The sequence below is a fragment of the Schistocerca gregaria genome, chromosome 1 (assembly GCF_023897955.1).
Source record: "Schistocerca gregaria isolate iqSchGreg1 chromosome 1, iqSchGreg1.2, whole genome shotgun sequence".
In the NCBI taxonomy this organism is placed as follows: domain Eukaryota; kingdom Metazoa; phylum Arthropoda; class Insecta; order Orthoptera; family Acrididae; genus Schistocerca; species Schistocerca gregaria.
In genome coordinates this window covers 653,451,974-654,028,689 of record NC_064920.1, presented here as the reverse complement: position 1 = coordinate 654,028,689, position 576,716 = coordinate 653,451,974, and the positions used below count along the sequence as shown (strand labels likewise).

Sequence of the window (576,716 nt, the reverse complement as noted above, 5' to 3'; positions counted from 1 at the left end):
GGCCCTGTGTGCCTCGGTCGTATGCAGTCCTGATTGTGGCGCTCACCTGCACGGCGCCAAACACGCATACGACCATCATTGGCACCAAGGCAGAAGCGACTCTCATCACTGAAGATGACACGTCTCCATTCGTCCCTCCATTCACGCCTGTCGCGACAACACTGGAGGCGGGCTGCACGATGTTGGGGCGTGAGCTGAAGACGGCCTAACGGTGTGCGGGACCGTAGCCCAGCTTCATGGAGACGGTTGCGAATGGTCCTCGCCGATACCCCAGGAGCAACAGTGTCCCTAATTTGCTGGGAAGTGGCGGTGCAGTCCCCTATGGCACTGCGTAGGATCCTACGGTCTTGGCGTGCATCCGTGCGTCGCTGCGGTCTGGTCCCAGGTCGACGGGCACGTGCACCTTCCGCCGACCACTGGCGACATCATCGATGTACTGTGGAGACCTCACGCCCCACGTGTTGAGCAATTCGGCGGTACGTCCACCCGGCCTCCCGCATACCCACTATACGCCCTCGCTCAAAGTCCGTCAACTGCACATACGGTTCACGTCCACGCTGTCGCGGCATGCTACCGGTGTTAAAGACTGCGATGGAGCTCCGTATGCCACGGCAAACTGGCTGACACTGACGGTGGCGGTGCACAAGTGCTGCGCAGCTAGCGCCATTCGACGGCCAACACTGCGGTTCCTGGTGTGTCCACTGTGCCGTGCGTGTGATCATTGCTTGTACAGACCTCTTGCAGTGTCCGGAGCAAGTATGGTGGGTCTGACACACTGGTGTCAATGTGTTCTTTTTTCCATTTCCAGGAGTGTATATTGTACATGCCGACAAATTGAAAGTTTTTTGAAATGTCAATTTTTAATGAAGCAACTACATCTCCACACAATCAAATCACCAGATGTTATTTTGGATGTCAGAGTGACACCTCAGTAAACCACGCCAGTATAAAAGCAGTTAAACTTTCATTTTTGGGCTACATAAGATGGCGCACGTCAACTTAAAGTAAGTGACGAAATGACAACTGCCTTCTTTTTTTACTTCCATGCTGACGCTCCATGTTGTTTTGAAGCCAGAGTGTGCAGGGCCAGCTAGCTGAGGTGGCCGAGCGGTTCTAGGCGCTACAGTCTGGAGCCACGCAACCGCTACTGTCGCAGATTCGAATCCTGCTTTCAGCATAGATGTGTGTGATGTCCTTAGGTTGGTTAGGGTTAAGTAGTTCTAAGTTCTAGCGGACTGATGACCTCAGAAGTTAAGTCCCATAGTGCTCAGAGCCATTTGAACCATTTTTTGTGCAGCGCCCAGAGAGCTCAATATTTAACTGCAGCAACTACTCACAGGCGTCTTTGCCTGGAAAACAGTGTAGCTCTGTAGTGGAGTCGCCATATTGTAACAGGGCAATAATACTTCTTGTCGTTCTTCTGCATGTGACTTTTAAGTGATTGTTACTTTTTTAACAAATATGATGTGTTGTATTGCATACGGATGCAGTAATTGATGTACAACAGGAAATGGTATTCAATTCCACTTGTAAGTAACATACGCTTTAATGTATGGTGAAGGAAATAGTGCCCGAGAAATTCACATACTGTATAAAGATAATCCAAAAGCTTTTCAGTTTTCGTCACTCGCGTCCAGAACTTTGATTAAGGAAATGGGTGCAGGCAGTAGGAATGGAATACTGGACTTCATCGAAACCATTCCACAAAAGACAGCTACATGTTTTGATCAGGAGCTGATAGACAGCTACTGCTGGATGACACTGTACCAAGTTTATTCAGTTTTCTGACAATTTGTAAGTGAAAATCAATCAGAGAAGTAAACCATCGCCAGATGTAGTGAATGAAATTGTGAGAGTTTGTATACTGTAACTATTTTATATGGGGGATATTGTAAGGTCAGTGACATGTAATGGCGCTGCTGTCAACATCCAGACACTTGCTCATTGAATCTGGAAAATTTGTCACCTTACTTCAAGCATCCTTCCAATGACACTAATGTATATGCAATTCCTGATCCACACCATATGCTGAAATCAGTTCATAATACATTAGCTGAAAAGATAATTATTAACTGGGACTTTATTTTGATGTTACATTACCTGCAACAATACGAATCTTTAAAATCTGCCAATTCACTCATTGATTCACATGTGAATTTCCATAATAAGAAAATGAATATCTCTTTAGCAGCCCAGACAGTTAGCTCCAGTGTGGCTGATGTCACTGAATTTCTAGCTTGTTCCCAGCATCCAGATTTTCAGGATGCCTCTGCCACTGTAGAATTGATCAGAATTATTAATAAATTGTCTGATGTGTGCAAATCTGGGAATGCCCATGCCAAGGTCTTTAAACAACCATTGAGCACTTGATATCTAAATTACTGGACTGATTTCTTTGTCGCATAGAAAACTTCTTTTGAACAATAAGGACTGATGGGGTGTGTGTGTGTGTGTGTGTTAGTACATTCATGAAATTACTAGACTGATTTCTTTGTCGCACAGAAAACTTCTTTCGAACGCTAAGGACTGAAGGTGTGTGTGTGTGTGTGTGTGTGTGTGTGTGTGTGTGTGTGTGTGTGTGTGTTTGTGTGTATTACTACAGCCATGAAGAACATTAGTGCTGGGATTTTTGACGTGCATAAACGGTGTTAGAAGCCTCTCTCTAGACTTTCTGTTTCGGGATACTGAGCCTGTAATGCATTTTTTAACATACTCTGACAGTATCATCTAGAACCCTTTTTTCTTTTTTCGTACATCGGATCTAGGTTTGATTGGATCAATAATTCCATTATATTATAGTTCTAGTCTGCTCTAATAACAATGTTGCTTATAGTGACAAGAGTAATGTTTTAAATAACTTCCAGGAATTCAGCCAGGTAACACTTTCAGCGACCGCCGATATTTCGGCGGGAGAACACCCCGCCATTTTCGAGGCAAACTGCAATGGACAGGCAGCGTACATGCAAATTTAAAACCTTGGTTCTCGGACTGAAACAGGAAAGATAACACACACACTGAACACTACTTGGTTGCTGTACTCATGTGTGCCGTTTATGCTCAGGACATTGGTCCTTGGTCCTCCACGGTCATGATAATTTGACCAATATATGCCATGCTGCAGCTACAAGGAATACGATATACATCCGCCTTACGCAGTCCAAGATCGTCGTTAACGGAACTCAAAAATGCTCTAATTTTAGATGGAGGTCGGAAAACACATTTCACATAGTATTTACGTAAAATACGACCGATCTTGTAGGACGTGTTTCCTACGTAATGCAAAAAAGAAGTTGACTTAGGTGTTGACTCAGAATTATCATCAATCATCCGATGTACAGTTGGTCGATACCACAATGCACGTTCAATCTGTCTATCACTATAACCATTTTGACGAAATGTAACTTCAAGATGGGGCAGCTCGGCTGGCAAAGTCTCAGAGTCAGATACGACATGTGCCCTGTGTACCAAGGTACGAAGTACCCCTTCAAGCTGAGTCGGATGGTGACAACTATTAGCCTGTAAGTACAAGTCGGTGTGAGTACGTTTCCTGTAGCCTGCATGTCCCAATGATCCATCATCCTTCCTACTAACAAACATGTCAAGAAAGGGAAGGCAACCATCCTCTTCCACCTCCATCATAAAACGAATGTTTGGGTGGATCGAGTTCGGATGTTCAAGAAAGACATTCAAATTCTCTCTACCATGAGGTCAAACAACGAAGGCATCGTCAATGTATCAAAAGAAACAGGCGGGTTTCAAAGGCGCCGACTCCAGTGCACGTCCCTCGAAGTCTTCCATAAACAAATTCGCGATCACAGGAGACAACGGACTACCCATTGCAACTCCATCTGTCTGCTCGTAATACTGGTCATTAAATAAAAAGTAAGTGGATGTCAACACACGCCGAAAGAGATTAGTTAATTCAGCACCAAACCTGGCCTCAATTAACCACAATGAATTAGACAGAGGAACACGTGTGAAGAGAGAGACCATAACGAAACTCACTAAAATATCAGAGTCATTCAACCATAGTCTCTCCAAACGACGTAAAAAAAAACAGCTGAGTTCCTGATATTATGTTCACACTGACGTACTTGTGGACTCAACAGAGAAGCAAGATGCTTGGCTACACGATATGTCGGAGCGCCGATGTTACTCACTATAGGATGGAAAGGAACCCCTTCCTTGTGAACTTTTGGAATGCCATATAACCTAGGGGGAAAGCACTATAGGTGTTAAGACTCTTGATAGTGTCCTGTGACAGACCACTTTTCTTCAGGCAACACTTTTTGTGGGGTCAGCATCGATTCTGCGATATGCTGAATTGGACAGTAAACGTTGCATCTTTTGTACATAATCATGTTTATTTAAAACAATGGTGGCATTCCTCGTCCACCCAAGAGTAATGTAACAACAGCAGAGAGTGCTGCTTTAAGCTCCTATCCGCATACTCAGCTGAGGACACAGCGGTTGGATGGTCCTGATGGGCCACTTGTGGCCTGAAGACGGAGTGCATCAGGATATATTGCAAGAAATATTTTGCAGATGTGCTGACTGAAAAGATCTTAATAGTGTTCCCCACAGGTGACCAAATGATCACGCCTACTGCAAGACTCCAGTGGTAAATCCCAGCTGCCTTGACTATGAACGTTGACAGATGTGGTATGCTTCAACCTTATGTAAGTGTGTTTAAAATAGTGCATCATACAGAAATATGATTTCGTTCTGCTCTAGTGAGCTTTTCTTTAAACTCCAGCCTTTTTTATGACAGGCTTATTAATTATGTGTATTGTTTCCTTGGTGAACAAGCCAATGTATTTGGCAAAGTGTATATGCTAATCTCTGCCACTGACTGTGAAGGCATGTATGAGTCACAATTAGTAAGACATATTGCTACTGTGTACCGTCAGATTAGCTTAAAGACACACACAAAAAAAAGAACAGCTGTTTGACAGGGTAATTATTATGGCATGAGGCAGAGGTTGGGAAAGCTAATTACATTCGCCAATGTATGGCATGTGAATATGTATTGAATGATGCAAAATAATAAAAATAATAAAATTTGATGTTTACATGTTACTAATTTACTTCATTTCCCAAAGTCCTTACCTGTAAATTGTTATCATAAAAAACCTGTAAAACGATTCATATTAACATTAAAGATTTTTCCGCTCTAACAGCTGAAATTAGCAACAAAGCAATGATTTCACAGTTTTGTTGCGTAATGATGTGTGCAGAATTTTTCTCGTTAGGATTAAAGAGAAATGCACCTTGCATTTAATGTCATTGTGAGAATGTACGCCACATATCTGCCGAGCTAACTACATTAAGAACTTTTTCACGTTAATGTTTAAGTCATTTTGTACCACTATATAGTTTCGTCATTCACGAAATAAAATGCGAAAGCTAAAAATCTGTTGCGCAGATGTACGATTTTTTTAAGAAGCATAATTTGTCTGCAGCCTTACCGGCAGTATGGAAATTATGGATACAAATTTAGCAGAATTATTGTGAAATTGTTCTTGCAACATACAAGGCAATAGGTAATAGGAAGAATAAACTACAACACACGATGACATATAGTTTACATAAATGGTAATTGTTTATTCTCTATGTAGCAGAATAATTTAACACCCTGCCTCGGTTTAACGTGGCGATCGTGACGTCTAGCTTCATGGCTTTGTTTCGTGTTCGTGTAGTAGTCTCTCCAGTTACTTGCCTCTCGCGTCGCGCTGGTTGTGAAGCTGATTGGCTGAGAATCTAACCTTCAATTTCATGCAATGAGCATCGCGAGCAGCGGATCTCGAGACGTAAGTCTCCAGTTTAGTATTGATTTCACTGGTAGGGCCTGTCCCAAAAACATTAGCAGACAACTGTTTACAATTGTTTCTTGTTTATTATTTCTGTCGCGTGCACACAACAACTGTCCCAGTGCATACGTGTACAACAGTGTTAGGATAGCAATTTCGAACGTTTTTCTGTTCTGGAATGCGTATTTGCTCTATACTAGACATTTGGCTCCGTCAATTTAACTTATTTTTTGTTGATATATTTGGAAAGTCAAAGAAGAAAATGAAGTGATGTGGAATCATGGAGGTAAAAATAAGAGGAGTTGTCATGAAGCCACAAACTTGAAGCTGACTCAAGAGAATATCCGCCATGTTAGCTACCTCAAAACATTCGCTTCTGGTGGTTTGATTCCGTGTCGTCGTGAAGTATTTTGATAAAAAATACCGAATGACGTCGCTTATGGGTGCACTAATCGTACACAAAGTTTAAGCAAATCACATTTCATTCGTAAGTGGACTTATTTAAGCGCTATATTCTTTTGTATACTTGAAATTCTGATGCACTGCAAAGTTTTAGAGTATGGTTTTATTTCTGCGATTTGACTTTAGATTTCCTATCAATCCAACGCAGAGATCTCTCTGGAGGTGAGCAATACATTTGGTTTTCATTGTTTGGGTATTTCCAAGCAAACCGAAAAGTCCTGGCAAGAAATATCCTGGAAATGGGGACTCATGTTTTGAAATGCAATAAGTAGATCACATAACTAATGAGGAGGTATTGAATAGAATAGGGGAGAAGAGGAGTTTGTGGCACAACTTGACAAGAAGAAGGGATCGGTTGGTAGGGCATGTTCTGAGGCATCAAAGGATCACAAATTTAGCATTGGAGGTCAGTGTGGAGGGTAAAAATCGTAGAGGGAGACCAAGAGATGAATACACTAAGCAGATTCAGAAAGATGTAGGTTGCAGTAAGAACTGGGAGATGAAGGAGCTTGCACAGGATAGAATAGCTTGGAGAGCTGCATCAAACCAGTCTCAGGACTGAAGACCACAACAACAACAACAATTTAATATAAAAGTAATGTAAATACATGTAGTTAATTAAATCTCCAGTAAAATGTGTGGAACACCTGTTACAGTGGTTAAATTATAAGTACTTAAAGGGTTACATACTTGTTAAAGCAAAGTTCCCTATCTAAGTCCAGGCTATTTAGATAATTACATTGATCACTGTGCTGTCGTGTTACCCTGTAAATTGCTGTTATTTGCCACACTGAATGTCACTTGGTAGGTACAATTTAAAAACAATGCAGATGTGTAAACGACAGAGGAGCCTGACAATTTTAAATTCAATCTTTTCCTTCGTAATTTAACAAATCTTTCACTTTGTTGAGATGACAGCTGGCTTGTTTATATCATCCCTGCATACATCTATGACACACCAAAGGAAAATGGTAAGTTTTTTGCAAACTTGAACATTTAAAATTTGCATTTGACTTGAAAATGCAACAAATACAAGGTTATTCGAAGTGTATAAACAAAAAGGAATTACAGTACTGAGGCCAGAAGCGTCATTTTTTCGTGTCGTATTACTGCATCGAATACGTTTTTAAGACCAGAAAAACGTTTGAAGTTGCGTTCCTTATGCTGCGTTGTTCACTAAAACAGTGTGACATTTACTATATAAATCGAATATCGCGTGCACATGACAGAACAAGAATAAATTTTAAACACTCGCCTGCTATTGTTTTGGGGGATCCAAGATGGCGGCATGCCCCGCCCACTGGGTTTAAAACAACGTACAGCGTTAGTATGTAGCGCCATCTCGCCTTTTTCTACCTCCATGTGTGAAATGCATGGGTCCTTAATCCAGTCTTATTTTATTGATAGCAAATGAAGCTGGAAGCCCGAAATCAGCGCTTGTTTCTTACTTGTACTGCGGCTTGTTCATTACATTTCCAGCATTCAACTCATATGCACATTTTTAATGTTCACATTTGTAAAAAACTTACCCATATGTTCTTTGCTAACTCATAAACATGAGCAATGAGAAAAGAAGCAAGGTGCATAGAGGCGTACCTCCAAGCAGAATAAGAATTCTTGTTTTGTTAGATGTCACTGTAGTTTACATATCTTCTCTCTTTGAAATATTACCTATGTTGGCGTTATTCAGTGTGTGACGAAAAATAACAATTTACAGGGTAAAAAATGATATAATTTTTTAGCATGTACCAGCATTATGCGATACTTTTAATGTGATTAGACCCTTACCTATGATGGCGTTATTCAGTGTGTGACGAAAAATAACAATTTACAGGGTAAAAAAAATGATATAATTTTTTAGCATGTAACAGCATTATGTGATACTTTTAATGTGATTAGACCCTGTAAAAATGATATTTTTTTCACATGTTTTCAGTCATTTTATAGTAATGATACCCTGACATGTGTAACATATGTGCCTAACTTTCCATCGGTAGCCCATTTGCCCAGAATATTTCTCGGCAGTAACTATCAGTTTCTCAGGAATAAGCAAACATATCACAATTGGAAAGTATGTTGACCGTCTGCGACATTTTACTTACGAATTTCGACGTTCTGGAAATCTATGAGATTATAACATGCCTTGTGATATACCAAAAGTTAGTTTCATGTTACATGTATCATTTGCATGATAAACCGTTATCTCTCTCTCTCTCACACACACACACACACACACAAGTGCGCGCCTGGCTGCTGTCTCCGGATGTCACATCATGAATCCTTTTTGTGGGCGGAAGAAATGTGGACAATGCTTGGTTATCGGCACCAAAAACAGCGCGCGCGCGCGCGCGCACACACACACACACACACACACACACAGACTGCTGTTTCCGGCTGTTTTGAAGGCGGAAGAAATGTTAACAATGATTTATTATCGGCAGGAGTAATTTAGGGCATGAAATGCTGCACCAATGAACAGTGCAGTCACGTACACCTAGCCATATGTTGTGCGGAGACAAGACCGTTGATACAGTGCGGCTCAGATGCCAGAGCATTTGCGGTATGGAAGGCAATCAAAAACACAAGAAAGACTAAAAGTAAACAGTGCAGCGGTAATTCGTGTACATATGACAGTAAATTAGTGTTTGAAAGGCTCCACTTGTGAATGAAATGTGATTCTTTTAAACTTTAGATTGCTGTCGGACTTGTTGGTACACCCACAAACAATGCAAGCTAGAATTTTTGATGAAACAACTATGTCTCCTCATTATCAAAGCACCATATGCTATTTAAAGTAAGGGGGTTATGTAAGATGGCAAACGTCGGGTTCAAGTTTGTGATGTAGTAACAATTCCCTTCTTATTTTTGTATACAGGGTCATTCCATATCAAATCACCCAATAAAAAATAAATTTTACACCCACCTCCTTAGATTTTCATGGAATTTGGCTCAAATGGTTCTAATACCATCCTGACAACACCTGCAAATTTTTTTGCTGTATCTCTTATAGTTTTATTTGTAAATTTTTAAAGTTTTCATGTTTTGCGTTTTACGAACCTTAGGAAATGGTAAATTTAATTTGTATTCAAAACACAACTGATTGCATGAAACATTGAATTTTTTGAGTAATTTTGTCTTTTTAATAAACATTAATGCTGATTCAAACTGTTTTTCCACCTCATCCAAGAGCTTTCAGTTCTTTTGATACAGTATTTTTTGAAGTAATACATTCTTCCAGTGCCGCTTGATTGAGGTGCGTCCACTACACAGACTATGTGCTCCAAAGGCACTATGCAAGAATCTTCTCTTTTAGGCCAATAAAATGATGCAGCTGGTCCTGCAGGATGTAGAAATAGAATTTCTGCATATTCTTCATCATTGAATATTGTTTTCACCAGTCCAAAATACCAGTTACCATCATAATTTGCAGCCACATAGCTATTTATGGATGGTTCAACACAAACCCAATCAGAAGAAGAATGGAAAGAAAAGACTAAAGAGGGTTTTACGCTATCTGTAGTCCTTCTAATTTCAAGGTTGTTTGTTTGAAGTGGTTTGAAGTTATGAAAACCTCTTGTTCCATGAATGGTTCGGGTTGCTGAAAAACGTTTTTCTAGTTTTAACCGTAGCAAATCAGCTTCTTTTTTGTCAATAAAGTGAAAATGAATGTTTTCAATATTTTTTCACAAAACTTGCACACATTGATTGCTGCCATTATTTGTTCTTCGTCTGAAAGTTGTAGACTGGATTTCCTTAAAATAGTTCCTTAATAGTTCCTCCTAGGCCACCACAAATTGACTTCCCATGACTTGTTGCAAAAAAAGAATGTTGGGCCTTCAAATTAAAGTCTCTCAAGTGTTCAGTCAAATTTTTAAAACTGTTTCTATTTTTGTACTGCCCAGCACAACTATCTGTAAAGCAGTGAACTGAGTCAACGTCAGTATGATGTAATGACAGCCACTTGGTAATTTCTTTTTGTGCAAAGTTAACAAAACCAGTGTCATGTTCTTGGTCGTCACTAGTAAAACAGTGGTTGGAAACAAAAACATTGTTTTCCTCATTTCTTAGAAAAACTCCAACTGGGTGTAGAGTACAACCACCTCTATTCCAGTGGTAACTTTGGATCTCATTTTGTATAACAAAGGAATAATTTTCACTGAAATCCATCCCAATAATTGCTGTTTTGGGTGGTGGGTCTTCTTTCAATCTTTTAAAGGCTGCTGATTGGGATTTTGCTATAAACGAGTACGGGGTGAGCTTTTCCAATGACCTAACCAATAAAATAATGTAGTCTTCAACACTGATAGACTGATCATTTCCACCCTGTCTGTGTTAACCCACTGACTGATTACAATTTCTTGTTCTAAACCATAATCTTCACTTAGTTTTTCAGTTAAGTACTCAGTTAGTGCAGTATTTGCAGGACAGCTGTCACAATGATGTAGCATGCAATTTTGGTTTTCCATGTTGCACACAAGCATCTTAATTAGGTCTTTATAAGATTCTTCAATTTTTACAGCATCCAGTAATAGTTTAACATTATGGTGGATACCGCATACACATACTGTGTGTGTGCCTGCAGCACCAGCAAGGATACACCATTTAGGTCTCAAGAAACAAAATTTTGAAACTCCTACTTCTACCTCGGGATTCACCCATTTGAAAGAATACTAGAGTTATCTCAAGTTACACAAAATGAGTCTTTTTTGCATGTACACATTTTTTGATCATTTACTTTGTCTTTTGTTCCAGGTAGCACTCTGGAACTTTCATCCTTTTCGTAAAAATCTGTTACAAGTCTTAATGTATTTTCAGAAAGAGTTTTACCTTTTTTTGGACTAGGAATTTCCAAAATACCCTTTTCAGATTTTAGCTTTCTAGCTTATCACACCATGTACTGACTTACATTAAATTCTTTCATCGCTTTATTTCGACTCCAAGAATCTGGACCCAAGGTCAGAATCTGGATTTCTCTAGACCTCCCAACAGATGAAATCTTCTCTTTCATCATTACATCAAAATCCTTTGGTTTCTCAACCACACTTCATCAGAACTTGGTGCATCATATTTTAATGCTTTTGAAACCGTCTTTTTTTGCAGTCTTTTCAATACTGCTAACCTTCCTTTTAAAATAAGACCCTTTACTTTGTTCCGACAAGCCATGAAGCTTTATCGGGATTAAACCTAAATTATCAAGAGCAATGTTTGTTTGTAGAAGGGATTCATTTCTGGATTCCAATGATTCTATTTCAACCATGATTTCATCATCTGTTTCACTTTCATTGACTTCAACTTTTAATTTTTCCTCACAAAAGTTACGGCATGTTGAGCAAAGCTTCTGTCCAGGTTTTATACTAATTTTTTTGTCAGTAATTGTTTAGAAAGATCCAAGCCTACACTTCTCAACAATTTTTGATGGGGTTTACACACGTTGTTTGATACTTTTCAAAAACATTTAAAAAGTAGTAGCTGTGGTGTGAACATATATTCTTAAATTCACACAGATTAATTCCAGATTGTAAGTGGATCAAATCTTTTTCTTCCTCACTCAATTCAGATACCGGTCGTAACTGTTTTGAAGGTGTGTAGGTTGTTTGGAAACAGTCAGATTTTTTAAATAATCCTAAGCTACAGGTTTGAATATATGACATACTGATTTCACTTTTAGTCTGATTACTGTTCTGGTTACTTTTATAGGATACTGGAAAAGAATCTCTGTAAACTAAGTAACAGTACTTACTGAAAGTTCGAATAAACGTAATAAAATACTATCCAAGCACTATTTAACACTGTAATAATTTTTTACTTCAAAACACAGGAGTAACAAAACAAAATCCAAGCGTACATTGTTACTCCAAGAAGACAAAGACTTATTTTCGGTGTCTAAGTCACTTGGTACTTTTTATTTTTAAAATATAATTAATATTATTTTAAAAATTAGACAACTATTAAACAGGTTAAAAAGCCAACATATTTTTTCTTTTATCTAATATCCTATACAATTAAGAGTATTTTGAAACAAATTTGAGCTTTCTGTCAGGTCTGAGACTCTAGATATTGCAGTTTTTGTAAAACTAAACATCCGTTAGGGGGCGGGAGGGGGGGGGGGAATCATTTGGAAAATTTTAATATATCTGTATGGTAATTTTTTTAACATTTAGATATAATACACAAACTTATTCCAAAATTTCATACTGATATCTTGAGTATTCTTTAATATACAAATTTTTTATTTGTGTGGACACGTTTAAGTTACGATTTCCGACTGCTGAAACAACGTCAAATCTAAAAACTTTAAAAATTTATTAAAAAAACTATAAGAGATAGAGCAAAAAATTTTTGACAAGTGCTTTCAGGATGATAAAAGAAGTAATTGTACCAAGTTTCATCAAAATCTGACATGGTTGGTGTCAAGGCCTGGGTGACTTGACATGGAATGACCCTATATGGTTCTTCATCAGTTTTGTGTGGTAAAGTGTTGAGAAATTAAACAATATTACAAAAATCTACATTTATTTGCTTACAAAAATATAAACACACAAACACAGTGAACAATATTTATAAGGGAATAAATATCCTGATAACCTTATTCCTTAGTTTTTTTTCCCTTACATAATCAATAACATCATCAAAAATTGCATTATTCTCCTTCATCAGAACTACCTTTCTTATTTAAAATGTTATTTAATGAAAATTGTTTCATCTACTTTATTATTTATACACATATCAAAAAAAGTTCTGCATCAGCCCAGTTCTCGGAACTCCTGAAGATAGAAGTTGACTGTGGATATTGAATCACAGACACAGTCCCTGTGACTGTTCAGAGATGACACCAAACCAGCCCAAAGATGTAAACAACCACGCATGAGCATTGCCTATTAGACGGAGGGATCCGACAGCTGACCAGTTCCAGTCATTCCACCATGAAGGAGGTACACGGCTCGTGTTGTCTTTAGTTCAAACATGTCTAGATGGTTAATACTTGCAGTTCGATCGCGTTCACATTGTTACTTTGTGCCAGAAAGGTCTCTCAACAAGGGAAGCGTCCAGGCGTCTCGGAGTGGACCAAAGCGAGTTGTTTGGACACGGGGGAGATACAGAGAGACAGGAACTGTCGATGACATGCCTCACCCAGGGCGCTCAAGCACTGCTACTGCACTGCAGTGAATGATCACTACCTATGGATTATGGTTCGGAGGAACCCTAACAGCAATGCCACCATGTTGAATAATGCTTTCTGTGCAGCCACAGGACATCATGTTATGACTCAAACTGTGCACAATAGTCCTTGGCGAGGTCTATATTTGCAACCACAGAACCATGCAGCACAGTACAGATGGCGCAACAACATGCTGAATGGACCGCTCAGGATTGGCATCAAGTTATCTTCACCGATGAGTGTTGCATATGCCTTCAACCTGACAATCGTCGGACACATATTTGTAGGCAACTCAGTCAGGCTAAATGTCTTAGACACACTGTGCAGCAAGGTGGAGATTCCCTGATGTTTTGGGATGGCATCATGTGGCGCCGACATACGCCATCATGTGGGACCGACATAAGCCGCTGGTGGTCATGGAAGGCGTCATGATGGCTGTATGATACGTGAATTCCATCCTCCGACCGATAGTGTAAGCGTATCGGCACCATATTGGCGAAGCATTCGCCTTCATGGACAACAATTCGCACCCCCATGGTGCACATCTTGTGAATAACTTCCTTCAAGATAATGACATTGCTCAACTAGAGTGGCCATCATGTACTCCAGACATGAACCCTATCGAACATGCCTGGGATAGACTGAAAAGGGCTCTTTATGGACGACGTGACCCACCAACCACTCTGAGGGATCTACACTGCATCACCGTTGAGGAGTGGGACAATCTGGACCAACAGTCTCTTGATGAGGAAATGATGTTTATGTTGATCTCTATTCCAATTTTCTGTACAGGTTCCAGAATTCTCGGAGCTGAGGCGATGCAAAACTTTTTTTGATGGTGTGTATAAAGTGTTGGTGTCATCTCTATTCTTTTATTGTAAAATCCTTATAATTTTTCATTTTTAGATATCTGACCACACTTGTGAAAGAACACTTAACGGGAAAACATCTAAGTTGTCATGGAACATTTGCAATTTACCACTAAAACAAAACTCAATAACGAAATAAAGACTGAGAAGACGCAAAAAGCATCAAATCCACTACTGGAATACAAGTGAGTGCAGCTAGCTTAACTTCCCATGAAATCTCGACATGATATCACAGTCCCATGAAATCTCGACATGACATCACAGTCCGTAGGCGGCCTTTGTGAATGCCACCATTCGAAATGCACTGTGGAAAGTTTTCATGTGACATGATGGCCAGTGTGACTTTGCCTGTATGCTTAATTGTACCTGCAGCCAACTGTTTCAGCATTGACCTTACATTGCACCAAACTAACAAACTTTATCAGACAGTTGCATTGCCAATTATCTCACCCACACACCACGAAACTACAATTAGACCAAAAAATCAATTTGAGTCAAACACCCCTCACTGAAGGTTCATGGTGATCTTGCAACATAGCACCATCGACAAGATGCTAATGCGATGCAGTGGGTAAACTGCAATATTGCTGTTACTGCCAGGTTGTTGCTCAGTGAATGGCCAACCAGACCCTAACTAGCTGACATATGTCAACCATGGCATTGCTGACACGGAAGTGCCCATCTTCCCAATTGTAGACTTAATATTCTATTCTGGTTCTCGGATATTGCCACTGGATTCAATCTATACTCTTCAACCATTTGACTTCTCACCAATTTTCCTTTTAATTGCAATTCTAGTAATATAACTCAAATACCTAAACCTCCTTATCAAATATCAAGTAATGGAAGTTGTTGGCCAGTTGCTATGCAAAACAACAATTTCCTTTTAATTTATACTACTTCTCAATCATACTTGCTGACACAGAAATGTCCGATCATCCCTGTGCAGGTGCTAGATATGCTATGTATCTTGGGTCTGTAAGAGACTGTTTGTGTGTATATTTTACGGTTGCTGTAGATTACAAACTTTACCTTCATGCACTTTGAATTAGTTGCAGAAGTATTGTCGCCCAGATATCTTAGTGTCAGATTCCTTTTCTTCCACTGTGATGCCTGTGTCAGTCTGGAATGTTACTTTAGAGACCAGGTACTGGATGCTTTCAGACTCTTCTTCTTTGCAATACACATATTCAATTTCCATTACAATAAGTATATTACATTTATACAGTTGGTTACACTCCAAGTTATACAATATTAGCCTTGTACAACATCTAGTGTATCCTAGCTATCAACCAGCAGCGGCTGACTTATCTTCCTGTCTCTGTGCACTATATTATAGTTTTATAATCTTGCTGTGGAAGAATTTCATTCAGGTGGCTACTACATTCAATGCACATTATTTTCGTAATTAGAGTGCTTCCAAGTTTTAGGACTCACAAGGAACATGACAACAGAATTAGCACACAGGAGGAAAACAATTTGTTGAATGAAGCTAAGAGCAAGAGTTTAGCAAGTAGTCAACAGTGGAGTAATCTAAAATTATAACACTCAAAAACTGCGGAACATCTATGTACCCTGGCAGGGTGTAACCACACGTCAGCCAGTACTCCTAATGGCCAATGTGCGAGCTCAGTAGACACTCTTAAGCAATCAGCTGATCGTGCGATGATAGCTACATGACTGCCTGTTGCCACACAGCCGCCCCCTCCCCCATGGGTTGCCTCAGGCGCCATCCTTTAATCTTGCTGGGGAACTGTAACTGACATCAGGACTGCATCTGTGATCGGTGTAGGGAAAAGTGATCATCTAAAGATTTCTCCAAGACAAATGCTAGTTTAACTCAGTCAATTGACACATTGCCATTAACCAAAATGTCCCTCATCTTATCTTGTCTTGCTACCATACAGTGTGATCCATCATATGGTGGTGCAAATGTATGCTTGATGCTGTCTTTTTGCAGCATGACTTGAGTGCAACACTTCAAATATTTATGGACAAACATTTTCTGCGTTCCAGTTAGTGACATTGATTGCAGTTGTATGTGCAAGATCTGTTCTCTCAAATGCGCTAAGAACTGCAATGATTGTGGTATGTCCTCTGTCAAGGCACCCAGATCAACAAGCCCACCTGGAAGCCGTTGCATTTCCGCATAGCCCAATTCAGCAGGGGACGCATCAAAGTCAGGCTCGCTTATGATGCGGAGGCCATGCAGAACTAACAGTAGGGCTGTCATAGACATCAATTCAGGACACACGAGAGTGGCTTTTAGGGACCGGCGTCACCACTTGACCATGCCATTGCTGGCTGGATAACAACTCATTATATAATGTGATGTGCTGCAAAACTTGCTCAGTTGTATAAACTCATCAGAGTTGTTACATGCAGTAGACGTATAAAGTGAGCAACACAGTTGGACACAAATGCAGGAGGTAGCTTCTCAACGGAGATGATATATACAGGACAGCTTCCGGCCAGCGCATGAATCTATCAAGTATGGTAAACAAGTACTGTTGACCTTCTGACAATGGTAACAGTCCACTGACATACATATGTCTGTGGGTGAACCTCTCGATTAAGTCCAGGTATTTGCCTATAGCCTGTGAACATGATGTGAAACTTTGCTATGTTGAAAATTCATGTACACACAAGACCATGGATGGCAATACTTTTGCATCCCAAGCCAGATCTGATGATTAGATACAAGCTTCACTGTCGCCATTACTCTGGGATGACATAAGTCGTGGAGGCTATGAAATATTTGTTTGCGCAGTTCTGTCTGAACGAATGGGCGAGTGTCTACGTTGGTGTCACAATGCGACTTAGTGTTCACCTCCGGTATGTCAGTGAGCATGAGCTGCAGATTTCTGTAGTATTGTTTAGGCACTCTTGCAGTTCTTGGTCTGATTGAGGCGTGCAAAATCAATTGCCTTCCAGGTGGTGTTGACACATGATAAACAGTCTGCCATTATACTGTTCAATCGTGAGGTATCTTTTAATATCAGTGTAAAATTGGACAATAAATTCCAACTGATGAAATTATCAGAGAGTATTTGTTGTTGTTCTGGTGGAAAGTGAGGACCAACATGTCTGAATTCTTTTGTCTCCAGCTGTGGACAGAAGTATTTTCATGGAAAAGCGAGGGGATGCCAGGCCTCTTTGACTAAGTTGTAATGCTTTGATGATGGCTACCTGCCTAGCATAGTGGCCACTTCTATAGTCTTTTTGGGGGCTTCAAATGCACCTATCATTGAATGTGACCACAGCACAGGTGCCCTGCCTTTTGTTTCCATATGGGCAAGAGCTGGTGCAAGTGGGTTTTGAAATTTTGCTGAACAAGGTAGATGGCAGTAGGAGAAATTGATCACATCTAGAAATCTGGGTAATTACTTGGCTGATGGGCATCTTCATGTTTTCACGGTGCAAAGACTGTCACTTCAGACCACTCTGAAGATGGATGGATGGTGTTCAGCCAAAATATTATTTTATGAAACAATTCTTTGGCTGTCTCTGGATGGGGAATAATCAAAATAGTTTCATTTTCTCTGGCAGAGGGTGTGATCCTGCTGACGAAATAAGGTACCCAAAAGCATTATCTCCAGTTGCCCAAACACAAACGTAAGAGAGAAGCTCAAAACAATGCCGTACACACCCAAGGTGCTCAGAAACTTCTGTGACATGCCGCTCTTGTTCTTGGTGTTGCTGAGAATATGAGCACGTCAACCAGGTAGTCAAAACAACATGGTATTCTTTGTAACACAGAATCAATGAATCATTGCCATTTTTGCGCAGCATTTGTCAGGCCCAAAGTCATGAGCAGGTTTCTGAACAAACCAATAGGCATTATCAAGGTTGTCTTTGAAATGTCTTCCTCAGCTACTGGGATTCGTGTCTATGCTTTGGCACAATCTAACACGTTATACATTTACCACTCAGTGCATGGGTATAGTCTCCTAGCAGAGGCCCCGGAAAACAATCTGGGATAAAGTGCAGTAGTTGCCACCTGGCTACCAGACACCATTCTTTTTTGGGAACAAATGCAAAGGTGATGGCCATGGCCCTTTAGAGGGGCAGATGATGGCCTTGGTTAGCGTAGTGTACAACTCTGACTTACTGGTTGCGTAGCAGTCAGTAGTTAATTATATGGGCCTGCGTGAAATTGGATGGCCTACTGCTGTACTAATGTAGTGCATGGTATCATGAAGTACCTGTTGTAGAGCTCCCAGAGGCCTCACAAAAACAGACAGCTTGATGTACCCATTTCCTGTAGCCTGGGTCACCTCAGTATCTAATGAGGTAGCATGACGCCAAAACCCAGTGGTGGTCAACCTGGTAACAGTGTCCAGAAGCTGAGTGTTGGTGACATTGGGGATCAGATGGTAATGCTCCAAGGGGTAAGTGCTGATGATAGGCTCTGCCACATCTGCAATTACGAAGTTCCATGCCAAAGCCTGCCTCAGTCGCAGGTAAAATTCCAAATGCTGCAAGCTGTAGATCCAGACAGCAGAGCTGTTAGTGGCCGACAGTTGAAATGTTGTGGCCAGATGATACTTGTGTAGCTTATCCCAAGCTAGAATACTGAGACCAGATCATGTACCTATCCTGGATACAACATTTCGACGATCGGCCACTAACAGCTCTGCTGTCTGGATGTACAGCTTGGAGCATTTGGAATTGGACCTGGGACTGAGGCGTGCTTTTGCCCCGACTTGTGGTCCATTACAAATAGGCATAAAGAATGACGACTTGGTGCATGTACTTCTGAAGTTTATGGCTGCACATGCACAGCACATCACCTTTGTGTGCCTGGTCTCCAAACTGCTGGTGATACCAACGTATGCTCGCTGACTAAGTTACTGGTGGAGGGTGCATTTGATGAAGAGCGACTCAGCAATCTCCAGTGGAACTGTCCTCTAACGTTCTGTCCAGTGAGCAGCTCACTCAGAGGGTGTTGACATAGCTCCAGATGCTGTCATTCATCTGTTTGTTCAGTGCCAAAACTTTATTCAATAGACAGTTGTAGTCAGGTCTGGTTCTCATCTAAGCGCTGTTACACACCATTGTAGGGTTAGAACAGGAAATTAGCACAATTGGATCTTGAATACCGACAGCCAGATCAGCTACAATGCAAGTGAGATATACATTTGTGAGGCCATGATAGCTTTCACATGAGCCGCCAATCTATTACCCCACAAAATATGAAGTAGTGCGCCTGGAATTGTGCATGCATCAACTTTACTCCTCAACTAATGGAGGTATTGTGTCAGTTTCTTGTCCCCAATATACTCCTGTGTTAGCACTTGTCACACTCTCTTCTTCTTGTGATGCTGATAGTTACCGTATTAATTCCATCTTGAGATTCAGGTGAACTTCTGTGTCAAGTGGTGAAGTGCACTTTGGCAGCATATTGATGATCCAACTGACTAAAACTGTAATGTGGAGATGAGGGACCAGAATGGTGGTAGCAGTACTGCCATCTCGAGATTGCGGATACATCTGCCTCCGACATGCGACTGTTATTGAATGCTATGTTCTTGAGCCTTGTAAATCGTATCCTTGACCATAAATCATGGCGGGGTCACCACGGTCACAAGTATCACTGTGTGCGAGGTTTGTGGCTTAATTTCATGTTATTATTCTGCAAAAATTGTGTTCAGGCAGCTCCTACATTCAATGCACTTTTTTTTAATAACTGGAGTGCTTTCAAATTATTACAGGAATCACAAGAAACATGAGGGAATAGAATTAATACACAGAAGGAAAACAATTCGCTGACTAAAGCTATGAGCAGAAGTTCAGACGGTAGCCAACAATGGAATAATAATATTATATAACACTAAAAATTCATGGAATGTGTACGCACTGCAGCAAAGAATAACAAGATGTCTGTCAGTGACATTAGCTGCTACCACGCGAACTCAATTGACACTTGTAAGCAATCAGCTGATTCCATGATGACAGCTGCATGACTGTCTGTCACCATATAGAGATGTCAACAGCCGAGTTTTCCACTCCTGGAGGTTCTGTGGATCAGAGTGTACCTCCTTGGCAGGACGCAAGTCGAAGGGCTAATCACTCACTGCAACAAGTGCTGCAATGCTTCATAATACTGTCGCTCACTGCCTCATTTCACAGATACGCTGCATTCACCCCAGCACATGCTACATGTACAAAACAAAACAAAAATTCCACACACAGAAGGCTGGTCACAAATATCTAATAAACTAAAAAAGAAAATTGCCTTTTAAAAGTTGTGGACATCAATCAACGGATGGGAAGGGTAAAGTATGACATCATTTTATGCCAAAGCGATGTGTTGCACCTCATCTTGACTGCACACTGCCCACACTAATACATTGCAAGGTGTGAAACAATTTATTTCTGATTTGATGGAGATGCAATTAAAAAGAAAACTGCATTTTAGAAGGGACAAATCCTGACACACACACACACACACACACACACACACACACACACACACACAGTACAGTTCTCTAAGCTCACTGCCAAGAAAAGATGAGGTCTAAGGAATTCATTGTGGCCTTGAAAGAATTAAAACGACAATTTTCTAATATTTGAGCACTGCCAATCTTACATCTGTTTTCAAGACTGTTTGCTGTTTCAGCTGAAAGAGCCCTTGAGCATGTGTAGATGTAACTAACTGATCTGTAATGTAATTTCCATTTTAAAGACAAATTCTTTATGGTAAAACTGTCCAGGACATCTACACTGTTTTCCTCAGGTCTCCATAATGAAGTAGCAAAAGTGCTATAATATTTCAATCATCATGTGTGTGTTAAATTTTATTATTATTATTATTATTATTATTATTATTATTATTGAACTGTGAAATTGTCACCGCCTGTCTGTATACTGACAGTTTGTACCAGATAAAAATTATATTATACCTTCAGTGCAACAAAAATAATTTAACAATAATGAAAATTTGTTTTGCTTCTGCTCTATGTTGTTGAGAAATGTGAAACTTAATACCCAGTTGTACGCAGTCCAACTGCATTGCTATTTAAACGTGGAATGTTTGCAGTTTCCCCTCTGCCCCCTCCTCACACAGAGAGCATACCATGGCTGTGGGCGAAATGTGCAGTCAGGCTGAGAGCTAAGGCAGTTATACCAGGGCATAGGTCATAAGCCAGATTCTTGCCTGTCTGTGGTTTAGAGGCTCAGATTGGAGTCTGTGTGGGCATTATACAATACTGAATTCTCATAACTGTTTCACATACATTTCTGTAATCCAAATCACATATGCATTGACAAGAGTCTAAACTATGCTGTAATGTTCACTTCAGTGACACAGATCTTCTCAGTATTACAATTTTGACAAATTATTTTGTGGTACTTGCAGACAGACAGATGTTTTACATTATTTAGAGATAACCAAGTTGCAGATGTGTCACTGCTGTAACTGGAAGGTAATTATCAAAACCATGTATATTGAATATTTAGCTTTAATATTTTCTTTACAATTACATAGTAAAATAATTTATTAGTTGTCTCCTTCTACATTTTTATCTGATTTGCTGAATCTTATTGGTTTACATTCAGGATACTTCTCTGTCAAAAAGCTGCGTACTTCCCCATACTCACTCAGCATTTCCAATCTCACCTGCAACATTCCCATCAATTACACTCAGCACTGATATAAATGCTAATGACAATAGTTGTAGCAACGGTGAAAAAAATCAATTACAGATGTGAACATTCTAAAAATTTAAGAGAGACAGCACACACAATCTGGAAAAAAAACTAAGTTGATAACTACTGACTTCAAAAAAGATATGTCCATTATGCAAGCCAGTAGCATCATCATCAGTGCTTAAAAAGTGTCACAGCAAATTACATTGTTTTCAGTTATCTAAGAACTGTTGCCCACAAATCATCCTGTCAATCACAACTGCCCATCTTGCAGGTACACAGGTATTCCCTCCCAAAAGTGGAACTAGTGACCTCATACCGACTACTGAATACTGAAAATGCTAGGATTTTGGAGCACATTGCTGTGTTGGTTTAGGTAGGTGGTGACTTTCTCCCTAGAGCTCTGAACCTCAGTGGTTTTCATCTCTTTGGTACTCTGAAGAAGCATTTGTGTTATCCAAAATCAAATTAGATACAACGTATTTCATAAGCTCTTCAGGTTTCCATCTATCTTGAATTATCTACAATAATTAGGTGGTCACTGACTTATACTTTCAAGCTCCCAAAATGTAAACATATACGTAGTATTTGAAAACCCGTTTTTTTATTTATTAGCAGCACTGCATATAACTCTGCAGCCACTATAAATATTTCCAGTGGGCGAATCCTGAGAACATAGCTACAGAAAACAACCCAGTAGTTAATGGTGCCCCACAGTGTGAACTTGTTACTGTGATCCATAGCATGGCACTTATATCAAACAGTGTAAAATAATAGTTGATAAAATAGATTCAGAATGTTTACCTCTTAAAGTATATCAGATTCATAATAACCCTGAGCTTTCCGTGGAGATTATGTAGTCTTTTGGAAAAGGCAGCTGTGTATGAATCTAAACTGGTATAGTTGTTAGCAAAGATTATTAAAAAATTATTCCTTTTTGAGGGGTGCGGGTGGGGGCAGGACATGTAATGATGAATTATCAGAGAATAAGAGCTTTTTTTATATTCTGTACCAACTCCAATGTATGGTGTTACCTACGGTCCAACAGTTATTTATAGAAGATACCCAGGTATGTATTTATTGCAATCTTCTACTAGTCCACCTCCCCCTCCCCCTCTGTCAATCTCCTCCACCCCATTTTATCCACATTATCATGCTCATGCCAATAGGTGGTTGGTGGTTCTTAACCCTACGGTATTTTTTTTTTTTTTTTTTAGGTAGTTACTAACATGTGTACCAGGTTTGGGTAAAATCATTCTAGGGGGGTTAGGATGAGCTTTTGACCCATGGTTTTGCCTGTGTATACGCATATTTAATGTATGAATATAATAGAGGGAAACATTCCATGTGGGAAAAATATATCTAAAAACAAAGATGATGTGACTTACCAAACAAAAGCGCTGGCAGGTCGACAGACACACAAACATACACACAAAATTCTAGCTTTCGCAACCAACGGTTGCTTCTTCAGGAAAGAGGGAAGGAGAGGGAAAGACGAAAGGATGTGGGTTTTAAGGGAGAGGGTAAGGAGTCATTCCAATCACGGGAGCGGAAAGACTTACCTTAGGGGGAAAAAAGAACAGGTGTACACTCGCGCACACACACACATATCCATCCGCACATACACCGACACAAGCAGACATTATCTACTGTAATATGTAATGTATTTCACACATATATGTACATATATTTCCCTTGCATCTATAGTTAATTTTACCCTGCAGTTTCATTTCCATCCAGCTCAATATTTATGTCATATCTCCTGAGAGCTGTGTGTGCCACGTAATAAAATAAAACCTTATGCATGATGTGGCAGTTTTCCACGTACCCAGTGTTTATGACGTATCTCCTAAATTGTGTGTCATACAATGATATAATTTTGCTGGTACATTCACTGGTGTATGTGAATACTGTCTGCAACATGTGTGACGAATACAGTAAATATTAAAGAAGTAATAAATTAAAACATTATGCTTTATGTGACAGTTATACTGCGTGAACAGTGATTAAACTTCTTTTCCTTTCATCATTCTATGGAGGTTGTCAGCAAGAAAAAGTTTCATAAAGGTTGGATATTATGTGTACAGTTTGTTGCAAGTCAATATGTGCTCCTTTTCTCAAATACAAGATGAATAAAATATGGTTATTTGTGCGTTGTGTGCTACAGTTTGTTTTCGCCTCACTCCTTTAATAGGTAGATCTATATAAGGTAGGCTCTGTGTTAATAAAGGGTATAAGCAATCTCCTTGCCAAATCTCATCCACATCTCTGTCTAGCTGTTTCAGCGTGAAAGAGTAACAAAGTAACACATACACACACACTTTTGCTTTTATAATCTGTGGTTAAACAGTTATTTATAACAAAATGTTACTGCTGAAACTTGCCATCCACGCATATGCACCATCACAAAAGTTCTCTCTTGGAGGTATTGAGGCACGAGGCACTTGTGGCCCGGAAAACCAAGTGGCACAACTCACTCGTTTACTTAAGGAAAAAGCTTTTTCATGATAGAGTAAAGAATTAAAAAATGTGCCAGAAAAAGGAGTATATAATTTCACAACTGTCTGCAACATACCTAGTGGAAAAGATCATAATTGTCTGTGTGTTTGGAGAGCCAGAAATCTACTGTAATAAGTCACTGTAAACAACATTTCGAGACTACTTCTCTGCATATGTATAGCGATTTCTGGCACTTGATACATCCAAGTGGCCAACTTAGAGCTATTCATGTGAAAACCATGGTGGCCCAGATGAATACCTGGTACAGTATCGTTTGCCCTTGAAGCTTATTTATGGCGATCAAGAAGGCCACATTCAAAGGGAACTGCAAGTTCTTCAAGTAGAAAGACAAATTTGTAGGGATGATAATTAACTTTCATGGATGACTTTTTAGTCACATCACCCTTCCAACAGGAACAGTAGTTACATTGACCATCTCACGGAAACAGTGATATTCCCCCCCCCCCCCCCCCCCTTGATGTGTGTAACTATGAGAAACATTCTCATGCTGCTATTTCATCTGATGCATTAGTAGCCTATTAAGGCTTTTACAGCCAATATGCCTTTAAATGACATTTAACTACAGCTAATTGTACCAAGAATGTGGGGTTTGTGATAAATCTTCAATGCTTTGTTGCCTTGAAATGCAAAACTGTCATAGCACAGTTTCCAATCTGGAAATTAGTGTTTATGCAGTGCATTTTTTGATTTGCCTTCCTCCTGTGACTTTTTCATTGATGTTGCTTAGAGTTCAAGTATTATTCCATATTTCACATTATATCGATCAAATAAATAAATATCTTGTACTACACGCTTTTCAAAGTAGCCTATGTGTTAATTCAGGGTATGAGCTATCTCCATGTCAAATTTCATCCAAATTATTCTAGCCAATGAAATGAAGGAGCTCATCAGCCTTTTCAAAGAGGCTGGAAACACATCTGCCTAATCCTCTTCTAATGTTCTGTACTGAGCCTTCAGGTAAAATGGAATACATTGTACAACATTATCCTCAGAGCAAATGTTAACATCAGTGAAGTCACTCACACGTATTACGAACATCGCTGTTCCTCTAGAAGAGTATCAAGGGGGCCTTGAACCCATTACACTGCGGTGAAAAGATCTTATATTTTTTCCTGGTTCTTTCATGCAAATTGAAATGCTGAGTGACACTGTAAATAAAAGTTTTTAATCTTGTTTCCAACACGAGAAGAAAATGTACTCAATTTTAAGCAGGTTATCTATGTAAACAAGATGAGAAAATTGAAGATTCTAGCTTGAATCATCATGGAGCTATATGTTCCTAAAACCTAAAAAATAAAATTTGTGAAAAAAAGGTTTAACATTTATTTTTGTTAAATTTTACAACTTTTCTTTGAAAAACATCAACTTTATGAATGTTAAAAACCTTCCTGCACTATAATCAGTTCTTCCTCACCTTATCTTCCTCATTCCATGATTATGTCAACTGCCTGCAAATTTTTGATGTTTTTATCAATGTGCATCAGTCCAATCAATCTGTTTCTTGTCCAGGACTCTCAAGCTTTTGTAATGATTCATCTCTAAAAGTTCTAATACCTTCACTTTTCCTTTATTCTCATCATTAAAATACAGAACAGCATCATATGGTACCATCTAAATCATTTTAGCACCACAAAGCACCATCCAGCACAAGGTCGATGATATAAAGTCAGCTCGCAGTAATAATATTTCTGTTAATGATAAATCAGATATATGCACAGTATTTAACAATCATTTTCTGAGCATTGCTGAGGAATTAAATAAAAATTTAGCTTCCTTAGGAAATCATATAAATTTCTTAGCAATTGCCTTTCCGAGATTGATGTCTGAAATACTCCTCTGTGATACAGACAAGAGGGAGACTGAGTCGATAATTAAATCACTGAACACTAAGGACTCATGGTTATGATGGAGTGCCTAGCATAATATTAAAGTACTGTGCTGCACATGTTAGACCTGTATTTAGCCATATTTGTAATTTTTCCTTTAGGAATGGTCAGTTTCCTGAGCGATTAAAGAACTCAGTAGTAAAGCCGCTTTATAAAAAGGGAGAAAGGGATAATGTAGAGAATTTTAGACCTGTTTCTATGCCATCAGTGTATGCAAAAGTTATCGAAAAGGCTGTGTATGTAAGGTTAATTGATCATTTTATATCACATGATTTGCTATCAAATGAACAGTTCGGCTTTAGAAGTCGTTTAACAACTGAAAATGCTATATTCTCTTTTCTCTGTGAGGTACTGGATGGGCTAAACAAAAAGTTTCGAACGCTTGGCATATTCTTTGATTTAACTAAGGCATCTGACTGTGTTGATCTCACAATATTGCTCCATAAGTTGGAGCATTATGGAATAAGGGGAGTAGCTCACAATTGGTTCACCTCTTACTTTGACAACAGGCAGCAAAAGGTCATTATTCACAATGTTGATAACGGCTGCAATATGAGACCTGAGTAGGGTACTGTCAAGTGGAGGGTGCCCCAGGGATCAGTGTTGGGGCCGCTCCTGTTCCTTATTTATATAAATGATATGCCCTCTAGTATTATGGGTAACTCTAAAATATTTCTGTTTGCTGATGACACTAGCTTGTTAGTAAAGGATGTTGTGTGCAACATTGACTCTGTTTCAAATAGTGCAGTACATGACCTCAGTTCATGGCTTATAGAAAATAAACTAACGTTAAATCACAGTAAGACTCAGTTTTTACAGTTTCTAACACACAATTTAACAAAACCTGACATTTTAATCTCTCAGAATAGGCATATGATTAGTGAAACTGAACAGTTCAAATTTCTAGGTGTTCAGATAGATAGTAAGCTGTTGTGGAAAGCTCACGTTCAGGATCTTGTTCAAAGACCATCTGTTCATGAGTCTGGGTATTTTGTCACTGACCTCTCAATATGCATATTCCTTATTGTCGTTTCTTGTTACCAATATTAGTTTATTTCCAAGAATAAGCAGCTTTCACTCGGTTCATACTTGGCAGGAAGCAAACCTCCATTTGGATCGGACTTTCTTAACTCTAGTGCAAAAAGGTGTGTAGTATACTGCTGCATCCATTTTCAATAGGCTGCCACTCGAATTCAAAAATCTTAACAGTAATCCGCGCGCTTTCAAATTGAAACTGAAGAGTTTCCTCATGGGTCACTACTCCTATTCTGTCGAGGAGTTCCTTGAAAAATTAAGCTGATTCTTTTGTAATGCTGATAGCGTTTACTTAAACTTATGGACATACCTTTTTTCAGGTTCATGAACATGTGTTATTACTCTTATGTTGTAAGTTCATGTACTGACACGTTCCATGACCTTGGAGATTTGCTCCTCAATTTGGTGCTATGGAACTTGACATGTAAATAAATAAATAAATAATGTACTTTTGGGACATTATAGCTACATTTGACTGTTCAGTCTTTCATCACACTTCTGTGTGCCTCCATGTAAATATTTTTTTAAAAATCATACATATCTGTACACAGGCTTTATTTTATTTAAAATTACAGAAGGTAACCTATTTTTATGGTCATATGTTTCACCAGCCTCTCTACATTTCAGTAACTGCACCAGGTGTGACTACCTTGGGACAAAATATATGTTGTGGATGCTCCCTGATAGCTATCTTATGGGAGAAATGTGGCCCAAACTGGTCTTTTCATAGAATGTACACTTGTGTTTTCTAGGGCTGCTTTTCCAAAATAAACTTGCAGAGTGTGTGTTTCGCTCCCAACACCTTTAAGTGTTTTAGTTTTTGCCCTTTTTTCCCTTGTTATCAGTTTTCTTAATCTACTGCTTAAACTTTTGTGTTTTCCACATTATACTCCAGTTTCCTTATTTTACAGTCTGCCATATGTGATTGTGTCACACACTGCTCTGAAAGCTTTACTATTGCCAGCCCTAAAATAATAGGTATACTTTACACTGTGTTTCATGAGAGATCTCTCACACATTTTTACTGTAGCTTGAACTTCCATGCCTCCACTTGCTCCACTGTAATTCTTGTTGCACCATTCTTTGTGACTTTCCTGCCATGCTGCCTCTAATGTTTTACCTTCTAAGGTGGCAATATTTTAACATACATAACACATCCAGCACTGTCTTATTCCCAACACTGATTACAGATGCAATATCATTAAGAGTAGTGTGTCCTCTCGTCATGTAAGAATCATCTACTGACAGCATAAGATTTGTGTTTCATTCATTACACTGAACAGCTTCCAGGGCAGGCTTTCATATGCTTTAAGTACTTTGAGTACACACAACTTCAAGGCCTGTACACAGTTTTGTAATTATGTCATCAAATTGCAGTACAGGGGGAGGCATGTTCAGCGTACCTGCCAGCACAGAACCAGCTGCTCACCACTTAACTATCTCAAAACATAACCAAATCTTAGATTTATCTGACAGATCCCAGTGCATGCTTTTTATGTATAAAATGAATCTCCTGCATCACAATTATTGCAATGTAAATGCAAATTACTTACATTTTCACATGTCTTACTTACATTTTCTATAATTTACACTTTGCCACCCACACCACGCTCACTACATTGTAGAACTGAATTACTTTTGCACCAGAAAAAAAACAATATCAATCAGTATAAACCAGTCAGTACCTTGCTCACATGAATTAGAATACATTATTCCTAGACACACACTCATCAAGAGCAACTCTAGATCTATCTTGGGTTGTATTTCCTTTAGTAAACAATTCCTAGCAAACTTTCATTTCTTCCATTGTTAGTAGGGCATAATTATAGATAATATATGCACAATTCACTCAAAACTGTCATAGTCACTCTAAACTGGGAAGAAAAAAAAAAAAAAAAAAAAAAAAAAAAAAAAAAAAAAAAAAAAAAAAAAAAAAAAACCAACCCTGACATCTACGACTTTTTTACATTGTTTACTCATAGATAAAAGTTCTACGTGGGGTCACACTCATTTTAAAACACTTTCTGCAGAAGTGGCAACATTCTGATGTCATGCGCAGTATCAACAATAGCAGTACTGCTACTGACTTTGTGACAAGGAAGAATATGAATGTCACTGCTCCCTGTCTCACTTGCAGCAATTTAAGCTGTCCTCTTACGTTCCTGTATAACTACACCACATATTCAGTAATAAGTAGCCAAATGTTTCTGAGAAGAAAGAATATGAAGTTAATTTCTGCTCGTTTCAGTCGCAGGAATTAAAACTGTACTCTCAGTTTTGTGCCTACCCAAAGACTCTAAAACTGCTAAATATTTATTTCATCCTTTGTTCTCTAATCAGACAGAAACGTAAATAACATCAAACGTTGCAGAATACCCTTGTACCACATTCAAACGAAAACCCCCAAAAGTGTTAACAACACTAAGATGAAAATAAATACATGTATGCAGCAGGACGTGAACTTACATCCTTCAACCCCAAAAACCATGACACTATCCATTATGCCTGCACTACGTCCTGTGGTTTTAATTTCTTGTCTTGGTTATCACAGTATCTCTTGAAGGCTTTTATCATTGATGCATTATTAATTGACATTTTATAATGGTGACATTTTTGTGATAAATTTTCAATGAGTAGTCATCTTGAAATGGCATATTGCAATTTAAAATACAAGCATGTTTCATGATAATTTTTAAATTATTGACAAAAACAACTCACTTCAGAGAGAGCACTCTTATACAAAAAATCATTGTGTGACATTTAATTACAACAATAATTATAATAAATCGTACTAAGAATGGTGTGTTTTTATAAATCTACAAAACGCGTGCATAAAATCTTGTGAGAGGCCATAACAAACACTAACAAAAGCCAATAGTAGTTCCTGCAGTTGTCGATATTACACATGACAGCACATTTAAAGAACTATTGTGAAATTAGTGTTACTCTGCCGCCTGTGTGTATCCTAAAACTGCAACAAATATACTGCAATACTGGAGCATACACACATCAAAGATAAAACAATATTGAAGTACACAAGCCTTGATCTGAAAGCAAGTTGAATGATAAGCAAATCGAGGGATCATTTAGTTGTGTGGGTGCCAATGTGTTATTTTACTATAGAAAAAATAATGGTCAGAGTCATAAAAACTTGGTAAACAACTCACTTTACAAAAAATCATGAAGACAAACTATGTTTTGACAGTTAATGCAGTGACACTGTATTGGAAAACTAGGGACAAATTACTACATTAAACAAAACACTATAAATTTTAATAGCTGACCTAGTCACTTTAATATTGCAGACAAAACTATTTCTTTCAAGAATTACATTTTTTCTCTTTGCAGCACAGTGCGCACTGATATGTAACTTCCTGGCATATTCAAACTGTGTACCAGATCAGGACCTTTGCCTTTCGTAGGCAAGTGCTCTACCAACTGAGCTACCCAAGCATGACTCACCACCCGTCTTCCCAGCTTCAATTCTGCCAGTAGCTTGTCTCATATCTTCCAAATTTCACAGAAACTCTCCTGTAGACCTTGCAGAACTAGCACTCCTGAAAGAAAGGATATTGCAGGGACATAGCTAAGCCACAGTCTGGGGGATTTTCCAGAATGACATTTTCACTTCACTCCATAGTGAAAACGTCAAACCATACACAAGACTGTGGCTAAGACATGTCTCCGCAATATCTTTTCTTCCAGGAGTTCTAGTTCTGCAAGGTCCGCATATTTGTAGCTTGGAAGATAGGAGACAAGCTACTGGCAGAATTGAAGCTGTAAGGATGGGTCATGAGTTGTGCTTGGCAAGCTCAGTCGGTAGAGCACTTGCACATGGAAGGCAACAGTCCTGAGTTCAAGCCTCAGTCTGGCACTCAGTTTTAATATGCCAGGAAGTTTTATTTCTTTCAAGTCAGAGTATTAATAGCAACAATTTGCTACCTATATTCATGTAATGGGTACTAGTCTTTTTCATGCAAATGCATACAATATTCATAATGAAATTTTCTTTCATATTAATTACAAACAAAGTTTAACAATGGACCAGATGCAAATTATATAACTCTGTGTACATGCCCTACCTTGTCATGGTTTCTAACTTTCTCCATTTTCTTCATAACTGTATCCCAGAAGGGTAGATTGGTGTAAAATGGAGGCCATTTTTTCTTGTGTAAAACAACTCTGCCACCAAGAGCGTACTGTAATAATTCATTACAAAAATTTATAAAAGTAAACTGTTGAAAATTTATAGTGAAAAGAATTTAGGTGTCTTCAACAAAAACAGATTACATTATTATAATGAAATAAACAATAAAAATATAAAAATCTTTTATTAGTCAATGCTTTGCCAAATGTAATGATATGAATGAAAAATTATGGTTAGGTTACAATTCAAGCAAATTACTCTCTATTTTTTTAAGTAGATGCAATACCATAATTATTATGAATTACTATAATTCCAACATGTTTCCTGTTGGCATCTGCCATAAGTGCAAAGTATACAGAAGACCCATCCAGTCTGCCACCTTTGCCTGTTTTATTAATCTCTGCTTTCTTCTATCTTAGAAAATTATATTTAGTTTTTTCAAAACCCCTCTGATTTGTGTTAACTCTTATTTTCGTAAGCCTGAGACAACATTAGTGACAATGGACTAATTATACTCCTTTTTTCATTGTTGATTAATAACTTTTATTGTATTTTAAACTCTCTGTTATCTGCACAATATATTTTCAGTAGAGCCCCCGTAATTCAATCTTGAATTACAAAAAACTCTGATAATACAGAAATATCAATAATTCAGTGGGTAAATCATAAATAAATGTTTAATGAGCACAATAACGATAAAAAACAAATAAAAACACCATGGTATATACCTGTGTTCTATGTAGAGGGTGATTATAATTAAAGTTAAACTTTGAAACCACAGTAGAAATAACACCACTGGTCAGAATGATGTGAAATTGCAAGGAATATTATCAGAGAAGGGTTTGGTTTTGTTTTGCCTTAGGGCTCAAAAACAAGTGGGGTGCCCAAGTCAAATCTAAAGAATACGAAGACAGAGAGGAGTTAAAAAATGACTGTAGGTCAATCCCAATTGACATAATAGAAGACGGCTCAAAACAGACACATGGGAAAAGGGCTAAAAAGGACACCATACAGAAACAAAGGTATAAAACTAAAAATTAAATGGCTTTCGCCATACTGCTTTGGCGGATAAAAAGTAAAACACAATCGACAGCCCACGCTTTATTTGCTAAAACCTAAGCGGGAATGTAAATGGTTAAAAAAATAGGCATTCCACCAGGAAGTGGCGGACAGTTAAAACCTGGGCGCAATATGACAAAGTGGTGGGGTAGCGCCAATTATCATACGATGACGGCTAAAAAAGGCAGTGCCCATGGGAGGGCAGAGAGGAGGTCGTCCAAGCCGCTGGGAGAGGCTTCATAAGCCAGAGCTTATTCCTGTGAAGAGAGGACCACTGGCAATGCCAGAGGGACACCACCTCCTGACAGACAGCAACACAGAGATCTTCAGAGGGAATATATGAACTAGGGGGCTGAGCTACGAGAACTGCAGCCTTGGCAGCAGCATCAACAGCCTCGTTTCCTGGCAGACTGACATGACAGGTACCCACAGAAACATCACACTGGCTCCATCACGAGTGAGCAAGTAACAGTTTTCCTGGACCCGCTGAATTAAGGGATGGGTGGCATACAGCACACACAGATTTTGGAGGCCACTGAGTGAGACTGAGCAGAGTACACAATTGAAAAGGCTGTGTCGCCAATTGCAATCTGTGGCCTGATACAGGGCGAAGAGCTTGGCTGTAAATACTGAGCAGCGTGCTGTAGGCCAAAATTGAAAGACACGGGTGTCAATGATGAAGGCACACCTGACCCCACAGTGAGTCCGAGAGCCATCATTGTATAGAAAGGTACTATGGAGAAGTTCCATGCGAAGGTCATGAAACTGAAGGCAATAGATCAAGGCTGGAGTGGTGTTTTTAGGAAGTGAATGAAAGCCAAGGTTAACATGGGCCGCTTCATGAAGCCAAGGTGGTGAAGGGCTCACACCCACTGGGAAAGCTGCAGGTAGTGTGAAGTTTAGCCACCACAGTAAGTGCTGAAAGCGGACTCCAGGAGCTAACAAGGAAGAGGGACACGCCCCATACTAGCGGTTGAAGTGCTCATCAAAGGAGCAGGCATAGAATGGGTGGCTGCGCATGGCAGACAAATGGCATGCATATGTGCTGAGGAGAAAGTCACAGCGGCAGGTCAGTGGCAGTTCAGCAGCTTCAGCATACAGTCTCTCAATCGGGCTAGTGTAAAAGGTGCCCATGGCCAAACGGATGCCACGACGGTGGATCGTGTTGAGAAGGCTCAAGAGGGATGGACATGCACACACATAAAAAAAGAACCCATAGTCAAGTTTCAAACAGACAAGGCACTGATACAAAGGGAGGAGGGTGGTTTGGTCGACACCCCCAGAAAGTACCATTGAGCACACATAGGACATTGAGGAACCACATACTGCGGGCTGTTAGGTAAGACACATGGGTGGACCAAGAGTGTTTCCTATCGAGCATGAGCTCCAGGAATTTTGAAGTTTCAACAAATGGAAGGGCAACAGGCGCAAGATGTAAAGATGGTGGGAGAAATCAATTGGGTTGACAAAAATTTGTAGTTGGTTTTGCCGGTGGAAAAGCGAAAGCCATTGTCAATACTCCAGGAGACAATCAGGATATACCTGAAGACACGACTCAGTAAGACAGGTCCATCAAGAACTGCAATAGATGGCAAAATCGTTAACAAAAAGGGAGCTGGAGATGCCCAGCGGGAAACAGGCCATTATAGGGTTAATGATGATAGGAAAGCGGACGACGCTCAGGATGGAACCCTGAGGGGCACCGTTTTCCTGGATAAATGTGTCCAACTAGGCATAACCCACACACACATTGAAAACTCAGTCTTTTAAAAATGCCTTAAGGAAACAGGGCAGGCAGGCAGCCACTTAAGCACTCCTCCATTCGTTTCCGATGGAGGAAGGCAGGGTAATAGAGGGAAGAGCTCGAAACCTCCACAAAATGGTGGCACAAGGTGTTGGAGATAACAATAGGGTCCACGATGACATCGTCTGCTAGTGTCAGACCGGAAATTGGGGAATGGATCTTAGTCCCAGAGAGCCGTCAGAGGTTAGCTGACACAAGAGAGAAAAGTGTGGAACTGTTAGAAGAACTAGTGAACGAAATCCACCTAGCTCTCTTGCTACCCCGAAGAACGCGATGACACTTTGCACACATCTGTTTATAATGAATGCAGTTTGCCATCGGGGGATGACAGTTAAAAATGGAGAGCACATCCACATTCGCGAATTGCGTCACGGCATGCCTCAGTCCACCAAGGGACTAGGACATGACGTGGTAAAGATGAAGTGCGAGGAATGGAACGTTCTGCAGCAGTAAGGATAATATTTGCGAGATATTCCACCTGGTCATCACAGCTGGGGAGATAATGTTTTTTGAAGGTTGCCAGGGAGGAGCAAAGCTGCCAATCAGCCTTAGTAAGCTGCCATTTGGGCAGTCACGTGGATGGGGTAGGAGTCAGGAAACGGATTGCACATGGGAAATTGTCGCTCGAGTAGGTATCAGAAAGAATGGACCACTCAAGACAATGGGCAAGCTGGGCAGTGCAGAAGGATAGGTCCAAATGGGAATAGGTTTGCGAGGAGTCGGAAAGGAAAGTAGATGCCCCTGTGTGAAGGCAGAAGAGGTTAAGTTGGTTAAGAAGGTCAGCCAAGAGGGTACCTCTCTGACAGGTCCTGGGAGAACCCCAAAGGGGATGATGCACATTAAGGTCACCAAGTAGCAAAAATGAAAGCTGAAGAAACTCTGCCCTGGTGGCATTGAATGACGGAGGGGACACAAGCGGTACAGAGGGAAGAAATCAGGTGGGGAAGGAAAAGGCAGACTGCAACAGCTTGCAGGTGGTTAGTCAAGGAGATGGGTTAATGTCACCCAGTATGAGCAGCATGACTCCCCATGTGATGAAATGCCGACCTCAGGGGAAGGTCAAAACAAATTGGGAAGAAATGTGAAAGCTCAAAATGGTCATGAGGTGCATTTTTGTTTCCTGAATGCAGGGGACACTGCGATGTGCTAAAAGCAGTCATAAATCCTCTTTGTGGGACAAAAAGCCGTGAATGTTCCATTGGAGGAAAGTCATGATGAGGAAGAGATGTAGGGGTGTTAACTCAGCGGCTGCCAAGTGACAGCCTGTGAAGAGTCGCTACAACAGGGCACAGAAGCAGGAGTCTCCTGCTCAATGGGCTCCACAGAAGCTTCGGCATGCTTGTGCGGTCGGTCTGTGGAGTCCAACGCTGAAAAACTGTTGGTGGTGCACACCGGCGAAATAAAGGCCGGTTGGGCTAAAGTATCACGTGGTGGCACTGTCAAAGAGGATCTTTGATTTGGCAAAGGAGAAGACTGTTTGCCTTTAGTGGACTTCTTGGAGCCTTTCCGGTTAGGGGAAGACTCTTGGGTTGTTTGGCTGGAGGGAGGGAGGAAATCTTTATGGGAGTACTACTCCAGTCCTTTCAAGCTTACCGGTTATGTAGCTGGTGGCTTCGCCCCTTGAGGCAAAAGTTTGACAACTTGTTACACAGCTGGATTCGGGGAGTGCGGGGGTGTATGGCCATGCTACCTTGACACTGGGTGTTTCAAAACCTCAGAGCAGAATGGGAGGTTGCATGTCTGTGTGGCCATGTCCTCCGTGGAACGAGGGGTAACAAGAACAGAACTATAGGTGCCAGATGCGGAAACACAGGGTTTGCGACTAGCCAGTAACTTTCGAGTGACTGGTAATGCACTTTTTCCTTTACCCAGATCTCTTGAACAGCCCGCTCATCACGAACAAGGTGGCCGTGGAGAAGCGAGGCAGCAAGCAGTTGTGCTTGAGAATCAGAAGTAGTGTCCAAAGCAAAGTGCCATTCAATAAACAAGAGCAGGATTTCACTAGGCTAGCAATTGCATCAACACCTTTCTGGATAATAAATGGATTTACCGTGGCAAAGGACTGACTATCTTCAGTACATGAGACCACGAGGAACTGTGGTGCAGTGGGAAGGGTCTTTGAATCATTAGCCTCATTATATTTATGTTTTGTAGACGCAGATGGTGAACATTACTGATTCATTGTGGAAAAATCACCCATGATTGTCAGCATCTCCGATGGTGTGCTCCTTCCAACTGGGGGCTCCTTCACAAGGGGGCGCACTCGCCTTAGGTGATTGTTCACACCTCCCAAACACCTGACAGAGGGACCAATCGGTGATTTGGAAAGGTTGCAGCTCAGGCAATCACCCCTCACTGGGCCTGGCCTGTACCAGGAGGTGTGGTACTGTTAGTTACGCAAGCCCAACCACCATGACAAGGTCATATCATATTGGATGAGAAAAATCAGTTTCTAATTGTCCTGAGGCCAAAAACCACATAACAAGCACCACTCGCATCAGTTTTTAATTATCCTGAGGTCAAAATCCGCATAAAAAACATCAATCAAAATGAAATCGGATTGTTAATTTCTCTGTGACTGGCACAAAACATGTTCAATATGCTATCCACTGTTTTCTGCAACAAGCTGAAATCGAGAAACAGCATCTAAGTGTTCCCTGGGTCACATTCAGAACGTGTTGCATAATGCGTGCCTTTAATGCAGCAAAGTTTGCAATAGGAGCACTGAACACAACATATTTCAGATAGCCCCACAGCCAGAAGTCATACGGATTAAGATCAGGAGATCAGGACAGGCAGGCTGTAGGGAAATGCTGGCTGATAATTGTAGCATTTCTGAAATGGCGCTTCAGCAACTGCTTAACTGGATTTGCCATGTGCGGAGGTGTGTCATCTTCCTTAAAAATGATCTCAGCCACACATCCACACTGGAATGACATTGTTACACAAAAGACACTCATAGCGCTTACCAGTGACGGTGCAGGTAACAGGACTGGAAGCACCTGTCTCTTTGAAAAAATATGGCCCTATGATAAACGATGCCATAAACCCACACCACACAGTGACCTTTTCAGGATGAAGTGGTACTGGTTGATTTGCGTGTCGATTTTCTGTTCCCCATATTCAACAATTCTGTGTATTGACATATCCTGTCAGATGGAAGTGGGCTTCGTCTGCCCACAAAATCTTCCACTGCCAATCATTGGCCACTTCCATGCAACCACGCAAGCAAGAAATTTTAAAGCAAAGGTCTCTCTTGCTGGCAGGTCAACAGGAAGTGACTAGTGCACATGGGTAATTTTGAATGGATCCAAAGGAGGATGTTTCATAGGGTTTTAAGCACCGTGCTCATGGGTGTGTCCAATGTTCAGGCAATTCTCTGTGCACTACACATTTACAAACTACCCCTCAGCTCCTCCTGAATTGCTCTGGCCACCGCTTCCACTGACTTCGAATCAATTCGTTTCCTCCCTCTACTAGGTTGCACATGAAAAGAACTCATCTTTTCGAATTTCTGAATCTTTTCTCCAGACCCATGGCAGCCATTGGACCAATACCTGTTTTCAAACCCCTCATTGTCCGGAACTTATGCAGAGTGATGTGTCCACAGTGATCATTCCTGTAATACAGCTTTACAAGCACAGTGTGACCCTGCACTGAGACAGTCATGGAGAACATCGCAGGTGCGAAAGGAGAAAAAGCCGTGTACCCGGCGTGTTTATATACAAACTTCAATGGGTTGAGCACATGACAGGTGTTTTCATTTACATATTCTGACATATGCAATCATCTATTGTTCAATTTTCACACTATTTTTTTTTTTCCTTCTGCCATATGTTTTCCCCCTTCTTCGATAATATTCTGTTGCAATTTGAGGTCATTTTGACCCGTAGTGTTATTTCTACAGCATTTTGACCGTTTAACTTTAATTATAATCACCCTGTACATATAGGGGCACACATTTCCAAGTGGCAAAAATATAAGCTATATTTTACGGAAATTGACGTGCATAGTCCTTTGTTTTAAAGTAGGACCTCATTATTTTTGGCAGGAAGCTCACACCATCATCTAAGAAGCATGGTGTCAGCTGGAGTAATTTCTGCCTGCTGCTCAATACAATGCAATACCACATCTAGTGCTACCAAACCCTTCGAGTGAGTGACCACAGGTACAATTTCTTCAGGCAATTCCTTATCATCACTGTCTTCAACAGGTTCAGTAACCGTTTCAACATCTGCATGATCAGTCACTTCAAACTGTTCAGCCATTCTGAAACATCACTCGCATTCACAATTTCATATCCAGTTTTTTCCATCAGTTCTGCCAATGGTGTGGTTCATCTTCAGCTGTACTGGAGGTATCCATTTCATTCCATAAAATCTGGTTACAAGACTTTTTTAGTCTCTCCACTTTTATTTCAGGCCATGATTCGGCTATCCAGTAATCTGTGTCTTTTATTTTAGTTTTTTTCTCTTTTTTCAGAAATTCTTCAATGGTTCCCTCATCTTCTGTTTGCAGAAGTGTCTGAAGCAAACGACGACGATACTTTTTTCTTTTTTTCAAGCACTGTAAAATACTGCCACATTGTAATTCTTTCTCATGAGGGTGTGAAACAGTGTTGTCAAGCATTAAGATTGCTTTGGAAGGCAAGCACTTTTTCTTTAGTAATCTTTGGTCTCTGGAACAAAATCTTTAAAAACCACCTTAAAAATATTTTTGTTCATCCAAGCAGATTTTTGGTGGACATATGTAACAGGCAGTGCAAAGCAGTGATATTTCTTCAAGCTCTAGGCTTACGAGAGTTCCCTATTACCAGCAGCTTCAGTTTATTGTGTGTGTGTGTGTGTGTGTGTGTGTGTGTGTGTGTGTGTGTGTGTGGGCTTTTGACAAAGGCCTTGTTGGCCGAAAGATTATTTTGCGACAGTCTTTTTTTTGTGCCTGTCTGCGATTCAGTATCTCCACTGTATGGTGAGTAGTGACTATCCTGTCAAACTACTATCACATTTCATCCTGGATTTTCCATTGTTTGATTTACTTTTTGTCCTTGTCAAGGAAGCCAAACAAACAAACCTTTTCATACTCAGATTTCTTCACTGACTTCCATTCAAAAAACACTTGTTTGATGAAAACTTCTCAATTTTGTCTGTGTTTATACACCAATATCCAACTGTCACTTCACCGACTCTATACTCAGCAGAAATATTTTTTAAATGTTTCTCCTTTGTCTAGTCTTTTCAAGCCCTCAAGTTTCACATTCAAAGAGCAAATTTTTTTCTTATTCTCATTGTAACACTGGAATTACAACATTAAGAAACATACAGTTACATATGTACAGTACACTGTACAGACATAAACACTTTAAAATTAACGTGGCACAGGTGGGCTCACTACAGTATAGATGTTACTACACTACCAACCAAAGTACACACAACAATGGTCAGCCAATATTGTGAAATGTGTGCTGACCGTACAGCTACTGCAGCACAGATAAGAGGGCTTGTAAACCAAGAATGTCAATAAGAACCGTTGTGAACCGGTTATCAGCACTGGGACTATGGGCATGCACATCTCTAGCCCGTCTTCCTCTCATGCCACAGCGCCGACTTGCTTGGCTTGACTGGTGCTGTCAGGGGATCACCCGGAAGATGGAACGGTGTGCCATGGACTTCAGTGACGAAAGTCGTTTCTGCCTGCATGCAACTGTTGTGCGTACGACATTGACCTGGTGAACACTGTCTCATAGAGTGCATTCATCCAAGACGCACTGCCCCAATCCAGGTCTTATGGTTTGGGGTGTGATAAGCTACAGCTCCCTTACACCTTTGGTGTTTCTAGAGGGGATGCTAACCAGTGCTCAGTATGTGCACGATGTTGTTAAATCCACTCTTTCGCCATTTTTGCAACTCTAAGGTGATATCTTGTTCCAACATGGCAATACTCGCCCACACACAGCCTGTGAAACTAAGTTCTCTGCAAGAAATGAAACTGTGGAACATAACATAAGAGGAGATCCCTCATTCATCAAGACTGTGCAGACGGTGTGTATTGGATGTATCAGTCATCACTGAGCAATATTTAAATGTCTTGTGGGATAAAGTGCATGTAAGAAATATGCTAAGTGTCGACCGTGGTTTGGTCAATACTATGAAAAATGTTGAAGTGCTGTAGGATGTGTGCTTAGCAAGAGCAAAAAGGGAAAAAATATTTGCCAACAATGAATCGCCTTCCCTATCCCATTTGTCAATATTTAAAGTTTAGTTTATGAAAGAAAGTAGGCAACATGTTAAGTAATTTTATTATACTGACATGAAAATAAATACACACACTGTATGAAGAACTTTAGCGAAAACGTTTACTGAAGTGACATTTATTGTTAAACACTGAGAACTGTATAATTACAAACACACAGGGCTGCGATGACATAAGATGATTTAAGAGTTGTAGAACACTGCTTTGCTACATGTGGATTTTCACACATGTTATGGCTTCCATAAATTCTTTACTCATTAGGGTCTGCTTGACAACAACAACAACTACTTAGTGAAATTAACAGGAATTATATTCCATATCCTAAATTACAGTGCTCAGTATGACTTGGTGTCTATGAAAGTCATTAGAAACTAAAATCACTTGGCACTGGTGGTTGGTTGACGTGACTAGGTTCAGCTGCCCAGTTGGAAAAGTTCTTCATCTTTCATACGCAATGGTACTTATCTTTAACAAAGTATGAGAGTTTTAACTGTCTTGTGTAGGTTACTGTAACAAGTCTGTATATAGAGTAGAGCATGCATAGTTCGTGATTATGAGAGAAGGATCAGGATGAAATCTGGTGCTGGCACCTAGCCTTCACCTCACATAAAGCACCAACTGGGTAGTTTGAGGGACAGACTGCTATCAACAGCATCACTGGCCTCACTGTACTACACAATGCAGGGATTTTCAAATTTAATCCACAACAATGGTGCAAAATCCAAGAACTTTTGCCAGCACCTCCAATCCCTTACTGACAAAATATTGGTGGCAAAAGTATCTTTCACCATTACGTTTCAAACCATCTACCTCCAAGTGAGTGGCATGACACAGGCGTGTGTTAGAGACCCAGGCTATGGGGGTGGGTATAAGGCAATAGAAGACTTATGGATTTTTTTCTTAATCAAGAACTAATTATGTGGCAGAGTTTATGCAGTAACAATTCTGCATCAGAAATACAAACCTGTGTCAAATCACGGATTTCATCTGATGGAATATCACTAGAAGAACGGCACACAGTTGGTGAAGCAACAACACGTGGAAAGGAAGCATTTTCCTCCCTCATTTCCACTAGATGTAATCCTTTTTCTTCTGCAAGTTCATGGTGACTCTTCTGTAATGCAAATTACACATTATGTACCAGTGTGCAGAATTACAATGTCCTACACATACCAATATGACACATTATAGAACATTTTGTTACATAAACTTCCCATCTCCATTTGAGAGTGACCATGTGCTAAGTCAGTTCGACTGAAGTAACCACCCCCTACCAATCCTTTTCCTACATCATCCTACCTGCATTATCCTTCAATAACTATTTTAGTATTCCTTCTCTTGCTTTTCTTCAGACAAAGTATCACACTTTTTTCCTGATTGGGAAAAGAATACAACATGCAAAGTGCTTCTCCAAAGTGAAAGAGGTATTCTGTGGAACAGAGACATCCGAAAGGTATGTAAAAATGTTCCATAATCAACTTATTATGAAATACGCAGTTGGTATATGGACTACGAAAAAAAGGGAAGAGAGAAAAATGCAAGCAGCAAAGATGAAATATTTATGAGGTGTTGAATGCAAGAGGCAGAAAGACTAGAATGATGAAAGAACAAAAAGGAGGAGAAAGTTGAAACTTTAGGACCAAATTGAAACAAAAAAGCAACCCATATGGGTATATGATAAGAATGAGAGATGAGAAAGTGCCAAAGAACGTATTTTCTGAAAAGTTAACATGAAACAGATCACAAAGCAGATGGGAGGAAAACCCAACAGATGAACTTGAAAAAGGAGACAAGCAGCGGAGAGACAAATACAGACAGAGATCCTCAATTCACAACCCAAAAAGCTAGAAAGGAGCAATGAAGAAGAATTGTTAAAGTGAAAGTGTGAGTCTCCAACAAACAATAGCACAAGTAATGATTGAATTACAGGAAGCTATTTATAAATGCCCCCCATGAACCATGGACCTTGCCATTGGTGGGGAGGCTTGTATGCCTCAGCGATACAGATAGCCGTACCGTAGGTGCAACCACAACAGAGGGGTATCTGTTGAGAGGCCAGACAAACGTGTGGTTCCTGAAGAGGGGCAAGCAGCCTTTTCAGTAGTTGCAGGGGCAACAGTCTGGATGATTGACTGATCTGGCCTTGTAACAATAACCAAAACAGCCTTGCTGTGCTGGTACTGCGAACGGCTGAAAGCAAGGGGAAACTACGGCCGTAATTTTTCCCGAGGGCATGCAGCTTTACTGTATGATTAAATAATGATGGCGTCCTCGTGGGTAAAATATTCCGGAGCTAAAATAGTCCCCCATTAGGATCTCCGGGTGGGGACTACTCAAGAGGATGTCGTTATCAGGAGAAAGAAAACTGGCGTTCTACGGATCGGAGCGTGGTATGTCAGATCCCTTAATCGGGCAGGTAGGTTAGAAAATTTAAAAAGGGAAATGGATAGGTTAAAGTTAGATATAGTGGGAATTAGTGAAGTTCGGTGGCAGAAGGAACAAGACTTTTGGTTAAGTGAATACAGGGTTATAAATACAACATGAAATAGGGGTAATGCGGGAGTAGGTTTAATAATGAATTAAAAAAATAGGAGTGTGGGTAAGCTACTACAAATAGCATAGTGAAGGCATTATTGTGGCCAAGACAGACATGAAGCCCATGCTTACTACAGTAGTACAAGTTTATAAGCCAACTAGCTCTGCAGATGATGATGAAATTGAAGAAATGTATGATTAAATAAAAGAAATAATTCAGGTAGTGAAGGGAGATGAAAATTTAATAGTCATGGATGACTGGAATTCGGCAGTAGGAAAAGGGAGAGAAGGAAACATAGTAGGTGATTATGGACTGGGGCAAAGAAATGAAAGAGGGAGCCCCCTGGTAGAATTTTGCACAGAGCACAACTTAATCATAGGTAACACTTGGTTCAAGAATCATAAAAGAAGGCTGTATACACGGAAGAAGCCTGGAGATACTAAAAGGTATCAGATAGATTATATAATGGTAAGACACAGATTTAGGAACAAGGTTTTAAATTGTAAGACATTTCCAGGGGCAGATGTGGACTCTGACCATAATCTATTGGTTATGACCTGTAGATTAAAACTGAAGAAACTGCAAAAAGGTGGGAATTTAAGGAGATGGGACATGGATAAACTAAAAGAACCAGTGGTTGTACAGAGTTTCAGGGAGAGCATAAGGGAGCAATTGACAGGAATGGGGGAAAGAAATACAGTAGAAGAAGAATGAGTAGTTTTGAGGGATGAAGTAGTGACGGCAGCAGATGATCAAATAGGTACAAAAATGGAGGGCTAGTAGAAAACCCTATGGTAACAGAAGAAATATTGAATTTAATTGATGAAAGGAGAAAATATAAAAATGCAGTAAATGAAGCAGACAAAAAGGAATACAAACGTCTCAAAAATGAGATCGACAGGAAGTGCAAAATGGCTAAGCAGGGATGGCTAGAGGACAAATGTAAGGATGTAGAGGCTTATCTCACTAGGGGTAAGATAGATACTGCCTACAGGAAAATTAAAGAGACGTTTGGAGATAAGAGAACCACTTGTATAAACATCAAGAGCTCAGATGGAAACCCAGTTCTAAGCAAAGAAGGGAAAGCAGAAAGGCAGAAGGAGTATATAGAGGGTCTATACAAGGGCGATGTACTTGAGGACAATATTATGGAAATGGAAGAGGATGTAGATGAAGATGAAATGGGAGATACGATACTGCGTGACGAGTTTGACAGAGCACTGAAAGACCCGAGTCGAAACAAGGCCCTGGGAGTAGACAACATTCCATTAGAACTACTGACGGCCTTGGGAGAGCCAGTCCTGACAAAACTGTACCATCTGGTGAGCAAGATGTATGAGACAGCCGAAATACCCTCAGACTTCAAGAAGAAAATGTCGAACTATCAGTTTAATAAGTCACAGCTGCAAAATACTAACGTGAATTCTTTACAGACGAATGGAAAAACTAGTAGAAGCCGACCTCGGGCAAGATCAGTTTGGATTCTATAGAAATGTTGGAACACATCAGGCAATACTGGCCCTATGACTTATCTTAGAAGTTAGATTAAGGAAGAGCAAACCTACGTTTCTAGCATTTGTAGACTTAGAGAAAGCTTTTGATAATGTTGACTGGAATACTCTCTTTCAAATTCTGAAGGTGGCAGGGGTAAAATACAGGGATCGAAAGGCTATTTACAATTTGTACAGAAACCAGATGGCAGTTATAAGAGTCGAGGGACATGAAAGGGAAGCAGTGGTTGGGAAGGGAGTGAGACAGGGTTGTAGTCTCTCCCCGATGTTATTCAATCTTTATACTGAGCAAGCAGTGAAGGAAACAAAAGAAAAATTTGGAGTAGGTATTAAAATCCATGGAGAAGAAATAAAAACTTTGAGGTTCGCCGATGACATTGTAATTCTGTCAGAGACAACAAAGGACTTGGAAGAGCAGTTGAATGGAATGGATAGTGTCTTGAAAGGAGGATATAAGATGAACATCAACAAAAGCAAAATGAGGATAATGGAATGTAGTTGAATTAAATGGGGTGATGCTGCGGGAATTAGATTAGGAAATGAGACGCTCAAAGTAGTTAATGAGTTTTGCTATTTGGGGAGCAAAATAACTGATGATGATCGAAGTAGAAAATGTAGATGGTCGAAGTAGAAAATGTAGACGGGCAATGGCAAGGAAAGTGTTTCTGAAGAAGAAAAATTTGATAACATCAAGTATAGATTTAAGTGTCAAGAAGTCATTTCTGAAAGTGTTTGTATGGAATGTAGCCTTGTATGAAAGTGAAACAAGGATGATAACTAGTTTGGACAAGAAGAGAATAGAAGCTTTCGAAATGTGGTGCTACAGAAGAATGCTGAAGATTAGATGGGTAGATCACATAACTAATGAGGAAGTATTGAATAGGATTGAGGAGAAGAGAAGTTTGTGGCACAATTTGACCAGAAGAAGGGATCGGTTGGTAGGACATGTTCTGAGGCATCAAGGGATCACCAATTTAGTATTGGAGGGCAGCGTGGAGGGTAAAAATCGTAGAGGGAGACCAAGAGATGACTACACTAAGCAGATTCAGAAGGATGTAGGTTGCAGTAGGTACTGGGAGATGAAGAAGCTTGCACAGGGTAGAGTAGCATGGAGAGCTGCATCAAACCAGTCTCAGGACTGAAGGCCACAACAACAACAACAACAACAACAACAACAACATTTATAAATGCCATTGAAAGGATATTAGAAGATACAAAAAAGTTAACTAGAGAAACTACTGAAAACAATGTGTGTGAAAAAAATACCCCCAAAATACATGCATCTGAGGAACCCTTTTGATCTTTGCATAGTACTGTAAAGATTAAAACATGAAGGTAGTTAATAGTGGAAACAATGACTTATGGAAATGATGCCAAATAAGGTGTGTAAATCCCTCAGAGGCGTAAAAAAGGATAGATGCCAGGAAATGGCAGTGATAAGGCCTGTCTGTGACAGTATCGAATTTCAAGAAACTGGAACGATGCTGCAAGTCTTCTACTTCACAGAAAAACAGAGAGACGAGACACAAAAGAAACTGTGGACTCCTCAGCTTGCTCTCTCTAATGTACCAGATATTCAACAAGATTACCACCAACCACTTCGAAAAAACATTGGTTTTTAATTAAGCAATGGAACGAGTTGGCTTAAGAGGCACATACAGCACAAGTGAGCTACTTGCAAGTCACAACAAAGTTATAGAAAGAGTAATAAATCTGAATTATCCCTCTGTTGGGATTCACGGATCTTGAGAAAGATAGTGGCTCACAATATCTTAACTAAGTGCTCTTCAGAAACAAAGTATTGATTCTATATATGTTACTACAGTGATAAACATGCACATCAATGCTACAGCTTCTATCAGACTGCATTAGGATAGCAGCAAATTCACGAAAGACGAGTCACACGACAAGATTCAGTATCACCCAATCTATTCTCAGTAGGTCTACAGGAACTTTTCAGAGCCCTAAACCAAGAAACATAAAAGGAAATACCTGTTAATGGGACATATATAAATCATACTTGGTTCGCTGATGATACTGTGCTGTTTGCTTCTGTTGTGGTAAAACCTAAATAGCTAAAAGATGAACACATGCACAAAATATTTAATGGATGAGCTTAATAGATAAAGTTTGAAGAAAGGAAGGAAGATTTGGGTTTGATTTTCTAATGACAACGAGGTCACTACAGATGGAGCACAACAAGCTCACACTGGGAAAGAGCCGTCACAGCATTCGCCTTAAGCAATTTAGTAAAATCATAGACAACCTATATCTTGATAGCTGGACAGGGATTTGAACTGTTGTCCTCCTAAATGTAGTGTCATACCACTGTGTCACATTGTCCAAGAGCATGATTGAAAGTGCAATGAATATTTTGTGCCTGTGTTAGAAGGGACCCAGAAAATTTATCATCAAAATCAGCAATTATACTAACAGCAAATGATGCTGAAATGAAACTTTTTAGAAGATCTATAAAATGTGATTTATATTCAAGTTCTGATACAGATGAATACCCAAGAATCATCAGTTTTACATGCTTCATTTCCACCCATACTTTATTGTAATTTATGATGATATACCGTGCCTTGACGTAACTGAATAAATATTATGAATACCTCTCATTAAGAACTCTGTGAGGATTTCTACTCTAAGCTTCAGGCTTCTGTTTTTGTAATCCCATGTAACATGTCCTTTCAATCCACACGTGAAACACTTTTGTGCATGCTCTGACAGCTAACTCTCATGTAGGCTTCAAAAGTGCAGTGCTCTAGCATGTGAATAATCTGAATTATCCTTAGTTCTACCAAGCAAGCAGCTATCTGTATGGCTTCAAAATGTCTTGTTACAGGCCAAGCTAACTATATGGCCACACTCCCCATGCAGTTCATTCAAACTTATGTCTAGTGCCCCTTGTCTAGCTTCAAACAACTTAGTTTTATTGTGTCCTTTTCACTGAGTTTAAGTGAGCGTGGCTCGCTTTGCTCAATATGGTTTACAAAAGTTTGTTAAATTCTTGGTACAAGATTTGAAAGCTGTTGTTCCTTATTTTTTTAAGCGTTTTCTCACTGTGTAAGGTACTGCTAAATTTCATCATATGTTTCGGCTTGTCCTTTTTTTTTTGTGGTTTTAGAGCACACAACTACAATGGTCATTAGCGCCCTGACTAATTTAGGAATGTACCGCGAGGCACAAGGTTAAAATAGCAACTAAAAGGGACAACACTATAAAAGACGTATTAACAGACATAGGATTAAAAAACTACAGCATAATCAAACATTCTTAGACAGGTGCGTCAAGTTGATAAAACGAAGAACGCATTTCGGCTTGTCAATATGTAGCATAACAAGTAACAAATTTGAGTTTCTCATCAGGAATTTGGAGTTTTTGCCACAGTTATTTTTCCACACTTGTTCCAGGTTCCTAAAATTGTTGCTTCCCCAATTCGTTAAAAACAACAACACAAACAGCACAAAATGGTCTGCTGAAGAAAATATGAACTTTAGGGATCAAAGAAGAGGTCAAGCTCATTTTACATTTAGTTGCTTTACTGCCTATCCGCTTCTGCATGTTTTCAGTTGCTGAAAATTCTACAAGTAATTGCGTTTTAAATCATCATCATCATCATCATCATCATCATCATCATCATCATCTTGTGTTTCCTTCATAGTTGGAACCATTTACTCCAATATTAAGAATCAGCCATATTGGCTTCACATACATGTAAACTAGGGACAATATCTGAATAATTCCTACTATCTGCATCAGTTCTGTATCCAGACATCAAATGCTAACTTTTGGTGATAGTAATCATCACTGATACACTTCTTGGAAGACTGTTATGATTTCTTCACTGCTCATTTATAACAATGGGCAACGAAATACTGATAACCACACTCATGACACAATTGTCTAAAAGACTTTCTTTGGGAAGGGATCAGGATGGATGGATTGTGGAGTCATGTAGTATGAACTGGTGATCACTACAAACAAGGCCATGGGTGTCTGCAGATATTTTAACGGAAGTTGGGGGTGGGGGGACACGGTTCTAAAACTAGCAGTTTTTATATAGGTGAGTTTGCCAGTTTTGAGACATGTCATACCATAAAAACCAAATTTTGTAGGTGGTACCCGACAGAAATGATGGTTACTCTGTCAATATATGTGAACAAAACACTGTACTGCAGATTCCATAGGAATCCATGTCCATGGCTACAGCCATAGCCCCAGCTTTTCTAATCGACCTCTGTACTGATGCAGACGAAAAACACAGGTATCTCATTCTTACTCTCTGCTTGCTTATCTTTTAAGAATGTGGAGTGACCTGAGCTAGGCATGTGTGACCGAGAATGTGTAAGGAAGGTGAAGACATCATCTCACATATCTTGGACGTATATTAATGATGCGGTAAAAGCTCAAGTTTCAACTCAAATCTGACACTGCCCAAGCACTGACAAAATTTTATACATATATTAGATAAGAACTGATAAGTAAATATTGTCTTACCTGCTGCATCAGTCCTATGAAAAATGCCTTTACAATATGGCTAAGATTTGTAGAGCCTTCAACTTTAGCATAAAGGTCTCTAATGCCCAGAACTTGACATATTGTACGTATGCCTCGATGACATACAAGACCATACCCTTCAGGTCTCTTGCTAACAAAGAGTTTTGTTTTCCCAAACTGACTAAAGAAATCATGGAACACTGTAGATAAGATAAAACAAACCATAAATAAAATAATTCCATTTAATTCTAAGGCATACAAAGGTGTAGTCTTATTTACCTTTTTTTTGGGAACTCAGACTAAACACAAAATACTTTGGCACAAAATATACACATCTAGCTATTTTTAATAATAATATGGAAATGCTGGGCCATAGACAGTTACAATAAAAAGACTGTCACAGATTAGCTTTCGCCCAGCATGACATTCCTCAAAAATAGAAGAAAAACACACACGACTACAGTCTTGATGAAAGCAATGCTGGCCGAAAGCTAATTTGTGACAATCTTTCTGTTGTGCCTATCTGCCACTCAGCATCTCCGCTGTTTGGTGAGTAGCAATTTTCCTTCTCATAATATTGTTACATTCTATCCTGGATTTTCCATTGTTTAATAATATGGAAAGTTACACACATCATGCCTGAAATGAAAAACTCTACTGTAACAGATGACAATTATGCACAATGGTTTTTTTTTAAAAAATTACTATGTACTTGAAGCACTGGGATATGGAATAACAGTAAGCTGTAAGAGCAGCAGGTAACTACTTTGTGTTTCATGGTGGCATGTCAAAATGACAGGGCCCTAAAAATCGCACAACTTGATATTTTATTTGATTAAGTTAATCACATTTGTGATATACACCCATTACATATCTAATCAATGAGCTGTTTCCAACTTCCTTTCTCTCCTTTTGAATTACACTACTTTTTACAGCTACAAGTTAATTAAAACAATTCAAACCATCTTGCTGATGTTATCCTTTCCTTCTCATATAATCTGCAAAATGCATGTGACCGTACTGTACTTATCATGCATTCACACATGTGTAGTAAGTACTTTATAAGTCATAAATCCCATTCATGAGTAAATTGTTTGAGTAACGTTGCCTGCTTAAAAAAAAAAACAGATTCCTTAATAAGTTTCTGTATTAGAGGTAAGTCCACACCCATTGTACTTGCATCGTTTAGTAGTCTATTTCTGTTTTATAGGTGTATCCAAGACTGGAGGCAATCATTGAAGAACAAATCTTTGAGCATTTCAGCTGAGGGCAGGAGAGTATAATGGAAAATGAACGGTGTAGGATGATATGACAACTGTGCTGAACCACACGTTTTGCTGGGCATCCAGATGTCATGCATCCTCTGACAGTATGAGCCGCTCATCAATTTAATCACTAAGGCAGTATACTGGATACACTGAACTATCCTGGGAGGAAAAATGATTGCTAGGACTGTGAAATAAAATTGAGTCACCTTTTCTGTTTGCTGTTCCATTAGGGTGCAGATAAAAGTAGAGTATTGCTACCATGCTAAAAAAGTAGCATAGTCAAAATATTACAGAAACTACTCAAATCAGTAATGAACACAAGACACATGGAATGGTATCTATTATTGGTGAAGACAGTGACCCCACATTTAAGATTTGATACTTTCAGCCTTGGACACATCCTTTCTGAGAAGGCAATAAAAACCTTCACACAGGGAAATCAGTGTGTAAAATTTGTTCCTCGCAAACAAAGGTGCCACCTTCTGCAACATAGTTATTTATAAATGCACTTGCAGCTGGGACAAAATAAGGGTAACACACTAAATTTAAAAAACTGGAGAAATTCACCAAAATTTTAGAACATGTTCAAAGTAAATACTTCCCAAGTTAGAAAATATAAAGGGGGGGGGGGGGGGGGGGGGGAGGGGAGCACTGCTGCAGTGTATATTCAACCCAGTGCGACTCCAATGCGGATATATAGTGCAGTCTTTGAACAGAAAATTTTTATTGCCTCTTGTAACTGAAATATGTCCAACACTCAGAAAATTCAGCATTAAACACCCAGACACTAAGCTAACAATGATAACTGAATATGAAAATACAAGTTTTTGCAAATTGTACTCCCAATGCACCAGTGAAAGGAAATATATTGTTGTACTGTTGTCATGAAATAATCACTTTTTTAATAGTGTAGGGTGTACTAGCATATTACAGCATGTGCTAAACACATTCTTGTCCAAAATTATGAAAAACAAATAGAAATTTCCTTTATTTCTCAAAGACATGCCATCATTCTGGTAAACAGCTCCCTTTAACCAGACACTGCCACCTACTGCGAACATGCAGAAATGAAGACAAGCTCATGGTGTGCAGTATGTGCTGCAATTATGCACTTATGCACAGTAAGTTGAGATATTCCCTGAGCTAGAAAAGAAATTTTGGATGTAGCATGTGTGCTACAAAAGGATCGAGGAGGACAGGGTGTATACACAGACAAGGAAAAAAAAATCCTGGATTTCTCCCGGATTTCCCGGTTAAAAATACACTTTCTTCTGGGTAAAACATACTTTTTTCCCTGTTAACTGACAGTATATTTTCTCTCAGATCTCGGAACTGTGTAACTTATCAGTCCTTTGAATGATTATGGTTTTATACGCGGGCGTAGAATTTCCCAGTGCTTTACAAAATGAAACACAGAGAAAAACCACGTTTTGGAAAAATCTTCGATGTTCAGCAACATGTACGCTGCATATTTTCGTATTACAAAAGTATAAATTCGAATTCCACCAAACACTGCATGTTACTTTCCGAAGCATTGAAATCAAGATTGTGATATGTTTTTGCAAGCCAATTATAGCTCGTGTCATGTGATCTCGCCAGCCAATGAGGGTGGGTATTAAGAGCTTAGGACACGTGATGGAGCCAGCCAATAGCAACATCACTGTTAAGTAGCGCAAACACACAAACAGAAAAAGGTTATGGTTTAAATTAATATAAATACTGTCATTACATACACAAAGCTTTCACAAATAATTTTGGTCTATAAGATTAATACGCTGCAAGAGAAGCTAAGTTTTCACATACAATGTTGGCTTTTTATGCGCGTATTAAAATTTAAGATATATCACATAAATGTGCCAGTAAAATTTTTAATAACGACATAAATGTCTAAACTTCTGGGATCGAAATTCACTAATCGGCTCGTCATCAAAGAGTTGATTTTTAAATGAGAGTCAAGCGCTCTGTGATTTAAGAAATTCATCGTACATTCTCGCACATAGTTCAACTTGCGTAAAAGGAAATTTACTTTGATGGTAACGCTTCTAATATTACAGATCGTTTAAGTGAAATAGAGACTAACTCAGCTAAGAAGATAAATAATTTCCTATTAGCTTAAGATCGTAAAGACTGATGGTAAGGTGCGGTCCACACTTGAGACCGCACATAAAGTAGTGGAAGAACACTTTTCAAATGAACATTCGGAATATTTTCCCATGACCTGTTAGAAATAGGTTCATGTCTGAAGTTGCTAGAGAACACCAGATGACAGTCATCACGCACTTGCGTAGCTACGATGTCGTAGGGAGCCACTATGTTACTATGTGTAAAACATTAAAGGATCTTACATATGTCATAAAAGAAACAAGACATCAGAAGATACTCCAAGAGCATCAGAATTTCGTAACCCATATTAAGATGTGCACATTTGTATGCCCAGATTCCGAGTGAAGTAGGCCACGACCTGATATTAAGCTTTTCAATGTTGTTTTTGGGACGTAAATTTTCTTGGAGTACCAGTACTGTGTTATCTCATGCTTGGTTCTTTATTTTGGCATAATACCATAAGTGCTAGAAGTTGAAAACATGCACTTGAAATGCGGCGAACAGTGTGTGGAATTAAAGCACTTTTTTCAAATATATTGTCTGCCTCAGCGGAAAAGATTAATAAAAGAAAATTTCTTTAGCAAACCGACAAAAATAACTTCTTTGTTCTGCAACTAATAACACATTTTAGCCTTCTGCAATTATGTGAATGTATTTTAATTCACTTGACAGCACCCGGCCACAGAAATCTGTTTTGTTTTCATTTGATGTGAGAGTAGTAAACGAAGAGGAAACAGCAATATCACAAAGTGTAAACACGGGTCACTTGGTGACTAGCCACTTCCTTACTATAACACAGACTGCTCTGAACATCAGCCGCGGATCTACGATTTTTCCGAATCGGGGAAATAGCCCGCAACTCCCTCGAGCATTTGAGATAGGACTTCAAAAATTTTAAAAATCAAATTTTCAAAAATATGTTCATTTTGTAGTGCACATCTTTCTGAAGAGTCTGATGCATGAAACAGATGTGTTCACGGAAATGTAAGACGTTATTTGGTCATAAATATGCCGAAGTGCAGTGCCTCGCTTCCTCACACAACATTCTTCTAATGCACGTACTGTATTTCACTCTGTGGAATAGAAACGTGTATATTTTTTAATGGATGCCATCAAACCATATTCTGGACAGTGGAAATTAAAATGTCCTGTGGTGCCTCTCCTGCTTACAGTCAGCCGGTTTGACATCCTGGTCATCCACCCCCCCCCCCCTTTCGAGAGAGAGAGAGAGAGAGAACTCTTCAGAAAATTTGCATTCTTTATTCCCTGTCAGCTAACAACTTGCTGCTTTGTGTGACATAAAATTAATTAAAGCATACATAAACCCAGTAAAGACATGAGACAAGCAAGACAATACACATTTCTTCAATCCTTAGCTCCTAGAATTTCTTTCTCTATAATCTTGCTACAGATTTATATAGCATGCTTTCCTTTCTGCAAAATAATCTATTAAATCAAAGTTCATCAAACGTTTTGCTACATGAAAAATTGAAATGTCGTTGTCTAATATTGAGAAAGCTGCTAATACAAATAGGATCCAAGACTGGTGTGGTTTCCAGATATGATTACATCTATTTTGTCACTGTCTGCTAGATAAAGCAAAACAGGCCTTTCTAATACAACAATTGTAACACACATCAAATAAACGAGACTGTTTTGGCACAAACGGTCTTTTTCTAACGACAGAATATAATTCACTAAGTACCAATATCAAATGCCTATTAGGCCTACTACAAGCAAAAAGCTTTGCATTAGGAAATAGTTTCACACTTCATTCATATGCTCCACTTTCTCAAGCATGAGATCAAAAAGTAGTAGTAGTATGAAATTTTTATACAAACTTGGAATCGTCATATTGTTCCATAATTTGTGTTATGTTCCCATTTCTTCTCCTTCCTCATCCTAACAAACAGTCTTGTTATCACTAATTCTGTAACTCAAAAATGGTTCAAATGGCTCTGAGCACTATGGGACTTAACTGCTGAGGTCATCAGTCCCCTAAAACTTACAACTACTTAAACCTAACTAACCTAAGGGCACCACACACACCTATGCCCGAGACAGGATTTGAACCTGCGACCATAGCTGTCGCGCGGTTCCAGACTGTAGCGCCTACAACTGCTCGGCCACTCCGGCCGGCCAATTCTGTAACTATTTCACAGATTAACTTCACTAACTCTGCCAGAATCACCGGTATAGTTATCCTGCGATTATTCTCCGGTTAGGCGTTGTTACAAGTTCGTACAACGCGTTTTCTGCGCTTCTTCCAGAATAGAACTTAAAGTGGCTGCTAGCTGGGGACTGTACAACTGGCCCTTACTGGTCAAAAATTTTCTGTTAAAATTTCATTTTCTTGGATACACCGAGAAAGTAATACATAATCTTTCTTTGGATATACCGAGAAAGTAATACATAATCTTTCTTACCTGTTATTCGTTTATTTCCACTCCAGTAGTCCGAATCTATGGATTTCGCTAGTAATTATAACAACACTCATCATTCACAAACCTAATCAACCATACAATCAGACAGAGGTTGGCATTCATCCATTCGACCTTAACTCTGCTCAGCTCGTATAGCTCCTTTTGTTTGTAGGAAAGTTTGTTTCTACATGCTACGAGGATTCCCCTGACAGAGACATCATGTAAACTATGCATGCATTCACAAATCAGCTTACGATTCATTCAGAAATCAACTTAGAATGTGTTCAAAAATGTTCACAAACTGACAGGGATGCGTTTCAAAGTCACATGAATAATCGATAGACTACTGTGCACTGGATGCTAGGTGCTTTCTGAAACCAGGTTTCCCCCCCCCCCCCCCCCCCCCCCTCAAGAATATGGGCACTCCAGTAAAATTTTTCCTGGTAGCATTTCGCTGCTTGCTGCGACTGCTTACACAGCCAACAGCCACATATCTGTAGCAAGAAGCTGGAGAAGGTACTACTCAACTACACATACGCATGATCCTGCACGTAACTGCTAAAATAAATCTAACGTAAACAGTTGTGTCGTCACACTCATCAGACACAATTTGTTGTTATGAAGCATTGCATAATCTTCCTAAAGACTGACACATTTTGCTGTTGGCAGACACTTGTATGAGCACTGTGCTTTGTTGCTGTATATGGCACAGTTCCTTTTCAATGTAAGTTTTATTTTTGTTTTTTCTCTCATTCATGTTTTATTGCTGCAGTACTATTCTGCAGTAGTGGGATCCAGTAATATCCGTTGTTAGAGCATTGGTTCTTACCAGTCAAAATTACAAAAATTTAACTGAAAACAAAAACAATGAAAAATTCCCGTAATTCTAAAAAATTCCCAGTTTTCTCCCACATGAAAAAATTCTCGGGTTTTTCCCAGATGTCCCGGGCCGTATACACCCTTGCCAAATGATTAGCATTTTAGTGCAACTGTGCAAACCAGATGGCAGTCATGCAATTCACATTCTGTATACAAAGAATGACTAGGCAGCAGGTTTCCGATTCAGAAAATGCATTTATAAGTTGTTTGTTTGTGGGGAGATAAAGTTAGCCTAACGTAGTAAGGAGAAATGTCTACCAGTATCTCTCAGAATTTGACAGTGGCAGGATCACGAACTAACAAAACTGCAGTTTACTGTTCTGCAATATTGCAGCCTGTGTGTGTCAGGATTCCATGAGTGTCCTGTGAACATGCAATAGATCGCTTCAGGAGAACAATATTCAATGCCATGAAGTACCTCGAAGGCCCCACATGACTAGGGCGTTAGAGGACAGGCATACTGTTCACTCAGCTGTGCAGACTCGTGCAACCACATTATTGGCTTTTTTAAAGCAAGACAAGTCTCAACAGAGACGGTGCAATAAAGTCTGGAGCACCACAGATTATTTGCACAGTCACCATTGTTGCAACTTCCCTTGACATGACAGCAGAGAGACATATGGTAACAATGGTGTGCCTGACAACAACACTAGGCACTGGAGTGGTACTTTACACTTTCTTATTAGTCCCAGTTCTGTGTACAACATCACAGTGGATGTATCCATATATGGAGGCTCTGTGGAAAATAACTGTTGCTGAATTGCATTCGTCAATGTCATAAGGGTCCAGCAGTTGGTGTAAAGACATTGAGTGCCATTGAGTACAATCATCTATGGTTTTCTTTATCAACAATCTGCACAGCAACTGTTGCAATTCTGATGTGTCAGGACTAGTGGCTGTACCCTATCTTTGAGACCTCCATGAGGTTATCTTTCAAGAAGATAAAGAAGACCACATGATGCCCTGTCCTAAACAGGGTGTTTGACAAGCGAGAGGGGGGGGGGGGGGGGGGGGGGGGGGGGGGGGGGAGGAGGTAGTCATAGCTGTAGGTGTTCGAGGTTTACTGTATCAGACTTTATGAAAAAAGCTAGGTGACACTTTTGAAAAAGTCCTTTCTTATTTTTTGACAATTATATGCAGGTTCCAACCATTAACACGTGTCCTGTTATAATATTCTAGTCTGACTTAATCTGGGGTGCATTCAAGAGAACTGATTTCATGTTATATTGTTAAGTCAGGTGATAGCACTTTTCAATAACTCACCAAACTTGCAGTATTTTTGTTTGAAGTATCCACAAAGGTTCCAAATGTAGGTAGCTAGGGAACAACAGTTAAAATAAGCAGAAACAGATTGCCCTTATCTAGCTTAATACAACTACAGTGTAGAGTGTATTTCCAGGATTGCTATGCTGCCAGCACCGGACAATTCTCTCACACAAAACCCGGGCACAATGACCTCATCCACAAGCTGAGCAATGTTAGTTTCTCTGACATGCTTCTATGTCTCATACAATCATTTCTCACAATTATAACTTTTAAAACTGACTGTTAGAGCAGTCAACACATTTGAAGAATGGAGGATCCAAAGATAGCATCATGGCGTCTCTACTGCAGGGATGGGAAAATATCGTTTCGCAATCGCGGGTGCTCACAGATGCCTGCAACGCCCGCCCGCAGCTCTCCCCCACTCTGCCAGCCCGCAATACCCCCACCATCTACTCGCCTATCCATTCACGTCACTGCACCGTGCGGAGGCACTCGGTCTGTTTACTTCTCGTCGTTTATATTGTCTGTGTAGACATCGCGTTCAGTGTTTGTGATGAAACAGCACAATTGGGTGGAAAATGGCTGAGGAGGAGTTAAAATCATTGAAACTACAGTCCTTTGAACCCATACTAGTTAATCCACAGTGGGAAGAAGAGTATTTTTTTGTTGGAATGCAAAGCAGACCTCAGTGTCTGATTTTAAATGTAACATTGTCTTCACAGAAGAAGTACACTGTGAAGTGACACTACCAACTGCTTCATGAGAAGGATATACCGTATTTACTTGAATTTAAGACGCACTCGAATCTAAGCCGCACCTGAAAAATGAGAGTCTAAATCAAGGGGGAAAAAAAATTTCCTGAATCTAAGCCGTACCTGAAATTTGAGACTCGAAATTCAAGGGGAGAGAAAAGTTTTAGGCCGCATCTCCAAATTGAAACAAAGTTGGTCCATTGTAATATGAGACACAATTTAGGTCGAATGAATGACGATACAGCTACAGCAGCTTGGTTCGAGTCGTAAGCTTAGCAGTTAAGCTTTACCAGGTAGCCATTGCTATGCGTCAGGCGCTCCGTCCGTATTTATACGGGTACCCGTCCTTTTTCACGTTCTTCGTCTGGTTTGAATTGATTGCTTATTTTTCTTTGATCTGATAAGCACCGTTTTCTTTGTTATAGGTGTTTACATCACATTAAGCTGAAAATGCATTACTGTACTGTGTCATGCATTATTTGTCGCATTCATTCTGATAGTGCGTGTTAATGGCCTGTCGACGCTCGCAGCATGGCTTGCTTTTGTGCGTGTTACCGCCGCTCACAATTAAAAAAAAGAAGAGAGGAAGCGTCTCATTAGCGAAACAATGGCAAGAGACTGCTATTTTTTGATAGTTACACTGCTGCTTTCTTTGATAATGATCAACAAGAACCAAATAATAGACTGTGTATGATAGAAGATGTTCTGAAAGCGAGTTTATCGGAAAAAATTTCTCCGTTTGAAAATCTTTACAGGCGCCTCTTTAGTACCTTACATTCTGCAGAGAAATTAGAGTCATCTTAGATTTAAAAATCTAGTCAATTGCCGTGCTTCATTTCTGACTGTATCCGTATTAGGCATAAGAATAATACAAATATAAGCATGACATGATATGTGTATTCTTCCGCGTTTGCTGTTGTCTCACTCTAGTTTTGTAGTTTATTAGGCAGACAGGATTTAAATGAAATAGCAGCAAACACGAAACAATACATAGCAAAATGTTTATATTCATATTATTCTTATGGTGAATAGAACACTGCATGTGATTCACAATTCATAAAAGTTCCTATTAGCAACCATCTCTTCTCACAGGTAGGAAAAAATTCAGAATGTAGAGTTGGCCATATTGACAAACATCCCAAACATGAAACAGTCTGGCCAGTCGGATTTTCGTAGTATATTGAAATGCTGCTACATTCGAAGATGAACAATACGGAATTTGTATTTACTTCATTGGATAATATTTGAAAATGAAGTGGTCGAAACTCGGGGCGGGGAACAAAGCTCGTCTTTTACATTTTTTTAAATTTATTTACTGACGCAGAGGTTTTGGTGCCAGTATTTATCTTTGTGCCTACAAAGCATGCCTGCATAGCGCTAGATACATATGATGGCAGAAGTTAGTTGTGGCAGCACCCACCAACATTTTTCAGAACTTCCGCTTTCTTTGCACTCGATTCTAAGCCGCAGGCGATTTTTTGGATTACAAAAACCGGAAAAAAGTGCGGCTTCGATTCGAGTAAATACGGTAGACGTTTTGAATGATAAAGAAAGAAAAGCCAAACTTAATGAACAGAAGCAGAAAAAGGAGAAAGATGTATGTATATGTGTAGATAATTATGACATTGATTCACATTATTACTGTTATTAATAATATGTTACGCGCACTTTCCGTCACTTTTACCTTCTCCTGTATGTATTTACAGGATGAAAACCTCATCATCCACAACAATGCAGAAATGACAGTAAGCTATCATGCAGCTCTTAAAATAGCTAAAACAGCACGCCCTTCAGCAATGGAGAATTTGTGAAAGACTGTTTTGTTGTTGCTGCTGCAACAATTTTGTGCCCAGCAAGTCTTTCTGCATTTGAAACCAATCCTGTTGCACGGGGAACGGTTTTCAGGCGCATTGAAGAAATGGCACACAATGTGGAAGCTCAATTGAGAATCAGGATCCAAGATTTGGTTTGCCTTTGATTAGCACTGGATGAAAGCACTGATATATGTGATGATATTCAACTTGCAGTCTTTTTGCAAAGAGTTGATGCTCAGTTTAATGTGATTGAGGAACTCCTTGATTTAGTGCCAGTGCATTATACAACAACGGCCAATGATATATTTTCGTGTGTAGAAGATATAATAGAGAAAGACGAGCTATGTTGGGCAAAACTTTCATCAATTGCAACAGATGGGGATTCTGCAATGATTGTTCTAGTGTCATTGCTTTGATACGAAAAGAGTTGAAAGCCGTTGGTGTCCAGCAGGCACTGCCAGCAATACATTGCATGCTTCACCGTATTAATTTGCTAGCAAAATGTGCCACAGTAGTTTGTGTCATGTACATGGTTACAAAAACAGTTAAAATTCTCAGATCGCACGGTTTCGGACACAGAAAAATCGTTCCTGGCAAATCTCGGGTGTGAATATGGCGATGTTCCATATTTTTGTGAAGTACGCTGGTTGAGTAGTTTTTTTTAAATTTACATAAAGATATATCATTATTCACGGATCCAAAAGGAAAACCGATGAAAGAATTGGACGAACCATAGTGGATTTTAGACCTTTCGTTTTTAACTGATGTAACCAAGCATCTGAATAGCTTTTATGTAGCTTTGCAAGGTAGAAATAAGGTAATTAGTGAAGTGTTTGACACTGTATTGGCATTCAAGAGAAAACTGCTTTTGTGGGCAAAGCAACTGTCAAAAATGCCAAGTGTACACTTCCTGACCATTGCACTAGTTGTTAGTGAAAACAATTTGGAACAGGAGAGTCTCAAAGAACATTTTGATCGGTTTGTAATGGTGCTACAATCCCTTGAAGACATATTTGATAGTAGATTTGAGGATTTAAATCAACTGGAATGCGATGTCAACCTTTTTGTGACTCCTTTTGCATTTAACGTTGAAAATGTGCCTTCTGAAATTCAGTTGAACTCATTGACTTTCGATGCAATCGTGTGTTGAAGGAGAAGTTTCACACTTCAGAAACCTTGGAAAGCTTCTAAAAATATTTCCCACATGGACAGTTTCCATTGTTATTAAAAATACAAGGGTTGAATGTAAAGTAATGCCTTCACCTTCGTTAACAGGGTTTCTATGGGAATATTTTAATAAATCAAATGCAGAAATAATCCTTAGAATGTGATCTTTAACTACCAATGTTCACTTTTTCACATAATCACCAGCCAATTGGATTCATTTCCACCAACGATGAACATGTTTTCTGCAGCCATCATGGAATAAGTCGACACACTGTTTCCGCAACCACAGTTTCACAGTTCTCTCAACATCTTCATCAGAATCATAATGATGTCCCCTCAGATAATCTTTCATTATCAGAAACAGACAGAATGCAGACGGTGCTAAATATAGACTGCATGGAGGATGCTTTACGGTGGTGAAATTAAGCCCCTGATGTTCTGCTGTAGCGGCATGGAAAGTATGTGGTTTGGCACTGTTGTGCAGCAGGAAAACATTTCCCTTTTCCTTTCGGACCCTCGTTAGCTGCCGGTTCAGAGTTCGCAATGTTGTGATATAGTGCTCTGAATTTATTAATGTTCCACGATCAAGGAAATCAACATGGATAACACCATCTGCATCCCAGAACACTGTGGCCATGATTTGCACCTTGAATTTCTTTTTCTGGAGCGAGTCCTTGTGTCGATATTCCATAGACTGACGTTTTGTCTCTGGGTCGTAATGGTGTACCCACGTTTGTCTCCTGTCACAATTGAATGGAGAAAGGCGTCACCTTCATTCTCGTAATGCGGGAGGAGTTGCTGGCAAATTTCAAGTCTGTGCACTTTCATTTAAGGAGTCAGCATCGGGAGTACACATTGTGCACAGATCTTCCGATAGCCAAGCATGTGACCCACACATTTTTATGAAATGCCGATAATGCTTGCAGTTACTCTCTGAGTGATATGACAATCATCCTGAATCAATCTGTCAACATTCTGCTTGTGAAACTTTGTGGTTGCTGTCACAGGACGTCCAACACACTGTTTGTCATGCGGGTCAGATGTTCCCACCTCAATATCTTTAAACTTACTCACCCAATGATGCACAGTACTCACTTCAACACAATAAGCATAAACTGCTTTCTTTCTCTGATGAATCTCCTTTGAGGTGACATCTTCTGCTGTCAAGAATTCAAGGACTGCACGTTGCTTAAATTGCATTGACTGACTGACTGATTGTGGAGGGTTTCATACTTCACATTATAACAACAAAACCATTCAATGCTAAGACTTGACACCAAAAGGAGCTGTAGAGGAGATACTACAGATCAAGCCAGTACCTGATGCATACCAATGCTGCCAACTGTTGAAGAGTTACGAAAGTGGAGGCATTACTTTTCAGTCAATCCTCATAGCTGCTTGTGTGTATAGCTTTTTTGGAGCAACATACTCGTGAAAATGCATTTTCTTCATAATGAAACAGACACAATCGAAGCTTAGGAGTAGTTTTACTGATGTTTATCTGACTGGTGCAGTGCACCTAATGACCAGCAATTTCACACCAAATATTGAGATGCTAGCTCAAAATCGTTGTAAAAACATCCAGGATGATGTCTATGTCCTATTCGTGCGTAGTATCTCTCCTCTGAAGTACACACTTCTGTGTGCATATAACTTAACATGTATGTTTATTTCATAATCCTTTAGGTCTGTGTACTATTTGTGGCCATGAAAGTAGAATGTGTTACAATGGTTCAAAGCTGTGTTTTATCCTTACATGGCCAACCATTGCACAGCACAGGATACACAAACTTCAGGCAAGCATGTTTTACACTTACATCCCACACACGCATGTTGTGCCACTTATGACTGGCCTCCTGATAACAGTGTACCACTGCTGTGTTCACGAACGCCGCATACGTGTGAAACAACTTTGGACGTGTGTGTTCCACCTGCACTACATACATTAGCTTGTTCACGCTCAGCTATGCGCGCAAAGCGCTCTCACAGTGGCACGGTTGCCCCCCCCCCCCCATGTGGTTGGTTGGTTTAAAGGATGGAGGGAAGGGACCATACTGTGAGGTCATCGACCCCTTGTTCCTGGTAAAATAATTACACAAGAGAAAGAAGAAAAGAAAGGAGACGTATAGTAAAATAACAGGGGAATGGAATAACTAGAAGAACAACAGGAGGACAACCAACACTACTGTGGACAAAACAGGAAAAGAAAACCACAGAGAGATGCAAGAAGCAGGTAGAAGGGATAAAAACAAGAGAGCAGATGACTGTCGCTGGCTGACCAGAAGAATAAAAAGGAAAAGCCAGCCACTCCGCGACACATTAAAACATCCAGCCTAAAAGCATTACAGTTCAGAACACAAAGAGACAAGGGAGATGCGCGAAAACTTATATACAATGACAAAATCCACCATCATGTATAAAACATAAAACTAAATTAGCCAATGAGGCATTGTTAGCTAAAATTATTGGCAACAAGTCCAGTAACTGAAGAGTCCGTTACAGGGAAGCCAAAGAATGTGGTGGTGGTGGTTAGTGTTTAATGTCCCGTCGACAACGAGGTCATTAGAGACGGAGCGCAAGCTCGGGTTAGGGAAGGATTCGGAAGGAAATCGGCCATGCCCTTTCAAAGGAACCATCCCGGCATTTGCCTGAAACGACTTAGGGAAATCACGGAAAACCTAAATCAGGATGGCCGGAGATAGGATTGAACCGTCATCCTCCCAAATGCGAGTCCAGTGTGCTAAACACTGCGCCACCTCGCTCGGTGGAAGCCAAAGAATGACAGCTCACCTAGATATGGGCCACTGTCAGCTCAGTGCCGCACCAACACTGAGGAGGGTGATCACGGCGCAGGAGGTAGCCGTGTGCTTACAGAGAACCACAGAGTCCCTGCAAGATGCTCATGTAGAGGTCTTCCACATATTCGTAGTCTCCTTAATGGCACACAGTTTGTCGTCCGTACTGAGGTAATGCAATTCCGTCTCCCAAAGCCGCAACACCTTGTGGCAAAGTAGTGAATGCAGGTCAGTTGCAGAGAAGCCGATCTCATAAGTGGTTTCCACGTGGCCTGTTTGGCAAGCCTGTTGGGAAGTTCGTTGCCTGGGATTCTGACGTGACATGGGGTCCAGACAAACACCACTGAACAACTGGACCGTTCCAGGGCAGAGACGGACTCCTGGATGGTCGCTACCAAAGGATGACGAGGGTAGGACTAATTGATAGCCAGTAGGCTCCTCAAGCAGCCAGTACACAGAAGAAACGACTCCCCAGTCCATGAACGGATGTGCTCAAGAGCACGAGATATAGCCACATCTCGGCAGTGAAAACACTGCAGCTTCAGGCAAGGAATGCTGTTCAATATGTCCTCCATGGACATACGCGAAGCCGACATAAGCAACATTCCAGCAACAAATAACAATTGTAGCCAACCATGGTTATGACAGGTATCCTGACACTGGGTTGGAAGCCATGAAGCATAACCTAACAACTACAGACTGAACTAACAACTGTTGAGCCTTGAATGGAGAAATGGCATCTTACAGTAAATGTTGACAAGTGGGTGGCTCTTCTGTTCGCAGATGGAATGAATCAACTGCATAAATAAGAATCGAAAGATGTCAGAGAAGTTCAAGGTGGGGAATGTAGTGTGACAGGGAGACGGCCTCTTCCTTCTGTTTAATCTGGTTCTAGATACAACTCTGATAAACGAAAAGCCTAGTGACAGGAATTCAGCTTGTAGAAGGATCAACACCCTGGACTGCACAGATGAAGCAGTTTTAATAGCACAGCATCAGCAAGATGTAGTTCAGAGGACAAGATTGTTACTGGAAGATGTGATGAAAGCTGGCTTGATGAAGAATATGGATACGACCAAATGCCTCATAGTGAGCAGAGAGAATATTGACAAACCTTTTTAATTGGGGTGGTAAACTCCTTGACAGGGTAAAAGAATTCAAATATCTTGGGGCAGTACTCAGTGAAAGGAATGAGATTGACCAGCAAACAATGGCAAGAATTCCAGCAAGAAACAGGTCAAAGTTACAACTCCGATAGCTGCTTAAGTCATGGCTTCTGAAGATTTCTTCAATCTAGAGGACTGTAATACAACCTGTGATTCTATACAGAGCAGTGGCCTGGACTCTGGAGGGGGAGGGGAAGAGAGAGAAAGAGAGAGGGGGGGGAGGAGGAGGTAGAAAAATGCTGACATTTGAGAATGCTGTTCTGAAAGAGATTTTTGAACTAGTGCAGCATGGAGACAAGAGAAAAAGGTAAAACCACAGACTGCAGGAGCTGTACAAATCACTGGACATTGCAGCTGTGATTAAAGATAGGAGACTGAAGTGGTCACATCATGTGTCAAGAATGCAATATCACCAGGTAAGTGGTGGAGGAAGACGTCAGATGCAACAGACTGCAGGGAAGAAAACCAGCTGAGATGGACTTACAAGATCTAAGAGAGTATGAGTACACAGGTACTAGCTGGAGAAGAAAAGATGGGTTGAAGAACTTGGTAGACCACTTGCTCGCAAAATGCAATGTTCCCGAGTTCGAGTCTCTGTGCGGCACACAGTTTTAGTCTGCCAGGAAGTTTCACATCAGCGCACACTCCACTGCAGAGTGAAAATCTCATTCTGGAAAAAACGAATTATGTTTACAATTCAATCTAAACTTAACCCTTACAACCACAATAGTTTTGCAGTAAGAAGACAAGACAAATAAAACTATTTAACTGTTTGATGTTAAAATTCACTATATTTTGTTGTAAAATTTGCAAGAACTTAAATCTTACATTTTAAAAATGCAGGAACAAGGGGTTTTTAATACCCGAGTAAGATTTAACCAAAATCACTGTAGCTTATGTGCCTTTTGTAGGCCAATTTAAGGCTGTTTCATTGCTTGATAGACAACAAGTGACCTATAAAAATTTGTTGGTGCTGACTTCACTTACCACATGAAGTCGTGTACTGGTTAGCACACTGTATTCACATTTGGGAGAATGACAGTTCAAGCATGCATCAGCTTGTCTTTATATACGTTTTCTGTGAGTTCCCTACATCACTTCAGCCAAATGCCAGTGGTGTTTCCTTTGAAATGGCACAACCGAATTCCTTCCCCATCCTTCCCTAATCCAAACTTCTGCTCCATCTCTAATGACCTCACTGTTGATGGTACATTAAACACTAATCTCCTCCTCCTCCACCTCCTTGTCTTCAGCTACATCCCTGTTATATGTTGCCAACAGCTAGTATTTACACTCTGTACATATCACTAGCTAACGAAACAGGAAATTTACAGAGAAACAAAAACATACTGAAAACAGAATACATCTGCAAAAATACTCAAAATAATTTTAAGGAATTACTCAAAGGGTAACCAACCTGTTCTTCCTTCAAACAGATCAACATGCATAACCTGCTGACCAGCTCTATTCTTGGCCTTGCGTAAAGCAGCCCTTGGCTCCACAGCTTTAGCAAGAGCAAAACCCGCCAGTCCATTGCCATTACCAGTCACAACCATCACACTCATTCTTCGATAACGTCCAAAATTGCCTTTCATGTTTATTACAGTTTTCATCTGAAATAAAAAGAGCTTATAGAGCATTTCCTTGATGATGGCGATTCAAAATTTGCATTAGCTATTATTGAAACATGGTTCTGAATTGTCATTTTATAAAATGCAAAAAATGGCTCCTGATAAATGTAAGCTTACTACGAGGAGCCAATATGGAGGATTGCTCGCCAACACACTCTTAGGCAATATGGCGTGAGTGTGTCAGTAACCAGCAGATTTGATTTGAATTTGTTATAAATCATATAGAGACAGAGTGACTGCTGATGCCTGGAGACTTAAAGGCTCTGCTGGTAGGTGGGGGCTCATGTAAACACATTGCCTTTCCAGAGGGAAGTTATGCTGCAGTCTGGCACTGTTCCCAGGTCTTGTCAAACTCTTTGGATCCTACCATGGTTAGGGGCAGCCTTACAGCCAAGTGCAAGTTTCTGAGACATTAGAATTCCAGTCTGAATGAAGAGTGTCAGCAGTAATGGACTGGGGGGAGGGGGGGGGGGGGCTGTGGCAGTAGGTGCAGGCCATGGGTGGTACCCTGTTACTATTATGCCCATAGCTTGTAACATCAAGTTCCACTAAATCAATAACATGCACCTTGGAAAGCCAACTACTTCTACCATTTCTATTTGGGGACAATAAAGTGCAGAATATTATGATCTTAAGATTGTTAGAAGAGCTGGAGGACAAATTAAATAACCTCAATGGAACATAAGGTTAACCAGAAATTATAATCAGGTCATGGGTTTAAAGAGCAGGGAGGAAATTCAGTTGCAGTCTCTGTAGCAAACAAGAAAATTAAAAATATTACTACACATACTGAATGAATCTCAAACAGCATAGTAAAACCTGTCTTTAAAAAAATAAAAAATACATTCCATGAGAAACGAGAAATAATATTGCAGTAAAACTATGCGGCACTTAATGGGGATCCTACAATTGACATGTTTTGGTGTTCTGCCACGTTAGTCCTGTCAGCAATGTTAGCCGCTCCCAGTGGAAGATGTGCTTTGTTGTGTTCCACAGTTTTTGATGTTTTTAGTGGGATAAATTGATGCTACAGTGTTCATCTTTGGCATGGACCCATAGACATTGTCACAAAGTCACACAATTTGTGCAACTGACGCATTTTATTAAACAAGACAACCAATTTTTTATTCCCCTTTCTGTACAAATAGGACCATTTCTGTCAGATAAATTCACTTTGATATTCTGATATTTTCTTATTGTTCTCCCACTGCCATTCACTGACTGTATCAAAATTGGTGTAACTCATGACAAAATGGGTGTTCCCAAAAAATTTTGAGTGCCATGTAAAATTCACACTACATCAACACTTGTGGAATTCAATTGTATTTTTCAGTAGTGTCCTTACTTAGACAATTGTTGTTCTTAATTACACTCTGTACAAACATGATTACAGCTATACTTTTGTTCACTGTAAATTAACGGCTGTAAACTATAACTGTGTATGGTATTTTATTAACTTTGGCAACAATATCTTATTTGGAATATCATTTTTTCCATAATTGCAGTAAGTACTTGAGTAGTTAGTGTAATACATTCACCTCTTTCAACTCATTCAATAGTTTGTTCATAGGAAGGATTCAAAATCTCACAATAGTGACGTAAACATAAATCATAAGAAATTCCATACTGTGACATAATACTGAGATTGTTGTCTGTGTTTGTCATAAATTCCATTATTTTTATGTGTTTGTATGTGAGTGTTATTGAATGTAACCTTTACAAAAGAAAAGTTTCAGACACAAATTTCAGATTAGCTTCAGGAAATCAGGAAATTTTATCCCATATTCCACTCTCATCATAAAACAAAGCACCTTCTTGGACATTCTAGATTCAGTTCTAAATGTAACTTGCAATCCTTATTGCATAACAGATTCTGCAACTTTAAAAAAAAAAAAAAAATCAGCAAGAATGATTTCAAGAATGTTCTAGTTGTTTACTGTTTAAAAATACATTGCACCAGTCACAATGCAGCTCCATTCTGAATGCCGTAAATAGGAGTCAGGGACCAGGGACAATTGAAGGTACCACACTGACCCAGCTTACACACCAGTTTAGGTGGTGTATCCAACTGACATTGAAACTGAGGCAATGTGACACACTTAACTGTTAGTTAAGTCTGTTGTGCCTAGTATCAGACGGCCACAAGTGGAAAAGGGTCCGTTGATCATCATCATTTCGAACATATGATGAGAAATGGTATCACTTAGAGGACAGGCAACCATAGATAAGAAGGATCATCATCTGCACTCTGCATGTGGCTCATTAAAATGTTGAAGAGACTGTTCTAGCAGCCACTGCCAGAACAGGAGACAGTCGGCTGCAGATTGTGACACACACTGGAACAAACATTGGCTGTTGTCTGGGCTTCAAGGTCATGGTTAGATCATTCAAGCATCTGGCAAAGAAAGTTGAGAAAACTTGCTTTCTCAAGGAATTTAAATGAAGCTCACATCTGCAGCATTGTCTCCAGAACCAACTGAGGGCCACTCGTCATCAGTTGAGTCAAATGCTTCAACTAGAGACTTCAAAGGTTCTGCAAGAGGCTAGGCAGTGACTTTCTTGTTTTGCATCACAGTACTGATAACCGCAAACTTCCCCAAAAAGTGTCACAAGTGCACATAAGAAGCTGTTATTCGGGTAGCTGACATTCATATGGGCAGCACAAAAATGATTTTTGATTAAGCAACTCTCCATCCAATCAGATAATTTAAGCTGGGTGAGACACCAAAGTATTAATGTAAGATCCAAAAAAAAGAAATGCACCTGACAGATGTTCAGCTTCGAACTATCTAGTTTCCACAGAAAGCATTTAGTATTGTTTCACAGACTGTCTTGTGATGCCTACCAATTGCAAAAATTTAATTATTTGAACTGACTGTTGAATAATTAACCTTCACTGAAGCTGACAGTATGAGTGGGGAATTTCCATACTATTAAACTGAGGTTTTCCAAACGTTTTTGGGAGCATGTGGACGAGAGTTCGAGTTCTCGACTGTCGATAGAAGGGTCCAAGTATAATCTTAACAATCAATCTTGCCCAAACAATATCATCACTGGCTACGAACTCCAAGCCATAATCCACATCCAACACTATGAAGATCCACTGCATATTGAGGGAACAGCTACAGAAAATGGATGTACTCAATTCATTACTGTGGGCCAGAGTGTCATATCCACCAAGACAGAAAATAAATCAGTGTGCAAGATGGTTTGAATAAGACTTACCATCAACAGTGGGCATAAATTTATAGCTGGGTTCTTCTATCAATGACTGTTCTCCAGGTGTCACTGAAAGAATACCTCAGCTTACAACTGCTAATATGTATAAATATCAATACATATAAAGGAATATGCTATACTCAAGAATGCTTCCTCTAAGCTCAGTAGGAAATCCGGAAATTGTTGATTTCAACCCCATAAATGAGTAGCCGCAGATATGGACCCAAGAACCCCAACTAGAAGATCACAGTACATTACAGCTACCTCAGCTGGCTCTGAACTACCACGTAAGGTGTGTTCAACCTTAAATCTGATCAGGGCCAGCCACAAAAATTTCGTGATTCACATGACAACTAGAAAACAATATCTTCGCCACAGGATGACACAGCTGCTGAAAGACAAATAATGACTCACATCACACAACACTAAAACTTGAGTGCATAAGGGGGACATCTATATGATTTTCTGATGATGATACCAGCTGCAGATGATTACATCAAAAACTTTGATGTCCATCAGTCAATTTTGTGATATTTTCACCACCACCACCAATTGTGACTTATGATATTTTTTATGTTTCACCTTGTGTTTTGATGTCCCTCTCCATTTTTGGAGTGTAGTATTATTAATTTACAAGACATATTGTGGTGTGTGCTATGTTGTAAACAAACATTAACATGTTGATATTCTCCCCTCAACATATTCTTATTAAATAAGTAAAAGAATAGGTGCTTGAAGGTACTGCATTTTCCACAAAGAAAACTTTATGTTCTGAAAAGGAGTAATCTTACAGTCAAATTTACAAATCCATAGCAGAAGCACATAGACTTGCATCTTATGACACAACCCTAATACAACAAGTGATGTTTCAAATTTTTACAATTAAAAGATGAAGAGAACAAAACCAAAACTTACAAGTAGGAAATCCTACTAAAACTCACCTCTAAGACCCTTGTGTCAAAGCCCTCAAAAGTATCTGCAAAGAAACACAAACACAAATTAGACCCTAATAAATAAAACTATGAAAGAGCACTACGGACTCAATACTGTGTTTGTTTATATATCTGTAAATGAGTCATTTAGCATACTGCTCTATTTCTATCATTATATGGCCTGGGAAATGGAAAAATGTGAAGTTCATTCTTTCTACGCATTCCACAGCCTGTTTATCATGAATATGATCCATGGAGCATCAACTAACTTCTTTAACAAATCACTGAAGTATTTTCTACTCTTATTCCTAATACAGAATCATAAAACAGAATAAAAAAAAAAAGAATATGACTCAAACCACATAGAAACAGATATCATTAATTTTCCAGTGTTCTTGATTTAACACACACACACACACACACACACACACACACACACACACACACACACACACACAGAGAGAGAGAGAGAGAGAGAGAGAGAGAGAGAGAGAGAGAGAGAGAGAGAGAGAGAGAGAGAGAGCACAATGAAGGTTTAATAAATTCATGTAATAACAGAAACAAAAAGCATCGGACAAGTGTCTGTTCCTCAAGGCCCTCTGTAAAGAAAATGGATCTATTTGCTATGAGATTCTTAGCCCCTACTAGATACGTACTGCTACAAGTAACTTCTCAAAAGACATTTAAATATAGTTGACATACTGGATCTAATCAACTGAGCTGAGTCTAATTAGTAAATATTGTGGATATTCCTGCATTAATTCAGCCAGGAACAATTGGTGCATTGTTTTCAATTTTTGTTTCTCAACAGGAAAAAATCAAATTTGGTGGAGAGGTCTGATCAAACTTGTTGGACTTGGACTAAAAAGCATTTTAAAATTTGCCAGCAAATTGCCTTATTTACTTCCAACCAAGAGGTGCAAATTGTTTGTGAAGAATGCCATGCTACTGGAAAAATGTGAGAAAATTATTACTATTGCCATCATCTTCATCTTCACATTTCATTTTTTTTTTGAGAGCACAGTTTTATTTGGAATCTAACATTTTGTTTCATGATACAAGCAAAGCATCAGCTCTCATCGTCAGTAACAGCTTTGCCTAAAATGATTGTATCATGGTCTGTCATGGACCAGTTAAAACTTTTCAGCACCTCTATTATACTCTCCTACCAGTCTGTGATGGATTGTGCCATCCACCTCTGTAGAAAACCGATGTCTCTTAAGCCTGAACTGGACTGGTATGACTACCAACCAGCTGCCCACAAGGATGAACGTCCACTGCCAAACTGTGTCAAAGAACAAAGTATACCATGTGGTGGCAAGACATACAGCTGAACGCAACATACTGTCCCTACATCCTCCCCACTCACCAGTTCCCCCCCCCCCCCCCCCCGACCTATGACCTCCTACCCATTCTTATCTCCCACCCTCTGTTTGCTGCCTGCCAATGTATCTGCCCATCGTTCCCCACTTATCTCCTCTTTCATTCCGTTTTGCCTACCTCCCTGCTTTACAATCTCCTGCCTCCTGACACTGTACCTGTTGGCATTCTAGTCCTTCCCCACCTTGCCAGACAGTCTCCTCCCCTAGACAAACACGACTCCCCCCACCCCTGCCATACACTGCTATCCCTTTCCTGATGATGATGCAATGGGTTGAGGGGGCACTCGACACTATGCTCATCAGCGCCCTGATGTAAAGTCAACACGAAATCTCATGGGTGGGGCCGAAGGCTGTCCCCACACGCAGAGCAGTTTCGGACGTGGTAAAGTCTGCCGCCCCTCCCCACCAGTGTAGGGATGAGGCCTGATAGTTCACAGAATTTCAACACTGTTAACATCGGTATCGGTATCGGTATCTGCGAGGACGGTGGGCAGATCTCCAGCAAGACCAAGGGCTGCCCTATTATCAGTAACAGGACACACGTAGCCACAATGTGCTGAACTGAAAGCGGCCACAAACTTTGCACAAAGGTGGATCCTCCCCACGGAGGAGGAAGCCATGAGTGAAAGGGATATACCTGACGCGCAGTCAGCTAAGCAAAACCTCCTTCCAGCGGCAAGGCTGACACGGAGCCTGCAGAGCTTTTGTGGTTGGTTTGAGCAACCGCAGTTTGTTGTCCGACACCTGCAACCATTCCGTCTCCCACTGACATATGATGCATCTGTCAGAAAATGATATAATGGCGTGCAATGGGATTGGACATTGATGGATGAGACCATTCCAATATGCTTCCTTGGCAGCTTTATCAGCCATGTTGTTACCCTGTATCCCAATGTGGCCAGTTACGCAGCAAAAGATCACATCCTGGCCACAAAGTTGGAGCCGCTGTAAGCAGTCATGGATGAGCTGAATCAGCGGGTCTACGAAATACATTTGGTGAAGCGCTTGCAGAGCACTAAGGGATTCGGAACAGACAAGAAAACTCGCATGATGTGTGTAAACCCTCTCCAGTGCCATTAAAATGCCATATAACTCCACATCATAATTTGTAAATTGTTCTGGAAGACATACTTTAAAAACCCTATCAGTGAAAACCACAGAACTACCAAGAGCATTCCCCTGCTGGGATCCATCTGTATAAATAACGATAAAACAATGGTACATACTTAAAATAGACTAAAACAAAGCTGTAAAAACCATATCTGGAGTACAATTTTTCGAGTGCTGCGTCGAGCTTAAAATCACTTAGGGTCTCCGAAGACACCAAGACAGCAGTGCGTTCCATCCCTGGGTGTGTATTTTCATGCCCGAGAGATCCAGATCCTTAAGACAGGCCGTAGCACACATACCAAATGGCTGGGTGGCTGGGTGGCTGGGTCGATTGGTGCCAATTCCTGAACAGTCGTTTGAAGGCGCGTTGAGTCACTGAACTAAATGCCAAGGACTGGGGTGACACTGAGATTTTCAGTGCCTGTTGAGCCAAAAGGATACGTAGCTGAATCCAGAGTGGTGGTTCACCAGCCTCTGCACTGAACTGGGCTGGTCTGAAACGCTCCTGTCGATATCCGAATGCCCGCATGGTGGAGAGAATCTAAAATCCGGAGGTAGGAAGGACGGGCCGATCCATAGACCATGCTCCCATAGTCTAAGTGTGATCGAACAAATGCCCTATAAAACTGTAGGAGGCAGGACCTGTCAGCTTCCCAAGTTTTTCGGCCAAGGCATTTCAAATGTTCAACAACCGGAGATCTTTCAGGTGTGGGAGCCATGTTAATTTTGAGGCAAATAACAAACCCAAAAAGTGCACTGTGTCTTTAAAAAGTGAAATACGGTGCCCCATTCTATGCCCTGGTTGGTTAAAACTCCGACGAGCACGATTAAAATTGACACAGTCTTCTCAGATGAGAACTGAAAACCAGTTGTCTGGGCCCAGGTTTCCAGCCTCCTAATGGTCATTTGTAGCTGCCTTCTTGTCATCTTAAGATCAGAGGAAGAGAAGAAATGCCATTGATAGTGATGGCAAACAACGTGACACTGAGGACACTGCCCTGGGGCACACCATTTTCCTGAACATAGCAATCATACATGGCATCGCCAATGCGATAAAGAAAATGCCTCTGCTCAAGGAACGATTGATCGGAAGTGGCAGGCGTCCACGTAGTTCCCATTCATGAAGTTGGCGAAGGATGTTGTACCTCCAAGTAGTGTCGTATGCTATTTCGAGGTCAAAAAATACAAAAACTAAATGGTTTTGGTGTAAGAAGGACTTCTGTATCGCCATCTCCAGTAGAATTAAGTTGTCAAGAATGGAATGGTAGCGCCTGAAACTACACTGGGAGCGGCTCAGGTAACCTTGGGATTCGAGCAGCCAGACGAAGCGGCAGTTGACCATGTTTTCAAGAGACTTACCCATACAACTAGTAAGGGCGACACTCGAATAACTGTTAGGGGCGCCACAGTCCTTACCTGGTTTCCAGAATGGAATTAAGATTGCCACTTTCCAAGTCATGGGGTACTGTCCATCAAACCAAATCTGATCGAAACAAGAGAGGAGCTGACCTTTCACTTCAGGGCACAGATGACGAAGCATGGTATAATGGATCTCATCAGGTTCTGGAGCATTGTGTCTGGCTGCAGATAAAGCTGATTCCAGTTCCCACAGTATCCCTTCCGTGTCCCCTCCGGATTACTGCTTCCATCTCATGTGATAGTTGTATTCTGGCCTGAGCTGTGGGAGGTGGCAGTCATATGTGCATAAGGTGTGCTTTAATGGTGTGCGTTTCTCTTTTACTGATGAAGACTGTTGCTGAAAACTTTATGAGTATTTTAATTGTGCCTGCCTGCAATATAACATTAATCTTTACAGGAAGTAGCACTATCTTTTCTTACATTGTTGTTATTTCAAAGGAAGTAACAGAAATAGCTGACGCAGAAAAAAGGGAAGAGAGAGAACTTAAAATCTAGGAATATAGAATTTTCATCATTTACTCACATTAGCAATGAAAATAATTGAATAAATAAAAAGATGCAATAACACTAGTCAGCTACTTCCAAATGCAATTATGCAAACTTATGCCTTTTCATTGCTAAAACATTTCTGTTGCAGCCTTACAAAAACTTGTGTTGCCTATGATACACGGAACAGAACAGCATATGAAATATCTTACACGGTACACATTGTGAAACATTCAGATGCAGTCTGATTGTATATTGTTCATTTTTTCTGTTTGGTTGCATGTACAAAATGCAGACATATTTTTCATCATAAAATGTGTCAAATTGTATCTAAAAACCAAAATTTGCAGCTTTACTGTCACAAACTCATCTACAACACCCATTTCCATAGCAGACAACCAGGGTATATACTACTCGTTTATTATCCAGAATGAGATTTTCACTCAGCAGTGAAGTGTGCGCTGATATGAAACTCCCTGGCAGATTAAAACTGTGTGCCGAACCAAGACTCGAACTCGGAAACTTTGCCTTTCACAGGCAAGTGCTCTACCATCTGAGCTCCCAAGCACGACTCACGACCTGCCCTCACAGCTTCATTTCTGCCACTACCTCGTCTCCTACCTTCCAAATTTCACAGAAGCTCCTCTATGAACCTTGCAGAATAAGCATCCCCTGGAAGAAAGGATATCGCGACGACATGGCTTCGCCACAGCCTTGGGGATGTTTCCAGAGTGAGATTTACACTCTGCAGCAGAGTGTGCACCGATATGAAACTTCCTGGCAGATTAAAACTGTGAAAGGCAAAGGTCCTGAGTTTGAGTCTCGGTCTGGCACACTGTTTTAATATGCCAGGAAGTTTCAAGATTTATTATGTTTTCCAGGAAGTTTCAAGATTTATTATGTTTTAAAGTATACATATGTTTCTTTTGTAACTACAAGAAATATGTTCTGTTTGTTTTTCATGGAATAAATTGGTAAGATATGATGTCTGTGAGGACTGAGCTCTGTCATGTGCCTTGTCACCACCTGCAAATGTACCGAATACCATTGCTCCCCAAGGAAGCAGACTTATATTGTCCACAGATATTGCAATCATTACTAAAATTTGAACGACCATTTTTTTAATGGTGGTGTAGAAGGGTGATTACTGTGATCTTGTTGAGTGTTGATCAGATTTACGATGATATGAGAAAAATATGTATGTTCATTGCAAACTGGAGTCGGGAGGCTAGACAGATAGCAGGGAGAGGGGGGGGGGGGTGGCGGGGGGGGGGGGCAGTGTTAAAGGAGAGAAGAGGAAAAAGACTAGGTATGTTGGAATGGGAACAGGAAAGGGGCTAGATGGCTAAGGACAATGACAAACAAAGGTTGAGGCCACGAGGGTTACAGGAATGTAGGATATTCTGCAGGGAGAGTTCCCAGTTTTGCAATTCAGAAAGCTGGTAGTGGTGGTAAGGACCCAGATGGCACAGGCTGTGAAACAGTCATTGAAATGAAGAATGTCATGTTCAGCAGTGTGCTCAGCGACAGAGTTTTCCCTTTTGTTTCTTGGTCACAGTTTGTCAGTGGCCCTTCATGCAAACAGACATCTTGTTAGTTGTCATGCCCATGTAGAATGAAGCACAGTGGTTGCAACTTAGCTTGTAGATCACATGACCGCTTTTACAGGTAGCCCTACCTTTGATGCAATAGATGATGCTTGTGATCGGACTGGAGTACGAGGTGATGGGAGGATATATAGGACGGGTCTTGCATCTAGGTCTATTACAGGGATATGAGCTATGAGGCAAGGGGTTGGGAGCAGGGATTGTGTAGGGACAGAAAGGGATATTGTGTAGGTTCGGTGGAAAGCGGAATACCACTGTGGGATGCGTGGGGAGGATAGTGAGTAGGACATTTCCCATTTCAGGGTATGATAAGAGGTAGTCGAAACCCTGACCGAGAATGTAATTCAGCTGTTCAAGTCCTGGATGATACAGAGTCATGAGGGGAATGCTCCTCTGTGGACAGACAGTGGGACTTTGGGAGGTGGTGGGTGACTGGAAAGATAAGACACGGGAGATCTGTTTCTGTACAAGATTGGGAGAGTAATTACGGTCTGTAAAGACCTCAGTGGGACACTCAGTATATTTTGAGAGGCACCACTTGTCACTACAGAAGTGACGGACACCAGGTCAAGCAAATGAGGCGAAGGTGTTGACATTCTGGAGGAATGTGGATAGGATGTCCTCACCCTCAATCTAGATCACAAAGATATCACCAACGGATCTGAACCGGGAAAAGGGTTTGGGATTTTGGATGTTTAGGTAGTATTCCTCAAGATGGACCATGAACAGGTTGGCATAGGATGATGCCATGCAGGTGCCCATAGCCATACTCCAGATTTGTTTGTAGGTAATGCCTTTAAAGGAAAAGTAACTCTGAGCGAGCACATAGTTGGTAATGGGGACCATGTTGGCGGTTGTTGGTTTGGAATCTGTCAGGGGTTGGGAAACAGTGTTCAATAGTAGTAAGACCATGGGCATCAGCGTTGTTAGTGTAAAAGGAAGTGGCATCAACAGTGATGAGCAGAGCACTGTTTGGTAAAGAAAAAGGAACCGTGGAGAGTCTGTGGAGGAAATAGTTGGTATTTTTTATGTACAAAGATAGGTTATGGCTAACAGTGGGGCAAAAGGTAAGGCCTTTGGAAAGGACTGATATTTCTGTGTGGCTATGGCATTTAGAGGGAGGGTTCATGACTGTGTTTCAGGTATAAGGGAGCATCGATTTTCGCAGTGAAACCACAATGGGGCATCCTGGGTGGCTCGGTTTATGGACTTTGGGAAGCATATAGAAGGTAGGAGTGGGGGGGGGGGGGGGGGGGGGGTGAGGAGAGAGATGAACTCTGGTGAGAGGTTCTGCGATGGACCTAAGGATTTGAAGAGAGACTGGAGATCCTGCTAGATTTCTGGAATGAGGTCACTGTGGTATAGTTTGTAGGTGGATGAATCTAACAGCTGGTGGAGTCCTTCTGCCATGTAATCCTTGCGTTCAAAACAACAGCGGTGAAGCCTTTATCTGCAGGTAGGGTTATAAGGTCGGGATCAGTTTTTAGGTGGTGGATGGCGGTTCTTTCTGCGGGTGTAATGTGAGGTTGCATGTTGAGGTACTTGGGGAATGATGGTGAGACAAGGTTCGAGGTTAAGAAATTCTGGAAAATTAACATCGGGTGATTTGGGGGCAGTGGGGGTGGATCAGAGTTGGATAGAGCAGCTAACTGAGTCAGGCAGGGTTCGACATTGGTCTCTGGTTGAATCTGATTGGTATGGTTGGTGGCAAGAAAGTGTTTCCACTGTAGGGACCTGGAGCAGGAGAGAAGGTCTTTAACATTCCTGCATGACATAATTTGGGAGTGGGGCAAAAGGCAAGATCTTTGGAAAGGACTGATATTTCTGTGGGGCTATGGCTTTTGGAGGTTAAAGTTCATGACTGGTTTCAGGTCTGTTTGGTTTCTGCATTCTGCGTAATGGTGGGAGTAAGTTTAGGAGGGTGGGGTAAATGTACTAGGGGTGCAAGACAGAGTTTGTGAGCTATGAAGGCATGTGGGGGATGTTAGGAGGTTGTCGTAGAAGTGGTGGACAGTGGTAGCCCAAGGTGGGAGTACGAAGTGCGCAGGTTGGAGAGTTTTTTGAGGTGGTATTATGCCTGTTCCTCTAGTCCTTGAAGGGCAAGAGTTTCAAAGGGTATTATGGAATCCAGGAATTTGGAATTGCATAGTAGGAGGATTTTGCGGATATAAAGATGGTATTGGAAGGAGGTTTGGGCCAAATTGATATGGTTTTGAAGGACAATGTTGGTAAGGGCTACGGATTGGCAGCATCTAAACAAATGGAGGTCATTGTGGAAGGAAGGGTGGCAGCCAGAGAAAGTTAATTTTATGGTATGGCCATTTGAGGGGAGGGGGTGGGGGAGGGGGAGATGCCATGAGCCAAGCAACAATGGAGATACAGTATGTGGGACTGGGTTCTGGCTAGAGATAAGAAAACTTTTCTGTGTTGATGCAGATGGAAAGAGCAAGATACCATGGTGGTAGAAAAAAATGTAAATAACTTACAATTACAACGAAAACATTTGCAAAAATACACCCAAAAATAAGGGGGAAAAGCCATGAAAAGGATGAAATAAGGGGGGAAAAGATTAAATTTCAGGCAGTACATCAAAAGTGAAAGGCAGAAACTAACAGATTGTCATGAAGGCACGATGAGATCAAAGAAAAAATATTGACAAAAACATTTTTTATGTGGGTTTCAGGTCTGTGGGTGGAGAATTGTGAAGAAGAAGAACGGCAGATGTGAACGGATCAGGTGAAATTAGTAAGTGCAAACTGGAATAGAGAGAAGGAGTAAGGGGTGGGACGGGTTGGTAGGATGAGATACAAGATTATGTGACACAGGAAAAGTGTGGAAAATGACACGTAACAATATGGGAAAGTGATGCAGGAAGAGTGACCAATTTTAAAGTCAAGGATTAATGTGTATAGGAGTAATGCGGGGCATAAGATGCTGGTGTCGTAGCAGTGTGTTGTGGAGCAGTCAAGACAGTTGACACAGTGTAGCTTGTAAGTAGAGTGTGAAGTACTGTTTGTAAGGTAGCATGAGAAACACAGGAAAGAAGAGGAAAAAGGACGGACACTGAGTATAGTAATCCTTAGAAAATAGTAACAAATGAAAACAGCACTGGGTTAACTATGGAAAAAAAGCCGCCAGACAAAATCAAACAATGAAAAATCCAGGAAGGAATGTAACAATATTATGAAAAAGGATAGTTGTTACTCAACATATAGCGGAGGTGATGAGTCGCAGATAGGCAAAACGAAAAGATTGTCACAAAATGAGCTCTCGGTCAACGCGGCCTTTGTCGAAAAAAGACAAAGAGCACATGCGCGCGCACGCACACGCGCGCGCGCGCACACACACACACACACACACACACACACACACACACACACACACACACACACACACACACACACACACACACACACACAGGGTTATGGTAATGTAGGATGTATTTAGCAGGGAGAGTTCTCATATGCACAATTCAGAAAAGCTGGTGTTGGTGGGAAGAATAGACATGGCACAGGCTGTGAAGCAGTCACTGAAATGATGAATATCGTGTTGGGCGGTGTGCTCCGCAACAGGGCTGTCCAGCTGTTTCTTGGTCACACCTTGTTGGCAGCCATTCATGCAGATAGACAGCTTGTTGGTTGTCAAGCCCACGTACAATGCAGCACAGGGTTGCAGCTTAGCTTGTAGATTACTGTTCTACTAGGAACAATTACCCAAGGGAAAGTACAAAACAAAGACATATGGCACAATAACAGGAGAAAGGAAGAACCAGAAGGACCACAAACACTACAATGGACAAAACAGGACAAGAAAACCTCAGAGAAACACAAGAAACAGGGAGAAGATATTAAAAACAATAAAGCAAGATTACCATGGCTGGCTGACCATGAGAATAAAAAAGGAGAAGCCAGCCACTCTGCAACACATTAAAACCTCCACCTCTACAGTGGAGGTCACAGAGGGAGAAAGGATATGCGCTAAAACTCAGATCAAACGATAAAATCCACCCTCACAAATAAAACATAAAACGAAAGCTGCTGTTTAGGCATTGTCACCCAACACCGGAAGTAGGATGGTGGTAAAGTTAAAAGCGGGCAGTCCAGCAAGCCGTGGGATAGAGCCTGACTGCACCTTGTGAATGACTCCCTGTAGGTGTCACTCAGCAACTCCAGTACTTAGAAGAGCAATACAAAAGGCAGAAGTCATCCACATACAGGGATGGGAAGACCGATGGCCCTACAGTTGCTGCTAGGCCGTTAATGGCCACTAAAAATAGACACACATTCAATACGGAACCCTGCAGAACGCCATTCTCCTGAATACAGGAGCGAACTATGGGAGATACCAAATTGGGCACGGAAAGTACGGGGCGACAGGATGTTTTGGATAAAAATCGGGAGTGGGCCCCGGAGACCCCACTCTTACAATGAAGCAAGGATATGGTGTTGCCAGGTCATGTTATATGTTTTGCGCAAGTCGAAAGAGATGGCAACCAGGTGTTGGCGTCTGGAAAAGGCTGCTCGGATGGCAGACTCGATGGAAACAAGATTATCAGTGGTAGAGGGGCCCTGGCGGAAGCTGCCCTGACATGGACCCAGTAAGCCATGTGACTCCAGGACCCAACCCCACCGCTGACACACCATATGTTCCAGCAGCTTACAGAGAACATTGGTGAAGCTGATGGGCCGATAGCTATTGACATCAAGTGGATTTTTACAGTGTTTTAGTATCTTAATGGTAGTGCTCTCCCGCCATTGCGATGGAAAGATGCCATCAAGCCAGATCCAGTTAAAGATGACGAGAAAATATCGCTTGTAGTCAGACGTGAGATGTTTAATCATCTGACTGTGGATCCGATTTGGCCCAAGAGCTGTGTCAGGGCAATGTGTAAAGGTGCTGAGGAGCTCCCACGGTGTAAATGTGGCATTTACAGGGTTTACTGTGGTGTGCAGTGAATGAGAGGACTTTCCTTTCCATCCACCGTTTGAGGGTGCCAAAGGCTGGGGGGAAGTTCTCCAACACAGAGGCTTGAGAATAGTGCTCCTCATAGAGGTGGTCATGGCCACAGGATGCAGACATTCAAATTTCTTCTTGGCCTCAGTGTAGGTCAATTGGTCCAGGGTCTTGTATTCCATGATTTTCCTTTCTCGCTGTAAAATTCTGCAGTCTGATGAGCAAGGGGAATGATGCTCTCCCCAGTTGACACAGATGGGAGGCAGAGCACCAATCTCGACATGCTATGCTGGAGCTACAGTGGGAAGACATATGCCCAAATTTCCAGCACTTAAAGCACCACATCGGGGGAGGGATATATGGCTTGACATCACAGCGCTAGACCATCAACTTGACCTTCTCAGGTAATGTGTCACCCTTGAAAGCCAAGATGAAGGCAGCAGTGGAAATCTGATTATCCCTCGAACTCCGATGGACACACCTTGTTGCTCTAAATTGGCGCACAGCTCATTGTCAGACTGCAAAGAAGGAGCCTGTGGAATATAATACCCTGGATCATATTGAAGCTCTTATGAGACTTGATGGTAAAAGAACCATCTCCCAGCTTGTCACAAGCGAGTAATGCCCGTAACTGGGTAGAGGATGCCATTTTTATCAAGAGTGACCTTGCCAAGCTGTTCAACTCTCTTGTCCTCTAAATGCTCTACAAAAAACTGAGGCTTTATTGAAACAAAGGAGTCCCCATCAGCTCTCGTACATACGAGGTACTGGGGCGAATAAGGTTCGCTGCCATCCTTAGCCTGGCATTCCTCCCGCAGTGTGGCGATCCCTGTGTAGTCAGGGGGCTACAACCAACAGGCTACATGGTGGCCCCAGTACAACTGACTGGCTACCATGCTGGATATAAGGTGCAACGAATTCCATGGTCATTGTCAGCACAGAAAACAATACTGCTTAGTGGGGGGAGGAAATCGAAACCAGGAAGGTGTCCTCACTCAAGAGATGGAGGATGGGTGGTACTGCAATGCCATGACGAGAAATTAGGCTAAAGATCTCAATGCACGATGGATATGATGCACCATGTAAGGCGTCCTTCCCCAATTGGCTTGCTCTTTGGGAAAACTTTGAAAAATGGAGGTCAAGCCCTACAGGGGCCATCACAAAGGCCAAACGGTGTGAGACTCCTTTTAGTCACCTATTATAACAGGCAGGAATATCTCGGGCCTATTCGCACCCACGGGCCCGTAGGGGGACCACTGTAGGAGGAGTGGGAAGAATAGTCACTACAGATGTGATGGCCATGGATGGCTAGGCTCTATGGAAGGAACTACTTAGTATAGTATGGGTGGCAGCTGTTGAAGTGGAGGTATTGCTGCTGGTTGGTAGGTTTGATATGGACACAGGTGCTGATGTATTCATCTTTGATGTGGAGGTTAACATCAAGGAAGGTGGCTTATTGGATGAAGTACGACCAGGTGAAGTGAATGGGAGTGAAGGTGTTGAGATTCTGGAGGAATGTGGACTGGATGTCCTGACCATCAATCTAGATAAAAAAAAAAAGATGTTATCAATGAATCTGAACTAGGTGAGAAGTTTGGGATTCTGGAATCTTAGGAAGGATTCCTCAAGATGATCCATGAATAGGTTGGAATAGGATGGTGTTTGAAGGTAATGCCCTGAAAGGAAAAGTAATTATGGGTGAGCATATAGTTGGTCATGGTGACTAGGAAGGAGGTTGTTGGCAGCTTATCTACAGAGTAGACCACACTCTAGGTTAGTTGAAAGGTGATACCAAGGTTGTTAAATGGTGCAACTTTTAAAGTTCCTGGCCAATTAAAGCTGTGTGTAGGGCTGAGCCTTGAACATGGAATCAAAGCCTTTCACAGGCAAATGATCTGTCAGCTGAGCTGCCCAAACATGACTCACATCCAGTCCTTACATCTACTTCCACCAGTATCTCATTTTCTACCTTCCAAACATCACAAAAGTTCTCCTTCATCCCTTGTAGGGCATATCAGCACTTTACTGCAGAGTGAAAGATTCATTCTGGAAAATCCCCCAGGCTATGGCTAAGCCGTGTCCCCTCAATATCTTTTCTCTAAAGGACACTGGTCCCTCAAGTTACAGAGCAGAACTTCTATGAAGTTCAGAAGGTAGGGGATGAACAGGTCATGAGTCATGCTTGGCTAGCTCAGTTGGAACCTTGACCTGGGCACAACACATTCGAAGAAGACAGTTAGGGATGCAGTTTACAAATGGGCAAAAAGGACATTATTTCATATGCAAACTTGAGAATCTGGAAGGCTCAATGCGAATACCTGAAGAACACAACTAAAAGATGTCACAACATATTTATACTAAGGACAAAGATCAGTTCAAAGTGACATCTTATTAGAAAGATGATTTATGAAGCAAGGTCAATCCATATGAAGTGATCCAGTAAGGGTTGCTTGGCCCTTTTTAAATATTTTGATTTTTTGTGTGTGATTGCCCTATAATTCAGAAGTTCAAAACAGTTTTTAAGAAGTTTAATCTTGCTCCGTTGGTTTTGAATGGCAGCCATTTTTAATTGTGAGCATATGATGGATTTTCAGTTTGGACACATGAGCGTTAATTTGAATATCTCTGCACTGGATTAAGTCACAACATTGCAATTGACATGATTGTTTATTACTCAAAATACCCTAAATTCAAATACAATCAGTCAAAATTATTTCCAAAGTTTGGTATTGAAAACTTAGAAAATCCACTTTTTAGACCCAAAAAAACAACCCTGGAGCAATATATCAGAGAATATATTTTTTCTCTCTAGTTAGATATTGTAAACTACTATCCTTATATATAGCAAGATCATGACAAATGTTTCCTTAATTTTTTATAAATTTTTGAAATTTGAAAAACTTCACAAAAAGTTAAGTTTGGGGCTAGTTATCTCTGGTGGGACTGACTATAAAAAAATTGATTTTTGCACATTTTGCACACTTATATGATAGCAAAGTACTGTTAAAATTTCAACACTGATATCTGATATGAACAAAGATACAAATTTTTGGAAATGATGAAATAATTGACATTGCAACTTATATTTGGTTAACACTATCATCCTAGAATTATTTGTTTTAATAGTAAAATATTAAACAATAGCAGCCTTTGCTTTAGTTCTATGTTAAAAATTGTCCATTTAAATCTAGGTTTATTCTAAATTATTACAGGTCGAAAATGATAAAAGTGTAATAATAAACAGTAGTCAGTGACAAGCCGGTAAATGAACTGTGTACACTCACTACATTTGCTGGATGTGGGATTGTTGCCTGTTCAGGAACCTCTGTTACAGTGGAAGCTCATACTTCATTGAGAGTGTAGAATAATTTGTGCTTTTGTAATTTTTGATTAATTAAAATAATTTTAAAATTTAATAATAAATAAATAAATTTGAAAGACTAACTGGAATGCAATAAAATGGACAAACAGTGCTCTACTGGATATATATAGTATGTGAAGGGTGTCATGAACAGTTTATGATTCAGTTTCAAAAAACTTAAAAAATGTTAATGACTTTGACGAAGATAGACAAGCTTTGTTTAAGTTATGAACATGTTCTTCTTTATCATCAGTTTGCGAGTATCGTGAGGAAAAATATATTCAGAAGTACAATCACATTGTGTGTGTGTGGGTGGGGGGAATTGCTCTGAACCACTCAAAAGTTCATAAAAAGCCAGTTATTAAAGGTTTGAGGGAAATAAAACTTGAACATTTGTTCTCCTTAAGTGCAAGTAAAACAGTTTCTTGAGGGAAAAGTAATGAGATTCCTGGAAATTCCTTGTGCCCAAATTGTTACTAAAAGATATTTATCATTAGCCCCGGACCAGAATTAAGTAATATTGTTGATTATATTGATATTCCTAATGAGGAAGCTATTAGCAAATTAGATTTTGCTTGTTCTAATTTGGAGGCATCTCCTGTTTTGAAAATAAGAAAATTGAGTAGCACAAAAAGAAAAGCAATTACTGAAAGCAAGGTACAACAAATTTCAGAGAAAATTAGAAAAGACTTATAATCATTCTTTAATAATGCAAATACCAACAGTATTTCTAAAAAAGAAGAAAACCTACTCCCAGAGTCATCCAACACAGAATACCTGAGCTTAATTAAGGAATTAAAAAGTAAGCATTATATAACATTTAAACAGGAGAAGTTAAAATTTAAGTTTGCTCCATGACTCATCGTCAAGGGAAAAAAATAGTTAAGGAGTTCAACATTTCTGATCGTTTGGTTAGACTAACCTAAAAACTAGTGAAAGAACAAGGCATTCTAGCAGTTTTAGAAATGAAGAAAGGAATAGATGTAAGTGAAGAAACAACTGGAAATATCAATAAAGACAGTATGTAGAATGTGCCCCAGTAGCAAAGATAGCAAAAGAATTGTTGAAAAAGCAGAAACGACTAGCACTGTAAAATTTAAATGAACTTTATGTAGCTTTCAAAAAATGCTCATCCTGAAAGCAAAATTGGAAGGTCAAAATTTAGTGAGCTTCGCCCTAAGTGGTGTATTTTGCTCGGCTGCTCAATAACACACCCTGTATGTGTTTGTTTACTTCATCAAAATGTCAGACTGATGATTGCGGGTGCAAAATTCAATGGTGTTAACTACAAAGAGTTACTAGATTCAATTGTCTGTGACACTAACAAATATGACTGCATGTTGAGTTTAATTGGACAGATAAAAAATCTATTCATCAAGTGGCGGCAGATCACACGCATAAAAGGGGGTTGTTATTAGGCAAGCTTTTGGAGCCAGTGGCTCCTTCTTCAGGCAGAAGGGCTGAAGGGAGAGGAAGATGAGTGAAGGAAAAGGACTACAGAGGTCTAGGAAAAGGTGTACATTTCAGGAGAGTCACCCAGAACTGTGGGTCTTGCAAATTACCCTTGCATCTTTACACTCTCAGGTTTCCAAATCTCATCTGATACAGTCTCCAACAACCAGTCTTTCATTCTCATCCCGTGCGGTAAGTCTCTCCCAATCCACAGTTCTGGGTGACTTTCCAAAATCTACCCCTTTCCCTAGACCTCTCTAGTCCTTTTCCTTCACCCCTCTTTCTTTCCCTCCGACTCTTCTGCCTGAAGAAGAAACCACTGGCTCCGAAAGCTTTCCTAGTAACAACCCTCTTGTGTGTGTGTGTTGTTCTGCTGCTTGGAAAGTAAGTTTTTTATCAATCCAATTAAATCATTTTGTCAAAAATTGATTGTTTCCATTGTTACATGATGAGTTTTATGATAAATGCCACGAAAATCGCTCTTGAATTGTTTAGCAAATCTGAAGAGGAAATGCCCAACAACGTTATGTTCAAACATTGGGTCACAACCGTCGTATGTGAATTTTGATAAATTGCTTTGTTTATGTCTTTGGTGGGTATGGATATGACAGACAACGCCAAGAGTTTTCGGTTGTCGGCGATGATGGGGGTGTTGTCTCTAGTAAAATTTCTTCAACTACTCAGATTTTTGGGTGAAGCTCTGAAGTCTTCAGTGTTGGAAAGAAATGAGGCTTACTAAAGTTCCGTCGTCTCAGGCCAGGAATGGCTATATGTGGAGATGTCATCAGGATAACAGGTCAAGGGAAGTGTTCAATTCCAATTTTGATTTTCTGGTGTTTTTTTATGGTAGTATTAAAGTGTGGTGGAGGTGGTGAAAGTTCTGAGATTTATAGTGTGGTATTGATAGTTGCTACCTACATAGGTCAAGGGAAGTGTTAGATCCCAATTTTGTAGTTTTTTGTGTGTGTGTGTGTGTGTGTGTGTGTGTGTGTGTGTGTGTGTGTGTGTTTCTTGAGGTCGTGATGATTGTGGATGTGGTTGTAGTTTTGGGTTTTATGATTTGGTATCTGTACTTTCTGTTAACCTATAGAGGTCAAGGGAAGTGTTTGATTCCAGTGGATATTGTTTTTAGTTGATTTTTGGAAGGTTGTGGTCATTTTATTTTAACATTTTTGTCATTTGGTTTATTGGCATGTGTTTATTTTTAGTTTGTCCCCACCCAAAACCCCCAATCTCCCCTGCTTATCCTGTTAGTTTCATTACATTTTTGGAGGAATATGTTTTTAATGGTTTTTCGATCTATTTCTGTTTTTGTTATGTTTACGCAATGATGTCATAGTCGCCATATGGGAGTCGTTGTGAGTGGTCGTTTCCGCCATATTGATGACGTCATTGGTCAAAGAAGACGGGTGAAATCTGACATTTCCGTTAAATAAAAAAAAAAAAAAGAGCCTACAAAGGAAGGCCACAGAGCAAATTCTTACAATAGAGAACATGTATGCCTTCTGCAAGAATAATAATAAAGGCAACCCCTATTTTCTTTTCAAGAAAGAAGAGGAAGTTCCTCATATCAAAACAACACTTCAAACCGGATTTGAAAACTGTGTAGCAATAAAAGAAACAAAGCAATTCTGCACTGGAGAAAACTTAGTTCGATGTTTTCTAACACCAGAAATTGAAATTTATGAGGGTCATTGTGTCAGTAAATCTCTGTCTTTAACATTGAATGACATAGTGGCATGTATGTATGTATGTATGTATGATAAGACAATGGTGGCTTGCACAGGTTGTTTGGAAAACAATGATGTTTTCATGCATATTTACCATCCTGCTCACCCAAGAACATCATTCAAGAAATCTACTAGTGACATAGTTTTGATACCAATGAAAAATGTTTTAAGGAAGCTTTCCGTGCTTGAATTTACCACAGCAACAGGGGGTCTTATTTTACATAATTAAATCTGTCTGAAGAAATAAGTTTTCTTAACAATCACTACTAGGACAGGATAGGATATGATGCACCGCACCTTGAAATTATGTTAATTGAAAATATTTATTTGAAATTTGTCAAGATAATATAAATTTCCCCCCATGAACCATAGATCTTGTGGGTGGGGAGGCTTGCGTGCCTCAACGATACAGATAGCTGTACCGTAGGTGAAACCACAACGTAGGGGTATCTGTTGAGAGGCCAGACAAACGTGTGGTTCCTGAAGAGGGAAGCAGTCTTTTCAGTAGTTGCAGGGGCAACAGTCTGGATGATTGACTGATTTGGCCTTGTAACACTAACCACAATGGCCTTGCTGTGCTGGTGCTGCAAATGGTTGAAAGCCAAGGAGAAACTACGGCCGTAATTTTTCCCAAGGGCATGCAGCTTTACTGTATGGGAGACGAAAATTTAATAATCATGGGTGACTGGAACTCAACAGTAGGAAAAGGAAGAGAAGGAAATAGGTGAATATGGATTGGGGGTAAGAAATGAAAGAGGAAGCCGCCTGGCAGAATTTTGCACAGAGTGTAACTTAATCCTAGCTAACACTTGGTACAGGAGTCAGGAATGAAGGTTGTATACATGGAAGAAGCCTGGAGATACTAGAAGGTATCAGATAGTTTATACAGGGTGTTACATAAAGGTACGGCCATACTTTCAGGAAACGTTCCTCACACACAAAGAAAGAAAATATGTTATGTGGACATGTGTCCAGAAACGCTTACTTTCCATGTTAGAGCTCATTTTATTACTTCTCTTCAAATCACCTTAATCATGGAATGGAAACACACAGCAACAGAATGTACCAGCGTGACTTCAAACACTTTGTTACAGGAAATGTTCAAAATGTCCTCCGTTAGCGAGGATACATGCATCCACCCTCCGTCGCATGGAATCCCTGATGCGCTGATGCAGCCCTGGAGAATGGCGTATTGTATCACAGCCGTCCACAATACGAGCCTCTACATTGGGTACCGGGGTTGCGTAGACAAGAGATTTCAAATGCCCCCATAAATGAAAGTCAAGAGGGTTGAGGTCAGGAGAGCATGGAGGCCATGGAATTGGTCCACCTCTACCAATCCATCGGTCACCGAATCTGTAGTTGAGAAGCGTACGAACACTTCAACAGAAATGTGCAGGAGCTCTATCTTGCATTAACCACATGTTGTAGCAGCACATGTAGAGTATCCCATATGAAATCATGATAATGTGCTCCATTGAGCATAGGTGGAAGAACATGAGGCCCAATCAAGACATCACCAACAATGCCTGCCCAAACATTCACAGAAAATCTGTGTTGTTGGCGTGACTGCACAATTGAGTGCAGATTCTCGTCAGCCCACACAAGTTGACTGTGAAAATTTGCAATTTGATCATTTTGGAATGAAGCCTCATCCGTAAAGAGAACATTTGCACTGAAATGAGGACTGACACATTGTTGGATGAACCATTCGCAGAAGTGTACCCGTGGAAGCCAATCAGCTGCTGATGGTGCCTGCACACACTGTACATGGTACGGAAACAACTGGGTTCTCCTGTAGCACTCTCCATACAGTGATGTGGTCAACGTTACCTTGTACAGCAGCAACTTCTCTGATGCTGACATTAGGGTTATCATCAACTGCACGAAGAATTGCCTCGTCCACTGCAGGTGTCCTCGTCGTTCTAGGTCTTCCCCAGTGGCGAGTCATAGGCTGGAATGTTCCGTGCTCCCTAAGACGTCGATCAATTGCTTCGAATGTCTTCCTGTCAGGACACCTTCGTTCTGGAAATATGTCTCGATTCAAACGCACCGCACAATAGCTATTGCCCTATGCTAATCCATACATCAAATGGACATCTGCCAACTCTGCATTTGTAAACATTGCATTGACTGCACAACCAGATTCGTGATGAACACTAACCTGTTGATGGTACGTACTGATGTGCTTGATGCTAGTACTGTAGCAATGAGTAGCATTTCAACACAAGCACCTAAGTCAACATTACCTACCTTCAATTGGGCCAACTGGCGGTGAATCGAGGAAGTACAGTACATACCAACGAAACTAAAATGGCCTCCAACATGGAAATTTAGCGTTTCCGGACACATGTCCATATAACATCTTTTCTTTACTTGTGTGTGAGAAATGTTTCCTGAAAGTTTGGCCGTACCTTTTTGTAACACTCTGTATAATGGTAAGAGAGAGATTTAGGAACCAGGTTTTAAATTGTAAGACATTTCCAGGGGCAGATGTGGACTCTGACCATGATCTACTGGTTATGAACTGTAGATTGAAACTGAAGAAACCACAAAAAGGTGGGAATTTAAGGAGATGGGACTTGGATAAACTGACAGAACCAGAGGTTGTACAGAGAACATACCTTCACAGAAGAGTCAAGCAGTATATTGCTCCCTCCTACGTATATCTCTGAAGAGACCATGAGGATAAAATCAGAGAGATTAGAGCCCACACAGAAGCATACCGACAATCCTTCTTTCCACGTACAATACGAGACTGGAATAGAAGGGAGAACCGATAGAGGTACTCAGGGTACCCTCCGCCACACACCGTCAGGTGGCTTGCGGAGTATGGATGTGGTTGTAGATGAGTTTCAGGGAGAGCATAAGGGAACAATTGGCAGGAATGGGTGAAAGAAATAGTCTAGAAGAAGAATGGGTAGCTTTGAGAGATGAAATAGTGAAGGTGGCAGATGATCAAGTAGGTAAAAAGACGAGGGCTGGTAGAAATCCTTGGGTAACAGAAGAGATACTGAATTTAATTGATGAAAGGAGAAAATATAAAAACGCAATAAATGAAGCAGGCAAAAAGGAATACAAACGGTTCAAAAATGAGATCGACAGGAAGTGCACAATAGCTACGGAGGGATGGCTAGAGGACAAATGTAAGGATGTAGAGGCACATATCACTAGCTGTAAGATAGATACTGCCTACAGAAAAATTTAAGAGACCTTTGGAGAAAAGACAACCACTTGTATGAACAACAAGAGCTCAGATGGAACCTAGTTCTAAGCAAAGAAGGGAAAGCAGAAAGGTGCAAGGAGTATGTAGAGGGTCTATACAAGAGCAATGTTCTGGAGGACAATACTATGGAAATGGAAGAGGATGTAGATGAAGATGAAATGTGAGATATGATACTGCATGAAGAGTTTGACAGGATACTGAAAGTCCTATGTCGAAACAAGGCCCCGGGAGTAAATAACATTCCATTACAACTAGTGACAGCCTTGGGAGAGACAGTCCTGACAAAACTCTACCATCTGGTGAGCAAGATGTATGAGACAGGCGAAATTCCCTCAGACTTCAAGAAAAATATAGTAATTCCAATCCCAAAGAAAGCAGGTGTTGACAGATGTGAAAATTACCGAAATATCAGTTTAATAAGTCACTGCTGCAAAATACTAATGCGAATTCTTTACAGATGAATGGAAAAACTGCTAGAAGCCAACCTTGGGGAAGATCAGTTTGGAATCCGTAGAAATGTTGGAACACGTGAGTCAATACTGACCCTTCGACTTATCTTAGAAGAAAGATTAAGGAAAGGCAAACCTACACTTCTAGCATTTGTAGACTTAGAGAAATGCTTTTGACAATGTTGATTGGAATACTCTCTTTCAAATTCTAAAGCTGGCAGGGGTAAAATACAGGGAGCGAAAGGCTATTTACAATTTGTACTGCAACCAAATGGCAGTCATAAGAGTCGCGGGACATGAAAGGGAAGCAGTAGTTGGGAATGGAGTGAGACAGGGTTGTAGCCTATCCCTGATGTTATTCTATCTATATATTGAGCAAGCAGTGAAGGAAACAAAAGGAAAATTTGGAGTAGGAATTAAAATCCAAGGAGAAGAAATAAAAACTCTAAGGTTTGCCGACAACATATAAATCTTGAGTTCAGCAATTTTTTTGGGTTCTTGTATATAATTCAGTACCTCAACTTCAACAATAACTGATTACATCAAGCCAATATCACACATGAATTATGCAACAGTCATAACATCAATTGCAGTGTAATGTGAATTGTTTCATCTTTTCCAAAATTTCCTATCTTTGTTCAGAGTCAAATACCAATGTTGAAATTTTTACAGTTTTTGGCATCATATAAGTCTACAAAATGTGCAAAAATCAAATTTTTTATAGACAGTTCCACTAGAGATAACTGGCGCCAAAATTTAGTTTTTGTAAAAATTTGCAAATTTCGAAAATTTATGAAATATTAAAGAAACATTTGACAACGTTCTTGCTCTATATACGGTTAGTACACTACGATATCTAACTAGAGAAAAAAATACACTGATAACTTACTCCTTGGTTGTTATTATTGGGTATAAAAAGAGGATTTCCTAAGTTTTCAATATGAAACTTTGGAGATCACCTTGACTGGTTATTATTGAATTAAGGGTATTTTGGGAAATAAACAATGTTCTACAGGAGACTTTCCTAAAACCAATCACCCAAATTAACACTAATGTCTTCAAACAGAGAACCGCCATGCACTTACCAAATAAAAATGAATGTTATTCATTGAATGTGCAAGGTAATCTTTTAAGAACTGTTTTAACTTCTCATCTATAAGGTAATCACATATAAAAGAACCAAAATACTTAAAAATGGGCAAGCAAACAACATAATTTTTATTGGACCACTTCACTTTGAGTGCCCCGGCATGCTTTTTCGTGAGCACATACCTTCACCTATGTCATCTGGAGGACCAATGCTGCGTCCAGGCATCTTTGCACCAGACCAGCCCCGCTCAGTAGGAGCTAGGCGCAGTCTTCGAAAGACACCCATCTCATTGCGCATTTTAATGAGGCGCGCTTCACGTTCTGTGTCTTCAGGAAGTTGCTGCTGTTGCACTAACTCTCGCCCTCGAACAACTGGACCAGTCAAGCCTGGCCATACTATGTTTGCCTTTCCTGTATAAATCAATATTTAATGTCACTAACAGGTGGAAGATTACCACCATTTTCAGCAACATGAAAAACTAAAATAAATACAAAAGTAAATACATGTATGTTTTTGCTAACATAAAGAGGTTTATAGGCCAACAGAATCTGCATTAGCTTATGTGAGTAGTTTTGTCGGTATGTCAGCTCTGTGAAAACAGCTGATGCAAATTTCAATTTACACATTATTACCAAATAATACTGAAAAATTCATATGCCTTCATTTACTCTCAGAAGTGAAGTTACGAACAAATTCCAGAACCTGTCAGAAGCAATAATGACTACTATTTTTACATTGCTACGTTCATCCAATGGCACTGTTACAGTACAAAGTATGCACTCTCATACTCCTACAGGTATATCATAATGGTCACAATGAACGTGTGATGAAAAGGAAAACACTTGTGTTAAATGTAATGTTATAAAACTGCTGTCCTTTGTTGACGACGTATGCACTATTAACAGCCGTACAACCGATACATTAGACACATTAATGCAAGATATTGATAATCTAACGAAGATAGAAATTGACCTCTGACTCACCAACACCTATAACTTGACCCTTATTTAAGTTCTTCGCTATCTTCTTTCCCACTCCCTTACCCCGACCTCTTTTCTTGCCCGCATTGCTAACGCTGGTTACACCTTTCCACAGTTCTTCAGCAGGCACTACAGGACATAGACAAGATTTCAAAATGTCATATAAGCATTCAGGGTCATTAAATGTCTACGTTCTAATACCAAAGTGGCTGAAGAGATAATAGTGGATGCCAATAATTACATTTATTGAAGAATGTCGCCGGCCTTATTTGCTGCTGTAAAACGTTGCTGGGCCTTATATTTGGCAAATCACATGCCGACTGTGTTACAGACGATATCAATTTCTGCTGGAGTAGTGCCCCTGAAACGAAATGTGGTGTTTCACAGAAAAGTTACAAAGTTCACAAATCACTCACAAAACATTTCAAATTTTCAAACGAAATACCAGTCTGTTGCGCTAGTTTAAAAATACTGCGGCAGTTTAACATTTTACTAAACAACAGATACAGAATGACAGTTAACTAGTCGTAACTCTAGCTGTCATCATAACACTACTTCAGTACTTTTCATATTTGTCTCCGAACTTACAAACAATAACACACTACTGAGTACTGATACTCAAACTTAATCTTTGCCCAAAGTTGCTAGTCAAGCTGTATTTCGAGTCAAAGTTGAGATGCATGTACACCAATCTCTGGCCAGGACCAACTGTGCTACGGTGGTGTGTAGTGACCAGCGTTTTTCTTGTTCTGTGGTGACCGGAAATTGAAATCTTGTGATCATTCATTCTGTCTGTAAACGCCACGCTGTATGTTACTATCTTTTTCCCATTCTTTCTGCTTTCTTTCACAAAGTTGTGTCCTTCGTATACATCCATTCTTCGTTGCTGTTTAATTTCGTTGTTATGTATAAACAGGGGTGCCGCATGCACGAGTGACTTGACTTGACTTTATTCCTTTGGACTCTACGGGGGCATAGGGCATCCATAAGAACCCGCCATCCGTCTCTGTCTTTGGCCATTTGCCTCAATTCTGCCCAAGTCTTGCCAACTCTTTTTGCTTTCCCCTGTCATCTTCCATGTGCCCCTTGGTCTTCCTCCCTTCGTTTTTCGATGGCTCCATCTGGTTTTCCCAAGGTGTGCCCCAACTAGCCCCACTTTCTCCCTCGTATCTGGTCTTCTATAGGTATCTGGTTTGTTATTCGCCAGATCGCCTCATTACATATTTTTTCTGGCCACCAGATATTCATGATGCGTCGAAGACATCTATTTATGAAGCTTTGTAACTGGGTTTTTATCTTTTTATCAATTTTCCAGCTTTCACTGGCGAACAGAAGGACAACCTTTACATTTGTATTAAAAATACGGATTTTTGTTTTGTATGTGATATTTCTATTTTTCCATATTGGATACAATTGTATGACGGCGGCATTTGCCTTTTTAATATGGTTTTTCACGTCATCTCCAGCTCCACCATCTTCTGCCACTATATTACCCAGATACAGGAATGAGTTGACAGTCTCCACTCGCTGCTCACCTATTAACAGGGGCACCTCCATGTTCCCTGAATTTACTCTCATTTCCTTTGTTTTGCCTGTATTTATTTTGAGGCCAGCAGTCTCTGCTTCTTCTTTCAGCAAGTTTAATTTAGCTTGCATATCAGTCAGCCTTGGAGCTAATAAAACTATGTCGTCTGCAAAATCCAAATCCTCCAGACGTTCGTGGATCCCCCACTGGATTTCTCGTCTCCTGCCTGCTGTGACTCTTCTCATAACAGAGTCTAGAATGAGCAGAAAAAGTGTTGGTGTCCAAATGCAACCCTGCCGGACTCCAGTTGTTACTTTTATGGGCTCTGTCATTTTTCCCTTGTGGAGTATGCAGCATTCGTAGCCATCATATAGATCTTTTATGATGTTTAAGATCTTCTGTGGTATGCCATACTTCCCAACACCTGCCAGAGCACTTTATGTTTCACGGAATCGAATGCCTTTTGAAAATCAATAAATGCCAGGTACATGGTTGCTTGGAATTCTTTGCTTTGCTCTAAGATGATCCTAAGAGTGTTAATAAGATCAACACAGCTGCCTTGTGCCCTAAAACTGGCCTGTTCTTTAATTCTGTTTAAAATAATTCTGGTGAGGACCTTACTGGGCACTGACAACAATGTAATACCATGCCAGTTGTTACAGTCTGACAAATTTCCCTTTTATTGGGAGCTTTACCACCAAGCCATTTTTCCACTCCTTTGGAGATGTCTCTTCAAGCCAAATACGCTTCAGGAAAGGATGGAGCATTTCAACAGTACTTTCAATATAGGCTTTTATGAGCTACGGTGCTATGTTGTCTAGTCCTGGAGCCTTTGTATTTTTTAGTGTTTCCAAGGGAATCCTAATTTCGTCCATTGTGGGACACTGCAAATTTATATCTTGATGTTCTTCGATTTCCTCTGGAGCATCTCTTACCTGTTCCTCTTGGTTGTCTTCACAATTTAACAGTTCCCTGAAGTGCTCCTCCCATCTCTGTAGCTGTGCCTGTTGAGTTGTAAGCATCACAGCATTCTTGTTCTTAACTGGTCCTTCATGTCTGAAGTTCATCATTGACAACCGTTTGGTAATGTTGTAGAGCTCTTTCATATTTCCTTGTCTTGCTGCCTCTTCTGCTATTTTTGCTTGCTCATCTATCCATTTCCTTTTATCTCAATGTAGCAATGTTTTCACTTTTTTTGTTCGCCTCCATGTATTCTTTATGCCCTTCACTCTTCTGCGCTCTTGTCTTACAAAAATTTAACTTGACTTTTAGTTCTTTCCTGTGGCTGATTTCATTCCACGTAACAGTGGAGATCCATTCCTTCATTTGACGTGCCTTAAATCCTAAGATTTTTCTCCCACATCTAAATAACTGTTCTTGTTTTTTTGCCAGCATGTTTCAATTCCCTCTTCCATAAAGTTTTCTGCAGAGAGGACCTGCAATCTGTTTTGTAGTTCAAGGGCAAATGTTTCTTTGATCTGTTGGTCTTTTAATCTTGCCACCTCTATTTTCTTGCACCTATGATTGAGCTTGGTTCTGTTTGCCACTATCTTCAGTCTGAATTCCGCCAAAACTAGGTGGTGGTCACTTCCAACGTCTGCCCCTGTTCTATTCATGCACGAGTAATTCAAACAAATTTCCTTAATCTGAGAAAAGCATTTCCGATTATAAAATTTGGAAAAATAACTTTACGCTGTCAAGAAGTTTAATTATTTACTGCATTTTACCAATTTTTCAAATAAATTGCGTAAGATTAAAAGTTATCCCAATACCTTGTTCTATTTGAATAATTCAATTAAGGTTTGTCTAAAAGATGCCTCTTTCGTTGCACAATCACAGACGCACGGAAATGAAAGGGCATGAATTATACACAAAAGTTTGTGGAAAGAATGCATGTACACATGGGCGTTCTCGTGTTCATTGTCGCATTGCGCAAACAGTCTGCTATGAATGCCCTTCTTTGCTTGGAAGCTTGTATTACGTTAATTATGATGAAAAGGTGACAGTATTTGATCTTGAAATATAATATGTAGATTACCATCCTCAGACACGACAAATTTGGGAATTTCATAGAAACCAGAATCCACTAGAAAGGAGGTTCTGTTTTTCAGTTTCGTATTTTTTGCATCATCAGTGTGCTTCATGTCTATTTTTAGTAGTTTGTTGAGGAGCTACACATACCTCATCTTTTCTTTTGTTCAGATGTCAGGCTCCTCAGTTCTTGTGCTTTTAAATCGCCATAGTATAAATATTCCTACGACGTTTTCATTTTTCATGCACACTTATCATACGTTTTTGGAATATTCTTTTCAGTTTTCCTACTTCGAAATTTATGGTATCTTATTATTACAGATACACATATCGAATAATCCTCAAAAGCCACGTTTCACACAACGTTTTGCTTTGGCTATGATCATCCATAAATTCAAGTTTGCTTCCTTTGAAGTCAACAGGCATCATTGCACACATACAACTATACATCATAACCTCAACACACTACGCAATCACACACATATAGGCCCAGCTACTTGCTTGAGCAAGCAGTAAAAGAAAAAAAGAAAGATTCGGAGTAGGTATTAAAATCCATGGAGAAGAAATAAAAACTTTGAGGCTCGCCGATGACATTGTAATTCTGTCAGAGACAGCAAAGGACTTGGAAGAGCAGTTGAATGGAATGGGCAGTGACTTGAAAGAAGGATATAAGATGAACATCAACAAAAGCAAAACGAGGATAATGGAATGTAGTCGAATTAAGTCAGGTGATGCCGAGGGAATTAGATTAGGAAATGAGACATTTAAATTAGTAGAGGAGTTTTACTATTTGTGGAGCAAAATAAATTATGATGGTCGAAGTAGAGAGGATATAAAATGTAGACTGGCAATGGCAAAGAAAGCGTTTCTGAAGAAGAGAAATTTGTTAACATTGAGTATAGATTCAAGTGTAAGGAAGTAGTTTCTGAAAGAATGCTGAAGATTAGATTGGTAGATCACATAACTAATGAGGAGGTATTGAATAGAATTAGGGAGAAGAGAATTTGTGGCGCAACTTGACTAGAAGAAGGGATTGGTTGGTAGGGCATATTCTGGGCACCAAGGGATCACAAATTTAGCATTAGAGGGCAGTGTGGAGTGTAAAAGTTGTAGAGGGAGACCAAGAGATGAATACACTAAGCAGATCCAGAAGGATGTAGGTTTCAGTAAGTACTGGAAGATGAGCCCAGCTTGCACAGGATACAGTAGCATGGAGAGGTGCATGAAACCAGTCTCAAGACTGAAGACCACAAAAACAACAACAACAACCTATCGTCTGCCAAAATGGGCAAGGATTCCCACTGAAGATGGGTAGCAATCAGTGAACTCAATATTAATAAACTGCAGAGAATCTTCAAAGGCGTCCTTGCTTAGAAATCCATGGCACAACTGAAGAATGGGATGCAACCCATCGGCTTTGATGAATGATGTTCTGCAGTAGTCCCATCCATGGCTCAACTGAAGAACGTGATACAACCTTTCGGCTTTGATCTACATCTACATCTACATCCATACTCCGCAAGCCACCTGACGGTGTGTGATCAGTGATGTCATGGGTCATTCATAGATATTAATGGCTTTATTTTCGAGCCATAGATAATAAATCAGTTGTATGCTGTGGATAAGTGCCATCATTGAAAACTGAAGAAAAAAAAGACTGTGGTTTTAAAAGAAAGTGTTACACGTTGCGTAAGATTTATTTCATTTGCATTGATTTAAATAACTGCTTCTTTTTAATTCATTTGGTACTTAATTTCCTTCTTAGTGAGTTTGAGATAATTTGGAAGAATACTTTTAACATTTAGAAGAATTTTTAGTTTTTCATTTTCTTTTGTAGGCATGGATTTAAATACTCCCATGAATATGGAAGACTTAAAGCAGGCTTTGGGAGTAGAGATGATAGCAACCATTTGATTTTTGCAGATATATGGTCTTCTTGCTAATTTCGTTCGATGTTGTGAGTGCGGCGAACATATGCGCCTGATAAGTGTGTCTGCTCGTCGTACTCACGATTTATTCTTATGGAGGTGTAGCAACCAATAGTTGGTCGCCCTGTTGTGCACAGACTTCCATCAGTCTCCTCACCTTCTGAGGAGGAGCACTGTCCTTGTAAGGAAAGTATGAGGAGGCCATTACAAACTCCCTCATGAATTCAGTTGCTGCATACTGATGGTCACTAAGTCTCTAGATGAAAAGTCCACCATTGGCATGAAGGGGATTCCATTTTTTACGTAGATGCACGTTCTGTGGTTTCTTATATTTCTAGAATAAACCAGTTTATCTCCGGTGCCAACGACGCCCAATACATCCCCTTTATATAAATGGGGTTCCTGAATCAAGGCCACGTTCACTTCTTGTCGTCCTTGAAGACGACTCGGGACAGCAGTGGCCCCTTTACTGTGTTGTTGATTTATCTGCAGCACATTCAGTCTACATCTTGCTGCCATTATTGCTTCTCATGTCTTTGATTACTCTGATGGCAACCTTCGAAAACCCCAAGAATAGTCTCAGGTCCTGTTCTTGCATTGCCTTCAGAGGCTTCTCTCTGACCTCCATGACAAGGGTTTGGCCATTTGGTGCAACCTTCTCGTTGATTACCATCCAATCCTGTGTTGAGACTTTGGGGTTTTGAGACCCTGTTTTCTCAATCAGAGTCTCTGGAGAGGTAACCTTAAGGAGTTTTGGCACCCAGATTAATATCTCTGTGGGCCTGAGAAGCTCAGAAACTGTCTTCACCAGAGCTTTGCATCCTCCCCCTGTGATATTAGGGAGAGTATGGGGACACATAACTACATTGCCAGTAAAGCATCAGATAACAAGTTTGTTTGTGTGGCCATCCACCACAGTAAGCATATAAATACTTGTTTTGTAAATAAAACTGCCCTTTCCTGCTGCTATTTACTTTATTTATTCTATATGCGTTTCGCCTTCTCCTGTTCTAAGGTGTCTTTAGTGGGATCTATAACGATACAGTTTTGTTAGTTATAGATTATCAAACAAAAAATCGCTAAGTGAATGGTTTGATGTCTACAACTAACAAACCTGTGTCGTCATAGTTCCCACTGATGATGCCTTAGAACACGAGTAGGCGAAACACATATGGAATAAATGAATTAACTAGCAGCAGGAAAAGGCAGTTTTATTTACTAAACAAATGCATCAGATGTTTGACCATCAACTCTCAAAGTAATTTTTTAAAAAGTTTTCATGAGAGATCTTCAACGCTCTTTGACTCAAATTTTCACCCGCCTTTTTTTCTGATTGCAACAAAGTAGAGCAATTATCACAGAAGCAGCACCTTGATCGTCAACAGTCTGAAGCACAATATTATTGAGCAGTGTAGGGAGACTGTCAATAATATTGCAAAATATTATTGTGCAGTATTCCAGAATGAGATATTTTCACTCTGCAGCGGAGTGTGCGCTGATATGAAACTTCCTGGCAGATTAAAACTGTGTGCCGGACCATGACTCGAACTCGGGACCTTTGCCTTTTCGCGGCCAAGTGCTCTACCAAATGAGCTACCCAAGCACGACTCACACCCCGTCCTCACGTCCTCACAGCTTTACACTCCACTGCAGAGTGGAAATATCATTCTGGAAACATCCCCTAGGCTGTGGCTAAGCCATGTCTCGGCAATATCCTTTCTTTCAGGAGTGCTAATCCTACAAGGTTCGCAGGAGAGCTTATGTAAAGTGTGGAAGGTAGGAGACGAGGTACTGGCGGAAGTTAAACTGTGAGGATGGAGTGTAAGTCGTGCTTGGGTAGCTCAGTTGGTAGAGCACTTGCCGTGAAAAGGCAAAGGTCTCGAGTTCGAGTCTCGATGCGGCACACATTTTTAATCTGCCAGGAAGTTGCATTGCGCAGTATTCTTGACCATCTAGGGGTCACATAAGATCATAGTGACTGGAACTGCATTGCAGCAGAACAGAACAGCACAATGTGGCACTATTTAGTATACCGCATTTGACCAGCAGCATCTTTTATATGTGAATCGTTTGGAACGTCCGAACAATCTGGACAAAAGTGACATGGATGTGATTCTAATATCTTTGTTATGTGAGGAAGATGGCTATAAATTCCAGTACATATGCGACTTTTGGTGACTTTGGAAAGAACAGTGCTTATGGGGATTTTTTCATGGTGAGATTTAGAAAAAGAAATGGAATCAAATACTTTGAATATAACAGACTCAAAAGAGTTACCAGCTATGAGAGTTCGACTGTCTCTTGTGATTGCTGGAGGAGCTTTTCCATTAAAAACCTGCTTGATGAGACCTTACACTGGTCCGCAGTTAGATGACTAATCGAAAAAGACATGCGTTTACCGCCTGAAAGCTTTTGGAATATTGTGTCAAGAATTTAAGATTGAATATCGCAAGATCTGTCTTGGTCTGGGACATGCAGGGCACATGCTTCTTGCTGCTTGTGTCCTGCACAATTTTCTCAAGCACGATACGGTGTTGTTTGATGATGAAGATACTGAAGAGACGCAATTATGAGACTTTCCCCATACAAAAGATAATTTGGTAAATTATGTTGTCCAGAGATGGGATGGATTCAAAGATTATTTCAATTCTCCACAACATGGTTTGGTCTGGCAAAATGAAATGGTAAACAAGAGATGTAGTCGAAGACAAAATAAGTAGTAAGAAAATGTAATATTAAGCACATAGGAATGGATAATAAAGACCTAATCATCCATCTCACAAAATAAAAAAGTAGTTTGCAAGTATTCGCATGTCATTAAAACAATAAACTGGTAGTCAAGATCAGAGGAATTCCTTTTATTCCATGATTACCGGTTTCGGCGAAACTAAAGCCACCATCATGGGATCTTAGGAGACATACAGATCTAGATCGCTGCCACACGAGCACAATGTGCTCCCTACAAAATTCTTATCTCATGTTTACTCCTATTTCCTTGGAAATTTCTTTCCAGATGTTGCTATCTCTGGTACTACTCATATAATGTTTATTTTGAAAGTCATATAACTCTGGATCGTCAGTCAAATGTACATTTAACATTTCCTCATCTGAGGCCATTTTGGTCGACACACTTTCATTTCATGCGTCTAAAAAAACTATGATTTGAATGGCATGCATTATTGCAACACATGCAATATTGCACTGTGTAACGCCGGAAATGCATATCCTCCTATTTCCATCTATTGTACTATAATTGTTTTACGTATTTTGTTACCTGAATAAATGACATTTCTGTGCCTTTATATATTGTAATTGTTTTACTATTTGTATATATTTGTATATATTATATCTATGTCGATGTGTAATTGGTTTTTTTGTGAATATTATTCGTATTTTACGCTGGGTCTTGCCTTGGGAAAACTATGCCGTCGAACGAATACATCGATAGGTCGTGTGGAGAACCTAAGTGTTTAGGATCTTTGGTAGTGTTAACTCTGCTGCGTGGAATGCGGGCAGAGCAGAGTGAGTCTGGCTGGAGGAGGGCAGTGGAGCAGGATTTATGTGTGATGCTCCCACGAGTTGCCGCGCTTTCGGGGTTTGGCAGCATGTAATTGCGCTCGACTTGCTATGATACTTTCTGACACGGTGTCGCGGACGGGAAGCGTTAGCTGGCACATATCAACAGCCCGTTTCGGCTGGAGACCGTGTCGAGAAGAAGGCGAGCCAACATCCAGCTTCTGCAACAGCGACGACCGACAATGAGTGACTGTCGCCACCTCCTCGATCGACGGCTTCAAACCTTCAATCAACCGACAAGGAAGACTGGTAGAACGTAAAGTTTAAGAACTGTATGGCAGACCTCAGCTTTTCAAACTGGTAAATTTTTCTCACTAAATTACAGCAACGTAGCATGAACCTTTGTTGCTCATTGTCCCAATTGCATTACCAAGCAGGGTCCCTTCGTTTTCCGGAATGAACCCGAGTGTCATTGAAATTCAAACGCCAGCATTAAAGTAATATCATTCGATTTCACTGCTTTAATTTCAAAGTTCAGTTAAGGTATTCATAGCCGGCTACAATATTTAGATTGCACAAGCACAAATTAAGAGTGCGAGTTTTGTTACCATATTTTAGCTTACCTGTGACTGCAGCTCAGTTTGGTATGTGCTAAATTTTACTATTGTTAATTGTTCAGAATCATTTAATTCAAGTTCAAAGTTAAATCTCTTATTTCTAAATTGCGTAGATTCAAGTAGCTTTTGAAATTATTGTTGAAGTACCCAAGACTAACCGTATTTTACTGAATTTCGATGTGCTTCAAAAACAAAGCTCACTATTAATTTCAGTCACTAAATTACCTTTCAATTATCCGGTTTTATTAATTCTCTTGCTAAATTAAGTCGGAGTGTAGCGAAATTTTACTATTTCTGACAAACTTTCAGTTTTCACACAACACGTGTCAACCTTCAGTTGCCACGCTTTTAGTGCTAATTATATGTGCAATAACCTTTCTTTTTCAGTTACTATAGTAATTGTCCATAGGACTGGCGACCGTAATTTTCTCCAAATCTCAAATATCTAATTATCGCTAGTTAATTGTTAATGTAACGGCCACACATTTACTTTCTTTATTAACTGTACCCCTTTTCAAAATTAATTTCCACCAGTTTCATTTGCATTTTTCCTTTCATCTAGATGTAACCTTCTCCTCCCTCTTTACAGACAGATTAACTTCGGTGACGATTGCTTTTCCCAAATTTCCATTAGGTACACGCAGTTTAATTTTGCACTGTCATTAAAGTCGATAAGTGAGGGCAGGTTACACGTGGCGACCTGGTGACAGGACAATCTTCAAATTTGAGGTTGTTCTGGACACGAATTTTGCATTGTGCTAATCTCGTAACAAAGTACTGGTTACGAACAGGCCGTTACGTCAGCGAGAATAAGTAGTGGGAGTAATCCTAATTATATTTTAGATTTGGCATTTATATTGAAAATTATTAAAATGAGTGAAGGCAACAATTACCAAAATTTGGTAGACTTGGATACGGAACAATCGGTCGAACCGGGGGAAACACACACCGAGGAACCCATTGTTCAGGGGCAGGTGGCTAGCATGAAACACGCAACCGCCCAAACGCAACAAAAAGCAGAAATGGAATTCCAAACTTTAGAAAATGTTTCAGAATCGGAAGCGAAAATCAAATCTCTACCCCTTGATGACGAATACGGGGGAACATATATAGAGGAACCAGCTACGGAAGTAAAACCTGGAATTTAACTGATTTATTGAATGTTTTGATTTATGAAATCAAGAGTCAATCGGCAGAAATTAGAGCTCAGTCTGAAAAAAATGACAGGAAGCTACACAACCAGAACAAAGCTATTAATGTTGTTAACAACAATGTTGGAGTTGTTAACACAAAAGTTGATAAAATCGAAGAAGATATTGTTATGATTAATACCGAAATCGGTAATCTTATACAGGAAATGATAGGAGTTCAGGTGGAAATTGCGAGCATAAACGCTCGTTTTGATTCCGAAATTAGCAGAATCGAGAAAAGTGTAGGAGAAGCAGTTGCTCCGATCATCGAGAATAAGGTGATGGAACAAATTCAGGATCAACAGAAGGTGGAAACTTTAAATGCTTTAGTATCCGAAGTAGATATTAAAGTGAGGAAGCAGACTAATACCTGCGAAGAGAAAGAAAGGGACTTAGAAACGCTTGCGACAACCACTTGCCAAGTAATTACGAGAGTGTCGGAATTAGAAAAGAAACTTGACGAAAAACAGGGCTATGTACCAATCTGTGCACATAGGTGCTGTTCGACCCCTTGGACAAAGGCGGTATACACGCTATGGATTTCATTTAAAATTGTGAAAGAGTTTTACCCAGATCATGGACTAATGAGAGAAAAATTAATGCGGTTATTGATGTGTTGGCTGGCGATGCCAAGCGTTGGGGCTCAAACCTCAACATTACGAACCTGACTTTTGACTAGTTTAAAAATTTGTTTCTGGCTGAATACTAGTCAGAGCAAAAACAACAAAGTGTCTGGCGCGAATTTGTCGTATCGAAGCCTTTCGATACGAATTCGCGCGGTTCGATGAAGGGGTTTTGTGAGGGCTGGATCCGTAAGTTGGAATATTTGCGTGATCGCCGCACGGATTCCGAAATAGTCTAGGAACTCTACAAGAAGCTTCCAGATAATACAAAACGCTACGTAGGAAGCAATTACAGGACAATCAATGATTTTCTGGAAAGAGTTGAGGACAAGGACAATTGGCGCAATAATCGCGACAGTGGTAGAGGCCGTGATAACAACAACGGGTACCACAGCAACCACAACAATGATAACTATTGGAATAATGCTTACCGCAATCTTGGCAGCAATAACAATAGTGGTTCGGGCAGGAATGACAATCGGTACAATGCAGGTAATAACAGGAATGACGGAAACCAGTGTCACACTAGCGTGACACGGGCTTCGCAGAATAGTAATAACGCCAGAGGGTGTGACCAGCCGCCTCCGCAGTATCCGGGGAGCGTATCTGCTGGGACGAGTCAGGGAAACCATTAGACGCGCCGGTGAGGGGCCGTCCGGGCGTGGAGAAATTTTGGGGGCCCAATAACAGGAGAAAACCGAGGTGTCGTCGTTAGGAAAATTCAGTATGGAATAATCAGCAGCGGGAGAGTGTGCCAGTGTTAGGAGAAAGGTGTGCGCCCACAAGTAGTAGATCACCTGCTGACACGGCAGCAGAAAATACATTCACTGTCAGTGAGAACAATTTAAGCAGTGTTCCGGAAATCGACTATAAAGTGGCAGCTGCAACACCCACAGCGGAACTGGAGATTGAGTTTAAGAATGATACGCAAGTGTTGAGAGAAGATCAGATGTCGGATAACACGTCCGTCATCGAGCGACGGGATGCAGAGAGGGATGAGGTTTGGTTAGGGCAGTTCGATCGCTTATACGACGAACTAAGAGATTATAGGGGTTGTACGGGAGAAGTGTTTATGGGGAGCGCGGGCAGGATTTGCCGCGTCTCGTCTCGCAGGAAGATGGTGTTTGTGAAGTGATAGAAACTTCTGGCCCTAACCGGCAGACTTTACCAGAAAAAGTTGACGTTAATGGGGAGCACGAGCACGATTCGTCGTGTTTCGTCCCGCAGGAGTTGGATGTTGAAGTAGTAACGGAAAGTTCTGGCCCTAACCGGGAGACCTTACCGAAAGTTATTGTGGTAGAAGTGGCCGACTCATCCGATGCAAAACTCCAGTTTAAAAATTGCGAAAGTATTGAGGAGAAAGATTACGAGAATTTTAGTGATAGCCGGACACGATTGGTAGAAAAGCACGTAGATTACAGCGTGTATGAGGTTAGAGCTGACGTTATACTGTCAGACAGTAGCAGTGTGGGTTGCGCTGATCCAGAGGAAGTAATTACAGATACTACTGGGCACATTACTCCAGGTAGATTGGCAGATGAGATCAATCTGACCAAAGAGGAATCAACGAAGGTGACAATTAGTAAATTGATAGCAAAGCAACACTCATTAGTTGACGAGTTACAGGAAAAGGTTTCGGTATTGGAGGCGGAGCTACAGACTAAGCCTGAGGACAAACGTGTTGAAATTCAAACTGTATGTAAACAGAGGCTGAAAAAGCCGCCAGAAAAGCCGGATTTAGGATCAAAGCCGGATGATTTTTTCTGGAATGACCTGGATATAGACGAGGATTTACTGTGGGAAAAGGAAGAAACAGTCGAGGACAAGTGTAGACAGATAGTAGTGTCTGTTAATATGCACGACCTACCACTAAATGTGTTGATTGACACCGGTGCAGAATTGAGTGCTGTATCTGGGAAAATATTTGAGTTACTGAAAGACAGAGCTGGTATCGTAGTTATACCAGTAACAGGAGTGCAAATTATCGATGCTACTGGGAACGCCAGTAAACCGGTCACAAAACAGATTTTTGTCAGCTTCAAGATATGTGGGGCACGATTTGAACAAGAGTTTGCCGTCGTGCCAGACTTGACTACGGAAGTAATTATCGGGTTAGATTGGCTATTAAACTACCGTGCAGTGATTAATTTCGGAAGCAAAACTTTGACATTTACGTCACAAGATAAAACAATAGTAGTTAGTTTTGACGAGGCAGGAGATGGTGTGCATAGGCAATAGCAGCCTATACACATTGTTAACTGGCTGGATGCCATTAAAGTAGGTATGAATTTGAACTACTGTAACGTGAGGAATCTCGGCATTGACAATAGTGTAGAAAGTGAATTGGAAAGTATTGTAGACGAGGTGTCAAACGTAACACACGAACAAAGACGAGGCCGACTTTGCCGTACCTATTGCCACCACAACCATAGGGCATGGGGCAAATATGTAGCAGTATTTGAGAGAATTATGAACACCTTGAGACATGAATCTATGGGACTTTCTCCAGAGGAAATCCTGTTGGATGACAGAAGTAAAAGTTTAGTGGAAGAGATAATCAAATTCCCTCCACGGATTGACATTAGTATTCGTGTGGAAAAAGATCGTTTGCGAGAAATAATGAAGCTAAAAGCCGATGCTCGCATACGTCGTCATGACGCTAAAGCGCGTTTTGCTAAGTTTGCAATTGGAGACTTAGTACTTGTAAAAGTTCATGAGAAATCGAGCGAGACAGACAATTAAATCTCTAAATTTAAGTTTGTTTATAATGGACCATATAAAGTCATTGGTATACCTCACACAAATGCATATTGCTTAGAGTAGCCAAGCTCTGGAAAGCTATTAGGTATACGGAACATTTTAGACCTGAAATTGTACCAACCAAGGATTGATTAATACCACAGAAAGGGTAATTTGTCCAGTATGTAAATATAGAGTGTAAGATTTAAGGATGTGCCATGTTGCGATGCTTTTGCCTGACCTAGAGGTCATTAAAGAAGTTGTCATTAATAAGTAATTAATTTTGATTAAATGATTTAAGAGTAAGTGATTAGTAACCAATTGAAAAATCCAAGCTGGTAGTTTAAGTTTTTAGCTGAGTCACAGTAGATTAAGGAATGTAAATATGTGATTTACTAGTCACTGCCGATGTACTTAGGCGCTGTTTTAAGTTTCAGGCTAGTACATGCGTGTGATGATGGACAGTGTTGAGTTATCCACTGTGATAGTATTAATGGACTCCTTGAGATTACTTGGGAGTGAGTCTTTCCGAAAGAATTCAATGAAACGGACGTTCTGGAAATGCCATTACACAGGCGAGTGAGATCAAGCGTGTCGCACAGGCGGGCGCAACAATACTGGCGAGGCGGAGCGGCTGTCGGCTCTTGTGCCGCGGTCGGCTCTTGTGCCGCTGTCGGCATTCTTTGTACTTGCGAGTACGGATGGCGGAGTTGTTTTTCTTCCCGGACAACCTATTTGAAAGAATTCTGTTGTCAATATTTATGTTTTTTTTATCTGCTGTATATTATTTTCTTGTTTAGCGTTAAATGGACTCTCGTGACGAGAATATTAATTATGAAAAGGTTATATAAAATTTGTATGCTATGTAATTTACTATTAATTTGCGTATTTCGATATACCTGTTTTTATGACCATGTACTCTGAATAATTTTGTAAATAGAATTCCATTTCTTGATACTGTTAGGAATTTTGATTATAGTTAAACCATTTTCTATGTTTTCTATGAATTTTAATATGTTGTCAACCTGTTAGGAATTTTGATGATAGTTAAACCATTTTCTATGTTTTCTATGACTTTTAATATGTTGTCAACCTGTTTTCTTTTGTGTAAGATGACAGAGTGGAATAAGATTAGGAGTGTCTCCACTCAATTATTATGGTCTAAAAATTGATTTATGGTTAATTACACGAATGCTAAATTTTGTTGATGTTTTGAGCATATGCATTTCCGCTGTTTCTTTTTTAGGACATCTTCTGAGTCTGTTTAGTTTACACGAACATCCTCAGACAATGTGGGGCACGTGTAATGCCGGAAATGCTTATCCTCCTATTTCCATACATTGTACTATAAAAATTTTCCTTATTTTGCTACCTGAATAAATGACATTTCTCTGCCTTTATATATATATATATGTCGATGTATAATTGGTTTTTTGGAAATATTATTTGTATTTTACGCTGGGTCTTGCCTTGGGAAAACTATGCCGTCGAACGAATACATCGATAGGTCGTGTGGAGAACCTAAGTGTTTAGGATCTTTGGTAGTGTTAACTCTGCTGCGTGGAATGCAGGCAGAGCAGAGTGAGTCTGGCTGGAGGAGGGCAGTGGAGCAGGAGTTATGTGTGACGCTCCCACAAGTTGCCGCGCTTTCGGGGTTTGGCAGCATGTAATTGCGCTCGACTTGCTATGATACTTTCTGACACGGTGTCGCGGACGGGAAGCGTTAGCTGGCACATATCAACAGCCCGTTTCGGCTGGAGACCGTGTCGAGAAGAAGGCGAGCCAACATCCAGCTTCTGCAACAGCGACGACCGACAATGAGTGACTGTCGCCACCTCCTCGATCGACGGCTTCAAACCTTCAATCAACCGACTTTTTCAGTTACTATAGTAATTATCCATAGGACTGGCGAACGTAATTTTCCCCAAATCTCAAATATCTAATTATCGCTAGTTAATTGTTAATGTAATGGCCACACATTTACCTTCTTTATTAACTTTACCCCTTTTCAAAATTAATTTCCACCAGTTTCATTTGCATTTTTCCTTTCATTTAGATGTAACCGTTTCCTGCCTCTTTACAGACAGATTAACTTCAGTGACGATTGCTTTTCCCAAATTTCCATTAGGTACACGTGGTTTAATTTTTCACTGTCATTAAGGTCGATAAGTGAGGGGGAGGTTACAACTAGCGACAACACAATACACGATGCTGCATTGCCAGTTGGTCAACTTTGCATCACAGTGCTGCACCTCAATATTCTGCTGCAATGTATTGTGTTCTGTTTCATAAGACTTCATACAAACAATATTTGGTAGCATTGTGCTGCACTGCTCTACTACAGTGTAGTTCCACTCAGTGTGGTCTTACCTTTACTGTAATGTGTCGCACCTTATATCATATCACCACAGTGGTACCACCTCAGTGAACAGTCTGGTGTACACAACCCACTTGGCATCAGTGATAAGTATAATATACTGTTTTAAGTAAAGTAAACTACAGTTCCAAAGAAAAGCATTTCAAAACCAGTTTAATAAATTACAACTCCAGTGTTTTTTAATTTAGTAAGTAATGGTGGCTGTATGGAGATCCACTGCAACTGCTGCTAAACATAGCATTTCATTTTCCACAGCAATAGGTACTTCTGGACACAATGGAGTTTTTAGTACAGGTTGAAATTGGTTGGCAAAACACTTATGTTTTGTGGGTTCAAGATGAATGACTGACTGCAGGTGATATTGCATCCAGCTGATCACTGTGATCTGTTGCTTGTGCAGGGGCCCTTTAGGCCTATATTTGGATCAATATTGCCAATGATAAATGTAGAGTTTGAGCTATACTACTGATAATTCGTTATCACTACCATTGTTATGTATTCATTACACTAGCAAATTTTTACCCTCCATTCTAACATAGATATCAGGCACTGCAACAGATCAGTCTCTTGCCACCGCAATGTCCCACTCAAACAACAATACTTCTTTTCTAAATTTACAATGTTATTTAATTAAGTATTGGTATGTATAAACAAAAAGCTGCAATAAATAAAAGTTACATTAAAACAACAGTTCTTCAGTCATAAAATGTCATGTTGTATCTCTGGTTCTAACAACTGATACTCAATGAGTAGCTGTAGATGCTGTTTGTATGTAGTGTACATTGAAAGTACTTGGAAATAGGTGTCCTCTCACCACTGTTGACACAGTGTACTGTTTCTCTGCTACTGGTTTCAATTTTTAAATTAGATAAATAACCTTGCTGCATTTGGGGTTCCGAATCCCAGCCAGACATTACACCATTTTCATCCACTCCTCCACCAAATTTCACCCGTTTCTTCAGTCTAAAATTAAAATCACAGCCAGAAAAGATATTGATTTGCATTACTCTGGTATCCAATCTGTCCATTCCCTCGTCACGATTTCATTACTAGAAACTTTGGAATTTGAATTTAAATGTTGTTTCGATACTTCCCCTAATGCTCTTTCCTTTATTAATTTGAATTCTTGCTTATAATCATTAATAATTTCCTGACATGACCGCTGAATATCATCTACAATATCAGAGGCTTGTTTAGTAACCCTGGAAGATTTTTCTTCAAACCATTTAGATAATCTTTCTTCAGCGCCCTTCGATTGTTCCTCTAAATAACTATCTACGCCTTCTTTAGTATTAAATTCTAATTTATCCATCCTGTTGGTCAAATTATTAACATCTTTTACGAAGTCATTAACATATTTTACGATCTGATCCTGACTCGATTCTAAATGCGTAACTTTAATGCTCAAGGTATCGTACCTTTCAGTAATCTCTTGTATGTCATCTTGAACTTTTTCAAATATTTTCTTAAATTCTGAGTAAGTTATCCAATTTATCGGCTAATTTTCTGTTTTCTTTTACAATATTCTCTTCTAATTGAGCAAAACGCTCTGCTTCTCTAGCAGAAATACTTTCCGCCAATGTAGCGAAATGCTTTGTGTCTCTAGCAGAACGCTCAGCTTCCCTCGATGAACGTTCCGGTTCTTTTAATCTACTTTCTTTAACCAATTCGTCTTTAAATTGAGTAAGAATATTAATTAACAAGCTAGCATCCAAAGTATTGGTATTACTAGATTGCGACGTACTCTCTCCAAACACAGTACCTGTATTCTGCGCTTCTACTAAGCTTACATTCGTATCGGCAGTTGTTTCTATATTATGAGCGGTACCACGAATACTTTCTTGCAAATCAACAGGATCTAATCCCGGATCTAGTCCCTCTACCACATTTCTGTGAACATTATGTTCACTGAATGGAAAAGTGTCACACGCTTTTTCAATAAATATACACACTTACTACACTATGACACTATTATCAGGGTGACACAAAGAAACAACCCCATCAAGATTTCTTTAGAAAAAATTAATTAAATACCTGAGGTTGATTCTTTTGCGTAGTAATCTCTAGTGAGTTCTCGTAAAGACGAGCAGTGAAGTTCAGCGATCAGCTGTACTCTCGCGGTTCTGTAGATCAGGGGCGATGTGATTGGCTGCACACTAATAGACTCGAAGTCCAGCGTCGTCGCCTACTGGTTGCGTTGAATCTTTCTCTGCATTGCCAGTCGTCTCCCCCAGCAACTGGAAAGACTTGCGTTTCTCGCAACCTGTTAAACAAATAACGCACAAAGTTCTTCTTCCTAAGATTCTGTTCGGGCCTCAAATCCTGTAACAGTTTTAAATCTTGATTAATTCGTCTTCTGATGGAGCCCCACGTTATAGGGCGTCTTATACGTTTGTAGCGACCCTTTTTTCTATTTTTCTATCCCGACTTCCGTATCTTGCATGAAAGTAGGAATGTTAATTTATCTATACATTGACTGGTATTGAGGGGTTTTGTTTTGTCCCAGCTAGTTCTTAAATTAACCCTAGTGAGTCACTACACATATTGTCTTCCCAGTTTTGAAGGTAAACCATAATTAAATTAATACTCGTGTTTTCAATAGATTCTCGTTCACTTCTTTCAGTTACTAGTCTTCAGTTTATTCTTGGTGAAAATCACGTAACCTAATTATTTATGAACCCAAATCGAAGTAAAGTTCAAGACGAATAGTCAGTTTCAAATTAACACGTTATTTTATTTAACAAAAATTATTAATAAATCAGTTCATTCACACGATCACATTCAAAGGGGTTCTTTGAATAAGTATCCAATCTGGAGTCCCGTCAATATCAGATATACTAAACAATGTTCTGTCACTTTCGATAAAAAGATTGTTCCTGTTTAATATCCGTAAACTGTCATGAACTGTGATTACTAGTCGCGTGAAGTAAAGCTTTTTCACTATCACAATACAAAGTCAGAATCCGTCCAAAAATCGTTAATTCCGTAAAATATTTAAATCTTCACACGAAGCGAGGTTAAAGTTGGAGAGATTATTGATTACCTCCCCGCTCCTGTAATATGACAAAAGTTCTAATTCTGATCTGAAATTAAAGCTTCACAAAAATCTCGTCCCGATTTATTCTTGCGACCTCTTTTAATAAAGCTCCTATTGTTGCTTCCTAAAGCTGTACATCCTAATTGACTTCGAACAGACTAGAGGATAGAGATTGGAGTATCATAATTGAATTGTATGTATATTTATACTTTAGTAAACGCTATCTTTGGTGTTCAAGACCTACATTCTGTGACTATAATATTGATTTTCTCATACATAAGAAAAATTAATAATTTAACCATTTCTATCATTTCCCCCCCTCCCATGCTTCTAAAATATATGATTAAAATTCTTTTCTTTTTCTATTATTTTTCTACTTCAGATTTCCCCCTATTTGTCTCTTATTTCTATTTCGTAAATTACTACTTGCGGAGGGGCTTGGGACATTTTCTGAATTTATATTTTGAGGGCATGGGAGCTATTCTGGGAGCTATTTTGGTTTATTAACACCGATAGGCGTTGTAGGTGTTACAGTGCATAACATAAAATTATTTTTATTTCTTGTGTTATATGTGTGGTTAAAATGATTTTCCTTGAAAAATTTTTGTCTTCTGTGTACAAAGATTATAATTTCATAAATGTATATGGAGGGAACTGTTAGGATTTGCAGGTTCCGAAATAATGGTCGACAAGATTCTGTTTGTTGTGCACTACACATGTCTTCTTCTTTTTCAGTAGCTCTACAGCCCTTCGTGAGCCTTGGCTTCTTCAACAATCTTCCTCCACACTTCTCGGTTATTTGCTGCTGTTTCCACCCCTGTCTCCCATATTGCTGATATCGATTAATACCTCATCGATCCATTTCTTCTAGGTCTCCCTTTTCGCCTAACTGAATGGATCATACCTTTCATAATTTTCTTTGGAATTCTATCCTCTGCCATTCTCTCCACGTGTCCTAGTCATCGTATTCGCTGTGATTTCACAAATTTTACTATGTCCCTGCCTTGTATTAACTCTTGTAATTCAGCATTGTAACGTATTCTCCAGCCTTCTTCCTCCCTTATTGGCCCATAGATTTCGCGTAGCGTTTTCCGCTCAATGGTTCTTAGAGCATTTTTATCATGTTCTGTCAACGTCCATACCTCTGAGCCGTATGTGATAACTGGGTGGACTAAGGAATTATGTATTGGCAATTTAGTTTCTCCTGTAACAAGGCTACTTTTGAAAAGCTACATATTTGCAAAGTAAGCTCTGTTTCCTGCTTGTATTCTTTCCCTTTTAGCCTTTCCAATACTGTTATCACTTGTTATTAGGGCTCCCAAGTAGTTAAAAGAGTACACTCCATTGAAGCATTTCCCATTGATGTTTAGGTTTTTAGGAGTTCTTCTGGCCTCAGATTGTGACATTACCATATATTTTGTTTTGTTTTCATTTACTATGAGGCCAATTTTTAAGGCTTCTGTTTAGATTGCCCGGTATGTTTCTAGGAGTGTATTGGTATTTCTTCCTACTATAGCAATGTCATCGGCATATGCACATATCTGGCTAGTTTTCATATATATGTATCTTATAATTTTCTTTTGCAGTTTCAGTATTCGAGATAAACTACTTGAATTTCCCTAGAAAATACCATACCTAATGACAGATTCAAAATAACTATGATATGCTATTTTTCGTGTACTCATGTCAGTAGAGTTTGTTAGTATTTGCATTGCAAATGCAAAGCTGCTTAGTTTATTTGATAGGAACTCAATATGTGTACTCCAGTTTACATTGTTGTCGACATTTAGTCCTAGGAATTTGACTGTGTTAACTTCTTCCATAGGATGATTGTGATGATGTATTTTAAGACACACACATTTCAAATGTTTGATTTTGAAATGTACCATATTGGTTTTTGCAATGTTCAGTTTCAAGCCATTTAACTAGAACCAGTTTTCTAGAGTACCCATTATGCTCACAGCTCTGAATTTTTTCTGAATCATCTTCAATTAAAACAGAAGTATCATCCACATACAGAACTGACAGGGAATTTATATTTATGGGCAAGACATTTACATAGAATAGCAACAGAATTGGCCCCAAAATGGAGTCCTGAGGCACACATTATGGTACTGTACTCCATTTAGAATAATAATTCACTGCATTTGATGTAACACTTACCCTTTGCTTTCTGTTGTGCAAGTATGATGCTAGCCATTTCAGAGCTTTGTCCTTAATCTCATATTTGTTTAATTTGTAGATAAGCAAGTCATGGTTCACTGAGTCAAATGCTTTCGAAAGATCGCAGAAGATACCTGCAACTTTACTCCTCTAATCCAATAGTTCGCATATCATCTTATTTACTACACCCAGTGTGTTTTTTCCTTGTTGGAATCCAGTTTGGTTACTTACAATAATATCATTTTACGATAAAATTTTTGATCTGATTTGCAGCTACTTTCTCTAACGGTTTTGACAGGATTGGGAGAACAGAAATAGGTCGATAGTTTCCCATATCTTCCCTCGACCCTGTCTTGAACAGAGGTCTCACTTCAGCATATTTTAACACATCAGGAAAGCACCACTGTTCAAAAGATTGGTTGATTATTTTAGCTGGCGGGGGTGGTATAAAGTCATATACCGCTTTAATCACTTTACTTGGTGTCCCATCCCACCCACCAGAATTTTTATTTTTTAATGAGAATATAACATTTTTCACATCTTTTATTGTGACATAGTTTGGGCATCATGGCTCATCCATCTACCAGCACACATCCAGATGGTAATGAACTTGCATGAAAATGAAACAACGGAATGCAGATTAGTCCTGGCTGACAGAATTTTTGTGATTCTGCCACAACAACAGTCACAAATGTATCAGACAACGTTGGCCACTGCCAGTACATTCCTGAAGAATGAACAAGCAGCAACCATGGGCAGCCAAAGTGCCTGAGAGGTTCCGAACTCACGTGATAGCGACACCACCATTGCGATACACTGCCTGCTGTTGCTAGAGTTGATGTGATCCAACTGATTCTGAAAGTGCATGAGAGTAATGTCACTAGTCCTTGCTGCAATCACACTGACCACTGTCCAGCCACAACAGATGCCTCTTCTAGCAACCACATTCCACCAACAGATGCGATGACATGATACTGATTGTGTTGTTTCCACACTTGCTTCAATGACAAAGTGCTTATCTGCTCTATGCTGTGCAATCACTCAAAAACTACACATGATCCAGATCACAGCACACTACAATGTCGCCTATAGCTCACACATGTAGCCCAAACTAGTTTTTCCCAAGACACTGACAGCAGCAGACTCTTTGTATTAGGGCACTTAATTAATCAATACTTTCTGATGTACACCAGCCTGAAAACAAGCACCATCAACAGGAAGAAACTACAAATGGAGCTTCCTGCACTAGTCAATCAACTGCTAGCTGTGAACGACTCCCCAATCAAACTTTATGGAACGTTATAGACCTTGGCCACTGCGAAAAATTTTCATGACAATTTTTGGTTGCAGATGTTCATGAACCAGTCTTAGCAGTGGATTTCCTCGACCACTTTTACCTCTCCTCATATTTGATATGGGGAGCACTGATGCAACCAATAGCAGAGAAACAGTACACTGTGTCAACAGTGGTGAGAGGACACCTATTTCCAAGTACTTTCAATGTACACTACATACAAACAGTATATGGGCTACCGACGCAAGCGAACGATGTTATTCATGTCAGGAATTTGAAAGACTATTTCTGGCAAAATTCTGGTCATATAGCAAACAAGAAAGACTACGAAATGAGGTTTATAATCCTGAGATATTCCAATCCTAAAAAAGGTACTCTGAGGAATTATTTTGAAAAGTACATAAGAATTTTAAGATCTAGATTGCCAATTTATATTCGAGAACGTCTAGTAACGGTGCCCGATGACGATCTTGAGTATTTTTTGTCCATGGTAGATGAAGAATACATTCTGTTAGGAGATGCTAGACATCAGAATATTAACAACAATTATTGTCAATTTAACGTAGGTAGTGGTAATGGGAATAACCTTAACTACGACAATAACAACTTCGCTCGGGGAAATGGCAATCGAAATGGGAGTAATAATAATAATATTAATCAAAGGCAAAATTTTAATTCTGGGCAAAGGTATAGATCTTTCTTAGGGAACAATAATCCCAATTTTGGTAACAACCATTATTACGGTTCTAATAATAATAATTTTGGAGTCAGGAACGGTAATAATAGATCGAATGATATCCAGAATAGGAAGCGTAGATCTACAGAAATCCAATCACAAATTTTTAATGGAATGCACAATATTTCTGCACTGAGTACATCTTGTGCACGTAATCGAAATGAACAATGGGAGGAACCATGTGTGAGTAATGTTAATAGTAATTTCAGAACCAGTGTGAATAGTGCTGACAATTCAATACTGTTATCCGATAGAAAACGTTTTAATAATTCCGGTGCTTTAGGTAACGGTCAACATACTCTGAGAATAGTAGAAGTACACGACGAACCCAAACTTACGACTGAAACTAGGGAGTTAAACTGAATCCAGTCAACTTAGGCATTCCTCGGTTGGCTGGAGGGAATCAGGAAGGCAAATCGTGTGATACGTACATACTCCGATATAATAATGAGAAAGATATCCGAGAACAACTGTTAGAGGAAAGAAATTGTACGAAGACCAATGAAGAGGCTTTATTAGCCACGGTGGAGGTCAAGATTGGAGAAATTCCTGTGCAGATATTGATAGATACTGGGTTCTCAGTGAATGTCATGAATTACAGTTTCTATAAGCAGATTTGTCGATATAAAAAGACGCGGACTTTACCAGTATATGGGAGCACGATTTCAGGGACATTTAGTGCTAAAGCACAACGTGTTAGGATGCAGGTTCAGGTTGAGATTGAAATACAAGATGATCGACTTATAACCGACATCTTGATTGTTGAGAAACTTTGTGTAATGTGTATTTGGGGTTGGAATTTCCTAAGAGATCACAGTTCTATCTTAGATATTAAAGAAGTTACGTCTAAGTTAGAAATAAGCGATAAATTTGTTGAGTTAAAGTTCATGAAAAGATTTGATGTTCATTGGAATGTACTGTAATAGCTTTAACATAAGATGTTTGAATAATGACGTTTTAGTACAAGGTTGTGATGATCATTGTGAGGATGATACAAATGAAATCGATGAAAATATTATTAATGATAAAGTATCGGCATCAGAATATCTCACAGATTTTCAAAGCGAAGAGTTATCTTCAGTGTTAATGAAGTTCAAATCCGTTTTTAATAAAAAAACCAGGAGTAATAAATGGGTTTCAATATAACATAAGGGTTTATCCAAATAAGAATTTTTGTAGAGTAAATTACTCAATACCTTGGTCAAAAAGAGAAGGTGTTCAAAAAGAGATTACAAAGATGCTAGAAACCGGTATTATTGAACCAGTGGTCGGTGCTATCAATTTAAAGGCATGCCATTCGGATTAAATATTAGCGGAGGAGTTTTCATAGCTGCAATGGATACAGTCTTGGGAACTGAATTAGTGGAAGCAGTGACTGTATAAGTAGACGACTTATTGATAGCTACTCAAACTTGGGAAGAGCATTTATATTTGTTAAATAAAGTTTTAGAAAGATTTAAAGAGTATGGTGTTACTGCTAATTTGTTGTTGCGGTCTTCAGTCCTGAGACTGGTTTGATGCAGCTCTCCATGCTACTCTATCCTGTGCAAGCTTCTTCATCTCCCAGTACCTACTGCGACCTACATCCTTCTGAATCTGCTTAGTGTAGTTATCTCTTGGTCTCCCTATACGAGTTTTCACCTCCACACTGCCCTCCAATACTAAATTGGTGACCCCTTGATGCCTCAGACCATTTCCTACCAACCGATCCCTTCTTCTGCTCAAGTTGTGCCACAAACTTCTCTTCTCCCCAATCCCATTCAATACTTCCTCATTAGTTATGTGAGCTATCCATCTAATCTTCAGCATTCTTCTGTAGCACCACATTTCGAAAGCTTCTATTCTCTTCTTGTCCAAACTATTTATCGTCCATGTTTCACTTCAATACCTGGCTACACTCCATACAAATACTTTCAGAAATGGCTTCCTGACACTTAAATCTATACTCGATGTTAACAAATTTCTCTTCTTCAGAAACGCATTCCTTGCCATTGCCAGTCTACATTTTATTTCCTCTCTACTTCGACCATCATCAGTTATCTTGCTCCCCAAATAGCAAAACTCCTTTACTACTTTAAGTGTCTCATTTTCTAATCTAATTCCCTCAGCATCACCCGACTTAATTCGAGTACATTCCATTATCCTCGTTTTGCTTTTGTTGATGTGCATCTTATATCCAACCTTTCAAGACACTTTCCATTCCGTTCAACTGCTCTTCCAAGCCCTTTGCTGTCTCTGAGAGAATTACGATGTCATCGACGAACCTTAAAGTTTTTATTTCTTCTCCATGGATTTTAATACCTACTCCGAATTTTTCTTTTGTTTCCTTCACTGCTTGCTCAATATACAGATTGAATAACATCTGGGAGAGACTACAACCCTGTCTCACTCCCTTCCCAACTACTGCTTCCCTTTGATGCCCCGCAACTCTTATAACTGCCATCTGCTTTCTGTACAAATTGTAAATAGCCTTTCGCTCCCTGTATTTTACCCCTGACACCTTCAGAATTTGAAAGAGAGTATTCCAGTCAACATTGTCAAAAGCTTTCTCTAAGTCTACAAATGCTAGAAACGTAGGTTTGCCTTTTCTTAATCTTTCTTCTAAGATAAGTCGTAAGGTCAGTATTGCCTCACGTGTTCCAACATTTCTACGAAATCCAAACTGATCTTCCTTGATGTCGGCTTCTACTAGTTTTTCCATTCGTCTGTAAAGAATTCGCGTAAGTATTTTGCAGCTGTGACTTATTAGACTGATAGTTCGGTAATTTTCACATCTGTCAACACCTGCTTTCTCTGGGATTGGAATTGTTATATTCTTCTTGAAGTCTGAGGGTATTTCGCCTGTCTCATACATCTTGCTCACCAGATGGTAGAGTTTTGTTAGGACTGGCTCTCCCAAGGCCGTCAGTAGTTCTAATGGAATGTTGTCTACTCCAGGGGCCTTGTTTCGACTCAGGTCTTTCAGTGCTCTGTCAAACTCTTCATGCAGTATCATATCTCCCATTTCGTCTTCATCTTCATTTTCTTCCATTTCAATAATGTTGTCCTCAAGTACATCGCCCTTGTATAGACCCTCTATATACTCCTTCCACCTTTCTGTTTTCCCTTCTTTGCTTAGAACTGGGTTTCCATCTGAGATCTTGATATTCATGCAAGTGGTTCTCTTTCCTCCAAAGGTCTCTTTAATTTTCCTGTAGGCAGTATCTATCTTACCCCTAGTGAGATAAGCTTCTACATCCTTACATTTGTCCTCTAGCCATCCCTGCTTAGCCACTTTGCACTTCCTGTCGATCTCATTTTTGAGACGTCTGTATTCCTTTTTGCCTCCTTCATTTACTGCATTTTTATATTTTCTCCTTTCATCAATTAAATTAAATATATCTTCTGTTACCCAAAGATTTCTACTAGCCCTCGACTTTTTACCTACTTGATCCTCTGCTGCCTTCACTACTTCATCCCTCAAAGCTACCCATTCTTCTTCTACTGTATTTCTTTCCCCCATTCCTGTCAATTGCTCCCTTATGCTCTCCCTGAAACTATGTACAACTTCTGGCTCCTTTAGTTTATCCAGGTCCCGTCTCGTTAAATTCCCACCTTTTTGCGGTTTCTTCAGTTTTAATCTACAGGTCATAACCAATAGATTGTGGTCAGAGTCCACATCTGCCCCTGGAAATGTCTTACAATTTAAAGCCTGGTTCCTAAATCTCTGTCTCACCATTGTATAATCTATCTGAAATCTGTCTGTATCCCAAGGCTTCTTCCATGTACACAGCCTTCTTTTATTTTAACAAAATTTAAATTTGGAAGAAATAAGATCAAGTTTTTTCAGCTAGTGGTATTATACCTGATCCCAAGAAATTAGATAGCCTGAAGAATATTCCTTATCTGAAATCTAAAAAGCAATTGAACTTATTTCTGAGATTTTTCGAAAGTTCTTACTTAACCAAATTCTTAATAGTGACGTTTTTTAAATTTATTACAGAAGGATATGTCATTGAATTGGACTACTGACTGTAAGAAAGCGTTTGATAATATTCGCGATTCCTAATTACAAGCAGAGATTTTGAGGCATCCGGACTTGGAAAAGGATTTTTGCATTGCAGCTGATGCGTCAAACGTCAGACTGGGTAGTGTTGTATTCCAAATGGAGAACAAGAATGATCCTAGTACTATTACAATTATCAGTTTTGCAAGTAGAATTCAATCAGTGTGTGAACGGTCGTATAGTACTACCGAGCTGGAAGTTCTGGCGTTGTCAGGTCATTGAAGAAATTTAGGTATTTTGTTTATGGTAAAAAGATTATGGTTTACTGTGACCATCTATCAGTGTCATTCTTGTTATCCAGTAAAATGTTACATACCAGGCTAACTCGCTGGGTACCACTGTTGCAAGAGTATAAGATTGATGTAAAACATGTGAAAGGTGGAGACAACGTGGTAGCAAATGCATTGTCCCGATTACCTAAAGGTTTAAAAAAAAATAATTATGACGACAGTGAGCACAATTTTAGATTATTTTTAATTACATCAACATCTTATAAAAAGGAGTTTGATGAAATGGGTAACAAAATCACTGAATTGCAATGTCCCGATACCAAATGGGGCAATATAACACGATCATTGAAACAAGCGAGTAACGTGAATGGCAATAAATATCAGCTGATCGGCGCGACATTGTACTACCGTAAAAATGCAGATTCCAACTATTTAATATGCATACCTACTGAACCTTTGACTACGTTTATTTGGTATACTCATTTAGTTTGTGGACATACGGGTGTAAAGAAATGTGTAATCAAATTATTAAGATATTGTACAAATTTTTTCTAGATGTGTTTTGTGTCAGAAGACTAAGCCAAGTAATATCAGTAATAAAGTAGAATTACATCCTATCATTCCGTCTAGACCACTGGAATTGGTTTCGTGTGATGTAATCGGGCCGTGGCCGATTGTGAATGGAAATTTTCGAACGTGATAGGTTTCTACGATGTGTTTTCGAAATTTATTAAGTTATATCCTATAAGAACTACGAATGTAAGACCTACGTTGAGGATATTTGTGAATAAATATATTTATGGCCTAGGGAAACAAGAAAGAGTAGTTACAGATAACGCATCATATTTTATTAGTAAACGTTGGAAGCAAGTGATGTCCAAACAGAAAATCCGGCATCCCTTCATCTCCAAGTACAGACCTCAAAGTAGACCGATAGATCGGGTATTTGGAGAGTTGAATAAATTTATGAGGGCTCCCATTTCGAAGGACCATGTAAGATGGACTGAAATGCTGCTAATTTTCTCAAATATACATAATAACCTACGTCATCTCTCTACAAATTGTACGCCTAATGAGGTTTTTTAGGTAAACAGTATTCCATAAAATGGTTATCTAATCTTCCAATAATGACTAGATCTCCTATGAAGAAAAAAGATTTATTTAAAGTAGTACATCAGTCATTAAAGCACAAAGCCTGTATTATAAAAAGACAATTTGACAAAAAAGTGAAACCTGTATCTTATTATAACATAGGGGATAAGGTGGTAGTATGTAAATAGCCAAAGTCATGGATCTGGAAGAAGATCAATAAAAAATGGGAATATTTGTTCGGCGGACCTTATCAAATAATAGGCAAACCTTTTTCATGTAGTTATGTATTAGCAGACGAGAAGAACCGTGTAAGAAACGGCATTTATCATCATGTGGAAGTTAAGAAGTTTATTTTGAAGTAATAATAGTTTTATGATTTCAAATGTTAATATTATTGTGGTTTTTATATAACAATTATGTGTGTAGAAGTCATTTGAAGTGCCTGCACGTTATTATTACAGAGAAATCTTTATTATGAAAGTTATTAGTTGTGTAGATGGGCTTTATGACTATGGTGGTTCTTAGTTTTGTTCTGAATATAATAAGTAGATTAGTTTAAAGAATTCTAGGTGTAGGAAGGCTTCACGCCTTTAATACAATTGTTTTATTATTTGTTTAAAGAATTCCAGGAGTAGGAATGCTTCACACCTTTAATAAATTTGTCTTATTTGTTGTTTGGAGGATTCTAGATATAGGAAGGCTTCACGCCTTTAATAAAATTGTTTTACATTTGTTTGAAGTATACTAAGTGTAGGAAGGCTTCACACCTTTAAGAAAGTTATCACATCATTTGTTTAAAGAATTTTGGAAGTAGGGAGGCTTCACGCCTTTTGTAAAGTTATTTCATCATTTTTTTTTTACTGTGAAGAAGTTATTTAATTGTTATTGAAGTTTGGCAAAGGATTTTGTTTAAAGGATACTATCTATAGGTATTTTTCACACTTTGAAGGAAGTTTGTTTTGTCAATTTGAAGAACATTAATGGCAGGAAGGCTTTACGCCTCAGAAACTTAATTAAAAGAATTCGTTTAAATAATATTATTGCAAAAAATCTTTAGATTTTAATGAGAAATGTTTATAGATTTACTTGATGATTGTTCTTGTGATGAGGTATCTTGAGTTTGTTGTTAGGTTAAAATCCATAGATGGATTTTTAATGAAGGAATGGTAGAATTATAAGGATTATGCTGACTTTACGCCTGAAGGTAGTTGAGATTCAAATCTTCAATTATTATTTATTTATTTAAGGGATACAAAATTCGAATGTATAATGTAATGACATCTGTCACCTTTGTTAATGTATTAAGTTTCAATACTTAGATTATGTTAAGTAAAGGTGACACAAGGAAATGCCTCTGAAAGTTTTCTGGTGGTAGGAAAGAATGTTTTGCAAGGTTATCGAATTCTCTTGCGTAGTCATTTAACAAAGATGGTTCAGTAAAAAGGAAGTGCTTGTTTTAAAAGAAAGTGTCGTGTGAAGTGTCAGTGGTACGATATATTAGTGATGAGGGAAGTATGTTTTCGTATAAAGTAGCGAAAAACTGCTAATACGATTTCTTCGTGAAATGAATAACTTAAAACGTCTTAACTATGGAGTTAGAAGGTTTTGAACCTTTATAAGCAATCGTGTGACTAACTGTTGGCCTCTGACGCGTAGATTGAGCTGAACAATGTTACAAACGGGGGGGGGGGGGGGGGGAAATCCAACAGAAGGTATTAGAGGACAGAATGTGGACAAAATTAATTAAAAGTCAATGGAATACTTTGAATCTACTGCTCCAACCTAAAATCGAGCAGTAGTATAGTAATATCGGTTATTATCGTCGAAGATACAGCTATTAACGGATGTGTACAGCAGTACATCAGAAATCAGGAAATAAGTCTTGGTCGCAAGCCAAAAGAAGAGGCGGCCGAGTGAAGAACCAGATTGTATAATGTTGCCTGGTCAATCTGCTGCAGTAGCAGCTTCTCTTTTGCGCGTATTGTCATCAGCAGAAAATTCAAGAAATTGTTGAAGTTCAAGTTTTGTAAAATTTGTTTTGTATAGAGTCACGATATTTTTTAAACAGAGCAGTGCGCTTAGGCTCTATATTAATTTAAATTATTGAATTGTGTAGTAGCAGTTCAGTTAGGCTAAATTATGAATTTTATTACAGGGTGTGTCTAGAAATATGTTTGTCAAATTTGTAGTGACCAAATTTCGTATGATGAGAATGATGTATGAAAGAGAAATGAAAAAAAGAAAAAAATGGAAGAAAAAACACCCACTGCTAGGACCATGATAAGCGAAGAGAGTTTACGTTTATCATAGTCCTGTGGGGGGGGGGGTGAGAAAATGGCTCCCAAATTAGCTCCCATGCCCTCGAAATATAAATTCAGAAAATGTCCCGAGCCCCTCCACAAGTAGTAATTCACGAAATATAATTAAGAGACAAACAGAGAGAAATCTATAGTGGAAAAATAATAAAAAAAGAAAACAATTTTAATCATAAATTTTGGAAGCATGGGAGAGGGGAAAAACGATAGAAATGGTTAAATTATTAGTTATTCTTATATATGAGAAAATCAATATTATAGTGACAGAACGTAGGTCTTGAACATCAAAGATAGTGTTTACTAAAGTATAAATGGACATATAATGCAAATATGATACTTCAGTCTTTATAGCCGGGTTCACACACGCATCGAAAGTATCGTCACAAGTCAAGTCATTCAGAAGTGGCGCTGTGAGCTACCGTTCACACAGGACGCCACAGATTCTTCTTAACTGCGCAGTTTGCAAAATGGCGTCACCTGTCTCAGCTGATTAAACGGCTGTACATATTACTAAATAAGATATTTTGGAAACATAATAAATATAAAATATTCCTTACCAAAGTGTTTCTCTTCTCTCTTGTCTCTACTACATGTTTTAAGAACCGGTCTGCAGCTTCAAACTAAGCAAGGCTGAGTTTATAAATACCGTCTGTAGGCGCACCACTCTTAAGTGATTTCAGTACTTTTTTATGTTCATTCATGTAAGCATTTCGAATGCCACGAATTTTTAATTTTGTTGTAGCTACATCAATTCCAGGTACATATTCACGTATAGTGTTTACTATTTCAATTAATGCATCATCTCTCAAATTTCTGTCTTTGTGTGATTCGCTTTTGTGATTCCAAAGGCATTCTCGTTCTTGATACACTTCCAAGAATCTCATAATTGTCGCTGTTGACCACTTTTTCGACATATTAATAACAAACGCACAAACCAAAGCACTATCTGCGAACGAATACGCACTAGGAAGGTTTGAATCCAGCCGCGCGGTAGCACTGAATGACGTTATTCGATTGTGGAGACGGCAAAATGGCGCAACAAAGTAGAACCAAGTTCAACTTTTTGTGGCGTGACAAAAGTTGCTCTTCTTAAATGGCGCCACCGTAAATCAGTAGTTCACACATGCAACTACAAAGCAACTGCAGTTCGCCATTAGCAGTGGCGATACATTTGTTGCCTGTGTACTGTTCGAAGTCAATTAGGACGTACAGCTTTAGGAAGCAACAATAGGAGCTTTATTAAACCAGGGATCAAGAATAAATCGCAACGAGATTGATTTTTGGGAAGCTTTAATTTCAGATCTGAATTAGAACTTTTGTCATATTAGAGGAACGGGGAGGTGATCAATAATCTCTCCAACCTTAGCGTCACTTCGTGTGAAGATTTAAATATTTTACGGAATTAACGATTTTTGGACGTATTCGGACTTTGTTTTGTGATAGTGGAAAAGCTTTACTTCACGCGACTAGTAATCATAGTTCGTGACAGTTTATGGATATTAAACGGGAACAATCTTTTTATCAAAGTGACAGAACATTGTTTAGTATCTCTGATATTGACGGGATTCCAGATTGGATACTTATTCAAAGAACCCCTTTGAATGCGATCGTGTGAATGAACTGATTTATTAATAATTATTGTTAAATAGAATAACATGTTAATTTGAAACTGACTATTCGTCTTGAACTTTACTTCGATTTGGGTTCATAAATAATTAGGTTACGTGATTTTCACCAAGAATAAACTGCAGACTAGTAACTGAAACACGAGTATTAATTTACTAATGGTTTTTTTTCCCTTCAAAACTGGGAAGACAATACGTGTAGTGACTCACTGGGGTTAATTTAAGAACTAGCCGGGATAAAACAAAACCCCTCAATTCCAGTCAAGGTATAGATAAATTAACATTCCCATTTTCATGCAAAATACGGAAGTCGGGGTAGAAGAAAAGGTCGCTACACCACACACCATTTGAAATTATATACACGAACTCGACTGACAAGCTAATGGGGAAAAATATATTTAATATGAGGCCAGAGAGTCTAAATATAAGGCTGCATCAGATTCAGTGGGAGAAATGCTACTATTCATTAGAAGAATTCATAGAGGATGACATGATATAATTTGAGCAACGGGTAACTAATTGTTAGTCTTTTATTGTATGTGTAACCAAATTGTGTTATTATTATGATACCATTAGTTAAAATCAGTTGTTGTAATTAATTGTTAGTTTTTTAATGTATGAGTATTTTTATATTGTATTATTGTTGTGGTACCATTTGTTAAAATCAGGTGTTGTATGTATATGGTAAAACTTTACCAAAATTTTGACGTGTCTCCTGTACCTGAATCAAATGATTTAGATTATGTACGTTATGAGACTAATAAACCACAATTCTGGCTAGAGTGACGAGGTGATAGACTTATGGAGATGACTGCAAAGCTTAGATGGCATTCTGGTGTCCAGCATGAAACACCTGGTGTTTCTGCTATCCGCTAGAGCAATGTCTTTTTAACCCGCCAGAGTAGCTGAGAGGGCTAATGTACTGCTTCCTGGACTCGCGTAGGCGTGCCAGCCCCAGACTGAATCCGCATGGTGGATTAACGATGAGGGCCAGCATGGACGTGGTTTCTAGGCGGTTTTCCACATTTCACTTGGTGAATACCGGACTGGTCCCCATGTTCCACCTCAGTTACACAAGTCACAGACATTTGAAACACGTTTGCACTATTTCGTGGGTTACACTATATGCAGACAGATGGGGTACACTAATTCCATCCCGTGGGGGGGGGGGGGGGGGGCGCAGGAAGGGCACCGGCCGCCCCCTGCAACTAACACTGCCAAATCCATCTAACACAGCTGACCCTGTGTTGAAGAGCGTCAAAGACTGACAGGAAAGAAGAAGAGCAATGCCTTTTTAGCGGTGGCAAATTTTCCTTCAGGCGGAGATGTTATTATGAAGTTGCTGGTAATGTTGGTGTGCTTTCCTGTGTTGCTCAATAGATCAATGAATGTGAAAATGTCATTGAAGATGATGTTGCTCTATAGAATGGAGTCGGTGGTTGTGAAACATGCCCCATAAAAATTTTGTTGTTGATGTGCTGGGTCTTGAGATCTGAGGGAGGCAGTAGACGAAATCACAATCACTATGTGTGGCAAGGATGGTAAATATAAAATCTTCTCAATTGGCGTAGTTGGCTGGAATTCGCATGGGTTTGCAAGCAGGTTGGGCTGGAAAGTGTCTTACATGGGTGGTCTTGTAAAAGCCAATGACGCGGAATTGCATTGGCCAGAAACAGTCTGTGGAACATGGTCTTTTCATTGGAAAGGCTGAGTAAAGTCATCACCAAAGAAATCAACAGTCACTGCACATTGTTCAAGCACACGTGTCATTGTTGCAGTCAATAGCATGATTCAAAAAAACTTCACTTTCTCCTTTTACACATACTGCATGCTGATCTGTGTGATTGAAAACATTGTATGAAGTACCATGAGAGTCATTTTCTCATATTTGTTGTTCACACGAGCAGCAGTCGTGAGATGCCCCCATTTTCATTCAAAGACAATTAGTCAAAATACAATGATTAACTTGTAGTGGCTGCTGTCATTCATTGTCGGGTCACCACTATGGCACTTCCTGGAGGAAATGCCCACAATGGAATGCAGAATTCCAATTTAGTCTTTTATAATACAATTTACTACAACACAGAGATACAACTTGAATATGTGTATATTGGATTTTTGTTCACAGTGAACTGAAAATACTAAGGAAGTTACTTCAACATCTATTGAAGACTCCACATAATTTTCTGCATACCTATCATAAAAATCCTCAGTCCAGTCACAAATATTGCTTGATGCCCCATATGATCATACTATTGATAAGTGAAGCTGTCAAAATTTTAAACATGGCTGACAGTAGTAACTATAAATTAATTTGCAGTAAATAAAGTACACAGACATTTGATTGCATAAGATTACTGTATAAATCTGCAGGTTTCAATACCAGTAAGGGTATTTTCTTCACACAAACACACACACACACACACAGCTTGTTAAAAGTGTTAAAAGATGGACATTGGACTGACCACATGGCAGCTAGTTGTGGTGTCAGGTAAACAAAGTGTGGAGCGCACTACTTACTAGGCACTGAAGTCCACGTCATGAAGGAAGATGGCCCAATTTTTAGCCATTCTATGCATCCCTCTCCAATAAACGCTGGCAGCCAATTAGAATTATTCTCTTTCCAAGTGGCTAGCTGCAAGTTACAGCTAGATAGCAAGAATCTTTCCTGCATCATGCACTGTTGCTGTACTTCATGATAACAGACTTATTCATTCAGCTGCCAGTGATTTTTTTTCTTCCATTTAGCAGTGTGGCTGTGAATGTGTATCTGTAAATATTTTAGTGGGATTAAAAAATGTCAGGTGACGGAAATAAATGTGAAGTGCTTCACAAGCAGCTGAGAGGGATTATTACTGCATTTATAAAAAACATGAATTTTAAGCTGGTCTCTTATTTTTGACGTTTGAAGACACTAGAATGGAATGCAGACGCATCTGTTGTCAGCAAGAGAACTTTAAAGAGAATTGTAAATGGAAGTGTCACAGCTGTAGGAACCTCAGGAAAAGTTGGTTTTGTGTTTTGGAAATCATCAAAATTTGCTAGAAATGTGTAAGACAAATGGATGGTTTTGACAACAATGTTTTAAAGCCCTCTGTGTGAATTGTGAATACCGGACATCACAAAAACTTGTTGCAATTATGCATGGGACAATTGGCTTCAAAGGTATCGGCTCATTACTTGTAATGTAAAGAATTTTAAATGACATTGGTTTCAAATATGTTATCAGGACTGAAGACAACAACAACAACAATGAAGGAAGTTTTTAGTTGATACAAGTACATAGCTGCAGAACACACAATACGAGAGAAGGAGGTAGTTAAATAGTGTATTCCTTTTATGAAACATGGGTAAACCAAAATTATTCCAGGAAGACCTTCTGGAAAAAGTGATAGTATTAGTGGTTTTAAAGTAATTATTCTGCATGCTTGCTCTTCCTCTGAGTTTGTTCTGGAGAGTGACCTTGTATTTAGCTCTAAGAAAAACAGCAGTGACTACCATTTGGATATGAATGCTGTCAATTTTGTGAAGTGCTTCACTAATAAATTCTTACCTTACCTTGCTTCAATGTCAGTCATTGTAATTACCTTGCTAGTTATCATTTAGCTGTTACAGAGAAAACACCAAGCACAGACTCCAGGAAAGCTGATATTTTGCCCCAGCTTAAAAACAAAAATATTTCCCACAATATAAACCACACTTGTGTTGTACCTTGCCTGTTGTTAATTTACACACATCACATGACAGAACACACAAACTTGACTTTCTTGCACATTAATGTGGTCATGCAGATTATGTGTTTACCCACATGTCCCTCTCAGTATAAGCCTGAGGTAAATGTTCGTGTCAGTTACACTAAACAACACCATTTTTACAGTACTTCATTCATTCATTCACCTCTTTACACAAGCAAGGTTTACAAAGAACTGGACATGGCGGAATAGAGCAAAGATAATCTTAGCTTAGTTCAATGACAATACTCAGATCGATGCTGGTGTCAACCTCGTCGGTGCCACATAGCCCCCCCCCCCCCCCCCTGCAGTACGGAGTACTCTTGAGAGGCCGGGAGGAGGGGGGTGACTATGGTGTTGGCAGGGGTGGTCTGGTCCGTGGGAGCTGGACCACAGTCAGCTCGACAGCGTCATCGAGGAGCTGTGTGGGTAGATTTCATGGAGGAAGGTTTGTCCACCGAACCTGGAAGTCGTCGTAGTGCGCCGGGCGTCGTACTGGGCATGCTGGTCATGCGGTGACAGGGAGGCCAGTGGTTTGCGGGTGGAACGGAGTGACGACGACGATGTCTCCGGTGGGCGTGGTGAACACACAAAGCATGTCCAGGTCGACGTAGGGCGAGAGGGGAACACATTTCACCAGGTGGCAGAGAATGGTGGAGGTTGTGTCATGAGCACCGGATGAAGGGAAACACATGATGAACAGTGTATCATCGCATAGTATTATAGAGATGTCATGGATTATGTCTTGGGGGGACAGGCAGAAACAGCTCGAGCGAGGGCACGTTCAAGATAGGAGGTGTGAGAAACCTCGACAAGTTGAGGCAGGCGACAGGGGAGAGGTCAAAAGGACCGGTGAAGGGCCCGGCGGTGAGGGCATGATCGTAGGTAAGCTGGACGTGGGAGCATGTGATCACTCGACAAAGTGCGTGAGACCGGAGAAGACGGCGAGGACGAAGAAAAGCTGGACGATTGGAGCTGGAAGTCACTCGACCGAGTGTGTAAGTCCAATGTGGAGGGAGTGGTCGGAGCGTCATGAGCCATGGCAGTGAGTGGCGTGGTCGTGGCCTGAAGGGGGGTAGTAGCGGGATCGACATGAGCAGGCTTAAGTCTGTTGAGAGACATTGTAACAGCTGAATCTTTTATCTGGATGTCATAAGTGTTGGCTGAGCGCCAGAGAACTTGGTACGGGCTGGTATATGGAGGTTGGAGGGGAGCACAGACAGTGTCATCTCAGAGCATGACACATTCACAATTGTCCAGAGATTTCGGGACGTGAACCTTAGGGCAGGAATGGCTGGTGGGCGGAGGGATGTGGAGGCTGATGAAGTGGCGTCTGGCGTGGTACACGAAGGAAGGTAAGTCAGACTGAGAGAGAGAAGCAGAAGGGCTCACGAGTTTTCCAGGGAGAACAATGTTCTGGCCGTATACGAACTCGGCTATTGTGCCTTTGAGGTCTTCCCTGTAGATCGCACGAATGCTGAGAAGCACAAGGGGAAGGGCTTCCGTCCATAGAGAGTTGTGGCATCGAAGAGCCGCCTTGAAAGTGCGGTACCAGCGCTCAACTAGCCCGTTACTTTGCAGGTGATATGCTGTGGTATGGATGCACCGGATGCCACAAATGTTACAAATCTCGTTGAGCAGGGCCGAGTCAAATTGTCTGCCCTGGCCAGTCGTGATGATAGCTGGACATCCGAAACGCAATACCCAAGACTTGACGAAAGCTTGAGCACCAGTTTGTGCCGTAATATTGGTCAATAGATGAGAGAACATAACAAAAGCCGTTAGAGGGGGGGAGAGGGTCGACAATGTCAATATGAATATGCTGGAAACGCCCAGGAGGGATCGAAAAGGCGCCGAGGGGGATGAATTCTGCTTGTGTACTTTGGAGTGTTGGCACACAACGCAGGAGCTGGCAGTCTTTGTTGACATTTCTCCACACAGAGCACTCTGCTACGAGGTGGGCGGATGCACGAACACTGGGGTGGGCTAAATTATGCAGTGAGTTGGAGACAGCTCGACGGAGCGTGGTTGGGATGAGGGGGCGTAACATGCCCATACTGTTGTTGCACCAGATCTCACCAGAAATGCCAGGGAAGGTGGTGTGGACGAAGTGTAGTGAAGAGGTAGAGTCTGAAATCAGGTTTTGTGTGTCCTTGTCAGCAGGTTGGAGGTTAGGCAGTTCAGTGAGGTCTAACAGCGAATAAATGGCGTTGACTCGTTAAAGGAAATCAGCAACTATATTTTTTACACCCTTTATGTGTCTGACATCGGTGGTGAACTGAGATATGAAGTCCATGTATCTGAAGCAGCGAGGAGGTGGGTCAGCTGGTGGGTTTGTAATGGCCGCAGCTAGGGGTTTGTGGTTTGTTAAAACATAGAAAGGGCATCCCTCAACGTCAGTCTTAAAATGCTTGATCGCTTCGTAGACCACGGGTGAGCAACTCTCTGTTGAACGCCGAATATTTCCATTGTGCATTGGTGAGCTTGCGCGAGAAGAACTGCAGAGGCGAAGATTGGCCATCGATTGTCTGGCTCAGGACAGTGCTGATGGCAGTATCGCTCACATCTGTGGTGATGAAAAGCTGCGCATTGGGATGATGATGCGCGATTTTGCAGGCCTCGGCAAGAAGGGGTCCATGGAATGGGCCGAGATCCAGAAGTGTTGGTGCCTGCCAAGGCATCCGTCAGTGGAGCCTGAATCTCTGCAGCCCGAGGTAGACGTCGGCGATAATAATTAACCATCCCCAGAAGGTGCCAGAGCTCTTTGAATGACTAAGTTCTGTGTACGTTTAGCATTGGTTTTACTTTCTCAGGGGGCGGTGAAATGCCGTCGGCAGAGACCCGAAAACCAAGAAAAGTGACAGTGGGTTGATGTAGCTGCAATTTGTCTGGTTGGTATTGATGACTGCTGCCACAAAAGTGTTCATAACAGTTTGCACATGGCTAATGTTGTCCTCAACGGAGGAGCTGAACACAAGAATGTCATTAAGATATGCAAAGCAGAATTTTAGTTCGAATAGCACTTCATTGATGACGTGTTGCTAGGTCTGGGTTGCGTTTTTCAGACTGAAGGGCATGAATCGAAACTGAAATAGCACAATCGGGGTGGTGATTGCTGTCTTCTCGATGTCTTCAGGTGCCATGGGGATCTGGTGGTAGGCCCGTTTGCAATCAGTGACAGAAAATGAGGTCGCACCTGCGAGGGAACTGGTAAAGTCGGCAATGTTGGGTATGGGGGTAGGATCCATAATTGTTCGTGCATTTAGTCGACGGTAGTCTCCGCACATGCGCCAGGACCCGTCTTTCTTGGGTGTCATATGTATGGGCGTAGACCAGCTACTGGCAGAGGGTTCAATGACACTGGAGCTTAGTAGTTCAGAAATCTGCTTTTTAAGATCGGAGAGGCACCCGGGACAAAGTCAACGTGGTTTACTGGAGATTGGGGGACCAGGCGAGAAGCGAAGTTTGTGAACCGTGCTGTTGGTGACAACGGAAATGTTGTCGTCGGCAGTGCGGGAGGTGGTTTGTTTACATTGTGTGGTGGGCGAGGTGTGGTCATGGTGTTCGGAGCCACTTGGCAGATCTGACGGGAGCCGAGGCGGCAAAGTGTCCCAGGGGTCAATGCGACAAGATGGCCGCTGGCCCAAAGCAGTGGCATCAAGGTCAGGTGAGCTCGGAAGAGCTCGTGAGCCATTAGTCAGTCCATTGTCTGAGGGCGCGGCCTGTGGCAGCATGGTTGCAGGCGAAGTGCTAGGTGTGAGTGCACTGTTTGTGGTGTCAGTGGCGGTCGCACGGTGGCACGCAGGAGTCAAAGTTGCACAGTTTGAGGTGCTGTCCGCGAGGGATGGGGTAGGAGCCGTCAGTTCGGGAACATGTGCACAATTGAGTCCGGCCAAGTGTCAAACGCTGCCATGTTAGGAGGGTGCGGTCCTGCGGAGCTGTCAGTACACGCTATGGCAGTCTTGATAGCACAGTTGCGACGGGTAGTGGGAGGTAAACACATGGAGGCTCGATTGCTGGGATTGCAAGCATATTCGGCTCACTTACTGACCTTGCATTGTCCTTGGTGTAGTGTCTGTAATTCCTTTGCTGCATTGGAGAGCTGGAGCTGTGTTTTGTGGAGCTGGAAGGAGAGCTCGAAGTTTTCCTTGTGTAGGTGAGTGACGTGTTCAAGCTCGACAAGGCACTTATGCATGGTTTCTTGTAACGTCGTCAATAGAGACAAGCATGTACGGATGAGATGAGCCCAGCCCGATGTGTCACGGAGGGTGGGGGGGTTACTTGATGGAGCACAGGGGAAGTGAGTCTTGGACGACTGGTGAAACATGGTGTTTCACACTTGGTCCGGTGAAAGTTTGTGGTGTCAATGCCTAGTGTAGGTTCGTCAATTTCTGACACTAAAAAAGTCCACTCGAGTTTGCAGAGAGTGAGATGACGTGGGAAGTTGAACCCGAGCATTGTAGTTTAGTTGAATTCATGGCTTGCAGTGAAGTATGATGAGGGCGGATGTTCGATGACGCTAAGGACGTGGGCAGCAGTGAAACATCAGCGCCTGTGTCCACTAAGAAAAGGTATTCCAACAAAATGTCTTTAATGTAAATTCGTCCACAATTATCTGGTTGTTCCCGTACAGAATGGAGCACTGGGGGGTGCCTGTCATGTTGTGTGCAGGAGGCAGCACCTGAACCTACCTGTTATTGGCGTTTGGGAAGTAGCAGGGAGGTCTGCAGTTCCGTGCCGCCTCACCAAACCGTGTCTGGAAGAAACAGTACAAGTAGTGCAGTTGCCTTTCCTGCAGAAAGTTTGTTGCCAGTGGCGGTGGCCAAGGTTCGGTGGCCGTAGCAGGTTCGGTTGCAGGAGGGGACGTGACCGCGGGAAGAGCCAGTGACGTCCCAGTTGCTTGTTTACTGCTTCCCGGAACAAATGGAATAGTCGGCACAGTAAGGTCCCACGGCCGCAGGGCGATGAGCCTGAATCTGAGACTTGTCAGGTAGGCAGTGGCTGGCGAAGTGAAGCGGTGATGCATCGTGTAGCTTGTCAGCAATCGTCATTCTTTGCTCGACAGGTTCAGGAGGTCTTTGAGCCAGAGCAAATCGGATGTGAGGAGATAGTTTATCTGACCAGATGGTGAGGAGAGCTGTGTCAGAGAATAGATCGGCGCTGAGCTGGGAAGGTTTGTCGTTGCCTAGTTGCTCGACGTGGAGCACTTGCTGTATTGCTGCCTCAGTTGAGTGTGCAAGCTGACTTAAAACTGTCTCTTTGGATAGAGTGTACCAGGTAGATGAGTACGGGGCATCGACCAGGTCAGCAATCAAGTCCTCCTGGTTGTGCCGGTGGGTGATTAGGCACAGAAATCCGGTTGACTCGTCGAGTTTGCAATGGTCAAACACTTCGTCTGCAATTTTGAACCAGTTTGTAGCTCAGTAGGGATTAAATGGCGGCAGTGTCAGTAAGTGTTGTAGAATGTTCAGAAGAACAGGTTGAGTTGAGTTCGTCAGGACACTGCCTGAAACGAGCTGTTGTTACTGTAGTATTCCAGGAGAGTGGGCTCCAGGGGGTGTGGCAATGACTGCTGTTCGGGAGGCAGCGTGAAGGTGACACATTGTGGTTGAGTGCAATCCGTCGTGACGCGGAAGGCTGACGTGGGTGAGACACCATAATGTGTTGATTGCGGTTGCAGAAGCTCAACACATTGCGGGTGTGTTCGAATTGACGCATCGCGGAAGACCGACGTGGATGAGGCACTGAGATGTAGCGGAAGCTCGACTGGAGCCAGCGCGTGGGCGACAGGTGAGAAAAAGTTCAAAGTTTGAGAACGCGTGTTAATCTGTGGAAAGCTCGATGTATGATCAGAGCTGGGGCCACCTGTGTTGAAGGAAGGCTGCGAGGCTGCGGGCTGTCCAGAAGCACAGTGTGGGAAATAATGTCGAACGTGGGATGGAATGTGTGGAAGTTCACTGTTCATAGTCACTCCACTCAAAATAGTGTGTGGATAAGGTGAATGTCGTGGTACAAAACACAAAGGCATAGCAGTGGGACGGAGGCAGAGGCCAGGCACAGATAACAAGTTATTGTTCCTGTTGCAGGCTGAGGTATCGACGTAGGAAGGCAAGTGCTGATGCTGAACTGAGGCAGGTGTGGGCGAGGTCAGATGATGAGTAGGTTGACCTGTGAATGAAGCAGTTCGAGCCAGGTGGCGGGTATCCATGTGGTACTGCATGGAGTGCGGCATGGCAAATCATTGTCCTGGCGGTGGTAGGTTGGCCAACAAAGAATCTGCAGAAATCGGCATTGGTCCCGCACTGCACGGAGATCCGTAACAGGTAACTGCACAGTCGATGAGGGAGGACACATTTGGTGGGAACAAAGGTGTTTTATACCTCACTTATTGTTGCAGGCTCGAAAACGTCCGGTGAAATCGGTGTAATCATCGAGTGAGATGCATCGTGTTGCAGTCCTGGCAGGTATATTTCGCCGGCAACACGATGCATGTCAATCACAAAATCCAGCATTAGTTGTTGGGCCGAAGTCATTGTTCGAATGTTGTGTTGATGTAATACACACGAGAATAACCGACGCGGAGGACGCGGACACAGTAAAATGGCGAAAACGGAAGACGTTACAGCTCGGGGTCATCAGTGAGGTGAATGTTCGGGTCAGTTACACCAAACAACACCATTTTAACAGTAGTTCTTTTATTGACCTCTTTACACGAGCAAGGCTTAAAAAGAACTGGACATGGCGGAAGAGAGCAAAGATAATCTCAGCTTAGTTCAAAGACAATACTCAGATCGATGCTGGTGTCAACCTCCTCGGCACCACAAGTCCATGGAATTAGTTTGGGCGGGTTAAAGGCTACTTGGGAGAAAAAAACAAATAACTCAAATAACAGACGCTGAATCACTTGTGCATGAAGCAGTAGACAACATTACGCCTGCAGCATGGGCACAGTCTGTGTGGCATGCTGAAAAGCTTCAGGAAAAAGACTTTGATAGGGAGCAAGGATGAACATAAGCCTTGAACCTATCATCATAAATTACATTCGGATACAGTCTCAGATAGCAGTGGCAATGGTTTTATGATGAAGACTTTGGAATAATGTGAGGTGATAATATTTCTTAGTTTTAAAGACTCCTGGCTTAAAAATGTGTTTGTGAACATTTCAGTTGCTTTCACCATTTGCTGATAGGTGGCGACAATGGTAAACAACCATCAGGCAGTTAGCTTGGACCTCGGTCAACATAACCTCATTCAAACATTAGTCGATTTGTGTCTGCATCATAATATAGTTCTTGATTGAAAATGTGTTTACGAGCCTAATTCTCATCATTTGCGGGAGGTGTTACTGTTTTGTTTCAATATGAAGAAAACAGCATCTGAGTCTCATCGAATACTCTCAAGTACGTATGGTAAGAACGCTTTTAGTGAAAGAATGTGTCGTGAGTGGTTTCAGCACTTCAGAATGGTGATTTTAATGTCATAGACTGGCATAGTGGTGGAAGAGAGAATGTTTTCGAAGATGCAGAATTGGAGATATTTCTGAGTGAAGACTTGCATCAAACTCAAAAACAATAGGCACAATTCGTGGGAATGACACAGCAAGCCATTTCAAAACATCTCAAGGCTATGGGCATGATTCAGAAAGAAGGAACTTAGGTCCTGTGTGAGCTCAAACTAAGAGACTGTGAACGACATTTGTGTGTTTATGAGCAGTTGCTTCAGAGGCACAAACGGAAGGGATTTCTGCATCAAATTGTGACCGAGGACGAAAAATGGGTTCATTACAATAACCCTAAATGCAAAAAATCATGGGGATATCCCAGCCATGCTTCCACGTCGAAGGCCAAACCAAGTATTTACGGCTCCAAGATCATGCTCTGCATTTGGTGGGACTAGCTCGGTGTCGTGTACTATGAGGTGTTAAAACCAAGTGAAACAAGCACTGATGCTTGTTATCAAACACAATTAATGTGTTTGAGCAGAGCATTAAAAAACAAATGGCCACAATACACCAAGAGGCACAATAAAGTGATTTTGCAGCACAACAACGCTCGACCCCACATTGCAAAAGAGGTCAAAACATACTTGGAAACATTAAAATGTGAAGTCCTACCCCACCCACCATATTGTCCATACATTGCTCCCTCTGACTATCATCTGTTTAGATCAATGGTGCATGGCCTGGCTGACCAACACTTCCGATCTCATGAAGAAGTCACAAATTGGATCGATTCGTGGATTGCTTCAAAAGATGAACAATTGTTTTGGATGTGAGATTGGTACACTGCCCAAAATATGGGAGAAAGTAGTGACCAATGATGAAAAATACTTTGAATGATACGTGTGTAACCGATTTGTTCCATTAAAGTGTGAAATGTTGGGGGGAAAATGGTGTATATGAGAACTCCATAGCATTTACTGATTATGAATTTGTGTCCTATGACCTATGTAGACTATAAAGTTCAGCATATTGCCCAAGGAGAAGTTAAACATTTCCCTGAATTTTGTGTGTTCTAATGACTCATGTGAATGCGACCGAATAAATTGTCATAAACTCTGACTTTTCCAATGGTAAACCCCTGTCATTTTTAAAGCACAAATTTGGAAAATGCGTTACAAACAGTTATCTGTCATGATATCGAAGTTTTTTTATGTCATTGTCGGTGTTCCCTTGAGTTATTCACAGGAAATGGTTAATTGTTTGCTGTTCAATGGATTATAAATATGGTCTCTCCCTGTAATGTCAAATGAGTTAGTTTACACTCATAATGCCCATTGACAGAGAAATTTATGACAAAATAGTGACCATGTTCTAAAATAGTCTATTAAATGAGTCTTTTGCACTAATAATTCTTTTTTGCATAGAGTGATTACAAGTAATTACAGTCAAACATAACAACATAAATACCTATACACACATTTTTTTTTTAAAAATCTATGGCATAGAAGCAGTTGTCAACCAAATATAATGATTTCAGTTTCTACTTGAAACTAATTTTGTTGTATATTACATTTTTCTTCTAATGCAGTCCAAAGCATAGTAAATGATAATTGTTGCAATCTGTTTCAATGTCCTTGCTGTTAGACAACTGTCATGTTGAGAAAAATTGTACGTGATGGCTTCACAAAGATGTGTCAGTTGCTCTCACCATACAACGCCACGCAGACTAAAATTGTAGAGCAGTGGATGCAATGTCATCAAGACATGAAGTAAGATTCTCTCATGACAACTGATCAAAATCAGTTCAAAAATTTATTATTCCCCTTATTGATTTGAACATGTAATACAAGTTGCCATAAGCAAATGAAGCTAATTGTCACCCACAGTAACACAGTGTAGAAACATGGACTTGGCCTGCTTTCTACTGCCATGCATGTGCAGATCTCATCACCTCCACACTTCCCTGCCACTACACCACTATGCACCAGTGATGCCAGATTGAGGGACATTTCCCATAAATGAGGGGAAAATAAGCAAAAATTTTGGCTTGTGGGAAAAAGGAAAAAAATCAGGAATAATTTCCGAAAATGTGGAAATTTTGAAATTATTATCCAAACAAGTAAACTAAGGAAAAAATGTTCAAACATTTTCATATATTACAGACAAATGCAATGCTTCTTTATATCTCATGCTACCAGTGAGCTTAACGGTAGGGATTCTCCCCTTTATAGAAGCTGATGTCCCCTGTTACCCATGACCTCACTGCCAGTGATCCCGTTGTTTATAGAACCCGATATCCCCTGCTATTAGCAAGCTCACTTCCAGGGACTCCCTATTTATAGAACCTGCCCTGCAAAAGAGCAGCTTTAGTGTGTTAGTTTCCTGTGCAGTTGCATTTTCTCAGTCTCAGTGAAAGTGTACCTTAATAGTGAAAACTTTCTATTTTAACATTTCAGTATTCTATATGATAAATGTGTAAAATGAGTAACAAGCAAAGTACTCCTAAAAAGAAAAGAAGATTTCATGATGAATTAATGCCAAAAGAAGAAGTGAAAAAGATCCAAGAAAGAAGAAATTTCAAGTGATGTTACTTTTAAGGGATGGTTAAGACAAATTCCAGGTAATGAATTCAAATGTAGATGTGCTGCATGTAACATGGAAATACTATTTAGAGAAAGTGAACGAGCCAAGCATGTCCAAAGCCAAAAATGATATTTGTCTAGGAGGGTTGACTGAAAAGTAATGCCTCCACCTTCGTAACTCTTCAACAGTTGGCAGCATTGGTATGCGGCAGGTACTGGCTTGTTCTGTAGCCTCTTCTCCATAGCTCCAGGTGGTGGGAAGCCTTAGCATTGTACGGTTGTGTTGTTATAGTGTAAAGTATGGAACCCTGTGCAGACGGTTGGTCAGTGAGATTTAAGCAATGTGCAGTCATTGAATTCTTGACAGCAGAAGGTGTCACCTCAAAGGAGATTCATTAGAGAATAAAATTTTTATGGTGATTGTGTTGATGTGAGTACTGTGTATCATTGGGTGAGTAAGTTTAAAGATGTTGAGGTGGGAATATCTGACCTGTGTGACGAACAAAGATTTGGACATCCTGTGACAGCAACCACCGAGTTTCACAACCAAAGTGTTGATAGATTGCTTCAGGACAGTCATTGTATCATTCAGAGAGAAATTGCAAGCACAATCGGCATTTCCCAAGAATGTGTGGGTCACATTATTGCTTTGCTTGGCTATCAGAAGATCTGTGCATGATGCGTATGCCAGATGTTGACTCCTGAAATGAAAGTGCACTGACTTGAAATTTGCCAGGAGCTCCTTTCTCCATTCAATTGTGACAGGAGATGAAATGTAATTACAACATTACAATCTCGAGACAAAACATCAGTGTATTGAATATCGACACTAAGACTCGCTTCAGAAAAAGAATTTCAATACACAGCCCTCAGCTGGAAAAATCATGGGGACAGTGTTCTGGGACGCAGATGGTGTTATCCATGTTGATTTCCTTGTTTGTGGGACAACAATAAATTCAAAGTGTTGCATCACAATGCTGCAAACTCTGAAATGATGGCTAACAAGGGTCTGAAAGGGAAAGGGAAATGTTTTCCTACAGCATGACAATGCCGAACCACACACTTCATGTGCCACCACAGCAGAACTTCAGAGATTGAAGCTCACCACCGTACAGCATCCTCCACACAGTCGACATTTAGCACTGCCTGACTTCCATCTGTTTTCGATAACGAAAGACAATCTGCGGGGACCTCAGAGAACTGTGAGACTGAGGTTGCATAAACAGAGAGTCAACTTGTTCCATGACAGCTTCAGAAAACTTGTTCACCATTGGCAAAATGTACCCAATTGGCTGGTGATTATGTGGAAAAGTGAATATTGTATATTAAAGATCACATTCTAAGGATTATTTCTGCATTTTATTTATTAAAATATTCCCATCCAAACCCAATTAACAAAGGTAGAGGCTTTACTTTTCATTCAACCCTCACAGAACAGAAGTAAGTGAAAGTGCAGGTAACAGAGCAGTCAAAGAAGCAAAGATTAAATTGGCAACATTTTTTGGAGAACACAATGTTGCATTCCACATTATTGACCGTTTAATCCCCTTGGTGAAAGATGTATTTTCTGATTCCAAAATTGTGCAGAACATTCAAATGAAAAGGTTGAAATGCACCAACATCATAAAAGAAATTATTGCCAAAGTAGAAACAGATGAAATTGTACAAGATATGAAAGCTATGCCCTTTTCATTGTTGCTGGATGAAAATTGAAACATTAGCTTGCATAAATCCCTGTGTGTTCTGGTCAGGTATGTTCCTTCAGATGTAGATAGGATCAGAACACATCTTTCTACAAACAATTAGTTCAGATGACCGAGATTGCTGTGCAATTAAACTTTACATGGCTTTTAAAGAATCCTTACTTGCAAAGGCCATTCTAGTAATGAATATTGTACGCATTTCATGTGATGGTGCCTATGTAATGGTCAGTGTTGGAGACACTTTTGTTTCTCATGTTAAAGATGAGGTAAATGGTGTTCTTCTGATCCAATGTATTTGTCATTCAACAGCCTTATGAGGTAGTATAACATGTGAAAAAATCCAGAAGATCTTTTAAGAAATATATCCTTTTGCTTGTCTCATAGTGTGTGTGCCCAGTTGATTGAAATCCAAGAGTTTATGAACATGGAAAAGAATAAGAGACTGAAACCAGCAATTGCAAGATGGCTAGCAATGCACCAGTGCATATGTCACATAATTGATAATTAGTCTGCATTAAAGTGCTTTTTTAATGGAACTGCATTTGAGGATAAACTAAAAAAATGCTGATTTCATCTTGAGTGTGCTAAATAGCCTTCACATAAAAGCTTACCTCTTGTTTCTGAAATATGCTCCTCATTTTTTCAAGTTTTGATGCTCTCTTCCAGAGCCAAAGGATTCTTTTTCATTCCCTAGCAGAAAATTCTGTTAATGTCCTTAACAAAATCAGCCAGTACTTTTTGTCAGCAAGAGCACTGCAGAAAATTGAAATACTTAGTCCATGTTAACCTCAAAACATCCCTCTCTTAAGAGAAGTGTATTTAGGGCCTGAATGTGGCACATTGCTAAAGGAGCTAACTGCTTCTGGCAGTGATGAAATCAGAAAGAGATGTTTGGAATTTTATGTGGTTGCCATTGAAGATATACAGAGAGCTTGCTAATTAGGGATCCAGTATATAAATAAATGAAATTTTTGTGCCCTACTGTAGCACTGGGGGTAGATGGGTCTGGACTTACAGAAATACGACATTTAACCAAACTTTTCAGTAAATATGTCAATCAAAACATTGTGTCTATACAGTGGCAACCGTTACCCCATCTTTTCGGTGAGTAGAACACAAGTAATTTAATGAGAATGGAGACAGATGACGAATGACACCCTATAGCAAATGTTAAAGACTTGACTGTTGAACTGAAATATCCTGACTTGGAAAACTTGCAAAATTGGTACTAACATTGCATTCAAATGCAGAGTCAGAAAGAATATTGCAGTAGTGACAATATCATGAAAAGGAAAGTTGCCACTCACTGTGTAGCAGAGATACTGAGTCACAGATAGGCACAACAAAAAGACTGTCACAAATAAAGCTTTTCACCAGTAATGCCTTTGGTGTGATGGTGGAATGATGGATGTGTAGTGCTGGAATGGGAACAAGGAAGGGGCTGGGTGGGTGAGGACAATGACTAACGAATGTTGAGGCCAGGAGGGTTACAGGAACATAGGATATATTGCAGGTAAAGTTCTCACCTGTGCAATTCAGAAAATCTGGTATTAGTCTGAAGGATCCATACGGCACAGGCTGTGAAGCAGTCATTGAAATGAAGAATGTCATGTCTGGCAGCATGCTCAGCAGTAGGGTGGTCCACTTGCTTCATGGCGACAGTTTGTTGGTGGCCATTCATGCGGACGGAAAGCGTATTGGTTTGTCATGCCCACATAGAATGCAGCACAGTGGTTGCAGCTTAGCTTGTGGATCATATGACTGGTTTCATGGGTAGCCCTGCATTGATGGGATAGGTGATGTTTGTGACCGGATTGGAGTAGAAGGTGGTGGGAGGATGTATGGGACATGTCTTGCATCTAGGTCTATTACAGTGATATGAGACATGAGGTAAGGGCCTGGGAGCAGGGTTTGTACAGGGATGGATGAGTATATTGTGTAGGTTTGGTGGATGGTGGAATACCACTGTGGGAGAGTTGGAAAGTATAGTGGGTAGCAAATTTCTCATTTCAGGACATGATGAGAGATAATGAAAACCCTGGCAGAGAATGTAATTCATTTACTCCCATCCTAGTTGGTATGGAGTAACAAGGAGAATGCTCTTCTGTGGCTGGATAATGGGGCTTTGGGAGGTGGCGAGAGACTGGAACGATAGGCATGGAAGATTTGTGTTGGTACAAGTTTGGGAGGATAATTACGGTCTGTGAAGGCTTCAGTGAGACCCTCAGTGTATTTCAAGAGGATGTGATGATCACAGGTGGCTAGGCTGTATGGAAGGGACTTCTTGGTATGTAACAGGTGGCAGCTATCGAAGTGGGGGTATTGCTGGTGATTGATAGAGTTCATAAGGACAGAGGTATTGATGTAGCCATCTTTGAAATGGAGGTCACATCAAGGAAGGTGGCTTGTTGGGAGAAGTTGTTGACATTCTGGAGGAATGTGGATAGGGTACCCTCACCCTCAATCCAGATCGCAAAGATGACAAAAATGAATCTGAACCAGGTGAGGGATTTAGGACTCTGGGTGTTTAGCAAGTATTTCTCTAGATGGCCCTTGAATCGGTTGGCATAGGATGGTGCCTTGTGTGTGTCCGTGGCCTTACCCCAGATTTGTTTGTAGGTAATGCCTTCAAAGAAGAAGTAATTGTGGGTGAGGATATTGTTGGTTATAGCGACTAGGGCGGAGGTTGTTGGTTTGGAATCCATCGAGCATTGGGAAAGGTAGTGTTCAATAGCAACAAGGCCATGGGCATTAGGGATGTTAGTGTAAAAGGAGGTGGCATCAATAGTGACAAGCAGAGCACCGTGTGGTAAAGGGACAGGAACTGTGGAGAGTTGGTGAAGGAAATGGTTGGTGTCTTTTATATAGTAGGGTAGGTTATGGGTAATAGGTTGAAGGTGTTGGTCCATGAGAGCAGAGATTTTCATATGTTATTTCCCGCACCTTTCCAGGGCCACATGATCTTCCATCTCATCCTATGAACCCTTCCCCATCCTCACTCTTTCTCCATTCTATCCCAGTTCACACCAACTAATTTCACCTCATCCAGTCACATATGCCATCCCCCTTCTTCATAATTATCCACCCTCAGACCTTCTACCCACTATATATATATACTCCTGGAAATTGAAATAAGAACACCGTGAATTCATTGTCCCAGGAAGGGGAAACTTTATTGACACATTCCTGGGGACAGATACATCACATGATCACACTGAAAGAACCACAGGCACATAGACACAGGCAACAGAGCATGCACAATGTCGGCACTAGTACAGTGTATATCCACCTTTCGCAGCAATGCAGGCTGCTATTCTCCCATGGAGACGATCGTAGAGATGCTGGATGTAGTCCTGTGGAACGGCTTGCCATGCCATTTCCACCTGGCGCCTCAGTTGGACCAGCGTTCGTGCTGGACGTGCAGACCGCGTGAGACGACACTTCATCCAGTCCCAAACATGCTCAATGGGGGACAGATCCGGAGATCTTGCTGGCCAGGGTAGTTAACTTACACTTTCTAGAGCACGTTGGGTGGCACGGGATACATGCGGACGTGCATTGTCCTGTTGGAATAGCAAGTTCCCTTGCCGGTCTAGGAATGGTAGAACAATGGGTTCGATGACGGTTTGGATGTACCGTGCACTATTCAGTGTCCCCTCGACGATCACCAGAGGTGTACGGCCAGTGTAGGAGATCGCTCCCCACACCATGATGCCGGGTGTTGGCCCTGTGTGCCTCGGTCGTATGCAGTCCTGATTGTGGCGCTCACCTGCACGGCGCCAAACACGCATACGACCATCATTGGCTCCAAGGCAGAACCGACTCTCATCGCTGAAGACGACATGTCTCCATTCGTCCCTCCATTCATGCCTGTCGCGACACCACTGGAGGTGGGCTGCACGATGTTGGGGCGTGAGCGGAAGACGGCCTAACGGTCTGCGGGACCGTAGCCCAGCTTCATGGAGACGGTTGCGAATGGTCCTCGCCGATACCCCAGGAGCAACAGTGTCCCTAATTTGCTGGGAAGTGGCGGTGCGGTTCCCTACGGCACTGTGTAGGATCCTACGGTCTTGGCGTGCATCCGTGCGTCGCTGCGGTCCGGTCCCAGGTCGACGGGCACGTGCACCTTCCGCCGACCACTGGCGACAACATCGATGTACTGTGGAGACCTCACGCCCCACGTGTTGAGCAATTCGGCGGTACGTCCACCCGGCCTCCTGCATGCCCACTATACGCCCTCGCTCAAAGTCCGTCAACTGCACATACGGTTCACGTCCACGCTGTCGCGGCATGCTACCAGTGTTAAAGACTGCGATGGAGCTCCGTATGCCACGGCAAACTGGCTTACACTGACGGCGGCGGTGCACAAATGCTGCGCAGCTAGCACCATTCGACGGCCAACACCACGGTTCCTGGTGTGTCCGCTGTGCGTGTGATCATTGCTTGTACAGCCCTCTTGCAGTGTCTGGAGCAAGTATGGTGGGTCTGACACACCGGTGTCAATGTGTTCTTTTTTCCATTTCCAGGAGTGTGTGTGTGTGTGTGTGTGTGTGTGTGTGTGATGACATCTTTGCGACCTGGGTCAATCGTGAGAGCACTCTATCCACATCCCTCCAGAACCTCAACAACTTCTCCCCCATTTGCTTCACCTGGTCCTACTCAACACAACAAGCCACCTTCCTAGATGTTGACCTCCACTTCAAAGATGGTTACACCAGTACCTCCATTCATTTCAAACCTACAAATCAATAGCAATACCTCCACTTCAACATCTTCCACCCATTCCATACCAAGAAGTCCTTTCCATACAGCCCAGCCATCCATGGTTGCTGCATCTGGAGTGAGGAGCGGTCCCTCTTGAAATATGCTGAGGGTCTCACTGAATCCTTCACTGACTGTAATTATCCTCGCAACCTTGTACAAAAACAAATCTCCCGTGCCTTATCTTTCCAGTCTCCCACCACCTCCCAAAGCCCCATTGTCGGGCCACAGAGGATCATTCCCCTCGTAACTCAGTACCACCCAGGACTGGAGGAACTGAATTACATTCTCCACCAGGGTTTGAACTACCTCTCATTGTGCTCTGAATTGAGAAATATGCTGTCCACTATCTTTCCCACCCCTTCCACAGTGGTATTCTGCTGTCCACCAAACCTACACAATATACTCGCCCGTGCCTACACAACCCCTGCTCCCAAACCCTTACCTCATATCTCATATCCCTGTAATAGATATACATGCAAGACCTGTCCCATACACCCTCCCACCACCAACTACTCCAGTCCGGTCACTAACATCACCTATCCCACCAAATGCAGGGCTACCTGTGAAACTAGTCATGTGATCTACAAGCTGAGCTGCAATCTCTGTGCTGCATTCTATGTGGTCATGACAACCAACAAACTCTCTGTCCGCGTGAATGGCCATCGACAAACTGTGGCCAAGTGACAAGTGGACCACCCTGTTTCTGAGAATGCTGTCAAACATGTCATCCTTTATTTCAATGACTGATTCACAGCCTGTGCTATATGGATCCTTCCCAACAACAACAGCTTTTCTGGATTGTACAGGTGTGAACTTTCTCTGCAATATATCCTACGTTCCCTGGCCCTACTGGCCACAACCTTCGTTCATCATTGTCCTCACCCGTCCAGCTCTTTTCCTGTTCCCATTCCAGCACTACACATCCCTCATTCCACCATTACACCCAGTCGTTTTTTACTTCTCTCCTTTCCTGCTACCCTCCCCACCTCTCCCCTGCCATCCATCTAACCTCCCAACTGCACATAGCTGCCCTACACTCTCTCCACCTTGTCGCTGCATGCTCCCCAGCAGCGCATCATTTTCTGGCACCCATACCTTACAGACCCTCCCCCTCCCCACTCCAGTCTCCTCTTTAGCCCACCCAGTTACCACTCCCATCATGCATTGGTGCTGGTGCCTGCAGTGTGATTTCAGTTGCCTGAGACTGCAGTCATTTGTGTGTATGTTCAGCATCTCTGCTGTATGGTTAGTGGCAACTTTCTTTTTCATAATATTTTTACATTCCATCCTGGATTTTCCAATTTTTTTAATTTTTCAATAGTGAGTGACATAAGACAAAGAAGAGGAATCAAATAAGTGATGAAGCTCTTGGTGCAGTCATACGGTTTGGTTTACAAGCCATGGGTATGGACTGGTGTTTGTTTAAGGTTAGCAACATCCATCTCAAATGTCACAATTCAGACGTCCTGTATTAGACTGAATGGGTATAATTTATATATATAATTAATGGAAAATCTTATATAAAGATGTGAAACAAATACTAACAAAGAGATAGAGGGGCTGGCCAGTACTTACCTCAGCTCAGTACAGCCGACAGATTATCTATCGGCTGTACTGAGCTGAGGTAAGTACTGGCCAGCCCCTCTATCTCTTTGTGAGTATAATTTATATACATTCAGTATTTTATATTTTTTATGAGCCTTTAATTGGTCAATTTCCTTCTTATGTGAGTTCTAAAAATTATTGACTGTTTGAGTAAAATCATTATCTTGCTGGAAATTCAGTGGATACTTGTGAGAAAATTTAGATACAATATCTGGCAACACTGCTATGCACAGAAGCACCATCCTATATCAAGTGGACGATGGTAATGTCATAAATGTTCACTCATAAGAAATATGCAACTGTTACATCACTATTTCATATGGTTGAGTGTTTATCACACTATTAACACCCAGTAAGTGGCTTGATCTACACTATGTTTACCTGGCATTGCAACACGTTCAGACCAAAGTCTACTACTTTTACAAGCTGTAACTGTGTAACAATTTTTACTGTTTTACTATTTTTGTATTCCATATTTTCTGCTGTTTGACTTGACATTCTTAGCTCATCACATATGTTTACAATTTTAATGCCATGTAATTTAAGTAAGCACTCCATTTCAAAGTTGTGAAGTATTAAGTATTTTAGACATTTATTTTATAATACATTTAAAACATTATAAGTGTGTTTCCTTCTGAAGAGGATACCCTTTGTGGTATTGAAACCTGGTTCAGGCTTTTACAATATACTTATGCAGTCAGTTGGCTGTATACTTTATTTATTGAAACATAGGTATGGTACTGAATCATATGTCTTTTGGAAACCAAGAAACACTACATCTACCTGACTGTCTTGACCCATGGCTTTCAGTATATCATTTGAGAGAAGTGTGAGCTGGGTTTCACATGATCGATGTTTTCAGAATCCATATTAGTTGGCAGGGAGGAGATCATTCTGTTTGAAACATCTCATTATGATTGAGCTCAGAATATCTTCTAAGACTTCAAGGATGTTGGATGGTAGTTTACTGTATCATTTCTATTCACCTTCCAGTAGATGGGTGTGAGCTGTTTTCTCTTTCAGCTGTTGGGCACAGTTTTTGGTTTGTGGGATCTACGATACATTGAAGTTTAAACAGCATCTAATTCAGTTGCAAATTCAGTATAGAATCTGATAAGGATTCAGTTGGACACTGGATCTTTGTTCAGTTTTAATGACTTCAGATGTTTCTTAATGCCACTGACTGTAAAGTAACAGAATGGGACAACACATAACGAAGAGTGCAATGCAGATCATATTGTACCATCTGATACTAACTCCTGATGTATACGCATAATTACATAACTTAATGAGCACACATTGTAAGAATATTGTTGTTGTTCTGGTCTTCAGCCCAGAGACTGGTTTGATGCAGCTCTCCATGCTACTCTACCCTGTGCAAGCTTCTTCATCTTCCAGTACCTACTGAAACCTACACACTTCTGAATGTGCTTAGTGTATTCATCTCTTGGTCTCCCTCTATGATTTTTACCTTCCACACTGCCCTCCAATACTAAATTGGTGATCCCTTGATGCCTCAGAACATGTCCTATCAACCGATCCCTTGTTCTAGTCAAGTTGTGCCACAAATTTCTCTTCTCCCCTATTGTATTCAGTACCTCCTCATTAGTTATGTGATCTACCCATCTAATGTGCAGCATTCTTCTGTAGCACCACATTTCGAAAGACTCTATTCTCTTCTTGTCTAAACTATTTAATGTCCATGTTTCACTTCCATACATGGCTGCACTCCATACAAATACTTTCAGAAACAACTTCCTGACACTTAAATCAATACTCGATGTTAACAAATTTCTCTTCTTCAGAAACACATTCTTTGCCATTGTCAGTCTACATTTTATATCCTTTCTACTTCGACCATCATCAGTTATTTTGCTCCCAAAATGGCAAAACCCATTTACTACTTTAAGTGTCTCATTTCCTAAGCTAATTCCCACAGCATCACCTGATTTAATTCGAGTACATTCCATTATCATGGTTTTGCTTTTGTTGATGTTCATCTTATATCCTCCTTTCAAGACACTACCCATTCTGTTCAACTGCTTTTCCAGGTCCTTTGCTGTCTCTGACAGAATTACAATGTCATTGGCAAACCTCAAAGTTTTTATTTCTTCGCCATGGATTTTAATTCCTACTCCAAAATTTTCTTTTGTTTCCTTTACTGCTTGCTCAATATACAGACTGAATAACATCGGGGATAACCTACAACCCTGTCTCTCTCTTTTCTCAACCACTTCTTCCCTGAATTAATGAAGTTGAGGTACCTGGAACTAAATAATAATGAAACATATTAAAAGTAAGCTGAAATATAATTTCTGCTTGAAAATATGTGTCAACAACATAAAAAAATGGTAAAACCTATATTTACAAATTTGTACAGAAAACCTTATTGTTATTATTGTTTAGCAATGTGTAAAGATCCAGAATTAATGTTAGCATCAAAATTAAACCTATTTTTAAAAAGTTACAATCATTTTAAAATGAAAAATTATTGTAAATAGACATTTCAAGTACTTTGGAAATGATAACTGTGTTATCGGCATGTTTACACTGTGGTGACAAAAGTCAGGGATACCTCCTAATGTCATGTTAGACCTCCTTTTTCCCAGTATAGTGCAGCAATTCAACATTACATGAGCTAAACAAGTTGTTGAAAGTCCCCTGCAGAAATACTGAGCCATTCTGCCTCTATAGACCTAGTAGACAGTGTCAGAAGTTCCATGCGGCTTTTTGCAGATGAAGCTGTAGTATACAGAGAAGTTGCAGCATTAGAAAATTGTAGCAAAATGCAGGAAGATCTACAGCAGATAGGCACTTGGTGCAGGGAGTGGCAACTGACCCTTAACATAGACAAATGTAATGTATTGTGAATACATAGAAAGAAGGATCCTTTATTGTATGATTATATGATAGCCGAACAAACACTGGTAGCAGTTACTTTTGTAAAATCTCTGGGAGTATGCATGCAGAACGATTTGAAGTGGAATTATCATATAAAATTAATTGTTGGTGAGGCGGGTACCAGGTTGAGATTCATTGGGAGGGTCCTTAGAAAATGTAGTCCATCAACAAAGGAGGTGGCTTACAAAACACTTGTTTGACCTATACTTGAGTGTTGCTCATCAGTGTGGGATGCGTACCAGGTCGGGTTGACGGAGGAGATAGAGAAGATCCAAATAAGAGCGGCGTGTTTCGCCACAGGGTTATTTGGTAAGCGTGATAGCATTACGAAGATGTTTAGCAAACTTAAGTGGCAGACTCTGCAAGAGAGGCACTCTGCATCGCGGTGTAGCTTGCTGTCCAGGTTTCGAGAGGGTGCGTTTCTGGATGGGGTATCGGATATATTGCTTCCCCCTACTTATACTTCCCGAGGAGATCACAAATGTAATATTAGAGAGATTTGAGCGTGCACGGAGGCTTTCCGGCAGTCGTTTTTCCCGAGCCATATGCGACTGCAACAGAAAAGGGTGGTAATGACAGTGGCACGTAAAGTGCCCTCCGCCACACACCGTTGGGTGGCTTGCGGAGTATAAATGTAGATGTAGATGTATAGCTGTCCACAATTGTTAAAGAGTTGCTGGTGCAGGATTTTGTGCATGAACTGACCTCTCAGTTATGTCCCATAAGTGTTCAGTGGGATTCATGTTGGATGATCTGGGTGGCCAAATCATTCAGTCGAATTGTTCAGAATGTTCTTTACACCAAAAGCAAACAGTTGTGGCCTGGTGACACGGTGCATCGTTATTTTGGAACATGAAGTCCTTGAATAGCTGCAAATGGTCTCCAAGTAGCTGAACATAATCACTTCACATCAATTATCAGTTCCGTTGGACCAGAGAACCTAGTCCATTCTACGTAAACACAGACTACACCATTATGGAGCCATCAACAGCTTGCACAGTGCCTTGTTAACAACCTTCATTCAAACCCTACCATCGGCTCCTACCAATTGAAATTGGGCCTTATCTGACCAGGTTACTGTTTTCCAGTCATCTATGATGCAGCTGATATGATAACAAACCCAGGAGAGGCCCTGCAGGTGACATCGCATTATTAACAAAGGCACCCGTGTTGGTCATCTGCTGCCATAGCCCATTAATGCCAAATTTTGCTGCACTACCCTAATGAATACATTTGTCGTGCATCCCACATTGATTTCTGCGGCACTGACAACTCTCTGTAAACTCTACTGCTCTTGGTTGTTAAGTGGAGGCCATTGGCCACTGTGTTATCCATGGTGAGAGATAATACCTGAAATCTAGTATTCCTGCACACTCTCATCACTATGGATCTCGGAATACTGAATTTCCTATTGATTTCTGAAGCAGAGTATCTTATTGTGTCTAGCTCCTTTTATCAGTCTGCATTCAAAGTCTGTTAATTACCACTGTGCGGCCATAATCACATCAGAAATCTTTTCACGTAAATTACTTGTGCACAAATGAGAGCTCTGCCAATGAACCACCATTTAATGCTACCACCATTTGTATATGTGCATATTGTTATCCCATGACTTTTGTCTCCTCAATAGTTTGTACCAAAATGTAAATCCAAATTCTGCAACTCATTTTAGAAAACCAATCAACTTTTAACTGTAAATTGCAGAATTATAGTTTGAAACTATGTATATTTGTAAATGCTGATTGTTGATAGCTATGTAAGTTATGGCGGCAGCTGATCAGAATGAGTGGTGAGTCAATACCAGTATTGTTTGAGTTCTGGTCACTGTCAGTGTAAACTTTATGATGTGAATAAGTAAGTTATTCACAACATTTTTCATTTCGGCTACATCATTTTGTAGGATTGATTAACCAGGATGCACAGATCATGACATTACAGAGAGCCTAAGCCTTCTTTACATGTAAGTGAAAGGATACACACTCAGATTATGAACATCAAGAATCTGCAAGTTAAGTATTAATTCTTCTGTGTGTCCATTTTAACACTAATATCTGTTTCATTTGTCTTTTGTGTGGTATGAGTATTAAAAATGGGGCAATACTCCAGGGTTTACCTTCATAAAGGAATCTTTGAAAACAAGAGTTTAGTAGTTCTGCTTTCGCTTCGCTACCCTCAATTTCAGGTCCTGTCTCATCAACAAGTGACTGGATGCTTACTTTGGTGCTGCTAACAGCCTTTACACATGACCAGAATGTTTTTTGGGTTTTTGAAAGATCAACTGACAACATTCTGCTGTGGTAGTCGCTGAAGGCTTCATACATCGCTCTCTTGACAACCAAATATGTTTCATTCAGCACTGTGACTGTGTAACATGGAGGTTCCTGCCATCATGAACTGGATACATAAATTTGCAGAGCATGGTCAACTATCCTGTTAAACTTAAACCATTGTTCCCCTACATGCTTCTGTTCTGTGCTAAAGATTTGTATTTTCTCATTGAGATATGACATTACTGCCTTTTTATCTAGTCTACTGAACATATATATCTTCCTCCTCCTTTTTGTTGTGTTTTATAGTTTTATGATCATTGTTGCCTCAACCATCCCAAGATCACTGATACCACTTTTGATGTGAGATTCTCAAAGAAGTCAGATCTATTTGTTGCCTTTAGGTCCACTACATATTTCTAACAGCCCAGTCAACATTGTCAAAAGCTTTCTCTAACTATACAAATGCAGTAATGTGGGTTTGCCTTTTCCAACCTATCTTCTATGATAAGATATATGGTCAGTATCCTCTCGTGTGTTCATACATTTTTCTGGCATACAAACTGATCCTCCCTAAGTTCAGTTTTTCCAATCTTCTATAAATAAATTGTGTCTATATTTTTCAACCATGACTCATTACACTGCTGGTTCAGTGGTATTCATGCCTATCAGCACCTGCCTTTTTTGGGATTGGAAATAGTGTTACATTCTTCCTGAAGTCTGAATGTATTTCACCCATCTCATATATCTTGCACACCATGTGGAAAAATTTTGTCATGGTTGACACACCAATGATCTCAATATTTCTGAGGAAGTGTCATCTTCCCTCAGGACATTGTTTTCACTTATGTTTTTCAGTGCTGTGTCAAATTCTTCTCATAGGATAATATCTCCCACCTCCTCACCTACTTCTTCTTCTCTTTCTTTGATGTTGTACTGAAGTTTGTTTCCCATATGTAGAGCCTCTATATATCCCTTCCTCATTTCAACTTGTAACTTGCCTTATCTGGTTGTTAGCCTGCAGTTGTCTCATCTGAAGTCTTGAATAACTCTCCTGCTATTAATGATTGTGGTTGACTTTTGTTGAAATACTATATAGCAGCACAAAATTTTCAATGACCTTCACGTTAATTGAAACACACTTTTACTTTTATGATGATCAGCCTTGTGAAAGTCAGGAATCTCAATATTTGCACCAGATAGGAAGTTACACTAATTGATAATGAAGTTATCATCATATTGCTTACAGATTATGTTGCAGTTAACTGGACATGGAGTACACAGATCCTTCTTACACACACAAGTTCATAGTTATATGATGTCCACAGACTAATTGTATGTGCCATCTGTAGGGCAAGGACTGACTCAAAGAAGTTCACTAAGATATTTACACAGGGACACATGGTTGTTTACAGTTTAACTGTTGGGTACTGAAGTACTGTCCTCCACAACTATTTATAAAAGTTTATAGGAATAGTAACCAGCTGCCATGGACCTTGCCTATGCTGCGTTGGCTTGCATGCCTCAGCTATACAGATAGCCATACTACAGGTGTAACCACAATAGAGAGGTATCTGTTGAGAGGCCAGACAAGTGTGTGGTTCCTGATAAGGGATAGCAGCTTTTCAGTCGTTGCAGAGCAGCTGGATGACTGACTGATCTGGCCTTGTAACATAACCAAAATGCTGTTCTGGTACTGTGAATGGCTGAAAGCAAGGGGAAACTATAGCCATAATTTTGCCTGAGGAGATACAGCTCTACTGTGTGGTTAAATATTCCAGAGGTAAAATAGTCCCCCACTTAGATCTCTGGATGGATACTGCTCAGTAGGATGTCTTCATCAGGAGAAACAAAACAGGCATTCTACAGACTGAAGCTTGGAATGTTAGAGCCCTTAATCACAAAGGTGGGTTAGAAAATTTAAATAGGGAAATGTATAATTTGAAGTTAGATATAATGGGACTTAGTGAAGTTCAGTAGCAGGATGAACAGGATTTTTGGTCAGGTGAATATGAGGTTATAAATACAAGTCAAATATGGGTAATGCAGGAGTAGATTTAATAATGAATAAGAAAATAAGAATGCGGATAAGATACTATGAAAAGCATAGTGAATGCATTATCATAGCCAAGACAGACACAAAGCCTACACCCACCACATTAGTACAAGTTTATATGCCAACTAACTCTGCAGATGATGAAGAGATTGAAGATATGTATGATTGTATGATGGGATAAAAGAAATTATTCATACAGTTAACAAAGATGAAAATTTAATTGTATGAGGAACTGGAATTCAATAGTAGGAAAAGGAAGAAAAGGGAAAGTATTTGCTGAATATGGACTGAGGGAACAGGAGGAAAGAGGAAGCTGTCTGATAGAATTTTGTACAGAGTTTCATTTAATCATCGTAACACTTGGTTTATGAATCATGAAAGAAGGTCATACATGTGGAAGTGACCTGGAGATATCGGAAGGTTTCAGATTGATTATATAGTGGGAAGACAGAGGTTTTGGAACCAGGTTTTAAGTGGTAGTTTATTTCCAGGGTCAGGGACTCTGACCACAATTTTTTGGTTATGAACTGTAGATTACAACTAAATAAATTGCAAAAAGATGGGAAATTAAGAAGATGGGACATGGATAGGTTGAAAGAACCAAGGATTGTTGAGAGTTTCAGAGGGAGCATTAGGCAACAATTGACTAGAACAGGGGAAAGGAATACAGTGGAAGATAAATGGGTAGCTTTGAGAGATGAAAGAGTAAAGGCAGCAAAGGAACAATAGGTAAAAAGACAAGGCCTAGTAGAAATCCTTTGATAGGACAATGGATATTGAATTTAATTGATGAAGGGGAGAAATATATAAAAATGCAGTAAATGAAGCAGGCAAAAGGAATACAGATGTCTAAAAAATGCAATTGACATAAGTGCAAAATGGTTAAGCGGGAATGGCTAAAGGATAAATGTAAAAATTTAGAGGGTAGACAAAGATGAGATATCATATATGATACTGCAAGAAGTACTTGACAGAGCATTTAAAATATCAAAGTCAAAACAAGGCCCCAGAAGTAGATGACATTCTGTCAGAACTATTGATAATCTTGGGACAGCCAGCTTTGACAAAAATCTTCCGTCTGGTGTGCAAGATGTACGAGACAGGTGACATACCCCTCAACTTCAAAAAGAATGTGATAATTCCAATTCCAAGGAAAGCAGGTTCTGACAGGTGTTAACATTACCGAACTTCAGTTTAATAGGTCATGGTAGCAAAATACTAACATGGATTGTTTATAGAAGAATGGAAAACCCACATTTATAGCATTTGAAGACTTAGAGAAAGCCTTTGACAATGTTGATTGCAATTCATTCTTTGAAATTCTTGAAGGTAGCATGGGTAAGATACAGAGAGAAAAAGGCTATTTGGAACCTGTGCAGAAACCAGACGGCAATTACAAGAGTCAAGGGATATGGAAGGGGAGCAATGGTTGAGAAGGGAGTGAAACAGAGTTGTAGCCTATAACTGATGTTTTGAGTGAAATGATCTGCACTGCTTGTAAAACGCTTTTTGATAAAATTAACAACTGTTTTTGCATCAACTGAAGATGCTTCCCCTGGTGATCTGTACAAATAATAAAGAATTTTTTTTTTTTACATATAATCTGTAACAATGGTTTAAAGACTGAAGGGATACTGAAAAGTAGTATTGTGGAGAACTGAAGAGTACTCACAAAGATTCTTCTTAAAAAGTTGTAGTAGAAAGGTACTTGCCTAAGAGCGACTCCCCATCATTCAGATGAGGTTGTAAACAAATAGCAGGCTAAATGTGGTAGTCCACATTCAAAATGAAAGGGATGCAGAACCTGAAAAATAAAACAGGATGAAAACTAAAAGGACCAAACAAAGCTGTAGACTAGTAACACACCTAGACAATTTCAAAGTATGAACCCAATAAATGAGAAGAGCTTTACTGGGCCACATGCAGGAAAGTGGTTGAGCGGCAACAGGCAAGGTAGTACTGACTGCTTAGCTGTAGGGAAGATGTTTACATATTATGTCAGAGGCAACATGGGGAAAAAAAAACACAGCCACTATAGAAGGTGTGAAGTGTGGTTGGTGGCTGTTCATGTGCTACACTACTTAGAAAATATGTAAACAAACAGAGTCCTATCTATAAAAATACTGAAAGTGGGCAGTTACAATTAAACATATTAATAAAACCTGAGTGATAATATAAAGTCCCTTTTTCACAAATAAGGTCAATAAAAATATTGGAAGTGCATAGTTAAAATGCAAAATATTAAGAGATGTAGTACAAATTCCCTCTTCCACAACTGCAGTACGACATTAGTGAACAAACACAAAAGGCTAATCTGGGAAGCTGAAGACTTGTGATGATAAAATAGTGAGCTATAGTAGTAGTGCCAATTTGTTTAGAGTGCCAAAATTTGCTGAAGAACCCTTGTGATGCAAATCTGTCTGCTTGGAAATATTACCAAGTAATGGTATCCTATGGAATTTATTATCAGCAAATGATCTGCTATTTGCTGGGGTAAGGAGGGTTGAAGCTCCAAATATCAGTAGGGCATGAGCAGTATTATGGTCTTTCCAGCAGAAATGGCAAATGGTGAACTGCAAAAGATATAACTGCAGCTTTTTACATCCCAAAGAATAATGTTCAAAAATTCAGGCATAGGGAGACTGCAACACAGGATAAATTTAAGTAATCAAGGGTAAATAGTGTCACTTGTGATGATTGTTAAAAAAGCTAATTATGTAGCTCAGATGGGAACAAACTTAGGAACCCACTTTAGAGAGCACATCAATGATTCCAAAGGGAAGTTGGCTCTAAGTACACATTTGTGTGAAACTGGCCATCTTACTACCAAAATCAGAAAGAATATGCATTTTGAAAGCAAAACCAATACCCTTAATATTTTAGAAGTCAAGAGATGCTGTGCTTTAAGAAGATTCCCTGATTCTACTCTGAATGGGCAGGCAGATTTGCACGACAAATGTCCTTTAACAGATTTTTACTGTCTAAACAGATAGGCATTACCCTTACATCCCACTATGTTATTATCAGAAGCCCTTAGCTTTCCAGATTAGCCTTTTGTGTTTGCCCACTAATATGATATTGTCACTGTGCAAAAAGGAATTTGTTCTACAACTCGGCCTTTATTAAAGGTTTACATTTTAATTATCCACTTTCTGTATCTTTATAAACTGTATTTGTGAAAGAGGGAATTTGCATTATCACTCAGGTTTCATTAATATGTTGCATTTTAACTGTCCACTTTCAGTAATTTTATAAATGGGACTCAATCTATTTACATATTTCTTAAGCAGTTTAGCACATGTACAGTCGCACCCCAACATTCACATCTTCTACAATGATGGTTTTGTTCCTGTTGCCTCTGACATCATCTGTAATCATCTTCTCCATTGTAGAGTGGTCAATACTGCCTTGTCTGCTGCTGCTTGACTGCTTTCCTGTTTGTGGCAGGGTAAGGCTCTTCTCGTTTACTGGGTTCAAACTTTGAAATTGTCTAGGTGCATTACTAGTCTCAGCTTTGTTTGGCCCTTTTGGTTCTCATCCTGTTTTATTTTTATATGTTCTGCTAACTCTTTCGTTTTAAATATGGATACTGCTGAAACTTCCTGGCAGATTGAAACTGTGTGCCGAACCAAGAGTTGAACTCGGGACCTTTGCCTTTTGTGGGCAAGTGCTTTACCAACTGAGCTACCCAAGCACGACTCACGCCCTGTCCTCACAGCTTTACTTCTGCCAGTATCTTGTCTCCTACCTTCCAAACTTTACAGAAGCTCTCCTGCAAAGGTAGGTGATGAGATACTGACAGAAGTAAAGCTGTGAGGGTGGGGTGTGAGTCGTGCTTGGGTCGCTCAGTTGACAGAGCACTTGCCCGAGAAAGACATAGGTCCCAAGTTCGAGTCTCCATCTGGCACACAGTTTTAATCTGCCAGGAAGTTTCATATCAGCATGCAATCTGCTGCAGAGTGAGAATCTCATTCTGAAAACATTACCCAGGCTGTGGCTAAGCAATGTCTCCGCAATATCCTTTCTTTCAGGAGTGCTAGATCTGCAAGTTTCGTACGAGGGCTTGTGTAAAGTTTGGACAGTAAGAGACGAGATACTGGCAGAAGTAAAGCTGTGAGGACGGGGCGTGAGTCGTGCTTGGGTAGCTCAGTTGGTAAAGCATTTGCCCACGAAAGGCAATGGTCCCGAGTTCGAGTCTTGGTCCGGCACACAGTTTTAATTTGCCAGGAAGTTTCATATCAGCGCACACTCCGCTGCAGAGTGAAAATCTCATTATGGATACTGCTTTCAGTGCACTATTTGTTTACAACCTGATGTGAATGATAGGGAGTTGCTCTAAGGTAGTTACCTTTTCACTCTGACATGTTAAAAAGAATCTTTGTGAGTACTCTTCAAGTACTGCTCTATAATACTACTTTTCAGTGTTATTTTTTAGGTCATTGTTAAGAATTCTTTGTAAAAGAATTTTTCCTTCTTATGTGTATGGATCACCTGAGGATGTGTCTTCACTTGATGCAAAACTGATCATGATTTTTAACAAAAAGTATTTTATAGCCAGTTTGGATCATTTCATTCAAAGTATGTAAATCTGTCTGCAGTCGTCCACAATTTAAAATAACATGTCACTGATGTTATTGAGTTTGCATACTGAGTAAGCAGTAAAGGCAACAGAAGAAAAGTTTGGAGTGGAAATTAAAGTTCAGGGGGAAGAAATAAAACTTTGAGGTTTGCTGATGTCATTGTAATTCTGTCAGAGACAGCAAAATACTTGCAAGAGCACTTTAATGGAATGGACAGTCTCTTAAAAGCAATATATGAGGTGAAGATCAACAAAAGCAAAACAAGGATAATGGAATGTAGTCGAATTAAATCAGGTGATGGTGAGGGAACCAGATTAGAAAATAAGACAAAGTAGTAGATGAGTTTTTTTTTATTTGGGCAACAAAATAACTGATGATGACTGAAGTAGATAGTTTAGACAAGAAGAGAATAGAAGCTTTTGAAATGTGGTGCTGCAGAAGAATACTGGAGATTAGGTGGACAGATCACATAACTAATTAAAAGGTACTGAATTTATTTGGGAGAAAGAAATTTGTGGCATGATCTGACTAGAAGAAGGATTCATTTGATGAGACACATTCTGAGATATTGAGGTATCACCAATTCGGTGTTGCAGTGAAATATGGGCGGTTAAAATTACAGAGAGAGAGAGACCAAGAGATGATTACAATAAGTAGGGTCAGTAGGAAGTAAGTTGCAGTAGTTATTTGGAGATGAAGAGGTCTGTACAGGATAGAGTAACTTGGGGAGCTGCCTCAAAGCTCTGACAGAAGACCAAAACAACGACAACAACAGGAACAGGAACAATAATTTGAATTTGTTATTACGGTTTGAGAATAATAGGAAAGAGAGCAGAATAGTGGACATGAAATTATAATGAGCAAGGAAGTAAGCCTGTTTAACAATTGGATAATGGTGAAACTGACAAAATTGTAGAAACTATGTTATGAATATTATGTATACCCCTACATGGACTCAGTCAGCCACCAAGACTGGCAAAAAAAATGAAATGTTCCAGGTCAGATAATAAGTCACCTAACAAGTTTTCCTAGTGAAAGTGGGTGTCAGCTTTTGTGCTCATCTCGTTGGAAATAATAAACTGAAATTGTCATGTGCAATATTTGCTGAATATATTTTGGAAATATGCCACTGACATAAATCTTAACATGGTCCGAAATTCAGTTCTATCTGTACAGCTAGTTAATTAGAATGATATTTTAGCTAACTGTACGGTACTTTTAGCAATCACAGAAGGCCATATTACACTACACATCTGTTTGTAAGGGAGTAGATAAGTCCGTTCAGAGGCTAGAGGGACGTAAGGACAAATTACTTTCCATAACCCCACCAAGTCTAGTAGAGCACTTTTAGCTCAAGGCTGAAAAATGTACCGTAATATTTGAGCATACAAGACAATGGTTTATACTTTATAAAATTAAGATCAACAAAGAAATAATTATGCATGAAAAGTGAAGCACATTCCAGGGTGGCCAAATCTTAATTTTCAAATTCAAGGTTTTTTTCTAGGTAAAAATAATGATTTTCAGGTTGTCACATAAGTTATTTTTACCTAAATGAGGTTAGCAAACATACAGTTTTAGGAACAACAAGTAACATATTTTTGAAATATGTCATACAAACTGAACCATATCTTGTTACGATGTACAACACAAAGCCTACAACACAACTAAGTCAAGTTTTAACAGTTGAAGGATACCGCTCAATATAATGTGACACAGCTGCATCCGATTGCATTCATTAATGCAACACTGTTCATTTAAGCTAGATTTCTGATGATCATCTGATGGTTTAAGCAGTCAGTGTGTGACAGAAGCAATAAAAAGTGGTCACACTAAAATGCAGAGTCATTTCTCATTAAGTAATGGCTCTAGAATGGTGAATTTTCATCCTGAAAGAATACTTCAAGTTTCATCTAGATTCTAGAACTTTCTTCTTGAAGTTTTTTGAGGCAACAATAATCTAAAATTGTTTTCTTTAACCAAAAAATCTCATTATATGATTCTGTACCCAGTACTTTACAACAAATCGTATGTTACACATACTGTTCTTCTCACTTTGTCTACACGCCTACATTACGCAGTATGAAGTGACAGGTCAGTGCAAGGACTACTTCTGAGGAAACATTATGATGAACCATTTATTATTATGTGAGATACAGCAGTTTCAATTTTCATCAAAAAAGCAGAATTCTCACCCCTTCATGTGTGTCAAGATCTCTCTCTCTCTCCACATCAATGAATTTTAATGTCTCAGTGTGTGTAATAACACGTAGGCTTAATGGAGAATGTTGGAAGTTTAGAAGTTCTGGAATTCATAGAAGATGAAATGAGAAATGGAAAAATGCATTTCAGGAACAACAGACATGTGGGATTCAGTCTCACAGAGTGCGTAACACATGCGTTACTGGTACATGCTTGATGTGTGTGTGTGTGGTCTTCAGTCCAGAGACTGGTTTGATGCAGCTCTCCATGCTACTCTATCCTGTGCAAGCTTCTTCATCTCCCAGTACCTACTGCAACCTACATCCTTCTGAATCTGTTAGTGTCTTCATCTCTTGGTCTCCCTCTATGATTTTTACCCTACAAGCTGCCCTCTAATGCTAAATTGGTGATCCCTTGATGTCTCAGAATATGCCCTACCAACCAATCCCTTCTTCTAGTCAAGTTGTGCCACAAATTTCTCTTCTCTCCAATTCTATTCAATATCTCCTCATAAGTTATGTCATCTACCCATCTAATCTTCAGCATTCTTCTGTAGCACCACATTTCAAAAGCTTCTATTCTCTTCTTGTCTAAACTATCTATTGTCAACATTTCACTTCCATACATGGCTACACTCCATACAAATACTTTCAGAAATGACTTCCTGACACTTAAATGTATACTCGATGTTAACAAATTTCTCTTCTTCAGAAACGCTTTTCTTGCCATTGCTAGTCTACATTTTATATACTCTCTACTTTGACCATCATCAGTTATTTTGATCCCCAAATAGCAAAACTCCTTTACTACATTATGTACCTCATTTCCTAATTCGATTCCCACAGCATCACCCAATTTAATTTGACTATGTTCCATTATCCTCATTTTGCTTTTGTTAATGTTCATCTTATATCCTCCTTTCAAGCCACTGTCCATTCCATTTTCTTTTGTTTCTTTTACTGCTTGTTCAAAATACAGATTGAATAGCATCGGGGAGAGGCTACAACCCTGTCTCACTCCCTTCTCAATCACTGCTTCCCTTTCATGTCCCTTGACTCTTATAACTGCCGTCTAGTTTCTGTACAAATTGTAAATAGCCTTTTGCTCCCTGTATTTTACCCCAGACACCTTCAGAATTTGAAAAAGAGTATTCCAGTCAATGTTGTCAAAAGCTTTCTCTAAGTCAACAAATGCTACAAACATAGGTTTGCCATTCCTTAATCTTTCTTCTAAGATAAGTCGTGGGGTCAGTATTGCCTCACGTGTTCCAACATTTCTGTGGAATCCAAACTGATCTTCCCCGAAGTCGGCTTATACCACTTTTTCCATTCGTCTGTAAAGAATTCATGTTAGTATTTTTTGGCCGTGGCGTATTAAACTGGTAGTTCGGTAATTTTCACATCTAACAACACCTGCTTTCTTCGGGATTGGAATTATTATATTCTTCTTGAAGTCTGACAGTATTTTGCCAGTCTGATACATCTTGCCCACTAGATGGTAGAGTTTTGTTAGGCCTGGCTCTCCCAAGGCTGTCAGTAGTTCTAATGGAATGTTGTCTAGTCCTGGGGCCTTGTTTCAACTTAGGTCTTTCAGTGCTCTGTCAAACTCTTCACGCAGTATCATATCTCCTATTTCATCTTCATCTACATTCTCTTCCGCTTCTGTAATATTGTCCTCCAGAACATCGCCCTTGTATGACCCTCTATATACTCCTTCCACCTTTCTGCTTTCCCTTCTTTGTTTAGAACTGGGTTTCCATCTGAGCTCTTGATATTCATGTAAGTGGTTCTCTTTTCTCGAAAGGTCTCTTTAATTTTCCTGTAGGCAGTATCTATCTTACCCCTCATGAGATAAGCCTCTATCTCCTTACAATTGTCCTCTAGCCATCCCTGCTTAGCCACTTTGCACTTTCTGTCGATCTCATTTTTGAGACGTTTGTATTCCTTTTTGCCTGCTTTATTTTAGGCATTTTTATATTTTCTCCTTTCATCAATTAAATTAAATATCTCTTCTGTTACCCAAGGATTTCTACTAGGCCTTGTCTTTTCACCTACCTTCACTATTTCATCTCTCAAAGCTACCCATCTTCTTCTACTGTATTTCTTTTCCTCATTCTTATCAATCGTTCCCTATTGCTCTCCTTGAAGCTGTGTACAACCTCTGGTGCTTTCAGTTTATCCAGCTCCTACCTTTTTGCAGTTTCTTCAGTTTTAATCTATAGTTCATAACCAATAGATTGTGGTCTGAGTCCATATCTGCCCCTGGAAATGTCTTAGAATTTAAAACCTGGTTCCTGAATCTCTGTCGTACTATTATATAATCTATCTGAGACCTTCCAGTATATCCAGGCTTCTTTCATGTACACAACCTTCATTTATGATTTTTGAACCAAGGGTTAACTATGATTAAGTTATGCTCTGTGCAAAATTCTACCAGACGGCTTCCTCTTTCATTTCTTAACCCAATTCCATATTCACCTACTGCGTTTCCTTCTCTTCCTTTTCCAACTATCGGGTTCCAGTCACTCCTTCACTATCTGAATAATTTCTTTTATCTCATCACACATTTCATCAATCTCTTCATCATTTGCAGAGCTAGTTGGCATATAAATTTGTACTACTGTGGTAGGCGTGGGCTTCGTCTCTATCTTGGCCTCAATAATGCGTTCACTATGCTGTTTACAGTAGCTTACCCACATTCCTATTTTCCTGTTCATTACTAAACCTACTCCTGCATTACCCCTATTTGATTTTGCATTTATAACCCTGTATTCACCTGACCAGAAGTCTTGTTCCTCTTGCCACCGAACTTCACTAATTCCCACTATATCTAACATTAATCTATCCACTTCTCTTTTTAAATTTTCTAACCTACCTGCCCAATTAAGGGATCTGACATGACCTAATTCGTAGAATGCAAGTTTTCTTTTTTCTGATAACAACGTCCTCCTGAGTAGTCTCTGCCCGGAGATCTGAATGGGGGACTATTTTACCTCTGGAATATTTTACTCAAGAGGCGGCCATCGTCATTGAACCATGCAGTAAAGCTGCATGCTCTTGGGAAAAATTATGGCTGTAGTTTCCTCTTGCTTTCAGCCATTCGCAGTAGCAGCACAGCAAGGCCATTGTGGTTATTGTTACAAGGCCAGGTCAGTCAATCATCCAGACTATTGCCCCTGAAAAGGCTGCTGCCCGTCTTCAGGAACCACATGTTGTCTGGCCTCTCAACAGATACGCCTCCGTTGTGGTTGCACCTCCAACAACAAGGTCCGTGGTTCATTGGGGGGGGGGCATACTTGATAGCACATTTTAAACAAAAACATTATTTTGTTCTAATTAAGATGTTTTGATCTGCAAACCATGTAACTGCACGTTTGATATACTTGTCTAGCTTCATTTATATTGTTTTCTTTTTATCAATTTTAATATTATTTCATGAAATCACTTAACATATATAAACACCTACCTTTATTTCCTGAACATAAACAAACTTTAGTTTTACAAACAAATGATTTGGAACATGTATAAAGTATTGTAATTTATATTGTACAAAAAGCATTCAAAAAGTTTTGCACACTTGTCTCTATTTTTTTTATTTTTTGCAGGAGGAGAATGAATTTTTTTGTGAACATACTTGGAACATTTAGCTATAAATTGGTATATAAAAGTATTTTCTTTTCTTTACAGGTGAGCCACAAACAATGGACCGTGAAGTAGATGTCAGTGCGACAATGGTTGGTGATGGAGTTCCTCTTCAAGACTGGTGATAACTCTGCCACATCAATTCACAGGAAGTTGCTCCCTGTTTGTGGTGAGGACACAGTGGATTGCAGCAGCATCCAGTGGTGAGACCATCAATGGCAGTGAATGATGTGAAAAGGAGACCATTGATCAAATAATCCAAAATGACAGATGTGTGATGACACAACAGCTTGCTGAAATGACTCATTTGTCATTGGGTAGTGTGGTGTCACTGGTACAGTCACAAGGGTACAGAAAAATCAGTGCATGTTGAGTGCCTAGATTATTGATAAGAGAAATGAAAATGATGAGGAAGAATGTGCATGAGGGTCTCATGAAAACCTTTACTGAAGAGTGGAAACAGCATTTTGATGGCATCATTACCCAGGAAGAAACGTGGTTGTTTTTGTCCATACCTGAAAGCAAAATCCAGTCCATGGAGTGACATCATGTGGGTTCTCCTTGGAAGAAGAAACCAAGACTTTCACAAACAGCAGGCTGAAAGGTAATGGCCTCCTTCTTCTGGGATCAGTGTGGTGTCATTTTCATTGACTGTTTGGAACCTGGCTCCACAATTAACCAGGACCATTATTGTTTGTCACTGGACAAGCTGCGACGTGCCATCAATATCCACAGACCACAGCTTCAGGGTCAGCTCATCAGATTACACCATGATAATGCCAAGCCCCATACAGCCCTTATGATGCAGAAGAAAATCAGGAAAATGGGTTTGAAAATTGTGCCTCATCCTCCCTACAGTCTGGACTTGGCTCCATCTGATTTTTACCTCTTTGTTTGTCTGAAGGCCCACTTGCACAGTAAATCACTCGATAGTGAGAAAGACCTTATTTCCTGTGTCAAGCGATGGTATAAAAGTCAATCACCAGAATTTTACCAAAGTCCATTCACACAATGGAAAGAACGATGGGCCAGATGCGTCAAAGCTGATGGAGGCTACACTGAGTAGGCTCAATGTATAGCTAAGTGTTTTAAAAAAAAACATTTAGCAAAAAATAAACAAATTAGAGATGACTGTGCAAAAGTTTTTGAATGCTCTCTGTACTATGAATAATATGACCAAAAACCAACACAAAAATATTTAGATGGAAACTACTTTCTCAAATGCTCAATTTCTAGCGTAATTTTAGCTGCTTCAGCCAACATTTTTGTTTTCTTAGATTTTAACATCTTAATTTCAGATTGCAATCTTTTTCTGGCAACTTCTTGTGTTTTTTGAGTTTCACTTAGTTGTTTCTTTTTATCATCTTTATTCAATGAACTTGAATGATGCATTGACAGAATTAAACTTACGTTGATTGTGAAATTATCAGCACCACCAACACCATGGATCGGGGCATAAATATGCCTTTGAGCAACAAGACTTTTTCCATTTTGATTCTCAACAGTACACTCAGAATTTATTGAGAAACTTCTTTTCACAACAGCACTTGCATGCAAAAGTATTAAATGATTTTGAGAAAATCTACAAAGTTATAACATTCTTTTTGTGACAGTTTAATAATGTTCATCCAAATTTCTTCCAAACAAGTTTCGCTTCTTTTGAACAAAATTGTTTCTTTTTCAATATGAACACTGCTATATATATCGACAAATTCTTGTTTAACACAATCTGCTTTTATGCCACCCATAACCTTTCACCAGAGACGAGAATTTCATCGCACAATGTCAACATTTTTGAGCCATTTCTTGATTTAATGGTACTGAAGGATCCAAACATGAAATGGTACATGTAAATTGATATTTTAGTGGTGAGATATCAAGTAGCTTTTGCGTCATGGTGATAACACAAGAACGCATTTCTTCTTTAAGCCTCAAGATGTCAGTCGGGTTCTTTACTTTCTTTAGGGCATCTTGTGTAGTAAAATGCAATGCGAAGCACTGAGCAATGATGAGATTCATCTTTTCCTTCATGTCGATCTTCATGATGGATTTTTTGATTACCAAAATGTCTGATTTGTCAAGTCACTGTGTCAGAGGTAGTAAAAGTAAACAATTCATCACTTTGGAAACCACATATATAATCTTCGAACGCACATACAACTGCCGCAAAAAAAAAAAAAAAAAAAAAAAAAAAAAAAAAAAAAAAAAAAAAAAAAAAAAAAAAATTGAGCTAACAATTTGTCTTCTACTGCTTCAAACACGGTATTAAAACTCACTGAACTAGAGAGGTTCTTGGCATTGAATTTTATATTCCCTGGAAAAGACTTCCACTTGTTTGTGGTGGCTATTAGTGTGGCTGTCCGAAGCACTTTTCCCCATTGTCAAAATATGTATCATTGCGTTGCACCAAGAGCATAATGCATTTGTTAGTAATTTGGTGTCACGCATAGTCGATGGACAAATTGACTCATATGCACTTCAGTATCGAGTTATACTCTATCTGAAAAACACTGCACTATGAAAATATTATGAACTTGTTCAACTGCACGGACGATTCACACAAGACACCTCCATTACCGACGGTTTCCTTTGTGTCCTTCCATCTGAATGTTTCTTATCTCATTTCACGTTAGATTTCTGCACATAGTGGTTGATAAACATGTTATAGGCTTACTTAACTATTAACAATGAAGCGCAAAAGCAAAATAGCGGAACACAGGAAGTGCAATAGTTTCGAATTGAATGTAAAAAGTTCCAAAAACAAAACATGAGTCACATGAAGTGTACCCCCACTAAAACTCACACAGCTATGCGCATGTAGGAATCTGGCAGCTCGGCAGTGCCAGAAAAAATTTTCGAGGTAGATTCTGGCTGGCTACGTCCCCCACTGCTTATACACCAAACAGCAATTCTCCCAGTAGTCAGAAGTGGGAAAAGACACTTTGTATACTTGATTTCAGCTCTGCGCATGCGTGATATCCTGTCTGGCAGCATGTCCTGTTTAAAAAAAATTGCTCTCTCTCTTTCCAAGCATTAATCCCGACTTGCGGGGTCTGCTGCTGTTATGCACCTCCCCCTCCTCCCTGAATGGAATGTGTGTACCCCGACTGTCTGCATCTAGTGTAATCCATGGAATAGTGCGAACATGTTTCAAATGTCTGCGATTCATGTAACTGAGGTGGGATGTGGGGAACAGCCTGGTAGTCACCTAGCAGGAGGTGGAAAACCGCCTAAAAACATCCAGGCTGGCTGACACATCGGACCTCATCGTTAGTCCACTGGACAGATTCGACCCGGGGCCGGCACGCCTACCCAAGTCCAGGAAGCAGCGCGTTAGAGCTCTCGGCTACCCTCTGTTTGAAAAATTGCTATTAAGGAATAATTAAGAACTGAGTAAAACCTGCGTTCATGCTGAATTCACATATTTTTGAAGCTGTGCTCACATCGTTTTTTGCTGGCAATCAGAATGTTAAAAACTCGCTTTAAAAAAATATCAGTACCAAGGCTCCCAAGTGTGTGCTTCCTAGAAGATATTTTCCAACAGAATCAAGGAAAAGAAAACTTACTTGTGATGAATGGATCTCATACTAAGGTGGTGTCCAACATACGTTAGTGTGGGTCATTTATTGAAATTTTCGAGAATTTAGTGTAGATACAGTAAGTCTTTCATTCAAGCTGCAATTTCACACAAATATTTCAATAACATCATGTCTCTTGAACAGAGAGCCACGTTGGGAAAGAAATTACATTGAGTTGTATGGATGAAGACCTTGAGGATAATGTCAAAGTAGCCTATTATCTGAATGCTTCTTAAAATGACCATAAATTGATTTAAAAATATTTTCATGTACAAAAATAATGTGATGAATATTATGAAAAAATCCTGGTTTCCTAGGTTTTTCCAAATTCGAGGCTTTTTCCCAGGTTTCAAGGTTTGGTGGTACCCCTGTGTTTGTTTTGTATTGGCGACATGTATTTAATCATTAATTTCCTTAAGAATACACGAGGAGAGCTGCAGAAATGAATTAGAGGAGTATGGTTTGCTGTTTGCTATGGCTTTGATCTATCACTAATTATACAGTCGCTTGACTGACTGAAGTAATTTCCATTTGTTTTAAGTAATTTTATTATTTCAAAATATATACAGACTATGAAAACTTCTATAAATATATGAGCAATAAACAGACTGACACAACTGAATGTAGAATACAAATTTGTTAGAAGTTATGGACATGTATTGATTTCTTTTACTTTAAATGTTATCTAAATTTAAACATTTTGTATAGTCTTCACTTATAAATGAAACACATAGAAAGTAAAAAAGTTATTGAGTAAAATGATTAAGATCACATGGATGATACTGAAGATTTATTGTCTTTGGCACATGCAATGAAAATAAGATTAAATAAAAAAAAATTTCAGTATAGTAACATACAAGCAACATAGCAAAAATACTGTTTAACATCAAAAGTTCTTCGTAAATTGCCATCTGACCTCCTCATGGTAGGTAAGACTATACAGTGTTACTCTTCCTATATAAATGATAAACAGGAAAATTGTTTAAAAATTTAATATTTCTACAATTTTGGTTCGTTTCTCTTGCCACATCAATGGAGAGATTATTCTGTGGGGGAAGTGTGTAATACAAATTCTTGATTCAGAACAAAGTTTTTTTTTTCTATTAGCACTATGTGTGCTTAGAGCACGACAGTGGCAGATGTTTGTGATTTAATAATTGTTACTTGCTCAGTTAATCATAGCTTATGCAAACGTAATGTTTGAGCCAGTTGAGACAGCTTTGTTGACAGAGATTAAAGAGCCAATGCTTCTTTTTTATGCTCTTTCTTTTTCATTTTGAGATCATATACATTATTGTTAACCAGTATTTCTAATGATGTTTATCAAATGATATACTCTGGTTACCAATTAGCATTAACTTTGATCTGCACTGAAATAAACTGTTTATCTTCAAACAAATGATTTGTGTATTATACAATTATTTTTGCCTGAATATTTCTTAAAGAATCATTTCCAATGGAAATATTGTCTTTTTGTATATGTTTGATATCTAGTAATGGATGACAACATTTGTGAATTCTAAAAGATCAATAATGAAAACAATAGTTGTTTAAATTTTTTATATTTTTCCCCCTCTTACTCTAAGTGTGCTAAACACTGCTACGAAAAACCCAGTGAAGGAAACTATATATTGATTTTCATGTATGAAGAGAATGATCAAGGATGTATCACATGCTAAAATTACTGATTACTTGAATCAGGAAGGAAGGCATATATACATACATACAATAATGTTATTTGAATTCAAGTTTTTCAATAATTTAAAAATATAGAATGATACCTGTTCCATATTTACAATGCAAGCGCAATATAATTCTCTTTCAATGTTTTTATACAACTTATCAACACAATGCTGTACAATATTTTAATACATGTTCTTTTTTACTATGTTCAAATTAAATTCTCACCTGAAAACTACTCCTACACAAACTGCAGTATGGTTTTAACCATGAATGTGACATATATGCTCTGTAAACTGAAAGCATATTATTAAGGACTGATATTACAATGAGTGAATATACAGAAGTAAATGTGTGTTCTTATTCATAAAGAAAAAGAACAGGCAAGGAAGTGCACTGTACTGCCTTGGGTGTTAGCTGATTAACCAAAGTATTCTAAAATTAGAAATGATAATTTTGAAAGAGCTCTGCATATAAAATAATATTCTCAGATATGCCTGTTATGCATAGTGTATCTTGAGATGGTATTCTCAATGCATTATGTATCAAGACTTCCTCATGTGGAGACTCAAATGTAAGTCATTATATCCTAAAATACCAAAGATGGAAGTATTGCACAGGAAAGTATAATTTCAAAGGCAAGTTGTATCAGCATGAACAGATCTTCTCTCTTGTCCACAAACTTGACTCTGTTCACTTAGCACTAGGACACTTTACTCATTGTTCAAGTAATAGTTTTGCTAAAAGGATCCAGATTTGTTATGAACACAATCCTGTCAACATTTTGCACTCACTTATCATATATGAACATACTCAACAAATATTTGCTGTGGTTCACATTCAGTCTTCATATTTGAGGTCATTGTCTTCTTATGGTACTTCTGACCTCGTTACTGAATTTCCATTGGTTGCAGGTCCAGTACTGTCACAGGTCTGAAATGTTAAAAACATTTCATAGATGATTTTAAATATAATGGCAAACACACACAATTAAATACAGATAAAAATTACTTAATTTTCACCTTGAGTATTGAAAAAAATTCCATAATGTGAAAATGCATGAAAAATAAAGAAACTGTCACTGCATCATATGCTTAACTTTCACAACTGCAAGTTGATACAGTATTTACAAGTTACAGTCCATAGAGTCATGAGGATGTGTAAATTACTAATACTATGAGAGTAATTTGGAAAGTAAAGAATTTCTCTTTCCTACAGATACTTTTGTATGATATAATTAAATGAAACTGTATTTTACATACAATTTGACACCCAGGCTACTTTTCTATGCCTCCCACATACTCAGTTGCCATCAAGTTGTTGAATGACTGACTAATGACTTCTTTAAGTTTATCATCACTTCTGTAGCATTGCCCACTCAAAAAAATATTTCAATTTGGGGATTAAGTCTGGGGCTGAGTCCAGACTGTATAGCCGATGTTGAAACTTCACCCAATGAAACTGCTGAAGTGTGTCCTGTGTCAATCCTGCTGCATGTGGACATGCATTATTGTGAAAGATGATGACTCCACTAGTTAGCACTCCATGGCACTTGTTTATAATGGCATGGTGAAGTCGCTGACGTGTTCGACAGTAGGCTGCTACATTTAGGGTCTCATCTCTAGGCATGTAGTCGATAAGCAGAATACCCTTACAATCTTGAAACTCCGTAGCCACAATCTTTATGGTTTTAAATTTTTTTGTTTTGTTTTATTGGTGATTGCAAATAATGCCATTCCATAGATGGCACTATGTTTCAGGTGCGAAATGTGATATCCATGTCTCACCACCAGAGACAATGTGATTCTAAAATTCAACACCATCCTTTTCGTACATCTGAGAAATGTCAATGCAGCTGGCATTTGTTTGGTTTCATGTTTGTCTAAACAAATTGAGGAAACCAATTGGTACACTGTTTTATAGTGCAGATCTGCACTAACAACGTCATAAAACACAATTGTTGAAATGACTGCAAAGAATGAGTGCAGTCCATTAAATTGTGAAATGCCTAACTTCTTGGATTTGTGTTTCAATCCTTGCTTTGAGTGCATCAGTCACCATTGAGGGACAGGCTGAGCGATCTCCATTGCGAACATTTTTAGTCTGCCATTGAACATGATACATTACTTTCAAACTGACACTTTGTTCATCACATTACTGGAAACCTCAGTTATCCATCTACAAATTTAGATGGGCCAGACTTTTCACACATTTCAAAAGTGGATAACACTGGACACCTCACACTTGGCAGGAGTTTCAATTTTGTCACACATTTTAAAGTCACACAGCTAAGTAGTCAGCAACTGTATTGGATGGTAGCTGCCGCCAAATTGAAGCGGATGAGTACCAAGTTCAGTCATTGGTTGGTGATGGTGGTGGGGGTCATGGTCAAAATGTTCTTTGCTTTCCAAATGACACTCATACATCACTTATTTAAAGAAAAATTAACTAAGAAAAGAGAAAGGAAGGATATCAGACAGTAATCACACTTTACATAAGTTCTATACTTGTCTTTAATTTCAGAAATGTTAGACTTCTAGATGACATTAATATGACACGATCTGCTGAACTTAAATCCAGTGATAATGTGCCTTTGATTTCTTTACATACCAGGAAGCAGTTATTGAAAAAGCAATGAGATTATAGATAGTAAGGCAGTATTTACAGAAAGTGCTGGATATTTAATTTATCTGAACTTCTTTTTTTTGCTTTTACTTGAAAGATATTAGAATACTTATGTAACTGTGAAATAAATGACTGGTAGTCCAGAATGGTTGAGAAGCTTAACTAGGGAAGCAGAAAATTTTTGTACAGTAATTCATGATTTTATTTTTCCTACCACATTTCAAGAAGTGGCCTAGCCCTATTTATCCATGTGATAGGGAGCACTGAGAATCAAATTTAAGTATAGGCTTGAATAACATCAACTGATAGTCTGGATGGAGACCAAATAGAAAAATAAAATTTTAAAAAATAAGTAAAAAGTAGAACCAATAAGTAACCTTTACGCTAATAAATTTGGCCCAAGGGGTTGGTTGAGTAACATTGTTTGTTAAAGTCACTTTGAGTGCTTGGTTAATATCCCATTAGTAGGTATTTTTATGATGATAAGTGATGAAAAATATCAGAGCAATAAATAACACATGCCTTCTTCCTGATATAGTCTTTAACTTATTCTACATCCCTAAAGGTTTTAATCCATAATGTGTCAATGATTGGATGAATAAATTATTGATAACTGAGTCCAAGATAAGTATAGATTACATGGCAGCACAGTTCAAGAAAAGAAAAGAAAAGAAAAGAAAAGAAAAGAAAAGAAAAGAAAAGAAAAGAAAAGAAAAGAAAAGAAAAGAAAAGAAAAGAAAGAGAAACTTGTTAAAAGCTTAGACCTTGTAACTATGTGTGCCTTATATAGAGCCTATAAGTAGATACACTGCATGGGTATGGCCTTTTTATACTTTCCACCCTTTATCCTTCTTTTGCTTATGTTTCATTTAGCATTAGCAGTATCATTATAGCACAGGGAGTGCAATACCAAATCTTCAAAGCTTTCTGGTCTGTTCCTTGAAATAAAACAGGTTGGTTAATTATACACTGAAGAGCCAAAGAAACTGGTACACCTGCTTAATATTGTGTAGGACCCCTGTGAGCAAGCAGAAGTGCCACAACACAATGTGGCATAGACTCAACTAATGTCTGAAGTAGTGCTCGAGGGAATTGACACCATGAATCCTGCAGGGCTGTCCACAAATCCATAAGAGTACGAGGGGTGGAAATATCTTCTGGATGGAACTTTAATAGAACCTTGCACGGCGTCCAGATATGCTCAGTAATGTTTATGTCTGGGGAGTTTGGTGGTCAGTGGAAGTGTTTAAAGTCAGAAGAGTGTTCCTGGAGCCAGTGTGTAGCAATTCTGGATGTGTGGAGCATTGCATTGTCCTGCTGGAATTACCCAAGTCAGTCAAATGCACAATGAACATGAATGAATGCAAGTGATCAGACAGGCTGCTTACATCACTCCAACTCTATACACCCCACACCATTACAGAGCCTCCACCAGTTTGAAGAGTCCCCTGCTGACATGCAGGGTCATGTATTCATGTTGTTTTCTTCATGTCTGTCCATGTCATCCGCTTGATTCAATTTGAAACGAGACTTGTCTCATCAGGCAACATGTTTCCAGTCATTAACAGTCCAATTTCAGTGTTGACAGCCCCAGGCAAAGCATAAAGCTTCATGTTGTGCATTCATCAAGGGTACACAAGTGGGCCTTCAGCTTCAAAAGTCCATATTGATGATGTTCTGTTGAATGGTTCACATGCTGACATTTGTTAATGGCCCAACATTGAAATCTGCAGCTATTTGTGGAAGTGTTGTGCTTCTGTCATGTTGAATGATTCTCTTCAGCTGTCATTGGTCCTGTTCTTGGAGGATCTTTTTCAGTCTGCAGCATTGTCAGAAATGTGATATTTTAGCGGATTCCTGATATTCATGGCAAATTCATAAAACTGACATATGGGAAAATTACCACTTCATTGCTACCTCAAAGATGCTGAATCCCATCGCTCATGTGCCACTTATAACATCATGTTCAAACTCACTTAAATCTTGATAACATACCATTGTAGCAGCAGTAACCAATCTAAAAGCTGTGTCAGACACTTGTTGTCTCATATAGCTACTGCTGACTGTGTACCACTCAGGTGCATCTCGTTCAAATGACTTTCTCCCAGATATATCATCTTTATTTTCAGCTTTTGGTAGGCATGCTTCTTTCAAAACATATTCTTTTGGCCAAATCAAATCAGTGTCTTCGTATTATCATAACAAAACATTTACCATGCTCCCTTCAAGAGCAAGTTGCAGTTGTACAATGTAGTGGATCCAACAGTTGCTAGCCTAATCTTTGAGCAAAGGTAATAAGTCTTTAGCAAGATCAATAAGAAGTACTGAGAAATTCACTATAGAACAGTGCATTCACAGCTGCTGGCTTGTAGGCGCCAGTGTGGTGATATGTGGATCACAATGACACTCATGAAAGCGGACTGCAAAATGAAGGTAGCCGAGCACAACAGTAAACTCAATCATACAGTGGGTCAGTCTTCACTGAATTTTGAGGCAGAGGAACTTCTTGTCACTTGAGACCAGCAGCACCACTAAGACACCAGAGTTACACTGGACAGTGAGATCTATGGGCATCACCAGCACCAGCCATTGATTTGAGACTGGGCTGCACCTGCTGCCAGCACTAAGTCCTTCACAGGACTTGATGCCATCACCCTGTTGACCTGCCATACATGCCTACTGCCACCAATGTTGACTTCCTAGCAGGACTTGATGCCTCAGTGCCAGCCACCATCCAACTCTTTCCAGAGGTCATCTAATCGAACCCTGTGCACAGCCATCTCCACACATTGCCACAGTGATGTGGGCAGAGTGAGAGACCATCAGCATTTCACACCACTGAGCACTGAGGGAAGAAGTAGGATGTCAACAGCTGAGGCCTCCAAATGCTGCAAGCCTGGCCCCTGTCAGCATCGTAAGGTGTCTGCTCAGCATGCAGCATGGAAGCTGCCATCCAAATATTAGCGCAAGTCAAGGACAACAGAGAGAGAGAGAGAGAGAGAGAGAGAGAGAGAGAGAGAGAGAGAGAGAGAGAGAGAGAGAGAGAGAGAGAGAGGGGGGGGGGGGGGGGAGAGGGAGAGAGTGAGAGAGAGAGGCATGTTTGCCTCACTGAGCTATGAGAGGTCATGTATTAGAGTAAAATAAAACCATTCTTTACTATCAACAGTGTTTCCACTGGGTACTCCAGCCCCTAAGAGTGGTGTCAGCCGTGCCACATCACCACAATCAACAGCATAGGGTGTGCTACACTCACAGTGTAATGTCTGAGCCACAGCCTACAGTATTTTCATTTGGGGTCAGTGAGACTATTTTGTTCTTTTGTGGTGACAATCATGGGGTTGAGGATTAAGAGAGTGATAATAGAAGAGTCACTTTTGTAAAACCAAAGGAACTATTTGACTCTGTCACAGTTTAAGGAGAATTCTAGGGGTGATTGGTTAGTAACTGTGTGTTGTATGCAGTGCAATTTGCTTGGGCATTCTGCTCCACATGCCAAGTCTGTAATAGCAGTTTGCTTTACACGTAATCACTTTGGGCACACGGTAAGGCAGTACAGAGTGTCCCGGTGGCTCAGGATTAGACAGAAGTAGGTTGGTAGTATAGGTAGTTGCAGAGTGTTCTATGTGGGTTCTGGTGGATTGTTATTTTTGTGTTGTTTTTGATGTATTAGTTCTGAATAACGAAGATGAGTGATGGAGAGGCAGTGCCAAAATCAAAAACACATAGTGTCACCAGTGAGAAAGCTTGTACAGTCATTCATGACTATGTAGCTCAATCAAGGGTGGAAAAAGTGGTTTCAGGTAGTGAAGTTGTAGAGAAAAATGAGTAAATAGAGGTGTTAAGGTCACAGTCTCCAGGAGTGGATCCAACAGTTGCTAGCCTTGTTTCTCTCTTTGCTGGTAGGTTGTATGAGGATGCGTTAGCATTTGTGGAGGATATGATGTCATTAGTTAACATATGGGATTGGTCTGATAAACAATTGTTATAGGTAGCCTAGTTTCATTTAACAGCGGAAGCAAAATCATTAGTGCAGTGCACAGAGGTGTTGCACACCAGAGATGCCTAGGATAGTGTGCTTTGGCGAATCTTACAATCACTGTACAGCAGCTAGATTAGCATTGGAATATGAGGAAACTGATGTGTCAGCGGATATAAGGGATCAGAGAAATGTGTGTGTCGAATATAAAATGTTTACATTGCGGTTGTACAGGGCACATAGAGAGACAGAGCTACCAGCCACAGAGGGGTAATATGGATGGATTGGACTCCAGATGATTTAAGATATATAGTAGCAGGTATGGTGTGGGTTAGCAGCAGGGTTACAGAGGTGGTCTGGGACATAAGAAGTACCCTAGAGCCGATGGAAGTAGTTCACAGTATATATAAATGCAGTAAAAACAAATGCAGTGGCAGAATGTGCCCCAGTGGGTGTGACATGGGTGGGGGGGAGGGGGGGGGGCAAACATGTCAATGGCCTCGAGAGAGTTTGTGGGTTGGAGGTGTTAGAACCCACCGTGCTACAAGTTGTGTGAAACAGAGGTAATGATATACAACCACTGAGGACAGTAATGATGGATTTTTTGTTTGAGACAACCAAGTTTAAGCAATATGTGGATATGGTGTCTCATATAAGTTAGCAGTAGACTTTCTGCATGCCATAATTAATCTTTGATGACTTATAGTGGAGATTAGTGGAAAGACATTCTGGCAAGGGGAATCTGTTGTCATTGTTGATCTGTCATGATGAGTGTAATGTGCAGGAAATCCAGTTAGAGTTCAAACAATGACATTAAGGCTTAATTTGCATGACTGTGTGTCAAGTGGCATCAGACAGTTGCTATGACTGAATGTGGAGCTTGTCTTACAAAGTGGTGAGTTGTGTATAGTGGAACTGCTGGAGGATAGTGAGGTACTGGGTGCAGCATGTTCTTTGATGAAATGTAGTATTATACATATAAAAAGATAGGGGCAGAGAGAAGGTAGTACTTTCCAACATGGGTAATTTTGGTGCTAAGGAGGTTAAGTTCTTGAGGAGGACATTGTTAGCTACATTGGAGATTCTAAATGAGGAAGATTCTCACACAGAGGGTGTAGACTATAAGAGGGCACAGGATGCTGCTAGGACTGCATGTCATAACAAACTGAAGCAATTAAACGGGACAGAAAGGATCTGTTTATCCGCAAGGCCCATTGCCTGCTATGCCAGTAAAACAACACAGGACTCTCACAAGGAACGAAGCACTGGTGCATCAAAGCCCATACAGAATACCATGATAACTGCCACCAGTTTTGCAGGAATTTACAAATCAACATTTGGCTGACAGGATAACAGAAGTGGGTAGTAGCCCATGCAAACTGGGAATTGTGATAATGCCCAAGAAGTCTGTGGCTTGAAGAAGTGTCCCTTTTGATGCAGTTATTGCCATTTGAATAGTAAGATTATGATAGATGCTTACCTAATTCTGAACATCACAGAGATGACAGATAATCCAGGGCAATGCCAGTACTTCTTTACAATGGACTTGAGGAGTGGATGCCATCACATAGAAGTTGTTCTGGAGAAAAAACCAAAAATGCATTGTGCACCTTGGAGACACTGTCAATACAGAAGGATCCTTCTGGGTTAAAAAATGCACTGGCAACATTCCAGTGTTTACTGGACAGAGTGCTGAAAGGATTAAAAGCTTGTGAGTGTCTGGTGTATCTTGATGACATAACTGTCTTTTCAAGGAATATGCAAGACCATAGGCAGTGACTCTTTGAAGTGTTCAAGAGGACACAAGTGGCTCATTTGACAATAAGTGTGGAGAAATGTCACTCTGCACAAGAAGTAGTCAACTGTATGTGGCATGTGGTTAGTAAGGATGGCATAAGAACTGATCCTAGAATAGTGCAAGCAGTGGAAGATTTTCCAGTACCAGGAACAACCAAGGAGCCACAATGTTTTTTGGACCTCACAAATTATTATAGGTAGTTAATGAAGAGGTTTGTGTGTACTGCAAACCCACTTATGCAATCATTGAAGAGGGGTGTTAAGTTTATGTAGTTGGAAGAATTTCAGGGAGCATTTGTCGAATTAAAAGAGGTGTTCACATCACATGTGGTGGTGGTGTAGGCAGACTTTCATACTGTAATGTGTTGCATTGAGACATGCTCTTGGATATGTTTTGAGCCAAGAGATGAATGGTCAATAACACCCTGTTGCCTTTCTATCAGGACAATTGAATGCAACAGAGAGAAATTATTCTGTGACAGAGAGGGAAATGCTTAGTATGGTGTAGGAAGTTCATGGTAGTGACAGACAATGCAGCTTTGAAGTGGTTACTGCATTTGAAGGACCCATCCAGTAGATTCATGAGATAGGCATTAAAACTCAGTGAACTTCAGTATGAAGGAAACCACAAACCAGGGAAGAAACACTGAAATGCAGATGGCTTAAGCAGGAAGATAGCAACACTAAAAGCAGTAGTTCAGGATCTTGGGTAGTCGCAAGCAGCACATGCTGTAACAGTAGGGCAACAAACAGCAGTTTGCATACAAGACTGGTTATTGTGTAGAGAAATGAAATTAGGACCATGGGTGGTGGTGCAAGCTGACTTGAAGCAAGAAATACTACATGAAATGCATGATCACATTTTACCGTTTCATGGGGATGTAGAACAATGACTTGGAGAGTGGGAGAAAACGTACTGGTGGAAGGGAAGGAAGAATGATGTCCATTAATATGTCATAAATTGTGTTGGTTGTACAAAGAGGGCAGATTTAAATCAGAAGCAGATACTGTTATAGAGGTTGCCAGAAGAAATGGAACCATTTAGTTTCATTGAGGTGAACATGTTAGGCACATTCAGCCAAACACCAAAATGTAATCGTTTTGTGCTAACTATAAGAGACCAGTTTTCTCATTACAACAAGATGATGCTGATGCTGGACCAGCAGACAGTCACAATCGTGCAGAAATTGGTTAATAGGTGGCTACTGAAGTTTGGAGTGCTGGGGACAATAATTATGAACGAAGGGGTGTACTTCATGTTGGAGCCGATGATGGAGTTGTGATGATTGTCAAAAGTAAAATCATTGAGAACTAGTCCACTTCATCCACTTGCCAATGAACTGATGGAACAAGTTCATCAGACAAATAGAAGGAGGCTTTATTATTATGTGACTGCAGCATTCAGACTGGGACACACATTTGACCTTTGTAGTGAGTGTGTAAAACTCCAAAATGCACACTAACACAGTTTATGGGAAGAAGATGCCATTACCATTCAACATGAGTAGCCAGGAAGGAGGCAGGAAGGGGGGATTGGTCCAAGAATTTGCAGAAATGATGAGGGTCCATGGAGCAAATAGTAGGGCACTGGAGAAGCAGGAAGAGGCTCTGAAGCTAGTGGAGATATTACTTCAGTATAAAGTAGGCCAATGGATCATACTGTTGAGCCCATATGGTCCAAAGGGAGAAACAAAAAAGTTTGTAACGCGGCACAAGGGCCTGTACTAAGTAATTCAAATCACACCACTACTAAATGTACAGCTGCAGCTGCCAAGTAGGTGAACAATTGTGAATGGTATCATTTAAACCATTCAAGGGTGCATCAGAGGCAATTCCATGAAAGGCTGAGCAGGAAAATATCAGCAGTACAAACACTACATCAGCATCTAGGGGAGTGGCAAGCATCACAGAATGCCAATAAAGAGTGTGAGACAGTTTAGCAACCAACAGCAGTTTAGTGAGGAAAGAGGTAAAGATGAAGAATAAGCAGAAGGATGAGCAGCAGGAGAGTGAGATCCAGAGACCGAATGCTCAGTATGCGTTGAGACCAAAGAAGTAACTGATGTGTATTGTGATTTTATGATTGAGTATTGTTGTTTTGTGTAGAATGTAGGGCATTTAAGTTGTTTTTGATAAGGTTATACGAGTATGCTTATGTTAGGGTAGGATTTACTGTTAGTGTATTAAGATATGCTGTTCAGAGACAGCAGGCTTATGAGGGAAGAGGAGATGATCTGTCCTCAAGTTGCTATATGGAAGGAGGGCTGGTAGTTATTAATACTGGTTTTGGCAGTCCTGTACTTCTTCACTGAGGCACGGAGCAAGGGCGCTGCAAGATCACCACCTAGAGAGTGTAGTTCTATTTTCCAGACAACCATAAATGCTGTTATCCAGTCACATATGGTTATTAAGTTTAGTGTTTAATGTGTAGGAGTTGCAGAATGAAATTAGGAGACTGGAGGAGGTGTTATCAGGGGTTAAAACAGTTATCAGATAGTGTGAGACCAAGAAATGTCTCAAAAGAGAACAGGAACTTGTTTGGAACATAAGCACGACTAAAGGAGCAGATCCAGGAGATGATCTGAGGGGTACTGTACGAGTCCAGGAGAGTGAAAAGAGGATGGATTGATGCTGGGGATAGAATACTGAAGACCATCTTCAGGACAGCATGTGATTTCAATAAAACAAATTGAATAAAACTGCAGAGGCTGGAAAGGGGTCAGTGGACTGTGGAGGGGCATTCCACACAGATTGTGAACTTTAAGAGCAGCATGTTAAACAACAAATACTTGTTGACATAAAAGTTTTCTGAATATTATACCACAATGTAATATAAAAAATTATGCAACGTTTCCACCATGGTTACATCAGTAGACCCAGAAGAAGATCACTGTAATCATGGCTGAAATGTTGGTTCCTCCAGTATAGTTTTTTACATTATGATAATGAATTTACCAGAGCCTCAGCAAGCACTCTAAACTGGGATTTGGAAGTGGTGCAAACGTGGATGCAAGTACTAGATGCAAGAATAATGATACAAGACTGTTGCAGTCACTAGGTGATAGTATATGGGATGGGGCAGTTACTTGAGCAGTATCAAAAATGGTTATGAAAATATAAGGAGAATTACTGCCAGAAACACAGCTGGTAGTGGAGCTGAACAGGCAGAATTGGCCATTATATTACTATGGTGCTATGGTGGGTGTGATGACAGATAACACACAGTTGTACATATCAGTAAAGATACTGATATACTGGTAGCAAGCAAGCAAGCATACAGTCTTTTAAGTGCCAGATGATGTATACTTATCCGGTTCAGTTAGTGGCAGTTGGAAAATTTGTACAAGTGATAGGAAGGTTGCTACTACTGGCAGGAGATGGGGATCAACATGTGGTGTGACCTAGGGTGAGTTTCAGCAATGTCAGATTGGGGTAGCCACTGTATGCCCGACTCACGAGACTGCAAAAAGTAGGAGCACATGCACCCCGCAACTGTTTAGATGCAAAACACAGTGACATACCTGCTGTAAAGAGGACATCAAACCAGAACCATATTTTCAGAGAGTGGGTTTACATTGGATATACTCAGTGAACAATACATAGTAGTGGTTGCTAGGTGCTATGAGCAAGGGAAACTCATGGGGGCAGGACATTTAGAGTTGTGAGGTAGTGGATTGTTAATCAATAGGATTGTGTGAGGTATTATGGATCCATGTGTGGCAGTTATTGACTGCAAGAGTCGACCGCCTCATCTTTGAGAACGAACTTCTTTGAAAACTGTTAATCTCAGTGTGTTCCGAACTCTGTATTTGAGTGGATGTGTTTGTACCAACAGGATAAAATGAAGTTAATTCATTATAAACGGCCAACTACTTAATGTTAGGTTCAATATTACCATACGTAACATCCCGATTGCCATACTGGTGACCCCAACACTCACAAACGCCACTTATGATGCCAGAAATGTGTAATGGAACATCGCCATGGACAAACAATGCAGCAACCCTTTGTCGGATTTCTGCGTCCATCGACTTTGCATCACGCCGCATCTAGATGCAGTGTACAGGAAGTGTAATTAGTGTGTAAATTCCTGACTCTTGTGTGAATCGTGCTTTTTGGTAACTTTTGTCACCTTCTCACACATCGACAATGTGACCGAGACACACACGTTGTCCGTCGAAACCTGCTCAACGCATCGGTAATTTCTCTTCCGGACAGTGCAGTGCTCCTTTGCCAATTAACTTGGACTATGTTGACTTGCTTTTGTGTAATGAATTAACTTTGTGCAGTGCTTTGATACCAGACAATCATGCCAAACAATGGAATGCAACGAACGGAGTCTATGTTGCAAATCCCAGTTCGCACAAACTCCGAACTCCGGCTGAATTGCATGCCTGGTCGAATTCACAGAAACAATTTCATCAAGGACATCCTACTGATCAACAACAATGCACCAATTACACCGACGACAATGCTGGCTGTTTCTCAGTGCAACTCTGGATGTGCCACACCTCCCTCTACACAGCACCCGAGCCGCACCGACTCTGCCCAACCACTACCAACAGCGACATCACGGCCGCCGCCTGCTGGCTCACTGACCTTGACCCAGTCAAAACAAACAGCTGCATGACATGCGATCCTGCCACGGCTACCGCACCCGCATCTTGTCAACAACTCGCCAACACTATGCATGCTTACTGCTCGGCCGTTCAATACTCGATCGCGCCCGCAACTTGTTCACCCACCCTAGAATATGATTTCAGCCGTATCAATGCTTCATACAGCAGTGAACGTGTTCTCACTCTGCCACCGCTGAGTACTGAGTTTCACGCTGCCGCCGAGTACTGAGTTTCACATTCGCGATCGCACACACGATCTCTTCTACTCGAACTGTTACGTCAATACTATGCCGCCGACCTTGTCTTGTACACCACATTACCCTTTGATAGAGACAGATTCTGCTTTTGACCCCATCTTACTCAGTGATACACAGCAGACTGCTTCATGATATACATTTTCGTCTGGACCAGCTGCAACAGCTACGTGGACAAAGTGCGACATACAACTTGTTGGTACAAGATCAGTTACACATGCTGCTGCCAACACCGACCGGGCACGACATGCAATGAGATGCTCCCGTCATTGTTCCACCACTGACTGCTGATGATCCTTTGCCACTACTACCACCTACAACTAATACCCTGACGATCATGCTGCACGGATCTATGTCCCAGATGTCACAACTGTCATCATCATGCTGCCTTAAGTGGAAATTCTACGTTACTGATGTGATACAAGCAACTTATTTACGCCGCTGCCACCTTTCCTTGGTAGTTCCAGACACTTCGTTTCTGTATCACAGCATAACCATCCGCATTAGAGTGCCGCTTGCTTTGCCGCCCTCTTCACTACCTTCGCAATGTACGACCAACACATGTGCCGTTTCTGCTTCGACGAGTGAGCATCTTTCCGCTCTGACACACAACTGTGCAGCAGTGTCACGCGAGCAGCTTGCAGCCTTACCACTCGACCGCAGCGCTGACAGCGACAGCACACATGCAACTCCAGTTCCATCGAACTGAAGTCATCCACCGCCAAGGTCAGTCATGTGCAGCTTGCTGTTTTCTCCTCTGCTGCGACATCAAGTGCCTCTATAACTCCGTCATTACTGTGGCACTCGCCGGCAAATACTTTGGCAATACATCGCATCGCATCTTCGACGCACTCTGCGCCTTTGATCGGATCAAAACCCCACTGCACCTCACAGCCTTGGCACAACGATGTTCTCCACACAAACATGCCACTGCCTTCTGCTTCCACCGTGCCATCAGCAGCATGGCACGGTCAACCTGTGGACACCTTCTGTGCCTCCATCCCTCCGCTGGTCATGCGTACCACTGCTGGTCGTGCCTATCAAGACATCGAAAAATGGTCTGATCGCGTCTCGCACTAGCGCCTGCCACGACACAATCGGTCACCCGCACCTGCGCCATCAGCCAGCCGGGTATACACACGCCTCTCATCATCCTTACCAAGCTCTGCACTACCGGTGGGGGCTCTGTGGTGGTTATCACCTGCAAGATTCGACCACGTCATCTTTGAGAACGAACTTCTTTGAAAACTGTTGATCACAGTGTGTTCTGATCTCTGTATTCGAGTGGATGTATTTGTACTGACATGATCAAAATAAAATTAATTCATTATAAACAACCGAATACTTAATGTTGGGTTTGATATTACCGTATGTAACATCCCGATCCCCATACATGTTTCATTTAGTAGCTAATATGATGCGAGTTACTCTGTTGAATGTGACAGCCTTAGCTATATGGGCCACACAAACCTCTATAGATGTTGGCCAAACAGAATCCTACTATCCTTAATGACACCTAGAAACTGAGCTGGGACTGTTAATTAAGTCGTATGTAAGTCGGATGATACCAGTACAGGAGGGATGGATCACTGCAGAGCAATTGTTACAGCATGTGTAACAGCATGGGGATACTAGACATCAGGTAACTGGACCTTTTAGTGTGTCACAGTTCCTAGTGCCAGTGTAACTCTGATTTTGCTTTGCTTAGCTCCAAAGTATTTGAAATGACAAGCCATGCAAAAACGTGATCCAGCCGTACTTCAAGTTCCTGCAGAATGAACTCCACAAGTGAGGGATGAAAAATAGATTTACAAAGCTCTGAATTAATACATTAATTGCATAGTAGTTAAGATTAGCCAATTTAGTATGATGATCTTGTTTTACAGTTTCAGGGTAAAGGAAATTATAGTGGAGAATTGTAACAAAGTGACACCCAAGGGACCATATCTTCTCTGTGGAGGGGCACACTGTAGTGTCATTACCCAGTCTTTGAGCAAGAATAATAAGTCTTTAGCAACAGTAAGAAAAATTAGCAGCCTTGAATCAGAAGGCACCAGTGTGGTGAATGTGGGTCACAATAACAAACACACAAGGGGTAGTAAGACAAAGATAGCTGAGTGCAGCAGCAAATTGCACCACACAGCGGTAACCGCATGACAAGCAGGATGGTATCACCACACCAGTACAAGTCTCTTGTAATTGGTGATGTGATTAGGTACCAGGTTTTAGTGAAACAAACGAATGTGAGAAGCATATAAATAAACCTTAATTTTGAGGCAGAGGGCCTACAATCACTACAGAGCAGCAGCACCCCTACAGTGCCAAAGCTACATAGGACAGTGAGATGATGGGGGCATCAGCAGCAGCCCATGATATGGAACCAGGCTGCATCTGCCAGCAACACTAAGCCCTACATGTGACTTGGTTCCACCATCCCACTGACCTGCCCTCCATTCCTGCTGCTGCTGATGCTGAGTTCCTAGTGGGATTTGACACCTCAGTGCCACCCACAGTCTGATTCTTCCCAAAGGGCAGCAAGTTGAAACCTGTGCATAGCCATCTCCACAAGCAGCCACAGTGATGAATGCAGAGGGAGAGGCTGCCAGGGCTTCACAACGCCAAGGATAGTAACAAAGTGCCAAAATGTACTACAATAAATAAAATGTCTATAAAAAGCTGCAATGTGCAATGTACTTGTGGTGAGACAGCTCGAATTCCTGAAATCCATCACCTGTGGTCTTTGGTCTGCTGAGGAGCACAGCAGTCATGGCTCCACGAATAAACCATGAAAATCTGCTGCATTACAGATCTGGCCTGCAGCAGATCAGTGAGACTAGATCTGATAGGCAGGCCTGCACATTAGTGGGAAACAATGGGCTTTAGATTCAGGCCTGATACATTAGAGATACCCACAGAAATGGCCTGTGATTTTAGCCCATAATGGAAGTCCACTCGTTTGGCCAAATATTCATGTGTCACAGACACCATGTTGATTAAATAAGGCCACAGTGATCAATCCATGCAACAGGTAATTTGTACGAATACTCTGAGAATAAATTCTAATGGGGATAGGTAGCAACTGACCGTAAAGATGATCGCTGAGTCACAGACAGGTACAATCACAATTCTCACAACTAAATTTTTGGCCACAGTCTTTGTCAGAAAATGAGAGTGCACACAAATATTCACAGAATCACTCAGACACAAGTCATGTGCACATGACTGCTGCCTCCAGCTGCTGTGTCAACAGTCTCCGAGAATCAGATTCAAATAAAACACTTCTCACACCTCCCGGTTTCTTGTCAGCAACTGCTAGGCTAGCAGCAAGATGTGGTGGCAGCACTGACTGCAGGGCCAGGGGAGTAATATAAAGGGGAGAAGCAGTAAGAATGAGGGAGTAGGAAAGCAACATCCAAGTAAACAAACCATTTCATCTACTGAGATGATTTTTCCAGTGCTTTTTTCAAATTTCCTTGACACACTTGAAATTCCCTGTATTCCTTGATTTCCAGAACTTATGGCAACCCTGGTAACATAATGTGACCAGGAAATTTATGTGCAACTTTCTGAAAGTTTTCCCTAAAATGTTCCACAGATGGGCAGTCTATATAGACAACTAATTACCATGTTTGACCTACCTGTAAATTCTTTTCACCGCCATGTTGGTAACTAACAATCATTTCTTTTTATCAACTAGGTTTTCAGTTTGAACTATTTTTAATTTGTAGCAGTGGAAGTGACCAGGAAATTTTGAGATCTCCTTTTAAGGAATCGACATTCTACAATGGAATTATTTAATCCACATATGTTGAAGTTTTGTACTTCACCCTGAAATAAGACCTCCTTCAGGGAATATCAAGGAATAGTGTCTGCTGCTTTGCTGAGCTTTCTGTGGAATACCTGAATGTGCATTAAGATGACTGTCATAGACTTTTGAATGGTTGAAAATGTATGATGTAACTGTGGCTGTAAGTTACGCTTTCTGCATATTTATGCATGTGTTTCAAATTGGAGATTTTCAGTATATCCATTAGATGTACAGTGTGGAAAGAATATTAATCTCATTTCATAAATGGTCATTGAAATTATAACTGATTATTGAGAATACATACATATTTATATAAAAGTAGCATTACTTTACAATGAACTTTTTAGTGTGGGTGTAAAGGTGTGTGCAAAATAGTGAAGTGAGTAATTCTGAAATGCCAGACATTGTTTACCACCCAAAAACTACTGATTCAAGGTGCAGTATGACTGCTGTACATCCTTAGAAAGTGATTTGGTAATTTTTTTCAAGTCTGATATGAAAAATATGCACAGTCATAAAAAAGAAATGAAAAGAAAAGAAACTAAACTCTGTGATGAGACCCAGAGGACCGTGCAATGCTCAACTGCCGCTGCCCAATTCTCAGCCACATGGTGTCATTTGGATCTGGTATAGAGAGGCATCGGTTCATCTCATTACTCTCCTAGATGTCATCAGCTTTTCAGATCTTGGATCTGTTGCTTCTTTTTCAGACAGCTGCTCGGGTGGCATCTCACATCTGAGTGAACACCATTCCAGTCCTCCTTTGCAGGAGAGATCCCTGGCACTATTGTGAACTGAGTGCAGGTACTCCACATGGCAGTCAGACAGCTTACCACTCATCTGTGGAGGTGGAATAAAAAACTGAGTAGTAGCTCAGATTAGAAAGGAAAGATGGGGCACTCATAATGCAGCTGATACTATGTTTTAAGGAACCAGGTGTTCTGATCCATTATTGGTAATGGTGATCAGCTTCTAAATTTATTTATCCATGTGCTTTTTACAGCTAAAAGAATTGTGCAATCTTCATTTCCTTTTTAAATGTGCATTGTTCACCTAGCTGCAAGAGTTGTTTCTGATGCACTGTGAACACACAGTCCAACAACAAGTTGATATCCTACTGCTCTCAGTTTTGAACAGGACTGTTTGCATCTTTATCATAAAGATGATACCTAGTTTGTGCTGTGTGTGTATGTTGTTGTTGTTGTTGTTGTTGTTGTTGTTGTCTTCAGTCCTGAGACTGGTTTGATGCAGCTCTCCATGCTACTCTATCCTGTGCAAGCTGCTTCATATTCCAGTACCTACTGCAACCTACATCCTTCTGAATCTGCTTAGTGTACTCATCTCTCGGTCTCCCTCTACGATTTTTACCCTCCACGCTGCCCTCCAACGCTAAATTTGTGATCCCTTGATGCCTCAAAACATGTCCTACCAACCGATCCCTTCTTCTAGTCAAGTTGTGCCACAAACTTCTCTTCTCCCCAATCCTATTCAATACCTCCTCGTTAGTTACGTGATCTATCCACCTTATCTTCAGTATTCTTCTGTAGCACCACATTTCGAAAGCTTCTATTCTCTTCTTGTCCAAACTAGTTATCGTCCATGTTTCACTTCCATACATGGCTACACTCCAAACAAATACTTTCAGAAACGACTTCCTGATACATAAATCTATATTCGATGTTAACAAATTTCTCTTCTTCAGAAACGCTTTCCTTGCCATTGCCAGTCTACATTTTATATCCTCTCTACTTCGACCATCATCAGCTATTTTGCTCCCCAAATAGCAAAACTCCTTTACTACTTTAAGTGTCTCATTTCCTAATCTAATTCCCTCAGCATCACCCGATTTAATTTGACTACATTCCATTATCCTCGTTTTGCTTCTGTTGATGTTCATCTTATATCCTCCTTTCAAGACACTGTCCATTCCGTTCAACTGCTCTTCCAAGTCCTTTGCCGTCTCTGACAGAATTGCAATGTCATCGGCGAACCTCAAAGTTTTTACTTCGTCTCCATGGATTTTAATACCTACTCTGAATTTTCCTTTTGTTTCCTTTACTGCTTGCTCAATATACAGATTGAATAACATCGGGGAGAGGCTACAACCCTGTCTCACTCCTTTCCCAACCACTGCTTCCCTTTCCTGCCCCTCGACTTTTATGACTGCCACCTGGTTTCTGTACAAATTGTAAATAGCCTTTCGCTCCCTGTATTTTACCCCTGCCACTTTTAGAATTTGAAATAGAGTATTCCAGTCAACATTGTTAAAAGCTTTCTCTAAGTCTACAAATGCTAGAAACGTAGGTTTGCCTTTTCTTAATCTTTCTTCTAAGATAAGTCGTAAGGTCAGTATTGCCTCACGTGTTCCAACATTTCGACGGAATCCAAACTGATCCTCCCCGAGGTCCGCATCTACCAGTTTTTCCATTCGTCTGTAAAGAATTCGCGTTAGTATTTTGCAGCTGTGACTTATTAAACTGATAGTTCGTGTGTATATAGGATGAAAAATCAAGACTTTTTGTTTTGTATTGATAACTGTCAATAAACTATATAGTTATCTCGAAAAATGTTGTAAAGGTTAAAAAATGTTTAATGGATAACAGAAACCAAGTTAGAGACACTAGGTACAGATATGAGACAGGAGCATACCCATTGTTTCTTGCTGGATTTCTACCTTGTAAGAGGGATTGTCGTAAGCAGACTGGGACTTGCGACCAGCTGAGATGGCAGCCTTGTTTTGACCATGCTTCCGTAGTAGAACCAACAGCAGAATAACAGCAGCTAGTGTTGAGATTGCAGCCAGAATAGCCACTGCTACTAGTGGACTATAATAACTGTTCGCTGTTTGCACAGGAGTAACCGGTGCCCCTTCTAGTTTCCCTAAAGAACATAAAACTGGTTATAAATTTTGATGTTACAGAACAACAAATATCTCTGCTAAAATATTTATACATATATATTTATCATTAAAATTAACCTTAAAAATAAATGAACTGAAATATTTGCAAACTTCTACAATTTTCAGTAGTTTGGAAACTTGATAGGAGTCCAAAATAACATACATGTTTGTTTGTTTTTGGAACACAAAGGATAATAGTCTTCAAGTGGTATTGTAAAGATCAGTGGTGGATTTATGTTTGTATTGGACATTCTAGGTGTGCATTAGAAACAGTAGGCCTCTAGGTCACTATAGCTTTTATTGCGGGATAGCAAGTTGCATTAGTTAAATTAATCCCTTGTTTGTGCACAGCAGTCAGTTATTAGCTGGCTGGCTAGTTGTTCAGTTGGTTAGTTAGATAAGGATTTGACTGACCACATTTTTTTGCAAGTATTATGGTGTAAAATATAAAATTCAGAAGGGCTACATTAACATACTGCCTGTGTCGTTTTGAAAAATGTGTTTCTGGCTCTCATCAGGTACTTTTGTCTGTCTGGATAGTCAGAGAGGTATTTCTACGGGTATATTTCCCTCCTTTTGAACCAAAGTTTTATTTAGTTAATAAATCGATCAAGTTAGTTTCTAAGTTGATGTTCCAGATAAAGAAAAAGCTTCACTTATGAATATGATAATGGTTGAGTGCAAATAGTGCAATTTATATTGATTTGTAACAGTTTTTTCCTTCTCTCTCTCTCTCTCTCTCTCTCGCTCTCTTCATCAACAGGGAGAAAATGTAGTGGCATGAAAATCAACACTAGCTAAGAAATTACACTAGTAGGTATGAAACAGTACAGTTTATTCAGCTTATTTACAATTCTTTGTAATGTACAGATATTTACTGAAGAATGTAATTTTATTTTAAGAACAAAAAAGACCGGTAAGCAGCAATGTACATGACCTGTTGCAAAATACTTTGCATATCTACTCAATAATGTGAAGTACTCATAACTACACTTCCTGTTAAATCTGTGCATGTGGAACATAGGAAACTTGTATAAAAAAAACAACACCTACATTATTTAAAAAACCAAATAAACCACCACAACTATAGCTGAAGGGAAAACCACTCTGACTTAGTAATAAAATGTCAAAAACTAGAAAACTTTTTCCTAACACAAAAGACACCAAATTCACAACTGTTGCTACATCTAAGGCATTTGCTTTTGAAGCAAAAGTGATTGCATTTATGAAGATGTTGATGTATTAGAAAGTCAGCTGAAGTGTAAGAATCATTAGATTCCACATAAAACTATTATGTGTCAGGGAAGTGGCCTATCGTGTAAGTTATTGAAAAGGTGTGTATGTAAGGATAATTGATCATTTTATTTCACATAATTTCATATCAAATGTATAGTTTGGTTTTAGAAGCAGTTTAACAACTGAAAATGCTATATTCTCTTTTCTCTGTGAGAGATTGGATGGATTAAACAAAAGGTTTCAAATGCTTTTGATTTAACTAAGGTTAATCACAAAATATGCTCCACAAGTTGGACCATTATGGAATATGGGGAGTATCTCACAACTGGTTCACCTTTTACTTTAACAATAGAGAGCAGAATGTCATTATCCACAGTGTTGATGTAGGGTCTGAGTAGGGACGGTTAAATGGGGGGTGCCGCAGAGATGCACAATGGATATGAATGGATGCAGGTGATCAGACAGGATTCTTACATACGTATCACCCATCAGAATTGTATCTAGACATATCAGGAGTCCCTCATCACTCCAACTGCACATGCCCCACACCATTACAGAGCCTCCACCAGCTTGAACAGTCCCCTGCTGATTTGCTGGTCTGTGGATTCATGAGATTGTCTCCATACCCGTATATGTCCATCCGTTCGATACAATTTGAAATGAGACTTGTCCGACCAGGCAACGTTTCCAGTCATCAACAGTCCAATGTCAATGTTGATGGGCCCGGGGAGATGTAAATCTTTGTGTTGTGCACTCATCGAGGGTACACAATGAGTGTACATCAATGATATTTTGTTGACCGCTTCACATGCTGACACTTGTTGATGGCCCATCATTGAAATCTGCAGCAGTTTGCAGAATGATTGCACTTCTGTCATGCTGAACAATTCTCTGCAGTCATCATTGGTCCTGTTCTTGCAGGATCTTTTTCTGGCCATAGTGATGTCAGAGATTTGATGTTTTACTGTATTCCTGATATTCACAGTACACTTGTGAAATGGTCGTATGAGAAAATCCCCAGTCCATCGGAGTTTCTGTGTCCCATTGCTTGTGCGCCAACTGTAAGACCATGTTCAAACTCACTCAAATGCTGCTAATCTGCCATTGTAGCAGCAGAAACTGATCTGACAACTGTGCCAGACATTTTTTGTCTTATACAGGCATTGCCAACTACAGCGCCATATTCTGCCTGTTTATATATCTTGGTACATGAATACACATGCCTATACCAATTTATTTGGTGCCTCAGTGTAAATGCTATGCCCTCTACTATTACAGGTGATTCTAAATTCTTTGTGTTTGCTGATTGCACTTTCTTGGCAGTAAAGGATGATGTGTGCACTGTTTCAAACAGTCAAGTTCATGACATAACATCATGGCTTGCAGAAAATAAAACAAAGCTAAATCACAGTAAGACTCAGTTTTTTATAGTTTGAAGAAAATGTGAAATTTTAATTTCACAGAATGGGTGTGATTGGTGAAACTGAACAGTTCAAATTTCTAGGTGTTCAGATAGACAGTAAACTGTTGAGGAAAGCCCACATTCAGGATCTTGTTCAAAGATTTAATGCTGCCGTTTTTACTATTTGAACAATATCCGAAGTAAGTGATAGTTCAACATGAAAAGTAGCCTACTTTGCTTATTTTCATTTGCTTATGTTCTATGGTATTATATTTTGAGGTAAGTCTTTCCATTCTGAAAGGATATTTTTGGCTCAGAAATATCAAAATAACTAAAAACAAAGATTAATCTTACAGCTGGTTTTCTAACTGCTAAGGGCTCTAGTGTTGTTCCAACTGTCAGACGGTAACAATTCTCAATCTCACATCTACATCTACAGCTACGTGATTACTTTGCTATTCACAATAAAGTGCCTGGCAGAGGGTTCAATGAACCACCTTCGTGCTGTCTCACTACCGTTCCACTCTCGAACGGCACGTGGGAAAAATGAGCACTTAAATTTTTCTGTACTAGCCCTGATTTCTCTTATTTTATCATGATGATCATTTCTCCCTATGCAGCTGGGTGCCAACAGAATATTTCTGCAATCGGAGAAGAAAACTGGTGATTGAAATTTCATGAGAAGATCCCATCGCAACGAAAAGCACCTTTGTTTTAATGTTTGCCACTCCAATTCACGTATCATGTCTGTGACAGTATCTCCCCTATTTCACAATAATACAAAACGAGCTGCCCCTCTTTGTACTTTTTCAATGTCATCCGTCAGTCCCACCTGATGCGGACCCCACACCGCACAGCAATACTCCAGAATAGGGCGGACAAGCGTAGTGTAAGCAGTTTCTTTGGTAGACCTGTTGCACCTTCTATGTGTTCTGCCAATGAATCACAGTCTTTGGTTTGCTCTACCCACAATATTATCTATGTAGTCATTCCAATTCAGGTTATTTGTAATTGTAATCCCTAAGTAATTACTTGAATTTACAGCCATCACATTTGTGTGACTTATCGCGTAATCGAAATTTAGCTGATTTTTTTTAGTACTCATGTGAATAACTTCACATTTTTCTTTATTCAGGGTCAATTGCCACTTTTCACACCATACAGATATCTTATCTAAATCATTTTGCAAGTTGTTTTGATCATCTGATGACTCACAGCAGTGAGTGTCACGACTATATTTGCTAGAATGCATTATTTCTGTCACTCTCCCACTGTGGTATGAGACAATAAGATCCTACTATACCCATGGTAGTATATTAGTACTGTAATGATGTTGCATTTTATTCATTCATTAATGTGTGCCTTGCATGTGGACTATTTGGTAGTTAATTTAAAATAGGTTGCAAACATAAATAAAAATAACAACACAAAAAATGAAAAATGATAATTAAAACATCTAGTCAAAATATGTAAAATAGCTATGCCGTGGAAAATATGGAAAATACTGTACTGTAAAAACCTTAGATTTTGTAGTATATTTAACAACCTAGTTAATTAGTGAAGAATCTGATAAACCCAATTTTTCCCCCTGTAACTTGTCATTTCAGAGTTTTGGCAATAATTTTTTATTTTTGTATAACTGATTAATACTGATGATGATAATTTGAGTATTTTGTTTGGCCCTGGCTTATAATGTCAGTTCATTGCGTAATTTACAAATAAGAATAAAAAATTATATGACAGTCGCTTTATTGTTCTGCATCACATGAAGACTTTTTTGTTATATAAAAGAATGTTAACTATCATAAAATAGTGTTAAAAATATATCTCATCATAACTAATTACTATGTAAAAGCCCTAGAATACATCGTCCATGAACAGCTGACGGATTACCTCAAAACTCATAACATCCATGATGAATATCAGTCAGGCTTTCGAAAGCACAATAGTACAGCAACTGCATTAATCAAAGTAACTGATGACATTAAACATGCTATGGACAGATGTGAAGCTACTATCCTAACACTGCTTGACTTTAGCAAGGCTTTTGACACAGTTGACTTCGATATATTACTAATTAAAATGAAACAGCTGAATTTCTCAAACAGTGCAATACACTGGTTCGATAGCTACCTCAAAAACAGAAGTCAACAAGTCATTTGTGGGTCGGAAAAGTCATCATGGAAAAACGTGCACTCTGGAGTTCCCCAAGCTCCGTCCTTGGTCCACTACTCTTATCACTGTACATTAATGATATTTCTTCAGTGATTCATTCCTGCAACTACCATCTATATGCCGACGACATCCAACTGTACAAGTGCAAGCCCCAAAAACATTGCTGACGCAGTAGTGAGTATGAACGCAGATCTTTGCTCTGTTTCTCGATGGGCAAGGAACCTAGGTCTGAAACTAAACCCCAAGAAATCCCAGGTCATACTTATATCTCATCCAAAGTTAATCAGCTGGTACTTTCGCGAAACAGTCCCTCAAATACTCCTCAATGGTACCCAACTACCATACCAAAAAACAGTAAAAGACCTTGGAATAATCTTGGATGAACACCTGAATTGGGAAGAACAAACAGTCACAGCTTGCCAGAAATCGCTCTCCTCCCTACATGCAATTCAAAAATTTAGAAAAATATTTCCCACCCATGTTAAACAAAAATTAGTCCAAACACTAGTCTTGCCTAATCTTTACTACTGTGATGTAGTTCAACACAGCACAAATAGTGAAAATTCTAGATGCCTCGAGCTAGTGATGAATGCTTGCGTTAGATACGTGTGCAATATTCAGTTGTATGATCATATCAGTCCTTCATACTCCCAACTAGGTTGGATACGCCCACATAAGGCACACGATCTCCACACGATGTGCTTACTTCATCGATTTCTTAGCCACTGGTGCCCCCCAATACTTATCTTCTCGCATTAAACACCTATCATCATTCCACAATCACAATACCAAATCGGATACGTCTAGCATCTTGGCTGTACCTTTACACAACACAAATTCTTTCTCCGTGTCATTCTCCATCTCAGCCATACGACTATGGAACGTGCTCCCCTGTGATCTGCGTCTTATCCAGAACTACTGAATATTCAAGAGGGAACTCAAAACTTACATATTAGGGATGGTATAGCCACCATTGTTGTGCCCCTCTCATCTCTTTCTTTCTCCTCTCCGTCACAGCTTCGAATTTTACCATTCTATTTCTCTTCCTCTAACCTATCTACCTCGTATATATCTCTTTTACCCCATTCTATCATCTTATGTCTCTGCTCGATGAGAATAACTCACAAGCTGCAAGAACATAATGAGAAAATTCCCAACTAACAATAGGACTGACATTCACAAAAGAAAGATATGTTTACTTTCATGTATATAGTCATTACTATTATTATTATCATTATTATTCTTGGTTGTTATAATTATTTTTTATTGTTATAGTTATCATTGTACTACTATTATAATCTGTATTTTTTTTCTTTAACATCAATACTGCATAATACGTTGTATGTTCTTAATGTTCTGTAGAAACTGTAACTCGTTCAATCTGAGTATGCCTGGTTAGGTGTAAGGGAGGGCCTGAAGGCCCTAATCTTACCAGGTAAAATAAATGCATAAATAAATAAAATAAATAAATGAAGACATTTACCAAATTTTAAAAACAGTTATGAAACTTTATAACTTAACTAACTTGTAGGCTCAATTGTCACATATTATAACTAAAAATTATTTGTATACAAAAAACCTAAAATCAAACAAAGGATTTAATATATTGATTGCTAAAAGAGGCTCAGTAACAGTCAGTACTGGTATCTGTCAGTTAGTCATTAATCATTCTGGACTCACTGATGTTTCAGTTATTGGTTGTATTATGTCTCAGATTCAAATAAGGACAGCAGTCAATCACAGTGTTTCTGACATGTAAAGGCTAGTGTCATTTGTCACAAGTTTATGGTCTGACACATTGTTATCTGTATGGCACTTCTGGTAATGCGCCAAAGATGCATTGTTATTACACAGCTGAGAATGAGAATGTGTGTTTCTATGTTACAGTCAAAATCTAGATCTGCAATAAATTGCGGATTTTGCAACTGTTTTCTGTATTCTTTTAAATTTGAATATTCAATGATCACTGTGCACACAGGCATCCAATGGATTCCAATTTAGTTATGTCTCAGTTTATTTTGGATTGCTATGGTTCATTCAGTGCTACAGCCCCCCCCCCCCCCCACCTGCCCCCCCTTTTTTGGTAATAAACAACAAGGTTGTAATTAACCTAAATTTTGTATGGCACATTAATGCAGCACAAATTTCTGCTTCTTTAATAAGAAAATGGCTAATTTTGGCAAGATGACAATGCAAGCATTATCAGTTTGAGAAACTCACTTGGGGAAGTAGTGTCTTCCACCTTTAAAGGACACTGTTATAGCTCTTGCAAATAATGTACTACAAATCTTTGTTGTTTTGAACATTCGAGCATAGAAAATTTGCACATACCTTGGATACTGTTTCCTTCTGGAGCTAAAGATGCAGGTTTTGTCATGAAGTCCTTCACATTACTCTTTTTTATTTTGCCATTTGTCAGGTATGCCTCCAGCCACAAGCGATACCTATAAAATTGCTCAGTTGTTAAATTTTTCACACGCTCATTCTCTCTCTCCCACTCACCTCTCTCAGCAATAACATGTTTTAAGTATGAAAAGTAAAAAGAAAAGTGTTGGCTTGGTTTACAACTGATTTTGGATATACTGAATATTGCTTGCGAACAGCCTCCTTATTGTACGGCAATGGTCTCTCTAAACCTTAAACATTGGTTTCCTGGAATTGCTAATTAATCTTTGAGGTACTGCCAAATGAGGTGATTTCAGACACTGGGGGATTTCAGACAGTATGGTTTATTTGCTCTTTCTCACTGCATAGCAATGATTTACCACTCACTTACACTTCTGCGTGCCAGTTATTTTAAGTGTGAGACTGTATTTATTCCGATCTGTGACTTTTATTTTGGGTCAATTATGTATCTAGTAAACTATCTGATGAACAGTATTAGTGTTGAAAGTTCATGTAGTATTATCAAATGGAAACTTTCTCTGTTGCAGCTGGTGGGAAGGTATTATAACCTCAGTTGCTAACGAGGTCGGTCTCCTACGGCTTTGAGACAATTCCCATCCCAGTTTGTCAAGTTTTTCATGTAAAATTGTAAAATAATGATGACTTGTACAAAATTATGTACTGTGTGGGGTGGGAGGACATATAAAAGCATGAGAGGTGCTAAAGTACAGTGTAATTATGACATGAAACATTTAGATAAAGCTGTTCATGAGATTCAGTGTAGCAAATTATTACACAGAAAAGCATGCGATTTGTGTAATAGACCTAGACTGACCATACAAAATAAAGTGCAGGAACTACATCAAAAAAGATTGGGAGGACAACCAGAATTAAATGAGGAGGGAGAAGAAGAAATGATGAAGCAAGGTATCTTGAGGGTAGCACATTGGGAATTCCTATTCACTAACTTGGATATTAATGTTTAGTGAATGGCCACCTCGATAAATCTGGCTTTTCTAACAATTTACCAGGAGTAGAATGGGAGGACAACCAGTACTAAAGGAGGAGGAAGAGGAAATGTTGAAACAAGGTATCATAATAAAAATTGATCTTTAACACATGAAATTCACTATCTCAATCCTTATCACTTGTTCATAATGATGCAAAGGCCAGTAAAATCTGATAAGAAGACTGTATAATTTCTAAAAAGTCAATTTTTGTCTGACTTTCCCCCATATACTTTGAAACTTCGGACACATTTAGAAAAAAGTATTTGAGTTTGAAATCACCTCATCTGAAGGTACCACATTTGTGAAACTGAGTGATTCTTCACTGCCTTCTAAGATCCACAGGTAAAAACTACAAAAAATGTGAATAGCATCAATAATAGAATACAGTACAGTACAGATGTTTTAAGTATCAGTCTTTCATATTAGTATTATCGATTCTGTAAAGTAACCAACAAAGATTCAACTTTTGTGGTGGTAAATGATACACCTGATTACAAAACAACAAAATACACAATGATATATTTAACTACATTGTTATACATATTTATCAACATAGTTTAATTTCCAACTTAAAGTACTCATTATGTACAGGTAGTTGAAATAATATTTAATGGCGGTTTTGTATAAGTCTTATAAAATGATGTACTGTAATGGATTATTCAAAATGAAAACAGTTATCTTATTCCTAATATCCAGCATTACTTGAAATGCTTCTGTGTACAAAATCACTAAATTTTAGCATTTGTGTGAAACCCTGAAGTGAATTAGAATTGATATTTATTTGTAAGTGATACTAAGTTTGGTTTGTGTGAATAAATGAAGATCTTTTGAGTTTATTCAAGATTTTACAATTAAACAAAATCCTTGAATCCAGATAAGAATGGGAAATATTCCAAAATAATGGAATTCTTCAGTGGTGTGTAACAAATCTTTGATGTCTCCAATTCAGTCAGTAAAGTAACAAAGTACTTTAATAACATTTTCCTACTCCAAGACTCAACTTATTTTGCACAAACCACAATATATAGATGTGGATCCTGCAAATAATCAATATTTTTGAACCAAAATTTTAACATATATTTGCCTGTACTGTGTGTAGGAATGCTACAATGCACTAGACAGTTGGAGGACTTTTCCTGAATTTTATCATTCGAGAAACATCAATCTAAATTCTGAATGCAAGTCACAGATAAACTATTTTATCAATGCACCTTAGAGTGTTTGAAAGTGATGATAATGATTATTATTTTACACACATTAATGACTTCAATCAGTCAGGTGTTGAATTATTCTTCTGTGCAACTTGAAAGTCAGTTCCATTTAGGGAGTAAATGCATGTTTCAAACACTTTTTGGTACAATGGCATGCTTTTAGACATTTATATTGCATAGTTATCTGGTTTCAGTGCATATATTATAATGACTTCCATTATATCATCTTTTATAGATCCTATTTGTATGAATTAGACCAAATTTTCATAATGTGAGTAATTTCATGAATTTTGTCACAGTCCATAAACATATGTGCTCAAGTGCCCTAGTTCAGTTCCATAGAAGTCAGTGTACTTCATACCTTCTCTCACCCCTGCCAGTCACTGCTATCAATGGTAAGTTGTGCAAATTCTTGTACTTGAGCTATGCAGAATGAAAAGTATTTTACCATCACCATAATTGTTCAACATACTCCCTCACTCCTTAGCCTCTCACCAATCACCTCTGATGTGAGCTCAATATGAAATTTGCAGACTGTAAACCAAGAAGCTAAAAATTTAAGCAGTTGTGTGCAGGACACTGCTTCATACAGCTACATGTAAAATATGGCAACAAAACATCCCTGAACCATTTCCTTTCCATGTTTGTATTATGAAGTTGGTTGACAATGAAACACTTTGTCACCAACAAATGGAAGTGGCTGAAATCTGCACTTCCTGTAATGTGATGAACAGGGTAGTTGACACATTTTTGTCGATTTCTGAAGTTTAGTATGGCTCCTACTACGGCCGCAAGAAGAGAGGCCGTGTCCATGATGCAATATGGCAGCCAAGTTGAAAGTGTATAATGTGTCTCCACAAAAAAACATAAATTTTGTTAGTAAAAGGAAAATATGTGCAAGTTGTAAGAATGAAATACTGAAGCTGAACAAATGGATATCCCAGTCTACAGTTTACAATCAATGCTGAGAAGGTGGAAATAAGCAAACTACAATCTGAAAAACATGCGACGCTAATGAAGAAAGAAGCCTTGGTCTCAGGAAAATGGAAGATAATGACTGAAGGAAGTTGCACACAGAGGTAAAAGATCTGAAAGACAGTGAAAATTTAGTGGAAAAAAAAAAAACCTCTTTTGAAGTGCTTTCTGCCGTGGATTCAGTGAACACATTGGAAAGGGTCGAAAAGTTGGAAAACAAAGTAAGCAAACCGTTGCTCGTTGTAAGTAGGCCAAACAGTGAAAATACTGTGTCAGGAGATACTCTAAAAACTATGAAAATAACTGCACGCGCCTACACTACTACTGACTTAAATGTAACAAAGGAAACTATGTTAAAAAATGTATCTCCAGCGAAACTGCTAACTGAAGAACATTTAGAATACGTGTGGCAGAAAAACAACACTAGTCAGGTGAGAAGAAGAACCTTAAATCCTCCAGTTACAAAAAGTATAGAACACAAAACAATCTGTGTGTTAGGTGATAATCACGGCCATGAAATTTCTGCAATGTTGATGAGAACATGTAGTTTCAAGGCATCTGGTTTCATAAAGCCAGGGGCTCCACTGAGTGAAACAACAGACCTAACAACATCAAGTGACGTAGCTAGTTTGAATAAAGACAATTTCACCGAGTTAATAGGAGGATCAAACGATGTCTATAGAAACGAGACATACAAGGTTATTACAGAAATGATGAACTGTTTAAATAATTTAACCCACACAAATGTACTCATTGTGAACATCCCACATCGTCATGATTTACCAACCTGGTCGTGTGTAAACCACGAAATTAATGTTGCAAACGAGTGTATCACTGAAATATGCACTAACTTTAAGAATGTTGATATTGTAGATATAAACAGATTGGAGTGAAGGTTCCATACAGTCCATGGACGTCATTTAAATACACCAGGAAAGAAATTACTAAATGAAAATATATGTACTTGCATTTTGGAGAAGAGTGAAGTAAAAGTATAAGTGACAAGCAATGGAGATTAAGAAGTGCTTTAGATGAGTTACGAGTTGTGCCATCAGCCAAACCCAAATTACCAAGTGGTTTAAACCGATTAGGCAAGAAACAAACAATCAAGTCGTCAGCCAAACGAAAATTACGAAATGGTTTAAACCGAAGTGGACAGATGTGGATGAAGCAAAAATTATACAAGCTCACCTGCTGATTGCCACCAGCAAACAGAAGCCACACACAAGAAAGACAGTGAAATTTTTGTAGGGTAAGTGCTGTATTAGAAATGCCATTAGACAAAGAATCAGAAACCGTTTCAACTAAAGTTACTAAATACCCATTTTGCTATACTACACCATAACATTCAGTCACAAATAAACAAATTTCTGTGATGTCAGTAAAAGTTATATTGACTCAATTGAAAAAGACTTTGAACTTTCCATTATCTAACTGCCAGAGCTTAATTTCATAGTTATTAACATATACAGAGCACAAAGTGGAAAACTATTAGTCTTCATGAATAAACTAGAGGTTCTGCTGAACAGGATCAGTACACTAAATATGAAGATAGTGCTTTGTGGGGATTTCAATATTGATTTTTCAAAAGACAGCAGCTCCAGAGATGCTTTGATGAATATGACCCCCACAATACACTGCCCAACAAGATTAACAGAATGCACAAATTCCATTATTGACCAAATATTCATCTCAGAAAAAAATTACAGATTCACAAGCATAGTACTGAGCATGGGTTGTAGTGATCATGAGGCACAGTTGCTGTGTATAGAAATGACAACAAGTAGTAACAGTTCTGGAAAAGTAGTTAAAAAAAGAACCTTTTCTGAAGATAACATTAGAATTTTTAATCTCTTACTGGCGAAGGAAAACTGGGAAAGCATCGCCACTCAGAACAATGTTGATAACATGTACATGAGATTTCAGAGCACTTTTCTTCTCTGTTTTAATGTAGCATTTCCAAAAGTAGTAAAAACAGTAAAACCTAACAATAATAAGCTATGTGTAACTAAAGGCATAAAAATTTCCAGTGTGAGAAACAGATTTCTGCAGTACTGTTGTAAGAAATGTAGAGTAACCCAAGTCTTCACAGATTATTCAAAAGCCTACAAAAGAATCTATGGTAGAGTAGTCAAAGAGGCAAAAATTATGTGGTATGACAATTTGATAAGAAACTCATCTAACAAAATGAGATCCACATGGAGAGTTACAAAGAAACAAACTTGTAGTTCAGTGCCAAAGAAAAAGAATGTATATTAACACTAGAAGGCTCAAAAGTCACAGACCCAAATTCAGTTGTGGAAAAATTCAACGAATACTTCACCTCACTAGCTAAAGACCTCATACGAGTACACTGTCAAGGATCAGTCTCAAGTTTCTCCAGCAAGTCACTGATTTCAACTGCTCCTATGTATGTATATAAAACAAACCCCAATGAAATTATAAGCAAAATTAAATCATTAAGCAATAAAATGTCAAGTAGTATTGATGAAGTACCTGATTTCATATTAAAAGCATGTGCTCACCACATAGCAAACCCCTTGGCAAAAAATTTTCAACCTATCTTTAAAAACTCGTGTATTTCCAGGTATTTTTAAAATTGCAAAATTTTCACCACTGCTAAAAAAACGTTCTTCTGAAAAAATATCAAACTACTGACCCATGTCACACTTAAGTTCCTTCTCAAAAACTCTAGAAAAACTCTTCTATGACAGTCTTTTAAGTTTCATAAATAAATATGCACCTCTTAAAGTATAACAATATGGTTTTAGAAACTTTAAATCTACACAGACAGCAATTTTCGAATTCTTAGACTGCATTTTAAAATTGCTTGAACAACATAAATTAGCTGCAGGCATTTTTCTAGATCTATCAAAAGCCTTTGGCATCCTTGACCATAACATTCTCCTTGAAAAATTAGAAAGACAAGGAGTAAGAAGTGTAGCACATAGCTGGTTGTGTTCATACCTAAAAAACTGCAGGCAGAAAGTATCACTTCAGTATGAATTCAACAAAATGAATAAAACAAGAAACAACTCCTTTCTTTCTATGGAATCACCAATAAAATATGGTGTACCACAGGGCTCAATCTTAGGTCCACTCTCTTCTTGATTTATGTGGACGACTCAAAAAAACTACCCTGTTTGCTGATGACACCAGCATATTGCTCACTGGATCCAGTCCACAAACTTTGTGGTGCACAGCAGAAAGTTCTATGAAAAGACTTTCTGAGTGGTTCACAAAAACAGACTCCTCATTATAAATACTGAAAAAAACTGTGTGTGTAGATTTTCATTTAATTCCTCCAACTAATCAAACGTCAGTTCAAGCCCAATTATAAAATGATCCCCTAGAAAATCTAAGTATCACAAAATTTTTGGGTCTATGGGTTCAGCAAGACTTAAAGTGGGACACACATATAAATAAAACTATCATCTGTGTGCTATGGCCTAAGAATTTTAAAGGCTACAACAAGCAGAACAACAGTACTGCAGGCATACTATGCCCAGTTCCACTCACTAATCAGATATGGGATCATTTTCTGGGGATACTCAACTCACAGTTTAATCATTTTTAGAATGCAAAAAAGAGCTTTAAGAATAATTTGTGGCCTTAAAAAGGTGGAGTCCTGTAAATCCCATTTTACTGAGCTTGGTGTTCTAAATGTTCTAAGTTTCTTCATTTACAAAACTATCTTGTTCACTAGGGACTACCTACTGAAAACAGACAAACTGCTACAGAACAAAAATGTACACAACTATAGTACCAGAGGGAAATCAAATATACATCAAAAATATCACATAATAACCACCTATCAGAGGAGCATAATTAACATTGGTGTAATACTACACAATAAGATACCAGAGGAAATAAAAAATGCTACTCATCCAATGTTAAAGCTAAACTAAAGGCATTTCTCATAAAGCACTGTTTCTCTTCTGTCAGAGAATTTCTGAATATGTAACAAAATTAATTGTAATGGGTACCTAATTTTAATTTGCCTACTATTTTGCTAATACTATGTATTATCTTTGACCCTTGTCCAATATCAACTGTACAATTTAAGCTGTATAATAAAAGTGGACCAATAAAAAAATTAATCAATCAATCAATCAAAACAGATCAAGGGAAATTGGGGGTGGGGGGATGGGGGGTGGAGTATTTTTGTGGCAAAAGTGTAACAAGATTCCAACTTTATCTGACTTCGTTCAAAATTTCTTCATTTAAGTAAGAACCTGCTGCATCTTTTGATGTAGAAAGATCGTTTTCTACCTATAAAAATGTTCTGTCAGATAAATGGAAGAGTCCAAGTGAAGAACATTTGGATAAGTTAGTTGTTTTGTACTGTTTTAGAATAAAATAGAAATAAATACAGAGCTGAATTTTGTTATCATATATTTTTATTGTTTTGTTGCCTCATTGTTCTTATTCAGGCATATGATGCTGCATAAATGCATTATTGCTTTACATATGGTAGTGCATGAACATCAATTGACAGGGTGGATATATATATATAAAATAGAAAGAAACTTCCACATGGGAAAATTATATTAAAAACAAAGATTCTAAGACTTACCAAGCGGGAAAGCGCCGGCAGACAGGCACAATGAACAAAACACACAAACACACACACAGAATTACTAGCTTTCGCAACCGATGGTTGCTTCTTCAGGAAGGAGAGGGAAAGACGAAAGGATGTGGATTTTAAGGGAGAGGGTAAGGAGTCATTCCAATCCCGGGAGCGGAAAGACTTCCCTTAGGGGAAAAAAAGGACAGGTGTACACTCGCGCGCGCACACACACACACACACACACACACACACACACACACACACACACACACACACACACACATATCCATCCGCACATGCACAGACACAAGCAGACATATTTAAAGCAGATAACCAGAGCCACTTCCTCATCCCCTCAAACCCAGAACCTCTCACAGAAGAACCCCAAAAGTGCCCCACTTGTGACAGGATACTTCCCGGGACTGGATCAGATTCTGAATGCGGCTCTCCAGCAGGGATACGACTTCCTAAAATCCTGCCCCGAAATGAGATCCATCCTTCATGAAATCCTCCCCACTCCACCAAGAGTGTCTTTCCGCCGTCCACCTAACCTTCGTAACCTCTTGGTTCATCCCTATGAAATGCCCAAACCACCTTCCCTACCCTCTGGCTCCTACCCTTGCAACCGCCCCGGTGTAAAACTGTCCTATGCACCCTCCCACCACCACCTACTCCAGTCCTGTAACCCGGAAGGTGTACACATTCAAAGGCAGAGTCACGTGTGAAAGCACCCACGTGATTTACCAACTGACCTGCCTACACTGTGACGCTTTCTATGTGGGAATGACCAGCAACAAACTGTCCATTCGCATGAATGGACACAGGCAGACAGTGTTTGTTGGTAATGAGGATCACCCTGTGGCTCAACATGCCTTGGTGCACGGCCAACACATCTTGGCACAGTGTTACACCGTCCGAGTTATCTGGATACTTCCCACCAACACCAACCTATCCGAACTCCAGAGATGGGAACTTGCCCTTCAATATATCCTCTCTTCTCGTTATCCACCAGGCCTCAATCTCTGCTAATTTCAAGTTGCTGCCACTCATACCTCACCTGTCATTCAACTTCATCTTTGCCTCCACACTTCCGCCTTGACTTACATCTCTGCCCATGCTCTTTGCCTTTAAATATGTCTGCTTGTGTCTGTGTATGTATGGATGGATATGCATGTGTGTGTGCGAGTATATACCTATCCTTTTTTCCCCCTAAGGTAAGTCTTTCCGCTCCCGGGATTGGAATGACTCCTTACTCTCTCTCTTAAAACCCACATCCTTTCATCTTTCCTTTTCCTTCCCTCTTTCCTGACGAAGCAGCCGCCGGTTGCGAAAGTTCGAAATTCTGTGTGTGTGTTTTATTTATTGTGCCAATCTACCGGCGCTTTCCCGCTTGGTAACAAAGATTCCAAGACCCACCAAGCGGGAAAGTGCCGGCAGACAGGCACAACAAAATAACACACACACACACAAAACTCCGAGCTCCCACAACCGGCGGCCGCCCCGTCAGGAAAGAGGGAAGGAAAAGGAAAGACGAAAGGATGGGGGTCCCAAGGGAAAGGGCAAGGAGTCATTCCAATCCCGGGAGCGGAAAGACCCACCCCATGGGGAAAAAAGGATAGGTATATACTCTCGCGTGCGCGCACACACACACACACACACACACACACACACACACACACACACACACACACAAGCAGACATACCTAAAGGCAAAGAGTTTGGGCAGAGACGTCAGTCGAGGCGGAAATGTGGAGGCAAAGATGAAGATGAATGACAGGTGAGGTATGAGTGGCGGCAACTTGAAATTAGTGGAGATTGAGGCCTGGTGGATAATGAGAAGAGAGGATATATTGAAGGGCAAGTTCCCATCTCCGGAGTTCGGATAGGGTGGTATTGGTGGGAAGTATCCAGATAACCCAGACGGTGTAACACTGTGCCAAGATGTGCTGGCCGTGCACCAAGGCATGTTTAGCCACAGGGTGATCCTCATTACCAACAAACACTGTCTGCCTGTGTCCATTCATACAAATGGACAGTTTGTTGCTGGTCATTCCCACATAGAAAGCGTCACAGTGTAGGCAGGTCAGTTGGTAAATCACGTGGGTGCTTTCACACATGGCTCTGCCTTTGATCGTGTACACCTTCCGGGTTATAGGACTGGAGTAGGTGGTGGTGGGAGGGTGCGTAGGACAGGTTTTACACCGGGGGCGGTTGCAAGGGTAGGAGCCAGAGGGTAGGACCTTCCCTTTCACCTAACTCCATCAAACTCCTGACCCCACCAACACCTTGCACTCCTACCTTCTACCTACTTCCTAAAATTCACAAACCCAAACATCCCGGCCGCCCCATTGTAGCTGGTTACCAAGCCCCCACAGAACTTATCTCTGCCTTCGTAGATCAACACCTTCAACCCATTACATGCAGTCTCCCATCCTTCATCAAAGACACCAACCACTTTCTCGAACGCCTGGAATCCTTGCCCAGTCCGTTACCCCCAGAAACCATCCTTGTAACCCTATACACAAATATCCCGCACGTCCAGGGCCTCGCTGCAATGGAGCACTTCCTTTCACGCCGATCACCTGCCACCCTACCTAAAACCTCTTTCCTCATCACCTTAGCCAGCTTCATCCTGACCCACAACTTCTTCACTTTTGAAGGCCAGACATACCAACCATTAAAGGGAAGCCCTCTCTCCCTGAGTGGAAGTTCAGCATGTTCATCACTGTGCCACATCACTCAGAAGTCAGTTGAAATGTGTTCAGAAAGTACTCACAATATGCCTTAGGACAACTTTACCTCTGGTCAACAATGTATCTAAAAACAACTACTGTTACTCATTTCACAATTTTGTATCCTCCTATAGGTAGTGTACCATAGCTACTTTGAAGCAATAGTGAGATACCACATTACCTATTGGGGAATTGCTAGCAATTTGACAAGAAACTAATTATTAGCATTATGTGCAGTGCAAAGCCAAGGGAATCTTGTTGGCCACTATTAAGAGGCCTAAATATAATAAGTGTTCCCTCGCTGCATTCTTCTGAAATACTTCTTCTCACAAATAGTCATCCAGATTTGTTTGCTCCAAACAACTTTCAGCATGGATGTGAAAACTAGAAACAAAGAATGTTTCATGCTTTCTACTCATAGTCTCAATGTTTTCACACAGAACCCACTGTATATGCAGTGAAAATATAAATTAGTCAAAAAATGACATAGTTTCAAAAGACTGAGACTGATTCAGTAAAAAGAAAGTATATATCATCTGGTCCAAAATGCTGTTATTCTATTGATTAATTTTTATTGGTGATCTGGCCATTTGAGCATGATAAAAATTAATAGTACACATATATTCCGATATTTTATAATTCTACTAAATGTTGTATTCGATGTACAATCTATTATAGCGGTAAGCTTGATAGGTCTCCCTTACACTAAATCAATGATTTAATATATATGTTATAAAACAATAAAATTCCGATTCTGATGCATTGGAGCTCTCATTTAATATAAAGGCAGACCAACATTAAGCACTTTTTGTTAACTTCAAAACTCATTTATATCTTGTGCTTTGAGTAAAACTGATATTTTTAAACTGAGTATGGAGTGAAAATAATTAAATAGATTAATAACTTTATTCTACATCAATAGGAACACTGACCTGGTTCCTGGCTTAAGATCTTGGATTATAGCCTTGGGTGGTGCATCTCTCTTGACAATTTTGAAGGTACTGAAGTCTTCTTTGCCAGCATCACTCTGATATATAGCACGAAATACGTTGACATACTTGTCTGGTGGATAAGGGACGCCATCCCATTGTATTTCAACTGATGTTGCTTTGAGCTGCGAAACATCGACTTTTAATTCGAAGAAGTATGGATCTGTAACAAAGTCACAATTTGGTAGCCTCCACTATAAATGCATGCATCCCCCCCCCCCCACACACACACACACCAGTAAGCATCATTTATTTCCAGTTTTGGTGTATGGAGAAAACACATGAAATATGTCTTACTGTTTGCTTCCCTAAAAAGTGATCTTTTCCCCCTGGGTCTTTTCATTATTGCATGTATGAACTTTCATTCTTCTCCCCACTTCCCTCACAGATTCTATGTACTTCCCTAGGTCCACAAAAACTCAACGACTCAACATGTCGCATTCCCTATGTAGCTTCACTAAAGGATGTACTGCTCTTTTAGATCAGGGTCATCAAACTGTATCAACACCATATCCTACTGCATTGAATGTATTAACCATGACCTTCACAAGCTCTCTGTAGTTCTTGTTCCTTTATTATCTGGTGTTCTGTTTGTGATGTTCTGAATAATGAGCAAACTTTGTTATGCAAGATTATTGTAAATGAGACTACAGCATATGACACATTGTGAGAAAAGAAGTCTGACCAAGATATATTGGTGAGTTTGTACAAATAACAAGGTGAGCAAATGAATAATGGGAAATTGTAGCCTCTGAGCAAACTTTACATCACCATATCACGATAACCAGCCCAGGTTGTCATAACGTACACATACAAAATTGAGATATACCATATTAAGAGTAGACTGATACACAGTATCTTGTCAAAAATTTCGGTGTCCAAGAGAGGGACAGATTCTGAAGATGGCTTGATACCAGAAACACAACACACAAAATGTTAAAGACTGTACAGTGAAAAAGCACTCAACAATGAGTGTTATATTGTCTAATGGAATTATGATTTTGGACTCTCTTCATGATTTTATATACATTTCAGACGTGTCATTCAGTTGAAAAGTTGTGAAATTGCTCTGAAAGATTTGTCAGTCATGCATAATTTCTTTGAATTAAGCTTCGCTTTTATTTGAACTTGAGTAATTACAAAGATTTCTCTTTAGTGATTTCTTCAATATCAGAAGAAATGTATTGTGATCAATTGCTGCCATCTTCATCTGGTGAAATGCAAATTGATGTAACAGTCAACAGGCACATAATATGCATTCAATTTCCTTTGCAATATGAACATCTCTCTTTTATCAGTCACTTTAGATGCATGCTCAATGGAACATTCTATATAATATACCAAATAGTTATATTTAAACTTATGCCACATGAGCCAGTGTAGACAGAAAACTATTTACCAAATGTGAACCCAACTTTATATTAATGTTCAGATTGTGTGCTGCAGGATTTGTGGTGTTAGGATCATGATCTGCTGTTAGACACTGGTACTGCTATGGTGAAGTAGGCTGAAACACAACCATCAGTTTGCATTACAAAGTTGCAGACAGTCAACATGGGTCTAGACTAGGTGAGCAGAGCTTCACTTGTAAAGCTGTTTTATCAAAACAACAGCAATAGTGTCATTACTTTTCATGAGTACTGACACATTAAAAGATTATTGAGAGGTCCTCTTTCCACTCCAGAGTTGAAGAACATGATTGAGAAGTTTGAATTAGCAAGTGATTTGGAAAACATGTCTGGAAGAGGCCAATGGCCAACTGCATCACAAACTGTTGAAGAAGTTACTGTTGCCATGGCCGAGAATGTAGGCCACAAAGTGTGATCTTCAAGTAGAGCACAATCTGTGTCATGACAACCAAACATTTTATGGTCCACTGTTTGAAAAGTGCTGCAAACAACTGTGAATGGTAACTGTACAATCTCCACAGTACTCACCAACTTTTACAACTTGATGCAGACATTAAAGCAGAATTTGCTCTTATGTTTCTTCCAAGGGCTTAAGCTGATGACATGTGACCTTTGAACATTTTGTGGCATACTGAAGCACCTTTATTCATTTTTCTCTTCTGCATGTTGTTACAAATGCTCCCACAAAGTTTCATTGTCCTACAATCACCTGTTTTTTTTTTTTTTTTTTGTTTTTTGTTTTTTTTTTGGGGGGGGGGGGAGGCCTCTCAGATATCAAAAATCTAATTATAATCTAATTATAACCACCCTGTATGTCAATAATATTATTACATTTGTCCATTTCTTGTGTCTAATTTCTGTTCTGTGAAGGACTACAGACATAGTGTACTTTTCATTCCTTTGTTGTTTCCTCCTACCAAGAAGGAGAACCTTCAATCTTGTGGAACAAGTGGAGGTGTACACTAAGAAAATATAATAATGCAAAGTCCAGGTTGGAATATCAACCATATTATGAAAGGGATAGATTGCTACTTGCCATAAAGATGACACACTGGGGTGGAGATAGGCACAACATTCTCCTCCTCGCCCCCCTCCCCTCCCCCACCTCAACATTCTCCTGACTCTCCACCTGGCAGCCTTGAGCCTTGTTCTGCCTCCATCAGACGCTCTGCCAGACAGCGCTCAGTTCTCTTCCACCATATGTACCTTGCTGTCCCTCCTCCTTCCCTGCCCCTCTCCAAATTGATGGTTCCATCCACTGCAGTTGAATTCTGGCCACAGACAGCAGTCATGTGCGTGCCGTAAGGTGTGCTTCCTTGTGTCAATGCATGTACATTTCATTTCTGAAGAAGTCTTTGCCTGAAAGCTCAGCCTTCTCTTTGTACCAGTCTGCAACTCAATGTGTCTTCTTTATGGTGAGTAGTGATCTATGCTTTTCATAATGTTGTTAACACAATAGAAGCAACTTTTAGAAGGTGTGTATTGTATTTACAATAAATCATCACTGTCTGGCCTAATGCTATTTATGCGTATGCCACTTAAAATAAACCTAGTACATTAGAAGGAAACTGACTATTTTGAAAAGTATATGCTGCTTCTTAGTTGCATTAAATAGCTTCTGTTTTTACTTCCATTGATAGGTTAATGCCCTCTTGATTGCCCAAGTACTTTTCAAAGAAAGTAGGTACCTCCAGTTGTAATAGCAAATGACTGTTTACAATACACTAACTTGTAATGCCGCAATAAATGAATACTATTACTTGCAGTGTAGCTCTAAATTCACTACTAGGTTCATTTACAGATGAATGAGAGAGACTTCCCCTCCATTATTTCTCTCATTGTACTTAACTATAATGTCTTAAATGCAGTACTGGTCTTATAGATGTCACATTAAAGACATATAGGTCTGACTACATGAAAATGATTTTCTGGCAGGTAATACTCCTCTTAAGTGTTTTGAAATTTTTATAGTAATCAGCTGTCAGTATCTCAACATTGGCATTTTTCCAGAATACACAGAATATTAAAAAAATCTTTGAAGTACAATATTATGTTTAAAATTGTCTTTGTGGGCAAGTTAGTGCAAGGTATTTACTCTTCTATGAAATCATCATCTCACAGTAGACATTTTGCATTCCTGCAGGAATTTTATAATTTTTATATCAGATAACTACCATCATAAAATACAGACTACTAATTTTTAAAATAAGCCATCCAGCATTTTTAAATGTACAATAATAGTTATAACAACAGAAAATTTATTTTAGTAAATCAGTTCTAAAAATTTACATGATTGTGGTTTTACATACCATGGAGCACTGTTGTTGACACAAGTAGTCCTTCTCTTGCTTGCAGTTCTGTGGTCTGACCATGAAAGGGTATGAAAAATATAGCAATTTCATATTGTGAGCTTGGTCGCAGATTCTCCAGGCGATATTTTGTTACTGAACGGTGTATGAGTGGCGTTGCTGTGTACACCTTTGTCAATAAATATTAATTTCGTTACTACATTGTTCTTTACAGTACACAAAATTGTGATTTAAGGAGATGAAAGGTGATCTTGTAGTAAGGAAAAGCATGATAAATTCACAGATTATAAGCAAGAAAACATACTTAAGGATCAGCAAACACTGGGCAGAATATAGCTGAAGCAGAAAACGTACAACTACCAAATTTGCCATTCTTGTGTGGAAAGACTAAAAGTAATGGTTTACAAAGAGGCAAAGAAGAACTGAGTTGTAACAGGGTTCATCTCTTTTGCTAAATGAGGATCTTTTGATAGCAAAAGGTAGCATTTGTGTCACTTTTATTCTAGGTGTACATTTGCAGAACCTAGTAAGATGAAATTCTGTGATTTTGTTGTGAGTATGGAGGTGCACTGTTCAGAAGACAAAAGTTATGCACCCCCTCTCTTTGTCCTGTTGGCAGGAAACTTTGTAGCTTATCAGTTTTCAAGAAAATATTATTTAAATTTTCAAGTGTTTTAGGCTTCATTATAACATTTGCATTAGCATGAAAGAGTACTGTTTCTATTTTTTGGGTATATGATGGAAGATCATGTATAACAAGAACAAGAGTGAACCAATGTCAATCCCTGTCGTATGGCTGGAGTGATTGTTCCTCATTCTGAAGATGCTTTTTCATTGCGTATAATCAACAAGTTTCTTAATGCAACACTCTGTATCCTCTTAGATAGAAATCAGTTACTAGAAAGATTTCTGATAGCATAATATTTGAGCTTATCTAGGAGCAGTGGCGGATACAGAAAAACCTCAAGGAGGGGGCCCTAAAGACATCTTGAGCTACCTTTACTTTTACCGTAATAAAAAACAATCAAGTCACATGCAAAGTTTAAGAAAGTTTTATTTAAACTGATTATACATACATTCCTGGAAATGGAAAAAAGAACACATTGACACCGGTGTGTCAGACCCACCATACTTGCTCCGGACACTGCGAGAGGGCTGTACAAGCAATGATCACACGCACGGCACAGCAGACACATCAGGAACCGCGGTGTTGGCCGTCGAATGGCGCTAGCTGCGCAGCATTTGTGCACCGCCGCCGTCAGTGTCAGCCAGTTTGCCGTGGCATACGGAGCTCCATCGCAGTCTTTAACACTAGTAGCATGCCGCGACAGTGTGGAAGTGAACCGTATGTGCAGTTGACGGACTTTGAGCGAGGGCGTATAGTGGGCATGCGGGAGGCCGGGTGGACGTACTGCCGAATTGCTCAACACGTGGGGCATGAGGTCTCCACAGTACATCGATGTTGTCGCCAGTGGTCGGCGGAAGGTGCAGGTTCCCGTCGACCTGGGACCGGACCGCAGTGACGCACGGATGCACGCCAAGACCGTAGGATCCTACGCAGTGCCGTAGGGGACTGCACCGCCACTTCCCAGCAAATTAGGGACACTGTTGCTCCGGGGGTATCGGCGAGGACCATTCGCAACCGTCTCCATGAAGCTGGACTACGGTCCCGCACACCGTTAGGCCGTCTTCCGCTCACGCCCCAACATCGTGCAGTCCGCCTCCAGTGGTGTCGCGACAGGCGTGAATGGAGGGACGAATGGAGACGTGTTGTCTTCAGCGATGAGAGTCGCTTCTGCCTTGGTGCCAATGATGGTCATATGCGTGTTTGGCGCCGTGCAGGTGAGCGCCACAATCAGGACTGCATACGACCGAGGCACACAGGGCCAACACCCGGCATCATGGTGTGGGGAGCGATCTCCTACACTGGCCGTACACCTCTGGTGATCGTCGAGGGGACACTGAATAGTGCACAGTACATCCAAACCGTCATCGAACCCATCGTTCTACCATTCCTAGACCGGCAAGGGAACTTGCTGTTCCAACGGGACAATGCACGTCCGCATGTATCCCGTGCCACCCAACGTGCTCTAGAAGGTGTAAGTCAACTACCCTGGCCAGCAAGATCTCCGGATCTGTCCCCCATTGAGCATGTTTGGGACTGGATGAAGCATCGTCTCACGCGGTCTGCACGTCCAGCACGAACGCTGGTCCAACTGAGGTGCCAGGTGGAAATGGCATGGCAAGCCGTTCCACAGGACTACATCCAGCATCTCTACGATCGTCTCCATGGGAGAGTAGCAGCCTGCATTGCTGCGAAAGGTGGATATACACTGTACTAGTGCCGACATTGTGCATGCTATGTTGCCTGTGTCTATGTGCCTGTTGTTCTGCCAGTGTGATCATGTGATGTATCTGACCCCAGGAATGTGTCAATAAAGTTTCCCCTTCCTGGGACAATGAATTCACGGTGTTCTTATTTCAATTTCCAGGAGTGTATATACAAGACAATGCCACCTTATGACACATTATTAGTAAAAATATTGTTACAAGTCTTGTAACAATATTTTTACTGAGAAATTACTATGAATTACTATTATTAATACTTCATAATCAACTGATCACTCTCACTCTTGACTAATCTCCACACTTGCACTTGCTACAACTAGAACTTTTTACTTATTCATTCTTCAGTCTCAATATTTCTGTTTCTGAATATGAACTAGCTTCCTACTTGGTGAATAGTCCATATTTATAATGCTACATATTGAAGGTTCACTGTACAAGAAAACAGTAGAATATTCACAACTTTCCTCAAACAAATGCCAGACAGAATAACAACTACTCAATTCAGTTGAGTCGACTGACAAGTAGCATGCGGGCTGACTGCCAGGGCAGCATGGGTGGCAATGCGCTCAGCCCCATAGGGCTGGGAATGTGGGGGCGGGGGAGGGGGGGTTGCTTGCTGCACATTCCTCATGTCCCCCACATGTACCTGCCACTGTCTAGGAGTCAAATGCTTTTGGCAAGTCACAGATAATACCAGTTGACAATATTTTGTCATTTAAATTTTGCATAATATGATTTATGAATCCACAAATAATATGTGCTTTGGAGAGTCAATTTTTAAGTTTAAATTGAGATTGACTAAGTATCATATTTTGATAGAGGGTGAGTCATGGCTCCTGTACCACATTGTTTTCCAGTATCTTTGAGAAGAAGTACGTCATCAAACTGAACAGTAATTATTAATATCTTGCTTACTGTTTTCCTTGTAAAGGGTCTTGACAGTAGCATATTTCAGTACCGTACGTCTGGAATTATTCCTGTGATAGTAATGTTTACACTGCTTAAATGTAAAGAATAGGATTTTAATACTTTACTTAAGATATCGTTAACTCTTATCATGTTTTTTGTTTGGGTGGAATTAATGACATTCTTAAGTTTCTTTAGCACAGCATTGGTAAATGTAATTTGACTGTATGCATCAGACATTGCTTCTTGTGTATTCTATTGCTGTATCCCTAGAATAGTCCATGTCAATCTTCTGAACTACTTCAAAGGAAGTGGTTATTAAATATATGGGCTACCTAATTGCTATCAATAATTGTTTGGCTGTTCTCTTTAATAACCAAGATCTCATTTTCTTTAACTGAATTCTCAGTTAACCACAGACAGTACAGACTTCTAATTGTTGATCTAAGCAGGAACTACTGCTATGAATATATTTGAACTTGATTTTATTTTTTACATGCATGAAAACTCCTCTTTTGTTCATATTTTCTCAACAGAAATTGGCTGCTAATATATGGTCTTCTATGTTTAACATATGAATTACATGGTGCTCAGACAGATGTAATACATCAACTTAATTTTGATACTCTACAAGTTTGTTAACCTGGTTTTTTAATCCTTTAACACTCTGATACATAATAGCAATGTTATTCAAACAAGTTACTTGTGTGTGACACTTTGTTTATCTAAATTGCTTTTAAAGTAGTGCATCTGAGTATGGTATTTAACCTAAAAAAGGTTAGCTCTCACACTAAATTATAGCCAAGACAGGCATATGTAACTATATTTATTTAGACTCACATTTGAGGCCTAAACATTTAGTTTTAAATTATCAGTATTTACATGATTGCAGATACATGAGTTAATACTCAGTTGTGTGAAAAATAACTAAATTATTATGATAAAATGCTTACCTTATCATTAACTTCTTTGTACCTCAACTGAATACCATCTATGAACTGTGCTTCTTCTTCAGAAAATCTGCGCCAGCTGAGATCGACCCATGTAGCATTAAGTTCAACTACAGCAAGAGCAGGATCTATCTCTATTATAGGTGGTAACGCTGAAATAGAAATACTGATGAGCCTTCCAAACTTCATGCAAATTTCACCATGCATCACTAACACATCAGGTAATATGAACAAGGAGATATCTATCTGGCAAGATAAAGTTAAATGCATGTTGTCTTGAATGTATTTCTTTTTATTATACATTATAATTTGTCCTGAATAAGTGCAAATATAATAAGTAACAAATTCAGAAAGATACACATTAACAGACCATATTAATTCACGTTAATGTCTGAATGCTGGGTGTGGAATGAGTTCACTATTATGCAGCATTTTTGCATTATTTCCCTAACTGCTTATAATACTCTTATACAAATCATAGATAGTACATCTGTTAAATTTAGTTTACTCATTTTGAGCTGCAAGGGATGATCTGTAAAAATAGATTAGAGAACGTAAACTTCTTTGCCAAGATTGTTAATAATAACGTTTATTCTCAATGACCAATTTCAGTAATCAGTGTTACCATTTTCACATCTTGATAGATAGGTTATTGCATATTTCTTAAAATACCAGTAAAAATACCCTTTCTGATTAATTGGTAGGTAGATCTGTTATGTACCTTCCAATTAATGAGAACGAGTATTTTTACTGCTATTTTAAGAAATATGCAATAACCTGTCAATGGATATCTGAAGATGGTAACACTGATTATTGAAACAGGTTATCAAGAATAAAGGTTATTATTAGCATCTTGGCAATGAAGTTTATCTTCTCTAATCTACAACTGCACAAACTCACACAGTTAAACCAAACAACTTACAATTATACTCAAATCATCAATTAATCATGAAACTGAAAGCAATATGGAATTTACCTGGAGGTGTTCTGACTGAAATTACTGGACTGCGGGGAGCATTCTGGATGTCTCTCATCATGACTGAAATCTGTATTTGGTACTCAGTGTCAGGTTGAAGCTCTCCAAGTACAAATTCCAGTTGTGGTGTGGCTATGATGTCATCAGGTGGTGCCAAGATCTGTTGTTCCCATGAGGACACATCATCATTCCTGAAAAAATTTTAATCTCAGTCTACAGTTAGGCAAAAAGAAATTTACTTTTAATTAAAAGTCAGAAAACTGCTACATATACATCTTCACATGACAATGAACACTTATCTTGGGTTTTAGGCTCTGAAAGGTGAAGCTCATGATATGAAGACTTGTACCTATAGAATGAACAATTATGGCAATAGCCAACAGTTACAACTATCAAAGGGTAGACAAAAACTGCAATAAAATAGGCAAATGCATGTTCACCCAGAAATTAGAAGTTATGAAAAAAGCATGAAAACCATTACAATGGAATTTCGTGGTAATATGTCCCACCAAACAGAGAAATGTTTAAGAAAATCCAATATTAGAAGTGGTTTCCAAGTTGACAATACACTAAAACTTCATGTAGAACATAGATTGAGAAGCATGCATGACAAATTTGATGGCTCTGGGATATATAAGATTGACTACAATAATTGTGATAAGTACTGTATCTGCCAAACCAGTCACTCTTTTAATGTAAAGGTTAAGCAGTATTTATGGCCACGTAACAAAACTGTCCTGGGGTTGAATTTAGTAGAAACTGACCTTACTACAGGGAACTCTGAGAATATTATGTGTATTCTCCACAGAGTGCCAAAAGGTGTGGGACACAGCACATTGGGATTACTCCATTTGTTATGATTTCAACTCTTGATAGTTAATTTTTTTTATTCCTTAACTTATATTGGAGTTTTTATACACTTTTAATTGGTATACATCTGGTAGGTGCTTGGACAGTTAAAAATCCTTTGTCCCCCCTTAGATATAATATTCAGGGTATTACTGTGTGCTGATTCTTGTAACGTACATATGTAGTTTCCATGAGAGCTTTGCTAAATGAAATACAATTCATATTACAAATTTCTAGTGAGCTAATCTGCATCTTTAAATAAATTAACATACACCATTATAAAGACTAGCATTCCAGCTTTTAAGTAACATATTTAAGTTTTCATAAAACTAATTAGCTCACAAAGTAATTAACAAGGGACTTCCATACCATTATAATTTGCCACTGAAAATTTTGCCTCTATGCTTGTTAGATTACTAAATTTGACATTTTACTTCTGCTGTTTTATTTTTATGAACAAGATGACATACTTCACTCTTTGATTAGGTCATTAATTAAGGTTGTGCATAATTTATTTTTTCAAATGACTACGGGAAGCATAAATGAGGAAAGGCACCCATTCAACTGTAGCTGGGTGTTGCACGTCTCACTGAAACACATGAAAACACACATGAAGTACTATTTTATCACTTTTTGTATATGGGGGCCCCAAGCACTGAAAAAAGAGCAGTAAAAAAACTTGGAATGGCTCTGTACTGTTACTGTTTCTGTGTGCCACACATCAATCAGCTTCATGCGAACTGTTGCTTTTCCTCGTTTTTGTTTACTGAGTCTCTGCCAATGAATTGGCAGCACACTAGCAGCCTAAAAATTTCTGCATGTTGCGAAAGACCTAATACAGCCCACTTAGTCCTTATGGCCAATTCTCAGAAACTGACTTGTGGTGCTTCCCACATCTGTGTAATGTGTATAAAATTCAAATTTTAACAAATTAAAAGAAAGGAAAAACAGAAAGGACAAATCCCAAATGGTATGAAAGTTCCCAATTTTCTTTTGAAGAGTTTACTATCCATCTATCATGTCTTTAATACAATTTTTCCTAAGTGTATACTGTTTTTAAACAAAGTTACAATTTTCATTGAAATTGAAATTAACTGTTTCTCAGCTTTTTAACTATTTTGAATTTTTCTGAATAATTTGGATGAAGTTAACTGTTAAAGGTGGTTCAAACATGGGCATCAGGTGCTTTTATAGATTTCTTCCCTCAGAAGCAGAAGTGGTAAGGAGAAAACTAGGAGAAAATTTTGCAAGAATTTCCTAGACATGTTATAATGTTAGGTGGAGATTTTAATTTCCTGCTGTGGACTGGGAGATACAATTGTTTAAGATATGTATTAGAGGCAGAGAATCAGTTAAATTGTTGTAAGTGCTTTCTCCAAAATTACCAAGCCCAATCAGTCAGAGAACCTACTTATGAAGTTAACACTTAGACCTACTCGTTACTGACAGACCCAAACTTTTAGACTCATTGTAGAACGGAGAGACAGTGATCATAAGGCTGTTACAGCATCAATGTACATGGCAGTAAATAGGAATAAAAATAAAGGTAAGAACATCTTTCTACTCAGCAAGAATGACAAGAGACATCTTTCAGATTATCTAACAGAAGAACTCCAGTAGTGACAATGCTGAGCATCAGTGAACAAAGTGTAAGAGCATCCTGCAATATGCTTCAGGTGAGTATGTACTGCGAAAATTGAGAAGGATAGAAAAGACCAACTGTGGTTCAGCAACTGTGTTAGAAAGCTGCTATGAAAACAAAGAGAGCTTCACTATAAATTTAAACATAGTCAAAGCCTCAAAGAAAAACAAGAACTAAATGACACCAAAATTGGTGGTAAGGAGAGCCAAGCATGAAGCATTCAATGAATTACTAACAAAGAGATAGAGGGGCTGGCCAGTGCTTACCTCAGCTCAGTACAGCCGATAGAAACACAAAAAACAACCGAAAATTTGGCTTCCCTCTGACAACCATGCCTCCATCCTTGCTACCCTCCCTGCTTTCCTTTCCCTGTTGCTTCATAACCTGGGTTGTGAGTAACTAAATCCACCTTCCCTTCTTCCCTTTCTTCCCCCTCTCTCCTCCCTGATGAAGGAACATTTATTCCGAAAGCTAGGAACTTAAATTTTCGGTTGTTTTTTGTGTTTCTATCGGCTGTACTGAGCTGAGGTAAGTACTGGCCAGCCCCTCTATCTCTTTGTTAGTAATTGTTTCACATCTTTATATGAGATTTTCCATTAATTAGTTGCATTCAATGAATTCAAAAGTAAAATTCCATCAACTAGCTTGACAGAAAATCATAGGAAGTTTTCTCCTTATGATAAATCAGTAAATGGATTGAACACATCTGTCTTGACAGTCTGTGACCACAGTGACACTGAAACAGACTATGACACAGAAAAGGTTGAAATACTAAATTATTTTTGTCCAAAACTGTTCCACATGAAAAATCTCACTGTAGTTCCTTCTGTAAGTCATTGCACAATTGTGAGATTTAAAACTTTCCTGGTGTACATATTGCTCCACAAGATTTCGGGAGAACTGCCGGATGTTTGCAACTTCCTGCCACAATATTTCGGTGCAGAGACTTCTGGTCATCTTCAGGTGATACTGGCAAAAACTCCCTGACCTCTGGTATTTAAGGACCCCCCCCCCCCCGTCCGGCACATGCACGGTGGATTCACTTGGCGTTGCGCGTGCGCTACTTGAGCGCATTCGATTCTGTTGTGCCGCGCGCCCTCTGTGGTGAAACCTCACCGCATCAATAAGATGGCCAGAAGATTCTGCATCAAAATATTGTGTCAGGAAGTTGCAAACATCCGGCAGTTCACCTGAAATTTTGTGGAACAATATGTATGCTGGGAAAGTTATAAATCGCACATCAAGCATCTCTATGGGAAGGAACTGATGCAGTATATTTGAAGGGTTTGATAAATTACAGGAAAAAAGAGCAAGGCTACTAAGCTCTCTGATATTTTTATTAAGTTGCAGAGACAAGGATATTATTCCAAAATTTGCAAAAATTGTGCATTTTATTAATACCATTGCTGCAAATAACATCAAACGCAAAGCAAGTATGGCATTATTGAGAGAAAGGATTCGTTTCAGTCGGTGTGAACTGGATTCCATATCGAAGGACATGTATTATCTTCACTTAGAATTGGCAGCAAGACTGTCTACATTGTCTTGGGACTGGGTGCATGGTGCGACATGGGCCAAGCAAACTGGAGCTATGACAAAGCTACGACGAGGCAAATAGCGAAGTTGGACCAACTTTTGACACAGATGCTGCAGGAAGTTCCTACCCGATGACCCGTTATTAATTTGATGGGGAAACATAGATGATGCGACTATGTATGTGTTAGCAAGAGGTCTCAATTTTACTCCTACACCTGTTTCACCACTACTGCTGGACTTTGTCAGTTCCATCGAAGAAGCTGTGAGTCGTCTTGCTACAGATGAAGCTGAGGAAGTGTGCCAGGAATCTTGTCATGTGTTGACAAGAGCTACACTGCCAAAGAGCAACATCTCACCTATGGAGAGGGCAGCCCTCCGTAACTTGCGAGCAGACCCAGATACAGTGGTACTTAAATCAGACAAAGGTAATGCTACTGTTTTAATGCTCCGGGTGACTATATTCATAAGATTAATGTTTTATTAAGCGACTCAACATATCACAAAATAGGTAAGGATCCTACTACCTGAGTGGCGAGGAAAACAGCAGAACTTCTAATTAACAGTTCCTTACCAAAGAAGGTAATTAAGAAACTAAAACCAAATATTTCAGTTCCACCTAGGCTATATGGATTTCCGAAGATGCCCAAGGATAACGTGCCATTACGTCCAATTGTGTGTAATATTGGAGCAACCACTTACGACTTAGCAAAGTATTTGGCTTCTTTGCTGAGACCAATGGTAGGTAAGTGTTCACATCACATAAAGATGTCTAGTAATTTTATCAGCGAACTTAAGTTATTGCAGCTGAAAAGTCATAACTTGTTGGTCAGTTTTGGCGTAGTTGCACTTTTTACAAGTATACCTCTTGTGGACTCACTACATCTCATTAGCAGCAGGTTTGGAGCTGACATTACAGTTCTGTTTGAGCACATTCTCTCCTCTAGATATTTTTTATTTAACAAAGAGTTTTATGAGCAATCAGACGGTGTCACCTTGGGGGGTCCTTTATCTCCCCTGGTGGCCAATCTTTTTATGGAAGATTTTGAGGAGCGAGCACATGCCTAAGCTGCTTTTAAATCAACAGTATTTTGGCTATATGTTGATGATACTTTTATAGTTTGGCCTCATAGTTTGGATCATATGTGACAGTTCCTACAACATCTGAACTCCATACACAAAAATATAAAATCTACTATGGACTTAGAGATGGAGGCTTGCCTGCCATTTTTAGACATATTGGTGCAACGTAATAACAATGGCACACTTGGTAATTCGGTATACAGAAAGTCCGCTCGCACAGACCTTTACTTGCAAGCCGCTAGTTGCCACCATCCAGCGCAAACGATGGGTGTTTTAAAGACATTGATTCACCAAGCCCACGTTATATCTGACACCGATAGTTTGCAGATGGAACTGGAGCACCTTCAGACTGTATTTCTGAAGAATGGGTACTCATCCCAGCAAATGGAGAGAGCGTTGCAGACCTGTAAACGATGGAACAAAGAAGAGGAAGAGACTTTTAAAAAAGACTGCCTATTTACCATATATTGGTAACATTTAAGCTCAAATAGGAAGAATACTAAGAAAATATAAAGTGAAAGCAATCTTTCACCCTCCTGCAAAAATTTCGTCATTGTTGGGATCTGTCAAAGACGACTTAGAGCTGTGCAAGGCAGGTGTTTACAGGATTCGGTGTGAATGCGGCAAATCTTATATGGGCAAACAACACATACTGTGCAGGATTTCATTGTAGAACATCAGCGGCATACTCGCCTTCTTCAGCCTTTTAAGTCTGCCATCGCTAAACACTATATTTCAACTTCTCATGCCATGAATTATAATGAGACAAAAACTGTGGCCCTTACGTCTAACTTTTGGAGTTCTGTTGTTAATGAATCTGTGGAAATGCGGCTGTCTGACAATTAGTCTCTTATTAATTGTGATGGCAGTTACCAATTGAACTCGGCATGGAATCCAGTTGTCAAAAAACTTTGTGTCCTCTGTTGCTGGTGTAGGTCTGTGCTGAAACTGCAGGACACAGAGGGCATGCGGCGCAGCAGAATCTAATGTGCTCAAGTAGTGCACGCGCAACACCAAGTGAATCCACCATGCATGTGCCGGAGGGGCCTTAAATACCAGAGCTCATGGAATTTTTGTCAGTATCACCTGAAGATGGCCAGAAGAATGTGCACTAAAATATTGTGGCAGGAAGTTGCAAACATCCGGCAGTTTGCCCGAAATTTTGTGGAACATGGCACAATTGTCAAAATGGGATATCAAAATAAGTGACTATGAGGCAGAAAGGCAGCTGAAATCACTCAACAGGGGTAAGGCCATTGGATCTGATGGGATACCAATTCAGTCCTGCAGATAATATGTGAAAGAACTTTCCCCTCTTCAAGCAGGGGTGTAGATGAGCAGATTGTTCCTAATGATTGGGAAAAAGCACAAGTTATTCCCATTTTCAAGAAGGGTTGTCGGTCAGACACACAAAATTATAGACCTATATCTTTGACTTTGACCAGTGATTGAATTTTGAAACATGTTTTGTGCTTGTGTGTTATGACATTTCTGCAGACTGAAAGTCTCCTGTGTAAGAATCAACATGATCTCCAAAAACAATGATCACGTGAAACCTGCTTGCTCTCTTCAGCCTTGAGACCCAGAATGCAGTAGCTACAAGTGCCCATTTAGACCCTACATTACTTTGCTTGATAGAAGGGTTTCTACAAACAGAATAATGCATGTCATTCTGAATGGAGAGAAGTTTCAAGACATAAAAGTAACTTGCCCCAAGGGAATGTTATAGGACTATTAATTTTTTCAGTATATATAGATGATGTAGTAGGTAACATTGGAAGTTCCATGATGCATTTTGTGGAGGATGCTGTTGTATACAGTAAGTTGCATCAATAGAAAATTGTAGCAAAATGAAGGAAGACCTGCAGCAGATCAATGCTTGGTGTTGGGAATGACAATTGACCCTTATCATAAACAAATATAATGTATTGCAAATACGTAACTGGAAGACTTTTATTGCATAAGAGGTTATCTCAAAAGTTTGCATTCAAAGGCCATACAATCCATAATCAGTATGCCAATAAGGCAAAATTGCTGTGAGCATTGGAGTAATCATCCCATTTGATACCCATTTGGTAAAACATCATCTTCTGCTGTGTGAAGAAGTCCTTAACTGCCTGCTACACATACTCGTATAACAGGAATCTTTGATTCATTTTAAGGAACCCAAGGCCTGATAATCACATGGGGAAAGATCAGGACTATTAGGGTGGGTGCTCAAGTGTTTCCCAAATGTCCAAAATGGATGAGGCTAGCCTCCCAGATCAACTGGCATCTTGTTTCAAATCGCGACTAGCACGGAACTTTGTTCACCATTCTGAAATGGTGGTTTCAACAGACATGCTCTCCCATACACATTCTTCATTTTCTGATGGATGTTTATTAGTGTTTTTCCTTCAGCAGCCATGAAAGAATAACAGCATGTTGGTCCTTTTTGGATGCATTTGGTAATAATAACATCACTATAATTCACATTTACACAGTTACTGCAAACACATAGGAAAGACAAGAATGTCACACTAATCCCTTGCCTACACACTGTTTTGCATATATGCTGCATCAGTAGCCTCCAATGGAAACTTACACAATTTCAAAACAATCACTGGAAGCAGTTACTTCCATAAAATGTGTAGGGGTATGTGAACAGACTAATATGGAGTGGAATCACCACATAAAATTAATTGCAGGTAAGGCAGATGCCAGACAGATTCATTGGAAAAATCCCCAGGAAATATAGTCCACCAACAAAGAAAGTAGCTTACAAAAAATTCATTCAACCAATACTTGAATGCTGCTTATCAGTATCGAATCTGTCCAGGCAGGACTGATAGACGAAATAGGGAACATCCAAAGAAGAGTAGCATGTTTTGTAACGGGTTTATTTAATATGTGTGAAAGTGTCAAAGAGGTGCTCAGCCAACTCCATTAGTAGATGCTGCAAGGGAGGCATTATGCATCATGGTATGGTCTACTGTTGAAGTTCTGAAAGCTTGCTTTCCTAGAAGTATCAACCAATATAGTGCTTCATGCTGAGTATATCTTAGGGAAAGTGCATCAAGATAAAATTAAAGGGATTCATGCCCACACAGAGGCTTACCAGCAATTGTTATTCCTTGAATCAAACATGTCTGGATCAGGAAAAAGTGGATGTGACAGCAGTACACAAAGTACCCTCTACCACAATCGATAAGGTGGCTTACAGAGTGTAGGTGCAGGTGTATACCACTACTAATAGTTTATTAACGATTTAATGTAGCTCCTTTCTGTATGGGAACTATGACTGAGAAGTTAAAGAACTTTTCTTGGTTGCATTCTCCACACATCATAAATATTAAGGATATAATGATGTGCTATATTTTAAATGACTGTGTTTTTAATTTTACTGAATTGAAGTTCTTCTTTCAAAAACCTTTGGGAACATTAAAACACAGCAACAAAAAGAGAACAAGTATGAAGAGTGTCATATCAGCTTACCCTTTATCAGATGTATATCTTAATTCTATACGACCGTGTAAACCAACCAACACAGGAGGTACAGAAAACACAAGCCGGACTGATGTGGGATCCACAGCCTCCACGATATGGACTGTTATGTCACCTGTATGCAAGACAGAAACAGAACACTTACATGAGAATGATAAGTAGAATAGCAGTCATATATTAATATACATGTACGAGGGCCTGCTGAAAAGTAATACCTCTGAAATTTTTATTTTGTTGTCAATATTGGTTGAGGTATTATATATCATGCATATTACCCAGTTAATTTTCCCACTTCACTGACTCAAGCTGCAATCCTCTACCACTAGAAGGCTCTGAATTGTAATGTGTAACATAACTGTGTCAGTGCATGGAAAACAGTGTGCTGCAGTTGAGTTACTGACTGCAGAAAACTTCATCCACACATGGAGCACCATCTCCTTCAGCTTGACAATCTCAGACTACATACGAGCACTGTGACATCTGCAACAATCTGACATATTGTGTTCACCGTCATCAGTCATCGTCTATACTGTCCCAACTGGGCTCCATTGATTTTTATCTGTTTCCAAAACTTAGCGAACACCAGAAAAGATGGCGGCTAGTGACAAGAGTAAGTTGTGTCTTAAGTGCAATAAAGTAATAAAAACCACGGAAATATTCATGATCTGTGGATTATGGTGTAGAAAACAGTTTCACAGTGATTGGGTTGGTCTAAGCAACAGTAAAATACGTCTCGTGAGAACTTCGAAAGAGCGAATTAAGTTTTGTTGTGAAGCATGCGAGTCTGCTTTAGATGTTCAGCTGATGAAAGAGGTAGGAACTACAACGGATTGAGAAGCTGTACAATATTTAAGGGAAAGCGCGTCAAGTGCAGAAGTGAGTAATATTAATGAGACAAAAAGCTACAGCCACGTTGTAAAAAATAGTGTTTGTAATAATGGTAAAGGAGAAGTGGAAAAGTTAAATGAACGATTAAAAAGTCTTTGGCTAGTTGCTGATATACTGAGACGAGATATCACTAAACTTGAGAACGAAAACCGCGAGTTAAAAACATTGGTTGCGAGCAGTAAATGCCAAAAGAGCATAAACAACTTAAACAAACATTCCAGTGAAAGTAATGGTCAAAATTGCATAAAAAGGCCAAACTCAAATGCCAGTGAAAGCAACAGTCAAAACTGCGTAAATAGGCCTAACTCAAATGCCCTTCAAAGTGAAAACAATTCAAAAACTATTTTTCGTGTAATGACAAACAAAGTGACTAAAAAAGTGCCTTGCTCACAACGAAATACATGGAATAAACCTAATCTGGTGTGCACAAACAAGTTCAGTGTGTTATCAGAAAGCAGCAGCAACCCCATAAACATTGAAAGTGAACAAGCCACCCAACGTGAAGATAAAAACATTGTAAGGAGCTGCAAAAACATTGCCAACAGCCAGAAACAGCGAACAAAGAAACACAATGTGCTTTTTCTAGTGGACAGCCTTGGAAGAAAGCTAGCAAATATTCTACAGGATTGGAATACGGATCTTCGTGCAACTGGCATCGTAAAACCTGGCATGAGGACAGAAAATATTGTTGAAGGCATCTCAGAACACAAGAATACAACAAGGGACAGTGACTTTGTTGTTTGTGTGACTGGTGCAAATGATGTAACACATAATAAAGCCCAAAAGTGTATAACAGGTTTAAAAAATTTTTAGATTTAAGTAAGGTGGAAAACACTATTGTTGTGACAATACCTCATAGACATGACTTGATCTATAATTCATGTGTTAACAAAGAGATTCGTAAAACAAATATTAAAATCAAACAACTATGTTCCATTTATGCTAAATGTGATGTAGTGGATAGTAGTAGACTTGATAGAAATTTGCACACTGAACATGGTGAGCATCTAAATTACCATGGGAAAACATTTTTGTGTTAGGAGATAAACAAAGTTGTAAATGAAATACGAGCACGCAGCAGACTTGTCTTAAAAGACAGTCCCACAGAGCATGACTGTATACCTCCTTTTTTAGAGAAAACGACATTACAGACGAAGGAAAGTTAGAAACCACATTAAGTGGAAACTGCAGCAGTTTAATTCATTCAGATAATTGTGAAACCCTAGATCATGTAGCGAAAATAAGTGAATACAGAAGGTTGTGTGAAAGCAGAATACCATTGTGTAGCAGTGATAGTTTCCTACTCCTTCATATAAATGCACAATCTCTTAGGTGTAAAATCAATGAATTACAATACTGGCTCGATAAAATCAACTGCAGTGTTCTATGCATCAATGAACACTGGATGAAAGACACTGAAATAGACTTGTGTGTTCCTCTTGGATATTCGTTAGTTACAAGCTACTGCAGAAAAAGTATTACACATGGTGGGGTCTCAATATATGTCAAAAGTGACCTTGAATTGCATTACTCAGTTATAGACCTTAGTAGAGTATGCTTGGAAGCTACAATAGAAGTAGCCGGTGTGGTAATGCATGAACAGAAAACTGTAATTGTCTCAATCTATCAAATCCCAGGCTCTGATGAGATAGTATTTATAGAAAAAATTAATACTTTAATATTGTTGTTGTCAAAATATAAACAGCATAGAATTGTAATTGTAGGTGATATTAACATAGATATAAGGGCAAAGAGAAAGAATGTAATTCATATGATTAACACTCTGAAGTCATTAAACTATTACTGTCTCAATGAAAAACCCACTAGACTGAACGTATGCTTTGATAGCATAATTAGCAATGTACAAAGAGACTCCATACAATGTGATGTAATAGAATTAGGAATATCAGATCATACAGGGCTATGGCTTCAAATAGAAAAGTTAGCCTTCAGTTCTACAGAGAGAGAAGTGACATATAGAATTCTAGGTGAATCCAATGTAAACAAAATGATAAACCAGTTAAAAGAAATGGATTGGACTCATGCAATCGATAACAAGAAAAGGATTAATAAATGTTTTTTCAATTTTCCTGACAGAGATCAAGCATGTAATAGAAATGACATGCCCCTTGGTAACCAAAAGGTACCTGAGTAATATTACTCATAAGCAACAAAATACTAACAAATGGTACACCCCACAACTTAACAAACTCAGAATACTACTGATGATTATGAAAGACAAATCTCCTGACAGTGATAGGGACAAGGAAAATTACACTAAAATGAGAAACCTTTACAGATTAGAAATAAAAAATGCTAAGTGCTGTGAAAATGATGAATATATTTTAAATTCTAAAAATAAATGTAAAGCTGCCTGGACTGTCATTAAAAGGGAAATAAATAATACCAATAAAGAAAGAAGTGTCCCTATTGACTGCAATATTCTCAATGAATATTTTGTAAATAGCATCACCACTCCACCCATCAATTCTGCCTCTGATGCATAATCATTGCTCACTTGTGCAAAACAGACAAGAAGTGAGAAGTTCACTTGGACCCAAATCACATTAAATGATATTCATGTCAATAAACAAATTAAGTAATTCCAAAACAGAAGATTATTATGGACTCAGTAATCTCATCATTAAATGTATAGCAAAAGAAATTGAAATGCCACTTCTCTCACTATCAAACAGAGTACTTAATGAAGGAATATTCCCCAACTGTCTTAAGCTCACAGTTACATCGCCTGTGTATAAAAAAGGTGAAAGAAACCTCCCAAATAACTACAGACCCATTTCAATAGTACCAATCATATCCAAGTTAGTAGAAAATTGTGTGCATAAGCAGATATACAGGTGTTTTGAAACCAACAATATTTTTAATGAACAATAGTTTGGCTTCAGGTCACACCTAACAACTGTAAAAGCAGTAGAAGCTTTGGTAAGCAATGTTTATGAAGGGTATGAAAAAAGGGTATAATTGTCTGGAACACTTATTGGCCTAAGTAAAGCTTTTCACTTGGTGTCACATGACATACTCATCAAAAAGTTAAAATACTATGGCATTGAAGATGACACACTCCGACTATTCAGATCTTATCGAAGCAATAGGTTACAACTTGTATATGCAAATAGGCAGAGGTCAGAAATAATTCCTATAGAAAGAGGAATACCCCAAGGCTCTGTTCTTGGACCTTTTCTGTTCATTGTCTATGTTAATGACTTCTCGAAATACATACCATGTAAGAACATACTATATGCTGACGATATGACATTAATAAGTACAGGAGTGTTGTTGTTGTTGTGGTCTTCAGTCCTGAGACTGGTTTGATGCAGCTCTCCATGCTACTCTATCCTGTGCAAGCTTCTTCATCTCCCAGTACTTGCTGCAACCTACATCCTTCTGAATCTGCTTAGTGTATTCATCTCTTGGTCTCCCTCTACGATATTTACCCTCCACACTGCCCTCCAATGCTAAATTTGTGATCCCTTGATGTCTCAAAACATGTCCTACCAAACGGTCCCTTCTTTTTGTCACGTTGTGCCACAGACTCCTCTTCTCCCCAATTCTATTCAATACCTCCCCATTAGTTATGTGATCTACCCATCTAAGCTTCAGCATTCTTCTGTAGCACCACATTTCGGAAGCTTCTATTCTCTTCTTGTCCAAACTAGTTATCGTCCATGTTTCACTTCCATACAAGTCTACACTCCATACAAATACTTTCAGAAACGACTTCCTGACACTTAAATCTATACTCGATGTTAACAAATTTCTCTTCTTCAGAAATGCTTTCCTTGCCATTGCCAGTCTACATTTTATATCCTCTCTACTTCAACCATCATCAGATATTTTACTCCCTAAATAGCGAAACTCCTTTACTACTTTAAGTGTCTCATTTCCTAATCTAATTCCCTCAGCATCACCCGATTTAATTTGACTACATTCCATTATCCTCGTTTTGCTTTTGTTGATGTTCATCTTATATCCTCCTTTCAAGACACTGTCCATTCCGTTCAACTGCTCTTCCAAGTCCTTTGCTGTCTCTGACAGAATTACAATGTCATCGGCAAACCTCAAAGTTTTTATTTCTTCCCCGTGAATTTTAATACCTACTCCAAATTTTTCTTTTGTTTCCTTTACTGCTTGCTCAATATACAGATTGAATAACATCGGGGAGAGGCTACAACCCTGTCTCACTCCCTTCCCAACCACTGCTTCCCTTTCATGTCCCTCGACTCTTATAACTGCCATCTGGTTTCTGTACAAATTGTAAATAGCCTTTCGCTCCCTGTATTTTACCCCTGCCACCTTTAGAATTTGAAAGAGAGTATCCCAGTCAACATTGTCAAAAGCTTTCTCTAAGTCTACAAATGCTAGAAACGTAGGTTTGCCTTTTCTTAATCTTTCTTCTAAGATAAGTCGTAAGGTTAGTATTGCCTCACGTGTTCCAACATTTCTGCGGAATCCAAACTGATCTTCCGTAAGGTCCGCTTCTACCAGTTTTTCCATTCGTCTGTAAAGAATTCGTGTTAGTATTTTGCAGCTGTGACTTATTAAACTGATAGTCCGGTAATTTTCACATCTGTCAACACATGCTTTCTTTGGGATTGGAATTATTATATTCTTCTTGAAGTCTGAGGGTATTTGCTTAGAACTGGGTTTCCATCTGAGCTCTTGATATTCATACAAGTGGCTCTCTTTTCTCCAAAGGTCTCTTTAATTTTCCTGTAGGCAGTATCTATCTTACCCCTAGTGAGATAAGCCTCTACATCCTTACATTTGTCTTCTAGCCATCCCTGCTTAGCCATTTTGCACTTCCTGTCGATCTCATTTTTTAGACGTTTGTATTCCTTTTTGCCTGCTTCATTTACTGCATTTTTATATTTTCTCCTTTCATCAATTAAATTCAATATTTCTTCTGTTACCCACGGATTTCTATTAGCTCTCGTCTTTTTACCTACTTTATTTTCTGCTGCCTTCACTACTTCATCCCTCAGAGCTACCCATTCTTCTTCTACTGTATTTCTTTCCTCCATTCCTGTCAATTGTTCCCTTATGCTCTCCCTGAAACTCTCTTCAACCTCTGGTTCTTTCAGTTTATCCAGGTCCCATCTCCTTAAATTAGCACCTTTTTTAGTTTCTTCAGTTTTAATCTACAGTTCATAACCAATAGATTGTGGTCAGAGTCCACATCTGCCCCTGGAAATGTCTTACAATTTAAAACCTGATTCCTAAATCTCTGTCTTAGAGTGTACTGGACAAAAATAGAGAAATGATGCAAATGTCTAATTACTGGTGTCAGGCTAACCAGCTGTGCATAAATCAAACAAAAACAGAAGAAATAATATTTAATCTGAAAGTAACTAAAAATGAAAACAAAACAGTGAAATTACTTGAGCTAATCATAGACCAAAAGCTCTCATGGGAAGGACACACCAATTATCTATGTAGTAAACTAGCACGAGTACTTTTCTTATTGTATAAATTAAGAAACAGTGTGAGCAAGCAATTGCTACTCCACTCGTACTATGCTTTTCTTCATTCCCAACTGCAATATGGAATATTGCCTTGGGGTAACTCCCCAGGGGCTGAATGTATTTTCAGATGGCAGAAGAAAGCAATCAGGGGAATGGAGGGGTTAACACCCAGAGAGTCCTGCAGAAATTATTTTAAATCTCTTGGCGTAATGACAGTGCCAAGCATGTACATATATAACTGTCTCGTGTATGCCAGAGAAAATCTGAAAAAATTGAACATGAGATGTGATGTGAATGCACACAGTACAAGAACAGTCACCTGCTGGACTTGCCTTCCACAAGACTTGTTGTAGTCCATAATAACTATAAGTATTTAAGCATAAAATTTTTCAATAAGTTGCCATGCTCAGCTCGTACAGTACCACTAAATAAATATAAGAATACATTGCAAACCTGGCTAAAAAGCAACAAATTCTATAGAACTGAAGAATTCTTAGAAACTAATCATCAAAATATATGTTTTACCTAAGTTATGAAGAAAATGTTTTGATATTATATAAGCTAGTTATTTACTGTGATTCCTTTCTTATGGGTGTATTTAATTACTGTATAAAACATTGTTTTACATAATGCTGAAGAAAAGGTCTTTAGTTCCTTTTCTCCCCTTTCTGTAACTATTTGAATATCATACTGAAAGTAAAAACCTCTGTAAACTTTGACGAAGCCAATTGTATGAAAAATACTGAAAGGCTAATAAAAATATTCTATTCTACTCTAGACTTCACTTTGATAATAATGAAACATGGCAATAATAAGTGAGATTGTGCCTCTGTCAACAATGTCAAACATTCTACAGTGATGGTATCAAAGTTGGGACAAATGTGTTCAGCACCAGAGTGACTAAATTGAGAATAAATATGTATACATGAAGAACATAGCTGTAGAATATTAATAAAGTTTATTTTATTTACAAAGCCTTAAAAGTTTTCACAAAAAAATTCAGGACCATTACTTTTCAGCATGACCCCCTATTTTCTGTAGGGCAATTAATTAATGTGGAACAGGACTACAGTGAATAATTATGAAATGTCATTTTGAACATACTAACCTGTCTTCTGTGAGGGTAGTCTTGGAAACCCTGGTGGCAGGTTATCTATCCCAAATCCTGTAACAACCCATGAAGTTAATTGTATGAACTTTAAAGCCTGAGGTAGAATGTTTAGATGTGTGTAAAGTCCTAAGGGATCAAACTGCTGAAGTTACCAGTCCCTAGACTTACACACTAATTGAACTAACTACAGACATTACAAACAATATAAAAGTCAATTTACTTTGAGCTCTCATTTTAAGAAATAAGTGGTAAGATTTTTGTGGTATAAGAGGGTAAATAGTCCGAGGCTTTATTATGTGGTATGTAGTTAAAGGGAGATCGACATTTTTCTACAATTATGCAAATACTAGTATATGTTGTATTAACTCCTTAGATCCTTTCACTAACTTTTTGCAAACTCTCTTATTAAAATAAACCTCTTCGAAATTTATCAGAAATCACAAAATCATGATCCTCCTCCTAACATGGAATGGCCCATGAAACTACCTAGTAATTCTGATTTTTTTAAAAAGTATTTGTAATATAAGTGGCATTATAGAAGTAAAACTTTAGAATTATACCTGCCATTTATTATACTTTCCCTTTATCCTGTATACTATTAAAATTCAGTGGATTAAAATGATGATGATGAAGATGATAAACACAGGATTAGCTTGTGATAATGAAACCATGATGCTAATAGGAACATATTGCAGTTAACTTCAGAAAACCATATATCTTTCAAAAATAACAGTACTCATAATGTGAAATTTCTCCTGATGCAAATGCAATGTTACATGTGTCACTGCCAAAAGCTCCCAGACATTAACAACAATATATGATCAAGCAATAGTGAATACTGTAAGGAGATGGAACCTGAAAGAAGGAAATATGGTATTAATAGCAATAAAGAGGGAAATAAAGGAATATTAATAATAGAAGAAATTTTGAAAGCATCAGCAAGAAAACAGATGTTAAAGGAAGACAGTAAAAAAATCTCTTTCAAAAATGATGATGCAAAGAGGAAAGATGGAAGAGGTATTTATTCAATTACTATGTTGCCAATCTTTTCCTTCATTCATCACAGTAATGGAAAGTCCTGGATAGAATCAAAATTATTGAGAGGATAGATATCCATTTATCTTACATAGTGATTATTGATACAACTGCTTCTGTATCTATCTATCTATTGCTAGCCTTTACTTTTTTAAGGTGACCCGGTAGACTGCTCTTTCAATCATTATTTTCCTTCGCTCATTCATATCTATAATCTCATATTAAAGGCACACTACATGGTGTGATTCAAGTTCACTGTCTCATTTTTGTCTTCCAAATAAAATTTCCAGTTTTTGCTTATTTAGCTTGAAGGAAAAGATAGCACATTGTTGGCATACATTCAATATCTCTAGAAACAACCATGCTTATTTCTGCCTCAGTATCAAGCACACTTAAACTGTCTTTACCTTTCTGCTGGCTGAATACAGAGTGTTTCCTATGCCCCTAAATTATCTCAGAACACATGTTAACCTTCCTCTTGCCTTCATTGAAAGAAATACCTCAATCATAGCTTCTGATGGCATTCTCACACTTTTGACCACTCTTTCCTATCATCATTTCTTGTGAACCAATATTCCACACACCTCACCAAAGCAGCATGCACGCAGATATCAAATCAATTTTCTAACATTATTCAATGAAGATTATATGACTGGAGAGAAAGAAATAGATGAGATCATAACTTGTACTCAGGTTTCCATTTCCTGAAACTATTGTCTGTTGCAGTTCCTGACACAATTGTCTTAAAGCACAAAGACAACAGTACAGGCCTCAATACATACTGGTTGTATTCCTAATTGGGAAACTATTTTAGTAGGAACAGATCTTACAGATATAACTACCAATGAGTTTTGCTAAGAACCTGTGGTGATCATTGTTTGCCTGTGACTCTGGAATGAGGAGTGTTCTACCTTCAGAGTCAGTGAGCTTTCGAACCAGTACTTTTCTTGTTGTTTTCAATGCTCTGCTTTGTTTCATGTGACTACGTGATAATAAAGTGTGTTTGACAGAATAAAGTCGGTTATTTCTCACTGTGGACTTCATCGGCATTGATAAAAAAATCCACAAACCTTTTATCATCCTTTTTTTATAATGTACTCACATTTTATCCTGGAGAGGACAAACAACAACCTGCACACTTGATTTCAGGAAATTTAGTCCGATTAAAGACCACGCTCAGATTATTTAAAACAGAATTCAGTTTCTGTATTCAAAGTAACACTGTGACCTTGTGAATGCCTCCTCATTCTTCTGTTAATTGATAAAAGTTATAAATACATCAGATGTCTCTTCCTGGTACCAATTATATGTAGTTATGGATCTTTTACAAGAATTAATGTTCACATGGGTATCAAGTTCACATGTGTCACAAAATCTAAAATGTACATAATTATCCAGCAAGTTATTTGGGTTCCACCATTTAAAACAACTGATCAATTTCAAAGTTGTATTATGCTCCAAGAATATCAGATGATTCACAAGCATGTGTTAAATTTGGACTCAGTATACAATTTTTTTCTTGCAATTATCCTAAGTACATCTTCTACTCAGACTGTTTTATCACATAGATTTCATTTACTTCTTTTGGTCTATTTAATATCGTTTGTAGCTCTTCTGTTTGGTTTCACAATCAATTGTTTCAGCACTGAGCCTTATTTATTTCATTTGTATGTAATCCAGAGAACTCTCAACACTAGCAGAAACTTGTGATTAGATTTCAGTAATTTTCCAACAAAAGTTAAATTCATGTAACATACTACTACAGGATTTATTTAAGAAATTAACATATGGTCACTTCCATATATACTCCATTATGTGTGTAATTAATTTGTAAGAAAAAAAGTAGATATATCTTTTGCAATTTATAACTGTGTAAAACTCACCCCGGAAACCTTGTATTTCAAAAGGACAGAATTACATAAAATTAAATCTTAGAATTTTATAGCCAGCACTGCACCACCCTTCCATGTCTCCAACAATTTTATATTGAGGCAAGCATCAGTTTTCAATGAAAGCATAACAAATGGGATGTACTATTCCACCACTCTGGACATTTTTAATTATAGTGTTAAAAACTTATATATAAAATTAAATGCTGTAGGGTACCTGCACCTGTAGTACTACTTACACAACAAAAATTAAGAATTTAGAGCCTAGGGCTACCAGAACTGCCCCAAGTCAATGGAATAATTGATTTGCTTGTAAAGTTAAAAGTTGGCCACCACTACAGAACATCACAGCACTCATGCTCCTCATTCCACCAATCACAAATTCAAATATATCTTTTCCCTGTCCCACTACATTGCTGTTGCAATAATTTAATGGATCCACCACCGCAGTTCTATCTACTGCAGATATTGAGGGCAGGTACCTGAATGGTTTCGAGGGTCAGAAAGAAGACCCTGCTGGTGCAGACGCGCCAGTAGCTCCTCAGGAGTGGTCGGAGGACCACGAGGATGACTGTGAGGTGACACCATGGTCCCCTGCTGTGAGTTGTAAAGGGGTGCTTGGGGGGCAGCATGCTGTTGAATGTGGTACAAAAAGTCTTCAGGGATTTGGAGAGGATTAGGTTGGAATGGTTTCTGCCCTGTAGATTTCTTTCCTAAAATGTCATGTTCAGACATAATATCAGCTGATGGTGATTGTGATTTTTGTGCTAAGTTTATGTAAGCAAGTTTATCATTCGGAAATCTATTGGAGTCTGGAGCAATGTTTGGTAAAGCGTCTCGTTCTCTTGCACCTTTAGGAATTGTCTGCTGAGAAGCAGTGTTTGGAATAACAACATCATTAAATCCTTGTGGATTTGATGAACTCAACCATTCTCCATGGAATGTATGTGGTGGTAAGGTTTTCTGAGGAGCTGGTATTTTATCTGGGATGTATGGAGGCGATTGGGCAAAATTCTGGCTATGGTGTGGATCTATAATATCAGGGTTCTGCAAAAATATTTCATGTGAACCAGCACCATTACTTGCGGTACCTGGCACATGATAAAATACCTCTTGTGGGTGGACAGGATTGTGAGAAACTTGTACCTTAGCACCTGGAGGAAGAAGTCCCTGTTGTTGAAGTTCTCTTATTAGTTGTTCCTCTAGAGAGCCTGGGTATTGTTCAGGAGGATGAAATTCTGTAGGTATTTGTGGAAAACCTAAATGTTTAATTTTGAAGTCATTATGTTCAGGGTTTTTCACCACTGGTCTGGAGGCACCATGAGAGGGTGCAGGGGTTATGTAAATTTGTTCTGATACTTTGGGTTTGGAGTCATTTATTTTGGAAACAGGCCCAGGTTGTGTTACATTTTTCTCTTCAGCATCAAGTTCTTTCAGTAGCAAGTCTGTACCTGGCAATCCAGTAGAAGTCATTCCAGCTTTACTGTCAGTTGTATCAGGTTTAGTCAAACCTGTTGAATTTTTAACCGAGATATTGTTTAAAATGTTTGTTACATGTTTTCCATAAGTTACAGTGGGCAGAAAGCTATTAGAAGTATGGTCATCCAAGTCAAGCTGTCCACCATCCATTGCACTTCCAAGCTGTTTGGCATTAGAAGTCATGTGACTAATGAAGTCATTATGTCTGTGGTCAATCAAGTCAGTTTCCTGCAAGGGAAGAACAGGACTTTCTGGAATGTACTCAAGAACATCATGAGATTTATTTCCTGTGGCCATCATAGGAGGCTGTGACAAATGATCAGGTGCAAAAGGCCCCTGAAAAACATGAGAAGGTTTTCGTTCACTGATATTTTCTTGGAAATGTTCCATAGGCATTGACACTGAAGACTGGGTACCTTCCTGTGTTGTTACTGAAGTTAAATCTTGCGATGGTGACTGGGAAAGTGAAGGGTGGTAAACAAGTTTTGAATCTTGGGAGAGATGGGAAGAGTTGTCTAACTGGTGATGTCTGTGTTCTGTCCCAAGCAGTCTGTCCATAGTGTCTGTCCCTGAAACAGTACAGTAAGAGTCAGGGACTGAAATCTAATTACATTATTTCAGAAATGACTTATGACTTCAGTACAGATTTCTATAAGAATAGAGGTTAGCTTAAGGCTACCAGGTAACACAAACATTAAATATGACAATATTAGACAAGGAAAGTTGCCACTCACCATATAGCGGAGATGCTGAGTCGCAATAGGCACAACAAATATTCACACAATTATAGCTTTTGGCCATTAAGGCCTTTGTCAGCAATAGAAACACACACACACACACACAAATGCAACTTGCATACACAACGGCAGTCTCAGACAACCGAAACTACATTGCGAGCAGCAGCACCAGTGCATGATGGGGGTGGCAACTGGGTGGGGGTAAGGTGGAGGCTGGAGTGGAGAGGGGGGGTGGATTGTATGGTGGGGATGGCAGTGAAGCGTTGTAGTTTAGATGGAGGGCAGGAGGGAAGGTGGGGGCTGGTGGGGGGGGGGGGGGGGGGGTAAGTAGCGGTAAGGATAGAAATAAAAAGAAATTAGAAGACTGGGTGTGGCAGTGAAATGATGGCTTTTAGTGCTGGAGTGGGAACAGGGAAGGGGCTGGATAGGTGAGGCCAGTGACTATCGTAGGTTGAGGCCAGGTGAGTTATGGGAATGTAGGATGTATTGCAGGAAAAGTTACCAACTGTGCAATTAAGAGAAGCTGGTGTTGGTGGGAAAGGATCCATATGGCACAGGCTGCGAAGCAGTCATTGAGATAAGGTATATCATGTTTGGCAGCATGTTCAGCAACAGGGTGGTCCACTTGTTTTCTGGTCACAGTTTGTCGGTGGCCATTCATGCAGACAGACAGCTTGTTGGTTGTCATGCCTACATAGAATGCAGCACAGTGGTTGCAGCTTACTTTGTAAGTCACATGACTGGTTTCACAGGCCTTTGATGGGATAGGTGACGTTAGTGACCGGACTGGAGTAGGTGGTGGTAGGAGGATGTATGGGACAGGTCTTGCACCTATGTCTATTACAGGGGTATGAGCCATGAGGTAAGGGATTGGGAGCAGGGGTTGTGTAAGGATGGACAAGTTTATTGTGTAATTTCGGTGGACGGCGGAATACCACTGTAAGAGGGGTGGGAAGGGTAGTGGGCAGGACATATCTCATTTCAGGGCATGGCGAGAGGTAATTTGAAACCCTGGTGGAGAATGTAATTCAGTTGCTCCAGTCCTGGATGGTACTGAGTTATGAGGTGAATGCTCCTTTGTGGCTGGACTGTGGGAGTTTGGCAGGTGGTGGGAGACTGGAAAGATAAGGCACAGGAGATTTGTTTTTGTCCAAGGTTGGTAGGATAATTATGGCCAGTGAGGGGCTTTAGTGAGATCCTTGGTATGTTTTGAGAGGGAATGCTCGTCACTGCACATGCGACGATCACTGGTGGCTAGGCTGTATGGAAGGGAGATCTTGGTATGGAATGGGTGGCAGCTGTCAAAGTAGAGGTATTGCTGATAGTTAGTAGATTTGATATGGATGGAGGTACTGATGTAGCCACCTCTGAGGTGGAAGTCAACATCTAGGAATGTGGCTTGTTGGGTTGAGTAGACCCAGGTGAAGCAAATGGGGGAGAGGTTGTTGAGGTTCTGGAGGAATGTGGATAGGGTGTCATCAATGAATCTGAACCAGGTGAGGGGTTTAGGATTCTGAGTTTTTAGGAAGGATTCCTCTAGATGGCCCACGCATAGTTTGGCATAGGATGGTGCCACGCGGGTGCCCATAGCCTTACCCTGGCTTTGTTTGTAGGTAATGCCTTCAAAGGAGAAGTAATTGTGGGTGAAGATATAGTTGGTTATGGCGACTAGGAAGGAGGTTGTTGGTTTGGAATCCATAAAGCATTTGGAAATGTAGTGTTCAACAGCAGTAAGGCCATGGGCACTTGGAATGTTAGTGTACAGGGAGGTGGCATCGATAGTGACGAGCAGGGCACTGTGTGGTGAAGGGACAGGAACTGTGGAGAGTCAGTGGAAGAAACAGTTGGTATCTTTTATATAGGAGGGTAGGTTCCAGGTAATCAGTTGAAGGTATTGGTCTATGAGAGCATAGATTCTCTCAGTGGGGACACAGTAACCGGCCACAATGGGTTGTCCTGCATGGGTTGGTTTATGAACCATAGGAAGTATGTAGAAGGTGGGAGTGTGGGGAGTGGTGGGGTAAGTAGAGAGATTGACTCTGGGGAGGGGTTCTGGGATGGAACTAAGGATTTGATTAGTAACTGGAGATCCTGCTGGATTACCAGAATGGGTTCACTGTGGCAAGTTTTCAAAAAATGGTTCAAGTGACTCTGAGCACTATGGGACTTAACATATGTGGTCATCAGTCCCCTAGAACTTAGAACTACTTAAACCTAACTAACCTAAGGACATCACACACATCCATGCCCAAGGCAGGATTCGAACCTGTGACCATAGTAGTCACGCAGTTCTGGACTGAGCGCCTTAACCGCGAGACCACCGTGGCTGGCTGCCAAGTTTTGTAGGTGGATGTATCTGACAGCTGACGAAGTCCTTCCGCCATGTAATCCTTACAGTTCAAAACAATGGTGGTGGAACCTTTGTCTGCAGGTAGGATTATAAGGCCAGGATCAGTTTTTAGATGGTGGACTGCAATTCCTTCTGTGGATGTTAGGTTAGTTTGCATATTGAGGGCTTTGGGGAACAATGCTGAAGCAAGGTTAGAGGTTATGATATTACGGGAAGTTAACTGTCCGATTGTCCAACTATCACAGTTGGACAGAGGAATGAACTGAGTTAGGCAAGGTTCAATATTGATCTTTGGTTGAGTCTGATTGGTCAGGTTGGTAGCAAAAAAAGTGTTTCAGGGTGTATACGTGGACAAGGAAAAAAAATTCCCAGATTTTTCCCGGATTTCCTGGTTAAAAATACATTTTCTCCTGGGTGACAGTATTTTTTCCCTTATCAATCCTTTGAATGATTATGGTTTTATACACGAGCATACAATTTCCCAGCACTTTAGAAATCGAAACTCAGGGAAAAAGAAATGTTTTGGAAACATCTTTGATGTGCAGCAACATGTACGATGCGTATTTTCGTATTACGGAAGTATACACTAGAATTCCACCAAACACCGCATGTTACTTTCCAAATCATTGAAATCGAGATTTCGCTGTGCTTTTGTAGGCCATTTGTAGCTCATGTCACGTAATCTCGCCAGCCGATGACAGCGGGTATTCAGAGCATAGGACACGTGATGTAGTCAGCCAAAAGCAACATCACTGTTCAGTAGCACAAACACACACACAGGGACAGTAAATAGTTTAAATTAATATACACAGTGTTGCTAGAAAAAAAAGCAAAGTTTTCACATATAATATTGGTCTCAAGCTGCAAGAGAAGCTAAGCTTTCGCATATACTGTTGATCTTTTTTGTGCGTGTTACACTTTAAGATATATCACACAAATGTGCCAGTAAAATTTTTAATAATGACAATAAATGTCTGATCTTCAAGGTTCAAAATTCTAAATGGTGCATCATCAAAGAGTTGATTTTTAAATGAGAGTCAAACGCTCTGTGATTTAATAAATTCATGGTACATTCTTGCATATAGTTCAACTTACGTAAAAGGATATTTACTTTGAAAGTAATGCTTTTCAAACCACTATTCACAATATTTTCCCGCAGCCTGTTAGAAATAGGTTCGTTTCAGCAGTTGCCAGAAAGCGCAGATAACAGGCGATACTGTGCTTTGGTAGCTATCATGACATAGGAAGCCCGTATGCACGTACGTGTAAAACATTGAAAGATCATAAATTATGTCATAAAAGAAACAAGACATCAGAGGATACTGCAAGAGCATCGGAATATCGTGAACAATATTAGAATGTGCACATTTAAAGTGCATACTTAAAGTGCACATTCGTATGTCCGAATTCCCAATGAAGTAGACCTCGACCTGATATTAACCTTTACAGTGTGGTTTTCGGGATGTAAATTTTCTTGGAGCACCAGTACTGTATTATATCATATTTGGTTCTTTATTATGACATAATGCCATACGTGCTAGAAAATGAAAATGTGCACTTGAAATGTAGTGAACAGTTGAAACGAGCCAGTACTGTGGAATTAAATATTTCGTTTCAAATACATTGACCGCCTCTGCGGAAAAGGTTAACAAAAGTCAAATTTATTTCGCAAACAGACAAAACTAACTTCATTGTTCTGCAAGGCGATTAATGCTTGACTGTCAGAAAGGTGGAAATAAAATAAAATCTGAAACTAATGACATATGTTAGCCTTCCGTAATTATGTGAACGTGTTTTAAATCACTTGATAGCTACCGACCACAGATATCCCTTTTTGTTTTCATTTGACATGACAGTAAACGAAGGGGAAACAGCAATATCATTAAATGCAAACACGGGTCATGTGGAGACTAACCACTACAACTCAGACGGCTCTGCACATCAGCCCTGAGTCTACGACATTTGCAAACTGGGTCAATAATAAAAAAAATCAAATTTTCAAAATATGTTCATCTTGTAGCACACATCTTTCTGAAAAGTCTGAAACATAAAACATATGTATTCGTGAAAATGTAAGACATATTATTTGGTCTTAAGTATGCCAAAGTGCAGTGCCATGCCTCTTCATAAAGCATTTTTCTACCGCACGTCCAAACCATATTCAGGAGAGTGGAAACTGAAATGTCCTGTGGTGCCTCTCCTGCTTCCAGTTTGACAGCCTGCCCCTCTAAAAAAATCTCGCAATTAATAGCGGATGGGATAATTTGTAATTGAGAGAACAAGAACTCTTCAGAAAATCTGAACTTTTGTTGCCTATTAGTTAATAACTTGCTGTTTTGTGTGACATAAAATTAAATATACGATATATAAAACCAATACTGAGAAGAGATAAGCAAGAAATTACACTTTTCTTCAAACCTTAGCTCCTAGAATTTTTTCTCTCTAATCTTGCTACAGCTTTACATGGTGTGCTTTCCTTTCTGTAAAAGAATCTATTACCTCATAAAAGTTCATCAAACATTTTGCTATATGAAAAATCGAAATGTTGTTATCTAATACTGAAAGAGCTGTTAATACAAATAATACCCAAGACTGGTGCGGTTTCTCGATCTGATTACGTCACTGTCTGCTAGATAAAACAAAATAGACCTTCTAATATGGCGGCAATTTTGTAACACACCAAATAAACGAGACTGTTTTGGCACAAATGGCCATTTTTATAACACGACAGAATATAATTCACTTAGTACCAATATCAAATGTCTATTAGGCGTACTACAAGCAAAAACCTTTATGTTAGGAAATAGTTCCACATTTCATTCATACGCACCAGCTTCTCAAGCATGAGATCGAAAAGTAGCATTACGAAATTTTTATATAAATTTGGAATCGTCTTATTCTTCCATAATTTGTGTGATGTCCCCTTTTCTTCTCCTTCCTCATTCTAACAATCTTGTCATCACCAATTCTGTAGCTATTGCTGCCATTGTCAAAATTTGTTCCCCGATTAACTTCACTAACCCTGTCAGACTCACATGTTTAGTTATCCCGCGATTATTTTCTGGTTAGGCGTTATTACGTGTTCGAACAACCTGTTTTCCGCGACTTCCACAATAGAACTTACACGTCTGCTAGCCGGGGACTGTATGACTGGTCCTTACTAGTGTAGCGATCTGGCCAAAAATTTCTGTCAAAATTTCATTTTCTTGGATACACCGAGAAGATAATAGGTAATCTTTCTTGCCTGTTATTCCTGTTAGTTTTTTATTTCCATTCTGGTAGTCTGAATCTATGGATTTCACTAGTAATTATAACAATGCTGATCATTCGCAAATCCAATCAACCACATAATCAGACAGCGATTGGCATTCATCTGTTCGGCTTTACTCCCTCAGCTCGTATTGCCCCGCACCCTTTTGTCTGCAGTTCTAGATGCGAAGAGGATTCTCCTGACAGAGAGATCACATACACTATGCATGCATTCAAAAGTCACTTATGGTTCATTCAGAAATCAACTTAAAATGTGTTCAAAAATGTTTAAAAACAAACAGGGAAGTGTTTCAAAATCATATGAATAAGCGATAGACAAACGTGCACTGGAGGCTAGGCGCTTTGTGAAACAAGTTTTTTTTTTCCCTGAAGAATATTAATTTGGCACCCCCTTTTCCCGGTAGTATCTAGCTGCCTGTTGCGACTGCTTGCACAGCCAACAGCCACATTCCTGCAGCCACAAGCGGGAGAATCTACTACTCAAACGTGACTCTACTGTGCATGCGCAAGAGCCCGTGCGTAACTGCTAAAACAAAACAAACGTAAACAGTTGCGACTTCACGCTCATCGGAGGCAATTTGTTGTTATGAAGCACTGCATAGTCTTCCTAAAGCCTTTGACACATTTTCAATTGGCAGACGCTTGCTTGAGCTCTGTGTGTCATTGTTGTATGTGGTGCATTTCCTTTGCAATTTAATTTATTTTCGTTTTTTTCTCTCGTTAATGTTTTATTGTTGAAGCATTATTCTGCAGTAGCAGGATACAGTAATATTCTTTGTTAGAGTATCGGTTCTTACCAGTCAAAAAATTAACTGGAAACTCATACAATGAAAAATTCCCAGAATTCTATAAATATCATGGGTATTTTCCGGTTTTCTCACGAATGAAAAAATTCCCGGGTTTTTCCCAGATCTCCCGGTTGTCCTGGGTCGTATACAACCTGTCACTGTAGGGACCGGGAGTAGGAGAGAAGGTCTTTAACAAGTCCTGTGTGACTGAATTTGGGAGGGGGGCAAAAGGTGAGGCCTTTGGAAAGGACTGGTATTTCTGTGGGATTAAGGCTTCTGGAAGGAAGTTTCATGACTGTGTTGTGGGTCTGTTAGGTTCTGGGTTCTGTCAGGTGGTGCGAGTTTTGGAGGGTGGGATAAGCGTAGTACATCTGCGAGACATGGTTTGTAAGCTATGATGGGACGTGGAGGTAGTTTGGAGGTTGTGGACAGTGGTACTCCGAGGTGGGAATAGGGAGTGAGCAGGATGGAAAGCTTTTTGAGGTGGTATTGTGCATGTTGCTCAAGTTCCTGCAGGGCAAGTTTCAATGAGTGTTATGGGTTCCAGGAATTTTGAATTACATAGCAGGAGAATTTTGCGGATGGAGAGAAGGTACTGCAAGGAGGATTGGGCTTGGTTGATATGGTTTTGCAGGACTATGTTGGTGAGGGCTAAGGATTGGCCAAATCTGAACAGGTGGAGGTCATTGTGAAAGCAGGTGTGGCAACCAGAGATGGCCTATTTGATGGTAAGGCCATTAGGGGAGGATTTCATGAGCCAAACAACAACACAGGAACAGAATGTGGGCCTGGGATCTGGCTAGGGATAAGGAAACTTTTCTGTATTGATGCAGATGGGAGGAGCAAGGATCCATGGTGGTGCAAAAAATTCGAAAAATTATGTAAAAAAGTAGAATTATGTCCAAAACATTAAATATGTAATGGTAATTTAGAAAATCAAGACAATTAGACAAAGTGAGAAATTATTATGTGCAGGCTATTCACCAAAGTTAACAAGTGTCAACATTTTGTCATTGTGAATTAATTCTAAGCAGTTGCATCAGTTATTAATATCTTTTTCAAATTATCTGTTTGTTAAGAAAACAAATTTAAGCATCAGAAAGCTATTAAACATTAAAGAAAATAATAAATTATAAATACTGACACATTCATTTTCAGGGACTCATATAAACTAAAGTTATGAGTCTCTACACTTCTAATGAATATCTGTTGATAATTTTATATTAATGGGCTATATTAGGTCTTTTGCAACATGTAGAAATTTTTAGGCTGCTAGTGTGCTGCCAATTCATTGGCAGGGACTCAGTAAACAAAAACGAGGAAAAGCAACAACTCATATGAAGCTGATTGATGTGTGGCACAAAAAAATGGTTCAAATGGCTCTGAGCACTATGGGACTCAACTGCTGTGGTCATTAGCCCCATAGAACTTAGAACTACTTAAACCTAACTAACCTAAGGACATCACACACATCCATGCCCGAGGCAGGACTCGAACCTGCGACCGTAGCAGTCGCACGGTTCCGGATTGCGCGCCTAGAACCGCGAGACCACCGCGGCCAGTGCTGTGTGGCACACAGAAACGGTAACAGTATAGAGTCATTATAAGTTTTTTTAACTACTGCTCTTTTTTCAGTGCTTGAGGCCCCCCTTATACAAAGAGTGGTAAAAATAGTATTGCATGTGTGTTTTCATGTGTTTCAATGAGCCATGCAACACCCAGCTACAGCTGAATGGGTGCCTTTCCTTGTTTATGTTAATTGTTTCCTGCTTTGAATTTCCATTATTGTAATATTGGTGAAGATCAGTCCTTCGTCATTTGCACTAGCTGAAAGAGAAAATTCTCAGTTCTTTCCCTGGCTTCTGTATTGTTATTAGTATGCTATTATTACAGTATCAGTTACATATGCGTGCTATTCACAAGATTTTTGAAATGGTAAAAAGTCACTATAGTATTTGCTTCTTGCTTTTATGGTATTTTTAAATGGCAAGATTTTACTACGTGCTCTGTTGGTACATTCAGTAACTTTAGAAGAAACCCTGCTGCAGTAAAATGAGTAGCAGAAGAGGAGGAGCTAAGTTTTTCAACCCATTAGTGAGCATGCCTTTACGTTAAGTGCGCTAACCACAACTAACATTATCTAGTACCATTCCATTGTTGTTTTACAGTTGTGAGCCCATTACTATTCCTTCATTATTGCTTCAGCTAACACAGAGATAAGTTGTATTGTCTTACGTTCAAATGAACAGCAGTAATATAAAATACATAGTGTGTTAGGTGAGGGAAAAATTATGATCCAGGCAAGAAAATGACCTCAATTAAGAAAGATCATGGTTCTCTTGTGTACCGGAGTTTTGCAAAATTAATGGAGAGCAAGTTCAAGAAAAGCACTATGTAATGTCATGACTAATTATTGATATTGTAACTGTCCAGTACACAATAATCTTTAACATGATTGATAAGACAACTGGATGTACCTCAATAAATCCCAATAACTAAAATAATTAAGCGCTTTAGCAATAGTTGGAACATTTGAAAAGTAATTGTTTAAAAACAATATCTTTATTAAATTTTGCATAAAAACAATTTATGTTAAAAATCTGACAGTGTCAAAGATTTACCCTTCTGTTCTAAAACATAGTCACAACCAAGTTTTTATGACTATGTAATGTTTCATTAAACACATTTACAACATTCTAGAATCAATAGTATAATGTTCACCACAAATTGTTATCTGTCTATGTAGGGGTTGGTGTCAGTTACTTTTGTTGTTAGTTCTATTTACAATTGGTAAATGTGCATGGTTGTTGACAGTCCAGTTATGGTTTTGAAGATTGGATTTGAAATTATCAGAGAAATAGAATGTAATACTGGGTACTGTAAAAGTATGTGAATTTATCTGCAGCATTTGGAAGCAATAAGTCAAAAGACATATTCCAATGTTGTCAGGTTATTATCTTATTATGAAGTATCCAGGTCATGTCATACCTAAATTAAAGTTAAGTACAATTTTTTTACAACATTCAAGTAGCTAATGACATGTGGTAATATGTAAGGTTGAAGTACCAATTAAATCACCTGGCTAACTTTCTTTTGAAACAGTCTGACAGTTACATTAGAATATATACTATGCAAACCACTGTGATGTGCATGGTAGAAGGTGCTTAGCATAGTACTACATATTATTTGTTCTCCCATTTCCTATGGATCATGGGAAGAATGTCTGCTTAAATGACACTGTAATTAGCCTAATCTTATCTTCACAGCCCCTACAGGACCAGAATATAGGGGTCTGAAATGTAGTTCTAGATTCTTCATTTAATGTGAGTTCTTGAAACTTTATAAACAGGTTTTCATTAGTAACTGGCATCTGTCTTCAAGAGCCTGCCAATTAACTCTTTTTAACAATTTCATGATACTTTCCCATGAGTCAAACAAACATGTGACCATTCTCCTTTATGTAAGTGCAGTATCCTTTGTTGTATTTGGTGCAGTTTCCATGGGATTATTCAGATGGTATGATTCAGATTCAGGTTCAGATTCTTAATTAGTTATTAGGCATTTGTACCAAGATTTTATCAGTCTATTTACTTATTAACATTATAAAATATATATTGACATTATTTACATGGTTGTATTTTGCATTTCTAAAACTACTTCTAAAAAATAAAGCAAGAAGCTGTGCAGTTTTTCCTTAAATGATTTGACTGGTATGCTTGTGACTTGTTTACACAGTTATAAATTTTGATTGCCATGTAGATATGACTATTGTTTGCTTTTGCTGGTCTGTTTTGTGGTAAGAGCACAGTACTGTTTGTTCTTTTATAATAATCAGGTTTGGTAGTTTAGTGAGTATGTAATTAAGACTTTCTGGAATATATAAATTAATTACAGTTATTTCTCCAGAGTATTTTCCAAATTTTAAAATAGATTGAATAAAGGAAAAATATGCTGTCCTTACATGTTCAAAGGTGACACATGGCATCAGTTTCTTCAGCAAGTATATTACTCTTGATAACTGTCACTTGTTCTACTTGAGTGCTCCATGTTGTTTGTTGATAAGTGTAATGCCTAAAAATTTTACATTTTGCTTTTCTATTTTTGCAGTCTATGACAGACTGACCCACATATTCTGTGTCTTATTTACATTTAACAGTAAAGCATTTGCACTGGACCAGGATGCTACACTTTCTTTCACCAAATTCATTCTTCTGACAAGGTCTTCAAATACATAGTTTGCAGACAAAAAAGTAGTATCATCTGTGTACACATTTGTCTTTATATTTGTATTATTTGATACATCATTTATTTATAACAGGAATAGAAGAGGTCCTAATTTGTATCCCAGTAGCGCTCCATGTTGGATCTCAAGTGTGTTTGGTAACTAAGCTCCTGAACTCACCATCTGCTTTCTTTTATTGAGATATGATTTCATTTGTTTCAGACTTTTGCCACAAATTTTATAGCATTGTATTTTGGAGAGCAAAACATGGTTGTCAACACAATCAAAGGCCTTACTCAGATCACAGGATGTTACTTGTGTATGACCATGGTGCTGTAATGCTGATACAATGTTTGTAATTAATAGTACTACAGCCTGCATACATGATTTTTAAGTAGTTTCCTTTGTAGACTGCCTTCATTTTCCGCAGTGTCCTGTAAATAACTGAAGTCTGTTATCTGCCTTACTTAAACTGAGCTTCTGTGATCATACCATTTTGTGTCTTTGCAAATTGTTATACCCAGTTATTTGTATGACTTGACTGATTCCAGTTGTGGCTCACTGTTGGGGTAGTCACAGGTTTCTACTTTTCTGCATTTTGTGACTTTAGCATCTACACATTTTTGAATATTTAAAACAAACTGTCAATCTTTGCAGCACTTTGAAATATTACAAACACCTGTTTGGAAATAGGTGCAGATTGTTTTAAATAGTATTCTGTTATAGATACCTGCATGATCTACAAAATGTCTGAAGTTACTATCTACTGTCAGCCAGATAATTAATATCCAGCATGAACAACAAGGGCCCCAACACACTTCTTGGGGCACACCTTAAATTACTTATACCTTTGGTAATGACTCACCAGGTAGGCTAACAGTTTGCAGACTCCCTACCAAGAAAGGCTAACATTTGGTTCATATGTCACCAGAGCAAATGATAATGATAAACTAAAAAATATCCACAAAAACAAACTTTACCTCTGCTTGTAATTCCACACATTCATGAAACACAGGTGGAAATGGTAATAAACCATACCACAATACAAACTAATTTGCAACTGAAGTTGTCATAAAATATTTGTGGATACAATAAAGAAACATGTATGGCAAAAGTACTGTCCTACAAAAGTTTTACTCAACTCTGAACCCAATACAATTTTTTATCTGAGCATTTTTAAATGAGCATTTTGATACCTATGCACATACTAAAACAATGTATAAAAAAGGTAATCAGGTTAACAAGAAGGTACTATTCATGTGAAGCAAGGAAAAAACTAATTGGGACTTAAATAAAAGAAATTCTGCTAGACAGACCGTAATTGTGATCTACATCCACATCTGAACACTGCAAACCATCGTGAGATGCATGGTAGAGGATACATCCCATTGTACCAGTCATTAGGGTTTCTTCCTGTTCCATTCATTTATGGAGCATGGGAGGAAAGATTGTTTGAATGCCTATGTGCATGCAGTAATTATCCTACTTTTATCCTCACAATCCCTATGTGAACGATACATATGGGGTTTCAGTATATCCCTAGTGTAATCATGTAATGCCGGATCTCGAAGCGTTGTTAGTAGAATTTCTCAGGATAGTTTACATCTGTCTTCAAGAGTCTGCTGTTTCAATTCCTTTTGTATCTGTGACACTCTACCATGGATTAAACAAACCTATGACCATTCATGCTGCCCATCTCTGTATACATACAGTATCCCCTATCCCCTGTTAGTCCTATCTTGTACAGGTCCCACATTTGAACAATATTCTAGGATGGGTTGCACAAGTGATTTTTAAGCAATCTCTTTAGTAGAAAGGTTGTGCTTCCCCAGTATTCTAACAATAAACTGAAGACTACCACCTGCTTTACCGATGACTGAACCTATGTGATCATTCCATCTCATATCCCTATAAAGTGTTATAGCCAGGTATTTGTATGAGTTGGCTGACTCCAACAGTGGCTCATTGATATTATAGTCATAGGATACAATGTTCTTATTTTATTTTGTGAAGTGCAAGATTTAACATTTCTAAATATGTAGAGCAAGTTGCCAATCTGATCACCATGTTGAAAGCTTATCAAGGTCTGACTGAATACTTATGCACTTCTCTGAGATAGTACTTCATTGTAGGTAACTGCATCATCTGCAAAAAGCCTGATTTTACTATAAATATACAACTTAAACAGCAAGTATCCCAACACTCTTTCCTGGGGCACACCCGGAGTTACTTCTACACCTGATCATGAACCTCCATCTAAGATAACATGCTGTGTCCTCCACCAGAAAGTCCTCAATCCAGTCACAAACTTCACCTGATACCCCATATGATCATACTTTTGACAATAAGCATAGGTACAGTACTGAGTCAAAGGCTTTTCGGAAATCAAGAAACACTGCACCTGGTGATCCAAAGCTTTCAGTATATCGTGTGAGAAAAGTGCGAGTTAGGTTTCATGTAATTGATGTTTTCGAAAACCATGCTGGTTGACATTGAGCAGGTCATTCTGTTCAAGATATCTCATTATGTTTGAGCTCAGAATATGTTCTGAGACTCTACAACAAATCAATGTTAAGGATATTAGGCAGTATTATTGTGGGTCATTTCTACTACCTTTCTTGTAGATGGGTGTGACCTGTGCCATTTTCCAAGAACTGGGCACGGTTTTTTTGTTTGAGGGACCTACAATAGATTATAGTGGGAAGAGGGGCTAAATCAGCCACAGATTCAGTATAGGATCTGATAGGGATTCCATTGGGGTCTGAAGCTGTGTTCAGTTTCAATGATTTCAGCTATTTCTCAACACAACTGACATTTATACTTATTTCATTCATCTTTTCAGTGGTACAAGGATTAAATTAGAACAGTTCTCCTGGGTTTTCCTTTATAAAGGAACATTTGAACTTTGATGCCACTAACAGCCTTTACATATGACCAGATTTTCTTTGGATTTTGTGAAATGTCATTTGATAATATTCTGCTACAGTAGTCATTGAAGGCATCACACATTGCACTCTTGATAGCCAAATGTGTGTCATTCAGCATCTCTCTATCTATTGTCCTACACTTTGTTTTAACATATTATGCAGTAATATTTTTCTTTAGAAGTTTTTTTTTACAGTGACTGCATACCATGGAGGTTCCCTCTCACTATGAACTGTTCAATTGTGTATGTATCTATCCAGTTTATTCTTTAAACTTGAACCAAAGTTCTTCTACATGCTCCTGATCTATGCTGGAAGTTTCAAGTTCCTCATTGAGATATAACATTACTGATTTTTTATCCAGTTTACTGAACATACCTGTATATATCTTTCTGCTTGTTTTAGTTGTCCTTTGTACTTTGGTAATCATTGTTGCCACAATTCCATCATGGTCACTGATACCAATTTCAGTGTGAACATCCTCAAAGAGGTCACATCTATTTGTTGCCATCAGTTCCAACATATTTTCCTTATGAGTAGGGTTACTAACTACCAGAGAAAGCATTTAGTAAAGTTTCAAAGGATGTCTTATTATGCCCACCTCTAACAAAACTGTAATTTTCCCAATTAATTGTTGGATGATTAAAATCTCCAGCAATGGTTAGAATATGATTGGAGAACTTATGTACAAGTGCACTAAGTCTTTTTCTGAAGTTCTCAGTTACAACACATGGTGAGTTTGGTGGACGATAGAAGGATTCAGTTATCATTTTATGCCCATCCCTGATACTGAGTCTTGCCCAAACAATTTCATATGCAGCTTCAATTCCTACCTTGCTGGATTTCAGATTTTTGTCTACTGTGACAAATACATCACCTACATTTCCCATTTTGCCTATCTTTTTGGTATACACTAAAATTTTCCCCCAAAATCTCACTGCTATCAATTTCACATTTCACCCATCTTTCTGTATCTAGCATTATGTGAGCTTCATTACTTTTCATGAGCACTTCAAACTATGGCACTTTGTTGCAAATGCTTTGGCAGTTTACCATTAGGATTTTAATACTCTCACCCATGGGAGGCATTTCTTTTGATCTTACACTGATACTTCTGGATTGGCTGGAGAATCCCCTTATCTAAGAAACCCTTGTGTGCTACCTGAGTAGCAGCCTCTGATGGGTAGTGCACACCTGACCTATTTAGGGGGACCCTACAGTTCTCTCAGCCCAGCTTTTCAAAGAACTTTGGAAGTCTCTGCTTCAGTCATTTCACTGGACTCATAACCAAAGGCCCATGATCAGTTCTGGGGACAATACTGCAAATTGGGGGCTTCTTTGAAACACCACATGCAAGGCTGGTCTTCTCAATCTTCTCTGCTAGTCATTGGCATGACCCAAGAATAACTTTGCAGCCCAAGTGACAGGCATCATTTGTTCCAATGTGCACCACAATCTGCAGTTGGTTGCACCATCCTCAATGGCTGCTGGACTAAAACAGGTTTCCTAACAACAGGTGAAGAGAGTCTCACTGAGTCAGTTTCAGTGGAAGACAACACCTCCAATTTATTGGTTAGGGGGATCGGTACAACACCCTGAGTACTCCCTGGTCACTACCCACCCTGTACAGGATGCCTAGATCTACCATTGACATGCCACTCGCCATCAAGTGGACTGGTAATGACAGATCTTGTACTTTCTGCAGAGGAGACAGAATCCACAGGAGAGGATAGTACTTGAGGTACCTCTAGTACAGGTATTAGAGGTACACGGCTCTCAAGAGCTCTTCCAACACACCAATTTGCAGCAGCTGTCAACTGTTTGACAGTAGTTAGGGCAATTTCCAGCTGTTTGTGAGTGTCAACCAACTCATTTTGTGTTTGAGAACAGCATGCACTGTGGGGCAGCATTCTAGCTGGTGAAATGTATTAGAAGGCAGTGAACAAAGGACTTCACATTAAACCTGTCAATTATCCTTTAATCTGTAGAGCTAATGTATTGCTAATTCTCTATAAGAATTGAAGGACATACGCAAAATGAGACAAGATTACTATTATGGCATCACAAAAACCTTTGGTAAAATTACTACTGTCCTAAAACCTTTTGATGATAATAATAGTTGTAAGCAAACTTGAAAACTGAGTTAATTCATGATAAATGAGATAATATATAGGGCTATGCCTCATAAGGGAAAACTAGATGTAATACAAAATGTTAGTTAGAAAATCTGATACAATAACTAAATCATAAACCCTGATTTGTTACAAATTGCTCGTAGCTTATATAAAGGATGCTGGCAGTTTCTGTAAATTCTCAAAAAATGCATGTTTATTTGTGCCAACTGTTCTGAACGAGGGTAGGCCAGGCCTACCATCCTTAAAAAATTTCAAACAGCTCAATTTAGTTTAAGCTTACAATTGGCAATAACAATACTAGTTTATTGTGGCAATCACGAATGTTCAAAATTTCACAGTATATCACAATAAAAATGGATATTGATACAATCAGTGAAAGATTGCATAGAAGAAGTGACACGACCAGTAAAAATTGTGAATATAGAACTTTAAACTGACTGTTCAAAGAGATTTCAGTATGCAGCTGGCAATCGTAAACTTCATTCCATGATATTTCAACTAAACACCTGTGAGTCATCTTCAGGTGAGCCATCAAAGACTGATGAAGATGTTCTCTGCTCCACCTTATATAGCAAGCTGGTAGTATTTCTGCACAAGTGTCAGAGTCACGGTGACAGAAGGAACACACCACCCAGCAGCAGCGCTTTCACTGGTGAAACTGCAAGGATCAGTTGTCTTTGACATTGTCACTCACCACAGTTATTGGCATCTTCATTCGGAGCAAATCTTGGAAATGATAGGATTCCACACATTATGCAGCTGGCAGCAGCTGTCGCAGTTCATTAGATTTTCCAAGATGAATATTTCAACAGATTCTATTATAACAGAGTCCCAAAAAGATGTTGCTGAAGCCAAAATTAATGTTTTATCATACTCCATTGAATTTCCATTGGAGATACAATGTTCTGAAACTGCAGACTTGCTGGGCTGAAGAAGGCAAGTGCAATTTTTATGTTTTGTGCACCATTCTTCCACTATGCATGTTGTTTGTCCTGTATAAGCCACACCACACTGGCAAGGTATTTTGTAAATTCCCACCTTCTACAATAACAAATTATCCTTCACTGATCCCAGATGGTCTGAAATCTTGGATGGTGGGTGGAAAATAACTTTCGCTTGATAATTGTTAAGGATTCTTGCTATTTTGAAGGGATATTTCCAAAAATGAGAAGAAAAGCTAGATACTTTTCTGGTGTGTTTTCCTCTTTATCAACTTCCCAGTTCTTGGTTTTAGCTGAGAATGCACTGTTATTTTGATGGGTTGAGTATCCATTGTCTCAGAACACTGTCCTTAAATGTACAAGCTCTTTAGGTAAACTGTCTGCATCAGACACTGTATGGGCCCTATGTACAAGAATTTTAACCATGAGTATGCTTAAAACCCTTATACACAGGGCCCATTACTGTGTCAGATGTAAATAGTTTACCTAAACCACGAGTATACTTAAAACCCCTCTCCCCATCTGTGTAGCTATCTCAGCTACACTGCCTTGGTAATCTAGTCCATCTATCACATATCCAGAATGAAAGTAGTTACCCATAAAACACGTTTATTCAAGACTCCCAAAACCATTGTCAAACCAGCTTTGTAAATTATCTTCTATGAACCTGATCCCCAAGAAGTCTTAGTCCTCTCAAAAGGCCTAATCAAGGTTTAACCACGTTGAGATTATCTCTACTTGGTCCTTTCAAGCGCCATTTCTTCACTAACTGCTCTATTAAAATTCACGCTGAATGTTATCTTGGACAGTACTAGAGTCTCCCAACAACTGTGAATTTACGTAAAAATGTGTGTGTGTGTTCACTTAAACTGGAATAAGAGTAGCAATTCACTTGAAAGCTAGTGACGTTTTCTGCATTGTGTAACACACCCAAATCCAAGTGCTATGCACCAATGAGATTTCCTCATTTTATGTTAATCATCAGAACTGAAAGGTGTTATGTTAACTGAAATACTATTCTGTTTTCTTAAACTGTGTCCAATTGAATCACATTATATGAACAATGGGAATATTATTAAACAAAACGAGGAGTTAAAATATGACAACTATACAGAGAGAGTGGCATTAAAATTTATCAAAACATAAAAACAAAATTGGCAAATAGAAAGTAATATTAATGTTATATAGATAAAATATAATTTCCATCTCACACATAGGTAGAGTTTTTCAGACATGAATAGTACCAAGCAATCAGATGTGATGGGTTGGTTTGGGTTGTTTGGGGGGAAGAGACCAAACAGCAAGGTCATCGGTCTCATCGGATTAGGGAAGGAAGTCAGCCGTGCCCTTTCAAAGGAACCATCCCGGCATTTGCCTGGAGCAATTTAGGGAAATCACGGAAAACCTAAATCAGGATGGCCGGACGTGGGATTGAACCATCATCCTCCCAAATGCGACTGCAGAGTGCTAACCACTGTGCCACCTCGCTTGTTAATCAGGTGTGCTTTAGTGATAAAAACTCGATATAGTATTCTCTTCCACTGTTACAAGAGAAGTAGGTAAATGACATAGGCTGCCCAATGACTGCAGGCAAATGTAACTAAAAACCCTTATTCAGTTTTAAAAATATGAGCATAAGATTACAAATTTAACACTTATATTTAGGATAATAAACAATAGTGTCTCATCAAATCATACAATTTTATTTTCTATTTTAAATGAAATAATTTAAATGAAACAATATTATGAAAATGATAGTTGCTTCTCACCATATATTGGAGATGCTGAGTCACTGATAAGCACAACAAAAAGACTGTCACAAAATAATCATTCAGCCAACAAGGCCTTTGTCAAACACACACACACACACACACACACACACACACACACACACACACACACACACACACACACACAGAGAGAGAGAGAGAGAGAGAGAGAGAGAGAGAGAGAGAGAGAGAGAGAGAGAGAGAGAGAGAGAGAGAGAGTCTCTTGCAGCTGAGTATGGCTTCAGCTGCCAGAGACTGTGGTCATGTGTGTGTGAGTTGCATTTGGCAGAAAGCATATTTTGTGACAGTCTTTTTGCTGTGCCTATCTGTGACTCAGCATCTCTGCCATATAGTGAGTAGCAACTATCCTTTTTGTAATACTGTTACATTCCATCCTGGATTAACCATTGTTTAATTTAAATGAAAGCCAGTTTTATGGCATTACTTCTATCTCCCAAGAGAACATAGTGTACAACCATTATATGAATACTACCAAGATAGGAGTTATGTATATCCCATTTTTGTAAGCTCTTTTAAAATGACATAATACATTGCACTTTTATAGTATTACCTGTTGATGGCTGAGGGCACAACCAACTTCTGCAGCAGTTGTCATGAGGCAGTAGTCCAATGATGGGTGGCACTGGACAATTAAATTCAGGGGGTGGTGAGTCTCCTAATGGTTCACACACACGACGACAAGTAACATTTCCAAATTCACATGCACAGTGCTGCTCACATCCTGTCAGGTTTGTTGGTATCTGATTGATAAAAAGATATGCTTTTAATTAAATAATAATTAAATGCTGTTAAAGAAAGATGGGCTCATAAGATTTTCATAAACATGGCAAATATAATATTTGCTTTACTATGAGGTACGGAAACTGAAATATCTCTCTCTCTCTCTCTCTCTCTCTCTCTCTCTCTCTCTCTCTCTCTCTCTTTCTCATGCTTTCCCAACAACATTGTATGCTTTTGTCAGTTATACTTTTACTTTTAAAAATGTAACGTAATCTCACCATTGAATTTATCCGAATTTTTTCACATGAAACTATATGAAATTGGTTACAAAAGTTCAAGTTCTTAAATAGTTACATGCCTGCAAATTTTTAACTATTATATAGAAAGCTTTTTAAGAATGAATGTTAAAATGAAATGATCCATACATAATGCATATTAACATAAGGCTTTAAAAGAACTGTCTTGCTGGAATGCCTGCCCAGTACAGTCTCAAGAATAAATGCATCACAAAAACGTATTGTAGAGAGATGACATTTGCAGCTGCCAAGTGACAGATGCCAGTCCCTAATGCCAACAGTTCGACAGGCTGAGTCAGGGCCAGGATCAAAGTGATGGGTGTCACAAAGGTAATACCATGATGTGTTAATTTATTATCTTTCTACTAAAACACAGGAACACAATTAATGTAATTTTGTTGAGAATTTTTTTCTTGTGTGATGATTTTTACTAAATTTTCACTTGCAACTACATTATTTTCTTTTATGATGAAACAGATTAACTTGCAAGCATTTTCTGCCAAAGGAGATATAAAAACAAATTTCCTCACATTTATTTAATAAAGCAGAGGAGTTTCCTGGTGGATTTCATTCTGAAATCAGAAGAGATTGTCTGCATTGAAATGATTTTGTACCTGATTTAGTGAGAAATCATTCACTTTGATGGCAAATGCATTCAGCTGTAGTGTTTTGTGTCCTCCACTTAATCATTAACTACGTGCATTACAAGTAACAGTTGCTTTTTTAATGTGATTAATTACTAAAAATAGACATTGGTAGGGATAAATGTGCTATGTCTATTATAAACAAGTTACAATTAAAAGGCAACTTAGTATCTTATCCTTACAGTAAGTAGCAATCTATCTTTCCCTATAGTGTTGATACTCCTACCTGATAAATAAGGTACAAAATTCTTGGTGAAATATAAATAATTGAAGAAGTAAAGATACTAAACTCCCACTCTCTTCTCCACATTCATCTTCTCCCTCTGTTCTATCTGTCCCTCCCAGTCCACTCTCCAGATCACTGTGCACTCTGCACAACTAGAAGTATTACTGAACTGACTGTTACCCCTCTTATGTGTCTTGGCCTCTGTTCTTTCATTATTGTCCTGAGATTGTTGGATTTAGTGAAAAATTGTTAAATAATGCACAGAACACGGCAGAAATTGATTTTTGATCTCCTGATATTTATTGTTACTCAGTAACATTTCAATGATCAAACTCATAGTGGCTGATTATGAAATGGTAGTGGGAAAAAGACGTAAATGTATCAAGTGAGGAGAACAAAGAATAAAGTGGTGGAAACTGAAAGAAGAGGTGTTGCGAGAAAAATTCAAGGAAACAGTATTAAGGGAAGTGAAATTACCAGGGGATGTAAAGGAGTTATAATAACAATGTAATTAAAAAAACTGGAGAAGACTTGCTGGGTGTAACAACTTGAAAGGGACTACCAGAAGATAAGGAGGCATGGTGGTGGAATGAGGAGGTTCAGAAAGCAATAAAAGTGGAGGGAGGAAAGAAGAAGAAGAAGAAGAAGAAGAAGAAGAAGAAGAAGAAGAAAGAAAGAGAGAAGGGAACTTAACAGGAAGACAGGAGCGTAGGGAAGCCTACAAGACTGCAAACGAGATGGCGAAAAAAGCAGTGGCAAAAGCAAAGGCTGAGGCTGAGGCAATGGAAGAGGCATATGAAGAGCTAGAAAGAATACAGGACAGCAGGCAACTCCTATGGATTGCTAAAGCAAGAGATAAGGTGACTGAGGACATAACATCAATGAAGCAGGCAAAGGACGAATCAGGTGTAGTATTACACGACCTTGAGAAAATCCTGAATAGGTGGTGTGAGTACTTTGAAAGGTTACTGAATGAGGAAAATGTACAAGAGAAGTATGAGGATGGAGATATAAATGAAGGAATGGCCCAAAGTATAAGTAGGGAAGAAGTCGAACATGCGATAAAAGAAAATGAAGAATGAGGATGCCCTAGGGGCAGACCAAATCCCAATAGAAGCATGGGTAAGTCTGGGAGAAGAGGGAACAGATATTCTCTGGGATCTAATTCAGAATATCTGGGAAGGAGAAAGAATGCCACATCCATGGAGAAGCAGTATACTGGTTCCCATATATAAGGGGAAAGGGGATATCCAAAACTGTGGCAATTATAGGGGGATAAAACTGATGTCACACACAATGAAGATCTTGGAAAGGATAATTGAGAAGAGGTTGCATCTAGAAACTTAAGTATGTGAAGCACAGTTTGGATTTACACTGGGAAAAGGATCAACCGATGCAATATTTACATTAAGGCAGCTGATGGAGAGGCACAGAGAAGTACAAGCCAAACTGCTTATGGCCTTTATTAAACTTGAGAAGGCATATGACAGAGCCCTGTGGCAAGAGATATGGAGATATCTGAGAAGTAAATGCCTGCCAGAAAAATATATCAGGGTGGTAGAAGACATATATGAAGGTGCAATGTGGCATGTCAGGAGCAGTGCAGGTGCAACAAAGGCATTTCCAGTGAGAGTAGGACTACATCAGGGATCTGCTCACAGCCCAAATCTCTTTGACCTTGTCATGGATGTACTAGTCAAAGATGTGAAAAAAGAGTCACCTTGGAGCATGATGTATGCCGATGATGTTGTAATCTGTGAACCCACCCAGAAAGCACTTCAAGACAAGCTTGAACAAGGGAGAAAAGCTCCAGAGGAAATGGGAATGAGAATTATCAGGGTGAAAACAGAGTATATGTGTACAAAGGACGACAAAGATCTATGTACTAACCTGCAAGGAGAACAAATGACACTGGTCAAGAAATTTAAATACCTAGGCTCTTACATGCAAATTGTTGGAGAACTGGACCTCAAAATACAACACAGAATGAATAGTGGATGGATGAACTGGAGGAAACTGAGTGGAATATTGTGTGATAAGAAGGTTATCTGCAGAATGAAAGGAAAGCTTTACAAGTCTGTGGTGAAGCCTGCGATACTGTATAGCGCAGAAACTTGGCCAATTACAGAAGCCCAAGAGAAAAAGATGGAAGTGGCAGAACTGAGAATGTTAAGGTGGATGAATGGGGTGACACGAAAGGATAGCTTAAGGAATGAGTTCATCAGGGGAACAGTGAAAGTGGGGCCCATAGGGAAGAAGATGGCATGGACATGTGCAGTGAAGAGGGGAGTGCTATGTGAGGAGAAGAGTTGAAGACCTAGAAATCGAAGGATCAAGGAGAAGAGGAAGACCAAAACTGAGATGGAGAGACAAGGTAGCAGGGGACCTACGGGGAGAAAGAACGGCTCAGAAAAGAAGCATTTATGGAATAGAAGGATCCAGCAAAGCAATGCCGACACCACATGACATGGGAAAAGGCTGAGATGATGATGATGATGATGATGAGTAACATTTCAATGACCAACTAATACTCATGAAAATTATACAGTTCATATATCACACAAAATGTAAGAGAGTTTAATAGAATTTTTAAAATAGTGTATCATCTTAACTTTACACTTAAACTGCCAAGCACTGATAGAAAAATAACAGTGGCTTCACTGTCTGACTGGCAGATGTGAACTCACTCATATAAATATTCACATTTTAACTACTGGACTTGAACTAATGCCATGATGAAAATGCAGATTGTGCACTTTGTAACAACTGGCTATCAACTGACTAAGTCTACTTGTGAAGCCTATTTACAGATGTGTGTATTACAGAAATTACAATCTGGTAAAATAAGCAATTATTACATTTTAGTTATTAAAATGAAAGACAGAAAAATTTGATGACACAAAGGTACAACAGGCTATCAAGAAAGTCTGCATGAGAACTGTATAACTAGCAAATGGCAAAATTATCAGTACCAGTACTGTTTTATGGAAGACAATTTAATGTATACAGGAATTCCTGAAGTTCACCAAACACTTCTTAGAATGTTAAATTTTCTAATTTGAACAATTAACAAATTGATGGGTTATTTTAGTGAAAGTATGAAGTTTCTTAGACAGAAGAATCAAAGCTAAATAACTGTAGTACTGAATTTTTAAAATAATATTACATTTCAGTTTGCAACATTCCAGAACATGAAAATTTCAAATACAAATTACTTCTGAAATATTGAGTTTTTAGAAAATGTCAAATTTTATTGAAAAGTGGTGTAATGAGATCTTTTAAATGAACTAGATCACTCTCAAAACAAATTTGAGCATCCTGGAATTTTGAAATGCAGGTGGTCTATAGACATCATGAATTATGAATATTTCTTTAAATAAATTATTTTCAGATGAACACACTGTATTATGCTCATCTGAAAATTACACAATGAGTAATAAAGTTGTATGAAATGCTACAGGTAAGAATTTAGTCATTTTATGTAACTGTGGTATATGTATTATAGATATAATGGAAAAAATGTATTTATGGAGTATAGCTGTAGCAAGTGGAACTGTCTCACCTTGCTATGTCTCAGACTTCCTCAGTCTGGGGCTGAAACAAGCTCGCTGATGCCATATTTTTATCCTGCACAACCACAGTCTCTCCCTCTCTGCCTTCAGCCACACACCCCAACCCTCTCTCCCACCTGCTACCTCCTTACTACCTCCACCCGCTCCACCCAGCACAGCTCCTTGCCCCAGTGTTACCACAACATAGTCCACTGGGACAATGTAACCATACATGTTAGGCCCAAGTGTTGTAAGAGCCCAAGATTTGCCAATTGAACACTATGATACACTTGTATATTTCATTTTTGTAGCCAATCTTTTAATTCTTATATTACTTCAAAGTATTGCATTGGTGCTACTCGCTATATTCATTTTTTCTGTAATTTTTTTAATTTGCATTCATTATTCTATAGAAGAACTAACTGACCAGATGAAATAACAATCAGGATACAAAAGACACTGAATTGTTAATGTCACAGAATTCATGTAGAAGGTGTACGACTTTGCTTCCACCATTTGCCGATAGGTGGCGACAACGGTAAGTAGCAGTCGAAAGAAACAGATAGCAGACATCAGGCAGTTACCTTGGACCTTGGTCGACATAGCCCCATTCAAACATTAGTTGATTTGTGTCTAAGTTGTTCTTGATTGAAAATGTCAGTTTATGAGCCTAATTCTCGTTATTTGTAGGAGGTGTTACTGTTTTGTTCCAATATGAAGAAAACAGTGGATCAGTCTCATCAAATGCTCTCAAGTACATATAGTAAGGATACTTTAGTGAAAGAACGTGTCATGAGTGGTTTCAATGCTTCAAGAATGGTGATTTTAACATCGTAGACTGGCATAGTGGTGGAACAGGGAATGTTTTCAAAGACGCAGAATTGGAGACGTTGCTGAGTGAAGACTTGCATAAAACTCAAGAAGAATTGGCAATTAGTGGGAGTGACACAGCAAGCCATTTCAAAAAGTCTCAAGGCTATGGGCACAATTCAGAAAGAAGGAACTTGGGTCCTATGTGAGCAGAAACCAAGAGATGTTGAATGGCATTTGTGTGGTTGTGAACAGTTGCTCCAGAGGCAAAAACAGAGGGAATTTCTGCATCCCATTGTGACCGAGGACAAAAAATGGGTTCATTACAATAACCCTAAATGCAAAAAATCATGGGGATATCCCGGCCATGCTTCCACATCGTCTTGCTCTGCATTTGGTGGGACCAGCTCGGCATTGTGTACTATGAGGTATTAAAACCAAGTGAAACAATCACAGGTGCTCATTATTGAATGCAATTAATGCATTTGAGCACAGTATTAAAAGACAAATGGCCACAATACAGCAAGAGGCGTGATAAAGTGATTTTGCAGCATGACAACGCTCGACCCCACGTTGCAAAAGAGGTCAAAACATACTTGGCAACATTAAAATGTGAAGTCCCACTCCACCCGTCGTATTCTCCAGACATTGCTCCCTCTGACTATCACCTGTTTACATCAATGGCACATAGCCTGGCTCACCAACACTTCCCATCTCATGAAGAAACCACAAATTGGATCAATTTGTGGATTGCTTCAAAAGATGAACAATTTTTTCAATGCAGGATTTCTACACTGTCTGAAAGATGGGAGGAAATAGTGGCCAGTGATGAAAAATACTTTGTATTATATGTGTGTAACCAATTTGTTTTATTAAAGCCTCAAATGTTGGAGAAAAAATGGCAGAAGCTAAGTTGTACACCTTGTAATTTTCATAAAAAGACATTAATTTTCGAAAATTTTCAAATATTGAAATAATGTTCATACTCATTAATATTCTAATTAGATAGGAGAAGAGAAAACCCAAAGGAAATAAGGAAAAAAGTACTGAAAGTCTGGTATTTCATCAAAAAAGGTAAATGCTGATCATAAATTGTTATTGTAATCGTATTAATTTGAAACCTCAGGCCAATTTTAACAAGACTCTTGTACCAAAATCATCTGGATTATGAAATTTTAATTGTATCACAAGTATAAGAAAAGAAGTAAGCTCTTTGTTGATTGTCAAGAAGTTATAAAAATGATTGCAGCTGCAACGATGAAAGTCAGAGTATTTTTTCCAGTCTTGAGGGTCAGAGGCATAGGATCATGTAGTCACTGAGTCTTTGTTTAGTTTTTGTGTTACAGTGATATGAATAAATGAAGAACATTAAAAAATTGAGATTTCACAAAATTTTTTATAAAGCAAAGTCCTTGTAGTCTCATACGGATGAGGAATAATGAAAGAAAAATCTACTCAGGACTTATGCAGGACACAAGAATGATATATAAATGTGACCAACAATCTTCATATTCAATTCAGCAAGATAAGTAGCTAATAATTAACTTGAGTTTTCCTGCTCCAAATTTTTTTATATATCTTGTTTGTGTCTTTATCTTTATTATAATATCAATCACTTCTGTGCCATGCCTCATCCTTTGTGTCATATTGTATTTCTAGCTGCTAGTCATCTATTTGCATTTTGCAAGAGAAACAAGATGATTCAGTTGATACATTAGTGTACAACTTTTCAAAAGCTTTAACTATCCCCTCGTGCTGTGACAAATTTCATGAAAATACAATGATAGCATTGGCATGCAACAAACAATTTGTTACTGACATGTTCTCCTATTCTGCTTAAAATTGTGATTTATGAGGCCAGATACAAAAGAAACATGATGGATTATGCAAATTTTAGTATTTACAGGTCATGTTCAGCTATTGATGGCAACCTTCCACTGGATCTCCTATGTATTTCCTATTTCTTCTTCTGCCATATCATCATACAAGTTCTCCCAATTGTAGAGACCTTCAGTGTACTGTTTCCACCTATCTTCTCTCTCCTCTGAGTAACTGTGGAATTCCCAGTGCTCTCTTAATGTAGATGCAGTTGCTTTTAAATTTGTTGAAGGTTGTTTGGACTTTTCTATATGCTGAATCAGTTCTTCTGATAACCAATTCGATTACTTCACTGTTTTTCTGAACCTACTTTACCTTGACTCCCTACACTTTTTATTTATTTCATTTCTAATTGACTTTTCCTGCTGTATTACTCTCCCCATCAGTGGTTTTGTACCACCTCCTTTTGTTGATTAATTGAAGTATTTCTTTTGTTAACCAAGGTTTCTTCACAAGTTACTTTCCAACTACCTATGTTTGTCTGTTCAGATTCTGTGATTTCCCTTTTTAGAAATGTCTATTCCCCCTCAACAGAACTGACTACTGAGGTATTAATTATTGCAATATCTACATCCTCAGATAACTTTAAATATGTCTGATCATTCCTAAGTACATTGATTCTTGTGTACAATTCTCTTAAAATTCACACACACACACAATGTACCTGCCCAAAAAATTAACATTATACCTATTTTTAAATTATGTCAGCTACTGATTGTCTACATTTCTATAATACAAGAGAAACAAAATAAACAAAAAGAAATGAAAACTTTTATCTTCACTTCATTTTTTGCTAGCTCCAGTCATCTGTGGTATTGCTGTTTTGATCACCACCACCACCACCACCACCACCACCTCTGTCGTCGTCGATTGTCGGCCGTCATTGTCATCGTAACCACCACCATCACTGGTATCATCATCATCATCATCATCATCATCATCATCATCTGCAAATTCTTCCTTGCTGGTACTCCTCCCAAAGTATGTCACTTTTGATCCATCGTGGCATTGGACATGTAGCACTTCTTCAATCCTTTCTTGATAGGCTCACTTGAGTTTACGCTCCAAACACTAAAGATCCACTGGCCCAGCATGGATATTGAGGGTTTCTGTAACTTCCTACTGGAGTGAGAGTCTGGTCTCCTTGAAGAAAGTGCTCACTGTAAATATGTCAAAGGTGGACCTTAAAAGTTTGGTACACAACAACATCCGTTGCTTGAAGTTGTGAGGTCAAGCCACCAGGAACTATTTCTAGGTTTTTGTTCTTTGCCATCAGATCCTTAATGTCACGGGCGAAATATCCCTGAGAGAATCAAGCACCAACATTTCCTTTCTGTTAATCAAAGTCCCTGTCTTCTGTTGCAGACAACCTTCAACCAATCTAGTATCAGTTCATTTGTCATTCATTCCTTTCCTTGGCCTTAGGTATGTCCTGCAGGCTATTTTTCTTTCAGTGTCATTTTTCTGTGATTAGATTAGATTAGATTAGATTAATACTTGTTCCATAGATCATGAATACGACACTTCGTAATGATGTGGAACGTGTCAGGTTAATGAAAGATGTCTGTACAAGATATTACATTACACAAAATATTGCATGACACTAATGCTTAATTAAGTTAGATTTTTTTCCCTCCCTTAATTTATATCTAAAAATACAGCCAATGAGTAGAAGGAGTTGTCATCTAGAAATTCTTTTAATTTATTTTTAAATGTTGGTTGACTATCTGTCAGGATTTTGATGCTGTTTGGTAGGTGACCAAAGACTTTTGTGGCAGCATAATTTACCCCTTTCTGTGCCAAAGTCATATTTAACCCTGCATAGTGAAGATCATCCTTTTTCCTGGTGTTATAGCTATGCACACTGCTATTACTTTTGAACTGGGCTGGATTATTAACAACAAATTTCATAAGTGAATATATATACTGTGAGGTTACTGTGAGGATCCCTAGATCCTCAAATAGATGTCTGCAAGATGACCGTGGGTGGGCTCCAGCAATTATTCTGATTACACGTTTTTGAGCAATGAATACTTTTCTACTCAATGAAGAATTACCCCAGAATATGATATCATACGAAAGCAGTGAATGAAAGTAGGCATAGTAAGCTAATTTACTGAGATTCTTATCACCAAAATTTGCAATAACCCTAATAGCATACGTAGCCGAACTCAGACGTTTCAGCAGATCATCAATGTGTTGCTTCCAGTTTAACCTCTCATCAATGGACACACCTAAAAATTTTGAAAATTCTACCTTAGCTACAGACTTCTGTTCAAAGTCTATATTTATTACTGGAGTTGTGCCATTTACTATACAGAACTGTATATACTGTGTTGTATCAAAATTTAAAGAGAGTCCGTTTGCTGAGAACCACTTAATAATTTTGTGAAAAACATCATTTACAATTACATCACTTAGTTCTTGGTTTTTGGATGTTATTACTATACTTGAATCATCAGCAAAAAGAACTAACTTTGCATCTTCATCAATATGGAATGGTAAGTCATTAATGTATATCAAGAACAGTAAAGGACCTAAGACCGAACCCTGTGGGACCCCGTGCTTGATAGCCCCCCAGTTTGAGGAATCAGCTGTTGTATTAACATTACATGAACCACTTATTTCAACTTTCTGCATTCTTCCAGTTAAGTATGAATTAAACCATTTGTGCACTGCCCCCCTCAAACCATAATGATTTAGCTTATCTTAAAGAATTCCATGATTTACACAGTCAAAGGCCTTTGAGAGATCACAAAAAATACCAATGGGTGATGTCCGGTTATTCAGAGCATTTAATATTTGATCAGTGAAAGCGTATATATCATTTTCTGTTGAAAAGCCTTTCTGAAAACCAAACTGACATTTTGTTAGTACTTTATTTTCACATATATGAGAGGCTACTCTTGAATACATTACCTTCTCAAAAATTTTTGATAGAGCTGTCAGAAGAGAGATTGGGCGATAGTTGTTGACATCCGACATATCCCCCTTTTTATGCAATGGTTTTACAATGGCATATTTCAGTCTATCGGGGAAAACACCCTCCTCCAAAGAGGTGTTACATATGTGGCTGAGAATCCTACTTATCTGTGGGGAACAAGCTTTAAGTATCTTGCTGGAAATGCCATCAATTCCGTAAGAGCTTTTACTTTTCAGTGAGTTTATTATTTTACTGATTTCAGAGGGAGAGGTTCGTGGAAATACAGTTGTTTTAAACTGCACAGGTATGGCCTCTTCTATTAGAAGCCTTGCCTCTTCTAGTGAAGATCTAGATCCTACTTTCTCCACAATATTTAAAAAATGATTATTGAAAATATTTCCAATTTCAGATTGTTTGTTAGTACACTTGTCATTCAGTTTTATGGCACTAAAGTCTTCCTGTGCTCTTGGTTGCCCTGTTTCCCTTTCAATAATATTCCAAATTGCTTTAATTTTATTATCAGAGTTACTGATCTCAGACATGATACACATGCTTCTGGACTTTTTAATAACTTTTCTTAGTACCACACAATAGTTTTTATAATATTGAACAATTTCGGGGTCAGTACTCCCTCTTGCTGATAGATACAGTTCTCTTTTACTGTTGCAAGAGTCACAAATGAGGGGAGCTTCCTTTCAACTGCTACTGCTCCCAGCACTGCTGTTAGTCTGGCTTTCCATTGACAGAACATTTTATAAGAACACTTTTAATGCCCTTCACATCAACAGTAACATCTGATGGCATATCACAATAAACACAGGCATCTGATCAGTGTTGCCCATATTGCCTAGCAAACAGTCATACCATTTCCTTAGATTGATGATTACATGATGCTGATATGTAAGTAATTGTTAATCAACTATAGTTGTTCTGCGTTGTAATGTAAGCCCTACCTTTTTCATCATCCTCAAGCACCAGCCAGTACTTGCTTTGAATTTCATGACGCATGTGGTTGAAAACTCTTCAATCTCTCCAGTGCCTTTATTTTGATAATTTCTTGAGTAATCAAGAAACCTTCATTGGATTTGTCTCATACATACTGAGCAACCTCTGAGGTTAAGGTTAGGAAAGGACCTAATCACACAGCTTAAATTGCTGCTAGTGAAATGGACCTCTGTTTTGGTTGCCACAAATATTTGGCTGTTTCTTCTGAATGTGTTACAATTTCCAAGTTTGTGGTTATAGTGAAATCTGAGAATGAAAGCTTTTTTCCAAATACATAGCACATTTTGTCTCTCTACTGACATGAGGATGTGCCAATAATCCTTTGTCTTGTGCTTCCAAACGTGTTGTCTGCCTTCTGCTCTCTCACTGACTGTGTAGAACCAGCAACTGACACACTCCTTTTGTTCCCATCACACTCCACAGTGAGCGTGGGTAATATTGCTACGTGAAATATATAAACATGGCACTGGCCCTATCCAGAATTTTACCATCACCTGCAGAAATGTATACTATTGATGAGTATTTCTATAATTTTGAAGTCATTTAAATTCTAACTACAAACAGGTCCAGGCAATTTGCAGTTTAAACATAGTAAATATACATAAAAAGCCATGGTATGTGGTATACATTTCCACGGTTGGCAGGATGACCAAATTTTCCACCCACTCACTACTCCCCTCCTCACATTTGTCCTAGTTCTTAGCTAAGCTGATGTCATTCTTCCCCATCGAACCCTTCTAAATGCTTCAAAACAAATACACATGTGACCTCAATTGCTGTAGATTCATTTTTAAATGTAAGATGATTCCTACATTAATCTAGTACACATTGTTAAAATGTTGACCTCTTCTCCAATAATTTAATCTGGAAATAACGGTGAACCTGTATTCTCAGAAGCACCTTATAACTGGATAATGTGGTATATTACAACCTATATTTGCCAACTGTCCCATTTGCATACAAACCTGTATGAAGAATGTACCGATTTTTTTTACAGAACAGCTGTTCTAAACATCAACTAATCTTGCTTTGTACTGTGAGGCTTTGAGATTAGGGAGCTATAAGGGAGGGTCTTGCTGTTCCTTCTCACCAAAAGTATCTCTTAACCACTGGAAGTGACCAAGCACTATAGCTGATTAAGGACTACCAAGGCATAGGTCAAGGTGAATTGCTGTTTCTTGGTGCCACTCTGAATTTGGTATTCCTTCTTCCTTTTCTCTTAATTTATGCTTAGGTATAGTATTAGAAACATAGGAAAATTTTTGAACTTTGAAATAATTCTCATATCATTATATTCATTAAGCTGACACAAAATTTTCAGTACCTGTGCGAAGTTGTCAAATCGTTGTCCTTCATACAGACAAGAGCCATTGTTCTTGCAGATTGCTTCTGATGGGCAGCAAGATGGGGGACTAGGTACAAATGCTGATGTGTCCCATTCAAGACAGTGGGGGTCTATTAAGTCCAGCCCAAATTCTGTGGGACACTGGATAGGAGCACATTGTACACCTGTTGCTTCACATATACAAAATGCTTCACATCCATCATGAAATTCTTCGTTGATTTCATAGTTATTTCCCTTGTATTGACATGTACCTGTAAAATTAGCTGTTGGGAGAAAAAAAAGTTAGAGAACTGAAATAAAATCGGCAATTGAATATGCGGATAAGTGAAAAACATGATACCCCAAACATTTAGCAATTGAACAAACCATTTTTTAAATTTCCAAATCACAATAGCTTAAGGATGTAGGAATATATTAAAAAAACTATCTCATCATAGAAAACAGATTGACCTACATTTGCTGCTGTAATGCTACCTCGAAAGCTTCCAAGAGATTTCAACAGATTTTACTTTTTAATTTGCATTGAGTAGCCTCAGACCTGACCTATTAATGATCTTCTGGAATCATGATATGAGTATGTTACTAGTAATTCAATGTAAATCCACTCTACCTACTTCATGTGCCACACACATTTTGTGCAGTATTATTTTTATTGTGAATAGAACCATTAAATTACTGGACTTCGTAGTTTAATATTGATTACTATTCAGAGAGCATGTGTAACATAATTTATGACAGGAAGAGATTCTACAATCTTTCATAAAAGAATATATGCCTCTTTATAACTCTTAACTTTGCAAGCATATCATACTGAACACAATCTATTCTGAGTGCTAAATGATTTTAACAAATTCCTGTCATATAAGCATAATACACATGAGCTTATGCTACCTTATGTAAGAGTATTAAGCTGTATACTAGTTGTAGGTATGTTTACAGAAGATGAATTTTATCCATAGTGGAAGAGACTGACTTTGTAGAGTGTAGTTAAAATAATCTGTCTTCTTTTTTGAAACTTACGGTGTTTTAATTCTGGTAGGACTAATTAATGTACATAGTTTTGAACTATTCTTATGTTTTATATTTTGGGACATTTTAGTTTAATGTGCAAGAAATTAGTTGGAAGTGACCGTTGAATGTTAGTGATATATGTTTTTCAGTCAGTCTGATGGACTTCAGAATCTTTCCAAGTGCTATTAGTGTTGCAGTGCTTCATTCATTTTTGGGTACTGTGTCAAATAAGGTTGTGGAAGCTGCACAGTGCTTCCATGAGAGAGCTGCTCTTTGTCTTCAGATGCTTAATGACCTCTTGCTGCAGTGGTTAGCCAATATATATACTGGCTTGCTAGAAAAGAGCAAACACCAAGTGGTGGGGCTATAATGTCATCAAAGATGTACCATGGAGTATGGTGACATCCAGTGCCCCTGCCAGAGAAATGGGCCACAGCCCTCATATGTACGATGCAAGAAAAGTGCAGCCACAAATGTTTACCCAGGGTGCATGTGGACAGAGTGTTGGCAACCAGTTTAAGTGTGCAGACTCTGATTCCCCATCTCTGTTGACTTGGGTTCATTTCTCTGGGCCTAACAGTGCCCTAGTAATGCCAGTGCTGGTTGCCATTCCTTGCTGAGCTAAAACCCCTTGTCTCTATTAATCATACTTCTTTAAAGATGGTGTTCCAGTTTATGAAAGGATATCTGTCTCTCCATAGTTCATGGTATGTCCCAAGTCAAGACAGTGTTCAGCAACAGCAGACTCTTCTGGCTGATCCAGTCTGTTGTGATGGCTATTTTCAGTGCATCTATCCTTAACAGTGCAACATGTCTGGCAAGTGTATGATTTCCCACACTGTCACAGGATCTTATATACCCCTAATCTCTGTAGACCTACACTGTATTTAACAGAACCCAGCATCATCTGTGCTTACAATGGAGGCTGAATGACACATTTTGTTTGATGTTTCTTGAACAGCCTGCCAATCTTAAAGGACATACCACCAACATGAGGTAGAAAAACCATCCTCCTGAAGTTCTCCATTTCTTCTGGCTGTTCTTGAGATTTAATGCCTGTAGGCTGAAATGCATTATGAATCTGTTTATCAAACTACCTGTTCTGTACAAACACAAAGCGAGGATGGTCAAACTCTGCTGTAAACTGAGACAACTCTAGCCTTATGAACAAGAGTTTGTAATATGCCACTGCATTGAGTGTAGTAGTGGTTATCAAACTAATGTCGTATTACTTTCGCATCACAGGGTAATGAACGATGAGATAAGGGATGTTTTAAGCTGACCCTTTTAATATACTAAGTTACTAATGTAATGAATCTCTTTGTAGTGTCAGCTACATAGCAAGTAACAGTGTTCATTTTTATAGTTACATGAAAAGCAGTAATGTATTGTGAACAGGTCCCTGTATTTTTTGGATGTGGGTAGCTAATTTATTTTGAAAAATACTAATATAGTGAAGTAAATACTAAGCTATGAATATGAAATAAACAGCAGCTATTTATTATAAATCGTGAAGCAGAAACTGATTCTTTTATCAGAGTAACAGCTTTTATTGCAGTTTAGTCAGTTAAATTTAGCTAGGATAAGTATGAATAAGAAGCACCTTCCGCTGAACAAAAACTTCGGCTTCCACACTAAGAAGAGTTTTATATAAGGGTGTCCTGAGATACGGGTGTGAAACATGGACATTTGCAAAGGAGGAGAAAGCTCACCCTCTAAGATGTGGGAATGTGATTCTGGAGGAGAATCACAAGACCTAGCTGGACTGATGAAACCAGATGAGATGGTTTTGCAAGAAATAGGGGAGAAGAAAAGAACTACTGAAGTTTTAAGACAGTATAAAGCAAAACTCACTGGACACTTAATTAGAGTCAATATTATTTCACAAAAATTTTGAAAAGCAAGCAAAATCATATGGAAGAACCAAGAACATCCTAATTAAACAATACGTTCCTCGAGAGGGAATACACGTAGATATATCATAACATTAAGTGGAGAGCCTACTGCCTATAATTAATAAAGTACTTTTGTTCAGCTACATATGTGCTACACAAGGTTACTGCTCTAAGTGATTTAAAAATGAGGAAACTAGTTTATTCTGCATATTTCCATTTAGTTTATAAGTTACAGAGTTATGTTTTGAGAACCTCAACAAACTTGGATACTTCTTTCAGAAACATATTATAAAAGTTATATATGGTGTTAATTCTAGAACATACAGCAGAGATATCTTCGAGAAACTTAGTATTTCAAGAAATATTTCACAATATTAATGTTCATTAACATCTTTTGTCATTACCAGTATTTCTCAAAAACAGCCTCTACAAAGACTTTAAGGGGTTAACAGTAGTGCAGAAAGGGGACAGATGTATGGCAACAAATATATGCAACAATCTGCTGGAGCATGTTAAGTGTTGGCCAGATACTGTAATGAATAGGAGTTTAAGACTGAATTAAAGAAATTTCAATTAGGCAATTCCTTCTTCTCTGTTGCAGAGTATCTGCATAGAAACTCTTAATTTAAATGTTTTAGATTCCTTCATAATTTTTATTAAGACTGTAATGCAATAGTCTTTCATAACATTAAGTTGTTTCATTGTTTTGTTGCACTTAAATTACATTTAGATCCCAAAGACTTCTCTCCACAGTATTTTTGAAGTATGACTCATGTAATGCAATGCACTTAGCCCAAAAAATACTTCTCCTCTCACATTCCATGGAATGCCTAGTGTCAGTGGAAAATGTCAGTTTGTTTCTTGGTACAAGCAAATTTATTTTATTTATTTATATATTTTGTGTTCCAGTGATCCAGGCTGTGAATATATCCAGTGATCCAGGCTGTGAATATATCACAGGACATGGAATTAATCAGCTTTACAAGGTTGTTGTTATTTACATCCTATATTATTATGTAAATAGTACTACTCAGTTTCATAGTAAGCCATCAACCTAACTTCTATTCAGAAAAATAAAGTATTGTGCTGTGCTTTCTCCGTTACTACATTTTGTTCAGTCAAAAATGACACTAGACTACTTTGGGAGATTTCTACTGAGTAGGAACACAAAATTCCACTAAAAATTCATTGTAATGAGAAACAAACCAACATTTTCTGTAGGAAAAAGGGTCACACAAAACGCATAATTAGTAGTGTCTGCTTTGTTGCGAAAATGAAATTGAAAATGTCTGAAAACCAGAGAAAATGCACTCACATCAGTGTCAACAGAAAATGTTATCTTTCCATGTTAGTACACTAACAAAATTACTGAATATTAGATGTTGCAAATAAATTGCTTCCCTGAATCTGCTTTTCTTATACATTTTATCTTATGTGGGGACTGTGCACGAAGTGTCAATCTGAATGCTTAATCCACTGTTTTTGTGATAAGTTTTCAAGTACCCAATTATATCATGTCAGTTACCCTTTTTCATTTAACCATTACCAGAATATCTTACCGTAAGTGGGTGAATTGTCAAGTATCCCATCACATTACATGACTGTCTCACGATTTCCTTTCTAACCTTTTATATTTTGAATTTATTAGAAGAAAACTATTCTCAAATATTTCAGAATTAAACATGCTCCTCTCAAATCTGTTTGAGATAGAGGGACTGTTGCTTACCCATGTCGGAACAGTCATGATTTTCACTTCACTTCATTGATTCATTCATCAGGATCCATGGACTCCATCAAGAAGGAATCAAATCACATATCCACAAAAGAGAAGGAAATCATACAAAAGAGAAGGAAATCATATGAACTTAATCCATATGTTGTATTAACAATAAACTGTCACTATACCGCTTGGTGCTATTCATGCTTATGACAGCTAAATTTAAGTGAGTAAATTAAAAAGAAAACTGCTACATTTAAAAATAATTATTTAACTCAAAATCTTTTTAATATAAAAGATTTTGAAAATGGACTAAAATAGCATAAAATAATTTATCCTAGTTCCTTACAGATTCCTAATGCCATACATACTCATAGTCCTAATATTTGTGCCAGTGAAATTTTAATAAGTATGATAAAAACTTGTAAAATTTAAAACAAAAAACGTGGGGTGTATGCAATACGTAACTGATGCATTAGTAGTGTATGTAAGACACTAACAATTTTATTGCACTGCGAATGACAGGAACTGCTGCTTACCCATGGGGTAAGAAGAAATGATTTTATATTTCTGAGTCCATTTTATAAATGTGTTATATTTAAAAAATTGTTTTACGTAAGTAATTATTTTATGGTTTTTAGTATTGTGAGTATAAAAGTTAACAATCAGTTCCTAACACTTTGATGAGAAAAATATATTAAAAACAAAAATTCCAAGACATACCAAGCGGGAAAGCGCCGGCAGACAGGCACAATGAACAAAACACACAAACACACATACAGAATTACTTAAAATATGTCTGCTTGTGCCTGTGTAAATATGGATGGATGTGTGTGTGTGTGTGTGTGTGTGTGTGTGTGTGTGTGTGTGTGTGTGTGTGTGTGTGTGAGAGAGAGAGAGAGTATATACCTATCCTTTTTTCCCCCTAAGGTAAGTCTTTCCGCTCCCAGGATTGGAATGACTCCTTACCCTCTCCCTTAAAACCCACATTCTTTCATCTTTCCTTTTCCTTCCTTCTTTCCTGACGAAGCAGCCGCCGGTTGCGAAAGCTCGAAATTCTGTGTGTGTGTGTGTGTGTGTGTGTGTGTGTGTTATTCATTGTGCCTATCTACCGGCGCTTTCCCGCTTGGTAAGTCTTGGAATCTTTGTTTTTCATATATTTTTCCCATGTGGAAGTTTCTTTCTATTTTTATATATGCACAGGTGTTATATTGTAACTGTGCATGTCACAGTTCAGCTGAAACTGATTTTTACTATCCATTTAAGCTGTGTCTACTGAAGCTACATTTGTACCCCTAATTAGCATGCTTTGTCCACAAACATTACAATCTTTAAGCCAGAGGTGCACGGGCTTGTTAGGACTGAGGGCAGAAACCCACTACTCACTACTGTGATTGCAAGTTCAAAAATATTGTGCTGTGAGATAATTTATTATTCTGAATTGGATCCCTCTGCTCCAGTGCTAGCAAGACTGCGCTCAAAACAACCTGCTCTCTCTATTTCAGTAGCATATGAGTAAAAGACGAAAAAATTACAAAAATGAACAGTGAGTGGCAGGCCACCATCAGACCCATGGCAGACTAAATGCAGCCAGTGGGCCACAGTCTGTGCATCCCTGCTTTGACCATCCTCAGTAACTGAAAGAGAATCATTACTTGTAACAGGAGTTGTTGTGTTCATTGGCAGAGTTGCAGAAGTTGAATCCTGGGCACTGACAGATGAGGTCTCGTAGTCACCTTCTGTGAGTGTGACATCACAGCGAAGCACTTTGCAACAGGGATCAGTTGGATCAGGCAGCATGACACATTTGTCTGTCACTGCTGACTCCCTATGTACTGGTGATGGACATCTGAAAAGAAGAAATGATGTGTAATTCTTTACCAACATAAAACATGGGATAACTTACATCAATGCAGCATGAAATAAGATAAAAGTCAGCACAGTTATTAAATAGCATACTTGTATATGCCATTTCTGTGTCATATCTGGAAGAGAAAGAAAATGGATCTGAATTATACTGCAGTACAAACTACAGTTTGATGTAGGTAAGGAAGTGACAAAAGAGTATTTGCACCCACCCTCCCTCCCACTCCTTTTTCCACTGTCATGTAGTTTGGTAGTTTGTAGTTGACACCAGTGGCTGCTGGAGACCTGTTACTAACAATCTGCCAACCAATAATGGCTTCGACATTACGAAAAGGAAACATTTCAGATGGACATCAAACATTTTTCTTCAGGAAAGGTTTGTATATTTCTCATCGCAAATATCAGGGCATTGTCTTGCTGACTGACAGTAACCCAAACCATTGAATCAAACATTTTTCTCTCACTGCAAGAAAGGCAGTTAGGCTGCAGTATCATATATGGGTGTGTTCAGATAGCAGAGAATGATCAGTTGGGGGTTGTTTGGGAGAAGAGACCAAACAGTGAGGTCATCAGTCTCATCAGATTACGAAAGGATGGGGAAGGAAGTCGGTCATGCCCTTTCAAAGGAATCATTCCAGCATTCACCTGGAGCAGTTTAAGGGAAATCACACAAAACTTAAATCAGGATGGCTGGGCACGGGATTGAACCGTCGTCCTCCCGAATGTGAGTTCAGAGAGAATGATCAGTCTACATGTAATAAATCTGTTGTATTATGACACTTCAACATGTTTTTCCATTATAATAATGCTTGTGGAGGAACAAATTTATGGATTTATAGAAGAGGATGACACATTGATTAGGAAGTACTAAATCATGTCAAGTGGCTTCAGCAGAGGATGACTGCTGCTTTCTCCAGTTGGCCAAGATGAATGTACAAACTAAGCAATAGATTTTATATTTGAGAGCTGCAACTGATGCAACGTTGTTTGCATCAATGGTCTTCTGAGTCTGATGTAGACTTGACTAGTGGCATGCACACCCAGTCATCATTAAGATGATGTGGAGGTGTGGACTGTGATGAGGTGAGGTGGCAGAAGAACTGTAGAGGCTGTGGAGGGTAGAGGCTGTGGATAGGAGATTGTGGGAGGGAAGGATGTGCTACCAGGATAATTCCCATCTATGTAGTTCAGAAAGCTGGTGCTGGAGGGATGCAGATGGCACAAATTGTGAAGCAGCCATTGAAGTAGAAAATGATGTGCTCAGCAGTTTGTTGAGCTACTTTGTCCTTGGCCACAGTTTGGCAGTGGCCATTCATTCTGGTGGGCAGCTGGTTGGTTTCCACACTGACATAAAAAGCTGTGCAGTGGTTGCAGCAGAATAGGTATATAGATGGCTCTGTCTCTGGTAGGATGGGAAACGTCTGTGGCAGGACTGTAGTAGAAGTGCTGTGTGGATGATTCAGGCCAATATTCCACCTGGATTTTCCACGTAAACATGTCCCCTGTGGCAAGGGTTTGGGATTGTGAGTAGCATAGGCAAGAACTGGACTTGTGTGGGTTGAATAGGTGATGTAATACCACACTAGTAGCAGTGGAAAAGATCTCAGGTAGGATATCCCTCATTACTGGCCCTCATGATAGATAGTCAGAGGCCTGGTGAAGGGTGAGATTCAGTTACTCCAGTGCACGGTGGTATGGCCTGATGAGAGGAGGCTCCTTTGTAACTGATTACAGGGAATGGTTGAAGTATTAGGTGTGAGTGAGGATATGGCATGGGAAATTGTTTGGGGACCAGGTAAGAGGAGTAAAGCCTATCTGTGAAGGCTCCCTTGAGACCTACGGCATATTGGACCAGAGAATTCTTGTCACTGCAGATAAGCCATCCATGGGTGGCCGGGCAGTACTGGTGTGACTTTTTGGTGTGGAAGGGGGTGATGGCTGTCAAAATGCCAGTACAGTTGGTGATTAGAGGGTTTAATATGGACAGAGGTGTATATGGAGCCATCAGAGAGATGGAGGTCAATGTCCATGAAGGTGGCACATTGGTTTGAAGAGGACAAGGCGAAACAGGTAATAGAGATGGTGTTAAGGTTGTGGAGGAATGAAGATATGGTCTCTTGGCCATGAGTCTAGATTGTGAAGATGTCACCAATGAATCTGAATCAGATGAGGGATTTGGGGTTTTTGGGAGCCGAAGAATGTTTCTTCTAGATGGCTCAAAATCAGACTGACATAGGAGGATGGCATCCTGATGCCTATGGCTGTGTCACTGATTTATTTGTATACCTTCCCCCCACCCCCCCAAAGGACAAGTAGTTGTATGGGGGGTTATAGTTTGGTAAGGTGTTTGATGAATGAGCTAGTGAGTTTTGAGGACATTTTGAGAGGTAATGTTCGATAGAGACAAGACCATGGTTAAGAGGGATGTTAGTATTATAGGGAGACAGCATCAACTGTGATGACTAAGGATCGAGGTGGTAAAGGAGTAAGGATGTTCAAGAGTTAATGATGTATGAAATTGATAGTATCTTAGATGCGAGAGGCTAGGTTTTGGGTAATTAAAGATATTTTGTTGACAAGAGTGGAAAATATTTCAGTGGGAGTGCAATAACCAGCTATTATGGAGCCTTCAGGGTTGATGGATTTGTAGATTTGTGAAGCATGTAGGAAGTGGATGTGTGGGGGTTTCATTGGAATGAGGAGTGAGACGGACTCAGGGGAGAGATTCTGAGATGGGCCTAAGGATTTCTGTAGGGACTGAAGATTATGTAGGCCTCACTACTATCAAACACTAGACCTCCCATTGTCCTTCTGACTTCAAACTGACTAGTGTATTCCTCCCTGCCTCAGCCTCCTCCTTGCCCCTAACTAGTCGCCACTCCCATCATGCACTAGTGCTGCTGCTCGCAGTGTGGTTTCAATTGCCTGAGATTGCAGTCGTGTGTGTGTGTGTGTGTGTGTGTGTGTGTGTGTGTGTGTGTGTGTGTGTGTGCAGCTCAGCATCTCCGCTATATGGTGAGTAGCAACTTCTTCACATAATATTGATACTGTATTCTCCAAGCACTTTACCAAGTATATTGCTACACACAACTACTTCTCCTTTGAGGAGAAGGCATCAGCATGGCAACCTCCTATGCCCACCTGTCTGTGAGCCTCTAGAGCATACCTTCCTAGCCTCACAAAACCCAAGCCCTTCATATGATTCATGTTCAGTGATGATATTTTCATGATCTGGACTCACTGCCAGGACACCATGTCTTCATTACTCCACAACTGTACCATGTGTGTGAGGCATCCTTAGTGCTTGGTAACCAGTTGTGCCTGCTCTGCATGTGTCTTTACATGTTGCTGGGATATCAAACAACACCAGCTTGTGAGATGATGCCTAGGCAGCAACTGACAGTGAAAAAAGGCAGGAGGGAAGTGACTTGATTTTAGTGGCATGGACAGATAGAAGTACAGATTTACTAAGGACATGATAATGCTCTGTTGGGCCAAACATAGCTGGAAGACTGTGGCATGGCTTGTGGAGTGTTATTGATGTCATCATACCAGTTGGAGTTTAACTGCCAGCTACTCTACTGTTGGAGGAAGTGAGGCTTCTCAGGAAATCATTGGATACCTGTATTGTGGACTATAAGGTGAGGCCTTCTGTAATGGGCAGTATTTTTGTGCTTTGCCAATGTGTGACCCACTGCATCCTGGTGACTTTCAAGCCAAGGTGGTATTTGCCATCGTTCCTCTGATTTCCTATTGTGAGTGAAAGAACTCATTGTATTTTTCTACTAGGCTGTGTTTAGCAGATTTTTCTGGACAAGTGCTCATGATTTGTGGTGAACCTAGATTATAATTTGAATTCTGTTGCCTACTCTCGACTTTACTGGGTGGCATGGCTGTGTTCTGTGTTGTTTGTGTTCACAAGACCATGCTTTCTGCCATGACCATTTTCAAGCTACCTTTCTGGCTTATAAATTGCATTTTATTAATTTATTATTTATTGTTTAATTCTGCTTTGTGTGTGTGTGTGTTTGGGGGGGGGGGGGGGGGGGTATCTGTTTCAGTAATACAACAGGCCATCTGATTCTCGTAAATTCACTTTACTTTATTGTTTTCCAAACTAGTTGCTTGTGTAATAACTTTCATGTGATTTGTTTATATGTCACTTCTGTCATTTATCATTCATATATTTTGTCAGCTGTTGTTTGCTTACCTGGTATCCCTGAGATTAGGCACTTGAGGTGTGGCAAGCAATTTGTCAATCATGTTTGTGGCGAGTAAGTGATCTTTGCTCTTGGTCGATAGGTGGCATCTTCCGAGGTTGTTGCAGGGGGGCAAGCAGAAGATATGTGAATATAGAGGCATGCATGCGTGGGTAGTGCTCTCTTGTGATTGTGATTTTAGAGTGGAACAAATAGTACGGCTCTGGTCGGCAAGCAGTGTGAGCATGGTGTTCTTGGCAAGAGCACTCAGTTGTGTTTTCAGGTTTGGCACATTGCAGGAAGAGGACAGCACAGTATAGAGTGCAGTTGATAATCAGCTGTAAGCAACCAACCTTAGTCTGTCATCGAGAGGCATGAATTCCTTGGGAGGGTTCACTAGCCAGGGATATAGCAGACAGATTTATCTCTACAGTGTTATTCATTGGGAGGAGCCATTGTGAGAACAGCATGGCAGTTGGGCCATATATTCAGATCTGCAATCAGTCAGCCAATGGTTTCTACTATGGTGTTAGACCAGCTTACTTTGAACAGACTGTGGCTGTGTTAGAATGGGTAAGCACCTGCCTCCGCTAAGTTCTTCCCAGAAATTATATGCTAAACTTTAACTTTTCAGGTTTATAATAGAACAGGTTCCAGAGTAGAGATGAGTATTGGGAATTTTATATTTAACCAAGCCACAGATGCAATAGGAATTGGCAATTTGTAGAATGCCAGTGGATGATAGTGTGGCTGAACTGGGTTGACATTCACATGGTGCAACAGATTGCCATCAAGTAATAAGAATTTCTACTATTGATGAGGTAAACAATGCTTGTTCTGTGTGTGATAGTTTGCCTGCCATTGCACTTGCGAATACAGAACTGTTACAGTGGTGGTGTCCCAGCTTGTGCTCAAGTTTTTAGAATTCAGGTACCAGTGTCTCATTTTGTTAACAGAACCAAAGGTTTATATAAGGTCGGTACTGAGTCCACATTGAATCTGTGTATCAGTAAGTTCAGAGAAACTGTTACAACTGCAAGCAAACCTTCATGGATGGAAAGTAACAGCGGACCAAGCGAAGACCAAGTCAGTCAGAGGAACAAGTTAATCACTTGGGGATAGATGGCAGTGAAAGATGGAAAATGTTTGGGAAATTACCAAACACTCTCAAATTGAGGGACTGGCCATAGATACTAATGAACAGATAGCAGGGGTATTGTGATTGTCTTTTCAGTTGGAAGAGCAATCTAGGGCCTTACATACTGTTTATTCTGTGGTTCAGTTTGTCTAGCCTTTAGCCCAAAGAAGGTTACAAACAGTAATTAGTGAGGTCTTTGAGAAACATGAGTCACTCGGTAAATTTTGTAAAACCTTGTTGCAGAGCTTGCCGAGTAGATGAGGAATGTATTGACTTACAGGCGTTGTACTGAGTGCAAGGTATGATTACTCTGTTCATAAATCACAATAGGAGTAGGTATACTTGGAAAAGGCTGGGACGTACAGTAAGATTTCATCGTCAGGCAGAGAGAAAAAAATCAGTTATTAGATAGTAAGGCATACCCAAGAGCAGATAGAAACTCAGAGCATGATTTAGTAATGGTGAAGAGTAGGATGAAGGTTAAGAGACTAGTCAGGAAAAATCAATGCCAAAGAAGTGGGATGTGGATATGCTAAGAAATGAGGAGATATGTTTTAAGTTTCTGTGGCTATAGATACTGGGATAATGGACATATCTAAAAAGGGCAATCACAGAAGTATGATAGAAAAACATTTGTACAAGAAAGGTAACTGCAATAAAACCATGGATAAGAAAGATACTTCAATTGTTCAACAAAAGAAGAGAGTATAAAAAATGTTTAGAGAAATTCAAGAATATGAAACACAAGTTAGGAATGAAATAAATAGGAAGTGCAGGGAAGCTAAGGCCAAATGGCTGCATGAAAAATGTGAAGAAATTGAAAAAGAAATGGCTCAGCATAGAGAAATGTTACAACAACTTTTGATGAAATTAAAAGCAAAGGCAGTAACATTAAGAGTGCAATGGGAATTCAATTGTTAAATTCAGAGGAGAGAGCAGACAGGAAGAAAGAGTACACAGAGGCTCTCCATGAGGGGGAGGACATGCCTGATGATGCAATAGAAGAAGAAACAGGAGTAAATGGGGAAGAGATAGGGGATGCAGTATTAGAGTCAAAATTTAAACGAACTCTGGAAGATTCAAAATCAAATAAGACAGATGTTGGTGTATAGAATGTATGAGACTGGTGATATACCATCAGACCTTCGGAAATACATCATCCATACAATTCCAAAGATTGCAAGATCCCACAATTTCAGGCATTATCACACAGTCGGCTGAAGAGCTCATGTATTCAAGTTTCTGACAGAAATAATATACAGAAGATGGAAAAGAAAACTGAGGCACTGTTAGATGACAGTTTTTTTAGCTTTAGGAAAGGCAAAGACTCCAAAAAGGCAGTTCTGACATTGTGGTTGATAATGGAAGAAAGACTGAAAAAAAAACAAGGCATGTTCATAGTTGTTGTTGTTGTTGTCTTCAGTCCTGAGACTGGTTTGATGCAGCTCTCCATGCTACTCTATCCTGTGCAAGCTGCTTCATCTCCCAGTACCTACTGCAACCTACATCCTTCTGAATCTGCTTAGTGTACTCATCTCTCGGTCTCCCTCTACGATTCCTACCCTCCACGCTGCCCTCCAATGCTAAATTTGTGATCCCTTGATGCCTCAAAACATGTCCTACCAACCGATCCCTTCTTCTAGTCAAGTTGTGCCACAAACTTCTCTTCTCCCCAATCCTATTCAATACCTCCTCATTAGTTACGTGATCTATCCACCTTATCTTCAGTATTCTTCTGTAGCACCACATTTCGAAAGCTTCTATTCTCTTCTTGTCCAAACTAGTTATCGTCCATGTTTCACTTCCATACATGGCTACACTCCAAACAAATACTTTCAGAAACGACTTCCTGATACATAAATCTATATTCGATGTTAACAAATTTCTCTTCTTCAGAAACGCTTTCCTTGCCATTGCCAGTCTACATTTTATATCCTCTCTACTTCGACCATCATCAGTTATTTTACTTCCTAAATAGCAAAACTCCTTTACTACTTTAAGTGTCTCATTTCCTAATCTAATTCCCTCAGCATCACCCGATTTAATTTGACTACATTCCATTATCCTCGTTTTGCTTTTGTTAATGTTCATCTTATATCCTTCTTTCAAGACACTGTCCATTCCGTTCAACTGCTCTTCCAGGTCCTTTGCTGTCTCTGACAGAATTACAATGACATCGGCGAACCTCAAAGTTTTTACTTCTTCTCCATGAATTTTAATACCTACTCCGAATTTTTCTTTTGTTTCCTTTACTGCTTGCTCAATATACAGATTGAATAACATCGGGGAGAGGCTACAACCCTGTCTCACTCCTTTCCCAACCACTGCTTCCCTTTCATGCCCCTCGACTCTTATTACTGCCATCTGGTTTCTGTACAAATTATAAATAGCCTTTCGCTCCCTGTATTTTACCCCTGCCACCTTTAGAATTTGAAAGAGAGTATTCCAGTCAACATTGTCAAAAGCTTTCTCTAAGTCTACAAATGCTAGAAACGTAGGTTTGCCTTTTCTTAATCTTTCTTCTAAGATAAGTCGTAAGGTCAGTATTGCCTCACGTGTTCCAACATTTCGACGGAATCCAAACTGATCCTCCCCGAGGTCTGCATCTACCAGTTTTTCCATTCGTCTGTAAAGAATTCGCGTTAGTATTTTGCAGCCGTGGCTTATTAAACTGATAGTACGGTAATTTTCACATCTGTCAGCACCTGCTTTCTTTGGGATTGGAATTATTATATTCTTCTTGAAGTCTGAGGGTATTTCGCCTGTCTCATACATCTTGCTCACCAGCTGGTAGAGTTTTGTCATGACTGGCTCTCCCAAGGCCGTCAGTAGTTCTAATGGAATGTTGTCTACTCCGGGGGCCTTGTTTCGACTCAGGTCTTTCAGTGCTCTGTCAAACTCTTCACGCAGTATCGTATCTCCCATTTCATCTTCATCTACATCCTCTTCTATTTCCATAATATTGTCCTCAAGTACATCGCCCTTGTATAAACCTTCTATATACTCCTTCCACCTTTCTGCCTTCCCTTCTTTGCTTAGAACTGGGCTGCCATCTGAGCTCTTGATATTCATACACGTGGTTCTCTTCTCTCCAAAGGTCTCTTTAATTTTCCTGTAGGCAGTATCTATTTTACCCCTAGTGAGATAAGCTTCTACATCCTTACATTTGTCCTGTAGCCATCCCTGTTTAGCCATTTTGCACTTCCTGTCGATCTCATTTTTGAGACGTTTGTATTCCTTTTTGCCTGCTTCATTTACTGCATTTTTATATTTTCTCCTTTCATCAATTAAATTCAATATTTCTTCTGTTACCCAAGGATTTCTAGCAGCCCTCGTCTTTGTACCTACTTTATCCTCTGCTGCCTTCACTACTACATCCCTCAGAGCTACCCATTCTTCTTCTACTGTATTTCTTTCCCCTATTCCTGTCAATTGTTCCCTTATGCTCTCTCTGAAACTCTGTACAACCTCTGGTTCTTTCAGTTTATCCAGATCCCATCTCCTTAATTTCCCACATTTTTGCAGTTTCTTCAGTTTTAATCTACAGGTCATAACCAATAGATTGTGGTCAGAGTTCACATCTGCCCCTGGAAATGTCTTACAACTTAAAACCTGGTTCCTAAATCTCTGTCTTACCATTATATAATCTATCTGATACCTTTTAGTATCTCCAGGGTTCTTCCACGTATACAACCTTCTTTCATGATTCTTAAACCAAGTGTTAGCTATGATTAAGTTGTGCTCTGTGCAAAATTCTACTAGGCGGCTTCCTCTTTCATTTCTTAGCCCCAATCCATATTCACCTACTATGTTTCCTTCTCTCCCTTTTCCTACACTCGAATTCCAGTCACCCATTACTATTAAATTTTCGTCTCCCTTCACTATCTGAATAATTTCTTTTATTTCATCGTACATTTCTTCAATTTCTTCATCATCTGCAGAGCTAGTTGGCATATAAACTTGTACTACTGTAGTAGGTGTGGGCTTTGTATCTATCTTGGCCACAATAATGCGTTCACTATGCTGTTTGTAGTAGCTTACCCGCATTCCTATTTTCCTATTCATTATTAAACCTACTCCTGCATTACCCCTATTTGATTTTGTGTTTATAACCCTGTAGTCACCTGACCAGAAGTCTTGTTCCTCCTGCCACCGAACTTCACGAATTCCCACTATATCTAACTTTAATCTATCCATTTCCCTTTTTAAATTTTCTAACCTACCTGCCCGATTAAGGGATCTGACATTCCACGCTCCGTAGAACGGATCCGTAGAACGCCAGTTTTCTTTCTCCTGATAACGACATCCTCCTGAGTAGTCCCCGCCCGGAGATCCGAATGGGGGACTATTTTACCTCCGGAATATTTTACCCAAGAGGATGCCATCATCATTTAATCATACAGTAAAGCTGCATGTCCTCGGGAAAAATTACGGCTGTAGTTTCCCCTTGCTTTCAGCCGTTCGCAGTACCAGCACAGCAAGGCCGTTTTGGTTAATGTTGCAAGGCCAGATCAGTCAATCATCCAGACTGTTGCTCCTGCAACTACTGAAAAGGCTGCTGCCCCTCTTCAGGAACCACACGTTTGTCTGGCCTCTCAACAGATACCCCTCCGTTGTGGTTGCACCTACGGTACGGCCATCTGTATCGCTGAGGCACGCAAGCCTCCCCACCAACGGCAAGGTCCATGGTTCATGGGGGGTAGGATGTTCATAGTATTTGTTGCAAGATGTTCAAAACTCTGAGAAGAATACGGGTAAGCTATAGGGAAAGATGGGTAATATACAGTACAGCAAAAACCAAAAGGGAACAATAAGAGTGAAAGACCAAGAATGAAGCACACAGATTAAAAAGGATGTAAGACAGGGATGTAGTCTTTCACCCCTTCTGTTCAATCTACACATTGATGGAGCAATGATGGAAACAAAAGAAAGGTTCAAGTCAAGAGTGGGTTTCAAATTCGAGGTGAAAGGATGTCAGTGATAAGATTCACTGATAACGTTGCTATCCTCAGTTGGGGGGGGGGGGGGGGGGGGGGATTTGCTGGTCAATGTATTGGGTTCAACAGTCAGAGTATCCAAAAGAATATCATTCTGAAATATGCACGTGTAAGACTAAAATTGAAGACTGCCACTCCTAAAAAGATAGTAGATATCACGCAAAAAAGTGGATCAAAGAAGAAATGAACTGGTGATACAGCATTCGTAATCAGATGAGTACACACCCAAAATTAACAAACATCTGAATTTTGACCCTTTTAAACCCAGCTCAGCTCGATATATTTGACAGTGAAGTGAGACAAGAAGTTAATGATTTCATGCATACCATGTATGAAAAACAGAAGACTAAAATTAATAAACTACTCAGAGGTACAATTTTCAAAACCTATTAAAAAGTTAAAATTTGAGGATTGTGTAACTTATCTTTCAGACTTATAACTGAGCAGTGAAGAATGCAGTGTACTGGGAAAGGGCTTTAAATATGCTGCACCACAAAAAGTCTCCAAAACACAACAGGAAGTAATAAAAATAGACCTAGAACGCGTATTATGTGAGAACTTCTTTACTATTGTATCCCATGAACCTGAAATATCTGACCTTGTTTTTGGAGCCCCGCCAGCTAAGGAACAACAAGTACTAACAAGTTCAAGAACAAAATGATCAACAATAATGTTATAGCAATCCAATCAGACAAAGGAAATGCTGTTGTCTTAATGAACAAATATGACTATGTTAACAAAGTGGCAGATTTCCTAAATGCTACCAAATTCCGACAGATACAGAAAAAACTCAGACAGTCCTATAATGATAAAATTAGAAGTATTATCAAAGAGTGTAAAAGTATAATTTCAGACTCTGATGCCTACTTCCTTACCCACATGAATCCTGTAGCTCCCAGATTTTATGGCCTCCCTAAACTCCAGAAAGAGAATATCCCAAGCCGTCCTGTGGTGTCTTCATTCTCAGCTCCACATTATAGATTAGCCAGAGTGTTAAATGATCTGATCAAGATCACCATACAGTTCAAATCTAAACATGGGATCCTTAATTCAGTAGACATAGTGAACAAGTTAAAAGACATGAAATTCCCCTGTTTCCTTTGGGTGTAAGAAACTTATTCGCAAATATAGCTATTCAGGAGTGCCTAAACATTCTCACAGACTTGCTAGATAAAGCAGGAGTTAACCCAATTGTCACAGATGACATAAGGTTAGTTACAGAACTTTTCTAACACAAAATTATTACGGTTCGATGGTCTAGCTATGGGATCCTCCTTCAGTACACTCCTTGCTGAAATATTCATGGACAATTTTGAAACACTGTTTTTCGAAAACAGTTCATTCACTTTCAAGATTAAATACTGGTTTAGATATGTTGATGATATGCTGTGCTTATAGACAGGCACTAGCAGACAACTTCAAAAATTTCTCGTGCAACTATACTGAAGAGCCAAAGAAACTGGTACACCTGCCTAATATCGTGTAGGGGCCCCGTGAGCAAGTGCCACAAACATGATGTGGCATAGACTTAACTAATGTCTGAAGTAGTGCTAGAGGGAACTGACACCATGAATCCAGCAGGGCTGTCCATAAATCTCTAAGAGTATGAGGGGGTGGAGATCTCTTCTGAACAGCATGTTGCAAGGCATCCCAGATATGCTCAATAATGTTTATGTCTTGGAAGTTGGGTGGCCAGTGTAAGTGTCTAAACTCAAGAGAGTGTTCCTGGAGCCACTTTGCAGCTGTTTTAGACAGGTGGGGTGTCTCATTGTCCTGTTGGAATTGCCCAAGTCTGTCGGAATGCACAATTTCACAATTTATATGAATGGATGTAGGTGGTCAGACAGGATGCTTACGTACATGTCACCTGCCACAGTGATATCTAGACATACCAGGAGTCCAATAGCACTCCAACTGCACAACCTTACAGAGCTTCCACCAGCATGAACAGTCCCCTGCTGACATGCAGGGTTCATGGAGGTTGTCTCCATACCCGTGCACATCCATCTGCTCAACACAATTTGAAATGAGACTTGTCCGACCAGGCAACATGTTTCCATTCAACGACCAAGCAACATGTTTCCATTCATCAACAGTCCAATGCTGATACTGATGGGTCAAGGCAAAGTGTAATGTTTTGTGTCTTTTGTTGAAAGATTCACGCACTGACTCTTGTTGATGGCCCAGCATTGAAATCTGCAGCACTTTGTGGAAGGGTTGCACCTCTGTCATGTTGAATGATTCTCTTCAGCCACCATTGATCCTGTTGTTGCAGGATCTTTTTCAGTTGCAGCAGTGTTGGAGATCTGATGTTTTACTGGATTCCTGATATTCACAGTACACTCGTGAAATGGTCATATGGGAAAAGTCCCACTTCATTGCTACCTGAGAGATGCTGTGTTGCATTGCTCATGTGTCGTTATAACACCACGTTCAAACCCACTTAAATCTTGATAATCTGCCATTGTAGCAGCAGTAACCAATCTAACAACTGCATCAGACACTTGTCTTACACAGGCGTTACCGACCACTGCTTTATTCTGCATGTTTGCATAATCTCTGTATTTGAATACACATGCCTATACCAGTTTATCTGGTGCTTCAGTGCAAATTCTTAACATAACAGTATAAAATTCACACTGGAGTTTGGGGGTAATTGCCTCAACTACTTGGATTTAACCATAGACATCAGTGACCATATTCATACTTTCAAGATCTATAGGAAACCTAACACCACAGATGTAATAATACCAGTCAATTCTCAACACCCAGTGACCCATAAATATGCTGCTTTTCATTCTATGATAAATCACCTAATAAAAGCCAACTTCCAAATGGAATTAAATACCATCAAACAATGGCTATCCTCCTACTTCAGTGGGCTCCATAATGCACAAAAAGCATGAACAACAGGTGTTCTCTCTTCTTTACCCTGCCCTTAACCCACCACCTCAAGAATGTAATAAGTGGTGCTCAATTCCATAGATAGGAAAAGTCTCACTGGATGTAACCCAAAAGCTTAAATCCAGGAATGTAAAAACATCGTTTAATGTGCACAAACTGTTGGATGCCTTTTGCTCAGAGGGAAAGACAGCACTTCAGATTTGTAGAAGAGCAGAGTGTATAAAATTAGTTTCAACTGTAGCAAATTCAATATAGGTCAGTCTGGAAGGGCAATATCTATCTGCCTGAAGGAACACCACAGAAGTTGGAAACTTAGAAAAAGGAGACTCTACTTTTGGAGATCGCGTGCTTATAGAAGACCATGGTCACAAGGTGAAACATGAAGTATTACATCACAGCCAGAAAGGAAGGAAGATGAACTGTCCTGAAATTGAGGAAATTAATAAACACATTTTCACCAACCCAAGTCCAGTACTGAAAGTTCTCTTACTCACCACTTTTAACTGCAAATGCTGCTCTTAAGTCCATCCAGGCCATGTTATAAATTACCCCTCTTACTCGCATGATCCATTTCCTTTATTTCAGTTATTATAAATTCTCTTGTTGTGTTAACACAAATAAATAAATTTACTCTGTATGATCACTGACCTGCTTAATATCATTATTGTATCTTATCTGTTTGTAATATAGGTTCTATTAAAGACAAGATTATTTTGTTCAGCTTATTGTTCAATTATGTTGTTCTATGTACAACTGTTGTAATTTGTCTATAATTCATTAGTTAATGTGTCACACATTTTATTTTAGTTGAATAATATTACATTGCATTTACACTGAATAACCTAATTTCTTTTATTCTAATTATAACATTAACATATTCACCTCTGGAAATGGAAATACTCTGTACATGTACTAGCTTAAAATCTTTGATGCAACAAAATCATCCCACATCACATACCACACCTTATTCTTAGCTTTGTACCTGCTGACAGTGTAACAGCCAAAACCGGTTTGTGTAACATGTAATTAAATATTGTAGAATATTATGCCAGTGTCAGGTGTGTTTCATTCAGAACAAAACTGGAGAAGATTTACAAGATCTGTTGAGTGGAATTAACAGTCTAATGAGTGCAGAATACGGATTGAGAGCAAACTGTAAGAAGACAATGGTAATGAGAAGTAGCAGAAATGAGAGTAGTGTGAAACTTAACACCGAACTTGGTGATCACGAGGTAGAGAAAGTTAAGGAATTCCACTACCTTGGAAGCAAAACAACCCATGATGGATGAAGCATGGAGAGCATAAAAAGCAGATGAGCACAGGCAAAGAGGGCATTTCTGTCCAAGAGAAATCTGCTTGTATCAAACATAGGCCTTAATTTGAGGAAGAAATTTCTGATGATGTATGTTTGGAGCAGAGCACTGTCTGGTAGTGACTCATGGACAGTGGGAAAACCAGAACAGAGGAGAGTCAAAGTGTCTGATGTGTGGCACTACAGAAGAATGCTGAAAACTAGGTGGACTGATATGATTAAGAATTATGAGGTCTCTACAGAATCAGCAAAGAAAGGATAAAGAGACTGGGTGACAGGACATCTGTTAAAACATCAGGGAATAACTTCCATGGTACTCAAGGAAGCTGCAGAGGGTAAGAACAGTAGAGGAAGATAGATATTGGAACACATCCAGGAAATAACTGAGGATGTAGGTTGCAAGTCTTTTCTGAAAATATTTGTATGGAGTGTAGCCATGTATGGAACTAAAACATGAACGATTAACAGTTAAACTAGTGAGTCTGTTGAGTCAACAAACCTCACAGTAGTTTGTAAATGTACAGTGTGTAATAAGACTTCAAATGCTAAGCCAATATTTTGTACACAAAAAAAAAGTATAGCACCCATTTTAGTTGGAGAAGACTGCTATATTATGTACACTCATGCTCATAAATTAAAGATAATGCTGATATGTGGTGAAACAATGCTCTGGTGGGCAGTTTGTGGGTTTAAATCACCTCAGAGTATGACTATACGGTGCATTTGATCTGCTGTCATTGCATGGTGGTGCTGGAAGCAGTCCACATACACAGAGGTGTGTCGGTGCATGTCAGACTAGGGTGCAGCGAGTAAGTGTACAGTTGTTTTCAGATGTGCTAATAGTGACTGTGTGCTGAAAATGGCTCAAAGAACACATACTGATGACGTTATGAGGGGTAGAATACTAGGGCAATTGGAGGCTGGTCAAACACAGAGGGTCATAGCACGGGCCCTCCGTGTGCCACAAAGTGTGATCTCAAGATTATGGCAATGATTCCAGCAGACAGGAAACATGTCCAGGCGCTACAGTATGGAACGTCCACAGTGTACAACACCACAAGAAGACCCATATCTCACCATCAGCACCCGCAGATGGCCACAAAGTACTGCAGGTAGCCTTGCTCAGGACCTTACCGCAGCCACTGGAACAGTGGTCTCCAGACACACAGTCTACAGATGACTAAACAGATATGGTTTATTCGCCTGGAGACCTGCAAGGTGCATTCCACTGAGCCCTGGTCACTGGAGAGCCCGTAAATCCCGGTGTCAGGAACACAGTACATGGTCATTGAACAGTGGTCCCAGGTTATGTTCACAGACGAGTCCAGGAATAGTCTGAACAGTGATTCTCACCAGGTTTTCATCTGGTGTGAATCAGGAACCAGTTACCAACCCCTTAATGTCCTTGAAAGGGACCTGTATGGAAGTCGTGGTTTGATGGTGGGGGGTGGGATTATTATTTGTGCATCTACATCCCTGCATGTATTTGACAGAGGAATTGTAACAGGTCTGGTGTATCGGGATGTCATTTTGCACCTTTTCATTGGTGCAGTGGGTCCCACCTTCCTCCTGATGGATGATAACGCATGGCCCCACCAAGCTGCCATCATGGAGGAGTACCTTGAAACACACGCTCTTGGTCAACGTATCGCTGCATGTCTTCAAACCCCTAGGACACTTCAGGAGCTCAAACAGGCATTGGTGCAAGAAAGGGAGGCTATACCGCAGCAGCTGCTCGATTACCTGATCCAGAGTATGCCAACCCATTGGCGGTGGCCTGTGTATGTGTGCGTGGTGATCATACCCCATGTTGTTGTCAGGGTACATGCGCAGGAAACAGAGGTGTTTTGTAGCACATATGTTTCAGGATGGTTTTCTTAACTTATCTCCAATACCGTGGACTTACAGATCTGTGTCATGTGTGTGTTCCCTATGTGCCTATGCTATTAATGCCAGTTTTGTGTAGTGCCTTGTTGTGTGGCACGACATTCTGCAATTATCCTTAATTTATGAGCATGAGTGTAGTATGTTCCATGACTCAAAGGTTCCACAGTTTGTGTGGAAAACATGCATGAATATGGGCTCAACAATTATGATATTATCCCAAACAGTAATGGGCAATATGCTTCCAGCTGCAGTTCATAGATGGCATGAAAATAAATTGGGTAGGTGCAAGAAAATTACCTAATACTTTATGAAATTCCACGATTTTTCCATGATATTTCCTGATTGCCTAAAATTCCCTGATTCTCAATATTGCTGGTTTCTCCAGTTTGTGGCCACCCTGCATTACCTCCGAACTTGTCCACAGACAGATAGCACCAGTATAAGCAAGGACTGCACCAAATGAATTACATCCTTTGCCAGGCAATTTATTATCTGTCTTCATGTCTGGAAATGAGAGACATCCTACCCAAGTTCTTTACCACCCCTACTACAGTGGTGTTCCATTGCCCATCCAACCCCCACAACATTCAGGTCAATCCTTATGCCATTCCCACTCCCAATCCCTTGCCACAGGGGAAGACCCATGTGCGAGACCGGTCTGATTCACCCATCCAGTACTTCCTACTCCAGTCCTGTCAGAGGCTTATCCTATCCCATCAGAGATTGAGATTTCGTGAAAGCAGCCTTGTCATATACCTACGCTGCTGCAATAATTGCACAGATTTTTATGTCAGCATGGCAACCAGTCAGGTGTTGACCAGAATGAATGACCGAACACAACACGCTTAAGTTCGATGGCTGCTTCATAACTCATGTCATCTGGATCCTCCCCTCCAGTCCCAGCTTTCTGAACTACATAGATGGGAGTTTTCTATGCAACACACACTTCACTCCCAAAATCCCTCAGGCCCCAGTCTCAGCTAAATCACTGTCCACATATCCTCTACCAAACAGCTTTCTTTTCTTCTGTCCTGTCACCTCATCCCAATCTAAACCTTCACATCATCTTCCTTGTGTGCCCTACTTCACCAGTTCTAGTACCTTTGTATCACATTCCTAGCCATCGCATCTGCTGCCTCCCTGTGAGCTGCTAGCTACATGTCTCCAACTCCTCTTCCTGCTTTCTGCATCTCTCTCCCTCACCTGATACAGTCCCCATCTCAGCCTAATCCAACTGCCGAACTGCAATCCTCACATGGGTGTGTTGAGCCGTTTGAGGCTGACTATACACTTCTGCTATTTGACGATTGGTCTCTACTACTTCTAAATTATTTACATTTTGTCAGAACTTTCCTTGTTCTACTGAAAACTGTCAGTTAAGTACAGGTCCTTTCAACACCCTCATCAAGACATTGGTAGAGTTCAGAAAATGTGAATGAAAACTGATGTGTGGCTACTTACCTAGGTTTACAGTTGAGTTTTCCTGCTTCACCACATGTACAGACTTCATCACAGCCATTTTTGTAGACCTCTCCTCGCTGTAGAGTTATGTTCTCATACTGACAGATCTCTAGGGGCTCCACAGCTGCACAGTTAGAAAACAGGCTTTTAGAATAAAGTATTGAAGGAAATTAGAAATATAAATGTTTTCCATAGTCAACATAAGACAATCACAAAGCTGTTGTAGTTTTGTACTGAACAGTTATGTATTTAAATTAATTGTTAGGCTATAATGTAGAATGTTGAAATACTTGAAAATGACTATGAACAATACATGTAATATAAGAAGGGCTGCCAGTACAGTATGAACTGCAGCAGAGCCAATCAAAAAAAAATTACAAACATAGTCAAACGTGTAGCTTTCAGATTATTCTATAATTTCTTTCTCAGGATGTAGCCTACCACTAAATTGTTAAGTCAATCATTTTCTTTATCCTGTGCCTCTCTGGGCCCAGGGCTTGAAGTGGATTTTCCTTCTGCTCAGCACATTATATATACAGTTTTCTTTTGTTTCTATTTTTCTGACTAACTGTACATATGTGCCACAAAAACAGTGCTACAGATTTTTCATTGAACATAGGAAACAGTGAGCTGTGAATATTTTCAGCTGCAATGATGAATCGGAACAAATGTTCAAAATTTCCTTCAACTATATCCTTTGGCTTATCAAGGACATATCATACCATTCCATAAATGTCATTCTGGTTGTGAATAGTTCATAGGCAGTTCATGAAGTATCTCATCATTGTCACACACATATGAAATCATTACGGACTTTAAATGTCACCATTGATAGAAATCCATTAGATTTAGGAGATACACGTTGAGAGCACACAATAAATTGAACATATTTGTAACCAAGTGTACCGAGTGGTGCTTGTATGCATGGTTGTCATAACATTTTAATGGCACCATCACTTTGGCCAAAGTATCATCTGATGGCAAATTTAACCATACCAGTACAATACTCATTCAGCCTGGAATAAAATTAGCACAAAGGATATTTCTGTTCTCTCTGGATAAAAGTCTTTTCATATTAGTGATCAATCAGCCATTTCTGGATGTATGTTTAGACAACACTTCTTACTTGCCTTGGTGCAAGAAACTCATTCTAAAAGGTTGCACACTTTTTTCAGGCGCAGCTTGTGACGTATGTAGAGATAACTGTCTTTTTTGGGTTTCCCAATGAATAATCACCATAGATTACTTGGAAAAAGGCAGATCCACAATGGGTACCTATTGCTGAATTGTTTGAAACTTATGTTGGCAGCAAAAAGACCGAAGGCTGGAGGGAGGGGGGGGGGGGCCTCTTTCACCAGGATAATGTCATCCTATACATCAGCGATGACAATGGAAAGTCCATGAATTGAGCTTTGTATTTGTTCCTCATCTGCCCTATTTACTAGACTTAGCCCCAAAGTGACTTCCTCCTGTTCCCTAACTTGAAACTTTGGCCTGCTGAGAAGAAATTTTCATCAAATGAGGAAGTCATATTTGCAATTAACGAGTATTTTGCAAATTCTTTCAAATCTATTTTTCCTGTGGAATGAAAAAGGTGGAGGATTGCTAGACCAAGTGTATGTCCTTCAAAGGAGCATATGCTGAGAAACGAGATGAGTTGTTTCTGAAACAACAAATTTTTCTTGCTTTTTTTATCGAGCTTATCACAGAACCCTGCTGTAGACAGACTCAGACTGCTGCAGCACTCCTCTTGGTGTGGCCCATACTTAAGGACCGACTCACCTGAATCCTGGCAGACAAGTACGGCGCAGCAGTCGTCCACAGGCTTCTCATCACACAGGGGGTCGGCTGCGAGGCGTGCACGGCCCCGGCGGAACATGGGCCCTGCACAGCGTGGCCGGCATGAGGGCGTGCTCGAGTCTGGTGCACATTCACACGTCTCCTCACAGCCGCGGCTGAAGTTGCCTCCACCTGGCGGGCACTCTCCCACTGCGGTTGCTGTTGCTGCCACCTGCCGGCCATATCCGAGACTACTGCATTACACAGAAAACTGAGCTGCAAAGGCAAAGATACTGGACAAAGTAGAGCAACAACCAGTAACTCAGAATTGTTGAATCCTATTTGGAAAAGGCAACTTTTCATTGAAGTTCTTAATCATTGCCAGGCGTGCAATATATCTACTAATACAATAAATACTAGGTGATAAGAAATGTTTAAATGGTTATTTTGTTAGGATATACTTTAGTCACCATTCTACCTAAATACACTTTCTTAGTCTCAGTGACAAGAGTCTTAACTTTCTACATTAGTAATCAATAGTACGTGCCATCTAGGGAGAACCGTAAACAAGACTATTACCGAAAAAGAAGGCAGTAAAACCAAACGTGTTCTTTAAGATGAGACTGGTGGGCAAAATAAAGTGCAAATATTTAGCATAATGATGCATGGTGCTGCAATGATGTTTAGGGACTGGAAATTAACATTACATGACTGTTTTGAAATTAGAGGGGGTTTCGCGAGCAGATGACTTGTGGGAGTGCAAAGGAATTGCTGGTAGCAGTGGGTATAAGGAAAAGGGAGGAATTACCAGCCTGCAAATAGCATTCCCTCTAAGGTCATGTGCTACCGTTGTAACCGACCAGGACATTTCGCATGTGAGTACCAGGTCAATGGGGGAGCAATGTCAAACATCTGACGCCAGCTGGCACGCAGATGAGGTCGCCGCAGTCCCGTGCCTAGGGCCTACAATAGAGTCTGGGCGGTGTTGAACGCTAGATTACCGTTCACTTGCATAAGTTTGAACAATGAGCTGGTGTGTGCTCTGATTGATTCTGGCATTAATATATCTCTTCTCAACTATCGGTGCTCCCATAATGCCATTTTCTGCTGCTGTTGATATTATCCTATACTCATCTGACCAAAAATCCTTGTGTTCTTTCTATTTCACCTCACTGACCCCTACTGTATCTAGATGGAGCCTTTGTATTTCCCTTTTCAGATTTTCTAGTTTCCCTACCACGTTCAAGCTTCCGACAATCCATGCCCCAGCTTGTAGAGTTGATTAATCAATCTTTTTCTCGTGGTCACCTCCCAGCATCCCATCCTGAAGATCTAAATGGGGGACTATTCTGGAATCTCTCATCAATGGAGAGATCATCATGATACTTTCTTTTTTACAGGCCACATGTCCTGTGAATACACATCATGTGTTTTTAATGCAGCAGTTTACATTGCCTTCTGGATTCTCAAGCCATTGATTAATGCTGATTCCTCCGCCTTTAGGGGTAGTTTGCCATCCCAAGGGCAAGACAGTGTCCTGAATCTCTGTCCACTCCTCCGCCCTCTTTGACAAGGCCTTGGCAGAATGAGGGTGACTTCTTGCTCGAGAAGTCTTTGACTGATCACTAATCAACATTTAAGTGGTGGGGGGTTTCGAACCTGGGACCATTCATGTTATGATTAGTAATCGAAGGTGGTACCCCTAAATTGCTGGTGCATCAGATACCACTCTCATGTAATAGCTGCTACAGTTACTTCATTATTGCTGTTGGAAATGGAAATGCCGTGTGGCTAGCGCCTCCTGTCGGGTATACAGTTCACCAGGTGCAAGTCTTTCGAGTTGACACCACTTCATTGACTTGCATGTCGATGGGGATGAAATGATGATAATAAGGACAACACAACATCCAGTCTCTGAGAAGAGAAAATCTCCGACCCAGCCGGCAATCGAACTCGGGCCATTAGGTATGACATTCCGTCGCTCTGACCACTCATCTACCAGGGTCGGACTATTGTTGCTGTTGAGAAGCTTATTGCTGCTTCTTATGGAGGTCTCCTTCTCTCAGGAGAATAAGATAAATATAAATGCTGAGGTTGAACCTTGCATTACATCTCTGTCTACTAATGGGAATAAGCAGGTAAAAAGGAGTATGTGAGGAGTTTCATCTTTCTAATCACGTAAATAAATCATGGTATGATTAAGGCTGCAATCACTTAAACAGCTAACCCCAAATAATGACTTCAAAAATCTCAAAATCTGTGTCGAACCAGATCCCCCCTCCGCCAGGACATGTGGAGTGAAATGTACACTTGCACAAATGGCATGCCTATGCTCCACTCTCTGGTGGGTGGGGTAGTGATGCAGCGCATTGCATGTGATTGTCAATTGCCAATGGCTTTTCATTGTTCTCAATGAAGAAATGTGGAAAACGTATACGGGAGAGCATCTCAATTTGTTTGCCACTGTTCTTTTTTAAATATGAAATGAATGGAACTATCTACATGCCAGTCCTCATTTACTGAATTTTAGCTTAAGATAATAATAAAATGTATTTTCAATCAATCTAATTTCTCCAGAGAAAAAAAAATTCATGTTTACCTTGGATAGTTGTATAATCCTACAGGACACCCACAAAACTAGGACAAATTCAGGAAAATTTGGACTTGTGGTAAATGTTCTATCTGACATTACAGATTGCCTACATCAGAGACAACCATACATTCTAGGTCATACCTATTGTTCTGCTCCATGTCAGCCCTTAACCTATTGTTCTCTTTTGACTGACAGGTCCTTAATCCATTGTTCTGATGAGTTGTTTATGACCCCCCTGATGGTTGGTTTATGACCCACTGGGGATAATCTGCCCTGAGTACTCCCCTCCCCTCCCCCTCCTCCGCCATGTCTCTGGGAAATCTCCAACCCCCCTCCCCCTCACTGATACAAGCACACTTTTGATATCAAATTAACTGACTAATTAATTAAATTGATCAACTAATTATACCCCCTTCCGGGGAAATCCCACACCCCTACCATCCTGATCTAGATACTGGTGGAAGAAAGACTAAATCTGTGCTGGAGAGGAAGGATCTCACAATTCACAATTGAAATCAATGTCAATTACATAGCAGAGGATACATTGTTCATTTATAAAATTCAATTTGCAGGGGCTGGATCTCTCTTTTATTCGGAGGGAAAAGCCCACAGTCAGCAACTACATGTTCTAATTAAGTAATTACACTGTGGTGGATCCACCTATGAGCTCTGTCCTAATCCTATTCCACATCTATTGTGTGCCCTGTTAAACAATTTCTGGTTGACAAGGTAATGTGTGGAATATTTTTTGTATAAACAATTTATGGGATACAAGGCAGTATATAGAATATAGTTTAGTTATGTATTTAAAGAATTTGTTGGAAAATTGATTGCATTGTTTGTAATATTGTTTAATTTATGAGGTACAAGGCAGTGTGTAGGACATTTAAACAAATTGTGCCTTCTTTCCCAATCGAACAAGACAACATAAAACATTCACATAATTACATTGCATTCATATCTCTCTCTCTCTCTCTCTCTCTCTCTCTCTCTCTCTCTCTCTCTCTCCCCCCCCCCCCCCCCCCCCTCCCTACTCATGCAGACCTGGCGGTGGTAGTCAGTACATTCCTTCTGGCACACATTTTTAATCTGCCAGGAAGCTTCAGTACATTCCGTTGTTCTCACACTTCCAGTGCTATGGAAACTTGGAGCAGATGGAACAAAGAAATCCCAGAAGAACTAGGCAGCACTTCCAAAAATGCTGGGCTGTGGCTGTCTTGGAAATAGGTCCACCACTCTATCAGATCGATTGACTAACTAATGAAATCAATATCCTCTGTGAGGGACAGTTTTTTTTCTCTTGCTTCCTATTGGTAGATGCTAGGACTGGTATATTTGGTGTGATTCAATACTGTCACCACTAGTTTCCAAAACCTACTCTTCCCCCTTCCAGATTTTTTTCCTTACCTCCTATTGGTGGTTAATGTCACAGTTAGGTCATTTGGTAGGAAGTCGATTACACTGGAGGTAAAATTTCAAATTTCACCTCAATTGCATGCTATGTCCTTAAACAATCTGCAGAAGGAGTTGGACTGGTGTGTGTACTTGCAATACCTCTATCAGAAACAATGAACTGATCAATAGAGAATTTGACATTGTGATTGGGTTTTTAAAGCCCTATGTACTCCCTAAGTTAGTAGCCTCAGCTACGCCAGGACGAAGAATGAGGAGAAGGAGGAGGAGAACTGTATCATGTGATAGGAAAGAGGCAACACCAACATATACCACTGCTAGACAGAATCCACTGTGATGTATTGAGAAGCACTAAACACAACACACTTAAACCACAATCCAATCTGTAGTAGGAGCTATCAGGACTAGATGTCAGAGACTGCTGAAACACTTGCACATCCCACGCGCTCATATCCCAATGTCCACATGCAGTGCCCCAGCCCAGCTGTCGCATGCCACATCTTGGCGATTGTGCCCGATCTGCAGACAAACTCAGCCCACTGGAGATGACTGCACAGTTGTGGCGGGCATCCAAGGATGATTGGGGTGGTAGGAATTCAGATGTTATCAATGTGTCCAGCACCAACACTTAGCAGTGACTGATATTGAATCTTCTCAAATTTCCACATAAATATTGAAGAATACTCACAACACATGCAATCATAAAGGCTGCCCAATATATACTCAGTATTAGTTCACTATTCGCCTGCCTAGAGGGTGACATGGTTGTCACGTGACCGGTTTCTGAGGCTTGGCGAGGGATCCTGCCTTAAGCCAGAAATGTCAATTGGTTCTGGTCACCGGCTACCTCTGCCACGCACTCATCTACCAGGCAGAATCGTCCTAGAAAACCAGCCAGATATTTATCAGTGTAATTGCAAGTAAATATTACGATTGTAGCTCCAATCTGGTGACATTCAACAATGAGTGCAGTACCAGAAGTACCTCCTCCTGGCGGCTATGGCTGTGGAAGTATCAATTTCAAGCCTTGAAATATCAGTGTCTATAACCTCCTTATGACTGCACATAATCTTTCCACATATAATCTCTCATACCTCTACAACAGTCGATATTCTGAAATTCATAGTGTTCCACATCAAATCCGTACCTCCTTCACGGTCGGATACATTTGTTTCCTTTTCACATGTCGTAATATAAATCATAGTAACTTCAGCTTAACATTTCTGATTGTCTTTTATAGTAGGTGCGTAGTGCCCGAAAAAAAAAAAAAAAATGTTGTCTGTCCACACGCATGCCAGTTGGATGCTTGCAGATGTTTTGGAGAAATCCCAGAGTCTATGCGTCAATCTGTTCGTAGAAACACCAAGGTAAATAACCCAGAGATGGGCGACAGGTTCAGTCCCTTGATTCGAGTTTGAAAATGGGTGAAATTTGGGTGAAAATGACCTATACGGAAAAGCCATGTAACAGTCACTGCTGATTTGTGAGTTTCGATGGATGCCCGAAAACGAATTGGAGGAAAAATCATGAGGCTAATTCTGATGCAGGGAATGAGATGGAGGCAAAACTCACATACTCTATTAGTTTGCGTGATGCGCACGCTGATTTGGTGCTGTATACAAAGCAACTAGTCTCGCGAGGAGGCTCCAACTCAAAACTGATGACACTGCTGGGGAATAAGCGAAGATATATATTATTCTACATCAGTGTCCCAGCTTGGAATCACCTGGGCCCTCTCTTTCAGTCAGTCCCCCTGGTTGATGTAGTATATTGATCTGAATATGAGACTATTTTTGACAAAACAGTGGAGACTTTGAGGGAACGACGTGAAATTTTGATTAGAACCGAAAGGGATGCATGCTATGGAGTAAGAAAATGCATCATCAGACCAAATGGTAAGCAAGTCACCATATTAAATAAGAACTTTGTTGCTGTGAAGGTGGTGAAGACTGCAGATTTATGTGGGGATGTGCGAACTAGACCTATCCAGACTCCACATGTACCACTTTCATTATGAGTTTGCAAAAAGTCATTCTGCAGATCCTGAACTACTTTAAATGCATACAGATGGCCTCATCTATTGGGGGAACAATTGTGATCCCTATAAAGTAACGAGGTGAGGTACCACAGTAATGAATTTGACAAGTCCTTATGCGATGCCGATAATCCTTATGAAAGATGAGTCGAATGGATTGCTGACTGTGGTGTTTGAAGGTCTGCGATCAAAAATGTATGCTTACTGCATATTGGAAGGTGTCAACCAGAGGTGGGATAAGGGTGAGCGTCGCATGGCATTGAGGGCCCTCTCTAACGAAGGCTATTTGCGGTGTCTGTACAGCTATGTTTGAGTTGCTGAACCGCAGCCGCCGCAAATGATACAGCAAACTAGTATTCGGCACTGTATAAACCAGAAAAAGTATAAAAAAAGTTTTAAAAATGTAGAAAGCATAGACAAATGTTTGTATATTTATTTATTTATTCAAACATCGCGTTTGTGTACTGTATAAATATATCCATGCAACATGTGCATCATTTAAATAGAATAGCTTTTAAGTTTCAACTGCCACTAGCTTTCCAAGACTGATTAGTTTTTAAGTGTACACAGACCATTATAATTACTATTTACCCTATTGGGACTGTGGAATTTATTCTAGTAAATAAAGTATCTCTGCACTAGCTTTTAGCACAGATTTATAAAAAATTGTAAAATATGCTCATCCAGTACAATTGGAAAATTTTTTTAAAAGTATTCTCGAGCAGTCTTACTGTTGTAGCATGGAAGTTAAAGGTATCTCTGTATTTAAATATCAGATTCAAATTGTATCTCAAGAATTGAACTGTATCTGAAGAACTGAATTGTATCTTAAGATCTGAACCATATCTCAAAAATCAAATGATGTGTGTGTCAACTGAATAAATGAAAAAAATAGTTTCCGTATGTCTTTGTTGTTTACAAAAGAAATCCAATCCCTTATTGCATTGTATATATAAAGTACGTGCATGACACAAATGACATTAGTTTTTCTGAAGAGGAGTGCTATAAAGGAGGTGAAGTTTAAGATGGGAGATAACAAAATATATGGAATGGTTGTGTAAGATTTAAAAAAAAAAAAAGTGTGTGAAATCTTATGGGACTTAGCTGCTAACGTCATCAGTCCCTAAGCTTACACATTACTTAACCTAAATTATCCTAAGGACAAACACACACACCCATGCCCGAGGGAGGACTCGAATCTGCGCCGGGACCAGCTGCACAGTCTGCAGCGCCTGAGACTGCACGGCTAATCCCACGCGGCTGTAAGATTACACCTATCGTGTAGCACGAATTGGCTTATGGGAGCAGGAGGCATGACCCTTGTCTGCTTCCAAAGATATATAACAAAAATTTCTAAATTAAAAAAAAAGGAACGAACATCTTATCAAGTAAAAATTCATTTATTCCTCACCCTACTTAAAAATAATTTTACATTTTCATAAGCAGACACTGAAATACTATTTTCACACATCGTCTTTTTGAGTTGATGAAGAGCAGAGCATCCATAGAACTGCAGGTCTTGAATAGCAGCAAACATGAAAATTTGACGTATCAATGAGATTATCTCCTTCCCCTTCACGTAGATGATGGTACCTGTGTGATCAAAAGCTCGAAGCAACATCACTATTTTTATAGTGTATGCCAGGATCATCCCAGTGAATTCAATGGCACAAAAGTGTTAGTCACATTGCACTCTTTTGTGTTTTAACAAACTCCACATCCTTGAAATACTTTAGTGATGCGATGTTTGCTGAGAATGTCTCTATTATTCCGGCATCTCTGTGTACGCAATATCAACAAATATAAACTGTCTACACTCATCATCATATAAATCATGAAGTAAAGCAATAGGTTATTAAAAAAAGTGGTAGCATCTTACTTGGACATGGAACAGACATGATGATTTATTATTATAGATCTTTTCAGCTATACATCAAACACAATGTATCTTAATTGATGGTGGTCCATCAATCTGGAACCACGCGCGTTCAAGCCATAGTGCTTAAAGCAGGGCTCGTACTTTGAACTGAATTCATGCCTTTTAAACACATGAGGTAGCAAATAGAATCTGTGCGATACATCACATAATAATGACACAAGTAGTGTAGGGAACACATAGTATTATGGAGCGTTCACGTGGTGACGATTCTAAAAACTGTTTCATATTAATATCTGAGAGTACATTACACACATTTATTTATTTCATCCGCTCAGACACGTTGAAAGCAGTAAAACTCTCTTTTCCCAGCGAGTCCGTAGTCATCGACGCTAATTGTAACATACTGAGCAATTCAGCTCTTCTGGAATATTTTTTTCTTATGTGTGGGTGTAGCTGTGTTCTTGAATAAAGTAAAGTTGTGCAGCCACTACCCTCCTTCAATAGCTTTGAAATAGCGATAACTAAAGCATGAACCTCAGCATTCACGACCGTACTTTGCAAAATACACTCAGTACCACTCCCCAAATTCACTATTAGAATTATGGCATTAGCTTATTCACAGACACCCTGCGCACGCGAAGTTGAATAACTGAATGAGGATGGATTTATAGTGGTTATTTCGTTATGTAAGCAATCTATCGTACACTTGGAATAAAGTGTTCTTTGCATTCAAGACTGTAGGTGGTTTCTACATAACATGACATTGCTTTTGAAAATCCAGCTCACACAGATATGCGTTTAGAATCTGAACAGGTATGTATCATTAAGTTATTGTGGCTTATGTTCCGACATGTGCAAAGAAAATGAATGTGTCCATCATCTGAGAGGTATGGATCTGGCATGAGACATTGCCAATTTCAACATAACGATAATCGTTAAGAGTGTAAGAGATTTTATGTGGAAAAATTATGTGCAGTCTAAAGGAAGTTACAGATACTGATATTTCATGGCTGGAAATTGATATTTCCAGCGCCACAGCCGTTCAGGAAGTGGTACACTATTTTAATACATAATGGATAAGAGCTGGACATCATTCCACAACTGACGCCGCACACAGGGACAGTCTACGGAAATTTCTTAAGATCAAAGCAAAGTGTTTATGCAGAGTGGATTGCTCATGATATTTACATCTAGTATGATAGCTTCTTTTCGTTATTCCTATGTATCAGTCCCAATTGCACTACTCCTATGTTTCATGTAAATAACGCATCAATACTGCCACTACTGCTGGTATTACTGCTGTTGCTATAACTATAACTCGAATGCTGGTTTTTTTTAAGTCAACCCTCGTCAGCAGGTCTGATTCGAAACTGCTTGGAGGGCTGAGGTAGTGCCAACGTCGACAGTCTGTAACACAGTGAGCATCCTCCCACGAGAACAGCTTTTGACAGGCCTTTTCCTAATGACGAAATATCATCGCTGGTAATAAGGGGCTACTATAAATGAGTCATACGTTTTCAGAGTATTACTGTACAAACAAGACCGGTGCATGAATAGAAACCATTGTTTCCACCGGTTGCCGTTACGAATGCTGTGCCCTGACAAAATGGCGACAAAGCAATAAAAGAGTTTTTGTTTGATGGAATACGCGTCATGTTTCCATTTATCTGAAATGGTCAATCCCACAATGTGAGTGTGTAGGGCACTGAAAACCTCCATGAAATTGTGGTGGATGAACGAGATTCACCGAAGGTTAATGTTTTCTGTGAAATGTCACAAAGCTGTATGGGCGTTTTTCTTCAGCGAGAAGACAGTGACGTGTACATCTTAATATCTTACATGTGTGATTGTTTCCACAAGTGACTGCTGGTTCCGAGAATTTCACGCTCCAACAAGAAGGGGCACCTCCTCATTGGAGTATCGATGACCGTCACTACCTACGCGCCTAGCTTCAGCATCGCTAGGTTCGGCGGAGTGATGAAGACGACGTGCCTTTGTTGCCTTGGGCCTCCTTGTCGCCATCTCTAGCGTCTTGTGAGTTTCATCCTTTGGTGGTACGTCATGGACCGTGTTTACGTACCCCCATTGCTAAGAACTCTGGAAGAGCTCAGAGAACGCGTCAATGCTGCTTTGACAACCGTTGACAGGATATTGCTACTTAATGGATGGAACGAATTTGACTACCGCTTGGACAGGGGACTTGTGACAGGAGGGTACTCACACAGCATTTATGGAGTGCAAAACGCAAACTTAGTGAGTCGACGGTTCTCTTCATGCATCAATCATTTTTGTACATGTAGCAGTCTAAAACTATCAGTTTAATAAGTCATGGTTGCAAAACACTAACACGAATTCTTTACAGACAATTGGAAAAACCGGTAGAAGCAGCCCATGGGGAGGATCAGTTTGGATTCCGTAGAAATGTAGGAACACGTGAGGCAATACTGATCCTACGAGTTATTTTAGATGCTAGGTAAAAGAAAGGCAAAGCTACGTTTATAGCATTTGTTGACCTAAGAGAAAACTTTTGACAATGCTGACTGGAATACTCTCTTTCAATTTATGAAGGCGGTAGGGGTGAAATACAGAGGGCGAAAAGCTATTTACAATTTGTACTGGAACCAGATGGCAGTTATAAGAGTCGAGGGGCTCGAAAGAGAAGCAATGGTTGAGAAGGGAGTGTGACAGGGTTGTAGCCTATCCCCGATGTTAATCAATATGTACATTGGACAAGCAATAAAGAAAATTTGGACTAAGAACTAAAGTCCAGGGGATGGTCGAAGTAGAGAGGATGTGAAATGGAAACTGGCAATGGCAGGGAAAGCGTTTCTGGAGAAGAGAAAGCTGTTAACATCAAGTATGGCGGAGTGGCCATGCGGTTCTAGGCGCTACAGTCTGGAGCCGAGCGACCGCTGCGGTAGTAGGTTCGAATCCTGCCACGGGCATGGATGTGTGTGATGTCCATAGGTTAGTCAGGTTTAATTAGTCCTAAGTTTTAGGCCACTGATGGCCTCAGAAGTTAAGTCGCATAGTGCTCAGATCCATTTGAACCATCAAGCATGGATTTAAGTGTCAGGAAGTCTCTTCTGAAAGTATCTGTATAGATTGTAGCCATACATGGAAGTCGAACATGGACGATAAATAGTTCAGGCAAGAGGAGGATAGAAGCTTTCTAAATGTGGTGATACAGAAAAATGCTGCAGATTAGATGGGTAGATCGCATAACTAGTGAGGAGGTACTGAACAGAATTGGGGCGAAGAGGAATTTGTGGCACAACTTGACTAGAAGAAGGGATTGATTTGTAGAACACATTCTGAGCCATCAAGTGATCACCAATTTAGTACTGTAGGGAAGTGTGAGTGGTAAAAATCATAGATGGAGGCCAAGAGATGAAAACACTAAGTAGATTCAGATGGATTATGTTGCATTAGTTACTCGGAGATAAAGATACTTCCATAGGATACAGTAGCATGGAGAGCTGCATCAAATCATTTTTTCGACTAAAGACTTTGGGGGTAACAATCATAAACGGAGACCAAGAGATGAATACACTAAGCAGATTCAGAAAGATTATGCTGCACTAGTTACTCTGAGATAAGGAGGCTCGCATAGGATACAGTAGCATGGAGAGCTGCCTCAAATCATTTTTTCGACTAAAGACTTTGGGGGTAAAAATCATAGACGGAGGCCAAGAGATGAATACACTAAGCAGATTCGGAAGGATTGTGTTGCATTTGTTACTCGGAGATAAAGAGGCTCGCATAGGACACAGTAGCAAGGAGAGCTGCCTGAAATCATTTTTAGACTAAAGACTACTACAACAACAACAACAACAGTAGTCTGGAAAATATAGTTCTTTGAAAACGAATGAATCATTAATAAAATGGTCCGCACGTACCGTGGTGGTGAGCATAGAGGTGTCGATGTCGTCGAGAGACAAGTCCTGCAGCGAGGTGGTCATGTTGGCAGCACTGGCGTCGCTCATGTTGACTCCCGCACCGCTGCCCAACGCTCGCCCGGCGCCCGGATCTCGTGACGTCGGCGCCTCCTGTCACAAACCAGGGCCAGTTTCGTCTAAGGAAAGTACTGTAGTTGCTTTCAACAAGGCGACTGAAACAATACAAAAATGCAACACACCAACACGAATTATTTGTAGAAGTATGAAAAAACTTCTAGAAGCCGTTCTAGGGGAAGATCAGCTTGGGTTCTGGAGAAACGTAGGAACACGTGAGGACCCTACGACTTATCTTAGAAGATTGAGTGAGGAAAGGCAAACTTAACCTTTATAGCTTTTGTAGATTTGGGGAAAGCTTATGACGATGTAGACTGCAATACTAGTTGAAATTCTGAACGTAAAAACAAAAAAATAACCACAGCGTCCCCTCTTTCCGTCCCATAATGGGTAAGGGTGATGGATGTTACAGCTTCTCACTTGCTATTGTTGTCCAGATCGAATTAGCGACTAAGTTAGGTCGTCGGCTAGCAACACCTACTCAAAGGAAGGCCTCGGCGCTTGTTGGTGACGTCACGTCAGCTAGGCACGGCGAACGCCGAATCTGTTGCAGGCAGAAACGCCTGGGCGTCCTTATCACTATAAATCTCTTATTTTTGGACAAAATGTTTCGTATTGTTTTGGATTCTGCAGTTTTATTTAGATGAAAGTTTTTCTTACTATCGTAAAGCTGCAAATCTACACCTACATTTACATCCATACTCCGCAAGCCACCTGACGGTGTGTGGCAGAGGGTACCCTGAGTACCTCTATCGGTTCTCCCTTCTATTCCAGTCTCGTATTGTTCGTGGAAAGAAGGATTGTCAGTATGCTTCTGTGTGGGCTCTGATCTCTCTGATTTTATCCTCATTGGCCTCTTCCCGAGATATACCTGGGAGGGAGCAAGATACTGCTGGACTCTTCGGTGAAGGTATGTTCTCGAAACTTTAACAAAAGCCCGTACCGAGCTACTGAGCGTCTCTCCTGCAGAGTCTTCCACTGGAGTTTATCTATCATCTCCGTAACGCTTTCGCGATTACTAAATGTTCCTGTAATGAAGCGCGCTGCTCTCCATTGGATCTTCTCTATCTCTTCTATCAACCCTATCTGGTACGGATCCCACACTACTGAGCAGTATTCAGGCAGTGGGCGAACAAGCGTACTGTCACCTACTTCCTTTGTTTTCGCATTGCATTTCCTTAGGATTCTTCCAATGAATCTCAGTCTGACATCTGCTTTACCGACGATCAACTTTATATGATCATTTCATTTTAAATCACTCCTAATGCGTACTCCCAGATAATTTATGAAATTAACTGCTTCCAGTTGCTGACCTGCTATTTTGTAGCTAAATGATAAGGGAACTATCTTTCTATGTATTCGCAGCACATTTCACTTGTCTACATTGAGATTCAATTGCCATTCCCTGCACCATGCGTCAATTCGCTGCAGATCCTGCTGCATTTCAGTACAATTTTCCATTGTTACAACCTCTCGATACACCACAACATCATCTGCAAAAAGCCTCAGTGAACTTCCGATGTCATCCACCAGGTCATTTATGTATATTGTGAATAGCAACGGTCCTATGACACTCCACGGCGGCACACCTGAAATCACTCTTACTTCGGAAGACTTCTCTCCATTGAGAATGACATGCTGCGTTATGAGGATCATAATTCTGTATTACTGAATCCTGTCGAAACAAACGTAGATCAATATGAGAAGATGCTTTGCCCCATTGCAAGCTTCGGAAATTTTACATTCAAGTAACTATATTTACTTGATCCATTTTGTTATCGAAACTTACCCCAATCCCCTTACAATGAACTAGTTTCTTTTATTTATTTATTTATTTTCGTTTGACATAATCACTGGAAATGTGAACTAATTTACATGTGTAAGTGTCCAACTGTTGCCAGTCATTAGATTACAGTCGTTTTCAACGAAAGGAATTCTAAACAGGAAACAAAATAGCTTCATACATCGAAACTACTGCTGAGCTTAAACTTTTTAAACATGCACATTAGGAAAGATAAATATTCCCCTCTTGCAACTGAAAGGACAAACTTTATAAGATAAAAAAAATTTATTTGATAAAACAAGTATCTCCATTTTGCTCTTTTTCTGCCCCCCACCCCCTCCCCCAACGTATATAATCGCAAGGTATTTCGTTAACATTCAATGCTCCTCACCCCATAGTCAACCAAGATACCTAAAGAAGAGCACCAATACGTTCACAGTTTCTTGTAAAAGCAACGCAGTGCAAAAGTAACTTCCTCAGATTTACAAATAAGGTAAAGAAGCACGAATTCTGTTGCTGCTGGACCATGGAGTTGTTTTTGTATGTCAGTCCTTAAAACAGGTGGAAATTTAAGTTCAGGAGTACACTATTTGTTAAGAAGTGTAATGAATTGCACAATTAATTGATTGCAGAAATCTCTCAGAACAATGTGTGTTGCTCAACTAACGCCAATAGTTTCACATTTTCCTGTGTCAGAGAGGGAGACACCACCATTATGAGCATGCCTGCAACAGACCTGGCGTTCGCCGTGCCTAGCTGACGTGACGTCACGAACAAGCGCCGAGGCCTTCCTTTGAGTCGGTGTTGCCGCTAGTCGATGACGACCTCTGTTGCCCACGTAAGTGGATAATAGCGCCGGAAGTTTTCTCCACCTGTGGTAGTCCCGTAAAAAGTAGACAGTAGATACGTCGTCGCATATATCTACACAGCAAGCAGTGTCGTCTGTAGATTAGCCTAGATGCCTGTCCACAATAGATGCCGCGTTCACGTAACATGATACGCTGTGCTGTACCCGTCCTGTGTGTGATCGCCACTCAGCGGGCAGTACGAGGCCTGACGACATCATATCAATGTGCCATGACAAGCTGTCCACTCCCAGCATCGAACCCTGTAACAGAACGATATCTCTTTCTAGTTCAGTTGTTCGTACGCATGTTGCTGTAGAGTTTATAGAAACTTCTAACGGTACCCTGTGAACCAACTATATAAAGATGTCGACACAGTTTTTCTGTCTACGGATGACTGCTGATGAAAGGCAGTCTTTCTCTGGTTGTAATATACTATGTTGATCATACACTCAAAGACAAAAAAAAAGGCGTACCACGAAGGAATTAGCCGAATGTGACGGAAAATTGGAATGTTGTGGTAAGGTCTTAAGGGACCAAACTGCTGAGGTCATCGGTCCCTAAGCTTCCACACTATTTAATCTAATTCAAACTGACTTACGCTAAGGACGACCCACACACCCATGCCCGAGGGAGGACTAACTTCCGACGGGGGGAGCCGCGTGAACCGCGACAAGACGCCCTACACCACGCGGCTAATGTAACGGAAATGGTACGTGTGGTGTACACGTGCAGAAAGAGAGAAAAACAGGATAATTTATCAAGAGAAAAAGCTTCACAAATTGAGCAAGTCAATAAAGCATTGATACATCTCTTGTCCCTATGGAAGCCGTTATTCGGCCTGCCATTGATTGATAAGAGTTGTCGGATGTTCTCCTGAGGTATGTCGTGGCAAATTCAGTTCAAGTGGCACTTTAGATAGTCAAAATCCCCATCTGGTTAGAGGGTAAAATACAAGCAGCGAAGGTTGTATACAGCTTGTACAGAAACCAGACGCCAGTTATAAAGAGTCGAGAGGCTTGAAAGGGAAGCAGTTGTCGGGAAGGGAGTGATACAGGGCTGTAGCTTATCCCCAATATTATTCATTCCGTACATTGAACAAGCACTAAAGGAAAACTTTGAGGTTTGCCGATGAAATCGTAATTCTGTCAGAGACAGCAAAGATTTCGGGAGAGTAGTTGAATGGAATGGACATTGTCTTGGAAGGAGGATGTAAGATGAATAATAACAAAACGAAAATAAGATAGTGGAATGTGGTCTAAATGTATCAGGCGATGCTGAGGGAATTAGATTAAGAAACGACACACTGAAAGTAGTAGGTCAGTTTTGCTATATGTACAGCAAAGGAACTGATTATCTATGAAGTAAAGAGGATATAAAATGTAGACTGGCAATGGCAAGAAAAGATTTTTTGAAGAAGATAAATTTGTTACCATGGGATATATATTTACGTGCTAGGAAGTCTTTTCTGAAGATATTTGTCTGGAGCGAATCTTGTATGGTACTGAAACGTGGATGAAAAGTTCAGACAAGAAAAGATTACAAGTTTTGAAATGCGGTACTACAGAAAAATGCTGAAGATTAGGTGGGTAGGACGAGTAACCAATGAGGAGATACTGAATAGAATAGGGGAGAAAAGAAATTTGTGGCATAACTTATCTAAAAGAAGGGATAGGACATATTCTAAGACATCAAGAGATCTCAAATTTACGAGTAGTACTGGAGGGAAATGGGGGGAGAGGGGGAAGAACTGTAAATGGAGACAAGAATACAGTGAGCAGGTTCAAAAGGATGCACGGTGTAGTAGTTATTCGAAAATGAAGAAACTTGCACGGCATGAAGTACCGTGGAGAGAAGCATCAAGCTGGTCTTCGGACTAAAGACCACCACCACCACAACAACAACAACAACAACAAAAATGTGTTCTTTGTCACCATTCTCTGTAGAGTTCCAAAGATTTTTTGTCTGCTATTCAATTGGAGTTTCTACAGTTATTTGAAATGTGTATTGCGGTTAGCAATTCGTCTAATGTCATCAGTCACTGTAATTGTCTTAGGTGATTTCCATTATTTTATCAAAACTGTCCACCTTCCACAAGTGTGTTGCAGCCCTATATCTGATTCCTACCGCCTCGCGCAGTGACTCCAAGGAGGCAGTGCCGAGAGCCCCAAATAACCGAAACCACGCTCGTCTCTGCCCACGCCTCACAGCAGTCCTGCTTAATACGAAGGGGAGTGTGATTCTCTGAATGCTCGATGTAAACAAACTACTGGCTCATCTAGCGCACTGTGTACCGTCTAATCCCTGTTAAACGTAATTCGTAGTACGTAGTTTTCAGTGTAGGTCCTTTTCACCTTGTGCAGTAACTTCTGTGCGTTAATAGTTGCAATTCTTAAATATCGTGTCATTCTTTGTCTGGCGATGTTGGTGCTGTCAAAATAGAGTCGTGAAATATTATGTAGCATTCCACTTAACATTAAGTTCAGTTTTGTCCACTGAACTGGTAATTTGTATAACGTGTACCAAGTATTTACACACTGACACGAAAAAAATAGTCGACGCACCATGGAGTTACGCAAATTTGTCACAAATTGATACTGATTTACTGGCATCGAAGGAAAATGCAAAATTTAATCTCTAACGGCCTACGGATGAATGTCTACTCTTCAGCTCGATTCCACCTCGCAGCTGGCAAGGACAGTAAACAGCGGACATATCGATACCCCCCATGAACCATGGACCTTGCCGTTGGTGGGGAGGCTTGCGTGCCTCAGTGATACAGATAGCCGTACCGTAGGTGCAACCACAACGGAGGGGTATCTGTTGAGAGGCCAGACAAGCGTGTGGTTACTGAAGAGAGGTAGCAGCCTTTTCGGTAGTTGCAGGGGCAACAGTCTGGATGATTGACTGATCTGGCCTTGTAACACTAACCAAAACGGCCTTGCTGTGCTGGTACTGCGAACGGCTGAAAGCAAGGGGAAACTACAGCCGTAATTTTTCCCGAGAGCACACAGCCTTACTGTATGGTTAAATGATGATGGCGTCCTCTTGGGTAAAATATTCTGTAGGTAAAATAGTCCCCCATTCGGATCTCCGCGCGGGGACTACTCAGGAGGACGTCGGTATCAGGAGAAAGAAAATTGGCGTGGAATGTCAGATTCCGTAATCGGTCAGGTAGGCTAGAAAATTTCAAAAGGGAAATGGATAGAATTTAGTTAAATATAGTAATAATTGGTGAAGTTCGGTCGCAGGAGGAACAAGACTTCTGGTCATGTGAATACTTGGTTATAAATACAAAATCAAATAGGGGTAGGTTTAATAATGAATTTAAAAAATAGGAGTGCGGGTAAGCTACTACAGACAGCACATGGAACGCATTCTTGTGGCCATGAAAGACACGAAGCCCACGCATACCACAGCAGTACAAGTTTATATGCCAACCAGCTCCGTAGATGACGAAGACATTGAAGAAAAGTATAAAAGATATAAAAGGTGGTGGTGGTTAGTGTTTAACGTCCCGTCGACAACAAGGTCATTAGAGACGGAGCGCAAGCTCGGGTTAGGGAAGGATTGGGAAGGAAATCGGCCGTGACCTTTCAAAGGAACCATCCCGGCATTTGCCTGAAACGATTTAGGGAAATCACGAAAAACCTAAATCAGGATGGCTGGAGACGGGATTGAACCGTCGTCCTCCCGAATGCGAGTCCAGTGTGCTAAAAGATAGAAAAGAAATTATTCAGATAGTGAAGGAAGATGAAAATTTAATAGTCATGGGTGACTAGAATTCGATGGTAGGAAAAACAAGAGAAGAAAACTTAGTAGGTGAATATGGAATGGGGGTAAGAAATGAAAGAGGAAGCCGCCTGATAGAATCATAGCTAACACTTGCTTCCAGAATCATGAAAGAGGGTTGTTTACATGGAAGAATCCTGGAGATACTAAAAGGTTTCAGATATATTATATAATGGTAAGACAGAGATTTAGGAACCAGGTTTTAAATTGTAAGGCATTTCCAGGGGCATATGTGGACTCTGACTGTAGATTAAAACTGAAGAAACTGCAAAAAAGGGGGAATTTAAGGAGATAGGCCGTGAATAAACTCACAGAACCAGAGGTTGCAGAGAGTTTTAGGGAGAGCATTAGGGAACGATTGACAGGAAATGGGTAGCGGGAAGGCAGCAGAGGATCAAGTAGGTAAAAAGACGAGGGCTAGTAGAAATCCTTGGGTAACAGAAGATACATTAAATTTAACTGATGAAAGGATAAAATATAAAAATGCAGTGAGTGAAGCAGGCAAAAAGGAATACAAACGTCTCAAAAAAGAGATCGACAGGAAGTGCAAAATAGCTAAGCAGGGATGGCTAGAGCACAAATGTAAGGATGGAAGGGGGTAAGATAGATACTGCCAACAGGAAAATTAAAGAGACCTTTGGAGAAAAGAGAACCACTTGTATGAATATCAAGAGCTCAGATGGAAACCCAATTCTAAGCAAGGATAGGGAAAGCAGAAAGGTGGAAGGAGTATGTAGAGGGTCTATACCAGAGCGATGTACTTGAGAACAATATTATGGAAATGGAAGAGTATGTAGATAAAATGGAAGATATGATACTGCGTGAAGAGTTTGACAGAGCACTGAAAGACCTAAGTTGAAACAAGGCCCCGGGAGTAGATAACGTTCCATTAGAATGACTGGCAGCCTTGGGAGAGCCATCCCTGACAAAACTCTACCATCTGGCGAGGAAGATGTATGAGACGGGGAAATATCCTCAGACTTCAACAATATAATAATTTCAAGCCGGTGTTGACAGATGTGAATCTTACCTAACTATCAGTTTAATACGTCACGGCTGCAAAATACTAACACGAATTCTTTACAGACGAATGGAAAAACTGGTACAAGCCGACCTCCGGAAAATCAGTTTGGATTCCGTACAAATAGTGGAACACGTGAGGCAATACTGACACTACGACTTATCTTAGAAGATAGATTAAGGAAAGGCAAACCTACGTTTCTAGCATTTGTAGACGTTTGTAGACTTAGAGAAAGCTTTTGACAATGTTGGCTGGAGTACTCTCTATCAAATTCTGAAGGTGACAGGGGTAAAATACAGGCAGCGAGAGACTATTTACAATTTGTACAGAAAGCAGATGGCCGTCATAAGAGTCGAGGGACACGAAAGGGAAGCAGTGGTTGGGAAGAGAGTGAGACAGGTTTGTAGCCTCGCCCCATGTTATTCAATCTGTATATTGAGCAAACAGTGAAGGAAACAAAAGAAAAATTTGGAGTAGTTATTAAAATCCATGGAGAAGAAGTAAAAACGTTGAGGTTCGCCGATGACATTGTAATTCTGTCAGAGACAGCAAAGGACCAGGAAGAGCAACTGAACGGAGCGGACAGCGTCTTGAAAGGAGGATATAAGACGAACATCAACAAAAGCTAACGAGGATAATGGAATGTAGTGGAATTAAGTCGAGTGATGCTGAGGGAATTAGATTAGGAAAAGAGACACTTAAAGTAGTAAAGGTGTTTTGCTATTTGGGGAGAAAAATAACTGATGATGGTCGAAGTAGAGAGGATATAAAATGTAGACTGGCAATGGCAAGGAAAACGATTCTGAAGAAGATAAATTTGTCAACATCGAGTATTGATTTAAGTGTCAGGAAGACGTTTCTGAAAGCATTTGTATGGAGTGTAGCCATGTATGGAAGTGAAACATGGACGATAAATAGTTTAGACAAGAAGAGAATAGAAGCTTTCGAAATGTGGTGCTACAGAAGAATGCTGAAGATTAGATGGGTAGATCACATAACTAATGAGGAGGTATAGAAAAGAACTGGGGATAAGAGAAATTTGTGGCACAACTTGACTAGAAGGGATTAGTTGGTAGGGCATGTTCTGAGGCATCGAGGAATCACCAACTTGGTATTGGATAGCAGCGTGGAGAGTAAAAAATGTAGAGGCGAAGAGATGAATACACTAAGCAAATTCAGAAAGATGTATGATGTATTAGGTACTGGGAGATGAAGAATCTTGCACAGGATCAAGTAGCATGGAGAGCTGCATCAAACCTGTCTCTGGACTGAAGACCATAACAAAAACAACAACAACAACAACAACAAGCATCGATACCCCAGCATAAAGTTTTGGGAATTTAATTCTGCGTAGTCAGTTGGGTTGTAACTACTCATTGCAGAACAGGCGCAAGAATAGTATCCGCAGATGTCAGCATCCGAAAGAGGACGTGTAGTTGGGCTCACAGAAGCCGACCGGAGTAATCTGCGAATACCTCGAGAGTTGAGTAGGAGCGATGCCCCTTTTTGACGACGTTGACAGGAATGAGTGAACCATGGTCGATCACAGTGTCAAGAAGAAAGCGGTCGACCTAGCGAGACGATAGAACGGGAGGACCGAGCAATCGTCAGAGAGACACTCAGAACCCGGAATTCATCAAAATAATCAATTCCACGTGCAACTGGTGTTTCAGTGACTACAACGGTCATTAACAGGCGGCTTGCAGAAAGGGGTCTGATCTCACTAGACACTCCTTGTGCCAGCTACCATTCACCTCTGTGCACCAACAAGCCCCTTTACAATAGTGTCGGGCACATTCGGCCTGGAATTTCATCGACTGGAGTAGAATAGTCTTCAGTGATCGGTCCCGCTTCGAACTGGGTCCCAACGACCAGTGAAGACATGTCGGGAGACACCTCGGACAACGGTGGGATACCAACGTGACTTTCGACTGCCATATAGCCCTAAAACCAGGCGTGATAGTCTGGAGTGCTAGTTCATTTCATTTTACAGCAGGACGTCTTTGGTTGTTGCCCTACATGGTAAGCCAGCAAGATAGTGCCCGCCGACACAAGGCGAGAGGTTCCACTGCTTGTCGTCAAGCTTGCCAAACTCTATCTTGGTCAGCAAGTTTGTCAGATCTCTCCCCAACTGAGAATGTTTGGAGCATTATGGGTAATCCCTCCAACCAGCTAGGGATTTTGACGATCTAACAAGCCAGTTGGACAGAATTTGGTACGTTATCCCTCAGGAGTACATCCATCAACCATCAATCGATGCCAAGCCGAATGCTGTCATGGTGGTCAGACGTGGACCAAGGCGTTACTGACTTGCACAGTTTATGAAGCTCTTTCTCTTGAATACATCACCCTTTTTTTTAAATTGTAACCATTTGTTTTTATGTACCTATTTCCGCCCAATTCGGATAATTCCTTTGAGGTGCGAAGTTTCTTTTTTTTTTTTTTTTTTTGTCGTAGAGTGTTTGTCGACTATAATATTTGCTTAAAGCTCAATGTCGTTTCTACTTTTGGGCGATAGCACAAACAAATGATCGTCAGCATGTGCAATGATTCTGTCAGTATTCTCCTCCCTGTCCATTAGGCGTAGGTTCAGTTCGATTGCAGTATCTCAGAAGATGGGCCTGCAGATCGCACCATGAATACATCCTGTTGTAATTAATTTGATTTGTTTGCGATTTTCTCCTTTCCATTCCACAGTTGTGTCCCTGGAGTTACGTAATAGCCTGGAATACAGGGTTCTTTATACTCTCAGTTCAAATGGTTCTGAGCACTATGGGACTTAACATCTGTGGTCATCAGTCCCCTAGAACTTAGAACTACTTAAACCTAACTAACCTAAGGACATCACACACATCCATGTCCGAGGCAGGATTCGAACCTGCGACCGTAGCGGTCGCGCGGTTCCAGACTGATACTCTCAGTTCCCAGAGACGCATGAACACTGCAGGCCATCAACGGGATATGAAATGACGATAGGTATCTATATCTACATCTACATCCATACTCCGCAAGCCACTTGACGGTGTGTGGCAGAGAGTACCCTGAGTACCTCTATCGGTTCTCCCTTCTATTCCAGTCTCGTATTGTTCGTGGAAAGAAGGATTGTCGGTATGCTTCTGTGTGGGCTCTAAACTCTCTGATTTTATCCTCATTGGCCTCTTCGCGAGATATACGTGGGAGGGAGCAATATACTGCTTGACTCTTCGGTGAGGGTATGTTCTCGAAACTTTAACAAAAGCCCGTACCGAGCTACTGAGCTTCTCTCCTGCAGAGTCTTCCACTGGAGTTTATCTATCATCTCCGTAACGCTTTCGCGATTACTAAATGTTCCTGTAACGAAGCGCGCTGCTCTCCGTTGGATCTTCTCTATCTCTTCTATCAACCCTATCTGGTACGGATCCCACACTGTTGAGCAGTATTCAAGCAGTGGGCCAACAAGCGTACTGTAACCTACTTCCTTTGTTTTTGGATTGCATTTCCTTAGGATTCTTCCAATGAATCTCAGTCTGGCATCTGCTTTACCGACAATCAACTTTATATGATTATTCAATTTTAAATGACTCCTAATGCGTACTCCCAGATAATTTATGGAATTAAGTGCTTCCAGTTGCTGACCTGCTATTTTGTAGCTAAATGATAAGTATCGCAACTGATTGAGTTTCCTTCTCCGAAATCTAACATATCTACGTTCAGGAGACACCTGTCTGTCTTTGGGAGGTTACACACGTCTCCAAGACGTGCGTAAAGTGGCCTACATCCTTTTGGCTCTGATCGGTCTTCGTCAGTTAATTTCTTTATGAGAACAGCATTCCACAATTTCCACGATTTGGAAACCTTTTTCATCCGCAAGACCTCCTTCAGTCCTTCGCTTAACTATGGTGTGTTTCCGCAGTTAACTATGGAGTGTGACTTGTTACTAAATACAACTGGTGCCGTCCGTTGCGTAGTTTGTTGCCATCTCTGCATGTAATGCTGTACTTGTGGTAGGTCTGCGAACAGCCACGGTATCGCAAGTGGAGCTAAGGGCGTGCAAAACCATCATCATCTATCGGCCCAGAACATTCAGATCGTTTACGTTTTTGTACGCACTTATTACATGTGGTGGGCAAAAATACGAAAACACAATAAACAACACATTATCTAGTCTAATAGGACACAGAAATCAGTTGGCATTTGAAACAGCTTCCATTCGTTTACTTTTCAAGGGAATCCGATACCATTCTTTCTGTAAAATACTGGTATTTGCAGGTAACGATGTTGGAGGTGGATAGCACTCACCAGTCTTCTCACCAAAGTGGACCACAAAGACTCAATAATATTGAGATCAGATGATAGTGGTGGCCTGGGAAGATGCGAAAATTCATCCTCGTACTCACAGAACCAATTCTGGACGATGAATGAAAGGGGTCGTTTCGTCGTCGTACACAGCATCGTCACTGGGGATGAAACATTGTAGCATGGTATGAACCTTATCAGCCAAAATGATCACTTAATCCTTGGCAGGAATGTGGGTTTGCAGAGTAACCGTGGGGCCCATGTAATACCACGATATGGCTGCCCATATCATCAGCGACCTCTGTCGTGTTTCACTCTTGTGACAAACTCGTCCACGTTGTGACTTAGCGAATGAAGTTTTACCGTTTTCCCTGCGTGCGATATGGATGTTCTATACAATGCCTCTTGAAATACCAGCACCTCGGCTACATTGGTTACGGAAGCACCAACCGTACGGGCACCAACAATTTGCGCACTTAGAATTCACTTAGCTCCAATATACTGCAGTCTCAAGTATACAGAACACTGTCCTGATACTACCAGCGTATTGGGAACATTGTACAACTCCCGTAAGTTGTCAAATACAACAGCGCAGCCTGCAGACTTAGCTGCCATCCGCATGTACACTACTGGCCATTAAAATTGCTACACCAAGAAGAAATGCAGATGATAAACGGGTATTCATTGGACAAATATATTATACTAGAACTGACATGTGATTACATTTTCACGCAATTTGGGTGCATAGACCCTGAGAAATCAGTACCCAGAGCAACGCCTGGGCATTGAGTCAAACAGAACTTGGATGGCGTTAACAGGTACAGCTGCCCTTGCAGCTTCAACACATCACAGTTCATCACGATTCTTGTGACGAGCCAGTTGCTCGGCCACTATTGACCAGACGTTTTCGGTGAGAGATCTGGAGGATGTGCTGGCTAGGGCAGCAGTCGAACATTTTCTGTATCCAGAAGGGCCCTTATAGGACCAGCAACATGCGGTCATGCATTATCCTGCTGAAATGTAGGGTTTCGCAGGGATCGAATGAAGGGTAGAGCCACGGGTCGTAACACATCTGAAATGTAACGTCCACTGTTCAAAGTGCCGTCAATGCGAACAAAACGTGACAGAGACGTGCAACCAATGGCACCCCATACCATCACGCCGGGTGATATGCCAGTATGGCGATGACGAATACACGCTTCCAATGTGCGTTTACCGCGATGTCGCCAAGCACGGATGCGATCATCATGATGCTGTAAACAGAACCTGGATTCATCCGAAAAAATGACGTTTTACCATTCGTGCACCCAGGTTCGTCGTTGAGTACACCATTGCAGGCGCTCCTATCTGTGATGCAGCGTCAAGGGTGACCGCAGCCATGATCTCCAAGCTGATAGTCCTTGCTGCTGCAAACGTCGTCGAACTGTTCGTGCAGATGGTTGTTGTCTTGCAAACGTCCCCATCTGTTAACTCAGGGATCGAGACGTGGCTGCACGATCCGTTACAGCCATGCGTGTAAGATGCCTGTCATCCCGCCTGCTAGTGATACGAGACCGTTAGGATCCAGCACGGCGTTCCGCATTACGCTCCTGAACCCAACGATTCCACATTCTGCTAACAGTTATTGGATCTCGACCAACGCGAGCAACAATGTCGCGATTCGATAAACCGCAACCGCGATAGCCTACAATCCGACCTTTATCAAAGTCGGAAACGTGATGGTACGCATTTCTCCTTCTTACACGAGGCATCACAACAACGTTTCACCAGGCAACGCCGGTCAACTGCTATTTGTGTATGAGAAATAGGTTGGAAACTTTCCTCATGTCAGCACGTTGTAGGTGTCGCCAAAGGCGCCAACCTTGTGTGAATGCTCTGAAAAGATAATCATTTGCATATCACAGCATCTCCTTCCTGTCGGTTAAATTTCGCGTCTCTAGCACGTCATCTTCGTGGTGTAGCAATTTTAATGGCCAGTAGTGTATGTTCAAGTATGCGTTTCTCGCAGTGTTTCCATGGTTTTGTCAAACTCCTGTAGATCCATATTCAATACCTTCGTAAAAGTGAATGAAACTTCAATTTCTACTACTACTACTACAGCTCCAGTGAAGTGATTCTCCGGAAGTGTCGGTTGGAAGCGGGCGTCAAAAATCTACAGCCTCCTTGCTGCCTTTTTTTTTTTTTTTTTTTTTTTTTTTTTTTTTTTTTTTTTTTTTTTTTTTTTTTCGCGATGGCTTTCACAATCCCCTCCTTTCGCGCGCAAAGCTGCTAGAAGAACGTGTCTGACTGGTACCAGTTGGCATGTCACGGGCTTCCAAGGCCAAACTCGTAATAATAGTCTGAATCTGATGGCGCCTCAACGAATACCTGTTGGCGACTTCCCTTCCCGTACTAGTAGAGGCAGCAAAAGCCTTTTTTTTATCTTGGAACGCGTAAGTACCAGACGTCGTCAATATTACCTGAACGAATCCGGTTGCGATGGTCACATGCGGACGAACAAGGGATAGCAGAAGGTAGTATTACCGAATAAGAACAATTCTAATATTCAAAGAAGTATTCTCGGGCGTACGGCCGCATCTCAGCTTCCAACAGGCACAATATTTTGGCAGACGACCACACTACTCAGTCGTAGAAGCCCTGAGTGGCTTACTGCCGGCGATCATGCAAGTGGCTTTCACCTCCTAGTCTCCGGACAACGCAGATTGGAACGACCACATATGTAATGTTGTGGGGAACGCAAACCAAAGACAACGTTATATTGGCAGAAGGCTTAGAAGGTGCAACAGCTCAACTAAAGAAACAGCCTACCCTACGTTAGGGATGTTTGCCCTCTGGTAGAGAATTGCTGTGCGGAGTGGGATCCTTACCAGATAGGACTGACGGAGAACAAAGCAAGAAGTCCAAAGTAGGCAGCTCGTTTTGTATTATGCCGAAATGGGGTAGTGTGTGTCATGGGTATGATAAGCGAGTTGTGGTGGCAACATTGCAGCAAAGGCATTTTTCGTTACGGCGAGATCTTTCCACGAAATTTCAATCACCAACTTTCTCCTCTGAATGTGAAAATATTTTATTGACGCGAATCTTCATATGGAGAAATGATTATCGTAATAAACTAAGAAAAATTAGAGCTCTTACGGAAAGATTTAAATGTTCATTTTTCCCACGCACTGTTCGAGAGTGGAACGGCAGACAAACACTGTGAACGTGATTGGATGAACCCTCGGAAAGGCACTTCAGTGTAAACTGAAGATTAGTCACGTAGGTGCAGGTGTAGATAGCCATCTTCCGAACTCTGCAGCGGGTCCGCTTACGCTTCGGTCAAAAAACGAAAGAACATTAGCGTAACTACAAACCGAGTTCAAGCTCGAATGGGACAAGGGTATGAAAGAAAACCGGCTGTGTTCTTTTCAATGGAAATGTTACAGCATTCACCTTAATCGGTTTAGGGAAATCACGAGCATGATAGTTTTATCTCCGTTCGAAACTTGCCCTCGGGAAGAAGTTCAGTACATAACGTACCCGTTGGTCCTCTGTCTGCATCAGATGTAATTCCCTGCCGAAACAATGAACCTCTTTCTGCATGTTGTGCCATGGAAATGTGGGTTTCCCACCCTTGCTAATGCTGTAACCACAGTTAAGAATGACTAACTTTTCTCTTACTTATAAATTAATCAATTCTTTCGTGATACCGTTTAAACAGACCAAAGTAATACTTTGGTGTGACAATGGGAAACACATATCTGTCGTTATTATTAGTCTTTTGTCCGCTTCTTCATCCGCGTATGCGTACAACAGATATTTGGAACACATCTCATCCTCCCCCTCCCGTCTCTCCATCTCCTCCAAGTCCTTGTGTCTTTGGCTTTCCATCTTCTTCTTCACCCATCCCTCTGTCCTTTCTTCTTCTGCAGTCTCTCTGTTCATTTCTCCCTCCCACCTTTCTCTATTATCTCTTCCAATTCACTCTCTCTGTATCCATCTCCTACTACCGCCTCTCTCTATCCATCTCTCCTACTTCCTACCACTCTGTCCACCTCCCCACCTTCTCCCCCTCCCTCCCTCTCTCTCTCTCCCTCCCTCTCTCTCTCTCTCTCTCTCTCTCTCTCTCTCTCTCTCTCTCTCTCTCTCTCTCTCTCTCTCTCTCTCTCCCCTTTCCCCCCTTTCTCTCTATCCCCTTCTGTCTCCTCTCTGTTCATCTCCTCCTCCTGTCTGTCCGTCCACCTCCTCCTTCCCCATTTCTCCATCCACTTCACCACCCCCCCCCCCCTCTCACTAGCCATCTCCTCCTTCCCTCCTCTTTCTGCTCCGTCATACCCACCCACATGCATAGCCCTAGGAACACATTCTGATATTACCCACGCAACACGCCATTCATGCAGGATAGCCTAGATGTCAGGTGTTACCAACACTGTTTCACCTCCACCCCTTTGGCAGCTAGTTGGTGCCCTCATTCTCAAATACTGGACGACTACAATCTAAGTAATCTGTGTGCTGTGAATTATGTTGTCTCAAGACATAAACACAGTTTCTAACTGCAATATGTGTCTTAACTATGTTAAACCTTCAATGTAAGATAATATCTCGTAATGAGCAGTTTATGACAGCATTGTAATTTTTTAAATTCTATCAATAATTACATGAGATATCAAAAAGCAATTTTTTGTTTCCCCTGGAAGTCGTTAAATGGGCAATCTACAGTAAGTCTATGCACCAGTTTCGCTGTTTAATCTGCATATACAAAAATGGATGCTTGTGTGTACATATGTACATCCCACATGGCCTCCTAAACCACTCGATCGATTTAAACCAAATTTGGTACACACGCTACTCACTGTCTGGAATGAAGTACTGTGGTTACCACACAGTACTTCTTTCTAGACGACGAGTAGCATATGTATCAAATTTTGTTTTTGTATGTGTAAATAAACGGCGAAAATGGCGCACAGATTCTACAACGTTTTTCAGGAGTAACAAAAATTTGATTTTCGATATTTCACGTAATTATTGATCGAATTTAAAAATTTAAAATGCTATCATAAAGTATTCACTACGAGATACCGCCCTAAGTTCAGAGTTTAACACAGTTAAGATAAGTAGTACAAGTAGAAACTGCATATGTGCCTTTAGGCAGCACCACTCACGCCGCGTTAATTCCCCGGAATATGTTCATCCAGTATTCGAGAATGAAGCACATTATGACATTTTAACAAACTTTAAACATAATTTCATGCTTAACGTCAAATAAATAACACATTAACTCATGTTTAAAGTAACCAGACGTTTGTAGCAGCTTTATAGTCGAGAGAATCTGGTTTCATACAGCTCATCAGACTACTCTATCTGTTCTCTTCTTATTTGAGCTGTTTATCTTTCATGTTTAATTTCTGTTGAAGGATAAACTCTTAAAAATACCTACAGATAAAGACTTTGCAACACTTGAATATACTTCGGAGTTAACAAATTTCTCTTTTTCAAACATTCTTTTCTTACTTTCGCAAGTCTGCATTTTATGTCCTCTGTACTTTGGCCATCATCAGTTATTTTTCTGATAAAATAGCGGAGTTCATCTACTGCTTTTAGTGTCTCATTTCCTAGTACAATTTCTGTAGTATCTCTTAATTTAATTCGACTACATTCCATTGTCCTTGTTTTACTTTTGTTGCTGTTCATGTTATAACCTCTTTTCAAGACCTTGTAAATTTCATTCAATCGATCGTCTATGCCCTTGCACCGTCTCTGACAAAATTGCACACTGACAATAATCTCGGTGAAGGTTTGACGTATCATTTCCTGGTTGCCAAGGGAATCTGAGCGTTTAGAAACCTATGTAGTTTTGCATTTTTATCCTGTTTTTGGGGCCAGACAATTAAAAACCGATGTCATTTTGCTTTTAGTGAGGTATTGGCCCCCAGGACAACTAAAAACGGATTTTTTTCCATACGATGTGGTACTACCTTGCCGAGGTGGATGGGCTTACTTAAATAACAGTGCCACAACTGTTGACAGCCGAACTTGTGCAGTCATGCACATTGAATAGTACGGATGGTCTATCGGACAACTCAAACCACAGCAGTCCTATTGCGATTCAGCTGTCATTTGTAGCTGACCTCATTAACGTTGAGACGCTTACAGCGACAATTATTGGTAAAGTGTTCGTTAAAGTTTTTTGGTTCCATGGCGTTTCCCCCTGCGTCAATACGCTGCCGTTCAAAGTTGACGTCATTCTGACTAGTAGTTCTCTTCCTTCAACGTTTCGAAGCTAAAACTTTAATTGTGGTCACCCTGTGTATTCGCATTATGGTTCCCAGATATGTTTGTCAAGTCAGTCTGCGTCGAAAGTACTTTAAAATATAATCTGAATAAAAATCTCATACTTTGTGTGCCAGAAAATGCCTGAAAAACCGTAACCGTTTGAACTATGAAAGCAGTTCACGTAGCAACTGTCGATCTGTTCTACACGTTATGAGTTTCGTACACCACGTATCAACTGTGGAGCAGCACGTAGCGGAAATATTTCATTGTGCATTATGTACTCTTACATTTACCACTTACCGTGGAGCTGGCTATTGCGGCAGCCGTGGTTGTTGTGACTGCGCTTGTGGTTGTCGTTGTGGTCATGGAGTCAGATGGAGAAGCGTCCGGTGACGTCGACTGCGACGGTGGAGGCGTGGGTGGCGGGGGCGTGCTGGGGGGCGACGGGGGCGGCGTCTCTGCTGGGAGCACTCCGGGGACCAGGGCCTGCGCCATCACGCCTGCAACAGGGAGCGAACGTTCAGCGTCACGACGACGATGCATCCAAGCCGTGTCTCTGTTGGTTTTCTGCACTTTATCTAAATTGTTTCGGGTGGCCATGAGACACGGTATCACGGTCATCCAGTCAAGATATTATGGCATAATGCTTAGCGCGCTATTTTACGAGGTCCATTTACTAAATAATGTAACATAACGTTTTTCTAGGCCAGTTTCGGTTGAAATAATGCTGAATTTTTTGTTGGACGTTGTGAAATATTCCCGCTTCAGCCCTTACAGTTTCATGAAGTTCCGATAGGTGGCCGCGCTATACGCAGCCTTCAAAACGGCGTCTGTAACGGAGATGTGTTCGAAGCAGAGAGCTGTCATTGAGTTCAAAATGGTTCAAATGGCTCTAAGCACTATGGGACTTAACATCTAAGGTCAACAGTCCCCTACAACTTAGAACTACTTAAACGTATCGAACCTAAGGACATCAAGCACATCCGTGCCAGAGGCAGGAATCGAACCTGCGACCGTGGCAGCCGCGTGGTTCCGGAATGAAGCGCCTAGAACCCCCGGCCACAGCGGCCGGCTGCCATTGCGTTCCCTTTGGCGTGAAACCAGAGCATCGCAGATATTCATAGGTGCTTCCAGAATGTGTACGGTGACCTGGCAGTGAAAAAAAGCACAGTGGAATCGTTGGGCGAGTCGTCAGTCACTGTCGTAACAAGATCGTCCAAATCTGTCCCATCTCCCGTGTGCCGGCCGGCAGGCTGCACCAGCTGTAACTCTTGTAGTGTTGGAACGTGCGGACACACTCATTCGAGGTGATCGACGGATCACCATCAAACTCGTCGCTGCTTAACTGGACGTCTCTGTCGGTACTGCTGACACACTCGTCTGCCAATTGGGTATTCAAAGATGTGCCGCCACAAAAATGCAAACGAACTTCCGATTCTGCATGACAACGCAAGGCCTCACATAAGTCTGCGCACCCGAGAGGAGCTCAAGGAACTTCACTGGACTGTTCTTCCTCATCCTCCCTACAGCCTGGATCTAGCACCTTCCGACTTCCATCTGTTCCGTCCAATGAAGGATGCACTCTACGGAAAGCAGTACGTGAATTATGGGGAGCCTATTTATGCAGCAGGACGTTGGCTCTAACGTCAACCTGTAGAGTGGTACCGTATAGGCATACAGGTCAATTCAGTTAGGTGACGTAAGGCCGTCGCAATAAACTGAGATTATGTTGAAAAAATAGGGTTTTGTAGCCGAAAGAGTTGGAAGTAGTATGGTGTATTGGAATCCTGGGGGGAAAAAGTGTTGCATTACTTGTACCTTGTATGTTAACTGGAGACCTAGAAACGAAGGAAAGGCTCCGTCCCCTCCGCAGCTGCAGGGGTCCACAACCCCACAATGACTACCGCTGTCCACTTCCACCGTCCCGGGGTACCCAGGGAACGTCTCACACTAGACGAGTGTAACCTCTATGTTTGTGTGGTAGAGTAATGGTGGTGTACGCGTACTTCGAGAACTTGTTTGCGCAGCAATCGCCGACATAGTGTAGCTGTGGCGGAATAAGGGGAACCAGCCCGCATTCGCCGAGGCAGATGGAAAACCGCCTAAAAACTATCCACAGACTGGCCGGCTCACCGGACCTCGACAGAAGTCCGCCGGGCGGATTCGTGCCGGGGACCAGACGCTCCTTCCCGCTCCGGAGTTGCATTACTTACTGGACGCCCCTGATACAACAGAGAAATTACGAATAGGCGTCATCGTCTTTCGCTTTGCGTTTCTAGCGCATGGAATACTACACACATACAGTAATCAGTACTCTTGTGGGTAGTCTATTTCATTGCATCACATATAATTTGCAGTCGTCTTTGAGAATTCGCATACGACAGGATTCATCAGGTTTTCCAAAAATATGGTAATAATATTATCTGGCACTGTTTGCTGTGTTTGGCACCAACACCTACAATCTATCTAATAGTTTATGTCATACTTCTGTTGAACAAGCTCCGTAACGTACGTCAGTGTGACTCCACGATCTCTGGCAGTAGTCTGATGACGTCAAAAGTCGACCGTTACTGGGTTAAACCCCCACCTCCGATTCTTAAGGACTGGACACCCAAGTATAACAGAGCTTCACACCGCCAATTACTTTAAAAAGGCGTTAATGTGATAGACATGTAAGCGAGAAATATTTTAGAAAGTTTTTGAAATTATATTTGTAGTTTATTAGATGGCCCTGACTGCTTTTGTTCTCGACCACTGGATGACTACTATAGTATGGGAAATTTGCGCTCCGTTTTAAGCAAAAGCTACTTTTTCACTCATCGCAACGTTTATGAAGCCGTATCTCCTGATGTAATTTTGCAGGCAGTTCAGAGGTATATAGGGACATTTTCTGCAAAGTGTGTCGCGGATCGAGCGAACAGTAAAGAAGTAATAAATTAAAAGTTATGCCTGATGCTAAAATTTTACTGCATTAACAGCGAAAATATGGTAAGCGGTAAACCGCTTTCTTTTCGTCATTTTATTAGGGTTGGAGGGTGGGGGTCTCAGCGAGGACAAGTTTCATGAAAGTTTGAAATTATGATTGTGTAAAATTTGCTGGATGTCAGTAAGTGTCCTCGTTCTCAAATACTGGATGAATATAGTCTGCCGGCCGCGGTGGTCTCGCGGTTCTAGGCGCGCAGTCCGGAACCGTGCGACTGCTACGGTCGCAGGTTCAAATCCTGCCTCGGGCATGGATGTGTGTGATGTCCTTAGGTTAGTTAAGTTTAAGTAGTTCTAAGTTCTAGGGGACTAATGACCACAGCAGTTGAGTCCCATAGTGCTCAGAGCCATTTTTTGAATATAGTCTGAGGAAATTGTGGGCCGAGAGTTACGGAGCCTTAACACATGTAGGCAATTTCTATCTCTAATACTTGTCTTATTGTGTTAAAGCTTTAACCGAAGATTGTATCTCTTTTAACGAGTAGATTATGGCAGGATTTGAAATTTTTAAGTTAGACACACATCTGGTATCGTGCAGCGTGAAGCGGATTATCGTTTACGAATATACACTCCTGGAAATTGAAATAAGAACACCGTGAATTCATTGTCCCAGGAAGGGGAAACTTTATTGACACATTCCTGGGGTCAGATACATCACATGATCACACTGACAGAACCACAAGCACATAGACACAGGCAACAGAGCATGCACAATGTCGGCACTAGTACAGTGTATATCCACCTTTCGCAGCAATGCAGGCTGCTATTCTCCCATGGAGACGATCGTAGAGATGCTGGATGTAGTCCTGTGGAACGGCTTGCCATGCCATTTCCACCTGGCGTCTCAGTTGGACCAGCGTTCGTGCTGGACGTGCAGACCGCGTGAGACGACGCTTCATCCAGTCCCAAACATGCTCAATGGGGGACAGATCCGAAGATCTTGCTGGCCAGGGTAGTTGACTTACACCTTCTAGAGTACGTTGGGTGGCACGGGATACATGCGGACGTGCATTGTCCTGTTGGAACAGAAAGTTCCCTTGCCGGTCTAGGAATGGTAGAACGATGGGTTCGATGACGGTTTGGATGTACCGTGCACTATTCAGTGTCCCCTCGACGATCACCAGAGGTGTACGGCCAGTGTAGGAGATCGCTCCCCACACCATGATGCAGGGTGTTGGCCCTGTGTGCCTCGGTCATATGCAGTCCTGATTGTGGCGCTCACCTGCACGGCGCCAAACACGCATACGACCATCATTGGCACCAAGGCAGAAGCGACTCTCATCGCTGAAGACGACACGTCTCCATTCGTCCCTCCATTCACGCCTGTCGCGACACCACTGGAGGCGGGCTGCACGATGTTGGGGCGTGAGCGGAAGACGGCCTAACGGTGTGCGGGACCGTAGCCCAGCTTCATGGAGACGGTTGCGAATGGTCCTCGCCGATACCCCAGGAGCAACAGTGTCCCTAATTTGCTGGGAAGTGGCGGTGCGGTCCCCTACGGCACTGCGTAGGATCCTACGGTCTTGGCGTGCATCCGTGCGTCGCTGCGGTCCGGTCCCAGGTCGACGGGCACGTGCACCTTCCGCCGACCACTGGCGACAACATCGATGTACTGTGGAGACCTCACGCCCCACGTGTTGAGCAATTCGGCGATACGTCCACCCGGCCTCCCGCATGCCCACTATACGCCCTCGCTCAAAGTCCGTCAACTCCACATACGGTTCACGTCCACGCTGTAGCGGCATGCTACCAGTGTTAAAGACTGCGATGGAGCTCCGTATGCCACGGCAAACTGGCTGACACTGACGGCGGCGGTGCACAAATGCTGCGCAGCTAGCGCCATTCGACGGCCAACACCGCGGTTCCTGGTGTGTCCGCTGTGCCGTGCGTGTGATCATTGCTTGTACAGCCCTCTCGCAGTGTCCGGAGCAAGTATGGTGGGTCTGACACACCGGTGTCAATGTGTTCTTTTTTCCATTTCCAGGAGTGTAGATGTGGCGGCGTGTGTCTTACGCTTTACGGGCAGGTTCTATCACAAGAATGTCTACTCGCACTTTACCAGGAACAGATTAAGACGGCGGATTGCAACATGGTTTAAGTATGCAAGGCAACGGCTTTGCCGCAGTGGTAATACCGGTTCCAGTCAGCTTATGGAAGTTAAGCGCTGTGGGGCTTGGCTAGCTCTTAGATGGGTGACCGTTCCGGTCTGCCAAGTGCTTTTGGCAAGCGAAGTGCACTCAGCCTTTGTGAGGTGAATACAGATGCTACTTGACTAAGAAGTATTGGCTCCGGTCACGCAAACTGAGGGTGGTCGGCAGAGCGATGTGCTCACAACAGGCCTCTCGATATAAGAATCCAGTGAGACCTATCGGCTGAAGTTGGCACAGAGGTCGGTCGGTACGTATGCAGGAACGCTAGAAAGGGTTTCTAAGTAACATGGTATCTTCCCGTTTATTTCCATAGTGTCAAAGGTAAACGTAAATGTCGTGTGACTAGGGCCTCCCGTCGGGTAGACCGTTCGCCGGGTGCAAGTCTATCGATATGACGCCACTTCGGCGACTTGTGAGTCGATGGGGATGAAACAATGATGATTAGGACAACACTACACTCAATCCCTGAGCGGAGAAAATCTCCGACTCAGTCGGGAATCGAACCCGGGCCTTTAGGATTGACATTCTGTCGCGCTGACCGTCAGCTACCGGAGGCGGACATGTCAAAGGTTATACATAAGATTTGTTTTTGAGTCCGTATCAAACAATGGCCCATACCAGTGACTATTGCGGCCAGCATAATGGTCGAAATAAAATATACCGGATAGTTAAAGTACAGTTACCCGCAGAGGTCCAGTGTGGACTGTAATTATCGTATGGCAGCGATACTTGGTAGATACCGTAATGCGTTAATGTGGAACCGATTTACTCTGAATAAAAGTTAGTTCCAATTTTGGCCACCGGATGCAAATCTGGACCTGTGAATGCAAGAGAGACGTGTAGAAAAGTTTTCATATGTATTGGATTACGTATTGGGACGTGGGCAGAAAAGGTGAAACAGAAGGCAGAAGGTTGTAACAGCCACTTACACAATTTGTTCAGTATTAACACTGGAGACGTCGACGTGATACGGCATCCTTAAACCAACGTGTCCAACAGCTGCTCGCAGCAGTGCAGATGGAGCTGAGCAAAGTGTTCCTGTACACCGGCCTTCGTATCAAGTAGAGATCGAAAGTGTCTTTTGTGAAAGCTTCCTTTGAGATATACCCAGAGCCAAAAGACTGCATCAGGAAAACCTCTGGAGATAACACGTTCGTGGAATTTCTGTTGGTCTATTGTGAACGCTGGACGGCGTATGGTCAAATATTTGCCAAGGAAATCGAGAAACAGCAGGGCGTTTTGAGAAGCTATTTTATTTTTACAATTATTTTCGGCACTTCGATACGCCATCTTCAGGCCGCATATGCACTTCATGTATAGACATTCAGATGTACTGGAGCCATCAGTATCTGGACACAGTGAATTCGTTATTCGAGTGCTTCCATCGAAGGCTTGACAACAATTGAGCCTCTGACTACAGGAACCACATGTTGTACAAGGAGCTCTCGATTACGCACGGACTTAACTGTATACCTGACAGTCGGTATGCAGGTATATTCTTCAAAGACGAAAGGACCGAGAATAAAGGTGCTTGTAAATCCACACCACACAGTCACAAACGGCGAGTGCAATGGTGCTTCGTGCACAACACGTGGTTTACCATTACCCCGTCCGCCTCCGGTAGCTGAGTGGTCTGCGCGACAGAATGTCAATCCTACGGGCCCGGAGATTTTCTCCAATCAGGGAGAGAGTGTTGTGTCGTCCTAATCATCATCATTTCATCCCCATCGACGCGCAAGTCGCCGAAGTGGCGTCACATCGAAAGACTTGCACCCGGCGAACGGTCTACCCGACGGGAGGCCCTAGTCACACGACATTTACCATTACCCCATATACGGCATTTCTGTATACTCTCTGCATCCTATAGTGTAAAATGTTCATCGTCACTCCGCAGAATATTGCCCTGTCGCATGTCATTAACTTCGATTCGTGTCAGAAACGGAATAATAAATGCAGAACGTTGCTGCAGATGATGAGGTTCCAGTTTCTACAGTTAAGGGTATCAGTATAAAATAAACCGCAAAACTTTCCGTGCTGCTGACCATGGGACGGACAATTCCCGTGACACTGAACGAGCATTAGCATTATCCGAGGCACGTGCTAGACGATCAATTACAGTAACCGCAACCTCATCAATGTCTTCCAACGGGATTGGACGCCTTCCTCTCCCAAGTGGTTTGAATTTTATTACCATCTTCTACAAATCATTTAAAGATATCGGGACTCTTCTCAGACTTTTCGTCGCTGATACTCTCTCAATTCAGCATTGTAATTGCTGTCGTTCACATAAAACAGTTTTACTAACAGTGCACCCTTATTGATAGCCATACTGTTCACTCCCGTTACGCTTTATCAAATGACATGTGGATCTCATACCGTCGTGCAAGAAGTGTGAAGCGCCAGATTTGCACCTGGTGGCCACGATTGGAACTCCAGTGTAAGTCGGTTCCGCATTAGCATATTTACCAAGTTTCTCTGACATACGATTATTACAGCCCACACTGCACCTCTGTGAGTAGCTGCACTTTAATTATAACCGCCTGGTACAAAGAGTATACAGATTAAAATTAACACCAAACCTCTCGGTGAAGAACAATCTCACAAGTCTGCGATATCTGCAACGCGCTGTAGTGGGCAACGGTAAACTGTGCTTAGCAATTGACATCGGGTAATGGGGACAATTTGCTAGAGTGAAGCACGTGCGTCACATCCCGCTCTTGTGTATGAGTAGAGGTGGTAAGAAGCTACGGAGCCGGCGCGTGGTCCGGTGTTGTGGTTTGGTGAACGGCACGCCAGCTAGCCGAGGGCCCGCCACCTCGCCGGAGAAAGTGGTCGTCCGTGGCCTTGTTCCGCGCAGCCGGTCTGGGGACGATGGCCGGGTCGCCGCGCTGCCAATACTCGGCCGGACTCCACTGCCGCCGTCTGCCGCGCACTTATGCCGAGCTCGTGTTCCCACTGGCATACACATGGAGCAGCTAAAACCGATATTTTGGAATGGGAACTTTTAGAGAAAACTACCAGGCGTCCTGTAATGGAGGGGAAAAAAAGGGAAATAGTTCTGATCTATCGAGTGAGTTAAGGGAAACACGGGAAATCTACAAGCGGGCGGTGGTTTGGACGTTTGAGTCGTGGTCGTTCCGAATGTGAATTCAGGGTCGTGACCACTGCACAAATTTTCGTGTTTTATTAACTACACGATGCATTTCGAACCTTGTGGGTCCGTCGTCAGGTGTACTTTGTCTTAATACGTGTTGTATTTCTTCTCCTAACTGAGGTGAAATGCATATTCCTGTCACGAAAATATTTAACATTAAACCTTTTCGTGACAGGAATATTAATTTTACCTCATTCAGGAGAATGAAATACAACGTGTATTAAGACAAAGTACACCTGACGATGGACCCACAAGGTCCGAAATGCATCATGTAGTTAATAAAACACGAAAAAGTTGTGACTGAAGGCGATGTTTAATTCATACCTCCACTGTTTTGAATAGAGTCACGTTTTAAGCTGCAAAATATGGATAAAATTAAAAATAAAATACGGAAATACTGCGCGAAGTGCGTGCTTGAACACAAATTTGGATGCTAGCCACGCCTCCACGTAGCGCTGTTGTATTTAACAACGATCGGCTCCTGTGTAATGTTCTCAACATGTTGCAACTGCGAGTCGCGGTCGGAACGGCGTTCTGTGTAGTTTTAGTGAATTATGTCGGGGCTAAGTGAACTCGAACGTGGACAAATTGTTGGTGCTCATATCGCACCGCGTTAAGAAAAGTGACAAGTCAAAAAACGGCAATTTTTAGTTTGTCACTGAAAAATATGTTTGAAGTGTCCCAACAAGCACGAAAAACGTCACATCTCTATCCTGCAATGTTTCCACTTCAGGGCAGTTGTATCAGTTTCGGCTATTTCGTGATTCACCGCGGTAAAGAACAGTGTCGCTTCAGTGTTGCTACTGGCAGATTGCATGGTTCATTCACGAAGAGCGGCACATTTTGGGTTGTAGTACCTTTTATGCACAAGGTGAGTTGCATGTAATTTTTAATGTCGTTGATTATTACAATGTCTGCGTATAAACCGTGTCTGTATTTTACCGGTACATTACAACGAACGTCAGACATGCATGCATGTCTGAAGGAACAGATACTGTTTTGACTCCGGCCGGATTGGCGGTTCTAGGCGCAACCGTCTGGAGCCGCGCGACCGCTACGGTCGCAGGTTCGAATCCTGCCTCGGGCAGGTTGGTGTGTGGCCTCCTTAGATTAGTTAGGTTTAAGTAGTTCTAAGTTCTAGGGGGCTGGTGACCACAGCAGTTAAGTCCCATAATACTCAGAGAAATTTTTTTGTTTTGACGATTAAAGCTGTTCCAAATATTACGAAGTTTTGCGCGTTGCAACCTACAAGAAAAAAAAAATAGAAATTTCTGTTGTAAAGAAAATTCAAACTGAATCCTTTTTCTCGGCGAAAAATATCCCTACGTTATATCAGCTCATTTACGATTCTATGTTTCCATAAATTGTGTTCCTTAAATTGTACCTAACTGATGTTCATTAATACATAGGGGTGAAAAAGTGACAAAAGTATTACATGAGGGTTCATAAAAGAAAAAAGTTTTTAGAAAAGCAGGAAAGGTGGCAAAACTTCAAGAAATAATCGATACTTACCTGACAGAACCTCACATTCGAGGAGAACAGAACTACATGTCCCTATTATTATTGTAGAGCATATAATGGAATTTATTACCACAAATTTAAAGGAAGCTTATACTATTTCAATACAAGTTTTATAGAACACTGTATGTCGATTTTTCTGAAGTATTGCATTTTTAGGTTGTGTCGCCGTCCTCATTGCCGAGTGATATGATGGGTGATTCCGTAAGCAAGGCAGCCAAAGTGTTTGGTGTTTCAGGAGAGCCCATATTGAAGATTTATATCGCAAAGAGGGAAAGAATCGCCCTCTAACGCCGTCTCGGAGGTGACACAAAAAAAGGACGATGGCTGTAGAAGTTGCTACGCTTCTGAGTGACGCAGTCGTCAACCCTGGCAGTATCAAAACAACATGAATGGTTCGAATGCCTCTAAGCAGTATGGGACTTGACATCTGAGGTCATCAGTCCCCTAGACTTAGAACTACTTGAGCCTAAATAACCTAAGGACATCACACACATCCATGCCCGAGGCAGGATTCGAAACTGCGACCGTAGCAGCAGCGCGGTTCCGGACTGAAGCGCCTAGAACCGCTCGGCCAACACGTCCGGCAGAACAACATAAAAGGAGTTCCAGAAGCAAGGGATTTCAGGGCGAGCTGGAATTCCAAAATTACGCTTCAGTGATGCAAATGTTAGTAACACGAAAACGATGTGCCGAAGCCATAAAACCTGGACTACGGAGCAATGGAAGAATGTCGCTTGGACGGATGATTCTTGTTGCGGAGTGTTTCCAACTTCTGGTCGAGTTTACGTCCCAAGAATGAAATATGGCGGGGCTTCGGTGATGATTTGGGCAGCCATATCATGGTATTTCATGAGCCCTACGGTCACTCTGCCAAGATCTATGTGATCAATTTGGCTGCTCGGGTCAGTCCCACAGCACAATGTTTGTTCCCCTATGGGGAGCTTTAGTCCAAGACGACAGGGCCTTACGGTCACTCTGCCAAGATCTATGTGATCAATTGGGCTGCTCGGATCAGTCCCACAGCACAATGTTTGTTCCCCTATGGGGAGCTTTAGTCCAAGACGACAGGGCCGCTGTTCATAAAGCTTGGTCGTGCGGCACTGGTCTTGCGAGTACGAGGGTGAATTATCGCACTCCTCTCGTCACCACAGTCAGAAAATCTCAATTTTTTGGGCTTTTGTGGTTTGACTTGGAGAGAAGGGTGCGTGATCGCTATCCGCCTCCATCATCGGTAACTGAACTTCCCACTATTTTGCAGGAAGAACGGTATTATATTCCCATGAAAACCTTACAGGAACTGTATTTGTCCAACGAGACACGACTGGAAGCTGTTCTGAATGCCAACGGTTTCCTACGCTATTGAGCATAGTAATGTGTCTTGTTTTGGTGTTTACATATTCTTGTCCACTTTTAAAATATTTTTATGCACGTCATTCGAAACTTTAGGAATATCTTCACCGTTCATAGTCGCTTCTTTTAGAGGTTAGTTTCGGAAACTATTTTCCTTGCGAGGCGTTCAGTCCGCTAGCATCAATCTACACTCCTGGAAATTGAAATAAGAACACCGTGAATTCATTGTCCCAGGAAGGGGAAACTTTATTGACACATTCCTGGGGTCAGATACATCACATGATCACACTGACAGAACCACAGGCACATAGACACAGGCAACAGAGCATGCACAATGTCGGCACTAGTACAGTGTATATCCACCTTTTGCAGCAATGCAGGCTGCTATTCTCCCATGGAGACGATCGTAGAGATGCTGGATGTAGTCCTGTGGAACGGCTTGCCATGCCATTTCCACCTGGCGCCTCAGTTGGACCAGCGTTCGTGCTGGACGTGCAGACCGCGTGAGACGACGCTTCATCCAGTCCCAAACATGCTCAATGGGGGACAGATCCTGAGATCTTGCTGGCCAGGGTAGTTGACTTACACCTTCTAGAGCACGTTGGGTGGCACGGGATACATGCGGACGTGCATTGTCCTGTTGGAACAGCAAGTTCCCTTGCCGGTCTACGAATGGTAGAACGATGGGTTCGATGACGGTTTGGATGTACCGTGCACTATTCAGTGTCCCCTCGAGGATCACCAGAAGTGTACGGCCAGTGTAGGAGATCGCTCCCCACACCATGATGCCGGGTGTTGGCCCTGTGTGCCTCGGTCGTATGCGGTCCTGATTGTGGCGCTCACCTGCACAGCGCCAAACACGCATACGACCACCATTGGCACCAAGGCAGAAGCGACTCTCATCGCTGAAGACGACACGTCTCCATTCGTCCCTCCATTCACGCCTGTTGCGACACCACTGGAGGCGGGCTGCACGATGTTGGGGCGTGAGCGGAAGACGGCCTAAGGTTGTGCGGGACCGTAGCCCAGTTTCATGGAGACGGTTGCGAATGGTCCTCGCCGATACCCCAGGAGCAACAGTGTCCCTAATTTGCTGTGAAGTGGCGGTGCGGTCCCCTACGGCACTGCGTAGGATCCTACGGTCTTGGCGTGCATCCGTGCGTCGCTGCGGTCCGGTCCCAGGTCGACGGGCACGTGCACCTTCCGCCGACCACTGGCGACAACATCGATGTACTGTGGAGACCTCACGCCCCACGTGTTGAGCAATTCGGCGGTACGTCCACCCGGCCTCCCGCTTGCCCACTATACGCCCTCGCTCAAAGTCCGTCAACTGCACATACGGTTCACGTCCACGCTGTCGCGGCATGCTACCAGTGTTAAAGACTGCGATGGAGCTCCGTATGCCACGGCAAACTGGCTGACACTGACGGCGGCGGTGCACAAATGCTGCGCAGCTAGCGCCATTCGACGGCCAACACCGCGGTTCCTGGTGTGTCCGCTGTGCCGTGCGTGTGATCATTACTTATACAGCCCTCTCGCAGTGTCCGGAGCAAGTATGGTGGGTCTGACACACCGGTGTCAATGTGTTCTTTTTTCCATTTCCAGGAGTGTATGTGTGGCCACGTGCATATCCACCAGAGCTCGTAGAGTTTGTTTTCCGTATCAAACGGGGTTGCAAAGTCTTAAATATAAGAGCGTAGGCTTTCACTGCCACAGTCCATTTCAATAAAAGTCTTCTGGATGCGTGACGGCGTCATGATAAGACAAATCTGTCGGCGTTTCGACTACTATTGCAGGCAGCTTTCATCGGGTAGCCAAAACATTGGGCGTTTTATAGCGTCAGGACGCGGTCATACACGTAGAAGCATTTTGTTGAAAGAAGTCTTCAATATTTGACTAACTTGCAGAGTTTACTGACGCAATCCATGTGATGACGTGCGCAGCAGAAGTGTAGCGATAAAGAAACAGCTGCAGGTATTCGTAATCTAAAGATTATTAGCGAAGCATTCTGTCAGCTTCTGTCATCCAAGATTAACAAAAAAATGTGCAAAACCTGTGTAATCGTCTGGCGCCCGCATCTCGTGGTCGTGCGGTAGCGTTCTCGCTTCCCACGCCCGGGTTCCCGGGTTCGATTCCCGGAGGGGTCAGGGATTTTCTCTGCCTCGTTATGGCTGGGTGTTGTGTGATGTCCTTAGGTTAGTTAGGTTTAAGTAGTTCTAAGTTCTAGGGGACTGATGACCATAGATGTTAAGTCCCATAGTGCTCAGAGCCATTTGAACCATTTTTCGAATCCTCTGGCGACTACACCAGGCGTTTCACTGCTCACATTACTGTTTCCATGGACCAGGGGGGGGGGGGGGGCATTTATGATTATGTACTGGGTTCGAATCCAGGGGTTATTCTATGATTTTTCCTTACATGGAAGGAGGTCAGCTCATCAAATGGTTCAAATGGCTCTGAGCACTATGGGACTTAACATACATGGGCATCAGTCCCTTAGAACTACTTAAACCTAACAAACCTAAGGACAGCACACAACACTCAGTCATCACGGGGCAGAGAAAATCCCTGACCCCGCCGGGAATCGAACCCGGGAACCCGCGCGCGGGAAGCGAGAACGCTACCGCACGACCACGAGCTGCGGACGTCAGCTCATCCCTGAGATGTACATTGAGAGATTGCTTGATGTGCTTTGAGACAGTTCGCCACAGAAGTGACGTCAAGTCCTAAGAGTTGCCCTCGCTGTTATAGGTAGCGATTGTAAGAAATAGCTACTCGTATAAGAACTAAACAGCACCTTCTGAGGCACAACAATTGCAGTGCTTTAATTTTATTCTTGTTGGAGGAAAGTCACAGTGGAATCAAGTTTTTGAAAGTTGTTTATCGGTTTCAAATACGACGATCAATAAATACTACGCACTTAATTATACACGATGCGTTTCGAGAGATCATGTTCCATCATCAGGTAAAATACATAAAATAAGAAATAATAATTACACAAGATAAATAAAAACCAAGAATATTAGTCCTGTCACACCATAAAATTTATACCAAACAACTTATGGATGTTAACGTGGTGTCATTCCTGGTGTGTACAATTGGCTCGGTCATCCGATCAATGATACCAAACTATGCATTTGGATGAAATAATTTCCGATGTCGGCGTTCGACACTGGCTGGAGCTCTGGTATTCGGCATCCTTGCTGTGCAGGATCGTGGACCAGTACAGCACATACGCCAGTGATTTTGACAGAGTCGTCGCTCGGTTCCTATACCTCTTACATATTATACTTTCTTGCAACCTTTCTGCATTTACGTTCAAGACACTCTGTGTATAACTACTAGAGCTGACACACGAATATGTAGTAATTGTTATTTCTAATAAGATAACACCAGCAGAAGGAGCAGACCAAGAAAAAGGAATAGGAAATAAATTTTGTAGGAGGGCTTTACATTTAAGGATAATATTTTAGTGAAAAAAGGATGAGTTTGCCTGTAAACTGCGGAATGTGGTAATGCGCGTAAATGAGCATTCTTACACACCGCTGAAATTAATTTTTACCTGTCACTGCCATCTAACAAATTACAAAGCAAGAAACATTTAAATATAGAAGATAATTACGAGTTCGACAGCACAGCTTTTGGTCTACGAGTACCGACATTCAGAGATCTGTCACCGTACCCCCGTCGGTAACAGTCACACTCTATCTCATAAAGCCGAGTGAGGCGACGCTTCTTTTGGTAAGGCACAGCCGAGTTTCTTCGCCATCCTTGAACTGTTCCGAGCTGGTACTCCGTATCTGACGATCACTGTGTCGGCGGGACGTTAAACCCTAATCTTCCTGCCTTCTTTCTTGTATAATTTACCTACCAAGTTTCAAAAACTTTCCTCAACAGACCACATAATGTGCACGCTACAACTCTATTGTGGACTGGGGGCGTCCACTTTGATGAAATCTGGCTGCCACTGAAAAAGACCAATAAAGGCGTCCTGGTAGGACGGATGCCCCGGTTTTAGAGCAGCAAACACACAATGAACGTAACACAGAAAAGTGAATAGTAAAATATATTATTCAACTTTGCTAACACTGGTTACAGCAATTTTAGACTGCAGGTTTATTGTATCTGTCCTGCGTTAACTACAGTACCATGAACGGAAACTAAATAATGTTCTCCGAATTGAAGTCGGAAGAAAACTAATCTTCTGTCTTGGTGTACTATTTGAAGAACAGTTCCAAACTAACAGTGCTCAGTTAAATCTCTAGGATTGCGGACTCTGCCCATAAACGAGTAATTCTATTCACTTATCTGTTTCTACTGAAGACTAACCACTGTCTACCTATCGCCCACTGTTTCTATATTATTCGACGATTTGGATACAAAGACACGACTCACTAGCAAGACTCGGACTGACTTAACTTGCAACTGACAACTTGTGCTCGTGCACTGTTACGTAAGCGCGAGTGTGTTTTCCTGGTGGGGCCGCCGCACCAGGGGGCCTGACCCTCGCGATTCGCGCTGCGATGTTCCGACTACGTACGGACGTCCATGGTACTTCCTGCACCAATTGCTGCAAGCTCCTCCTGTGTGGTATCCCAGTAGACACAAACTCTATTGTCAAACAACTGTCACCAACACCCGCAACTTGATGATATGCAAGGAGATAAAAAGGCACTGTCGAAATATATCGACTTTAAATATACTCCAGCACACACATCTTATAAGTACACTGTGAAATACTCGTGTGTATACTAAGGTGAGAAAAGTCACGGGAGAGCGATAAGCACATATATAGACAGTGGCACTATCGCGTACTCAAGGTATAAAAGAGCACTGCCTTGGTGGATCTGTCGTTTGTACTCAGGTAATTAATGTGAAAAGGGCTGTAACGTTATTATGCCCGCACGACGACAATTAACAGACTTTGATAACTGAATGGCAGTTGGAGCTAGATGCATGGGACATTCCATTTGGGAAACCGTAGGGAATTCAATATTCCGAGATCCACAGTGTCAGGCATTACCTCTCACCATGGTCAACGGAGTTCCCGACGGCGTTCACTTAACGACAGAGAGCAGCGGCGTTTGCTTAGAGTTGTAAGTGGTAACAGACAATCAACACTATTTGAAGTAACCGGAGAAATCAATTTGGGACGTATGACAAACGTATGCTAATGGATTAGGATAGTGCGGCGAAATTTGTCATTAATGGGTTATGGCAGCAGACGGCCGACGCGAGTGGCTTTTGCTAACAGCACTACATCGTCTGAAGCGTCTCTCCTCGGCTCGTGATCATATCGGTTGGACTCTAGACGACTGGAAGACTGTGACCTGGTTATATGAGTCCCGCTTTCTGCTGGTAAGAGCTGATGGTAGGGTTCGAGGATGGCACAGACTCCACCTAGCCATGGACTCAAGTTGTCAACAAGGCACAGTGCAAGCTGGTGGTGGCTCTATAATGGTGTGGGCTGTATTTATATGGAACGAACTGGGTCTCCTCGCCCAACTTAACTGATTACTGACAGGAAAGGGCTATGTTCGGCTATTTGGGGACCATCTGCAGACATTCATGGACCTCATGTTCCAGAACAGCGATGCGCCATGTAACCAGGCAACAGCTGTTTGAGATTGGTTCGAAGAACATTCCGGACAATTCAAGCCAATGATTTAGTCACCCACATCGTCCGACATGAAACCCATCGAACACTAAAGGGACATACTCGAGAGGTCAGTTCGTACACAAAATCCTGTAGCAGCAACACTTCCGCTATTATGGACGGCTATAGGAGACCAATACACTAAGCAGATCCAGAAGGATGTAGGTTGCAGTAGGTACTGGGAGGTGAAGAAGCTTGCACAGGATAGAGTAGCATGGAGAGCTGCATCAAACCAGTCTCAGGACTGAAGACAACAACAACAACAACAACATAGAGACAGCATGGCTCAGTTTTTCTGCAGGAGACTTCCAACGAGTTTCTGAGTCGATGCCACGTTGAGTTGCTGCACTACGCCGGGCAAAGGGAGGTCCGACAAGATATTAGGAGGAATCCCATGACTTGTCACTCTTGTGCGTTGACGATGGACCAATGGAGTATTATTCTGAACAAAAACTGTTGACTCTTGAGTAAATCGCCTAGTTAAGCTGGAAGGAAGAAGGAAGATGGGTGTTTAACGTCCCGCCGACGGCACGGTCATTTATGATGGAGCAAGAAGTCGGATTGGGAAAGGATAGCAAATGAAATTGGCTGTGAACTTTGCAAGAAACCATTGCATCATTCATCTTCACATAAATAACGGATAATCTAAATTTGAATGTTCAGACTGGAATTTGAGCCAGCATCCTCGTAAACGTGAAATCAGTTGAAATATTGCAAGGAGCTGCCTCCCCCACCCCCCTCCTACTTCCTAAACAGTATGGATTTTGCCTGTAGTATATGTAAGATGCGTAAGATGGACTGAGTTTAAAGTCGATGGTTTCGACATTGATTTTTTTTTCCCCTTGACACCATCAGGGTGCGTGTATTGTTGGCTGCTACTTGACAATAGAGTTGAAGTGTGCCCATTGTGTGGTCTGTAGAGGAAATTTTTTGTCAGAAATTTTGTACCTAAATTATTCTGATTATACATCAGATCACATTATGAAAAATGTGAATTTGTGTTGCTATAAGTGGTTAATGAAGAATTTAAGCACAGTAGTGAAATCTAGACTTGTGGTCATGTATGTCACATGGCGTCACATGCAAAGGGACTGGTAATGAATGTGTGATATAAATGTGGATAGCACTTTAAACTGTAAAAATTCATGAGTACGGAGAAGAAACTAAGTGTTAGAATCTCATGAAACTTCTTTGTTCGTCGTGTCCAAGTTACGGGTTGGCCGGCGTGTGACGAGAGGGCGCGGAGTTGCTCGAAGAATTCACGTAACTGCACGCCTCTTCAGGGTCTCAACGTTTCTCCGCAGTTCGCGTTCAGAGTAGTTGGGGTCGCTCACCGAGGACGGAGGTCCGACTTGTCGTGCCATCGGCGGCTGTGGAGGCGGTGCGCATACGACAGTTGACTTATTTCTTCCCTCTGGCTGCATGACCGCGGGTTTGCGTCTTTGGTCTCGGCACATTTCTCATTTCTGCTGCCTTAGTTGTGAAGGGGGTGTTGTCGCTACTTACTTACGGTCAAACACATGCTACAAGAAAAATGGTGAGCATCTTTGTTTCGTGTAACTAAAGGTTCAAAATTGCTGATGGCATTTGTAAATCCCGTGTTTGTTGAGCTTTCAAACAGTAATTATATTTTAATGTCGGTTGTTGTACGGAAATCTCATTTCTGTATTAATTCATACACAGAAATTATTATTTTTTAAATTATGTTCTTTCGTGTAATCTACACAAACTAATCGTTATTAACAAGTTCACAAGATTCCAAGCAAAACTAACAAAAGAGCTAAAAACAAATGCACATGTTTATAAAGGGTGCTGTAACGCTATAGCTCAGACATCGATCGGTCACTTCTGATCTAAATCACAAGGTGAACATTGAAACGACGTAACCACAAATCGTAAGCCAGAAGATATTACAAAGCCCTTACAACTTCTAAGTAGAAAATAGAAGTTTGCATACTTCAGCACAATAACCTTGAATTAAGAATGAAAATAATTGTAGCAATTTACACTTCACGGCATTCACTTCAGAACTGCTAAAAATTCGTCGCGCAGCTCGAACTGTCAATACAACTGGCACTGCTACGAGTATCCTACGACTTCCACATCGCTGGAAACGGGTTGTACACAATGCTGGTGACTACTTTGAAGGTCAGTAAAACTTTGAAATACGTATCTATTTTGTACGAGCTGTAAATAAATAGTTGCCACTACTGGAGTTCCAACCCTCTCATACAACGCGAACGCTGACTCTCGATGTATTTCGCGACTAAAATATTATTTACATTCAACAGAATAGATATTTGCAAGAGGAAGTCACAATGTTTCAGGTTATTATCTCGAAAAAATCAAGATGCAACCACAAAACTTGATGGTGGCAGTAGACATTCTCTGTACATAGTTACCCTTAAACGTGACATTTTTCCCAACGATGTATGACTTAGCTGCGAAGTTGTTGGAGAGGTCTAATGGTTCAAATGGCTCTAAGCACTATGGAACTTAACTTCTGAGGTCATTAGTCCCCTAGAACTTAGAACTACTTAAACCTAACTAACCTAAGGACATCACACACATCCATGACCGAGGCAGGATCCGAACCTGCGACCGTAGTGGTCGCGCGGTTCCATGCTGTAGCGCCTAGAACCGCTTGGCCTGGATAGGTCTACATGTTGTCTGTTCAGGGAACGTTATACCTCGAAGTCACCTCGTCATCACTTGTGAAATGCATGTCACGTAATGGTTTCTTCGTTCGAAGAAAAAGGAAGAAGTCATTGGGTGCAACGTCAGGAGATTACGGAGGACGAGGCCAAAGATGATGGCTCAAAGAAGCAGCATGTGTGACCGCGTCCTATGTGAGGAGAGCTGCTGCGTTGACTTGGAGCAAAAACACCCCCTCCCCCTTGGACACTTCCTGCTACACTTCGCCTTTCTATGTCTTTAACAGTGAGCGCAGAGACTCGAGATGCATTTCGTGACTGAAAAAATATGAATTTTATCGAGCAATTAGCTGTGGGAGAATTTAAGTTAATACTCATTTATCGTTTCGTGTCAGTTTCATATTGTGAATTAGATCACTGCACATGTTCCGATCACTCTTCAGATCTAAAACGAAGTGAGACTAATTCGGCTTTTGGTACTTCATTTCCACTTTTATAATCTACTATTTTACCTTCTTTTCCACTTTTACGCATTCATTCTGTCATTTTAACGGGAGGTTCTTTGCATTAATGACTTCTTGCTGTTTCAGTATGAGATCCTTTCTTGTTAAACCTACAACATCCCTGACACTATTCCCCCCATTCCCGCCCCACCCCGACCTCCCTTGTCCTTTTTGAACACACTCAATCCCTCTCGCTAAATTTTATAATTGTATTATTTCATGCCGTTTACGTTTTGCATACCCATTGTTCTAAGCTATTAGTGTTTCAGCGAGAATTTTTAACGTTCTATAATTTTAGAACGACTTCTCTTGTTAAAGTTACGACACTTCCACCACCCTCTCCGTGCTTCCTTACTACTCCCCGAGTCAGCCTCACTCCATGTCCCCTTCGCCCTCTCCCCCTCTCCCCTACATATCCAACACATAACTATTTAAAACACTGATACTGGCTGCGAAACACAGTACTCTGATATGTGGTTCTGAGTACACAGGACGGGTTGATGACGCAACTATTAGGTAAATTCTACACTGATGTACAGTTCTATCCTTCTTTCCTTTTCCACTTATTGTAGCATGATATATGGTACATACTTAGTCTTGCTTTGTTTTACATCTGAAGATGATCTTCAGTGATCGAAACATGTAATTAATTGAAAATGTGGTACTGAAATGGAACAATAAATGGGAATTATCTGAAATATCAATACAGTTGCTGATTCTCACAAGACGAATAAGTCAGCTGTAGTGCAGGAGAATTCATTAGTATGCTACTGTGAAAGTTTGCACCCCTACGAGCATAATCTGTTAGCACCACACTAAGGCAGTCCCGGAAACAGCATCATCTTTACCGATGATGGTCTGATCTGCAACACTTTTAATGGCAGTGAGTCAAAATGTTTCCACTGCTCGGTTCGTTTCACTGTCTCTGAGTCACAGTGAGACCTATAGCGGTCGTCCATGGTGATTATCCAGCTATAGAAATCATCTGGATTGACCTGACTAAGCTGCAACATTTCCGCTGCTTCCTCTTTTCGGCATGCTTTACAATGGATGGGAGCAGTCGCGGAACGCACCAGGCGGCGACTACGACGCTTTATCACTTTTCCACCGTGACACGCCGGTTATCGGGCAACAGGGCCTCCTGTCCTCTTGCGATTGACGCTTCTTTACAAATGGTCTGTCACCATGTTCTTCGTCACTCGTATGATCACACTGAAAGCGTCTGCACCACCTAACCACTGTGCTACATGAGGACCATTGTGGCGGCACATAAATTGCGGACGAGTTGTGCCTCTTCAACTGCAGAAGACGAATGACAGCAGAATACCCCACATTATCAGTGGTTTGCGCAATTTTCTTTTGGTTCCCGTAGCGGTGTGCTACTGTACTGTGGCTCGAGGATTTCAATGTGTATTTGGGTTGCAGACGTGTACCTTCAAACAAAAATAACGTAACTTATATTTTTTCAAGGTAATGATTAAAACTTTGTGACAGCTCCTCTTACGAGGGGCGTTGAATAAGTAACGCAACACATGTTTTTCTCGGCCAGTTTCGGTTGAAAAAATGCGATATTTGTTGTGGGACATCGTGGAATATTCTCGCTTCAGCCCCTACAGTCACATGTCGTTCCGACAGGTGGCGATATACGTAACCTTCAAAATTGTGTCTGTAACGGAGATGCGTTCCAAGCAGGGATATGCCACTGGGTTTCTTTTGGCGGAACTAGAGCATCGCAGCTATTCGTAGGTGCTTGCAGAATGTCAGCGCAGACCTGGCAGTGAACCAAACCACGGTGAGGCGTTGTGTGAGGCTTCAGTCACCATCGAAAGAAGGTCTGTACGAAATTACTTGCGCGTCATGAAGCTGCTCGTGATAATTGTGTGTCTAACTTCGTCACAGGCGATGAAACATGGTTACATCACATCGAAGCGGAATCAAAGCGGCAATCCATGGAGTGGCATCGCACCACCTCTCCTTCGAAGAGAAAGTTAAGAGACAGACCCTTGGCCGGTAAAGTTATGGTGACAGTCTTCTTTGACTCTAAAGGGGTTATTCTGTTGGATGTCCTTCCTCATGGTGCAACGATCAGCTCTGACGTGTATTGTGCCACCATCAGGAAATTGAAGAAATGACTTCAGCGCGTTTGTCGCCACAAAAATGCAAACGAACTTCACCTTCTCCATGACACTAGAAGGTCTCACACAAGTTTGCGCACCCTAGAGCAGCTCACAAAATTTCACTAGACTCTTCTTCCTCATCCACTCTGCAGCTCGGATCTTGCACCTTCCGACTTCTATCTGTTTAGTCCAATGAACACTGCACTCCGCGGGAAGCGGTAAGTGGGTGATGGGGAGGTTACTGATGCAGCAAGGCATTGGCTCCGATGTCCACTAGTCGAGAGGTACCATGCGGGCACACAGGCTCTCCCAGTAAGGTGGCGTAAGGCCGTCGCACTGAACTAAGATTATGTTGAAAAATAAGATTTTGTAGCCCAAATAGTGGGGAACAGTATGAAGTATTGGAACCCTGAAAAAACAGAAATCTGCTTTCCGGAAAGAATTTCTTCCATTACTTATTCAACGGCTCTCTTAGTTTTCTACCACAACTTCAGGACCAGTTGGTAAGGAAAACGGTAGAAAGACTAACATTTTTAGGTATGAGACTCCTCTGTGTCTACTTTTCGCACGGAGTGCCTTTCCATCAGGGTTATTTACGATATTATCCCATGATGCGGCTGTTGCTAGAATTTGCTTTAATGAATTTCTAAAACTATGAAACTAAATCCGTGATCAGGCCAAGGGGAGCGCGCCATGACGACCGATCGCCGTATTTCCTGTGCCATGCCGCGTCATTTGGATGCGGTATGGAGAGCCATGGGGTCAGTACGCCGCTGTCCCAGCCGCTGACCACTTTCGAGATCTTGGAGCCTTTACTGCTCAGTCAAATAATTCTCCAGTTGCACCACGAAGCTTAATGCATCCTGGTTCAGTCGTCCCGTCCCCCCCCCCCCTCCCCCCCACACACACACACATCACCAAGGAGAAATCCATTGCAATATCGGTAACTGAACCCACATCCTCCGCATGACACTTAGACGTGCTGACGACTCAGCTACAAAGGGAGACCACAATGATTTTCTAAGTGCAGGAAACTGAACCACTCCAAAATGGTCCCTTTAGTGTAAGTGTCCATCACCGTGTAATGTTTATTTCGATTAAACAAACTCATTGTTCCCAAATATAACAATTTTACGTATCTTTGTCGCTTTCTGTAATTGCAGAATTTGGATATAACTTCGGTGCCATTCCATACAGTAAAACTTTCGCTTTTTCATAGAGAAAGCGTGAGCGGTAATTACAAACTCGTTTGAGGTCCAGTCCAGCATCACTTTTTGAGAAATCTGCCGCGCTGTGACCCGCGCAGCCTGAGCACACATCTGACTCTGCGTTTTGAGCGAAAGTGGAGCTTTCGCTTGTTTCCTTTGTTCCTTGGGCTGGTTTTCCATTGTGCTGCAGCGTAGCAGTCGGCCTGGAGTTGCGTGGCTGTGTCGCCTGCGTGACGACCCGGCGTAGGATGGGCCAAACGCCGACGTACGAGCATTGGATAACTAGGACGCTAGCCCATCCGAGACAAAAGCATTGGCCAAGCCTGGGAAGAAAGAGCTATTCGCACGAGACGCAGGAGCTAACATTTTAGGTTGCTGCTGCCTTTGATCTGCTCCTCGCCAGCGAGGAGGTTAATGTCCCCTGAAGCATCACTTGCTTTCACAACAGTGCACCACGGCAATTTTGTTATTGATATTCGAGATCGCAAGCGGACAATTGGTCACAAGTAATTTCATCGCTGAAGGCAAATAATTCAGAAATTCGACAGGACTATAGTTGCGCTCTACCAGTACTACGGTTCGATAGTTTTGTGCAGTACGCAAATGTCGTAGTATCATCGGTAGTATTGGTAACACTGATAGGGAAAGAAACACCAATGGATATGTAGGAGAGGAGCTGGGAGCCGACGACTTCTCTTTGTTTTTTTTTAATTATTTACTTTTCTGGTTGTTTGTTTTACACGTAATTAGAACTGCTCATCATTCACCCTTGGTCCATTGTACATTTTATATCCTTAAGGAATATAAATTGCATTTTATAAGTAAGAATAATTAGTTCATCAGGTAATTTCTAATCTTTTATGTATTCAAAACAATTTTAATGCAAGTACAGTTTACATTCCCACACACAAAAATAAATATAATTATTTTTATTGTTTTTTACTGATCCAAGAGTTTCCTGTTATTGTTGATAATGTGAAAGTTGTTTATGAATGACAGAAACATGTTTTATTGAAGTTCGATGAATTATTGAAGCGATGTTTGATTTATTTTTGTTTTGTGTTTTTTCTTTTTATTTTTCTTTTTTTTTTAGGGAACTGGCTTTTCTAGTGCTGCGTGGTGCATCAGTGTAGTTTTCTTTATTTTTAACATAAAATCCCTCTTTTTCACGTTACAAATTAACAATTTTCGAATAAAATTTAAATTAAACATCGATAACTTCAATTTTGCTGTAAACACTGTTCATTTTTAAGTTGGTTCAAATGGCTCTGAGCACTATGCGACTTAACTTCTGAGGTCATCAGTCCCCTAGAACTTAGAACTACTTAAACCTAACTAACCTAAGGACATCACACACATCCATGCCCGAAGCAGGATTAGAACCTGCGACCGTAGCGGTCGCTCGGCTCCGGACTGTAGCGCCCAGAATCGCACGGTCACTCCGGCCGGCCTATTTTTAAGTAACAGGCAGTAAGAGAACTTAAGAGCACTAAATAAAACAAAAATGTTCTGTAGGTATATACTTTTACTCACTTTCTAGAAAGTTCACAACTTCCGGTTTCTAGGGGAATTTTCTAAGGTAATGATCGCATCCGTAAAGAAAGAGCCCTCGTTATGAGGTAACGCTCGACGGGTATGCAACACTCCTAAAGTACAGGTAAGTGACCAAATTGCTAGGAAAACTAACGTAGTCTGCGCTTATTTATGATAGACTACAGTAGCCTACGGTAGTTTTACAACTCCAGATACGAACTTTGAGCGGTGGAAACAATACATTTTTGGACTGCTTACGCAGCTGTTATCAATTACAGGACAGCTTTGTGCGAAAATCAGTTAGCGTTCTTGAAGTCTTTGCGCCTGCTCCGTTCACAGCCACCGTCTATCGTCCTGGTGTGAGATCTGCAGATGGTCTGAAACAGACCGAAACCGGTAAAGTCAAAGGATCTTGCGGTGACTGTTCATGTTGATTTTTAATCGTTGTACGTCAAGAGAAATGTTCTCAATAATTAAAGCTTTGTGTGCTGTCATACCACCTAATCTCCTCATCTATGGTTTTGTGATGAAATTTCGACTTCCACGCTCGACTTTTCTTGCTGGAGTTGAGGACAGCGGGCGAAAAATTTGTCATTCCCCTTGAGACATTAGGTTAAAGACGTGTAACACCGATGTTCGCCTTGAAATGACCTCAATTTGGCGACGTTTCTTCGGGTATGCCATATTCAGATGCAGATACTCATTGACGTTTAGATTCCCCCCCCCCTCAAAATCGTGGGGATGACTGCTTTGTTTCAGCCGCTTTTCCAAATGTTTCCAGACTAATATGAGATTAAGATAAGGTGACTGAGCAGGCCTGTCGAGGTGTAATACAGTGGCTGAGTGTTTGTCAAATGAGAAACGTATGCTTACAGTTCTGTTAGCAAGGCTGTCATCATCTTAAATCGGAGTGTTCACAGCACACTCATTTCAAAGATGTAGGAAAAAAGGGCTAAATTTGGTCACCGAGATTGTCGAAATAAGTATCCGGGTTTATGTTCACAGTAACCTCAGTCAGTGGCACCAAGTCATGGAACGAGAAACACCCCCAAAATATCACAGAACTACCACCGGCCTCAAACACTCCTTCCACAGACTGCGGGTTAAAAGCCCCTTGGGCAGTAGGTGTAGTATACGCCTTGCATCACTGTGAAAGAGGAAAAATCGCGACCACGCTACATGCCTCCAGTCAGCTGCTGCGCAGTATCACCGCTGTTTGGCCCATTAAAAATATACGGCTTCGAGTGTTGCTACAAGCAACGGTCTCTTGCGAGGTACCCGACTCCAGATTGTCTTGCATACAATTCCCTTCTCTATGTTTGCTCGTAAACTGCTCCACATGGACCTGCATTCACTGTCAGTAGCAACTTCTGTCGGATTTGAAACCGGCTGTCACTGAGAAGTCTTGACACTCATCACCCGTTTCTGTTGGTTAGAACCTTCTCATGATCGCTATTCTTAAGACTTATTACGTTATTGCGACTGACACCATTCCATGTAGACTCGTTGGGCAGTCCTCGTTGATAAACCAACAAATCGGGCAGTTTCACTGACGGCATAGTCACGAACACGTCCAAACACGACAGATCGTTTATGGCATTCTGTCTCGTCTTCACGTCGACGTATCTTATTGCGCTGATTCCATATAACCGACTGGCATGTACACATCCCTTCACAGCTACGACTTGTGTTACCGTTGGAGGCCCTGCTATCAGTTCTACACCACCCACAAGGCTCCAAAGCAATCTGTGAGCTTCTTTAATGCAGTGACTAATAGTATATGCGGTAAACTTATTTGCTTGTTTGTAACTCATTGTAGCTGAATAAGCTAAGAAAAAGTACTTCTGAAACGTCCGCAGTACACTACAGAAAAAATGTCGCTTTATCAATAGCCATGATATTTTAGTGAAATATTTCCCAAGTGTTCTTAGCTACGTATTAAATTGCTTGTTCTTACAATCACTTTCTCGATATTGTAGATCTTACCTTCCGATGCTTGCAACGAAAAATTAGAAATTATTTCCGAATTACGAAAGATATAATTTATTTATTTTCATTGTAACCAAACATTTCTCAGCAACTCATCCACTTTCTTCGGCGAGTTTTTGTTCATCATTCTGGCTCACATAATGCTACCACACAAAATATCTCCTAGCGCTATGTGAAAATGTATTTAGAACATCGTCCCAAGATTCTTTCTCCCTGCCTTCAACGTGCCTCTCCCAGTCTATAAATGGCAGACTGGAAGCTCTCCCAACCACTACGCTATGACCGGGGAATTTTGCATATCTCCCAAAATTTCTCTGAAGAATGAAAACACTTCGATAATTGAAATTGATTGTCAAATGAGAAACGTATGCTGACAGTTCTGTTAGCAAGGCTGTCGTCATCTGAAATACCTGATTATTTTTGGCCCCCCTTTGGAATTTACCTTCGCTGAGGTTACCTCGCATGCTGATCAGAAGACATTACGGAGTTCTTGACGGCACTGTTATTTGGGGCTGTAATACACGACAAAAAGTGCTACAACATCACCTAAATTGCCGGATCAACTGACCATGTAGCCAGAAACAACCCGTAATAGAAATTAGATACATATAGCAAACGATGTCACTTGCTACGATATAAAAAGCACCAATAATAATAATAATAATAATAATTATTATTATTATTATTATAATAATAACAATAATAATAATAGAATAGAAACCAATCTAGCAGCTATCAGGTGAGCATACTGTCCTTTCACATACTGCTTATCTCGGTAAACATAATCAATTAGAAAAATTTATCCGCCAACATCTCGCCATTGAACTTGAACCAGGGAGGCTGAGTGAGGACGGAAAGCGTCATTAACTACTGGCGTGTTGATTCGATATTTGATACATGAAAACGATAATAATGAAAAAGGGTAGATTCTCTCTCGTTATGTCGTCTTCACACTAGACGAGGTTAGCACTCGCCCACGTGCTACCCACTGTAATTAGTGGTCGCAGAACTCTCATGTGGCAGTTGTCTGCTATATCTGACTCACAAACCATGCAGTGTGTTTACGAAAAAGTGTGCACGTAAAATAGCTACGTTAGCTTTATTAAAATGCGCGTTTACTCCCTTGTTCATTATCTAGGCATGTTGTATTGTCTGTAGTGCACACGCTGCTGATTTAGGAGAGAATAAGCTATTGCGGTAGATAGCAGTCCTTTCCCCGGCACGTCCGCAAAATCGAAGTAGCTCATTCGAGAAGAGAGAGCGCTTATATATACTTACGATTGATTACTTCAGAACAAAAAATGGTTCAAATGGCTCTGAGCACTATGGGACTTAACATATAAGGTCATCAATCCCCTAGACCTTGAACTACTTAAACCTAACAAACCTAAGGACCTCACACACATCATGCCCGAGGCATGATTCGAACATGCGACCGTAGCGGTCACGCGGTTCCCGATTGAAGCGCCTAGAACCGCTCGGCCACCCCGGCCGGCTTTTTTCAGAACATACTCAAATTAATAACGAAGCCGCAGAATCTTTTAGCAAACACGAAGGTGAATAAAAGATTGTAGAAAGAAAGAAGCGGCCGGTGTGGCGGAGCGGCTCTAGGCGCTACAGTCTGGAACTGCGCGACCGCTACGGTCGCAGGTTCGAGTCCTGCCTCGGGCATGGATGTGTGTGATGTCCTTAGGTTAGTTAGGTTTGAGTAGTTCTAAGTCCTAGGGGACTGATGGCCTCAGAAGTTAAGTCCCATAGTGCTCAGACCTATTTGAACCAAGAAAGGAAGACGCAAAGAGCTAAAACCCAGCTCTAAGCGCCCATTTCTAACCAATACGCTGCAGGTAACACATGTTACCTGAATCTACGTCTTTGATCACACTATGTCCTAAACGCTTCCCGTCGATACATTACCTAAAAGTACAAAAAAAAAAAAAACAACTAGTTTTCGAGATATCGTCAATGAGCCTGTTCTCTGAAACACGTATTTAAAAAAAAAATTTTAAAAAAGGATTCAACTGCAAATGTCGCAGATAGCGTCTCCTTAGTCCGCTAGTTACGCAGAAAGCGATCTTCCATCTCATTGGCCATGTTTCTCTCCGCACTGCAAAAATGTGCCTTTCGCGCTTGGCAATGTTCCGTAACGTAAAATTCCACGTTGTGGCGTCACAATATTCCTCCAGTTCTTCGTCGAAGTCCACTTTCACGTCCCGTGTGAGGACAACTGTACAGAACGAGGGCACTTTCTTAAGAACGCTAGGCTCCAGCTTCGGTTGTCCTCAGTTGTATTTTGAATGGTTTCTCTGAACTGCTCATGGCGATTGGATTCTACCGCTTGGAGACGACCACGGTCCGTTCCTACAAAAAATGAGCGATTGTGCTAATGGTTTTGGATGCAACAGAATATTAAGTCCTAGTCTGTAACAGAAGCAATAATGAATTTAATTGATGAAAGGAGAAAATATAAAAATGCAGTAATTGAAAAACGCAAAAAGGAATACAAACGTCTCAAAAATGAGATCGACAGAAAGTGCAAAATTGCTAACCAGGGATGGCTAGAGGACAAATGTAAGGATGTAGAGGCTCATCTCACTAGGTGTAAGATAGATACTACCTACAGGAAAATTAAAGAGACCTTTGGAGAAAAGAGAACCACTTGCATGAATATCAAGAGCTCAGATGGATGGACACTCAGTTCTAAGCAAAGAAGGGAAAGCAGAAAGGTGGAAGGAGCATATAGAGGGTCTATACAAGGGCGATGTACTTGAGGACAATATTATATAAATATATAACTAAAGAGACAGCTTACACTACACTCGTTCGTTCTCTGTTAGAATATTGGTGCGCGGTGTGGGATCCTTACCAGGTGGGATTGACGGAGGACATCGACAGGGTGCAAAAAAGGGCAGCTCGTTTTGTATTATCACGTTATAGGGGAGAGAGTGTGGCAGATATGATGCACGAGTTGGGATGGAAGTCATTACAGCATAGACGTTTTTCGTCGCGGCGAGACCTTTTTACGAAATTTCAGTCACCAACTTTCTCTTCCGAATGCGAAACTATTTTGTTGAGCCCAACCTACATGGGTAGGAATGATCATCAAAATAAAATAAGAGAAATCAGAGCTCGAACAGAAAGGTTTAGTTGTTCGTTTTTCCCGCTCGCTGTTCGGGAGTGGAATAGTAGAGAGATAGTATGATTGTGGTTCGATGAACAATCTGCCAAGCACTTAAATGTGAATTGCAGAGTAGTCATGTAGATGTAGATGTAGATGAGGATGAAGAAGAAGCTGAAATGGGAGATACGTAACTGCGTGAAGAGTTTGACAGAGCACTGAAAAACCTGAGTCGAAACAAGGCCCCGGGAGTAGACAACATTCCATTAGAACTACTGACAGCCTTGGGAGAGCCTGTCCTGGCAAAACTCTACTATCTGGTGAGCAAGATGTATGAGACAGGCGAAATACCCTCAGACTTCAAGAAGAATATAATAATTCAAATCCCAAAGAAAGCAGGTGCTGGCAAATGTGAAAATTACCGAACTATCAGTTTAACAAGTTACGGCTGCAAAATACTAACGCGAATTCTTTACAGACGAATGGAAAAACTGGTAGAAGCCGACATTGGGGAAGATCAGTTTGGATTCCGTATAAATGTTGGAACACGTGAGGCAATACTGACCTTACGACTTATCTTAGAAGAAAGGTTGAGGAAAGGCAAACTACGTTTCTAGCATTTGTAGACTTAGAGAAAGCTTTTGACAATGTTGACTGGAATACTCTCTTTCAAATTCTAAAGGTGGCAGGGGTAAAATACAGGGAGCGAAAGGCTATTTACAATTTGTACAGAAAGCAGATGGCAGTCATAAGAGTCGAGGGACACGAAAGGGAAGCAGTGGTTGCGAAGGGAGTGAGACAGGTTTGTAGCCTCGCCCCATGTTATTCAATCTGTATATTGAGCAAACAATGAAGGAAACAAAAGAAAAATTCGGAGTAGGTATTAAAACCGATGGAGAAGAAATAAAAACTTTGACATTTGCCGATGACACTGTAATCCTGTCAGACACAGCAAAGGACTTGGAAGAGCAGTTGAACGGAATGGACAGTGTCTTGAAAGGAGGATGTAAAATGAACATCAACAAAAGCAAAACGAGAATAATGGAATGTAGTCGAATTAAGTCTGGTGATGCTGAGGGAATTGGATTAGGTAATGAGACACTTAAAGTAGTAAAGGAGTTTTGCTATTTGGGGAGCAAAATAACTGATGATGTTCGAAGTAGAGAGGATATAAAATGTAGACTGGCAATGGCAAAGAAAGCATTTCTGAAGAAGAGAAATTTGTTAACATCGAGTATAGATTTAAGTGTTAGGAAGTCATTTCTGAAAGTATTTGTATGGAGTGTAGCCATGTATGGAAATGAAACATGGACGATAAATAGTTTGGACAAGAAGAGAATAGAAGCTTTCTAAATGTGGTGCTACAGAAGAATGTTGAAGATTAGATGGGTAGATCACATAACTAATGAGGAGGTATTGAATAGAACTGGGGAGAAGAGGAGTTTGTGGCACTAGAAGAAGGGATCGGTTGGTAGGACATGTTCTGAGGCGTCAGGGGATCAACAAATTTAGCATTGGAGGGCAGTTTGGAGGGTAAAAATCGTAGAGGAGGACCAAGAGATGAATACACTAAGCAGATTCAGAAGGATGTAGGCTGCAGTAGGTACTGCGAGATGAAGAAGCTTGCACAGGATAGAGTAGCATGGAGAGCTGCATCAAACCTTCCTCTGGACTGAAGACCACAGCAACAACAAGTCTGAGGCATCTCCAATGAAATTTCTGCTTTGCTAGCGACAAAATTAGGTGAAGCTTGGAAGACGTCAGAGGTAACCGGACAACACGAAGACGCGCGACCGCCGTGCCTCAGCCGTGGACGCGTCGCGTTATGTGGAGCGAGGCCCGCGCCGCAGCCCGCTGTTGCGTCAGCTCGCAGCTCCGCGCCCCTCCGCCTCCAGCGCTGGCTCCGCCGCGCATTGTCATGCAGATGAGCGCGCTCCACTTATCGCCGCGGACCCTCCGCCGTCCGCGAGGCCACCAGGCCTCCAGTTGTCCCAGCCAGGGACGGCGCCGCGAGCGCCGAGAAGCACCACCTTCACATCATCTCTAGCTGACAATCTCAAGAGGTTGTGTAACGAACGCCTTCATGACCGGACATCTTAGCTTCTGGTGAGTCTTCCAGGTCGTGTGGCTGTATTCCATGAAATTTTACGTTCTGCCCCGAGCTGTGCTGGACATCTTCAGAGCTGACAATCTCAAGAGGTCGTATAACGAAGGCTTTCATGACCGGACATCTTAGCTTCTGGTGAGTCTTCCAGGTCGTGTGGCTGTATTCCATGAAATTTTACGTTCTGTCCCGAGCTGTGCTGGACATCTTCAGAGCTGACAATCTCAAGAGGTCGTATAACGAAGGCTTTCATGACCGGATGTCTTAGCTTCTGGTGAGTCTTCCAGGTCGTGTGGCTGTATTCCATGAAATTTTACGTTCTGTCCCGAGCTGTGCTGGACATCTTCGGAGCTGACAATCTCAAGAGGTCGTATAACGAAGGCTTTCATGACTGCATGTCTTAGCTTCTGGTGAGTCTTCCAGGTCGTGTGCCTGTATTCCATGAAATTTTACGTTCTGTCCCGAGCTGTGCTGGACATCTTCAGAGCTGACAATCTCAAGAGGTCGTATAACGAAGGCTTTCATGACCGGATGTCTTAGCTTCTGGTGAGTCTTCCAGGTCGTGTGGCTGTATTCCATGAAATTTTACGTTCTGCCCCGAGCTGTGCTGGACATCTTCAGAGGGCGCCTGGTTCTTCTGAGTCTTGTCGACCACGTAACACCAAACTGTAAGTGCTTCACAGCCCATGTTACGACACGAAAGCAGAGAACGGCACCAGCTCCTAGTGGCCTGGCAGTGAACTTCCAATACGAGAAAATTCGGCTCGACAATCATTTTTAATTCGAAATGCGCTATTTACATGATTATATTTTTCATGCATACTCTATGGGTAGACCTAGTAGTCTAGCAGTAAATATCGCGCTTGGAAACTGAAAGGTTTTTGTGATCATGTACAGCAGCAAATTCGATAACTCTCAACCAAAAACAAAGATTAACTTGTCGTACATGGGTTTCACATTCCTGTAAAATTTTGTAAATGATGTCTTGGTCACGTTTTGACTGATGAGCCGGCGAAGACGTGCAGAGCAAGAAAAAGCAAGAAGACAAGAAAAGTATCTCCACAGATGATATCCTTGTCACTACACACTCGCAAGGTGAGAAGAGCAGCAACTCTAATCAGGATTTTCGGACGTTACCTTCGGCCGTGATATGAAAGTTAGAGGTGTTCCCCAAGAAAGCTCTCCGCAAATTAGAAACCTTGCCCTCCCATGCCAGTCGCTTAAAATTGCAAATATGTTGTTGTTGTTGTGGTCTTCAGTCCTGAGACTGGTTTGATGCAGCTCTCCATGCTACTCTATCCTGTGCAAGCTTCTTCATCTCCCAGTACCTACTGCAACCTACATCCTTCTGAATCTGTTTAGTGTATTCATCTCTTGGTCTCCCTCTACGATTTTTACCCTCCACACTGCCCTCCAATACTAAATTGGTGATCCCTTGATGCCTCAGAACATGTCCTACCAACCGATCCCTTCTTCTAGTCAAGTTGTGCCACAAACTTCTCTTCTCCCCAATCCTATTCAATACTTCCTCATTAGTTATGTGGTCTACACATCTAATCTTCAACATTCTTCTGTAGCACCACATTTCGAAAGCTTCTATTCTCTTCTTGTCCAAACTATTTATCGTCCATGTTTCACTTCCATACATGGCTACGCTCCAAACAAATACTTTCAGAAATGACTTCCTGACACTTGAATCTATAATCGATGTTAACAAATTTCTCTTCTTCAGAGACGCTTTCCTTCCCATTGCCAGTCTAAATTTTATATCCTCTCTACTTCGACCATCATCAGTTATTTTGCTCCCCAAATAGCAAAACTCTTTTACTACTTTAAGTGTCTCATTTCCTAATCTAATTCCCTCAGCAGCACCCGACTTAATTCGACTACATTCCATTATCCTCGTTTTGCTTTTGTTGATGTTCATCTTATATCCTCCTTTCAAGACACTATCCATTCCATTCAACTGCTCTTCCAAGTCCTTTGCCGTCTCTGACAGAATTACAATGTCATCGGCGAACCTCGAAGTTTTTATTTCTTCCCCATGGATTTTAATACCTACCCCGAATTTTTCTTTTGTTTCCTTTACTGCTTGCTCAATATACAGATTGAATAACATCGGGGAGAGGCTACAACCCTGTCTTACTCCCTTCCCAACAACTGCTTCCCTTTCATGCCCCTCGACTCTTATAACTGCCATCTTGTTTCTGTAAAAATTGTAAATAGCCTTTCGCTCCCTGTATTTTACCCCTGCCACCTTTAGGATTTGAAAGAGAGTATTCCAGTCAACACTGTCAAAAGCTTTCTCTAAGTCTACGAATGCGAGAAACGTAGGTTTGCTTTTCCTCAATCTTTCTTCTAAGATAAGTCGTAGTGTCAGTATTGCCTCACGTGTTCCAAGATTTCTATGGAATCGAAACTGATCTTCCCCGAGGTCGGCTTCTACTGGTTTTTCCATTCGTCTGTAAAGAATTCGTGTTAGTATTTTGCAGCTGTGACTTATTAAACTGATTGTTCGGTAATTTTCACATCTGTCAACACCTGCTTTCTTTGGGATTTGAATTAGTATATTCTTCTTGAAGTCTGAGGGTATTTCGCCTGTTTCATACATCTTGCAAATATACGATGTCGAAACAGAACAAACATTTGAAAATGCAATAGCATTCAGTGCTGTGGAAGTTCACACTACGCCACCAAATCCCATGTACAGATATGCACTTCGATGTAGAATGTTTTTGGTGCGCAATACTTACATACTGTTACTATTCTGTGACATGAAGCAACACCAGTCAAAGCAGAAATATATACTCATTCCATGACAAGACGCAATAAAGTTGAATATCAGTTGTATTAGTAGATGGTGACATGGAGTTCTCCATTAAATGCGAGAAAATACGGAAAACAGAGTACGAAAAACGGAGGCGAAAAAAATAAAATCGAATAGAGGCAATATATTTACAAAGCATTTAAGTCGAGCAGTGTTTGATGTGCTGGAGGAGCACTTAGGGGACCGCATTCTGGCTGTGGGGTACCCAGTGGCCACTGGCGTGGGCCTCGATTGGCCGCCGTATTCTCCGGTTCTGAACACACGTGACTCCTGTTTGTGGGGCTGTACTAAAGACAAAGTAGTACAGCAAGAACCGCAAAACCATCACTGAGCTGAAAACAGCCATTCAGGATGTCATCGACGGCATCAATGTTCCGACACTTCAGCGGGTCGTGCAGAATTTCGCTATTCGGCTGGGCCACATCATCGCCAATGATGGCAGGCATATCGAAATCCGATTATCTATAGTGACTTTTACATGTTGAATAAAGCCTGTACAAGCCGTAACTTAAAAGTGATTGATGTTTTATTCATATAGTTCAATAACCTGTAGGTCGTCTACAACCCACCGTCACTGCTTCGCTATCGGTTACCTGTAGGTCTCAGCTAGAAGATTTAGGGTATCAATGCCCTTTTTTTCTCTATTTATGTATTATCTCTTAAAGCCTGCCTATCAGACCTTGCCGCCGGACGCAGTGGCCGAGCGGTTCTAGGCGCTTCAGTCCTTCGAATCCTGCCTCGGACATGGATGTATGTGATGTCCTTAGGTTAGTTAGGTTTAAGTAGTTGTAAGTTCTAGGGGACTGATGATCTCAGAAGTTATGTTCCATAGTGCTCAGAGTCATTTTGAACAGACCTTGCCATATCTGCAACTAGGGGACATTCCCATCGAACGTGATCCGGTGTGCCTATTTCACTAGTATCTGTTGACGGTCTGTCTACGATTTATCGCTTGATTTATATTAATCAACTAGTTCCTCATAAGTCTTCCTTTAAGTAACATGTACGTCTATTTCTGTGGTGCTACCTTGAGTACCAATGTTGCATGAATTCAAGGAATTTGTTATTTATTCAGAAGTGATTCTATGTTAACATCCCAGAATTCTGGACCGCAAACAGAGGCCTGAGGGCATCTTTTCGTTATACCTTTGGTAACTGTTGATGTGGGAATTTGCAACCTCTCGTATCAATCTCTGCAGTAATGCACTAGGCAACAGTATAATATTCTCGAGCAGCCTTGATAATGTATTGAAACCTGACGAAATACTCTTAGTAGTTGTTGTTTAAGATCGTTTTGGTCCATTTATTCATTAAGTATAACAACGAGATAGTGGTAAACTTCTGGGGGCTCTAACGGTTGCCTTGAGAGAAATAAAGATAGGGAACTATGTTTCGGCACGTAATCAGACGACGCTCAAGAGCTTTGGATTTGTACGGGTCATTGCCCAGTACCAGGCACCACTTTGCCAGCAAACGACAGTTTGACGCCTCTGCCACTACTGAGCATTGCGAGCTCTGCAGTGTTATTGCCAGAGGCGAGGAAGTCATTTGATGTCCTGAGTACTGTGAGGAGCATCGTGAGAAGTGTGGCTTGCGGTCCGTCAGCATAGAAACTCACCATTTCTGTCGAAGGGCTGGCGCGGCGACAGATCTGGGGATGTTGCTGGCAACGGGAATACCTCAGTACTACAGAGAAAGCTCATTGAGACACCTACCACATGTGCTCGAACACTGTCCTGCTGAAAAATGGCGCCACGATACTGCTGCATGAGAAGTGATGCGTGATGACCGGAACGTACTGTTGTGCTGTCAGAGTTTCCCCAGTCGCTGTCCGCCGTAATCTGAAGTCACATTCGACGGTTCTCCACATCATATCGCCAGAAGGGACACCACGTCTCTCCAAAATATTGGACGAAATGAATCTTTGATCAGGTCGCCACAGCACTCGCCGACGATGGTCATCAGGGTAGTGCAGAATAGTGGTTCATCGCCCCGTGCTTCCCAGTCATGCGACTACTCCAAAACAGTCGTGTTGACGGCAGCCTAGGCGTGGGACCAATTCGTCAGTCCAGCTGCTGCTAGTCTGGTAGTCCTTGAGCAATGGTGCGGAATGCAGGGAGTCCATTACTTGTTCCCGAAAGGTAAGCATAGATGTGAAGGGGGTCTTTCCTTGTGGTGGTCAGACTTGGTCGACCTGAACCTTTATGACAAGTATGCCTGCCATCATGTTCCCTTGCAGTACAACACTGGGTCACTGTCACATATGAGTACCCAAAAAACATGGATATTGCACGATTCGACCAGCTGGACAAATGGGGACCCACAATGATGCCACTTTGCAGCTATTGCCAGGTGCTGATAACACTGTCTTAGGTGATTATGTGGCATATCCGTGAGCTCCATTATGATCAATCAACATCTGACGCTGTTCACCCCTCTTACACAATCTACGAGACCAACATTAACGCACTCCAGTGGCAGTTCTACCTGTCATGAAGAACTGGACTTCTCATTTACATATCCACCGGTGTTTACGTATACGAAGTTACATGACATATGAAAAAATGGTTCAAATGGCTCTAAGCGCTATGGAACTTAACATCTGAGGTCATCAGTCCCCTAGTCTTAGAACTACTTAAACCTAACTTAACCTAAGGACATCACACACATCCACGCCCGAGGCAGGATTGGAATCTGCGACCGTAGCAGCAGCGCAGTTCCGGACTGAAGCGCCTAGAACCGCTCGGCCACAGCGGCCGGCCATGACATATGACCATGTCTTGTGGGTGCTTCACTTTGTTTCAGTCGAGGTGGCCTCCGTCCTCTTCAATACCATTGCATGACGTTTCTGTACATAGGTTCCTAGCCTTAATTCTCCTCAAGACATTAACACTTCAAAATTTATATAATTGCCTAGGCTTCGGCTGCCAGACTCTGTTGATATACAAGTTTTATGAGTATCGTACGGCCTCATAATGAAAAAACTACGCTTGAGAAACCGACGTTTTGGCCACGGATACAGTGGCCTCCTCTTGTTATTTTTAATTATTTTTTTCCCTTCTTAAAGTAGGTTGACTTTACACAGGATTCGGATAGACCATATTATTCCCTATTCGTTTGGCTACAAAATCCTGTTTTCAGCATGATCTCCGTTCAATGCGACGGTCTTACGCCACATTACTGGGAGGGCCCACATGGTACTACCATATTAGTGGACGTCGAAGCCAACGTCTTGTTGCATAAATAACCTCATCATCATCATTCACGTACCGCTTCCCGCGGAGTCCATCCTTCATTGGGACAAACAGATGGAAGTCCGAAGGTGCGAGATCCGGGCTGTAGACTGGATGAGGAAGAACAGTACAGTGAAATTTTGTGAGCTCCTCTCTGGTGCACAGACTTGTGCGCGATCTTTCGTTGTAATGGAGAAGGAGAAGTAGGTTTGCATTTTTGTTGTGACGAACACGCTGAAGACGTTACATTTCAGAGCTCGTCATTGCACCGTGAGGGAGGACATCAAAGAGAATAACGCCTTCAGAGTCCCAGAAGATCTTTGCGTGACTCGATCAGCTGAGTGTGCGGCTTTGAACGTTTTCTTCGGGGGAAAGGTGGTGCGGCGCCACTCCACGGATTTCCGTTTTGTTTCTGGTCCGAAACGATCAACGTATGTTTCATTGCCTGTGACCACGTTCGAAAAAAATTGTCACGATCAGTCTCATAGCGTGCAATCAGTTCCGCATAGATGGTTCTTTGTTGCTCTTTTTGGTCCTCTGGTAGGTTGTGAGCAACCGAGCGACTACAAACCTTCGAGTACCCCAACTTGTGAACGAGTCTGTCAGCTCTACCAACAGACACATCCAGTCGAGCAGCAAGGTTTTGGATTGTGATCCGCCTATCACCTCATGCGAGAGTGTACGCACTTTGCGTACTTTGCGCACTTTGCGTACTGGATGAGGAAGAACAGTACAGTGAAATTTTGTGAGCTCCTCTCTGGTGCACAGACTTGTGCGCGATCTTTCGTTGTAATGGAGAAAGAGAAGTAGGTTTGCATTTTTGTTGTGACGAACACGCTGAAGACGTTACATTTCAGAGCTCGTCATTGCACCGTGAGGAAGGACATCAAAGAGAATAACGCCTTCAGAGTCCCAGAAGATCTTTGCGTGACTCGATCAGCTGAGTGTGCGGCTTTGAACGTTTTCTTCGGGGGAAAGGTGGTGCGGCGCCACTCCACGGATTTCCGTTTTGTTTCTGGTCCGAAACGATCAACGTATGTTTCATTGCCTGTGACCACGTTCGAAAAAAATTGTCACGATCAGTCTCATAGCGTGCAATCAGTTCCGCATAGATGGTTCTTTGTTGCTCTTTTTGGTCCTCTGGTAGGTTGTGAGCAACCGAGCGACTACAAACCTTCGAGTACCCCAACTTGTGAACGAGTCTGTCAGCTCTACCAACAGACACATCCAGTCGAGCAGCAAGGTTTTGGATTGTGATCCGCCTATCACCTCATGCGAGAGTGTACGCACTTTGCAATAATGCAGGAGTCAGAGCTGTGTGCGCGGCCGGCCGGCACGCAGGAGAGATCAGGCAGGTATGCGCGACCTTCTTGCGATGATGACTGACGCCTCGCCCAACGGCTCATTGTGGAAGCATCTGTGAATACAGTATGACAAGTCTCTGTTTAGAACGTAAGTCCTTCAGAGACTCCATTTTCAACGCTACGTATAGCGAAGCCGCCTATTGTAACTAAGTGAAACTATAGAGGCTGAAGCGAAAATATTCCACGACGTCCCACAAATTCCATATTTTTTCAACCGAAATTGGCCGAGAAAAGAAAATGTGTTGCATTACTTATAAAACGCGCCTCGTGTAATGTAATATAAACACACTGAAGCTCCAAGGAAACTGGTGTAGCCACGCATATTCAAATACAGATATATGTAAACAGGTAGAATACGGCGCTGCGGCTGGCAACACCTATGAAGACAGCAAGTGTCTGGCGCAGTTGTTGGATCAGTTGCTGTAGCTACAGTGGCCAGTTATGAAGATTTAAGTGAGTGTTGAAGTCGGGGCACTCATTGATGGGACTCAGCATGTCCGAGGTAGCGATGAAGTGGGGATTTTCCGTTCGACCATTTCACGAGTGTACTATGAATATCATCAATCCGGTAAAACATCAAATTTCCGATATCGCTGCGGCCGGAAAAAGATCCTACAAAAACGGGACCAACGACGACTGAAGAGAATCGATGAACGTGACAGAAGTGCAACGCTTCTCCGAATTGCTGCAGATTTCAGTGCTGGGCCATTAACAAGTGTCAGCGTGCGAACCATTCAACGAGACATCATCGATATGGGCTTTCGGAGTCGAAGGCTCACTCCTCTACCCTTGACGACTGCATGACACAAAGCTTTAGGCCTCGCCTGTGCCCGTCAACATCGACATTGGACTGTTGTTGACTGGAAATATGTTGTCTGGTCGGACGAGTCTCCTTTCAAATTGTATCGAGCGGGTGGACTTGTACGAGTATGGAGACAACCTCATGAATCCATGGGACTTGCTTGTCAGCAGGGGACTGTTGACGCTGGTGGAGGCTCTGTAATGGTGTGCGGCGTTTGCAGCTGGAGTGATATGGGACCCATGATATGTCTAGATACGGCTCTGACAGGTGACACGTACTTAAGCATCTCGTCTGATCACCTGCAACCATTCATGTCCATTATGCTTTCCGACGGACTTGGTCAATTCCAGCAGGAGAATGCGACACTCCACACGTCCATCATTGCAAAAGTGACTCCAGGAAGACTCGTCTCAGTCTAAACACTTCCGCTAGCCACTAAACTCCCCAGACACAAATAATATTGAGCATGTTTGGGATGCCTTGCAACGTTCTGTTCAGAATAGATCTCCACCACACAGTACTCTTACCGATTTATGGACAGCCCTGCAGGATTCATGGTGACTACATTAGTCGTGTCCATGCCACGTCGTGTTGCGGCACTTCTGCGTGTTCGAGGGGGCCCTACACAATATTAGGCAGGTGTGCCAGCTTCTTTGGCTCCTCGGTGTATAATATAATGTAATACAGATAATAGGACAACAACGTGCAGCGTGTGGATCCAAATGGAGTGGTTTTGTGCTATGTTTGTGGTGTAACGTATTATTGGAAGGACTGTAGAGGGACGATGAAATGCAATCCTGGCACATACAGTAGAGAGGAAAAAAAAGAAAAAAAAGATGCGACACTTCAGTGAGTTTTACGGTTTGATGCAGAACCCTGGTGCACAGACTAGCTGTCAGGGTAGGTACGACGCCAGTTCTCCTCGTCCTGGCCAGATTTGGATGCGACTACTTGCAAATCGCGCTTGGCCCTAGTGTGCGTTATTTAGTGACGTGGGCTGAGGAGTAGGATGTCCTAGATTGGGCTGCTCTGAATGGTGGGCGCCAGGGCCAGCCGGTGAGGCAGGCAGCTGAGAGAGCTGAGGGAAGGGATAGGGCCGGCGCAGGTCCGGCAGCCGGCGATCCGGGCCGCGGAATCAGGGTCAAGGCGCGGGGAAACTCGGCGCGGGTCAGCGGGGAAACGCGCCGCCGTGCTCTTGGCTGCGGCGAGCCGTCACCACACTCTCTTTGGCGTACGCGAAATGTTACGACCAGTCACCACGCAACTCAGACTCCTGTTGCATTCTGAAGAATCATTCTGTTTCTCATGCACCATTATTGCGATGTGCATTGTTTAGAGGTCCCTAGATCGTCAGCAATATTGTGAAATAGTCTATATGGTGCAAATATTTCATATTGTGTTTGGTATTTCATACTGTACAACATATGATGTTATTTTTGCGGTCTTCGATCCGAAGCAGCTCTCCATGCTACTCTTTTCTGTGAAGGCTCATCACCGATAAACCGCTGCAACCTACATCCTTTTGAATCTGCTTATTATAGTCATCTCTTACTCTCCCTGCACAATGTTTACCTCCCTTACTGCCCCACACACACTTCGCTCCAACACAAATTGGTGATGACTCAATGTCTCAGAAAGTATGCTATCAACCGTTCCTTTCTTTTATTCAAGCTCGAGCACAAATTTCTTCTCTCTCCAATTCAGTACTTCCTTATTAGTTACGTGATCTACCCATTCAATCTTCAGTCACCTCCTGTAGCACCACATTTTTTTTTTATTTATTTATTTATTGTTCCGCGGGACCAAATTAAGGAGAAGTCTCCATGGTCATGGAACGAGTCAATACATGAAATTATAGCACGATAGTAGAAACAGATAAAATGAAATATAAGAAACATATTCAGGCGACAAGTCGTAAGTTTAAATAAAGAAAATCAACAATGTAACACTGGAATTTGCTTAATTTTTCAGCTCTTCCAGGAGCTGCCCAACAGAATAGAAGGAGTGGGCCATGAGGAAACTCAAGTGTTTGGGCTACTGCTAAGATTTTTGAGTTCTTGTGGTAGCTTATTGAAAATGGATTGCAGCAGAATATTGCACTCCTTTCTGCACAAGAGTCAAGGAAGTGCATTCCACATGCAGATTTGATTTGTGCGTAGTATTAACTGAATGAAAGCTGCTAACTCTTGGGAATAAGCTAATACTGCTAACATCTAACGATATTAAAGAAAATATATACTGTGAGGGCAATGTCAGAATTCCCAGCCTATTGAATAGGGGTCGACAAGAGGTTCTCCAACTTACACCACATATAGCTCGAACATTTCAAAGGCCTCTATCCTCTTCTTGTCTGAACTGTTTGTCGTCCACGTTTCAACGTTAATTGCTCTTTTTCAGAAATGATTTACTTGCTACAGTCAGTCTATGTTTTATATCCTCTCTATTCGGCTTTCATCAACTATTTTACTGCCCAAAAAGCAATACTACTTGTAGTGACTCTTTTCTTAAAGTAATTCTCTGAGCGCTGCCTGATTTAATTCGACTACATTCCATTACCCCGTTTTTCCTTTTGTTGATGTTCATCTTATATCCTCATTTCAAGACGCTGTCCATTCCATTCAACTGCTCTTCCACGACCTTTGCTGTCTTGCAGAATTAGTATCTCATCGGCAAACCACGAAGTTTCAATTTCTTCTCGATGAATTTTAATTCCGTCTCCAAAATTTTCTTTAGTTTTCTGTCCTGCTTGCTCAATATACAGATAGAATAACATCGGGGGAAGGCTACAGCCCAGTCCCTCTCCCTTCTCAACCTGTGCTTCGCTTTCATGCCTCGACTCTTACAACTGCTGTCTGGTTTATAGACAGGTTGCAAGTAGCCTTTCACTTCTTTTATTTTACCCTTAGCCTGCAAAATCTAGAAACGTCGGTTTCCCTTTCCTTAATGTATTTCCTAAGAGAAGTCGTAGGGTCTGTATTGCCTCGCGTGTTTCTCCGGATCCCAAATTGATCTTCCTCGAGGTCGGCTTCTGCCACTTTTTCCACTGTTCTTCTATAAAGAATTGTTGTTAATATTTAGCAAACATGACTAATTAAACTGATAGTGCGGTAGTATTCACAACTGTCAGTAGCTGATTTCTCTGGAATTCGAATTATTACAATCTTCTTCAAGTGTGAGGGCATTTACCATGTCTCATCTATCTTGCACACCAGGTGGAACAGTATTGTCATGGCTAGCTCTCCCAAGATATCAGTAGTTCTGACGGAATGTTATCTATTCCAGGGGCCTTGTTTAGACTTCTTTCAGTGGTCTGTCAAATTGTTCTCGCAGTATCACATCTCCCATCTGATTTTCATCTACGTCCTCTTCCCCTTCTATAATACTGCCTTCACTTCCCTTGTATAGTCTATCTATATACTCATTCTAGCTTTCAGCTTTCTCTTCTTTGCGTAGTACTAGTTTTCCATCTGAGCTCTTGATATTCATACTCTTTTCTCAATAGGCCTCTTTAATTTTCCTGAAGGTGTTGCCTATCTTTCCCCTTAGTGATATATGTTTCTGTATCCTTACATATATCCTCTAGCACGTCATGCTTAGCCATTTTACACTTGCTGTCAATCTCATTTTCAGATATTTGTATTCCCTTTCGCCTGCTTCATTTCCTGCATTTTTTCCTGCATTTAATTCAATATCTCCTGTGATATCCAAGGATTTCTACTACCACTTGTCTTTTTACCAGTTTCATCCTCTGCTGCCTTCACCACATCTGTCAAATCTACCCATTCATCTTCTATTGTATTCCTTTCTCCTGTATTCATTGCCTAAAGCTGGCTCTGAAATATTCAACAACCTGTCGTTCTTTCAACTTATCCAGCTCCTGCAATTTCTTGAGTTTTAATCTACGGTTAATAACCAATAAATTATGATCAGATTCCACATTTGTCCCTGAAAATGTTTTACAGTTGAAAATATGGCTCCGGACTTCCGCTCTTACCATTGTATAACCAATCTGAAACTTAACAGTGTGTTCAGGTCTCTGCCACGTATACAGTCTTCTTTCATGACTTAAACCAAGTGTTAGCTATCATTAAATTAGGCTCTGTGCAAAATTCTAGCACAGTATTTCATACAGTGCATTATTATTGACGATCTACGAATAAAATTTAACGTTGTACAATATATTGTACATTATATTGGCGAAAACTGTTGAGCCTACACTGTCTATGGCTAATGTTTTATATATTTTTCTCAGTTCTGTTTCTTAAGCGAAACTGCTTATTTTGCGTGATTTATTGTGCTGTGAAGTGAAAATGGTTACGAAATCAGTGGAACGCACGTTTATTTTAGAATTATTGTAAGTACATAGGTGCTTGACAGACTTATGGTGTATTAAATGAAACGAATATCGTAATCGTCAAATGAAAACCGAACAACACGACCAGTTGCCGAAAGAAAGGGAAATGTACCTACAAGCAGATAAGGCTCAATTAGTACAGAAAATAAATTCATTGCGAATAAATTACGGGAAAGAACTAAAAACAATTAAGAGTTCACCGAAAACCAGAACTGTAGCTAACGAGCTACTGGAGCCAACACTTTGGTACTCCGACGCCACGAACTTTTTGCAAGGACAAGAAACTTTTTAGCGCAATTTAAATAAAAATATTGTACTTCTGGTATTTTTAAAATTAGATCAAAGTAAATAAATATGACACAGATATGATCAAAATCATATGTGTAAGTATTTGCGAAAGTACATCAAACACGCGAGCGCCCATCTTCAGAAATTTTCGAACACCATTTGACTTGCGTATTCCCAAGTCACTTGGTAAATTTTAATGTGTTAGTCTGCTTCTCTTCTCATACCAGTCCTTCATTCTGCTAGAATTACTCTTTTTCCTTACAAGAGAAGAAAGCCAGCCCAAGAGCCAAGTTTGCACGTACGAGATTTAACACAGAGTTTCGGCATTATCGCTTTGCTGCCTGGGGCCAGCTGTCAATATGTTGCACAGTATTGTTGACAGGCTGAGGACCGCTTTCTTATCGTTTTTGCACGGAAGTACCTCTAGCGATACGGTGCAGTAATCAAGGGAACACACAGGAAATCGCGAGATAAAGGGGTGCGTTGTTCAGTCTGCCAACATATCTTGGAGAGCCATTTCGCGATTAGACCACTAGTACTTTATAGCAGAAATATTATCTGTATAGGAAGTTGTCCATCAAACTGAAATATTAACACATCAGAGCGACGTCATTCGAACCTTCAACCGGTATCATGACACGCAAAACATTTGATCTAACTTTTAGTGGGCGCCCGCGGTCAACAATATTATATGATGACATATCTACAAATTATGGCTCGTAGGTAACCCGAAGAGAACGTAAAATATCTGCGTGCCACCCTTTCGGAAGCAGGTGAGAGGGCTGTGTCGACCCAGACAGTTGTCTATTACAGACTCCCAGCACCGTGGGAGTAAGAGCAGGCTGCACTGGTACCTGCCCCACCGACGACTGCAAGTTTTATCTGACGTCCGATGATCGCCAGTAGTAGGGTGACGGGGATATCAACAAATTTTGTTAGTGTGGGTTGGATTCATCAGGGGCATGCATACATTCAGAGGCGATCTTGATTGATTTGTGACCCGCTGGGAATGAATGATTTATGACCCCTTTCCGTCCTTCTGAGAAATCCTCTCGACAGCCTTCTTCCATTCGCCACTTACAGTTCATACAAGCAAGAAATGAGGTTTGCCTTGTTTTCGGTTATCTGCAAGAACACGTTACTCTGCAGAGAACTCTTAAATAGCCTCTTGTTTACGATAATCTATATGCGTGTTCGGTATGATTATAGTCGAAAGCACCAGAAAATGGGATGTTCGGTGAACTGGAAAAGTAGCCATAATTAGGTAGCAGAAAGCAAATCTTATCTATTTGAACTGCAAGTGGTCCAGGGAGGAAGAGTGTCGAGAGGTTTTCTCAGAAGGATGGAAGAGGGTCATAAATCAAGGGGAGGAGATAGGATGGGAAGGGGTCTCCTGGTGGTCCAGGGAGCGAGGCTGTCGGAAAGATCAAAGGAGGTCATAAATAAATTAATCCCCAGGGGTTATAAATCAGTCACGTTTGCCCTGAATGTGTGTATGCCCCTGAGGTATGCAACTCATACTAAGAACTGCTTGAGACTTATTCTTTCATCCTCAGCTCCCCTCCGATTTAAGCCCACACATTTTCACAGATGTGTACGTGGTGGAGAACGTATTAGCTTTTTTAAAGTTGTGGTAAGAAAATACGGATTTGTCTGTCAGTATACGCACTTCAGCTAACTGACGCATTTGACGCAACAGTGAGGAAGGTTTATGTCAAAGTATGGTAACTCTGCCGGTAACGTCATGCCGCACTTTAAGGGAAACTCGTGGCGGAAGTTGGTAGCTGGTGGGTTTCCCAGCTGAGAGGAGTCAGGCGGCCCACCACAAGCTTTCGCCGCTGTGCCCACGGGGACTGAGCCAGCCCAGTCGTCACCTCCGTCGAGCCACTTGAAACGCAGTAGTGGCGGCCACGTCATCCACGCCGGTTTTAGACGTCCGTGCAGTATAAATGACTTACAGCTCTTCCAGGTTTTACACGGACACGGCAAAGGATCGCACATTGCCCCTCTAGATGAATGCCCCTTGAAGACTATCGAACACAAGCTTAACTAAGGTAACTCCTCAAATCGATGTGAAATCACACTTCAGTTACTAAATGTTCCACGTCTCCGTCTGATGAGGGACATATCAACTGCTTTTCAAAATAATAAATTTTCTAAGTGTGCACATCAATTATTTTACGACTGTGTACATGAGTAATTCGTAGTTATGTTTACATCGTATGTAATTTCATATAACTTCTAACAGAAACACGACCTGAAGGGCGGTGAGTGCATGAGTTGATAAACATGAAGCGCCAAGAAAACAGAAAATAACTTATTGGCATCATTAAACGATGAGACAGAGGAAGACTGGACGAGCATCCTGAACGTTGGGTGGTTTGTATGAAAATTACTGCAGAATGGACACGGCTCCAAGATTCTGAACCGGATGTCTACTTCATTGTGAAGAAACGCTCTCAATAAGTACTCAGTTGATGTTATGCATAAAAATTCTGCTAGGATATAACACCTACTAGATAACAAATAGCACAAAGAATCTTCCCAATTTTTTTTAAGTGCCACGCATCATCACCACCACATTATTACCATCATCATCACTACTTTCACTATCGTCGTCGTCTTCGTCATTGCCGTCATCAACCGCTATTTGACGTCTATTGCTGAATAAAGGCCACCTCCAGTAGCCTCATGGCATCACGAACTCAGCCATACGTATCCATGTTGCTCATGCACGTTTTATACCGCCAGCTATCCAACTTCTCGGTCTTTTCTCGTCTTTTGGTATCTAGTAGTAGTTTTCCGTATTGTGTAGATGTGTATTTTAAACTCGAGTATTCTCAAAGTGATGTTAAAATGAACAACGTAGATGTTTGTTAAAACTATTTATTTATGCTGTATGGAAGAGAAGATAGGACGCACCCACCTGCCCATTCCCACACATAACCAAACCCCCCCCCCCCCCTCACACATACACACAGAGCACAAAACTAAATTGGTGAGTTCACTTTTGCATAAATTTTATTATTGACTGCAGCATTTCGTGGCCTATATATGTAACAGTATAATTACCGTAGTTACTAATAATTTAGTGTTTTTAAACAGTATGACATAAATGAAGGTTATATAAAAACAATTCAGGACAGTACCGTTATATTATTCACCTTTCATTCATGGTTATGAGAAAATCACTCACCCTTAAACCGGACAGTAGACCCCCGAAGAGAACCCATTTGAAAGATCACAAAAGACTGACGCATCATCTGTTAGCGGATACCGGAAGCCAGCTCTGACGGCCGCAAAGCAAAGAGATTGAACAGCCCCGTGTGCATGCCCACAAATGATATGTTGCAGGTTGTGTAGGTCTACAATTCTTATTACAAGTTCTTGTACGAAAAAATTAGGAATGAACATCTGAACACCTCCTTGACTACAGGTTCCCTACAGTCGGTGCACTAATGAAGTTGAAGAAGCTTGACAGAATAGATCGTTCGTGACCTTATCAAAAGAACCATTCCGTACACTTTGACTTGTGTAACTGTATTTATGATCTCATCTGTGAATGTAATCACGCAATAACTCGAAATATGCTCTTGCGCATTAGCAATTTCTTTCGTCGATCACTTAATATATTCTCTGTCTAACTGTAGAATTATTCAGGAGTGTTACTGTTCAGGATGACGAATTTAGATGAGCAAAGCAAAATTACTTTATGATATTTTCAGACGAAAACTAGCAATAATTGTTGACCCTAAACATGTAAAGATGTAAATAATACACAGTTTCTTGATAAAGATTATATTAGTCAACATACAAGTTTTTTATTGCTTTCATTTACTTGGTGCTTGTATCCCATTTTCTGCTGTCGTCAATATGATCGGGTCCACAATTCTATGGAGCGTGTTCTTTATACACTCCTGGAAATTGAAATAAGAACACCGTGAATTCATTGTCCCAGGAAGGGGAAACTTTATTGACACATTCCTGGGGTCAGATACATCACATGATCACACTGACAGAGCCACAGGCACATAGACACAGGCAACAGAGCATGCACAATGTCGGCACTAGTACAGTGTATATCCACCTTTCGCAGCAATGCAGGCTGCTATTCTCCCATGGAGACGATCGTAGAGATGCTGGATGTAGTCCTGTGGAACGGCTTGCCATGCCATTTCCACCTGGCGCCTCAGTTGGACCAGCGTTCGTGCTGGACGTGCAGACCGCGTGAGACGACGCTTCATCCAGTCCCAAACATGCTCAATGGGGGACAGATCCGGAGATCTTGCTGGCCAGGGTAGTTGACTTACACCTTCTAGAGCACGTTGGGTGGCACGGGATACATGCGGACGTGCATTGTCCTGTTGGAACAGCAAGTTCCCTTGCCGGTCTAGGAATGGTAGAACGATGGGTTCGATGACGGTTTGGATGTACCGTGCACTATTCAGTGTCCCCTCGACGATCACCAGAGGTGTACGGCCAGTGTAGGAGATCGCTCCCCACACCATGATGCCGGGTGTTGGCCCTGTGTGCCTCGGTCGTATGCAGTCCTGATTGTGGCGCTCACCTGCACGGCGCCAAACACGCATACGACCATCATTGGCACCAAGGCAGAAGCGACTCTCATCGCTGAAGACGACACGTCTCCATTCGTCCCTCCATTCACGCCTGTCGCGACACCACTGGAGGCGGGCTGCACGATGTTGGGGCGTGAGCGGAAGACGGCCTAACGGTGTGCGGGACCGTAGCCCAGCTTCATGGAGACGGTTGCGAATGGTCCTCGCCGATACCCCAGGAGCAACAGTATCCCTAATTTGCTGGGAAGTTGCGGTGCGGTCCCCTACCGCACTGCGTAGGATCCTACGGTCTTGGCGTGCATCCGTGCGTCGCTGCAGTCCGGTCCCAGGTCGACGGGCACGTGCACCTTCCGCCGACCACTGGCGACAACATCGATGTACTGTGGAGACCTCACGCCCCACGTGTTGAGCAAATCGACGGTACGTCCACCCGGCCTCCCGCATGCCCACTATACGCCCTCGCTCAAAGTCCGTCAACTGCACATACGGTTCACGTCCACGCTGTCGCGGCATGCTACCAGTGTTAAAGACTGCGATGGAGCTCCGTATGCCACGGAAAACTGGCTGACACTGACGGCGGCGGTGCACAAATGCTGCGCAGCTAGCGCCATTCGACGGCCAACACCGCGGTTCCTGGTGTGTCCGCTGTGCCGTGCGTGTGATCATTGCTTGTACAGCCCTCTCGCAGTGTCCGGAGCATGTATGGTGGGTCTGACACACCGGTGTCAATGTGTTCCTTTTTTCCATTTCCAGGAGTGTATATTTAGAATGCGTGGCACTACTTGCTAGTCTACGCTTGCCAGAAACTAAGAGAGCGATGATAACACGTGTTTACTGGGAATGCTCCACCGATGACAGCTCCCTGCACGAAAAGCAGTCCAGTGATCAGAGAGCTTCAGATGATTACCCCATTGTACTGTAATACTTTTGAGGAGTGGTATGTGAATTACGTGTAATTTGAATGGGTAGTCCTTGAATATTTGCTCACCCAAAGAGTACTTCCGTCTGCAGTTAGGACAGTGTTAGCGGGCCCGTCCTACGCCTTTCCCAGCTGTGCTTCCGCTAAGCGTGACTAACGCGCGGAGGAGTAGCCTACGTCCGTGGGGAAATGCGGCGCGCCTGTGGCGGAATTCCTGATGCGTTCCGTCTAGAACAGTTACTCCAGGGGCAAGTCGGAAGCAACACGCAACACAGTGAAGCGCCGCCGGCAGCATAATCTAAACTTTGTAGGCGCGTTGCACTGATTATATATGTCCACTGGCAACCTCAAGAGCGATGGAGAACTAGCCAATGCAGTGCGTTTCAAACTTTTGGGGCCGACAGCTCCTTTACCCAGGACGCAAACACCCACGGTTCCACTTGCACATGCCTTCCGAGTTGAAATGTAAAATAAAGTTAAGTTTCGAAAAATATTGAATAAGATTAGTTATATATATTTTAACAATTGTTCGCATAACACATTTTAATCTCATTGTTGTAAAGAAATCAGTGGAAAGGGCAGGCTTGCTTCTTCGTGATCAGTTCTTCAAATTTCGGCTCAAGTTCGAAAACTGCGACTCGCAGCTCTTTCGCTACATTCATTCTCGATCTATAGTTCGTGTTATATATCACATAAGCAGGACATTATAAAATATATCAAAGCTCGCAGGGACTTGTTACCACCTGGATACTCCCACTTCAATAGTAACTAAAAATCAAATAGTGATGAGGAAACGATCTTCTATTTCAATGTAGTGTCTGAAGAAACATTCATTCTTCTCGTTCTTCAGTGGTTGTGTCGATGGACGTTTTTTGCTAAAAGGCTCTTCGATTCAGTTATGTTTATCAATTTAGTCTAGAAAATACTTTATGAAGTAATCGCTGAGTTAAGTCGTCCACAAACACAGACCTTAATTCTTCACTCGACTGAGCGTCACTGGCTTCCAAAACGAGCAGGGAAAACGCAACGTATCTCTTTATGATCCACCTGTTCATCCACAGAGTAGTTTCTTTCTGAAGGCTGGTATATTGTCTGATGGTTGCAGAATGTTGGTGCCACTATCTTGAAGGAATACATTTTTTTCAAAGACCTCGTATGAATACGCCAGCTTCAAAACAAAGTCCCTGTCTACGAACTTCTCGGAACTGAAATGTTTCTCTTGAACAAGGTAAGAGTAAAGTTTATTCCTAGGTTAAACATCCTTTAGACATCCCCACCTGACAGCTAGCTTGACTTGCTGTAATAAATTAGGGAAATGTGCTGTAGGGTTGGGGTTGGGTTGTTTTGAGGGAAGAGACCAAACTGCGAGGTTATCGGTGTCATCGGTTTAGGGAAGGACGGGGAAGGAAGTCGGCCGTACCCTTTCAAAGGAACCATCCCGGCATTTGCCTGGAGCGATTTAGGGAAATCATGGAAAACCTAAATCAGGATGGCCGGACGTGGGATTGAACCGTCGTCCTCCCGAATGGAAATGTGCTCATCCAACATATCAACGCACATTTGTTGCAAACATCTCGACTAAGTGGGCGACTGTTAATGAAGATTACGACTTCGATCGCTGATTGAAGAACCTAATGGAGGCCAATGCTTCTCGGTGAATAAAACAGTGTGTCCGAAGGCAATGACGATTTTCTTTACGGGACGGAGTTCGCAATGCGGTGCAACAACCATCCGTACCACAACTCGTTGTGTACACACGTCTACACAATTTTCACAATTAGTCTTCTTCCAAATAAGAACAGTATTTCGGTCTGTTGGTTTTGTTCCACGATTTATTTGCATTCATAAAAGAAGCTCTTCATGAAATTTGTTGTCATGAATAAACCGCACGTAAAAACTTAGATGTGTATTATTGTGGTTATCTGCAGCTTCATCCAAATAAACAGCGAAATCACAATCACCTCTGAGTTTTTAAACCAACTAATCATTAATGTCGTCATCCATATTCGACGACTAGTAGGTGTTGTCTAACACCTGCTAGTTGCTTGACAGCTGACCCACCTATGATAACAGGTCAAAAAAAGAGGAGACCTTTCCAGGAATCAGAGCTTGTTTAATGAAAGTTTAGTTATGTCATTTCTTTTAACTTGTGGAAAAAGTATTCTCGTGGTTTGGTTATTAAATTACCGTAAAATTAATCCAAATGTCTTCTCATTTTGATGGGAACTGCTTTTCCAGCAGATAGGACTTTGAAACAAATAACACACTGCAGTCATTCTTCATTTTCAACAGTAGCACACCTGAAACCGAAATTCAAGGAAGTCTAGTCGTAATTTCTGCTATTTCGTCTATTCGTATAATTGAAACTGTAATCATAGGTTTGAAACATCCCGTTTTATACTCAGATTTAAAAATCTGCCCATGTTGACAGAGAAACAGAAATCACAGAAGAGAAACAACATTTAAAAGCTACCTGCATTCGACAAAACCTTCAAACTGGTTAGTTCGAATACACTGCCAATTACCACTACTATCACCCCCCCCCCCCTGAACCATGGACCTTGTCGTTGGTGGGGAGGCTTGCGTGCCTCAGCGATACAGATGGCCGTACCGTAGGTGCAACCACAACGGAGGGGTATCTGTTGAGAGGCCAGACAAACGTGTGGTTCCTGAAGAGGGGCAGCAGCCTTTTCAGTAGTTGCAGGGGCAACAGTCTGGATGATTGACTGATCTGGCCTTGCAACATTAACCAAAACGGCCTTGCTGTGCTGGTATTGCGAACGGCTGAAAGCAAGGGGAAACTACAGCCGTAATTTTTCCCGAGGACATGCAGCTTTACTGTATGATTAATTCCGTAGAAATGTTAGAACACGTGAGGCAATACTGACCTTACGACTTATCTTAGAAGAAAGATTAAGAAAAGGCAAACCTACTTTTCTAGCATTTGTAGACTTAGAGAAAGCTTTTGACAATGTTGACTGGAATACTCTTTTTCAAAATCTAAAGGTGGCAGGGGTAAAATACAGGGAGCGAAAGGCTATTTACAATTTGTACAGAAACCAGATGGCAGTCATAAGAGTCGAGGGACACGAAAGGGAAGCAATGGGTGGGAAAGGAGTGAGACAGGGTTGTAGCCTCTCCCCGATGTTATTCAATCTGTATATTGAGCAAGCAGTAAAGGAAACAAAAGAAAAATTTGGAGTAGATATTAAAATTCATGGAGAAGAAATAAAAACTTTGAGGTTCGCCGATGACATTGTAATTCTGTCAGAGACGGCAAAGGACTTGGAAGAGCAGTTGAATGGAATGGACAGTGTCTTGAAAGGAGGATATAAGATGAACATCAACAAAAGCAAAACGAGGATAATGGAATGTAGTCAAATTAAATCGGGTGATGCTGAGGGAATTAGATTAGGAAATGAGACACTTAAAGTAGTAAAGGAGTTTTGCTATTTAGGAAGTAAAATAACTGATGATGGTCGAAGTAGAGAGGATATAAAATGTAGACTGGCAATGGGAAGGAAAGCGTTTCTGAAGAAGAGAAATTTGTTAACATCGAATATAGATTCATGTATCAGGAAGTCGTTTCAGAAAGTATTTATTTGGAGTGTAGCCATGTATGGAAGTGAAACATGGACGATAACTAGTTTAGACAAGAAGAGAATAGAAGCTTTCGAAATGTGGTGCTACAGAAGAATACTGAAGATAAGGTGGATAGATCACGTAACTAATGAGGAGGTATTGAATAGGATTGGGGAGAAGAGAAGTTAGTGGCACAACTTGACTAGAAGAAGGGATCGGTTGGTAGGACGTGTTTTGAGGCATCAAGGGATCACAAATTTAGCAATGGAGGGCAGTGTGGAGGGTAAAAATTGTAGAGGGAGACCGAGAGATGAGTACACTAAGCAGATTCAGAAGGATGTAGGTTGCAGTATGTACTGGGAGATAAAGAAGCTTGCACAGGATAGAGTAGCATGGAGAGCTGCATCAAACCAGTCTCAGGACTGAAGACCACAACAACAACAATCCGACTTGTCGTTCTTTTACTTAGAAAGCGAGTTGTAATGTTTATGAAACCACCGCAACACCCCTACAGTAAGGCCCCGACGCCCCAGGGAGCCGAAACGCACATTTTGAAACCCACTGATCCAATGCGTTGCAACGATGATTCTTTGTGGTCAGCCAAATGTGTGGACAAAATGGGTTTCATTCCGCTCTGAAAGAAAGAGAGAAATTCGTATGGAATGATTGGCTGGGAGTAGCCGTAGAGCAGGTTCAGCCGTCTGTACTGGAAAGCTTTTTATTATCCTCCGCGCAAAATGGCATCTTTCCTTCTAAAAATGTGAGAGGTGTATGTTTAAGTGTGTCTGGTAGCTGTAGGCGAGTGTAAACGTGTGTTTACAGCTGTGCCCTTGCGGCTAGTAACCGTGCGACTGTGCTTGTCCAGCACGCAATTAGAAGTACGCGTGCAGGTTACATGCGTCTTTCTCAACATGTTCGTGCGAGTAATTCCACTCATACTTGTGTTCACACTGGGCGCCTCTACTTCCGTGTTGGGTAGGCTACAGCCGCACGGCGACTAACAACAAGGCGTACAGGTGTAAACGCACATTTATGGTTGTTTGCATAGTGTCATGTCGTGTTTGTGTTGTATGATGATGCGGGAAGACAGAGGCTGAAACCCAGTGCCGGCACGTGGCCTACTCCCCTCGAGTAGCATCAATGGGGCCGCTGAGCTTAATGTCTCCATCCGGCGTCACAGAGCCTCTCTTCATGAGACGCTGCGGAGAGGTCTGGAATGTAATCCAGGTAATTGGCGCGAAGACTGGTGATTAAGGACTTTACTCCACCACCCCTCAGCCGGCCGCGGTGGCTGAGCGGTTCTAGGCGCTTCAGTTCGGAACCGCGCTGCTCCTACGGTCGCAGGTTCGAATCCTGCCTCGGGCATGGATGTGTGTGCTGTCCTTAGGTTAGTTAGGTTTAAGTAGTTCTAGCGGACTGATGGCCTCAGATATATTAAGTCCCATAGTGCTCGGAACCATTTGAACCATTTGAACCACCACCCCTCGTCCCCTTTGCCATAAACGCAAAGGGAAAGCAAGTGGCTTACCCGGGCAGTTACCCATCCTAGTACTGAGTACTCCCGGCTTTGCTGAACTTCGATGATCTGGCAGGCAACGGAGTATTTAGGGAGGCAAGGCCATTTGCAAGGAATGAAATGCCCGAGGATGGCTAACTATACTATCAATTTCTTTCGATCATGGACACAGTACGGAATCATCTTCTTAGAGTCAGGTATTCCCATAAAACTACGAATCTGATTACGATGTATGTAACTATATGTTCTAATGTACTGAGTGGATATAGTACCTGAGTATTAACGCAAAACGGATTTAAGTTCAAGGCAAGGTGCCCTCTGATACAGTGACGTACTTTGGTATAAGGTCGCAGAAGTAGGTAGTCCTCTGGTTTGTTTTCAGTCCACACAGTACAACCCCTTCGTGAATATTTATACAAATGAAACCAAATGCCTTACAGCTGCATTTTTTGTTTTATGCCGATGTGTATGTTATGTGCGTACAATGTATTTCAAGACAATATTGTCTTATCTTCGGGTACATGAAGATGATACATCATGAGGTGAATACAGGGTGAGAATTGTTGAACTATATGAAATAAAATCGTCATAGGTTCTGAACGGTTTACGTTAGGACGTTAAAACTGCACGGTTGGCCGCAGGGCATGATGAGAATTAGTATCGCGCATGCATGGTTTGGTTTAGCGATGAAGCCCACTTTCATTTGGATTGGTTTTTCACTAAGCAAAACTGGAGTTTTCGGGTGACTGAGAATCCGCTTTTCGTGATCGAGAAATCTCTTCAGCCTCAACGGGTGACCGTGTGGAATGCAATGTCCAGCACAGAATAATCGGTGCGATATTCCTTTATGGCACGTTGACTACCGAACGGTACGTGAAGGTTCTGGGAAATGATTTAATCCCCATTATCCAACGCGACCCTGACTTCGGCAAGATGCGGTTCATGCAAGACGGAGCTCGATCCCATCGGAGCTGGTGTGTATGTGATGCTTTGGGGAAGCACATTGGGGACGATCCTGGTTCTGGAGTACCGAGAGGCCACTACACGCTACTCCTTTTTGTGGGGCTATATTAAAGACAAGGTGTACAGCAGTAACCCCCAAAATCACTGCTGAGCTGAAAACAGCCATTCAGGAGGTCATTGACAGCATCGTTGTTCCGACATTTAAGCGGGCCATGCAGAATTTCGCTATTCGTTTGCCCCACATCATCGCCAATGATGGTAAGCATATTGGACATGTCGTAACCTAAATCAGAATATCTATAGTGACGTTTACATGTTGAATAAATGTGTGCGCGCCGTAGTTTGTAACTAATTTACGTTTTTTTCATATAGTTCAATAATTGTCACCCTGTATAAAAATAAAATAGAAAGTATAGCTGTAAGGAAACGGACTTTCCGTGGAGTTATTAAATAACATCTGAAAGTCGTGTGAATACTTCTCTTTGTGGCCATAATGTCTTAACATCGTTACGGCGCTATATATGCACCGAAACTGAAAGACCCATTTTAAAAAATGTCACACTAAAATCGCATTCAAAGAGAAAAACCGCTGCGCAATCATTCGAGACCTTTGGACTGTTGCAAAACCTTCAGTATACTCCTGACTTTCAAGATGGCACTGTTTATCTCCACCTCGAAACTTCGCAGTGTCAGAGTAAACACCGTGGCAAATAAAAAGGAGCACCATGAGGTGGACGCTGCAGGAGCTGACGTGATGCTGGTGGGGTCCACCTTCCGCCGTGCCTCACACGTGCGCGCGAGCCGGGCTCATGGCCGCCTGCGGCGCTGCTACGTCATTCGCAACATTACGGGAACGCCAAGCAATTGCCGCGGTACGCCTACATCCTCCGCGCTGTGTCACAAACAGTAATGTTGCCGTTGACAGTTACTGCTTCGATGGTGTCTTTCCTTCTGGATTATTATTCACACGTAACGGGGAGGAAAGATGCAACTTCCCAATGAGGACGAGGTCATTACGGAAGTTACTCTAGGTCGGATTGTGGAAGGACGGGAACGGAAATCAGCCCTTATCATTTTCGAGGGAGCCATCTCGACAACGGCTTTCAGTGAATTAGGGAAAACTTCTATGTCGGGATGGCTGCGGATTTGAAACTACTCCTTTTCGAACCTCAAGCCTGCGTTTACTACAGCGACAAATCGCTCGGCTTAAAATATTTCTGTAATAACTCGGGGACACGTGGATTCTATCACTCTTACCTAATAAATTTGCAACACTACGAAGGCACCATGCAACCTACTTCAAATTGGCATAAAGTTTAGTACACGCTCGTATATACCAATCATTAACATTTCAGCGCAAGCCCGAAAAAGAGGTTACCGACCAAAAACGCGAAGAATTGTAAGTAATCACTTATTTACATAACAAACGAGACGTGAACTATTTTACAATCCACGAGGGCGAGTCAAATGATACCTTTAAATATTTTTTAAATATTATTTATTGTGCAGAAGTGGTACAAAGCTGTATCAGTTTTCAACATAATCTCCCCCACGGTCAATGCAAGTCCTCCAGCGCTTACAAAGTGCATAAATTCCTTTAGAAAAAAATTCTTTTGGTAGTCTGCGCAACCACTCGTGCACCGCGTGGCGTACCTCTTCATCAGAACGGTCCTCCCATTGCGTCTTTGAATGGTCCAAACATATGGAAATCACTTGGAGCAAGGTCTGGTGAGTATGGTGGATGAGGAAGACACTCAAAATGCAGGTCTGTGATTGTTGCAACTGTTGTACGTTCAGTGTGGGGACTTTCATTGTCATGTTGCAAAATGGCCGAGCGGTTCTAGGCGCTACAGTCTGGGACCGCGCGACCGCTACGGTCGCAGGTTCGAATCCTGCCTCAGGCATGGATGTGTGTGATGTCCTTAGGTTAGTTAGGTTTAAGTAGTTCTAAGTTCTAGGGGACTGATGACCACAGCAGTTAAGTCGCATAGTGCTCAGAGCCATTTGAACAATGTTGCAAAAAGGACACCTGCTGACAGCAATCCACGTCGCTTTGATTTGATTGCAGGCCGCAGATGATTTTTTTAGGAGATTTGTGTATGATGCACTGGTAACAGTGGTCCCTCTAGGCATGTAATGCTCCAAAATGACGCCATTTTCGTCCCAAAAGAGAGTCAGCATAACCTGATGGTTCTGTTCGAAACTTCTTTGGTTTTGGTGATGAGGTATGGAGTCATTCCTTGCTTGCTCTCTTCGTTTCCGGTTGGGGGAAGTGAACCCAGGTGCCGTCCCCAGTACCGATTCTTCCAAGGAAGCCATCATCTTCTCGTTCAAAGCGCCGAAGTAGTTCTCCACAAGCATCAACACGTCGTTCTCTCATTTCAGCATTCAGCTGTCACGTCACCCATCTTGCGAACACTTTGTGAAACTGGAGCACATCATCCACAATGTGGTGTGCTGACCCATGACTAATCTGTAAACATACTGCAATGTCTTTCAGTGTCACTCGGCGGTTTTCCTTCACTATGGCTTCAACTCCTGCAATGTTCTGTGGAGTCGCAACTCGTTGTACCTGACCTGGGCGAGTAGCACCTTCCACTGAAGTCACACCATTTGCGAACTTCCTGCTCCATTCATAGACTTGCTGCTGTGACAAACATGCATCACCGTACTGAACCTTCACTCGTCGATGAATTTCAATAGGTGTCACACCTTCACTACGCAAAAACCGAATAACAGAACGCTGTTCTTCCTTGGAGCAAGTCGCAAGTGGGGCGGCCATCTTTATACTGATACTGCGACGGTATGTGTGCATCTGCACTATGCTGCAACCTACAGGCAATTCTGCATGCTGTTTGTAGCACGCTTCCCAACTTACAGGATAATGGCGTAAAATTTCGATTTATTATTGCAAATTTAAGGTTTTCATTTGACTCATCCTCGTAAATATAACACACGTCAAAACAAAATCGTTCTAGATCCCTCTGATGATGCCTTAAAGGAAAAAAAAGGCGAAATAAAATGGGAGAAGTAAAATATAGTGCAGCAAGAAAAGGCGGTAATTATTTACAGTACAAAAATTTCTTCCACAAACTAAGGCCTATGTTTGATACTAGTTGACTTCTCTTAGCCGGGAATGCTCTTTTGCCAGTGCAGTCTGCTTTTTATGCCCCCCTTGCTCCGTCCGTCAAGGGTTGTTTTACTGCCTAGATAACAGAATGCCTTGACTTCGTCTACTTCGCGATCCTCAATTCTGATGCTAAGTTTCTCACTCTTCAATTTACTCTCAATCCATATGATGTACCCATTAGACTGTTCAACAGGTCCTGTAATTATTCTTCACTCTCACTGAGGATAGCAATTTCATCAGCGAATCTTACCACTGATATATTCAAACCTTGAAATATAATCCCCCACTTGAATGTTTCTTTTATTTCCGTCATCGCTTCTTCCACTTACAGCTTGAACATTAGGGGCGAACGACTGCATCCATGTCTTACATCGTTTTTAATCCGAGCAATTCAATCCTGGCTCTCACTCCTTATTCTTCTGTCTTGCTTCTTGTACATGCTGTATGTTACCCATCTTCCCCTATAGCTTACCCCTATTTTGTTCAGAATTTCTAACCTCTTGCACCGTTTACATTATTTTTAAGCTGATTTTGTGCGATAATTGTCGCACTTGTCACCCCTTGTGTTACTCGGAATTGTACGGATAATTCTTTTCAGGAAGTCTGATTGTACATCGGCAGCCTCATACATTCGACACACCATTGTGAATAGTCGTTTTGTTGTCATTTCCGTCATTGATTTTAGAAATTCCAATGGAATATTATCAATCCCTGCTGCTTTTTTGATCTTAAGTCCTCGAAAGCTCTTTTAAATTCTGACTCTAATGTTGCTTCCCCCTCTCTTCCCTATCGACTCCTGTTTCTTCTTCTACCACATCAGTCAGACAAGTCCTCACCCTCATAGAGGCCTTCAGTACACTTTTCATCTATCCGCTCTCTCCACTGCATTTAACAGCGAAATTCCTGTTGCACTCTTAATGTTACCAAGCTTTTAATTTGACTTTTCTACATGATGAGTCAGTTCTTTTCTCTTTCGATTTCTCCACCTTCTCCCTACAGCTATTTTGCCTTAGCTTACCTACACTTCCTGTTTATTTCATTCCTAAGTGACTTGTATCTCTGTATTCCTGACTTTCCCTGAACGTTTTTGTACTTCCTTCGTTCGTCAATAAACTGCAGTGTTTCTTCCGTTAGCCATGATTTGTTCGCAGTTACCTTCCCTGTCTTATGTTTTTCTTTCCAGCTTCTGTGACTGACCTTTATAGAGATGTCCATTCCACTTCAACTGAACAGCTTACTGGGCTATCCATTATCGCAGTGCCAAAGAACTTCTAGCGTGCCTCTTCATTTCTTAGCATTTCCGTATCCCACTTAAGGCACAATGTTTCTTCCTGACTAATCTGTTATTGTTCAGCCCTACTACATTTTGATCTTAGTCTACAGTATATCTGCTACTGGGTATGCCTTATAATCCAATATCTGATTTGGGAATCTCTACCTGATCGTGATGTAATATAAATGAAATCTTCCGATATCTCCCGACATCTTCCAAGTATACCTCTCCTATTGTGATTCGTGAAGAGAGTTTTTATTGCAGAACTCAATTTGTCTTTTTCCTCCCTCATTCCTACTACCAAGCCCATATTCTCCCGTAACATTTTCTTCCACTCCCTCCCCTTCAACCGCCCTGTGACTATTGAGCTTTTATCTCCCTCTACGTACTGTATTACCTTTTCAGTATCCTCATATGCTTTCTCTATCTCTTCACCTTCTGCTTCCAATGTCAGCATATACAAAAGAACTGTTGTTGTCGGTGTTCGTTTACTGTGGTTCTCATGAGAACAGCCCTATAACTGAACTGTTCACAGTAACTTACAGAACGAATCCTACTACCGTTATACAGTTTTAGTCTTATGCCTCGTGTAAGGAGGGCGGAAGACACGTGGCTAGCGTCCGAGAGAACATATATGTTTTCCGCTCGGCCGCACCGGATCGTGTGGGAGATAAGGTTCTCAGATCGAAAAAGGGCATATCGTGGTAACGTAGGCAGCAGTATGCACAGACGTTTCTGAATTTAATTTATATTTGGCATGATTAGTATCAGATGTAATTACGAGTATCCAGCCCAGTTAACGATTTGCTGTGCTAACAAGTTCGTTCAGTAATATGTGTAGACACACGAAGCTGAACATCATTCGTGAGCTCTTTTTATGTTCTATATCTTGCCTGTTTGGAACCATCGCTGAATGTGTCCTCAAACACACAAACGAAACCACTGTATACTTTTCTACGAAAATTCGGCACAGCAAGTCATTAAAACTGAATGAGCACTAAATAATATACACTCCTGGAAATTGAAATAAGAACACCGTGAATTCATTGTCCCAGGAAGGGGAAACTTTATTGACACATTCCTGGGGTCAGATACATCACATGATCACACTGACAGAACCACAGGCACATAGACACAGGCAACAGAGCATGCACAATGTCGGCACTAGTACAGTGTATATCCACCTTTCGCAGCAATGCAGGCTGCTATTCTCCCATGGAGACGATCGTAGAGACGCTAGATGTAGTCCTGTGGAACGGCTTGCCATGCCATTTCCACCTGGCGCCTCAGTTGGACCAGCGTTCGTGCTGGACGTGCAGACCGCGTGAAACGACGCTTCATCCAGTCCCAAACATGCTCAATGGGGGACAGATTCGGAGATCTTGCTGGCCAGGGTAGTTGACTTACACCTTCTAGAGCACGTTGGGTGGCACGGGATACATGCGGACGTGCATTGTCCTGTTGGAACAGCAAGTTCCCTTGCCGGTCTAGGAATGGTAGAACGATGGGTTCGATGACGGTTTGGACGTACCGTGCACTATTCAGTGTCCCCTCGACGATCACCAGAGGTGTACGGCCTGTGTAGGAGATCGCTCCCCACACCATGATGCCGGGTGTTGGCCCTGTGTGCCTCGGTCGTATGCAGTCCTGATTGTGGCGCTCACCTGCTCTGCGCCAAACACGCATACGACCATCATTGGCACCAAGGCAGAAGCGACTCTCATCGCTGAAGACGACACGTCTCCATTCGTCCCTCCATTCACACCTGTCGCGACACCACTGGAGGCGGGCTGCACGATGTTGGGGCGTGAGTGGAAGACGGCCTAACGGTGTGCGGGACCGTAGCCCAGCTTCATGGAGACGGTTGCGAATGGTCCTCGCCGATACCCCAGGAGCAACAGTGTCCCTAATTTGCTGGGAAGTGGCGGTGCGGTCCCCTACGGCACTGCGTAGGATCCTACGGTCTTGGCGTGCCTCCGTGCGTCGCTGCGGTCCGGTCCCAGGTCGACCGGCACGTGCACCTTCCGCCGACCACTGGCGACAACATCGATGTACTGTGGAGACCTCACGCCCCACGTGTTGAGCAATTCGGCGGTACGTCCACCCGGCCTCCCGCATGCCCACTATACGCCCTCGCTCAAAGTCCGTCAACTGCACATACGGTTCACGTCCACGCTGTCGCGGCATGCTACCAGTGTTAAAGACTGCGATGGAGCTCCGTATGCCACGGCAAACTGCCTGACACTGACGGCGGCGGTGCACAAATGCTGCGCAGCTAGCGCCATTCGACGGCCAACACCGCGGTTCCTGGTGTGTCATCCACTGTGCCGTGCGTGTGATCATTGCTTGTACAGCCCTCTCGCAGTGTCCGGAGCAAGTATGGTGGGTCTGACACACCGGTGTCAATGTGTTCTTTTTTCCATTTCCAGGAGTGTATATGAGTCTGGGAGACTCTATCTAGCTGTTCGCTATTCTCAATAAACCTTCGTTGAGAGACTGCAACGGATAGTCTGATTTATTTCGATGTAGCGGCAACTGACGCATGAGAGAGATATTGGAGAATTCCAAGCTCCTCCCTCGTTGCGCCACAGGGCGCAACGTGGAAATGGCGCAAATGAGGGTGACGGAAAACTCTTGCGCATCCCACTGTAATCGCAAGATCCACGAAGTCTTCCTCTCTATTTAGTTTCGCGGCGGTCGTCAATTATGAGCAAAACAGCTAACGAAAGCAAATAGCATTCTGAGTAAACCACACAGCTTATGCAAACGCGGACGTACCGAGCCGCGGTCGCAGACAATGCTGCGTTGCATTTCTCTGGCTTCTGGAGTTTGAGCGTCAGGCAACGGGGAATAAGTGAAAATTGCGCGAAAAGATACGAAGCTAGCAGATACTGGGTCTGACCGCCTATAGTGCACAGGAGAGAGCGCATTCTATGGAGAAACTTCCAGCGTCAGTTGAGTGTACTGGCATCAAGAACCAGAGGTCTCCAGTAGCTTTTGTACGGCAACGAGCACTGCTCACGGCCAAAGCCAAACTTTCACACGTCGCCTTCCATATATCATACCTCTTCCTTGTAAACTGCAGTAATGTTACTGCAATATAGGGAAGACATTTTATTTGGAAGTCGCAGGCCCGTTATCGGCCGATAAATACGATATTGTAGCGCCTGTGTTGTGAAAAAATGAGATGCAATATTCCTTCGGACATGCGCTGCAATATAGTGCTTTAAATGTAAAAGAACACAATATAAGAGAACGCAACATGTCATTCTCAATGGAGAGAAGTCTTCCGAAGTAAGAGTGATTTCAGGCGTGCTTCAGGGGAGTGTCCGTAGGACCGTTGCTATTCTCAATATACATAAATGACCTGGTGGATAACATCGGAAGTTCACTGAGGCTTTTTGCGGATGATGCTGTAATATGTCGAGAGGTTGTAACAATGGAAAATTGTACTGATATGCAGGAGTATCTGCAACGAATTGACGCTTATATAGGGAATGGCAACTGAATCTCAATGTAGACAAATGTAATGTGCTGTGAATACATAGAAAGAAAGATCCTTTATCATTTAGCTACAATATAGCAGGTCAGCAACTGGCAGCAGTTAATTATGTGGGAGTACGCATTAGGAGTGATTTGAAATGGAATGATCATATAAAATTAATCGTCGGTAAAACAGATGCCAGACTGAGATTCACTGGAAGAATCCTAAAGAAATGCAGTCCGAAAACAAAGGAAATAGGTTACAGTACACTTGTCCGCCTACTGCTTGAATACTGCTCACCAGTGTGGGATCCGTACCAGATAGGGTTGATAGAAGAGAGAGAGAGAAGATCCAACGGAGAGCTGCGCGCTTCGTTACGGGATGATTTAGTAATCGCGAAAGCGTTACGGAGATGATAGATAAACTCCAATGGAGGACTCTGCAAGAGAGACGCTCAGTAGCTCGGTACGGGCTTCTGTTGAGGTTTCGTGAACATACCTTCACCGAGGAGTCAAGCAGTATATTGATCCCTCCTACGTATATCTCGAGAAGAGACCATGAGGATAAAATCTGAGAGATTTGCCCACACAGAGGCATACCGACAATCTTTCTTTCCACGAACAATACGAGACTGGAATAGAAGGGAGAACTGATAGAGATACTCAATGTACCCTCCGCCACACACCGTCAGGTGGCTTGTTCAGTATGGATGTAGATGTAGACAATGGGTACGATTAGGAGCAGAAATCAGGTAGTTTCCGTCAGTATGAGAGCTGTTTAGAAATGCTCAATGATGGTACGCGGAAATATCTAGAAAGCGTTTTTAAGATAAATCATTAAAGATCTATTGTAATTGTATTCTACTTAATTTATCGCGTTTCGAGCGGGAGAAATAAGAATAAGATAAACAAAAGGAAAGATCTGTCATTTAACCAAGAGGAGTACGGCTTGGTGACAAAGTGCCTAAGTGACTGCCTACAAACGTAGCCCTTTCATTCTCAGACGGTCCAAGGATTTCTTAGTAAGTTGGTTACACGTTCCATATACGGTTTGAACTATTCTTTACACGCAAATGCTGTGGAACGAGTCAGTTTACAGAATATGTACACATCATTGGTGTTAACATTCATGAACACATTATCTTTAGTCCTACTCATGCAACTGCACCATTTTTTTTTTCTGGCACATATCGCTTTTCTCGCCTCTGGTACCGATCTATACACGATGAAAATGCTAAGTAGCATCGTGGTTAGGACTTACGTTAAAACGTTTGTTTTTCTATCACTGGCTAGAAATCACTGCCGTGTTCAAAATAATCTTTGGGCTAGTTTTATCTTTTACCTGCTTTTAAGTAGATTAGGCTAGTTGTTCACTGCTAGGAGATTCTCTCTCTCTCTCTCTCTCTCTCTCTCTCTCTTTCTTTCTTTCTTTCACATCTACATCAAGCTCCGCAAGCCACCTAATGATGTTTGGTGGTGGGTACTTTTGGTACCACAAACTCCCCCCTCCCACCCTCACCCCCCTTTGCTCTGTTACATGGGAGAATGGCGTGTGCAGAAAGGTTTTGGTAAGCCTCTGTATTAGTTCTGATTTTTCGAATTTTGTTGTTGTTATCATTACGCGAGAGTTATGTGAGATGAAGTAATATGTTATCCGACTCTTCCCGAAAAGTGCTGTCTCGGAATTTCAATAGCAAATCTCTACGTGAATCGCAACGCCTCTATTAACGTCTGCCAGTGGAGTTTATTGAGCATATCGGTACCGATCTCGCACCGACTAAACCACTTCATTATGAAACACGCCGCCCTTCGTTGGTTATTCTCCATCTCTTGTATCAGTCCTACCTGATACGGGAATGAACAGCCTTGTGAGTCACTTTCCCCACATATGAGTTACACTGCAAAAAAGTGGGAATTTAAGGAGATGGGACCTGGATAGACTGAAAGAACAAGAGGTTGTAGATAGTTTCAGAGAGAGCATTATGGAACGATTGACAAATACAGGGGAAAGAAATACAGTAGAAGAAGAATGGGTAGCTTTGAGAGATGAAATAGTGAAGGCAGCAGAGGACCAAGTAAGAAATAAGATGAGGGCTAGTAGAAATCCTTGGGTAACAGAAGAGATACTGAATTGAACTGATAAAAAGAGAAAATAGAAAAATGCAGTAAATGAAGCAGGCAAAAAGAAGTACAAATGTCCCAAGAATGAGATCGACAGGAAGTCCAGAATGGCTAAGCCAGGATGGCTAGAGGACAAATGCAAGGATGTAGAGGCATGTATCACTAGTGGTAAGATAGATACTGCTACAGAAAAATTAGAGAGACTGTTGCAGAAAAGAGGATCTCCTGTGTGAATATAAAAGCAAAGAAGGGAAAGAAGAAGAAAAAATGGCTCTGAGCACTATGGGACTTGACTTCTGAGCTCATCAGTCTCCTAGAATTAAGAACTACTTAAACCTAACTAACCTAAGGATATCACACACATCCATGCCCGAGGCAGGATTCGAAACTGCGACCGTAGCAGTCGCGCGGTTCCAGACTGTAGCGCCTACAACCGCTCGGCCACTTCGGCCGGCGAAAGCAGAAAGTTGGAAGAAGTACATAGAGTGTTTATACAAGGACGATGTACTTGAGAGCAATATTATGGAAATGGAAGAGGACGTAGATGAAGATGAAATAGGAGATTTAGTACTGCGTGAAGAATCTGACAGAGCACTGAAAGACCAAATTCAAATAAATGCCCTGGGAGAACTCAACGTTCCATTAGAACTACTGATAGCCCTGGGAGGGCCAGCCATCACAAAACTCAACCATCTGGTGAGAAAGATGTATGAGACAGGCGAAATATCCTCAGACTTCAAGAAGAATATAATTCTAAAGAAAGCAGCTGTCAACAGGCGTGAAAGCTACCTAACTATCAGTTTAATAAGTCACAGGTGCAAAATACTAACGCCAATTCTCAACAAACGAATGGAAAAACTGGTAGAAGCTGACCTCGGGCAAGATCAATTTGGATTCCGTAGAAATGTTGCAACACGTGAGGCAATATTGACTCTACGACCTATCTTAGAAGAAAGATTAAGGTAAGGCAAACCTACGTTTCTGGCATTTGTATACCTAGAGAAAGCTTTTGACAATGTTCCCTAGAATAGTCTTTCAAATTCTGAAGGTGGCAGGGGTAAAATACAGGGAGCGAAAGGCTGTTTACAATTAGTAGAGAGTAAGACAGGGTTGTAGCCTGTGCTCGATGTTATTCAATCTGTATATTGAGAAAGAAGAAAAGGAAGCAAAAGAAAATTTTGGAGCAGGAATTAAAATACATGGAGAAGAAATAGAAACGTTTAGTTTTGCCGATGACATTGTAATTGTGTCAGAGACAGCAAAGAACCTGGAAGAGCTGTGGAACGGAATGTACAGAGTCTAGAAAGGAGGATATAAGATGAACATCAACAAAAGCAAAACGAGGATAATGGAATGTAGTCGAATTAAATCAGGTGGTGCTGGGGGAACTATATTAGGAAATGAGAGTTTTGCCATTTGGGGAGCAAAATAACTGATGATGGTCGAAGGAGAGAGGATATAAAATGTAGACTGGCTATGGTAAGGAAAGCGTTTTTGGAGAAGAGAAGTTTGTTTGCATCGAATATGGATTTAAGGGTCAGGAAGTCTTTTCTGAACGTATTTGTATGGAGTGAAACATGGACAATAACTAGTTTAGGCAAGAAGAGAATAGAAGCTTTCGAAATGTGGTGCTACAGAAGAATGCTGGAGATTATATGGGTAGATCACGTAACTAGTGAGGAGGCACTGAATAGAACTGAGGAGAAGAGGAATTTGTGGCACAACCTCACAAAAAGAAGGGATCGGTTGGTAGGACACGTTCTGAGACATCAACGGATCACCAATTTAGTATTGGAGGGAAACGTGGAGGGTAAAAATTGTAGAGGGAGACCAAGAGATGAATACACTAATCAGATTCAGGAGGGTGTAGGTTGCAGCAGTTACATGGAGATGAAGTTTGTACAGGATAGAGTAGCACGGAGAGCTGCATCAAACTAGTCTCTGGACTGAAGATCACAACAACAACATATCGAAGTGACAATTCATCCAAAGAAACGGGCTGTGCAGTTGTCTTTGGCTAATGTGGAATCCAAAAATCAAACAACATAACAATTCGACGTCAATCGTACGCGTTATGTATCTTATAAGCTCCAGTCTGTAAAAACTGAAACAGTATCAGTTGGTGTGAATGAAAATACGTAACATTTGAGAGAAAGTATAACTTCTTTTACCATAGATTTCATAGTGAAATTGTCATAAATTTCTCATTCTGTATCTTCTTTATTCTCCGTGGTGGCTTTGACTAAATGAAACTATCACGATACATGTTTCGGTGAAATAAAAAACACCATTATTTTGCTAAAAGACGGACCTGCGAACCGTGCATTGTTTTCTGTATACATGGAGCTACCAGCAGAAGAGGTAAAAGTGATTAGTGATTCAGAGTAAAGTAGCGTCTATGTGCATTCTCTACTCCTAATCCAGTCCGGATGCTGCAGTCGTGGGAATCACTTGTGCTGCAGCGAGGTAGTTTTACTTACCACAGAGGTCACGTTTTCTGACAAGTCTTACGACTGGCACCGAGTTACTCACCTGCAACAAAAGGAGAGGGAACATTATTTAGAGGAGTCTTACTCGTTTATGTACAATGAAATCTTATAAGCTACTGTTCAGGCAACAGATCATATCATCCAGTTCAATTTCTTAGCCTCCGGTGCTGTTTTTACGTCCTAGTTCGGACTTAATAGAAGCAAGTATTGGGGAAGCGTGGGGGAGAATTGTACAGGGAGACAAAGGACTGAATATAGTAAGCAGATTATAATGTATATAGGTTGTGTTAGTTACAGAGAGGTGGCTTGCATAGCATAGAATAACATGCAAGACCTGCGCCAAACCAATCTTCGGACTTAGGACACTAAAAACGACAACAATACCTCGTCTGAGTGACGAACAGCGATTTATACCATGTCTGGAGCTCCACACTTTGGCTGCATTTCATCACAGTATAAAGATATCGTCTTCAACTGTTTTATGAATTTGTGGAAAGTAACGACTCGTTTATAGTGCACGCTTAGACCCGCCCGGATTGCAGTGCTTGTTAAAGCCGGGACGGGGAGGTGCTCCGGCCGCGGATCTTATCCGCCCGGAGGATTAACGAGGACTGGTGTGCCGGCCAACCTGGATGTGTGTTTTATGGGGTTTCCGGTATCGCACCAGGCGAGTACCGAGCTGGTACCCGAGTACCGTCTTAGTTGCACGCTTTATCAACATTTAGATGACTTTCGTTCATTTTCACACCAACAGCAGTACACGCACGTAGTTAGGATGCACGTATACTCTTATTGCCAACAGTATTTGTTTATCCTTAAGATCTTGCGGTCCGCACGTCTCGTACAAATTTATTCCCCATGCGCCGGCAGCGCTAATAAGAATTACTTGGCTTCTCGCCGGCCGTTCTCGACATAATCAGGAGATGATAAATTGTTACGTCTTATTAACCTCATCGTTAGTTCTCCTAAGTTCTCAACCCTGTTCCCCCACTTGCATGAAATTTCAAAGATATACATACGTAAATAAATACAAATTTTGTTTGTTTCATATAGTTGTTTATTTGCATTGTCTTTGCTACTTAGTATTTCTCTTTCATATAATATGCAGCAAAACAGTCCTCAAGACGTAACGCAACTCCACAAGACTTGCACATTAAGTTTGTTGCTCTTTTTTGTTTTTGGAACATACATGGCAGTTTCTTCGTGTTCGTTTATTCGTTTTGGAAATACGTAGGCCTATTAGTTGGTGTTGCTTAATGTGACCGGAGAGTCTGTCAACCGGATCATGATGTAGTGGCAACCTCCAAGTTTTGCTCCGCGCATTCAACGTAAATTCCATGAGGAAAGGGCACGAGTACTTACAAAAACGAAACAAAAAACTTGTTGACGTGTGTAACTTATTGTTACTTAAATAAAACACCAACAGAATGCAAAAGATACTGAAGTGCTGTAGCCGGCCACTGCGCGGTTACTATGCTCACGATACCACTGTGGTGTCGCCAGCTGTTGACCGCTATTTCACGTGCGACACCACGGTGGTGTCGCCGGATGGCAGTGTGTTAATGACAACACTAGCGTCTGTATAGTGTGGCCGGCCGTGGTGGCTGAGCGTTCTAGGCGCTACAGTCTGGAACCGCGCCACCGCTACGGTCGCAAGTTCGAATCCTGTCTCGGGCATGGATGTGTGTAATGTCCTTAGGTTAGTTAGGTTTAAGTAGTTGTAAGTTCTAGGGGACTGATGACCTCAGAAGTTAAGTCCCATAGTGCTCAGAACCATTTGAACCATTGGCATAGTGTGCTTGTTATGGGTAATGTATATTGCACAAATATTTAATAAATGGAGAAAAGAAACGGTGTCTTTTTTTATTGAACAAGCTTGTACGTTTCTTTAAAACAGTAAAATTATACAGGTACTGTTACACAAATTTTGTTGAATTCTTAACGCTTCGTGGTATATAATATTGAGGCTCGTCCTAACAGATCCGTATCAGTTGATTATGTTGATCACAAGTGACAGTATTATCGAAACCAGTAGTGAACATTCATATTGCACCTTCTTGGTAGTCATGTCCCCTTCTTTCAAGAACTTGGAAGCTGTGGAACGTTATCAGCTCAAAATGCATTGCACAATTCCTTGTCGTGAACGAACAAAAAGCTATAAAGGAAGTCCGCCTTGTGTAAAATGGAAGCAGTGGGCGAGTGTTTGGCGAGAAGAGCGCAGCACTGAAGTGCGGCACCCATTTGCACGCTGGCTGCACACAGCGAAGCGACACCTGGCGGCCGAGTGCGGGGATGGCGTCAGGCGGGCAGGCGGGCTCGCGCTACGTGGACGGCGCATCTTACTAATAGATCGCCTTGCGTCACTCCCCCCTTGCGTCATCTTGTTTGTCTTCTCCGTGAGGAAAAGGACGGTAATACACACCCAGAAACAAATCTAAATAGTTACACGTACCCGTGGTTCCGAGCGATGTTTTCTGGATGTTTCCCTTATTACGCGAATGCTGAAACTGGTAAACTTCATTTCGATATTTCGTTCGTCCCACTATCAGAGTCTTTGCGTTTGGCTGTAGGAACTGTGGCAAACGACAGTTAATTCGAGTGGTCGCGCGAACAGCAGAGACGTTCCAATGCAGCGGAGTATGACTGCGCACGGAACCCCTTTGGTTCCCTGATTATCTTTAGTTTCTGTATTTGATTACTTCGTGTTGGTTTCTGGAATTACTTTCTGAGTTTTTGTGTGATCGCTAATTTGATTGTCTTTTGTGGGTGCAGTCAAACAACAAAAGCCAAGTAACACTCTCAGCAAGTTCTGCGTTATTTCAGCAATATATATTAGTAACTTCCGAACTTTTCTCATCTTTAGGGAAGAAAAGATGCGAAAGAGAGGCACTAATCAACAACAAAAATTATATTGCTTTTTAGATATGAATAATTTCGTATCACTTATCTTCAGATCCTTGATTCCCAGTTTTCCTCTTGTCAGAAGAGTGATATCTGTCAAATCTTCTCTAATTATGTCATATCACCATTGCAGGTCCCTGTGGCACTGTTATATTTCGCAATTTCATATGGTTCATTCGCAGAGGAAGATGGCTGGCTGTGTGCCTATCACAGATGATTCATCTATCTAATATGCCGAAACACGCCACAACCCCGTGGCAGAGGATGTTAACGCGCGCTAACACGACGGCCTACTCCAGATACCCGCCGGAGCCCTTGTGATCGGATTCATTGTTATTACCAGGATTTTGTCTGGATTGAGAAGAGAGGCGCTGGTTCAGATGGCTCTGAGCACTATGGGACTCAACTGCTGTGGTCATCAGTCCCCTAGAACTTAGAACTACTTAAACCTAACTAACCTAAGGACATCACACACATCCATGCCCGAGGCAGGATTCGAACCTGCGACCGTAGCAGTCGCCCAGTTCCGGACTACGCGCCTAGAACCGCGAGACCAGCGCGGCCAGCAGAGGCGCTGGCATATGTTTCGTGATCACTGTATCGTTCAATGATATCCTCGCTAACATTCTACAATTAGAACTTCTGCATACTTTACTACGCATAGCTCTGCCAAGGAACTACTTGATGTTTAGCGTATCTACGTTTCAGACTCTCTTGCATTTTGAAGTCTTTCTCCGGGGAGAAGAGTGACACGACTGTAAGAGGTGACACTGAGTACGTCTTCAAAGCGTATTTTCACTCACTCACACACACACACACACACACAGACACACACACACACACACACACACACACACACACACACACACACACACACACACACTCGCGCGTTCGTTGGTTGGGCAGTAGTGGCACCGCAGGACGCAGCTGCTGGTGATCCGTGCGTGGGAGGGAGTTGAGAGGAACGCACTACATGCTGGCTTCAGGTTTCAGCCACTCCCTTCTCCTCTCTGCGATAAGAACAATACAACAGAGGCAGCATCACACCATAAAAGCATACGCCACTGCCACATACTTGGAAGACAGGGCAGTACCACGCATAGGGTCGAGCTGGCTATGAGCAGCCAATGTACGTACCTGAGAGAGCCCTACCCTGCTGTGTACATACCGCACTCAGTAGCTGTCATATCGTACACAGAGCGCTGTATGCAGCACATGGGCGAACACGGCAAAACTTCGTGAGTAAAATGGGATAAAAGATATGTGAGTGAAGTGTTGTGGATGAAATGTTGCATAAATAAACCCTTGTGAGCTAGAACAATATCGTAGAACTGCGGTGGGTTTAATGTTTTTGGCTCAAATGGCTCTGAGCACTAAGGGACTTAACTTCTGAGGTCATCAGTCCCCTAGAACTTAGAACTACTTAAGCCTAACCAACCTAAGGACATCACACACATCCATGCCCGAGGCAGGATTCGAACCTGCGACCGCAGTGGTCGCGCGGTTCCAGATTGTAGCGCCTAGAACCGCTCAGCTATCTAGGCCGGCATTAATGTTTTTAATGAGCTTGTTTGTAAGATGGCTGTAACACACATTTGGAATTCTGAAAATAGCAGCGAAAGGTTATTTGCAACTTGTGCAGAAACCAGAGGACAATTAACAAGAGTTGAAGGACCTGACACGGAAATAAGTGATTGAGAAGGGAGTGCGAGTTGTAGTCTATTTCTAACCTTATTTAATATGTTCACTGAGCAAGCAATAAGGAACACCAAAGATAAATTTGGAAAGCTGTTTTCCTCTTTTTTTATCCGAATCCTCTTCATGACTACCTGTCATGATCACTCCGCACACACTTTCGTCGGCGTAGTGGATGATGCGTTTCCACTCTCCAGGTATGCGCTACGGATCTTCGGAACGGTGCCACTTGAAATACCAAACACTTCGGCTCTATTGGTCACGGAAGCGCCAATCTTAACAGCACCAAGAGTTTGCTCACGTTCGAATTCATTTACCTCACAACGACACGTAACGCTGTACTTACTACGACTGACACTCGCAACGTGTTGAGGACATTGTATATGTGCCGTTCTTGGTCAAACACAGCAACAGAACCTGCAGGCTTGGCTAGTTCTGAATTTATGTTTAAGCACGAATTTCCATATGTTTGTCGCCCCCCTAAATGTATTGCGGTTTAGGCAGCAAAAAATAACCGACGATGGCCGAAGTAGAGAGGACATGAAATCTATGCTGGCAACAGCAATGAACCAATATCTGAAGAGGAGCAACATGTTAATATCTAGTACAAATATGTTAGGAAGTCTTTTCTGAAGGTACAAGAGTAATCCAAAAAGTAAGGTCTCCTATTTTTGATAAGTACATAGACCTGTTTATTTATACAATGGTTTACATCAGTTTACAGCTTGAACATTTAGCTATTTTTCGACTTAATGACAATTTCTGACGATGCATTTTTGTAGACGCTGTGGCAGTTTTTGTTTGCCCATGTCATACCAGCTCGCCGCCATGCTGTTCAGAAAGTTATGAACTGGCGTGACTGTCGCTTGGTCTCAGGTGTAAAGTGGTATGCCCAGGTTTCGTCACCCGTCGACAATTGAGTCCAGAAAGTTGTCCTGTTCGGCTGCAAGGCGGTGAAGAAATTCGCGGAAAGCTTCAACTCGTTGCCGCATGGGGTCCTCAGTCAGCATGCGTGGCACACAATGTTTCCGTTAAAATTCTGTGAGCGGTGCTTCAGGAAACCTCCGGAACCAACGTGCAGAGATCGCAGAGATCATCCAAAGTGAACCGCAGATCTTCACGCATGCTTTACTCAATCTTCAACACTGTCTCCTCAGAGATTGACGGTCTCCCTCTCCTTTGTTCGTGGTTAATTTCGGTCCGACCAGCAGCAAACTCTCTACACCACATACGAACATTGACATGCGTGCACGACTCACCATACACTTCCGTCAATTGTTGATTGATTTCAATCGGCACAGTGCCCTTTGCGTTCAAAAACAGAATAACTGCGCGCAATTCGCAATTGGCGGTAACATCCAACAGGAGCTCCATTCCCAACGGCTGCCAAGCCACGAGTGAGCGCTTCAGCGTGGCGTGCGCATGTTTACACACAGCGCGTGAAGAAGCACTCTTCATAACACTGTGACCAACTGCCACACAGATGTCTGTACTCATAAAAAAATAGGAAACCTTATTTTTGGTATTATCCTCGTATTTGTCTGTACAGTACTCTTGCACCGAAGAGAAACATGGACGATGAGCAAGTCACACAAGAAGAAAATAGAAGCTTACGAAATGTAGGGCTAGAGGAGAATTCTGTAGACTATTTGGGTAGATGGAGTAACTAACAAACACGTACTAAATACAACTGAAAAAAAAACAAATTGCGATACTACTTGACTAAAAGAAGGAATCGGTTGATAGGATGCATCCTTATGTATCAAGGGATGGTCAGTTTGGTTACGTAGGGAAGTGCATGGTGTAAATATTGTAGAGGAAAACCCATGATTAAATGCAATAATCAGCATAAAATGGGCGTATGTAGTGATAGTTTTCAGAGATGAAAAGGCTTGCAGAGGATAGACTAGCACCGAGAGCTGCATCAAATTAGTCTTCGGAGTGTACACAACAACGACAACAACAACAACAAGTTACCAAGATAGCCTAGAAGAAAATTAAGTGAGGAAAAGACAGTGGTCGGTGGAAAGCGATGCAGCCGCACTGCCACAGATAATGTCCTGGCGGCCGCGTTGAGCAACTGACTGGCACGCGGCGCTTCTTCCCAGGCGGAGAGGAGCAAGTGCCGCCAGGGATGTCTCGTACTGATGCCGGCAGTCGGCTGTGAGCTGTAAGCGGTGTGGAAATTCCGGCGGCGACTTTTGCGGTTCGGCCGTCCGACATGACGCTGAGGAAACAGGAGCCGGGTATTTCGGGGAGCTGTTAAGCTCGCGGTCGTCAAATGCACTCAGCGACTTCAGTCAGCGCCGGAATCTCTCGGCGTTAGCTGGGTGCTTGCGACACTTGCCGCGCAACAGACAAAACATGGACTCGGCATCGTCTTGTTTGTCGTTTGATCGACATCGCTGGTTAGCTCGTTTATTCTTTTATTCAGATCAAGGTAACTTGACCATAAAGCGAACGATATACATTTCAATAATTTCTTTTGTGAGATACAAATTCAGATTATGAAAATCGTACAATCCAACGCGACGTTGCTTCCCACAATAACGCAGTCCCTTTTTCATTTATTTCATTGCATAGGTGCCGATCAATAGAAAGGCGTAACGAACAAAACAAATGCACCATAGTCTTCACGCTATCGTTCCGTTGTCTCCCTTGATAAGAAGAGTGTTTCCATGCATTTGGCCGGCACCTGTACCGAGCGGTTCTAGGCGCTTCAGTCGGGAACCACGCGGCGGTTACGGTCGCAGGCTCGAATCCTGCCTTGGGCATGGATGTGTGTGATGTCCTTAGGTTAGCTGGATTTAAGTAGCTCTATATCTAGGGGACTGATGACCTCAGATGGTAAGTCCCATAGTGCTTAGAGTCACTTGAACCTTGTATTTGCAGTGAACAAGAAACAGATACCTCCATACCAGTGAGAGGTAGGTGTTACGGAACTGTTGCTCAACCCGGCCGGGGTGGCCGAGCGCTCTATGCGCTACAGTCTGGAACCGCGCGACCACTACGGTCGCAGGTTCGAATCCTGCCTCGGGCATGGGTGTGTGTGATGTCCTTAGGTTAGTTAGATTTAAGTAGTTCTAAGTTCTAGGGGACTGATGATGTCAGAAGTTAAGTCCCATAGTGCTCAGAGCCATTTGAACCATTTGAACGATGTGCATTATCATCTGATGGCAACCACAAGCTAGATGCCGAAACGTTTGAGGGTTTCACGCCAGAACTTGGCCACTACCCAGAAAATTGTTATTTAAATTGCAGAGTTATGCATTATGGATTTTTTTGTATGCAGGATGACGTACTATCGCACAGCAGTAATTACTCTGGATATGGGCTACATAGTTTTAAATGCCTTTCTGTAAGCAATAAAGATCCGAGCAGAAATGGTACTGATAATTACGAGTTTGTGAATCATTACGAACTCTACGATTAGCAGTAAACCTCCTTCCGCTATTCCTTAAGGATTCGAATTACCGTGTATAAAACGTCACACCTCCTCAACTATCTGCCGTAAAACGGTATAATTTCGCAGGACGTTAGCGGTATATGTGTGTACTGTCTACAAAATGCGTTGTAAAGAGATTTAGTAATAAATAAGTCATAAAATAAAACATCAAGCCTATTGCGGAAGTTTTAGTGCATGAACAGCGAAAATGTAGAAAGCGATTTTTTTTTCTTTCATCGCTTTGTGCGGGTTGCCATCGAGAAAAAAAGATTCGTTAATGTTTGAAATTATGCGTTAAGTTGGTTGCAAATCGTTAAGTGCTCTCACTCTCAAATAGTGGATGAATATGGTCTGCGTAATTTGCGCGTCGTGAGTTACGCTGCCACAAAACATATACAAAGCTGAAGTTAAAATCTTCTGGGCTGTTGGGCCGCGTCATGTTTCTTCATACGATCGACGTTTTGATACATCTGCTGGGTTCTTCTTCAGGCCTTTGTGGTGTCCATTGTAGATTGGGTTCTTAATATGCAGGGCTGTAGATTGGCTGCTCAATATGCAGGGCTGTAGATTGGGTGCTCAATATGGAATTGACACCAGAAGAGAAGAAGATTCCAGCAGAGGCGTCGAAACGTTGATCGTTTGAAACATATGACGCGGTCTAACAACCCAGGATACTTTAACTTCAGTGACAACGGTCACGAAAGCTTGAAAACTTACATAGAAGACGTTACTAACTGTAGTACTTGATTTATTTATCAATTGAAGACAAAGTCAGTAAATGAGTCCGCGATCGTAATATAGCACTTTATTTGTAAAGGTCCGTCTTGATCACTTTTTTTTTTTTTTTTTTAGCAATCCATTATTACTGGTTTCGGCTACTGCCATCTTCAGATCATAAAATACTCTGATGTAGGTATCAACGTCAAAATCTATACATGTGGTTACTTATTAAGCACTTAATATGTATGGGTACATATTAAGCACTTAATATGTACCCACATGTGTACATTTTGACGCTGATACCCGCATCAGATTATTTTATGAATTGAAGATGGCAGGAGCCTATACACTATAGTAGATTATTAAAAAGAAATATTTTGTGTGATCAAGATAGACCTTTACAAATAAACCTGGATTATTGTGGCTCTGAGCACTATGGGACTTAACTTCTGAGGTCATCAGTCCCCTAGAACTTAGAACTACTTAAACCTAACTAACCTAAGAACATCACACACATCCATGCTCGAGGCAGGATTCGAACCTGCTACCGTAGCGGTCGCGCGGTTCCAGACTGTAGCGCCTAGAACCGCTCGGCCACTCCGCCCGGCTGGATTATTGTCTTAAACCTTTAACTTAAGATCATACCTCCTAATGAGTAGATTACAGAAGCATTATAAACATTTAAATTCGGTTATTAATTACGAGGACATGAAAATCGACTTTTTATTCTTCCTGGAGCCGGTGGATAGGCAACCTTCAACTGGTATTTTGCCCCAGGTTAGGCGTTTAGTAGTAACAGTTGCTTCCTGAAGATGGCATAGTAAGCCGAATACTCGTTAAAATAAACAAAAATCAGTAGAGTAAAAACAGTTTACTTGTTATTCAACATTAAGTATGGAACTGTTCTGTCAAGAAGTAACGGAAGAATACGTAAATAGTATAGATGCATTTCGCCCCAGGGGCCCTTCGCTGACATCATCACCGAGCGTGTAGGACGCTTTTACGGTTGAGAAAGCAGAGGACGTGGTCGACCGCTACACAAAATAAGCGATGCAGAGTCTCGCTCGGAACAGCGTCTCGGAGCGAAACTCGTTCTTAAGGCGCCGGACAGGGTGTGGAGGTGACCCTGCCTTCACCTCTGGTGACGTCATGATGGCGCGCCCGGAAACCACGGCTAGGGCACTCGTGCGTGTCTTCTGCGGGCCTCGTAACAAGCTGACTGGATTATTGAACATCACGTCCACGGGGAGTACGTACGATGTATCATCGCGCATCTAATGATGTCCGCCAAGCGTTAGATATTATTAGACTTTCCTTTAGGTAGAGCTGTAACTGTATTATTAACTTACATTTATATAACGGTTAGTGGTCTATGGAAGAGACGCCTAAGGTTCCTAATGTTACAAGGAAAATTAATGGCCTAAAGGTCATCTTTAGGGAAATCTACCTCATTCTGAAACCCTCAAAACATCATCGACGCAGTGAGACACACACCACACCATTAGTTCGTCGCTTTGCTAGATTGCGGAAGACAAATGTTACTCACCGCTATTTGTAGGTTACAAAGACATCAGATAGGCCATTCGAGTAAATGACGTCTCTAGCATTTACTGAAAGCTTGTTACACTCCACGGCATATTAAGTGTGTTCGTGTAGTAAATAACGTTAAGTCCTGTTTGACTGCTTATTTAACAGAATCGTAGACATGTAAATTCGTTTACTACCCAAATGTTGTAACAGCGGCACAACTCAAAATATACTACCTGAAGCACGTAGAAGGTCGATTTCATTTTAACACCGTAAACGTACATATGTTACCTCTGAAGCGACTCTATTGCGGTAACGTTTTCCGACAGGACAATGCTCTTCGACACGGGGCACATATTTCGGTAAACAGTGTGCGTGATGCTGGGGTACTCCCGCGACCATAAACGTATGTGGGACCAGTACGGAAATGATCAGAATAGCAATTCTCTGTGGAAAGGAGAATCACCACCAGAGTGGATAAGTGTTACTCATGTTTAGTGTTGCTACCAATTATATTAGGTTTATAAAAATGGTTCAAATGGCTCTGAGCACTATGGGACTTAACATCTATGGTCATCAGTCCCCTAGAACTTAGAACTACTTAAACCTAACTAACCTAAGGACATCACACAACACCCAGCCATCACGAGGCAGAGAAAATCCCTGTCCCCGCCGGGAATTGAACCCGGGAACCCGGGCGTGGGAAGCGAGAACGCTACCGCACGACCACGAGATGCGGGTGTAGGTTTATAAGGGGCGTGAAGAGCGTCAGATGTTGAGTGATCATTGTGAAGCATACGGAGATGCTTCGTACTCGTATGAGAAAATTTCATCAACACCTGACAGTTTCTAAAGAGGCCTCACTGTGGGTCTCCATTTGGCCGGCTGGTCGGATCGTGCAATGCTCAGATCTGTACGGTCGTGGCCCGATGTCGGATTACGTGCGAATGTCGGGGCAGACACACATCGTCAAGGTTCCGTTCGAGCATGCCTGATAACCACGTTTTGTCCACGAAGTACATCGTAATGCATTCATCTCTGCGCCTGCCATCCGAGAGCAAGTAATGGACCCTGGCAAAATTCTGTCTTCCCACATCACTCGTCTGAGACTAGCAGTGGGCGGGTTAGGGAATTAGCATCACACGCGTAGGCTATCATTATAACAGCAGCACAAACGGCTGCGTCTGGAGTGACGCCGTGACCGGGAAACAGGGACCGCTGATGAATGGCATCGCACTGTTTTCAGCGATGAATCGCGGTTCTTCTGTACTACTCTGGATGAGTGTCGTCGGCAGGTATGGCGGCGACGTGGGAACAGCTCCCATTCTTGTAATGTTTTGGGGAGGCAAAGCGATGTTACTTCTGCCGTCGTGGCGTGGGGACACATCGGGCATGACTTCACATCACGGCTGATAGTGACCGGAGGGGGGGAGGGGGGGGGGGGGGGAAGACTGACGACACAACGGCACATCATGGAGATCCAGTGTTCTCATATGTTACCTCTGAAGCGACTCTATTGCGGTAACGTTTTCCGATAGGTCAATGCTCTTCGACACGGGTCACATATTTCGGTAAACAGTGTGCGTGATGCTGGGGTACTCCCGCGGCCATAAACGTATGTGGGACCAGTACGGACGACAACTCTGTGCCAGTGCTATTATCAAGGAAATTAAGGACCAGTTACAACAATTGTGAGTCAGGTTACCCCAGGACAAGATACAGCGGCTTTATGACACCTTTCCCTACTGAATCCAGGCCAGAGGCTGTGCAACAGTGGGCTCATACTGCGAAGTTCTTTGTAAATTTTATTCGATTTTGTAATTACTGAAATATCATCACGTATTGTCTGAACTCGCGAAGTTGCATTTCGCTTCCTTCTCCACCTCTGGATGCTTAATTTTGTTGTCAGCCAGTGTAGACTTGATCTGAGTTATTCTAAAATAACTGGTGGTGGTGCTTTAGTCAAGCTTGATTTGATGTGAAGCATGATTTGATGGAACTCTCGATGTTAGTCTATACGCGTTGTTCATTCATTTGAAATTCTCACTGTATTCGGTCTTTGTTCCACTTTTAAATGAACCCCTTCACGCATAAACATCCTTCCATTACCAAAAAGACTGTTCCTTGATGCCTTAGGATGTGTCCTTTCTACATGCTCTCTTTTTTGTCAAACTGTACCGTAATTTGTTTTCTCCGTAATTCCATACATTGGCTCTCTATTACTTACGCAATCTATAACACATCTTCGGCATTGTTCTAAACCGCGACATTTTAAAAGCTTTTTGCCTGTGCTGCTTAAAGACGCCGTTTCACTTCCGTACAAGCCTACAGCCCAAAGAAAGACTTCCTATCACTTAATTCTAAATTAGATATTAAAATTTACTGGCGTGCAAAGTTACTTTCGCATGATGAGTCTCTGCCACGTAACATAAGTTCGACCAAACTTTGACCGTATCTGCAAAATACTGCTGCAGTATGGCACAGCAAGTAACAGAAAGAAATTCGCAATGAGCCGAATAGAAATGACGCTTTTATTCACCGACTATATTTACACTGAAGTAACCGCGAGGATTGTCCCATGAAAATGACAAAAGGCGGGCCATGGCGCTTAAGACGGGTGTGCTCACCACGGGCGGGAGTGCGTGCTCTGCAACGAGCTTCCATGCTGCCAGCAACAAGGTTGGTAAGCAATTCTTGTGGTAGGGCGGTCCATTCCTCCACCAGCTCAGTGGATAACTGCTGGGTGGTGGTTGGTGGTGGTTGGTGGTTACGAACGTCCAGTAATGCGTCTCTCGAGCGCCTCTCACGTGTAATCGATGTGATTTAAGTCGAGGCAATGGGCAGACCAGTCCATTCGCCGAACACCCTCACCCTCAATCTGCTCCTCCGCCTGCACAAATGATGCTATTGCCCTTTGTCATCCATGAAAATTAAATCGGGGCCGGATGAATCAGTTAAAAGACGGACGTGGGGAAAGAGCATAGTATCAAAATAACGTTAACCAGTGAGTGTATTGTTTTCAAAGATATGAAGGTCAATACGCCCATGCAACTTTATGCCTTCCGAAATCTCAGCACGCACGCCATAAAAACGATTGTTTTACACTGCAGCTGCATTGTGTGTTTCCACTTCTTGCCATATGAGGGCACGTCCAGAAGCACTACTCAGACCAACTGCTCCCATCCGAGAAGAGCGCGCGATCCCACTCCTCGTTGGTGTTGTCGCCATGCTCTTGGCTACATCGCCAACGCTGCCACCCACGTGTGGGCGTCAGCGGAACAAGAGATACTCGTCGGGCAAAGAGATCACCGCCATGCAACCCCCATGTCAATGTGGAGTGAGAGATTGCGTGCCCTGCAGTCCTGGTTGCAACTGCACACACTGTTTGACGTAGGCCCCTTCTTCCTATTGCACAACTTAGCCGTCATTTGTTGATGTAGTAGACCCTGGTCGGGCGGCAGTTCCCATGTTTCGGAACGCTCCCCATGCACGGGAAACAATACTGTGGCCAATACCATATCCTGGCCTACACTCCAACACTTCGTCCTGCTCCCAGTTTCCCGGTAATTCTTGCCCGAGTAAAGTCATCCAAATGTTGTTTCTGCTCCATGTTGTTATGGAGAACACCGCCACAGGGCAACGTAACAGCTCGCTGACTGGCACACACATTCTTCACACGTTTCTTCAACTGCCTCGTGTTGTCGGGAGAACCCCACTTGGCGCTGTGGTTAGCTCACACTATGTGATTTCGTGTTTTCTGTGCAGGACTGGGAGACCCCTGGCAGCATTCTCGTGCACTTTCAATCATTTACAGCGAGTTGTTAAGATGTTAGGCTACTGTGTCTTGCTCGTTCTTAAGTTTTACGGAGCGGCGTCTCTCTTTTACTGGGAAGTATTTTTTTTCTGCTGACAGTCTGCATTTCATATCCCCCTTACTTCTGCCATCGTTATCTTGCTGCCCAAATACCAAAACTAGTCTGATATTTTTATTGTCTCTTTTCCTAATCTAATGATCTACACATCACCTGATTTATTTCTGTTTCCAGCTGTTTTTCGATGTCTCTTGGTTGTGTATGACTGAATTCCGGACCGCGCGGGATTAGCCGAGCGGTCTCAGGCGCTGCAGTCATGGACTGTAAGGCTGGTCCCAGCGGAGGTTCGAGTCCTCTCTCGGGCATGTGTGTGTGTGTGTGTGTGTGTGTGTGTGTGTGTGTGTGTGTGTGTGTGTGTGTGTGTTTCCTTAGGATAATTTACGTTAAGTAGTGTGTAAGCTTAGGGACTGATGACCTTAGCAGTTAAGTCCCATAAGAATTCATACACATTTGAAGATTTTGAACAGAATTGCGTGTTATCGGCAAATCTTAAAAATTTTTATTTCTTTTCCCTGAACATTAATTCCTTACGAAAATTTCTCCTTTATTTCGTTTACAGCTTGCTCATTGTACATGTCAGTTAACGTAGCGTATCCGTTGAAATTCTGCCTCGCATCCTTTATCAGTTAACACCTACTTTTCATTACCTTCTTCTCTTAGAAATGTATCATGGTTTATGTACATGTAATAAGTAACATTTCGCTTCCTGTATTTAATCTCTGATAAAATATTATGCATTTAACCAACGTGTCGCTCTTGTGTTTTGCCGTTAATAGGTTACTCTGCCCGCAATTCTGTCGCTTGTCCTCGTGCCACTACAGGCCGGCTGTTGACTTTTCCGCTCTGCATATCAGCAAGGACTCAAACTTGGCGACGGGTTAAAACTGCGTGGCGGAACGGGACTCGTGCCCTAAGCCGTACATTTAGCTGTCAGCGCCCTTACAAACATATCCAGGCTCAGTTTGAGGCTAGCTTCTCAATTCACAAATAACCGAAGCTCGCTCCTGCTGTCAGAAATCCTTAAGAACTCTGCTGCAGATCTAGCCGGGATAACGGCAATGGCTGAGCCATTCTCCACGCTACATCCCTCCCAGGTGTGCTGCTGCAGGATGGTATTCTGCAGGTTAGGTGACAAGTACTGGCAGATGGAGCTGTGCGATAGTAGATCGTGCCTGCAAGCCGCTTTCGGAAAGAGCGCAGCGCTCACCAAAGGCGAGTGACTGGGATCGAGTGCCAGTCCGGTACGAAGTTTTATTGCCAGGAAGTTTCGTAGAGACATACACTCCGCTGCAGTGTGAAGAACATTCTTTAAGGAAACCTAACGCTTTGCAAAAATATACAAATTTAGTATTCATAACACGTTATTCAGGGTGTATCGTATTGCCGGAAACTGGACAATACCCCATACAGTGGCGGCTCGTATGCATATATCCGCAGTTATATTGCAAACGGCTGGTTTGCGAACTGAAGATTCGGGGAACGTTTTTGCTTCTATTACCGTATACTTTCAGCCGTGTCACACGCTTTTAATTTCGATTCACCCTTTCTATGTAAACGTCATTAAATCGAAGGACAGCGTAAAATGTTGTTTGGTTTCTGTAAATACTTAAGACTTGTTGAACAAGTATCAACTGTTCAAACATTATATCTTAGCTATTTGGGGACATTTACTTATAGTACTTACGAGATGATACTTTTCAGAATCCCTTTGTAACTTCGTCTTTAAATCTGCTTCAAGAATGAATCTTTCACATGGTAACGAGTGTGTCTGCCACAGGAACTTTTTCGAATTAGGATTGCAAGGCAGAGATTCGTCTTCCACACGACACAAAATTACAACCTAAGTAGGAGTTGGCCAACATTCAAGCTGCTACAGTATAAAAATGCCTATTGTTTCACGCGCCGTCGACTAACGAGTCTGGTTGAACAAGGATAAGCAAGAAAATCGGTCGCGTCATTTTGCTAGAAACCACCCCATCCTTTGACGCCAGCGAAAACCACGAGATATTGAAATCACAGTGATGTGAATACGATTTGGACCCTCTGTTCATTAATGAGGGTCAAGTGTGTTAACAACCGCACCACCTCGCTTTGTTTACGACTTTGAATGTCTTTGTGACAAGCGCTCGGCTTATGGGATCAATAGGACTAACAGGGGATTTTTTTTTATGTCATCATCAGTTTTCTGACTGGTTTGATGCGGCCCGCCACGAATTATTTTCCTATGCCAACCTCTTCGAGTAACACTTGCAACCCACGTCCTCAATTATTTGCTGGATATGTTCCAATCTCTCCCTTTCTCTACAGTTTTTGCCTTCTACAGCTCTCTCGAGTACCATGAAAGTCACTCCCTGATGTCGTAACAGGTGTCCTATCATCCTGTCCCTGCTCCTTTTCAGTGTTTTCCACATATTCCTCTCCGAGTCTGCGCAGAATCTCATCCCTTACCTTATCAGTTCACCTAATTTTCAACATTCGTCTGTAGCATCACATCTCAAATGCTTCGATTCTCTTCTGTTCCAGTTTTTCCACTGTGCGTCTTTCACTACCACACAATGCTGTGCTCCAGACGTACATTCCCAGAAATTTCTTCCTCAAAGTAAGGCCGATAATTGATGTTAGTAGACTTCTCTTGGCCAGGAATGCCCTTTTTGAAATTGCTAGTCTGCTTCTGATGTCCTCCTTGCTCCATCCGTTATTGGTTATTTTGCTGCCTAGGTAGCAGAATTCCTTAACTTCATCTACTTCGTGACCATCAATCCTGATGTTAAGAGTATCGCTGTTCTCATTAGTGCTACTTCTCATTACTTTCGTCTTTCTTCGATTCACTCTTAGTCTATACTCTGTAAGAATTAGACTGTTCATTCCGTTCAGCAGATTATGCAATTCTTCTTCACTTTCAATGAGGATAGCAATGTTATCAGCGAATCGTATCATTGATATCCTTTCACCTTGAATTTTAATTCCACCCCTGAACCTTTGTTTTATTTCCATTACTTCTTCCTCGATGCATAGATTGAACAGTAGGGGCGAAAATCCTTGTCTTACACCCTTTTTAATACGATCACTTCGTTCTTGGCTGTTGTACATAATGTATATGACCCGTTTTTCTTCATAGCTTACCTGTAGTTTAAGAATTTCGAATACCTTGCACCATTTTACATTTTCGAACTCTTTTTTCCATGTCGACAAAGTCTATGAACGTGTCTTGATTTTTCCTTTAGTATTGCTTCCATTATTAACCGCAATGTTAGATTTGCCTCCCTGGTACCTTTACCTTTCCTAAAGTCAAACTGATCGTCATCTAGCGCGTCCTCAATTTTCTTTTCCATGCTTCTGTATATTATTCTTGTAAGCAACTTGGATGCATGAGCTGTTAAGCTGATTGTGCGATAATTCTCGCACTTTTCAGCTCTTGCCGTCTTCGGAACTGTGTGGATGATGCTTTTCCGGAAGTCAGATGGTATGTCGCCAGACTCTTACATGCTACACACCAACGTGAATAGTCATCTTGTTGCCATTTCTTTAGAAATTCTGATGGAATGTTATCTATCCTTTCTGCGTTATTTGATTTTAAGTCCTCCAAAGCTCTTTTAAATTCCGATTCTAATACTGGATCCCCTATCTCTTCTAAATCGGCTCCTGTTTCTTCTTCTATAACATCAGACAAATCTTCCCCTTCACAGAGGCTTTCAAAGTATTCTTTCCACCTATCCGCTCTCTCCTTTGCATTTAACAGTTGAATTCTCGTTGCGCTCTTAATGTTATCACTCTTGCTTTTGATGTCACCGAAGGTAGTATGGCTTTCCTGTATGCTGAGTCTGTCCTTCTGACGAAAGTTTTTTTTTCCGATGTCTTCAGATTTTTCCTGCAGCCACTCCGTCTTAGCTTCTCTGCATTTCCTATTTATTTCATTCCTCAGCGACTTGTATTTCTGTTTTACTGAGCTTCCCGGAACGTTTTTGTACTTCCTTCTTTCATCGATCAATTGAAGTATTTTTCTGTCACCCACGGTTTCTTTACAGTTACCTTCTTTGGACCTATGTTTTCCTTCCAAACTTGTGCTACCGCCCTTTTTAGAGATGTCCGTTCCTCTTCAACTGTATTGCCTGCTGAGTTATTCGTTACTGCTGTATTTATAGCCTTAGAGAACTTCAACCGTATCTCGTCATTCCTTAGTATTTCCGTATGCCACTTCTTTGCGTATTGATTCTTCCTGACTAATGTCTTACACTTCAGCCTACTCTTCATCACTCCTATATTATGATCTGAGTCTATACCTGCTCCTGGGTACGCCTTACAATCCAGTATCTGATTTAGGAATCTCTGTCCGACCATGATGTAATCTATCTGAAATCTTCCCGCATCACCCGGCCTTTTGCAGGTATACCTCCTCCTCTTGTGATTCCTGAACAGAGTATTTGCTATTACTAGCTGAAACTTGTTACAGAACTCAATTAGTCTTTCTCCTCTCTCATTCCTTGTCCTAAGCCCATGTTCTCCTGTAACCCTTTCTTCTACTCCTTCCCCTACAACTACATTGCAGTCTCCCGTGACTATTAGATTTTCATATTGCTTTACTTGCTGTATTACCCTTTCAATATCCTCATACAATTTCTCTCTCTCCTTATCTTCAGTTTGTATAGCTGCAGTCGATTCTGATAAGATCAACCCTATCACTGAACTGTTCACAGTAACACACACTCTGTCCTACCTTCCTATTCATAACGAACCCTCCTCCCGTTATACCATTTTCTGCTGCTGTTGATATTACCATATACTCATCTTCTTTCCATTTCACTTCACTGGCTCCAACGACATCTAGATTGAGCCTTTGCATTTCCCTTTTCAGATTTTCTAGTTTCCCTATCACGGACAAGATTCTGACATTCCACGCCCTGACTCGTACAACGTTATCCTTTTGCTAATTATTCATTTTTTTCTCATGGTGCCCCCCCCCCTCTCCCACGCCCCGGAGATCCGAATGGGGGACTATTTCGGAATATTTTACCAATGAAGGGATCATCATGACACTTCTTCAATTACAGGCCACATGTTCTGTGGATACACGTTACGTATCTTTAATGCAGTGGTTTCCATTGCCTTCTGCATCCTCATGCCGTTGATCATTGCTCATTCTTCCGCTCCTCCGCCCACTTTGACAAGGCCGTCGGCGCAATGAGGGGTGACTTCTTATGCCGGAAGCCTTCGGCCTCCAATGCTGATTAATAATCAGAATTTAAGCAGCGGTGGTATTCGAACCCGGAACCGAAGAGGTTTTTATTACGAATCAAAGACGCTACCCCTAAACGACAGGGGATACTGAACGTATATAGAGGGGGGCAGCACACATGATTGCAGGTTTATTTGAGTATTGGTTGCTCATCACGGTCATACTGATAAACTTGATCTGGTAGATACTCCCGTGAATGCCTACTTGCAAAATTTCGGGAGCAGGAAGGAATACAGAAGTACACGACAACCCCCTACGTATCGCTCCAGTAGTGTCCTTGGCGACGAGGTTAATTACACTGGCATTTAAAAAGTCACGCTCCCTTGCAACACGGGAAAAAACCGTATTACATGTTTTGAAACAAGTACCATCCACCATGCACTTCACACAGGCTTGCAGAGTACGGATGTAATGTACAACTGCTGCGTAAATCCTTTTAGTTCCTTCACTGACTGTGATGCGACCTCGTCGGGTTTTTCCGTCAGTAATTGCCTCTCCTAGAGATTTATGTCCCACTTCGTTACGACAAGCAATATAGTACAACAAACCGTCATTCCTTAAGTCGTTAAACGTGACAAAACATAAGTAACTTCACTGGATGAAACTCAATGCGTCATTTCCCAGTTGCAAACGCAGTAGTATACTCAGAGAAAATGTTTATCTACGTACGTAAACACAGAGTGTCCAATGGGCTCCTGCTTCGATTACAGCAGTATCGGAATCACCTGTATGGACAACACAAGTCTACATCAGCATCTGCGGGCCAGCACTAGTCCAGTCAAATCAGCAGTCTATAGGATGGATCTCACGAGTGTTTTCTAAGAGTCTTCTTTTTAGAATGACACATTATCCCAATCTACGATCAGTGCAGCGACATGTTCCACCAGCTTTTCCTATGGCGGGACCTGTGTAATCACTATTTATTATGCTAAAAAATTATTACTCGCTGGTATTTGTGTGGGTTGAATGATTACAATATTGTGACTCACGGATATTTTAGTCAGAGCATACTACCGTTCTGCGTGTTTTGAAGAGCACAATGTTACGTTTATAGACATTTAAAACAAGTTGAAATTGTCTGCACCATGTTGAAATCTTACCAAAATCTTATTAAGGATCTGTGCAGTTTTTTTATGTAGTACTTCGTTATAGATATCTGTGTCACTTAGAGAAAGTCTTAGGTTGATATTAATATTTTCAGTCAGACACAACAAGGGTTCTGGGGCACATCTCAATTTACATCTACTTCTGCCAATGAATCTCCATCCATGGTAACGCGCAGCTTCATGCTTGCCAACAAATCTTCAATCTACTCATAAATTTCGTTTGGCGCACCACTCAATAGGACTTCCGTGAGCATCGTACTGAGTCCAATGCTTTTCGTAGGTCGAGGTATACGGCAACTACCTGACTCTCATGATCCATCCGTGGCTTACAGAAGGTCATGCGGGAAACCATGAGTTGAGTTTCTCATGGACAATGTTACCGGAGTTCACGCTCGTTGACTGAGTAGATCATTCATTTCGAGACACGTTATTACATCTGAGCTCAGAATATTTTCTAAATTTCGCAACACATGGATGATAGTGATATTGGACGATGTTGTTGTGGATCACTTCTGCCACCCTCCTAGTAAGTAGGTAAGATCTGTGTTTTGTTCCGAATACTGGACATAGTTTTTGTTCGTGTATTAAAATAACGCTTAACTAAGCCGAAAATACTGTATAGAATCCGACAGGTATTCGATAGGGCCATGGGGCTTGTTTGGTTTTAACTACTTCACTTGTTTCCTAACCCCCACTGACATTAACATGTATATTAGTAATCTTCCTAACGGAGTGAGAATTGAACCATGGCAGTACTTCTGTATCTTACTTTGTAAAGGAGCAGTTGAAAACGAAGTTCAGCATTTCTGCTTTTGCTATGCTCCTCTCAGTTTGGTTCCTCTTTCATCCTATAATATCTGAACTCTAACTTTGGTCCTACTGACAGAATTTACATACGACCAGAATTTCTATGAGTTTTGCGAAGTGTCTTTCGATAATCTTCTGCTACGGTAGTCATTGAATGCTCCACGAATTGCCTTTTTGACGACGAAACGTGTTTCATTTCGTCTCTGTTTATCGCTCTATCATTTTTATTACTACTATTACACAGTGGTCGCAAGATTTAGAAGTTTCTTTACAGATGCGATGGACTGTCTCTCCGATCGTGATCTATTCTGCTAGGGACATAAGAGGGGCGTTCTATAAGTAATGCAACACTTTTTTTTCTAGGACAGTTTGAGTTGAAAAAGTTCGGAATTTGTTGTGAGACATTGTGGAATATTCCCGGTATAGCACCTATAGTTTCATGAAGTTCCCATAGATGGAGGCGCTATACGTAGACTTCAAAATGGTGTCTGTAACGAATGTCCGTTGCAAACGTAGAGTTTTCGTGAAATTTCTTTTGGAGGAGAACCAGAGCATCGCAGATATTCACTGGCGCTTGCATAATGTCTACTGTGAACCGGCAGTGAACAAAAGCACCGTGAGTTGTTAGGCGATACGTCTGTCATCATGGCAACATGGTCGGGCAGACTTGTCAGATATCCCCGGTGCCGGCTGGCCAAACTTACAATGTTGGAACGTGCGGACACACCACCAGAGGTGAACGACGGTTCACAAACAAACATCTCCTTCTCCATGACAACGCAAAACCTCAGACAAGTCTGCGCAAGTAAGTGGAGCTCACAAACCTTCTTTGAACTGTTCTTTCTGATCCACCCAACAGCCCTGATCTCGCATCTTTCAATTACACAAAAAATGAGTATTTGTGCAGTGCTGGGTTAGGTGTTTAAACGGTGTAGAGGCGAGTGAATTCAGACGAGAAAATTATGAGGTGGAGGCTAAAATCATATACGACAGGTGACTAAGGAAGAGTACAAAAGGAAAACGAGTTTTATTGTAGCCATTTGCCCCACGGAGGAAGACATTACGTCCTAGACATTAGAATGGAACCCCCAAGCAACTAACAAAAGAGTCCAGACTTCCAGCCTGTACATCTCAACTGCATTATAAATAATGGCAGCCTTTAAAATCTAACATTTAAAATTATGTAGATTATGCCCCGTTAATGGTTCTTTGTCTTCTCTAAGTACTTTACTTGTGCTGTAGGCAGTTATGTAGCAAGACAGGAAAAAAAGTTAGGTAGGAGAGATTGCAGGTGCATAAATGAGGAAGCTATAGAAGTTGGTTCAGATAAAAACGTGACTGAAAATTAATAGTTTGAAGACATTCACGTCAACATGGTGAACGAAAAATAAGTTCGGATAGCAGCTGCAAGGTATTTTTACAATATAAATTTCATAAATATAGGAGAAGATAATATAATCTTATCTGGTCCTTAATCAAACTGAAAAATAACTACACAGGGGAGATGGCACTGGCTGAGCGTGTACGTAAAGAGAAAATATTGGAGTAGGGAGGAACCTTACACGTGATACAAAAGAACAGGTAGCGATACTATAGGGTCTGATCACGAAATACGAATTTTAAACAAAAATAAAGGATAGAGGAGCAGCAGAAATTAACTTATCAAACCGGGGGCCTGGGAAGTAGACGATGAGAAGGAAGTGTGCTACCTCTAAAGGAAAATGACGACTGACACACTATGCAAGGAGCAAATAAAAAGCGTAATAGCACAGAATGATAGAGCATCCTCGCTCAAAAAAATCTACCAGTACTGTCATGTCGTAACCCAGTCAAGCGCAAACGCGAGAGCAGGGTCTTCAATGAAGTACAACACTTGCACAGAAAGCACGTTTATTATGTACAGCAACGTACAAATTGAACAGCAACGCACAAATTGCCTCCTGGTTCAAATGGCTCTGAGCACTACGGGACTTAACATCTATGGTCATCAGTCCCCTAGAACTTAGAACTACTTAAACCTAACTAACCTAAGGACATCAAACAACACCCAGTCATCACGAGGCAGAGAAAATCCCTGACCCCGCCGGGAATCGAACCCGGGAACCCGGGCGTAGGAAGCGAGAACGCTACCACACGACCAGCCTCCTGGTCAGAGAGTGCTGCTATCTATATATAAATACTGAATATCACGAAATATACAAACGTAAGACTTGTGGCTCGATGACCCAGTGTTAAGATGCCGGACTAAAAAATCCAAAGGTCTCGGGTCAGTCCCAGGATATTTATCTCTCTGTCATCACTCACAGTCTTCGTTGGTCATCTGGGCTCAGTGCGAAGCGGGACTCACCACTGAAGACAATTCTACTCCAATGAGATTCCAGACCGAAGACGTGTCTGGAGGCGCCTCTGACAGATGTGGGATACCACACTGACTGTCGCCGGCCATACGGCCTGACAACCAGGAGTCGTGGTCTGGGGTGGCATTTCATTTTATAGCAGGACCCATTTGGTAGTCATCCGCAGCACCTTTACAGCACAGCGGTACGTCGGCGATACTACACGCCCCGTTTTGTTGCCCTTCATGGCAAGCCATCCTGGGCTTACATTTCAGGAAGATAATGCCCGTTTGCATACGGCGAGAGTTTCTGCTGCTTGCCTCAATTCATGCCAAACCCTACCTCAGCCAGCAAGAGCGCCGGATCTGTCACCAGTTGGGAACGGCCGGCCAGTGTGGCCGTGCGGTTCTAGGCGCTTCAGTCTGGAACCGCGTGACCGCTACGGTCGCAGGTTCGAATCCTGCCTCGGGCATGGATGTGTATGCTGTCCTTAGGTTTGGAACGTTTGGAACATTACGGGTAGGGCCCTCCAACCGCCTCGGGATTTTGACGACCTAACGCTGCGATTGGAGATACTTTGGAACGGTATACCCCACGAAGACGTCAATCAACTCTTCGTGAATTTCAAGCTGAACAAGTGCTTGTTTGCTTGGCCAGAGGTAGACGAACGCACTACCACCTGCTCGATTCGTGAAGCAGTTTCTCTTGAATAAATCATCCCAGTTTTCTGAAATTGTAACCATTTGTTTGCCTGTTCATGTACCGGTTTTCGCTCCGTTCGGATAATTCCTCCGTGGTGCGTGGCTTCCCCCCCCCCCCCCCCCTAGAATGCACTATAGATACTTGATGAAGCTAGGTACAAATGCTGCTTTGTGATAAGGAGGTTCGCGTAGGAGAGTAAATTGGGAAGAGTGAAATCAATCAGAAGACTGAAATACGGCTCTCTTCACCTTCTCCCGTAAAAAAGTGAGAGATTGAGAGATTAACGCCCAGCTTTGTGCAAAATTAATACCAGTAACAAAATGTCGGGGATTCCTTAGCTCTTTCTCACGCAGCATACTGTTCGAACTGCTGCAGCCAAATGCTGTATACTAGCACAAATACTTAAATTGAGTAAGCTGTGGGCGCTGAGCGCATAGTGTTTGCGTGGGTGAGTTTGTTATCCTATGCGGCTGCGCCACGGTCTGACGCTGTTGCTTCCTTGTGAAATGGCCCGCGGATCGTCCTTCCGTCTCTTCCCTGAGACCGCCCGGAGAAAGCGAACCGGGGAAGAGCTTCCGCGTCGAGCCGCGTTAAGAAACGAGTTAGGCAAGCTCCTCTGCCAATTATATTTTCTGTCCGCAAATTAAGCGGTTTCACGGGGCGACTGCGTGCGTTTTACATTCCACAGGGCGGACGGATAAGTGGAGACAGCGAAAGAGTACAAGCAGTACAGTGTGAACAAGAGGGGATCTCATGTTTATACACCGCGTTTCCCTGAAAAAAAAAAAAGAGTGGAATAGCATGAAACGTGTGTGTGTGTGTGTGTGTGTGTGTGTGTGTGTGTGTGTGTGTGTGTGTGTGACAATCTTACGGACGTTAGACGTCCGACGCTTTCTGAGCCTTTGTTGTCCGGTGTTGAAACATCCCATTAAGGTAACGAGACGAATCGCCTGCTGTGGCGAGCGCAGTTAATGACTTGCTTACATATCCCTGACGTTGCCGTCTTGTTCAGGGACAGAGTTGAAGCCAGTCTCAAGATATTGTATTGATTTTTAAAAATTCACAGCCAATGGAGAAGACGGAGTAGTCAATACATTTCGAAAAGACAGAAAATTAATTAGGAGGCCAAATAAGCAGTCGTCATAAGAGGGAATAATTGGAACCCTAACAAAAGAGATCAGCAGCTTAACTTCTGGGATCACACTCTGGTCCAAGCGTGTGAATGGGGCCATGACATAAATAATGTGAAATGCAGGGGTCACAAAGCTCATCCTGAAGATGTTTAAGAATTACAGCAGTTCTTATCGCAGCACAGTACTCAAGAAATTTCTTTATTGCCAAATATATTGTCAGTCGAGTATCCCGAATGAATTTTCACTCGGCAGTGGCGTGTGCGCTGATTTTAACTTTTCTGAAGGATTAAAACAGTGCGCCGGACCTGGACTTGAACCAGTAACCTTGCCTTTCGCAGGCAACTGTTCCACCAATGAGCTAGAAAGTAGTACAGAGGTAAAAGCGGGAGCGCAACTGCGAGGGTGGGACGTGAAACGGTCATGGATAGCTTAGTTGGCAGATCAGTTAACTGTCAAAGGCAAAGACTTCGGGTTCAAGTATGACACACGGTTTTGAACTGCCAGGAAATTTCATGTCACACATTTTAGACGGAAGACCGAAACAATTTCACATTTGCCAAAGTCCAATCAGTGTGGGAAACTATATAGGCCGATTACTAACTGTTCTTAAGCCGCTTTTAGTAGCAGTTTCGAATCCTGTCTCGATAGCTTCCGCTCTTTTATGAAGCAAATACAGCATCTCAAATATCAATATTTACATAGGACTCCTTTCTCCCTTTCACGTTTATTTCTTTCTTGCCAGTCCTACTTAAAATATCTAGATCTCGGAAACATTAATATGTCAGAATAGTTACAGAAGCCGATAACAGTTCATGATAGTGCAGTTTTTTTCTACACAGCCTTTGTTTAACGAATAATTAACTAATCTCCGAACTGAAGACGTGGATCAAACACCACTTAGACTTTACACGGTCTTTGGACGTTATTAAGACTAGAAGATAAATCGTCCATTTCAGTTTCCAATATTGCATTCGTATCAATATTTGTAGCTTGAAAGAAAGTGCGGTCGGTGAACGCAAGATGTCCTACCGTACATTGGTTAATTTTGTTATGGACAAAATGCCCATAGTATCTAAAAGAATTTATGAGTTGAAACCTTCCGCAGTAGTCTACGTGCTCACCCCATCATGTTTACGTGATAATACTCTTTTCAACACTGCTCGAACAAAAATATCTAGAAGAAAGAGAAGTATTTAATATGCTCTGGAAGGTGATCTTTTCCGGTATTGGGAAACTAAAATTTCAAGATGTAAGTCTGACCTTGGTAGGAATGGTAGATGAAAGCTAGAAAGTTTTTGAAGAGTCCTGAACCATAGCTTGCTTTACAGAGCCAAATGGAATAAAATGTTCAAAATTAGGAGAAGAACAGGGATAAATTATAGAGACGGAAGAGAACTTTACAGTATTTATTAAGGTCGTCTAGAAATTATGAAGGTCAGAACCCACTGTTGGTAGTATGATTTTATTTTCGTTATCGAAAAGCAATGAAGGAGGTGAAACAACATTGTGATAAGAAATAAAAGTTCTAATATCTACAGGATGTCCCATTAGGAATAGCCAGTGTTCATGGATATGACAAGGACGGTTACCTAAAGCAAAAAAAAAGTACACTTGGGCTCTAAAACGCATACGTTAAGAGCAATGGACACTTGTGTTTCTTTACACAACTGACAAGAGCTCATAGCTCTTAACGTATGCATTTTAGAGTTCATGCTTACTAGACGTTTTGCTTCCAACGATCGTTCCTGTCATATTCCTGAAGACTGCCCGTTCCTCTTAGGACATCCTGTATGTTAAGATTCGAGTATTTCATCGCCCTTGCGAATGCAACCAAAGAAAACTTTAAAAATCGGAAAAAGGTGTTTGTAACAGAATTATGCTTACCGATAAGGAAAAAGGTAAAAGACAGCATGTCAGACATTATAACTGAGGAACAGACTGTAGACGATGTTGTCGTTATGAACTGGCTTTCGGCTTCTTAGGCCATCATCAGAAACCTAATACTGACGATGGCCTAAGAAGGCGAAAGCCGGTTCATAATGAACTATTAAACAAATATTATTGTGAAACACTGATACTATGTATTCAAGTTAATATGCCTGTGTTCCTTCAAGAACCGACGGGAAAAGTCCATAAATATCTCTATGATTCTTTAAAAAAATGGTTCAAATGGCTCTGAGCACTATGCGACTTAACTTCTGAGGTCATCAGTCGCCTAGAACTTAGAACTAATTAAACCTAACTAACCTAAGGACATCATACACATCCATGCCCGAGGCAGGATTCGAAACTGCAACCGTAACGGTCGCTCGGCTCCAGGCTGTAGCGCCTAGGACCACACGGCCACTCCGGCCGGCCGATTCTTTCAAGATCACAATGAATTCTTCAGAATTCGTTTTTTCCCCTTCTACAACGCGGCTTTCTTTTTTAATTGCATTGCCATCAAATCGTAAATAAGTCGTTTCTCTCTTTGCAATGCCGTACTGTGGCAGCGTTCAGTCAAGTCCACTTAAACAGTAAAGTTTAGAATCCAATCACGAATCCAATAAGATGACTGAGACGACATTCCGTATTCACGCAATTTGCTTGAAGGCCGCTTGTGAGTTTCGGTATCAAAAGTCTTCTGCAAATATAGAAATACGAAATCAATTTGTAATCCTTTGTCGACAGCACTCAGCACTTCGTGTGAGTAAAGAGCTAGCAATGTTTCACAAGAATGACATTTCCTATATCCGTGTTGACCATGTATCAACAGACCGTTCTCTTCGAGGCAATTCATAATGTTCGAACACAATATATGTTCCAAAATACTGCTGCATATCGACGCTAATGATATGGGCCTGTAATTTAGTGGATTGCTCCTATTGCCTCTCTTAAATATTGGTGTGACCTGTGCAACTTTCCTGTCTTTGGGTACGGATCTTTCGTCGAGCGAGCGGTTCTGTATGATTGTTGAGTACGGAACTATTGCATCATCATATTCTGAAAGGAACCTAAATGGTATACAGTGTTGACCAGAAGATTTGCTTTCATTAAGTGATTCATCAAGTTGAATCACTGCTCCGAGAATATCCATTTCTAAGTTACTAATGCTGGCAGCTATTTTTGATTCGAATTCTGGAATACCTCGTTTTTCACATATTATTTTTGTAATTATTATTATTGGAGGTATTCATGGTTCGGACTCTACGTATTTCGGTGTGGCTCAAAGGTCTGTTCGAATCCTACCTCGGGCATGGATGTGTGTGATGTCCTTAGCTTAGCTAGGTTTAAGTAGTTCTAAGTTCTAGGGGAGTGATGACCTCAGAAGTTAAGTCCCATAGTGCTCAGAGCCATTTCAACAGTCTGTTGCTGCTCTTTCAACTGGGCGCCACTTCGGCGATTTGTGTGTCCTTAACGTATCCCACTAATCCCATCGGGTATACGTGACCTGTAGTTTAACGTGCAATTCGAACCAGCTGTCGTTCCTAGTGAACCCTCACATTATTCAGAGGTGAAAGATGGGCAAAAGGCAGACTGAAATATTCCGTGTTCCGACAGGGATGGGATCGCACATTTTTCACATCAACAAACAGTGCCAGACGTAAAAAGAGAAATAAGAAATTCTAAGAATGACGTCACTGAAACCCAACCTTTGGTATCGCAACCTGTTAGTTACGTATTGAACCACCAAGATACAACTCTAACCTGTATCTAACTCAGTCGTAGAAAAGATGGAAACTGAAGCTTAAACTGTAAGGAAAAAGATGCTTATATGTATTTTACTTCAAAATGCAGTCTCCAGTTTCTTTCTTTCGCACGATTTAATTACTAGTATTTTAACTGTTTGAATCACTTGCGAGTGTAGGACTGCTAACCACGAAAACGAAAAACTGTCGCTTATAAATACGCAATGAGACTGAAGTAGTAACAACGAAACACTGCAGAGGCGACCACTGCAGAGCGGCTTCCGGTATCTCTGCACTAGCTAGGTCGGGGCTGCGCAGACGACTGCTAGGTACCGCTGGGACGAACGGTGTCTGAGAAGAGGCACAGAAGAGAACGGGCGCGGAATGCCTGCCGAGACGAGGCGACCCCTCCCCGTGTTCTTGCATGATTTCCGTCGTTGCTGCCGGCCGGGCGCGAAAACCGCTATCACCGACGCTACGCCTCACCGGGACTGACCGAGCTTCCAAATCGTTTACCTGCCTTCACTGTGTCGTGAAGGAGAATTATTGCATTTTGTGGGAGCACTGGGATGCAGCAGTCAGTTCGCAGTCCAGTGTCTAATTAGTAGGTATTCTCTTTCGTGTTGGTGTTGTTGTCATTGTTGTTGTATTCAGTCTGAAGACTGCTTTGATGCAGCTCTCCACGCTACTCTGTCTTGTGCGAGCCTCTTCATGTACGAATAACTACTGCAACAGGCATCTTTCCGAATCTGGTAACTGTATTCATCTCTTGGTCTCCCTGTACGATTTTTACCACCCACACTTTCCTGGAACACTAAATTTGTGATTACTTGATCTCTCAGAATGTGTCCAACCAACCAATCCCTTCTTGTTGTCTAGTCGTGCCAAAAATTCCTTGTCTCCCCAGTTCCATGCAATACCTTCTTATTAGTTACGTGATCTACCCATTTAATCTTCAGCATTCTTGTGTAGCACCACATTTCAAAAGCCTCTATTCTCTTTTTCTCTAAACCGCTTATCGTTCATATTTCACTTCCATACACGGCTACACTCCAGAAAAATATCTTCAGAGAAGACTTCTAACACTTAAATCTATATTCGAAGTTGACACTCTGCCGTCCGGCGACACCACAGTGGTGTGCGCGGAACAGCGGTCAACGGCGGGTGACACCACAGTGATGTCGTGGGCATAGTATCACTCAGTGGTCGGCGACAGCTCTTTAGTATATTTTGCATTCTGTTGGTGTTTTGTTTCGGTAGCAATAAGTTACACACGTCAACAATTTTTTTGTTTTTTTGTTTTTATGAGTACTTGCGTCCTTTCATCATGGCAGACGAAAGACGATACGATTATTTACTATGAATGCGCAGAGCAAAACTTGGAGGTTGCCACGACATCACGTACGTCTCATCATGATCCGGTTGACAGACTTTTCCGTCACATAAAGTAACTAATAGGCCTACGTATTTCCGAAACGCTGGCCTTGGTGACCGAGCGGTTCTAGGCGCTTCAGTCCGGAACAGATTCGAATCCTGCCTCGGGTATAGATGTGTGTGATGTCCTTAGGTTAGTTAGGTTTAAGTAGTTCTAAGTTCTAGGGGACTGATGACCTCAGATTTTAAGTCCCATAGTGTTCAGAGCCATTTGAACCATTTTTTATTTCCGAAATGAATAAACGAAAACGAAGAAACTGTCATGTATATTCCAAAAACGAAACAAAAACAACAAACTTAATGGGCAAGTCTTCTGCAGTTGCGTTACATCTTGGAGACTGTTTTGGTGCATATAATATGAAAGAGAAATACTAAGTACCAAAGACAATGGAAGTAAACAAATTCATGAAACAAATTTTGTATTTATTTACGTATGTATATCATCGAAATTTCATGAAAGTAGGCGTACAGGGTTGAGAACTTATGAGAACTAACGATGAGATTAGTAAAACGTTACAATTTATAATCTCCTGACATTGTCAAGAACGGCCGGCGACAAGCCAAGTAATCCGAATTAGTGCTGCCGGCGCCAAACGAATAAATTTGTACGAGACGAGCGGACGGCTAAGTGTTAACAAAGTTCTCCTCTTCAGAAATACTTTTCTTGCCATTGGCAGTCTACATTGTATATCCTTTCTTCTTCGGCCATCATCAGTTATTTTGCTGTTGAAATAGCAAAACTCATCTGCTGATTTAATCGTCTCGTTACCTAATCTCTTTCCCGTAGAGTCACCTGATTTAATTCGACTACATTCTGTTATCCTTGTTTTACCTTTGTTGACGTACATCTTATTTTTCTTTTAAAGATACTGTTCTTTCCGTTCAATTCCTCTTCCAAGTCCTTTGCTGTTTCTCACAGAATTAATTATGTCATATGCAGATCTCAGAGTTCTTATTGCATCTCCCTGAACTTTACTTCTTACTCCAAATTTTTCTTTGGTTTCCTGTATTGATTGCTCAGTATACATATTGAATAACATCTGGAGTAGGCTACAACCCTGTCTCACTCCTTTGTCAACCGCTGCTTCTCTTTCATGCCCCGCTACTCTTATAATTACCGTCTGGTTTCTGCACAAGTTTTAAGTAGCTATTCGCTCCTTGTATTTCACCCCTGCTACCTTTCACGAAGAGATTATTCGAGTCAAAACCATCAAAAACTTTCTCTAAGTCCACAAATGCTATAAATGTAGATCTGCCTTTCCTTAACCTGTCTTCTAAGACAAGACGTAGGGTCAGTATTACACTCCTGGAAATTGAAATAAGAACACCGTGAATTCATTGTCCCAGGAAGGGCAAACTTTATTGACACATTCCTGGGGTCAGATACATCACATGATCACACTGACAGAACCACAGGCACATAGACACAGGCAACAGAGCATGCACAATGTCGGCACTAGTACAGTGTATATCCACCTTTCGCAGCAATGCAGGCTGCTATTCTCCCATGGAGACGATCGTAGAGATGCTGGATGTAGTCTTGTGGAACGGCTTGCCATGCCATTTCCACCTGGCGCCTCAGTTGGACCAGCGTTCGTGCTGGACGTGCAGACCGCGTGAGACGACGCTTCATCCAGTCCCAAACATGCTCAATGGGGGACAGATCCGGAGATCTTGCTGGCAAGGGTATTTGACTTACACCTTCTAGAGCACGTTGGGTGGCACGGGATACATGCGGACGTGCATTGTCCTGTTGGAACAGCAAGTTCCCTTGTCGGTCCAGGAATGGTAGAACGATGGGTTCGATGACGGTTTGGATGTACCGTGCACTATTCAGTGTCCCCTCGACGATCACCAGAGGTGTACGGCCAGTGTAGGAGATCGCTCCCCACACCATGATGCCGGGTGTTGGCCCTGTGTGCCTCGGTCGTATGCAGTCCTGATTGTGGCGCTCACCTGCACGGCGCCAAACACGCATACGACCATCATTGGCACCAAGGTAGAAGCGACTCTCATCGCTGAAGACGACACGTCTCCATTCGTCCCTCCATTCACGCCTGTCGCGACACCACTGGAGGCGGGCTGCACGATGTTGGGGCGTGAGCGGAAGACGGCCTAACGGTGTGCGGGACCGTAGCCCAGCTTCATGGAGACGGTTGCGAATGGTCCTCGCCGACACCCCAGGAGCAACAGTGTCCCTAATTTGCTGGGAAGTGGCGGTGCGGTCCCCTACGGCACTGCGTAGGATCCTACGGTCTTGGCGTGCATCCGTGCATCGCTGCGGTCCGGTCCCAGGTCGACGGGCACGTGCACCTTCCGCCGACCACTGGCGACAACATCGATGTACTGTGGAGACCCCACGCCCCACGTGTTGAGCAATTCGGCGGTACGTCCACCCGGCCTCCCGCATGCCCACTATACGCCCTCGCTCAAAGTCCGTCAACTGCACATACGGTTCACGTCCACGCTGTCGCGGCATGCTACCAGTGTTAAAGACTGCGATGGAGCTCCGTATGCCACGGCAAGCTGGCTGACACTGACGGCGGCGGTGCACAAATGCTGCGCAGCTAGCGCCATTCGACGGCCAACACCGCGGTTCCTGGTGTGTCCGCTGTGCCGTGCGTGTGATCATTGCTTGTACAGCCCTCTCGCAGTGTCCGTAGCAAGTATGGTGGGTCTGACACACCGGTGTCAATGTGTTCTTTTTTCCATTTCCAGGAGTGTAGTTTGCGTGTTTCTACACTTCTCCGGAATCCAAACTGATCTTCCACGGGGCCTGCTTCTACCAGTTTTTCCATTCTTCTGTAAAGAATTTGTGTCAGAATTTTTCACCCATGACTAATTAAAATGACTGTTCGGAAATTTTCACAAATGTCAGCAACTGCTTTCTTTGCAGTTGGAATTACCACATTCTTCAAGTTCTAGAGCATTTCGCCGGTCTCATACATATTGCACATCAGATGAAAGAGTCTTGTCACGGCTATCAGTAGTTTTGACAGAATATCGGCTGCTCCCGTGGACTTGCTTCGGCTTAGATCTTTCCGAGCCCTGTCAAATTCTTCTCGCAGTATCGTATCTCCCATCTCATCTTCAACTACGTCCGCTTCCCTTCTATAATATTGCTTTCAAGTTTATCTCCCTTGAACAGACCCTCCATAAACTCCTTCCATGTTCCAGCTTTCCCTTCTTTGCTCAGAACTGGTTTACCATGTGAGCTCTTGATATTTATACAGCTACTTCTCTTTTTCCCAACGGCCTCTTTAATTTCCCTGTTGGCGGTATCTATTTTTCTTCCATGGTATCTATTTTTCTTCTAAATACTTACATTTGTCCTCTAGCCATTCCTGCTTGGCAATTTTGCACTTCTTGCCAATCTGTTTTTTTTTTTTTTAAGTTTGTATTCCATTTCGCCTGCTTCATTTCCTCCATCAGTTAAATTCAGTATACCTTGTGGTATCCCAGGATTTCTACCAGGCGTTGTCTTTTACCTATTTGATCCTCTGCTGCCCTCACTACTTCACCTCTTACAGCTACCCATTCGTTTTCTACTGTATTCCTTTCCCTTATTCTAGTTAACCGTTGTGCAATGTTCCCTCCCGACCAACGATGCCACAGCTCATTTCATTTTTCCCTCTGAAGCTCTGGACAACCTCTGGTTCTTTCAACTTATCCAGGTCTCATCTTCTTAATTTCCTACCTTTTTTATTGTCTTCAATTTTAAACTACAGTTCATAACCAATAAACTGAGGTCAGAGTCCACATCTGTCCCTGGAAATGTCTTAAAATTTTAAATCTAGTTCCTAACCATAATATTGTCAATCTTAAACCTTCCGGTGTCTCCAGGTCGTCTTTTATGATTCTTGAAACCAGTGTTCGCGATGATTAAATTACTCTCTGTGCAAAATTCTACCAGGCGGTTTCCTCTTTCATTCCTGTCCCACAGCCCATATTCACCCACTATTTCTCCTTTCCTTCCTCTTCCTACTGTCGAATTCCAGTCCCCCATCATGATTAACTTTTCGTGTCCGTTAAATATGTGAATAATTTCTTTTATCATATCATACATCTTCTTTATCTCTTCATCGTCTCTTGAGCTAGTTGGCATGTAAACCTGTACTACTTTGGCAGGTGTGTGCTTCGTACTCGTATTGGCCACGATAATGCGTTAACTTTTCTGTTAATAGTACCTTACCCGCATTCCTATTTTGTTAATCATTACTAGACTCACTTCTGCATTACCTTCCATGTACTGTAGCGTAGTATTCCTGACCTCGTCATGTTGTTTCCCTGTTGGCCACTGGGGACGCCGCAGCCAGTTTTTGGTATCTGATTGTCAGAGGCTTTGTCCGGCTTTGTCTTTATGGGTCAGTGTTTTTTTAGTCCGTTAACTAGTTTTTGCCGGATCTTCCTAGGCTGATTCGAGGGCTAGTGACTGTCCTCCGTGAAGGCAGGTGTTTTCCAAGATGTATCGGAAATAAACCTGCTAACAGCCCTGACAGGAAATAGCACTTTCCAGAGCAGAGTTCCTGGTAGGAAGAGTGCATGGATAATAAAAACACCCGCAATTTGCATGCATCCTGGTTGGATGCAAGGTCTGTGTGTTGAAACAATTGTATGGAGCTGTGCAGCGCTCCGAAAAACCTTCGTGGTTGTAGGAGCTAAACATTAGGCCCTATGAGGAGTGAATGATTCTCAGTGATGGGTAGAGTTGTTTTGTTAATATGGAAACCAACAAGAATTCGGAAGTGTCTCCTGTGCATGTGTGTAGGACTCTGAAGTCTCCAGTTTTCTGGAAGAGGGTTATGTTTTAAGGAGTGCACACGTGGTTGGTAAGCAGAGGCCACGTGGCAAATGTGCAGCCATCACCTAGCTGTAGGTAGGTTTATATAAAGATATGCGATGTTCCAAGGTCTTTGCACCAAACTTCTAGGGATGATAGATCATTTCAAGGGGAACAACTTTTGTTGGAGACAAAATGTTCTCTGATTTTTCCCGGTGACACTAAGCGTCATATTATTATTAGTTATGTCCCTGAGAGGCAGTGTAGGGCAAAGCAACTCCAGTTTGTGCATGCAGTACGGGTTGCCTGCAATCCAGTCATCAGCTCCACTTCAAAGGGGACACACCGAACAAATGATTCACTTCTAAAATTGATTTCTCTGCTTAGATACACATATACTTAAGTTTTTTTTTCAAAAAAATCACTGAATTTACGGGGGTATGTATTGCGTAAATGCAGCAAACCTAGTTAGTTGCCCTGGCTCGTTCGGTGAAATGTTGTGCCATGGCCAGTTAATTCAATAGAAAGAGTCGTCGGCGAACATTTTATCTCCAACAACAGTTGTTCATCATGACGTGATGTGGCACCACTATACGTCTGATGCAAAGACTTTAAAATACCCAAAATATTAACAACTATGCACAAAGTAAAGATTAAGCTTGTTTTTCTGAAAAAGGAAATCACTGGTAGCATGGATTACAAAAATGAGAAAAAACTAGAAAAATATTAAATGATAAATAAAGAAACCTTTTTAAGAATAAAATACTAAGTTAGGATGCTTTAAAGGTAGAGTAAATAATAAATTGGGAAGAACAACGTGGACAGATGAAAGGAAGAGGCAAGATAGGGAGAATATGAAGGAGTACTGGAGAAATAGAAAACAACAGGAGAAGAAGAAATGGAGTCAGTCAGTCAGTCAGCTGGTCAATATGAAGATAAAAAATTATACATTCTTTTTTGAAAGAAAATTCAGTTGTTTTCAGTATCTTACTGGTTTAGTAAGTATTTTCTGGACTGTGTCGACAAACACAATATCAGTGCAATAAACTCTATTTCAGGGGATTATGAGCCTGTGTGAAGTTGAATGATCCTTGTGGAGAACTCAAACTCATTGGTCGTGAGATATCAGCTTCGAATAAATATTAATACGGTGATCCAAGGAAGATTTCGTTTTACATGAAAGTGACAGAGATTCGCATTTGTGCTGCGACATAAGACGAACATCTGTCCATGATCGCACCTAAAGTGACACTTGGAGCCACCAGGGAATTATCAGCTGCCCTTCAAAGTTGAAACTAAACAGTCTTCCGCTGTCACCTCATTACCGTGCAGCCTACCGCTGACGGTATAGCGAAAGCTCCACGGTATGAATTATTGGCGTAAAGCTCTTTTCGGAGATGAGACCAGTTTCTGTCTTGGAGTAGGTTTGGGTGCGGCGTCGTCTGCGACAGGAGCATCTATAGGAATGGATCAGGCAGTGACACAGGTCCAACAACTTCAGGTATCATACTGACGTGAGCCGTAGCTGTGATGGTAAACCTTTAGTGTCTGTTGAGGGGAAGCAGTTGTACACATTCTCCCGTTAAATCAACGCCCTCTTCAAAGTGTCCCTTGCCTCGTTACCTAGCGGATCACGAGGCAACTGGATTGTTACCAGGTGATGAGCGTAAATGGTACTCTCAGATGAAGAGATTGACACAGCAGCGGAAGCCGTGGTGGGTCGCATAAGACAAGTCAAGACAGATGAACCCTCATCCCATCCGCGCCCAAAATAAAAAAGAAGAAATAGCTAGATACAAAAGTCTGTAGCAATACCGCTGCCATTAGTTCTTTGGGTGTTAGTTTTACTCGACACTGGTCGTCTGCTCCACGGCGCAGAGCTGAGCCAGGGACTCGCGGCTCCGCGTGACGTCACGGGCAGTCACCTTGATCAGCGGCTGACGTCACAGAACAGGTCACGCTCGGACGCGCCTTGCCGCGCACCTAGCGGTCCGCTGTTCGAGCCCCCGTGCTGGAATGCGGTTGCCAGCCGGTCACGGCGCGGGCCACAGCTGTTGATTGTTTTGAAAACACCAACTCTGGAAAGCGGCCACCAGCACATTGCGGTGGCCGGGGGTACTACTTGTAACCTTGATGTCAACGTGTATAAATGTTTCATTCACGCCAAATGTCGTCGTAGTCGACTCTGAACAATGAACTGAAGTCAGTCACATGTCGAAGGAAATAGTTTCTAGCATGCTTTTTAAGCTGAGATCCCAGACGCTGTGGCCGAGCGGTTCTAGGCGCTTCAGTCTGGAACCGCGCGACCGCTACGGTCGCAAGTTCGAATCCTGCCTCGGGCATGGATGTGTGTGAAGTCCTTAGGTTGGTTAGGTTTAAGTAGTTCTAAGTTCTAGGGGACTGATGACCTCAGATGTTAAGTCCTATAGTGCTCAGAGCCATTTGAACCATTTTTGTGCCGAGATGTTGTATTTTCACACCGCCACGTCTCGTCACATAAAACACTGATCTGAGTAACGAAAGAGACCAAGGGCCATTTATTTGCCAATGTATAATATTTGACCACGCATTGTAATGATGTATTTTGACGATTTACAAGGAGAAATGAATCCAGCACCACTGACGCGCCTAAGAAACAATAGACTATGTCAGCGAGCATGTAAAAACATCGATATTTAAGACAGACTCTGAACTCATTTGAAATTTTTTTTAAAAAAGCAAGCGCGCAACCCATCGTACACTGCCGAACGATATCATTCTCTTTTTATCTTTTGTATGATATGGACGCACCATTACATAGGCGTCGTTATTAGACTTGTAATTTGCTACATCCTACAGATACATACTGTCATTTAGTTGCATGTGGGATGAGCATGTGTGAAAAACGCGGAGTGGTTAATGAATGGACATTTCTACGTGATTCCTAACTTTTCAAACCACTCAAGCTCTGTCATTGTTATTGACGTAAGTGTTAACATGTTATATGGACTTAACGTCCAAGTTCGTGATTATAGTGTCAATTACTCTAAATTTGTGTTTGCTTAATCATTTACTTTCTATGTGCCAAGGTTTTATTTATTTATTTATTTATTTTCCCCCACAGAGCCAACCGTGTCAGACGTGTCATTGTGCGGATAGAACAGTCGAGACCGACGTTAACATACTACTTATATTTACCCCTTGTAATATTCTTCAAACTCAGTTTTAAACTGGTCCTTAATACATTTTCAGTGTGAGTGACGTCCGGGAATTTTTAGCAAACTTCACTTCTCAAATAGTATATCGCTCGCACAAAGCTTCCCTGTTCCACAATGGTACGCGGCACTTTCTAAACGGGAAAGGGAGCCACGCAAGTATATTTTGCTTCCCCTCCTCAACCTGATGCTTAACAAAAATAATAATGATATTTCCGTACATCAGAGAGCCGGGAATAATGCATCATCTTATAGGAATAATGATCAACACAAATACCTACCTGAAGGCAATGGATCTGTAATGCTACAGATATTGTTGATACTCAGATTTCTGTCCTTTCTCGTTTACCACAATCTTAGAAAATTACTTATAAAAAAATAAAAAATTCTCAACCATAAGTGCAAGAGGTGATAATATGAAACTTTCTGTGATATCCGTTTAAGTTCGTTGTTGATCGCTTCACTCACTTTTTTTTTTTTTTATTACAGAGACCAACCAGCTCTTTGATTGAACACGCTGAGCTACCGTGTCGGCATTGAGCTATCCAAGGAAGACCCTGCCAGGAAGTTTCAAATCAGCACACACTCCGCTGCAGAGTGAAATTTTATTCCGGAGGTAATAATTGAATAATTTCGCTATTCACGTAATGGGGCTTAGAAGACGTTCATACCAAGAGCTGCACTACACTCTTTCTTCGTCTTAAACGCTGTGGCTCCTTGCAAGGTTTCTATTTTTCTCATTTCGGTAAGCAAAATGGTGGGGCTCGCTGTGAAAAAATTACTTTCCTTTAATGCCTTCCTTTTTATGGGAAATAAAATTATGGAAGTCTTGTAGTTACATATGAAACATCTATAACGATACTCACGGGGAAGGTATATGCACCACACTTTAAGCTTGGAATAACTGACTTTAGCCGTCCTTGATTTGTAGTCAGCTGCAGACACGTATGCTGGTAACCTCTGAATTCCTTGAAAGTGCGTCAGAGGAGAACTTACGTACGACAATGCAGAGAATGTACGCTACCGGCACACTAGATGAAGCTCACGTTTGTTCGCAATTACAATCCATAAAAAAAGCCACCAGTATTACCTTGTCTGACTTAAGTTGGCACTGAATTCTACCTGCAACAGGACTAGGAACGTTTGTGAAGTACGTGACTTGTTACTTTACAGCAACATTAACTGATTACCCACGTTGCCCGGATGTGTGTTTATTCCAATGTTCTATTAGTTCATCTGCTCCTTAGCCCTCTCTTTGTCCATCTTCTCTTCGACCCTCTCCCTGTCCATCTCCTCCACCCTCTGTCTGTCCATTCCCTCCACCCCTACTTCATTTCCGTCTGCCCCTTTCTCGTCTCTCTATCTGCAGCAGTTAGTACTTGCCCTTCCGTGTCTCCCAGCAACTCAAAACACGACTTTGCTTGACATGTCCTGTCATCTTAACCCTTCCTTTACTCAAGTTGTGTCATAAGGCGTTCCTCTTCCAGATTGTATTCAGTACGCCTTTATAAATTTTCCGATCAGTCTCCTGAAGCACAACATTTGTATTCTTGAAATCTCCAGGCAGATTAAAACAGTGTGCCTGACCGAGACACGAACTGAGGATCTTCGCACACATGTTCACAGCTTTTCTTCTGCCTTTACCTGGCAAGACGTTTCACATCAGCTCACACTCCTTGCAGAATGAAAATTTCATTTTAATGGCTGTTGTTATTGTACGTTTTATCATCCACATTTCACTTCCGTACAAAGCTACGATCCAAATTATTTTAGAAATACTTTTGTTAAGCGTATGCGCTGCATTTTTACGATGGTCGTTGTCTTCCACTTCTCACCTTCCATAGCTTCCTACTTTTCCAATCTTCTCCCTGAAGGCCCCTTGAATTCATCGCGTCATTAACACCTTGCATCCATCTTGTAGGTGGGTTCCATGTTTTATTCGCTCAGAGGTGTCCGTTGACATATTCTTTTAGCCTTCAGTTATGATCTATTCGTTGGAGGTGGCCGTACTAAGTTAATATTTTGCTATCCATGGCATCGAGAAAAGTGTATTTTCCTCATTTAATTTCCCGTATTCTTTTCGTTTCTGACATGTTCTAGTCAGTAGATGCGACAACTACTACTTCTATTTCTTCTTCTTCTTCTTCTTCTTCTTCTTCTTCAAAAATCTACCTCGAGAGACATTATTTTCCTCTTTTTTTCGTTCAGCGTCATACAAGTCCGCAGCTCGTGGTATAGTGGCTAGCGTTGCTGCCTCTGGATCACGGGGTCCCGGGTTCGATTCCCGGCCGGGTTGGGGATTTTCAATGCCCGGGGACTGGGTGTTTGCGTTGTCCTCATCATTTCATCATCACCATCATCATCATCCGCGACAGAGGCCAGACTGGACTGTGTAAAAATTGGCGCTTTGTACGGTCGCTGATGACAGCGCAATTGAGCGCCCCACAAACCAATCATTATCATCTGCGCCGTACACTCTACGACTGACTTGTACAACAAGCCCTTTGTTTCCTTTGTAAATACTGTCACGCATTAGCGAGGAGTTAAGTAGGTCTATTACTCTTTTCCCTTACGCACTTTTATTTGTGATTTATTGTGTGCTGCTTCTATCCGCTGTAAAGTATTTAAATTTACAGGCATTTTAGTTTTACTAAATCCTACATACAAGTCTTTCCCTTCATCTTCATCCACTACAATGTATTCCATCTTTTTGTGTTTACTACCAGGTCCGGTTCTGAGTATCCTTCTAGCAGTTTCCTTAAAATGGAATTGGAGTTGCTTCTCTCCCGCTATCGGATCATGTGCAGCAAGCGGCGAGGAGGGTACAGTATTTTTTTTTTTTTTTCATTTGTCGTAAAGGGGTTCCCATTCGACATTTTCTCTTTCAATTTTGCAAAACTTCTTCCAAGTCGCTGTTAATGACCACAATTGTCTTACACCCTTATTAACGGAGAATGGTTGGGAAATTTTGTTGCCTGCTTTAACCACACTATTGCAACCGTCATGTAAGTTGCCTGTTAACCGATACCAAAATTTTTCATTCCTTACTTAATGGGACTGTATCGTATACGCTCGCGGATCAATAAATGTTAAGTGAACCATCATTCCCCTTTCTAGCCTCTTTTCGGCGAGGTGTGAATGTTCAGATTGTACCGTACTTACGTAAATTGGCTAAATGTGGTAGAAAAAGCGTTCGTGCTCAGATATGAGAACAAGCTATTTACGCATAAGTTAAGGTCTGTGAAAATCCTGTTTTGTAACAACCGTGTGCTTAATGTTTGGCCACGGCAGGATGCCTCTGTCTTACTTTTTTATGTCTGGAATATGATCATCGTATACCAAAATTATTTGCTGTGTAAGACTACGATCTGTGACTGGAATAAAGACAAATCCCCATTTGTCTTTGACGACAAATAGGGTTCGAAGAAGTTGTGTAACTGCGAGGGTGGGACGCCATCTGGGTTGCCAGGGGAGCCATGGTCAGCATGTGCTGCCAGCCGGTGCGGTCTGCGGTCATCAGCCAAGGCGCAGAGGGCATGGCGGGAGCAACGACCCACGGCAGGCGTCCTGTGCGCTACGTGCGTGAAAGTGTGGCCACGGCGCTCCCCGCTGCCTGTTACACGCCGTCATTCACGTCTGACGTAAACGCAGCCGACCAGCTGCCTTACATCGGGATTTCGACAGAGCCCACCATCAACTGTTTTCATTTTCAGGGTGCGTCAATCTGTAAAATCGGAACCCTTATGGGGTCGTTTCGTTGTCCGTCCGTCCGTCCGTCCATCTGTCTGTCTGTCTCTCTGTAAAGAACTCTCTTTCTCAGGAATGGGTAAACGTACCGGGGTGAAATGTATATGAATTGTTAAGGTCTATGGTCCCTTGATGGTGTAAAAAATTTAAGCTTCTAAGTCAATTCAGTCCAAAAATACGTCAATTTATTTCTCATATTTTGAAACTCGTAAAGCCACTAATCGTAACTTGTAGGGTACTTCCCATTGACCCTGAATCATGAAATTCGACAGGCAGCAAGGTTTCACTGCGCAGGTAACGGGAAAAAAAATGCAAAAATAGTTAATTTTTAATTATAGAAATGGATAAATATTTTTTGTAATTTTTTTCAGACCCCTTTTCTTCGTGAACGAATTGGCGTATCAAATTTAAATGTGTCACTTACTGATTTCTATGGATCCCTGGCGGTGTAACGAATTTATAAGTCAATGCTGCCAAAACATTCGGCCATTTATGTCACATATTTTGATACTCGCAAACTCACTCGTCAAAACCTGTAGGATACTTCCCGGTGACGTAGAGTCATGACATTTGACGAAAATGAAGGTTTCATGGTACAAATAAAATAAAGTAAAAAAGTCTGAAAATTGTTAAATTGTAATTATATAGCATAAAATATCCCTTTGCCATTAGAACAAACATTGCAGTCATCATCCGACAAAAGCGTATCAGACGAACATTACTGCATGTGAACATAACAGGTAAGGTGTAGTCATGTTTTAGCAAGTAAATAAAAAATACATTATTAAACCTTCTACATCTACATGTATAAACTGAAGTCCTTTGCTAGCTTCTTTTTGTGTTTTCGGGCTGTTCTGAGCACCTAACATAAAGATTTTAATACCGTCTTGGAATTCCCGGGAGTAATATCTTGCCAGTATCTATATTGAAAACAGTCAATCGTTAAGTTTCTCGAGTCCCAAAGTGGATGAACTATACCCGTATATATGCACTGAGCGAATCCAACTCGCATTTGGCGAAATTTTTAGCATGGTTTAGGCGCTCGTTTGCCTTGTTCCTTCAATTTTATTTTCACTTTCCTCTATTTGGAATAATTCATAGAAGCAACGTTTTACGTTACATAACAAGCTCACCGGACAGCATTGGTCACCTCCGTAAAATAGCTGACTGGTTGCTTCGTACCGTTGTGGATGGTGCACAACTGGCACCACGTTGGCATTTAACTCTCCACCATTGGCGTAAACGTAGTCGTGTGGGTGTGTCAGTCAGCTAATGAATCATCGCAGCAAAATGCATCGACTTGAAGACGCGTCAAAAGGAGCTGTTGTGTCTGGGTGCGACCACGACCACACCGTAAATGAAGTTGCTCGACGTGTTGTACCAAAGTGAGCTGTCCAGCGTGTCTGAAGGAATGGCGTGCCACTCACAGCCGTGCGATAATGCGCAAGAACAGCGGCCGTAAAAAATCCTAATCGACGTAGAATGGAGACAAGTGTCACTCCTTGTCGATAACAATAAGGTTTCCGTCTTCCCAAACTAATACGGTTTCTATAGGCTACCCATGTTTGTGTGATGAGATCGATCTGTCAATTTATCGCTAAATATTTATTTTACAATGACCGGTTTCGGTAGAAGCTTGCTGTCATCACCAGATCTTCGAACCGGGACTCTAACACGAATTTCCCGCTTTAAGTGGGTGGCCGCAGTAACCGCTTCAGCTAACCGTGCACGAATCACGGCCATACCCGCACTTCCATATGTTGTCATACTTGCGTCACTACCTGCACTGGTACGTTACGTATATTCCAGTCCAGGAAGAACATATTCACCCCTCATTCTAACATACAGCTGAAGGCGGTTCATACTCGCAACTGCGAATACATTTCCTGTATTTCATGACGGCTGTAGTCGCTGCATCGTACTTCATAGTAACACAGCCACTACTATTTGGTATTTATTCGCAAATACCAGGTCCTCTAATTTCAGTAATTATGTCCTTCCTGGGTGGGAATATACGTAATAGTGCAGGTTGTGACACACGGAGACGACATGTGGAAGTGTGGGTGTGGCTGTGATTCGTGCAAGGATAGCCGAAGCTGTTAAGCGACCGTCCGCATACAGCGAGAAATCCTGATTCGAGTCACGGTCCGCCACAAATTTTCATCGTCATTCCAGTATACAGCCGTTTGTGGTTCATGTTCGGAACTGCAAATACATTTCCAATACAAAAGAAGGCGGGGAATATTGACAGAAGAGCAGTTGACAGAGGAAAGAATCTGTCATGAAAGCTCAGTTAGGTGTCGAAGGTGGACTAGTCATTTGATGTCACCTTCATAACAGATCCATCAGGGACATTTTCACCCTTCTAAAGCTACCTAAATCGACTGTTGAGTACGTGGTTGTGAAATGGAAACGTGAAGGAAAACCACAGCTGAACGATGACCACAAGACAATATGTACTAACAGAGGTGAACTGTCGAGCATTGCGGACGCTTGTTGTGAAAAATCGCATGAAACCAGCGGAAGGAACCAGTCTTGTGTTGCGAATTGCTGCCTGCAGTCCAGTTAACGTAGTGACGGTGCGTAGAGGGTTGAAAAATTGGAATGGAATGATCGAGGAGCTCATAACGCATTTCTGTAGACAGTGTTTTGAGATGCTGTAAATAGCGACGTCAATGGACAGGAGATGAGTGGAAACAGGTGATCTGGAGTGATGAATCACGCTATATCCTTCAGCAATCCGATGGAAGGGTTTGTGTTTGACGAATGTCTGGAGAACGTTATGTCCCACCACGTGTAGTGCCAACAATGAAGTACAGAGGAAGTGGCGTTTTGGTACGGAGTGTTTCGCTTGGTTAGGGTGTCGTCCTCTTCTCGTTCTTACGAAAACACTAAATGTGGAAGGATATGTAGACATTTTGCAGTACAGTGTAGTGCACACAGTAGAGGAACCGTTCGGAGACGGCGACTGATTGTATCAGCAGGACAGTGCATCTTATCATAAAACAGCGTCTGTGAGACAACAGTTTATGGACAATAACATTCTTGAAATCGACTGGCCTGCCAGAGTCCTGACGTGAAACCAATGGAACTGTCTAAACACAGAACAGATCGAAGCATGTCCGCTATTGCGTTTCTTTATCTTAAAAAAGATTATGATAGGATCTGTTACGAACCATTATGTATACAATTTCTGTACATATTTGTATATCTATTTTTTCTTGTATGTTTCAACTATACCTTTTAATGTAACAAACCCACGTAATGAGAGCACCATTGGTTGTCAATATTGTAATGCTGTAAGTGACGGGCGGGGCTTGCAGTATCCAGAGTGAATCACCTAAAACTTGCATCGCAAATATTGCGAAAATGGAAAGAGCATTGATGTGTGGTTTCCACAGAATGGATTGGTCGTCAGGGGCTCGTATTGTTAGCCAGTCTACAGATTGTAATAATACCTAGAAAGTGTATGTTTTATCCAAACATACACTTTTTTTAAATGGAACAATGCGTATTGACATTGACAAACTAAATGTATGGTCAATTACAATGTCAGTGGCGTTTGTGACAGCCTCCTAGTGCGAGTCGCTTACGAGGTGTCGTATTTTGAAAAGTTTCCGCACTGACCTTGTACAATACTTGTGGTAGCATACACTAAAGAACAATACTAGTTCACACACAAGTTATGTGGATTCTTGTCAGTAACGAGACAATTGACTATCATAAGTTGTGTTCAAAACGATCACCGCTAGCGGCTACACATGCTTCCAGTCTGGTATGCAACGACTGCTGCAGACGGCGGAGATATCCGAGCAGGCTGCGGTAGTACGTCGTTGCATATCATAAAGTGTAGATGGTATGTCCTTGTAGACAGCGTCTTTCAGCTTACCCCACAGAAACGAGTCTATGGGCGTCAGATCCGGGGAACCGGCCGACCTAGGTACAGGTCATCTGTGTCCAATCTAAAGATTTGGAAATAATTCGTGTACTCATGCTGTAGTACTTCATGTACTGTGAGCTGGACAGCCATCATGTTGGTACCAAAGGTTCCACCAAGTCTACTGGGGAAGGTGGTGGTGGTGGGTAGTGTTTAACGTCCTGTCGACAACGAGGTCATTAGAGACGGAGCGCAAGCTCGGGTTAGGGAAGGATTGGGAAGGAAATCGGCCGTGCCCTTTCAAAGGAACCATCCCGGCATTTGCCTGAAACGATTTAGGGAAATCACGGAAAACCTAAATCAGGATGGCCGGAGACGGGATTGAACCGTCGTCCTCCCGAATGCGAGTCCAGTGTGCTAACCACTGCGCCACCTCGCTCGGTACTGGGGAAGGTGGTCTGTTATGAGGCTGCGATACTTGTGCGCGTCCAGTGTACCGTCTACGCAACAAGGGCCTACGAGCTGATGGTTCACTGTCACACACAGCATGTTTACACTCCATGGACGCTGACATTCCACATGACGAAGCCAACAGAGGAATAGTGCATGTTTCAACGGTTTCCGTGGTTCAAAATGGTTCAAATGGCTCTGAGCACTATGGGACTTAACATCCTTGGTCATCAGTCCCCTAGAACTTAGAACTACTTAAACCTAACTAACCTAAGGACATCACACAACACCCAGCCATCACGAGGCAGAGAAAATCCCTGACCCCGCCGGGAATCGAACCCGGGAACCCGGGCGTGGGAAGCGAGAACGCTACCGCACGACCACGAGATGCGGGCGTTTCCGTGGTCACGACTGGGATGTGTGCCTTGAGCACTAAACAAGATACACGATGCATTTGGTGCATCCTCTCTTAATGCTCATGTACACAAGTTAACACGATTTTCATGATCGTTTCCACGCTGCTCTTGATGGAGAGAGGTGTGATAGGGGCGGAACCTATGTCGGTATGCGTAGGACACTTGACTGAGTCGTGCCACTTCTTAGTGCGATTATGTGGGAGCTAACTTGCGGATCAGCTAAACAGCAGCAAGACCATTAATTTCCCCCTCTTCTGTCTTCACTTGTTTCCATCTGTTACATGTTACACTACCACTTTCATGTCACTGATTGAAGAGGCCGATAAATAATTGCCGAGATGGTGGACGTCTATTGGAATGTCTTGCCGTATACACCGTACAAGAACGAGCTGCATTCTTCCTACACACACCACACACCATGAGCATGTCGGCTTTTTCTGCACCGGTAAATCCGTTCGTCCACTCACGATCTACTGCCTGAACTGTCACACACTAGCTGACTAGTGTCGCAATGTAACCAAGGAACATACAAGCACACTGTAAGCAAACATTCTAACAATGTACCTTGGAACTACACAGGTTACAATCGCACAAACAAGTGTCGGTGTGGACTCGCACTAGCATCCTGCAACAAACACCACTGACACTAACTTACCAGCTTTTAGTCTGTTAATGTCAACAGGCGTGCTCCATTTAAAAAAAGTGTATGTTCGCACAGAAAATATGCTTTCTAAGTGTTATTACAACACGAGGCCCTGAATACCAGTCCATTCTGGGAAAACCGCACATCAATAGCACTTCCCATTTCCGCAATTGCCCAATATTTGCTGTGCAAGTTTCAAGGGATTCACCTTGTATATTCTCTAGTAATGCTGCCTTATTCACCAGTTGACGTCCTTGTTCTTCCGCATCTTGTTGCGTCCACCGCCACCAGCCGCCATCCTATTTTTCTTATTGTAGCTTTTATCTAAAAATTTTTTAGCCATGCTACCATCTATTTGTATAGAAATCCTCCTGAATATGTATTACTATTGTACTGCAACGCTTACGGCCACAACACGCTCTGAATTACAGACCGAAACGCGTTGCCAAGCAAAATAAACATCTGTTGCGATCGAGGCTGTTTCACTGAATTTTAATTTCATCGCTTTTCACTCTCCATCGAAAGAAAGCTTTCTAAAATATTAAGCTAGTTATGCTTAATAACAAACCCAAATTTAAAAGCTACTTCAATTTTGTAACAGAATAAGAAGCGGCATCGGTTTCAAGACTTCCTAAGTGTGGATAAAAGCGAGGCATTGTGTCCAAACATGTCCCCTAAAAGCAACACACAGGACGCGACGTGTGCCATAAGGAATTAACGTGCCAGCTCAAGCCAATGTAAAATATAGGTCACGGTATGAAGTCAATGCTTAATCGTATCTTAGTTTTAAACGAAGCAAAACTTGCTCGTTGAGGTGAAACCCGCCATTTTCTCAGCGTTCAGCCTCCATTGTCGTAAAAGAAGTGTAATCATACCAAAGAATTGTCAGTTGTACTTGTTAAGCCCCGCGTGACAGTCAGTCATCTAAGCTCCCGTTTGTATCTTGTGTACTCGGTAGTGATTGTTTGGGAGCCATGCTTTCTCGCTGAGTTTTTGCATAAATAGAATGCATTGTCACAGTCAGCTTTCGTATATTTGCTGTACACTGTGCTTCTTCACACTGTAATCCAGTAATTAACGCGTTAAAGGAAAACAGTGTTTATATTAAGAACGAGCACGCACCTAAGTATTTGGTTCATAAGGTAACTTCACTATCTCTTAGGAGCATAATTATGTTATTCTGTCAGAAGTATCGTTTATGCACCGACGTCTCATTGGTTATAAAGACACTGAATAAATTTTATGGACTTGGTTCAACAAGTCATCACAAATCAAAGAACAATCTCTATCTTACGGCTGATAGAAGAAAACTTACAAGATAACCGTTTGTACTGCATTGGTTCTGTCCTGAATGAATTTTTTTTTATTGTTCTTGCAAGACTTTGAAGGGATATTCTAATTCTAGCAGACAAAAAAAATTATGAGCGTTACTGTTTCATTAATTATGGGGGAAGCACAGTCAAGAACTCTAGGGTAAGTTCGCATAACTCCGTCAAGCTCGCGACACCAGGTGGCTGCCACTCATCGTTGATAACCTTGACAGATTAGGACGTGAACAGGACTACGTGGGTGAGAGGAATATTCAGCTTCATGGGCGCTCCAACGTCGTTATCTACCATGCAACGGAGTCAAACTTCGTCCTATAGGTCCTTCCCAGTCGTTCCAAGAAAATACTGCCAATTATCTTTTTTTTGGGTGTGGTTCAAAAGTCATGAAACTTTAAGAGACGCCATTTTCCCTTAGACTAATAAAAATAATTTGTTCATGAAGCTTACGATTACAGTTTCAACCGTTGATTATTTTGAAGTGGAACACTGTGAAAATAGAATCACCACGACTTTAGGCAGACGCAGTCAGTTGTTACTCTAATTTCGGAATACAATCAGATTTTAATTAATTTAGCTCTACCAATCAGTGCATCCACTAGAAAATTTATACTGGTGCTTGAAGGTTGTTCAGTTACTTCCTCCGGGTGAAGAATCTTTTAACACAAAACCGGTATCTATGGGGAATGTATTCATACGATGCTAAAGTGCATTACGTTCATACTGGTTCATAGCTCATGAAATCAGTCCATAACGTATATGAAGTAATTAACCGTGAGAAAACCAAATAAACTAATTTTTTTTCCTTTCCAAATGTTTGGTGCTACAGAGAAATTAAACTACAATCTACCAAAACACTGTTTACAATTGTCTAAGTATGGAAATTGCCTTAAACTACTTGTTTATTACATTTTCGGACTGCAAAAGAAAAAAACTGCTGGGGAGTACTATTCATGAAAGGCATAATCTATAGTATGGAATCTGGTTTTATAGTTAGAGAAGTGAGACTGTTGTAGACGATTTATTTATAAATTCTTTTTACATATGGTGTATTACCAACACCTTATGACGTAAGTACTACAGCGTGCAGTTAAAAAAAAACTGTGTAAGGACATACAGAGAATGTTATAGTTGATAAATAGTTCCCCACTATGATGATTGACTACAAATATAATTCTTTTAGGTTATTTACCGCAAAAGGTAATAAACTCATTTTTTCTGAAGATAAATTGCTACAGAGTCTTCTGGCGATGGAATGCCGTCTCTAGGGTAATACGTAGACACAGGCACTGTCGTATGATACAGGAATTTCCCGTTGGAATACTCAATTACACTGTATGTGCCTGCTACAATCTATTAGCATGTCCACTGTCTGTAACTTGTTTTATTTCCCTCTACAAGTGATGGTTGTGAAAACAATGGGAAATATGTATTTCCATCTGCTTAGACTATTGCTGGTAGCAATACCGCTCACAAGAAAATAGTAGGAGTTGTGTCGAAGAAACAAGTTGGTTTTCTGTGCTCAGTGCTCCTTTACCACTTCAGTGGTAGGCAACAATAAAAAAAACACGTTTTCGATTTTACTAACCTTTAAAAACATTCTAAATGATTGATTTAAGATTGAAACTAATGTCAACGCTTGACAAAATAGACCAAACGAAAAGTAATCCATATTACTCTAAAAATTGACACTAACAGCTTGGAGTAAGGATGCAACATCAATTGCAATAACGAACTGAATTATCGGCCTAAATCCACTGCTCATTAAAACGAAAAACGGTTCCAAACTCCTTGCTTCCGTCATGCGGGACAGAGAGAAAAATTCCGGCTTTTTCGGGAGCGGGAGTCGCTGGCCGTTGTGGCCGTCGGTTCCAGGCGCTTCAGTCCGGAACCGCACTGCTGCTACGCTCGCTGGTTCGAATCCTGCTTCGGGCATAGATGTGTGTGATGTCCTTAGGTTAGTCAGGTTTAAGTAGCTCTAAGCCTAGGGGACTGATGACCTCAGATGTTAAGTCGCATAGTACTCAGAGCCATTTGAACCATTTGAGAGCGGGAGTTATCACAAACGTAGAACGACTGCAAATATTATAATGAAATCAATCTATAAAATATTCCCTAAAAGTCACAAGAGACGATACTTCGTATCTCAGATTACGGAATAATTTAAAATCACAAATTGTCTTACAGAGTCTTATTTGGCGTAAGTGAAAAATGGAAATGAGCGTATGGCATCGTTGGCCGGGAGGCCCCGCCCGGGGAAGTTCGGCCACCAAGTGCAAGTCTTATTTCAGTCGAGGCTACACTGGGCGACTTGATGAGAATAAAATGATGTTGAGGACAACACAACACCCAGTCCCCGAGCGGAGTAAATCTCCAAATCGGCACGGAATCGAACCCGGATCCGCTTGCATGGGAAGCGAGCACGGTACCAACCAGGGGGGCCTGGGCGTAAGTTCTTGATCCCGACTTAATTAAATTCCACGACTCTCTCCACCTGTGCGTCCTCCGAAGATAGCAATTTTCTCAGGATACGAAAAGAAAGAGAAATAAGTTAAATGGCACAGCTATTATTGCATCTATCCGCAATTCCTTAACTTGTGTCACTGAGTAAGTTTAATTCGTGAGAAGGGAGTTCGTTGGTACCGTCTAGCATTTTAATTGTCTAGCAACGTGGTGCTTCGGATGCATTTGCGGACTGTCTTTTATCTGTCTTGCACCTATTGTGGAAGATATTTGTCTTCTGAATGGAGTGAAGAGTTCCTCCCTGCGGCTGTTTCCATGGTAACGGCTTTCAGATGGCAGCAAAGCAAAGTTTACTTGGCGCACGCGCCGTCGGTTGAATGTTTGAACAGCTATCCTGGCTTTCACAGCGCCGTCTAGAAACCGGGGCACGGTTATTGAGAGAAAGCTGCGTGCTGTTTAAACGATCTTGAGCGAGCATACCACTACCTGCAAAAGACGAAAACGACGCGAAGATTGTGAAACAGCGGCAGTTTCATTTCTTTGTTGTTCTATTTAATTTACAAGTAACATACCGCAGCACCAAGAAGGAGTTGTGTGACATGAAAGACAGTTGGTAGACGTCGTGCTACGTCTGAAAGATGATGTCTATTGAAATTTCTGCCCAGTCGCATAAGAGTGGCGCTACAGGTGCCGCTATAAGGATGCAAATCAGGTTTGCTTTAAGTACACGCTGTAACGCTCGTGAGCAATAGTTATCTTTTGAGATTGGATGTGCTGAGTTGATGTGGGTCAAGACTGCCTTTAAGGCGACAAAGACACCATTATTAACACCTCACTGAGTTTGAACGAGGTCTTGTAATAGGGCTTCGAGAAGCTGCATGTTCCTTCTCTGATATAGCAGGAAGACTTGGCAGAAACGTAGCCACTGCACATGATTGCTGGCAGCGGTGATCATTAGAATGTACAGTCGTAAGAAGGCCGGGCTGCGGACGGTCACGTGGCACTACACAGAGGGAAGACCACCATGGTCGACGTAAGGCTCTGGCCGATTGTATTGCATCTACGGTAGCAGTATGAGCAGCAGTTGGCACCAGAGCAACAACGAATTGCTACAAATCGGTTACTTCAAGGAGAGGTCCGAGCCAGACGCCCTGTGCATTCCACTGAACACAGACCACCGTCAATTGCAACATAAGTGATGTCAAACGAGAGTTCATTGGAGGGTAGGGCGGAAGTCTGTTGTGTTTTCTTCGGTGGCAGTGATGGCCGTGTGTTTGTTCTTAGGAGGGTTTGCAACCAACCTGTCTTCATGATAGACACTCAGGACCTGCATCTGGAGTTATGGTTTGGGGTGCGACTTCGTATGACAGCAGGGGTACTCTCGTGGTTATCCCTCAAATCCTGACTGCAAATTTGTACGTCAGTCTGGTGATTCGACCTGTCGTGCTACTATTCATGAACAGGATTTCAGGGGGTGTTTTCCAACACGATAACGGTCGCCCACTTGCCGCTGTTGCAATCCAAACATGCTCTACAGACTGTCGACCTGTTGGCTAGGCCTGCACGATCACCAGATCTGTCTCCAGTCGAGCACGTAGTGGACATCATCGAACGACAACTCTAGCGTCATCCAAAAACAGCATTATCCGTATCGGTGTCGACTAAGTACAACAGACGTGGAAGGACATCCCCCCAACTGGCATCAACACCTGTACAACACAGTCTATTCACGTTTGCATGCTTGCATTCTGAACTTTCTGGCGGTTACAACTGTTATTGATATATCAGAATTTAACAGTTGCTATCGCTTATCTCGCGCTTACATTAACGTGTTATCTTCTTTGAATGTGAACATTTAAATATATTACCTATACAAATGTATTCCCGAAGCTTCATTACTGTACAAGAGCTATTATTTGGTGCTGATATTTTTGCATCAGTGTGTATTAGGAAAAAGAATGGCAAACATATATTTAAATACATGACAGAGGCCATTATATCGTATTCTTCCTTCATAATAAATTCTAGGTTTCCCACTCTTTGGAAAGAAATGTTATGATCTTCGCAAACCGAACTGCCACCTTACGACTGACGGAGCAGCTCAGTATCATTTCGAGAAAACCAGAAAGCGTGCCGAGCGTGGTAGCGCAGTGGTTAACGCACTGGACTCGCATTCGGGAGGACGAGGTTCAAACCCGCTCCAGGCCATCCTGATTTCGGCTTTCCGTTATTTCCCTAAATCGCTTAAGGCAAATGTCGGGATCGCTCCTTTGAAAGGGCACAGCCGATTTCCTTCTGCATCCTCCCCTAATCCTATGAGATCAATGGCCTCGCCGTTTGGTCCCCTCATCCAAATCAACGAACCAACCAGAAAATGTAAAGCGTATGACTGGTGATAAGTGAATCCAGAGCAATCTACAGTCAAATCTGAAACCTATTTCACCGTTCGACATTCTCGTTGCAGATGAAAATGCAAGATGTTAAGAACTTCCAGTAGTGTTGCACATTTAGTCTCTTCGGATAAGTGCACTGTAGGTAGTAGGTACCTGTTATACGAGGGCTAACCACTAAACAGTGGTTCCACTTCAGTGACGAATGACTACATGCTCCAACCGACTGAAAAACTAAAGGTTGGTTTCACTTTAAAATAAAGAATAGATAACTAAGTTCGTACGCAAAACATCATCGGATTGTGTCAACTGTTTTCTTGCTCCCTGGCCTGCTTTCACTCTAAATAATGACTGGATAATTCAACCGATACGTAAAGCTACAACCGAATGAGTCGATTGTTTTCCTACAACTGAATAAATCGATTGTTTTCATTCGAATGTTCCCAACACTTTTTTGTGACAACTATGGCCCATGGCTTCGTGGGGTCTGCGCCACACTCAAACCCTATCGTTAGCTCTTCCCAACTGATATCGGGACTCAGCTGATCAGTCCACTGGTTTCCAGCCGACTAGGGCCCAACCGACATGGTGACCAGCTCAGGAAATGCTATGTAGGCGATGTCGTGCTTTTGGCAAAGGCACTAGGGTAGGTCGTCTGCTGCCATAGCCCATTGACGACAAAATTAGCTGCACTGTCGTAAGGGACACGTTCGTCGTTCGCTCCACATTGATTTCTGCTGTTATTCCACGCAGTGTTGCTTGTCTGTTACCACCGACAACTCTAAGCAAACGCCGCTGCTTTCGGGCTTTAGTGAAGGCCGCCAGGCACTGCGTTTCCCATGGTGAGAGGTAACGCCCGAAATTTGGTATTCGAGGCACACCCTTGACACTGTCTATTTCGGAATACTGAATTCCCTAACGATTTCCGAAATGGAAAGCCGCATGCGTCTAGCTCCAACTACCATTCGGCCTTAAAAGTCTGTTAATCCCCGTCGTACGGCCATAATCAGGTCGGAAAGCTTTTCACAATAACCACCTGTGTACAAATGGGTGGCCTCTCGTGTACATTGTGTATGGGATACTACCGTCATCTGTATATGTGCATATCACTATCCCATGATACTCGCCATCACATTCAATAGTATTGAACGAGGCCACCGCAAGTCGACAACTGCAAAATCAGTACAACGTAACGACCGGGGCTGGGTAGGAACGTACACCAGGCCAGGGGAGCGCTGACAGATCCGGCTGCGTGTGTCGCAAGCTGCGTTAGCCCGCGGCCACAGCCTTCAGTTACGCAACGGCGCCTCAGCCGGGAGACTGGCGGCACGGCGTCGCCGTCACATAAAGTCCGCTGCCACTGAGCACATCCCTGGGCTGCCATATTCCTTTCTCTGCTATGTACTCAGTATGTACCGTACCTCAAAGTGTGTCACTTACTTCCCTGGCATCCATGTAGACAGTGACGAAATTACCTCGTGCTGACAGGCGGTCCGCTTTCTAGTGATAACCGTGACTCTTGTCTTAAGCCACCAAACTGCGTGGTTATTGGTTTCTTCGACAACAGGATGTTCAGTAGTTTTCGGTGATATGAGTGGAAAGCAAAGGCTGTTTTCTGTTCAAAGTGACTTGTGGCGGCGAGATGTTGAGGCGTGTTCACTGAGTAGAATGACGTCTGAGCGAGATTACGCGGAGGATTGGGGGAGGGGTGGTGCAGAAAGAGGGAGGGGACCGGCGGATAGCTGGCTCCTGCCCGGGCTTTTCTCTATACTGGCGGTGCATTTTGTCTTTACCCGTGGCCGTCCAGCCGTAAATCATTAAAGATAGAGAATTTACCTGCATCAACTCCTTCCAGATTTCAAGCTCATCATCGTGCTAGGTGAGTCAGCCACAAAGCGTCAGAAGCGGATGACAGGCGCCCCATCCACAATGATGCGCTGTTGGCGGAACACTGCAGGACAGACACAAGTATGTGTATTTTCTGCCTCTTCTCTTAGCACCCCTTCCGGCGTAGCCTTTGTATACTATTCCACTAAACAGGTCACTGCTAAGGTCAAATCAAAGAAGCCTCCAACTATAATGGTCATATTAAAAAAAAAACATCGCATGCCTGTCCGCTACAAATCAAAATAATTTCGTTTCGGTTTCGATTACAGTAAAGAACAACCATGAGTAAGATACTACCCAGGTGAATACCGTTTTCAGGATAAATTTTCCGTCGTCTTAAGAACGCCTGTCATGGAGAAATTGGAAAACGAAACCGATTCACATACTTCCTGATTTCGGCTGTTCTCAACAGCGAGTATGACAGCAGGGAAACTGTAAAGGACAGAGTGATAACCTTTATTCACGGTAATTGTGCAGAGATAATCTGAAGGAACACTTATAGTTCATATGTTTTGCCGCCTTATATCCCAACGCTTCTCTGATTTACTCAAATACTGACAATTTAGCTGTTGGACGTATGTTTGATTTTTGCTGTCCTCGATCTTTTGTGACGCTCATTTCGTAGCCGATGCTAGAAATATTACGGTCGCGGATAGAAGTTATCTAGGATCCAGTTCCCAGAATAGATGTAGACTTTTTGATTGGGTGCCAAGAAGCGCAAAGAGTCTCACGACAACATGTGGTGACTTCGCAAAACATAAACTGCACTATTAGCTGAATTTAATCGTTTCTTCGTATCATTGTAGATTAAATCTGAAGCACTTTAGTTCGTTTATGATTATTACTTCACTGGTATGTAATTTTGAAATTAGAATATCTGTACATACGGACGAAAAAAAGCAAGGATGCTGGTTCAAATCCCAGTACTAAACACATATGAAACATAATTCTGAAAAGGATACAAAATATTAAACGTACTGCGATATAGTACGAAAGGAATGGATATTAGCAAAAAATAAATCGAGAAAGAAGGGTACTAAAAACATCACAATAAAAAGGTATAGGCTAGCGAACGTGCTAAGGCATCTAGGAGTCGTTAACTCCACGATGGAAAACTAGTGGAGCGTTAAAATTAAAGGACTGGCAAAAATTTGATTTCGGAACAAAGTATCAAAGACTTAACATGCAAGAGTGTCACAGTGCAGAAGAGTCCTGGAAGACATCAAACCATTAGATAGGCTAACAACTATATATACTACTTAAAAGAGAGACGTCTGTGCGCCGCCGGCAATCTGACGATGAACACCTCATTCCATTTTGATTCCAAATGGCAAATACGGTTATACGGCTGTTGAGGTCAGCTGGGACACGGCGAGGATCAGCGTCCGACATGAACCGATAGGGGACTGCTTTGGCGCCGGCCTAAGTGGCCGAGCGGTTCTAGGCGCTACAGTCTGGAACCGCGCGACCGCTACGGTCGCAGGTTCGAATCCTGCCTCGGGCATGGATGTATGTGATGTCCTTAGGTTAGTTAGGTTTAAGTAGTGCTAAGTTCTAGGGGACTGATGACCACAGATGTTAAGTCCCATAGTGCTCAGAGCCATTTGAACCATCTTTAATCCGTTTTAAAAACATGTTATATTAAAAAGTTTATTTAAATAAATTTAGTGTTTCATTAGATACAACATATCACGTCCATCCAAATAATACAGATTATTTTTCTTTGCTTTACTGGTTGTCAGATGGCGATGCTGCTACCTTCTGTCACGGCTTTTGTCGACATACAGAATATGTGCAAATGATCTCAGAAATTTAATATTTACGATAAAAGTTACTTCTGGCCGTTAGCATATTATTTGACGCGAAGAAGAAACGTGAACGAGAATGTGTTAACTCGAACCTTCCTTTTTTTATGTCATTACACTTTTACTTTATACCGAATTAATGAAGAATCTTTGTCAGCAGACCGCATCCCTTTTCTTATAAAGTCTGCTACTGAAACGTATTACCGCGTGACCGCTACGGTCGTAGATTCGAATTCTGCCTCGGGCATGGATGTGTGTGATGTCCTAAGGTTAGTTAGGTTAAAGTAGTTCTAAGTTCTAGGGGACTGATGACCACAGATGTTAAGTCCCATAGTGCTCAGAGTCATTTGAACCATTTTTTGAAACGTATTATCACATATTCATCACGAATAAGAATCACCTAATAGAAGAATTCAGATTATTGTGGTATAACATCATGATGTTATACTAGAACGTAAATAGACATCGAGAAATATTCGATTACACTTTGTGCTGCAAGTTGTCTTTTATGTAGCTGATAACAAAATTGGTGTACGTCATACTACATTTCACTCAAGACGTTAAGTTCACCACAGTAGGTAGTGTACAGTGTAAGGATTACTATTCCCACGTTCTCTTGTGTATGTGCTGTAACTCTTTTAGATAGGTGTCACTCTGAACTACTTTAACCGAGGACAGTTGTTTAGATCTTCACAAAAGCCTTTAGGATTTAAAAAACGAGCTTTCGTGCTGAGCCAACAACCACATCTTGATAGCCTTTGCAACTAACAATTACCCATTAGCATTACATTGTAGGCACCACAATTATCGCGAATTTATTTTCTACCACCGCCGCTATCTAAATTAAATTATGCAACTGGAACGAGCCAGTTATAGCCTCCGTGACCTTTCACTCGGAAATTCAAGGATAACTTGTCTCTGTAAGTGCGAAGTGTCATGACTTCATGTACAGCCTGATATTTGGTGCGCAGACCGTCTGTACTTCGCTATTCTTAGTGTGTTGCACGGCTTGAAATACGTATCGAGAGGAATTCTGTAGAGATTACGATACACGATTCGGGAGAAGCTGAATACAATGTCCCTTCCGGCGTTCCTGCTTCAGGTTTCCTACCATTCTATCCACAAATCACTCCTGGTGATTGCTTACTGCCGATTTTAATCCGTTAGCGCACCACCGCCATGTTGTGCTCTGCAGCCACCGTATACCGTCTGGTGGATAGTACGTAATGCACGAGTACCTACTGTCTACTTTCCCTCCCGCTCTCCTTCAGGATGTTACCCGTACAAGCCAACGTCTTATTTTACTGTCATAATCATTTGGAAGCTGTTAATTGTTTCCTCATGTCTTGAAACACATGCACTGTATCGCACTGCAATTCGTGTAGTATTTCCCCACTGGAATTTCCCCTCTATTAAACTAAATTGACAAGTGACGGAGGAACCGTACTCAAGAATTGATAGAGGGTTCCTTAAATGAAGGTTGCTCCAAGATATGTCAGCTTGTCACCTGCTGTCTCTACAATTAGATTTGCGTGTCCGTTCTCACTTAAACCTCTGCTGATGGATACCTACAAATTTTTGACGACTGTTATTCCAGTGACTTATTATCAACGGCATCTCTACTTTTCGCCTTTGTTTGTGTTGGAGGTCAGTAATCAGGATTTGCACTAAGTGATGATTATTTGCAGGCTTGCCTGCATTTCTGAACGATTACTTAATGCTATAAATTCCATGTACTAACATATACAATCCATATTTTATTTGTTAGGCAGCAGTTTGCGGGTGTCAGGAAAAAACTGCTTCATGCTGGCCCAACATGTTAGCCATATATTTCTTGTTATGGTGAACGAAACTTCACGCGATCGGCACTTGCCGAATCCAGGTTGATTCCTACAGATAACTTTTCACGGGCATACACTGGGATATGAAACTTAAGGATGAAAGTAACTTTCACATGATGCCTGACTGCCAAGTAACATAGCTCGATGGAACTTCGAGCATTCATAGGAACAACTGTTACAATACAGTACGGAAGGTAACTGAAAGAAATACGCAACTAGACGATCAGAAAGTCTATTATTCAAAGACAATAGTTACATTATAGTCACTACGATTCATGACGGTTCCCTCGACGTTACAAAAGGTGGGACATGGTTCTTATAGGGCGTGTGGTCGCTATCGACGCCTTCGCAAGGTTGATAAGGGGTCGTTGTGGTAGGACGTTCTGTTCCTCTACCAGCTCGGTCGACAACTGCTGTATGGTCGCTGACAGATGTACGTGCAGGAGTACGTCTCTTCATCGCATCTCACACGGGCTCCACTTGATCTAAGTTGGGGGAATGGGCAAGTCAGACCATTCGCCGAATACTCTCCCTTCCATGAGCTCCTTCTCCTGCGATATTGACGCGTCTGCACAGTATCATTCATAAAACTGAAGTCAGAGCCGAAGCACATGGGCAAAGAGTACAGTGTCACAATAACGTTGAGCGGAGAGTGTACAGGGTTCAATGATTTGGGGGTCAGTACGCCCACGCAATATTATGCGTCCCAACACCATAACACCTACGCCATGAAAACGATCATATTCCATTCGTCCCTGGGTGCATTACCTTTTCCCACTTCTCGTCATATGATGGTATGAACAGAATCAAAAATGGTTCAAATGGCTCTGAGCACTACGAGACTTAACATCTGAGGTCAGCGGTCCCCTAGACTTACAACTACTTAAACCTAACTAACCTAAGGACATAACGCACATCCATGGCCGAGGCAGGATTCGAACCTGCGACCGTAGCAGCAGTGCGGTTCCCGATTGAAGCGCCTAGAACCGCTCGGCCACAATGGCCGGCAGACCAGAATCAAGTATCTGACAGCATCTGCTCTCATCCGAGACCCCACATGTCGTTGGACTAGCCCCAACGCTCTTGGCACCAACAAAAGCGGTGCTGCCGATGTGCGGGTGTCAACCGAATACAACGTATCGGTCGTCTGGCAAAGAGACCCCCCCCCCCCATTCAGTCGCCGTGCCATTGCGGAGCGTGAGACTGCGTTCCTTACAGTCATGGTAAATGTGGTTGCAATTGCACCCGCTGTTTGATATCGTCCCTTCTTGCCCGTTGCAAAATGCAACTATCATCTGCTCCTGTAGCTGACAGTGGTCAACCACCTTCTCTCCTTCGGGCAGCAGTGGCTGAGGTATTGAATGATCCCCATGCACGTAAAACTCCTGGGCTACTCTTCAGTCTTAGTCCTTCTTCCATTTTCCCGATGACTCTTCCCTCTGATGTCATCCAAATGTTATCTCCGGGCCACATTGGCAACATGCTCTCGCTCTCTACACCGAGCTGTTAATATGTTATGTTGTTTTATCGATCTCGTGGCTCACTACATGACCTCCATACAATGTGTGTGTGTGTGTGTGTGTGTGTGTGTGTGTGTGTGTGTGTAGGAGGGGGGGAGGAGGAGGAGGAGGAGGAGGAGGAGGAAGAGAGAGAGAGAGAGAGAGAAAGAGAGAGAGAGAGAGAGAGAGAGACGAAATCGCTATAAGGAAACCCGAATTCTCAGAGCACTTGAGCAGAGGGTGGTATGTCATCAATCGTGAACGGGATTCTGTGACTTCTGTCAACATGACTATATGGTAAGAACATCCACGCGTTGTCAATTTACAGCAAGAAACGTTGTCAGCACAGAAACATGCCTGCGGAATAGGCACAAACCACAGCGGCATCATTCGAATATTCACTCACTTAGTTAGCTAATTAGTTAGCTAGTTAGTGAGACAAAACATTCAAAACTTGCCTCGCAGTGGTCACCTGAGATCAACACCAACAACCTACAAGTTGTCGTTGGCTGTCACTACGCGGGAAATGCAAAAGAACTGCACGCTACCTTTTTGGGGGCACCAGAAGACGTTATTAATCTGGGCTTATTACGAATAAAAGTACAATATTCCTCCCTCTCCCCACCTGCAATATGGTGTGTGAATAAGGTGGGTAGGGAGACACCAAGAATGTAACTTATACAAATGATGTCTTCACTGACGACTACAGGATTTGCCTGACGTCTGATGGTGCTCATAGCTAAATGTAGGCCATGTACCACGGTACGTCACAGACGTGTATTCGCACCGGTTCAGCAGAGGTGGATCTCTATCTTTCTGACGCCTTTCGACGATATTTAAAGTAGTCTGAGAAGAATGCAATATCGGTGCAGTTTATGAAAAAATTGCAACTCTAAGGCTAAGACCAATAGCCGAAACAATTAACCTAAAAACATAATGGATTTAGATTTAGACCAATAACATTGGATAATACATCCGCTCTGAAGATACTGATAAATAAAAGAATTTAATAATAAGATGTACATAGCTTTTATGAAATATGTGAAGGCGTTTCACATATTAAACAGGCCAAAACTCTGGTAAATATTGCAAGAAAATATAATTCCGCGACACTTGCGACTGTGCACAGAAAGCTCATAGAATGAAACTGAATTTGTTATAAAACAGGGAAGAAAACAAGTAAGAATGTCATAAAAACTAACTATGGAGTTAAAAAAGATGGCAGACTTTCCCCAATTTTATTCAGTTTGTGTATACACTGAGGTGACAAAAGATATAAGATACCTCCTAATGTCGTGTCAGACGTCCTTTTGCCCGGAGTAGCGCCTCCATTCGACGTGACATAGGACAACAAGTCGTTGGAAGTCCCCTGCAGAAATGGTGAACCATGCTTACCTCCGTAGCCGTCCATGATTGCGAAGTGTTGCCGGTGCAGGATTTTGTGCATGAACAGAGCTCTCGATTACGTACCACAAATATTCGATGGGAATCATGTAGGGCGACCTGTGTGGCCAATCAAACGCTCGCATTGTCCGGAATATCCTTCAGACCAATTGCGAACAACTGTGGCTGGGTGACATGGCGCATTGTCATCCATAAAAATCCCATCGTTGTTCGGGAACATAAGGTCTACAAGTAGCCGAACATAATCATTTCCATTCAATGATGGGTTCAGCTGGACCAGAGGATCCAGTCCATTCCATGAAACACATTCCACACTATTATAGAGCCACCACCAGCTTGCACAGGTCTTGTTGACAACTAGGGTCCATGGCTTCGTGGGGTGTGCGCCATACTATAACCCTACCATCACCTCTTATTAACCGAAGTCTGAACTCATGTGACCAGACCACGGTTTTCCAGTAGTCTATGGCCCAACCGGTATGGTCAAGAGCCCAAGAGAGGTGCTGCAGGCTAGTGGTGTTAGCAAAGCCACTCTTGTCGGTCGTCTGCTGTTATAACGCATTAACCGAACATTACGCCGAACTGTCCTAACGGATACGTTCGGTCTAAGTCTACATCTACATGACTACATGACTACTCTGCAATTCACATTTAAGTGCTTGGCAGAGGGTTCATCGAACCACAATCATACTATCTCTCTACTATTCCACTCCCGAACAGCGAGCGGGAAAAACGAACACCTAAACCTTTCTGTTCGAGCTCTGATTTCTTTTATTTTGATGATCATTCCTACCTATGTAGGTTGGGCTCAACAAAATATTTTCGCATTCGGAAGAGAAAGTTGGTGACTGAAATTTCGTAAAAAGGTCTCGTCGCGACGAAAAACGTCTATGCTGTAATGACTTCCATCCCAACTCGTGTATCATATCTGCCACACTCTCTCCTCTATAACGTGATAATACAAAACGAGCTGCCCTTTTTTGCACCCTTTCGATGTCCTCCGTCAATCCCACCTGGTAAGGATCCCACACCGCGCAGCAATATTCTAACAGAGGACGAACGAGTGTAGTGTAAGCTGTCTCTTTAGTGGACTTGTTGCATCTTCTAAGTGTCCTGCCAATGAAACGCAACCTTTGGCTCGCCTTCCCGACAATATTATCTATGTGGTCCTTCCAACTGAAGTTGTTCGTAATTTTAACACCCAGGTACTTAGTTGAATTAACAGCCTTGAGAATTGTACTATTTATCGAGTAATCGAATTCCAACGGATTTCTTTTGGAACTCATGTGGATCATCTCACACTTTTCGTTATTTAGCGTCAACTGCCACCTATACACACCATACAGCAATCTTTTCTAAATCGCATTGCAACTGATACTGGTCTTCATGGACTGAGCAGCTGATCCCGGCGGAGGTTCGAGTCCTCCCTCGGGCATGGGCGTTTGTGTTTGTCCTTAGCATAATTTAGGCTAAGTAGTGTGTAAGCTTAGGGACAGATGACCTTAGCAGTTAAGTCCCATAAGATTTCACACACATTTGAACATTTTTTAGATACGTTCGTTGTGCGTCTCAAGACCGTTGGCAACTGCGTTGTACGTGGTAACAGCTAACGCCTGAAATTTGGTATTCTCGACACACTCTTGACACTGCGGATCTCGGAATACTGAATTCCCCAAGGATTTTCGAAATGGAGTGTCCCATGCGACTAGCTCCAACTAACATTCCGCCTTCAAAATCTTAATCCCCGTCGTGTGGCCATAATCACGTCGGAAACCTTTCCACATGGATAACCTGCGAACAAATGACAGCTCCGACAACGCACTGCCTTTTAAAATCTTGTGTACGCGATACTAACGCAATCTGTATGTGTTTTCAAATATTCAAAAGTGTGTAAATTCCTAAGGGACCAAACTGTTGTCATCGGTCCCTAGACTTACACACTACTTAAACTAACTTGTGTTAAGAACAATACACACACATCCATGCCCGAGGGAGGACTCGAACCCCCGGCGGGAGGGGCCGCGCAATCCATGACATTGCGCCTCTAACCGTGCGGCCAGTCAGGGCGGCTGTATATGCTTGTATCGCTATCCCATGATTCGTCACCTCAGCCCAAGACATTATTAAATAGTGGAATGAGTAAACAAACACGAAGGAATAAAGCTAGATAAAGAGCATTCATCTGTATGTTGACGATTAGATTACAATAGACACTTCAAAAGAAGAATTACAAAGAAATAATTTTAATGTAACCAAATTGGTCAAAATTATAATTTCAGAATATCTATAGAAGAGAGGAAAAAAAATGTGATGCCGAGATAAGACAGGTGCGATCAAAAGCAGTGATAAGAAAGAAAGTACTACAGCAAGTGAGTCATTTTAACTACCTCGTCTCTGCATTTCTTTTGATCACGATAAAGAATAAAACAGAAAAATATCAGACGGGAACAGTAAAAAGAGCATTAAACAAAATGACTATTAAAAAACGCAGCTGAAATTTTATAAAACACTAGCTGCTACACTGCAATTTTAGCGATCTGAGGGTACTGGATGCAAAGAAGGAAAGCATAAATCGAAAACTGACGTCGGATATAAAACTCCTCTGATCAGTTAAACGATGTAAAGTAGAATGTAGACTACGTAACGAAGATACTATGAATGAGCCCATAATATTTGCAATAACAGTAAGTATCGACACACATAAGAAGAAAAGGAAGGAACAGTAGACAGATTGCAAAAAAGTCGATATCGAGAAAGAAACGTTGTACATTATATACCCTAATGAGTAAGGGACGTAGCTCGATCCAGAAAACAATTGGGCTAGAGAAGATGAAGACGGAACTGTTTCCTCGAACCTAATCCTTGAATGTAGATGATAGCTACAGGATTCTTCAACCTATCGTCCAGAAACATTTCGGATAGGGTTTCTTCTTTCAAGTCAATTTTAGGACAGAACATCACGCCCTCCACGTCAACGCCTTCCTCCAGGAGCCTGGTATCAACCTAACGGAATGGCAGGTGGTATCTACCGACAAGAAACCAACTGGCAAAACCTCAGACTAGCTGAAACATGGAATGTTATTGCAGGAAGCCTCCTCTCACAGCGAATGGTGTCTAGGGTGCCACTATCGAAGGATACGCTGAGTAGTGGCGTGTTGACCCGCTTATAGCAGCAGAGCAAGCATTCAACCTCGCTAGAGTGGAAGAGGCTGGGTATCATGGCACTGAATGTTACCCAACAGCTCCTACATGATTTCAGAAAAAGTGCAGTTGTCTTCATTTTGGTTAGTATTTTCTTTTTATTTCAAAGTACAGTTTTAATGTTGTTAGGCTTCTACTATCATCTAATTCTCCCCTGCAATCTAATCCAACGCACATTCGCAAATACGCGGGTGGTAGCAATTTTGTTGTTGTTGTTGTTGTTGTTGTTGTGGTCTTCAGTCCTGAGACTGGTTTGATGCAGCTCTCCATGCTACTCTATCCTGTGCAATCTGCTTCATCTCCCAGTACTTAATGCAACCTACATCCTTCTGAATCTGCTTAGTGTATTCATCTTTTGGTCTCCCTCTACGATTTTTACCCTCCATGCTGCCCTCCAAAGCTAAATTTGTGATCCCTTGATGCCTCAGAACATGCCCTACCAACCGGTCCCTTCTTCTTGTCAAGTTGTGCCACAAACTCCTCTTCTCCCCAATTCTATTCAATGCCTACTCATTAGTTATGTGATCTACCCATCTAATCTTCAGCATTCTTCTGTACCACCACATTTCGAAAGCTTCTATTCTCTTATTGTCGAAAGTATTTATCGTCTGCATGCCCTCGGAAAAAATTACGGCTGTAGTTTCCCCTTGCTTTCAACCGTTCGCAGTACCAGCACAGTAAGGCCGTTTCGGTTAATGTTACAAGGCCAGATCAGTACTTTTTTTAATAATCTTTAATTAACGACGCTATAAGAAGGGGTCAATAGTTTAGTAAAAAATGCAGAACTTTACTGCTCTTCAATGAGCTGACGTCCCTCTGTCGAAGCTCTTTTGTTTCATTATCGCTGTAGCTTTCAATAAAAACGTTAAATTACAGCGGCGGAAGGAAAACAGTCCTAGTTCTTCGAGATCGAAAATGACTTACGAAGTTACAAATTACCATTTTGCACTATGGAATAATGTTGCAGCTCATTGCAAAAAGTTGCATTATGCTGGTTGTCCCGTGCTTAAAGAGTTAGCTGGTGTGATCTCTGCTTTAACTGTGGCGCAACCTTCCCACATGAGCGCTTGATTGCCTCCGCTGGCACACACAGGCGCCGCGCCAGAAACTTGAGCGCCATAGCTGACGCTTGCCCATTGCCTTGAACTCTGGCTCTCAGATACCAAAGTAGAAAACTAACGGCACAGCATTAACATAATTTTCAGTTGTTACTCTTTTCACCATTATGCTGTGGCTCATCTGATGAATAGATGAGTTCATGTTTTTGGAAACTCTTCCGGTCACGTATTACACCGTAATATGCTGTATACCTGGAGACAGTATAGGCAATATCTAACCTCCCTACCCTCCCTTTTCCTTTGAAGAATCGAACTCCCAGTGTAACACCGCTTCAATCGCCTGAGTAGTTTACAAATTAGTTAAGGCATTGAATATTTGACGCTAAGCATGTAAAAAGTTTGTGACGCAGAAAGAGACAGCCAGAGTTGTAACTAAAATGGATGTTTATTTAGTATTACTTTGGGGTTGGCGTCAGCGAGAAAAAGTTACGAAAAGGTTTGAAATTATGTACAAAGTTTGTTAGGAGTCGCTGAGAGCTCCCATTCTCAAATGCTGGATGAGTGCGAGTACAGATTATGGGGTGAGTTGTTTTACAGTGGTGTGATCGCTCGGTTGTGTCTTACGAGGCAGTAGCGAAGTGGGCAAACAAATCCATTCTGTGTCCCTAAAGTCTAAATACAATGTTAGTTACAGTACTGACAAGAATAAACACAAAATAGTGGTAACTAAAAAACACTTCTTCTGCGTCTATATAGGCCCTTAGCGTTTTATACATTTTAATTTTCCATGTGAATATATACTCAGTATTCATTGTTGCTGACTGCGTCTCTTGAGTTGTATGGTTCTGCAACGTCTAGACGGTACTTATCTTTCTATGCAGTGGAAAAAATAGACTTTATTGGACTTAGTTCTTCGTTGCATCTATACACTGCAGTAGTAAGCTGTATAGCTTCTTTTTTATTTAAAAATCGCATGGTTGGACGAAGGGGGGCCACGAGCGTAGATAATCATCTGTTTCAACTCACAGAAGTGTTGGCTCTGCTTTGTTGTAGTGAGTATGCGCGCACTAACGTCATTATCATAGCAGTGAACTGGTTTTTCAACCTCAAGTATGATATAAACGGAAAGAATTCGGAGACAAAGAAAGCATAAGTGAAGAAAAGTTTTGCTTATGTAAGTTCGTAGCCGGCCGCGGTGGTCTAGTGGTTCTAGGCGCTCAGTCCGGAACCGCGCGACTGCTACGGTCGCAGGTTCGAATCCTGCCTTGGGCATGGATGTGTGTGATGTCCTTAGGTTAGTTAGGTTTAAGTAGTTCTAAGTTCTAGGGGACTGATGACCACAGATGTTAAGTCCCATAGTGCTCAGAGCCATTTCGTATGTACAAAGTTTTGTGTATGTAGTCGTGTAATCATGCGGTACCTCCGCAGGTTTCCATTTAGGAACGTGCCACTCACCATATTCCGACAAGGCATAGAATCGTCTTTGGAAACATCCTTGTTCCACCATCCCTAAATTCGACCTCTATCTAAGCTCCAATTTTTCCCGTTTTGCGATACGTAACGCATGGACGACAATAGAAGCTAAAAAGAGGCGAATCCATGGGTACACGAAATGGATGTGCAGAAATATTCTGAGAGCAATGATTCGAAATCTGCTTATTACCTCTGCACGCCGCTGAACGCCGCTGAACAGTGCTTGGTCAAACGTGCTTCGTGTCAATATTAGTGACCTCTGTCCGATTCCATAAAAATGATTGTCTATAATATGCCTCTGTACGCGTCATTCTCTCTCCTATTTCACTATCACTAACAGAGCCAATGGCCAATGCCACATCCAACCGCAAGCCTGTAAAAAGTTGTACTTAATTATCTAATCAGTGTAAGCAGCGGAAGAAATCACTATAGGGGTCCCACAACACCTAGATGGCGCTTGTCTTTGGGCTGTGAGCTATTTTCTCCAGGTGAACTGATTTCTACGCTGACTCAGGCTGTATTGCCTATTTCTCTGCTGTAAAAGCTATTCGGAACCATTAATTTGAAAAAGCACGTGGCGCCACCTCGACTCTTTACGACGTCTTCGTTCTCTGTGTTGGCTTGCGGTAAATCCTATCAATGGCTGATAGCTCCGTGGTGGTGTGTTATCGCTGATTTCTACGGTGATCAGTGGCTGCCTCGCTGATACGACATACGTCAGCTTTCTCGTGACTTCATATCGGCCGTGCATCTACAACATACTCACAACAAACATATAAAAGCGATTGTACGCACAAATTTCCTTCCATAAATCATGGGCTAGCGCTATGCACATATAGAGATCGTCGTATAACGTAGTCCATTACACGTCGAGTTGCTGCACTACGCGGGGAAAAAGGATTTCCGACTCGCCGTTATGACTTCTGTCATCTGTCTATAACTGGATGCCAAGCACGACCAAAAGCGAATTAAAATTGTACTCTGAACACAGTACATAAGACGTAAGACATTGGCAGCCTGAAGTCTTCTAATTTTCACTTCAGAAACAAAGAACTCTGCACTCAAGTGATTTACAAACAGCAGACCTAATTGTGGTGCACATGTTTTAATTTGGTTGTTTTTGTGAGTACAGGCTGTGGGTGAAGCATGTGTCGCTAGGGAGGGTAGTAGTATTGAGGAAACATATTCTGTAACAAGTGTCTAACATCAGTGTCGACAGTCACCATTCCCTTCTGAGGCGGAGTCTTAGTTAGCCCTCGCAGTCCACTAAAAACTGCTTCGTCATTTCATGAAAGTACTGTTAGAGATAATCAGTACCAATTGTCTCTTTGGTTCAGTAGTTCATGATTTAATAAAACAGCTGCAAACACTAAATACCATTTACCTTTCACCATTTTAAAAATGGAGTTGTTCACAGAATTTTTTTTCTCCATTCTAAAGTTCAGTCAGTATTTAACGTTGACGATGGTGAGGGGAGGGAGAGGGGAGTACGATAACGGTTAATATCTTACTTAACTGAGGGGTAATGTTCTCAGGAACGATGGCCATCACTGGTTTAGACGCATGTCTGCAAGCGGACAACAGCTTTGGGTTCAAGCTAGCTTAAGGACGATTCGCGCTCGATTTCAACAAATGGTCACGAAACGGGACGGCACGGAACTGTCAAATAACGTTGTGTGCTCTCACCGGCTGCGCCGTTCACGGAACGTCACGTCGCTTAGCCCAGTGTCGACGTTACGAGGGGCCATCTGTTCTAATAAAAAGTCGGAGTGTAGTACTATAATGCAAGTAGTAATGATAGTTGAGCTTATTAAAGGCCACATTCGTAACATTGTCCTTGACAAGGGCTGTTTGAGAAATTTTCAGTTCTGCTGGGAACTTCTAGAGTAAGAATAGTTCTATCTAAACCTTTGAAAATATCTGCATGTATTCGCTCGAGAAAACTTGTACATACCACCAGACAATATTGAAATAATAGCAAATACCATCGCACTCCGGTATCATCTGCTTCCTTTACTAATTCCCAAATAACGTTAAAAACTGTTTTTTTTCCTGTAACTTTTTTCGACGGGAAATAATTTCATTAAAAGATTTTTTATCTACTTAAATAAAGTATAGGTTTTTTCTTTGTGTAGGTATTCTAAAACAAAAATTATTTTCCGCTTTCATATGTCTCGTCCATTTTGTGAGGGAACACCTGGCTGGTAGGAAAATTATCAAGACGTCATTGAACCTTAGCAAAGCGTCCCGAAAACAAAGCAAGCAATAAAATAACGATTAACAATACACACATGCCCACAATCCAGTACTACGAGTATACGCGTTAACTTCTCACTACCTTGTCAAAAGTTGACACAACGCTGTGGTACGGTTATGAGGTTTATAGTTTAAGCAGCAACCAAGCGCAAATACGGCTTGGAAAACTTTATTTCATATGAACCAGTACCGGTTTTGGGTTTATTACACACTCATCTACAGCTATACGAGTTTCAGGAAATTAAATAGCTCTTACGAGGTGAGTGTGCAAAAATATGTTACCTTTTTAATGCTGTAGACAAATACAGGACGCATTCGTCACACATGAAAATCCACCATTGCACCACGCTAGTGACGAACACAAAACGTGAGGCCCCAGCAGGGAAGAAAGGAAAGCTGTAACAGTCACCTGAAGATGGATTTGTAATATAATATATCCGAAATCGTTAATGGTTTGAGTTAAATAAGCTTTTTAAACCAATCTTGTGGTTGGTTAGTACTTAAATTATTAACTTTATAGAGGTTAACTTCTCGTTAGAGCAGTCGACGGCATTGTCATCGTCAACGTCAAAACCAAACCTTTATTCACCTGAAACCTTGCGTTAACGTCATCGGTCTGTGGGAATGCTGTGAAAGGCGCTGTAAATGTTTCGACGTTCTATTCCGTGACATCCAGCTTGAATCAACTACTAGTCATCACGATGTCTCACATCAAAGTTGCAACAGATATCGTGTTCCGGGGATGTGCAATCTTTCGTTGACTAATTTCTTCACCGCTTAAGACCATCTACCTACGCCTTTCTTGAAATGTCCTTCATACATTTACAGGTAGTGCATGCCTAACATGCTGCTGCATTTGGTTAGTGGAAAATCGTGAGTGCCGTTTACGAAAACCAAAAGCCCACGCTGTCCAAACTTCAAAAGAATAATAATGTGCCATTATACACTGCTAACACCACGCCATGCGCAAAATGCGAATCATCCCTTTTCGGTAGATAAATTTGGCTTGCCATTTCATCAGTGTGGGTATCTCCTTGATGTTTCCAGGTCCTTAGAATGATTCCTTGTTTCAAGGGTTAGTCATAAAACTTTAGATATAATCTTGAAAAAAAAAATCAAGTCATGAAACATGGTAGTAATGATAGTCCTTCCCTACATATTCGCAATTCAACGCGCCACATTTCTTTCCCAATGATAGATTACTTGGCGCTAGTCTTAGTTATAAGTGTCTGGATTTTGGTTGTTCATGAGACGTCGCACCTCTCAAATTACCTCGTATTTATTCTGAAAACTGTTACCACACAGTGTTTCCTTGACATGAGGAAACAGGAGGAAGTCACTGGGAACAACGTCACGAAAATGCAGGGTATGGGACAAAATTTGATAGCTCTAATAATCATCATTTGAGATTATCTTGTGCAGAATGAGCTGGATCTTTGTAGAGGAGCAAAAACATCCCTCTTGGACAGCATCCCGCGACAATTTGTCTTACATCCTCCTGTAAACACATTAGCACATTTCAACAGTACGCTCCTGCGATGGTTACGAACACAATCTGTTACCATAACATCGTGGCAGTGCCAAAAACGTCTCGGCAGCACCTTGATCTATGACAGCTGGGTCTTCGCCCTTTTCGGCGGTGGTAAATCTACATGTTTGCACTGTTTGCTTTGCTGTTTCGTCTCGGGGTCACTGCAATGCACGGAGCACTCACCCACTCTTGTTGGCGGCTAGAGAAGTCCTCTGGACTGGCCTGACACAGCCGTAACCCTGACACTCCTGTCTCGGTCCGACGGGCTTTTTGAATGGATGTGAGGAAGTGCAGAGCCCTACGTTCAAAATATCGTGCAAGGTGTTGAAATCGGATCCGTGACTGATTTTCACTATTTCCGTTATCGGCTCGATTGTGGCAGGCAGGTCTTCGAAGACCAGGGCCTCCACTTCTTTGGCGATCACGGTTCTTCAAATAGAGGCACTCTGTCACTTCGTTCTGTCATTCAGACTTGTTTGACCACTGTGTCATATGGTAGTGCATTGTCGCCATACACTTCCACCAACTGTACGTGAAATTTTGCAGCACTGTTCCCCTCAAATGCAGAAAATAAATAACTGCACCGCCCGATATTTTAACCATGTTCTCCGCCATTATGTTTTAGCTGCTCCAGCGGTGTGCCGTGGTACTGAAGCGTGGATTTCAGCAGACATGTACCTAAAAACATCAAAAAATTAACAGCCCGAAAATCATAAATAGAAAAAGAAAGATATTTAGTGTCGGTTAAAAGTAGGGAAACTTAAGTGTAACGGAGGATTATCAGAAACTTGGCGTCAAGATATGTCGATATTGACGCAGTTTAATTTCTTGTAATAAATGAAACAGAGCAGTTTCTTACGCTACGGCAGGGAAAAATCTACAAGGTTTTTTTCGGTAAGCAATTTTCTCCTTTACTGGCTTTTCATATTGTTAATCCGTGATGATTTTTTCTTCTGTGTCCCTATTAGTCTCGAGTAGGATCTGTACCGATTGAGATATTTTTTTGCATATGGTGCTCAAGTCTGCGATACATCTTTCAGAGTACTATGCAGTCACATGATTACAAAAGCGCATTTTTACCTAACTAAAAAACAGTAATACTATCCTCCGAAGGAGAAAAATGTAGAAAACTAGTAGACCTAAATGTGGCAATTAATAGGTGATCCCGCTGACAATATTCCAAATTTTTTTGGAATCCCGAACACAATACGGAATCTTCTGTTGAGAGTGACATGTTCCGATAAACAATAAGATTGTGTGTATTTATACTCTCTGGTGTACTGGTTGGTCGTTGTAACTGCGTATTAGTATATCAGGGAGTCACGTAAAAGGCAAGATGACGTCTTATAGAGTCTCTTACTCTGTCATAACGTTGTGAAATGAATAATGAACGAATTTCTAGTCTATTCGAGGAAGTACTTGTAACTCGGAGACGGCATTATCATAAGATGTCTAAAAGGTAATGCGATTTACATATATCAATTTTACTGTCATAGATGTATGCTACGAAGTGCAAAGTACGCGTGTAGTGGGTGGTCTATGTGAGGAAGAGGAGTGATAATAATAATGATCTTTTAAAAACGATTTTGTTTCGCGGCATAAAAATAATTGAAACCTTTTACTTTTGAAATTAATTATAAAATAGTCTAGATCGCAATGGCATGTTTATTACGAGGTAACAGCTTTCGATCATCACATGATCATCTCCAGACCTTCGAAACTGTAATATGAAACAATATATGAATTACTGAGATACATTAAAAGAACTTAAAATTAGCTACAAAATTACAAAATATAGATACACCCATGTTGGTAGACAATAGCTGTACATTGAGCTCTCTCTGTCCATCTCCTCCTTCCTGTCAATGTCAATTTTCCCCCCTTCCCCTCCCCCTTCTCTGTCCTTCTACTCCTCTCACTGTCTGATCTTGAGCCTTGTTTATTGTTACAGCAATTTGAGATTCCGTAGTAGTTTTCTAATAATAGCTGCTAAGCTATAAATACAACTTTTCTGTTTACTGTGTTAACCGACTGCGAGGGAGAGAACAAACAGCGCACTGTTGTGTACATAATTTTTGCTTTTTAAATGTACACTCCTGGAAATTGAAATAAGAACACCGTGAATTCATTGTCCCAGGAAGGGGAAACTGTATTGACACATTCCTGGGGTCAGATACATCACATGATCACACTGACAGAACCACAGGCACATAGACACAGGCAACAGAGCATGCACAATGTGGGCACTAGTACAGTGTATATCCACCTTTCGCAGCAATACAGGCTGCTATTCTCCCATGGAGACGATCGTAGAGATGCTGGATGTAGTCCTGTGGAACGGCTTGCCATGCCATTTCCACCTAGCGCCTCAGTTGAACCAGCGTTCGTGCTGGACGTGCAGACCGAGTGAGACGACGCTTCATCCAGTCCCAAACATGCTCAATGGGGGACAGATCCGGAGATCTGGCTGACACTGACGGCGGCGGTGCACAAATGCTGCGCAGCTAGCGCCATTCGACGGCCAACACCGCGGTTCCTGGTGTGTCCGCTGTGCCGTGCGTGTGATCATTGCTTGTACAGCCCTCTCGCAGTGTCCGGAGCAAGTATGGTGGGTCTGACACACCGATGTCAATGTGTTCTTTTTTCCATTTCCAGGAGTGTATATATACGAGAATGAATATGTATGGGAGAAACAATTTACTAGTAGGTTGAATTCCTTAAGTCATAGTTAAAACTAATAAATATTTATTAACGATACTGTTAACAATTGCAGTTTCATTTCTACTTGCTAAGAGGCACGTGTGGATTGTGACATTCATTCTGTTAACTTTGATGTTTGTTGTTAAGATCAGGCAATATCAGTGCAGCCTCAGTAGGCCAGTCTTGAAAATGAACCTGTAAGCTTTCAAACCAGCCACCTAATATTAAATACTACAACTGTTGACAGAATTGTTAATGAACGTTTTATGAAATTTAATAAAGTAGTGGTTCCCTGTCAGTCAAATGTTGAAACTGAAAAAGAAAAAAGGAATAGTTAAAACTGATTGCCATAAAGAAAATAAAACCACACAACTAAGCAAGCACAGCGTTCTCTTTCTCGCTATTAAGTTTAATAGAAAACCTGCACGTTGTTGATAAAAAAAAATATAGACTACGTCCGTCTGAGTGTATTATAATAATGTCTAGAAATTTGAAGCAAATCGATTAAGAATTTTCGAAAAATCCCGACAAGTTATACTTTTATAGCTAATTTTAAGCTGTTTTTATGTATCCCTGGAGTTTAAATCCTGTATAATGTTACAGTTTCGTAGGTCTGAAGATGATCATATGATTGAAACTGGTCACCACGTGTCTTTGCGATCTAGGCTGTTTTATGATTAGTTTCGAATATCCTGTTTTGATTGCTGGCTGTCTCCAGCAAAGTTTAAACAAAAACCTTTTTACCCCTCTGGAAATTACTTGTTATCCCTCAGGGGGTAATTACCCTCAGGTTTGGAGCTGCTGATCGAAACCAACTCAATATTGGCTAGCCGTTAGGACGGACTCTACAGTGACAGCGGCGAGGACGAGGGCGCGACCCCCTGGCCCGGCTGCGTCTCCAGGTGGGCGAGGGGCGGCCGCTGCTTACCCGGTTACCTGCGATCCGGCTGGCTAATTGGGAACAGCAGCAGCGGCCAGGAAGTAGGTCCTGCCGGCAAAAAGCGCCACTGGCTGCGGCTGCGCGCTCTCCGCCAGTAAAAGTGGCACAACCGGTCGGCTCAATGGCGAGCCCAGCGCTGTGCTCACTCGCACTCGTGTACGTCACTCGGCGCGCCGTTCTTCGTCGCACGAGCATTCCACGACACGGAGGGAGCAGTGTTCGAGTCGCAAAGAATGGAAGACAACAATCTTTCTGCTCTATTACGAAGAAGCCATCCAGAAAACAAAATGAAAATTCAGAACTCGAATTACACAGTTCAAGGTGAAAGGAGGTTAGCGACAGATTCGCTGATGCCATTGCTCTCCTCTGTGAAATTGGGAAAGGATTTCATGATGATGATGATGATGATGATGATGATGATGATGATGATTTGAGGTGAGGGGCGCTCGACGTCTACATCTACATTTATACTCTGCAAGCCACCCAACGGTGTGTGGCGGAGGGCACTTTACGTGCCACTGTCATTACCTCCCTTTCCTGTTCCAGTCGCGTACGGTTCGCGGGAAGAACGACTGCCGGAAAGCCTCCGTGCGCGGTCGAATCTCTCTAATTTTACATTCGTGATCTCCTCGGGAGGTATAAGTAGGGGGAAGCAATATATTCGATACCTCATCCAGAAACGCACCCTCTCGAAACCTGGACAGCAAGCTACACCGCGTTGCAGAGCGCCTCTCGTGCAGAGTCTGTCACTTACGTTTGCTAAACATCTCCGTAACGCTATCACGCTTACCGAATAACCCTGTGACGAAACGCGCCGCTCTTCTTTGGATCTTCACTGTCAACCCAACCCGACCTGGTACAGACCCCACACTGATGACCAATACTCAAGTATAGGTCGAACGATTGTTTTGTAAGCCACCTCCTTTGTTGACGGACTACATTTTCTAAGGACTCTCCCAATGAATCTCAGCCTGGCACCCGCCTTACCAACAATTAATTTTATATGATCATTCCACTTCAAATCGTTCCGCACGCATACTCCCAGATATTTTACAGAAGTAACTGCTACCAGTGTTTGTTCCGCTATCATATAATCATACAATAAAGGATCCTTCTTTCTATGTATTCGCAGTACATTAAATTTGTCTATGTTAGGGGTCAGTTGCCACTCCCTGCACCAAGTGCCTATCCGTTGCAGATCTTCCTGCATTCCCCTGCAATTTTCTAATGCTGCAACTTCTCTGTATACTACAGCATCATCCGCGAAAAGCCGCATGGAACTTCCGATACTATCTACTAGGTCGTTTATATATATTCTGAAAAGCAATGGTCCCATAACACTACCCTGCGGCACCGGAGTTACACGATTACGAAAAAAGAAGCAGCGAGCTTTGATCTTTTAATTGTTGGCATTCTGGAGAAATATTTTCAGGAAATACGTTTTAGACCTGAATGGTGACAGATATTTGGTTATCATTCTTCTGGGAAACGAACTATTTAACCCCATAACATCTTGCTTACTGCTAGCACTTCTCTTATTCAGATTCTCGTACTGAAACCTGGAAAATACCCACTATGGACCGCGGAGACGATTTCGTGGCTAGAGATGAAAGCGAGAAAGATCTCTTGGTCAGCTTTCTCAAAGACGGGGCCGATAATCACTGCCCGCTGAAAGTTGCACGCCAGACCTAGATGTGCACATCACGAAGCGATGCGTGAAGGGCAGCCGTGCTGCCCTCCTGTTAAACGTTGACTTGATCCGAGGAAGTGGGGAACGGTATCACTCGCCTTCTGCTGCTCTCGTAGCGAGAAAAATGTTCAAATAACTTGTCGGTTACAGACGAGCGAGGCAAAGAAGGATGTGGGAACGTTATTAGTGTCCATCATTCAGCGATATTTTGTGGATAAATACCCTATGTATGTAGGACTGAGTAGGAAACTAAGTAGAATAAAGAATTGGCTGTTTCTTCGCGTCAGAATATTCCAAGAATCTTACAACAAATATTTGAACCAGGACACTATTCGTATAAGTGTCAAGCATATATTTCATTGACTACAGATTTCTGATAGATGATGGCTATAGGCAGATCGAGTTACGAAGGAACATTTAAATATCGTAGCGACGGATAGGATATTATTAGGGCTTAACCCTACCGAATGAGATCTTCACGAACTCACAATACGCCCACACAGCTTTACTTGTCCCAGTATCTCTCTCCCACTTTCCAAACTTCGCAGTAGTTGTGTTGTATATAGGGATGCCATATCTAGCTGGAACCTCGTCAGGGCACTCTCAGCTGGGGATGTAAAAATGAAGTAAAAATGTATTTAACATAAGTACTTTTTATTTAGAACACAATTACATAGAACTTGTTGCGGCAGATATAGTTGGTACACCAAATTTTTCGGAAGATCTCAGCTTTTACACCAAGTCTTTTTTCTCTTTTACGTATTTCTATAACTCCACGCAAGTCAGCTTGTAGTTAAACTGGCACTGTAAGATTGATAGTTCCAGATCCATACTACTGGAGGAGTCTGGTATTTTCTCGTGTGATCGCGCTAGATCTGGAAGGTGTTTGCGTCGGCGCTACAGGATACGCAACATGTAACGCCTTCTGCGAGACGACTTGGTCAACTTTAACCTGTTGACATAAAACTAAGTGAGGCTGCATTTCCATAATGCGCTAACAGACGACGTTACTTCGGTACTTCAGCCAAGTTCATAATAGTATTTCGTAAAATCGGGACAAAATTGGGTACTGTCGGGTCGTCGTAAGGATAAGAAGGTCCATAACCGAGACGGTTCCGATATATCGGGACGGATGCCAACCCTAGCTGTGTACCATGTGGGTTTAGCAGTCCTGTGAGAAAGGGGGGGGGGGGGGGACAGAGAGGGGAGAAAGAGAGAGAGAGAAGAGTGGGGGAGGCCAAGGGCTATAGGTGGAAGCAAGCAACACAGACTGCGAGTAATGAGTCGTCCGCGGGTAGCTCAGCCTGTAAGAGTACTTCCCACGAAAGACCAGATTCTGCGTTCTAATCTCAATCCATCACTCAGCTGCAGTTTCCTAGGAAGTATCGAATCGGCACACACTCCACTGTGAAATAAAATATTAATTCTAGAAACAATCATTTAGACTGTGGCTGAGCCATTTCTCCGCAATCTCCGTTCATCTGTGAGTGCTACTCCCGCACGGTAAGCAGGAAAACTGCTCTGAAATCTGGAAAGTAGGGAGAGATATTGGCGAAAGTAAAGCTGTCTGTGTAGGTCATGTTATAAGTCGTGCGTGGATAGCTCAACTGGTTGGGCAGTTGGTGTGAAAGTTAAGGCTCCGGTTTCGAGACCGGGTTTTAATCTGCCACGACGTGTGAACGGTTACAGTACGTTCTTTTGATTCAAGAATCCTCGTGTTATCACTCTGGATTAGTAATAATAATAATATATATTGAAACGCCTAATGTTCGAATACCCCTTTCCTCTGCGTGTGAATTGTTATTTGTAATGACAAATTCCGACGCAGAGACATACAATGCCATAAAGGGTGCGCCAAAGATTAAATTGAGAGGGATGTAGAATATAATCTCTGTAATGTTCATACTGGATTCTCTTTTGTTTCATACTCCAAGATGGAGTTAAGATACACTTTCAATTGTTACCTTGTTGGGGATGGACGTAATTATTGATGTGTGCGGAAAGGCAGCCATCTTGTTAGTTTTTATGGTTTGTGCGACGAGCAGAGCAAGTCTTATTATCTTGTGAATAAAAAATAGTGAGAAGTATCGAAGTTTTGCAAGAATTATTTAAAGCGACGTAGCATTGTATTCCGACTTAGGAAGTCGGTCAACAAAGAGAAGAACATCGATGGCGACTAATGAATTAATATTGTGGCAGAAGGACTAATTCTGCGTCTAAGGTGAGAACTCTGATTAAATAAACAATGACGTGGAATTCAAAAATGTAATTAATAGGAATTGTAAATTATATTACAGGCAAATTTCACGCAGTACTGAATTTGTCAGCATTCAAGCCGGTAAATACAGTCCGTACGCCCATAAGATGGCCTTTTTTCATTCTAGTATTCATAGAGTTACAGCTATCCCTCTTGCACCAGATGCGGTAGAAGCTGAACTTGTCACACTTGAGAATATTGCTATAAATAATGGCTATAGACCTCAGTTGGTAAGACAGATGTGTAATAAGAAAGTAAATGGAAAAAATTTTACGTCTTCCACCCTAGGGGATGCGGTAGATGACAAACAGGTGGCAACAATATCTATCCCTTACATAGGCAATGTAAGTTACAAACTGGGGCATTTACTCAGAGCCCATAATTTCAGAATCGCCTATTCTACTAACAACAGCCTACATAGGAATTTAATTCACTCCTTGCAGAGTAAGAGCGATAAACTTTCCAAATCAGGAGTATATAAAATTACATGCGGGGATTGTCCAAAATTTTACATCGGGCAAACAGGGCGAGCTCTGGGTCTCAGATATAAAGAGCATATTCCTACGCGAAGCGGTGACGGTACTAAAGACTCTACTTATGCGGAACATCTTGTGCAAGCGGCTCATGCGCCGAGCCCTCCAGTTACATTGAGCTACTTCATGCTGAGGTCAAGGGCTTAAAATTAGATATCTTAGAAGAAATGCAGATCTTTAAGCATCTGCAACATGATAGAGACAATATCCTCAATGACCAACTCCTACTAAGAAATAAAAAATTTTTTGATGGTTTTGCGCCGTTACTTCGTTCTTTTCACTCGTAGTTTTGATGATATGGCGAGCGCGGTTGGCCACGCTGTTCATCTTCTTTTTATCTTTTTATTCTTTTTACGATGTAGGTGGTTTTAGCCCGGTGAACATCTCACGTTTTATCCCTATATCCTTATCTCCACGACGTCTTTAGACTACGTCGCTTCAACCCCCCCCCCCCCCCCCCCCCTCATTTGACTAACTACTGACTATTCATACAGTTTCTAAAAAAAAAAAAAATAAAATAAAATTGACATAATCAGCAATCATGTATGTTACTCTTCCGAGATACAGTAACTCTGTGTGCTGATTTTTAGGTTTTATCTTGTATTTAGCTCGTCTCGGGTTATGTCCATTTTAATTTTGGTATACGTTGATCCACGTTTGGGAATATACGGGCTTTCTCGTATTCTTATGCGCATGCGCATTAAGTAACTTCCTATTTCTTGCGCATGTGCATAGACAGCGTGTCTAGCTGGTAAGCGAGCGACCGTTTGGTTGCCGCAGTTTGCGACGGGACACGGCCCATCGAACACATGCTGATGTGAGCTGGAGTGTACACCATTAAGTTAAGTTATTCTTTTGACTTTGTTCACATGTACTTTTATATGTCATCTTTTTCTTTTATAAATATATAGCTATGTTGAGCTTTTAATTATTGACAAAGGTCTTTATAGACACTTTTGAGTTTATTGTTCTGAAGAAGGTGTAGTTATCTACACCGAAACCTAGGTAAACACTAGGTGTTTTTTCGCAATCGAGGCGGATCTCAGTCCATTAATAACGTAAAAAAAGCCTTTCACAAATTCTAAAGTTACAGTTCCATATCCATAATTTTTTCCTCTTTTCAAAAAATCAATAAAATTTAATTTTTTATGTATTTCGCCACACATTCCAGACGGTAGCTTTATAATTCTGGCGAACTGGAGGAGGAGGAGGGGAGGCAGACTGGACCATGGTTCACAAGGAAGTGGTTTACTCGTGGTTGGTCTGTTTTCTGTCTGCCTGCGACATTTGGTGTATCATGGGCACCAGATGAAGTTGCATGCATTGCAGTACGCAGAAAGGAGGCAGCGCGAGGAAACGCAATTGGCAGTGCAGTGCGTTGCGCAGCAAGGTCAGCGGGAATAGCCGCGTGCCACAGCCGGCTGCGCGTCCGCCGCCTCCAGTGCAAACAAGACTCGATGCTCGCCCGTATACACACACACACACACACACACACACACACACACTCTTTACGTGTTCCGCACCGTATCTGTCGCCAAGGTCACACAGCGCTGATGTCTTGTAAACAGGCGCTGCACCTCTGCAGCGGCTAAACCTCACGTCAAGTGGACAGTTGCTCTGCGTCTCTGATTTCCCGACTGCCAGCCGAGTATTTTTCCACTGCCTAACTTCGCCTTCACGCAGGCGTCCTCATATAGCTTCTATTGAGAGAAAAGGTAGATCTCGATTACAGTGCAGTGCGTTCTACGTCTACATCTACGTCTATACTCTGCAAACAACGGTGATGTGCGTGACAGAATGTGTCTGCAAACCACGGTGTGCATGACAGCGGAACAAACACTGGTAGCTCAAATGGTTCAAATGGCTCTGAGCACTATGGGACTCAACATCTTAGGTCATAAGTCCCCTAGAACTTAGAACTACTTAGACCTAACTAACCTAAGGACATCACAAACACCCATGCCCGAGGCAGGATTCGAACCTGCGACCGTAGCAGCCCCGCGGTTCCGGACTGCAGCGCCAGAACCGCACGACCACCGCGGCCGGCATCACTGGTAGCAGTTACTTCTGTAAAATATCTGGGAGTATACGTGCGGAACGATTTGAAGTGGAATGATCATATAAAATTAATTGTTGGTAAGGCGGGTACCAGTTTGAGATTCATTGCGAGAGTCCTTAGAAAATGTAGTCCATCAACAAAGGAGGTGGCTTACAAAACACTCGTCCGACCAATACTTGAGTATTGCTCATCAGTGGGGATCCGTACCAGATCGGGTTGCCGATAGAGAAGATCCAAAGAAACGCGGCGCGTTTCGTCACAGGGTTATTTGGTAAGCGTGATAGCGTTACGGAGATGTTTAGCAAACTCAAGTGGCAGACTCTGCACGAGAGGCACTCTGCATCGCGATGGATCTTGCTGTCCAGGTTTCGAGAGGGTGCTTTCTGGATGAGGTATCGAATATATTGCTTCCCCCTACTTATACCTCCCGAGGAGATCACGAATGTAAAATTAGAGAGATTCGAGCGCGCACGGAGGCTTTCCGGCAGTCGTTCTTCCCGCGAACCATACGTGACTGGAACAGAAAAGGGAAGCAATGACAGTGGCACGTAAAGTGCCCTCCGCCACACACCGTTGGGTGGCTTGCGGCGTATAAATGTAGATGTAGAGAGCGTGTGTCCCACTGTACCCGTTCGATACATGTACGGACGTTCCATTCTCGTACGGAATGCGGGAAGAATAATTGCTTAAATGCCTTTGTGCTTGGTGTAATTAATCTAATCTTGTTGTAACTTATTCCTAGATTCATCACTTAAAGCTGGTTCTGGAAACTAAGTTTTCACGGGATAGAATTCGTAAATTCACTTCCTCCTTATTCCCCACTGTCACGGGACTCTTGTGCATTGTTAATGTCTATAATGCAATTCGAATCCGTAACAAATTCGAGGGATTTGGAAAACTGTGTAACAGACATCTCATTTTAGAATAGGAAGGAAGGAACGAAGATTAGGGTTAAACGCACCATCGACAACGACGTCAGTAGAGACGGAACACAAGACCAGATTGTTTCAAGGATGGGGAAAGAAACATACCGTGCCTTTTTGGTAGCAACGATCCCGGCATTGGCCTGTAATGATTTAGAGAAATTACGCAAAAGCTTACATCAGAATGGACGGACGGAGATGGGAATCGTAATCCTTCGGAATACGAGTCCACTGTGCTAACCACTGTACTACCTCCCTCGGTTTCATTTCAGACTTTAGTTCGGTTTACACTTATCACTGTATTCTCATAATACTATCTTTCTGTGTAAATCCCATGATACTTCCGCTAGTTCTTTTTAATCTAAATCGTGCCTACGATAATTTACATATTGTAATATGCCTCTACAGGGCGCGATGAAGGGATGAACACAGGCAAGTCGCCCGACAATGCTGTCTTGAGCGAACATTCTGAGAGTTCTACTGTGCAAGCAAGAGGGGTCTTGGGCTTGTTCGTCAGCATGTGATCGAGAATGCACAATAGAGAAGACAGATCTCTGTACAGTGGTTATAAACTGTACAACTTTGTGGGACACAAGGTTATGCGAGAGTGCAAACTAAGCAGTAGTATGGAATACTTTAAGAGAGTAATTTTTTGAACAAGTTCGTATGGTTTTTAGTGTAAGGAAAGGGTGGCGTTTATGAAGCACAATAAAAATTACTAACAAATGCATCGACTGGTTGAATTCAAAATCTGAACAGAGTAAGGACAAGCCCAGGACTAATTTGAATATAACATCAAGAAAGAGAGAACATGTTGACTGTGCTCTTACTGAAACACTTTACTGTTACATCCGATGTGAGACACTGCTACTTCTGCTGGAAGACTGGTCGTGAGTGACCGATAACGGTCAGCGTGACTGCTGTAAAACGATAGACCAGTCTGTATCCGTGTAACTCGCCGCACACATGACAGCTAGCATTTGCAGTTACAGACGAAACCATCTCCCGTATAATGTGAACTACAAGATCATACGATACCGCAAACACATATGTTGCCGCCTGCCACTGAAGGGCGCTTACACACCCCAGTAAACAGGACATCTGCTAATGTTCCAATTGCCTCTATGTCATTAATAACTAACACAGAAGTTCAAATGGTTCAAATGGCTCTGAGCACTATGGGACTTAACATCTGAGGTCATAAGTCCCCTAGAACTTAGAACTACTTAAACGTAACTAACCTAACGACACATCACACACATCCATGCCCGAGGCAGGATTCGAACATGCGACCGTAGTGGTCGAGCGGTTCCAGACTGAAGCGCCTAGAACCGCTCGCCCACAGCGGCCGGCGGCAAGGTATGCACGGCTTTACTCGGAAAGCTACTGTATCAAAACAACAGCAATGGTAGAGGTGCTCTTCACGAGTACCGATGCATTAAATGAATTTGGATAACTTCTCTTTGTGCACCGGGGTTCAAGAACATGATTCGGAAATTCGAGTAAATGGCGATTTTGGAACTGCTCCTGGGAGACGGCGACGGCCAATTGCACCACAAATTGTTGGAGACGTTATTATTGCCGTGGTTGAGAATGCTGGACGCAATGTGCGGTCGTCAAGCAGTGCGCGAACTGTGTCACGACACCGTTCAAAAAGAACTGCAAACACTTGCGAAATAATAACCACACAAACTTCCAGGCTGTCGTGATGCGGACACAATGAACAGCAGTTGTAAACTGGAACGTAAACAGGGCACCCAGTTAACAAATGTTACCTCATCATGTGGAACGTAAAGTGTATTTCTTTCAGTGCTTTATTCATGATTTCTCTTCTGCATGTCCTTACAAATGCTCCCACAAAGATTCATTGTCCTACGATCACTCGTTTTTCATGGAGGCCTTCTCAAGTGGCGAAAGTTTACTTATAACCAACCAGTATATTGCACAAATATAGTACGCGAGTAAGTCTTTATTCAAGATAGTATTTCCATAAAAATATAGATTCTGTGCATTGATGCAGCCAACAGTTATTTCGGCCATATCGCATATAGCTCAAGTAATGAATAGTAGTATCCCGCTCACTTGAATCCTAAATCATCTAAAGTCAACTATTACTTTATGCAGGAGCTGTTTACGATTTCTTTAAGGAGCTGTTCACGACTCTTTCCTTCTCAAATGCTGTGATTTCAACTAATCACAGTGAAAACGCAATGTTCTGCATTAAGAAGCTTTTGAAGGCTCCTTCAGTATTTTTTTAACTAATGAAAAGAGTTTATTTAAAGCATATCAAGGGATGCAAAAACAAATTGGTATCCTATCATACAGACTGAATGGAAGAAAGTTACAGACTTCTCCATCCGGAGGACGTGTCTCAACGCTGGAGACTTCTATGCAGGGCAGGGAGAGGAACCTGTAGTGTGTAAAATGCGTAATTTATGAGAACGGCCCATGACAGTTCAGTAATCAATTTCTTCGTTCTTACACGAAACATGGACTTTTCTGAGCAATTACTATTAATTTACGTTATAACAAAAATGATGTGCCGCCATTTTCGAAGAACAGCTGATATTGTCTCTGTTGTGTTGGGTGTTAGCGTTCCTATCAGAATATTCTGGAACAATGGAATTCAACATAAGCTGTACATTCTCTCTGACAGTCTCACCCACGTTAACATCGCCAGTCGTTAAGTGCACACAAATGGTATTGTTAAAAGCAGATAATTAAAGTGAAGAAGCTCAAAACAATGTGTGATTTATGGGCTGAATAACCACAAAAATTTATAAAAAAATCAGCACGCCAGTCATTCGGAGTACTCATTAACGATACCTTAAAAGTGTTCTCATCGATGTACAGGTACGTACGTGCCATCATTGGACAAGACTAAGAGCATCCAATACAGTGTTCTACACGTATTTTCGTCTGCCCACCTGATAAAATCGAGAAATGTTAGTACATCAAAACATTTCTGCCACTTTTCAAAGTACAAAACACAGTCATTTAAAATCTCGTGTACATGTGCTGAAATCTGTACAACACAAGACTGTATAGGTGAGGTGGTGCACAACGTGGAGTTCATTTCGGTGCTTCATCTTCGTCTGAATCTGAATCCCCACGTACTCCAGTGCACAGCTGAATGACGCTCCCTTCCTTGTCTTTGCAGATGTAGAAGCAATTCCTGGATGGTCTGGTACTGTTTATCTGATATTTATACGCCCAACATAAACTTATTCCCATTTGCATCGCACAGGCTTAAAGGATAACACTTTTTGCAACTGTCCGAAGATAGACGGAGGTGTCGAACGTCTGAGATTTTTCTATGGTTTCTTCGATGCACAATGAACAGCTTACTGCAAACCCTTGTGAAAGTTGAGGTGTCCCTACCAACATGTGCACTTGTTTTATTATATCTTGACGATCCTCAAATACACAAATCCATTTTTAGGGTTCCGCAGTTCAGTCGTTAAAAATACTTATAGAACCACATTGTCGTCCTAGTATTAAGAGCCTTTTTCTCAGAAACGGATAGAAGTATCAAGTTAAACTTACGTCAGATACTAAGATCTATGGTCAATTGGCAGTTTAAAGAATTTGTGGTTCTAAGTCAATGCAGTCTCGAAATACGGTAATTTATGTCACATATTTTGAGATTGTAATTTATGTCACATATCCCCCCCCCCCCCCATGAACCATGGACCTTGCTGTTGGTGGGGAGGCTTGTGTGTCTCTGTGATACAGATAGCCGTACCGTAGGGGCAACCGCAACGGAGGGATATCTGTTGAGAGACCAGACCAAAGTGTGGTTCCTGAAGAGAGGCAGCAGCCTTTTCGGTAGTTGCAAGGGCAACAGCCTGGATGATTGACTGATCTGGCCTTGTAACAATAACCAAAACGGCCTTGCTGTGCTGGTACTGCGAACGGCTGAAAGCAATGGGAAACTACGGCCGTAATTTTTCCCGAGGGCATGCAGCTTTACTGTATGATTAAATGATGATGGTGTCCTCTTGGGTAAAATATTCCGAAGGTAAAATAGTCCCCCATTCGGATCTCAGGGCGGGGACTACTTAGGAGGATGTCGTTATCAGGAGAAAGAAAACTGGTGTTCTACGGATCGGAGCGTGGAATGTCAGATCCCTTAATCGGGCAGGTAGGTTAGAAAATTTAAAAAGGGAAATGGATAGGTTTAAGTTAGATATAGTGGGACTTACTGAAGTTCGGTGGCAGGAGGAACAAGACTTTTGGTCAGATGACTACAGGGTTATAAACACAAAATCAAATAGGGGTAATGTAGGAGTAGGTTTAATAATGAATAGGAAAATAGGAATGCGGGTAAGCTACTACAAACAGCATAGTGAACGCATTATTGTGGCCAAGATAGATACGAAGCCCACACCTACTACAGTAGTACAAGTTTATATGCCAACTAGCTCTGCAGATGACGAGGAAATTGAAGAAATATATGATGAAATAAAAGAAATTATTCAGATAGTGAAGGGAAATGAAAATTTAATAGTCATGGGTGACTGGAATTCGAGTGTAGGAAAAGGGAGAGAAGATAATGTAGTAGGTGGATATGGATTGGGGCTAAGAAATGAAAGAGGAAGCCGCATGGTAGAATTTTGCACAGAGCACAACTTAATCATAGCTAACACTAGGTTTAAGAATCTTGAAAGAAGGTTGTATACGTGGAAGAACCCTGGAGATACTAAAAGGTATCAGATAGATTATATAATGGTAAGACAGAGATTTAGGAACCAGGTTTTAAATTATAAGACATTTCTGGGGACAGATGTGGACTCTGACCACAATCTATTGGTTATGGCCTGTAGATTAAAACTGAAGAAACTGCAAAAAGGTGGGAAATTAAGGAGATGGGACCTGGATAAACTGAAAGAACCAGAGGTTGTACAGAGTTTCAGGGAGAGCATAAGGGAACAATTGACAGGAATGGGGGAAAGAAATACAGTAGAAGAAGAATGGGTAGCTTTGAGAGATGAAGTAGTGAAGGTAGCAGAGGATCAAGTAGGTAAAAAGACGAGGGCTAGTAACAGACGAAATATTGAATTTAATCGATGAAAGGAGAAAATATAAAGATGCAATAAATGAACCAGGCAAAAAGGAATACAAACGTCTCAAAAATGAGATCGATAGGAGGTGCAAAATGGCTACGCAGGGATGGCTAGAGGACAAATGTAAGGATGTAGGGGATTATCTCACTAGGAGTAAGATAGATATTGCCTACAGGAAAATTAAAGAGAGCTTTGGAGAAAAGAGAACCACTTGTATGAATGAACATCAAGAGCTCAGATGGAAACCCAGTTCTAAGCAAAGAGGGGAAAGCAGAAAGGTGGAAGGAGTATATAGAGGGTCTATACAAGGGCGATGTACTTGTGGACAATATTATGGAAATGGAAAAGGATGTAGATGAAGATGAAATGGGAGATAGGATACTGCGTGAAGAGTTTGACAGAGCACTGAAAGACCTGAGTCGAAACAAGGCCCCCGGAGTAGACAACATTCCATTGGAACTACTGACGGCCTTGGGAGAGCCAGTCCTGACAAAACTCTACCATCTGGTGAACAAGATGTATGAAACAGGCGAAATACCCTCAGACTTCAAGAAGAATATAATAATTGCAATCCCAAAGAAAGCAGGTGTTGACAGATATGAAAATTACCAAACTATCAGTTTAATAAGCCACAGCTGCAAAATACTAACACGAATTCTTTACAGACGAATGGAAAAACTAGTAAAAGCCGACCTCGGGGAAGATCAGTTTGGATTCCGTAGAAATACTGGAACACGTGAGGCAATACTGACCTTACGACTTATCTTAGAAGAAAGGTTAAGGAAAGGCAAACCTAAGTTTCTAGCATTTGTAGATTTAGAGAAAGCTTGATTGGAATACTCTCTTTCAAATTCTAAAGGTGGCAGGGGTAAAATACAGGGAGCGAAAGGCTATTTACAATTTGTGCAGAAACCAGATGGCAGTTATAAGAGTCGAGGGACATGAAAAGGAAGCAGTGGTTGGGAAGGGAGTGGACAGTTGAAGCCTCTCACCGATGTTATTCAATCTGTATATTGAGCAAGCAGTAAAGGAAACAAAAGAAAAATTCGGAGTAGGTATTAAAATTCATGGAGAAGAAATAAAAACTTTGAGGTTCGCCGATGACATTGTAATTATGTCAGAGACAGCAAAGGACTTGGAAGAGCAGTTGAATGGAATGGACAGTATCTTGAAAGGAGGATATAAGATGAACACCAACAAAAGCAAAACGAGGATAATGGAATGTAGTCGAATTAAGTCGAGTGATGCTGAGGGAATTAGATTAGGAAATGAGACACTTAAAGAGGTAAACGAGTTTTGCTATTTGGGGAGCAAAATAACTGATGAGGGTCGAAGTAGAGAGGACATAAAATGTAGACTGGCAATGGCAAGGAAAGCGTTTCTGAAGAAGAGAAATTTGTTAACATCGAGTATAGCTTTAAGTGTCAGGAAGTCTTTTCTGAAAGTATTTGTATGGAGTGTAGCCATGTATGGAAGTGAAACATGGACGATAAATAGTTTGGACAAGAAGAGAATAGAAGCTTTCGAAATGTGGTGCTGCAGAAGAATGCTGAAGATTAGATGGGTAGATCGCATAACTAATGAGGAAGTATTGAATAGGATTGGGGAGAAGAGAAGTTTGTGGCACAACTTGACCAGAAGAAGGGATCGGTTGGTAGGACATGTTCTGAGGCATCAAGGGATCACCAATTTAGTATTGGAGGGCAGCGTGGAAGGTAAAAATCGTAGAGGGAGACCAAGAGATGAATACACCAAGCAGATTCAGAAGGATGTAGGTTGCAGTAGGTACTGGGAGATGAAGAAGCTTGCACAGGATAGAGTAGCATGGAGAGCTGCATCAAACCAGTCTCAGGACTGAAGACCACAACAACAACAAAATGTCACATATTTTCTACTCGCAAACTCACCCATCAAAACCTTTAGGTGAACCATCCATCGACGTAATACGGAATCCTCAAAGCACAAGCCCTACTCGTGTGTGTGTGTGTGTGTGAGTGAGTGAGTGAGTGTGTGTGTGTGTGTGTGTCATTTTTTTAATTGTTGTGTGGACAGGTTGGCCGCTCTTTGCTGAATATTCCCTTCGTACCGTATAGAAGTTGATGGAGCTGCAGGTTGATGGTCTTCTGATTGTTTTTAGTGCCCGAGTGTAATGGATTTCCTTTTGTATTTTGCCTCCCATGTCTGTATTTCATTAGCAGTCTCCCTCAACAACTTTTTTTTATGTCTTAGATCTTCTACGAAACGCAGACCCTGAGCAAAGATGCTGGGATTCGCATCGTTTGGCAGCGTGCGACTCGCAGCCGTGAAACCGTCGAGTCGAGTTTCATTCCTCCCTGCTAACAGAACCCATTATCACTGTTATGACTTCTGTGTCACTTTGACCGTAAAGAGTGGTGTCGCTGGAATCCTTAGTTCATTGCACGAATATCCTGTTGGGGCTTCGCTGCTTGTCTCTGCTCCATGTCTACGTTCGCCTGCTGCTTCATTCGTCTGCAATGAAACGAATGGCGTCCATCCCGTAATTTCCAGATGCATTGTACACGTGTTTTGTCCGTGAGTTGGAACCATACCTGTGATTTAGTTTACAGTTACCGGAAGCCTTTTCTATGCTACAGACGGGGAGAGAATACAATATCTTATTCCTTAAGGCACGCGAATTATGTTTACGAAAGGTTGCACGTATTATTGGAACACCCACTTTGCCCCGAGAGCAAATTCATTAATGGAACACGTTATGGGTTGCCGCCAAGGACAGCTGATAAAATTTCTTTGTTGGACAGCCAGTTAGGGTCCATAGATCAAAATCAGATTCATCATACTATGCGATAAAATCAATGGCGTCAAATAAAAGTCCATGAATTCGTCAGTGTTGTCAATTGTTGTTATTTGACACCTTTGATTTTATCGTCTAGTGTGGTGATGTAAATGTTTTATGAACATGATGATGGGCCTCTGGGTCGAAACTGGTTGTTATACAAAAATGTTATCAGCACCTCTTGGCGGCAAATCAGTACGTTCTTCAAATTTTTGCGATCTCTGACGTACCGCCTTCTTAAAATTTCATTACTATTCAATGTGTAAGAATGCTGAAGTATTTACATCTCTCAAATAATGATTCTATCAGTGACCCTGAATACCTGCAAATCTTAGCTAAAAACAAAAAAAAATTTAAAGAGTTTTAAAAATACTGGAATAATAAATGTTACCGTGCCGGAACATCTGCAGCATTTAAGGATAGTCTTAGCTTATTAGTACGATACACTGTTTCCAAGCCTTAGCGTTAAAGTAGCAGATTAAAATTAAGACCACGTTACGTTAGTGAAATAGTTATGGAACTGAAAGCTAATTCGATTATTTAATGGCAAGACAGCAATATTCATGAAGCATGTTATGAGTTTTAGAGCAACACCAAAAGGGTTGGCTTTTCAATGTCCCCCGTCTTGCACAAATGTTTTACTACGCCCCACTCACTCACCAGATTAGTTTGGTATCTGTTGCAGTAGAAAATTAACGTCTTTAAAAATAATTCATATTATCCCAGAAGTATCTGGTCGTAGTGATGTAATTTTATGCTAATGAAAACAGAGAAAGAAAATTTCGTGTAATTATATTTGGTTGCAGACCACGTCATGATGTGTAACGGTGAATCAATGTTTCCGTCACTACTGAAAGTGGCGTTGATGAGGGCACATATCACAGAGCGGTTCAAAACCCTGGGGGACTTTGCAGGAACTGACTCAGATCGTAAAAGCCTACGAACATGCAAGGAAAGAAATTTCTATTGGCATAATAAAAAGAAAATCAAGAGAGAATATTTACAGGCAATATACGACAAGGTGTTGGTCCAGAGAGAACTAAAACTTGGCTTCTGGAAGAGAGAATAAATGTTTGCACTATGCTGTTCATTTTTGGAACACAACCTACGACCAGCTTAGAGGCAGAGGTGATGACACTTTCTGCAGGACCTGACCATACATTTTGCAGGGCAATGCTCAAGCACGTACCGTGCAAGCTGTTACTGATTTGTTTGACTGATGGGGCTGCTAAGTGCTAACCACCTACTGCACTCCCCTGACTTAAGCCCTCGTGAGTTCAACTCGATTTCTAAACTGAAGGAAAAACTTCACGACATCCGCTTCAGAACTGCTACAAATTCGTCGGGCAATAGACCGCGCCGCTCGAACTGTCAACACAAGTGGCACTGCTAAGAGTATTGTACGACTTCCACATCTCTGGCAACGGGTTATACACAATGCTGGTGACTACTTTGAAGGCCAGAAAAACTTTGAAACACGTTTCTATTTTGTACGAGCTGTAAATAAATAGTTGCCACTATTAAAGTTCCAACCCTCGTATGTTAGACGAAACGTGCCAGAGGAGAGATATTTTGTATTAGTATGTTTTTCTGTGAATCAAACCAGTGCAGGTTCGTATATGGAGATCCAAAGTTCGGAAAGCGGTATTCATTTTACATTGCGATTGATAACATAACGAGTTGGACAAATGTATGGAAACACCGTGAGAAATGCATGTTTGCATATAAATGTAGACAGCAGCCAAGCCTGCAGGTTGGGCCGTCGTCTTTCACCACGAACGGCATTAATACTTCGCGAGTACAAGTCGTGCTCAGAACGCTTTTGCGCAGCTGAGTCCATTATGTCAGAGCTAAATGGATTCAAACGTAGGCAGGTTGTTGGCGCTCGTAGGGTGCGTGCTTCCGCAGTGTTTGGTATTTCAAGAGAGGTCGTACGGAAGGTTTATACCGTGTTGTACCCACGGACCCAACCAACCAACCAACTCGCGCACGCGCGCCCTGACCGTGACATCGCTGGCCACAGTTCCTGTCGCGGCCGTCGGCGTCTCACGGCGTAAGGAGGAGCGCTGGCCCCGAGACGGACAGTCTATTGTCGATTATCTATTGCTAGCCTTTCGTCGAGTTTATAGCGGAGCCATTGCAGCGTGATATTTGCTATTGTATTCAACTAGGCTCAGTACACGGATTACTCTTGGATATTACTGGGACTTGTAGTGCTGGTGCACGTCTCGTCAGAAATAAAGATAAGTTATCTCTTCATTCTAGCTGGCGCAATTCTTGTCATTAATTATTTTTCGGACAACAGACATAGCTACATCCTGGTCACTACCCACGCTTTATACAATTTGTAGTGGCTGCCCCAAAAGTACCGCCGAGGACCTTGGGTTTGGGAGCCGTCACAAAATACCGCACACAGGGAAAGCGGAAAAGCATCATCCACTAACTCACGACGCAGACGAGAGTGTGCGTCGAAGGACCTTGACGGACGGTCATTGAAGATTGTTGCGGAAAGTCCTGCAGAACTAAATGTCTCGCGAGCCCTTTCAGCACCAAAACAACACAAATTACCAGAAGCAGGGAATTGGAGGGCGGCCTGGAATTCCAAAACCACTCATCAGTGATGCAAACGCCCGGAAGATGAAAACGTGGAGCCGAAGCCAGAAAACCTGGACACCGGAGCAATGGAAGAATTTCGATTGTTCGGATGAATCTGGTTTCACACTGTTTCCAACTTCTGGCTGAGTTTACGTCCTGTGAGTGAAAGGTATCGGGTTTCGGTGATGATTTGGCCATACATACGGTGGTATCCCATGGGCCCCATGGTTACTCTACTATGGTATTGCCAACGATTATGTAGCCATTCTGGCTGATCAGGTCCATCCCTCGGTACAATATTTGTTCCCCAATAGTGATGCTGTGTTCCAAAACGACGGGTTCAGATAGCTTGCATCGCACAGGGCTGGTTTTGAGAGCACGATGATGATGATGTTTGATTTGTGGGGCGCTCAACTGCGTGGTTATCAGCGCCCATACAAATTCCCAACCTTTGCTCAGCGCAATCTCGCCACGTTCATGAATGATGATGAAATGATGAAGACAACACAAACACCTAGTCATCTCGAGGCAGGTGATTGAGAGCACTAGGGTGAACTGTCGCACATAGCCTGTCTACCACAGTTACCAATCTTAATATTTATGAGCCTTTGTGATCTTCTTGGGAGAGAAGAGTGCATGACCGCTACCCACCTCCATCGTCATTACCTGAACTTACCCCTATTTTCTGGAAGAATAGTGTAAGTTTCCGTTGAAAACCATACAGAACCCGTATTTATCTATTCCGAGACAAGTGCAACCTGTTCTGAATGCCAACGAGTTCCCTCCGCCAGTTCCCTACGCCATATTAGCCGTGGTTATGTAGTGTTTCCATGTTTTTGTTCACCCCGTGGTAGGGCCAGTCTTAGGGAAAGCGACAATGGCCGCCAATCTTGAAAGCGATGGCAAGAAAGAGCCATCTGTCCTCGGACGCGCCCTACGAGTATAGCGCGCAACTAGTAGGAGCGATGGGCAGCTCTCGCTCCAGAGAGCGGCGAGCCGCTAATGTCAAGGATCGGAGCGCGGCCGAGAACAATGGCCGGGTGCAGCGCGCGGCCTTACCGGGGCAGCGCCGTCGCCGGAAGCCACGCAGGCCGCGCGTGACGCGACACCTGCTTCCGGGCCGCAGGTCGCCTCCCAGGACACTGATTGAGGCGCCCACCGGTTCCCTATTGGCCAGCGGGCGCTGCGTCATCAGCAACGCGCCGCTGCCGACACAACATTTTCACCATTCTAGCAGGAAATTCATCAAGTGCGCAAACCGACAAGTTCTCTAGGTCTTTGAGCCACCTAGTTGTTAAATGCTGATTTAGACTTCTCTCATATTTTGGAATACGTGCTAGAATTTCAATCTAGCAAGACGACAAGGTTTTAAGATTGCCTATTTTTAGAAATCAGTCTCCTAATTGTTTTGATGCTGCACAATATGACACCCTCTCCTGTCCTCACATCTTTATAGCACTGACAACCAACGATTCAATTATTTGTTAAAAAACTAGAAACTCGCCTCGATTGCGAAAAAGCACCTGGTGTTGACTTATGTTCCGGCGTAGATAACTACACCTGCTTCAGAACAATAAAACCCACAAGTGCCTAAGAAGACCTTTGTCAATGATTAAAAGAACACCATAGCTATACATTTATAAACGAAAAAAAGGGGAAACACAAACAGTCCATGTGTACAAAGTCTAAACAGTTACTTAATGGTGTAATCTCCACCTCACACCGGCCTATGTTCGATGGGCCATGACTCGCCATAAACTGCAGCTACAAATGGTCGCTCTCTTACACGCCTGACCCGCTACCTATGCACATGCGCAAGACAAGGGAAGTTACTTGAATGCGCATGCGCATATGAATACGTGAAAGTTTATACATGGGTCGTGGCTAAATAGCCCTTATATTCCCAACCGTGGATCAACGTATATCAAAAAATAGAACGGAAAGAATAAGTGACGAGCTAAATAGGAGATGAAGCTTAAAAATAACCGCACACTGTTGCTTATGCTAGGAAAGAAACATATATGAAGCTACCTATGACAACAGGAGGAACTCTTCGATTATAAATGTATAGCTATGGTGTTCTTGTAATCACTGACAAAGGTCTTCTTAGGCACTTGTGGGTTTTATTGTTCTGAAGAAGTTGTAGGTATCTACGCCGAAACCTAGGTTAACACTAGGTGCTTTTTCGCAATCGAGGCGGGTTTCTATTTTTTTAATATATTAACCAACGATTGCTGACGCGCTGCGATGTTGAAGGTTCTTAAACTCAATTATTTGTTAGACGTATTCCAGTCTTTGTCTGCACCTCATATTTTTGTACTCTGCGACTCGCACCAATACCATGGAAGTTATTGTCTGACATTTTAACACGTACTTTTGCCGGCCTAGCGATTCTAGGTGCTTCAGTCCGGAACCGTGCTGCTGCTAAGGCCGCAGGTTCGAATCCTGCCTCGGGCATGGACGTGTGTGATGTCCTTAGTTTAATTAGGTTTGAGTAGTTCTAAGTCTAGGGGGCTGATGACCTCTGATGTTAAGTTCCACAGTGCTTAGAGCCATTTGAACCAGTACTTATCATACTGTTTTTCCACATATTCTTTTCCATGCCGATTATGCGGAGAATTCAGTTTTTATCATATCGGTCAATTTAATTTTCCCCAGCCTCCTGCAGCAGCACATCTCAAGCCCTTTATTTTCTTCTTTGGATTCCTCAGTGTCCGTAGTTCACTTTCCTATGAGTCTATGTTCCAGAGTACGTTGTCATAAACTTCTTCCTCGAGCTATTTCTTTCTGAACATATTGGACTTGTTCAACCCACTGGACTTATTCGGGAGGAGCGGAATTCATCATCAACTATCCACGTTGATTAAAATTTCCCGCTGTAGTTCCTTTGATAATGCCACGGCCGTGTCCGCTTTACGTTCCTGCCCACCTAAGGCAACTGCTGCGTGTGAAGTTAAATCCTAATCTTTAATTTTTGATTTTTTGGCCCGTCGTGAGAGCTCCCCCTGCAGTCAAATTCCTTCCGAGAATACGTGATTATTCGAAAAGCAAAATTCGCCCACTCATTAACTTAGCAGTTCGGAAAAAAGTGATATGGGTGTACACAAAGTGCGATTGTAAAGGATTTCATGGTTTTCACTGAGAGACGTAACGGAGCTCTAGAATATCGCTCTCATAACTGGAATGGACCGTGTTTCGCTCTGAACATGGCCAAGATTGTTCGCATATGCTTCTATATCCATAAATCTTTTTTTTTTTTAATCAATGTACAGTTTCTTCAATGGGATTCGTCAATACCAAAGGTGTTCCCCACATCAACTTGACCTGAAATACCTCTATCTGTGTAACTCTAAACGAAAACCCAGACGTATGTTACAATTATCGGACAAATGGACTATTTTCCTGAGTTTGTTTTTTTAGCAGAGAGTTTTGCGTGATAACTCTCGCGGACAATCTACACTGACTTAAGTAAAATAAGAACACTTTAGTCTCGGTTCCATGTCTGACCGCAAGAGTTGCAAGCATTCCATTTTTTCCAGTCTGAGAACTAACTACCATTGGCAGCTAGTTATTCTACCTTATCGAGGATCGCCTCGTTTACAGGTTCACCCCAGGGTAAAAACTCTGCACTTAACTTCAAAGAAGATATACAGTAAGACATTACTTAATCCTTTTTTGACATCAGAAACTCGTTTCACTTCACTATCATTAATTAAATAGTCCCATAAAAAATGCTGACATCTTATCTTCGAAGGAGCACGGTTACAATTTCCACTCTGGTCCTAGCACCAAGAAAATCATCATCCGCAACTGCAGTGCTTCCAGGTTCAGAGCTTCAGTTACTCGTAGTTAGTGCTACACAAGTGCGGGTTGCCTGAATTATATTAAATCAATTTCTCTTGCAGTAGCCCAAAATTGTTTGAATTAAATGCGTTGCCCCCGCCTGCATAATGCCATCACTGTGCATTATTAGAAGTCCACACTATATAGTTGCTGACTACTGTCGAATGCATTTTACGAACTGTATACATGTTGCTACGATCTTCGTAGATTTATGTTCCACGAGAAATTTCTTGAGCGTCTGGGATATTGTTCTATTCCGCGGATACCTTAACATTCATGAGCAATAGCGACATTTTATGGAGAGCTCCCGTCTCCGGCCTGAATGGAATATTCTGGCGTGTGACGTGTCGTAACATCTTTTACAAGCCACTGGCGTGATCATCGAGCGCTGTTTGAGCAAGTCGCATGACATCAGAGCATTTAAACCCAGTCCAGGCGGTGGGAATATACTTAGAGGTTGTTAAGAACACCCGGATGTTTACCTACCATCTGTCAATGATGTGTTGTGAATATCCCGTTGCGAAGACAATCGCCGCCGCTGGAGTTTTCTGCCGTGGGTACCCACGTGTTGAATAGGCTCGCCGTCAGTATCACGGATTGTATCACCGGATACACCATCGTCCGCCCCTGGTAGCTGATTGGCCAGCGTGACGGACTGTCAATCCTCTGAGCCCGGTTTCGATTCCCGGTTGGGTCGAAGAATTTTCTCCGCCCAGGGACTGAATGTTGTGCTATCATCATCATCCTATCATCCTCGTCGACTGCAGGTCGCCGAAGTGGCGACTAAATAAATTAAATAAAAACCTGTTACACCGCCCCCACTGCAGCAGTTCATTGATCAACAACAATTATAGGCGAGAGTATTTAGTGTCGAGGTCTTCCCCTAGCTACTGGGTACTGAAATCACCGTTCATCTCCGCACACGCGCATCACTGGTTACAGAGTTTGGCATTGACATGATTCACTTGTGTTGTCCCTGAAGTCACCCCGCCTAAGATAGTCTAAGCCACGCCAACTTCTGCGAAGCGGTTGAGCAGTCGTAGGTCTGGAGGTCTCACCAACGTTATGGCGTGTCGTGAAGCCCATTTCACGATTCGCCGAAGCAGTCATCAGTGTGAAAGTGAGTGTACAGCAGACCAATAGGGTGGTCTCTCTAATTCCGGGAGTGTATAGTATCAGTTCTCAGACTATAGACCCAAACTCTTCCTTCAAGATCGCCCTTTGAATTTTCTCCGGGTTTACTTAAAATTGCGCTTTGCCACCTCATTAGTGGCACTGCCTGCTTCATAAAACAGCTTTTGGGCTAGCAGAGCAAGCGAGGTGACGCAATGCTGAGACATTGGAATCGTATTTGAAACGTCCGCGTTTCAAATCCCCGAGCTGCCATCCGGATTTAGGTTTTTCATTATTTCCCAAATTCGCTTAAGGCAATGCCGGGACGGTTCCTCTGAAAGAATATTGCTGACTTCCTTCCTCATCTAAGTTTGTTCGCCGGCCGGTGTGGCCATGCGATTCTAGGCGCTTCAGTCTAGAACCACGTGATCGCTACGGTCGCAGGTTCGAATCCTGCCTCGGACATGGATGTGTGTGATGTCCTTAGGTTAGTTAGGTTTAAGTAGTTCTACGTTCTAGGGGGCTGATGACATCAGATGTTAAGTCCCATAGTGCTCAGAGCCATTTGGACCATTTTTTAAAGTTTGTTCTTCGTCAACGGAACATTAGACCAAAACCTTCCTGCTTTCCTTCGTGCTGTCAGGGGTAAATGGGTTCCGTCATTATCATGGCTGTAAAGATAACACTGAATAGTATTAGCTCATGATCTATACGAGTATGTTAACAAAAATCAGTTTTAGAAATGCATAGTCGTTACATTTTACAAATTTAGTTTGAAGAAGGATCTGTTGACTGAGTTGAGGCTGTCTCATAATTTTCCCACTAGTCGCGAAGGCTTATTGTGTACCTACATCTACATACATACTCCACAAGACGCCATCGTTCCATTAGCTGTTCCACTCGAAAGTGGTGGGATGGAAAAGCGACTTCCTATGTGTCTCCATCCGACCACTGATTACTCATATCTTGCCTTCACTGTCCATACTTGTATGATAGTGCCAACAGGATCGTTCTGCAGTCAGTCGCAAATGGTGGTTGTCTAAGATTTTTCTATCGTGTTTCGAGAGAAGAACAGCGTCTTTCCTCTAGCGATTCACGTCTGTGTTCACGAAGGATTTCCGTAACACTCGCGTTTTAATCGAACCTACTATTGACGAATCTAGCAGTACCCCTTCAATGTCTTCTTTAGTCCGACCTGGTTGAGCTGCTACACACACGGTCGGTACACTTTCCCAGAATTCTCCCAATAAACCGAAGTCGACCATTCGTCTCCATACAAACGATGTCGCGTGCTCGTTCCTTCGTGAGAATTCTCATCACAGAACCATTCTCTCATTCTTCTTTTCATTGGTTGATCACATAGTTCATAATCAGACACATCAATTCCGACGCCAGTCTGATATGAAACTTATGTGTTTCCGACCTTCTGAATCTGCACATAGTTCTGTAATAATCACGCAAGTAACGAGGTAAATGAATTACTAAACGCGTAGATGTTACAGTTCAAATGGCTCTGAGCACTACGGGACTTAACAGTTATGGTCATCAGTCCCCTAGAACTTAGAACTACTTAAACCTAACTAACCTAAGGACATCACACAACACCCAGCCGTCACGAGGCAAAGGAAAACCCTGACCCCGCCGGGAATTGAACCCGGGAACCCGGGCGCGGGTAGCGAGAACGCTACGCACGATCACGAGATGCGGGCGATGTTACAGCTATGTTGAAATACTGGTATTTATTTTATCAGATAAATTAAGGCCATACCCGGCAAAAACGTCTCAAGATATATCCGCAATGCTTTCTTTTAAGACAGTTTGGACCCCCCCCCCATTATTTGTCAAATCGCTACTAAGTGTTATGCGACTGTCAGATGATCGAAACGAACGTTTACATTCTTTGAATTTCAGTATTAAAAACTCTGCTAATGAAATCTATGTATCTCAAGGAGCAGTTGCTTCCGATATTTTCCCCATCAGTCACGTGCCAGTCCTCAAATTTTTGAACTGTTACGCTTGTCGATGGTGCAGTATCCTGCTGCCTGGCAAAGATGTGAAGCACCCAGAGGAGGATACTGAGAGATGATAAAATACCCTCATGAAGCACGTAGATTACACGGATATGCCGTCTGTTGTTCGTAAGAAACACTGAAATGAAATTCCTGAAATTATCAGTCGGCCTAGTTATAGTTAGAGAACTCGGACCATTAATGTGCATCAGGTAACATTTTATTGTTATTCAAGAAGAAACTAGCAAAATCAGAAAACTTGATGAACAGCTTGGAAATGCAAGAGCTATTAAAATATTAATTTCCATAGGAAGATGTGTATTGAGTAATTAATTACGAAAGGTCGCTACCAAAATTACACTGGAAAAGGCGACTGAAATGGTGGCCTCAAAACAACTGATGGAGACGGGGACAATAATTTAAAACGTGGTTAAAAAAAAGAAACTACCGTTACGTCAACGGAGTACAGAACTTTAATGGAACCTGAAATTAAAGAGTTGAAAAATCATTAGTATAGTCGCGAGACTCACCGCTGATAACAGCATCTAATTGATGACTGAAAATCACAAAAAAGTCGCCTTGTAGAAAAACCATCCACAACTTCAGGTAACTCAAGCGCTGCTTCAGAAACAACTGAGCTGTAAGGCGAGGTTAAGACTCTCTGCATTCTGCCGCATAGACTGAAAACGCGGATCGCAGTTTGACTTCTTACAGTGGTCGCAATAATCTTAGTCGAAGGTGGTTGCGCCAGCCGCTGAGGCTTGAGAGCTGCTAATAGAATATGCCGCCGGTTGTAGCGGTTTGACTGTGTGAAGCCGAGGATACCATCTTGTCGATATAGGTGTGGTTTAATCCCTAATGAAACTTTCCGCGACCAATCAGCACAAGGGCCTAAATTTACCGCCAGTTTCTCACCCGTATATTGGTTCCCCCTCCCATCGTTTCAACATGCATCAGGCAATGAAACTTGTAATTACACTAGCCGGCAGGGACTGCACTTAGATTCCTACAGCCGGTTGTCCACAATGGGAAGTTGTGCAAATTTGAGGAAGGATACCGACCTCGTTCCCACGGAAGGAGCACTGCGGAGGTTTTCGAAGTGCACGTATGACGATAATTCTGGCTCAGCAAGACAACTTCACGAAAGCAAACGTAGCAGGTAGTTTCAATGTGGACGGCCAAAAGTGCCTGTTGATAGCTTTAACGAGGGCCAGGTCTCAACCTGACCACCCGTGAGTTATCAGTTGTGATTGTTCGCAAAGCTCACCTGAGCGCCTTCAGATTCCTCTCCCACTGACCAGACGCGACCAGAGGAAAATATCAAGGACGTAGCTCGCCGCGGTGCCATCTTCTCGCGAACTCAGGTACTAGGAAAACGAGGCTTGACTGATACGTCGCTCTGCAGAGCATGAGAAAGCTGCTGTTCAACAGTCAGAGGGAATCTCGCGTGCCAAGCCAGGGTGTGAATATGGACATCTGAATGTCACCCGCAGTGAGTTTGGTACCAATACCAGTAAGAGCACGCACGCTATCAACTAAGTCCTCACCGCTCAGGAGTTACATCCGCAAAACTGCGAGTAATGCACAGTAAACACAGAATTATTCGGAAAGAAAAATGAAGAAACTAAAAAAATGGTTCTGAGCACTATGGGACTTAACATCTGTTGTCATCAGTCCCCTAGAACTTAGAACTATTGAAACCTAACTAACCTAAGGACATCACACACATCCATGCCCGAGGCAGAATTCGAACCTGCGACCGTAGCAATCCCGCGGTTTCGGACTGGGCGCCTAGAACCGCGAGACCACCGCGGCCGGCTGAAGAAACTAAAGTTTGATACACTAATCACGTATGTAAAGCAGGATAATATGTGAGGTAAGGCCTCGAACAGGCCGCCGCCTCGCAGTCTGAAGTTATACCCGATGGTTTCCCACAACAAGGCGTGAGAAGTAACACCGGTGTGCCTCGCCTAACGATTGGAAGAATGGGACATTTGCTCAGGTAGCTACGCTCCAGGTTAGAATTCTGCCTCGACGACGGATGTGTGTGATATCCTTACGTTAGTTAGGTTTAAGTAGTTCTAAGTTCTAGGGGACTGATGACTTCAGATGTTAAGTCCCATTGTGTTCAGAGCCAATTGAACCATTTTTGAACATACGAAAAATAAACAACAACAAATGCATGTCTTAACGTGAACAGCAATCTGATGATGAAACTGTTGATTAGAAATCGATAACGGTCTATTTATGTGAATAAATAGCATTACTGAAAGTGCCCAGTTGCTGTATTGTACCCTGCAATTATCGACCAATAGGTTTTCAAGAGACTTGCACAGGATAGACTAGGGAGGCTCGGACAGCTACGTCAAACCAGTCTCAAGACGGCAAGCCAACTTCGTATAGGCAGGCAGGCACACGGGTGCGTCGGCGTCACCGCTGGTCCCGCGGGACTAGGCGAGGTGAGTTGAGGTGAGGTGAGGTGGAGCACAGCAGAGCAGCGCAAGGCAAGGCAGGGCAGGGCAACCGCAGCGCCGCCGCCAACTACCTGCGCGGCCCCCGTGGGACACGGGCGGCGGCCACCCCACGTGCGTCTGCCTGCCTCACCAGCTCCACCTCCTCGTGGGTCTGCACAGGGAACGAACGCCCCAGCGCAGTGGAATGTTCTCATTATACGGTGGAACTCCGTAACTTTAGTTTTGTAAAATACACTTTGGCAGTAGTAGTAATCACAAGCCACTTGATAAGGAAGTTCTCACACTACATGCACACTACCTGATCAAAAGTATCCGGACACCGCTATGCAATGCGGAATTGACCACTAGATGTCACGAGAAGTAGACCCGCCAGTATAAAAGGAGGCGGGGAATATTGAATCTGTACAGAAACACGAGACACTTGCGTAACCCGTTTATTCTTTCTCCGGGGAACTACGACCACAACCATAGATGGAAGCATAATAGACCAAAGACACTATTAGCAAGGAAATAAAGATCTATGGTCCACAGCACGCTAACCCCACCCGCACTGACCCATCTACAACGAGCACCCGCAACGACAAAAGTAACGATGCACGATACCTCGCACTAACATAACCTCACCTTGCATGCACTGTCGCAGCCAGCAAGTCGCTGCTGCCGTTACTACCCGTCCTACTGTAGCAGAGGTTTTTTCCCTTGGCACTTTTTTTCCCTCTGCCCTTACAAACCGCAACCCTTCGATCACTTTCGTCCACTTTCTATCTCCTGATGGACCACGTCAGTGAGTGGCTTCGAGCGTGGACTGGTCTATGGTTGACACCTGACTAACAGATCCATCAGCGATATTGTTAACACTTCTAAGACAGTCCATATCGACTGTTAGTGACGCGTTTGTGAAGTGGAAATGCGAAGCAATTGAAGGTATAGTCTGATTTAAATTAATATGCACTTGTCGTCCAATGCAACAATGAAAGAAGATTTGATGGAGGAAAATAGACAAATGTTAGGCTCGCTTGAAGATAAACTTTCCGCAGTAAGCGAAGAAATAAAAACTGTTAGAGAAGACGTAGCCAACGAAGTAGCAAATCAAGTTAAGGATGGAGTTTCTCAAATGTGAAATGGAATAATTTACGAACTGAATGACGCTTTAGCTAGCATGCAAAGGGAGACAGCTGACATCCGAGACATAACCAAGAACCTTGACTCCTCTGTAACCACTGTTAATCATAGATTAGACAGAGTAACTACGCAGGTAGAAAAACTAACCGCGCGAATGTCAAATTTGGCTCTGGAAGCTGAAACAAAAGTAAAAGAAAGGCTAGATAGTCTGAGAGAGAATTTAGTGAAAGTATGAGAACTGCATTTCTGGAAGGGACAAATTTGTCGAAAAAAAAATTACAAAGACCTAGTAGAGACTGTGAAAGCAACCACTCTTAGTATCTTGGCAGCTCCTGGAAGCTCCGGAGATACTGTAATGTCTGAAATCGGTAGCATTAGGTGTACCCTTCAGCAAGAAATACAAAATTGGAAGCGAGGGGTAACGGAACAATTAAATAACTTGAAGGCACAAGTGAGTAGTAGTTCCAGAATACAGAGACAGAATTATCGTACCTCTTTAGCCTCACAGGAGGAAGAAGAAGAAGAAGAAGAAGAACTATGTCGGCAGTTCCCAATACCTGTTGTATCTAATGAGCACACCGAAAACAAGAATCTGACTCAGTAGTACAAATGATGAAGGAAGAAAGCATGATAAAACATCGTGTTTTTCAAACCTTTAACCTGGAAAACGAAATACACACCCAATTGTTTTTCTTCGTGGATTCTCTGGTATTTTTCCAAATTCGTGGTCCGACAGACAGCGTATCCAATTTGTTGCCGGATATATAGGTGACGAATCGGCAATATGGGGAACTGAAATGGTTGATAAGTGTCGAACATGTGAGGAGTTTGAGCACTGTTTCCTCAGCAAATTTTGAAGCGAAGGTGTTCAGAAGCACCTTCGTAAAGAAGTTTATAACGGAGAACGATTTGACACTTCGAAAAATATCTTGGCAAAATCCGGTATTGGGATACCCATAGTAACAGTAAAGATGTAATTATGATCCTCAAGTCTAAATTACCCATATCAATTCGTAAAAAGCTGATAGCCATATCAGATAATGATCAAGATACCTTTCTGTCGATATTAGATTCCCTAGACCTGATCTAAGAGGACATGAGAGCTAAACGCGGAACAAACCACACAATTCTTGGCCACAATATTACGAGAGTAACGGCTATGAAAAGCCAGGGAACGGTTACAAAAACAGTAACGATTGGCAAAACGGAAATAAAGGCAATGGGTATCCGTACAAAAGGAATAGACATAATCAACACAACCGATTCAATCCCGTGTATAACACGACTGGTAACCAGTGCGGCAATCAAGCGTACAACCGTGAAATGGTTTTCAGTCAAAAGGGTTGGCAACAGCAGAGCAGATCGCAATGGAATGCACCGTACTCGCATGGCCAACATTCAGATTACGAGCAGCAACAAACAGCTCATAACGTCCACTCATACCAACACAACTCCGCGCCTAGTAAAAATCAAGCGCAGGGAATGTATAGAAACACAGTTTAACGGCAAGTGTGAAGGTGGATTTCACCGTAACGCTTCCGGAAATCATAATGGTAATAAAAATCATCAGACCCGCGAAAGTATTTTTCGCTAACGCGGAAGACAGTAACACATATTGGACACCAGAACAAACGCAACAACACTTTGACACGAGGTTTTGTACATACTAGTAATTTTGTTCCTCAGTGTTCTCATAATGTCAGATTGGTCGAACTTCCTAATGATGAAGGCCAATCAAAACCACGCAAACAGGAAAACTAATTTCAGCATCTGAAAGCTCATTGCTGTGAGACAGAATGGGGGCGACTACTTCGACAAAGAACCTAACCATGACGTACTCGTACTGAGATACAATAACGGAATTGACATGACAGGAGAATTATCACAAGAGAAAGGGACGACTGAATATGACGAACCGATTCATGACCAAGTGCAAGCTGTGACAAAACTTACTATAGCAGGAATTTTGACGACTGTAATCTTAGATATAGGTGCAAATATTAAAGCTATGTCCTTATGTTTCTATAAGCAAATTAGTACATTAATTACAATTCCAACATTACGCGTCCAAGGACGTTCAATAACAGGAGCCATCGGTTCCCAGACACAAAAGGTCAGTATACAAGCTTGGGTACCACTGGAGATTCAATCAATACCCATCAAATGTATTTTCCTCGTTGTCAAGAATTTGGCAGTGCAATGTTTCTTGATAATGGATTTTCTAAGACGCTATAGAGCCCGAATAGACCTTTATACTGGCATTTGAACACTGTTAGTACAGCAGACAGAAGTAGCACTGAAGTTAGTGAAAGAGAGAGTAAAAAACTTTGGCACTAGTAATAGCATTAGATTACAGAGGATAGGCAGAGGACCTCATTGTAATCATTTCAATTTGTTCTATGGTAACTATGATACATTTAATGATGCAATAACAGTGACTTACCCTCTCCGCAGGAAATAACCAATAAGACCTCAGAATCAACAGAGTTATCCGAACCTCAGCGACAGGAATTATTCAATTTGTAGTCACAACATATCGAAGTGTTTTCCAAACGACCTGGAAAGTGGTGCCGCACCAAACTTTGTCGGACGACATTTCCCATATTGTATGCAGGAAGGGAAGCAGTTCGCAATTAAATTAAGAAGATGCTGAGCTGGCAGGTCATAGAGTATTATAATTCGACATATAGTAGCCCCTTGTTGACGATTTTGAAACAGGATAACACAGTACGGCTCGTACTTGACGCGCGAAACATAAATAACGTCATTGTATCAGTATGAACGAGACCTGAAGTGATTGAAGAACACCTGCGCATTTATCTTCGCCGGCAGATCTAATCAATTTCGAGTCATGCCTTTTGGATTGAATGGAGTATTCATCTGTGCCCTAGATCATGTTCTTGGTCCAGATATTCTTGATGAAGTCATTCTCTACGTTGATGATCTTTTAATTGCTACTAAAACTTGGGAACGCCACGTTGAACTAATACAGAAAGTGTTTCATTCCTGGAATACGGAGTCACTGCCAACTTGCAAAAGTCACACTTTGGCCGAGCTGAAATCAAATTCTTAGGACACGTCATTTCATCTGACGGTGTCCATCCTGATCCGGCTAAGCTAAGAGCAATTAAAAATTTTCCTATCCCATCTTCAAAACGACAACTTAAAGGTTATCTCTGACTCACTTCGTTCTTCAGAAGATTCTTACCAAAGCAAGTGATGAACAACCCTCATTTATTGAAATTGTTAAAGAAAAATACTCAGTGGAATTGGACAGACGACTGTCAAAAGGCATTCCTCGATATCAAAGAAGCTTTGTTAAATAGAAACATTCGTCATCATCTAGATATGGAAAAGGAATTTTGTGTGTCCATCTGACACAAGTTTTCTGAGATTAGGCGCATGTCTCTTCCATATCCATGAAGCCAATGGAAAACCAGAAAACTTACTCTGGTATACACATATTTCATGGGGAAACTTTGGTCCTGAAAAGTGTCAGAGTAAAATTGCAAAGTACTGCTACATCCCTAACCTACATAGCAGAATTCACAACCGCTTGAAACACTGTCATTTGTCAAAAGGCAAAACCTTTTAATCTTTCGAATATACTGCCTTTGAATCCTATCATCACAAAGAAACCTAGACAAATCCTAGGCATAGATTTGGCAGGACCACTCCCACGAGGTCGTGGAGGACTGAGGTACCTTGTAGCTGTCATAGATCTATTTACCAAACATTTGAGATTGTACGATATGAAATCTGCAAACACTCAACCAATCATCAATCGTTTAGAACGTGACTACTTTCCTAGATTCGGAAGACCTGAATCAGTTCCCTCAGACAATGGGTCTAACTTTGTTTGCAAAAGATGGAGACTTTTCCTTGCTCGTCATCAAATTAGGCAAATCCTTATCTAAAAATTCAGGCCCCAGTCCAATCCCCTTGAACGAGTCTTCAAGGAGTTTAATCGTTTCAGTCGTACGTATGTACCAAATCAGCAGACTCGCTGGGTTGACTTTGTGTCACGTTTCGAAGAAATTGTGAATGATCTACCGCACCTGTCTACTGGTTTCACTCCGGGTGAGCTGATGTCTTCTGACCAAGAGAGAAATGAATGGGTCAATTCAATTCCTAAGTGTAACAACACAAGCGTCAGTTAAACGCCAGAATAAGACAAGCTCTAACAACATGAGGTGAAAAGGTCTTGCTAAAAACGCACCTTAAACCACGTAAAAATGGAAAATGCAAAGACTTTTTGAGGGACCTTACGAGATCCTTCGTACCGCACGCAGGTTGTTATCTGACTTCTGATCCCGCAAATGGAAAAATAAAAGGATCATTCCATCACTCTGATCTTAAAAGGTATCATGCTACAAAATAAGTCAAAAGAAAGCTTTATAATGGCAAGAGAAGGTTAGCCGCTAGTAACTAAGTGAAAACTGATCAGACTTCGTTAAAAATGCTTATGAAAACTACACCATAGTGAGCCAGTCTTGGTATACAGCAGAGAATTTAAAATATGTTGTCTTCAGCCATAATTTATGTACAGACAAGCTGATGAAATATTCTTGTTTAACAAAGAAAGTGATCGACTCCGAGAACTCTAGTTTTAAGATTTAGTTTTAAGCATATAATATTTATGAGAGAAAAATGAAATACAAAGCGAAGGAGGTGCCTAACAAGCCGGCTTCTGCGATATGAAATAGTAAAGAAATGAAAGTAAAACGTAGTAAGATTTTTTTTTAAGTTCAAGGAGCAATGATCGAAAAAGGATGTTTATTTTCGTCAAGGACAAGGGTCGCTTGAAAATTAATGGTTCATGATGCCACTAAAAAGGAAAATAAATAACTAGTTTCTAAGTGAGAGCTGTCTGGATTAAGTTCTAATGTACATAGAAATCTGGAATGAGTTCATCTCTGCATTAAAATAGCGCAGTGCTTACGAAGCATGTGAATTACTTGTATCAACATGACAACGAAAGCGCTATCCTTCAACTAGATAAACAGAGTAGCATTAATTGTAATTGCAATTCGCACGTCAGATGCATTTCAAGCCATAAGTGAAATACAATACCAAGCATAAGAGGGTAAATGACAAGGAGAAAGCAATGATGACTTAAGGTCATAAATAGAGGTCAATGCAGCGGAACGCATGCAGTCGTCAAAGCGAGAATACCATGACAAAGAAACCGCCAGTAAAACAAAGCAGGTAGTTCTTAATTGCAGCGCGTACGTAGACGTACGACGGAAAGTCACAAGGAACAAGGAGTTGTTTGCTATATTTCTTCTTCTATGTACTATTATATCTGTGTCTTTATTCTGAATTTGTGTAAATATCCTAACCCACCTAAACCCGTCCAGTAGACTAGAAGTCGCAGTTTGAGAAATGCGGTTGACGTGGAAGGCTTGGTGGCAAACGATTTTCAAAAGCAAACGCGTGTACGAAACCGGGAAAAGCTAGTTCTGAAATGTCTTTACTTTTTCTTTTAAAGTCAGTCCGAGAAGCGAACTGCGATCGCGATAAGGAATTTGAATATTTTCTTGAATGGCGTTTTGTTCTCATGTGAGAGGGCGACAAATGTGACTGATCCTCGCATCTAGTAAAAGGGAATTTTTTTGTCGAAATGATAGTGATAAATGAATCTAATGAATAGAAAGAGCGATTCAAAGGAATGAGAAGGAATTGCTAACAAATCGGAGAAACTAATGTATTGTGACTGTGAATCGAAAGCGTAGTTAGTCTTAGAGAAAGATAATGAATAAGTAAAGCGAAATGTTATGGTGGTTACCAACAAATCAACAGAAATTTAAATGAACATGATAATCGAAGCTCTAAATTAGCAAGCTTCAAAGTGAGACAAACTATTTGATTATAAAAAGTAAAAAAAAAAAATCTGTACAGAGTAGTGTGTAAGTGAAGCCTTAAAATGCTGTGGAAGTCTGTCCAGACATGAAGCAATACGTCGATGTTATAAATAAGTGATAATTTCATTCACGATGAAAATAATAAGTGTTAAACGTGAAGATATGCCGACGGACGGTGATACTCCGGTTGTGTAAGCGAAGGCGGTGATGTAATTAAGTGCAGTGCGTCGAAAACCAAGTGTAAGTGTTAGCTGCTTTGCAAAGCGCGAGAGCTAGCCTACCTTAAAATCTTCAAAATTGGCTGGAAAATGTGGAACAGGAATGGAATATTGTGTCTCTGTCCCTGGTAATCGTAGTCGCTCCGCAGCAGCTCAGCAAAACACAAAATGTCACAACACCATCAACGCAACGTGTTCACTGAACCATGCGCGGGAAAGCTGAAATACCGTGTGGCAGGTAGTGAGCGAGTGGAGTTGCGATTCAGCACCAACAATCGGCCTGGTCCAACGCCCATTAACGCAACAATCGCGTTAAATTTAAAGTGATGTACCCGCATAGCACTCCCGCTGTAGTTCAATGAAACGGACTTTCCTTGAAAGCCGCTCACAAAATAAAAGATCTTATATGGGTTCACAACATTAAAAAAAATTGTAATCCAGTGAATGAAATGCGAACAGCCAAACCTCAAGCGAATAGCGAGGAAGTCAGGTGCCTATGAATCCCAAGTCCTAAAATTAGATTTAAGCTTAGTTCTTTTTGTTACAAGTAACGTGTGTACCTAACGCGCGAGCGAGACTCGCCCACGGTGGCTGATGAAAAGTTTTCTTCTCGGAGAACGCAAAGTAGCGATCCTACTTCTCAAGGGATAAGTTTCACCTGGAGAAGAATCAATTTTAACTTACCTGTCAAATACACAAATAATGAAAGCGCTAAAAATCATGACAACTAGTGAGCAATGCAAAACGGACACGTGTGAGAAATTCCATGTGTGAGAAGTGTGTATAGTAAGATGAATGTCTATGTGTTTTGTTTCAGGAGCAAAGAGCCTATGAGCCCTGGACAATAACTTGAGGCCACAAAGATGGTCCTTATGAACTCTGTAAAAGGAAAATAATGAGCATAATGTATAATCTCCATTGTAACCTTCGTAGATTTACTTTTCTTAGTTTTGAAATTTTTTCTGTGTATCTTTACCTTAAGAACTGCCTTTGTCTCAGAATCAGAGATTACCATATTTGTGTAATCCTAACTGTCAAATGACAGAAATACTATGGTTGATCCAAGTAAATCCGTAAAGTACTCAATCCCATATGTTAACGGCGACATGTGAATCTTGGTAATCTCCTTGATTTCCAAGATTCCCTTGTAAGGCAATGCAACATTATGTGATTGCCCTACCATTTTAAATCATTCACTAACCGAGCAGTCGCTCGGCAACAGCTACAGTTAGCAAATAACGTCCTGTGACGTGACGTGTTTATTGTGGAAGCGCCGTCACAGTGAGCTATTGACTTGGAAAGCCGCTGCGCGAAAGGCGGACAAAAGAAGAACATTTTTACACATTCTTTGATGTACGAGATATTCTGGATGAACAGTTACTCATTCATCTATCTCTCGTAATTTGTGTCGGACACACATGTCTTGCAACCGTATTATTATTGTTTAAAAATATTATTTTAGTGTAATGTGGAAGTTCCATACTGCGTAACAGTAGATTCATGTGAAAAGCTATATTGTGCGACGTGTATCTGGAAATGTTAGAAGATGTAAGTTCGTTATACATGGTGTTACAAAAAGGTACGGCCAAACTTTCAGGAAACATTCCTCACACACAAAAAAAGAAAATATGTTATATTTTCCATGTTAGAGCCCCTTTTATTACTTCTCTTCAAATCACATTAATCATGGAATGGAAACACACAGCAACAGAACGTACCAGCGTGACTTCAAACACTTTGTTGCAGGAAATGTTCAAAATGTCCTCCGTTAGCGAGGATACATGCATCTACCCTCCGTCGCATGGAATCCCTGATACGCTGATGCATTCCTGGAGAATGGCGTATTGTATCACAGCCGTCCACAATACGAGCACGGAGAGTCTACATTTGGTACTTGGGTTGCGTAGACAAGAGCTTTCAAATGCCCCCATAAATGAAAGTCAAGAGGGTTGAGGTCAGGAGAGCGTGGAGGCCATGGAATTGGTCCGCCTCTACCAATCCATCGGTCACCGAATCTGTTGTTGAGAAGCGTACGAACACTTCGACTGAAATGTGCAGGAGCTCCATCATGCATGAACCACATATTGTGTCGTACTTGTAAAGGCACTTGTTCTAGCAGCACAGGCAGAGTATCCCGTATGAAATCATGATAACGTGCTCCATTCAGCGTAGGTGGAAGAACATGGGGCCCAATCAAGACATCACCAACAATGCCTGCCCAAACGTTCACAGAAAATCTGTGTTAATGACGTGATTGCACAATAGCGTGCGGATTCTCGTCAGCCCACACATGTTGATTGTGAAAATTTAAAATTTGAATCGAGGAAGTAGAGTACATACTGACGTAACTAAAATGAGCTCTAACATGGAAATTAAGCGTTTCCGGACACATGTCCACATAACATCTTTTCTTTATTTGTGTGTGAGAAATGTTTCCTGAAAGTATGGCCGTACCTTTTCGTAACACCCTGTATATCGACTGCCATAAATTCAAAGTTAAATGGAACTTTTGTATGAACTAATTATTTAGTATAGAACCTAAGTCTCACTACTTCATGACCATACGTATTTAATTTTCTTTTATGTTTCTGCAAATTTTGATTGTTCACAGTCACAAATTGTTTCGTCGTAATCGAACGGAAGTTGCATACTGCGAAATAGTTTCTCCGCACCTTATTCTACTGGTAAATACATGATAAACTTCGGGCCCTTAGGAAGTTAATGTTAAGCTATCCAAAAACAATTATACTTTCAATAGTCATTTAGCCCTGACCTGTAAAGGTATTCAAGACTACTACAATAACTAGTTATGTGTATTGACCTAAAATACAATACACATCATTAAGTGCTTTTCTCTGCAAAAATATTTCCACCGCCGAATATAAATGTATGTTAAAGCACAAAAGTAAATATAGTGTTATACGACTGAGGAAAACATCTACAAGAAGAGGCAGGGTAACAGGACGTGTGTTAAGGCATCAAGGAATAACTTCCGTTATATTAGAGGAGATCCAAAAGCGTGAAAATTAACGGGAAGACAGTGATTCGGACACGCCCAGCAAATAATTGATTACGTTGGGTGTACGTGCTATTAAAGAGTTGAAGAGATTGGCCAGGAGTAAAAAATTGTTTCAGACCATATCAAATGTCACAAGTTCATCAGTCAAACTTGTGGAACATGCTCCTTAGCGATGAAGTAGTCATTGTGCCAAAATAACAGGTTTGCATATCAAATGCTGTGCGCAATACTTTTCAGATACTTGCAACACCTGCTATACAATAAAAACTCACGAGCTTATGAAGTTCGTGTGTAACTTTGTGTGAAGAACGTAAACATAATAAAACATGTTGAATCGAATCGTAACTTAGAATACAAAATAGACAACACATTCTATATGAAACTAGCAGATGAGTTTCACATCAATGAAGTAAGTAGTGAAAAATCACAGCATAATTATATTTCCCTAGTTGGTAAAAGAATATTCATCTACGCATTGAATTCAAGTTCACTTTATGGAAATTAATTTACATTCTACACAAGAGCTTATAAATAAAATTATCGTCTCTCAATGCGCGAGCGTCATTGCTGATTATTCCACGAAAAGAACTTTGAACAAAAACATAAGCAATTGCGTTAGAATTTCACATTTACATCAGATTATTTGTCCATGTTAGAGCGACATGCCACTACTACTGCAACAGCTTCCAGACACATACATAAACCTAAGGTGGATTTGCGAGACCGGCTACAGAGGATCTTTAAAAGAAAGATCTAAAACATATTTATGGCTGTTAGCTGATTTTTATATTAAATTTCTCATATATTATACGTATCTTGTTTCACTCCTAAATCGTGAGTTGCAGCATGCCGTGAAACGGTTAAAATAACGTCGACACGGAACTAAGGGCAGACTCCGCTTTATGGTAATTTCCGCGCCTAAGTCTGAAATTGGCGGAGGCAGCTTTTGTTATACCACATATTAACATTTATTACGGTTGCAACACGGTATGCAATTACCAACACTTCCCAAAGTGATTCGTGGGCCCCTATTCCTGATTCGCATTAAGCTTATCACCAGAAGCTATTGGTTCAAATGGCTCTGAGCACTAGGGGACTCAACTTCTAAGATCATCAGTCCCCTAGAACGTAGAACTACTTAAACCTAACTAACCTAAGGACATCACACACATCCATGCCCGAGGCAGGATTGGAACCTGCTACTGGAGCGGTCGCTCGGCTCCAGACTGTAGCGCCTAGAACCGCTCGGCCACGCCGGCCGGCATGTCAAACTTGTCCCACAGTAAGATAAACATGACATGATACTGATATAATTATTTTAAATAAAAGTATGGAAGGCTGACCACCACTTCCTTTTGAACAATTTGTCTTGCAACCCCTGAAAATTGCCTGTTCAGTTAGATGGTATGGACAAGCAGGAAGCTGCACTCCAGTGTGAATTCTTAAACAAGTGGCTTTGCTTTACACTAATTCCACATTTGCATTTTCTGCAAGCGCAATTGCCACCGTTTTATTCTGCTCCCATCGTTTCCACTGTACAAGAACCTGAAATATATCTTCAATTCAGCAGTCATAGTTTCGTGACAAAGGTTTTGAACGTCGCATTGAATATAATATCTTCGCCATCCTTCGTTTTTCAAAATTTATTCACTAAGAAGAAGTATAAATGTATTCTTTCGATTGGAATCCTACACACGATTAGATATCAATGCAGAATAATGAATGCATAAGACCGACAAGCAGTTTACAGTTATGAGTGCCGAAATTAAATTCGCCAAAAAGCTGATCTTGCTCGAATTCGTAGGATATTCTCAGGCTGACTCCCTATATATGTTCAGACTCCGCTAAGATAGTTGGAATTACTAAACGTAAACATCCTTAGCAGAGAACCAAAATAATCTCAAGTCCCTAAAATGTCTCTATATAGTTCGATGTTTTGTCTGGCTGCCCAGAAGACGAGAAACTGTGGTGAAAACAGACTGATATGATTGGTGACAATAATTTCCAGGCAATGGTACACACTACATGGAAAACCGAAATGTTAAAAGCATGTAAGTCTCCTGACCAGCTACAGTATAAAATACCGACCGTGCTGACTTCACGAAACCAAATGGCCCCGCTTTCTCAGTAGCTGCTATCGGAAGATAGTGAACGGCGAGCGATCGGGCGAGCAAAAAAATGCCGCTTTGAACTAATTGGACAAAAGCAATAAACAGAAGAAAATAATAAAAGAAGTACAACATGAGCACCGTACACGACCAGGCAATAAGTAACAAAAATATTCCTCGCTTCCACAGTACTTGTAGTACATTCTGAATCGACGCAACTGTGCTTTATGTGTTAGACTGGCGACCGCAAAAGAAACTGCGCTGGGCTCCAGTATGAGCAGATGTTTGTCTAAACCATCATCTACTGCCAATCCGTGAAACATCGACCTTAAAGTTGCAAACTCTCTAAAAGTATTACTGGGCCCATTGGGTAATAGAAGGTAATATGTTGAGAACAACGAGGAGTAGAAAGAAAAATAATTGTCTAAGGAGAAAGATAAGAGTTGATTTATGCAATTCAAGAGGAGATGGGATTGTTTTAGACGAAACGAACATCCGAAGGAAGGAGTGTGGGGACTCTTTATAAATGGTTTATGGTAAGAAGTGAGCTAGAAGAGAACCTTGTGTAAGTTGGGTAGCCGGGTAGCCGGCAGAAGCTAACAAACGTAATGAATCGGAAGATAGTGGGAGCTGGAATACTGAAGAATAGGGGATGAACATTAGTTAAAGATATTTTGCAATCTGATGTCTTCCCTGATGGTGATGGTAACTTCCAGCAGGATAACAGTCCATCTCACAAGGCCAGAAGGGTGCCACAGTGGTTTGAGGAGCATGACAATGCACTCACGTTGATGTCTCGGCCACCAAATTCGCCTGATGTGGAACCAATGGAACACATCTAGGACGCTATCTGATGCTACCTCCACGCGCACAGACCACCGGTCTGTAATTTAAGGGACCTGCGTGGTCTTTACGTGGAAATATCGGACATGATGCCTCCGGAAACCTACCAAGTACTTCTCGCTTCCAAACCATGTAGAATCGCAGCCATATTGCATTCCAAATGTGGACCAGCACTGTATTAAGACGGCGGTCTTGTTTTGGCTCGTTAGCGTAGGATGCAATCACTCCATTGTCTGACATGAAACTGAAGTAGTGACAGCTTAAGTGAGCGCGTGTTGATGTCTTGCAGGTCTCGGCGGCGGGCAGCGGCCAGGGAGGGCAGAGTGGGCGTAGCGGCTGAGGAACCGGTACTGGCTGCGAGGCACGCCGCCGCAACCTTGACACCAAAGCACCGGCAGCCGCCCCCAGCGCGTACACCCACCGCGTGTTTACAAAGAGCCTCCGCCGCTCTACCCGTGCCTCAGCTGCATTCCACTCTAGCTGACTCCGCAACGCTGCGATCACTGCGCCAGCTTCACGGCTGCAAGTGCTGGTGTAAACTCCACACAAGTCTGTTTCTGCTGAACTCTTATTATTGACTGAAAATACTGGCTTAACGTTTAGGCCTGTATTTCAAAACGCCCTTCGTCATGCTGAACAAATGAGGCATTATGTTTATTTCAATCAAAATAGTTCCTAATTGGAGTGGCTCGAACCATATGCGTCTTGGTTACAATTGCAGCATCCATAACCTAACTTTGTCCCACAGGGGCCGTGTTTAATAAGATGACCTCGTGATATATGTAGGCCTGCATGACTACATCAAAAAATGCCTTAGGACTGTCCTCGTAAGCAACAAGTTGAAAATCCAGAATGAGATTTTCACTCCGCAGCAGTGTGTGCGCGCTGATATGAAACTTCCTGGCGGATTAAAACTGTGTGCCGGACCGAGACTCTAACTCGGGAATACCTTTCGCGGGCAAGTGCTCTACCAACTGAGCTACCCAAGCACGACTCATGCCCCATCCTCACAGCTTTACTTCTGCCAGTACCTCGTCTCCTACTTTCCAAACTTTACAGACGCTCTCCTGCTAACCTTGCAGAACTAGCATTCCTGAAAGAAAGGATATTGCGGAGACATGGCTTAGCCACAGCCTGGAGGATATTCCCAGAATGAGATTTTTACTCTGCAGCGGAGTGTGCGCGCTGGCAGATTAAAACTGTGTGCAGAATGAAAATCTCATTCTGGAAACATCCCCCAGGCTGTCGCTAAGCCATGTCTCCGCAATATCCTTCCTTTCGGGAGTGCGAGTCGAATTAAATCGGGTGATGCTGAGGGAATTAGATTACGAAATGAGACACTTAAAGTAGTAAAGGAGTTTTGCTATTTGGGGAGCAAAATAACTGATGATGGTTGAAGTAGAGAGGATGTAAAATGTAGACTGGCAATGGCAAGGAAAGCGTTTCTAAATAAGAGAAACATGTTAACATAGAGTATAGATTTAAGTGTCAGGAAGTCATTTCTGAAAATATTTGTAGGGAGTGTAGCCATGTATGGAAGTGAAACATGGACGATAAATAGTTTGGACAAGAAGAGAATAGAAGCTTTTGAAATGTGGTGCTACAGAAGAATGCTGAAGATTAGATGGGTAGATCACATAACTAATGAGGAGATATTGAATAGAATTGGGGAGAAGAGAAGTTTGTGGCACAACTTGACTAGAAGAAGGGATTGGTTGGTAGAACATGTTCTGAGACATCAAGGGATCACCAATTTAGTATTGGAGGGCAGCGTGGAAGGTAAAAATCGTAAGGGAAGACCAAGAGATGATTACACTAAGCAGATTCAGAGGGATGTAGGTTGCCGTAGGTACTAGGAGATGAAGAAGCTTGCACAGAATGGAGTAGCATGTAGAGCTGCATCAAACCAGTCTCAGGACTGAAGACCACAACAACAACAGTTGTGCAAAGTTAGCAGAAGGGCTTCTGTATAGTTTGGAAACTAAGAGACGAGGTACTGGCAGAAGTAAAGCTGTGAGGAGGGGGCGTGAGTCGTGCTTGGGTAGCTCAGTTGGTAGAGCACTTGCCCGCGAAAGGTTTAGGTTCCGAGTTCGAGTCTCGGTCCGCCACACAGTTTTAATATGCCAGGAAGTTTCAAGTTGAAAATATTTGCAGGTACTACATTTAATTTACAATAAAAACTAATATTGCCGCGCAAGGTCTGATTTGAGGTATACTACACTCCTGGAAATGGAAAAAAGAACACATTGACACCGGTGTGTCAGACCCACCATACTTGCTCCGGACACTGCGAGAGGGCTGTACAAGCAATGATCACACGCACGGCACAGCGGACACACCAGGAACCGCGGTGTTGGCCGTCGAATGGCGCTAGCCGTCAGTGTCAGCCAGTTTGCCGTGGCATACGGAGCTCCATCGCAGTCTTTAACACTGGTAGCATGCCGCGACAGCGTGGACGTGAACCGTATGTGCAGTTGACGGACTTTGAGCGAGGGCGTATAGTGGGCATGCGGGAGGTCGGGTGGACGTACCGCCTAATTGCTCAACACGTGGGGCGTGAGGTCTCCACAGTACATCGATGTTGTCGCCAGTGGTCGGCGGAAGGTGCACGTGCCCGTCGACCTGGGACCGGACCGCACCGACGCACGGATGCACGCCAAGACCGTAGGATCCTACGCAGTGCCGTAGGGGACCGTACCGCCACTTCCCAGCAAATTAGGGACACTGTTGCTCCTGGGGTATCGGCGAGGACCATTCGCAACCGTCTACATGAAGCTGGGCTACGGTCCCGCACACCGTTAGGCCGTCTTCCGCTCACACCCCAACATCGTGCAGCCCGCCTCCAGTGGTGTCGCGACAGGCGTGAATGAAGGGACGAATGGAGACGTGTCGTCTTCAGCGATGAGAGTCGCTTCTGCCTTGGTGCCAATGATGGTCGTATGCGTGTTTGGCGCCGTGCAGGGGAGCGCCACAATCAGGACTGCATACGACCGAGGCACACAGGGCCAACACCCAGCATCATGGTGTGGGGAGCGATTTCCTACACTGGCCGTACACCTCTGGTGATCGTCGAGGGGACACTGGATAGTGCACGGTACATCCAAACCATTATCGAACCCATCGTTCTACCATTCCTAGACCGGCAAGGGAACTTGCTGTTCCAACAGGACAATGCACGTCCGCATGTATCCCGTGCCACCCAACGTGCTCTAGAAGGTGTAAGTCAACTACCCTGGCCAGTAAGATCTCCGGATCTGTCCCCCATTGAGCATGTTTGGGACTGGATGAAGCGTCGTCTCACGCGGTCTGCACGTCCAGCACGAACGCTGGTCCAACTGATGCGTCAGATGGAAATGGCATGGCAAGCCGTTCCACAGGACTACATCCAGCATCTCTACGATCGTCTCCATGGGAGAATAGCAGCCTGCATTGCTGCGAAAGGTGGATATACACTGTACTAGTGCCGACATTGTGCATGCTCTGTTGCCTGTGTCTATGTGCCTGTGGTTCTGTCAGTGTGATCATGTGATGTATCTGACCCCAGGAATGTGTCAATAAAGTTTCCCCTTCCTGGGACAATGAATTCACGGTGTTCTTATTTCAATTTCCAGGAGTGTATCTTATGAGACCATTAAGAGAGCGACAGACGTCACAACACAGATATGCCGACAGACTACACTCAGTCGTATGCCATGTAAATTCTTCCATGCAGTTGTACATGACTATTGTACTTTATTACAATTTTTTAGTTAAATGTACAGTAATAGCTAATGTGTTTTACCTATTGTTATGACAGTGGATTATAGTAATAGTACTGACTCTTTCCATTTTCCAAATAATATTGTATAGCGCGCGAAATCCAACACATAATTTTAAAAAATTAAGGATGTGCCAACTATTCGCCACTTTCTTCTCACGAACTCCGTCAAAAGCGACAGTAAATAACCAGTTTACAACTTCCTTTCTCAGTTCTTTCCACGAAACAATCCTTCCGTTGTGTATGTACGTGTGGTCTCGCTACTTCTGTCGCCACTTCTGAACGGGCACAAAGTTTAGTCTCTGTCATCCGTAACAGGACCTGAACTACAAGGAGGTTTTAAATGAAACAGTGAGTTTCTACACTGTAAGATACAAAACTGGATAGTCCGTTAAAGTCAGAAAATTACCGAGCATATTAACAACGAACGTTTTGAGTCTTTAAAAAAACAATCATTACAAATTAGAAATAATTTCAAGACTGTTAATTATAACTCAATTAGGCATCCAAGAGAACAAAATTACTGAACTGTTTAATGGCCGACGTGTCAGAATTTCTAGAGAGAACTGAAGGCATACCTTTCAGGGGAACAGTAGTAATAACTGAGTGTAGGGCCGAATTTGAAAGGTGGAACACGAGTAGGACTTACAAAGGAGAATGATATTGACAGCTAATTCTCGCTTCACAAAGGTTCCACTTGAAAACCGAAGCAGACAATAAATAATAACGAATAGTCTGAACATCAAAGACCGAGACTGAAGATATATCTGTAAGAAATACCTTGCCGTAACGCTTCTTGAAGGTTAGTTGCAACGGACTATTGCAGTTCTGTTACTAAGAGATCGTACTTCATTTCACCTCTGTTTGCTTGCAGAATCAAGATAGTCACTGCGAATTATTTTCACGTTAGTATGTGCACATTTACTTAATACTTCTGTGATCAAAACCGGAGAATGTAGCCACAGAATGGGCACATACTCAATACTGCTCCTTTATTCATCGTATGCGGCACATCGTGGTACATTTGTATTCATATAACGATAAAGTTAACATATTTAATATGCGTATTATGAACCAAATATGCAAGCACAGATATACTCAATCGCCTCGTCTGTTGCTGCATGGAAATCAGTGAAGGGTCTACTGTAGGCTCTATTTCTATATGTGGACATTCTTCAAAAAAATGGTTCAAATGGCTCTGAGCACTATGGAACTTAACAGCTGAGGTCATCAGTCCCCTAGAACTTAGAATTACTTAAACCTAACTAACCTAAGAACATCACAAACGTATCCATGCCCGAGGCAGGATTCGAACCTGCGACCGTAGCGATCGCGCGGTTCCAGACTGAAGCTCCCAGAACCTCTTGGCCACACTGGCCGGCCATTCTTCCAATATGTGTCTCGTAATTTACTTTTCGGCTACGCAGTGACATTTTGGAAATGGTATCTACCCTCATTTACTGAGACGTCGGCACCTCCGCCAAGGCCAGCCCGTATTCCGTTTAATGCCGTACACAGTTTGTGTTATTGGTTGAAACCAGTAGGTTTTCCTGTAATCGTGAAACTTTGACAATTTAGTGGGCAATCCCGTTGCCAGTATGTTTACAGGCATTGTGAACGCTAAAGTCTGGGTTCTGAGGAAACTGGATAATATTCTTTTTTTTTTTTTTCGTCCGTCTCCGTTGCGTTGATATAATACTCATCTGTAGTGGTTACCGGTTTTGGCTTTCAAACCACAAACATTAGTATTAACTGTAGTTATTCATACAATATGGTGCCAATAGGCACAGCAAAGTACGCAGTGGGCAATAAGTATCACCATCAAGCTTCCACTACGTGTCCGTTGCTACCGACTGACACAAACCACCATCCCGTGGCAGCATGCCTCGAATAAGCGAAGTCTGAGTTCATCAGTTCTTTGGCAGTGGCTAGGGCTTGTCTTCTTGATATCCAGGTCAGCTACTTCAAAATGTATGGGTAGCTGAAGGTTATTGTTAATCTTGTGGTACTCATAAGAAGAGCATTTTTGGTCGTACTTCCAGTGATGGTACATGGCCCACACTGTAGCGGTGCTTTTTTTATTGCTCTGATAATAGTGCGCATAGGGTCATTTAGTACCACACCAACCGTGTTCGTATGAGCTATTTACCCACACAGGGGCACAGTATTCTGCCATCGAACGAAGGAGTCCAACTGCTGATATTCGATGCCTTGGAGCTCCAGGAGGTGTCTCACAGTTTATGGATGAGATTAGTGCTTCTGTTCATCTTACCTGCTGTCTGTCAGGTGCTGCCTGTAAAAAATGGTTTAAATTGGCTCTGAGCACTATGGGACTTAACTTCTGAGGTCATCAGTCGCCTAGAACTTAGAACTAATTAAACCTAAGGACATCACACACATCCATGCCCGAGGCAGGATTCGAACGTGCGACCGTAGCGGTCGCTCGGTTCCTGACTGCAGCGCCGAGAACCGCACGGCCACTCCTGCCGGCCTACCTGTAAAAGAGCGGCTTGTCTCATTTTTAGGATAGTTGTTATAGTTGAGATGTTTCCCTTTAAATCGACATTAAGCTCTCTTCTTGCTGAGCGCTACAAAGGTGGAAGTATGATCCTTCTATTTTGGGTGGTTCGGCTCCTGTCTCCATTCGTGAAAGCACTCACTCAGCAAGCTCAAGGTGTCTTCAGGGGCCTCGAATGATTCATGTTGTGGGGTTGTGGCCCAGTCATCTGCATAGCAGAACTTCTTGGACTGTGTGTTCGGCATGTCGAAAACATAAAAATTGAAGAAAAACGGGGCAAGGACCGAGACCTGTGGGATCCCGTTGTTGAGTATTTTGCCAGAGCTAATACTTTCTCCAATAATCTTTTTAAAAATTCTCCCCGAGACCATATTATCATGGAGACGGGTTGTACCGCTGCTAATGGATGATTTTACGATAATGGAATCAAAACCGGGGAGACAAACGTACTACAGCAAACACAACGGTTCTAGGCGCTTCAGTCCGGAACCGCGCTGCTGCTACGGTTGCAGGTTCGAATCCTGCCTAGGGCATGGATGTGTGTGATGTCCTTAGGTTAGTTAGGTTTAATAGTTCTAAGTCTAGGGGACTGGTGACCTCAGATGTTAAGTCCCATATTGCTTAGAGCCATTTGAACCATTTTGTACCGAAGACAGTTCCGTCATCTAAGAAATCAAAAGGTACGGGCGTTCGTTTCCTGGTAACATGTACACGTGCTGAAATCCAAAGCAATGTGTCTTTTCAAATGAGACTACAGGGTGGACCTGTCCAGCAGAAGGGTTAGTTTTAATAATTTTACCATGGTGTGGGGGCACAGTCATGTAATACTTTTTAAATGAAAGTTCCACTCTTTGACATGTTTGCTTTGTTTCTGCCGGACATTTCATGAATATGCTCTCGTTTTTATGCTGTGACATCTGCATTATATAACCATGTTTAATTATGTCGGCGATGATAGAAGTCCAATTCTGTGGAACTTAGAAATGTCCAAAGGCCGTAACCATCATTGTACTATAGAATAAACGATCAGTTCAGTCAAATGTCGGAACTTTCATGTAAAAAGGACAGTTTTAAGTCAGCGGGCGCAGTTGGAGTGGTTAAGGCTCGGCCATCTACTTGATGTTTCACGAAAGGAGTAGGCCATGTTCTGGCGGCGAGTTTCAGTCGTAGCCTTCTTTCACGTGTATTAACACAGTCTTCATTTACAGAGGAAAAAGATTAACGCATGAAAACTAAGAATTGCTTCCTCTTTTAGCTGCACCAGGTGGATCTTTGTCAATAAAACTAACGAACTATAACTTCCAAAACTTACCACGGTAGGCTTCGACGGAGCAAAAAAATGGTTCAAATGGCTCTGAGCACTATGGGACTTAACATCTTTGGTCATCAGTCCCCTAGAACTTAGAACTACTTAAACCTAACTAACCTAAGGACATCACACACATCCATGCCCGATGCAGGATTCGAACCTGCGACCGTAGCAGTGTCGCAGTTCCGGACTGAGCGCCTAGAACCGCACGGCCACAGCGGCCGGCTCGACGGAGCAGAATCAGGATAAAGTGAAGGTGATTAACATATATCTTAATGACAGTAATGATGACACGACTTTCAAATTTGCTGGAATTGTGATGGCAAAATTGAACATGTGCGCTTCGGAATGATGAAGATATGTACAACAGGTGCCAGGTGGGCAGGTGACTCTCGACTGCTGACACAAGTCAGGGTAGTGAGGTGGCGTGTATGTGCCAGTCGGTTGTGTGGGATCGGCGTATTAAAGTGGGTCAGAATGGCAGGAAGAACCTATCTTGTTTGGACTTGCCCATGACCACACGGCAAATGAGGTCTCAAGACTGGTTAGCGTATCAACGCGGACTGTCCTAGGTATCTACAAGAAATTGTGTACAATTTGCAGCAGTGTACCACGTAGTAATACGTAACAGGTGCGAGCGACCATTTCGATGGGAATGGGATTCGATGGACGTACGGGAGCTGCGTACGTCGAAAAAGGCCGCTGCTTGAAGAGGCACATACGGCTGCACGTCTTCAGTGAGTCAAACAACACTGAAAGTGGACACCAGGTGAATGGAGGCGCTTAGTGTGGCCTGACCAATCACAATCCGGTCTCTTTTCTGATGGTGCGAGGTCGAATGAGGCATAATCTACAGTGTGTTTGCGTGTGGTTCAGGCATTAGGTCGTCTTGGGGATGTTTCTCGTACTATGACAAGGGTCCACATATCCAGGTTGCTGCGGAAATGAGCCAGGGTGTTTATTTGACCACTCTCGGTGACGAAGTGTGATCTTGCTACCACATTTTTTCATTACGAGCACGCTGCGGACTCTCCCAACTTCCAAGATGAGAACAGAGCTGTTCACATTGATTCACGCATTCGTTCCTGGTTTGAAGAACGCTTAAGCAGCGTATCACACCTCGAATGGTCCGGCAAATCACCCAATCTTAATTTCATAGAAAATAGCTAGGACTATACGGAAAATTGGATGAAAGGTAACAGTAATCACCGCAGTTCCGTGTCGATACGGGATCTAATCATGAATAGGTACCTTTAGCTACTTATGGCATGTCTGAAGAAACTTGTAGACTCTCTTCGGCACCGAAATGAGACCTTTGTCAAGGCTATAGTCGGGCGACATGGAATTAGCGCGATGTGTCCTGGAGGGCGACTAATGTATCCAGTATGCATGTATACGGCTACCAGGCTGGAAGATGACTGAGGTGTCGACCTGAAGAAGGTGTAGGACGGAAATGGAAACTGCTGCCGCACCGAGCGGTTGGCCGTGGCCAGAGTGCCTTTCGCAGCAGCACGGCTCGTGCCGGCCAGCTGACGGAGGGCGCCGCTGGCTCGGCCCACTGTGCATGTGGGTTGCCGTGGCGCGGCGCGGCGTGACGCAGGCGCTACCCATTGGCTCGCATTAGCCTATTACCGGCCCCGGCCCCGGCTCGGCCCTGTTTGCGAACTGGACACGCCGACGGCCGAGGCTGGCTCTGTCGGACACCCACACGCTGCAGTAGGACTGCGCTGCTGTAATCGGGCCGAGGAAAGATGCAGTCAAAGAACAGACCGTCCGCATTAGACAGTATAGAGGTACGACGACAATCAAACTGAAAGGAAACGCTATCAAAACGCTCTTTAAGGACTAAATAGCCGTTCCCAACATACTCAAAAGGCATAAAAAAAGTACTTCAAAAGAAACAGCTCATGTTTGAACTATACTACTGGTCATTAAAATTGCTACACCACGAAGATGAGCTACAGACACGAAATTTAATCGACAAGAAGCAGATGCTGTGATATGAAAATGATAAGCTTTGCAGAGCATTCACACAACGTTGGAGCCGGTGCGACACCTCCAACTTGCTGACATGAGGAAATTTTCCAACCGATTTCTCATACACAAACAGCAGTTGACCGGCGTTGCCCGGTAAACCGTTGATGTGGTGCCTCGTGTAAGGAGGAGAAATGCGTACCATCACGTTTCCGACTTTGATAAAGGTCGGATTGTAGCCTATCGCGATTGCGGTTTATCGTATCGCGACATTGCTGCTCGCATTAGTCGAGATCCAATGACTGTTAGCAGAATATGGAATCGGTGGGTTCAGGAGGGTAATACGGAACGCCGTGCTCGATCCCAACGGCCTCTTATCACTAGCAGTCGAGATGACAGGCACCTTATCCGCATGGCTGTAACGTATCTTACAGCCACGTCCCGATCCTTGAGTCAACAGATGGGGACGTTTGCAAGACGACAACCATCTGCACGATCAGTTTGACGACGTTTGCAGTAGTATGGACTATCAGCTCGGAGACCATGGCTGCGGTTACCCTTGACGCTTCATCACAGACAGGAGCGCCTGCGACGGTGTACTCAACGACGAACCTGGGTGCACGAATGGCAAAACGTCATTTTTTCGGATGAACCCAGGTTCTGTTTATAGCATCATGATGGTCGCATCCGTGTTTGGCGATATCGTGGTGAACGCACATTGGAAGCGTGTATTCGTCACCGCCATACTGGCGTATCATCTGGCGTGTTGGTATGGGGTGCCATTGGTTACACGTCTCGGTCACCTCTTGTTCGCATTGACGGCACTTTGAACAGTGGACGTTACATTTCAGATGTGTTACGACCCGTGGCTCTACGCTTTATTAGATCCCTGCGAAACCCTACATTTCAGCAGGATAATGCACGAGCGCATGTTGCTGGTCCTATAACGGCCTTTCTGGCTACAGAAAATGTTCGACTGCTGCCCTAGCCAGCACATTCTCCAGATCTCTCACCAAGAGAAAACATCTGGTCAATAGTGGCCGAGCAACTGGCTCGTCACAATAAGCCAGTCACTACTCTTGATGAACTGTGATATCGTGTTGAAGCTGCAAGGGCAGCTGTACCTGTACACGCCATCCAAGCTCTGTTTGACTCAATACCCAGGCGTATCAAGGCCGTTATTATGGCCAGAGGTGGTTGCTCTGGTTACTGATTTCTCAGGGTCTATGCATCCAAATTGCGTGAAAATGTAATCAAATGTCAGTTATAGAATAATATACTTGTCCAATAAATACCCGTTTATCATCTGCATTTCTTCTTGGTGTAGCAATTTTAATGGCCAGTAGTGTATGATTCTACTCATTTTGCAAGCATAGCTCAGTGTGAAAGTCAAACACACGAAAGAGCGATTTCTTTCCATAGTCCTATGCAGACACTGTGAGTAATTCTAACAAATCAAATACCTGTGCGTATGTGAAGAATGGGACAAATAATTTCATATCGATTTCCTAATCTGATTACTGGCGAGACCGTCATTCCTATTTGTGTGTTACATCGATGTCCTTGGCACTCACTCCCGTATTTCCAAATAATACAAAAAGAGTTGCCTTTCTTTGAACTTTTTCGATGTCCTTTATCATTCCTATTTGATGCGGATCCCACACTGCACAGTAGTATCCTAGCAGAGGGCAGACAAGAGTAGTGTAAGCAGTATCTTTAATACAACTGTTACATTTTCGCCGGCCGAAGTGGCAGAGCGGTTCTAGGCGCTTCAGTCTGGAACAGCGCGACCGCTACGGTCGCAGGTTCGAGTCCTGCATCGGGCATGGATGTGTGTGTGATGTTCTTAGGTTAGTTAGGTTTAAGTAGTTCTAGGAGACTGATGACTGATGTTAAGTCCCATAGTGCTCAGATCCATTTGAATCATTTTTTGTTACATTTTCTAAGTGCTCTGTCAATAAGACTCAGTCTTTGGATACCTTCCCCGCAACATTATCTACGTGATCGTTCCAATATTAAGTTGTTCGTAGTTGTACTCCCTAAATATTTAGTTGAGTTCACAGATTTTAGATTTGGTGTGACTGAAATGTAGCGAATTCTGCTTAGTGTTTATGATTATGACTTAACGATTTTAATGGTTTAGAGGTAATTGTCACTTTTTGCACCTTGCAGATATCTTATCTAAATCATTTTGCAATTAGTTTTCATCATCTGATGACTTTAGATGAAGGTACATGAGAGCATCACCTGCCAACTACCTAACAGGACTGCTCAGATTGTCTCCTAAATCGTTCATGTAGATCACGAGCGAAGAGATATCTACCACGCTAGTACATTTCCTAGTACGAATCTTTTCATTGTTCCGCTTCGTGTCTTGACAGCTTCATTTAACTGCCGAGCAAAAGGGCTGCGAAGGTCTCCCGTTGTTCTTTTTGTGTGAGCTATTTTGTTAAAGTTTGTGATATGTGAGGAAGAGAAACTATCATGAAAATGCAAATAAAATTCTTTTTAGGCAGTTATAAGAGGCCAGTGTCCACAGACAGAAAGAGCACTTTTTAAAACTTGGAAAGGCAATCAGGAGGAGGAAGAAGAGGAGGAGGTGCCCTCACAACGGCCTTCTTAATTTAGATTTCCCACTTTCTACAACTGGCATCAGACAATTGGCATCCTGCCCTCTCCACCGCATTCTTCGGCATCATCAAGTTCCATTCCTTTCTGCCTTAACGCTATAAAGGCTATCTATTATAAAAAATCATATTAAGTGAAACAATAACCCTACTGAATTCACAAGTTCTCTACTGCTAGGATCCTGTGTTTGATTCGAAAACCAGTGTCTCATTCGAACCTGATAGAGTGGGAGGACATGAAAGGAAAGTAGTAGTTGGGAGAGAGTGAGTGTTGTAACGTGTCCCGGATGTTATTTAATCTCTACAGTAAAAATGCATTAAAGAGAACTAAGAGAAATCTAGAAAGGGAATTAACGCTCATTAGGAAGCAATAAAATGTTTAAAGTTTTCGGTGAGATTGTAATTCCATCACAGACGGCAAAGGACTTGAAACAGCGCTTGTAAGGAATTGAAAGTTTCTTGGAAAAAAGTTAAAAATGAGTCACGGATTAGATAAGGACACATAAGTTTGCTATTTGGGCATGTAAGTACTTGAATTACGTAACCATTATGGTACCTCACCTGACCCTCTCGATACCAGTAATATTCTACTGTATTTCTGTTAACTATTTAACATATTTCTGAGGCAACATTCAGATTTGATTTCACTTTTGATACATCGATATGTTTATATTGCAATGACATTATTCTTATGTGTATTCTTTCTTGTATGATCTTTGACGTACTTGTAACTCTGATTTTTGGACGCGTAAGCGATTATTAGTTAGTTGTTAACTTGTTAGAGAGTCGGACCTTGGAAAAGTCAAGTGTCGGAAGTCATGTTGGAAAGACACATAACGTAGTCCGCTTATAAAATGTGAACTTTAACAGTGACTGTGAGGAAGATGTTTTCAAGTATGTTTTGTATTGTGAAGTGATGTTTTGTGTTTACGTGATATTGCAATAAAAGCAACTAAAAGGAAGTGTAACTTAATTTCGGAGTGCTGATTATTTTTTTTTAGATCACCCTTGTGCTAACTTTGAAAGGTTTAATCTTGAAGAATGTTTTGTGAAGCGCATCTACAAAACTTTTGAATGTAGCAGAATAAAACCTAGGCCTCTTTGCATCCGAGCTTGGAATCATAACCACCTAGATTTTCAACGATTGAGCCATGATTTTACGACGAGACCAGCGTGGGAAACACAAAAAGATGAGTGCCTAGTTTTTTGATTATTATATGAAACGACTTTATTAACTGTGCTCTAATGACACCTGCCACGTAATATGACTGTTGTTGCCCGATAATGCAGTATTTAGCAGCGTGAACAACACCACAATCGTTATTAAAATTTTGACCTTTGTTGTGGTAGTGTTGTTTGAGGCAGCAACCGACGTCAGCCGAAGTAAAAAGGAATTGCATGAACAGCATTTCGAAAAAAGAGAACTTTGTTAACTTTGAATATAAATAAACTAAGGTTCGTAAGTATTTTCTGGACATATTTGTTTGGAATTTACTCTTGTACAGAAGTTAAACATGTACGATAAGCAGCTCAGACAAAAAGGGAATAGAGCCTTTTGAAATGTAGTGTTATAGAAGAATACTGAAGATGAAATGTGTAGATCGGATAGCTAATGCAGAGGCACTGAATCGAACAGAAGGGGGGGGGGGGGGGGGCGGGCAGGAGCAATATTTGGCGCAACTTGAAAAGAAGGAATCAGATGATAGGACACGCGCTTAGTTAACAAGGGACCGACATTGAGGGAATGGTGCGAACCCTAGGGTGGTTGGCTGCGATTGTATGCCATCAGGACTTGAGTACAATAAGCATGTTCATATAGACGAAGGCTTCAGTAGCTAGAAAGAGATAAACAGGCTTCCTTGGACCAGTCTTCGGACTGAAGACAACAATAACAACAACAATAATCTGCTATGTACAAAGTTTAGATCACCTGACTTCCACTTATATTAATTATCTATGACTTCACCAATGAATTACAGGCTGCAATTACAACATACAGAGAGCCCTGGGACTTTTTCTCAGCCTACTGACGGAGAAGAGTCGAGGCGATTTCATTCTTAACTGCAACAGACTTCATTCGAGAATAAGCGCATTGTACGGCTTTACAAGTCACGTCTTATCGCTTAGGAATATTTAGGCTCCACTTGTTCTTCTCAAGAGATAGTGAGTACAGACCTTGAATAAGAAATTTCCCAGCAACGGTAGAACCGCAGCGCTCACGTCTGGGGTGCTAAGTGTGCAGGCGTAGCGTAGAGCCGTAAACAGAGGCGCCAAACACTCCCAATTAGGGCCTTCAGTCCACTCTCTCGCCTATTCTCTTTCTCCAGCCCGCGGAGAGATCTTCTGAATTCACTAACGAGCGGAAAGAGCGCTCATGGTTCATAATCACCTAGGAACTAATTAAGTAGGATTTAGAGCGATGCGTACTTCCGATGCCAAGACTATAAGTTGAACTTTAAGAGACGATACACATAAGTTTTTCTGTAAATGTTTAATTTATTCATCGCTTATGCGTGGAAGACTGCATATAATCTCTTATAACCGCCATCCATTGCTCATTCTCTCGAAGACATCGTGCAAATGGATGACCTGCGTTCTCAGCGAGCTTTAATTTAATATAACATTTGCAGAAAGTCTGACGAGACAATGTGGAGTGGATAGCACCACGTCTTATCCCAGGGAAGTGGAAAACGCGTTCTGAACGGCATCGTGGAAGTGATTACTGGTCTGTTGGTACTGACACTGCACGACACGGCTCAGAACGCAGCACTGCGTGAGTTCCATCACGTTGGGCACTCGAGTCTTAGAAACAAGCCTACTGTTTGAATGTTCATACGGTCTTTTGCTGCACCAGTACCTTACGATAACTAAAGCCACAATTTGTTCCTTTACTGTTGTCAAGCAGTACAGTATTAACATCTACCTCAGAAGGTCTAGCGTAATTGCCCGAACAGATGTTACGGCTCAGAATGCTCGCCATATGGGGCTCGTTGTGAAGAGTTCCAGGAGACTACACTTCGCACCGCCCCCGCGCCCGTACATTCTACTTCGTGTAACGAACACGTTTATCATCGGATTTAAGTAACGCGTTCACTGTGTGCTCTGTGTATTCCTCGGGTCTCATTTAGTTGGCGTGACCGAACTCGCAACTAACATTCAACCCATTCAGAAGTTGTAAATCACCTCAGCTAATATGCAGAATGCAAGTGATCCATTAACATAGCATCATTTATTCGATACATAATTGGAAATGGACAATAAACGGTGTTGTTCGACAGTACTTACGTGACAATAAATAAACAATATAAAGTGATGGTAAATCTCAAAGAATGAAATGATAATTAATCGACACCCTAGCTGCAAACAGGTGTTGATATACATCATTGGGGACATGTTGAAATTGTGTGCCCCGACCGGGACTCGAACCCGGAATTTCCTAATCTCATTTTGTTCTACATTGTTCGTTGAATTTGTTCGTGGCGGACGTCCGATGACACCCCTTCATGTTGTTCGTTGATCCGTTCACTCAGTTTTTTATTACAGAGGGCAGCTAAACCATCTGACCGAACACGCTGAGCTACAGTGCCGGCTTCCATCTGAGCCACCGAGGGCACAGAGGATAGCGCGCCTGCAGGGACTTATCCCTTGCACGCTCCCCGTGACACCCACATTCCCAACATGTCCACGGCAATACATTCGTAATGCGCCTAATAGATGTTTGCCCATCACACTCATTACTCGTGGCAGATTAATCTACCAAGTCCCGAGTTGGGGCATAGCGTGTGCGTTCGCACAAGAAGGTCAATGTCCGGGTAGCCATATTTTAACTTTATATGAAGGTAGTATCTGTTCCCGAAATAACAGATACCATTGATGACCGTGCAGCTTTTCTAGAATGAAATGATAATTAAATCGACACCCTAACTGCAAACAGGCCTGGGCACACATTTTCACCATGTACCCTATGATGTATATCAACGCCTGTTTGCAGTTAGGGTGTCGATTTAATTATCATTTCATTCTAGAAAAGCTGCACGGTCACGAATGGTATCTGTTATTTCGGGAACAGATACTACCTTCATATATAGTTAAGTCTCAAAGAATTGTTAAAGACTAGAAATTTTTGAAAGTAAAGAAGTATTTACGTGGAAATGAGTTTGGGGCGTTGGGAAGAAGAGACGCGTTGTAAAGTGCATAGAAATTAAAACGCTAAGTGTCCACATTATTGCGCAGTGTTAAGACAATAGTGTGGTACGGATACTTAGAAAACATAGTTGACACCTGTCACATTGAATATTAATGGAAAGGCATTTCCAGATTTAGAGAACCGGCATTTGAAGCTGCCTGCCGAACAATTCAGCTGCCGCCAACATAGATTGTGCGTAAGGACCACGAAGATAAGATACTAGAAATTAGTGCTCATACGGAGGCATTTACACAGCCATTTTTTTCCTCGCTCTAAAAGCGAGTAGAACAGGAAAGGAAACGACAAGTAGCATTACAGGGTACCCTCCGCCACGCACCGACGGTGGCTTGCCGATTATCTATGCAGATGTAGATGTAGATCCTGGACCTCGTTGTTCCTGATAGCTAACAGAGACCGCATAAGGCACTACATCGGAGTGGAGCCCCATTTCTCTCAATGAAGTCTGCTGGAGCTCCTACAGGATATGACCATCCTCACACTGCTACACGCCATCACCATTTTGAGTAGGAACTTATTACTTTTCCCAGTGCCAGATAGTATACATGATGATCCGACTGAATAAATTATTTTGTGGCCCAACAGATCGTCCTGAGTTTGTGCGATGATTTGGCTCGGCGTTGCCTAAAAGCTAGTTTCTTCTTCAAACGTTGGAGACGCGTCGGGGGCATAGCCCAATTTATTCGCAACTGTGTTGCCTTATACAATGAGTCAGACGGTGTGTAAAATTGAAGGTATAGTCTGATTTAAATTAATATACACCTGACGTCCAAGGTCCAAAGCTGCGACGTTGCTGCGACCAATACTGTCTGCAGCGTGCAGCCACAGATCTCTCGTCTCCAGGTTGACTGAAAATAGCTTTAAAGCCTCTATCTCCTACGAAACTCACACATATATCTTATGTGCAGGTGCGGTACAGATCTTTACAGTTTCTCTGAAACAAACATCGTCCAAACAGCCCTTGAGGACAACGGTACCGACGGGCTGCCCTGACCTCCTCAGCCCTACGGTGTCACTGGATGCGTCTACGGAGGGGCACGTGGCCAGCACACCGCTCTCCCGGCCGTTGTCAGTTTTCGTGACCAGTGTCGGCACTTCTCAATTAAGTGGCTCCTCAATTGGTCTCACAAAGGCCGGATGCATCCCGCTTGCCAACAGCACCCGGCAGGCCCGGAACGTAATCCATCCAAGACAGTTTCTCTATGTTATAAATCTGCTCTTAGTTCCATTTAGAGCAACAGTTACATTAATTTCTTTTTGAAACATATGAAATTTTCACGTCTGGGAATAGCCTCCTTGTATGTCGGAACTCACTGATCTTATAGAGAGAAAATTTTTGTTAGCTTTTTACCGAAATACCTCACTCGGCAAAGCATTATCCCAGAGTTGATTATCAGGATGTATTTCATATATCGTCGGAACACAACTTTTTTAGCATTTTGTCAATATTTCACTTGTAACAAGTATTAGTTTTGCAGTCTCTTTCTCTAAGAAAAATCCAGTAAAAATTCTGAAAATCACTGCGTCTCCCTGACGCCTGTCCTTATATTACTTTCATCGATGTTGTAAGCCCGCTAAAGTAAAGTTAACGCTCGTCTCCCACTGCAGAGACTCGAGGGCAACCTACACAGTCTCAACGCTTTGTGCAACGGAATGCCAACACAGTGGGAACTGACAGTGCCAGGCTATCATTGGTGTCTTCCTGACTGGAGCACACTAGCCCGCTAGCTGCCGAAAACTAACCAGATTAAATCTGACTATAGATGCGCTGTCGCTAGTGACTCGAATTTCAGTAATTAATGTTACACATGAATCTTAGCAATCTGTCCTAGATCTAAGCTCTTATACTTGACTATAAAATTATGCATACGTTAAAACTACGCGTTAGCGACGTATCTTAGGGCGAGCGTTCACGGAAACGCCATTCGGAGTGTCATGTGTATAAAAATGGTTCAAATGGCTCTGAGCACTATGGGACTTAACATCTGAGGTCATCAGTCCCCTAGAACTTAGAACTACTTATACCTAACTAACCTAAGGACATCACACACATCCATGCCCGAGGCAGGATTCGAACCTGCGACCGTAGAGGTCGCGCGGTTCCAGACTGAAGCGCCTAGAACCGCTCGGCCACTCAGGCCGGCGTCATGTGTCTCCCGTAAGACATTTGCTTCAGGGTCATTCTTCTAAATCAGAAATCTATCGTATCTCACTTACCGAGTAGGCCAGCACCATAACCGACTGGTGTTTTGCTTACTATGCAGACCGATAATATAAATGTGTAATTCGTATTGCAACATCAGCTACGAAGATATGAGGGATCAGCAGTTTCTTGTAATACAGACTCCGAAAGCTAACTATAGTTACATTTTGCCCGTACCAAATTTATCAGGGAATCGTATGTTGACAACATAAAAAAAGGAATGGAGCAATGTCTCCTTTTGTGAGTCATATGGCTCCACGTGCTGCATTGTAATGAGGTAGCCACAGAGGAACTAAATAATATTCGAAATGAAACCGGTTCTTTGTGTGCCCACCTACCACTTAGCCAGATATGTGCTCACTATAAGAAACACGAAATGTCGCGTGTAAGGCATTTGGTTGAATGGATAATCATGTTTCGAAGCCAGAGATTTGAAGTGGTCGCTGCTTGTGCCTTATTATTCATGGAGCTGGCATTGTGTTCTCGGTGCAGAAGTAGGACACACGCCCGATTGCAAAAGACGTCGAGGCTGGCTGGCATCGTGGATAACGAACAATAGCAGCCTATAGTTCATTAATACACTGATTGTAATTACTGAGAACGTTCATCAAGCTATTCGTTGTTTTGACAACATCCTCCGACACCGAACCATAATTACAAGAGGCGTCTTCTTACCCATTCGGAATGTGACGGACAGTTAATTGTTGCCTTCTCAAAGACGAAGGTCTCTCCCGTTCTCAAACTGTGTTTCATAAAATGCTGCATCCGAGGATTCCCACTCTCGCTTAGGAAAATGCCAGGCTGGTCCTCAATCTCCGCCACTAAACACAAACAGCGAAAATATGATCTCGCACAGTGAAGTTTATATAGCTGACAGATATGCGGTGCACACAACGTGCCTCCCTCACGTAACGGGGGCCTGCTGTGACAAGAATTGCGTCCGGTCGCTAAGTTAAATAAAATAAATTTGCCAATTTTTTTAGTACAACGGACCTAGTACTAGACAGGATTAACGCTAGTCGCTACGAAGGGGCATATAAGGGTACGTACCCGTATATATCGAACAACATACGTTGAGAACAATATCGATAAAGTTGAAGTTTAATAGCCGAAACATGGCGGCACAACTTCTTGATGACTAAGTGAGATTTGTTATTACATAGGTATTGAAACAAAAGTCGACTATACAATTGTTTAGCCATAAATGCGAGCTCATTGCCCGAAAGGGTGCTAAATGGTATGTTGTCACGTCGTCATTTACAATGATTTAACTGTAGTAACTATTTTTCTTTAAAGAGCTACACAATGTAGCGACACCTGATGAGGAGACCCACTAGGTGGTTCGTCTCCACCTGTTAAGTTGTAGCAGTTTTCTATAGCTGAAAATCAAATCTACCGATTCCGTGAGCCGGTAAGTATATTTTAGAGCGGTGATACAACGCTGCCAGGCGGAAATAGCTTTGGATCTGAGCTCAGCACTGCTGGTTGTTCCACAGCGTTCCTTTCCGGGTGACTCACGTCTCGTGGGCTACAGCGTCCCTCTTGTGTGCGATCTGCGTTGACTATTAGCGAACAGTGTGCGAGGTCTATCCAGCACAAAGGCGGAGGAAATGGAGGGACGGAACCTGATTTCAATGTCCTGCAAAAAAAAATTCTTCAGCGGGAGTATAATGAAATACTTGAACTGACAAGATAAATTTTGTGTTAGGCTCCTAATTATGCATACAGCTTGCTCTGATAAAACGGCTTAAAACATCCATAAAGTAAAATGTAAACGAGGAACACGCTGAAGTACAAGATCTCTACCGTTGCACAAATGTTCAAATGTGTGTGAAATCTTATGGGACTTAACTGCTAAGGTCATCAGTCCCTAAGCTTACACACTACTTAACCTAAATTATCCTAAGGACAAACACACACACCCATGCCCGAGGGAGGACTCGAACCTCCGCTGGGACCAGCCGCACAGTCAATGACTGCAGCGCCTAAGACCGCTCGGTTAATGCCGCGCGGCAGCCAATTATTGGGAAATATTCGGATTTGCCTTGTCAGAAGAGCCGTGCAGCTTTTAGTTAACTATCTTAAGGAAGCAGAGGAAACTACCATACAATTTTTTAAGCCGTGTGTTTGGCACTCACACCTGGATACTGCGCGGCCCTACTGTTGCACGATTTTTTCCCAACAGAACAGACTTTCGTATTGGAAATCTTCATTGTTTGTCTGAAATGGGTTTGAATTTATGTGGTAACCTAGTAGGCAGTTATATTGCAATCAACTTTGTGCGTCCGGAACAGCAGTGTAAATATGAAACCAAGAGGTATTCCTTCACATCACCACCCCAGAAGAAAAACTTGCAAACAGTGACAAAAAACGTTACTTCGGGATCATATTTTCAAAACAAATTTATTCACGCAGACAACGGTCGCGGAAGCCTGTTCTTGCATATTCATGTTGTATTTCTGCAGCTCACCTACAGTGATGAAGATCTTGACGAGTATGTTTCGTCTATACAGGCCTTTGTATCTGTGCAGAATGTTCGTAGAGAGCCGCTATCATGAAAAAAAAATTAGAAATATACAATCACGGTTCACTTTAATAAGTTTAGCACATCTCAATTTTTTTTCTTTTGGGTTCCATGCCCAAATCAGTAAAACCGGAACCCCTACAGGATCACTTTGTTGTCGTCCCTCCGTCCCTCTGTCTGTCCGGCTGTTTACAGCTCTTTTTCTCGAGAACGGGTAGACCCATCAGGTCGAAATTTTTGTCACATACTAAAGACTTGGCGGTGTAAAAAAGATTAAGCTTCTAAGTGAATACAATCGAAAGTTACAGCCATTCATGTAACATGTTTTGAATCTCGCAAACTCCCTTGTCAAATTCTTCATTTGTGTGGCCATATTGACCGTAGTTGCTTTATAATTCTTGAGTGTATTTTTGTTCTGTCGTTACAACTACAAAAATGCGTGTTTATTTTTTCACCAGACGCTTTTCGCTTTTTTCAGGTAAAGCATCATCAGTGGTCTGTAATTAAGTTATTTACATTTTCATTTGTTTTTCGATCGCAAACAGTTCGTTAACAATATGTTGGTTTGTACTTGATGTTTCTCTACTTTGGACACTGGTAATATACGTATAGCGTACTTTCCGTTGACATAGAATCATCAAATTTGACAAGAAGCAAGATTTTGCAGTAAAAGTACAGGAAAAATCCCAAAATTATTAATTTTCAATTGTTTCACACGAAAAAATATTTTTGTCATTTGTTTTCCGCTTATCTGCACGTCTGTTAAGACTCCTTTTTCTAAGAAACGGGTAGAGGCATCAAGTTCAAATTTATGTCACATACTAAACTGTACAGTCCCTTTGCGGCGTGAAAAATTTAAGCTTCTAAATGAATACAGGTAAAAGGTACGGTCATATGCGTCACGTATCTTGAGACTCGCAGAGTCACTCATCAAAATCTCACTCATCCTGTTGATCAAGAATCATGAAAAGTGGGAAGAAGTACGGTTTCACAGTACAAGTAATGAAAAAAGTTCGAAAATTATCTTGGAATTTCTCTCGAAAGTCTTGCTATTACCGAGACTGATATCTTACCAGTATCGATTTCGGTAGAAAGTAAAAACCGTTGAGATTCTCAATGATGAGCTGTCTGTATACAAAATTACGGAAACCTCAATGCGTGACACTTAGTCCTTTATCTTTAGGTGCAGGTTTGACTTGAAATGCATCAAAATGGCGACAGAACAGGAGAAAGGGGGCAATGGGTCATCCGATATGCAGCATCCAAATCTGTGACAACGATTCTGTGGAACTATCGACGCAAGTATGAAATACAAAAGCAACCATAATGATGTGATTCAAAAATTTTAAAGACTCAGATTGTTTCAAAGAACTTTCTGGATATGAACGTCAAACTGCGCCTGAAGCACGTGTTTACGGTGGGCAAGCTGTATTTCGACGCAGCCAGCAGTAGCCAAGGCGTCGTGCATCCCACGAGTTTGCTGGATGCTAGTTCAACTGTCCAAAATCTTCACACAAACGTTACGTCTCTCGATATAAGCTAACGGTAACTACGTAAAAAAGAGCCTGTTTTCAGATGTAGCAACGTTCCACATTTGTGGACGTGCAGATCGCCACAATATTAGTATTTGGGGTTGCGAAACCCACAAAAAATGTGTGAAGTCGTCCATTATAGCCCAAAGCTTAATGTTCGGTGTGGCGTAATGCACGATAGGGTGATAGGTTAATTTTTCTTCGCAGAGAAAACCACAACGAGAAATAAAAAGTTTTCGATGGTGCTGAGCCCCAGTCACACAGTAATTTTTGAAAGACGCCGCCATTTGACTGTATATTTCCTGTGTACAAACTAGAGTTCGGCTTTCACTCAGTTATTGAGTACAATGTTCTTAGACCATTAACAACATTTTGTCATCCTGCACAGTACACGGCAAAATGATGTTAACGGTCTAAGAACATTGTACTCGACAATCGCGTGAAAGCCGAGATCTAGTTTGTACACAATAAATATACAGTCAGATGGCGATGTATTCTTTCAGAAAGTAACGAGAAATGATTATTTGGGCGTGCTCTTATAGTTACTGCTAGCACAGATCGAAGAGCTGCAGCAGGTCCGTCATCCTCCAACATGATTAGGCACCACCACAGTGGAATTTGAACGTGAGGGACTGCTGAATGACTTTTCCGGAGAGATGGATGGGTCGATATGGTCCCATACTCTCCCGTCTGCCGAATTGATACGATTAGACTTCTTTCTGTGGGGTTAATCGACGACTGCACGTTCACAACGCCAGTCAATGACAATGGTACCCTTCTTGCACGAATCAATTATGCAATCGGGACAGTTGATGCTTCAGTTACGCGTTGAGAACAGGAATATCGACTTAATGCTCTTCGAGAGACGAGTGGGGCTCTATTGAAAATCTGGCATAACAAAAATCCTCTGAGAACGGCTAAGCGTTTTAGAAAAATGACGATGCTCTTTCTTTAATAATTTCCACCTCATGATTTTTTTTTTTTTTTCAAATGGAGGCGGGACTTTGTGGACACCCTTTACACACCTGCAATTACTTTCACTTTTGACATTCTGCACGATATGCCAGATGACTGTTGCTGGTACCACGAGGGCTGACGGTATTCGTGGCAGTGGCCTCCACGTAATGCCCCCCCCACCTTCGGCTGGGCCGACATTCCAGACCCGGGGCCTGGACCTACTTACCTACTGGCGCCTCGCCTCGCCTCGCCGCGGCACCGGCTCAGCTCAGCCCAGCTGCCTGCCGTTCCCCGAGGCACTACGCCGGTTCCGTTTCGCCCCGTTCCGTTCCCCGCCTGCCCCGGAATTTACAGTTCCTTCCGAGCACGGCTCTCAAGCAGAACGCGACGCCGTCAGCGCCGCTAATTATGCTTCTCTGCGCCCCCGGTCACTAGATATTTCACACCTTCCAAAATAGACAAACAGCCAACGCGGATTCAGAAAATACAGATCTTGTGAAACACAACTAGCTCTTTATTCTCAGGAAGTAATGAGTGCTATCGATAGGGGATGTCAAATTCAGCCCAGATTTTTAGATTTCCAGAAGGCTTTCGACACCGTTACTCATAAACGACTTCTAAGTGGAGTATCTCCTCAGTTGTGGGAATGTATTCTTGATCTCCTGTCACAAAGATCACAGTTGATAATAACTGACGAAAGGTCATCGAGTAAGACAGAGGTAATATCTGGTATTTCCCAAGGAAGTGTTTTACGCTCTCTGTTGCTCCTGGTCTACATAAACGATTTGGGAGACAATCTGAGCAGTCCTGTTAGGTAGTTAGCAGATGATGCTCTCATTTACCTTCATGTAAAGTCATCAGATGATGAAAAACGAATTGCATAATGGATTTGGACAAGATATCTGCACGGTGCAAAAAGTGACAATAGCCTCTATACCATGAAAAGCGTCAACTCATCAACATAAACACTAACAGAAGCCGGCCGGGGTGGTCGAGGGGTTCTAGGTGCTACAGTCTGGAAACGTGCAACCGCTACCGTCGCAGGTTCGAATCTTGCCTCGGGCATGGATGTGTGTGATGCACTTAGGTTAGTTAGGTTTAAGTAGTTCTAAGTTCTAGGGGACTGATGACCTTAGAAGTTAAATCCCGTAGTGCTCAGAGCCATTTGAACTATACAGAATCCGCTAAATTTCAGTCACACCAAATCTAAAATATGTGAACTCAACTAAATATTTAAAGAGTACAACTGCGAACAACTTAAAATTGGAACGATCACATAGACAATGTTGTGTGGAAGTATCCAAAGACCGAGACTTATTGACACAACACTTAGAAAATGTAACAGTTGTATTAAAGATACTGTTTACACTAATCTTGTCCGCCCTCTGCTAGAGTACTGCTGTGCAGTGTGGGATCCGCATCAGACAGGTATGATGGAGGACATCGAAAAAGTGCAAAGATAGGCAACTCGTTTTGTTTTATTTGGAAATATGGGAATAAGTGCCAAGGACGAGGACGTAATACACAAATTGGAATGATAGTCATTAAAAAAAAGCTTTTTCGCTGCAGCAGTACCTTCTCATGATATTGCTATCACCTCCTTTCTCCTCAGAGTGGTTCAAATTATTCTGAGCACTATGGGACTTAACATCTGAGGTCATCAGTCCCCTTAGAAATTAAACCTAACTAACCTAAGGACATCACACACATCCATTCCCGAGGCAGGATTCGAACCTGCGACCGTAGCGGTCGCGCCGTTCCAAACTGAAGCGCCTAGAACCGCTCGACCACACTGGCCGGCTCTCCTTAGAGTGGGAAATATTTTGTTGCCTCCTACCTATATATAGAGAAATGATCATCAAGTCTCGAACGCAAAGATTTAACTGTTCGTTTTTCCCGAGCGCTTTTCGAGATGGAACGATAGAGAAGCAGCTTAAAACCCTCTGCCAGGCACTTAACTGTGAAGCGGAGAGTAAGCATGCAACCATCCGCGCAGGAACCCAACAGTTATCATTTTACGACTAATTTGCTTTTAGAGTCTTTCTGCCAGAGGACCCTAATCGCACAAAACACATCATCATCATCTTCCCCCTTTCTCCTTTGACCCGTGCCGATCCTTTCACTTGACCTGTTTCCCTGCCCGAGGTCGCTTAGTCGCGATTCCGTTTCCGCGCTCGCCCTACGACTGAACAGTTAGAACCCTAGCATGAAGCATTTCCTATACAGTACAGTTCATTCGTCTTCGAACTTTTATATTTGCCAAAGTATTACATGTACAAATCTGCTTCAACTGTGACCAGAAACGTAAACTTACATAGTTTGCATTGCTCCTACCAGCTGGCGTTGCGAGTGCAGTGCCTTGATAAAATGGGGATGACGGTTATCTCAGAAACAGTCGGTTTTCCGTTATACTTCTTTTATGCAATATCGTTTTAACCTGGGCATTAAAACCGCTCAAAAGACCTGTTTCTGAAATAACCGAGTTTCGGTTTTTTATTCCGATTAATTAATGTGATGAACGTAGAAATCGAACAAAGACAGGAAAATTTTGATTCCCTCAGTTTCAAGGTACGTAGAATCAAAATTTATTAGACACAGATCAGCCACTTTCTATTTTTATCGTAAATTATTAATCAACTGTAAAGTCTTTTTTTATTCCTTTACAAAATGTCGCAAGTTGGTTGAGGGTCATCCATTTCCTAATTTCTTACAGCAAATAGGGCATTGTACTTCATTCACATTGCATTTCGTAAAATACTCCCAGACTAGGTTTGGTGCCAATCACTGATATAACTAATGTCGGACGACATCAGCGAGAAACTACCGTATAGACCAGAAGGGGGAAGTCCCGCACAGTAAATGCACACACATACCACCCAACAGGCCACACCACCTGGTAACAGGTACATTATTGTACCAGCTGTGCCACATCTTATGTCATGTGTTTCTTGCTCGTTTCTGTCGGAATTGTTACTAAAATGGCACTATCGCTTTTCCCAGTTTCTATAATAACGCAATTTTCAAAGCAATGAAAATATTATGAATAACAATTACTCGTTTTTCAAAATGGGTTTAAGTAATGACCAAAAATTTTAGAACTGCTGCTATGGCTAACTGATATTTCGCTTTTTTTTACCGAGTTATCAGTAAAAAATAAAAATCACCTGTTAAAACAGAGGAAAAGCTAATACCTAAAAATGCTGGTTATTCAGAACTAAAACACTGGTACTGGTTTTAACCGATCGATTTTTATCTCATCCCTATGACAGTATGTCGATAAAACTAAGAAAAAGTTGTTGTGTGTTGGAATATGCGGGATGTTTACCTGTTACAGCAGCAACATGCACTCAGAAGAAATTATCGAAAGAGCCGCCATGTAAACTGAGCATTTTGCTTTGGTATCGACAATTTAGGGACAGTGATTACCTCTGTAAACAGAAAAGTTTCGGTCTACCAAATATGCCAGTTGCAACCACGGAGAGGATGAGCGAAGAGTTTCGTTCGCAATCCAAAACAAACGGCGGTCAGAGCATGACACGAACTTGGAATACTGCAACAAATTGTTTGGAAGATATTGCAACGGGGGTTACATTTGAAACCGTACTGTTTGCAGCCCGTGTAATAATTACAAGCGGAAGACTATGCCAGGCCCCTTCAAATTTGCATCAAACACAAAAGCACTTGAGGATGAACATTTCGGCTCCCAGCAGATTTTCAGCGATGAAGCAACCTTCAATTTGTCTGGAAAGGCTAATCGGCGCAATGTGAGAGCGTAGGACACTGAACATCCTCTAGAAACTGTGGCGCATGGACGACATTCGCCGAAGATTAATTTTTTCTATGCAGTGGCACTGACGAGACTGCGTGGGCCGTATTTCTTCTGTGGAAGGAATGTGACAGGTACCTCTTAACTTGATACGTTGCAGTTATTGTTTCCACAGCCGACTGCTGATTCCGAAAATTTCATCGTTCAACAAGACGCTGCACCCCATTATTGGCGCATCGATGTCTGTCGCTACCTGAACGACGAAATTCCGCTGTACTCGTCGTAGTGGTGAAGGTGATGTGGCTCTGTTTCTCTGGCCCCAGCAGGCTGTGACTTTTCCCTTTGGGGGCTCCTTAGTGACTGTGTTTACGCACCCCACAGCCAAAAATATTGGGACATCTCAGTAAACGCATCATTGCTGCTGTTACGGCCATTGATAGCATGATGTTAGTTAAGGTGTGAAACTAGCTTGACTACCGTCTGGGCGTTTATCGTATGATCAGAAGGGCAACCGTAGAATATTTATAGAGTGCATACTGCAAACTTGATGAGTTTATGGTTCTGTTCATGTATCAATCAAATTTGTACGCTGATGCTTTGGAAAATATAGAGTCTTAAAACGAATGAACCATTTATAGTAACCCTGTACTTGGTCACTTATACTAGCGAAATGGCGTCCTAAGCTTTCTAATCGTTATATCGTCCTTTGAACAGTAATCTCCTTCAGATCGACGAAAGTCAGAACTGTTGTATTAATGGCGCGTCCAACACATTGCGTCATGATGATTCGTGACATGTTACCTACTCCACAGCGTACGTACTGGGTGCGTTAGAACTCTACTGACACACTTTCGGGGGCTGACCATAGTGCCTCCTCGAGTCTTATCAAATCAAGAGTCCTCCGTCTCTAGTGTCTCTTTACATCGTGATTCATTCGAATTTTCCCTAACTACTTTGTAACTCACCTGAACCGAGATTATCTGCAAGCCATTTCAAGAACTTCACACATAATAAAAGTAGTATTTGTAAGACAGACTTTTCCATTGCCAAATGGTACACGTTGTTGACAACACACTGAACCGCGCTCTCGTCTCTTCGTCCTCATACTTTTACACTGGTACATCAATACGTTGTGTTCAAGAACAAATATTTTCCGTTAGGTTACAGTACAGCATACAGGGTGTAACTTAATTCTCTTTACCTACCTTGAGACAGGTTCCCTACACCAAAACAAGAAAAAGTGTCAGTATATGTGGGCTCCAAAACGTATGACCTATGAGCACTTATTCAGCAGAAGAGGGTGTTTCACTGGTGAATAAGTGATCATAACTCTTAAGGTATACATTTTAGTCAGTGTTTATCGACATTTTTTTCTTGTTAGGGTGTAAGGAACCTGTCATCAAAGTGAGTAAAGGGAATATGGCTGCACCCTGTATAACAATAAATGATGAAGACAACTGATGAAACGGAGACTGAGCGCTCCTGTTCCCCTGTAAACTAGTTCAGCGTGTCACGTGACTGAGGTGCAGCAAGACCTTGAGTTGGCCGTCGGAGTGACAGCCGAGTACACAATGGGTGAGACGTGCTGTTTGAGCGCATCTATCTGCCGGTGGCCAGACGGCGGGTGCTTGACTTGTGGGACATGCCTTCTACAAGATCGTGAAGCGTCGAGTTTTACACGTTCAACGTGTCAAGAGCGAACCGTGACTGCCTGTATATAGGGAAAAACCTCAGCCACCAGTCACGACGCACGCGTCGCTGCCATCATCAGGGAGAAAGAAAGTGCTGTCCTCTTCTGGGGGAGTTGCTCTTGACTGTACCTACGTCACAGCCGTAGAACACACAAATTATGTCAAACATCTGCAGTAAGCAGCTTTGAATTTTTTTATTACAACAATTGATAACTCAAAGCTAATGCAGTGAGCGCTCAGCTACGATCTACTCTCTTCTGCAAGTTATTTGTGCACCGTTCAATCTTTCGACCAACTTTGTTGTATGGGAGCGAAAGCTGGGTGGATTCAGGTTACCTTATCAACAAGGTTGAGGTTACGGATATGAAAGTAGCTAGGATGATTGCAGGTACTAGTATATGGGAACAATGGAAGGAGGGTGTCCACAATGAGGAAATCAAAGAAAAACTGGGAATGAGCTCTATAGATGTAGCAGTCAGGGTGAAGAGGCTCAGATGGTGGGGTCATGTTACACGCATGGGAGAAGAAAGGTTACCCAAGAGACTCATGGGTCCAGCAGTAGAGGGTAGGAGGAGTCGGGGCAGGCCAAGGAGAAGATACCTGGATTCGGTTAAGAATGATTTTGAAGTAATAGGCTTAACATCAGAAGAGGCACCAATGTTAGCACTGAATAGGCGATCATGGAGGAATTTTATAAGGGAGGCTATGCTCCAGACTGAACGCTGAAAGGCATAATCAGTCTTGATGATGATGAATTGATAACTGCACGAATCACAAATGTTTTTGTATGTGACCCGTAGTTTTCACATTTCTCTGTAGGAGTTTCAGTTTTAAACGGGCTTTCATACAACACCGTGTATCGTACAGGCTCATCGTCGATCAGATATAAAGAGCAGGAGCTCAGCTCGGCTTCGAGAACCTCCTACGAAACGCGACTCGCTGGCCTGCGTCGTCAGACTAGCATAGGGCAGTAAGACAGTCGCAAATCAAGCCAGCATGAGGTAATGTGAAAGAAACCGGTACTATACTGAAAATCACATTGAAAGTACTGTGTAGGTAGAGTAAGATTTTCTGCACCTAGCTCTTTATGCTCACGAATTAATAACGCTATCGACAAGAGCTCTGAAACTGATTCCAGATTTCTGGATTTCCAGAAGGCTTTCGGTAACGTTCCTTACAGGTTGCTACTAATGAAATTGGATGCCTTTCGTCTGTCACCTCCGTTGTGCGATCAAATTGGTAATTTTCTGTCAGAAAGGTAACAGTTCGTAGTACATGACGAAAAGTGATCGAGTAAAACAGAAGTGACGTTACCAAAGAAGGCGTTTCAGGCTCTCTGCTGTTTCTAATCTGCACCGGCGGGAAAAAATCGGAACACCGAAAAATAATTATTTTAGAGTAACGAAATTTGGGGAATATATTTGTCTAGAAAACATATGTGCTTGACATTGCAAGATCACGGCTTAATGTAAGCGCGAGATAAGTCATCGCATGATGATGCTGGTACATTAATAGCCGGTGTAACCGCCATATATATGAAGATGACATATATGGGAAACATATCAGATAGAATTACTAATTTATTCAAAAATTCTGGAACAACAATAGCATTCACAACTGGCAAAACTTTACAACAAAAATTAAGACATACCATAAGTAAACATAACGAAAAATTTATCAGATCGGGAGTGTTTAAGATCCAATGTAGAGACTGTGAGAAAATATATATCGGCCAAACATGCCGAAATTTTGCAGTAAGGTACAAAGAACATACGTCGTGTACCTCACGAACAAAATCTGTATTCGGTCATCACCAAGCTGAGGGGACAGTTGAGCAGAATCTACAAGTTCTTCATTATGCAAATAAAAGATTACTTATGAATATCTTAGAAGAAATCGAGATATATGCTCATTTGAAAACCAAATCACCAATGCTGCTCAATGAACAATTAGATTTTCGCGAAAAAAATTTTTACGACCTTTTTGACGAAATTTTATAATGAAGATGCACCTACTCTTTTGTTTTAAAATATAAGATGAGTTATACCCATGGCAAAAGCTATGTATGAAAAATATACTATAAAACATATAAAATTTTTATTGAATTGGGATTGATTATTATAAAAACTATTAGATCGATGAGTTTCAAATAGTTAATCAGCGGTCTCGTCAGTTATTCAGACACACATAATGCGGAACGTACTCTTGGCTGCGACCCTACTGTTATGAAGAATGTCACTATGAAAACTACAGTTAAAGTAAGACGATTCTGCAATATCCATCAAAGATGCAATTGTGTTATAGGCGACTCGGTATAATCGATATATACCACAACTCCAAGGACTTTTACATCTTTGATTTAACTGACACTGTTGCCCTTATCACTCTCAGTCAAGTTCATTTTAAGGACGTTTTAATGCAAGTTGTCTGAGAGTGATGGGGCGTCCAGTAATCTCTGTGTTTCGGTGTAGATGATTTGAATGTTTACCTGACGTTACACCTTTAGGTGCGAAACCGATTGTACTAATAAACGATTATTCAACAGCTGTCGCGGTTTTGTTTAACTAGGGCAATTGTGAAAGACCTGAGGGATATAAGACGCCTGCGACATACGGAAAACGGCGGAGCCCACCGTCGCGGTGGCCTAGCAAGCGTCTCCACTGAAGCCGCCACGTCCGCCCCCCCCCTCCCGCCCCGCCCCCCCCCCCTCTTGGCCCTGGTCAGGACTCTGCAACGGAAGAAGGGGCAGGAGGTGCATGTACCCGGTAGCCGGCGCAGCTCGCGAGGTCACTCCTTACAGCCAGGCAGCCTACCGATGCTGCTTTCTCATGCTGGCTCTCCTGCTAACCGTTACTAATTTGCCTTTCATGCTAATCTGCTACAGCACGACGAAGTGGCTTCATTAATTTACCCAGCATAACACTGGTTGAGCTGCGCGGCTGTGGATTAAATTACTTAGAAAAATATAGCAACCAGACACTTTTCGAAAACTTTATGTATGCCATGACGCGTTTCCGTTTTTCACCCATCTTCATTGGGCATAATATTGCAGTATTTCATCACTGTTGTTGTGGTCTTCAGTCCTGAGACTGATTTGATGCAGCTCTCCATGCTACTCTATCCTGTGCAAGCTTCTTCATCTCCCAGTGCTTACCGCAACCTACATCCTTCTGAATCTGCTTAAGGTATTCATCTCTTGGTCTCCCTCTACGATTTTTACCCTCCACGCTGCCGTCCAGTACTAAATTGGTGATCCCTTGATGCCTCGGAACATGTCCTTCCAATCCATCCCTTCTTCTAGTCTAGTTCTGCCACAAACTTCTCTTCTCCCCAATCCTATTCAATACCTCCTCATTATTTATGTGATCTACCCATCTAATCTTCAGCATTCTTCCGTAGCACCACATTTCGAAAGTTTCTATTCTCTTCTTGTCCAAACTATTTATCGTCCATGTTTCACTTCCATACATGGCTACACTCCTTACAAATACTTTCAGAAACGACTTCCTGACACTTAAAGCAATACTCGATATTAACAAATTTCTCTTCTTCAGAAACGCTTTCCTTGCCATTGCCAGTCTACATTTTATATCCTCTCTACTTCGACCATCATCAGTTATTTTGCTCCCCAAATAGCGAAACTACTTTACTACTTTAAGTGTCTCATTTCCTAATCTAATTCCCTCAGCATCACTCGACTTAATTCGACTACATTCCATTACCCTCGTTTTGCTTTTGTTGATGTTCATCTTATATCCTCCTTTCAAGACACTATCCTTTCCGTTCAACTGCTCTCCCAAGTCCTTTGCTGTATGTGAAAGAATTACAATGTCATCGGCGAACCTCAAAGTTTTTATGTCTTCTCCATGGATTTTAATACCTACTCCGAATTTTTCTTTTGTTTCTTTTACTGCTTGCTCAGTATACAGATTGAATAATTTCATCACTATTATGTCTAAAATTCAGTCGACATAAACACAGTAATGTAAAATGTTTCCAGATAGAGTGAAAAGTGAAGCGAAAGTTGGAAAAGAGGGGACTAAAATAGTGTGGATCGGAGCTTTTATGTATAATTATTCACCAACAAGTTTCCAAACAATAAAAGAATACACGTATTCATCAGCAAGGAGTTAACTGAGCAATAAATCTTAAACATTTGTCTTGGAAATAAATGACAATAAATACAACAAAATGTAATGTAAGTTCTGTGATTGAGTAGTTCAAGTAGTGAGCACGGAACTCTCAGCCTCATGTCTTACTTATGCTGCCAAGATGATGCTGCGGAGATCGAGAAAAAAAGACTATAAAGAAAAATGGAGGAAAAGACATCAAAGCAATTCAGAGGCGTTCTGCTAGATTTGTTGCCGACAGGTTCGATCAACATTCGAGTATTTCGGAGATAATTCGTGAACTCTATTGGAAATCTGCCAGCCGGTGTGTCCGAGCGGTTGTAGGCGCTTCAGTCTGGCACCGTGCGACCCCTACGGTTGCAGGTTCGAATCCTGCCTCGGGCATGGATGTGTGTGATGTCCTTAGCTTAGTTAGGTTTAAGTAGTTCTAAGTTCTAGGGGACCGATGACCTCAGATGTTAAGTCCGATAGTGCTCAGAGCCATTTAATACTGGAAGTCCAGACGACTTTCTTTTCGCGAAAGACTGTTGGAAAACTTGTGGAACCGGCATCTGCGGGCGACTGCGGAACTATCCAACTGCCGCAACGGGCATTTCGCTTAAGGACCGAGGAGACAAATTACGGCTCGTTCGAAAGCATATAGGCAGTCTTTTATTCCCTGGTTCAAAATGGTTCAAATGGCTCTGAGCACTATGAGAATTAACATCTGAGGTCATCATTCCCCTAGAAATTAGAACTACTTAAACCTAACTAAGCTAAGGACATCACACACATCCATGCCCGAGGCAGGATTCGAACCTGCAACCGTAGGGGTCGCGCGGTCCCAGACTGAAGCGCCTAGAACCGCTCTGCCACAACGGCCAGCACACAATAACCTTGCAGAAGGAAACGATCGAACACAAAAAAGTGGAGATAACAAAGGAGAAGGTTCCAGAGCGGAAAACTTATGTCGATGAGCTCAAACTAAGAGCGCTATCCGGTACCCGGAGAAATTAGCGGCTTTGCAATGCAAAGGCGCTGCCGTTAATAACGAAAAGTGCCTGTGGAATACGCGTTGGCGAGCACAGGGCGGCCCTGTGAGTGCAACGGACGGGGGCGGAGTGCCAGGTGGCGGGGCCAGTCACCTCGGCTCACTCAGCTTGCGAGGCACACCGCTACCGCTGCTGCTGCCGGCCGCCGCTGCCAGGAAGAAAGGCACGTGACGCGCGGTGACGTGACGCGGCGCGACGCTGGACCAGCACCGCCGCCCACCTGGCGCGCTGCTTCGCACGCCGCGTTCGTACCTACCTGCTGCCTCACGGCTACAACAGTTCCTCGCCCTTTAACCGTGGTAAGAGCACTGCTTCCCGTCGTTTGCATACTGTGCGTAGGCCGAGGCAGTTACCGACCTCACTAACGTGTCTAGAACGGTGTTACCTCAGCTGGTCCCCTTTTCCTACCGTTTCGGTTAGGGCGAATATTTATAGGACAGTTTACATTTCAAGTTATCTGATCAAAAGTATCCAGATATAAAACTTCCTGGCAGATTAAAACTGTGTGCCGGACCGAGACTCGAACTCTGGAGCTTTGCCCTTCGCGGGTAAGTGCTCTATCGACAGAGCTACCCAAGCACGACTCACGCCTCGTCTTCACAGCTTTAATTCCGCCAGTACCTCGTCTCCTACCTTCCAAACTTCACAGAAGCTCTCCTGCGAACCTTGCAGAACTAGCACTGGAGAACTTTTGTGAAATTTGGAAGGTAGGAGACGCGGTACTGGCGGAATTAAACCTGTGAGGACGGGGCGTGAGTCGTGCTTGGGTAGCTCAGTCGGTAGAGCACTTGCCCGCGAAAGGCAAAGGTCCCGAGATCGAGTCTCGGTCCGGCACACAGTTTTAATCTGCCAGGAAGTTTCATATAAGCGCACACTCCGCTGTAGAGTGAAAATTTCATTCTATCCAGATATACATATTTAATATGAATTTGACTACTAGATGTCTCGAAAGGCGTAGCCGACAGTATAAAAAGAGGCGGGGAGAACCAGTAGCAGCAGTTACTAATTGGTTTGGAACGTGGACTAGTCATGCGTATCACCTGATTAACAAATCCATCGGGGACATTTCAAACCTTCTAAAGCTGTCCATATCGACTGTTGGTGACGTGAATGAAGTGGAAACGCGAAGGTACAACGACAGCTAAACCAAGACCAGGTAGACGACATGAACTGGCGGACTGGAACCGTCCAGCATTGCAGAGGATGGTTGTAAGAAAAGTGGAAGCAATCACTCACGAGTTCCAAAGTGCTAAGGGCACAATGATTGTGCGTAGATAGTTAAAAAGAATGGGAGCTCCTCACGAGCCATACATTTCTGCTGTCAGTGCTAAGCGGTTCTTTAGGTGGTACCGAGAGCGACGTCACCGGACAGTGGATGACTAGAAACGAGGGGTTTGGAGTGACGAATCGCGGCTTTACCCTCTGGTAATCTGATGGAGCAGTTTGGGTGTGACGAATGCCTGGAGAACGTTACCTGCCGTAGTGTATATCGTCAACAGTATGGCACGGAGGAGGTGGTGGTGTTACAGTACGGCGGTATTTTTCGTGGTCTAGGTGTGGTCCCCTTACTGCGCTTAAGGGAACATTAAATGTGGAAGGATATGAACATATTTACAGCATTGTATACTGCATACTGTAGAGGAACACTTCATAGACAATGATTGTATCAGCTTCACAATGCACCGTGTCATACAGGAGCGCCGGCCGCTGTGGCCGAGCCGTTCTAGGCGTTTCAGTCCGGAACCGCGCTGCTGCTGCGGTCGCAGGTTCGAATCCTGCCTCGAGCATCGATGTGAGTGATGTGCTTAGGTTAGTTGGTTTCAAGTAGTTCTAAGTCTAGGGGACTGATGACCTCAGTTGATAAGTCCCATAGCGCTCAGAGCCATTTGACCCATCGTACAGGAGCATCTGTGAGGCAATGATCTGTGGACAGTACATTGGTGAAAGGGACTGTCCTGCCAGGAGCCTCGATCTGAACCCAGAAGAACACCTTTGGGATGAGTCAACGTGTAAGTAGGCTGTTTAGGATTTTTTACTGGTAATGCCGCCGCCACGTAACTCTCTGTATGAAAATCACTGGCTGTGCTGTGCGCAGTCTGTGTTTAGTTTGCATTGTTGTCTGCCATTGTAGTGTTTGAGCTGCGGCAGCTGGATGCTAACAGCGCGTAGCGTTGCGCAGTTGGAGGTGAGCCGCCAGCAGTGGTGGACGTGGGGAGAGAGATGGCGGAGTTTTGTAATTTGTAAGACTGGATGTCATGAACTATCATATATATTTTGACTATTAAGGTAAATACACTGTTTGTTCTCTATTAAAATCTTTCATTTGCTAACTATACCTATCAGTAGTTAGTGCCTTCAGTAGTTTGAATCTTTTATTTAGCTGGCAGTAGTGGCGCTCGCTGTATTGCAGTAGCTTGAGTAACGAAGATTTTTGTGAGGTAAGTGATTTGTGAAACGTATAGGTTAATGCTAGTCAGGGCCATTCTTTCGTAGGGATTTTTGGAAGTCAGATTGCGTTGCGCTAAAAATATTGTGTGCCAGCTTAAGCACAGTCGTGTATAATTGTTATAAGAGGACGTTTCACATAGACCAGTCTTGTAGAATTTTTCTAAGGGGACGTTTCAAACGTCGTCTTTGCTCCAGATCCCAGCGTCCAACGTCACTATCTTTTCTGGTTTCCTCTCTTGAAGAAAGGGCCGCCATTCCTCCACAGTCATTGACACAGCTCATTGAAAGTGTCCCCAGCAGAGCTAAAGCCCCAATAAAGACGAAGTTTTTTTAAAAAAATTTAGGTATTTAATTGTTAGTTGGTCATTCATTTCACACAGTCATGATTTCGGCTGTGCAGCCATTCTCAAGGGCATGTTGAAATGTTAAAATATGTCTGATCTGTCTGTGTCGAAAAAATATGTTTCTCTTGTTATAGAACAGTCGTGGTATTACAGGATATGAGTACATATCGTGTAATACGATAACTGGTCTATAACACCAGAAATATGTTTTTTCGGCGACGAAATGTCACGGACGGATCAAACACATTTTCACATGTCAACTTGCACTTGAGAATGGCTACATAGCCGAAATCATGATCGTGTGAAATAAATTAACAATTAACAATCTAATGGCGGAAATTTACTTCAAAAAATTCCTCGTGATTTCTCTCCCTCGCGAAAGAAAAACCATAAATGCGAAGGCTGGACACACCCCATATTAATGTGCACTAATAAGTGGGATATTTTTGATCAAATAGTGTTAATCTCCTTCGTAAATCTATCATTGTTGTTCGGTTATAGTTCTGGGGATAAATCGAAGGAAACAGTAACAACAATAACGTTTCAAGCAATGGTCATGGGAAACTGGCTGAAGTGAAATGAAAACGAAAAATCATTTGCAGCATAAGTAGAAGCCAGACTGAGATTAACAGGAAGAGTCCTACAAAAATACAAAGTATGCACGAAAGGAGATCTTTAAAAAACACTCATCTGACCGAACCTTGAGCGCTGCTAATCAGACTATTACCGTTAGCAGGTAGTTAACGAGGCCGATGGAAAACATCCAAAGCTGAATGGCGCGTATCGCCACGGATTCGTTTAGAAAGCGTGAAAGTACCAGAAAGAAGCTCATCAAATTCCAGTTGTAGACGATGCAGGGTAGGCGTTCTGCACGGACATGATTACTGTTAAAACTGAGAGAGCGTACTTTCCAAGAGGAGTCACGCAATGCATTATTTCCTCTCACGTACATTTCGCGCAACAACCAGAACGGGCCTAATCAGAGGACGAGGTCGTATAAAGATTATTTATTATTATTATTATTATTATTATTATTATTATTACTTGCGACAGAAACTATGCTCATCGGTTAGACATGGCGATGAACGGACGGACGATTAATAATACGGAAATGCATTATCGTAGTTCACTAATAAAATCACACTCAAAAATTATATCAAGCAAAATTCGTATACACAATGAGGCTTAACTGTGTACTAATAATCTGAATAACAATAGCTCCACTAATGTATTACGCAGCACATAACTAGTTAATCTAAAAAAAATAGCCATGCCCAAAAAAGAAAAATACAATTGTGTAATTTATGTTAGAATTGCTTGAGCTTACCGACTCATTCGTCCCAAGCGACAATCTCAAGTTGAAAAGCAAAGGGAGAAAATGGTGGTACAAGAAGTACCCTCTATAAACCACCATATCATAGTTTGCGGAATATGGGTATAGCTATGGATATATCTTTGGATGTATCTGTTTGGACCACTCTTGCAGGTAGTTCATTTTCTCGACATCTGTATCAAAAGAATTCAACCTGGCATATCTCTACACCTCTGTTTTTGACTGGAAAGAATACTTTCCATACTTCCCAATGTTGCCTCCTTCGGGAAGATAGAGGATCATTCAAAGGTTTAGCATACTTTGTCAACAATTTCTTTTGTAATCTCACGGCCACTATAAAACAGACTCGGAAAAAGTGCTAATCTTAACTTTCCGTAACTGAAGAGGATTTTCATAAGAGCTGTTCTACGGCTTCACAAGTTCCTAAGCTGAACCAGGTCTCATCTGAGCATATACATTGGAAATCAAAACATACCGATACGACCTCACTGAGAAAACACGGGTGCACTTGCAGGTTGATACGGAAACTGTAATTCATGCACAACAAAGTTTGTAAGATGTAGGTGCTTTTTGACAACGTTCTAACATAGCGATCGTTTCTTATTTTTATTTATACAGTTAGCTGGTGTTGCGATTACACCTGACTTTTTCCGCAGGCTGTCATACACGTGAAAGAAGCTTCCTGGTGCCCCACTCATTTCGGATATGTTTCTAAGACGCTTCTTGCTGTTTAGACTACGTTGTCACGAAATACTGTAAATACTTTTCATATTAATTGTTTGTTGGGTTCACTACATGCAGATTTATGTGGCGAAATATTTGTATTAAAAAGTATTTTTCCAGTATTAATTCTTACAATTGTCCAAATATATTACTAATTTAACATAAACTTGCTAGAAAAAATAAGAATACCTTTTGAAATTTATCATCTAAAATATTTTACCAAGCAATTTAACGCTTTCCTTCCAGGAGAGGAAACAATTAGCCTTGTTTTCTGAACAAATATCTCGTGTATTCTGTGTTAACGTTACACCAAAGTCTCAAAGGTGATATTTAATTTCATTTTACCAAGACAGTTACACTTCCGCTTCAATCACATACAGCCGCGCGGGATTAGCCGAGCGGCTTAGGGCGCAGCACTCTTGGACTGTGTGGCTTGTCCCAGCGGATGTTCGAGTCCTCCCACGAGCATGGGTGTGTGTGTGTGTGTGTGTTTGTCCTTAGGATAGTTTTGGTTAAGTAGTGTGTAAGCTTAGGGACTGGTGACCTTAGCAGTTAAGTCCCATAAGATTTCGCTACGGTTGCAGGTTCGAATCCTGTCTCGGGCGTGGATGTGTGTGCTGTCCTTAGGTTAGTTAGGTTTAAGTAGTTCTAAGTTCTAGGCGACTGATGACCTCAGAAATTAAGTCACATACTGCTCAGAGCCATTTAAACCATTTGTACCCATAAGATTTCACACACATTTGACCATCTTTTTTAATCACATACAAATAAAATGTAGCCTACGTAATATGTAACATAAAAACATTCGGAGCGCCTCTCTGCACCCACAGATTTGTGGTGTTGGCTGCATGGACGTATTATTATGTGAAGAATAGGCCAGATGCAAAATCACAGGCGCCTCCAACAGGGTGCCGAATGGTGCCAATCTGTATCTCTCCCGATGGAATATCGATAGACGCACACACACGCTTCTGAGGCGACACTGTGACTCAATCCGGAAGAAACAATTTCGAATCGCAGTGTTGGAGCAAATTCTCACTTCCAGTATTTTGTCGACAATTGGAGGAGAGTGGGAGTTTTGATGTCTTTCCTGGACGAGAGATGGTTCGCAAAAGCCTTGGGCGTTCTGCCAGGCAATGACATCAAGGGACGCTGTTGATGGTGATTCGTCCGTCAAATAGAACGTTAAGCTTGGACGGCGGGGGTGCGCGCGGGGGAAGGGGCGGGGGAGATGTCGGTGTTGTTCAAGAACAGTACACCATGTAGTGGAACAAGATTTTAGTCTCTTTCTTCCCTCTTTTTTACTCGTAAAAACTAAAAAACTATACTTAAAGCGCTCGTCACAATTAATCCACGGAATATAGTAACAGATATGACACACGATGCACAGGTATAAGAACTACAACCTGCAAAATATATTGTACGGTGCCACCTAAATAGAGGGAAATGACCATCGCGGTAAAATAACAGAAATGAGTGCTCACACGGAAAGATTTAGGTGTTCATTTTTCCAACATGCTATTCGAGAGTGGAGTTGTCGGAAAGTAGTATAAAATAGTTCTATGCGTCCACACCCAAACGTTTAGGTACTTACAGCAGAGAAATCACGCAGATGTAGACGAATGTGGAACTCCGACGTTTCCAGCACGTGAAGGGGATTTTACCAGCAGCTGAATCGCAACATGGGAGTTTATACGAGCTGTCTACATGTGCTCAAATCACCAGTTTCGTTGTTGAAAGCGCCAAGCGTCGCCACAGCTGATGCTACAGTGTTCTGTGTTTGTAAATAATTTCAGGGAAATACGCCTAGCTTCAGAGCACGTCCGTCACGTCGGCAGTTCGTTCCAGCTTCACCGCGCGGCCTGCGTAAGGGGCGGCTTACGCGGCCGCGGACAGAGGGCGATTGATAGCGATGAAATTCCAGCCGGCCGCGACCGCGTCTCGCTAGCCGTGCCGTCCCTTCGCGGGGCCGCAGACACACACGGCGCGGACGCAGGCCGGCGGGAACGACATTCCGTCCCCGGCGACCTCCCCAGGAACGCGGCTCGCCGACTGTCCCGCAACTTTTATTACGCAAGGGCGGCAGATCCTCGCTGAGTTCCCGTCCGACAGGTTTTCTGCACCTGTCGGAACGTAGAAACCACCGTCCATGCGTAAATCTTACTGAACAGACAAGGCACAGTCTCGTAGACCTACTTCTCCGATTTTGTACCGATATTGCAATGACTGGAAACTGTAGACTATGTTCAAAATGTGTGTGAAATCTTATGGGACTTAACTGCTAAGGTCATCAGTCCCTAAGCTTGCACACTACTTAACCTAAACTATCCTAAGGACAAACACACACTCCCATGCCCGAGGGAGGACTCGAACCTCTGCCGGGACCAGCCGCACAGTCCATGACTGCAGCGCCCAAGATCGCTCGGCTAATCCCGCGCGGCTGTAGATTATGCCTGATGACGATTAAGAATAGGATCAGCCAAGACTCCTTCTCCCTATCTCTACTCTCTCACTTCTCACCCTCTCCCTCGCATCGGCCCCTGACGTTATACCAATTCACGACCGTATGCTCATTGTGCTGGAAGTATATTATCTCTGTCTTCGTGTTTTGTGTATCCGACTAGGTTCAGATCGTTTCGTCTAGGGTTTGCATAACAGTCACGCAACAGCCTGACTGAAAAAGTGTCAGCACATTCTCCGAAAGCAATCGCAGTAAGTTCACTAAAGATTCCATTACTGTTTACACTGAGGCAGGACGTTAGCACACCATACACCATCGACCGTTGATCCAACATCGTTACGATCCAGGTGTGGCTCACCTACGTTTCTCGAAAACCAACACGCCATGTGTAATGCTGTCCGAAAGAAATCCATCATCCAAGATTTTTTTACGTCTGCTGCGGTAGCTGCACGATCAGCACAGAAGTTGCTAACCAAGGGGCCCGTATTCGATTCGCGGGCGAGTCGGAGATTTTCTCTGCTCGCGGACACTTGTCCTTATCTCCGAACAGTCATAACCGACACGAAAGTGTGAGCACATGCAACTTCGTACCAGTGTACAACTTGGCCCTAAGGAATGTTGTGAACGGTCGAAACACAATGTCGTATCTTCAACTGTTGAGATGGGTACGGTACAGTGCTTCACTTGCTGTTGCCTAAGTTTAGACTGTGTAAATTTGCGTCCCTTTGACACATGAATCCGCAAACACAGCCAACAATTGACGTAGCCTTTGTTGTACTGTGACTTCACACTTCCTATATGATCGACTATCAACAGAGACCAAAGCCCCGTCACCTACAGAAGAAGATAAATAGCCGGCGATCTAAAATGAAAGCCGGCCGCTGTCGCCGAGCGATACTAGGCGCTTCACTCCAGATCCGCGCTGCTGCTACAGTCGTAGTTTCGAATCCTGCCTCGGACACGGATGTATATGATGTCCTTAGGTTAGTTACGTTTAAGTAGTTCTAAGTCTAGGGGACTGATGACCTCAGATGTTAAGTCCCATAGTGCTTAGAGCCATTTGAACCTAAAATCAAACTTCTGTGTTATGTAATTGACAGCTGGTTGACTAACCACAATGCACTGTCCGAAGTGATTATCATTTGCCTTTAATAACTCTCCTGACTATGTGTTTTCTTGCATGCTACTTTATTAACTGATTCTGGGACGAGGACATCAGTCGCGTACAACGCCGGCCTGAGAATGGTATAGTTTCGTACTGACTAGATCAGTCCGACAAGTAGACCACATTTTCATTGGCACTATTGGGTGTAAAGAACCTCCTAATAAGTGAAACTATAGTCACCGATTTCCATCCAAAACGGTGCTGTTAGTATAGACCTCACGTTTAAATGTGCCAATGTTTAGAAGCGTTACATCAGCAAGGGACGAGACACGCGTACAACGTTATGATGATAAAGAAGAACTGCAGCAGTCGCATCACGAAGTCCAGAACTTTAACAAACAGAGACTAAGTGAACATGAAATTGAGCTATTGAGTGCGGTGCGGTGCCCAGAGTAACAGGTGCTTAGTACGACCTCGTTAAAGATCCCTGCATCTTAACGACAACCTTTATGCTCCGATCTGCTTCCTAGGACTCTTCTTCCGTGGCATAGGAGGAGGGTCTTTGATAGTAACGAAAACGTCCTCGGTCCCGGGTTAGAAAAACGCTACCGCTTAAATTTTGAATTCTCACTGTCCGTGTATCGCTCCATTACTAAACAAATACATTTGAATGTGGAACAATTATTACAACTGAACAATTATTACAACTAAAGAGTGAAGTATGCCGTCTATCGGTGGAACAGGAATCATTATAACAACAAATCAATCATTACACATGAATAGTGGATACGGCCAGATAAAATAATGTTCACAGGAGAGTAAAGAAAAATACTTGGTTTGGTATCCCAAGCAAACTCTCAGAGTTAGTCGGTTTAAATTATTTTAATTCTGTATGATAATTAATTGACAAGCAAACTTTGTAGTGTTTTCCCACGTCAATGGAACACGTAATTTTTCTTGGCATCCAAATATCATCGATCATTTTGTAGTGTCTACGAGTTCTTTCTCCAAATACAGTTCAGAGGAGGAATCAATAAGCTGTTTCGTGGTATGAACAGACGAGCTACGCGGCGAAGCAGTTAGTGTAAAAGCAGATGCTCAGAGAAAGAGAGCCGAGTTTATCACCCGCACATGTGGGAACACGGGCAAAATAGAATTAAATTGAAGAAGCGTTATACTCAATCATCCGGAGCTTGTTGTAGAGTTGGCCTACTCCCACAAGGTTAAAGCTGAATTACAGCACACGTGTTTAAGCGACAACGTTTCATGTAGGTTGAGCCGCGTATGCATACGTTTTCTTGACACGACATGTGAGGCCGTGGGCATTAACCGCAGAGGCGACCGGGCAGACGAGCGCAAGAACACGAATGACCTCCATGCAGTGCTTGCCTCTGCGGAAACCAGTGAAGCCGCTCAGAACAATTTGCATCGCGTTTCTACCCAAGGCCGAACAGCTTACAGGTGTTGACAAAATTTACTGCAGCGAATCGAGGGAAGGCGCAATCCGCGCAAACCTTGCTCGCGGAACATCATCCAGCGATGTTGGCCTCTTTGCACAAACGATTATAGGTCGCGTTCACGTTGTGTTTATGTGTTCTTGACACGGAAAACCTCTCGCGCTTTCTGGACGCTGCGATGTATTTAATCAGTAGTAGGGTCTTAGTTTACTTCATTATTAAACAAGTGCAATCGAAGTACTGGTTCGAGAACATTTTTGAGACAAGCGACTTATGACTAGGTGTCATCCCTCCACTCCAGTTCCTTGCCCCCGTAAACTTTTACCTGCGTCAGTTTTCGCTACTAACTGACATTCGCATTGTATACAAATTCTGCACTTCGTTGAAAGTGGCGCACCAATTGTGATAGCCTACGTCCTGTATAGAAATATTACAGTTGCCGAGTCTCTGATGCCCCCCTTACACAGGCTCCAGGCAGCAGACTAAATAATTATACACCGAAGTCTTGCTCCATGAATCTTCTGCTTCTTACAAAGTACTAGGAAGCTCTGCAAGAACATGTTGCTGATCTTCCAGAGGTGAGAATAGATGTTCACTGTCATGATACTAAAATGCAGAAAATAATTTCTGGAGACTACTACTCTCTTATACTCCACCGGCTTATATTATATGTCATTTGTCTCCGTTATATATTTCTAGATCAGAAGAATACGGTAGCTCACGAATACCTTAGTCTCGTTGCTACCAATTACAACAGGGCCTTTCCATATGCTTATACACACATCAAAAAAAGTTTTGCATCATCTCCGTTCTGAGAGTTCTGGCACCTGCACAGAAAATTGGAAAAGAGGTCAACATAAACCTCATTTCCGCCCTTTTTATTGCTCATGAAAACTACACATTGCATGTTGTACCACCACACAGCGAGATCTTCAGAGGTGGTTGTCCAGATTGCTGTACCACCGGTAACGCTTATACCCAGTAGCACGTCCTTTTGCATTCAAGCATGCCTGTATTCGTCGTGGCATACTATTCACAAGTACATCAAGGTACTGTTGGTCCAGACTGTCCTAGTCCTCAACGGCGATTCGGTGTGGATCCCTCAGAGTGGTTAGTGGGTTACGTCGTCCATAAACAACTCTTTTCAATCTATCCCAGGCATGTTCGATAGGGTTCATATCTGGAGAACGTGCTAGTCACTCTAGTCGAGCGATGTCGTTATCATGAATGAAGTCACTCACAAGATGTGCACGATATGGGGGGGGGGGGGGGTCGAATTGTCGTCCTTGATGACGAATGCCTCGCCAATATGCTGCCGATATGGTTGCACTATCGGTCGGAGGATGGCATTCACATATCGTACAGCCGTTACGGCGCCTTCCGTGACCACAAGCGACGTACATCGGTCCCACGAAATGCCACAACAAAACATCAGGGAACCTCCACCTTGCTGCACTCGCTGGACAGTGTGTCTAAGGCGTTCAGCATGACCAGGTTGCCTCCAAACACGTCTCCGATGATTGTCTGGCTGAAAGCATATACGACATTCATCGGTAAAGAGAACGTGATGACAATCCTGAGCGGTCCATCCGGCATGTTGTTGGGCCGCGCTGCATGGTGTCGTGGTTGCAAAGATGGACTTCGGCATGAACGTCTGGAGTGAAGCTGCGCGTCGTGCAGCCTACTGCTCACAGTTTGAGTCGTAACACGACGTCCTGCGGGTAAGCGAAAAGCATTATTCAACATGGTGGCGTTGCTGTCAGGGTTCCTCCGAGCAATAATCTGTAGGTAGCGGTCATCCACTGCAGTAGTAGCCCTTGGGCGGCCCGAGCGAGGCATGTCATCGACAGTTCCTGTCTCTCTGTATCTCCTCCATGTCCGAACAACATCGCTTTGATTCATTCCGAGACGCTTGGACACTTCTCTTGTTAAGAAACCTTCCCGGCACGAAGTAACAATGCGACGCGATCGAACCGCGGTATTGACCGTCTAGGCATGGTTGAACTACAGACAACACGAACCGTGTACCTCATTCCTGGTGGAATGAGTGGAACTAATCGGTCGTCGGACTCCCTCCGTGTAATAGGCGCTGCTCGTGCATGATTGTTTACATCTTTGGGCGGGTTTAGTGACATCTCTGAACAGTCAAAGGGACTGTGTCTGTGATACAACATCCACAGTCAACGTCTGTCTTCAGGAGTTCTGAGAACCGGGGCGATGCAAAACTTTATTTGATGTGTGTAGTATCAATCTACCTTTCAGGAATTGTGATATTTTCGCAAGAGAAAGAAAACTAATTATTGTCTGTACTTGTTTAGCTATCACTCAAGCTTAGTCTTCAAATTTAACTTTCATTTCCTATATTTTCCAGCGTTTGATTATTTTTTCTTGTTTCTTCATTTTTAAGTTTCTGCTAAATTCGTCGTGTATTTTTTCATATCTCCAAAGCAATTTCACTATTTTTTATGCTTTAAATATGAAACTATTAAATTTTATTGACAGTGTACGGTAGATTTCTATGTAGATTTCGTGAATTTTATTTTCATGACAAAATCTTACCATATTGGCCACGCATCTTCAGTTACTCCTCTTCTCTGTCCCATTCTCTATATGCGTTAAGTGTGCATGTAAATTAAAAATATCACTAAGATAAGAAGATTATGTACGATTCCATCTTTCTCCTAGTTCACTTCAAGATGTGATTATCCATTTCACTGACCAATTTTTCGTAGTCTAAAAAGCAAAGAGATTTTCGAGAGGACTTTCCCTTCTCGCTCAAGTGTTGGATACATGTATATGCACGAACGGCTTGCCTTAGTGTTACCGTTCTGACACAGGGCACCTATTTTTTTGTAATTTTTTAATTTTTTCACCATCAGTCTCCTGACTGGATTGTGTGACCTGCCATACACTCACCTCCTGTTGTCAGCCTCTTCACACTTGCACCCAGCGTTCTCAATTGCCGCGCTGGGTAGCCGCACGGTCCGAGCCGTCTTGTCACGGTCCGGACGGCTCACCCTGACAGAGGTTCGAGTCCTCCCTAAAGCATGGGTGTGTATGTTGTCCTTAGCGTAAGTTAGTTTAAATAGTGTGTAGGATTATTGACCGATGATCTCAGCAGTTTGGTCCCTTAAGACCGTGTAGGGCCCCTGCTACCACACGAAAGTGCTGCAACGCGACGTGGCCTGGACTCTACTAACGTCTAAGTACTGCTGGAGGGAATTGACACCATGAATCCTCCAGCACTGTCCATAAATCCGCAAGAGTACTAGGGGATGGAGATCTCTTCTGAACACCACGTTGCAAGGCATCCCAGATATGCTCAGTAATATTCATTTTTGGGCAGTTTGGTGGTCAGCGGAAGTATTTAAACTCAAAAGTGTGTTCGTGGAGCCACTCCGTAGCAATTCTGGGCGTGTGGGGTGTCGCATTGTCCTGATGGAATTACCCAAGTCCGTCGGAATGCACATTGGACATGATTGGATGCAAGTGATCAGACAGGATCAGTGTCACATGTCAGAGTCGTATCTAGACGTATCAGGGGTCCCATATCACTCCACATCCACACGTCCCACACCATTACAGTGCCTCCACCAGCTTGAACAGTGCCCTGCTGACATGCAGGGTACATGAGGTTGTCCCCATACCCGTACACGTCCTTCCGCTCAATGCAATTTCAAGCGAAACTCGTTCTACCAGACAACATGTATCCAGTCATCAACAGTCCAATGCCGGTGCTGACGGTCCCAGGCGAGGCGTAAATCTTTGTGTCGTGGAGTATCAAGGGTACACGAGTAAGCCTTCGGCTCCGAAAGCCCATATCGATGATGTTTCGTTGAATGGCTCGTACGCTGACAGTTGTTGATGGCACATCATTCAAATCTGCAGCAATTCATGGAAGGGTTGCACTTCTGTCACGTTGAAAGATTCTCTTCAGTCGTCGTGGGTCCCGTTCTTGGAGGATCATTTTCCGGCTGCAGCGCTGTCGGAGATTTGATATTTTACCGGATTTCTCATATTCATGGCACACTCGTGAAATGGTCGTACAGGAAAATCCCCTCATCATTGTTACCTCGGACATGGTGCGTCCCATCGCTGATGCGCCTACTGTAACACCACGTTCAAACTCACTTAATTCTTGATAACCTGCCACTATAGCAGCATAAATCGATCTAACAACTGGACCAGACACTTGTTGTCTTACATAGGCGTTGCCGACCGCTGCGCCGTATTCTGCCTGTTTGTATATCTCTGTATTTGAATAGGCGTGCCTATACCAGTATCTTTGACCTTTCAGCGTCGTGCAAGACAGCCACATTCGCCTGACTGGGCGACATATTTTCTTCCTTTTGCATTTGTCACTCCGCCAAGACGACGGTATTCTTCACAAGCAGATGCGTCACCTAGGCATTCTTCTGGTCGTTTGGAACGAACGGGAGCTTGCGGTCCGTTAGCACCGTGGCACAGTACCGCCGAGAAAGATCACCGATACCGGCAAGCCGCGGCCGGCAACCTCGCTCGCTGAAGGCTAACGCGATGCTATCTGAGTGGAGCAGTGGCTGGAAACAGGGCGCACGCCACTCGCCGGCCGAATCAAATGCTGCCATTACTCGCTGAGCGAGGTACGACTGCGGCCAAAGCCGACGAGCAAGGAACGGGAAAATGATCCAGCAGCGCCGCGCACAGGCGTTAGGCTGAACGATGTTACCATCATTTTAAAATAGCATTCAAAACAGTTCGACTGCATCTAGAGAACAATCCATGAACGTAGTATATAACGTCGTATCGGAGTGCTTGATTCGGGTGTATAATCAAGTTGTTGATTCGATTTAATTAATTAAACGTGCCTATAGAAAACTATACAAATCAAATATCCTCGGTAGTGCTGTATCACAAACATATTAGAAACCAGGTGAATGCAACGAAGGCTTTTACTTAGATCGGGATCACGCCTACTCGTCACCACCGATTTCGTCCGAATTTGTGATATGTGGGTGGCTTGGACAGAAATGCAAGTGACAGAAGTGGCAGCTCCAGATGGCAAAGCGTATGGAAAAAAATAGCGTTTTGGGCGAAGCGTGAGCCATTTGTGTTAGTGTATTTAGCAGGCAAGGATCCGCGCAGCATAAGCAATACAGAACGCTAATGCGAAGGTCTTGTGGTAGAGCCCCTATGCAGAAACTTGTTATTTCTTTTTATTTTCTATTTTTACGATACTTAAACCGCAAATCGAAATTTTGCTGAGTATATTGCATTTATTAATATTTTCACAATAGACGTGAAAAGGAAAAGCAAAGAAAATTTGGGATTTCCGATAAATTTCCAAGAAATTGCTTTTGAACTACTATGAGAGAGAATATCTTATGAAGTTAACCAAGATTGTGTTTTCCTATAGAAACTTTATACAGCCATTTAATTGTAAAAGTTCGGCGTTTATAAAGTGTGCAGCAGGCCGAGGCAATTACTAATTCCCTGTTTTTACGATGAATATCACCCCAGCACTTGTAAATCCTTAACTGTACAGTAATAAGAGTATCTAATTGTATGTACGAAGTTCTCGTGTAAATCTTACGAATTTTCCTTTGCCTTTCCTTTTCATGTCTCTGATAAAAATATTAATAAATAATAAATACAATCAACTGAGCATTTCGGTCCATTTGCAGTTTACGTAACCCAAAAATTGAATATAAAAAGTTTCTACACCGGTGCTTGACCCCCACGACTCTCGGGTTACCGTTCCGTATTCTTTCTCTGCGCCAACCTCTGCCTTGTAACTAATTCATGCCACGGTCGACCCGCGGCAGAAATGCTATTTTTTTCTAAACGGTTGGCGTTTTGGAGCTCTCATTTTTGTCACTCACGTATACCACATACGAGGATGCAATCGGTGATGACGAATAGGCGCGGTCCGCATGTTAGTGAAAGCATGAAATTTGGCCAACCGACCAATGGAATGTTAATGCAGTCAGACGACTCTAATTTGACACAGCTTCCTAAAGCAAGACGTATATAAGTTCGCGGGACGCCGTATGAAGCGGACGATCTTGACTGCAGCCTTCTCAGAGTGAAGGATGCTGGTATTTTTTTATGATAATCGTGGTTTTCAGTGCCTCTTCTGCTTGTGTTCATACAGTAGCGCAGCATGTTTTTATCCTCTGGCTCATATTATTAATATAATACGACTGTGTGAATACAGGAATTTTTATCCTTAGAGATGCAGCTCATAGTCATTATAACGCTTGAGCTACTGTATGAACACAATCGTCTGAAGTTTTAGCGTGACAAAGGAGTCACAGAAAATCACTAGAGGACGGAACAAATCATAAGAAACCATGCACCATTCTTGACTATGGGAAGAGCACAACCTAGATTATGCACTACATACGGTGTTGCACGAAGATATATACGTCTTCCTTTAGGAAAACGTGCAAAAGTAGACTCATGTGTCTATGTTCCACTGTTCACTGTGCCAAATTTGTGACTTCAGTAGGTAGTAGCCTTCGTCGGATTAGTTTGGTTTCCAATTAAGTTTGTGATCCTTCTTTGCTGAGAGTATTTGGTTTGTGCAATTTTATATAGGCACGTATTGAGCAGTCACTTCCGTAGCAGTGATTTTCTTTGAAGAAACACATCTGTTTCTGTCTGTCACTAAGTTCAACCTTTCTTGCAACATCGCGTTCAGTCGACGGTGTTTTCTCACGAACGCATTATGCTGAAAAACAATATAGTGCCAGCAGATTTGTGGCTGTTGTCACTGGTGTCAAAGCTAAGCGATAACGGACAGTACACCCTCGTTTGAAGTCTAAGGTCCGAGATGATAAAGAACAGTGCACCACAACAATCACGGTTATAAAAGAAATTTAGAAAGCATTCTGCGATTGGAGCACAGCGATCGTTGTTGTTGTTGTTGTTGTTGTCTTCAGTCCTGGGACTGGTTTGATGCAGCTCTCCATGCTATTCTATCCTGTGCAAGCTGCTTCATCTCCCAGTACCTACTGCAACCTACATCCTTCTGAATCTGCTTAGTGTACTCATCTCTCGGTCTCCCTCTACGATTTTTACCCTCCACGCTGCCCTCTAATGCTAAATTTGTGATCCCTTGATGCCTCAGAACATGTCCTACCAACCTATCCCTTCTTCTAGTCAAGTTGTGCCACAAACTTCTCTTCTCCCCAATCCTATTCAATACCTCCTCATTAGTTACGTGATCTATCCACCTTATCTTCAGTATTCTTCTGTAGCACCACATTTCGAAAGCTTCTATTCTCTTCTTGTCCAAACTATTTATCGTCCATGTTTCACTTCCATACATGGCTACACTCCAAACAAATACTTTCAGAAACGACTTCCTGATACATAAATCTATATTCGATGTTAACAAATTTCTCTTCTTCAGAAACGCTTTCCTTGCCATTGCCAGTCTACATTTTATATCCTCTCTACTTCGACCATCATCAGTTATTTTACTTCCTAAATAGCAAAACTCCTTTACTACTTTAAGTGTCTCATTTCCTAATCTAATTCCCTCAGCATCACCCGATTTAATTTGACTACATTCCATTATCCTCGTTTTGCTTTTGTTAATGTTCATCTTATATCCTCCTTTCAAGACACTGTCCATTCCGTTCAACTGCTCTTCCAAGTCCTTTGCCGTGTCTGACAGAATTACAATGTCATCGGCGAACCTCAAAGTTTTTACTTCGTCTCCATGAATTTTAATACCTACTCCAAATTTTTCTTTTGTTTCTTTTACTGCTTGCTCAATATACAGATTGAATAACATCGGGGAGAGGCTACAACCCTGTCTCACTCCTTTCCCAACCACTGCTTCCCTTTCATGCCCCTCAACTCTTATGACTGCCATCTGGTTTCTGTACAAATTATAAATAGCCTTTCGCTCCCTGTATTTTACCCCTGCCACCTTTAGCGATCGTTATAAAATGATAATAATCAAAAACAGTCTCGATTGCGTTCAGATTATTTTATTTGTTAGCAACCCGTTTCGGCCCTTTCCTCAGACCATCTTCAGGCTTTTCACCGACATAATGGCTGCTGCTCGTGGTGAAAATTCTGAAGACGGTCTGAGGAAACGGCCGAAACCAGGAAACATGATCGAGACTGTTTATTTGATTTTTAGCATTTTAATCAAGGACATATTGGTAAAAGAAGAAACAAAAAGATGCTTCCCCTACGTAGAAAATAACACAATGGCTAACCACCGGAAATGATTTATATACACCTGGTTGTTCACTTAGGCGTTCCCTGGACTGGTTCTGTCGCCAAGGTCGACGTGAGGATCTCAATGTGCGGTCCCACTATGTCCCCCTCTAACCCAGAGAAGTTCGGCGTACCGTGCACGAGTCCAGCACGAGCTGTCTCGGCCGCACTCGTAAGTACCGCAGGGAACGCCTCAACGGCCACGAATCCACTCTCCCAGCCGGGGGGCGCTCCGTCACGACAGGTGCATAATCAACAGAGAACTGAGGGGAGAGGCACGCCGCTTGTTCCACACGCACAAAACCGGCCCGCAGGTGCGCGTTCGCCTCTTCGTCCCCACGCTTTCCTCTACTGCTTGCCCACTATCTGCAAAACCACTCCCCCGTGATCAAACATAGCCGCGCATTTCTGCTTCATACGGCCTTTCGTAGCTGATTCTGCGCCTATATGTGGTACCTATTAAATGAGCACACATTAACAAATGTCAGCAGTTTCCCGGAAGTCGTAACAGCGAGGACTGCACGAGGAAAATTGTGGTTTTCTATAAAAATAAATTATTTGTAGCTCAATGCTTCTTTCAGCGCTAAGCAAAAACTCATATGATATCCGGCAGCATTTGGCGAAACATCTAGCTCAATATCGTCTTTTATTTATACAGCTAGAAACAATAATTAAAGTAAGGAGGCACACAGGAAACAGCGCAAACACACAGGTATATCGAACAACGTGAGCCATCGGTAAACTGTTTGAAGTGTGATTTCATAATATTCTTATGTGACGTCTGCGATGTTTTTGTTTGTATATTTCAGTTGTAGATGTTTGTCGTGTGTTTTGTTTCTAATACGTCATATAATTCGAGTGGATGGTGGCTTAGATTGTGTTGTTTTTGTATCTTTGTAGGTCTAGTGCAGATGGAAAAGCGCAAGAGGAAACGATGTTTTGGATGGTTTATCTCGTCTCATATAAACTTTTTATAAGGTTCTAATGACAGAGTGAACTGTAGCGTAGCCAGAGCTCTAGGCTAAGTTGGAAGGTAATTGGTTGTGAGCTGGCAAAGCCAAACAACGTGTCACCACAAAGTGCTAATTTTGTTGACAAAGTCTGTGGCAGTAGACTGACCTATAACGAAGTCTGAGGCCTGAATTAAGTTGGAAATTGAAATTTGAAATCAGTTAAAAAACAGTCCAGATCGCAAAGGTACATTTATTAAAACGCTACCGGTTTCCATCATCATTAGATCATTTTCTGACCTTCAACCATATCGATGGACAATGGCTGTGTACGGAGCAGGAACCGCTGAACGTTCCATCCATAGCCATTTCAATTGGGTGAAGATTTGAAGATGATCATGTGATGATCGAATACCGTCACGTTTTAATAAATGTGCCTTTGCGACCTACACAGTTTTATAACTAATTTCAAATATTGCTCTTTTATCGTTAACTTTGTCCAGTAATGTTTTCAAAAATGGGTGGTGGCAGGTTGGTTGACCGTTGAGAAAGCCAACGAACATGTAACGGAATCTTTTTTATATATACATTGCATGTTGCACAGCTGCATTTACATCCCTGATAAAGACCGCTATTTTCTCACCGTGTTCTGATATTTTCTAGTTCTTAATGCGCTAGAAGGCGTTAATGACAAAAACATCATCCGTCCAGATCCCTCAATTCCCGTTAGACTGTCTCTTTTTATTTTGTGTTCATGTTGTTATTAAATTATCCATTGTCGATTCTTAAGACTCGTATTTCACATTAGTAATGACATCATTGGTCGATTGCCGCAGTATCCAGTTGTGAGTGCCAAACACACGGCTTAAAAAATTGTATGGTAGTTTCCCCTGCTTCCTTAAGATGGTTAAGTAAAAGCTGCACGGTTCTTCCGACAAGGCAAATCCGAATATTTCCAATAATTGGCTGCCGCGCGGGGTTAGCCGAGCGGTCTAGGGCGCTGCAGTCATGGACTGTGCGGCTGGTCCCGGCGGAGGTTCGAGTCCTCCCTCGGGCATGGGTGTGTGTGTTTGTCCTCAGGATAATTTAGGTTAAGGAGAGTGTAAGCTTAGGGACTGATGACCTTAGCAATTAAGTCCCATAAGATTTCACACACTTTTTTTAATTTCACACATATTTTTTGACCAATAGTTGGCTAAATGGACCTAGTTTACTTAGTCGACTGGTAATGATGTCGTTGAAGGACTTGTCTTCGGTAACAGTAAGAAAAGAAGTAGAATTGTCCGAAAGATTTAATAACCCTGTGGCGCATTGCGTCCACTACAGTGGACAGCTGCTAATGGTCGCTTCTTTGGCACTTTCAATCAGTCCTGAGGCTGCAAATGCACACAGTTCGCTGCAGTGGGCACTCTCTACTGGTGTTGTGTCCTGCATGCATTTGCAACCTCATGATTGAAAACGCCAGAGAATTGACCATTAAAAGTTGTCCACAGCAGTGAAATTCATGCACCATAGGGATAAGTTGTGTGGTTGCTTAAAAAGAGTCGGTGGTTTTCTCTGAATTTGTTTATTAACTGTCGTGACAACTTTCGGGTTTAACGCATCATGTGACGAGTTATTGTAAACAGACAAAAGTAACAGATGTTAGATTACAAATTTTACAGAAACGCAAGTTTCTTATAGAAGTCAATTCTACATTAAGAGTATTGAAGAATAAAGCGCTCTTTGATATAGAAATACATACGATTTTTGACACAAATACATGAGATTTCGATGTAGATATCAAATACTTTCATTACTAATGTGCAGAATAACAGGTGAAACGATTGGTGTGACAGTTCGACCTTAACTTTTGCAGTACCATACAAGCAACGGCCAGCGCCACCATGTGCGCCGGGAGGAAGGCTCCGTCGTACTAGCTGGCGTAAGCGTGTCGATGCGCTTGCTACCTGTTACTCTACGTATTATATAGTGATGACAGTATCTGATATCTACATCAAAATCTCTTGTATTGGTATCTAAAATGGTACGTATTTTTGTATTTTATCCATAAGGAACACGTGTGAACGCGGTCGTATGCGTATGCGCAAAGGTACTTGAACACTTGCCTTCATTCGCACATGTGAGGTTTTTTAATTGCATTTAACGATTCATTTAGGCGCTGTGGGTACATCTCAAATGTTATTTGTTTATTGCAATGAAGCTCTTCCGAGTATCTGCGCGCGTCCTTTGTATTAAACAGTGACAGTAACGGCTACTAGGGATTACACTTTTTCTTTTTTTATATATATATTGTGGGACATAACTGCTAAGGTCATCAGTCCCTAAGCTTACACACTACTTAACCTAAATTATCCTAAGGACAAACACACACACTCTTGCCCGAGAGAGGACTCGAACCTCTGCCGGGATCAGCCGATTACGCTTCTATTGCACCGAAATGTCAGTAGTTTTATCACATGTGAGGCGGTTATGCATCCATAAGAACTGCACTTTTTTTTCTCGAATATTGTTGGTTTAGAACTGACTTTTATAAGGAATTCGATTTTTTGTAAAATTTGTAACGTAACATCTGTTACTTTTGCCTGTTTACAAGAGGTCATCAGATGATGGATTGAACGCTAAACGCGTCATGACAGTTGATAAATTCAGAGAAAACTAGGGACTGTATTTAAGCAACCGTACAGCCGTTTTAAATTCTTATCAGTTATTATATTCAGCCTGATTTAGAAGAAAATAAGTGCCGAAACCAATCTCTCGGCCATCAGTACACCACAGATGTTGTAAAACATTATTGTCGGTCTACGGTAGACAAATCTGAAGACATACTTTCCCATTTCTATGTGTCTCAATCAGTCAAGAGGTTCATTCGTGTGTAACAACGCTGAGACGGAACGTAATAGCCTCTTATTCCATCCTGACCGACACGCCCCAATGTCCCACCTCTGTTAACTGTGTGACGTAGCTGCTCCACACGGTCTGTGAGGTCTGCCCTGCACTCTGGGAGCGGTTCGCTCCGAAGCATGCGCTCTGCGTGCCTGGCCGCGGCGGCGCCCTGGCAGTCCACGTGTGCGGTCTCTCTCGCTTCTCTTTTCTCTTCTCTTCTCCTCTCCTCTCATCTCCTGTTCCGGGAGTCATTGTTCTGTTCTGCCGGCCGCGTATCTGTGCCGTCGCACTCGTCCACCGCGTGCAAGCTGTGTTCGCGCAAGATCGTTGCGCGTAATTTTATTTATATTCACGATCTGCAAACCAAGCCAATGGCCTTGGCTAGCTCTCGGATGGGGGGCAAGCGGGGTGCACCCAGTCCTTGTGAGGCAAACTGAGGAGCTACTCGATTGAGAAATAGCTCCGGTCACGGAAATTGACGTACGGCCGGGAGAGCGGAGTGCTGACCACACGCTCCTCCATATCGGCATCCAGTGACGCCTACAGATTGAGGATGACATGACCGTCGGGGTCTATCGACGCCTGTTCGGGCGGAGATTAGTTTTTAGATCTGCAAACCAGCACGTGCGTTGTAGTGCAGGATGCTCTCCCTCTCCATCCCGCCTGCCTGACTTGAAAGCGAAAATCCCACTGCTAGGCAAGCTTGTTGTCAATCATTTATTTTATAAGTCCTTCGGCGGTATGTGGCCGAGTAGAATTACCTTAACCTTGGTTTTCTCGTTTTCGACTGGTTCTTTCACTTGGAGCGTTGTCCACCTCTCGGACTGAACTTTTTAGTTTACTTAGCTTTGGTACCTACGAGATTCTCAGTGTCTCCACTCACTCAGAATAGATGAGCGTCCACCACACTCCTAATAGACTCGACAGCTGACACAGGAGAGTTTAACACACAATCTCTCGTTAAAAGGAACTACATCGTTGTCTGGCTGTTTCAGTGCGTTACAGTGTGACACACTAGGAACTGCACGCGCAGATTCTGAAGGGCGGGAGTTATGAACATACCCGCCCGAAAAAAGTCTTAGTTGAGTCGTATTTATTTTTACATGTCGTATCTATCACTGACAGCAGCTCGTGGTCTCGCGGCAGCGTTCTCGTTCCCGAGCACTGAGTCCCAGGTTCGTACCCGGCGGGGTAAGGGATTTTCACCTGCGTCAGATGGCTAGGTGTTGTGTCGTCTTCTTCTTCATCATCATCATTCATCCCCGTTACGGTCGGAGGAAGGCAATAGCAAACTACCTCCACAAGGATCTTGCCTAGTACGGCAATGCGGGTCTCCCGCATCGTCCGCTATGCTCTGTTAGGGAGTAAGGGACTTGGCATCATCATCATCATCATCATCATCATCATCATCATCATCATCATCATCGTCATCATCATCGTTTATCAACTTCCAAATTTCAGACATTCTTTTTAGATAACAAACTAACAGGAAAAGAGGTCTCTGAGATAAAAAGTAATCCTAATCGTTATAAGCTACATGTTAACACTTTTCAACTCCTTGCTTGAGGTCCTGGCAACATGGAGGAACTTGCGGGCTGACCGCTAACATTCCACCCAGCGAAAGGCACACACTCAGTGACCTTACCTGCCTGTTGGCAACAACACGTCCGACACAGTTCCCGAGTATACAGACGGAACTGACACACCAGAGGAACTCGAGTAAGCATATACCGAAACGGAAAGACACTCCATTAAGGAAAAAAAATAAAAACTCGACTTACAGAATACAGAGGCGAACGACTGATACGCAGCTTCCCCTCATTTAGAGCCGTAGTCTGCATAATCATAGCTTCTAGATGAAACATTGTTGAAGGTGAGTACCGGTGTACAGTTCGATTTTGTATTATTAGCTTATGACGCTGTCAGTGTTGTGACTCTTTTTTGCTATTACAGTTCTGAAATCGATTGATACGTTTCGCACTACCTATTCATTTCTTCTTAAAGGTCGCCGCAGCAGCTCCAACGAAGTTCGGCTTCCCCGCTAAGAGAAAGTCAGTCGGGTCTGTACTGGCACTCGAACCTGCCGCGGAACTACAGTAATACTGAAGTCTCGTATCGAGACTGCAAACTAGAGAGGAAATACTGCACGTAACAGCAGGTACTCCGCAGCGGGTAGCCGCATTATATCACTTCGCGCCACTATAAACAAAAGTAGCTTAACTTGCAATTCCGTGCAAACAAACTAAGGTGATTGTAGGTTTGGGAAAGACTGAGCTAATTCAATCGCTATTTGATAAACATTCACTCAGTTTTGTCCATAAGGAACGTGTGTGAACGCGGTCGTATTCGTATACGGCAAAGTACTTAAACACTTCCCTTCAGTCGCGCATTGCATTCTAATTGCATTTCACGATTCATTTAGGCGCTGTGGGTGAATCTCATATGTTATTTGTTTATTGCAATGCAATTCTCAGTATCTGTGCGCGTCGTTTGTATTAAACAGTGACCGTAACGGCTACTACGGAATGCGCTTCTATTGAGCCGAAATGTCAGTCGTTTTATCACATGTGAGGCGGTTATGATCCATAAGAACTGCACTGAAACGGACGCCGGCCGCGAAAGACTACGCTTTTATATAACTCAGAATTGCTTATTTAGATCGCTTCTTTTGATCTTAAGCGTTAAGACTGTGGAACTGTTCTTTCCTCATAAGAAACAATGACGTATAAGGTCGTAAGACTGGAAAGAGAAGAAAAGGGAACAAAAACTTTCATGAAAAAACTTACTAGATACGATTTCTTGGGTTCTCCAAGTTTCTTCGCCTTTTATGAAATCTTTTCTATTAGGTTTTTCTCAAAATTTCATCGTTTTTCATCCCTTTAGTTTCTTGTGATCTGCGTGTTCCTTCACGATCCTACGCTTAAAGTAGCCAGCCTTAGTGCTGACTTGGTCAAGAGAAAAGCAAGCATTCGAAACAGAACAAAATAAAAGAGAGGATATAATCTAAGGGACAAAATGCATTGCACAACTACAATCAAATACACATATCTATGACTGAGGGAGGCTTTTAAATACCGGTACAATCCCTGTGGTTCAACATGGACCCTTCATACCGAAATCTTTTGTCATTTACCACTGAACAGTCTCTGTCACTATAGTTCTCTACCATCTCGTATGACATCGAACAGTCACTACCGCCTTGTTTCAGTGGGCAAACTACGCCGATGTCCACCTTACGGTGGTGTTAGCCTATACTACCAAGTGTAGTCTGGCCTCCTACAAACTACAACTATCGTAATTTCTCTGCAGACGATACTGATCTTGGCGCACTGTTGCGATGACAGCACCGAAATGAAAATAGCGTGGGGAAGATAGCGCCTTGTGGCAGCAGCATTCGAGGTCCGCCCGCTGAGGAGGTCGGCCACTTTGCTGCATCCCGTTCTCTTCCGGCAACAACGGCTCGGCCTGTCACACACCGTGGCAGACAGCGCGCAGGTGGCTCCAACTCACCGGTGGTGGCTAGGGCGGCGCATCCCAGCAGCAGCTGGAGCAGGAGGACGGCTGCGCGTGACATGGCGCTCTGGAGCACTCTACTGCTGCGGCTGCTTTTGGCGAGCCTTCCCGCACTGGACTGGCGCCGCGGAGGCTACGGAGGCGGCGGGCAGCTCCCGAGGGCCGCGGAGCACCACGCCGCTGTGCTGCCGCCTTACGGGCCGACGGGGAACTCGGCCACGGCGCTGACTCAACCGCAACACCGCGCCAGGAATGCCGCAAAGCCGCAAACGGTAACCGCACCCGCGTCTTCCGTGTCAGCTCGCGCATAAAGTGACAGCGCAATTACTGCAGCCGCGATGGATGGCGGATGCTGCGACAGTAATACCTGCGGCTGCGATGTGAGTCTGTAATTGCGTCGTGCTCGAGAGACCTGTGTGTCGCGCGAGTCTTGAGTAAACACATCGCTTTCCGTTGGAAAGCTAATCGCTGTTCCACTTGTGTTCCACGGTCAGTTACATCAAACCCAACCAAGTAAGTTCATCAAACGAAATACTCGATATCTCGCTAAGAGAGCGTACTCGTCGTTTTGGAGTGCTACCGATTGCATATTTTTTGTCGTTATTGTATTTGTGTGGCTTCTTGTTCCCCAGTCCGACGCAGAAATCTGAAATTTGCCTTTCCTCTGTAATGGTGCAAAAGCGTGGCGCTCTGCGACGTCGCCCTTGCGCTCGACGATGCTTCAAACAGCAGGCTGTCGACACAGGCGAGAAAAGGCCATAGCTCATCTGACATCTAAGGTGGTTTAATGATGTCCCGTTTACACCAAAGTTCACCACAATTCTGTCCAACACTATGTGGCGCGTCACCCGATCTGAAGATTGTCGCAGGCCGTGGTGGCCGAACGGTTCTAGGCACTACAGTCTGGAACCTCGCGACCGTAGGTTCGAATCCTGCCTCGGGCATGGATGTGTGTGATGTCCTTAGGTTAGTTAGGTTTAAGTAGTTCTGAGTTCTAGGGGACTGATCACCTCAGAAGTTAAGTCCCATAGTGCTCAGAGCCATTTGAACCATTTTTTGATGATTGTCGCAGCCCTCTTAGCCACATTTAACCCCTTCTCTTAACGCCTCTGTAATGGAGGCACGGCGTTGAAATCACGTGGTTTCCTCATGAGTGGCCGAGGAAAACATTCCAAACGCACCGCTGCTCTGAATCGGCACCAAAAGTAATCAGGGATTGCATACAGAACCTCAATGAAACAGTCCCTTTCCCTGGACCGTTGATTCCCACACATCTCGCGGTCAACAACGACATTTCGCACTGCATTGAGCAACAGGAATTCCTCCGATGGTTCAGTCCCTGTCTAAGGACGTTAGGACACTGTGGGACTGCCTCCCCATTAGACGAGATCTGACCCTTTTGGAGCGCAGGATGACCCCAGATTTTGCTCACGTGTACAAGTTGGAACCACTGTGGACCGTTCAAGACCATTCGGCGAAATGAGAACGGGATTGGAAGCAGCAAAGCATAGTTATCCTTTGTCTCCCTTTTATTTCGCACCCTCCTATGGCGTGATTACGGAGGAGGGATGCAACATTTGCATGTGCGTGACTATAACGGCAAAGTGGCCTGAGACCCCCCTCTCCCCCCCCCCTCCCCCCACCACAGTTAGGCAAAACCCTCGGTGCCACCCACTCACCTTTGTTGAGCACCTTAGAAATGTACCTGTACAGAAAGAACCAGTGACAAGAGTCACGTTACGCTGCTGCTGCTGCTTCGCCGCTACACTGAGCTCTTGTGCCTGATAGGAGGTCATCCAGAATCGAAGAGTGTCGGAGTTGCCAGTCTGCAGGAGCCTAGGACTTCGTCACAGGTTCTGTCTGAACAGGTACATTTTTAAAATTTTCAATATATACGGGCGACTACCACCGAGAGTTTTGTACCCTTGACATGGTTTAACTACAGCCTGGGGGGACATTGTCATAATGAAAATTTTCACTCTGCTGCGGAGTGTGCACTGATTTAAAACTTTCTGGCAGATTAAAACTGTGTGCCTTTCTTCTAGGAGTGCCAGTTCTGTAAGGTTCTGCGAAGTTTGGAAGGTAGAAGACGAGGCACTGGTGAAATTAAAGCTGTGTGGACGGCGCGTGAGTCGTGCTTTGGTAGATCAGTTGGTAGAGCACTTGCCCGAGAAAGGCAAAGGTCCGAGTTCGAGTCTCGGTCCAGCACACAGTTTTAATCTGCCAGGCAGTTTCATATCAGCGCACACTCCGCTGCAGAGTGAAAATTTCATTCTAAGTCCTCTATTATTTGCTGAATGTATTCAAATCTCTGTTTTCCTCTGCAGTATTTACCCTCTACAGCTCCTTCTAGTATCACGAAAGTTATTCCCTGATGTCTTAACAATTATCCTATCATCCTCCCCCTTGTCAGTGTTTTCGATATATTCCTTTCCCCGCCGATTCTGTGAAGCACCTCCTCATTTCTTACCTTTTCAGTCCACCTAACTTTCAACATTCTTCTGTAGCATCACATTTCAAATGATTCGATTCTCTTCTGTTCCGGTTTTTTGATAGTCCATGTATCACAACCATACAATGCTGTGATCCAAATGTATATTTTCAAAAATTTCTGCCTCAAATTAAGGTCTATGATTCATATTACTACACTTCTCTTGGACAAAGATGCCATTTTTGTCAGTGCCACTCTGATTTTTATGTAGTGTCCTGTGGGCGGCAGGAAAGAAACAACGATCAAGTTTGAAAACACTTTATTTAACTAAAACGCCTCCTTGGCATGCACTAATTTCCAAACTCAAGAACAACAAGAAACGCAATAATTCTTGGGGTGGAAAAAGCCAGATAAAAGTTACAAGACAATGAAAAGAAATAATAACATCCAAAATATCATGCTACACAATTCCAAAGTGGCGTTACGCCCAACAAGATATAAATTCCTACCGAAGACTATGGCGAGTGTCTACTTGGCTAGAGCCGGTGTAGGTATTGGCTGGAGCTGTCCTAGCTGTAGGTACGCACTGCCGGTCTGACTGTGCTGGCATGCCTATAACACTGATTCTGTGGAGTGCTACATTTAGTCGCTTTAGTTCCAATTGATGGATCTCTGTCACATGGCTTTTAATGAAGTAGTGCCGTGTTTATACAGAAGGTCTGCTGATGTGTACATTCATTGGCGATATTTTGATATGAGTTCTTGAAGAGAGGTCGGCAACCCACCTTGCTTGTCTGTTGTGCGGGGCTCTAGCTGAAAAGGTGCCACTACAGCATTACTCCACCTGGAAGAAGAATGCCCAGCATGACAAATGTCCATAGGAGTAGGGGCATTCTGGTCGATATCTATAGGTTCATGGCTGTCATGGGCTGGAGGCGGTGATGCAGCTGAGGCAGCTGGCGTCGGAGGCAGCGTCTGAGGTGGAGGTTCCATCACAGGGCAGCCATAGTCAGGCACTGGCGGCTACCCCAGGGTGTCGTCGCCCACCAGATGGGGGCGGAGCTGCTCGAGGTGCCGGTGGGTAGCAGAACCATTGGCCCACTGTAGAGATGCCATCGCCTTGCTGCAGAGATGGGTTATGACGGCAGGCGACAAGAGCGCCCTTGTATGAAAGATCTACTCCCAGACCTCCTGCCCAACGTGGAAGGAGTGTGTTGGAGTGTGGGTGGGAAGGTGAGAAGCTTCGGGAACAAGGACAGACAATGGAGAGCAGAACGGTCGACCGTGAAGTATCTCCATTGGACTTTTACCATCATGTGGGGTGC

At 41.6% G+C, this 576,716-nt stretch overlaps 2 protein-coding genes across 8 annotated transcripts; both read right to left on the bottom strand.

Annotated features, from left to right (window-relative positions):
• Nucleotides 1-21,745: 21,745 nt before the first annotated feature.
• LOC126361314 (28S ribosomal protein S5, mitochondrial) lies at nucleotides 21,746-94,490 on the bottom strand. Its single transcript, XM_050007781.1, has 10 exons — nucleotides 94,306-94,490; nucleotides 94,102-94,221; nucleotides 93,864-93,989; nucleotides 93,063-93,290; nucleotides 70,625-70,659; nucleotides 66,251-66,446; nucleotides 49,201-49,400; nucleotides 41,615-41,764; nucleotides 31,474-31,590; nucleotides 21,746-21,921 (listed from the first exon to the last, which is right to left on the bottom strand). Exons 1-10 carry the CDS (start codon nucleotides 94,346-94,348, stop codon nucleotides 21,802-21,804), a joined length of 1,335 nt encoding a protein of 444 aa, XP_049863738.1. The 5' UTR covers nucleotides 94,349-94,490; the 3' UTR covers nucleotides 21,746-21,801.
• Nucleotides 94,491-170,524: 76,034 nt separating this feature from the next.
• Nucleotides 170,525-573,191, bottom strand: LOC126361237 (putative epidermal cell surface receptor). Of its 7 annotated transcripts, none has more exons than XM_050007773.1 (18): nucleotides 572,958-573,191; nucleotides 328,634-328,833; nucleotides 310,252-310,401; nucleotides 298,436-298,664; nucleotides 296,654-296,777; nucleotides 278,545-278,738; nucleotides 272,246-272,529; nucleotides 259,419-259,608; nucleotides 238,715-240,280; nucleotides 235,306-235,362; nucleotides 227,818-227,941; nucleotides 219,237-219,427; nucleotides 218,264-218,412; nucleotides 214,056-214,224; nucleotides 210,281-210,500; nucleotides 198,797-198,909; nucleotides 191,428-191,633; nucleotides 170,525-172,607 (listed from the first exon to the last, which is right to left on the bottom strand). In XM_050007773.1, exons 1-18 carry the CDS (start codon nucleotides 573,019-573,021, stop codon nucleotides 172,545-172,547), a joined length of 4,293 nt encoding a protein of 1,430 aa, XP_049863730.1. In that variant the 5' UTR covers nucleotides 573,022-573,191; the 3' UTR covers nucleotides 170,525-172,544. The 7 variants fall into 7 exon arrangements, with proteins under 7 accessions (XP_049863730.1, XP_049863731.1, XP_049863732.1 ...); XM_050007774.1 differs by having other exon boundaries at nucleotides 191,403-191,633; nucleotides 572,958-573,092; XM_050007775.1 differs by having other exon boundaries at nucleotides 278,626-278,738; nucleotides 572,958-573,090.
• Nucleotides 573,192-576,716: the final 3,525 nt, after the last annotated feature.

Coding starts and splice junctions, on each gene's coding strand:
- LOC126361314 (XM_050007781.1), bottom strand. CDS start 94,348: ATGTTAAACTGCCGCAGTATTTTTAAACTAGCGCAACAGACTG. Junction 31,591..41,614: donor AAATCCGTGATTTGACACAG/GTTTGTATTTCT, acceptor GAATTATTACAG/TACGCTCTTGGTGGCAGAGT. Junction 21,922..31,473: donor AAGTTAGAAACCATGACAAG/GTAGGGCATGTA, acceptor GGAATGTTGCAG/GTGAGATTGGAAATGCTGAG.
- LOC126361237 (XM_050007773.1), bottom strand. CDS start 573,021: ATGTCACGCGCAGCCGTCCTCCTGCTCCAGCTGCTGCTGGGATGCGCC. Junction 214,225..218,263: donor ACAAAGAAGTTAATGATAAG/GTAAGCATTTTA, acceptor TTATTGACAAAG/GTGTACACAGCAACGCCACT. Junction 172,608..191,427: donor ACGACAATCCCTCTTACAAG/GTAGAAATCCAG, acceptor TTAACATTTCAG/ACCTGTGACAGTACTGGACC.